This window comes from Carettochelys insculpta, chromosome 3 (genome assembly GCF_033958435.1).
Source record: "Carettochelys insculpta isolate YL-2023 chromosome 3, ASM3395843v1, whole genome shotgun sequence".
Taxonomy (NCBI): Eukaryota; Metazoa; Chordata; order Testudines; family Carettochelyidae; genus Carettochelys; species Carettochelys insculpta.
Genome location: NC_134139.1, coordinates 204,476,363 through 205,053,078, shown reverse-complemented (window position 1 = coordinate 205,053,078; position 576,716 = coordinate 204,476,363). Strand labels below are relative to the sequence as shown.

At 44.3% G+C, this 576,716-nt stretch overlaps 4 protein-coding genes and 1 long non-coding RNA gene across 12 annotated transcripts; 4 read left to right on the top strand and 1 right to left on the bottom strand.

Annotated features, from left to right (window-relative positions):
• Positions 1-4,341: 4,341 nt before the first annotated feature.
• On the top strand, positions 4,342-24,093 carry LOC142010647 (uncharacterized). Its single transcript, XR_012644858.1, has 3 exons — positions 4,342-4,498; positions 5,377-5,565; positions 23,891-24,093. It is a non-coding gene; the product is annotated as an uncharacterized LOC142010647 (long non-coding RNA).
• An 11,014-nt stretch (positions 24,094-35,107) lies between these two features.
• Positions 35,108-249,986, top strand: KIF13B (kinesin family member 13B). Of its 4 annotated transcripts, XM_074991472.1 has the most exons (42): positions 35,108-35,229; positions 50,328-50,421; positions 107,272-107,284; positions 108,039-108,099; positions 111,236-111,328; positions 112,243-112,423; positions 113,686-113,773; positions 116,828-116,962; positions 122,781-122,893; positions 130,183-130,294; positions 143,109-143,321; positions 146,263-146,373; positions 148,725-148,859; positions 151,974-152,104; positions 153,990-154,076; positions 156,063-156,253; positions 157,248-157,458; positions 160,914-161,076; positions 161,988-162,134; positions 163,561-163,710; positions 164,237-164,365; positions 166,128-166,298; positions 169,202-169,359; positions 171,645-171,777; positions 174,939-175,085; positions 177,138-177,167; positions 178,923-179,022; positions 179,268-179,394; positions 180,963-181,018; positions 184,055-184,179; positions 186,605-186,781; positions 189,512-189,604; positions 191,322-191,474; positions 192,461-192,538; positions 193,630-193,683; positions 201,319-201,423; positions 201,974-202,091; positions 203,176-203,309; positions 233,340-233,402; positions 239,440-239,718; positions 239,899-240,466; positions 244,335-249,986. In XM_074991472.1, the coding sequence occupies exons 1-42, from the start codon at positions 35,175-35,177 to the stop codon at positions 244,622-244,624; spliced, it is 5,772 nt and encodes a 1,923-aa protein (XP_074847573.1). In that variant the 5' UTR covers positions 35,108-35,174; the 3' UTR covers positions 244,625-249,986. The 4 variants fall into 4 exon arrangements, with proteins under 4 accessions (XP_074847573.1, XP_074847574.1, XP_074847572.1 ...); XM_074991473.1 differs by lacking the exons at positions 193,630-193,683; positions 201,319-201,423; XM_074991471.1 differs by lacking the exon at positions 201,319-201,423 and having other exon boundaries at positions 239,440-240,466.
• Positions 249,987-281,325: 31,339 nt separating this feature from the next.
• On the bottom strand, positions 281,326-462,524 carry HMBOX1 (homeobox containing 1). 4 transcript variants are annotated; one of them, XM_074991467.1, is made up of 11 exons: positions 462,407-462,524; positions 380,075-380,158; positions 354,584-355,063; positions 352,460-352,545; positions 338,390-338,500; positions 327,091-327,244; positions 296,804-296,886; positions 295,240-295,335; positions 291,713-291,807; positions 291,407-291,508; positions 281,326-288,532 (listed from the first exon to the last, which is right to left on the bottom strand). In XM_074991467.1, exons 2-11 carry the CDS (start codon positions 380,095-380,097, stop codon positions 288,395-288,397), a joined length of 1,368 nt encoding a protein of 455 aa, XP_074847568.1. In that variant the 5' UTR covers positions 380,098-380,158; positions 462,407-462,524; the 3' UTR covers positions 281,326-288,394. The 4 variants fall into 4 exon arrangements, with proteins under 4 accessions (XP_074847568.1, XP_074847569.1, XP_074847570.1 ...); XM_074991468.1 differs by having other exon boundaries at positions 291,713-291,804; XM_074991469.1 differs by having other exon boundaries at positions 291,713-291,801.
• Positions 462,525-462,887: 363 nt separating this feature from the next.
• INTS9 (integrator complex subunit 9) lies at positions 462,888-547,630 on the top strand. 2 transcript variants are annotated; one of them, XM_074989037.1, is made up of 17 exons: positions 462,888-462,980; positions 466,421-466,548; positions 474,042-474,102; positions 477,352-477,414; positions 480,795-480,934; positions 483,154-483,240; positions 490,102-490,222; positions 492,158-492,292; positions 503,997-504,108; positions 511,939-512,119; positions 513,077-513,137; positions 525,454-525,625; positions 527,966-528,090; positions 529,565-529,732; positions 544,008-544,106; positions 545,262-545,399; positions 547,187-547,630. In XM_074989037.1, the coding sequence occupies exons 1-17, from the start codon at positions 462,972-462,974 to the stop codon at positions 547,361-547,363; spliced, it is 1,977 nt and encodes a 658-aa protein (XP_074845138.1). In that variant the 5' UTR covers positions 462,888-462,971; the 3' UTR covers positions 547,364-547,630. The 2 variants fall into 2 exon arrangements, with proteins under 2 accessions (XP_074845138.1, XP_074845139.1); XM_074989038.1 differs by lacking the exons at positions 503,997-504,108; positions 511,939-512,119; positions 513,077-513,137.
• LOC142010643 (uncharacterized) lies at positions 492,303-495,658 on the top strand. Its single transcript, XM_074989039.1, has 2 exons — positions 492,303-494,453; positions 494,715-495,658. The coding sequence occupies exons 1-2, from the start codon at positions 493,971-493,973 to the stop codon at positions 494,871-494,873; spliced, it is 642 nt and encodes a 213-aa protein (XP_074845140.1). The 5' UTR covers positions 492,303-493,970; the 3' UTR covers positions 494,874-495,658.
• Positions 547,631-576,716: the final 29,086 nt, after the last annotated feature.

Genomic DNA, 576,716 nt, shown 5'->3' with positions numbered 1-576,716 from the left:
GTCTCTGTGCGTGTCTGTGTGTGCGTGTGTCTGTCTGTCTGTCTGTGTCTGTGTGTGTCTGGCTGTCTGTGTGTGTCTGTGTGTGTGTCTGTCTGTGTGCGTGTGTGTCTGTCTGTCTGTGTGTCTGTCTGTGTGTGCGTGTGTGGTCTCTTCCTCATCCAGACGTGTGTCTGATCTCTTCCTAAGCCAGATGCGCCCCCCAGGGACCCCAGCCCGGGGCAGTAGCAGGAGCGGAGGCGCCCCGGGTTTAAGTAACAGCAATCGGCTGCTTTAACCCGCCTGCCTGGGCTGGACAGCTCCCGGCGGGGCACCTCCAGCTTCCCCTGGCGAAACGCCGCCCTCGGGATGCCCGTGCGCCCCGCAGAGGAGGAGGCGGGTGGGAGAAGCGGGGACCCCGTGCGCCCCGCTAGCCCTGGGGCTCTCTGCCTCCGGCGCTGGCCGGGTGGGGGCGGAGATGCGGCAGAGCAGCGGCCAGAAAGACCTTCCATGGCTTGTTGGACAGCTCAGGCCGCTGGCCGGGCGGGCGGTGGCCGCGGGCTCCTCCGCTGGCCCCACCGGCTGCGGCTCGCTCGGCCCGGGCGTCCGGGCGCTCCAGCAACTAGTGCGCAAAGCCGCGGCCTGGGGCGGTGGCTGATCCCCGGCGGGGCTGCTCCAGATCGCCGCAGAGGGAGGCCGTTTGGCCGGCCCTGGGCACGGCCTTGGGCCTCTTTCGGCTGCGCTCCCAGGCGGCCTTTGGCGCGCGACCAAGCGTCCCACCATCCTAAGACGGTAACACCCCCCCCCCCCCCCGCAGCGAGATCGCCCCCCACCTCCCCGCGGCCTCGGGGTCAAGCCAAATAACACCCCCGCTGCGCGGCACAGGCTTCCTGCCACACAGCCAGGCCCCGGCAGGCGAGGAAACGCGCCCCTGGGCCCGCTGCTCCGGCGGGCACGGCCAGGGCTGGCTCCGGCGCAGAGACCGTGTAAACGGGTTCCACTTCGAATCGGGCCAGCGCCGCAGCGCGGGGCCCGGGGCTGCAGGCAGGCGGAGCGCGCCCGGAGCCCGCGTGTAGGGAAAGCGGGGCTGTTCCCAGCGCAGCCCCAGCCAGGCCTGTCACCCGGCTGCCGCCGCACAAGCGCCCGGGGGGGTTGTGCCACTCGGAGGGCCGGGCGTCTCCCTCAGCTCCCTGTGTCAGGCCGCTGGGGCCTGGTTTGCTGCGCCCCCGGGCTTGTTACCACTCCCCAAAGCTCCCGGCCGCGCTGCGTTCGGTTCGTTTCCCTTGTCAACCGGGCTGGTCAATTTCGGCTGCTGGAAACCCCGCGGGCCGCTGAAAACGGGGGCCGGTGCTTTCTCCGGCGCGGCCTTCGCTGCAGGGGGAAACCCTTCGCCCCGGGTCGGGTTCTGTCCCAGCCGGGAAGCGGCTGGGCTGGGGAGGCTCAGGGAAGCTGCGGGGGCAGTGGAGGGAGTCGGGTTTAAAGCTGCGAGGGGAAGAGCCCCGAGAAATTGTTCTGAGAAATCCCCCAACCCCAGCTGGCTGCAGCCCTCTGCGCGCGGCCTGCCGGTCCCCTCGCCCCGCCGCAGCCGCTCAGCTCGGGAAGGGGACGCAGCTGCAGCCAAAGCTCACGCACGTTTTTCAGGAGCGGGTCAAGGCGTCATTGGAAGCTGCTCTCAAGGTCATCGGGGCAGGCCTGGTGGCAAAGATCCGTGTGTTTCTTTTTGGAGGCCACACACACACACACACACACACACACACACACACACACACACACACACACACACACACACACACACACACACACACACACACACACACACACACACACACACACACACACACACTAGGGTTTGGTTTGATTTGCCAGCCGGCGGGAACCCCTGGCAGTGGGTGGGAACCAGCCCTGGGGGTTAATTTCCCCGCTGGCTCTTGGCAATGTTTGGCTCCAGGTGGGCCGGGACTGCGGGGCAGGCGCCAGGCGGATGCGAGGTTACAACTGTAAAGCCTCTGCGGTTCCTCGGCCTCTCCTCCCTTAGCTGTCCACCAAGACTGGCGGCTGCTTCCCCCCTGCCTTCCCTGGGCCGCCCGGCGCAAGGCAAGGCGCATGTCCCGACTGCAAAGTCGGCTCCACCAGGCGCCGGCACAGAGGCGATGGAGGGGCTGAAGCCGGAGGAGGTGAAACCAGAGGAGGATTTTGTCCAACTTTCGCCAAAGGGTTTGGAGCCGGGTAAGGGCCGGTCACTGCCTGAGCGCATTGGAGAGGTTAAAACACAGCAGCAAAACAAGACAAGCACACGCGCACACCCATGCACACACACGTGCACACAGACAAGCACGCGCGCATCCACGTGCACACGCGCACACAGACATGCACACGTGCACACAGAAAAGCACACGCGCATACCCATGCACACACACGCGCACACAGACAAGCACACGCGCACACGGGTACGCACACGCACGCCCACGCCCACGCAGACACAAACAAATGCGCGCGCACAGGCACATGCATACACACAAATACGCGCACGCAGGCACACACAAATACGCACACCCATTTACACACAGGCACACACAAATAAGCACACACTGGCGCGCGCGCACACGCACACGCAGGCACAAACAAATACGCACACCCAGGCACACGCTTACACACAAATACGCACACCCAGGCACACGCATACACACCAATACTCACACCCAGGCACACACAAATACGCACACGCACGCACGCGCCCCAGCAAGGTTCAGCTGGGGTTGTGCGGGCGGGCTGAATACTGCGCCGGCCCAGCGAGGTTGTGGCTCAGACGTGATAAACCTCAGGGACAAGCCCACCGGGCTCCTCCCCAGAGGAGATGCAGCGGAGGCGGCCCCGCGACGCTCGGGCCAGCGGGCGGAGCAAGGTTTTGCCCTCGCAGGGGACCGCCCCCCGCATCCTTAACAGCGGCTCCTGGGAATGGGGGTCCCCGCTCCGGCTCCAGGTCCCCGGGCCTGCGGCGGGGGACGGAGGGGGAACAGTGACTGCGGCCCCATAACACCCCCGCTGCCCCGCCGAGGCCGCCGCCGACACTCCCAGGAGCTCCCTAGAAAACAGCCCGCCCCGGGCGCCGGCAGCCCCGAAACCGAAGGCTGTTACCCCCACCCCCCCCCGCCCCGTTCCCATCCCTGGGGCCTGATCCAAAGCCCGAGGAAGTCCTGCCGCTGACAGCAGAGGGCTTCCCACCAGCCCCCCCCCACACACCAGCTTTTTCTCCCGCACGTACCGGTGCAAAGGGGCGAGGCCCCTATCCAGAGACCTTCCTGCTCCCAGCCAGGGACTGCAGTGGAGACAAGATCGGGCCCCAAGGGTGATCGCTGCCAGGCTGAGCCGCAGCCCCCTCCATGGAGGATCGGGCCCCGAGAATAAGCACTGCGAGGCAGACCCGCAACCCACCCAGTACAGGACCGGCCCCCGAGCCTAAGCGCTGCGAGGGAGCGCCGCAGCCCCCCCCACCCCCGATACAGGATCGGCCCCCGAGGCTAAGCGCTGCGAGGGAGCGCCGCAGCCCCCCCCCCACCCCCGATACAGGATCGGGCCCCGAGGCTAAGCGCTGCGAGGCAGAGCCGCAGCCCCCCACCATACAGCCGCTGTGGGAAGTGTCGCTAGCGCCGGGATCCAACGGGCGGGAGTCAGAGCCACCCCCGGCCCGGCCCTTGGGGAGGAGGTGGGAGGCGGACACGCGGCCCGGGGCGGGGGGCACAGGGAGAGGGGCCGCCGGGCTTTCAAGCACGTGAGGTGTTAACGGCCCCCCCCCCGCCCCCCATGTAAACATAAGGGCTAGAAACCGGCCCGGCTCCTCCCCGGCTGCAGAACCCGGGAGAGTTAAGCAGCCTGTGTGAACGGTGGATGCCCCGGAATAACCCCCAGGGGTCTGGATTCCAGGTCAATTTCCTCTGGGGGCTGGGGGCGCTGAGCGGGGGCAGGCTGCAGACAAGGGGTGACAGGGGACGACCCCCTCTATGAATAGGGGGCAGAAAGACACTTTCTCCTCCCATTTTATTTCCCTTTCCTTCCTCCACCCCCTGCACAGTGGCTCTGGTCCTGCACTGGGAGGCTGCTTTCATTTCAAGATGATCTTATTCTAGGCCTCGGTGGAGCCCCTGCCGCAAATCTCCGCGGAGGTTTCACAGCGCTTAATATCCCCATTAGAGGAGCAATTAGTCACCTGCCAATGAGCGAGCCAATCAGAAAAGAGAGCTGATCTTCAGCCTTGCAGGGGGAGCCTCTTTTCAAGTTCAAGGTCAGAGTTCTCCTTCCTGTGGCCTTTGACCCCGCTTCCAGTTTATGTTTGGTTGGTGTACCTCCCTCCCCACAACCACACCCTCACAAAGCGCGGCAGCCACAGGACAACTGGGGGGAGCACTGGAGGATCCTCTTAGATGGCAAGCCAAGTCTTTTTATTTTTTCAATATCCTGAGCAAATTAATGAATTGATAGGTACATCAATACAGTCATTCAAACTGGTCTGTGTGTTCAGAACAAGGCAAGTCTCACTTATGCATGATTCATATTTCACTCCTGTTTTGCTTCCCTGACTTCGCCCTTCCCCAGCAACAGAATCGCAAATCATCTTAAATGCTCTAAATTTAGACCTCCAGGGAGACTGTAAACAGTTGTTTTGATGATCTCACCGCTTTAAATAAAGGGGGCAAAGAGGAATCCTGCAGTGCCTTCCACCCCCGGGGGAATGTCAGCTCACCCAAGTACACAAGTGACATTGCTTTGTGTCCCTCTGCTTGGGCTGCTTGTGCAGAAGGCTGTTACTCAGGCAGGAAAGAAACCCTGTGTTGTAGCAGTATTGTTTCTACTGTCACCTAAATGCCCAGTGTCTAAAGAGTAACCTTCAACTAAGTCACGCTTCAGAGCTCCAGTTACAGAGAAGAAAGAGAAGGGGAATCAACAGCACCCGGGTCCTCTGTTTGCATCTATTTGTTCATTTCAAGCTAGGGTGACCACATTTTCTTTGGAGCTCTGGGTCCCTTTGATGTGCCGGGGGGGGGGGCGGGGGAAAGGGGCAGCACCTCCACCCAGGAAGCACTAAGGGCTGACTGTCCTATTCCTCACTCTGTCCACCCTTGGCTGTGCCCCTTCCACTTTGCCCTGGTGCTGCAGTGGCTGTCCTGGGAAGCCATCACTTCCCACAAACAGGGGAGAGGAGGGGAAAAATTTAGGTGAGTGATTTCTCTTGTCACTTACTCCTTACCATGGGGCTCCTGGAAAAAGCCTCTCTCTTTCCGCATGCTGTTTTCGTATGTGTTGTTCATATATGTGTATGTATGCAGGCCCATACAAAGGGGGCGTTGCAAAGGGTGTCAAAGTCCCCACCCCCAAAATCTGGTTTCTCTCCATTCCTCCCTGCAGGAGGAACCCAATGCATCATGGCAGCTGTAGTACGGTGGCCAGCTCCCTGCCTAGAGAGCTGGTCCTGGAGTAAAGGAAGGGACTACACTTCCCAGCATGCCCTTGGCCACTAGCAACAGGAGAGGGAGGGGGACAAATATTTTGGAATATTACTTCTCTCTCACAGCAAGATCCCGGAAGGTAATTTCTGTAAGTACTTTATTACTGTGTACATTTTTTAATCTGTTTAGTTAATTTTACCAATCACTGTTTCCACTCAAATTTTTCATGAACCTCTTTTATATACACTTGCTGCACAACTATTTTGAGCTCCTTTATATTTAAAAAAGTTGTGGGTTCATGTTTACAAAATAATGCACATAGACACCCACTCCTCCAAAACTCCTGTGTACAGGCCTGGTACGTGGCTATAAGACCAACTGTAGTGGGTCAGGCCAATGGTCCATCTAGGCTAGTGTCCGGTGTCAGACAGTGGCCAGTGCCAAATGTTTCAGGTGGTATGAACAGAACAGGGCAATTCTGAGTGATTCATCCTGTTGTATGGTCCTAGCTTCTGACAGTTAGCCATTTAGAGATGCTCGGCACATGGAGTTACATCCCTGACCTATTAATAAATAGTTGTGGATGGACCTGTCCTTCATAAATGTTTCTTTTTTGAATCCAGTTATACTTTTGTCCTCCACAACATCTCAATGAATTGCACAGGTTGATTGTGTTTTGTATAAAGTAGTGGTTGCTTTGGTTGGCTTTAAACCTGCTGCCTATAAGCACACACCTCTGTGTATACACACTAGGCCTGACTTTCCGTCACTGTTGTGTTGTCATTGACACCTGTGCCAAAGTAAGTATAAAATGCTCTGATTTCCACTTGGTAGCCTTTCAGACCCCCATCTACAACAGCACATCTGATGGTAGAAGGTGGAGTTCATTCTGTAGCAATAAAATCAATCATGAACATATTTATCTACGTTTGGGGCCATGGGATTTTTTTTTGGTGGGGGGAGGGGCATCTCAGAAATAAAAAGGTTGAGACTCCCTGGTGAGGGCATCACCATCATGTCTAAACAGATCCTGGGGAGCCATAATTTTTGACATCACTGTTCCCTCCCAGAAAAAAATAAACATACAGTAATATTCAGACTAGTGGAGCTAATACAGGATGAAACTCGAGCCCGGCATTCTTTCATCTGGCAACACCCCTAATCCAGCATGCGTTTAGTTAGCTGGATGATTAGTTATCATGGGTGTGGCCGCATTTCCCACGGTCCCGTAAAGTTTGTTTCCTGTCACCAGTCCTGGCTCTCAGTGTTCTGGGCTCTTATTTAGCTGAAATTTACCCCTACGTGTCTTCCAAGAGCCCAGTAAGCAGGGGAAGTGTTGGAAGTGCTGCTAGACAAAATTCAGCTCCTGCGGTTGAGCAAATTCTCTTTTCAGCACTGGTCAGGTGCTGAGGGTGCCTGACTAGTGTGGTCCAACCTGTATATCTGCATGACAGAGGGAACAGTCTTGCACTGGCAATTTTTTGGTGACTTCTCCCAGTCACCCTGATTACATTTCATAGTTCAGTAAATGCCCAGTCCAGGATTCTGTTGTTCTCCTTCTTCTGTATGTTCTGTTTTTCTGTGATTTGCTAAGTGTACAACACCGCCCTGATTACTTCATTCTCCAGACTGTCTGTGTGCCTTTAGGGTTTTCTCAAATAAATCATTGTGATCTCCATGACATAAGAGGGATTCTCCATCTCTGATATTCGTGGTGACTTTTCTATTAACTTGTTTTTAATCTGTCTTGGGTGGGGAGATTTGTTTTTCTATTGAACCAATTCTTTAATGCCCCAGCTACACAAAAGAATTAAAACCTGGTGGGATAACCTCCATGTTAATATGGATTTGCCTGGCTGAAGTTTTTCTACAGGTAATATCATACATGGGGAAGACAGAAAAGTAATGTGTGTGTGTGTGTGTCTGTAATGTCCTATGTCAATTTATTCCATTGTGAGACTTGAAAGTTCTTTTCATTTATTATAATAGCCCATAAAGCCTTTTAGAGACGCAGACTTGGAAGAGGAAATTATGCACATAGGTGAATAACATACAGCGATTTGACTGACAACTGAAATTAAACTTGAACACAGCTGCATGATACACCAAAGGCTGTCACGTTGTAAGGGTTAAATCCACACTGATGAGGGATTGTGTCACTGTCTGCCTTGCAACCCAGGGTGCCTTACAATTCGAGGAAACCGGTGTGGGGATTCTGGGAGGGTGCACCAGCCATGCACCCCTGCTCCCTCCTGACCCTGCTCCACTCCTGCCCTCACCCTCCTCTTCCCACGGGAATATTGCTTTCAGGCTGTGCCACTTGGAGGAGTGTGCCACTTGGGATGGTGAGTGTGGAAAGTGAGTGCAAGGCTGGGGCTGCATGTGGCCCCCTGTACACCCCGACACATCACCTATGCTTACAATACGTGGCTGCAGTAACTCTGCCTTGGACACTCCTAGGCAGCCTGTGCAAGCATGTGGATCATACCCAGCAGAACAGACAACCATGGTTCAGTAAATCAGCTCTCAGGCTTCCCCTACCTCGGTTACCAGGTGCCCAACACACTCTCACCCCCGAATTTTCCCCAAAAACGTCCACCATGAAGTATCCATCATTGTTGCCTCTCATTTTTTCCATTCATGTGCAGATTTTTTCCACCCATGTAGGGAATGAATTTTGTTATGTACCAACACATGTACGAATGGGCACCACCAGGAGAAACACAAACCTAGTGGTGGGAGCTCTGCTAATCAGCTGGCCAGCATTGGAGTAGCACAAGCTCGCACATAAGGACATAAGAGTGGCCATACTGGGTCAGACCAAAGGTCCATCTAGCCCAGTATCCTGTCTGCCGACAGTAGCCAATGCCTGGTGCCCCAGAGGAGGTGAACCGAAGACAATGATCAAGCAATTTGTCTCCTGCCATCCATCTCCCGCCTTCGACAAAAGGCTAGGCACCATACCTTACCCCTTGCTAATAGCCATCTATGGATCTAATCTCCAAACATTTATCAAGCTCTTTTTTAAACTTTGTTAGAGTCCTGCCCTTCACAGTGTCCTCCGGCAAAGAGTTCCACAGGTTGACTGTGCGCTGTGTGGAGAAAAACTTTCTTTTATTAGTTTTGAACCTGCTACCCATTAATTTCATTTGGTGTCCTCTAGTTCTTATATTATGGGAACAAGTAAATAACTTTTCTGTATTCACTTTCTCCACACCATTCATGATTTTATGTACCTGTATCATATCGCCCCTCAGTCTCCTCTTTTCCAGACTGAAAAGTCCCAGTCTCTCTAGCCTCTCCTCATATGGGACCCGTTCCAAACCCTTAATCATTTTAGTTGCCCTTTTCTGAACCTTTTCTAATGCCAATATATCTTTTTTGAGGTGAGGAGACCACATCTGCACACAGTACTCAAGATGTGGGCGTACCTTAGTTTTATATAGGGGAAGTAAGATATTGTTTGTCTTATTTTCTATCCCTTTTTTAATAATTCCTAACATCCTATTTGCTTTACTGACTGCCGCTGCACACTGCGTGGATGTCTTCAGAGAACTATCCACTATAATTCCAAGATCCCTTTCCTGATCTGTTGTAGCTAAATTTGCCCCCATCACATTGTATGTATAATTAGGGTTATTTTTTATTATATGTGTAATTAGGGTTATTTCCTTACAAGGAACGCTGACATCCAGTCCTCTCCTGCATAGCTCAAGGACCCATATTAAGGTCAAATGCTCCTGTGAAGAGTCAATATATGCAGCAGCGTATCAGGCCAGGTCTATGACGGGGGGGAAAAACAATCAATTGAAGATGCACAACTCCAGCGACATGAAATTTTCCTGCTCCACACATCAGGAGGCCAGTGGGAGAAACTCTCCTGTCAACTTCCCTTACTCCTGGTGTCTGAGGAAAACCAGGGTTGACAGTGGAGCTCTGATCATTCGATTTAGCACAGACCCGAAGGCATGCTACATCAGAGCCCAGAAAGATTGACCACCACCACATCATTCTTCTGGTAAGTGTAGATGTCCCCTCACTTTAAATGGATTTAATCTCACATACATTAAACAGCACAAAGGTGGTTTGCAATAAAAATAAACAGCTTTATTAACAAAGGAGCAGGGATTCCATTAGTTCAGGTGTAAGGAATGAAGACCGAAGGAATTACAAGTAAAACAAAATGTGCTCCTAATGGCTTAAGACTTAACACGCTACTGCCTAGGTTTAAAGGTAAAATGCTTACTACATGCTCCTAGCAAGATGACTCAAAATGGGTGACTGACCTTTGGCTGGAACCTCTTCATAGAAGAACAAAGGTGCGCCCAAGTGGCAAAGATCTCAGGGGCTCTCTTCCTGTTTTTCTGTAGTTTAGTTCCCAAAGATTCAAACCTCCCACTTCAGCGAAGGACCCATCTTTCTCAGCTTGCAAAAGATGAACTCTCCTATGCCTGTCCCGTGATGGGTACCAAAGATGGTTTCTCACCTTCTTTAAAGCCCCCAAAGTTCAATTACCAAGCTTCAGGAGGCAGGAAGCCCTTCTGTGTGCTCAGCTTGCTGTGTCCACCAGGAAGCTGCCCTCATGCTGTTCTTCCCTTCCTGTGTCATGTATTCCAAAGAATGCAACCTGGGAGAATGGAGGAGCAGAGCTGACCCCTCATGCAGGGGTGATGCCCACCCTTGCACTCACCAGCAGCAGCGGGAAGCAGAGCAACCCAGACCCAGCCTGGTCCACTCTGCCATCTCTCAGCCACATCACTCTGCTTTCCACCACCTGCCAGTATGGGGCAGTCCCACCCCTTTCCTGAAGTGACGTGGCCTTGGGGAAATATAGCCAACCCCCATTCTCTGAAATACTGTCCTTTGGGGAAAAACACACAGAAGGGAAAGAACGGGAAAGCTCAGCCAAGCCTTTGAAACTTTGGGGGGTTCACTTCTCTTCCTTATCCGTTTCCCATGCAAATATGCTAAATGGCATAAAAAGACCCATTCTCTGCTCGTTATTCTGTCTCTTTGACATCCAAGTTCCACGAGCATATAGGGGCACTTGATTAATGGGGTGAATCTGTTCTGGACACCCAGTCCTATCCTTTTACTTATCCCTCCCTAGGCTTGGCTACACAAAAGCAGATGATCAAAAAGAACTACAGGAGAACCCCAATGGGCCAACCTTCGATTAACCGATGCTCTATTTCCTCTGACATGCTTCAGTGACCAGCCCTGCAGCAGCCAGCCCGCTCTGCCAGCCCTAGGCATCCACCCAACTGCAGATGGTTCCTCTCAGCCAGCCCTGGGCAGCTGGTCATGTGGCAGCTGGCACCACCATGGCAGCCGGGACCCTTAGGGCAGCAGGTCCTGTCAGGGCAGTTTACCAGTCAATAAATTGCCCTCTGGAGCATCATCTGAGTGGCTTTACGAAACACAGTATAATACCCATTATCTGACTTTTGGGGTTATCTGCCCATCCTTCGGTCCCAATTAGATCAGATAAACAGGGTTCTACTGTACCTGAGCTTCCCTCCTCTTAGCAGAGGACACACTATATGGTCACCACAGCCTTTCTATCAATTGGGTCACTGCCTCAAGGTGAGTCCCTCTGCCTCCCCAGACAAAACACCACTGGCCTCAGCCTTCAAGGTCCCAGTCTTCACATGGCCTAACTACTACAGTGCCTAGATACAGTGGCTGACGGGCCCTGTGTATAAACACCTGCAGTACGGCGATAGCTGTGTCGACGGACAGGCCTAACACAAGGCCTGAACCTTTGAGCTTTCATCACACAATGGCTGTTTCTACACATGCCACTTGTTCCGAAAGCGGCCTGCTAATAAACAGCTTGTAAAATGCTAATGAGGCACAGATGTAAATGTCTGGTGCCTCATCAGCATATGGTCACATGATTCGGAGTCTGGAAGGTCTTCTGGACCAGAAAACAGCGTGTAGAGGTGCAGCACCCAGGGGACCCCCCCAGAAGGAAGTCCTCTTTCCAGAAGCCCCTTCTTCCTGAACAGTCTTCGGGCATTATAGTGTGTTTCATAAAGCCAACGTATGATATAAAACTTTTCAGGAAGAAGGGGCTTCTAGACGGAGGATGTCCTTCTGGGAGATCCCCCGGAGGCCACGCCTCTACATGCTGTTTCGGACTCCTGAAGAGCTTCTTCCGGACTACGAATCATGTGACTGTATGCTAATGAGGCACCAAACATTGACACTTGTGCCTCATTAGCATTTTCCTGGCCATTTATTAGATGCGCCTTTGGAGCAAGTGGCATGTGTAGAAATGGCCAATGGGATTACTCATGAGATGGGAGCATGAGATGCCTGCAGGATCAGGCCTGCTAATTTTAACACTTCACATTTATATAATACTTTCCACACGAAGATCTCAAATCTCGATGCTGATGTTAACTACGCCTCACATCATCCCTGGGATATTATTAAAACACCCATTTACCATCTGGGTAAGCTGAGGGGTGGAAAGTTTATCTGGGCTGCCTAGAGACACACAAGGGTGTCCTGTGCAGTTGCATTTTCTGGATGACTCTGAGGGTACATCTATAATTACCGGTCAATCTTCCAAGGTTCAATTTAGCGTGCCTAGTGGGGATGCGCTAAATTGAACCATCACAGCTCAACAGTTGACTCTGGTTCTCCTTATTCTTGCGAGAAGTCAGGGAGATTGAAGGGAGAGTTCCTCTCATTGAGCTGCCTCAGTCAGGACAGCCAGATAAGTCAATCCTAGATAAGTCGATTCCAGCTACTCAATTGTCATAGCTGGAACTGCATATCTAAGGTCAATTTTCAGGTCTAGTGTAGACCTGCTCTGACTGTAAGTGACCTGGCTGGCAGGCAGAGTCAAGAGAAGGAGCAAACCACTGCTGCCTAGAAGCAGCTGCTGACAGCGTGCATCAGACAATATCATTGACAACACTTGCACGCAAATCAAGTAGGTTACAGCATGTTGCTATTGATAATTTGCACGCAAGAAGCGGTGTCAACTATATCATCCAAGTTATGCATGATAGGAAAAGGAGATGGGCTGGTTATATTGCAAGATTGAGAGACAACAGATGGATAGTGAGTATACTCCATTGGTATCCATGAGACTTGAACAGAACAAGAGGAAGGCCTCCAGTATGCTGGGTGGATCCTTTTGGGAGGATTAATGGAAGGACATGGGCGAGAGCAGTGTAATAAAGGACAGTGTGGAAAAGTTGTGATCTGCATTGGTGGTGAGACTATCCACATCGATGAAATCACAGATCTTTCCAAGTTTAAGCTTTTTACCTTTCAAGAAGCAAATTTACTAATTTTAAAGAGTATCTATGCACTAGCAACTTTCCGTCACACGTCCTTGTAGTCATGATGGTTTTTACTTCCTACTTTTAAAAGGCTAAATTGGGGTTATTGTGACCTAGCAGTTAAATAACTTGAATAAAAGTATAAAAGCTTAAAAGATAATGAGGTGCAAAGTCTTACTGATAATTTCAGCTTGCAGGCAGTTCTCTTTTAAAGGTAAAGCTTCTGATGAGGAAGAATAATGTAATTTAATCCCTTAGGCATATTTGTTGAAAGATACGATATCAGAATATTGCAGGGCCTGGTTATACTCTTAGCTACGCTGTTCTGAATCTGGAGTAAGTCCACTAAAAGTCCCTGGAGTCTTGCTGGTATAAAAGCAGCATGAGATCTTAATAGGTTGATTTTTCTCTGTACAACACCAAATGCTTGTTGCAAAAAATTAAAATATCATTAAATACATACAAAGAGTGAAGAAGAGAATTTACTGAAATATAAAATATTTCGGTGACATTTTTGCAAATGTAACTGCATTCCCAGGGGGTCTGCAGAAGAAGTAAATTACAGTATGATGTTTATTATTATTTATGTAAAATTGTGTGCTTAGTTCTATCTGAACACTTAAATGTTGCGCCTTTGGCCAAAACTGTTAGCCAAAATTCAAGGACAATGCAGCATTTTGTGCATCACAATGAGAAAAAAAATCTGATGGTAAGGAGTCTGGTATTTCCAAGATATCTGTGTGTGACTTCATAGAGAAAATCTCATTTTTTTAAATCTACCAGCTTGCCATATTTGTGTCTATGAATCCCCATTGTTGTGATATTACACCCAAAAGGTGTGGGCTCCCCCTTGTGTCCAACAGCAGCAGTTTGCTCAGAAGTCCTGCTGATATGACCCTCCTACCGTCAGCTGTGCCGTCGGGGGCTCCTTTGCCTGCACATTTGCTAGTGTGATGTGTGCCAGCGATGCCCCACTGCAATTTGCATTGGCCGGGCTGGACAGTCTCTCCATGGGGAAGTGGGAGGGTGGACATGGATCAGACATGGGGTAGTAGTGTGCAGGGGCCAGTGGGTGAGCGCTTCAGTCTCCCTGGACACTCAGTGGGGCAGATTTGGGGGTGACAGTTCTGAAACAGAGAAATTTCAAAAATCAAATGGAGAGAGAAATCTCTGAGCTGCAATTCATTTGCAAATTTGACTCCATTAACCAAGGATTAAACAGAGACTGGGAGTAGCTCGCAGCTTACAAAACCAGCTTCTCTGCCCTGGGCATTAATATCTCCCCATTAGACTCTGACAAAGGCTCACATCCCCCTGTCTGATCCAACTTGTTTTTATCTCTTTTGATAAGTACTATTGATACTGGGCCATTTCCACCTTGCTGAATAGACCTTGTCAGCTCTGGTCCTCCCTTTTACTGGGACCCCACTCTTTAAATACCTTCTGAAACCACCACCCACTCATGCATCTGATAAAGTGGGTCTTTGCCCATGAAAGCTTATGCTCCAAAATATCTATATGTCTATTAGGTGCCACAAGACTTCTTGTTGTCCTCCTACCCTACTTCACGTTACCTATTCTCAATTTCTTCTGAAAGGTGAAAGTGTTCAGCGCCTCTGAAAAGTAAGGGCCATGTGTTCCCAGCACTCTGCATGTGCTCACTAATGATTTCAGTGAAACCAGGAAACAAAGCAAAGGCAGATGCATTGGGTTCTGATGCACTATAAAGATGGAAGTGAAGAACTTCTTCCTGACTTCCTGCAATAAATCTCCATTGATCAATACACAAAACCACAGAAACTAAAACATGGAAAGGAAAAGGTCTATGAGATTATCTATATTACATGGAAGATAAACCCAGTCAGGAGTTCAATTTTGTGTGCCTGGTAGAGATGTACGGAATCCAACTATCAAGGGTTCACAGTCGATCCCAGTGCTCCTTGATATTGCAAGGAGGAAGGGAGGCACCTCCCTCTGTGAAGACAGCCAGATAAGGTGATTGCAGATAAGTCAATCTAGCTACACAATTCTGTAGCTAGAATTGTGTATCTGCAATTGACTTACTTGCCTCGTGTAGGCAAGGCCTAAGGGCTAGTCCGATGCCTACTAAATTTCCGGGGGAGTTAGGTCACCCCATCCTTCAAGCTGCCTTTAAGAAAAGGGAGAGCCGAGAAGATGGGCAAACAACTGTCTCTTAGAAATGACTTAACCCATGAAGCAGAGGGTAAGGGAAGAATGAGAACTGATGGCTGGAAGCTAACGCAACACAAACAGACTGGAAAGAAGGTCTGATGTTTAATAGTGAGGGAAATTGATCATTTACCAAGGGATGTTAAAGGTATGATGCAGGAATCAGTGGATGAAATCCTATGAGGTGCTATGGTGGTGGTGTGACTAGGTGATCATAATGGTCTCTTGCCATAGGGCCAATAACTACCATGGGCCCAAGAACAAGAGGGATGGGGAGGCCTGGCACCTTGCCCGAGAAGGGTGTGGCCAAGACAAAAGGGGCGGGGCCTCCCTACCTCCCAGCCCTGCAGAGCAGCGCATCAGCGCTACCAGCGCTACCTGGAGCAACTGCCCCCTTTGCCCCTTCCACCACCCCACCAGTGGTGGGGCTGGTGTCTTGTGGCTTTACAACACATGGATCAGTTAAATACCTTCTGGCATTTAGTGATCTGTTAAGCAAAATCCCAGGAACACTCACCTGGCCAACAAACATTACAAACCAAATTCAGCCCTCTGATACTTGGGCACCATTCCTCATGAACTGAAATAACATGGGGGGTGGGCAGGGGGCTTCAGACTAGCTGAAGTCTTTGGCCGACTACAGAGAATAATCTTGAACTAGACAATCAGGGATTGGAGTTAGGGGCAGCTCTCAGCAAACTCAGTAGGAAAAAAAATCCCATTGACTTCAGTGTGAGTTGGATCAGGAGACTGGGAACTTATCAGTAGTGTAATGCACAAGGCCTTTCTTGTTTGTTTTAAAATATTTTTATAGAGATTTAGTGATTCCAAAAAGTTCTTTTCCTATCAATCATTCTACTCTTGGGGTGTATACACCCAAACCATTCAGTATTATTTGATGCTTCTGTGTTTCATCTCTGAGATCACAGACAATGGAGACAGAAGATGATAGTGGATGAAAGCTGATTATACAGCTGCTTTTGGCATCCCAAATCACTGTAAAAATTAAAAAAAAATATCAAGGGAAATGCTTTTTCATATAATGGGAGATTAAACTGTGGAACTGATTGCCACAGGGTATCACTGAGAACTAGAATTCAGAGCGACTGGGCATTTACATGGGGAATACTAACAAAAAGAGTGTTGGAAGGGAGTTAAAAGCTCGTGTTTCAGTTGTTGGTCGTGTTCAGATGAACTACTGAAATGATCTAGCCTGATAGTTCCTATATCTGTCACCACACTTGGCTACTCCAGCCAAATGAAAGGACAGGAAGGAGGTAACTGCTGGACAAGAGGCAGTGGAGAGGAGAGGCAAGTCCCCTGAAAATTATGGTTTACATCTTCCTGAGCCTAAACTAATTCTGATCTTGGCTGAACAATATTACAATTGAATCCTAAAGTAAATTGAAGTGGAGTTGCTTGATACGTAAGAATCATGTCATGCTCATATCTGTACTAGGAGATTGGTTTATGTGGCAAGGTTAGCCTCACTCCTGGGTCCCAGCTCTTTGTTCTGCTCACAGTTCCACTGTGAAACTGAGTACTGCAGTAGGGGCCTGATGTGCCCTAGCTGTGGTTTGGACTTGTCACTTGGCTGAAGGGGGCTGAGGTACTGGCTCCCTGGTCTGCCAGGGTTGGGTAAACAGTTCTCCACAGCCTCTGACTGTCCTTGGTGGTTGCCTGTGGGGAGAGGAACCAAAACACTCTGTCAGGGCTCCCTCCCCGACTCTGACACTCTGAGTGCAGAAAGTGAGGTCCTTACAAAAAAAAAAAACCAAAAACCTTAAAAATAATTTGCCACCACCACCAAAGGGAAAATCCCCCCTTAAACCCAAGAAGACACACTTGGATATCTTCCTGTGAGGTAAACCTGTAGCTTCACCCTTTTCGCAGGAGATAGCTTGGAAACAAAGATCTGTAATCTGATAGCTAAACTTGCTTTAGACAGGCATTCACACAGACACTCTCAAGGACACAGAAATCAAAATCATTGCATTCAAAAGTAATTTATTCACAAAAGATGGAAAAATACCAAGAAAATAAATAAGCATACTTAGTTGCTAGAGGTAATTAAAGCAACTAAAGATTATTGATATTAGAACACAGAGAATTACTCCCCTAGGATTCAGCTAAGAAGTTACAGAGTACAAGGGAAAGAAAAAAATCATCAGCCTGGGAAGTGCCTCATCAAGTCCAAAATGAAAAAAAACCTGATCATGTTTAACTAAGCATTTCCCTTCTGTTTACATAGCCATACTCTGATTAGGAGGTGGCCAGGAAATTTACTGACTTTATCAGCATTTTTGGTCTCTCCCTGCTCCAGTCACAGAATGCAAAGAGCTCTTAGCCTGCAATTGTTCTCATTAAAAAAATAAAAAAGGATACTCTCTTCCCACTGGCTTACTTGGCTGTGTGCACCCTCCACCACCACCCAGAGTCCTCTGAGGGTTAACCCTTGATAGGCATTCATTCATGACATGCTCCCTGTCTCCTGCTCTCTCTCTCTCTCTCTCTCTCTCTCTCTCTCTCTCTGTTTTCCATTCTCCTCCCAGTAGGGAAGGTCTCTTAAACACTCCCCTGGCAGCCTCAAGAGTGACCTCAGCTGCCCCTAACTAATGTATAGCAGGCCCTTCTCAGCCACTTCCACAGGTCACCTGCCCCTGGCTGCCCTGAAGTAGCCCTCTGCTAATTAGCCAGGCCGCCTCTCCTTGTTTAGTGTTGCCTCTTGCCCCATCTAAGTCAGCCCTCTGGCCTGACCCTGTCACATTTCCTGATGACTTTTTTACAGCACGTCATATTTCTGTGTCTTTGTTTTATATTTTTAGCTCTCCCACTTGGGCGCCTGCCTTGGACTGACTGCCCCATGCACCACGATGACGTGCACTAACAGTCTGTTGCTGCGCTTTGATTAGTCCTCTTGAAAACAGGAGTTCATCAAAACACATTAACAAACCATTCATACACCTCTGTGGTGCACACCTAGGCAGTTTATCTGAGGTTGATTCAAACTCCAGCTTGTTATGATGTTATGATGTTCATGGACCTCAGCTTTCTCCCCTGTTCCTTCACCACATGAACATCTTTTCCATCATAAGCCAAAAATAAATAATCACACACTTATAGGACTGGATGGGATGCCATGAAGTCATCTATCCTAGTCCCTAGCACACGTCGCTGGACTAAATATTACCCAGACCACCCCTACGAGGCAATGTTCCCTCTCATTTTTTTCTGTCCACGGGTGGAATACATGTTATGTGCACTGAGGCATGTGTGGCTGTACACCAGTAATAGAAACACAGGCTGCCCATTGTGAGTGGCTCTGGGTGCTCTGCTAATCAGCTGAGCAGCACCTGAATCTCTCCTGGGCAGCTGCCCAAGCACTCAACTTACAGGAAATACTGCTGTCAGGTGCTCATCTAACCACAACCTCCCTAGACAGTTTATTCCAGTGCTTATATTTGTACTGTATAAATCTTACAAGGGGGAGAGTCACAGCCCTCGTTGCTGTGAATCACACACAGTGGTTTAGAAAAGCAAGACAGGTTCTATTTCCATCCCTGCTGGATGTTTGCTTTAGGAAGAATCGCTTCCAACGTGAACTTTCCGCAATTCCAAGCGTTGACTCTTCTCTGCTGATAACAGATAATGAGGTGACAGTATTAAATGTGAAAAGTCTGAAAAGTTACAGATAGGCTTGGACCAAAGCCTTCCATCTCTGAGCTGTGTGAGATTTTGGGTCTGGATCCAGATTCAGTGCCTCAGTCCCATCTCTAGTGAATATCAGGGATAACTCTGTGGCAGTAAAATAAAGCAGCAGAAATGTAACACTTCAAAGACTAACAGAATGATTTGTTCGGTGATGAGCTTTGGTGGGACAGACCCACCTCTTTGGATCAGTTTCATTTCCAATACAGACTGACATATACAAGGACAGAGGACCAAAAAGAAAAAAAATGGCAATAAAAACTGCCAAATCAAATAGGATAGAAGGAAGGGGGTGGGGGGATGTTAATTGTCCTGTCTGCGATGATTATGAGCATCAAAGAAAGGGAAGCAGTCCTTGTAATGGGTGACGTAGTTAATGACTCTATTCACACCATGTGTTGGTGGGTCGCAGTACTTTGACTGTCGAACTGGGAGAAGACCTATTATAGCATATGCTTTGTTATGTGCCACGCATGGAGAATGGGGGTTACTAGGTAATCAAATGTACTGATTATTCAAGTTTTTTCACCAAATGCCAAAAAAAAGGTGGGGGGCTGTGGGATGGGTCAGGTAATACACACCTCATAGAACTGGAAGGGACCTTGAGAGGTCATTAAGTTCAGTCCCCTGCCCTCACAATTTTTTTTAATTTCTTTGCCCCAACCCCTAAGTAGCTCCCTCAGGGGCTGTGCTAACAAGAATGGGCTTAGCAGGCCAATGCTCAAACCACCAAGCTATCCCTCTCCCCTCTGATGATGGCACTGTATTATACTCAAAGGCATGACAAGAACAGATTTCACTGCTGCAAGCTTACACACGCGACTTCTGCAAGCACCAGAAAATGATGATGGGTAGCTAGTGAAATTCTTCTGGTTTACTGAAGGGGGAATTGTATTGCCATCTATGGCAGATGCTGGTTAACTGAATTTTCCAGGTAAGGTGACCGATAAGAAGGCTTGTCCTGCACTTTAAAAGAGAGAGACTAGGGAAAGCACAAATATATATTCCAAGGAGAACTCCTGCCCCAGGGCGTTGAACTAGAAGTGGGGCAGACTTCTGAGGTGAAGACAAGTGAATTAATGACCATGTGAATTTGCTATATAATCCAGCAGCGCTATCCTTTGCCTCTCTGGCTAGGGTTAGTCCTTTGCAATGGTGATTAACTCCACCAGAGGTCAGTAGCTGCCTTATTTTGCTCATGGTGGTGTGGTTCCTTTTCTTTCTGAATGCTTTGGAAAGGAAATGAGAAAAATGCCAAATGGCCACTTGTCTCCCTCTTCCTGTGCTAGGTTGTCCTATTTCAGAGGGACACCTGTTATTTTGTCATGTTTGTGCTTTTACACTTGATTAATGCTTAATGTTACCTCCTGTCCTCCTTTCACATCTGAGCACAAGTTTTCTCTCCAGAAACGTCACCTGCTACTTCAAAATATTTCAGTTTGACACAGCGGATTGAGCAAAAAAGCTGTCAACTCCACTGAGAGAGGGAAACTGGGACTGGAACCAGGATCAAGCTCTGAATTTCAGAGGAGGGCCATAGCGCTACAGTGGGAATTGAGATCTGGATCATAATTTGGCTACTCACTCCTACTTCATTTTAATGGAATTGTTGAAAAATGTGTTTGTTTCTTCACTTCCTGTCCTCATCCCTAAACTTCTCCTGTCTAACACATCCAGTATTGGCCCATAGCTTATGGAACAGGTAATGTCAAGTATCAGCTACAGGGGAAATGCCCAGAGGGCTTTTGAATTGAGTAGACAATTGCTTTGTTGTACCTTAGGACAGAGGTGGCCAACCTGTTAGAGACTAAGAGCCAAAATAGCTGTGGACAGAGTGCAAAGAGCCACGTATTAAAAATCTATAGATAGATAAACATAGTGACAGGATGAGGCCAAGGAAACAACTTACAAGAGAAAAAGCAGCTTGAAACAACCCTGGCAATCATGCTGAGGGGGAGCAGCTGGGGAAGAGGCTGCCCTAAATCAGCTAAGGTCAGCCAGTCCCACTTGAGGCTGCCTTTTAAAAAATCTTCCCCCCAGCTGGGTGGGGAGACAAGGTCGAGGAGGAGATTGGAAAGGAGTGTAGAGTTTCAAGCAAGCAGTATTAACAACTCATAGTGACCGCAGAGGCAGTAAGCAGCTCCTCCAGGTAATCTCAAAACTCAGCCAAGGGCTGAGGGTACTGGGTGCTCAGCCTGACCAAATTGGGGGTGGGGCTTTTACCTGCTGCCTTCAAGTCTAGGGACCAAAGCTTGAACCCCAGCAAGGGAAACAAGGCCCCACATGTTCCCCAGCAAGGGAAACAAGGCCCCACAGATTGAAGCCTGCCCCCATCTCTAGCCTTTACCTGCCTCAACCCCCAAATCTGCCTCCCAGCCCCAAGTTTTACTGCCCCCCCATCCCCAGGCTTAACCCATCTCAGACCCAAACCCCTCAAATATCTCACTCAACAAGCGAATGAAACTACCTTAGCCACTGCTGCTCCTCCGACTCTAGTCCCAAGGGCCTAATGCAGGATGATGCAAGACCCATCTGGCTCCCCTGCTGGCAGCAGCTGGGCAGGGGGCTGCAGAGGAGTCAGCAGTGGCCATGTCCACAGCCACAAATGACTCCTTAAGCTGCATGTGGTTCAGGAGCCACAGGCTGCCAAGCCCTGACTGCGGAACCCTAACTTTCACTTGGTGGAACCCCACCGTTCTGTGGGACACCAATTGGGAAGCATTGGTTTAGACACTGCCCCCCCCCCCATTGGTGGTCTGTACCATCTGACTTGGGCTTGCATGGTTGGGCCTGATGCTATGTGTAGTGACACTGCTGCTGTTTGGGCTCAGGCTGGAGCACAGACTCTAGGGCACTGCAAGGTGGGCCTGTCTGCCTGCTACAGCCATGGGTTGGGTTTTGGGGGGACAGGAGGAGAGTTGCCCCCCACAAACTGCAAGCCTTGGGCAGGCATGGAATTCCCCCCTCCATGTATGGCTTCATTGGCCTGGCTGGAGCTTACTTTTCTCCTGCCCCAACCCCAACATGTCAAACTGTGCCTATGGCTGTGATCCTTTTGCTCTGTCATAGGGAAGCAAGGAAGAGCTCAGTGGAACCAACAGGGCACTGCAGCACCCCCCGGGCTCTGCACCCAGGGGCCAGCTCTGCTGCTGGTTCTGTCAGTCCTGGGTCCTGCTGGCCTTTAGGCACCCTCAGGGTCCAGCCACCTGCCATCCACACGGGCTCTGCAGCCCACTGATGCCAGTGTCTGGGCCACTGGCCCTGCAGACTCTACTACCGCTTGAGGTTCTGCCACCCACCTGGGGCTCCACAGCTGCCTCTAGTGATGGCAAGATGGATTGGACACCATTTGTCCAATCTGGGACAGTTGGTAAGCTTAGATGTGACCCAAGCCTGGAGGGCGAACAGGTGTGTGGCCGGGGGGAGGCACTGCTCAACCCTAAAAACAGTTCCAATGCCACTGGCAGAAAGATGCTCTTTATGTTGCAAGGAAGGGAAAAACATCCCCTCACCACCACTTAGAAAGTTTCCCCCCAGTATTACTTTTGTAAACATTCTCTGCCAGTCAAAGGAGCTGTCGCTCTGGACCACACCTATGAGGAGTGCCAATAAGCCCTTCCACTTCATCGAGAAACAAACACAGGCAGGGCTCAAATGGAAATCACCTTTCTCACCCTCTGGCAGACAGTAACATTGCTTCTTATGTGTGTTGCATTGTTGCTGTAATACAGGTTGAACCTCTCTAATCTCGTCCGGCAAATCCATATTCCAGCATGATTTTTAGCTAGCCAGATGACCACTTGTCACGGCTGTGGCCAAGTTTTCTGCAGTTCCATAAAGTTTGTTTCCAGCCACCAGTCCTGGCTCTCAGTGTTCTGTGCTTTTATTTAGCTGTAACTTACCCTTAAATGTCTTCTAAGAGCACAGTAAGCAATACCAACCTTCTGTGGTCTGGCAAATTCTCTCATTCAGCACCAATCAGGTCCTGAGTGTGCCAGATAAGAGAGGTTCAACCTGTAACGTGCCTACAACAAAAGTAGATTTTTTTTTCTTGTTGCCATAAGGTTTTGCGGAGTTGTTTGTTTTCCCTTAAAAGAAGCTTATGTAGCTAAATTATTTAATGGGAAAAAAGAACTCCAGGCACCAGTGAGACCTGAATTCACCTATGTTCCTCAGCCACCAGGTGTCACTCTTGTCTGCAGAGGCAGATTGTGACTGGCCAATATTAAACCCTAACTTAATTAATAAATCTTGCAACTTTATCAGATGAAGGTAACAGTCCCCTTTTGCAGACTCTGCCAGGTCTGAATGTCAAACCACCCACTGTCTAAATGTAATGGTGTTTGGATCTAGGGTTTTAATCTTGCCCATTATTTGCTATATACATGCTACATATTATTAACTTGGTGTTTTTATGCAGTAAAACAGGAGCAACTGCAAAACTGAATGTGGATTGAGACTTCTAACTCAACACCCCCTCCAAACCCAGGGTTTTACCTAGAATTTCTCTTTATTCTGCCAAAAAGCATTAGCTCTTGCAGATCACTCCTGCTCTTCTGATGTTAGACAATCATGTGATTCAGCAGATCAGGCTATAAAATATGTCCATCTTTGGTGATAAGGGAATTCCTCTCTCTCAGAAAACCAAGGACATAAATGCTGCAAGCTTGCGTAATTCTCTAAAACATCAGTTGTTCTGCAGTTCAATAGATGGCTTTGTGCTTTCATGTTGTGTTTCTAGAACTGTGACTTTTTCATGACTTCCCGTCACATAATTTTCTGATAATTCTGTTTTATTTCTTTCTAGTTCAAACATCTTTAAAGACACAAAAGCTGATTTATTATCAAAAGAATGAAATCAAAATTTCAAGCCTTTAAATGGAGAAAAAACTGCTTCTAACAAAATCCAAGAACCTGTTTGTCCTGACTGAGAAAGCTTAGCAGGAAATTGAACAGCTGATAAAAGCACAATAATTCTTGGTCCACAAAGCAGAGACGCTAAATCTAACTAAACAGCCCTTGCCTGCAAATACTTACATGTATCAGCTACATGGGGAATGGTTGCATATTCTGTAGCAATGTGACCCTGTATTGCCATTCAAAAGCATGGGTTTGTGTTAGAAGTGAAAGGATCCTAATTTTGCAATGGATAAAAAATACCCCATTTCTACAGATTATCATTTTAGCAGAATCCTAAATCTATGTGGAGTCACATTGGTTTTAATGGGGTTCCAGTGACAGGGCAGAGATCCACCTTCATATTTCTTTTTCCAGGACTAAAGCCCATTCTACAGATTTTGGAATCAATCTGGATCATCAAACAAAATATAGGATGTGGTAATGCTCTGGATATAACCTCCTCAAAATTCCTGTTGAAGATATTGGAATAACCAAAGAAGAGTAATCTATAGATCACTCATCTGAATTTTAGGTCTGACCCCTGCAAAAGCTGCAGCAGGACTTCCGAAGTTCATTTGTTTGTGTTACCAATTAAATGAGAACATGATCAATAAAGTTCTGTACTGCATATCTCCCTAGAGATTCTCTGTGCCTTGATTCTCCAAACATCCCTGTGACAGGGAACATGGGAGATTTTTCTCCAAAGCATACATGAATCTCTTGAACTTGTAAACTGTGTCTCATGACATTTATGGCATAACTGTTTGTGAGTTGGCCAGAAATGTTGCTACAAGTTGAGTGGTTTTTGGTTTGGTTTGGTTTGGTTTGGTTTTTGGGATTCCTGCTTGGAAAGCCTGACCTCTTTATTTTAGTCACTCTGCTTTGCCCTTCTCTTCCTTGAATGCTGGCTGGCCCCTTTTTTGGGTTACCCTTGAAGCAAATACACAACAAATTTGTCTTCAGAGCTTTAGAGTTGTGTCCACTTGTTTGTCTCAGATCAATTACCGTATATTATATAGTCTCCTTTAAATCAGACTGAACTAGGAGATGAACTGGAAGATAAATTGGCTTATTAAAAACTAACCTCAAATTTGGTTCAATTACTGATGCACTGTCCCAGGAATTGTATGGAAAGCTTCTTATATGCATAGCATCAATAAGTCTTATGAATGTTTCATGGAATCATATGGTTAGAAGAGACCTCAGGATGTCAAGTCCAATTCCCTGCTGAAAGCATGACCAATCCTAACTAAATCATCCCAGGGAAGGTTTTGTCAAGCCAGGTCTTAAAAACATCTAGGGATGGAGATTCAACTGTATCCCATTCCAGCACTTTACCACCCTCCCAGGGAAATTGTTTGCTTGTTTGTTTTTCTAATATCCAACCTGGACTTCCCACACTGCAACTTAAAACCATTTCTCCTCATTCTGTCATCTACCACTACTGAAAACAGACCCTGTCCATCCTTTTTGGAGCTCCCCACTTCAGGTAGTTGAAGGCTGCTGTCAAATCCCCTCTCACTCTACTCTTCTGAAGACTAAATAAGTCTAAATCCCGCAGCCTCTCCTCATAAGTCTCACACCCCTGCCCCTAATCATTTTTGTTGCCCTCCACTACACTGTCTCCAATGTGTCCACATCTTTTCTGTAATGGTGTGGAGGCGTGCAGAATTGGATGCAGTATTGAAGATGTGGCTTCACCAATGCCAAAGGAAGGAGAACAATAACTTCCTGGATCTGCTGGCAATGCCTAAATCCCTTTGCATCTTCGGAGCCCAACTCTGGGGGACTTCAGCTCCTAAATGCCAGAGTCACTTTGAAAACTGAGGCTCAGCCTCCTAAATGATGGAAGCCCTTGTGCAAGCATAAGCCTCAGTCACCTTTGACAGACAATTCCTACCCATGTTCCTCCTCACCCCAGAGGTAAGGATTTGTAGCTTGCCTCTACCACTAGTGACCTATCGCTTAGTGATGCTGGCCAGCAAAGAAGGGGCGGAGCCACAGCTTTGCACATGCTCCACCCATGTCCCGCCCACCTGCTGTGGGGAAGGATTAAGCAGCTGACTGTTCTTGTTCCTCCTGCCTGCCGGGGGCAGAGTCTAGTGCAGCAATGTAAGGGGGCCTTGTGCCCTCTGATTGCCTGATGCCTTACTGTCTAGCCCTAACACAGACAGGTCTTTTGCTAGGTGTGCTCAGCTGTCACTGAACGGCTGAGATCTGGGAGGTTCATGTGTTCCCCACGGTAGAGGTTAAGCAGAGAACCTCTGTCTGGCTGGGAGATTCTTCTTACTTCCTCTCCTGAAGACACGGCACGTTGCCACTTAGCATAGACATCTCGCGTGACCCCAGCTGGGGGCCTGTGCTGGCAGTGGCAGCAAGTTGCGGAAATGTTGTAAAAATTATCTCTAAAGGAAGGTCTGAGAGCCATGGGGGGAGGGGAGTCCTGTGATAGCTGTGAGAGTTGCAGGCATCTCTTTCCTTTTCAGCAGGACCAGCTGACGTCACAAGACACTGCTTTCCTTTGCAAATCTCAGTCTGCATCTATGGGGGTGCATGAGCATGTGTGTAAGGGATGTACATGTGGCTCAGAGTGTGTCAAGAGTGTCTGGATCTCTGTGTGTGTGTGTATGTGTGTAGGGAGTGTGTGTATGGATGGAGAAAGGGTCTCAGTGTGCATCTGCTTGTGTGCAACATCTTTTTCCCAGTCTAGCCAGCTATTCCAAGAGGCTCAGAGATGGCCATGAAGAACTTTCCTTCCACCCCTGGCCTCCTGGCTGGGCCTGGTGTGCTGTGCTCACATGGCTGGGGAGGAGCATCCAGGTGTGATGGAATTCACTCCAGGGGACTCATTGTTAGCCCTAACCAGCTTTATTCAGGAGGGACAGTGTCACTGCACTGCATGAGTTACCCCTCTGGCTTCTGGGTACTGAACGGCTAACTTTCTAAGCAGTTCTCCCACCTGTCCATGGTGGGGCCTCCCATGTGGATAACCAAGTTCAAATTGGCAGCATGTTGAAGAAGAGAGGATCGCACTGTGCTCTCACTGAGGCTCTATTTCTGTTTCTGTTTTATTAATTTTCCCTTTATCTAAAAATAACATCACTTGGCCCAGACACATGAAATACATGATACCATACAACAGCTGTGTCAAAAGCTGATTGCCAAATGCCAGCACCTAGCTCCTACTTGTGTCCCTGTTCTTGTCACTAAGAACCACTGGAGGCTGTCAGCTGACTTTGTCACAGGAATTGAATAATTCTGGAGAGCACAAGTTTTGTTTTTCCACTGTCTGTCCTTTGACACAGTGAGGTCCAACGGTCCGGCTCTGACAGGTCACCAGCCTTGCATAATAGACACTATGTCCCAGAGCCTCAAGAGATGTTTATGTGCTATAGGACAGAGATTGGTCTTGAAGGCCTATAGACTTTAAAATGGTTACATTAAACCCTCGAGTTATGGGTATGTTGCATTCCTGCAACCTCTGGGAACTCAAATTTTCATGCTAGTCAGGGCTGGTCAATTTCCTGGCTGCTTCTCCCCATCTTCCCCCAGCCGTGGGGCTGTCAGGCTGATGGCAGCGCTGCTGGGGAAAGGCATGGAGAAGATCATACTCAAATTCAATACATTAAAACTTGGTATGAACAAAGACAGCAATTATCTCATGCATTACAAGGGCTATTTCCCTTCCTTGGATGTTTGCAATTATCTCAGGCAAGACACTCGTCATCCCTACCCCTCACCTGCCTCCTTCAGGTCTGTGTATTTGATTTGTCAGTTTTTATTGAAAATTTTTTTGGACCTCTGTGCTATACAACTGGGTCTGGACTGGAAATTCTATGGATCTGAAGAAGTGGGTCTGTCCCACGAAAGCTCATCACCCAATAAAACATTTTGTTAGTCTTTGAAGTGCTACAGGACTGCTGTTTTGTTTCATTAGAATAGAGACTAACATGGCTCCCTCTCTATTACTATTCACAAGCACAGAGTCAGAGCATAGCATAAACACGTCGATGAAAGGAGGGAAGTAACTCAGCATTAGTTTGGAAAATGCTGCGACGAGGGTTCCTAGACATAAACCAAAGGTCCTTTTCATGTGCCCATACCTTCCCTGAATTTAAGAAAGAGCTAGATAAATTCATGGAGGTTAGGTCCATAAAAGGCTATTAGTCAAGTGTAGGAATGGTGTCCCTCACCTCTGATTGTAAGAGGCTGGAGATGGATGGCAGGAGACAAATCACTTGATCTTTGTCTTCAGTCCACCCCATGGGGCATCTGGCACTGGCCATTGTCAACAGACAGGCTACTGGGCTGGAAGGACCTTTGGTCTGAGCCAGTATGGCCATGTTCTTATGTTCTGTGCACCCCACTCAGAGCTGCTGTGCTCGGCCAACCCATCTGCAGAGCTCAGAAGTTCATCTGCAGAGGTTCACCTCTCAGACTGGGTGACAAGGAGCTAAGGAGGCACCTTATATACTGCTTTGCTTGGGCAGCTCAACAGCCTCTCTGATGGCCACTCTGCTCCTCAGCAGCCCCCTCTGCTGGTCACACCTTCTCTTGCCAGCCCCGCTGCTGGTCTTGACTAAAATCACCAGATACCTTAAACCTCCCCTCCCTGCCACACACCCACTTAACACATCATTTAACAATTTCAGCAGCTGGTAGGGGAGCTTCACTGCTGATGATGTTAGAACCATGGTCCAAAAGAAATACTTACATTGAAACAGAGGAACCAGCAATATCAGCTCTACTGCACATATCAACAACGAAGGGTCCTGTGGCACCTTATAGACTAACAGAAAAGTTTAGAGCATGAGCTTTCGTGAGTAAACTCACTTCTTCAGATGCATTTGAAGAAGTGAGTTTACTCACGAAAGCTCATGCTCTAAACTTTTCTGTTAGTCTATAAGGTGCCACAGGACCCTTCGTTGCTGCTACAGATCCAGACTAACACGGCTACCCCTCTGATACTTGCACATATCAAGGCTCTCAACTGAGTCTAACTTAGCACTGTGACTATACCATGCAGAATGGGACAGTTTAATGGTATCTGGGGCTCTTACATAGGACCCACACCAGCATGCTCACCCTGACTCCCCCACACACACACTCTCCTTCTCCTCCTCCTTCTCCTTTCTCTCAACTCAGAAGGCTTTGCAAGTCATGTCTCCTGCTTAGCAAGTGCTGTTTGGCGGAGATTCAGCCAAAATTACCATTGGGCAAGCAATCCCATCATGCTGAGTACCTCAGAAGGCTGGGTGTGCCCATGCAAATGAGATCAGCTCCTGAAGGTCTCTCCCAAAACTCACCAATAGCTGTCAGGGGAGAACTCATTTGTAGAATCATAGGGTTGGATGAGACCTCAGGAGGTCATCAGGTCTGATTACCCTTAGAATGATGAACACATTCTTTCACAAGCTGCCTTCCCCCATCAGATCCCCAACCAGCTCTTCCCTTTTCATTACACCCACACCCAGAAGAGCCTCTTCACAGCTGCTTCTTTCCCTGTCTGCAATACAAAGTCATGACAACATCAGGCCAGGTCTCCAGCCACCCAGCCTGGAAGGCCAGGAATCTAGGAGTCTACGAGAGCTTTGTTTGAGGAGGTGGGGGTGTCATGCCAACAGAAAAACTCCTTCTGTGTGTGTTGGTTGCATGTAAAATAGGCAGTTATGCTGGCAGAGCTCTCTCAATATAGGTTCTGGAATGTAAATGCCCCTTAGCTTTCATGGGAAAAGGATTTCAAATCCTCAGGTTTTCACAGAAAAAACTGAAAAACTAACCCATGTGTGTCCTCATGGCTTGGAAACGAACGGCACATAAACAGACCCCAAATGAATTAAGTATTCATTTATTTACTCATTTATTCATTTATTTCTCTTTAATCTCATTATTTTAAGCTGGTCTTGTGATTTTTTATTTGGCTCCTGATGTTGGTCCATCGGAGGTTGGCCGTGCTGCTGAGATGAAGAACTTTGCACTGATTTAGCATCTACTGCAGGGTAAGTTTCATTTCTGCTGCTCAGGAAATTAAGATGCAACAAGCAGGAGACAACAGAGTTAATGGAAGGTTATATAAATTTTGGCTGATACAAGTGCCAGGTAGACACAATATTTTTGTTGCCCAGTTACAGGTTTCTTTATACTATATATTAGAGGCCCAACTTAAATTTATACCCCAAATTAAAAAACACAGTAAGAGACCTAAAAAAGAGCCACCGTGGCTTAACAACCATGTAAAAGAGGCAGTGAGAGGTAAAAAGGCATCCTTTAGAAAGTGGAAGTCAAATCCTAGTGAGGAAAATAGAAAGGAACATAAAAGCTACGTCTACACGTGAATGCTACATCGAAAGAAGCTATTTCAATGAATAACGTCTACATGTCCTCCAGGGCTGGTGCCGTCGACATTCAACGTCGACGTTGGGCAGCACTACATCGAAGTAGGTGCTGCAGGGGAGCGTCTACACACCAAAGTGGCCCACATCGAAATAAGGGTGCCAGGAACAGCTGCAGACAGGGTCACAGGGCGGACTCAACAGCAAGCCGCTCCCTTAAAGGGCCCCTCCCAGACACACTTGCACTAAACAGCACAAGATCCACAGAGCCGACAACTGGTTGCAGACCCTGTGCATGCAGCATGGATCCCCAGCTGCAGCAGCAGCAGCCAGAAGCCCTGGGCTAAGGGCTGCTGCACATGGTGAACATAGAGCCCCGCAGGGGCTGGAGAGAGCGTCTCTCAACCCCTCAGCTGATGGCCGCCATGGCGGACCCCGCTATTTCGATGTTGCGGGACGTGGATCGTCTACACATGCCCTACTTTGACGTTCAACGTCGAAGTAGGGCGCTATTCCCATCTCCTGTTGGGGATAGCGACTTCGACATCTCACCGCCTTATGTCGACTTCAACTTCGAAATAGCGCCCAACACATGTAGACGTGGCGGGTGCTATTTCAAAGTTGGCACAGCTACTTCGAAGTAGCCGGCACGTGTAGACATGGCTAAACACTGCCAAATTAAGTGTAAAATATAATAAGAAAAGCCAAAAAAGATTTTGAGGAACAGTTAGCCATAAATTCAAAAAACAATAGTAAAATGTTTTTTAAGTACATTAGAAGCAGGAAGCCCTCTAAAAAAGCAGTGGGACCCCTGGACAATAGACATATAAAAGGAGCAATCAAGGAAGATAATGCCATTGCAGAGAAACTGAATGATGTCTTTGCTTCAGTCTTCATGGCTGAGGATATTACAGAGGTTCCCAAATCTGAGACATCCTTTGTAGGTGACAAATCTGAGGAACTGTCCCAGACTGAAGTGTCAGTAGAAGAGGTTTTGGAACTAATTGATAAGCTAAACAGTAACAAGTCTCCAGGACCAGATGGCATTCACCCAAGGGTTCTGAAAGAACTCAAATGTGAAATTGCAGAGCTATTAATGGTGGTTTGTAACCTATCCTTTAAATCAGCTTCGGTACCCAATGATTGGAAGACAGGTAATATAACGCCAATATTTAAAAAGGGCTCTAGAGGAGACCCTGGCAGTTACAGACTGGTAAGTCTAACGTCAGTACCGGGCAAATTAGTAGAAACAATAGTAAAGAATAAAATTGTCAGACACGTAGAAGAACATGATTTGTTGGGCAAAAGTCAGCATGGTTTCTGGAGAGGGAAGTCGTGTCTTACTAATCTATTAGAGTTCTTTGAAGGGGTTAACAAACATGCAGACGGGGGGATCCAGTGGACATAATATACTTAGATTTCCAGAAAGCCTTTGACAAGGTCCCTCACCAAAGGCTCTTATGTAAATTAGGTGGTCATGGGATAGGAGGAAAGCTCCTTTCATGGATTGGAAACTGGTTAAAAGACAGGAAACAAAGTGTTGGAATAAATGGTAAATTTTCACAATGGAGGGGGGTAACTAGTGGTGTTCCCCAAGGGTCGGTGCTGGACCAATCCTGTTCAACTTGTTCATCAATGATCTAGAGAAAGGGGTAAGCAGTGAGGTGGCAAAGTTTGCAGATGATACCAAGCTGTTCAGGATAGTCAAAACCAAAGTAGATTGTGAAGAACTTCAGAAAGATCTCAGCAAACTGAGTGATTGGGCAGCAAAATGGCAAATGAAATTTAATGTGGGCAAGTGTAAGGTAAAGCACATTGGGAAAAATAACCCCAATTATACATACAATGTGATGGGGGCAAATTTAGATACAACAGATCAGGAAAGGGATCTTGGAATTATAGTGGATAGTTCTCTGAAAACATCCACGCAGCGTGCAGCGGCAGTCAGTAAAACAAATAGGATGTTAGGAATTATTAAAAAATGGGTAGAGAGTAAGACGAAGAATATCATACTTCCCCTATATAAAACTATGGTATGCCCACATCTTGAGTACTGCATGCAGATGTGGTCTCCTCACCTCAAAAAAGATATACTGGCATTAGAAAAAGTTCAGAAAAGGGCAACTAAAATGATCAAGGGTTTGGAAAGGGTCCCATACGAGGAGAGGCTAGAGAGACTGGGACTTTTCAGCCTAGAAAAGAGGAGATTGAGGGGCAATATGATAGAGGTATATAAAATCATGAATGGTGTGGAGAAAGTGAATATTGAAAAGTTATTTACTTGTTCCCATAATATAAGAACTAGAGGACACCAAGGCTACGTCTACACATGCCCCAAACTTCGAAATGGCCACGCAAATGGCCATTTCGAAGTTTACTAATGAAGCGCTGAAATGCATATTCAGTGCTTCATTAGCATGCGGGCGGCCACGGCACTTCGAAGTTGACGCGTCTCGCCGCCGCGCGTCTCATCCCGACGGGGCTCCTTTTCTAAAGGACCCCGCCTATTTCGAAGTCCCCTTATTCCCATGAGCTGATGGGAATAAGGGGACTTCGAAGTAGGTGGGGTCCTTTTGAAAAGGAGCCCCGTTGGAACGAGACGCGCGGCGGCGAGGCGCGTCAATTTCGAAGTGCCGTGGCCGCCCGCATGCTAATGAAGCGCTGAATATGCATTTCAGCGCTTCATTAGTAAACTTTGAAATGGCCATTTGCATGGCCATTTCAAAGTTTGGGGCATGTGTAGACATGGCCCAAATGAAATTAATGAGTAGTAGGTTCAAAACTAATAAAAGAAAATTTTTCTTCACACAGCGCACAGTCAACCTGTGGAACTCCTTGCCGGAGGAGGCTGTGAAGGCCAGCACTCTAGCAGAGTTTAAAAAAGAGCTTGATAAATTTTTGGAGGTTAGGTCCATAAACGGCTATTAGCCAAGGGTAAAGTATGGTGCCCCTAGCCTTTAGTCAAAGGCTGGAGACAGATGGCAGGAGACAAATCGCTTGATCATTGTCTTCGGTTCACCTCCTCTAGGGCACCTGGCACTGGCTGATGTCGGCAGACAGGATGCTGGGCTAGATGGACCTTTGGTCTGACCCAGTATGGCTGTTCTTATGTTCTTATACACAAGAATGTACAAAGAAGTATCTGGCCACTCATGCCAGGGATGTGGATGTCTGAGAGGCACACCATGCATCTGTGATTTCCAGGCTATGACCCCCTTTTGATTCTTCAGTGTCCATCCAGACAGACATTTGAAACATGGAAACTCCCTGAGAATCTACAACCACTTCCATGGATGTTGTGGGAAAGGGTCTGCTAAGAACCTCTGGCCATGCTGGATTTCAGGGTTGTAGAGGAATCCCCTAGTGCAGCATTTCTCTCATTGGGGGTCCCAACCCAAAAAGGGGTGGCAAGGTGAGTGCAGGAGGGTCACTCATAGGGTCACCATCTGTTTGGGATTTCACAACCACGACCTCCTCTTCAGTCCTCTGATCACTGTCCAAGTGGACTTACTCCCTCAGAACCCTCGGATGAATTAGGTCCAGGCCCATGGATTTATGTACGTTTAGCTTTTTTAGATTGCTCCTAACCTGTTCTTTCCCCACCAAAGTTTGTCCACCTTCATCCCACAGTGCATCATTTATCGCATTAGTCTGGGAGCTGTCCTTGTCCGTGAAGACAGAAGCAAAGAAATAATTAAGTACTTCAGCTTTCCCTACATCATCTGTCACTGGGTTACCTCCCTCATCCAGTAGGGGCCCCACGCCTTCTCTGATCACCTTCTTCTTGCTAACATGCCTGTAGAAACTTTTCTTGTTATCCTTCACGTTCCTTATGAGTCGCCAATTCCAGTTGTGATTTCGCCTTCCTGATAACTGCCCTGCATTCTCAAGCTGTACATTTATATCCCTCCCTAGATATCTGTCCAAGTTTCCACTTTTTGTAAGCTCCCTTTTTGTGCCTAAGTTTTTGAAGGATTTCCCCAGTAAGCCAGTCTGGTCTCCTACCATATTTACTTCTCTTGCTGCACATCGGGATGGGTTCTTTCTGTGCCTTCAACAGGGCTTCCTTAAAATATTGCCAGTTTTACTGGACTCCTTTTCCCTTCATGGTAGCATCCCAGGGGATTCTGCCCATCAGGTTCCTGAAGGAGTCAAAGTCTGCTTTCCTGAAGTCCAAGGTGTATAATTTACTGCTCTCTTTCCTTCCTGTGGTCAGGATCCTGAAATCTACCATCTCATGATCACTGCTTCCCAGGTTGTCACCTACCTTTACCTTCCCTATTAGTTCCTCCCTGTTTGTAAGCAGTGGGTCGAGCCGCGCATGATACTGATACAGATACAGATACACTCCCTCTCAGGGGAATCCTCTTTTTTGAAAGTTCAGATATGGTAGCCCTAAGTTTGAGAACCTCTGCACGAGATCCTATGTGTTTCAAAGAGCCTGGAAATAGAGATTGTCTATTTAGATAAGTGCTAACACGTCTCTCTCTCCCTGTGAGTTCCTCGCAAGCATGCAGAAATACAAATAAGCCTATCTTTCCAGTTGTTTTCATCTTAGCTTGCAGGCAAAACAGTCTCAATAACTCAGAGGGTTCATTGTTTGCTTGTTTGAAGTGGGAGTGTTGTATGTGTGTGAAAAATAAATTGAAGAAAAGATGAAACCATCTTTGTGGTTTTGTTAGGATGCCCTGGGTCCAACCAGCCAATCTGTGCTCCCCCCCCTCCACAGGCTAGTACTGGATTATCCAGTGACTTTCCATCTCCCCCTTATAGATGGGGGACAGAGATGTGAAAGCTTGCCCAAGATCAGTGGCAGAGCTAGGAAGACTGAACCACAGCTGTCCTGACACCTGCTATCTCTCCCTACACCCCCATAGCTGGGGGTGGAACCCAGGTGTCCTGAGGCCACCTCATGCTCTAGCCCCACACTCCTAGCGAGGACCCCTCTTCTGCAAGGAAGACCCCCTCTGCCTGTTGCTTCACACAAGCTCCCAGGAGGGCAGCCCTTACGTGGCAGAAACCACCAGCTAGAGGTCGCCCCTCGACAGGCACCAACACCTGCCGCCTCCAGGTCCCAGCATGCAACGCTCCGCCGTGAGTGAGAGGGACCCGCGGGACTACGCTTCCCAGCATGCAACACGTCCTCCTGACCCGCGCGGCCCGAGGGGTAGCGCGTTGCGAGCTGGGGAGTGTAGGCCCGCGGGGCGTTCCCGCACGCAGAGTCCCGGAGCTCCGCCCCCCGCTCGCCCCGCCCCCTGCCCTGCCGCCGGGTGTCCCGTGCCCTCCGCTGAAGACGGAAGCCGAGGAGGAGGGAGAGCAGCGGCGGGATGGGGGACTCCAAAGTGAAGGTGGCGGTGCGGGTCCGTCCCATGAACAGGAGAGGTGAGAGCCGCCCAGCCCCGGGCAGGGGGAGACACCCAATGCCCCCCTCTCCCGCCAGCGGTGGGGACCGACCTTGTACCCAGCCCCTTGGGGGGCACCGACCAGCCCCCCCAACTCCCCGCTGAGGCAGAGGCACTGACCAGCACCACTCCCAGCCCCTGAGGGAGCGACACCGGCTGACACTGCTTCTGCCTCTTTGTGGGGGGGGGGGCGCTGGCCAGCTGCCCACCTTCCCCCGAGTCCTCGCTGGGGGACAGGCACTTTGACACCGTTCCCAGCCCCTTGAGAGGAACTGATCAGTCCTCCCCTTGCTGGGTGGGTGGGGGGACACGGAGTGATACTTCTCCCAGCCTGTCGGGAGGCACTGACCAGCCCCCCCCCCCCCCCCCCCGCAGGGGGAGAGAGACCCACCACCACGGCTTCGTGTCCCTCACGGGGGTGGGTGCACTGAGCTGCACCCATCAATCAGCTCTTGCTGGGGGAGGGGCACGGACTGACACTGCTCCCAGTCTCTTCTTAGCTTCCCCTCACCCCACCCTCTGGGATGGGAGAAACACTGAGAATGACTGGACACCCCCCCCACCCCCGTTCTGGAGGGGGGAGAGAGGCATTGGCTGATCCCATCTCCCAGCCATACATCCCCCCCCTTCCTGAGGGGAGAGAGAGATTTCCAGACACCCCCAACCCCGCCTTTGCTGAGGGGGAGAGGCAGTGAGTGACACCCCCAATGTGCCACCACCTCCCACTGAAGGTGGAGAGGGAGCAACTGATGGACACACTTGAGGCTGTGGGAGAGAGACTTTCCCCCCAAACCTCCCCCTGGCTGGGGAATAGTGATCATCTCCCTATTGCTCCCACGTACATATCTCTTGTTGATGCGGGGGAGACACAGGCTGACTGATGCCACACAATAAACTGGGGTGGGGAGAAAGGCCCATCTACCCTAAAGCTCACTGAAGAGCTGGTGAGAGCCAGAAATGAGCAGCGTGAGGGGAGGGGTTCACGCTACCACCTAAGAGAGATTGTAACCCACACACCTATCTCTGTGCGGTTAACTGTCCCATGTAGTGGTACCTAGACCTCTTCACAGAGAAAGGATGTGTCCTCTACAGTTGAAGCTGAGAGCCACCTGGCCTTCAGCTCAAGCTGTAGAGGGGCCTGCACTAAGCTCCAGAAGTCTCAGGTTTGAGTCTACCTTTGAGCAGTTACAAGATGCACACAGGGAGGCTGGTAGCAGCACCAGAATGCAGGAGGAACTGCCCCTGTTGCTGTGGACGGTGAATAGGCTTAAGCTGCCTTCTCACAGAAGTTACCCATAACTCTCTCTTCCTGTCTCCTCAGTTAATTCATGTCCTCCCTGTTACTACCCATGTTTCTTTCCATTATGATTGTCATTCCTTCTAAGGTCTCCCTGCTCTCCCCTCTTTCTCTCTTTTTCCTGTTTCCATAACATCCCCCACCTCTTGCACCCATCTCCTTCTTTGTCTCTTTTCCTTCCCAGTGTCCTCCCCTTTCATTCTCCCTTTCCCCCATCAGCTTTCCCTTCCACTTAATGACTCCCTCAGCTCACATACACACCCTCACATAAAAACAAGTAGTCTGGAAGCACCTTAAAGACTAACCATTTTATTTATTAGATAACGTGCTTTTGTAGATAAGACGCATTACATCAGATTTGGAGCAAAAACAAGAATCCAGGGTCTATATGGGGGAGCAAGGGGAGAGGGGAGAGAGTGGGAGAGGAGGAGAGTCACCTGTCATTAATAGGACCTGTAGAAGTGAATGTGACCCCAAGTATCCCAGACTATGGGAATGTGAGGATAAAAACAGCTGGAAGAGGATGTATGAATTGATGAAGGAAATCTTAAAAATAAAACATACATATGCAGTGTATTAGTTATAGTCAGGGTATTTTTCTTGTATTTTACTGTGGTTTTTTCAAACAGAAAAATTCAGATATTGCAGCTAGTTGAGAAACAAGTGCACAAAAGGGAAAAAAAAGTCAGGAATATATTAAGGAGATATACATACATGCAGTATGACAATAAAACATTTCTGATGCTCCTGAAACTTAATGTAAGGAGCAATGAGGTAATGCTAGGTTCGTGTACTGCTGAAGTAAATTAGGGTTGCTCCTTTTAAAGTTGCAAGCAAGGTATGTGTTATGCAGCTTTAAAGTCTGATTGTCTTAGGGCTCGTCTTCTGGTAACACTTTAAAAGTTCCTGTGGTTTTGGTTTTTTGTGTTGTGTTTTTTTTTTTTAAAACTAAACCTCAAGGCAAGACCATGACTTTTAAAATCCTGTGTTGTAATTTGCACTTAATTTTTAGTAATAGTAGTATGAATCTTGGGAGGCTTTTGGATGTGAAACAAGAAATCGTCTGAATTCTTCTGAGTTTGATTGCACATGACCCTCCACCATAGGAGAGTATAAAATATAAACCTGTTGACTGAATGTGTAGATTCTTGGTCTCAGAGGCAGACTGACTGTGGATATTTAACCTTTGAAGCATTCTTGGTATCTGCATCCTTTTATTCTCTTTGGACTGTAAATTCCTCAGGGTAGGAAGCTTTCAGATCTAGATCTATAAGATAGAACACATATCTGTGTTACACTTTTAGGCATTGAGTAAATACATAGTAATATAGCTAATGGGAGTTTGATTGGACCCCTTTGTGAATAAATATATCTGCTTCCTTGCAAGGAAGTTTTACCACATTAACTTCTTGCATTGAAACTGGTGTTTGAGTAAACATCCTGTGGTCCACGCAAGTTGCTCTTTTGTTGCACCTTGTCTGAATTTGCAACCTTATACTGTAAGCTTGTTTAATTTCAATTAATTCTGTGGAACTGGCTGACATGAATGAGACCCTGATGGTGTTCTCAGCAAGAACCATATCTTTGGGCCTTTAGTACTTACCCTAAATGGAACTCTGAACTTGTTTGGAGTGCAGCCAAAGTACCTTATAACATTATTACTATTCACAGCTTTTTGTCTTCAGTTGAATAGAAATATGTTGAACTCTTCGTTCTAATGTAGTTCTTTTTACTAAAGAATATTCATAAATTCTCAGTTTCATCATTAAGCCCCTACTAAACTCACAGTCCATGTTGGTCAGTTTCATGGTGAGAAGATTGTAAATTTCATGATTTCAGCTACTCAAATCTGAAATTTTAGGGTGCTGTAATAATAGGGGAACTGACCCAAAAAGAGTTGGTGAGGAGCGGGGGTTGCAGTATTTCTACCTTTACTTCTCTGCTTTCAGAGCTGAGCAGCTGAAGAGATGTGGCTGCTGTTCGGGATTTCAGCTCTGAAGGCAGAGCCACTACCAGCAACAGTGCAGAAATAAGGACTGCATTTACTTCTGTGCTGCTACCTGCAGAGCTGGTCCCTCCATCAGCAGCTGCCATTTTCTATCCACCCAGCTCTTAGGGAAACAGTGCAGAAGTAATGGCAGCATGATATATTGTTGCCACCCTTACTGCTGTATTGCTGCTGGTAAAGTGTTGTTTGGGCACAGCTGGGAACCTGGCCCACAGCCATCACTCTCCATCAGCCCAGCTCTGAAAGCAGTGCAGAGGTCACTGTGGCATGTGACCCATCCTAAAATAACCTTATGATCCCTTCACAACTCCATTTTTGATCAGGAAGCCCAGTTTGAGAAATGCAGATCTCCCCTATGAAATCTGTGTAATATATCATGGGGAAGACCAGATTTCACAGTCCTTGATGCATTTTTCCAGGCCCTGAATTTGGTAGGGCCCTAGTCATCATACAGGTTTTATATACCAATCTGTAACTTCAAATGCAGTAACATTTATTTGTTTGTAAGGTAGTTAGGGTGATGTTTGACTTCACTTCATAAGTGTGTGATGTGATCCAGTTAAATATCAGCTAGACCTATACAAACAAATAAGAGAAAACTAATGACTGAAAATTTGAGCTCTCTAAGTTTTTTTACACTTTTGTCTTAAAGTTTATTTTTCATTCCATATAGCATTGGCAGATGCACTAAATGTGATTCATATATAAATCTTGTCAGTTATCTAGTGATGTACTATACCTATATATTAGTGTAGAAGAATCTTAACTATAGCCTACCGTTGTTCGTCTTCACTATAACCTAAGATGGCTTAGTGATCTCTGCTTCATATTTGACGTACCTAGATTTCCTGAACCAGTGTGTTTAAATCTGTTATATTCACTTAAACCTTCCTCTTTCCAAGGTAGGTAAACTAAATACAACCCAATTTGTTGAAGGTAAATAAAAAGGATTCTTGCATCAGCTTGTATTTTAAGACCTTTTCAAGAGAAGGAATTTTCGTGAGTGTCCTTGCTGTATATTTTCCACTATTCTACAATGTGCTGTGCACCAACTATCTGTTGCCTCTGCTTTGGAGATGGTTGCGTTTCCACTATGTTTCGAATATGTGATTACTGTTCACAGCTCTGGATGGAAGGTACTACAGACATATAAATGATACATCTGAGAAATGACTATCAGAGGGGTAGCCAAGTTAGTCTGTATCTTCAAAAACAAGAAGTAGTCCTGTGGCACCTTATAGACTAACAGATATTTTGGAGCATAAGTGGGTCTTAGCCCATGAAAGCTTGTGCTCCAGAATATCTGAGAATTGAAATTTGATGCGTGGTTAATCTTACTGTTATAACTAGTTTAATAAATGAAGTGGTACAGGTCACATCTTGATGACCGTGTGTGAAGCATAGCCGATTTTACACCCATTATTCTTTAAAAGTGAATAGTTGTAGTATATTAATGCTTAACTCTCACAGTGTAAACAATAATAGATTTGGGAACCACTCTGGCAAACTATGCTGTGACACATAGATAAAGTATGTGGTTCTATGTTTGTTTCAGCTTGCTTAAAATACAATTACATAACTGAGAAATGTTTGTAACACCTTGGGTGTGCTCAGCATTTACTCTCAAAGAGGAACAGTAATCCTGAGTAGGGCTCAGAATTTTGTCAGAGATATTTTTAGTAAAAATCATGGACAGGTCATGAGTGATAAACAGATATTCACAGATGACCATGGCATGCCTGTGGTTTTTATTAAAAAATATGCCAGGCAAAATGGGGAGGGAGGAAGGAATGTTCAGCACCCACAGGGACTGGGAGCTCTGGGACCTGCCCATTGTGGCTGGGCTACTGTGGAAGGACCCCTCTGCTCCCTGCAGGAGCTGGGAACTTTGGGGTCCCCATGTTGCCCAGTGGCTAGGAGCTGCTGGAGGCCTGCTGCTGAGAGCTGTTGGGCTGCTTGCTGAGAGCTCCAGCCCGAGGAAGAAAATGTCACAGATTCGATGGCTTTGTTTCCCTCCCTGACATAATCATAATGTTAATTCTGAGCAATTGCTGTTGAGTCAAATGTGTCGACTGTAAAAGGAAAATAATTTGTTAAGCTAAGTGAATGTACTCTTATACCTAGTTTTGAGATTAGGTTGATGTTTTGGCTTCACATTTACTTGATTGTTTTGAGGTCAACCAATGATTAGATAGTCTAAGTGCTAAACACTATTAAAATTGGTTTCTGGTTGTTTATGGGAAAGTAAATACCACTGCATTAACATTTAAGTGTAACTTTTAAGCAATCATTTCTTCAGTGGAGCAGAGAAGTTAGGTATGTGCATCATACTACCACAGCACTGCTTGGTGGGTCAGAAACTCTTCAGGCTAATTCATTTACTTTAAAATATCTGTCCACTGAACTGTATTTGCAGCAGCAAAAATATCTGTAAGAAAGAACGCGCAAGCACATGGAATGCTTTTATGAAGAACATTTGTTTGACTTCCTTCTTCTGGTATAGCCTATCGAACAGCAGAAGACAAAAGGAACACTGAAGATAGGTTTTGAACAAGCTGTCATTAATTTTCATGATGTGCATGTGTGCTGTGTGCACAAGTGTCTGATTTATGACTTACCCAGCTGATGTGCTAGCAACAGTGTTATGCTTTTCATGATACATTCATAGATATTCAACAATCTGTAACTATTGCAAATTCAAAAATTTGTGAATTGTACTTTCACATTTATGTGACAGAGGAAACTTGAAAGGGTTGTCTAGAATGAAAGGGCTGTTAGGTTGAAAGGATATATCTTAAATCACACTGCTGTCTGTTGAAAATGAGTTGCTACCAGGAATGTCTGTTTGCCATAACTTTACTTAGACTTTTTTTCTCTTAATTTTTCCTTTGACAGTTGACAGTGAGTTAAACCTTTGTACTCCGAGTGGAGCATAGGTCACTTACAAGTCTCCTCCACTTCACTCTGTCTCAAGACAAAACTTCTAGATGACTCCTGGAATACCCCAGTTGTTGTCCTTCAGTCTTGTAGATCTTCTCCATATTGTCTAATGTCTTCCTCTTTTGCGTTTGCCTTGGGTTTTCCATATGAGAGCTTCATGGACTATGCTGGATGATGGTTTTCTGAGAGTGCGACCTAGCCACCCCTACTTTCTTCTTTTGATTTGAATGTCAATTGGTTCTTGCCCTGCTCTGTGCCAAAGCTCCTCATTTGTGACAAAATCTTGCTGTTTGATGTGAAGGATGTATCTCGGGCATCTGTTTATGAATGTATGTAGCTTGTGATTTGAAGACATTTTAGAATGCCAGGTCTTGCATCCATACAAGAACACACTGTTCACGCTTGTGTTGAAGATCCGCAGTTTTGTGTTCACAGATATTATTTGTGAACTCCATATGGGATGGAGAGTCTTGAAAGCAGCTGTTGCTTTCCCTATCCTGGCACTGAAATCCTTGTCTGTTCCTCCTTCTCTGCCCATAGTACTCCAAGTAGATGAACTGCTCCACATCTTCCTGGTCGTTCCCTCCTAGTGTGATGGTGCTGTTGTTGGACTGGTTGATTTTCATTGTCTTGGTCTTTCCCTTGTTGATGATCAGTCCAGTCATTGAGAAAATTTGACAGTGCTTTTTGTATAATCAGTTGGTTTTCCTTTTGTGTCTTTCACATAGGAAAAGGAAGAAGTGACTTTTTAGATTTTCCTAAAACATCAAAAAATGACAGAGGATATGTGATATCTGAATGTAGGGAAAAAAAGGTGCTTCTTTAAAGATTTTGAAAATGTGTTTTTGTGTTAAGATTTCAAAATTTAAAAAAATACATTCAAAACTTTTCACATTGAATGCTTTTTAGTTTTCTGTATTTTTCACAGCTTGGGCAGACTTTAGTTAAAAAAAGAAAAAAAAGGTAACTTCATGTTTCGGTTGTCATGCAATAGCAACAGATCCAAACATACAGTTGTAAACTGTGCAGGGCAAGGATAATCTGTTTTAAAAAGGAAAAAAAGAAATTTTACTGACACTTTAAAAAAATAAGGTGAAATTTCTATTGGTCTCAAAATTTGTGAAAACTTACTTTGAACTTTTATAGTTCGGGCCAAATTTGACCTTGCAGTGTTGCATAAAAGGTTTAGTTAACTATATAGTTAATACCATTTTCTTGTTTCATAGTTCTCATCTTTCAGTTATTCACTGTTTGAAACCACATAAAATACACCTTTTAGTGTTTATAGCCAACAGAGGTCCTTAGTAATTGAAATTATTGTTTTAAAGCTCAGTGGTTTGTGGATTGGCCTGCTAAACCTGAGGTTGTGACTTCAGTCCTTAAGGGGGGCATTTAGGGATCTGGAGCAAATAGATTTAAAAAAAAAAAAGGGGGGAGGATGGTGCTTGGTCCTGCCAAGAGGGCAGGGGACTAGAATTAATGACCTCCTGAGGTCCCTTCCAGTTCTGAGATGTGATGTGTATCCCAAGTCTTGACCAGCATTTTGATAAATTGCAGGTGTACAAGTTTTTTTTTCATACATCACCTTTCCTTCACCATTATCCCAAAACATTTATTTTTAGAAATTGTATATTTGTCTGCCATCGAATTATAGCCACCTCAGAGGCAGCTGTTTAAAAACTCTTCACATCAGTATGTACATGCTGAACTTCTCTAGTGTGGCATCTTTGGGAGTTGATCAGTGCTGAAGCAGAAAATTTAATGAACTATAGGAGGTCAATGTTCTCTAGCTGCATTACGAACACTTTCACTGCTTACTCAGCTCTTAGAAGACAGTCGGGTTAAATTAGAGCTAAATAACAACACAGAAGGCTGAAAGTCAGGACTTATAGTTGTAAACAACCCTTATGGGACACCGGGAAACTTGGCTACACACACAAGTGGACCTACAGCTAACTAAAATCGTGCTGGGACATGGAGGTTGCCAGCCGGCCAGTGCCAGACTGAAGTGGTTCAACCTGCAGTAGCTTAGAAATTTCCAAGCATGGCTGATTTCTTGGGTCTCAGATCCAATCTATAAAATCCCCTGAAAGTCATATCTGTCTTAGAACTGGTAGATTAGGGATGAGCCTAAAGGGGTGCTTTTTCCTACAAAACTCAAAGTGAAATTGGACATTCAGTTCCTTAATTTTCACCCTTATGAAAAGGTAGAGTTTATATAACCCACACTAATATTGCCAACTTTCTTCTCTGGCAGACCCCATGTCCTGGAGGTCTCTACCCCAGCCCTTGTTTTGCCTCTCCTCTGAGGCCCTGTTCGCTTTGTCCTGCCCTACGTCCATTGCTCTTTCTCCCCACCCTTGCTCATTTGCTTGTTTTTACCAGGCTGGGGTAGAAGGTTGGAGTGCAGAGGGATGGGGATGAGGGATCTGATGTCAAGCTAGGGGTGAGGGATTTGGAGTGCAGGAGGGTGGCCTGGGCTGGGGCCAAAGGATTATTAGCCTCTGAAAGCTGCAGAGCCAACACTGGGAGCAGGTTGCGGAGCACCCTGAATACCTCTATGCATAGGAGCTGGCTGAGGGACATGCTGCTTAGAGCCATGACAAGCAGTGTGCCTGCCTTAGCCCCACTGTGCTGCTGAGTGGACTTCCCAGAGCTGCAGAGGTTCCTTTTTGACTGGGCATTCTAGTTGAAGACTAGACACCTGGCAACCCTACCCTACAAGCTCTTCGGGCTAGTCACAAGAATAAAAGCATAAAGCCTGTGTGTGCAGTCTCTGACCAAGATTCATAAAGCTTCCCAAGGAGCTGATCTCCTTAGGTGAAGCCTCATTACCATGCAGCTCCTCAGGTCTTCAGGACTTGGGCTCTTCTAATGACTTTCAGAAATTGAGTCTCCCTTCCTGCACACCTTGGAGGAATCAAGGGAAAGGTGGGGAGAGAGGAAATGCCCATCATCCTCCTTCATGACCCAGATACACAGGAGAATATATTTTTAAAAAAAAATATATTCAAGATGAAGGTTACACACTGGCATGTATGAGTGGTTTGTACACGTATCTAAAAGTTAGCATGACTGTTAAACACCTGATGTAAGTCCAAAAGGTAAATTTGGATAGGGACAAAGATAGTTTTCATCTCTTGTGTTCAGAATAGATGTCCCCATTCACATGCTCTGCAGTTCTGAAATAGGATTTAGTTACGTTGTAGTAAGTATTTTCCAAGATTGAGAATTTGAGACTTCATATTTTCCAAAAGTAGTCAGCCTATTAATTACTGTAGCCTTGTATTATTCCTCTGCCTTCACTGAAACAAGGGGTGGTTGGTTGTGCTTATTCTGTTAATGCTGGATCTTGTACCAGTAGATCTGACAGCATTAACCAGCATTACCAAAGCCAGGTAACAAGCAGTCTTGTAACATGTTCAAGACTAACAAATGGTCTTACCCACAAAAGCTCATTACCTAATAAGTTTGTTAGTCTTGAAGGTGCCATAGGATTGCTTGTTGTTTGCGGAAGCTGCAAAGTAACATGGCTTCCCCTCTGAGACTAAACCCGAGTAGTCAGTCAATTGTCTTTGTTTTTAAAAAATCTTAAGAATGGCTTAAAAATCATGAGGCTTTTTGAAAAAATGAGTGTTTGCTATTTGCATTCCACTGTCTGAGCCTTCAGGATGCATTTAGGTCACATTCAGTTTTTTCTAAACACATCCACTAGTGCTAGCAACTTTCTCCTTATTCCATTAAGGCGTCCACTTTCATATTGGACTACTCTCAAGACAGGTTGGGTAGGTAACCTAAATGTCCTTAATTTCACCTTCCAACATATCGAATGATGTGTAATTGTTTATTGAGGTCCTGTTTGACTGCCTAACACATACCAATCTGTCTGCAGAATCTCTCACGCAGAGATGGCTTTACAGTATCTTTGTAATAATCAGCAAACGGTTTGTATCATATGGGCTAAACCTGCTGGCATGGTTTTTTCCTTCCTTTCTCCTGGTTTTGAGGAGCTACTCCATCTTGCTTACAAACTTGCTGAATATACTTCCCAAACTCATCTCTCTGTTTCGTTGAGTGGGCACAGAGCCCCAGAAAGGAAGCACTTCATTGCATTTAATCGCATTGGCTAGACAAAGACACTTGGCTCCAAACACAATGTTGGTAGACCTTCTGTTCAAGGCTGTGTTGAACGTAGATTCTCTTGTTCTTGTTTGTGCTTTACATGAGCAATGTAAATATATCTAGTAATTTTGAGGAATAAGCTGCTTATTAAAATTCTTGGACTGCAATTACTAACTAACCAGACCATGAACATTTGGCGTGTCACCACTCTAGAGCAGTGGTTTTCAACCAGTTTGCCGTGGCACACTTGTGTGCTGTGAGAACTGTCCAAGAGTGCCGTGAAGTCTTGCCAATTTTCCCTCCTCGCTGCTCTTTGCAGAGCCTCTGCAGGAGAGCCTGTGCAAAGAGCCACTGTATGGGGAGACTGAGAACTCTGCGTCAGGCAGAACTGCTGCAAGGGAAAAGGAGCCCATTCACCCAGGGAGGCTGCTGAAATGTTGCTTCCTGGCGCGAGCGAACTGGTGGGTAGCCCTCTGCCCCCATCTTGTAGTAAGGGGAGAGGGAGAGAGGAAGGGAGCCTGTTGTAGCTGGGATGCGGTTTCAATGCTGCCTCCCAGGTCCAATGGGCAGGTGGGAAGGGGAGCCTGTTCTCTAGAGCCACCGTCCCCCCCCCATCCCCTACATGTAATTGAGCACACTTCACCAGTAAGACTGTAGCCAACAATAAATGTAATAAATGTGATGTTTATGAACAACCAATTCATCGGAAGAAAATGGGTGTCCTGTGGACTTGTTTGTGTCATTGAAGTGTGCTAAAAAGGTTGGGAACCACTGCTCTAGAGCATAGATATAAACTCAGTTAAACTGACAGTACTGTATAATAATGGTAGGCAAACCGACTGTCAGAGCCTAGAAGTTAAAATTAACATGAGAAGCTTCAGAAAGTTGCCTAGTTGAAAATCTTTCAGAACAAAACTAGTCTGCTTTTTACTGGTGCTTTATATAGTGTGCTAGAAGGGAACAATTATCGGGTTGAGTCACATTAGGTTAATTGCAGGTCATGCTCTACAACCAAAATCTAGCTTTGATACCCTTGCACTTTGGCATTTTTGTGCTTATTCATGGGATGACAAAGACATAGGTCAGTCTTTCATACATATGTGACATAAGCTTTTTAATTTTTTGTGATAAAGTAAAAAAAAAAATCTATTCATAGATATTTACGTGAAAATGGAAAATGGAAAAAAAACCCTGCTTCTGTATTGTTTTTTGCAGTGTCCAAAAGTGTGTTAGGTGCTTTGCAGAAAAACTTGAAACACATAGTTCTTGCCTCAGAGTTTACATTTGAGATAAAATAAAAAAAGCTGTCATGTAGTGTTTTAAAGACGAACAAAATAATTTATTAGGTCATGAGCTTTTGTGGGGCAGACCTTCTGAAGAAGTGGCTCTGCCCCATGAAAGCTCATCACCTAATAAAGTATTTTGTTCATCTTTAAAAGCGCTACATGACTATTTTGTTTTTTGAAGATACAGACTGACATGGCTACCTCTGTGTGACTACCAAAACAAAAAGCAGTCAAGTAGCACTTTAAAGACTAGCAAAATAGTTTATTAGGTGAGCTTTCGTGGGACAGATCCACTTCTTCAGACCATAGCCAGACCAGAACAGACTCAATATTTAAGACACAGAGAACCAAAAACAGTAAGCAAGGAGGACAAATCAGAAAAAGATAATCAAGGTGAGCAAATCAGAGAGTGGAGAGGTGGGGGGGAAGATCAAGAATTAGATTGAGTTAAGTATGCAGATGAGTCCCTATAGTAACTCAGAAAGTTCCCATCATGATTTAAACCATGTGTTAAAGTTCTGGTCAGAAGAAGTGGGTCTGTCCCACGAAAGCTCACCTAATAAACTATTTTGCTAGTCTTTAAAGTGCTACTTGACTGCTTTTTGTTTTGATAGTGTATAGACTAGCACGGCTTACTCTCTGTTACTATTCTCTGACTACATTTGAGATAGCAATGAAGGGTCCTGTGGCACCTTGCAGACTAACAGAAAAGTTCTGAGCATGAGCTTTCGTGAGCACAGACTCATTTCATGAGATGCTGGTCTTGGAAATCACCGATTTCCAAGACGAGCATCTGATGAAGTGAGTCTGTACGCACGAAAGCTCATGCTCAGAACTTTTCTGTTAGTCTGTAAGGTGCCACAGGACCCTTCATTGCTGTTACAGATCCAGACTAATACGGCTACCCCTCTGATACATTTGAGATGTTACACAAAGAGTGAAGGTGCCAGAAAAGGAGGGAGCACAGGTGGGGATGAGGATTACAGTAAACATGGTTAGTCAGTTTAGGTATGGACACATCTTTGTTATGCAACTAAGGGGTTTTTTAGCATATAAAAGCAAGGATATTCTGTTCAGGTTCTTGCTCAGCATTCATCATAGTACCTGAGCATCTTCCTGAAGTGATTTAAGCAATGAGATTGAGCATATGAGCTGGTGACCCTGCCCCACATCCTCTGTGGCTGCCAACATCACTCCAGGGCCTGGCAACTGCCACAACGCCATCCAAGCCCAGATCATCAAGACTCCGTCAACAACCCTAGGCACTGTCCTACAGGACTCCATTGTGCCAAGCACGGACAGCCTTCTCCTGCCAGACATCATTATCACCAATGAGGACAATAAGGAGGTGATCATGGCGGACATGTCTATCCCATTTGAAAACTGATTGGCGTCATTTTTGTGCTGGCCGCCTCAGGAAAGTTGTCAAATACACCCTTCTGGTGAATTCCCTGAGAGCTCAGGAGTATTTCGTCGAAATCCAGACTCTGCTAATGGGGGTCCTGGGATCACGGGACTCCTAGAACGAATCAGTACTGGAGGCCTGCAGCATTAGCAAAAAGTATGCCTGCCTCATGAGACAGCTGATGGTCTCAGACACCATCCGGTGGTCTTATGATATCTACACAGAACACGTCATGGGCCACCAACAATATCAGGAGGACTAGGACAAGACAATGAATACCTCACAAGACTATGGGTGAGACTCTGTTTCCCCCGTGATTTTTTCTTTCTCCTTTCTCTTTCCTGAACTGGAGGTCAAGGTCCAGAAGAAGAGAACACATAGAAGACCATGCATGGGACTGAGTCAGAGCTATGAAAATTGTGGATTACCTGGGGTTTGGGACGATGGGTATTCAATCTGAACAAGGTCTGGGACTATGGGTGCAGCCAGTGGTGAACATGGAGGACAAGGATGCTACAGAAGAGGACAATGAGGGATGAAGAAGAGAAAATGTCTTAGGTTCTCATATCATCAATGCAACTTTTGTATCTCTGGGGGAGATTGGATTGTTTCTCTCCCCTCCTCTACCCACCACCCACCCCCATAGGCTGAGGTATGATCACCCATTGAGGGGGCATGACCTCGGCAGTCCAGGAGCTCCTTGCCTACCATCTCTCACAGAGGGCCAGGCTCCTTCTCTCCCCTTCTCTCACCCAGTCCAGTTTCTGTGGTGGTTCCACACCTCCCACTCTGGTGGGTCCCGGCTAGGGGCATCACTACCTTTGCTCCCCTGGTGGCCCGGGGCTCCATGGTGACACTGAGAAGGGCCAGACTTGGGGAAAGGCTGGATCCCCTCCCCAGAGCAATCCTATATTCACTCCCTCCCAAATCCATTGGGGGTCACAATAATTGGGCATGTTGTGGGGTGCACAGCTACCCCAATTATAAGATTTTGAAATAACCAAAACCAGTACTCCTACTGTTTAGGGGAGTACCCCCTACTAGCTACTGCCACCTCTCACTCATCCGAATCTGGGGCACTACATATTTCCCCCCTTATATTCACTATGGGTTTCTCAATAAACCACCTGTGTTATCTCCCTCTCTTCCCCACTCCTTCCACCAGAATCTAGGTATGTTACTCACCAGCCACCTAAGAGGCACTGTGTTTATTCTGGGCAATGTGGGCCTTTAGTACTCATTGGTTTCCGGCACCCCATTAACCAATGCAATGGGTATATCCATGCCCCCCACATCCCAAACATCCGCCCCTGAATGCATCATTAGCTTGACTGCTGTTCTAACCTCTGTGTGAGAACTTGGATGTAAACATTCTCTCAATAAAGTATCAATCTGCTGGTGAGTGAGCATCGGTCTTACTTCACTTCTGCCAAAAGTCTGATGTCAGTACTGGAGGTGGGGAGCATTCTCACACTCTTAACAGATGTATTACCTGCACAATGCTTAATACTTGTAGAGGTGTCACCTCACTTGTCTCTAGGTGCACCTGTCTAATACTATACACGCACACAATTTTTTACATAAAATGTTCCTACTAGTTGGTCTTACATCTGCTGGTGTCTCAGTGTAGGCAACTGACATGACATCATCATGTCACAGCAGTGGATAAGTATGTAACTGGAAACTTGCCTCATATTAGGGCTAGTCTGTCACTTTATTAGGGCATGGAACTATGACCAGCAGCAAGGAGAGCAGCCAAAAAGGTACCATGGTAATGATCTCTTCCCTAAAATACATCTCATTGCCTCCAACAAGGCTTAAGCACTGCCTTCATTTTGAGAAAGAATAAATGCTTTTAAATCAGACTAAATCACAATAGAATATCTTTGGCCCTGCAGTTCAGTAATATTTCTGCTTTTTATTATGTGGCTAGTGGGGAAGCTGGTGGCTAGAGGAAGCGATGGAGTAGAAAATGTGGTGCATTAAGAATAGCATTTGACACTTCCTTCTTTCTTTATAGAGCTTGATCTGCACACAAAATGTGTGGTGGATGTGGACACAAACAGGGTTATTCTTCACCCCGTGAACACCAATCTTTCAAAAGGAGATGCCAGGTAAGACTTCTAGTCTAAGAAACACTGGTCTAGTGCATCGGGTATGGACTTAGCAACCGGGGGGATTTTAGTGATCTTGGGCACATTTCTTAAATTCTCCAATAATTATCCCCATCTATAAAATGAGACTAATAATTTGTACCCAGCTCAGTAAGGTATTCTTGAGATCTACAGGTGTTTCTAGAATGAATACTTGTTTACCACCTCCTGGTAACTAATATTTCAACCAATGATTCAATTAGTTAACTCTTAATTTCTTCATTTCTCTACTCCTATGCAGCTTGTGTTGCACATTACAGTAAAAACTCAAGAAGCATGATTTCAATTTGCACTTAACTTGCATTAACGGGAGTTAAGTGCAAATCAAAACTGCCCGCCCCACCTCCAGCTCCTGGCTTGCCTAGCTGAGAGAGCCCTGCACACAGACAGCTGCTTGTGGCATGGGAGAAACCATGGCACAGACAGCTGTGTACTCCCCAGCTGGGAGAGGCCAGGGGCTGCATGGCTGCCCCCTCAGCTGCTCACTCCCCCAGCCAATCCCCCCCCCCCCAATTTATGCAAAGTTCGATTTCCGCAGCAGTTGCTCAAGACGCAGCCGCTATGTAAATCGAGGGATTACTGTACAGCTAATTTCAGAGCAGCACAAAGTCTCATTTTTATAAGGAGGAAACTTTTGCTCATAATTTCTCATCTAACTGTGCTTGTATCTAGCTGGAAAGGGAAAGGATGTGCAGGCGTGTTGGATAGATCTGTTGATGGAGTAGATTCTTAGATATTGAGTGTATTAGATGCATTAGGAATGCTTCACAGAGAAATGGCAGCTGAAAGCAGAGACCAGCTTTCATAGAAAATGTCAAAAGGCCTCCTGATATTTGAAAACTGGGGGTTGTGGCAGGGAAAGTAAACAGCTTAATTCTTGTTTGCTTTTGGTGAGGAAAGGAGAACAGAAAACAAAACGGTATGAAAGAAGGGTGAAGTGTAGAGTGAGAACTGAGAAGGTACTAGTCATGTAACGCTTTAAAGACTAACAAAATAATTTATTAGGATTTAGTAGCTCTTAAGCAGTGGGTCTGCCCCACAAAAGCTCATCACCTAATAAATTATTTTGTTAGTCTTTTGAAGTGCTACATGATTGCTTTTATGTTTTGTGAAGGTACAGACTAACACAGGTACCTCTCTGTAAAAATGTACTGAAAATGATACTGCTAAAGAAGTAACGTTATCCATTATATTATTTAAAAAATAGAACAAAAATAGGTTAAAAAAGTAGACTGATGTTGAGAAGCAAAGTAAAGAATAACGAGTGAGACTGTAGTACTTCACGTTTCAAAAAATTAGCTAATGTTGGGAGGGATAGCTCAGTGGTTTTGCCTGCTAAGCCCAAGATTGTGAGCTCAATCATGAGGGGGCCATTTAGGGATCTGGGACAAATAGATTTAAAAAAAAATAGGGATGGTGCTTGGTCCTGCCAAGAGGGCAGGGGACTGAACTCAATGACCTCCCGAGGTCCCTTCTAGTTCTATGAAGTGCATCTCTCTATATATCAACATTAAATACAATATATAACTATTTAAAATTACAGTGGTTTGGGGATTGTAATGGCACACTAATTTATCCTGGCCAGTAGACTTAGTCTTTGGGTTATTGGATGTCAGTTGAACTTCTAAAGCCCTAAGTGGTATGTGGAAAAGTGAGGCAAGAGTTGATTAAGGAGATGTTTGTGAAATTCCACCCATGTCAATGAAAAAGGCTTCCGCTGAAGTCAATGAAAGCTGGCTCACAGCTTTTATGACTTGCCCAAGATCAAATAGGAAGTCTGGCAGAGCTAGGTGTAGAAATCATTGATTTAGCTCGTGACTCCAACCTGTGCTCTAGACTCAAGACAGACTACTTGTGTCTTGAAGCTTGTCTAAACTATTCAGGTTTGTCTATACGGGCACAAATCTTTGAAATAGCCATGCTAATGGCCATTTCGAAGATTACTAATAAGGTGCTGAATTGAATATTCAGCGCCTCGTTAGCATTAGGATGCTTCCGGCTGTGGCACTTTGAAAGCACAGCTTTCGAAAGCGCGCGGCTTGGCACGGCTACACGGGGGTCCTTTTCGAAAGGACCCTGCACCTTTCGAAATCCCCTTATTCCAATCAGTGAGCGGGATAAGGGGATTTTGAAAGGTGCAGGTCCTTTCAAAGAGGATCCCCGTGTAGCCATGCTGAGCCATGTGCTTTTGAAGCGCTGCGTCCGGAAGCGTCCTAATGCTAATGAGGCACTGAATATTCAATTCAGCGCCTCATTAATAATTTTTGAAATATGGCTATTTTGAAGATTTGTGCCCGTGTGGACACAACCTTCATGTAAAATCACCAATGGTGGGTAAGGAACACTTAGTAGAAATGCCTGTTGTGAGTGAGGAAGTCAGTCACGTGGTAGAAGTGCTTTCACTTCCCTGCACTGATCACAATAAGCAATGGGCAAAGATCAGATATGATAGACTGTTTTATTGAGATTACGAGGTGTGTATCTCCTGTGAAGGGAAAAGTAGAATTCCTCCCACTTCTAAGTAAATAGATTTAAGGCGTAATTACAAAACTGAGAGCCATACAACTGGGACAAAGCTGTTTGGGGGCATGGAATACAGTACTTCATATTATGTCTATTTTTTGGATTACATGGCTACCTCATCCCTGTCCTTTACCTGTAATAATGGCCAATCTGATTAAAGTTGTGCATTTCACATCCCTCCGTCCAGAAATGTCAGAAAATCTGGTATTGTGGCAAGTCAACAGGCATGCATCTGGTATAGGATTTTCCATTTCCCAGTTTTCACCGCCTGTGAAATACTACTTTAGAGATAAATACAGTCCCACATAATTGAAAAGACTAGCAGAGAGTCAGAGAAATGGTGCTGTGTTATGAGGGTTGAGAATACATATTGGTATCTAGCAGATTTATATGAAAATATTTGCACTGTCTGTATCCTCACAATACAAATTCTTTGGGACTAGGCCCATGATGCTATGGAAAATGTTTCACTGCTATGTTTGAATTTTAGGTAGAAGGTTTCAGTCAGTGTCTGCAATTCAGTTGATGAAATGCCATAATTTGGGGTAGAGAACTGTGAAGCAAGGTTGTACATGAGCAAGGCAATTTATAATTCAGTTACTAGTAACTCTTGGAATCATATTGTGTATTAAGAGACTTTCTCACCATTTGCCTTTCCTATGCATCCCAATCTCTACCGCTGATTATTTTGCAAGGTTTGACTCCTTTTTTTGTCTAATTTTTCTTAATTTTAATTCCAACATTAAGCAATCCAGCAAGTTGACTATTCTGACTGATTTTTTATTCTATTTACCTATGACTGGATGTTGAGTTATTAAATTTTTTAATACAATGGATTTATAAAGCAAATTTCATAGTTAGGAGTGTTGTTAAAAGTGAAGTTGGAAGTCCTGAGTTTTGTTCCAGCTCTGCCTTTCACTTTTGTGAGGTGTTTGAGCTCACCTTGACCAAAATGTTAAAAACCCTTCACCATCTTTATGTACCTCATTTGGTCCTGGGCTGGCTGCCCCAACGCAGAGCCTAACTTTCAGAGGGGCTCTGTTTTCCCTGGTATTACAGATGTTGGGAAGTTCATTACTTCTGAAGATCAGCCTTAGGTGTTTCAATTTGGGCACTCAGAATTAATAGATATCTCAAAAACTTGAACTTTAATATCTCTGCTGTTTCTCTACATTGTTGGATGGCTCTAATATTTCCCTATTTCATTAGAGATGGTGAAAATATGAATGCTAATAAAATGATCTTAGGTGTAGCCATGTTCACAAAAAAACCAAAACCACCAACAAAAAGAAACGCAAGCAGCCCTATATGACCTTAAAGACTAGTCATTTTATTTATTAGGCACAAAGAGGAAGCCGTGCTAGTCTATACACTATCAAAACAAAAAGCAGTCAAGTAGCACTTTAAAGACTAGCAAAATAGTTTATTAGGTGAGCTTTCGTGGGACAGACCCACTTCTTCAGACCATAGCCAGACCAGAACAGACTCAATATTTAAGGCATGGAGAACCAAAAACAGTAAGCAAGGAGGACAAATCAGAAAAAGATAATCAAGGTGAGCAAATCAGAGAGTGGAGGGGTGGGGGGGGGGGAAGGTCAAGAATTAGATTGAGCCAAGTATGCAGACAAGCCCCTATTCTGAGTCACTATAGGGGGCTTGTCTGCATACTTGGCTCAGTCTAATTCTTGACCTTTCCCCCCACCCCTCCACTCTCTGATTTGCTCACCTTGATTATCTTTTTCTGATTTGTCCTCCTTGCTTACTGTTTTTGGTTCTCCGTGCGTTAAATATTGAGTCTGTTCTGGTCTGGCTATGGTCTGAAGAAGTGGGTCTGTCCCACGAAAGCTCACCTAATAAACCATTTTGCTAGTCTTTAAAGTGCTATTTGACTGCTTTTTGTTTTGATATTTATTAGGCAATGAGCTTTCGTTGGTAAAACCCACTTCTTCAGATTCTGATCTGAAATCCTTGGATGGAGTATGTCTGACTCTGTTCTGAAAAGGATATAGCCTGAAGATACTTATTACACCTGCTAGCCTTCTTTACTGGGGAGTGACCTTACATGGGACAGAGGAATCCAGCCAGTTACCCCAGTTACCATCCTAAGTAGCGCTTATTACAGCTGTGCTGGAGTGTCTATAATCTGCTCATGTAAAGGAAATCAACTTCAAAATCTACAGAACAGGCCTCCTAGCCTGTTGTGCTACAGCACTAATACCACTGTATTAGGCTGTGTCTACACTACCAAGTTTTGTTGACAGATTTTTATGTTGACTCTCAAGTCCACAAAACAAGAATCACCAATCGATTTTTCAGAGTTGCTGCCACTTTTGACAGATGATGTCTGCATTGGGGCGGGGGGGAGAGGCACCATCATTGCAAGTGTAAGCAATGCCCTGTGGGAAGGCAGAGCTGATCCATGCACCTCTTGGGATTCCCTCTGAATTCTCCCATGGGTGTGTCAGCTGCTGGGAGTGGCACCATGAGTAATTCTGCAAGCTCTCCCTGCTGAGGAATGCCAAAGCAGCACAGCACTATGTCCTTCTGCTCCAGTGGTCTACCCACAGCTGTGTTCCTCATGTAGGGCAGAGCAGGAGCACTCCAATGATTTGTTCACTCAGCTGTCCAATCCTTCCCAGAGTTTTAAAAGGTACAGGATACGTGCCTGCAGGGCAGCAGAGATCAAAATGCTGTGCAGCACCTTCAGGGTAGGCATTGTGGGATACTGGTGGAAGCCAGTTCTGTCAACCAACCAAACAGCAGAGTCGACACTGGCTCTTTGTGGACAGTAAAGGGAGAGGAAAAGAAAAATGCCTCTCATCAGAGTGGAAATTTTTTGTGGCTGAAACTTGGTGTGTTTTCTGACAAAGGTTATAGTGCAGTGTGAATGTTCTCACTGTTTTGTCACTGAAAGGCCATTTTTAGTGACAACACTTGGTAATATAGACATCCTTAATCTAGTTTGGGGGGGGGTGCTTTTTCTGTTGTGAAGAAGGAAGCCATATTATTTATCAGCCCTTATGGAATGTTGTGTGTGTGTGTGTGTGTGTGTGTTCCATAATGCTGTCTGTAAAGTGTTAATGAGAATAACTTCTCTAAAGCTGCTGTCATAAAAATGATTTGCTATAAATCCTTAGAAGTTTGTCTCCATCCTTGACCTTCCATAAATAATCTTATTTTAAATCTAGCTTCTCACATTTTACAGCACTGCAGTGGCACAGTAAACGTGCTGCCTATGCAATAGGAGAGCTTCTCTTATCAACATAAATACTCCTGCTGCCTGAAAGGTGGAAGCTGTGTTAGTGCAAAGCCCTTTTATTAACATAGCATGGGGGAGGGGGGTTGGGTTCACAGGCACTGGCTTTCGTTTTTGTGTGTGGAACCTCTACCTCTACATCCTCCCTGCTGCTGCTTGGCCTCTGCCCATTCCAGCTCCATCCCTCCCCTGAGACCCCCCCACAAGAGTGTTTGCCACTGCCTCCTCTCAACCCCCTCCTGCCTGCTGTTTGCTCCTTTCTGCCCCCTCCTTCCTTAAGGGCAAATGACAGGAGGAGGGGGCAGAGAGGAGTGAAGGGCAGGTGCCTTGGGAAAGGAGGGGAGTAGGGGCAGGAAGTGTGGTACAGCATGGGTAGGGCTGAGCAGGGGTGGGGCCTGAGGGTGGAACATTACTCCGTGGTTTGAGCATTGGCCTGCTAAACCCAGGGTTGTGAGTTCAATCCTTGAGGTGGCTGTTTTGGGGTCTGGGGCAAATAGATTTAAGGGGGAAAAAAAAAAAAAAAAAGGATGGTGCTTGGACCTGCCAAGAGGGCAGGGGACTGGACTTGATGACCTCCTGAGGTCCCTTCCAGTTCTGTGAGATATGTATCTCCTTTGGATGGGCAATCATCTGGGAGTGCTGAGCACCTTTTGTTGTTTTTTCTCTGAAGCACTCCTGGAGCTGGTGCCTATGGTTGTGTTGGAGTAACTGTTGCCTGAAAATCCACATCCTGAAAAATATAGTTATACCAAGATGAGTTCCTGGTGTAGGCCAAACCTAATTTTATCATAATGGAGCTGTTATGTTCTCTCTGTTGCAAAAGGTCAGAGCTCATATTTCCTTACCAACATAACATTTTACAGTTCACTTCAAGAATTAGCCAAAAGTTTATTAGCTTGTGGTTGGCACGGGGGAGGGTGTGACTTCATTTTCATAAGGTTGAAAAGATGAGAACTACATAACAGGGATGTCTGTAAGAGCTAAGTTTTTGAATAACCCATAAATAGATAGCATTTCCTGAAGCTTCTAAGGCTTCTTGAGTATAGATTTTTGTTTTGCTTTTTCTTTAGAAAACAGTACTTAAAAAGAATGTGAGATTAAAAAAAAAAGTTAGCAATTGTCTGCTTTTGACCAGTTAGGGAAAATGGGTTAAATTGCAGTGTGTAACTGATAGACCTTTGGTTAATTTGCATATTGGTCTAACAGAGTTATAAAACAAAAGAGCAGTCATGTAGCACTTAAAAAACTAATAATATAATTTATTAGGTGGTGAGCTTTGGTGGGGCAGACCCACTTCTTCAGAACTGGAATTAGTAGAAGTGGTTCTGCCCCACCAAAGCTCATGATGTAATAAATTATTTTGTTAGTCTTTAAAGTGCTACAGGACTGTGTGGGTGTTTTTTTGTGAAGATACAGACTAACACTGCTACCTCTTTTGTGACGGAGTTATAAAGATTGTTTGTAAATTATGGCATTTACTAATATGTCTAATAGAAGCCAGCATCACAAAGAGCATTGTACTCTTTAAAAATGAAACAAAATATGCGAAGCTCTCAAAGTAGTTTCACATACTATACATGTTTACTTCCAGATGCTATTTATGGTTTTATAGTCAAATTACTATTTTACTCTTCCATGTTATTGTGTGATTAGACTGACAAACAAGGGACCTTCCAGGGAAATTATGCAAATGTCTTGGTGCTTTTGATAATTCCTTGTATATAAGCAAACCGTTAAGAACAAAATTGACCTGTAATAGTGATATTAGATAAGTGTTCGGTTACAAGTGTCCGTTATTAATGGTGACCCTTAAACATCTAACTGTGATCGTAGGTCTTAATAAAACATCAAGCATGGTTTTTGTTTTTTAATGTTAAAAATGACAGCACAGTCTGTTGCCAAGGAAATTGGGTTATGAAATGAAGATTTATTTATTCTTTTCCAGAACTTAAGAATTTGAGAGGTCACCAAATGAAATTAATAGGTAGCAGTCTTAAAACAAACAAAAGAAAGTACTTCTTTACGCAGCACACACAGTCAACCTGTGAAACTCCTTGCCAGAGGATGTTGTGAAGGCCAAGATTATAACAGAACTAGATAAATGATGGTGCGTAGGTCTACCAATGGGGTCTCTGTCCTCAAAAGCTTATGCTCCAAAATGTCTGTTAGTCTATAAGGTGCCACAGGACTTCTTGTTGTTCTTGAAGATACAGACTAACACAGCTACCTCTCTGATACCAATGGCTGTTAGCCAGGATGGGAAGGGATGGTGTCCCTAGCCTCCATTTGTCAGAAGCTGATAATGGGCAACAGGGATTGGAGCACCTGATGATCAGCTGTTCTTTTCATTCCCTCTGGGGAGCCTGTCTTCTGATGGTGGCCAATGCCAGAAGAATAGGCTAGATGGATCTTTGGTCTGACTTAGTATGGCCATTTTCATCCATTGTGCAAAGAATTTACACAATTGTCACTATTCTCTATAGATTTTTCAGAAAGGGGAGGATGAAATCAGCTGGCATATTATTCAACTCTGAGACTTTTTACATCTTCAGTATATTTCTTTTTGGCATTCATAGGTTACCTTTCTGATCACTTGATAGCAATCAATTGCTAATCAATTGGCAGCTGAACCAATTGCAATTAGGACTGTTTAAAGGTCTTTATAGGATTCTTCTGGCATCCCCCTTCCCCAGGTTTTTCTGAGGCTAGTAAAGCCAACTCCCTGTAGAGACTTGAGTGGGGAGATGGCAAACAATTACAGTCTATAACCCTTGACAGTAGAAATTCTGAACAGGCTCTACTTTGACAGCCCTGGGAACATGGAAGTTGTATCATCATGGCTAATGCTAACCAATGTCCTTTAGGAGGTAAATCTTATCTAGTTACGACATGGTATTGAGAAAGCAGAACTAATTTCTGTGGAACTCAGCAAATAGCCTAGCTCTTCTAGATCAGGGTGGTATTTTCATGGACCTCAGATTTGAATGAGTGGCTGATTTACTAGTTTGAGACGAAACAGTTATACTGAAACCTTCAACTCTTTGTTTATTGGGAGTGATCTGTTTTTTTTAAAGAAGTTAAGAGCTCTTTGTTCCTTTCCAGAAAAGACATGATCTTTCCCAGAGCTGTTCTTTTCAGGTAATAAATATGAGACAGTGTAAGTGATATTTCAAAAGCATGATGCTGGAAAATAATGATCTGAGTTCAGAGGACTAAAGTGCAGACACTCAAGAGTTCTGAAGGGATTTAAGAATAAAGTGGCTGAACTTCTAACAAAAATATGTAGTATTTAGCATAGCAATTGAGTTTTAACTACACAGTTGAATGATTGCAAAGGTTTTACTGGCTTAAAAAGATAGTGGGGGTGGTCATGGGAATTAAAAAACCAAAAAGGCATATAAGGTATCATGCATTAATTGAAAATATTATAAAATTACACCCAATAAAGCACCTAGATAAATATGATATAGTGGGGGGCAAACAAACAATTTAATATAAGGAAAATTGTGCCTCTCTTTGTTGATAGATTTCTGGAGGTTGTCCACAGAATAGCAGATAAAGAAAAGCTAGCTGATATCTTAATTGAATTTTAAAAAAAGACATTGGCAAAATCCCTTATGAAATTAAGTAGTCACAGTATGAAAAGCCATCACTGTCATAGCTTTAAAACCAGCAAAAAGGTGAGAGAGAAGGAATAGTTGAGTTTTTGCCTTATTGACCACTGACTTTGGGATATTCCCAAGTTCTATTAGAACCGGAAGTTTACTTTTATGAATTACTTGCAAAACAGCTGAATAATGCAATGGCAAATGTTGCCAATGAGAGGAAATTTATTCAGAGTAGTCAAGACTAGAGAAAACTGAGCAACTCTAGAGGGACCTAAGAAAACTAGTTGAATAAGGTAGCATGATGGCCGATTAAATGTTGTTTTCTGTGCATTTGTCATGCACGTTACTGCATTATAAATTAATGTAATACTCAGGGGAAAGGACTTGAAGTTAAATGAAAACCTCTGCTCAGTGTTTAAAATGATATTTAAAAGAAAAAAAACCCAAAAGCAGCAGTTCATCCTCACCTGAAATAATTAAGTTTTGTGTTCTGGTTGCTTGATCTGAAAAAAACTAAGCAGAAGCTGGAGATTTCTAGAGTTGGGTTCCCAAAATGATTAGATATATATGTGAAAATGTAAAATTTGGGACCGTTTAGAGAGGAGATGTTGATTTGTAAAGTAATGGTGTAGAAAAGGTAAAGTGTGACCTCTTAGTACTCTCTCGTAAGAGCAAGAGTTCATTCAGTGAAGTGATAGAAAGGCAACACGATGCATAATTACTTTGAGCTAGTTGCCACAATATATCACTAAAGTTTAATGCTTCTATTTTACTCGCCTGTGTTGTTGTGTGACAAACTGCCAATAAAATGTATTAAAAGGCTTATCCATTTATACTGATGCGAACATATACAGTTACATTAAGTAGGGTGACATTTAGAATGCGTATTAACTACATGGTTCAGGACATAAACCACGACCGCTTGTTTCTTGAGGTTAGGCAGAAACTTCCTTTATTGGTCAGGTTCGATAACTATTCAATGTGTGGTTTCATGAACTTTCCTCTGAAGCATCTGGTACTAAACATAGCCAGAGCCTGAATATTGAACTGGATTAGCATTTCCCAAACTAATTAGTCTATGGAACACTTTTGGGCTTGGAATATATTGATGGAATGCATATGTGCTGGTCATGGGCAGAGGACGTTAATACCGAAAAATTGCTGTACATTATGCTCAAAAGTAGATTTAAAAGAATTAGATTTTTTTAGCTGTCTTTTATTTTACAAGAACAAAAAGTACAAGAGAAAATCATCTGAATGAACAACCAACACTCTTCTGATAAGAGGACAGTTAGCAGCCCTATGATTAATATAAACATTAAATACAAACCCAAAACAAAATATCAATATTACAGAAGGGTATAAGCATCAATATAACAGCAGGATAGTTAGTGTCGTTCTTTTATACAAAAATAGAAAAGACAATATTGTGCAAAAAAGAACTGCCTGTCGTTAACATTTAAAAAACATTTTTATGAGAGAGCCCTTCAAAACAAATTAGGTACAGAAAAATATTTTTAAATTTTGTGGCTTTATAAATTTGTTGTTTTTACTGAAAACTACTGGAAAATAAAAATAAGTAACACTTGACTTTTTTGTAAAGGGAAGAGTGTTTTTGCAGCTTTAGATCACAAATCCACTTAATATTAGAATGATGCTGGAGAGTTGGATCTTCATATTAGGTGCAGCATCACATGATTTCTCTGAACACGACTTGTGCTGAAAACATCCAAATTGGCCAGCTGTTTTGGCTCAAGTCACATAATAACTATACTATTACAAATGTGTTATAAACATACCTGCAATCTAAACACTATTCCCTCAGTGTCCAAAACATTCACCATTTGCCACATGTGGCAAACAAAACACCATGGTATAACAATTACAGGCTGTAGGGCCTCATGTGACTCTTGGGGCCTTTAAATGTGGCTCCTCAGAGCCACACACATGGCATGCACTCCTCCCGCTCCGCATATGTGTCCCACCACTTGGTGAGACAAACACGTGGCCATGGCAGCAATCCCTGCAGCTCCCATCCTGGTGCAGCTCTGGCATTTACTTAGAACTGGGAGGTGGAGGGCTGGGGATACCTGGCTCTGGGGAAGGGGGAGGGCATTCAGTTAGAGTGTGGAGAGGACTGTGGGTGCCTGGCTCTGGAGGGGGGGCATTTATTTAGAGTGGGGCGGGGGACTTGAGGAAGCTTGGCTCTGGGGGAGGGCATTTATTTAGAGTGGGGCTGGTGGAGCTGTGGCAAATATGGAAGTATGGTGATCCTTGAGTTACTATTGGACACCACTGTACTGTACTATTCAAATACGTTAGTATTTTTGATACCACATAATTTCATGTATGATATTTTAAGGAAAAATATTACTAGCATCAAATTTTTTTCATGGAACATCTATTCATATCGCATGGCACACCAGTATTCCATGGAACACAGTTTGGGAAACACTGGACTAGATGGATCTTTGATCTACTGTGTTACTGCAGTTCCTATTTTGCTATTTGAAAACAAACCTGCCCAGGAAGGAAATGTTTCTGTGCATGAAGATGAAAAGACGATTCAGTTTATAGCCTCTCTCTTTTCCCTTTCCTCCCTTTGTAGACTGTTGTTTTACTTTTGCTTGGGATGGCATCAGTTCCCAACTGATGTTCTATAGGTGTAGACACAACACTTTTTAGTTAATTGGCTCTATGCACCTCAGAATACTATTGAGGATTTTTTTGCCTATGGCAGAGTGTTCATGTTCACCTCTAAAACTGAGTGGAATCTCTGGGTTACATATTTAGTTTAGTCTTTTACTAAACAAGTCTGGTGTCTTGTAATATATGAGCATCCACTGAGGAAGATGGAACAGACTTAGTATTTACGAAAAAAATCCTAGGTGTGACTGGTTGGCCTGTTGACAAGAAACTGAAGGGAAGCGTAAAGATCGCAAGGTCCATATTGGTGTAATGAAGGTGTGGAAATACAACTAGCAGGTAATTCTGCTGGGCTAAAACAGCCCTGTAAGATGTTTCCTGTATTACTCATATTGCCTGTATAGCTCTACTGCTTGAGTGCTTGAAAACAACATTTAATGGATGTGTTAAGTAATATCACAAGTAGATCTTTCTTATGAAATTCCTTCACACAAACTCTTGTTGACTTTATTGATCAACTCACCAAACAAACTTAAAGCTTAGCTGTAAAAGGTTTCCTCTAATGAAAAGGTTTTTGTGTTTGTGCAGTTGCACAGGTTTCTATCAAAATCATTTTTGAAGTTGGTCGTTAGTAGGACTTATTGTGTTATGAGGCATATTAGATCTAAATAATGTAACATATTTCCTGATTTAACTGACTTTTGTACTCAGGAGGACCTTCAACTTTACTGAAATACTTCTGAAAGTGTGTGTGTGTTTTGTGCCAGTAGGTGCTGGTGCCGAGTACCAGCACCTCATCAGTCTTGGCTGTGGGGAGGTGGGAGTTGGGAGCCAGCTCAGTACTGGCTTCTCTTTGCTTACAAAAAGAAAAGCTCTGTGTGTGTGTGTGTGTGTGTGTGTGTGTGTGTGTGTACACACACCATATAAATAAAATCTTGTCAATTTTAGGTTTTCCCTCAGCTTCTTGTCAACAGGCCAATTAACTCATTCATATATATATATATATATATATATATATATATATATATATATATATATATGATCTCAAATGCCATAGGAAATCAAGACCTTGTGCATACTTCTGAGATGCTGCGTACTCTGCACGGCACCTACTGACTCATCTTGCTTGGAACTTAAGCTGGGTAGATGTGAGGACAGGCAGAGGTAGAAGGATTTAAAATACTATCTTGAGGACAGCAGGAGGCTTCCAAGTGTGTGCATCTGCCATCTATGGCTTATAAACCACCGGAAGTGGAGTTCTGTTCCTTTGTGGTTGAGGAGTTGCTCAGCATGGGGAGGTGGCTGCCATGTAAAACACTTACCGTGTGCATGAGTGAGACACTTAGGAGTTACGTCAGAAAGGAAGGAGGCTGTTTTACAGAAAATGGTAGGTGTCTATGCTAAGGAGCTGGAATGTGGCAACGACATGGGAATATTTTTAGATTGGTGATACGTGGATTAATGTAGCAACCTGGCAGAAGTGTAAATGTATTCAGCCATTTGAGGAGACTAACTGCATGTCTAGGGCCTTAAGTATTAATTTAGGAAAGGAGACAAATATGGTCATCATGTTACAGCCTTTCAGATGGAGAGCTGTGGCTAATGTGAGACTTGAAACAAAGATTTAGAAATTCCCAAAATTGTCAAATGAAGGGTGCTTATTGTTGTTTTAATATACAAGTTCTACAACAAAAACATTTGAAATGTCATTTTAATGTGTGACTGGAATAAGGAATTGTTTGGCTCTTCATTTGGAGGACAATTTGTTTGGGACTGAGATTGTAAGTAGGTGGTAAAACAATGTCTTCCTGATTCCAGAGTAAAAGTGCAAGTGCAGGGCAGAAACTAATTAAAAAAAAAAAAACCAACAAAAAAAACCACCCTCTTGCTATGGAGAAAATGTAATAAAGAGAACCTGTAATTATCCCTGGAGGCTTGTATGTGCTTAATAGGGCTATAAAAAGAAGCTGTTATAACTTCTCAAGCAAAACATGTAATAAATTTAGTAAGAAAAATAAAATTTTACAATTATATAAATATAAATATTTAAAAGGCTAAGTATGTTCTTCCCATCCCTCTCTACTCCTTCCAGTCTGTTCTTTGCTAGCCACTCCTTCTCTTCATTTGTTACCCCAGAAGTAAGAACGATGTAAATTTAATGAATTCTGTATTGGGGACTGTAACGTAAATGAAAACTATTTTAAGTGGAGCTGTGTCTTGAGCAGCTCCCGGTTCCCCTGTTTTCAGTGTGAGCTACAGGCGCTCAGCATCACTACGAATCAGACTTTGAATATGTTGATTTCATACAACTCCATAGCATCTCAAGCTATAGTATTTGCCACTGAAACTCTCAAATAATCTGCCTTCAAAATCCATTTTATAATAGGATATGGTTGCAATTTACAGCGGGAGGAAAGACAAGTTTCTTTTTAGCCTTGATAATCTGGCAAAATCTATAATCTGTGATGTTTGTAAAGAAGGGAAGATAAGGTGGCATTCCTGTGGGAGTTGTAGTTTTGAATACCTTGTCTGAAAAAGCAACCCCAGCTCTGCATTTCAGATGTTTTCTTTTTTCTTATCCATAACATCCTGAAAAGTAATGTGTTCTCAAACCCCCATTGTAATATGTCTGAAATCTTAAATTCACTTTACATTAAAGGTGTTTGTACAGGGTATGTAATACAGCTGTAAGTTATGGAGTATCTTTTAAAAAATGTTGATTTACTTGTAAACTGTTTTCTGCTTTCTGTGGTTTGGTGATTTTAGCTGTTAAGCAGCTTGTGGTTCAGGTAAAACTCTCTCAAATAGTTGTGGAATTTTTTAAATTGAGGAACAAGTCTACTTGTAGATGATATCCAAGAATTGTATCATGCAGAGTCCTATCTCAATGCAAATTAAGTCTCAATAAGAATGAATCATCATTTGTGACATACAAAAGCTAAAAATCTACACTAAAGTATTCAAATGGGAGTCAGGTTTTTATGGGAACACAGCAGTACATAAACTGTCCATATCTATTTTTTCCCTTTGGAAAAGTTAGTCTACTTTGAAAGCTTAGTTTACCAGGTCACGGATTTTCTTTTGAGGCTATAAATGTAATATAAATATAAACATCTTGTTTTGTTAGCACGTTTTAATTTGCCACATCTTTGAATAGTTTCACTTAACTGATGTCACTGAAGTCTAAGCAGAGGGGGTGAAATTCTGGTTCCCTTTGTCAGTTTGTTGCCCTGAACATAGGAACTACGAAAATGTTCCAGCTTGGCAGTGAACCGCTGATACCTATTTTATGGGAAAGGTTTGCCAGCCAGTTATGCGTCCACCTTATAGTAACTCCGTCTAGGATATATTTCCCTATTTTGTTGGAGATGGTCATGTGAGACACTAACTGAGGAAGTGGGTCTTGCCCTCAAAAGCTCATTTTATCTAATAAATAAATTTCTTACCGTTTAAAGAGCTACAGAACTGCTTGCTATTAGTGAAGCTACAGCCTAACACAGTTACCCCTCTGAGTCTATCAAAAACCTTAGTACAGTATAGTCAAGATATGTTACATCTACCACTTTCCCCCTCCCATCCACAAGGCTTGTTACCTTGTTGAGTATGATGGTAGTGATGCTCCCAGCCTTGCATATACAGAGCTTCTCCTCCATCTTTTGGGAGCAATTCCTCATCCCTTGCTGCTAGGGCTACAGAGTTCATCTTCACTGCAGTTGGTGTGTAAGGTGCACAGGAGGCTCATTGCTAATAGCAGCCAGCATCCTCCCTGTGACAAAATTGCATTCTCTTCCCCCAGTGGTGTGAGAGCAGTCCTCTGTTCCTGGATAGCTTCTTCAGCCTTGGTAGTCCCCCTATGTTCATAGTCTTGTTAAGGGATATGGGGTCAGAGGTGAATTTCTTATATGCTGATGTGGTGACTTTGTCCTTTTGAAATTTTCAACTCGGCAGACAATTTAGAATTTGTAACTCTTAATGTAAGGTAGTTTGAAAGATTTCTGGGAGAAATTCTTAAATTACGTACTGCAGCTGAGATTATTACAAATGAAAATTTGTAATCAAATTTCTGTTGCTTTCGTGTGGGTTATTTTTGGCCATTCCTTCAATATGGACAATAAAAGCAGATTAGTCATATTAGATTTGTTTCTTGTGCACTTGTACAATGCCACAGCAATGAGAATTGCACACAGTTCTGGGGAAATGTTTAAAATCAAAACAATGTTATTTTACATTACATGATTAAAAATCATGAATTCCCTGATTAGGATATGAACTTCTGGGTGATTGTCCCTCAGAGAAGCAATGATGTTGAAGGAACTAGATCAGACAACAGTTTCCTTTGTATTCAAACAGCAAAAATCCTGTATGATTCGATACATATTTTAAAAAGTCATCATAAAGAAGGAGGATGGTCTTGTGGTGGAGGCAATGGCCATTTTGGTAAATTTGGGTTCAGTTCATAGATTTTCCACAGATTTCATAGTGTGACACTGGAGAAGTCTCTCTGGATATATCTACATTTTGGCTGGAGTGTACTTCCCAGTGCAGGTGCACAGACTCGTGCTAGAAGGGCTAGAGGCGGTGTGCTAAAAATAACAATGTAGGTATTGTACCTCAGGCAGAAACTCGGGTTCTCAAGCCCTTCCAGCCTCCTGAATTTGTGCTTGGTTGGCTAGCTCAAGTCTCTACTGGGGCCACAGTGTCCATGCGTTTATTCTTGGTATGCTAGTATGAGTCAGTATACTTGGAAGGGTCATTCCCTGCTGCATTGTAGACTTACCAGTTCCCTATCTGGGACATCAGTCTAATTTTTTCCTGCCATTCTTTGTCTTGCACATTTAGATTGTAAGGATTTAAGGCAGAAAATAACAAACATTGTTGAACACCTCATACAATGGGACCATAATCTCATTTGGGGGCAGTTATTACATCTAAATAATAATCACAGGAACCAATTTACTCAGCAGTTTTTAAAGTTCTCAGCCTCGTCACTTTGCTGTTTAAATGCTAAACATTTGTTTTGGTGTCTCCCCTCAAAGTGTATATGAATGGTCTCCCTACCAAGTTTTCTCTGGTTACCTTTCTGCAGAAATAGCTCTGTCAGTTTGGATGGTGCTAGCCTTTGCCTGGAAGGGCTGCTGGAGAGAATAGGTGCCCAGGGCCAGGGGAGATGACAAGCTTGCTGGGGTCTGGGGGTGCAGGGGGGAGAGAGGAGAGAGAGACTGACTGACTGACTTTCTGTTCTGTTGTCTTCCTTCCGTGGCTCTGTAGAGATGGGATATTTGAGGGAGAGGAATGGAAGAAGAGTGTGAGAGACAGAAATCTGCCAGGAAAATCTTAGAAACAGTGCATTACCTCTTAAAGTGGCACTCATTTCAGTCATCAGCATACTTCAGACTGGAGCTGTCCTGCAGTGTGTGTCCCTGCTCTGCAGAGATGCGTTCTAGGGGCAGGGGACACCCTGACTTCACTCCCTTTTCCCCTTTCCTCTACCCTACTCTGCCCATCTAGCAGGAGGGTCCTGGGGGCAGCTTGTATTTAGGATGGTCAGGTGGGAAGAGGGACAGCCAGCAACATCAACAGCCACTGTGGGCCCTGGGGCGAGGTGTGGGGCGCGGGGAGCAAAGGTAAAAGGGATGGGGCTTAGTGCAGTCAGAGCCACATGTAGAGTGGCAACACAGTGCTCTGGTGTTTGAAAGGGGCCTGGTGCAGTGGCCGCTGCTGCTGCTACTTTCAGGCCCTGGAGCAACTACCTCCTTTCCCCCAGCCCCGCCCCCCAACCCCTGCTTGGTAGGCCTGAGGGCAGACGAACACACACTGCTAGCTGTAAGTATGCATGTGATGGTAATCAGCAGGGTGGGCTGGATCAAAATGCCTGGCCGACTGCATCTTGTCCTCTCTGTGCTAAGGAGAAATATGGGAAGCAGTTGAGCATAAACTTGTCTTCAAGCTTTTGGAGAAAGAGGGGTACTTTTCAGTGTGGATAGGATGTCTGGTTGCTCTGCTGTTTGAAAATTACTTGCTGGTTCTGCACAAAAGTAGCAGCCAAGGACTGCATGGTGAATTCCAGCTAACTTGGGTCTCAAAGTGTGAACAGCAAATAAGGTGCTACACTACAGGCGGCTGTATAGCTTATGACCTGTGCACTTCAACCTCAGTGGCAATTGTCTGCTTGGTTTCCCTCTATAGAACCTGTCATCATCTTTCTTTCTGCCTCTCACACCCAAATATGACTTTCTTTGACCTTAATTTCCTATCAATAGCAGTTGGAGAAGTGATACTGTTCATACGTAACACTCAATACAAGATTTGTGCCAAACTGATATCCTGTTATCTTTTCAGGCCTGTAAGGCACAGCTAGGTGTAGTACAAAACATCCACATTACTACGTGTTGAATCATAGCTGCAGTACATCATGGGAGTGCAGTTGGAATAGTCAGAGGACAGGCCTTTGTGACTCGAGTTCCACTGACTGCTGCACTAAATCTCATGCTAACTACTGAGGTGCTTTACTTCTGAAATCAGCTGCAAGGTGAAACTGATCAGTATCGCTAAGAGTTTGACACATTTTTTGATGTTTGCTGTGATCTCTTGTGGTGCTTCCAAATTCTGGCTCTCTCTGATCTTGTTTTTCTCCTCTTCCTCTTCTCCAGCTCATGTTGCAGTTTCCCTTATTGTACTTCACTGCTGTCAGGTGATGTCAACAGCTCATTCCAGAGAAATTTGCATAATAGCATGGAGTTCGTAGGACGTCTGTGATAGCCAGATGTACTCAGTACAGAGGTCTGCTGCATTATTTTCACCAGAACTTTTTTTAGAATTGCTTTCCGGGGGGTAATGAGCTCACCAGGACCAATGCTAGGCATGGCAATATACATTCAACCCTGATGATATAACCATTTCCTTTCCTTCCCCTCACCTCCTTCAGGTTCATTTTTAAAAGGGGAAGAAATAAATAAATTTTACTACTCGAGAATATATATTGCTTTAAGCTCTATACTTGAGTGTGCCCAGAAATGTATTTTGCAACTCAGTTTCTTTTCCTTCAGTTTCCATGGAGTATACAGATATAAATGAATATTTGTGTGTTGTACATTGAAAGCAGCAACCTTATTTGGAGTTACAGCATTTGGAAGACGTTCTATGGGCGAAGATGCACTGAGTGACGAAGCCTAGACAGTATTTAGCAATAACTTACACATCAACTAGAAGTTGCTGTATTATTGTGTGGAAATCATAATTAATATTAGCAACCCTGGTCTCTAACGAGTTAGGCTAATTAGTACAACACAAAGTTTTGTGTCACTTACAAGAGACGTCAAATAGTGGCCTCAAAGACAGATATATAGAAAGCACTCCATGTGTAAGGTCTGCGTCAATGCAAGCATGTTGCTGAATAGAGATTAAGGTAAAGGAAAACTAGCTTCTAATTTAGATTACAGTAGGGTCCCCACATTCACGAACTTAAGGTTCACAAATTCAATTATTCGTGAGTGACTGCTTCCCCGGGGCTCTGGGATGGGGAGCTCTGGCAGCCGCCGTTTCCCCGGGGCTGCCATATATGTGAAATTCAACATTTGTGAGCGTTCGTAACACGGAACCCTCCTGAATGTTGCGACTCTACTGCACTTACAATACTGTTGTTGAATGGTTGAGTAGACAACTAAAAGCTGGATTCTGGTCCTACTTGTCTTAATGGGTGTGACCTCAAATTCTAAATTCTTCATTGACATAACAAGCTACAAAAGTCTTAGAAAAATTATTGCATTAACCCTTTGCCAGACAATGTTTTTGAAAAGGGTTGAACAGTCCTTAGTAAAAAGAATTAGCGGGAAGCCCACGTTTTATGAAAAAATTAAACTTAATTTTTAATCACAAATTGGCCTTTGACTTTTATGATGCTTTAACGATCAGTTTAGGTTGTTCCATCATCTTTAGACCAACAGCAGTGAATGCAATGCAAGTTCTCATAAAGTTGTCTATCTTCCGCCATATCTGCATTCAGAGACCTATAAAATATAATATAATCCAAGATTAACCTCTCTAATCCAGCACCCTCAGGACCTGACTACTGCTGAACAAGAGTATTTGCTGGTCCACAGGCGGTCAATGTTGTCTAGCAGCATCACCAACACTTCCACTGCTGACTGGGTTCCTAGAAGACATTTAGACATAAATTATAGCTGAGTAGCAGCACAGAACACTGAGACCCACAAGTGGTGGCTATAAACAAACTTCTTGGGACCACAGGAAGCTTGGCCACACCCATTAAAAGTGGCCTAAAGTATATATAAACTTCTAGCAGGGAGCAAAAATCCTTCACTAAACCAATTTCTAAAAGAATTTTTTTAAAAATAAAAATCTCTCAATTTGTTATTTAAAGATAGCTACCAGAAACTGATTTTTCAGATTTAATCAATTAAGATACAGTACCATAATCACCATATAAACTTTAAAATAGATAAAAGCAACAGTATGTGAATATAAGATTGACCCTTTTAAAGAAAACCTGTTATAGGTATACAAAGCAGCAGAAATTTCACACTTTAAAGACTAACAAAATGATTTAGTGGGTGATGAGTTTTTGTGGGACAGACCCACTTCATCAGATCTACATCAGATCATCATCAGATGAAGTGAGTCTGTCCCATGAAAGCTCATCACTGAATAAATCATTTTATTAGTCTTTAAAATGCTACATTTTTGCTGCTTTGTTTTGTTGAAGTACAGACTAACATGGCTACCTCTGATTTGTCCTCCTTGCTTACTGTTTTTGGTTCTCTGTGCCTTAAATATTGAGTCTGTTCTGGTCTGGCTATGGTCTGAAGAAGTGGGTCTATCCCACAAAAGCTCACTTAATAAACTATTTTGCTAGTCTTTAAAGTGCTACTTGACTGCTTTTTGTTTTGTTATATTATGGTTTGAATTCTGAGCAGCTGTAGGGTTTTTTTTCCTAAGTCTACAGCCTTTGATGGTTCATATATAAGCTGTAACTGCATGTTTTAATACTGTGTGAAAAATATTGCAACATGATTTCAGATGGGCTTTTTTGTAGCTCCAGGACCCTCTCTCTCTCAACTCCTAATGCTTGCAATTATCATGAGTTGCAGAGATGTAAGGGAATCTACACTTACAGGAGGATCACACTGGTGTGGTCAGTATTCTGGGGTTTGATTTAGCCTGCCCAGTGGGATGCACTAAACTGATCTGTCATGGCGCTGCCATTGACCCCAATATTTGGGCAGTTGTGAGGAGTAAGGGGCATCAACAGGAGAGTTTCTCCTGTCCACATCCTGCTGTGTGGATGGTAGCAAAAATCAATTTAGATACATTGATTCCCGCTATGCAATTGTTGTATCTGGAGTTGCATATGTAAAATTGATTCCCCCCCCGCCCTTCGCCTCCAGCAGACCTGACCTTTTACTAATCCAAGGAAGGATCCAGTTGCCAAGTTGTTATTTTTGACCAAGAAAACTTGTCACTAGGTCACCTACTAAACACAAAGCAAGCTTGTAACAGGTGATTACCTTTTAGCTTAATGTTGACAGCTTGTAGCATCTATAAAATAGAAAGTGTGTTTTGCATATGCACGCTATCCTGAGACTTACTCCAGAGAAACATTATTTGCTGGAGCAGGTTCAGTGAAGGGCAACAAAAATGATTAAGGGTCTGGAGCACAAGACCTATGAGGATAGGCTGAGGGATTTGAGCTTGTTTAGTTTACAGAAGAGAAGACTTAGCAGTCATTTAATAGCAGCCTTCAACTTCCTGAAGGGGAGCTCTAAAAAGGAGAGTGAGAAACTGTTCTCAGTGGTGTCAGATGGCAGAACAAGGAGTAATGGTCTGAAGATGAAGAGGGAGAGGTGTAGGTTAGATATTGGGAAAAACTACTTCACCAGGCGGGTGGTGAAGCACTGGAATGCATTGCCTAGAGAGGTGGTGGATTCTCCATCCCTAGAGGTTTTTAAGTCCCGGCTGGACAAGGTCCTGGCTGGGATGACTTAGTGGTAGTTGATCCTGCTTGAAGCAGGGGGCTGGACTGGATGACTTCCTGAGGTCCCTTCCAGCCCTGTGATTCTGATTTTATTTCTCTCCATCCTCTCCTTTCTGCTTCATCTGGGTTAGGTGCTGCATAAATATCATAAAGGAGACCCTTAAAATAAAACATTATTTATTTGCATTGCAGCTGTGCTTAAAATGAAATTACTCCTTCTGAAGGCTTAGGAATTAGCAGATAGATACCAGATGGTGGGTGGCAGATGGCATTAATATTTTTGAGCCCAGCTATTTTCTGTAATAATTATTTCAGACCTGCAGAAACTACTTTAGTTGGTGAAGGAACTCAAAACAGCAATGGCTTTGAGTCAGTGAATTATGCTTGGGAGATGGAAAAAGTGCTATACTTTTTTGGTAGTAGCATTGTCAGTAAATGCAGCCAGTTCCTTGTATAAGAAAAAGCAACTTTGCAAATATGGTCTGTTTGAGATTGTAAATTGGTCTGTCTGGATTTAGACCTGTATCCTTGTTGGCAATCCTTCGAGGTCAAGAATGACTTTTCACATATTTGATGGGTCCTTTCATGACTGAGAATTCTGACCCTTGAGCCGAGCCATAGGAATCTGTCCTGTTTTGGGGGACATTTTTCTGTGACTAGGGTAAGTTCATTTTCCTCAAAACTGTGCATTTCTTCTCTGACAAGGCTTTAGTAGCCTATCCTGGGCAACGGTCTCAGGCCACATCTACACTGTGAGATGAAATCGATATATAATACATTTGAATACTTAATCTCAATATGATGAATTTGAATAAAGTGTCCACAAAGCTTCTTGAAATTTGACCCAGCTTTTCTCCATGTTGAATCTCTGTGTGCCCATTGCCCTGTGCAAGTTCGACATCGTGAGCACTACATTGTGGGTACCTATCCCACAGTGCCTTAGCCCCAATTGCTTGTGGGTGTTTCATATTGGAATCCCAGACTTCCAAGCACTATCCCAGAATTCACTGCATCACTAACAGCGCAAAAAAAGAACTGGAGATCGTGCCATTTCCTGCTGCAGCATTCCAGCGCAAACATGGATCCATGAACTCTCCAACTCATAACACAGATTGTCATGGCAACCACAGCATCTGTCACACATTTTGTTCTTCAATTCCAAACCTCAGTGACGCTTGGCTATCCTACTGGTGGTGCTGCTGAGGATGGTGGTTTGGAACAGCAGTTTTGCCGACTGCGGTCCAAGAACTGTCGCCCACCCTGAAGCACAGCAACACAAGAACGAGGCAGGCTGTAACAGTACAGAAGCGAGTGGCAGTTGCACTGTGTAAGTTTGCAACCCCCCGACAGTTAGTGGTCAGTGACAAATCAGTTTGGGGTGGGCAGATCTACAGTGGGGTCTGTGGTGATGGAGGTAGCCGATGAAATCTGTTGGCATCTCCTCAGGTAGGCTGTGACCCTGGGAGATATACAGGCCATAGTGGATGGCTTTGCTGCCCAGGGCTTTCCTGTCTGCAGTGGGGCAACAGATGGCGCGCACATCCCCATCATGGCCCCAGTCCACTTGGTGTTGAAGTATATTAATCAAAAGGGGTACTGCGACATGGTCATGCAGGGGTTGGTAGGTCACAAAGGTCGTTTTACCAACATCAACTTTGGCTGGTCAGGGAGGGTTCACAACGCACGCATATTCCAAAATTCGTGACTGTACCAGAGGCTGGATGTAAAGAGACATGGAAGGGGAAAAGCACAGCAGAGGAATCCCTCGCATTGTGCAGGGGAATTCTTGAGAACTGAAAACAAATGGTTCTTGGAAAGAGACATGCGAGGGGAAACGCCCAGCATGTTCAACTGTTCATAAATTGGGACCCCGTTATAGCCAATCTACCTTACAAATGCCAGATACGTGGATGAAAATATTTTAAAATTTTGTTACTAATGGGCTAACGATTTTGATAAATGGCACAAGTATTGAATGTGGAAAGAGCTGCATGCTTTTCTGTTACAGGTGGGATAGACTGATCTGCAAATAAAAATGATTATTTCTCGTGGGTTGGTGGGAGTGCTCAGTAAATTAGATCAGCATCTATAAATGCTAGAGGAGTGTACGCCAATGGTTATTACTTATTCAGTGCAGGGTGTGCTAGTTCTTCATTGTGAAGCATCATTAATTATAAAAGAAAACAAAAATACAACCCTTTCCTACAGTAAGGCCTGACGTCCTATACCTTTTTCTTTTTCTTTTGCTGGTAAATTGTGGATCCCGAGTATTAAACTACTTCCAGTATTGCTGTATAGGACTTTTTTCTTGAATTGCACTTTGAAGGCTGTTGTGTTTTTTTTTTTTGTTTTTTTTTTTTTTAAATGGATGCTCAGGGAATATTACTTACTGTTTTGCTGAGAACAGTGTTTTTTATCTGGCAGATCATCTTACTGCTGCCAAGGGTGGTATTAAGTAAGTTAGTGGCTTTGTGGTTTACAAATATCCATAGAGTGCACGAGAGCATTTGGAATTGAGCCCAAATTGGGTTGTGAGGCTGTTTTCAGTAGGTTTCTCCTGACTCCAAACTTTGTCCTCTTGACTTGTAAAAATATTACATTCTAGGCTTTCTGGCTGCAGAGATAATCCTTGAAATGTATTGGCATTGTGGAAAGTGCCTTTCAGATAATTTGCAGTATGAATGTATCAGTTATGCAGTTTTTCGTAGCCCTCGTGCCATGTATCTGTTCACATTCAGTGGTTACAGTTTAAAATGTCAAATAACTTGCAACAGCTTGAGCCTCTTCTGAAACAGCACAATTCGGGGACTTGGAATCAAAGGAGAGAGAAATGGGTTTGTGACAGTACCCCCAGCTTGCTGGTGTTCATCCACTAAGTCACATCGAAGTTGTAAGTTTTGGAGTTTTGTTTTTAAACTCCCAGGAGGTTTATTTAGCCATAGAATATTTCTGGTTCTCCAGGGAAAGTTACAACCACACTCTCTCCAAAGAGTCTAACTTCAATTACATATTTTTCATATTGCTGGAGTCCAGGCAGAGCATGTATGTTCTTGTGAACAAAGATAACTTCCAGGACTCGAAATATTCCTTTTTAGAGGTCTTCATAGGCCAAACTGTCAAACTTTCCCTCCATGATTTGACATGTAGTCCCTCTAATGACATGACAGGTGCCTTTCTTCACTTCCAAAAAAGTTCATCTCATTCTTTCGCTTGGATGGGCATGGGAAGGGCATGAAAAGTTCATAATTGGTTGTGGTTTTGTGCACTTACTGTTACTGCCACTTTATCATGAATATTATTAAATAATATTTTATTTTGACCAAGGAGAGAGAGAGATTCCTTGTAACCATGTAGCGAATCAGACTTGTAAATAAGGCATGTATATGACTAGTCACTGCCTTGGAAGATAAGTTCTGTGTTCTTTTTTTGAAAAGGGTTAGTACAATGGATGTGGACTCATGCACTGATGCCGAATGCCCTGTGCAGGTGAAAAACAAGTCTTGAGTTGTGCGAGATTGACCAAAATTGCTTATTGCCATGGAAAATTTCTTTCTCAATTGCAGCTTGCTATGATGGAACAGAAAGCTAAATTGGTATCAGCAGGCATGCAGGTTATTGCATAGTATGCCAATTGAGTGTTGCTTATCTGTAATTATAGGTCATGGAAGAGGGAAAATTAAATAGGAAGGTATGAAGGAGGTAAGAAGGGCAAGATTATCTTCTTCTTTCCCACGTTGTCCCATTTGCTGAGTGATGATGGTATGTTCTTACGTACCATTACCTTGGAACTCATCAGTTCCATGAAGAGGTTCTAATACTGCATGAATGTTGGCATAATTTGGGATTCCCTGGAGGGGTTCATATATTTTTACTTACTGAACATTACATTTTCCATTTTCAAAATAACAGGCTTTGAACATGCACTTTTTTCTAACATGATACATGATTGTACAGCCAAATGGTGTGGTAATAACTTAATGTTGGACTGGTGTCATCCCTTTTAAAAAAAAATGTATGTTTTTTTTTTTTTTTATCCCATGCCAAATGAATTCTGACTTTCTTTTACTCTGATCTTGAAAATGAAATTTCTCTGCAACAGTTCTCATTCCAATATTGAAAAGAGCTCTTTGAAAGCAGGATCATTGTCCAAGCTGAAAACATATAATCATTCTTTGCTGTTTCTTTCTGTGAATTGACTTTTACAGTCATAAACTATGTTTGACCAAAAATTCTGTTGCTAACGGGCACATTCAGCTTTAACAAAACAAAATATATTTTATAATTTCTTTGGCTGGCTTGTTTCTTAATTCATCTAGTTGATTTTATGTTAGCATAGTGAGCTCGTTTACCATTTAGCATCTTCCTCTATTTACAGACAAAAGGCTTTTTGTTTTGTGTCTAGATACCATGGTGACTAGTACATTTATACATCTTTAGATGAGTAGACTTGAGCTGTATTGTGCCCATATATAGATTTAAATTCTGAGTCCTTAAGGCAAGGAGTTCTATTATTTTATGGATCATCCGACTGGTTGTAAAGCATTCTGCACACCACAAAGTACCAAATGGACCTGTGACACTATAAAAAATGCAACCAGCCAAAAGTGTTGAATGGTGAGGAGAAAAAAGGATATAAGAAAAACGAATGGCTGTGATTTTAAAATCATTCAATTTCAGATTGGAATTTAATCACAAATTTGGAATATTAAAGATGGAAGCCATTGAAGCAAGCTTCCAAGGGGAGTGGTGGATTTTCTACTTGTTATGCATTGAACTCAAGACTGGATGCCTTTCTGGAAGAGGTGTGCTTTAATTAAAAAAAACAAAACACACGTTATTGGATTGAGCACAGAGGTAACAAAATTAGTTTTAGAACCTGTGTTATACAGGAGATCAGGATAAATGGTGGGTCCCCTCTGGCCTTAAAATGAGAGAATTGAGACTTCATTCATCCAGTATTTGGATATCGGCACAAATAATGCAGTATACTGTTAAATGTCAGTGGCAAGAGATATAATTTGATGACTTTTAGGTGATCTGGATTTGTTTTTGCTTTCTGTTTTAGGTGATCTCTTACTACTGCCCATTACACTATCATCCAAGTGTTACATATACAGGCCACACAAATGGTTGTGTTTTTGGTAGCTTTCTTACAGTCTACGTTTCTGTACATTCCAAAGTCACTGTATAGGCTGTCATGATTGTTAATACAGTACTATTGGAATGATATGGGGAGCTGTGATGGATTGCACTGTGTTCATTCACTCTAACTTCTCACTCTTATCAGCATTAAAAATACAGTTTCGACCCCTCAATTACTACTAAATCTAGTCTCTGTCTCCTGTTGTTTCCTTTACCCTCAGATACTGCATAGGCCCGATCATGCTCCCATTGCAGTTAATTGGATTTCTGCCACTGGAAGCAGGAACCAACCCAAAGGGACACGTTGCAACCAAATTTTTGACAAAATTACTCTGGTTGCTGATGGTAGTGGAAGGAATATTTCACAAGTGGGCAGAAATAGCTGAACAAAGGGCCTGAAGTTGGGCCACCTAAATTCTAATAATGGCTGTGCCTCTGATTTGGGTTTGTGACTTAGGGAGAAATATTTAACATCCATTTACTCAGTCTAAAAAATGCAAGGGATTGTATAGGGAGTCCCTGGTGTCTTTTTATCCTTTCTCTTGACGAACCCCAAATTTAAGTCCCATTGAAATCAAAGTCATCCTGGCCTGAGACTGCAACCTCACTGAAAATGCAGGTGGTACAATAGCATTGCTAATTACTCGGCATTGTCAGTCAAGATGACTAGTGCACTTGTCAATGCAGTTATTGCCTAATCAAGGTGTTACTGCATATCAGTTCAATTAAAATCTCTACCTCACTTCTGTAGTGATCTAAGATATTGAGCACACCTAAGCAAATAGACTTTACTCTTCAATGTGTTTAAACTGCACTTTAAACAGATTATTGTAATTAATCTTAAATGGGGTTGCCTTTCTCTTGGTATTACCAAGTTGTTGAAATTGAGTCCATTAGGAGCTTTGTAAAATCAGAGTTGTTGTGAGGCTTAAAAGCCCTAAGCAAAAAGCTGAGTAAGATGGCAGGTTATTTTTGGGCCAAACTTATTTCATTGAAAGGTACTACTGGTTGCAGCTCCTAAAACCGGCACTCTCTGGTCTGTCAACATCCCAGAGAGCCCAGGCATGAGGGTAAACTGGAGCTGGCAATCCCCTCAGTGGCCACATTGGCTGGTATCCCCCTGGCAGCTGTTTGTGGGGTACCTCCAGGCCTGTGTGGGGTACCTCCCCTGCTCTGGTACATTTCCTGAATCAGGACTGGTCAGGTCATGACCATGCCGGATCAGGGAGGTGCAACCTCTAGAAAATATATGTGGTTTTCAGATTGAGGTCAGCCCAGCTGGTTTACTGTATGATGAAAATAACATGCACTAGGTGTATAGGGACTAAACCAATATAAAAATTGTGAATTTGTTCATTAATACCTCAGATACGTGTACTGATAGCTCACACCTTTGTTGATGGGGCTGTTTGTGGAATTTTCTTTCTTCAAGTTCTTGCTCGTGTCCATGGACACATAGTTGGAAGTTTATCATTTAGCAGCACCAGCAGGGCTCCGCCTAGAGTGGTGCTGGCATATCAGCTCCTATATACCCCTGCTGGCTCCAGGCCTCTCCAGTTCCTTCTTATTGCCGTGATGGTCATTGGAACATGCTCTTGCTCTCAGCAAGTGTTCTCTAGCAGTTGTGTACATGGTTCTTATCTCAGTTCTTTAGTTGTTAATATGTGTTAAGTGTTAATAGTTGTAGTTAAGGGCCCAGAGGCCCTTGTGCTGTGTGTGTGGTGGGCAGGGCTTCAAACCCTACAGAAGTTGCTGGAGGCTGATGCCCTGTAGTGCTCCTCACGCGACTTGTCTTAAGTGCCTAGGTGAGGCTCATCTGTCTGAAGCCTGCAAAATCTGCAAATTTTTTAAGCCATGGACCAACCATGAATGATGGTTGCAACTTAAGATCCTCCTCAGGGAGTCTGCCCTGCTCCCTGCACCAGCATCAAACCCGGCACCATCAATGCAGAGTGCACTGACCTCAACACAGGAGTTGTCCGGCCTTACTTGCACCCCCCCGGCACTGTGCAGATCCCGGCACTTCTCTTAATCGCTGATGCTGCAAAAGAGGAGGAGATCTAATAGGGGCAGGTCATCCCACTACTGCGGGCCCTCTGTGCACCCTCAGGTGGGGCATGTAATACCCTTAGGTTCCAAGCCTGGACCCAGTTGGCTGGTGGAAGGTGTAAGCCTGGGTGAGGTGCCCGGCCCAGTAGGGAGTCTTCTGGACCCTTCAACTCCCAGTCCCCGACTCACAGCCCACTTTACGAGGGCACAAGCTTCCTCCATGGCTTTAGTGGCCCATTTTGGACATGACTGCCACCTGGTCCTCTGTCCATACTTTTATCAACCATTATGCACTAACCCATCAGGCTACGGAAGATGCTGCTTTGGGTAGGGCGGTCCTCTGCTTAGTCAAAGGGCAGAACTCTGATCCCACCTCCTGAAACGTCTATGTGGAATGGACATGACCAAGAACTTGAGAGAATGGTTACTTACCATTGTAACTGTTGGTCTTTGAGATGTGTTGCTCGTGTCCATTCCCAATCTTGCCTGCCTTCCCTTTTATTGGAGTAGTCCGGTAAGAAGGAACAGGAGAGGCATGGAGCTGGCAGGGGTATATCTGAGCTGATATGGCAGCACCCCTCTAGGTGGTGCCCTGCCAGCTCAATGGTTACCGCTAGAGGAAAAATTTCCGATGAAGCATGCACGATGGGTGTGCACACCTACATGGAGTGGACACAAGCAACACATCTCAAAGACCAACAGTTACAGTGGTAAGTAACTTTTTTTTTGGTCATTCTTTGTACGTCATTGCAGACAAGTTGATGGACTGGGATTCAGTTCTGTTGCTGATTGCCATTGTCTTGCCTGGTGACCTTAGGCAAGACACATGACTTTCCTTTGCATTAATTTTTCCCTTCAGTAAAATGAAGATATCTGGCTTCTTTTGTAAAGTGTGTTGGGATCCGTGAATGAACGCTACTAAGAGTGAGGCGATGCACTAAATTTCTAATGCACTCCATTTTTAAAAAAAAAAAGCCGGGGCGGGGATTTCTTTGACAGCCTTTCAAGTCAACTTTATATGTTATAGTTTTAAACACTTATCTTTCTGATCCCCTCTCTCTTGAGTGTGGTTAGTGTGTGATTTTTGTTTTGTTTTTGTTTATCATCCAGATTTCTCTGTTTCAACACTGGATACAACTGTGATTTTTTTTTTTTTTTTTAAATGCTGTGTTTTATTTGGAGGAGCAATATTTTCCATTAGTCCTTTGGAACAATAAATGGAAGCTTGTGTTGGAATTGCACTGCTCAACTTTTCCTCTGGGAATATTCAGTCATTAAATCGCTAATGTGCAAATTGAAGTTCAAGGGGAAAAAATGAAGTCGGGGATGAGGAGGCAGAATGACTCTGCAGGCACTCATTTTACTTCACTTTCTGAGCGTTTCTGTTTGGGGGGAAAAAATAATCAGAATATTTTACATTCTTTAGGACCTCAACATCCAAGCTATCACATCAGTTGTGCTGGTCTTTCATGACTGTTAATTTTCAGATGGTTTGTTTGGGAGTTGTAACCAACCAGGCTGGGGTTCCCCCAGAAATGCGGCTGCACCCAGAAGGCCAGTGCTATATTTGGTTTATTGAAAGCGCGTGACACCCACGACGGGATCCCCAGAGACGCCGCAGTTACCAGTGGGGGAAGACCCGACGTGCCAGAGCTTTTCTCGGGGAGAGGCTCTGTAACAGGCCTCCTAACGCTAGCTGATAAAGCTCAACTCATTAACATAAGATTGCCTAAAATTGCCTATGCATTTCTTATCACTATTTTTTGTGGCCTACTGCCAGCGTAGCCTTGAAGTTTTGGCAAGCGTGCTTTGTTTGCAGTTGTTGCCATTACGGGGTTAGTTATTTTGCAGTTTTTTACTTTGCACAAACTGATTTGTTTGGAATTCTCCTGAGGATTCACAGAGGGGTCAGACTGCAGTCTCGACCATTACAAAGTTTTCTCGCACCCTACACTCCTCTCCGCGACCCCTTTATGAATTCCGAGGCTAGTAGGAATTAAGTGAGGTTGTTGATGCTCGTCTGGCAACACAGCGTGCACCTGTGGAACAGACTTGACAACAGCATATGAGAGCAGTAGAAGCAAAGTTTTGCAAAAGGGTATAGTTTTGCAAGAGAGCAGGAGTAGCACTGACACCTATGAAACAGGTGTCCATGAGCTGTCCCACGGCCATACTGTGGGGCAGACAAAAGGCAGATGCGTTGATGGCAGTTTGTGCCAACGTTACCAATATGTTGGAGCTGTTACTGATACGTGGGCCCCACTCTGAGGCTGTTGCTACAGCAGCTCAGAGGTCCCCGTGACCCACCCCATAAAGGGGATAGGGGTTCCTACAGTAACAACAGGGGTGACGCCTGTGACCCGCTTAGTGTTTTGCAAAGCCCACGCCATTGCTAGGATCTGCTTTTCCAGGGGGGTGTACCTGCTTTTGGCTCCGTGGAGGCTTCATGACCAGAAGCCAATAGGTTTTTTTGCTGGGTTCCTACGTGCTGCCACAAACCCCAAGATGCCATGTCGCCAACGCTTGTTACCTCCAGTTTAAATGGTTGGCCCTGCAGTGGTGCAGTGAGGCGGGCGTGTGCCACCACCTCCTCTTTGCAGAGATTAAAGGCTCGTTGGTGCTTCTCTGTCCAGTTCCACTGGGTGGCCTTGCGCACAAGCTCCTGTAAAGGACGCATAAGAAAAGCAAGGTGTGGAATAAAAGTGTGCCAGAAACTGAGAAGGCCCAGAAAGGTTTGCAACTGCTGTTTAGACGAGGGTGCGGGGAACGCCTGGATGGTATGCCGCACTTTTGGCGGAATGCATTTGTTTGTACCCATCCACAGTACACCCAAGTAGACCACACTGGTGGCTGGCCCCTGCACTTTCTTGGGGTTAATAGCCCACTCCTGTTCCTGCAAACCTGTTGCAACGGTGTTTAGGGCAGCTTGAACAGTTGGTTTATCTGATGCCAAGATCATAACGTTGTTGATGTAGTGGTAGCAGGCCATCTGGTCAGGGAGGTCCAGACACTCCAGATCGGCCTGCACTAGCTGATGGCAGATCGTTGGGGAGTGCTTAAAGCCCTGTGGCAACACGGTAAACGTGTACTGCTTTGTTAGCCAAGTGAAGGCAAACTGCTCTTGACTCTCAGGATGAATGTTAATAGAGAAAAACGCATTGGCCAGGCTTATGACGGCATGCTACGTCAAGGCCGCCACGGTGATACGCTCCAGGATGGTAACCATGTCCGGAACTACAGCCGTTAGCTCTGGGGTTACCTTATTGAGTTCTTGATAGTTCACTGTCATGCGCCACGATTCATCAGGCTTCTTCACTGGCCAGATGGGGCTGTTGAAGGCGCTCAGCGTGGGACGAATAATTTTCGCCTGTAGCAATGCAGCAATAGTGTTACTGATCTATCTACAATAGTACCAGGAATGCGGTACTGCTTGACTGACACCGGGGTCTGGGGAACCAGCAGGCACACGGGGTTCCATTTGGGATGTTCCCGCAGTAGGGGCTCCACAGTTCTGATTGGCCCAATGTAGCGGGGCTGCCCAAAGGCAAACAGCCCATACTGTGTATTCACACACCGGCCACGCAAGATATCCATGCCAATGATGTATTCACCTAAGGGTGCAGCCCGCACAGTCGCCCGAAAGGGAGGGGCTTTCCCCAGCGTTAGGGTGACCTCCACCGAATAAGCGGTGGTCTCCGCTCCTCCGAGGCCCTGCACGACCACCATGTGACCCGCACTCTGGGTAGAATGCAGAATGGTCACCTTGGCTCCAGTGTCTAACAGAGCTAGCACATGCTGCACCCATCCCTGGGGCCACTTGATGGTTAACGGGACGAATGGGCGCTGATCCCCTGCTACCTGTTGCACCGCCACAGCCCGTACCGCAGGGGACCCGCCTCCCCGTCACTTCCTGGGGGAAGGGTCCAGTGGACCGGGGCGCTGGGCTCGGTCCTCCTCCCAGCTCCTGTACCTTTTTGTAGTGCCTGAGTCTCGCCCACCCTCTTGGAGGCACCCACATCCTCACTCCGCTGAGTAAGTGGCAGTTGTAACCAACGCTTGTACAAGTTTGGTTTTGGCAAACCATTGATCTCCTCATGGGGAACTCCTGCCTTCAGCAAGTCTGTCCACATGGTTCTCCAGGTCACCCGAGCGTGCCCTTTCTCCTGTCCAGGGGCTCCCACCCGACCACCTTTTCCTTTTGTGGCACGGACCGCTTTTGCGCCTATGACAGCCTCTAACTGCATCAACGTTCCAACCAAGTCACCTACATTCCCGCCCACTGCCATGACCATGGCCATAAGGGAGGCTTTCAGCTCGAGGGGGGCAAGGTGTAACAGAGTGGCCTTGATGGATTTATGGACCCCTATATCGTTCGGTCCCATGTTGATGAAAGCCACAACCCACGCCATGGCCAGCTGCCGCAGCGCGCACACCCCTTATGGGATCGTATGCCAGGGCCTCACCGGTGCTTCCAGTTCCCCCGGCGAGGGGTAGACCTCGTCCACCGCCGCAGTCAACCAGCGGTACAGGGATGGCGCTTCCATGGCATTTCCCTGTGCATCAGTTAGACCTTGCATAGTTTGCAGTGCCTGTTTGACCTGTGCATCCTGGGACAACATGCCCATCTGGTGGAGTTCCGCAAGCAGCAGCAACACAGTGTTGCCTGTGTTGTCCCATACACGCACTAGCCAGGCCAACAGGCCTTGCCCTGGCTCCTGCTTAAAACTCTTCACCATCTCCTGCAACTCACTTGTCTTAAACGTTCGCCAGACCTCATTGCAGCGACCTCTTTCTGCCCTCAGCTTCCGAATGGGGCGCACCTGTCTCAGGTCAGTCTGCACAGCCTCCCCGTTCACCTCCTCCTCCTTCTCAGATGAGGAAGAGCTCCAAATGTTACCATCCCAGGTCTCAGGGTCCCAAGTGGCTAGCACAAGGACTGCACGCACCTGGGCCATTGACACCGGTTCTTTCCCTAGTTTCACGTGCCGCCGATTCGCAACTCTCGCCGCCAATACCTCACAACGATGGGTTAATTCTTGCTTCCTTTCAGACTGCGAGGTAACCACCTCCTGCGCTATTGCCCGCGCATCCACCAAATCGCGACATTCCTGCTCCTTCCCCGCCAGTGCCTTCTGCAGGTGGAGAAGCTCATCACCCAGGGCCCGGAGGGCAGTTAGGAAAAGCCATGCTACCTCTCCCACCACCCTTTTTTCAGTCCCTGGCAGGCGGCTCAGCCGCAGCTGACACAACGCCTCTTCTACCTGTACCGGCGTCACGCCTGTTTCCTCCTGCAACTCCGGCCAGTCTGCCGGGGCTGCCCAACAGGCCACCATCTGCGCTACCGGCCCCCATCGCTCTGTCGAGGGCCATCCTGGTATGCGCTGCAGGATCAGCGCTGGCTTCCCTGCCTCCCCCGCTTTCGACCAAAAAGGCATAGTACCTGGAGAGTCCTGCTCTCTGCACCAATTGTAACCAACCAGGCTCGGGTTCCCCAGAAACGAGGCTGCACCCAGAAGGTGAGTGCTATAATTGGTTTATTGAAAGCACGTGACACCCACGACGGGAGCCCCAGAGACGCCGCAGTCACCAGTGGGGGAAGACCCGACGCGCCAGAGCTTTGCTCAGGGAGAGGCTCTGTAACAGGCCTCCTAACACTAGTGGATAAAGCTCAACTCATTAACATAAGATTGCCTAAAATTGCCTATGCATTTCTTATCACTATTTTTTGTGGCCTACTGCCAGCGTAGCCTTGAAGTTTTGGCAAGCGTGCTTTGCTTGTCGTTGTTGCCATGACAGGGTTACTTGTTTTGCAGCTTTTTACCTTGTGCAAACTGGTTTGTTTGGAATTCTCCTGAGAATTCACAGAGGGATCGGACTGCACTCTCAACCGTTTATAAAGTTTTCTCACACCCTACAGGAGTGAAATACATTGCGGTTTTTCCTTTTGGATTAAAATTCTGATGTTTACATAAAGCACTAGATTAATGCTGGAAACTGAAGTTCTCTCTTGATGGAACAAGTCCTGCAGCCTTTGTGCTTCTTCAAGTGCTAGTCCTTATACGTACTTCACATTAGGGTACCGAGCCTCCAGTATGTTTCAGTTGGAGATCTTCTTTTTTAACAACCAGTATGAAATCAGAATTGTTCATCTACCCTTCCTGTCCACTTGCAATTTGCCTGGGTATGAAGGGCAAAGTCTCACCCCCAGAAATCATGTCCTACTTATGGTACATAGAGCAAATCTCTTCAGGAGCTCTTTTCTCCAGAGAGAACTTAGACTTTTCAAGTATTTAACTAGGTCTTCAAACCCTTAAGGAAGAAGGGCTCTTCCCCTACTGTGGTTGTCATGGCTGACCTCAGCATATTCTCAGTCTTTAAGAACTTCCTGTCCTGTGAGACAGTCATGCCTCTGAGTTGCAGGAACACAAGCTGTACGTTCAGCCTCAATGAAGGATGTGTCCATGAGCACTTTGAATTTTGCAGGTCCGTCTCAATACAGACCTGGTGCTCAAGGGAGGCATGCCTGAGGGCTTTTCTTATGGCACAAGTGATGGGTTGGAGCCTGCTATCAAGACTCCAGGTGTCTAGGTCCTTGGAAGACTGAAGGCTTTTGACTTTTGCCCCATCCACAATGTCTAAACCAGCTGAAGGGTGCTTCAGCTGAGCGCTTTTCTCATTTGGAAAGTGTAGAGAGAGATTTTGACTTCAGGTCCTCAAAAGTGGAAGGGTAAAAATTGTTCTTTCCTGATCTGACTGTAAGGCTGCATAAGACAACCAGACAATTGCACATTAAAGGTACCTCAAAACTTAGAAAAAGTTCCCGGAGCATTGAATAGCCGCTGAGGCAGTACAGAATGTGTGCGCTACGTAAACTCCTCTGATTTTTACACTCGTCCGTACTGGGACGCTTAGTGACCACAATCAGTGAGGGGCTATTAACAAAAGTGCTATGCTAGTCTTCCGGTACTGACAGCTTGAGTCCACAGGCTGAAGACATCACAATATAATCACACTCATACATTTGTCCACCTTGAATTTGCTCGTGACCGGTACAGGTTGAACCTTTGTAGTTCGGCACATTCTTGTCCAGCAGCATACGTGAGCCAGCATGATTTCAGTTAGCCAGATGTCCACTTATCATGGGTGTGGCCAGGTTTCCCATGGTTCTGCCTCTGTGTTAGTGCTCCAATTCAGGTGCTGGTGTGTGTCCCTGTGCCTTTGATAGAAGAATTTCAATAGTAGTGTCCTGGTGGGTCACCCATATGCTGGACCTTTTTTGGCACCCATTTAGGACTTGTGAACTGATCCCCCTCAGTTCCTTCTTGACCGTCCTCAGTCCAGAAGCATGATAGATGATATTCTAACTGTGTAGAATAGGGTCGAACCAACACATCTCAAGCCAGGCCTGGATCATCAAGTTTCAAGCACTGTCTTCCCTACTGGAAAGTGACTGTATTTGCCACTCTCACACTCAGCGCATAGGTTAGACACATCTACAAAAGTTTTCTGAGTGCAGCAACTTAGAGGCATGTGCCAGCTGCAGCTGATTCTTCTCTGGCTCCGTGCCCTGCTGCTGCTGAAACAGTAGTACTAAATGTAATTGGTTTAACGGCCAGCAGGGTGGTAGGAGAGATCTGTCTGTTAAACCAACTGATTTTAGTTTCATTATTTCAACAGTGGAGTTCACTCATAAAGTAGCTGGCATGCTTGCAATGGGAGTGGGGAATGGGGAGCCGATGGTTATCCAGAACGGGAGCCAGACAGGTCATGAAGTTTCTGCGTCATCCTCACCTTTTACTGGCTGCCACTGGCTCTCACGTTGACGTAGGGCAGCCAATGAAGTCGGGCACTCGGGACATCAGAGAAGCTGCGGTGACTAAGGTAGGTTCATCTGCCATGTTTACTGAGGTAACAGGAGGTGCTAACTTGGACGGAGCTTGTTCAAGTGGGGTTAGCCTGGGACCCTCTTTGGGTGGATGGGTTAGTCGCAGGGCCCAGTGTAGGGCTGAGGCAGGTTAGTCCTTGGGATGGAGGGGCAGATTTGGGGCTGAGAGGGATTAAACCATATATAAGACTATTACTAGGGGTTCCACAAAATTGTTTTGTGTTTAAAAGGGTTCTGCGGCTGAATAAAATTGGGAAACACTGCATTAGACATTGAGGTCAACGATCCATTCGTCTCCGTGCAACATCTTAGAACAACAAATGTCAATTATTCTGCCCAAGAGTAGGTTTGGAGCCCTATTCCCTCTGGGATTCCTTTCTCCTCAAATGAGATGCCTACTTGTTATTACACTTTCTCCCTGACTGTGATACACACAAATGTGCTGCTAAAACCAAAGTTGCATTAATAATTCCAAAGTGCTACAGACAGATTTGCACCAGTTGCAGCTGGTGGTGTGTAAGTCATGCCCTCTTCCAGATCTTCTGTCACAGGATGCTGGACGGGTTCACCTCCCAAACTTTAAAGAGATGTTCAGTTGAAAGTGTGGCTTCATTATGACAAACTAGCCTGTTCAGTACAGGTTAAAGATCTATTACTAAACAGCAGAAGGACAACCTCGTACAATACTTTAAAAATATAAGAGGTGCTATATATGGTGTCGGAACAAACAAATCAGCGCCATTTCTGCACCCCGACTATAGACTGCCGTAGGACTAAAGACATCTGGATTCTCCGTTAGTTCAATCAAGATACATTTGACTGTTGACACTTTTTTTATCACAAGATCAATGGGACATCAATATTTGTCCATACAGTCATCAGTGTTTGTCCACCCAGCCCTTATGGATATTGATAATGTTTACCCTGCAGAGTGTGTAACTGCTCCACGTTGGGATTTGAGTTTAGTGTGATGCTGCCTCAGCACACCCCCTGTGTGCACTCTGAGCAATGTGCTCTGATTCATCCATTGATCTTCAATATACATCATAAGGGAAGAGTGGGAACATAGTTTAGCCCAATCATGTGAGTCTGTTTGAGTAGGCAATGTGCACCTGTTAACAAGGATGTTTGGTTCATGGCTCAGTGCATGCAGCTGAGTTTTATTATTAAAACACAATTTCTGAATCTAGTTTTTGATTTTTTTAAACGTTTCCAAGCTGTAATTTAGCACTACATAGACCAACAGAAAAGTTTTGAGCATGAGCTTTTGTGAGCACAGACTCACTTCATCAGATGCTGGTCCTGGAAATCTGCAGGACCAGGTATAAATAAGCCAGAGCAAAGTATGGTTATCCCCATCCTCGCTCTGGCTTATTTATGCCTGGTCCTGCAGATTTCCAAGACCAGCATCTGATGAAGTGAGTCTGTGCTCACAAAAGCTCATGCTCAAAACTTTTCTGTTAGTCTATAAGGTGCCACAGGACCCTTCGTTGCTGTTACAGATCCAGACTAACACGGCTACCCCTCTGATACTTAGCACTACAGTTACTCCTGATCACATAATCTTACCACATCTTTGACTATGTGCTCTCTTGCTAGAACAGGGTTGGGATGTGTGAATTTATCTATCTGTAGGTACAATTCTTCTAGTATCTATCCTCTTTACCTGTGGTAGTCCCAAGGGCATGCGATCAATGTCTTAGTACAGTATATGCTGAGCAACTATTATGTTAATTGGCAGTGCTCCTGTGATTGTTACTTTAAAGTCCCTGTTGTGGGCTTGTTTTTTGTTTTGTTTTGTTTTGATGTTAGGTAATCCAAACAGTTTAAAAAAAATCACTGTAGCTTTGTTTTTTACAGTGCTTCTGTTTTTTAATAGACTGGTCAGCTGCCTTTTTTTCCCCTGCCGGCACATGACCCTCTTTCCTGTTTTCACAGTTAGCCTCTGTTTGAAAGAGTGAAAACTTAATTGTTTTAATTTAGAGACTTTTTTTCTAAAAGACACATGAATCATCTCATCCATTTACATCTTAGTGAATATAATTATGATTAGAAATATCTCTAGCATACGACTACTATATGATTGAAATAGGGTGCCGACATGATTAGTCTGATTTCTGAAACTATCACCAATGGCGTAAAGCTTCTCCACCTAGGTGGGTATTTTCATGGTGGATGGGTAATATGCAATATAATTCAACAAGAGGACTGATGTAAGCATTGAGCATCGAGATAGAGGGAGCATTTTGCATCAGCTAAGAATTTTTTCAGTCCTACTGCACAAAGCTAATGCAAATCTTTGTTTCTAATTCAAACTTGTCAGCAGTTGTCTTCAGTGCTTTTGTCATGTTTCAATTTGATTCACAATTAATAAAATTAACACATTCACAACCCCTTCATAACAGCTTTTTGCATATTTAGCATCTGCTATATTGTCCCTCAGCCATCTTTCCCTTATAAGAACCATGCTCGGTTCTTTCAGCCTTTCTTCATAGGTGATGCTTTCTAAATGTTTTACATGTTTGTTGTTCTCCTTTATCCTCACACCAATTTATCCATATTTCCTTAAAGTCTCGTGCCCAAAAATGACAGGCCTCTGGCTGAGGCATCACAGGTACCAAGTAAAATGGAAATACTACTCCCCATTTCTTCCTTATGGCACTCTAGTTAAAACAACATACCTAACGTAAGAGACTTCTATTCCATTTGTGATCCAGTGTAATCCTTCAACACGTTTATTAGGGTGTTGGGGCATAAGCTTTTGTGAAACACAACTCACTTCCTCACATGCTGAAAAGAAAAGAAAAAAGGGACACAGAGAGGGTAGTGTGACATCCATACTAATTAAGTCAGCGTGGGTGTGGCTCTCCTGAATACCTGAATGGGAAATTATATTGTAATGTGACAGCCACTCCCAGTTTCTATTTAAACCTTGTTTCATTGTGTCCGATTTACATATGAATTCCAGCTCAGCAGTTTCTCATTGCAGTCTGTGGCTTTTTTTAATCCTGAGAATGGCAACTTGCAAGTCAGAAACTCTCTCTCCAGGGCTACGTCTACACGTGCACGCTACATCGAAGTAGCTAATTTCGAAGTAGCGACATGGAAATAGCCTATTTCTATGAATAGCGTCTACACGTCCTCCAGGGCCGGCAACGTTGATGTTCAACTTCGACGTTGCGCAGCCCAACATCGAAATAGGCTCAGCGAGGGAACGTCTACACGCCCAAGTAGCACACATTGAAATAGGGATGCCAGGCACAGCTGCAGACAGGGTCACCGGGCGGACTAGCGCTTCCGGGGCAACAGCTAGCCGCTCCCTTAAAGGGCCCCTCCCAGACACACTCAGCCTGCACAGCACGCGGTCTGAGGAGCCATAGGCACACAGACCCCGGGCGCCGCAGTCATGGACCTCCAGCAGCAGCAGCCAGAGGTCCACCCAGCCCTCCCGGCAGGAGCAGGGCTTGCCCTGCTCCGTGCCATGCGGGAGGCAGCTGAGCACCTCCTTGCCCCAGAGGAGGAGATGCCCCCAGGGCAGCAGGGCTCAACCCCTACCCCTGCAGCACCCCGCCCCCCCCACCCCCCGCCTCACACGCCGGCAGCTGTGGAGCTACCCCACCAGCACCGACTGGTGGGAGTGGCTGGTGCTTGGGGAGTGGGACGACGACCGCTGGCTCAGGAACTTCAGGATGAGCCGGCAGACATTTCTGGAGCTGTGCCAGTGGCTCACCCCCGCACTCAGGCACCAGGACACCGCCATGCGGCGTGCCCTCACAGTGCAGAAACGGGTCGGCATCGCTGTCTGGAAGCTGGCCACTCCAGACAGCTACCGATCCGTGGGCCAGCAGTTTGGTGTCGGCAAGGCCACCGTCGGGGCTGTCTTCATGGAGGTGAGCGAACCCACGGGGGGAGGGCAGGGGAGGCCAGAGCAGGGGAGGGCAGGGGAGGGCAGGGCAGGGCAGGGCAGGGGGGCCAGGGGAGGGGAGGGCAGGGCAGGGCAGGGCCACACACACCCTGCTCACCCCTCATTGGTGCTGTCCCATGTGCTTTCTCTGCAGGTTGTGCGTGCCATCAACGCCATGCTCCTGCACAGGCTCGTGAGGCTGGGGGACCCAGATGCCACCATCACCGCCTTTGCCACCCTGGGCTTCCCCAACTGCTTCGGGGCTCTGGATGGGACTCACATCCCCATCCGCGCCCCGCATCACAGTGGAGGACGATACCTGAATCAAAAGGGCTACCATTCTGTCGTCCTCCAGGCCTTGGTGGACAGCCGGGGACGTTTCCAGGACATTTATGTGGGCTGGCCTGGCAGCACCCACGACGCCCGGGTTTTCCGGAACTCGGGCCTGTGCCGCCAGCTGGAGGCGGGGACCTACATCCCCCAGCGGGAGATCCCTCTGGGGGACACCGCCATGCCCTTCTGCGTCATTGCAGATGCGGCCTACCCTCTCCGGCCATGGCTCATGCACCCCTACACGGGCCATCTCTCCGCTAGCCAGGAGCACTTCAACCAGCACCTGAACCATGTGCGCCAGGTGGTGGAGCGCTCATTTGGCCGCCTGAAGGGACGTTGGAGATGTCTCCTGACCCGCCTGGATGCAGGCCCCAACAACATCCCCCAGATTGTGGGTGCCTGCTGCGCCCTGCACAGTTTGGTAGAGAGCAAGGGGGACACCTTTTTCCAGGGCTGGGCTGCGGAGGCCGGCAGGGCAGACGTCCAGCCACCTGCTGCCCCCAGTCGGCAGGTGGACCCCGAGGGGACCCGGGTCCGGGAGGCCCTGCGGGCCCACTTTGATGAACAGGCCGCGGAGTGAACTCTGCCCAGGCCCCCTACTGCCCGCCCCTTCCTCCACCACACTCCTGCCCCAACGCCTACACCATGGAGCACCCCACCGCACCCCCCTCCCACTTGTCCTGGACAAATGACAGCACGCACTTGTGGCTGAACTTAAACTTTTTTTTTTCTTTCCGAACCTTTTTTTTGGAACTGTAAATAAATATTTGAACCAAAAACCAAAAACTATGTACAAACATGTTGAACAAAAGCAATACGTACAAAAATAAAACAATACAAAGAAACAGTCCTCAATAATCAAAAGAAAACCAGGGAGGATAAAGGGGAGAACTATTTACATGGGGGGGACGGGGCAAACCGGGGGCAGAAAAGAACAGGGTCCAACTATATACAAGGGGGGGCCACGTCCCGGGCCCCTTGCCCCTATAGCCCGGCACCGGGCGTTGGCGGCCGGGAGCCCCGCCGCGGTTGCAGCCTGGTCCGTGGCTGGGTAGGAGCGGGCTGGACCGGAAGGTACGGTGGCCGGCGAGTGTCAGGTGGCTCCAGGGGTCCCTCGGCGCTCCGGCCCTCGCCGGTGGGTGGCGGGGCGACGGCGGACGGGACGGCGATGGGCGGAGCAGCTGGTGGTGGGGCTGCAGGAGCAGGCAGGGCGGGCGATGTGGCGGCCGGCACGGCATGGGGGGCCAGGTAGTCCACCAAGCGGTTAAATGTCTCCATGTAGGCCCCCCATGCCTCCTGGCGCCAGGCCAGCTCCCGCTCCTGCAGCTGGAGGTGCTGCTCCGCGACCTCCAGCTGCCGACGGTGGATGGCCAGCAGCTGGGGGTCCGTCGCCGTCGGCGGTTGGTGGCGCGGGGTCCGCCGTCTAGCCCGCCGTGGGGCCGGTTGGTCCTCGGCCGAGGGGCTGGCCTGGAGCGATGGTCCCGGAGGGCTCTCCGGGACGACTGACGTCTCGCTGGCGCTCTCTTCCGGTCCTTCTGATGGTGCAGGTGCAGGACACAGGAGAGGAGGGGGGGAAGAAGAATGGAGACAGGCGTTAGTGTGGGCCCCGAGCCGTGGCCTTTGTCCCCCCAGCCCTGTGCTGCAGGTTCCCCATCCCCGTCCCCGGGAGATGCTGCTGTGCTGGATGGGGTTCAGGGGTCCCCCTGCCCTGCACCCCATCCCCTGGTGGGAGCGACTCTCACTTCACCCCGCAGGGTCTGACAGCAGGAGAGGTTTCTTAGGCCACAGATGCCCAGTTTCTCCCAGGAGTGACAGCACCAGCTGTCGGAAGAGACAGTCCTTCCAACCCATCCTGGGGAGAAGACCCCAAGGGGTGCCCCTCTGGGATGCAGCTTTCCCCCTCCTCAGGCTGGCTGCCTTCCAGCTGTCCCTTCCCCTAGCCTCTACCTGTGGGCCCCGCCCTTGCCCCCCAAGTCCAAGCCAGCTCGGCTCCTCCCTCCTGTTTGTCCAGGGCAGAGGTGTCACCTGCCAGCTGTAGCCCCAGGATCCTCCTTTGGCCCTGGGAGCTATTCGGCTCTTGTTGCTCATATGTAGCCTGAGTCTCCCTTTGGCACTCCCCCCACTCCATCACATGCTGCTGCTGCGGGGTGTCCCACCCCCTCCTCCCGGGGGCCCCTCGAGGTTCCGCTCCCCCCTGGCCCGGGGATGGGGCATGGCACTGTCATGCGGGGTGGGGGGGGCAGGGGCTGATGGATGCAGTGCTGTGAGGGCCATGGCCCTGGTGTCCTTGGGGCCATGGCCATGTGAGCATGTGGGGGGCCCTGGACACACATCTCTTACCCCCGCCCCTCAAGCCCAGGGGTGTCCACCAGAGGGGGGGACCTACCTGTCCGTCCGCTCCCACGGTCCGGAGATCCCCGGGGGGCGGAGGCCTTGCTGCTGCTCTGGGATGGCAGGAGGAGGATCTGCAGCCCGGATTCTGCGGAGGAGGAGCCCCCCATCCTCCTCCTCCTGCTGCCGCGATGTCCCGGGGGGTGGCCTCTGGGGGGGGCCCCCGGAGTGCGGGGCTTGCCTCCGGGGCGGACTCCGTCTGCAGGGCCTGCTGGGGCTCGTCGGCCGAGGTGTCAAGGGTGGCCGGAGGGGAGGAGGTGTGCCGGGGGCCCAGGATGTCCCTGAGCTCCCTGTAAAAGGGGCAAGTGATGGGGGCGGCCCCAGATCGGCTGGCCGCATCCCGGGCCCTGGAGTAACCCTGCCGCAGCTCCTTCACCTTACTCCTGACATGGTCAGGAGTGCGGGCAGGGTGACCCCGGGCAGCCAGGCCGTCGGCCAGCCGAGCGAACGCATCTGCGTTCCACCTCTTGCTCCCCATTACCTGGAGCACCTCCTCCTTGCTCCAGAGCCCCAGCAGGTCCCGCAGCTCAGCCTCCGTCCAGGAGGGGCCCCGCTGCCGCTTGCCAGCCTGGCTGCCCTGGCTCCCCTTGGGGGGGGTCCCCTGGGGGGGCTGCCGGCCAGCCATCGCAGCTGTGTGGGGGGCTGAGGGTGGTGCAGGCTGGCCGTGTGTGCAGGCTGCAGCCTGCACGTTCCCTCAGCTTCCTGCACAGGAAGGGAGCGGGAGGGGACCTTTAAGGGGCCGCTCCACGCAGCCACCAGTGAGCTGAGGGGCTGGAGAGAGCGTCTCTCAACCCCCCAGCTGATGGCCGCCATGGAGGACCCGGCAATTTCGACGTTGCGGGACGCGGATCGTCTACACGTGCCCTACTTCGATGTTGAACGTCGAAGTAGGGCGCTATTCCGATCCCCTCATGAGGTTAGAGACTTCGACGTCTCGCCGCCTAACGTCGAAGTTAACTTTGAAATAGCGCCCGACGTGTGTAGCCGCGACGGGCGCTATTTCGAAGTTAGTGCCGCTACTTCGAAGTAGCGTGCACATGTAGACGCGGCTCAGGGAAGTTAAAGTGCTCCCCTACTAGTTTTTGTGTGTTGCGATTCTTAATGTCTGATTTTTGTGTCCATTTATTTGTTTGTGTAGAGACAGTCCCTTGTGTCTGATGCTCATGGCAAAGAGAGATTGTTGGCATACGATGGTATATATTGCATTTGATTAGTGCACGTGAATGCGCCTTTGAAATGGTTAATTCATGTGGTGGTGTCACTAGGGTATGTGGACAGAGTTGGCAAAGGAGTTTGTTGCAAGGATGGGTTCCAGGATTAGTGTTTTTTATAGGTGTGACGTTGGAGGTGAGTATTTGTCTCATGTTGGGTGTCCCTTTATAAGCAAGGACTGACCTGCCTCTCGAGGTCTGAGAGAGCAAGGGCCCATCTTCTGATAGCTTATAGACCCTTGATGGTCAGGAAACGTTTTAGCTGTAGGCTGTAGGTAATGGCTAGTAGTATTCTGTTGCTTTCTTTGCTCTGTCCTGTTTTATGTGACTTTGTGGTATTCACCTGGCTTTAGCAATCTCTTTATTTAATTCTCCAGATGGGTATTGTAGTTTTAAGACTGCTTGATAGAGATCTTATAGGTGTTTGTCTCTGAGGGATTGGCGCAAATGCAGTTACATTTTAGGGCTTCTCTGTAGTCAATGGGTCATGTGATGTGCTTCTCCCTAGCCAACTTCCGGCACTAGCACAGGGGTGGGAAGAGTCGTTTGGGGTATTGCTCTGGGATGTGGGGCCCAGCACAGGAGGGAGGCACAATTTTATGTCCAGCACGAGCATGGGAGCTTTGCCTGTGGAGGGTGGATGGCAACATTCAGAGCTTCTTCCCCAGTTGGCCACTATTCACCGGTGTGGCTGCCCCCCCATGGACACTCTGCAGGTTATCCAGGCCTCCTAGCAGCCTCCTCCCTTTCCATCCTATGGAAGCACATCCCATTTTTCTGGCACAACCAAACCCTTGCTTTAAGTTAGGATAAGAGGAAGCTGCATAGCAAATTTGGTGATCCTAGCTCTTACTGTTTTGGAGGAACTTTTGGATAAACAGACTCTCAGATCAAGATACGGACGTACAAGCTTTCAAATATAAAATACTGGTGTGTTACTAAGCATCTTTTGGTGCTGTTATTAAAGATCCATTTGATCCAAGCTTTGTTCCCATCTGTCACTGAATCTGGGTCTGCATACTTTCTCCATTTATCTCCTTTGCCTCAACAGTTGGGTTTGCCTTCAAAACAAGATCTCAGTGTAAGTCAGCACACCTTCATGTAAGTATGCAGTTTTTAGCGGGCATCTGCAAATACTTTAGCTAACACAATGTGGCATTGATTTAAGCTGCGCATTGTGAAGCAAAACTCCAGATACATGATAGATAAATATCTCTTCCATGTTACGTCACAGGAGCATGTTTTTCAGTTTCCGGTGACTTACCATAACTCACATATCCTAGAACACAATTATCAGTACAGAGACGTAATTCCTTAAACATTATCCATACATCTATTTCTCAATGGTTATGATTGCCTATGGGCTTTTGGCTCTTAAGAGACCTAACATGCCACCCTTTGGTAATTTTTAATATGCTTATCTAACTCAGGGGATTCCTGCAAAATTCTGAGACCCTGTTCCCTCTGCCAGGAGGTTCCTGAGTTACACCAGGTTCTTAAGAAAAATAGATAACAAACCATACTTAAGTTATTTGAATGAAAAATGCACTTTTTACTAGGAAGTAATCCAGTCACATGGAGGGTATTAAGCATTATAGTCTGCCAAAAATAAGTGAAAAAAGTACCGTTTGCTGAAATCAAGGGTTGGAGGAGGCATAAAACAAGGTCTTTTAAAGCTGCGTCATTGGATGGAGACTTCTGAAGTTGAACTGAGAAAGAAGTAAAAATATGTTGACTGACTTTGTGACCTGATAATCCTTCCTTCCATTCTACTCTGTCATGTCTGCCTCCTTTCTGATTTGGCAACAAATGAAAAACCTTCACACTACCTTGCTTAGGCCTGGGCTGTGCGTTTCTCTGTACTGGTAAAACTATTTTGTTCAACATGTATCATAGAATCAAAGTCTAGTAGAACTGGAAGTCCTCTGCACTCACAGCAGGACCGAGCACCATCTGGATCATGCCTGACATATGTTTGTCTAACCTGCTCTTAAATATCTCTAGTGATGGAGATTCCACAACCCCCCTAAGCAATTTATTCCAGTGTCTAACCATTCTGACAAAGCAAGAAGCAATGGGCATAAATTGCAGCCTGGGAGGATTAGGTTGGGCATTTGGAAAAACATCAGAGATTAAGGAGAATAGCTGGCTGAGAGACAGCTGGCTTTTAGCTCATGTTGGGAGAGCAGATTAGTTTAGCCCCTAAGGTCACAGGTTCATTCCCTCCTGCCAATGACCCAGATCCACTGGCCATCTACATCCTATCTTTTCTATGCAATGCAATAGTTTGTGATATTGATAGGTATACTGGTAAAGCTGCTAGGGTAAATACAATTATATTGGCATAAAATTGCCATCCAGCAATATAATCCCGCTTCCGTTAGAATCTTTATGCTGATATGACTACGTTTACAATAGAAGGGGTGTACCACTTTAACTATTCTGATCTAGTAAGCAATACATCTTGGCTACGGCCTCACATGCCCCTCCCTTTCAGAAGAGGCATGTAAATGAAGTGGGTCAAAAATGCTAATGAGGTACTGATATGAATATGCAGCACCTCATTGCATTATAGCTGCCACCTGGAGCGTCAAAAGTGCTGCTTTAAAATTGTAAACTACCTGTGTAGGCAGGGCTTCTGTGAAAGGAAACCCCATCTACATGGCTAGTTTGCAATTTGAAAAAAGCACTTTTGGCGCTCCGGGGGGAAGGCCATCAATTATGCAAATGAGCTACTGAATATTTATATCAGCTCCTCATTAGCATTTTCAACCCACTTCATTTACATGCCCCTTCTGAAAGGGTGGTGCATGTGTAGACATAGCCCTTTTGTGTGTAGGCAAATGCTTGTTTTTATCTTCTATGTGATTTTTCAGTGCTGGTTCTTGTGGCCTACATTTTTTTTAGTGTTCTGCAGTTTTGACGTATGTGCCAGTGTGGCTTTGATATGTGATTAAATGAGTGCTTTAATGTAAACCAGTTGCTTTATATTTTAGTGGACTGTTATTCAGTTAAATTACAGATCACTCTGGACTATATCCAGTATATTAAGGAATCTTTTTCCTCATGCTACCATTACTTCTACAGCATTGGACATTCTAACATATTGTTTTGAACTCATTTTTATGCTCATTTAGTGTATTGTACACTGAGAAACTATAGTAATTGATGTATTGTGAGAGTGTCAGATTCCTCCAGCATTTCCCTTTTGTTTTCATCCATGTAAATGTCCTTTGTTGCTTTTGGAGTTGGTCATTGCTGCTGCTGGGGTGGCTAAATGATATCACTTTTGAGTAAGGTAATCTTTGCAGATGTTCCAGAAACAGAAATGTATGCCAAAACCTAGGCCTAGGAACTTTTCATTGTCATATGAAGCACTTGCACTGTACCTAATTATCTGTCCACATGTGAGATTTTTCAAAAATATTTTTTAGAAACGTTAGTCACATCAACATTTATGGGGTTTTGTGATAATTCACAATAAATATGTGCGTTTGGAGTGATCAGTACTGGTTGCTCTAAGGAAGTGGCTTTCCAGCCTTTCCAGATTACTACCCCACTTTCAGGTGTCTGTTTTGTTTTGTGTACCACCAAGTTTCACTTCTATTAAAAATTTATTGTTTACAAAATGAAAATACAGAAGTGTCACAGCACACTGTTAATGACAAAGTGCTTGTTTTCTCATTTTATCACATAATTATAAAATCCATTGGAATATAAATATTCTGCATATATTTAAAGATAGCATATGAGTAGTATGAACAAGTCATTATCTGTATGAACATTTTAGATTGTACTGATTTCTCTAGTGTTACTGTAGGCTGTGGTAAAAAATAGGCAAATATCCAGATGGGTTAATGTACTCCCTAGAAGACTTCCATATATCCCCAGGGTGTACACATTCCTGGTTGAGAACAACTGCTTGGAGACATAGTACTACACCAACATCTTATGTCCATTAAGAAAAGGATAACATTTTAATCCTTTTGTCATAACACGTTCATTATGGTATACACTAAGATCTCATATGTGACACTGGACTAAGCAGATTATACCAGACTGAGATCAATAATTCAGAAAATTTATCCTCAACCAGATAATACTAAAAGCCCACAAAACTACTTTTCTGCATCTGACTTCAAAAAGTTGAACTAGCAGAAATTAGTCCTCTGTGAGCAGAAGCTAAATAACTTCAAATTATGCTTGGAATGCATTGCAGCTAGGAAGGGCTTTAAGTAACTGTGATTTCTTTTATTTTCAGTAGCTAAACAGTTTAGGATTTGAACGGTATATGAGCTTTCACTTCACCCTGGGTTTTCTGCTTTGAAGAGTGCATTTAGTTCTAGAAAGGAAGGTTTGACACGTTCGTGGAAAAAAGTTCTTCCAAAATGTGGAGATATGTGGATGGAAGCTATGTAAAGTATACCTGTGAAAAGGAGTGTTGTCTAGGTTATTGATAGCCAGGATTCTCTAATGCTATTGTATCTCAGGTTTCAATTTTTATAAACATTTCTCCTCCAGTCTTAGAAGCAGGTAAACTAACAGCCCTTTTGAAGTACTTCCTGATGTACTGATATGAGCCAAGATGCATTGATGTGTTAATGTCTTAATTTCTCTATGGATGGCCGTAAACGTCCACCCAGTGCTCTCCAAGAAAACATCTTTGGTCTGTGGACAATTCTGGAACTCACCTTTCAAGCAGAAATGCGTCCCAGGTCCACAGGAGTTGCTTTTCTTTCACAGTGGACCCAGAGTGTCCCCTCCCTGAGTGTGGCATTTATCTAGTTCAACCTTTTCTCATTGGGGGCCACACAGCAATTTTTTATGTGTTCCAGGGGCCGAACACAAAATAGACCCAACCCATCGCCCCCAGCTTACATCCCTCCCAGTACCAAACCGGTCCCCCCCACCCGCCAGTCTTAGAAACCCTGCAGTCCCAAGCCACCCCCACAGTCCCACACTGCCCTCAGCCTAAGATTCCTCGCAGCCCCTGACTGCCCCAGCCTTAACTCCCCGCCCCCTCCGCAGCCCCAAACTGTCTCCTGTCCATCCCTGGGCTTAACCCCGCTTAGAGCTTCAAACTGTACTGTCATCAGCCCTGCACTCCAGCTGGGGCCAGTGGTGGCTCGGTGCTCCAGCCACCAGGGCTCTGCCACTGATCCTGGGCCCCAGCTGGGGCTCTGACCCCAGGGCCAGTGGCAGCTGTAAGCCCCAGCCGCCAGGGCTCTGTGGCAGTTGGCTCCGCAGATGCTGGTCCCTCTGCAGCAACCAGCCCCACGGGCCAGATTCTGGCACACAAGTCACCTGTTGGACACCCCTAATTTAGTCTTTTCCTTCCCCTGGAGTCCTAAGTTAACTGTGCTTGCTCTTGTTGCCTGGAAGATGGCACTCCCAGTGTCCTTTTCATTGGCTTTGAGAATGAATGGCCTTTGCTTTGTATTTTACCCAACTTTCTTTAGGACACGATGAACCTATCTTAGTTTTTTGCTCGAAGTAGTTAACCACAGGTCCGAAATATTGCAGGAAGACCAAGCTTCTCTTTGGGAATAGAGGGCAAAGGGCAACAGCATCTAGGTTCATGCTGAAGACTGAGTCTGCCCTGCCTGGTGAAAATCAACTCATTCCACAAAAGCTGGCTGTGTCACCTTTGTTTAAAAAGGGAAACTTCTTCAATCTGACCTTCAGAAACTGCCACCGGCTGTTCCCTGTATAACTTCTCAAGGCATTGCAGATGCAACGACACAGCCTTAGCTTGATACAGATTTGGCTTTGTGGCATATGCGTGAGTAGTCATAGAACTACTTTTCTTGCCATGGAGCACTGCATAAATTATTTTCTGTCCTCCTAGATACAGCTATTTGTAGTATGTTCTGTTGGGAGAGACTACTGAGACCATCCACTTGATTGAAAAGAGATTCTCCTTGTAGAAAGTAAGACGTCAGGCCTAAATTTAACCAGATTCTGACATACTTCTCCTGGGGATGCGGGAGGAGATTAGGTTTTGGAGGAGATTGGTAGTAGGAACTTCTTTTGTGTAGATTTTTTTTCTGCCTTTTGTTTGCCATCTGATTTGCTCACCTCCCCTCACTACAACTCTCTAATTGTTACTGTAGCTTAACTTTGTAACAACCTTTACAAATTACCTCACTGACTATTCTGATTTGATAAATTCAAGCACTTCGCTATCTTGATGTCACTAAGCAGCAGCAACAGGTAAGAAATTGAGCCACTTGTAGTTTGAATGTTTTATTCAGCACTGATTTAGGAAGTGGTCTTAAGAAAAGGAGTATGAATTAAATGTTTCCAAAACGAACAATAAATTTAAAATGCCAGGTTCAGTAAGTTTAAGCATTGAACATAATTTATGTGAGAGTTGTGACACTAACAAATAAGAATGCAGGAATCTTATTAAATAGATATGTGCTCTAATCCCCAGTGTTGGAAACTATGGTCTCTTGATCTGATATTTAATGTGCTTTTGATTTCTCTCTTGATTTTATACTTAATGTGCTCAATGTTTGTGTAACCTGCATTCTCTCATTTCTAGTGAGAATAGGTCTGTGGTGTCCAACCAGTTCTATAATGGCTACAGAGGGGAGGGATAGCTCAGTGGTTTGAGCATGGGCCTGCTAAATCTGGGGTTGTGAGCTCAATCCTTGAAGGGGCCATTTAGGAATCTGGAATAATAAAAAAAAAAAAAAATCTGTTAGGGATAGTGATAGGTCCCATTATGAGGGACGGGACTCTATGAGCTCTAAAGGTCCCTTCTGGCTCTATGAGATAGGTACATCTCCATATATAATTTTTACAGCTTCAGCAAACTAGCTATATAGTATTCTGAAAAAATATTTACTGTTCAAACCAGCTAACCACACTCAACCAGTCAAGTAGCCACGTGGATAGTGGCTAGAGTGTTGGATACCACAGGAATAGGTGCATGCAGGTCAAGAATCATCTGGTGTAAGAGTTTTAGGTTCAAAAGAAATGGTTACTCAGGACTGCATATCTTTCATTGTTCTCAAACGCCATACATATTCCCCTTCCTACATTAAACGAAACTGGTAAAAACATTAACTGTGTGGTTTAATAGTATATTTAACACAAACAGATGTGGAGGTGCTAGGATTTGGTTGATTCAGCATAGCTAGAGGTGGGTAATATTCTCGCCTAGCTTGTAGCATATTTACCCTAAAGTCACTCTGTGCAGAGCAGGTACTAATATCTAAAGGTAAATGTGAAACCTCCAACCTTGCTTGCTTGTTTGAGACTATCTAAGGTATATTTCACTCTTGTACATGTAAACACAATCATGAATCCTAATCAGTGTTCCCTCTAATTTTTTCTGTCCACATGCAGAATAAAAATTTTATGGGCACCACCAGTAGAAACACATGCCCTCTCCTAATCAGCTTGGTGGCACATGACTCTCTCCTGGGTGGCCACCCCAGCATTCATTTTACAGAGAACACTGGTCCTAATCCCTATCACCACTTTGCACAAAGGCTCTAAATCCCATCTGAACTTGACAGTGTGCACCAACCTCATGTTATGCAAATGACTCAGCCCAGCTAATGCAGGAAGATGAAGCTCTCTTCGTCTTTCACTCCAGAGCTAGGCTGTGTGATGGCTTGAGCTTCCTAATAGCAAAGTCCCACCAATGTTACTGTATGCTGACTCTTTCTGCACTTGGCCATGAGAGGCTGGGGGTGTAGCCGGTGGTGAGTTGTGCTGAGACACTGTAGGGTTTTTTTCTTCAAGTCAGTTGTGTCATTTGCAGAAGAACTTGTCAGTCCTCCAGGAGGAATTGTGAGAAGGGCAGATTATCAGTACCAGAGGAAACTAATTTTTATTTTATTTTGGCTGTCTCCTCACTGCAAAGTAGCTGGTTCCAGCCATAGCTGAAGTGGAGTTTATGCTCTAACCTATAATCCTGCCTCCCTCAAGTTGGTAAATTAACCCAGGCTTAAAGCACGTCCAAATTTGGATCAAAGGTTTTCTATGTGGATGATGGCAGGGAGGGACAGGGAGATTGATATTGGTTGTGGGAGGTTGTGGGTAAGAGCCTGAGTTAACTTTGTAATGTCTGTCCTTGCATATACTTCAACAACATTGCAACCAATGCAGTCTAAAAATTTAGCCATGCAACTTGTTTGAACATGCTGATGTCTTTTCTTGCTCTGTTGCACGTGTTCTCTGCTACTGTAACATTGGTTATCTTGAAACCGCATACCACAGATACTTAATTTAAAACAGTAATGTATAGACAGGGATTTATGATTGGACAGGTTTGTATATGATTGTCTGTGGTAGACTGTAATGTGACACAGTATAGTGCAAGAATGCAAGTAAGCTTTTAAGTGAGTAGGCTATTTAAACAGTTCATTATGAGTCTTATAATTGGAACTATCATGGAAGGAGTAAAGAAGAGCTGGAGTCATGAAGGGAATCTTGAAGTGAGGCCAGGCATTTGAGTGAGTGACTAAAAAGTTGGAGTGCTGAGTTGCAGGAAAGCATGGTAAATGTGCACAGAGATGTGTATATAAAATTAAATAGCATCTTTTTTTGATTTTAGGCAAATAATTCCATGCATTCTGTTAACAGCATAAACAGCTCAAATGTTCCAGAACAGCAACTCTCAACTTTTCCAGACTACTATACCCCTTTCAAGAGTCTGATTTGTCTTACATACCCCCAAGTTTTACCTCTTTTAAAAACTACTTGCATACAAAATCAGACATAAAAATACAAAAGTGTATTTCTGAAAAGTGCTTTCTCATTTTATCATGTAACTATAAAATCAATCAATGGGGATATAAGTGCTGCACATATATTTCAATAGAGTATGTATGGCAGTATAAACAAGTCTCTGTGGAATTTTAGTTTGTGTGTTGTATGTAGCTTGTAAAACTAGGCAAATACCTCAGGGAGGCTATGTCTACCCTCACCCAGAAGGTCAATGGCTGATATGCAATTTTAGGTGCGCCAGTTGCATACCTAAAATTGACTTTTCAGTTGTCAACTTTCACCCTGTCTTCATGGCAGAAGGTCGATCTTCCTTAATCCTCACGGCTTGCGATGAGTTCCAGGGTTAACGTGTGAAATGGCACCCCAGAAGACTGAATCTGAGTAGTTGATCTTCCATGATCAGTGTAGATGTAGCCTGAGTTGAGGTACTCCCTGGAAGACTTCTGCATATCCCCAGGAGTACATGTACCCCTTGTTGAGAACCACTGTTCTGGAGGTCTGAAGTCCACAAAGCCAAGGTTAAACTATAGCTCCAAACATTGGATTATCTTCTAAATGTGTCTGTACATTTTAAATGCGGTATATTATTTATATGAGCCTCTTTACATACAGCCAGATTAACAGTAATTTAGGCTACAGACATTTCAGGGTATAATGTGCATATGCATATCTCTAAAGAGAACAAGGTGCTTATTTGTTATTAGGCCTTTAGTCTGCATTAAGATTAATTGTTTCATGCAGCCTAACATAATCCTGCTTCTGGAAATTGCAGATGTGATGTATGATTTGTGAGATTATATCTATTACTACTTTAATCCAAACACTGAGTAATACATGCTTCACCGAGATCTGAAAGGTCAAGTACCATGTGATAACATAATCCTGTCGTGAAGTTAGAGAGGATAAACATAAATGCTTCTGGATTTACAGGAGTCATTTCTTCTCAAATGTTCAGTTTTGCAAAGGAAGTGAGAATTTTGGGATGGCACCTTGTGAAAATACTTTTATGTAGATAAAGCCAGTGAGAAACTTCCATTAAAGGAGCATAAATATTTTAAGAGTCCAGAGAGACAAATTAAATCTACATTTGCTTTATTTGCTTTTGAAAATTCCAAATTCTGATACAGGGATCCTAAAGGATCACTCTGCATAATCCTGACTGAGCTAACCTTGTTATCCCCAGCCTTGCTCTGTCTTATTTATACCTGGCCCTGCAGATTTCCATGACCAGCCTCTGATGAAGTGAGTCTGTGCTCACGAAAGCTCATGCTCAAAACGTTTCTGTTAGTCTATAAGGTGCCACAGCACCCTTCGTTGCTGTTACAGATCCAGACTAACACACCTACCCCTCCGATACATTTGAGATGTTACTTTTTAGCTGTTATCCTCACTAACAGCTACAGTCTATACCCCGGGAATACAAGTCCTGGAACCTTTCCCTGCAGCAAAGCCCGCTGCCAGCTTTGTCCACATATCTTCTCTGGAAATACCATCACTGGACCTAACCAGGTTCCTCACAGAATCACGGGCACTTTCTCATGCTCCTCTACTAACATCATATATGCCATCATGTGCCAACAATGCCCAGATGCTTTGTATATTGGACAGACTTCTAACTCCCTTAGACAAAGGGTCAATGGGCCCAAAACAGACATCAAAACACTCCAGATCCACAAACCAGTTAGTCAACATTTTAATGGAATGGGGCATTCTGTCAGTGACCTAAAGGTATGTGTGTTACTGAAAAGGAATTATCGCACCGTTCTGAAAAGGAAAACAGCCGAGCTGGCTTTTATATTCAAATTCGGCACATTAACACATGGTTTAAATCGTGATGGGAACTTTCTGAGTCACTATCGGGGCTCGTCTGCATACTTGGCTCAATCTAATTCTTGACCTTCCCCCCCACCCCTCCACTCTCTGATTTGCCCACCTTGATTTTCTTTTTCTGATTTGTCCTCCTTGCTTACTGGTTTTGGTTCTCTGTGCCTTAAATATTGAGTCTGTTCTGGTCTGGCTGTGGTCTGAGGAAGTGGGTCTGTCCCATGGAAGCTCACCTAATAAACTATTTTGCTAGTCTTTAAAGTGCTACTTGACTGCTGTTTGTTTTGATAGTGTATAGACTAGCACGGCTTCCTCTCTGTTACTATTCATCTATCCATGTGCAGCATTTTTTTTTATGTTCACAAAGGCATGTACACATATGCACCACAAGTTGAAACAAAAAACCTAGCTGTGGGTGCTCTGTTGATCAGCTGGGCAACATCTGAATCTCACCTGTGCAGCCTCAAAAGTACACATCTTAGAGGGAACACTTGTTGTGACCCACCATGGTTGCAGCATGGTAAAATTTTGAGGTCTAACCATCTGAAATAGTGAAACTGACCAATTTGAAAACTCTCTGGCCATGAAATTGACCAAAACTTGGTAGAGCCTTACCTATGACCATATTATCTCAGTCCCTAGTTGTATGGTCATTATGCAAATTAGCCCTAGTTGTTGACCTGCACCATGTTGTGCTAGGTATGTTCTGAGAGACTTTCCCCAATTTCATTGGTTTGGTTGGTTCCTTTAAGTAATAATCTTAGTTTGATCTGATTTTTTAAAAATTAGGTTATTAGGGAAAGTACCCCAGATACTGCTTTTTGTAAGGGTGCTTTATAAATTTTAATTCCTACATTTGAAAATGATTTGGAACTTGAAGCTGAAAGGGGAGTTACAGAGAGAGTTGAATTTTCTAATGTTACAGTGCAGTGCTTTCTTTCTAGGAAGAAAAAGTGCTGGAACTCAAGTCTGATGATTCCTCATAGGGTTAAGGTGTTCAATTTTAATAGCCTGGTCCTCACACTGCTGCGGGACTGGTGGGGGTTCCTGCCCCAGTCCTTGCACTGCTGCTGGACCAGTAGTGAAAACTGTTCTGGTATTCTAATGGAAAAAAGGTGCTGGCACGGTGTGTTGCACCAGAAAAAAAAAAAACCTGTTAATGTGTAATCTTCAATTTTATATCTAATAGGTTGTATTTCTCAGAATTGAGATCCCTGTGGTTAACCGTATTTTTGTCTGCTTTTTCCCTCACAAATGCCCCTTCTCATTTGTCCCCTGATGATGATTCCTCTGGAAACTGCAGGAGCCAGCCAAAGGTAAGTTTTCAATTACACTTTAAACCAGTGTTGTGAAAAGCTGTGGCATATCACTTACTCAGCCTTCCAATATCCAAATATTTACTCTTAAAAAAAAAAAAAAAAGTGGAGTTGATCAGATGTTTCTGAAAACAAAAACTCCAAACCACGCATTCATCAAAGAATCTGTTTGCCTCAGAAGACTATTACACATCTCTAGCCAAAAATGTGTCGCAGAAACAAAGGAGAACATAGTTACATCCTAAGCATTGGAGGACTGTGAATGAATAGAATGTTTGTTTTAAAGCATTTTGTGTTATCTGAATTAGAGCAAACTCATTGCTGCTGACTTAAATTCCTGTCATTTTTTGCATTTTGTATGCAGAAGCCTCCTATCTCCCCTTCCCACCTTCAAAAATGTAGTTTATTGGCACATTCATTGAGTCATGACTTGTTGTTTTAAACAACTTGTAAATGTGACTGTTACAGTAAATCTTTTAAAATTACAGCAAAGTAAATTAGATCGAATTTGATTAAACACAAAAGCAATAGGCAAATAAAGGCGGTGCTTTGTGAAGGATGGTTAGAATGACATCAGAGATCTAGTAACAGAGAGGTAGGCGTGTTAGTCTGTACTCCAACAAAACAAAGCAGCAGAAATGTAGCACTTTGAAGACTAACAAAATGATTTTTTGGGAGATCTGTCAGCTAACCACCTTTTTAGGTTTGATTTTACTGTCGTTTTTAAAAGTCCTGTTGGTTTGTTTTACTACAGGTGTTTGCTTACGATCACTGTTTCTGGTCTATGGATGAATCTGTAAAAGAAAAATATGCAGGTAATATTTACTGAAGCTTTGTGATTATGCTCTGTTTACACCACAGCTATGAAAAGGAAAGTATCAAATTATAGTCCTATATTTGGTAGAGGGCAAAGACCATATGGCATGGAAAAATCTTTTTTTCTAGGTGGTTGTTCATCATCAGGAGAGAAAGCAAACCTTAAAACTGCTACCTTAATCCTTCCTTCCCTTCTATTCAAACATGACATTTAGAGTAGTGGCAGCCAATAACATGCACTATTATCTATATACATTGTAGATAATTGATGAATGTAACTAATTTGCCATTTTGATTCACAAATTCACATACGAAATACCGCCATTAAAATACTTAATCCAGATGTGAATTTAAATATTTCTATTCCAATTCCTGCACATAATTTGAAAACCAGTTTCAAATACATCTTTGTGATGAAGCTTCCTCACACCCAGGCCAGTTTAGTAACTTAAGTAACATCACTGTAGTATCTTTGAGAATTGGGGACTAAGTCTTCAGTAGTTTAGGTTGCAGTTGTGTAATAGATTCAGTCTTGCTCCCATGGAAGTCAATGTGAGTTTTATTGATTTGAATAGGAGCAAAACTGGGCCTGCCACACCCAAATATAGGCTCTGATTTGTGCTGTATATGAAGAAGAACACTTAGATACTTTTGAAAAATTTACCCATAGTCTGTCATGTTTTCAAATCTTTAGTTCACAGGAAACATAGCCCCGTCCTCCGGTGTGTAGTCAAGCAAAATTCCTATTAACTTCAGATTGGAATTTTGTGTGTTTAAGACTGAAGAGAGCCTTAAATTTACATCAGTATAAGTAAATTCATGGACTACTTTGGTCACTGAGTGAAAGACGATTTTCAGGGAAAGGGAAATTTTTTGTGAATAGAGCTCTGAATATTTGAAGTATGATTTATAGTATCTTGCCATCTGCCTATATGTTATGTAATTGTCAGAATTACACATTCTTTGATGGGGTAGCAGGACTTGTGGATGGGGAGAAGCAGTAGATGTGATACATTTAGAATTTAGTAAGGTTATCAGTGGATTTATAATAAAGCTGGAAGAACATATCAAGTGGGGAGTAGCCCAGGGGTCTGTTCTAGTTCCATTCAACCTCTTCCAAAATGGTTTGGATAATGGTATAGGAAGTACAGTTAAAAAGTTTGGAAACAATAGCAAGCTGGGAGGGATTGCAAATATTTCAAAATAGATCTTGATGGATTGGAGAAATGGTTTGAAATAAATAAGATACATGCAAAGTACTGCACTTATAAAGGAATTTCGTGCTCTACTCAGCACCGACAAGACATCTACAGAGTAGGAGCTCCTTTTGGGCACCACATTTTGGGAAAGATTTGGCCAAATTGGAGCAAGTCCAGAGGAGTTCAAGAAAAGTGTTTAAAGATCAAGAAAACATGACCTGTGAGAGAAAATGTAAAGAATTGGATTTGTTTAGTCTGGAGAAGAAAAGGCTGAGGGAGACATGTTAAGTCTTCAAGTATGTAAGAGGCTGTTACAGAGAGGACAGTGATAAGTTGTTCTCCTTAACCACCGATGGCAGGACGAGAAGTAATGAGCTGAAACTGCAGCAAGGGAGGTTTAGATTGGACAGTAGGAAAAACTTCCAAACTGTAAGTGTAATTAAGCACTGGAACAAACTACCCAGGGAAGTTGTGTAATCTCCATCACTGGAAGCTTTTTGACAGGTTAATGGTTCCCAATGTTTTTGAGTCAGTGACCCATTTTGACAATTCAGGAAGACTTTGTGACTCAAGGCAATTAAAATGGGTGTGTAGGGGGGGTTTCCTCCGCTGAGGGGAAAAATATAAATATTGACTCTGTTTTACCCCTTTAACATTTTTACACACACACACACACACACGCGTGCGTGCATTCTCCCACCCACCTACCCAGGTTTAAATTCCTCACAACCTCAGACATGTCTCCCCACCCCCAGGCTTAAATCCCTAACCCCACCTGCTTCACACGAGCACTGCTGCTGCTCCCTGCTGCTGCATCACCTCCTCCAAGTGGCTCTCCCAAGCCCTCCTACTCCCTTCTCCCACCTGCAGCATGGGCAGTTCCTTGCCCTGCCATGCTGAAATGGGACCCAGTTTAATTGGTTTAATCACCGGATCGCTCCTGCCAGCCATTAAACCAATTAAATTAGGTTTCACTTCAGCATGGCAGGGCAGGGACTGGGAGCTGGAGGAGGAATCAGGCAGCAGTGGTGGGAGCTGCAAATGTCTCCTTGAAGAGCTACATGCAGCTCGGAGCAACCCACCTGGCAACCCTTAGGAAAGCTAATGACATCCCACGTTTGGGTCCTGATCCATAGGTTACAAATCCCTGGGTTAAACAAATACCTCTCAGGGTGGCCTTAGTAATACTTTGCTTCAGTGCAGAGGACAGAATTAGGTGACCTTATCAATGCCCCTTCCAGTCCTACAGTTCTATGATTCATTGTGTTACTGCTTTAAACAAAATATAATTAGCAAATTATTTTCTACTGTAGCTGGAAAAGAAGGAAGTAAAAATTTTAAAGGTGGCTAGTTTTACACCAACTGTTACAGTAGAAACTGTCCTACATTTTGTGGCTCCAAACTAGTTAGTCTTTCCTCTTCAACAAATCAATAGCAAAGTGATAACGGCAAAGTCTATTACTATATTTTCACTTATTTTACAGAATACCCGAAAGTTCTGTTATTTGTAGACCTTAACATATTACTATACATTAAAATTAAACTGCAGTTGTGTAAATAAAAGGAAAAGGTACATTTTATGGGTCTTCCTCTGTTTCACTAATGCACAAAATACTGTGATTGTTAATAGATGGTAATTGAGGTTCTAATGGGCCTGTGGAACATTAATACTGTGTTCATAAAAAGCCAGTAGTACAGAGACAGATTCTAGCCTAATTTTACAGCAATTATAAATCTGGACCACTGACTTAATTGGTGTTGTTCCAGTTTTATAACCACTGTCTCTCTCTCAAGCCACCTTACTGTCTAAGTGAAATACATTATGAAATAAGTAAACTTTTCATAGTTTGTTGTTTTCACCTGGTTTCGAACCTGAAGGGCACATCTGTAAAATCAGTCATATTTAACCTGAACATCAGCTTGTATTTTATTTTAGGTCAAGATGTTGTTTTCAAGTGCCTTGGGGAGAATATCCTTCAGAATGCCTTTGAGGGCTACAATGCATGTATCTTTGCCTATGGACAGACAGGTATGTTGCAGAATGTAAAAAGTGTTGTTGATGGGAAACATGTATTGGGACAGAAATAATTGCCCTTTGGCTAGCTTTATGATGTTGCTAGGTTTTTTCACTGTGTAGCAATGTAGATAAGATGCTGGTTTTTGGGTTTTTTTTTCCTGTGTGTTTTTAACACTTGCCAAGTGACAGTTAGTAGGTGAGGTAAGAAGGCATTTTGGAATAACACTGGTAATTTCTATTGCCCAGCTACCGTGCTTTCCCATGCTGTAGATAAATGTCTCCTGACTGTTCTGTGATCATAAATGTCCTTGGGTTTGTTGCATCTTTAATATTTTGTAATAGAAGATCCCTGACTGCAGTTAGTTACTGCTCATCGTTTTTAATATGATGAAGATGGCTTGGCTTATTCAGTTGGCTCGCTTGCATGGTATAGCAGCGAAGGGTTCTGTGGCACCTTACAGACTAACAGAAAAGTTTTGAGCATGAGCTTTCATGAGCACAGACTCACTTCATCAGATGCACAGGTGAGTCTGTGCTCACAAAAGTTCATGCTCAAAACTTTTCTGTTCATCTATAAGGTGCCACAGGACCCTTCGTTGCTGTTACAGATCCAGACTAACACGGCTACCCCTCCGATACTTGTATGGTATAGGCATGAAACTCAGGCAAGCATTACATTCATGTTCAAGATAAGGATGCTGCTTTAAAGTACTTGTAATCGATTTAAGTAGCATGGCTTTTTGTTTTTGGCTTGATTTAAGAAGCAGACTCTCCTTTAATTGGTGTCTTGGTTCCTTTACATACAGAAAATTGTGTTTTTAAAGATTTATTCACTGAAAAGCTCCAAACCATTGTTTGCCCTTTACTTCCCCCTTTACCTCAAAAACCCTGTTCTAAAAGCACTGACACTAGATCCAAATGCACAGGGTCTGGAAAATCTTACACCATGATGGGTACAGCTGACCAGCCTGGATTAATCCCAAGACTCTGCAGTGGTCTCTTTGAAAGAGCACAGAAGGAAGAAAATGAAGAACAGAGTTTCAAAGTGGAAGTGTCCTACATGGAGATTTACAATGAGAAAGTCAGAGATCTCCTTGACCCCAAAGGGTAAGCAGTACACATGTAGAGAGTGCTTGAGCTGGGACAATGGAACATGCTCTTGTTTCTGAGGTAAGATTGTCTCCCTGCATTGCCCTAATGCAGGGGTGAGCAAACTTTTTACATCAGGCCCCACTTTTCATGCCTACAATTAGCTGGTCCCCCATCCCTGCAACCCGTCTAATCTCATCCAAACTAATGGAAATTTAAGTTATGTTCATATTAAAAAAAAAACAAAAAAACCTTTTCCACCTGTGTAAGAAAATAAGTATGTAGAATGTAAAAACTTTATTAATCAGTCTATAAATGTGAGTACACACAAACGGTAAAGCCGTGTCTACACATGTCCCTCACTTTTGGAAGGAGCATGTAAATGAGGCACTTCGGAGCAGGTTAATGAGATGCTGACATGCATATTCAGCGCCTCATTAGCACAATGGAGGCCAGTCATGCTTTGAAATTGCTGCTTAAGAAAAGCAGACTGGCTATATAGACATGGGTGCTTCGAGATAAACGCTGTACTTTGAAATTCCCTCATTCCCAAAATGAATTGGGAATAAGGGAATTTCAAAGTGCTCACATGTATACAGCCAGTCTGTGTTTCAAGAGCAGCCCTTTCGGAGCATCACTGGCCTCCGTTGTGCTAATGAGGTTCCGAATATGAATGTCAGCATCTCATTAACCTGTTCTGAAATGCCTCATTAACATGCCCCTTCTGAAAGAGAGGTGCATGTGTAGACAAGGCCTAACATATTTCAATATTTTTAATTAGATGGATGAGCCTGAGATCCAGCAGCTGATCCAGCTGCACCCCTCTTACGAATTTGCATGCCTCCCCCGCACAAGGGACCCACGCCTCCACTTGGTGCACCTCTGCCCTTATGAATGAATGCATCCTATTAGGGTACAAGGCTCATTCTTGTTGTGGTATGGTGTCATGTTTCTAACCACCCTGTCCAATCTCCTCCTTTCTGCTCCACCGAAAAAAAAAAAAAAAAAAGGCTTTGTTATTATTTAAAGACCCAGCATCTGCTAAACACTTACTCCATGAAAATGAATTTATACATAAGGGTGAGATTTAGGGAAATGCCAAGACTGCATCTGTAGATAGGTTGGCTTTTGTTTAGTCCACTGCAAAAGTTGTTTCCTGCTTTGTCCTGCTTGTCATGTCTGTTGCTTTCAATGGTAAGTTGATGAAAAATGTGGTTTTACTAAAAACCTTATTTTACTTAGATGGCTGCAGTTTTCTAAGTACAAATCTTTTTAAACAGAAGCCGTCACACATTGAAAGTTAGAGAGCATAACGTATTTGGTCCTTATGTGGATGGACTTTCTAAACTGGCTGTGGCTAGCTACAAGGTAAGGGACAATTTCAGAGATGGAATATATCTTAAAATTTGTTATTTTTTTCTTTCATTGTTTCTAATAGTGAGATTGTTTGTATTGTGTTTCTGTAATTAAAGGATTGAGAGGCTATCTTTAAAGAAATCCTTTATGAAAGTTTTAAAAGTGAGATTGCCACCTAACCAGAGGGTGTGGGGGGAAAAGAGAAGAATTAAAACATAGAGTTTAATCGTTCTTTCTTATTGAAACCAAATTCATAGTAACTAGACTATGTAAACAGGAAGGCTGTTTCTACACATGCCACTTTCAAAGTGGCATGCTAATAGATGGCCCGAAATATGCTAATGAGGTGCAGATGAAAATACCCCCCACCTCATTAGCATAAGGTCACGTGATTCGAAATCTGGAAAATGTTCTTCTCGACTCCCAAATGCCATTTAGAAGCACAACCCCCGGAGGGCCTTCCAGAAGGAAGTCCTTCTTCTGGAGGCCTCTTCCTGAAAATTTTTGGGAAGAAGGACTTCCTTCCAGAAGACCACCCGGGGGCCACGCTTCTAAACGGCATTTTGGAGTCTGGAAGAACGTCTTCTGGACTCCAAATCAAATGACCTTATGCTAATGAGGCACAGGGAAATTGCATTCATGCCTCATTAGCATATTTTGGGCTGTTTATGTGTAGAAACGACCAAACAGTTTGGCCCTGTAACAGGCTGACAAAGAAGGTTGATGCATTGCTTGTGCTGGAAAAGGTAAGAACATATATCCAGCTATGTGCTTTGAGGCTTTCATCTGTCTGTTTCCCCCTGCCCCCACCTCCCATTTCCTCAAAAGGGAACAAAAGATTAACTAGTTCGTATTTTTAAAGCATTTAAGATCCTTCGATGAAACATACTAAATGAATGAAGAGTATTATTGATGATCATGTAGCAACCCTATGTTTAGCCTAAGTAATTTAGATTGTAATGATTGTTCAGTGCAATGCCTGCATGAAGCTATTTAACATGCTGAAGGAAAAGCTAGTAAATACAAGATGGAACTGCAAAACTTAGGCCTCTAAGCAGACACACTTGCAAAACAGAGATCAATTTATTAGTTCTGTTTTGAGCACTGTTATTTCTTATACTTCCTACTAGTTTCTATAAATATAATTTTCATGTACCTTTTTCATGCATACTACACAGGAGTTTTGCAAAATTCCACATGCAAAGCAAGAAGTAATTGTATTTTTGTTTTTGTCTTCCCAGTCATCATCCTGCTAAAGGGTGGGTGAACAGATTTTCTGTCTGGGGCAATAAGTCTGTTATCAGTTTGCAAGAGTCATATGTAACATTCAACTCTTATGCCTCAGAATGTCTCTGAAGCCATTGATGTTGAATTAAGTTGTTCTAGGACTTCCCAAGCTTTTGTCCAGTAGAGAAACATCATAACATGTTCTGTTGACTGGCTTTTATGTATAAAATTGAGGTTCTAGGCTTAAATTAAAAGGAATGCTAATGAAAACCTCTAACTACTGAATGGATAAAATTCTGCAGTATTTTGCATACGAAATACCATTTTACTTTATTCATTGCAGTAAATATTTAGTGCAGCCAGCCAAAAAAAAAAAAAGCAAAATCCCCCACCATGTGATGCAAATATTTATTTACTATGTGCATACTCATCTAGCCAAGTGATGGCATCTTCAGTGGAGTGATGTAATTTTTCTAGATCACTGCTGAACCTAGTCAACAGGCATTCACTGACATGCATCATTGTCTGTGTTGCACTGCAGATGCACAAAGGGCTGTCTCAAAGGCCACTGTGATACTGTTTGGCTGCATAGAGACCTTTCCTGGCCCAGAACTTGGTCAGCATGGACCACTTATGATGGCACAGAGTAAACCAGGCAGCGAGGTTGTGGGGTCAGCAGTAAGGGACTGGTTTGGAATTATAAGGAGTATCCATTGCTCTTGCCAGAGTGTTTCCATCCAAACATCATGGCGTGACAGATCAGACCATAATGGGCTATGTGACACAAAGCAAATGACTGGCTGTTTAAGAAGAACATGACTCGCTGCTGGATAAAGGCGAGGTCCTTTTGGGATGCAAACTCTTTGCTGTTCGTGTCAGTCTCCACGTACCCACCTTCTGTTTGATGGCTGTTGAAGTCTTCAGCATTAACAGCTGGATGTAGCAAGCTTGGTAGAATTTGTTGGTTCCAGTAGATGCTTGGAGGCTTGTAAACATTTGCCAGCCAAAGACTGCCAACCTGACTGGTATCTCAGAATTTGGTGGGCATCAGTTGACTGGCATCTGCTAAGATGAATTGAATATATGTGCTTCGGTTGTATTTCAGGTGTTCCATTTTGCACAGCAGGTTGAACCTATCGATACTTCAATGCTTGGGGGAGGGATAGCTCAGTGGTTTGAGCACTGGTCTGTTAAACTCAGTGCTGTGAGTTCAATCCTTGAGGAGGCCATTTAGGGATTGGGGCAAATAGATACTGCAATATCCAGATTGAACAGTTGTAATGCGTGTCTTCTGCAAATAAATTATGTCAATGAGCAACACCATCAAATGAATTACACTTGACATCTGACAAACCCTCTGTATTGAATTGTAGCGTTTGTAGAACTGGTCGTATGACATTAGGTTCCACATCAAGGTTGTTGGTGATGACAGTTCTGGGATTCATTCAACTGGTGCTAGCTGAATTCAACTTACCAGTTAGATCATTAGCTTCCCTGGCTGCTGCCAGGCACTGGAGGGTGATGCAATGAGAGTGCTGATCTGTTGCACCTAAATAAAGTTAATGGATTGTGTGTGTGTGTGTGTGTGTATATAAAATGATGTTTAAATTGAATTTGGCTTAATGATTGTTTTCTGGTTTCTCATAACTTAGAGTAGCAAAATATTTTTATTTCATTTTTAGAAGGGTAAAAAAATCAATCCAACTCGGGGAGAAACTTGTGGTCTCTTTTACGTTTAACAAAATTATTTTTACTATCTCTAGCAGTTGTTTAGTGAAAGCAGTGTTTGCACATATAGTCCATAGGATATAAAACTAAAGGCCTTTCAATTTTATTTAGGACATAGAGTCTTTGATGTCAGAGGGTAACAAATCTCGAACTGTGGCTGCAACCAATATGAATGAAGAGAGCAGTCGGTCACATGCAGTCTTTAAGATCATCCTCACACACACACTTTGCGATGTAAAGTCAGGGGTAAGTAATAAGAGATTAGCAGGTAGAGAGTCTAACCTTAGGTGTCTAATGCAAGATACAGATTCTAATCATGGCTTTTGTGTTATATTTCAATAGACTGCTCTGCTGGTGCACATATGCAGTGAAGCTAGGCTTCTTAGATGTTTTCATGGACATGTAAGATTGAAATCTGGCTTTTGAAATACAATGATAAAAGGATGCAAGCTCAAAGCTGCCACAGATTTAATGAGGATTCCTCAATCCTAATATCTGAAGCAGTGACACAAGATTTTCTAATGTAGTTTTGGGGTCTACATGGGAACTAAAATGTCTGAAAAACTGACTGATCATTCTCCAGATCCCTCCTTAAAGCACCCCTTTGCCATGATGCCTATAAAAAGCTTGAGAACAGTCAGGCTGCTTATGTGCCAAAACCAGTGCCTGTCACACTGACCAACTTTGCCTGTTTTCTTTTACTCCTCTATGGGTCAGTCTGAATCCATCTGTCTCTCTTCCTATCGTTTATAACACCTTTGGGCACAGATTGTCTTGGTCGGTGGTGTGCAGTATCAAGCACAGCAGGGTCCTGTTCCATGGCTGGGGCACCTAAGCAGTACAGAAGTGCAGATAATCATGTATGAGGGTAGGAAGCTGAAGTATTGGAAGAGTATTAGAATATATAACTGGCTTCATCCTTCATGAGGAGAAAATATTTAATGGAGATACTTTGTGACGGTCAACTTTGGAATGAAGAAAACTTTACGCGTATGAAGATTTCATATTGTAACTTTTCATGGACTATTTCCAAAAGTGTGTTTATTGAAAGTGTTATAAATATTTCACCTTCTCAGGCGGGGTACCTGCTTTGTTTTCATGTTGTTTACCTCTTTGAATAGAAACACATTATCCCCCTTAATTTTACTCTACCTTTGCAAGCTAGCAGTGACAGCATAACCAATTTAACTTGAAAATACAAAAATTGGAGAGAACTTCTGAAGACTAACTTAAACCAGTTAATCTTTTAAAGCTAAATTTGTATTATTTTCTATTATCCATATAGTGAGTCTTTGGCCCTTTTAAAGGCAAAGCTGAAAATGATCAGATATCCGGTCTTAAACTTTGCAAATCCTTGGCTGTATCTACATTAGCCCCCTTCTTTGAAGGGGGCATGGTAATCAGCCTGAGCGAAGAATACTAATGAAGTGCTGCAATGAATATGTAACACTTCATTAGGCTAATTCTTCCCTCAGTGACTTCGAAGTGTCAAACTTCGAAGTGCTGGCATTCCGTGTAGCCGCAGACACTTTGAAGAGCCTGGGCTACTTTGAAGTGGCTTTACTTCCCAAAAGTTTGACACTTCAAAGTTGCTGCAGGGAGAATTAATCTAATGAAGGGCTGCATATTCATCGTAGCACTTTATTAGTATTCTCCAATCAGGCTGATTACCTTGCACCTTTCTTCGAAGGGTGCTAGTGTAGACTCAGCCCTTCTATGTCTCATCAGTCCCCAGGAGTCAGGAAAATAATCAGATGTAAGACTAGATGGCCTACTAATCAACTTTTCAAATAACAGAAAGCTGCAGACAAGGGGATTGCAAACGCCTGGGAGGATAGCATGAAACTTCAAATTGAACAACTGGGCTACAGGCAATAAAATGAAATTCAGGGAAGATAAGTGTCAGGTGCCACACTTAAGTAAACAACAACAAAGGCACAATTACAGAATTGGGGGTAATAGACCTGACGTGTGCACTAAGAAGGGTTTGCAAGTTGTAGTACATCAGAACTTCAACATTATGCCACTTCTGCTAAAAAACCAAACAAACAAAAAAACGCTAAATGCAGTCTTGGGTTGCATTAGCAGAGGCATCACATGCTAGTCACATGACGTGATGGTACTATTGGCTAGGCCTCAGCTGTAGGGTTGTGTCCTGTTATGATCACTGATATATAGAAAGGATGTACAAAACCTGGAAAGGATCCAAAGGTAAACAACTAAGATGGATGTAAGCAGTATGAGCAAATGCTGAAAACTGGGCATGCTTAGTTTGGAAAAGATGAGATTAAGGGACAACACAATAGGGATCTCCCCATACTTGAAAAGCTACCATAACATGGAGAAAAATATTTCTCTTTCCCAGCGAGGGCAGGACAAGAGGCAGGCGGGTCAAACTCCAGGATAGCAGATTTAGATTAAAGCACTGTTAAAAATTCCTACCTGTAAGAAAAGTAGGACAATGGAACACACTGCCTAGAGAAGGTATGGAATCTCCTTCACTGGAGATTTTTCAAGAAGAGACTTGATAGCCATTTGTTGTTTTGATTTCACTCTCCCAACCTGGTTTTGTGGGGGCGGGGGAGGCACGGCCGGGGGGCAGCAGAGGTATATGAGGGATGGGCACAAGGCAAGAAACAGGCCTTTTCTGCTTGCGCTTTGTTTGCAGTGTCCTCCTGCCCCCATGGTTAATGGAGGAACAAGAAAGAGCCAAAAATGCCCAACAAAAAACTGTATCAGAGAGGTGGCCATGTTAGTCTGTATTTTTGAGAACAACAAGAAGTCCTGTGGCACCTTATAGACTTAACAGATATTTTGGAGCATAAGCTTTCATGGGCAAAGACCCGGTTCATTAGAGGCATGACTCATGCATCTGATGAAGCGGGTCTTTGCTCGTGAAAGTTTATACTCCAAAATATCTGTTAGTCTGTAAGGTGCCACAGGACTTCTTGTTGTTCAACAAAAACCTATTAGTCATGAAGGAACAAAAGTTTGACTCCCTGTAGATTCAAGCCTTTATTAAGCACAGCTGGTGAAGTGACAAACAGCTGATTACAATGAATTATATAGGGCGCCAAAGGACGGAGGGAAGCAAAGGGGCAGGGCATTCCCCAAAATCCCTGAGCAGGTGCTGGCAGCAAGACATAGTGAACGCAAATAAGCCAATCATCTAAAAGATTACATAAGTGCTCCTCCCATGGCTGAAGTTTACATGTTACTACAAAAAGTATTATCCCTTAAGTTTTCTCTTATAGAAGATAGGTTAAATTCAAATTCCTAGTCTTCTGAAACGTCAGGTAACACCTTCTGGGTGGTAAACAACAAGAAGTCTTGTGGCACCTTATAGACTAACAGATATTTTGGAGCATAAGCTTTGCGGGCAAAGACCCGCTTCATGGTGTTACTGTAAGTACATTCCTATATGGTCTTGAGACATAAAGAAACAAATACGTAATGCATATATTGGTGCAATTATAAATTCTACCCCTCTATTTCGGGTTCAGATTGGCATCTGTGAAGGGTAGGCACTATTACTCATGTTGACATGTTAGACCTTTCCTTGAACTGAAGAAAATTCCTTGTCTTTCTTTCTTCTACCCAAGACCAGACTTGCAATCCCCTCCCAATGAATCACAATGCTGTAATTCAAGATAAGCCCCAATCACTGCTTTCACACCGAAAGTTTACACTGAATTAGCTCGTTTGATACTGATACTGAGTAACTAAGAGCCTTTGTTTGTGAATGGCTCACTAAGAATGAAAGGTTTGGGGTCTACTTTGTGTAACTTTCTCAAAGATTTTTGAACAAAGAGTGTTGCCAGAGTCAAGCTTAATACAATGTCAGGATGTTGGCCCTTCCAGTCACATTTTATATTTTTTGTTGCTTTATGCTATATTGAGTTTCAAGTAAGAGTTTTGTTCCTCTAAACACCACTGTTTATATCTGACCTGTTCAGTGAAATTCGAATTCTAGGCACATTTGTTTGGGAAATATGGCATGGATTCAGTGTTATGACTCTCCTGCTGTATTTAATGTGGGTTCTGAAGAGTGTGTTTGTTCACACCACATGCACTTAGTAGGGGCTGAATATTGCATGCCCTGAAATGGTGGTGTTCTGAATAGCTGATAGATTCTGTGGTCTTATCCACAAATTTCTCTCCAGTTCCCTTTTTCTAGTTCTTTATTTTTCTCTCCTCATATCTTTTTTTCAACATTTTCTTTCTCCTTCCAAAGCCCACCCACCATGCTGTATTTCTGTGTCAGTTCTTTTTCTCCAGATTGCTTTCTTTGCTGTGTCACACTCCCTACAATGCTTTACTTTTTCTTTGTTCCCTCATTTTTCTGTTGCTGTATTGCATTTCAGGTTTCTTTGATGCTTCTGGTTAGGCTTGGCCCAAGAGAGTTGTTTTGCTTTCCTCTTTCCCTTCATGTACTCCGCTGACCACCCTGCTGACTATGCAACTATGTGAACTTCCAGAACACAGAGCTTCTGGCCTGACTTTTTTTCCTGCTGTGTTTGGGTTCTGAAATTAGAGGATCCTGCATGATGTGCTGTGAGATGGAAGAGCAACATGCTTTGAGACTGTTAAATTTTCAAAAAAGCCTATATCCTAGTGGGGGGAAAAAAATCATTCCACTTCTTTTTCAGTGAGCTATAGATGCTTCTGTAAATTTAATTGTAGTCTTAGCAGTTACATAGTATAGTGGTTGGAACTAAGGAAGATTTTTTTTTTTTAAATACCTATTAAGTTAAGGGAAATCCAGCTCCCAGTTAGAATGTTTCAGAAAATTGACTTTTGGTTCAGACATTACTAGTAAGAGTGATAAGAATTTATGGTAAAACTACTACTGGGTAAAAATCTTTAATATGATGAAGGTTTAAAGGTTTTTTAATTCATCTGACTTCTCTTAGGAGAAAGTCTTTTGAACAGATGTGGGAAATCTTCCATGTCATCCTAATATTTTTGTGACTATCTGCCCTTCATAAAATGTGGAATTATAACATACTTCCTGCTTTGCTCATTTTTATTTTCAGAGTGGTACAGTCTGAGCAGAAGGCTGGAAATCAGTGCCAGAGTGGAGAGAAGTATCGGAGGCGTAGCCATGTTAGTCTGGATCTGTAACAGCAATGAAGGGTCCTGTGGCACCTTATAGACTAACTCAAAACTTTTCTGTTAGTCTATAAGGTGCCACAGGACCCTTCGTTGCTGTTACAGAATGGAGAGATTGACTGTGCTACAAGCCTTTACAGCAGCACATCGCTGTAGTAAATCTACCCCCTTAAGACATAGTGGCAGTAGCTAGCTTGGCACAGAAATTCATTTGTCAGCCTACAGGTGGCTACAGCAAGACTTGGGTCTGCCTGTCTGTCTCTCAAGGGTGTAAATTTTTCCACCCCTGAGTAGCAGAGCTAAATCATCTTAATGTTATTCCAGAGCCACTGAGATCACTGACAAGGGAGTGTGAAGTCTGCTCAGCTGGCTTTTAGCACATGCAGTAGAGGTACAAGGCTTTAGCCCCTAAGGTTGCAGGTTCATTCCTGCCTGCCAGCAATCCATGTCCATCAGCCTTACACTAAGTTTTAAGCGTACACCTGGCCTGAGATGGGAATTCAGGAGTCCCTTACTTCCACTCTGCTTTTGGACAAATAATTGATCCCTATTTTCAAAATGAGAAAACTAAGGCAGAGATGTTACATGGAGTGTCTTGATCAGTGACTCCTGGTTCGTTGTCTCTCTCCCCTCCTATCACTCATCTTGCTTTATGCCTGCAAGATACTGCTATGTTTCCGTCTTCTGACACGTAAGTGTCCTTGGAGTTCCTGGGGCTTCCAGTGCTGCTGCTTTTGAGACATCAGTTAAAGTAATAGGATTATTTTTTATTCAAAGTGCTAAGTTTAAATGTTTACTGCTTGTTGCGATATTGTAACAATTTTTTTGGATAAAGGTCCAATGTAAGGAGTACAACCTGTATTCATATTTAAAAATGTGGCAAACTGAAACTTAACTGAAAATTTGAGTAAATAAAATCTTTTCAGTAACTCTTCACTTGTCCATTCTTCAGACATCGGGTGAGAAAGTGGGCAAATTGAGTCTGGTGGACTTAGCGGGAAGTGAAAGGGCCACTAAGACCGGTGCTGCCGGCGACAGGCTGAAGGAAGGAAGCAACATTAACAAGTAAGGTGTTTAATGATTTTTTTTTCTGACTCCTATTTTGTTAAAATAGGCAACAAAGGAAAACTACACCGAACTACACTATTGAATCAATAAGCTTTCTGCAAGGTACTCGTAGGCAATATTTCCTCTAATCTCTTCCATCCGTATGTGGAATAAATTGTTTTATGTGCACCAAGGCATGTGTGAATGTGTATCACCAAAAGAAACAAAACCTAGCTATGGGTACTGTGCTAATCAACTGGGTGACATCTTAATCTCTCCTGGGCAGCTGCACAAATGCACAACTTACAGGGAACACTGCTCAGAGCCAATTCAGTCTTTTCTGAGGTGGTTTTGTATTCAAATGTTGTTGCTATGCAAATTAAGTGCTCTGTGCAGATTTTAAATACTTAAGATGTTTTTATGCTGTGCTTACAGTCCCTGCAACTGTTATGTATGTAATTTGTGTTGCAAGGACATCATTATAAGGGATGGAAACTGTTTTGTCATGTGGTTTTTTTCTCATACAAAACAGATACATTGCTAAGCACTGTAGCCCATGTTGGAAGAAAGTATTAGTGGAAATGCCACTGGCTAACTTCTTTGTCATCATAGCTGCTTTTTGAAAAGCGGGGACTTGTCTTACTTCTGACATTCCCACACTTGCATTTATCTTCATGAATAGAGACCAATAATTATGAAAAATTAATGTGCACTAAAAAGGGACTGGATGGATACCACCAAATTAACTTCCATTTGTTTGAAGAGGGTGTTAGTCCTTCAGGTGTTTGATAAACTGAAGATTTAGGTACCAGTTAGATTAATATTAATTCAATTTCACAGAGATAAATTTGCGATTGGAAGGGTTTCATATTACTTTGAGTGAATGCACATGCATTTCCCTTGGTGTATGCATGCTGTGAGCACAATTGTCAAATTTTTTCTTCAGTAGTACCCATCAGGCTAGTGCAAGTGCCCTCTAGCTGCACACCACCACATGCAGGGATCAAGGGCAAAGTCAATTCCAGGCTTCCACGGTTCCTTCTTGCAGCCCATGACAGTTAGAATCCGTTCCTGCTTTAGCATGTTCTCTGTGTGGTGATCTAGTATATTGTTATATAGTTAGTGTTCCTATAAAGTGTTAGTGTAGTTTATATAAAGTTAGTGTATCTGTAAAGTGTTTCTGGTGAGACTTGTGTTAGGGATCTGTGCCAGATTGGCAAGGACTTCAAGTAGTAGTAGTAAGCCTCTTCCATGACTACATCTTGGAGCCTAGGCCATTGACGACCATTTGCCAGCATTCCCTGTCCTAGGTGATCTTTTCCAGTTCTGACCAGTTGTATCCCATGTTTTTAGTGTCTGCCTTCAAGGACTTCAAGCCCAGAACCAAAAGAGATGGAGAAGCCAGGCTGGTGTTTCTTTTGACAGAGGCTGCTCTGAGACAATCTTCAGAGTTGCCTTAGTCAGGGACGATACTGAGCACTTCGGCATGTGTGAGCATTACACATCCATGGCTAAATGAATCCTGGCACCGCTAGTCCTTTGCAGTGTTCTTTGAAGAAACAGAGATCTTCTAAGGACATCGCTGAGAGGCAGATCTCCAATCCCTAAGTTTGCAAAGAAAAGGTGCAAAGTAGGAAATCAAGTGCAATCAAAATCGAAGCACTCTCCTGTTCACTTTTTGTGTACGATGGCACCACTGATTCAGGCACTGTGGCAGACACCACTGAGTCCAGAGCCCCCAGCAACACTTCATCTTCTGCGGCATTATTTTTGTTTCGTGTGCACTAGTCAGTGACTGTTCCAGTACTATATATGCCAGAAGCATTTGCCGCTGCAAGGAGTTTATTGAGCTTATCAGTCTGCTGTTCCCGTTGTGCAGGAGATCTCTTCTACAGTATAGGCAGCCTAATCAGCATCAACCTCCTCAAAGCAGCACTCAGTATCATATCAACCTCCCATGAACCTGAGCTATCTGTCTGTACCATCAAGAGGGAAGCCAGTGATTAATGGCCTCTCTTCCTTTTTCTCCAGACTCTTGAATCCATTCTCCTGCACCAAATGAAATGGTCCCTCTGAGTTCAGGAGATGCCATGTGTTCTGATTCCACTTACTTGGAGGTTGGCTTTTGTGTCTTTCAGCCACAATGGATGTCTCACCATTCCTCTGCTCTACTTTGTTATCTTGGGATTTTGCAACTGGCACTGACATACATGAACAGGTAGCAGTCTTCCTTATTTCCAGCTCCTCTCTGTGCCATTCATGTTCAGTTTCCTCAACTAGGAGTCGGAAGTCGTCTCATCAAGCCCTGCCTATCCTGAGCCTGATGCCAGGCTCAATACTGAGCAGGAAAAAGGTATTCAAAGGAGGTTACTGGAGAGCAATTATGGGGGAAGCACAGCTTCAGCTAGTACTAACTTCTTCCTTCCTCTGTGAAGTAGTTCCTCAGGAGAGTCCTTGGCTCCTGATGACTTTGGGGTTCTCCAAGAAATCTTAAGGATGCTGTCAACCTTGGACATTCAAGTAGAGGAGTTGGGGCATTTTCTTGCTGCATCATTGACCTTCTGGCCACAGCTGTGCCTGCTGAGGTAGCACTACCAATCCATGAGGCACCTTTAGCACCCATCAAGCCTCTAGAACATAGGAATGGCCATACTGGGAAATATTAAATATCCATCTAACCTAGTATCTTGTCTTTTGACAATGGCCAATATCAGGTGCTTCAGTGGGAACAAACAGAACGTGTAAGCATCAAGTAATCCACACCTTGTCATCCTTTCCCTGTTTCTGCCAAACAGTGTGAATAAATACACCCATTTGTTAAAGACCTATTAATTTCCTTGGGTGACAGTCCCCCCCACCAGTTCTTGTGTGATGAGAAGGAATAAGTAACACTTCCCTACTTACTTTCTCCACACCAGTCATGCTTCTAAATACCTCTGTTATATTTCCCCTTAGTTGTCTCCTTTCCAAGCTGAAAAGTGCCAGTCTTACTAATCTTTCCTCATATGGAAGTTGTTTCATACCCCTAACCATTTTATTACTCTTTTCTGTGCCTTTTCCAATTCCTATTTCTTTTTTGAGATGGGTTGACCACAGCTTCATGCAGCATTGAAGATGTGGGCTTAGCATGGATTTATATAGAGGCAATATAATATTTTCTGTCTTATCTATCCATTTGTTAATGATTCACAGCATTCTGTTAGCTTTTATGACTGCTGTTGCATATTGACTGGATGTTTTTCAGAGGAATATCCACAATGACATCAAGATCTTTTTTGCATAGTAGCAGCCAATTTATGCCCCATCATTGTGGTTTTGGCAACTCCCTCCTCACTCCCTCCCACATCAAAACAAGAGGGAAGTAGTTTAGATATTTATGTTCCCTTCCAGTGCTTCAAGCATTTTTATTCTAGCCTCTTCTGAGATCGCTCATTGTCTCAGCTGCTAGAGAGACAGAACTTCGGGGGCTGCAAGACGCAATCTCTTAGCCAAAGGGTGCCAAAAAGCTGGATTTGTTTGGCAGAAGAATTTATTCTGTGGCAGGGGTACATCTTAGAATTGCCAAGAAGAATGCCTTATGCAGGTGATAGGAGTTGAACAGCAGAGATGGTGATCTGAAATTTAAGACAAGTTGTCAGAGGATATTTAACAGGCGTTCCTTTCTCTTGTTAATGAAGGAAAGTTAGTTGTTTGTCTAATTTGGATGTGGCTGACTTGGCTGCCAAGACTGTGGCCTCTGCAACAGACATGCTCATGGTTACACTCTTCAGAGCCCCAGAAAGCTCAGCAAGTCCAAGACTTGCTGTTTCAAGGTTCATCCCTCTTTTTGGCTCAGCTGGAGGGTATAATTCACACCTTAAAGGACCTATCAAGGCAAAAGAGTATGAATTATAGGTGCAGGCCAATTCTATCCTCTTCAGTAACAGAGAAGGAGCCGTCAGGTAGTTGATGGATCTCCATTCCAAACGGCTAAATATAGTGCCTTGCATGTTGAATAGTAACAGAGAAGGAGCCGTTTCTGTCCTCTTCAGTTTCTCCAGATCTATCTAGGTGCCCTGCAGGATACTTAAGTAACCACTCTGATGATTCAGTTGAGGTTGCCAGATCAGTCTCCACGATTCGAGTCTCACCTTCCCCCTTGTTTGCAAACCATCTCTTCCATTTCCTCAGTGCTTCGTCCCAAATTATTTCAGACCCTTGGGTCTTATGTATCTGTGGAACTGGGATACACTCTTTAGTTTTGTCTTCCCTATTCAGAGGCCACTCTCACAAGGTGCTCCTCCTTTAGGAGGTTCAAATTCTGAACTTGGTGGGAACCATAGAAGAGATTCCTCAATGTCACAGAGGAACAGGGATTTATTCCCACTGGTTCATAATACTTGAAAGCAAAGGGACATCTCAGGTCAATTCTAGAACCACATCAGCTCAACATATCTTTAAAAAAAAAAACCCAGTTTTGTATTGTCACTGACTTACATTTTTCCTTCCCTGTATTCTGAAGTCTGCTATCCTGCCGTTGACTTAAGTCGTCACTTGGAAACAGGCATCATTTACCAAGACCATAGGAAGGATGTCAGATTCCTGGTAAAACAATATTGCAGCCAGTTCATAGTGCTGCCTCTCAATCTGTTGGCCGCTCTCTGGATTTTCACAACGTATGGGACTTGTAACTGCCTTTCTAAGAAAGTTAAGAGTATATATCTGTCCCTACTTGAATTACTGGCTTGGGAAAGGCCATTTAAGGATTCAAGGTCTCTTATCCAGTCAGCTTGTAAGGTACTGGAACTGCTGATCAGCTCAGAAAAATCCATTCTCTCATAAGTTCAGGGGACAGTTTATAGGTGCAGCACTGGACTCTGCTCAAGCCAAAGCTTTCTGTCCACTGTCAAGGTTTAAGACCATTCAAACCCTTGTTCTAGATATCAAGACTTCGCCAGCATGACAATTGTAGGAGGCTTCTGGAACATATGGCCTCTTTTACATGTGTAGCCTGGCAAACCTCCAGCTGTCTCAGGATTCTACAAGGTTGGCTGACTTCTTCAGTCTTACTAAGCTTTCCCCCTTCAGCTTGGTGCTGCCTCACGTTTTAGTCTGTCAAGGTAGGTGGACAAACCCTGCCAACATTTGCATGTGTGTTCCTTTTATCTACCTCAACTTTCACTAATGCTAGTAACAGATTTTTCTGCCCTGGTTTGCCTTCAGATGCAATGGGTTTTGGTCTGCCAGGAACCTGAACCTATACATAAATCTCAGGTAGCTGAGAGATGTCCAGCTGGAGTGCCAGGCTTTTCTAACTGATATCAAGAAAAAAAGTCTAATCTCTAACAATACAGCAGCAATGTTCAACCTCAATAAATGAAAAGTGTTCCATCAATCTCTGCCCTCCCAAGACACAGTTTATCTATGGGATTTTGCATAACCTCTAATTTTTTGGGAGGTTAATATAAATTTACAAACTACCTGAACAGGTCATTTAACACACCATGAGTTATCCGTCTCGCTGAAGGTTGCCACCTTTCCACCTTTGGTGGCTCCTTGATGTAGACCTATTCACAATGAGATAAAAAATGACGTTCTACCAGTTTAGTTCCATAAAGGTATATGGTCTGGGTTCCCTCTTGCATGCTTTTCTGTTGCCCTGGCTGAGCAAACTCCTGTACACTTTCCCACCAGTTCTACTCCTTCACAGAATGCCACTGAAGATCACACTAGACCATGCCAGAGTCTTCTTGCCCTGGATTGGCCTTGGCACTATACATCCTGCATTCTTTTGTCTCTTTCAGTGAAAACATAGGTACCGCATCCGTTGGCCTACAATCTAATTTCACTAGATCATGGACACCTGCTTCCCTCCTGCCTGCCCTGCCCCGCCTCCAATTTGACGACTAACTGCTTGGGCGTTTCATGGTTAGGTCCCAGGGGAAGAGTCATCTTCAAGAGAGATTCAAAGACTGCTGTTGAATAGTAGTAAACCATCTAGTAGATCTACTTACCAAAATAGAAGCATTTTTCTGGTCTCATTCTGGAGTTTCCCAGTTCTGTTCTTTTGATTCAGCATGTCTTGGACTATGTATTGTACCTAAACCACTAAGATTTGTCAACTTGTTCTGCCAAAATCCACCTAGAAGCTGTCTGAACCTTCCATCCTCAGAATGATGATCAGTCTGTCCCTTATAATGTCAATAAAATTTATGAAGGGTACAGAAGGGTGGTGTCCTCAGGTATAAGATCCCTGTGGAACTTGTGTTTGGTATTGTCAAAGCAATGGGACCTTTTTTTGAACTTTCAGCTACCTGCTCCATACTCTGCCAGTCACTTTGTTTGCTTCCAAAGTTCAATCCCGTGTTGACTTTGAAGTTTCGTATAAACCAGCTTATTCACCTTCCAACCTTTTATTGGAAACCTCATCAGGATAATAAGGAAGTTACCATCCATATACATGACAGGAAAAGGGCCTTCGACTTGGACAGGACAAAGTGTTTAGAAAATCTGAGACACTTTAGCTCTGGTGCAACGATTGCAGCTCAAGGACTCCCCAAATGGATCTCAAACTGTGTCAAGCTCTATTACCAGATGTGTAACACAATACTCCTGTCTTCAATACACTCTCTCTCCCTCCCGCCCCCCCCAAACTGGCTTCCTCTTCTGTTGCATTTTGTTGCATTTTCCAACAGTATCCCTATACCAGAAATCTGCTGCTCAGCTACCTGGGCATATTCACCCACCTTTGCAGAGCATTATGCCATCCCCAGGGATTCAGCTGCAAGGGGCCATATTTGGTGCATCAGTGCTGTCATTCATAGCAAATGTGACTCTTAAGCCCCATCCTCCAGTAGTAGGCACTCCTTGGGAGTCACGTACTTTAGAGCACCTGTGGGGACAGTATTTAAAGAAGTTAATCTCCTTGTGCAGTAGCAATGGTTCTTTGAGATGTCTTTCTCTATGGGTTCTCTATTGTCCACCCTTTTTCTCTTTACTTTGGAGTTCTAGTAACTGACTCTGAAGTAGAGAAGGAATTGAGGAGTGATTTCCTATGCATGCTGGCTAGTCTCATGGTAGATGAGGAACGGTGTGCGAGTGGGATGTGCCAGAGTAGTCTACCAGTCTACCAAAGTTCTCTGATCAACAATGCAGGGATGCATACACATCTACAGTGGAGCTCCCATAGGGACATACATCTCAAAGAACCATTGTTACTGCACAAGGTGAGTAACCCCAATTTATTGGGCACTCCTTCTCATTTAAAAGGGTGTTTTGAATTATAGCTATCTTCACATGTTTATGGGTTGGTCACGTTTTCTATGCAGGTCTCTTACAACTCTTGGGCTGGTTATTTCTGCTCTAGCAGATCAGGCTGCTGGCAAGAACAAGAACAAATTTGTTCCATATCGTGATTCCGTGCTCACTTGGTTACTTAAGGTAAGTGGACTTTTCATACATCTTTGCAGTGGACGGATGTGGGCCAGAGGCGGGAGAGAAGTTTTTTTCTTCATAGTGTGTAAAATATAATTATTCCATCACCAAACCTTAAATTTATATGCAACAGTCCTGTCTTTGAAAAATTAGAAGGGTATTAGCTATTGGTTTCTCTGGAGGATATATTCTACCTTCCCATTATTATCAGGAGTAACCCTGTATTGGCCAAAAGTTGGGACATATTTAGCAGATCACTTGAAAAATTTCAGCCTCGCTTTTTGTGTCAACTCATTAAGAGCTACAGTCAGAATTCTGAAGCTGATTTAACCCGATTCATTTCTTTATGACCTGAATTTACTTGATGTTGTGGCTGACATGGTTAATGTCAGAGATTTTGAATGCAATTATTAGCCCTTTCTTTCAACTCAGCAGCAATGTAGTCACAAAACATTCCAGCCTGTAGTACAGTTTCCATCATAGTTTCATGCTCATGTGAAATGAGCAATTATGGAGTCAGTTTCTACACTGCAAATAAGTCTGATTTGAAGTTTCCCATTGTGAAAAGAAACTAGATGGATCTGTGGGGAACGCAAATGAAGATCATTAACATCTAAATGATTTTTTTGTTCCAGCTGCGTCCTTTTACTTATTGGTTATACAAAGGGATGGTGAGTTGTAGTTAACCAAAAAGAGGAGAGTTTAGGCAGTCACTGGGCAGTTTGACTTAGGGATAGGGTGACCATTTTTCCCAGGCCAGTCCCTTATTTAAGCTATCTCACAGGCATCCCTACTATTTTAAGACAATGGGCAAATTTTCCTGTATTTTTTGGGGCTCCTGATCTTTGGCACCCTGTGTCTTGGGGTGGCAGCTTCTCTTGCCAGGCAGCTCCTCCACTGGGTGACTGCCCTGTTCCCCAGAGCTCTGCACCTTGTGGCAGTAGCTCCTGCAGCAGGGGAGCTCCTCTGTGGAGCAGCTGCCCCATTCCCTGGCACCCCATGGTGGCAGGCCCCGCTACCAGTGAACTCCACAACAGGGTGGCTGCCTTGTTCCCTGGTGCCCAACACTTGGGGGGGCAGCTCCAATTAACAGGGAGCCCCTCCACTGCAGCTGCCTCTTTCCCCAGCCTCCCATGCCTCCGGAAGGCAGCGCCTGCTTCATTCTTTGCTGCCCCCTTCATCCCTGATATCTCGCCATTGGAGGCTGCAGAGCCACCATTCCTGGTTCCTCACCCTGGAGCAGCAGCCTCCATGGCCAAGGAGCCTTTACATGGGACAGCAGCCCCATCCCCAGATGCTGGTGTCCCGTATTTGCCATAGGTGAATGTGGTCACACTACTTAAGGAAGATCCTGTTTTCTGCTGGTCTTTGAACATGTTGCCTTTACAGCAAAGGAATGTATGTTTGCTTTTATATCGAAAGTTAGAGGCAAATGCTTTCCTTATAATGAGGTGGATTTTCTTTCCATTGGTAGATTGAGTGATTAACAGGCAGATTGGCTAGGTTTTCAAGTAATTGTGCAATAGAGATACTCAGTATTAGGGTATCCCATAATGCCAGCAATAGTCTTCCACAACAAAATTGTGAAGTTAAAAGTGTTTGTCAGACTTAGTTATGAATCTTGTATCTCAAGCTCGTATATTTTCTTTCCTTACTTTTGTGCTATGCTTCCTTGCTATCAAGAGGCAATTATGCTATTTATTCATATAAATAAATAGGGTTGAAAAGAGAGAGATTTCTTCAGACCTGTAGTCATTTATGAGCTGTATAACCCGGTAAGCTAGATTCTATCTTTTTGTAGGCTACACCCAGCCTGACCAGCTGCACATAATCTGTAGACATCTCTTTAAACAAAATGCGATATGAAACTTCTATTCCCATAATTTACTTGTGTGTGTAAAAAGCCAAAAATAAAAACAAAAAACCTGCAGGATATAGAGGTACTCAAACTATTAAAGCTTTTTCCTATAATGAAATCTGAAAATCAACAACAACAAAACCCTACCAATAATTGAGCTTCAGTGCAATTCATTGCCCCTTGGGTTAGATACAAGAATGAAATAAAAGACCAACTGTTATGGCCCCTTAGCACTAATAGTCTTGATTTTTCCAGTGGTTACCTTTAACAAATCATGCAACAATACCATTTTGTAGTATATGTTAAACCTCTCTAGTCTGGCACTTTTTGGTCTGACAACATTCAGGGTCCAGCATGATTTTAGTTAGATGGATGTTCACTTATTGTGGGTGTGGTCTAGTTTCCCATAAAGTTTTATAGCCCCCAGTCCTGGCTCTCAGTGTTGTGTGCTCTTATTCAGCTCTAATTTACCCCTAAATGACTTCTAAGAGCCCAGTGAGCAGTGGAAGTGTTGGTAATGCTGCTATAAAATATTGTCCTCACGTGGTTCGAGAAATTCTCTGGTTTGCCACTGGTCAGGTCCCAACAGTGCTGGACTAGAGCAGTTCAACCTGTAGTTAACATTGGGAAATTGAGTTAAGTCACTTTGTATATACTAAAATTCTAAACATCCCATACTACAGTGATGACACTGTATAAAAAATCAAGTAGATTAGCAGGTGTGATCAATTTTATTTTTCTTATACTATATTATATCTTCTGTTCACAGTGCTGCCCCCCACATAACATTTATCTATGCTAAAATAGGATAATAAAAAAGCCATCATCCATATACTTGCTTATGTACTTACCTTTTATATTCACTGTCTAGAAACAAACATACTTTGCTTCTCTGCAATGTTGTAATCAATTATGGTTAGGTTTTTTTCAGTTTACTGCGTTAGTGACACTTACGTATGCATTATAGAATCCGAGAAAGCAGAAATGGAAATCCTTTCAGAAGCTTTCCCATGTTGTGGTTAGAATTAGTTATGATGATCCTTTGCTAAACATAATCCAGCGCATAGAATGAGATTCATGTTTAGCCCCCACATTGTAGCAAAGATGACAGTGGCATGCACAGTAAGCGCTGAAGCTCAGAAACAGACTTTCATTATGCCTTCCTCAAAGCAACTCATTTCCTTTGGCATGTTCGTGGTCAGCCATATTAAACTCCTAACAAATATTTAATTAAAAAAAAAACTCTTTTAACTGAAACTACAGAAGGAAATTCTTAACCAACACCAGTTGTATCCAGTTGTTTTATCTTGGCCAAGTGCATTCAGTGTTTGTATGCTCATTTCTCATGTTGTAAAACAAGTATAACAGCACATATGTATGTCACAGTAATGTTGTAAATCTCAGAACCAGCTCAGAATCTGGCCCTTCATGTTTATAAATTGCTTTAGGAAACTTGGATGAAAGATGATAGGGAAACAGTTCTGGTCCCATTGAAGCCACTAAGAGCACCACCGCAATCATAGGACCATAGAATCACAGGGCTGGAAGGGACCTCAAGAGGTCATCTAGTCTAGCCCCCTGCTTCAAGCAGGATCAACTTCATCTCAGTTAGGACCTTGTCAAGATGGGACTTAAAAATCTCTAGGAATGGAGATTCCACCATCTTTCTAGGTAACACATTCCAGTGCTTCACCACCCTCCTGGTAAAAGGTTTTTCTTAACATCCAACCTACTCCTCTCCTTCTGTAACTTCAGACCATTGCTCCTTTTTCTGCTGTCTGTCACCACTGAGAACAGTTTCTCTCCGTCCTCTTTAGGGCACCTCTTCAGGGAGTTGAAGGCTGCTATTAAATCATTCCTCAGTCTTCTCTTCTGCAAACTAAATAAGCTCAAAACCCTCAGCCTCTCTGCATAGGTTTTGTGTTACAACCTCTTAATCATTTTTGCTGCCCTCCGCTGAACCTGCTCCAGCACATCCACATCCTTTCTATACTAGGGGACCCAAAACTGGACGCAGTACTCCAGATGTGGCCTCACCAGTGCCACAGAATCATAGGGCTGGAAGGGACCTCAGGAGGTCATCTAGTCCAGCCCTCTGCTTCAAGCAGGATCAACCCCTACTAAGTCATCCCAGCCAGGACCTTGTCCAGCAGGGACTTAAAAACCTCAAAGAATGGAGAATCCACCACATCTCCAGGCAACGCATTCCAATGCTTCACCACCCGCCTGGTGAGAAATTTTTCCTAATATCTAACCTACACCTTTCCCTCTTCAGCTTCTGACCATTACTCCTTGTTCTGCCATCTGACACCACTGAGAACAGTTTCTCACCCTCCTCTTTAGAGCTCCCCTTCAGGAAGTTGAAGTCTGCTATTAAAGGGGAGCAACAACTTCCCTAGATCTGCTTGAAATGCTCCTGCTAATGCAGCTCAATATGCCATTAGCCTTCTTGGCTACAGGGGCACGCTATTTACTTATATCCAGCCATTCATTGACCATAATCCATAGGTCCCTTGTCCCTTTTATATTATATTATAAATATATTTATAATATATAATATTATAATATTATATATATATTATAATATATTATAATATATAATATATATATAATTTATATATATATAAATTATATCGGAAAGAACAGGTCGTGCGGGTGGCGGAGTGGTACTATATGTGAAGGATAATATAGAATCAAATGAAGTAAAAATCCTAAAGGAATCAAAATGTTCCATAGAATCATTATGGATAACAATTCATTCCTCTAATATGAATATGGCATTAGGAATATATTACCGACCACCTAACCAGGACAGTGATAGTGATGCTGAAATGTTAAGGGAGATTAGAGAGGCTATCAAAATAAAAAACACAGTAATAATAGGAGATTTCAATTATCCCCATATTGATTGGGTGCATGTCACCTCAGGACGGGATTCAGAGATTAAATTTCTTGATGCCTTAAATGACTGTTTCTTGGAGCAGCTAGTACAGGAACCCACAAGGGGAGAGTCAATTCTCGATCTAGTCTTGACTGGAACGCAGGATCTGGTCCAAGAGGTAACTGTTACTGGACCGCTTGGAAATAGTGACCACAATATAATAACTTTTAATATTCCTGTGTTGGGAAGAACACTGCAGCGGTCAAACACTCTGGCATTTAATTTCAAAAAGGGGAATTACACTAAAATGAGGAAGCTAGTTAAACAGAAACTAAAAGGTAGAGTAATTAAACTAAAATCCCTGGAAGCTGCATGGAAACTGTTTAAAGACACCATACTAGAGGCCCAACTTAAATGTATACCCCAAATAAAAAAACACAGTAAGAGACCTAACAAAGAACCACCATGGCTAAACAGCCATGTTAAAAAGGCAGTGAGAGAGAAAAGGGCAGCTTTTAAAAAGTGGAAATCAAATCCTAGTGAGGAAAATAGAAAGGAACATAAACACTCCCAAATTAAGTGTCATAATGTAGTAAGAAAAGCCAAAAAAGAGTTTGAGGAACAGCTAGCCAAAAATTCAAAAAACGATAGTAAAATGTTTTTTAAATACATTAGAAGCAGGAAGCCCGCTAAAAAAGCAGTGGGGCCCTTGGACGATAAAGATATAAAAGGAGCGATCAAGGAAGACAGTGCCATTGCGGAGCGATTAAATGATTTCTTGGCTTCAGTCTTCACGGCTGAGGATGTTACAGAGGTTCCTAAATTTGAGCCAGCCTTTTTAGGTGACAAATCTGAGGAACTCACTCAGATTGAAGTGACATTAGAGGAGGTTTTGGAGTTAATTGATAAGCTGAATAGTAACAAGTCTCCAGGACCAGACGGCATTCACCCAAGGGTTCTGAAAGAACTCAAATGTGAAATTGCGGAGTTATTAACAGTGGTTTGTAACCTATCCTTTAAATCCACTTTGGTACCAAATGACTGGAAGACGGCCAATATAACACCAATATTTAAAAAAGGCTCTAGAGGAGACCCTGGCAATTATAGACCGATACGTTTAACATCAGTACCAGGCAAATTAGTAGAAACACTAGTAAAGAATAAAATTGCAAGGCACGTAGAAGAGCACGAATTGTTGGGCAAAGTCAGCATGGTTTCTGCAGAGGGAAGTCGTGTCTAACTAATCTATTAGAATTCTTTGAAGGGGTTAATAAACATGCGGACAAGGGGCACCCAGTGGACATAATATACCTAGATTTCCAGAAAGCCTTTGACACGGTCCCACACCAAAGGCTTTTATGTAAATTAGGTGGTCATGGGATAGGAGGAAAGATCCTTTCATGGATCGGGAATTGGTTAAAAGACAGAAAACAAAGGGTGGGAATAAATGGTAAATTTTCACAATGGAGGAGGGTAACTAGTGGTGTTCCCCAGGGGTCAGTCCTGGGACTGATCCTGTTCAACTTGTTCATCAATGATCTAGAAAATGAGGTAAGCAGTGAGGTGGCCAAGTTTGCAGATGACACCAAGTTGTTCAGACAGTCAAAACCAAAAGGGATTGTGAAGAACCACAAAAAGATCTCAGCAAACTGAGTGACTGGGCAGCAAAATGGCAAATGAAATTTAATGTGGGTAAGTGTAAGGTAATGCATGTTGGAAAAAATAACCCAAATTACACGTACTACATGATGGGGTCAAATTTAGCTACGACAGATCAGGAAAGGGATCTTGGAGTTATAGTGGATAGTTCTCTGAAGACATCCACGCGGTGTGCAGCGGCAGTTAGTAAGGCAAATAGAATGTTAGGAATTATTAAAAAAGGGATCGATAATAAGACAAAAGATATCATACTTCCCCTATATAAAACTATGGTACGCCCACATCTTGAGTACTGCGTGCAGATGTGGTCTCCTCACCTCAAAAAAGATATATTGGCATTAGAAAAGGTTCAGAAAAGGGCAACTAAGATGATTAGGGGCTTGGAACGGGTCCCATATGGGGAGAGGCTAGAGAGACTGGGACTTTTCAGTTTGGAAAAGAGGCGATTGAGGGGCGATATGATAGAGGTATATAAAATCATGAATGGTGTGGAGAAAGTGAATATAGAAAAATTATTTACCTTTTCCCATAATACAAGAACTAGGGGACACCAAATGAAATTGATGGGTAGTAGGTTCAAAACTAATAAAAGGAAATTTTTCTTCACACAGCGCACAGTCAACCTGTGGAACTCCTTGCCCGAGGAGGCTGTGAAGGCCAGGACTCTATTAGGGTTTAAAAAAGAGCTTGATAAATTTTTGCAGGTTAGGTCCATAAATGGCTATTAGCCAGGGATAAAGTATGGTGCCCCTAGCCTTCAGAACAAGGGCAAGAGATGGATGGCAGGAGATAAATCACTTGATCATTGTCTTCTGTTCTCCTTCTCTGGGGCACCTGGCATTGGCCACCGTCGGCAGATGGGATGCTGGGCTGGATGGACCTTTGGTCTGACCCAGTATGGCCATTCTTATGTTCTTATGTTATGTTCTTTCAGTGCAAGTGGGAACTTGGTAGAAAATAATAACTGATCTTATCAACTTACCAGGCTTTTGATTGTTTTATCAATTATACATTTATACTTAACCTGCCTTCTGTTTATGGTAGTTCTCAGTTTCTGCATTCATTTTTTTTTTCATTTTTAGTGTTCTGGAAACTGCAAACCAGTGACTATGTCATTAACTATGCTCTTGTTCTAGGTGCAGGTTAGGAAATTAATGTCTAAATTTTCACATTCTATAGTGTTCTCACACTAATTTTAGTGCAGACATATAGTTGGCTATGTTTAGCCTTTTTTCCCCTTAGCTATTTCCATTCTGTTCTTGTCTCTGATGTTCTAAGACCCACTTTTGCAAACTTAATCTTATTTTTTACAAGACTCTAGCTAATTCTCTATTCACGCTTCTCGCTGTGCCTTAAAGAAATCACTGCCATTGCAAAACAAAGAATTATATATGAAAGTAAATTGAATGCCCTAGATCTGGGCCTGAACAGTTAACAGAGTAATAGAGGGATGTTAGAAAATTGGTATTGGATAGGTTATGAGCTATGCCACTGTATCAGTGTTACAACATGCCCAGCCTCCTATGGAGAAGAATTCGAATTTAGCCGTTTTACTAATTAGCTCTCTTTTTGAGCTAATAGATAAAATAGAACTTCTCAATGTGCAAACTATTAACACTTTCCAAAGTGGCCCCCAAAAATTCCTGATTTTCCTTGTTAAGTTTGAACAAATTTGCAAACCTGGGATCGTTTGCCATTTGTGGCCGTCAAATTTTTGAAAGTGTTTGGGAGAAGAGAGCTAGTTCCTGGCTCAAAGAAGGGATCTCATACCGTCTTCCAGACTCCGTATTGAACAGAACCATGTAGTCTCCAATAACTGCAATGTGAGTGCATTACTATTTCAATTTGGAATGGGCCCTGCAAGACAAAGTAACTTGCAGACATATAGAGAAAGGATTATATTATGCAGGTGAAAGGAACAGTATATTCCTGTAGGCTAGTGGTATGTATTCTGTGAATATAATCATATTGAGGATTGTTACAGAAGGCTTCAGTGCAGTTCTCCTGAATGAAATGATTAGACAAATAGCTTTAATGTTGCCCTTTGGCAATGTTTGACCTACATTTCATGGATTACTTGAGATTCGAGGTTGTTGGGGAATTTTCCATTAGAATGATTTTCTGATAGGAAAATGAAATTTCCACAAAATTGTGATTGTCAATGGGAAAGTTGAAATGTTTCTGTCAAATCAATTTCACATACATTGGAAAATTTAATTTTTCAAAATAGTATATATTTGACCGGTTCAACAAAACATTAGAAGGCATTTCTCTGTCAGGGCATTGCCTTCTGGGAATTATAGTTCAGGTCCCTGTATTATTATATGGAACAGGCTTCTGGAGGATTTCATCTCCTATAATACAATACAGGTTTCCTTCTGACTGAGCTGTCTGGTTGGTCATGGAATTCCCATGCAAAAGTATCACAAGTGGAGCCGGTGACACTGTATTAAATTTCAGGGCTCTGTCTATAGTACAGCTTTGCCTTCAGCAGTTAATTATAAAAGGTAGTGTTTATTTAAAAAAAAAAAGTCTGTATTCCCTTAAATGTAAAACTAGTACACTGGCAGGTTAACTGTCATTCACATTCAAGTTTAAAAGTGCAATCTGGAAAAAAACTGGAAGGCAAGTGAAATGGTGACATCATAAACCCCACAGTAACAGTAGGCCTATTGAGAGGGGAATTTTTGGCCCGATTTTTCTAAGTTGTTTGTCTTGTTAACACCAATTTTAAATGACTAATATTTTTGGTAGAAAGAACCTTTGTAAAAATTCATCAACTTTACCCATTCAGCGAAGGTGCATTGAGAAATAAACTTATATCTCCAGCAATCCCTTGAGTATAATCTAGGAAGATCTTTTACCTACTTTAAAAATCAAGCAAAAAAGATATGTAAATACATCTTTCAAGCCCTCTGTGTAAATCACAAAGAAAAAAAAACAAAAGACAAATTAAAAAATCATTTCCAAGTCACCTTTCAAAACAGATGGCCTAATTTTCAGAATTATTGAAGAAATTGCTAATGTCAATGAAATTAGAGGTACTATGTGCCTTCATAAATTAAACCACAGAATTTTATCTGTGGAGAATCTGTTGGAAGCTGAATTATTTAAAAAAAAAAGGTGAAGAACCACGAAATTCTTTTTTGCTGCTTTCTTGAGAGACATGCCAATATTCCTTTTTTTAAGTGATTTCTGAGGACAGCTGAAGCTGAGGCTAAAGTCTGATGATAAAAATATTCCATTTAGATGGTTGGGAATGAATAATAATGACCAAACACACACACTTAAATGATTATGAGAAATAATTGGCATGGTAGTGAACTTAAGCCTTTGCAGATTAGCTGTTAAGCAGAAATAGAGCTGAATGAAAAATTGTGGATTTTATTTTGCTGAATCAAAAACAGATGTTTTGAGTTAAAGAAAACAGAACCAGAAATTGGTATTTTTTATGTGCTTCACTTTGGGTTGTTTTTGGGTGTTTTACCTTTTATTTAAAAATAATTACATTTCTAAATGACAAGTTGAAACATTTCATTTCAAAATGGCCAAAATAGACCATTTAAATATCAATTCTCCCTCCCCCAACACCTCAAAACTATTTGCTGAATTTGACCCAAATTAATAGTTTAGATGCTGGGGGGAAAAAGCAATCCCCGACACTAATTTACTATTAGTTGAAAAATTTTACCCAGTTCTAGCCTGAAGTTATGAAATAAACTAATTTGAAGTAGGTCAGAAAAGATAACTCGTACATGGATGAATCCCCTTAGCACACCCCGTCTGTCCGTGAACACAAATCTTTCACCTGAATTTGTTACATTTACGGCAGATAATGCTGCCTGCTGCTTATTTACAATGTCAGTTAAAAGAAAGAACAGGCAATTGCATGATGCTCTTGTAGCCAGTGTTGCCAGATATTCCAGATATGCCAAACATTCTTATGCTCTTCATGCTTTGAATTGTAGGCTCTACAGTTTTATGAGGTTTGTTTTTGAGTGCAATTACGTCAATTCTACGTTTGTAAATTGCACTTTCCTGATGAGAGTATGCCATAGTATTTGTCTGAGGTGTAGAAAGTTAAATTGGTGTTCTGTTAATAGTCTAAAACTGTGATTAATCACTATTTTTAATCTTGTGATTAATTACAGTTCTTTTCTTTAATCTTTCACAAACCTAATTAAAAAGGTATATGTCAGTTTTAAGATGCAACCATTTTTTCAATTCCTATGTCCTCAAATGTTCATCTGCTGTGAATACTGAAGTGGATAACATTGCACTAGCTAGGAAGGAGATGGGCAATATAATTTACAAGGTTATCTTCATATCTGATATCTAAGCTGGAAGAAAGCCTTAGCAATTAAAACTAGCAAAATGGGCACTGACTCCTCAAAATCATTTTACTTAGTAACTATCCCATAAACAATGTGTAGTGAGGTATTGCTTGAAACTTAGGGCTTCAAGTGCCATGTTGGTCACATTTACATTAAGGCAGAGGTTCCTGACCTCAGGGTTAAGACCATCCTCTACTTCCCATCTTACAGGGTAAGAGAGGAGCTCCAATACATAAAAGGGGATCACGTGTGGAATAGATGAACTCCTGCACTAAAAGATTTTTTTTCCTTTGCTCAGAGAATATGAATAGGTGACCTCAATAACTATAGCCCCTCAGAGGGGGATTCTTTATGGCACCTTTTTAAAGTGATGGCCACTTTATGAGGAATGCCTTCATTTTTCTTTTGTGGCATGGTTTTCCTCTTTGGCAGATCTCTTCCTGTTGTGTATTAAACAGTTTAGATTCCATTCTGAGCAAAGCAAATTCACGTTACAACTTGTATAATAATTAAAAAAAAAAAAAAAAAGCTAAAACTTTGCATGACAGATTAGTCATCTTCTATTTTTAAAATAGCCTTAAGCTATTTACCTTGTGGGGCAAATATTTTGTCTGGTGTTTTGAACCCATCTGTACTGAACAACCATGTATTATTTCCTGGTCTTCTGTTTGCTGATTAATATCATTCACTGTGATACACTGTTTTCTTGATGGTGTAACTTTTGTTGCAAATGTGTTATAGCTGCCTGCTTCTGTATTCTATGTGGGCTCATCATAGGCATGCTTTTATTAGAGGAGGACACCCTATTATTAATGAGTTCAATTAGAACACAGAGCTAAGGTCAGCAAAGGTAACACAAGAAGGGATAAATTACATTACCCTCTGCCTGTGCTGCCATATCCATTGGCTCAGATTAATTCCTATGGATGGCAGGAAGTACTATTGCTGGTTTGCTTCACTAGAATTTTGCCAGTGGTAGGAAGCAGCTTTAAAAGCTAGTAGAAAAGTTTTGAAAAGATGAGTCAGCAGTTGATATATTGGCTTATGTCAATTTTAGAGCTGGGTAGCATTAGTCTTATATGGCTTCTCTCCCCTTTTCTTGCCCTCCAAAAATGCAGTCATAGCCGCTGCAACATGCTTCCTGCCTCTGAGGATATCTCCCAGAGCTTGCTGATGTAAACAGCTGCTAACTACTAACAACTACTAACTAACCTACAAAAAACAAAGCATGTGTGAGGCCCTGTTTCTGTCTTAAATAGTGCCTGAAAATCATCCCTGTTGTGCAATTGCTATAGCGATGTTGCTGGATACTTTAGAATTACCTTTTAAAAACCTACAATCAGTATGTGTGAAAGTTGCCATACTATTTGAGAACCTGAAATGGTAGAGGGCTCCCACTAAAACAATGAAACCTTCAAGCCCTCAGATGAATGGAGACCACTGATCCCTGGAGATGATCTTGACAGCTCTGCCGATTTAGTCTTTTGCATCATCCATAGAGTAAATACAGCACAGGTAACAACAGTGTAATTTTTCCTCACCCGTGCTGAGGAGGGACTATATCTCAGGCGAAAAAAATAATTTCGACTCCACGAAGCACTCCTTGACTAGTGTGTTTCGACGGACAGTGATACTGTCAGCAGTTGCAGGCCTGACACCCTTCAATGAGATTGGATTTATCTACTTGAAAGATGGTGTCTCTCTGCCCTTGCTTGCTTCACTCTGCTTTTAACATGGAAACTCTGCAACAGTGAGGAAGGCTCATGGCTGCCTGAAAGAGAGCTTTCACAAGTAGCGTCTTTTCCTGGAGGAAGCACTCAGATATTAGTGATAGGTGACAATACAAGACCTAAGGATGCCACCAACCCAGTATGCTTAGGTCACCAAATAGCTTTCAGGTACAAACTAGCTTTTAGTTACTATCAACATGGACTGGATTTGAACTGCTGGGCCTGGAGTTAAAGATACTCCCAGTGCAGTCCTCTCCTGTATTCTTGGTGGTTTTTAAAATGTAAAACAAAGCAAACAAAAAAAAACAAATGAACGAAAAAACCCAGCCTTAATTTGTTTTTCTTTGCTTTTTTACAGGACAGCCTTGGAGGTAACAGCAAGACTGCCATGGTGGCAACCGTCAGCCCAGCAGCAGATAACTATGATGAGACCCTTTCCACACTGAGGTACGCAGACCGGGCAAAGAACATAGTTAACCATGCTGTGGTCAACGAGGACCCCAATGCCCGCATCATCCGAGAACTCCGAGAAGAGGTGGAGAAGCTCCGAGAACAGCTCACCAAAGCAGAGGTACAATTGCCAGCTGTTCAAGGCTCCTTTGTGTATTCTACTTCGTACGGCAGCAATCCTTTGAAGACACTTGTTGGATATTTTGTCTGGGCTTGAAAATAAACACCAGCAAGGCAATACTAGATGAGATCTATGGGGAAAATCCATGTCCTCTTTCTTCCCCTCAGCTATCTTTCTCTCACCATTTTTCCTCTTATCCATCTGTGTCTGGTCAGTTTGACTAGTGGGGGTGTTCAGATGAGAGGCAAGCTTTCCTAGGATCATTTCATTGAGTGGCCATTATTGTAGTGTCTGAGCTTAGCTAGAGACCCAGGAGGAAGGAAGACATACAGATATAGCAAGGGACACCAACATTTGAAAAACTGTGCTTGCTATTCATCATCATCATCAATAACTGTGGGCTCAGCGCCCATTGGTGTCTGATGCCTCTCACTATTTCCTTCCATCTTTCCCTATCAAGTGCCCAGTGGCTTAGTTTCTGTAGACTAGCTCCGCACCAATCTACTACCTCATCTATCCATTCTCTGTGGAGTCTGCCTGTCCTATTTGAGCCAACTTATCAACCCAACCCCGATTGCTCGATTGGTATCGCGGACCTTGTTTATCCGTGCAACGTCCAAACCAGCATCTTTTAACATTTGGTTGTACTGGCATCAGATTTCATTCGTATTGTTGTTTGATGGTCAGCACATCAACACGCATCTGACCAACCCTCCTCCTCCATCCAGGCTTGGGACTGGCATGGAGCTCTCCGTGGCTTCATGGCGGAGTTGCTTGCTATTGGGAGTGCTTTATCTAACTACCCAAGAATAGGGCCTAATTATTACACCTTCAAGATGTAAATATAGTCACAAAACTTCTGTTTACCAAACAGCTCTCTCAAACATTTAACAATATTTATTATGAATTGATTCCTCAATTCAGGTATTGCAGACAAGATACTTGTGATTAATTTGTACATCAAACTAGATGGAGAGAGAACAAGGCTAGGTGTTTACGGTACTTTTGAGTTCTCTTCCCAGAGCCGCCAAACACATTGCTGTGATTATGGCCCTGGCCAAATTATTTAACTTGTCTGTTTATCACTCTGGAAAATAAGGATAATACATTATCAAAGGGACATTGCAGGGTTCAGTGACTGAGATTTTTCAAAAGTGACTAATGTGTTTTGATGCTTCAGTTTTTGGGTGTTTAAGCTGAGATATGTGAACTTGTTGAGCATCCTTCCCTCCATCCCGAAAATAATCCCAGTTAAGGTATCTGAAATTAGACAAACAAAATCAGTAGTCACTCTTGAAAACAAAAGCACCAACAAAATACACAAGCATGCCAAATTTTTCAAGTTCTTGGAGATCTTTTGAGGAGTACTGTGTGTTTGTTTTTATTTTTTATTTTCTAGCTGGTTGCTGATAGACAGAAGTCAGTGCATAATAATCAGAGCGAACTCTGTAAAAGTAATACAGCATAAGTGACCATTCTTTTCCTGTATGTTAAATCTGGTATTCTCTCTCCCCATCACAATGGAATTGACACAAAATACAAAAATGCTATACAGCTTGTAACTAAAAATTTGTCCTGTAAAGGTCATAATTATATTTGTGTCCTCTCTTTGCCACCAGCTTATTGTATTTGCATATTCATCTTCATTTTCCAATAATCATGTAAATATTTGAACAGAATGTGTAGTTACTCAAATGCACAGTTGCAGAATTAGTGTCTGAAATTCACTTATAAATTTAGACCTTATGGCGCATTTTTCTTTTTAGTGTCTGTCTCTTTCACTTTCTCAAATCGTTGTAGCAGAACAATATTTGATACTTTCATTTCTTACTGGACAAATTTAGATTAGATTCATTCCTCTCTTTTGATCGTATTTACCTAAGCTAGATGAGACAAATTAATTTAACTCTTTTGGAAATAATTCCAGAATATGGTACTATGTCCACACTAAGTCCACCAACATTTTTATGCTGATCTTTGGAATTAAATAATAGCTCCTTTCCTATTTTCTAATTTTTGTCCTGTGTATCTAAGAGCTTTGCATTTTTTTCTTGTAAACATGTAATGTTGTGTCACCTGGGTGTACTTACAAAATAAGGTTGTTAGTGTGCATGCATGAAATATATAAAAGCATTATCTAAACAGCAACCAAAAAAATCCTCCCTCCCTAGTAGGTATCTTTGATCTCCATGCTGCTTGAGAAGCAGACTTAAACATTAAAGAATTTGTGTGAGATCATATGAAATAACCAAAGCAGATGTAGACCTGCTTCAAGTCCACCCTCAACATGGGGGATGTGTGGCACAGAGAGGCACATGAAGAGAGCTTCCAGCTGTTTTGAGCAGCCTGGGGAGCCTGCATCGGGGTTCCGCTGGGCTGCTGGCTGGGGGCTGCCTAGGTAAGCATCTTCCACCAGCCCCACTTCTCAACTCCTTGCCTAAGGACACCCTCTACACCTCTTTCCCCTCTATCCCAGGTCACAATTCTGCCCAGCCCAGCACCTTCTTCTCCAGCCCTCCCCCAGGCCAGAATCCTTTCCTGCATCCCAATCTCCTTTCTGCACCCTAATCTGCTGCCTGAGTTCCCTTCTGCACCCAACCTTCATCGCAGACCCAGCACTCTCTCTAAAGAAAAGCCAACAAAGAGCTTAGTCTATGGTTGATTTCTTCATGGCAATGGAAGAACTTCTTGTAATTTATTTATATTAGGGCGGATAAACTCTCTTCCTAGGTTTTGTAACTAGTTAATCTTGGTAGATTTATCTTTTATATAGCAACCCATGAGAGAAGTGGTCTGGTTAAATGCATCGAGCGATGAACTCTCTCATTGGTAGTAAAGGAGGTTGAGTTTCCTTTATTGACCTATTGAGTTGATGTGCCTAATCTAGGAAAATGTAGGTGTTGACATCAAGAAACTGAGTGTCTTGTTTTTCCTTTTGCAGGCTATGAAATCACCAGAACTTAAGGAACGGTTGGAGGAATCTGAAAAATTGATCCAGGAAATGACTGTCACCTGGGAAGAGAAATTAAGAAAAACAGAGGAGATAGCACAGGTTTGCATTTTCTTTGATTTTGGTTGTTAGAAAATCTTGTTACTTCCTTTGTTTATCCCTTCGTAATAGTTGTCAGGATATCCCTTCTTGTTTGTGGGTAAGTAGGTCAAATTCATAGCCCTTTTAAAGAGGCTTCTGCTTAATTCCTGGGAGAGCAGGTTAAATCACAGATTACTGTTCTGGGGATGATGATAAACCTTCAGACTATGCAAATTGAGAGTTTGCTTTAAAAAAATCTGTGGATGGAGAGGATTAGAGGGATTTTATACCTTTGAGACAGTGAAATTGTTGACTGTCAGTGCACTACTACAGGGTTATGTTCTGAATACTTCAAAAAAGTTAAGGAGCAGTGAGAATAATAAAAAAAATAACTGAACTTGCCATTTTTTCGTATTTAAAACTTTCAAACTACCCCTGTATGCTCAGGTCCTTAATGTCAATTTAAGTTATGATAGAGGAAGCGGTATACCAAATTTGGTGGTCCTAGCTTTTACAGTTTAGGAGGCGTTTTTGATCAAGACACAGACACTCTTAAATAAATAGTAGATACCATTCTTATCCCTGAAGTTTAAAGGATTCAGCGTATGACTGCAAACAGTGAAGTTTAATTTATTTGTGCCATTGACGATGACACTTTCCATCCTCGCCAAACAAATGTTGAGGGAAACACGCTGAAAAACCTATTGAAAGCTGATGTGGAGAGCATATTAAGTGGTTAGAAAATATAACCCAATGATATAACAGTGCTTTTGTAGGTGACATGGTCAGAAATGAGTTTTGCTTGTTGGCTTCAGACCTCTTGAAAGAAATATTCTTTAATATGAATTCTATGTCTTCATCTATAGTAATATTTCTTCCACATGAGGGCTCATTAATATCATTAAATATAGAACTCCAGTTACAGAGATGATTCAGTGTTACAGAAGTTTCAAGAATCCACCTTGTTCTTCCCAGAAACACCAGGGAAAGAAATCTTGCAAATGCCCAATATTAGATACGAAAGCACAAAGTTGAAAAGAAAAGCAGTGAGCTGAAATAATGAGGAATAATGTAACTAAAGCAGTGTGAAGAATTAAATAAATGGCCATTCTGTCAAAAGTTCAGAATGATACAAAAGGGAAAGAACAAATTGAAATTACTTAGGCAACTTAGATTACTTCAGATCACCATGATCTGATCTGATATATATATACCCTAGATTACTCAAGGAGCTGACTGATGAGATAAGAGCCATTAGCATTTACCTTCAAAAAGTCATGGAAGACTGGAGAGATTCCAGAGGACCACAAAAAGGCACATATAGTGCCCATGTGTGAAAAAGGGCACTAAGGACAATCCAAAGTATTTAAAGACCTTTCAGCTTAACTTCAGTACCTGAAAAGATGAGGGATCAAATAATTAAGCAGTCTGCAAATTTGTAGAAGATAATAAGATAAGTAACATGGATTTCTCATGGACAACTCATATCAAATCAACCTAATAGCTTTCCTTGATAGGATAGCAAGACTTGTGGATGGGGGAAAGAGTAGATAAGGAATACTTTGACTTCATCAGGGCTTTTAATACATTCTTGCGTAAACCTCTCATAAAAAAACTAAGGAAATACAACCTAGGTGGAGCTACTACAAGGAGGGTGCTTAACTGGTTAGAAAACTGTTCCCAGAGAGTACTTATCACTGGTTTGCTATCATTTGCATACTTGGCTTAATCTAATTCTAGACCTCCCCCACCTTCTACCCCTCTACGCTCTGATTTGTCTACCTTGATTACTGTTTTTGGTTCTCTGTGCCTTAAATATTGAGTCTGTTCTGGTATGGCTGTGGTCTGAAGAAGTGGGTCTGTCACATGAAATCTCACCTAATAAATTATTTTGTTAATCTTTAAAGTGCTACTTGATTGCTTTTTTTGTTTTAACTTGAGGTTCTCGGATGATATAGTTATTATTGAAGAAGAGAAGCAAGCGAGAATGGTGCAGGTGCTAAACCAGGAGGGGAAGCGGTACGGACTGATTATGAACATCAATAAAACAAAAACAGTGGTATTTGGAGATAAGGAAATAGGAAGGAAGATCAGTGTAGATGGGGTCAAACTAGAGAATGTAGAGAAGTTCACACATCTGGGGAGCAACTTCTATGTATGATCTAGACTAAGAAGGAAATAGTGACAGAGAGTTATGCCTCAAATTTTTGAGGGATAATACTGTCGAGGCAAATGCAGAGTTCTGTCAAGACTGTGTCGACAGAATGCTTTAAGTGTGTAGACACTCCGAGTTATGTTGATGGAAGGCCCCTTCTGTTGGCAAAACTCTCTAGTGTAGACATAGCCTAATAGTTTGAATTTCTCTCTTACAGGAGCGGCAGAAACAGCTGGAAAGTCTTGGTATATCTCTTCAGTCTTCTGGAATCAAAGTTGGAGATAACAAGTGCTTCCTCGTTAATTTGAATGCAGATCCTGCTCTTAATGAACTTCTGGTCTACTACTTAAAGGTGAAATAACACTGTTTCAACGTTTAAGTGGATCATGTAACACTGTGAAAATGTATATGGTAGAAGGTTCATTATGAGACACAATTGAGAGACATTGTTTAGTGTCCGGTGTTTCGCAAAATGGCACAGATAGGTTTTTTTCATTGCAGGTCAGCAGAGAACCAGAATGCATTGTATATGTGCATTAGTAGCATCCTGTATTCTTAGAAATGCTCCCTTTTACAAGCAGTTGTCTGGCCTTTACAGCTCATTTTGTGTGCAAAAATGTAGGCATCTTATTAAATCAATTTGCTTCTCCATCTGCATCATAGTTGTATCTACTGACTTCTCAAATGAATTCATACTTCTGTTACCAATACGGAGTTCGTGTGGCTCTCAGGGAGAGAGCTGGGTTCCATTCCAGCTTGTCCATTCAGTTGACAAGCAACTTCTGATTGTAGAATTACCTATTATTGTTCAGGGGTGTAAGAAAATAAATCCAGCTTAAGTTCTGGGTTCTGGGCTGGCTGTTATCTTTCCTGTAAATTGAGCACGTTTGATCTGGGGGCAGAGTGAAGAATAAAACCTTTGCTGCAGCTTTAAGTCACATTTCAGAGTAGAGAAGCAATTCAATAATAAGTGGAATTGTCAGAGTTCTCACATTGGTGGTGGTTAATGATTCCTTCCCACTAAAGCAGATTACAGTAACTTGTCTTGCAGCAGCCACATAATTAGTATTTGGGCTAAAAGTGGTTTTGCACCGCCCCTTTAGATCAGTCATTGCATATTACTGAGCAAACTCCTCACTACCCAAAGAATTAAAGTAAAAGCAAAAAAAAAAAAAAAAAAAACTTATTCATCACTGCTCCTTATAACCATTAATAAACAACAAAAGAGTTGATTCAGGATTTTTGGAGAGAATTCAGAGCATTTCCAGACATCTTGTGTGTAGGTGCCTGGATTCTGATTCAAACTGCTAAGTCAGCCTCAACTCAGACAGCTGTTGAGGCTGTGGTGATTTCTTTGTTGCTTCATGTGAATACATAACAAGAATACATTAATGACAAAGCATATTCAGAGGGATGACCTCAGTCCATGTGCAAAATGCAATCTTTGTTAGATGGTGTAGGATGGGGAAACTAGTTAAAAAATACTCAGTGTTCTTGCAATTCCCTTTCTGATGTAACCAGACACATGCATTTTAGAGTTGTGTTTTGTTTTTCATTACTGGTATAGCCACTAAAAATCAATTTAGTCACAATGTCCTGTTGGACACTTACAGCAGGTTTGAAGCAAAAATCTTGAGGTAGAGTTTGTGATTGGGTTCACTATTGATTTTTAATTTTTATTTTCGATTGATTAGGTTTCAGACTTTCTTTTTGGGTGGATGCAGATTTCTGATGAGAAGCAGATTTCAGTTTTGTGTCATTCTCGTGGGCGGGGGGACAGGGGGAGGCTTTTTTGAAAGGTGAGGCACTTAATAGCATTTCCTGGAGCTGATCACAGGGTTTGGAGTAACTTCCTTTTTTCAGTCTAACAGTCTCCACCCTCTTTTGTGTTGAGCCATCTGAGCTCTGCAAAAGCTGGGTAGCACTATTTAGAGCTCTCATTGATTGAGGAGAGCACTATACTAGGGTGTAAACGCAAAGTTGTAACCAGTTGTTCTGGGTATTCTGTATGTAGACTAGTGCCCACACACAACTTGTTTACTCTAGGTAGCCTGCATGCTACTATTAAAACAGAACATAAGAACATCCATATTAGGTCAGACCAAAGGTCCATCTAGCACAGTATTTTATCTTCTGACAGTGGCCAAAGCCATGTGCCCCAGAGGGAAATTAACAGACTGAGTAATCATCAGGTGATCCCTTCTCTGCTACCCATTAATAGCTTTTGACAAATACCTGTTCTTACCTAGTATTCCCTTCACAAAGCAAAAATGCAGGTCTGTAGCACTTTAAACACTAGCAATGTAAGTGATGAGCTTTTGTGGGACAGACACACTTTTTCAGATCTGGAAAATCCTCATCACTTGTCCCTTGTTAGCTTCTTACCACTGCTATTAAGATGATGTAGTAGATTGGTCTGGAGCTAGTGTACAGAAACTAAGCCATTCCGCTCTGGACAGGGAAAGATGGAAAGCAAATAGTGAGAAAGGCACCAGATATCAACGGGCACTGAGCCCACGGTTACCGATGATGGTGACTGCTATAGTCACTACATTACAACGAAGATATGTCTGTACTATCCAAGGAAGCGTGCAAAGTATAGTACACCCCTGTGTAGCTGCCTTAAGAAGGGTATGAATTATACTGTAACTGGTGAGGTGTTGCTTAGGCAAGTAAAGAAACAGCTGAAGGGTAGGGGTATGTATGTAAGTGCATAGCTTACATACTCTTTACTTGGCCAAGCCTTTCTCGTCTGCACTGCTGTTGTCAGCAAAGTGGTGTCCTACTGCCTGCCTGCTGCTGGAGCCCTTGCAGGAAATTTAATCCCCCAGCAGAGAGAGGGTTAGGCCAGAAGGAGGCAGCAGTGAAAGACTCTGGCACCTCCCATCTGCTGCAGCTCTTCTGTGCTGCAAGAGGAGACTGAGAGTAAGAAAGGGCTCTCTGCACTCTGTTGCTGGCACCTTTTCCCCCAGCAGAGAGAGGTTCTTCCAGGAGGTAGGGGCAGCTCAGCCTTGCCTTTCTGCCTCTTCCCAGAACCTTTCCTGGGCACACGTAGCTACACACTGCAGTACATATGCAGCTGTTTTTCCACCCTGCATGGAGCAACACACATGCCACGGACTGCTTCTGTGTAGTGTAGACTTAGCCCGGCATAGCAGTTCTCAGTTGCTGAAGGATTCCAAAGCGTGGGGTCGTTTCACTCTTTGATGTGAAGGATTAATTAAATCTAGCGTTTATTATTATTCATGTCACTTAGAGATCAGTTCAGTGCTACTTCTCTGATTGGTTCTAATATGTCTCCTTACCGTTTTCTAAAGATTACTAAGTAGCTTTCAAAACTTCAGAATTGAGGGGGTGTATCCAAAAGGAATAAGCTATACAGGTGTGAGGCGTGTCCACACCCTCAAGTAATCCAAAGAAAATTGCTGCTGTCTGATGCTAACATTTGAATTTCAATCTTCCACAGGAGCACACGCTAATAGGGTCAGATGACTCCCAAGATATCCAGTTATGTGGAATGGGAATTCTTCCTGAACATTGTATAATAGAAATAACCTCAGAAGGACAGGTTGTGCTAACGCCTCAGAAAAATACTAGGTAATGTTACAAACAACTGTCAAGTCAATTCCATAACTTTAATTTTAACAAATGTATTAGGGTGAATGATACATGAAGAGGATTTCTAAATAAGCTTTCTCATTTAACCTCAGGATAAAATCCCACTTGGCTTCTGTTTAGATTTAAATAATTAGGTTACTGTGTTCCCCACAGTGCATCTCATTACTTATCTACAGTAACCTCACTCTTCCAATTCTGAGTCTTCTGGGATTAGATTTCAAACAGACTCTCTGGGGGCATGTGTGTCTTTTTTCCCTCAATGTCGGTTAAGATGTAAATTAAAGTTTCAGCAAATGTGCTAATTTATTTGCATTTGTCTAACTTTAGCTCCGAGTGTCAAGATTTAAATTACCTTCTGTAAACTCTGTTCATACATGAAATTTTATTGACACATTTGCTGAGTTATCTAAGTAACAGTACTTGGAAAGCAAATAATACCTTCCAGCAAACCACAAAATGCCATTCTCCTTTGTGGTCTCTAAGAAGAGCTTAATGTGCCCTATAATTTGGTGATGAACACATAGTGGCCAGAGAATTCCTGTCCTTTTAACAAGATTCGGTGTGTGCAGGCTTAGGAGCTTGGTCTGTTTTAGAAATGAACAGTATGAAAGTATAGTTTTTGCCGGTATGAACCATAGCACTTGAGTTGATGTCTCCTGTAAATGATGTGTGTAGCCAAGATCTCCGACATGGTGTACATTTATCCCCTTTCATTTCTGAATAATGTAAAAATAGCTGTGTTTGCTTCTGATAATTCTCCTCAAGTATTGTCTGTGTTTAAAAATACTAAATATTATAGTATGGAGCTTAAATAAGAATTTAAATCAGTTCAGGGATCGGTGAAACACCAGGGCCCCTCCTTTCAGAAGAGGCATGTTAATGAGGGAGTTTGAAAGATGCTAATGAGGCACTGCCATGAATATGTCATGCCTCATTAGCATAATGGTTGCTGTAGCAATTCAAAAGTGCCGCTTCCGAATTGCATGCTGCCTGTGTAGCCAGGGGCTTTTTGAAACAACTCCCCAGTCTTTGAAAATCCCTTCTTCCCGAAACAAATGGGAAGAAGCAACTTCATAAGACTAGGGAGTTGTTTCGAAAGGCCCCCCGGCTACATGGGCAGCACGCGATTCAAAAGCAGCACTTTCCAATCGCTGCAGCTGCCATTATGCTAATGAGGTGCGACATATTCATGGCAGCGCCTTATTAGCATCTTTTGAACTCCCTCATTAATATGCCCCTTTCAAAAGTAGGGAGCTCATGTAGACACAGCCCAGAGGTTTGGGGAGTAGAGATACAGAGGGTGCTCTAGCGCCCTGAGGTTTTACAACCAGCTTCCCCGCACAGGGGGCTGGGTGCCACTACTGACCCACCACTGACTTCACCACATCCTATTAGCCCCATTGGCTTTTCTGTTGTCTACCAGCCCTACCCCCATGGGATATGTCACCTGCCACCCCAGGGTTCAGATCACTGACACCAGAGGCTCCGTTGCTGCCCAGGGTCCCGCTGCTAGCCTGGGGCTCTGCTCTGGCTTCCGCTGTGGCTCCTCTTTGTGCAGCCAGGGGTTACTGTTGCCAGCTCTCCCAGACTGTGCAGACTGGATACTGTTGCCACAAACAATGTCCAGTCGCTCCAGTCCAGGAGAATTAGCAGCTATCAGAGGAGCAGAAAACAAGCAGAAGGAGGAGCATGACTCAGCACCTCCACCCTAAAATTGTTCCATTACCCCTGGGAAACAGTGCCAAGTTACAGGAGAAGTGCTTGCCTATTAATTGTAATGCTCAAAGTGTCTGTCCTCCCCAAAACACACACACACACCACCTTATTTGGATGCATTTGCAAGCTCTTGTTTTCCTCCTCACAGAACATTTGTAAATGGTTCTGCTGTTGCGGGTCCTACACAGCTACACCACGGAGACCGAATACTGTGGGGAAACAACCACTTCTTCAGGTATAAAAGGTCTTAATCCAGTTATGAGCTTAAACGAGTTTTGCTTTAGATTTGAATACAAACAGTAATTGCGGGTGTCTACTTGAGCTCTTAAGACTCAGATGGACTCACATGTTGCCAATTTTGTGGGTTTGAAGAGAAAATGCTGGCTAGAGGATGATTGTCAATGGTCAGTGTCATAACAGCTGTGTGCAGTCTTGTCTTGTTTGTGAGGATTATTTTGATGTTATTTCCAGGAAGTTGTGGCCCGCTTCCATAAAAGTATAGAAGATTAGGGTTGGAAGAAACCTCAGGAAACCATCTAGTTCAACCCGCCGCACAAAGCAGGACCAATCTCGAGTAAATCACTCCAGCCAGGGCTTTGTCAAGCCAAGCCTTGTAAGGCTCTTAAGGATAGAGATTCCACCACCTCCCTAGGCAATCCTTTTCAGTGCCTTGCCATCCTCCTAGTGAAATAGTTTTTCCTTATATTCAACCTGAATCTCCCCCACTGCAACGTGAGACCATTGCTTCTCATTGGCCGTGTCTACACTAGCCCCAAACTTCGAAATTGCCATGCAAATGGACATTTCGAAGTTTAGTAATGAAGCGCTGAAATACATATTCAGTGCCTCATTAGCATGCGGGCGGCCGCGGCACTTCAAAATTGATGCGCCTCGCTGCCACGCGGCTCGTCCCAACGGGGCTCCTTTTCGAAAGGACCCCGCCTACTTCGAAGTCCCCTTATTCCCATGATTCTCAATTTCGAAGTGCCGCGGCCGCCCGCATGCTAATGAGGCGCTGAATATGTATTTCAGCGCTTCATTAGTAAACTTCGAAATGGCCATTTGCATGGCCATTTCAAAGTTTAGGGCTAGTGTAGACACTGCCATTCTGTCATCTGCCACCTCAGAGAACAGCCTCTCTCCATCCTCTTGGAATCCCCCTTCAGGTAGTTGAAGGCTGCTATCAAATGCCTCTCATTCTTTTCTGAAGTCTAAATAAGCCCAAATCCCTGACCCTCTCCTCATGTGTCAAGCATCCCACCCCCAATCATTTTCATTGCCCTCTATTGGACTCTCTCCAATTTGTTCTTATCCTTTCTTTAGTGGTGGAAGGGGACAAAACTGGACACAATAGTCAGACGTGGCCTCACCTGTGCCGAATAGAGAGGAATAATCACTTCGGTCAATCTGCTAGCAAAGCTCCTACTGATGCAGCCCAATATAACATTTGCCTTCTTGGCAACAAGGACACATTGTTGATTGTCATCCAGCTTCTCCTCCAGTGTAATCCCCAGGTCCTTCAGCTGCTTAGCTTCTTGATCCTCAGCCTGTGACAATGCATGGGAGTCTTCCGTCCTAAGTGCAGGATTCTGCCTTTGTCCTCATTGAACCGTATCAGATCTCTTTTCACCCAATTTGTTTAAGTCATTCTGGATCCTATCCCTTCCCTCCTCCACTTTATCTACACCATCCTTCCCGTTCCAGCTTAGTGTCATCCTCCAACTTGCTGAGGGTGCAGTCCATCCGTTCATCTAAGTCATTAAAAGAGATTTGAACAAAAACAGCCCATTTTGATGTGAACCATGCTACTGTCATTAACACCTTTGTTACCTCCAAATTAAATTACTGTAGTGCACACTATTTGAGGCTGCTGTTAATGTTTTTCTGAAAGCTGAAGTTGGTGTACAATTCTGAAGCATCCTTAGTAAGCACTGTTTCATTGTAAGCATATTACTCTACTCTGCAGTATCTGCTGATTGGTTACTGGACACAGTTTAAAGTGATTGATTTTGACTTAAACGTTCCTGGAAGACAACCATGTTGTGTGGCATACTGCAGCAGTTCTGGTCATTGGAGACCCTCGGTATGGAGTTCCCTGTTTAAAAAAAAAAACAAAAACATTATAATAATACTTGCAAGTGTTCTCTGTGAAGAGCCTAACATCTTTGTGGCATTATTTCCCCTCTAATTACTTTACTTGCTTTTTCCCCCCTTTTTAAAGGTTGAATTTGCCAAAAAAGAAAAAGAAAGTAGAGCATGAGGATGAAGAGCAGGACAATTCTATGGGGTGTAGCAACAGTGTTGAGCAACTAGATACAGATGGAGACAATTCCAGTGAAGTGTCCAGTGAAATGAACTTCAGCTATGAGTATGCCCAAATGGAAGTTACCATGAAGGCACTTGGTGGCAGTGGTAAGAGACAGTGAACACATCACATCTCATAGAACTGGAAGGAACTTCGGAAGGTCATGGAGTCCAGTCCCCTGCCCTTTTGGCAGGACCAAACACCATCCCCTCCCCCCGCAATTTGCCCCAGATCCCTAAATGGTCCCCTCAAGGATTGAACTCAGAACCATGGGTTTGACAGGCCAATGTTCAAACCACTGAGCTTCCCCCGACCCGACCCGACCCGACCCGACCCGACCCGACCCTGTTAAGAATGCAAGTAGGGAGTAGTGTTACATCCTGAGGACCTTGTAACCTGGGAATCATTTTCCTATATAGTTTCCTATTGGATACACTTTCTTCTCCTAATCACTCTGCCCTTGAAGTGGGGATTGGGGGTAGGGGAACCTACAAAACTTGTTAGAATTCCATTTCTGTTCAGGGGCCCCACAGAACTAGAACACTGGGGGCATCGTCATGTAGCACTGAGGTATTTGGGCAAAGCTGTGTTCATAGTGATCCTGCAGCCAACTCTGAAATCAAGTACTTTGGTTTCAGTAACCTTACATAGCTGTCATAGGTACCTGACTTTGCAAAGGTGAGGGGACTTGATTCAACCTGACCTTGTCTATCTCTAGCTTCCACTAGGTCACCTAATGTTGGTATTTTATGCTAAACTATTGAATAAAATAACTCTTGGTTTTGTATACTTTGAGAAACTACTCTAGTCCATCTCTTCTAATTATTTTTAATCTTCAGCATACACTTCATCCATTGATTTGAGGGCTTTACAAAGGCAGCAGACTAGCCATATCCCAGGTTTATTGATGAGAATTGAGCCACAGAGAAGTGGTAACTTGTTCAAGGTCATGATAAATTTATGGCCAAGCCAGGAATAGAATCCAGGTCCTCTTAATCCCAAACTCTGTACCCTGGATCGCTGCTTCCCCCTAATAGCTCTGCACGCAGTGGCTGATCAAACACTACAAGACTAGCTTCTTTCTTTTCAACTTTTGTTTAGACCCGATGCAGTCAATCTTGCACAGCCTGGAACAGCAGCACGAAGAGGAGAAGCGATCCGCATTGGAGCGGCAGAGAATAATGTATGAGCATGAGCTAGAGCAGTTGCGAAGGCGGCTGTCTCCAGAGAAGCAACACTTACGTGGCATGGACAGGTTCAATGCCCACTCGCCCAATGCCCAGCAGCGCTTACGCCAGTGGGCAGAAGAAAGGTGGGTGATGAGAATGTATGTCACTTTGCAAACAGTGGTGGTCGGGCTTGAAGTCTTCTCATGCCAATGATGTCTTTTATCCATTTAAGGTGCATATGACTACAATACATGTCTTTGGCTCCCAAGAAGAGCCCTGCAGATAAGCAACAATGGTGTCAAGATACAATCAGCCAAGAAGAAATATCAGTATAAGGATTACAGTCACCCCCCCCGCCCCCGAGTTCAGCAATTCAGCAGACTTTGGGAACAGCAGATGTCCACCAGCCCCGCTCTTCCTCCCGGTTGTCCCCAAAGTTGGCTGAATTCTTCTCCCCCCTTCCCACCCCAAAGAAAGTACTCATCAGAGCCACCTCTGGAGCAACGACTGCTACATGCTCCTTCCACCAGGGTGGGGTGCATATGCAAGTGTCGTCTGCCTACATGTGCGCCCCACCGCTCGTGGGAGGAGCACATGGCAGTTCTGGCGGCTGTGATGGTGGACCAGGCCACGGCAACTCTGGTGATGGCGGCAGCTCTGGTGAGTTGCTCATTTACTTGGGGTGGGGCTGGGAAAGCCTGGCTCTGGGGGGCCCTAGGGTGAATGCAGTAAACCCTCGCATTTAATGAACTTTCAGCATTAACAGGCACCCCTCCCCCAATTAGACCATTAAATCGAGGGTTTACTGCATCATACTACTCATTATGTTCCAAGTTCTAGAAAACGAAGTTGGACAATAACTATTTTGTCATCTTATCTAGCGTGCAGGAATGCCATCTCAAGTGGCTCAGCTATTCTAATTTTAAGTGAAGAGTAGGAGATTGAGGGAAATTTATAGATACCTGCTTAAACTGTAGCTCAGAGGGGGCCAAACTTCCTGCCTCTCAGAGCTGCAGAAATTTGAGAGCCAGGCATGCCTGCCGAGGCTCGGGGCTTTGTTCCTGGGATCATTTCTATCAGAGTTTGGGTCGCCGTAGGGTGATGGGACTAGGAGCTTCTGCCCCACAGGGGTGGAGGGTTGTACCACGGCTTTTGACCACCATTGGTGCCTGCCAGGGCTCAGGGTGTCAGCCCTGTGGAAGGCACCTGCTGGGGCTTGAGGCTTCACAACTGAAGCCCTGAGCCCTGGTAGGCACTTGCCATGGATTTGAATCCCAGACCTCTGAGAGGCACCTCCTGTGGGGCTGAAGCTGTGTCTCTTCCTGTTTCCTCCACAGGGTGGATGCTCTGAGCTCCTCTTCCCCTCCTGTCTGGTAGGGGGAGAATGGCAGGGCATTGGGGGACCTTATGAGCTGCACTTTAAAAGAGCCGCATGTGGCTTGTGAGCCATTGTTTGGCTACCTCTGCTGTATACTCATAGAGCCACTGCATTTCTTCCAGTCTCGTTCATCCGTCTGACCTGAGCAGCCCTAGCATAGGGAAATCCCTGGCCCATGGACCAGATCCAGCTCCCTGCTTAATTTCATCCGGCCTGTGGCAAGTTGTAATGCTGCAAGCCAGAAGTCCTGAATCTCAGCATCCTCCTGTGGGTCTGGAGCAGTGAGTGCCAGCTTGCAGCAAGTGAGAAGTTCTACATTCTCCCCAAACCTTCAGGTGCCGTCCCACAGCACCCATTGAATTGTGAATTCAATTGTGAATAGTGGGAGCTGTGGGGATGGCATCTACAGGTGAGGGCAGCATGTAGAGCCACCTTCCCTCCTCTCCCCTGAGGGCCACAGGAGATGTCCCGGCGACTCCCAAATCTGGGAGGTGCTGGAGCTAAGTGCCCTGCATTCCTTCCTGCACCCCAGCCCCATGGCCCTCCTCAGTTTGGAGCCCCCTCCCACACCCTGAATGCCCTCCACAGCCCAGTCCCTTCTGCACCCTGAATCCCTCCATTTTGGCCCCATCTCAATTATAGGGTTGCCAACTTTCCCGACTGGACAGACGAGATGCCATTGCCATTCATGGGAAATGGCACCTTGTCCATCCAGTCAGAAAAGTTAGCAATCCTAATCCCAGTACCTAGCGTAAGCCCTCAGCTTTTCCCCTGTTCCCCCTGCAGGGCTGTGTGTGATACATGCTTCATTTTTTTTTCTGGCCCAGGGAGAGAGGGGTTAGTGGTGCTGGTAGAAAAAAGGTTCCCCACCCCTGTACGAGATGAAGGGAGGATTGACAGCAGTCCCTGCAGGACTCTGAGAGTTGGTCATTGGCTGTAATAGAGCGATTCTTGTAAGCCCCAGAGAGGGAGCCTCCTGCCGCTTCCCAGAGAATTCCAGTGAAAGTGCTCCGGACTGCTGCCTCCTGTGACAACAGAATTACTGACAGTGTTTCTGACAGTAACAGCAGCTTTCTGGTGACAGTGAGGTTTTGCCTAAAGCAGAGGGTGAGGCAGAATATAATGCATGTAAAGGCAATTCAAAAAAACCCACAGACACTACCATGCACACCCATCCTCCCCCAAAAATCCACTTTTAACTTAAACTGCCAAAGAAACGCTATGGGGGAGAGGAGAGAGAAGTACTGTAATGAAGGATGGTGCACATCGTCTCCAGGTCACAAGTTCCAACTCGTTCCCGATCAGTTGTGACCATGTCCAAATATTTTGGTGGCTTGTGTAGAATGAATTTGGTGTTGGTGACCATAGATCCCTGTGACAAGCTTTCTGTGTCCCAGTAGGCACTTATTGATGTGCTCTCCTCAGAGACCATATACTGACAGGTTCGTAGAGACTGAATTATCTTTTCACCTTAAGGCAGGTCTTCAACATCTGGCCTGGGAAAAGGCTATTGAATAACTTTCACTGATGCTGCCTGTAGCGTGGGTGCAAGGGGGAAGCCTTTGGTTCTCTGGACTTGGCAGCCTGGCTGCTTTGTAGTCACTACATTCATATCACTCTCAAATATACTTTTTTTTTTTTTCTTGCTTTCAAAAATGATCTTGTGTTTAACTGATCTTTCCATTTTACAATCAGTTACATTTGGTTATTGACTTCTATGAATGCCCTGTGTACCTGGCAGTGATCAACCCCATGGTCCTATATATTCTGCTGCAGATCTAGTAGAGTGGTGACCAAAAGCACTTGAGTGGATTGCCACATGCCCTTCCCCCATCAGCCAGGCACTGCCCCTCCCAGCCTGGTGTACTATCCAGCACCTTCCTGCAGCCAGGCACCTCTCCCCCACCCCCCAGCAAACTGCCGGTGACTCACCGGAGCCGCCCGAGCCACTGGAGCCCCACCAGAGGCACCAGGAGCCCTGACCCATGCCAGCCACACAACCATGAGAGCAGTGCAGAGCCTGAAGATCCATAATGCGAGCTGCTGTGCCACTGGCCGAGCCAGTGCACTAGCCCACAGAGTTGTATTCACCACAATACACTGTGGCAAACAGGGAGCGTATTGGACAGGGCAAGTCTAGTAAGAAGTTTCCTCACTAAAACAAACTATTGGTTATTGGTTATCTTTTTTTTTTTTTTTTTGGCCTCTCCTCCCCAAAAGAGAAGAAATGTTGAACCATAGCCTGAGGAAGCTGAGAGAGCAAATTGTTAAAGCTAATTTGTACGTGAGAGAAGCCAGTTTCATCGCAGAGGAATTGGACAAGAAGACAGAATATAAGGTCACTCTCCAGATTCCAGCTTCCAGCCTTAATGCTAACAGAAAGGTGAGGCAGCAGGTCATTTGACCTGAATCATTGCTCAGTAAGGTTGTCTGTGTAACAGTTCCCATTGTGATCCGACGGTTCGAACGATCCAGTGAATTTGCTGTCACATTCATGCTTGTAATGATGATCGTGGAAGAGCAAGTCTATTGTATGCGATGACACGAAAGTGTGGAAATATGCCAGTTTGTGGAAACGGGATGTGGGGAAAATTCTCTATTAGAACAAAATGCATCCCTGTTTGAGTGCTTGTTCACGTCCATTGCGTGTGTGTGTGTGCATGCCATGTGCACAATTGTAGGAAGATTTTCTCTCCCGCTAGATTACATTCTGTGCATTCTTGGGGATCTATCCCCCGTTTTCAGCACCTCTGTGTTACAACACCTGTTATGGATGGTCTAGGTTTGCTTGGTCTTGCTGTAGCACAGGTGGCTGGTCTTCATGATTTCTCAAGGGCTATTGCTGTCCTACATTTTTATGATTCTATGTTAAATGTTTTATCATAATTTTTGGCTTAATAGAAAGTTATGCATAAATAAATAAAAGGGAGGAAATGATTAAGCAGCTGTATACATTTGGACACTGTAGATGGTAATAATCTGACTTTGAATGTACAGCCTCTTTCATTGGAGGCTCTTAATGAATTGTGTAAATATTCATCCTTGCCACAATTCTGTAAAGGAGGAGATCTACAGAGATGTCTCCCATTGTCACTGGAATAAAATGTGATGGTTTAACAGGGAGTGGCCATCAGTATTGACAGCTGGACTCAGATGCTACTGTTCCAAATTTGGCCATTCAAACTAGATTCTTTTTTTAAGCCAAAACTTTTCTTAGTTACTTTAACTTTTTGCCAGTTGTTGGGACATGGCTTCCTTACTCAGGCCTTTTTCTCTACTGGTTTTGTTTTGCAGCGCGGTGCAGTTCTTAGTGAGCCTGCTATTCAGGTGAGGAGGAAGGGGAAAGGCAAACAGATCTGGTCACTGGAGAAATTGGAAAATCGACTGATAGATATGAGGGATCTTTATCAAGAGTGGAAGGACTGCGATGATGACAGCCCAGTAAGTAAGAGTGGGAGAGAGAGACCAGTAATGTGGTGATAAAATTGTGTGTTTAAAAAACAAAATAGGACAGGAAACTATTGAGTGTGGGAAGGGTTGGCAAAAAGATGCCACATATCTTCAAACCCTGCGGATTGCTAGTACTGAACAGAGATTCTGCAGTTTCGTCAATATTTCATTAACCTGCTATGTTTTATCACTTTTTGTATTTTTATTTCCACTCATGGTTTGACAGTGGAGCTGGGAGAACTATATCATAAGGAGAGAAACCTAAGTAGAGAGAATAAGAGTTGTGGTCTTGGTGAACTTTTGAATGATCTGAATTTAAAATGATTAACAAACCAAATTTAGCTTACCATAAGCCCCAGTCAACCCTACAACTTTACTTTTATATAACTAGGTTGTTCAGAAGTGTGAATAATTTACACCCTGTGTAAGTTATACCAACCCTATGCAGTGGTGTAGACAAGGTTATTTTGGTGGTTACACCTTTCATGGAGGGGGAATTATTAAGCCTACGAAAACTCTCTCCCATCACCAAAAGCAATACAGTAGCACAACTTTATATTTGGAGTGTTGACCTGGTCTGAAAGTTACCATGTTTTTTTGGATCACTCTGATCAATTTTCATTTCTGGCTTATATCGGACGCTCTAGAGGAAGAGAAGAGCCACCTGTGAAACCTGGCTTGTTCACCAATGCTGTGAAAATGACATACTATAAACTTTGTCTCATAGAACAAACCAGCAGTCATGTAGCACTTTAAACACTAGCAAAATAATTTATTAGGTGGTGAGCTTTCATGGAGAGGCCCACTTCTTCAGATCTGGAGATACGCCATTTCCAGTATAGATCTGAAGCAGTGGGTCTGCCCCACAAAAGCTCATCATCTAATAAATTATTTTGTTAGTCTTTAAAGTGCTACATGACGGCTGGTTTATTTTGTTAGAATACAGACTAACACAGCTACCTCTCTGTTATTAGCCTCATAGAGGTAGCTGTTTTAGCTGGTATCTGTAAGAATGAGGAGTCCTGTACCTTAATAACTCTGTTAGTCTCTAAGGTGCTGCAGGACTCCTCATTGCTTTTATAAACTTTAAGGCTGTCTCTACACTACAAAAATAACTTTGAAGTTGCGTACTTTGAAATTCAACTTCAAAGTAAGCAACTTCGAAGTGGAGTGTCTACACACACCCTACTTCATAGTTAAATTTTGAAGTAGGGCACTACTGCATTCCCAGGAACGGAGTAAGGACTTCGAAGTTGGGCTCCCTACTTTGAAGTTAACTTCAAAGTAAAGGGAAAAATGTGTGTGGATGCTCTGCTGGCTACTTCAATGTAGTGCCTAACTTCAAAGTTAACTTCGATGTTAGTTCCTAGTGTAGATGCACCCTAAGTGTTTTACATTATTTTGAACTTGATTCAAGGCATCTAGGTCTTACTTCAAGCGAACTGATCCATTTTATGATGAACAAGAAAACCACAGTCTCATCGGAGTGGCTAACGTCTTTCTTGAGTCCCTGTTTTATGATGTGAAGCTGCAATATGCTGTCCCTATCATCAATCAGAAGGGAGAGGTTTGTCATTTCTGTACATCAAACTTTTTAATTGTTAATGGAAGTCACAGGGCTTTTTATATGAAGTGTTTTTGTTATTAATGGTACTTGACGATCGAATGACTAGTCCTTCATCTTCTTTCTCCTTCGTCTCGTGTGTTTTCACCTGTGTGCTACCTGGGCAGCTACAGACTCCAGGTTCATGATAGTGATTCACTTCCATATACAGTAGCCATAAATGTACTGGTGGTAAGTGGCTACAACCAAAATAATGCCTTGTCTAATGGTAAATGCCCAGAGTTCCCAGTTGCGATTGAGGCTTCGCTGTAGTAGGTTCTGTAGAAGCCCATAGGAAGACACTTTTCCCCAAAGAGCTTGCAGTCCTAAAGATAAATGAATGGGATAAAACATTAGAAGGGAAGCAGTGGAGGGAGGAAGAGGCACCATGGTGACAGATGAGGTATGCTCATAATGCAGCTACCTTAAAAAGTTAGAAACCACTGTCTGGTTCTACCTGATAATCTTTCCACCCGCCCCTTTTCATTAGGTGTCAGGTCGTCTTCACGTCGAAGTGGTGCGAGTGAGTGGAGCTATTGAGGAGCGAATCGTAGGAGGCGATGATACCACAGACGGTTCAAAAGAGAACGACATACAGGAGAACAAAGTTGTTTGTATGGTGAGTTCTAGATGCAGTGCCCGAAAACTATTGTCACATCCCCAATTCTGAACCAATTTTCTGCTTTCTGTTGCTACCCAAATGTAAAAAAAAATCATGATTAAATGTGCATTAGCTTCTGTGTTAATGATAAATTATGTGGTCTCCTTTTTGTTTACTGCCTATGTTCAGTTATCCTCACTTGTGAATTGTTCAGTTTATACAGCCTATTTGAATGCCATCCAAGTGTTTTAAGGTTTAAAAGAAAACAAATAGCTAGCAATGCTCAGTGGGATGTGCAGTCTACTAAGCTGGCTATATTTTTCATGGACTTGCTTAATGTCCTGGGGTTCGTAATTGACCCTGAAATCCCTCTATCTTGTCTCCTGTCATGGAATTTAATTTTTCAAAAGGTGGAAATGAAGCAAGAAGACTAACTCTTGGGATTCTTTGGACCTATAATGGCATTTTTCTGGTCCCTGAGGTGCTTATTAAAGAATAAAAACCAAAGATTTACACACACACACCCCCAAGCAATTTATCAACCTTATCTGGGGCCCTAGTAAAACCAAATACATAGTCCTACTCTTAATAAATAATGCTTTGATTCATCTAACCAAAAGATTTTGGGTTGAAGAACCCTGGTCTCTCACATGTGTATGTGGGAAATGTGAGGGGACCTGTACTCTTGTGCATGGTCGAGGCCGAATGTGAGAGGGAAAGCATGGTAGATGCCAAGCAGAAGGAGCTAAATATGCACTCTGGTGTCTGTGTGTAGCTGGTAAGCACTGGTGACCACTAGTATGCAATGATACTGGCAAATTACATAATGGAGAAATTAGAATGGTACAATTATTTAGAGATTCCTAATTCAGTTGTACTTATTTCCCTTAGTAAATAGGGAAACTTGTTTATATTACAGCCCATTTAAAACAATGGACCGTGACAACATGCAAGACACTACATTCAGCCATTTGGACTGGAGAGCCATCAACTACATGAAAATATTTTGCTAGTCTTTAAAGCGCTGCATGACTGCTTTTTTGTTTTGATAGAAAACAATGAAATGTGCCTTTAAAACAGCATATGAAGTTAAAGTTCCACCAGGCCTTTATACAACATGCCAGCAGTTCAAGAGAAGGGGCAGTTTTTCGGAGAGTTTGCTCTTGCACCCATAATGATGACTATCCCACTGCATAGAAAAGATAGAAAGTATTGGGAAGAGCCACCCTCACTTAATCAAGAGATCGTTAATGATGTGAAACTCAAAAAAGAGCCATACAAAAAGTGGAAACTAGGTCAAATGGCAAAGGATGAATATAAACAACTCAAGATATTGGGGCAAAATTAGAAAGACCCAAGTACAAAATAAGATTGAAATAGCTAGATATAAAGGGTAACAAGAAAGCATCCTGCAAATACATTAGAAGAAAGAGGAAGATCAAGAACAGGGTAGGTCCTTTACTCTGTACCGACAAACAGCTAGAATTACTCTGACCGTGTTTTCATAGACCAAGGGAAGTTTTTCAGAAAACCCGCATATCCAGAAGTAAATTATTCAGTGACACCTAGTGGTGACTTTGAGCTGGATCAGCAAAAGCATTTTATCTACAAATATTTCAAGGCAGGCGAGTCTTCTTTTGTTGAGACTTTTGTGTCGGAGTCACTGTTTAGTGTCCCAGTTGAACAAGACATTGTTTTAACAAGCTAGCTTTCTCTTCTGTTTATCATTAAAATTGTTTACTGATTAAAACATATTTTCTCTGCTTTTTCCTCCCTCTAGATCAAAATACTTCAGGCTACGGGTTTGCCTCAGCATCTTTCCAACTTTGTGTTCTGTAAATACACTTTCTGGGATCAACTGGAGCCAGTTACAGTTGCCCCTGAGGTGGACCCATCTTTATCTCCCATCAGCAAGGAGCCACAGTGCATGGTTGTCTTTGACCACTGCAAAGTAATTTTCGTTGGATTTATTATTGTAGTCACAGATAGGAAAAGCAAAATAATTGAAGAAGTCTGCCTCTGGTCTAGTGGCTTTCTTTAGCAACTTTTAACAAAACAAAGCAGCAGACATGTAGCACTTTAGAGACTAACAAAATTTTGTTAAGTCTTCAAAGTGCTATGTTTCTGCTGCTTTGTTTTGTTGGAGTGCAGATGAACAGGGCTACGTCTCTGTTACTGTTTACTAAACTTTATCATTTGCATTTTTAATACAGTAGAACCTCCCAGTTGTGAACCTCTCAAGACTAAAGGTTGTTTGTGAATCAAAAATATTGATAACCTTGAACAAAACATTAGGATCATTCTTTTACAAGTTGCAGCTGAACATTGACTTAAAACAACTTTTTGCACTTTATTATGCAGAAGAAAATGCTGCTTTTAACCATCTTAATTTAAGTGAAACAAACAGTTTTTTTATCTTATCAAATCTTTTTTTAAACTTCAAGTTCGTAATATTTAATACAGTACTGTACTCTTTCTGCTTTGTTGTGTCTGCTGCTGTTGCTGGCTGATTTGTGTACTTTTGTATCAAATGAGGTGTGTGGTCGTTTATAGGGACTTGATACAGTCACTGATGTGTAGTCTTTCACTTGCAGGTTTAATAAACTGATTTTACAAGCACCATTTACTGTACCAAAAACAACATGTAGAAAAATGAAATGAATTAATAAGAAAGGAAAATAGAAATGCCTGTATAAGAGATGTGCAAGACGTCAGACTAGAAGATCATGACAATCTCTTCTGGATTTCATACCTGAAAGTCTTTGTGTTTGTCTGACTGGAATGAGCTTAAGAGTGTGAGCAGGGTCTCCTGAATTCTAGTCCTAGCCTTTCCGCTATTTACTATGGCACTGGGCAAGTTACTTCACTTCTCTTAGTTTCCCTATATGTAACTGGGAAGGATGTTGTGAGGACTGGTTAACCTTTGTGAAGTGCTTGCTGGAAGTATGCTGTTCTGGTTTAAGGTGCTGGACTGGGACTCGGGCATGTGTTTTCAATTCTCAGCTTTGTCAGGTACTCCCTCTGTCACTTTGGGCAAGTTAGATATTCTCTCTAACTGATTCTGCATCTGTAAGAAGGAGTAGAAATGCTTTCTTTTCACACCTTCTTTGTCTTATTAATTTAGATTTTAAGCCTTTGGGGGCATAGATGTAGCATCTAGTACAACCTTCTCCAACCTCGTCTGTAGCTTCTAGGTGCATCCTTAGGTACTACTGTAATGCAAATAGTATGGACAGAGGAAGCACTAGAGAAGTGCCAAGTATTCATTTTTACCTGTATGCACAAACTAATTGCATTTTTCAAGTAGAAATAGGTATAAAACCCAGGACACACCACCTAGTGCTAGTGGAAAACCTTAAATGCCCATGTCAAAAGCCTTTTTATGCCAAAAAAAAAAAAAAAAAAAGTCAGTGAAATAATAAGATGGGATTTTGTTACTAGCCTGTTCCAGAGTTCAACATATGTAATGTATCTAGCTAGTTAAGTAAATGTCTGGTCATAAATATCTCCACTGATGAGCTCCTTTATGTGAAGAGAGTGGCATGCAGAGTGAAAGCAAATGTCATCTCCAGAGTGCACGTAAAGTAGGGGGTTATGTTGGTATTAGTTTAGAAGGAACGTATAGTCCCAAAGAATAAAAGGTGTTAGCATGACCCTGTCACTGTCTGACAGCAAACCATTTTAAACAAGTGTTGGGGTTTAGCGTACAGGGACCTTGGCCTAATTAGTACCTTCGCAAACACATAATTTAAAAATCCTTTTAAAACTTTTATTAAAGTTACTGTATGGGCAGGGAGGGAAGTGTAAGTTTCTTAGGAAGTGTCCTTTATAGGAAAAGAGAAGTTAGTTGAGATGTCATTAAGGTCCAGTTCTGTTTCCTAGAAGACACAATAAGATAGCAGAAAATGCACCAGGAGAGGGAAGAAGAAGTTAAAAAAAAACCCAGCAAAGATAGAAAATTCAGCTTCACTTGTATCTGCTCTGCTGGAAAGCTGTAGGCACAGCACATGGTTTTGAGCAGCTGTTCTGAGACATGGCCATCTTATATCAGTGATTGGCTGTGTAGGGCATTTAATTTAGCTGCCTTTCTAGTAATGGGCTTACTGCAAAGGATGCCACCTTGGCTGACTAAGCCAGACTTTAGACGGAAGAAAAAAGAAAGTGAGAGGAGAAAGTAGCAGCAAAGTAGAGAAGGAAAAGAATGCATTGTGTGGGAGATGGACGAGACAAAATCTCATGTCCTATGTGGTGGTTGGGCTGTAGCTGGACCTGTTGGAAATGGCAGTGTCACCTGGGCCCCGTTGGTCAAGATATTTTTTCAGGATTAGGTTAATGAAGTCACAGTGGTGTCAGTCTGAGCTTGGGTCCCAAGAAATGAAATGGTCAGTCATTATGATGATGAAGCTTGTTCTTTCCCCTTCTCTTCTATTCTCTTCCCATCAGCCAGCATTGCAGTAGCTAGCTCTTCCCTCCAGCATCATTTTGAGGACTTAGTAGGGATTTGTGGGTGAAACAGCCTTAATCCTCTCATTATTTTTGTTCACCAATTGGGTCTAATTCCAGATTCAGCAGTTTTGGTCTGTTGACTTCTAGTTGCACACTTTTTTTGCTTACAAGTTCTGCTTCCTGTCTTTTATTTATATCAGGAGTCCTTTTTATTTGGACGAATGCAGTATTTGTTGCCATTCTGTACCTTCTTCCATCAACATTTATTGTTGAACGTTATTGTGACGTTCTAAATTTCCACTCACTTTTCACAGTTGAGCTCATGATTAGGATAAATTTGTAGGCACAGTTGTCAAAATAATTAACATTTTTAAAAAATGTTTAACCAGTTTTGTTGTTTCCGCTTAGGAGTTTTCTGTGAATATTTCTGAAGACTTTATGGAGCATCTGTACGAAGGGGCTTTGGCTATTGAAGTGTATGGCCATAAGCAAAGTGATCCTCGCAAAAACTCAGCCCTGTGGGATTTGGGAATAATTCAAGCCAAAACACGAAGCCTTCGTGACAGGTAATTGCACACAGTAACCTCCCACATAGTTTAAAATTCAGTCACCCAGACACAGTAAATATCTCTGGGATTCTAGAGTGGGTTGGAGACCAGCTATCATATCCTGGGTTAAGTCACAAATAAAAATAAATCTGATGTTTGGATCTTTGTTAACCCTCTGTGCTCATTGCAAAATTACCACGCGTTGGTAATATAGGCCAAACACTTACAGTTTTGATCTAAGAGAAAGAAAAACCTGAAGATTAAGGCTGGATGATGTCTATATTACTTAGGAAACACCATGAAAGTGTAATTTTACAAACAAACAAAAGAGAGTAGGGCTCTTTTAACTGTTACTCTGAAATCAATGAATGAGCGTCTTCCTTTGGTTATGTGCCAATGTATTGGAAATCAGAATCAGTCCATGCCACCAAGCGTTTCCAATGTAAGGACTGGTTCCTGCTTCCATTGCAGACAGTTGTGGTTTTGCCATTGACTTCAGTCGGAACAGACTAGATTAAGACATGATATTTTAACAATTGCTGGGAAAAATAAGGAGAAGGAGGTTTGCTTTGGTGTCTGATCTCAGGCTGTCTGGACTGGCTTACGAGAGTGAGTACCAACTTCAGGGCAGACTCACAAGAACTAGAGCAGGGACCCACCTTAATTGTATGTTCTATAATTAGCTATCACCAACCATTAAAAATTGTGAACTCGAAAAGCACGACTACAGTTTTACTGTAGGATCCCAGTCTCCTGCATTCAAGTCTATCTTGCCACACAGGCAAGCTGGACTTAGTATTAGATGGTTACTGTACACCAAAGATCACAAATGCCTGAAGTTTTTCCGAGCTGCAAGAAACCAGTCGCTTGCTCCAGGTCCTGTTTGTACCTTAGACCTCACACCAAAGACAACATTTGTATCTAATCGTGTTGTAAATCCATAGATAGATAGGTTATTAATTAAGAAAAGAAATGGGAGTTTTCTACCATGTTAAAGCAGACAAACATATATGCACTAGTTTGTGGTTTTAAGAAGTGACAGACCTGCAGTAGTCTGTCAGCTCTTTCTGCTTTTCAGAGGTTGACCCTGGGGATCTCTGCTTCTTTTTATAGCTCTGGCCCTGTGAGAGTCCACCCAGCAAAAGCAATCAAAATTTTTCTTTACAACTCTTTTTATTTTCTTTTTCCAAAATTCAGGCTTATGGGTCAAACCCTTTTGCACATAGCCCTTCCATGGGATTTAAGAGGGCAGTTAACAGATTCTTTGTAAGATAGCCCACTTAGTTTTGATAGGTGCTGTTGATGGACAAGAGATGATCTCTACCAACTAGGTTCACAGTTTCAGAGCACACATTATTTTTAATTACAAAGCAAAAGCTTAACTATCGCCTTTTAGCGGGCACTAGAGAAATTGTAAGAGAGATTAATTTATGTGGCAATTTACAGGCACTTCATTTTGTAAAGTCTAAACCAGTGGTTCTCAACCTATTTGCCACCATGAGCTGAATATGCAGCTAGGTGTGCATCCTCCACACAATATACATACTACTTATGTAGCCCTGAGGATGTCCTATGCACCGCAGCTGTGTGTTGATTTGGGCCACAAGTGGGCCGTGTCTATAGAAACATTGGTCCAATACCAATGTTTACTAACACACAACCAAAAGCAAGTAGTTTCCAGTAATGAATTTGTTAGTGCTGGCCTGAGGCCTTGAGCCTTATCAGGAGCTGGAGGCTGGTCTGCCAGCATCACATGTGGGCCTTGCAAAATTTAGTTCTTTTCAGATGAGGGTGTTCAAAGATGGAAGGGCTAATTTTATAGGCTTTGTGGAAGAAGTGCAACTTAGAGGTAAACTTGAAGGAAGAGAGGATGGTAGTGATGGGGAAAACCAGGACAGGGGGCCTCATGAAACTAGAATATCCTTAATTCTCCCTCAGTAATGCTGGTTCAACTGCACTGAAGTCTGTGGGATCGGACAGGTATAACAGAGCAGAATTTTACCTTGATGTTCAGTTGGCATTTTTTCTGATATTAAACTTGTATGAAGAGCCCAGTAATTAGCTTATGTCTTGTATCTACAAAAATTCTAGGCCAAAGTGCCATCACTAGTTGTTAGCTCAGAAATAGCAACAGATAACTAAAATCTTTTTCCAGGTATAAGTGCCTCCCCTTCACCTGCTATGATCTTTGCACGTACTAAGCAGAATCGTATACCTTGGCTCAGCTCTTAAAAGAAAGAGAGAGAGAGAAAAAAGAAAAGCAAACAATTAAATTGTGAAATGGTATTTGTCATGTTTTCCAGATGGAGTGAGGTAACCCGAAAAGTTGAGCTCTGGATTCAGATTCTGGAACTTAATGAGAATGGAGAGTACTGTCCAGTTGAGGTGGTTCCTGCCAAGGATGTATACACTGGTGGCATCTTTCAGCTCAGACAGGTAAGATGGCAGCTACGGGAGTCATCTATGAAAAGAGATCAGCTTTCACTTTCTGAGGGAAGCATGGAAACTTGTGTTGTGTTTCTGTTCATTGAGTTTTAATAGTGGGCTTATGACAAAGGAACCCTCAAGTTTAGGTCCAGTATTCTGTGACTGTAAATTGGGGTGGTGAAATTATCTATGGTCCTACATAAGGAGGTGTTGCCACTGTGGCAACGTGATGTGCGTCTGCACTGACATATTGAGAAGCTTTGTGAACCACAGTAGATAAGGCCATACTGGAGCAATGAGTGTAACCTCTGTGTGTGCCTATCTGACCGTCTGAATCACCATCTGCTGTTTTAAAGCTGATCCAATAGTGGAACTGGAAGGGACTTCAAAAACTCATCAAGTCTAGTCTCCTGCCCACGCAGCAGGGCCAATTACCATCTATATCATCCCTATTAGAGATTTTGTCCAACCTGTTCTTAAATATCTCTAAGGATGGAGATTCTACAACCATGCTAGGCAATTTATTCCAGTACTTAACCATTCTGACAGGAAAATTTTCCTGATGTCCATCCTAAACCTCCCTTGCTACAATGTAAGCCCAGCGCTTCTTGTCCTATCATTAGAGGCTAAGGAGAATAATTTTTGCTCCCTCCTTGTAGTACCTTTTTAGGTTCTTCATCTCACAGCATGGAAGCTCAGTGGCTGAATCCCACTGAACCTTCCTGCTCAGGAGAGGTTACACAGATCCTTCCTGGAGGCAAAAAGCCTTCCACCCGAGCCACGTACCTTGCTAAATGGCAGCAGCTCTCGATTTGGGTTGCAGAGACACACATTTCCCTTATGGGAGCCTCAATTCCATTCATTTTGGATTGTCTCCTTCACCTTAAACAGGAAGGCCTTTCCCATTTGTTGATAAGGGTACATTTAGCAGCTATTTCTGTGTTCCACACGGGTACAGAAAACCGCTCCTTACTCATGAACCCTCTAGTTTATGGCTTCATAAACTGGGGGGGGGGTGAAGAAATTCCAGGGGGGAAGGGAGGCACGGCAACCCAGCCCTCCCCAGTCATTCCCCACACCCCAAGAAAGAGCTGGCCTTTGCTTCCAACTCTCAGCCCCTGCCATTTCACGTGAGCGTCCTGGTGCAGCCATTATCAAAAGCGGGAAGCTGGCAAAGGCCCACGTGGAGCTAGCTGCCTCCTGCAAAGGTGAGTGTGGGTTGGTGGGGGATGAGGAGGACGTGTTTAGATGAGGGGCTGGCAGTGCCTGGCTTTGAGAGAGAGGAGGGGCTCAGGCAGGCAGCTGACAGGTGGCTGGAGTGGCTGGCCCGCGATTTTAAAAAAAAAATAGAGGTGTGGGGGAATGAAGGTTTCTCAAAAATCAAAAGGAGGGGCATAATGCTGAAAAGTTTGGGAACCACTGCTAGTTTATCAATGTCTCAAAGATAGGATATAGACTATCCATATATGCATCAACCAGTCCAGCCTTGGGACCTTAATTTAATCTTCCGTAAATGAATGGGTCCCCCGCTTTGAACCGCTAGCAAGTTTCTCATTGTTATCTCTCCTATAAAGTAGCCTTCTCGGTAGCTACTTCATCTAGAAGAGTGTGTTGCAAGCCCTCACATCAGAACCTCTATATATACTGCTCTCTGTAAAGACAAGTTACAACTTACACCACGCCCAGCTTTTCTTCTAAAGGTAGTGTCCCAATTTCATCTTAACCAGAATATTTTCCTTCCAATGTTTTGTCCTAAGCCCCATTTCACCTCCAGGTAACAAAGCTTGCATACTCTAGATAATGTAAGACGCTAGCCTTCTACATAGAGAGAATTAGAACATTTCAGAAATCTAGCCAGTTGTTTGTGACAGTAGTGGAAAGAGTTGAAGGGTCAACCACTGTCATCCCAGTTTGCTCCTCCTGGGTAAAATCCTGTATTAGTGTGTGCTACAACCTGGCTTGTGTTCCCACTCCACCCATCATAGCACACTTTACTAGAGCACAAGTGTCCTCACTGGCCTTTTTAGATCAGGTCCCTGTCATGAAATCTGTAGGTCTGCTATGTGTTCCTCAGGACAGATACTTACTGTGCATTATGCCAGTACCCAGCAGGCCAGAGATGATGCGGCCTACGGCAGAGTGGTATTGCATTTGGCTGTTGGCTGCGACACTACTACCTAACCTTTTGCTTGTGAATCACCTAACTGGAATACACATGAACAAGCACTAGAAGAAGAAAAGACTGTTATGTACCTTCTCATAACTGTTGTTCTTCGAGATGTTTTGTTTGTGTTTAGTCTTCCTCCTACCCCTCTGTCAGAATAGCCAGAAAGAAGAAACTGAGGACGTGAGGGGCGCTATGTTGGATCCCATGAGGGGCCACTCATGGGGGCACCCAGACCAATCTTGTAGGCACACGCTTCCCAAAGAACAACAGTTGTGCAAAGGTGCATAACTGTCTCTTATTTACTATCACAGCTTGATCAAAAACCGCATGCCAAAGTTCCCATGATCTTACTGCTAATCCTCTTCACCAGCTGCTCTCCCATTATTTGGTTCCTGCACATTTAATATTTTAAAATAGAGTCCTCTGGGCAGAGAACAGTGTAAAATTAGCACGTACTGAATACACACTGCACCTCCTGAACTCCAAAATTATTACAACTTCCTATTCTGCTGACCATACAGCAGCAGCTAGCTAGTAAATACTGTTTCTAGAACTGTGCTGACCTCATTAGTGGTGAGGGTTTATAATCAGAGAAGCCAATCCCACAAAAAAGTCCAGTCAGCTTTAGTAACATTTACCAAATTGCATTCTCTCCCCTCAAGTGTGCAATCTCAAAGCAGATGGTGGAGGGGAGTTCCTATTTTCAGTGTTTTAAGGATTTGTTTTTAAACTGTGCCCTTTGAAAAGTTTTCATCAAAAGTTTTCAATCAGATTGTGGGGTCACTGAACGGCCTGCCCATTTTTGTGGATTTAGACCTCCCTGTGGAAGTGGTAGTTTTACTTAATCAGTGTCATGTGAGTGTGTGCCATCCCACCTTCTATGTAGTAAGCAATCATGAGATTCAAATTTACTATATATAAAGCCACCACCAGCAGAGGTCTCTCCGTCACCAAGTTTTCACAATTCATGACATTCAGTTTTTCAAATTGTTTACTTGTGTAGGGGCAGTCCCGGCGAATCCAGGTTGAAGTGAAGACTGTACAGGAATCTGGGACCTTGCCTCTAATGGAAGAATCCATATTATCTGTTGGAGTTGGCTGTGTTCAAATAAGGCATAACAAGTCACAGAAAGTGCACGAGGCTCATCAGGTAAAATCCTGTCTCATTAAGAGATCTTTAGCAGGAAGAAAAAATTATAATTCAGAGGCTTGCACGTGCACCTGGAAAGCTGTGGAAAATTCTTTAAGGATAAATTCATTTCTGGAGCAATTCCACAGGCTGTAAATTATCTTACTGTGTGTGAAACAGTGACTTCTAAACTATATTTTTCATTAAACTCTTTCAGTGAACATATTGAGAGGAATGCATGGGTGAATCCAGATTCTGACCTTTCTCTAAGAGATGCTACTGAAAAAAAATTGCCTCTTTAACAGTGACTTCCAACATAATAAGAATGAGACTTGCAATACTAACACACACTTTTGCTTTACCCCTTCTTCCTTTTTATATAAAAAATTACTAAATGAATAAAAACAACTGTTTTCAAGGAGAGTAGTAATACACACCCAAAAAGCAGAAAAGCCAGAGTGGACAATCCAAGAAGTCTGCTAGAAACTTGGTTTTTGGTAATCTTGGTCATCTTATCTGCAACTCTAATTTCTTTCTTTCCTGTGTATCACATTTTCTAATGACTCTGAAACAAAGAAAGGTATGCCTTTTTAAATTTTAACTTTCACTTACCTAAAATTTGATTTGTTACCTAAACGGGAACACCAGGAGTTAGTTATCCCTTAAATAGCTAGATAAATATTTACTCAATGAGTCTATAAGTATAGGAATGAATTTGCAAAAACTTTTGGAAATCCTTTGCTTTTAGATTGCTTTTGTTTTTTTTCTTTTTCTTCATTCAGTGAATAGAGATTCATGTCTCGTTCCTGATTGCCTGCTTGATGTAGGTCATTTTCATGAAAGGTTCTGTGTTCTATCAGGCTACATCTACACTGTAGCCCAATTTTGAAGTAAGATGTTCTGTAATAGCTGTTTTGCTATTAGCTATTTTGAAATACATTGTCTGCATACTGAACCCTTATTTTGAAATAACTATTTTGAAACAGGTGCTGTTAAGGCAGGCAATCGCGCTTATTTCAAAATAACGATTAGCTACAAAGCCAAGTTATTTTGAGAAACGGCTGTGATTTTGAAATAACTTTGCTGTCATCTACACTACTCGCATGCTACTTCAAAATAAATTCAAAATATTGTGTGCATTATTTCAAATTTTGTAAACCTCACTGCAGGAGGAATAGTGCTTATTTCAAAATAACTATTTTGTGCATAGTGTAGACAGCAAAGTTATTTTGAAATAGTAGCTGTTATCTCAAAATAACTTAGCTGTGTGGCTGTAGCCTCAGAAAGCCCTGAAAAGCAAGGGGTCAGAGCTTTTGTGCAGTTACCCACTCGCATGACTTTTGGTTTAATTTAAAAGTTGGTTTCATGTGTTAACATTTTCCCCCGTTAATGGTAAAACTAGCCTTAAAACTAATCTTTTGTCAAACTTTAATTTCCCATGCTTGCTATGACAATTCCTACCTCTTATAGGTTCTTTCATTAGTGCTATCATGTGTCTATGAGGTGGATTGCAAATTATCCTTTCCACTATAATTATTCATTTTTATTTAAATTACTTTAATATTTTGGTAATCACTTCTTGGCAATTACATGTAGTGATTAGAATAATTTATTAGTGGTATTCTTTAATTGTTTTGTAAGCTATAAAAATACATTCCAGTTGTTTATACTAAGTTATACAAGTCCTCAATTACATTACTCTTCCAGACGAAGTTTATAAAGGAAAAGTAAGTAGTGGATGCAGGTGGCACTGGTGTTCACTATTAATACTGTAGTATCAACATCTGTCCCTAGGGTGCTACACTGCTGGACATTGTAATCTGAGTCACATCTGACTTCTAATGTTTTTAATCATGAATACTGTTTTTGCACTTACACATTTATATATTAGTAACAGAGAGGAAGCCGTGCTAGTCTATATACTATCAAAACAAAAAGCAGTCAAGTAGCACTTTAAAGACAAGCTCACCTAATAAACTATTTTGCCAGTCTTTAAAGTGCTACTTGACTGCTTTTTATTTATATATTAGGAAATATATTAGAAATGACTTGGGTTTGTATATTTTTTCATAGGAGGAAGTGGATGATATGGACAGTTATCAGGTAAATACAATGACATCTTATTTCAGATATAAATATGTGTAAATCAGATTGCCTGGTACTAATATTCAATATGAGATAGCCATCAACGTTGTATATCCCACAGTATGAGGCATGACTATCTGAATGGTCCATCTCCTGAAGATGGTAAACTCTTGATGATTACATAAATTTTTGCACAATGTAATATCTGACTCAGAATTTAGAGTCATTTTTCTGTCTGAAAGAATTTGACCCACTTATGTGTTCTTCCAAAACAAGGCATAATTTACTTCTATCTTGTCTACTCTCTGATATGCTTCCCCTCTGTGGCCACAGTTTGTGGATTAGGATTGACTGTGATCAGAGCAGTCGTAGGTATAATGTTTAAAATGCATAGAAGCAAAATAACTTGCACTGTTTTGTGCTATGAACATGGTTTGTATTGTACCTGGAAATAAAATATTGGCTAGTGATTGACTAGCAGCAAGTCAGGACAGGGATTCTATTCCTAGGACCACCACTCACAGTGACTGCGGATTAGGCATCTCACCTCTGTTTTGGCTTCCCCCTTTGTAAAACCAGGATCATGTTTTTAACTTCTCAGTCGTGGGTGTGGCATAATGGTTGCAATAACATAGTCATGAAAAATATACCTAAGGAAGTAAAAAAAGCCTTGCACTCCTTATTTCTGTTACCAATAACATCAGCATATAAGGATAGCAACAAGATATTCTGTTTTTAAATTTCTTTCGGGGGCTTGAGACAATTGTAGGTGCATTTCTGCAAGATGATACCTATCCAGAATTATGCAGATTATGGTCTGCTTCTATCTTTTTGTTCTTGATTGATTAAACGCCTAAAAACAGAGCAGAAATGTATGGGGAAGTCTGTGGCCAGTTCTATGCTGGACCTGAAAGTCTATTTCAGATACGCAATTCTAGCTACAGCAATTGTGCAGCTAGAATCAATGTATTGGAAACTGACTTCTGTGATTGTCTTCACTAAGGAGGGTCACCCAAAGCCATACAGAGGTTGACTGCCAACCCCAGATAGATCAATCTTGTACATCTTTATTAGAGGTGCAAAACTGAACTCCAGAAGATCGACCCTGACTAGCTCTTCATGGAAGCATAGACAAGCCCTTGGAGGGGGAAGGGGAATTATCATTTAATATCAGGAACAATATCTTACCAGAAATAGCATTGCCTTAATCCAGCATTGCCACCTATTCAGCAGCCTTCCCATAAAGCAAAATTGGATCCATAGAACAGGAAACTGAACAGTGAGGGCTGGTTCTTACTATGTGTCTGTAAATCACCTAGCACAAAGGGGGCCCCTAAATCTGATTGCTGGTCCAGCTCCTGCCACAATATCCTTGTTACCTATGATGTTAGCTTGTGGGACAGTCTGGTTTGTAAGTTTCTTATTTCCAGTTTTACATTGGCTAAAAGGAGTACTAAGTAATATAAGGTGATAAATGGAGAGAGAGACTGGCCAGATCAAGTCAGGACTTGTAAAGGTAGGACATTGTCCAATCAGTGAATATGACTGCATGTGTGGAACAATAATGTAATTAAGGGAAATAATGGATAGACTAGATGATTTAATGGGGAGCTCTTCCATGGCTCATTTCTAGAGTCCCCAGGGCACTAATTCTAGGGAAGGATGGCCAAAAATAAAAAGTAGGAACAGATGGGTTGAAAGCTACATATGTTACAAATGGGAAGCAATGTTTTTCATGGATTGGTACTTACAGAATGTGCTTCATTTACATAGGACAGGGATTTGGAGAGACTGCGTCGGAAATGGCTGAACGCACTGACAAAACGGCAGGAATATCTAGATCAGCAGCTGCAAAAACTTGTCAGCAAACCTGGTAGGTGTGACTTTATTGGCAGCAGGTGTAGTGAGAGTGTAGGTAGGGTTTTTGGTGGGGGAGGGGTACAGGGTGCTAATGGGTATGAAATTTAATAGAAAAGGGAAGAAAGTCAGAGTTTAATAGACAGAATCTGTGTATTCTTACAGAACAGGTGTTTTTATTGAAACTGCAAGCAAGTGATTAGAGGAGACGATGGAAAAAAATGCTTTCAGGCTATCTGAGTGACTGTCCTACTTTTCCAGATAAAACAGAAGATGATGCTGACCGGGAGGCACAACTATTAGAGATGAGGCTCACTCTGACTGAAGAAAGGAACGCTGTAATGGTGCCTTCTGCTGGCAGTGGGATCCCTGGAGCTCCAGCAGAGTGGTAGGAATATTACTGTATCTCACAGTGAATGTAAAACTGATAGGTTGCCTCTGCCTGCCTTGGATTCCTGCCATTTTCTGCACCACCAAATGTGGGTTCCATAGGTTCTATGAGAAGAGTGGTTAAATTAGGGGTGTTAGTGTGAAAGAAACCCAGAAGTACTCCTTAGTAAGTGATTCTTTTATTGATCAAAATGTAGCTGATCTTTGGAAAAAATTAAATCAATATTTATTACCGTTGCACTTAGGGTTAGAGTAAATTAGTGTACGTTAATTACCTAACTCCTTCATTTAAAAGGCTTCTTCATCACAATAAAACTCCATCTTCAGGTGCATTGTGTGCTTCTGTCATTAGACAGCAAGAGTTGCACATCATTTGCTAAAACAGCAAATTACCCTGGACCAAGGTTGCGTCCGATAGCAGCTGTGGGTAACAACTGCAGTAGAGCATGCAAACAGTTTCTATTCACACAGGCGTGCACACACCCATATTCACTGACTTCTGACTTGGACAGCAGTTTCCTGTGCTTGGTCTCTCCCCCTGGTAAGCTTTGGGAGGAAAAGCTGATCAGGAGACAAATCACAGTAGTCAAGGGGGCATGAGATGTCCTGCATGAGGTGCACGATAAAATCTCTAACCACACCAACTGACTGGACCACATTTGTTTAGGTCTTTCCCATTGAACTTTGCTAAAACCAACACTTTGGAAGGATAAAGAAGTCCTTGTTCCTTTTACTGAGGACTTCTTGTGTGCTCTCTTTCAAGTTAAAAAGCTGCCAGTATTTGAAAACTGCATTCTGAGCATGCACAGCAGAAAACAGTGTAGCTATAAGATACCTATTTCAGAAGAAATGTATCATGAATGCATGTGCATCTGGGGAAATGTGCAAAGGCTGATTTAAGCAACTTACTAACTTTTGTCTAATTTTTTCTTACAAATCCTTCCAAAAGGTGTTATGAAAACTAAAAGGCTGAAACAGAATAAAGCATTAAGGTGGCTACTTTAAATCACAATATATTAGGAAAATGAAAAATTAAAATTTTAACAGCAATGTGAATTTGGACATGTTGCACAGATGTACTGCTTCCTGTTCCTACTTTTCTTTTTGGGTTTTTGACAACCAACATAATAGTTATGCAATGTGGGAGAGTTTACTTGGCTTTTGATATCGCAATATTTGCATTCCCTGACATTTCGTGGCTAAAAGTCCAACCTTCAGTTACATTATTAAGGCAGAGGTTTTGCACTTATATGTGCACATGACAGTGTAAGTAAAGAAACTTAAAATTTTCTATTAGCATTTAGAGGCAAGAAAAAAAAATTCTGAATGCAGAGGTCAAATAATAAGTGAGAGAGAGCTGGTATAAAAGTAGTACCAATTTAGCCCGAGTCCCTCTGTATCTGCAGGAGTAAATTAAAATAAAGCCATTTGCCAAGGTTATCATTGGCTTGACCCACAATTGCAGTTACGCAGAATGTGTTTGACTGTTGGCTTATATCATAAGGTACGTGTGCTGGATAAATCTGCTTCAGTTTAAATGCAACCATTGTCAATGTCATGTTTTAGGGCTCCAGTGCCTGGTATGGAAACACATATTCCAGTTGTTTTCCTTGATTTGAACGGTAAGTGGTTCTTAAGGACAGAGCTTTTACAGCAAACTTTGTCAAGCCAATAACATTACAGGAAGTAAGAAGCAAACTAATAAATATTTTGCTAGTCTTTATCGTGCTACTTGACTGCTTTTTGTTTTAAATAAGTTGAAGAATTGTTTTGTTTAGTGTCAGGCATATCAGCATGGAAAACCTGTTAGAACTACATTTATTTCACCCAACTCAGCTCCTGTGCCCCCTCTTATACCTCCCCTGCGCCCATACCCACTCCGTGACCTGGGCCCCAGTACCCTGCCCCAGGTCACAACTCCCTCTTTCACCCAAACTCCCTCATAAATGCCACACTCTCTGCTGCACCCCAGTTCCCTACCCCGAGCTCCCTTCTGTGCCCAGCCTCCGTCCCAGACCCTTCTCCCCTCCACAGAAAAGTGTAGCCCTTCACCACTTACCAGAATCTTAAAGTGTCCGGCCCACACCCCATCAAAACTTTCCCATCCCTGATCTAAATCATCCTTGATAGATGTCTGTCTTACCATCTCTTAAATATCTCCAGTGCTGGAGATTCAACAACCTCCCTAGACAATTTATTCAAGTAATTAACCACCTTGATAGTTAAGAAGTTTTCCCTAATGTCCAACCTAAACCTCCCTTGCTGCAATTTAAGCCTGTTGCTTCTTGTCCTATTCTCAGAGGCCAAGAACAATTTTTCTCCCTCCTCCTTGTAAAAACATTTTAGGTACTCTTACATTTATTCATTTATATTATATATGAGTGGTTTGATATTGTACTGGTGAAAATGCCAGCCTGAGCTGAGGCCCTGCTCACACAACCACAGTTCATTGACCATGACCACATGTAGCTTGACCAGAATTGTATTAGAATCATAGGGCTGGAAGGGACCTCAGGAAGTCACCTAGTCCAGCCCCCTGCTTCAAGCAGGATCAACCACCACTAAGTCATCCCAGCCAGGACCTTGTCCAGCCAGGACTTAAAAACCTCAGGGGATGGAGAATCCACAACCTCTCTATGCAACGCATTCCAATGCTTCACCACCCTCCTGGGGAAATAGTTTTTCCTAATATCTAATCCATACCTCTCCCTCTTCAACTTCAGACCATTACTCCTTTTTCTGTCATCTGACACCACTGAGAACAGTTTCACCCTCCTTTTTAGAGCTCCCGTTCAGGAAGTTGAAGGCTGCTATTAAATCACCCCCAAGTCTTCTCTTCTGTAAACTAAACAAGTCCATATCCCTCAGCCAATCCTCATAGGTCTTGTGCTCCAGCCCCTTAATCATTTTTGCTGCCCACTGCTGAACCTGATCCAGCACATCCGCATCCTTTTTTACACTGGGGGGCCCAAAACTGGACACAATATTCCAGATGTGGCCTCACCAGTGCTGAACAGAGGGGAACAACTACTTCTCTAGATCTTCTCAAAATGCCCCTCCTAATGCACCCTAGTATGTTGTTAGCCACCTTGCCTACAAGGGCACGCTGTTTACTCATATCCAGCCTTTCATCCACCATAACCCCTAGGTCCCTTTCCATTGTACTGCTGCTGAGCCAGTTGGTCCCCAGCGTGTAACAGTGCGTGAGATTCTTCCGCCCCAGGTGCAGGACTCTACACTTCTCCTTCTTGAACCGCATCAGATCTCTTTTGGCCCCATCCTCCAGTTTATCCAGGGCACTCTGGACTCTCTCTCTGCCCTCCAATGTATCTACCTCTCCCCATAGTTTTGTGTCATCTGCAGACTTGCTGAGGGTGCAATCCAGTCCCTCGTCTGGGTCGTTAATAAAGATGTTGAACAACACTGGCCCCAGAACTGAGCCTTGCGGCACTCCTCCGCTTGAAACTGACCACCATCCAGATATTGAGCCATTGACCACTACCCGTTGGGCCTGACCATCAAGCCAGCTTTCTATCCATCTTATAGTCCAAGGATCCAGTCCATATTTCCTTAACTTATGGGCAAGAATGTTGTGGGAGACCATATCAAAAGCTTTGTTGAAGTCAGGGAATATCACATCCACTGACTTCCCCATGCCCACAGAGCTTGTTACCTCATCATAGAAGCTAATTGGATTGGTCAGGCAGGACTTGCCCCGGTGAATCCATGTTGGCTACTTTTGATCACTTTCCCGTCTTCCAAGTGCTCCAAAATGGATTCCTTGAGGATCCCCTCCATTATTTTCTCAGGGATTGAGGTAAGGCTGACGGGTCTATAGTTCCCTGGATTGTCCTTCTTTATTTTTTTAAAGATGGGCACTACGTTTGCCTTTTTCCAGTCATTCGGGATCTCTCCCACTCTTCAAGAGTTTTGAAAGATAATGTCCAAAGGTTCAGCAATGACATCTGCCAATTGCCTCAGTATCCTTGGGTTCATTAAATCCAGACCCATGGATCTGTGTACATCTAGTTTTTCTAAATAGTTCAGAACTTGTTCCTTCCTCACAGATGGCTGCCCTCCACCTTCCCATACTGCATTGTCTAGGACTGTCATGTGGGAGTTGACTTTGTCCATGTAGACTGAGGCAAAAAAAAGCATTGAATACTTCAGCTTTTCCTACATCATCTGTCACGAGGTTACTTCTCTCATCCAATAACAGCCCCACGGTTTTCCAGCGTATGTTAGCTGTTAGCACAAGCAGCATGGGGACATATTGTTTTAATTTGTTCCAGCTGAAACTGTTAGATTCCTTGCCCTGTACAGCCAATACTACAGTTCTAAGGAAGGGTGTGAGACAGTTTGTGACCATGTTATCTGTTGGTGTGAGTACTGTGACTGCTTTTCTGTAACTGTGTCAATAATGATTTGAGACACTGCTACAGGTTCCAGGCTAGGAAGGACTTCCTATGGCACACTTCAGCAACAGTTTTCAGGCAAGGTGTAATGCATATCTTTTTATAATGAAACTAAGGTGGAGTTTTACGTAGGCAGAAAGTAATTGTCCACTGCACAAGAATTAATGCTGCTACTCTTGGGCTGTTGGGAATGGAATACACTCCTTGTTTCTTTTAACAGTTTTGTGCCTTCTGTTCTCCTAGCGGATGACTTTAGCTCTCAAGATAACCTTGATGACCCAGAACCTGGTGGTTGGGATGCTACTCTCACTGGGGAAGAAGAAGATGAATTCTTTGAATTGCAGATTGTGAAGTACCATGAGAATGAGGTGAGCAAAAGCACAGCCTAGAAGGTTTATCAAGAATCTTGTCATCTCATGAACCTCTTCTGAAGAGAGCTTGTCTACAGAGGGACTTATTCCGGAATAGCTGTTCCACTTTCAAAGCAGATTAAGATGTCAGAATAAGGCATTTTGTTATTCTAAAATGCATACAAACATTCACACATGGAATTGGTCTGTTTTAAATTCATACCTGCCATGTCTAAGCAAACTCTTGACTAGACATGACAGGAGTTTATGTAGGCTGACACATCAAGCATATAGCACTTGTGCTTTCTAGGGCTGTATGGTTTTAGAATTGCTCTCTAGGATTGGAACTTTATTAACCACCCCATCCCAACTACATTAAAATACAGTTGCAGTTGTATGGATGCCTTAACTGTGTATTTCCATATCTGAATATGTTTGGATTTCTTTTCAGTGTAATCTGATCTCCAGATTTCCAGGTTTTGAAATACTTGGTTTGGGGATAACCACAACATTCCTATCCTGTTTTTAACCTTTTTAGTCTGAACTTTAACTCCAATTTAACACAGCTGGTTTTGTATGGGAATTTTAAAATTTTCCTATATGCATTCTAAACAAGAAACTCAAGAGTTGCTACCATGTAATATTTCTAATTATATGAAGGTATATAGTATCAACTTTCCATAGTATTTTTATTTTATGAACAGGAAAATTCCCTTTTTCCCCTCAAGCCTGATCTGCATTTCATGAATATTGTTAACACTGTTCAGGAAAAGCAAAAAGTGGGCATTTTTAAGTGAAGTGTATTGAAATTGTCTTCCAATGATTCTCATTGTAATCAGTTCTGCTGTTTAGCATGTCTTCATAATGAGTGAGATTGAATGGTCCTGTCTTCTTAAAATTTATAGTCATAAATCTAGGAGCTGTGTTGCTCTTTTTCAGTATCCTTGCAGGAAGTACCGATGCTGGACACATGTAAAGTGGCTACCTAGAGTTCCATTCACATATACACACAATGTTTTGTGTGCTGGCTCAAGCAGATGCCACAGGGAGAACTGCAGGAAACTCTTGCTATTCACAGTGGATACATTCTTGACACCACCACCAAATGGCAAAATCCTCTGATCCTGGGGGATGGGGAAAGTGGAGAGAGTGCTCCATTTCCTTCCAGCTTCCGGCTGCCACAATGAGTACAGGGGAGGGGAAAGCCTGACAACCGCTGCCAGCCCACACCAGGCCCCTGGGGGCTACATCCTCTCACCCACCCTCTGAGGCAGGGAGATTGAATGCAATGTGGGGGTAAAACAGAGCTGTGCCAGGAAGGGGTGGGCCTTGGGGGCAGGAGAGATCCATGAATACACAAAATCGCAAATAGCAATTTCACAGTTGCGAGGAGCAGAGAAGGAGCCGTGCTAGTCTATATACTATCAAAACAAAAAAGCAGCCAAGTAGCACTTTATTAGGTGAGCTTTCGTGGGACAGACCCACTTCTTCAGACCATAGCCAGACCAGAACAGACCCAATATTTAAGGCACAGAGAACCAAAAATAGTAATAAAAGTTGACAAATCAGAAAAAAATTACCAAGGTGAGCAGATCAGAGAGCAGAGGGGCGGGGGGCGGGAGAGTCAAGAATTAGAGTAAGCCAAGTATGCCAAAGATCCCCTATAATGTCCCAGAAAATTTGCATCCTCGTTCAAATTTGAATATGAAAGAGAGTTGAGCAGTTTCTCTTTCAAAAGCAGACTGAAAGGTCGTCTTCAATAAGACGCAAACTCTTAAGCCATTAACAGAATGGCCCACTCCATTAAAATGTAGACTAACTGGTTTGTGGATCAGGCACAAAGCGGACATCAAAACATTCCTCTCTCCCTGATCCCTAAATGGCCCCTCAAGGATTGAGCTCACAACACTGGGTTTAGCAGGCTAACGTTCAAACCACTGAGCTAGCCCTCCCCACAGCTAGAGCCAGCATTCAAAGCACTGGAAGTCACTTACTGGCAACTGAACATTCGCTGAGCTGTGTGATCCCTATCTATATTCCACTACCACCCCTCCATCATCTTTCCTGTGGATCCTGCTGATTCACAGTAAGAGGAACTGGATAGTTGTCAGCTTTTACTGCCTCGTGTCTGCATCACAAGGAGAGGTGCTGCACATGTTCAGGCCAGCAGACATGGCTATCTGCAATTTGCATACTCAAGCATTCGACATGCATATGCGCCTGCTTGTGAAATACAAATAGGGACCATGCAGCTCCAAGAACTTCCACGTACAGGTAAATGACCTCCATTTTTAAATTCAAGTATCTTTGTTGCTAGATCAATATCAATAGTAAAATGGCCTCTGCTGAAATAGACATTTGTTATTTTACCAGTTCTATGAGAACTGGAAATTTTGAAGTTAATATTTATGCATTTTGAGGAGATTATTTTTTCCCTTCATAGGTGAAAGTAGAAGCCTCCTGGGATTCCACAGTCCATAACTGCATTCAGCTCAGCAAAGGAACAGCAACAGATGAAAGAGTTTTCCTTATAGTGAGAGTGACTGTCCAGCTCAGCCATCCAGCAGAAATGCAGCTGGTGCTGCGCAAACGTATCTGTGTTAATGTCTATGGGAGACAGGTACATCTTTTAATACTCTCCAGTGAGTTTTGACTGCTTGCAAAGTGATGAGGGTCCTGAGGTGAAGAGCTTTTGGCTTGCCCAAAACCAAATAAAATTCAGTAATTCCTGCCTCCAATCCTGGGCTCCGACTAACACTCTGTGCTGCGCTGCAGTGCCACATTTTAACACCAATGTGACCTTTTGTTTTGGTGGATTTGATAGCTTACCAGCATTGGCTTGAGAGGGAGGTGTGTATTTGTAAATGTTTTATGGGAGCTGGGTGAGTAATTCTAAGCAATGACGAATATCCCTTGAACTAAAATTAAATTAATAGCGGCTTTCTAAAATGAGTCTTTAAACAAACTCTCTCAGCCAGAAGTATCTATAGCAGTGCATCTCAGAGGTTTGTGAGGGTACTTCGGGGGTCCATGAGTCATGTCTGGAGCTTTCAGCCCCACTGATCAAGTCCTTCTCTCTCCCAGTTCCTCTTGCATGCTACAGAACAGCTGTTCAGCAGCATGTAGGGAGGTGTTAGGAGAATGGGGGGGAGCTGGCATGGGCTGTGCTCTGGAGGGTGCAGAAAAAGGTGTAGAAGAGGAGCATCAGGAAAGCGTGGGTCCTTTGGGGAAGAAGTGGAGTGGGGGTGAGGTCTCCCCCTCCCCGCCCCCCAGGAAAATTAGAAACCAGCTTGGTGGGGTCTGCGGAAAAAATGAAATGAAAATTCTGTAGTTAAAAACGAAAAGTGTGCATCCAGTTCTCTTGATGTCTTTCCTGTGTGGGTGAATGTTTGACATATTGAAGTGATCTGGGTCCATTTTGTAGAAACTTTGAAAATACCAAAATAGCTTTCACATTAATCATCACTTTGTCTTCCAACTCCTGCTGGGGCTAGACATGGAGAACCAAGAAGGTGGTTTCACCCACCCTCAGCAGCTTCAGCTCTTTGGTACACTGTCATAAAGACGCATTAGAAATAGCAACAGCCAGCTGTTGTTTTGATTCCTCATATTTTCTGGATGTTCATCCATTCTGTGTGGGAATAACTAGAGGTTCCAAGTGGCTAATAGTCTGTGTGTTAACTTCAATGTCTTGAAAGTTTATTTTTTTTAATGGCTTTCTTATGGTGCTGCTAAACATTGAAGATTTTTTTTTCAGTTTTGTTTGTATTCATTTAAGTTAGTAAGTGATCTCTCTAATCCCAATCAGTCAACACTGGATATTTTTTTAGAATGTGTTAGTTTTGTGAGCCAGGAGCTCATATTTTGTAGATGAGTGAAATTGGTCTAATTTGCCTGTATATGCTAAGTGAAACCTGCCATGTGTTACCCCGTCAGTAACGTTCACCACATCTGTTTCTGGATACTCACCTCTGTCCCAGTCTGAGGCTATGTCTACGCTAGCCCAGGAGATCAACCCATTCAGCGTTGATCTTCCAGGGTTCAGTTTCATGACTCTGGTAAGGATGCACAAAATCAACATCTTAGGGGTCTCAGTCGACCCCTGTAATCCTCGCAGGGCACACGGAGTAAGGGAGGTCAATAGGAGAAACTCTTCTGTCAACTTTCTTCATTGAAGATGGCCAGGGTAAGCTAAGTGCAGATCCATTGATTCTAGCTACACAGTTGTCATAGCTAGAATTGCGTTATCTGCAGTTGACTTACTTTGCCTAGTGTAAACGTAGCCCGAGACACTTCAGGGTGTGCTGCCAGCATTCTGTGTCTTTTCAGACAGAGTCACTCTTGACCTTTTATTTTCTGCATTTGGCCTGTTTTGCTGTGAGGGAAGTGGGAGGGAGAGGAGTAGAAGGAAGGCAGGAGCTCAAATAGATGGTCCCATTCAGAGAGTGAGCCCTGAAAATCTTCACTACATGATGCAGATGGTGGGAGGAGGGTGACTTCTGTTCAACACTGCCCCAAAATTTAGCTTCCATGCCAGCAACAGTACGAGATAAGGTAGGGAGGCTGAGCTGTGGCTCTCTTTGCGCTACTGGAGCAGACTGAACTGAGGCCAGAAGGCACATGGCCAAGGAAGAGAGACCCATTACTCGGTGTCTGATTAGGGGCAAAGTCATTCCCAGAAGGGAAACCGAGAAGCAAATTTTCCATGTTCTGGAATGATATGGGGAGCCCATTTCACAGAAATCATTTGTAGGCTCCATTTATCATAAAGATTGCATTGAATCTTCAACAATGCCGACTGCTCCTGCAGGCTGAGTCAGCGCTGTTTTTAACCATTTGCCAAAACAAAATATTCAGCCTTCTTGCTAGGTTTTTTAATCCCCAATGATATAACCTTTCCAGGCTGTTCAGACTCAGCATCTTTCAGTGACTCATCTCTGCATTAATTCAACAGTCCAGTTCCTAACCCTGCATGGTGCCAAGTCAGCATAAACAATAATCTAGCCCTCTTAAATCATTCCTCATAACGATTCCTTTGGTCAAGAATTTAATGTCCATACTCGTCAATATTCAAGAAAAGTCACCCTGGATGCTGAAAAAACCCCACTAAAACAAGCCAGTTTGTTTACTAGATCAAAGATCTTGCTGTGTAGAAAGATAAACCACTTTCTGTAATGAAAATAAGTAACTGGTTTTGTTTTTATTTGGGCTAGCATCCTTTGAATGCTGCCTGCTTGTTTTGTCTGTTCTGTAATTTGCCTTATACCATAATTTGCATCTGCTGAAAATGTTATTTTAAAACGCTTCCGTTAACTCAAATTGTTTTTCCCCTTTCCCTCTTCCTCTCTAGGGTTTTGCCCAGAGCTTTCTGAGAAGAATGTCTCATCGAAGCTCCATTCCTGGCTGTGGAGTGACCTTTGAGATAGTCTCTAATATTCCAGAGGTGAATATTTAGGAATTGAAAATACCTCAGACCGTCAAAGGGATGCCAATATTTTAAAGTCGCACATCTCTTTAAATATTCATTAGCCATTGTTGCTACAAGTAATAACGAAGATTCCTAGACCAGAAAGAGATTAGGCAAACTATTTTTTTCTACATTGTGCATTTTGCATCAATCTGCATTGTTTATCCCATTTAGTCAGTTTTCCCTTATATGTCTGTTAGCACAATGGCAGAGAGACACCTGCCACCCAGGCTTCTGAAGCAGTAGGCTCTGTTTCGTCAGCTTCTTGAGTTTTCTTTTTCTTTATGTGATAACTTAGTATGTAGTAGGGAGCAGGCAAAGACCCAAATATGGAGGACTCTAGTGTTACAAAAATTCGAAAAACAGGTATTTTATTCCTGGGGAAATTCTGCACACAATATTTTAAAATTCTGCATATTTTACTTATCAAAATCATGCCAGTTCAAGTTATTTTGGTTATTTTATTTCAACATACCTGTCAGTAAGTAACAATACTAGAAATTAAAAAGATTTCAGGAAATGTTTTTTGTCAAATAGCTTTCTTGCAAAGCATATTGCTACAGAACTTTTGAGAAACAGTTCATTTAAACTACAGTTCAAAAATGTATTTCCAGTACCCCTCAGAAGCGTTGCTAAGGCTTAGGGGTGGGGTGGGCGGGGTGGTCAGGGTAATGGAAGAGCTTGAGGGTGAGGAAAATAATTTCTGGGAAGGAGTCTGAGTGTGAACCTCGTTGTGGAGTGTGATGGGAGAAGCACAAAACAGGTATTTTGTGGAGGAGAGATTAGGGAACTGGGGAGCTTTTTCCATGCAGACCATGGCTGACAACAGCCTCTCTGATATAGTGAGGCACATCTGCTCCAGTCCCCATTTGGCTGTGCACCCAACTCCCTCCTGTCTCCATGTGGCCTTGCACTTTTCCTCTCCTCGTCCTGTTCCCGTGTGTCCTGCACCCCCACTTCCCCTCAGTGTGGCCACTGCACTAGCTCCTATGTCCCAGCTGCAGTTCGTTGTCCTCCCCAACTCTCCTTTCTGACTTCTAGTCTGCCTGACACACACACCCCAGCAGTGCTGGGGGGTGCTACTCTGTTTCTCCTCCCCCAGTCAGAGCATTGTGAGGAAGGCAGTCTCTGCCCCTTCCCCCTCCCCAGCAGGCTGTTGCAGCGTGTGAGCCAGCCCCGCCCTCTCTTCTGGCACCACATCATTGCCTGGCAAGCCAAGGGTGTAATAGTAGCATGCCCCCTCTTGTGGCTTCCTTTTTCCTCCCTTCAGAATCAGTTTTTCTGCAGGGCAAAAAAATCTGTGGGAGGCATTAATTCTGTGCTTGCTCAGAGGTGCAGAATTCACCCAAGAATGGCATATACACTGCTTGATGGTGGTATCACCTCATGAAACTCTGCCGGCAAGGAAAGAGCTACAACCCACATTTACAGCTAAAGGGCTGGACTCAGCAGCGACCATAGAAGCACCCATACAATTTCTATTCTGCAGAACTCCTAAAAAAGTCATTCAGTGGGATCCCTGCATGTATGGCAGAAATACTGTAATTTCTTACCTAATTTAGAGGTAAGAAGCCTTCCTCTGGTCTGAACAGGGAAGAAGTGTGCTCATTGGTGAGTGGCTGTATTTTGGAGGGGGTTTTAACTGGGGAAATATTTACTGTAAAGAAGGCGGCCTTTCTTTCCTTCTTCCCAGGATGCTCAGGGAGTTGAGGAGCGGGAAGCACTAGCAAGGATGGCAGCTAATGCTGAAAACGCAGCTTCGGCTGACTCAGAAGCCTACATTGAGAAGTATCTGCGGAGTGTTCTGGCAGTGGAGAACATTCTCACTCTGGACCGCCTTCGCCAGGTGTCTTTTTATTTTTCAATGCTTGGGTTGACATCAGTAAATAGACTGAGGGAGCCCTATTTTGTGGTGGAAATATTTTTTTTTATAAGAGTATGCGATGACTTAATGAAGAAGTGGGCCACTTCCGTACACCCGTCAGTTCTTTGTACTGTCCTGTGACAAACATCCCAGGAAGCAAGTGCATGCTAGTAGCTCTTTCACGTAGTTACTTCTTCTAAATTGTATGCAGTGCAGGTAGGAAGGAAGGCGTGATGTCAGCGGCATTGTCCATTCTGGGTTTTTCTGTGTGTCTTAAGACTCGCTGTGTACTGTCAGAATTGTATTTCAAAAAAGATAGTTATATGTGGAGTTGTCTTTGGAATTAAACCCAGAAAGCAAGTTTTCTGAGGTCATAAGCAAACCTTGTGTCATCTTGTACATACTATGCATTGGCTTTACCAAGCCTTTTCTATCGATAAGTGAGACATTGATTAGGTTAATCGTAAGTATTGTAACTTGATCTGTTTACCAGGAAAAACACAGGAGAGGAACACATTTATGGAAAATGGTATTTCTGGGTATAAATTATGCAAGCAAGAGACATAAAGTTACGTAAAACAAATCTGAGCATGTTCTTGTCTCCTATAAATTAACAATAAAGTGCTCTGCACTCTTAAGTATTGGAAGTAAGTTCTCTCTCAAATATAATTACTTTAAAGTACTAAAATAGCTCAGCTAGGAAAAGGCGTCTCTGTTCACATCTACTAGAGATGTGATCCTCCCATAGATGCACGGCTGCAGATGCTTGGTGACTTTCTCAGCCCTATAAAATTCAAACTATACTACTGAGCAAACAATTTACTAGTGAACCAAACGTGCCCACTTTTTTTTTTCCCACAATTTATTGGAAATGCATAGAAATATTTTCATGTATGTACAAAGCTACACTTCGATCATGGTTTAGATGCTTCTAAAGTGTTTGTCCTGATGTCTTGACTGGTCTACAGGAGGTTACAGTGAAAGAGCAGTTAATGGGAAAAGGAAAACTTAATAGGAGGAGTCTCAGCTCTCCCAATGTCAATCGAGTAAGTATGCCACAGTTGTATATGTAGTTACTGCAGAAGGGCAAAGTAAAGTATACAACTTACAGGCTACATGTATACTAGCCAAAAACTTCGAAATAGTCATGCAAGTGACCATTTTGAAGTATACTAATGAAGCGCTGAAATACATATTCAGCGCCTCATTAGCATGCGGGTGTCCGCGGCACTTCGAAATTGACGCGGCTCATCCATACGGGGCTCCTTTTCAAAAGGACCCTGGCTACTTTGAAGTCCCCTTATTCCTATGAGCAGATAGGAATAAGGGGACTTCGAAGTAGGTGGGGTCCTTTTGAAAAGGAGCCCTGTCTGGACGAGCCGCGCGGTGGTGAGCCGCGTCAATTTTGAAGTGCCAAGGCCACCTGCATGCTAATGAGGCGCTGAATATGTATTTCAGCGCTTCATTAGTAAACTTCGAAACGGCCATTTGCATGGCCGTTTTGAAGTTTTTGGCTAGTGTAAACACGGCCACAGAGTCCTAAACTGTGGGAGAATAAGATGATGAGCTACTCATGTCTGGTCCCCTGATTGTGGCTGGGAGTGGGAAGTAGGCCAGCGTGTGAATCCTTGAACAGAGATAAAACCCCTAAATTTCCATATCCTGATCACATAGGCTAGTGAGCCAAACACACATACCTATCCAGACCGTGTTAAAATAGCCACATAAAATGTACTTCTGTACACACTACTTTTTTTTGAAACTCAGGTTTTTCATCCAGTTATCAAGTATTTTGTGCTTACAGCTCTTTTTGTCTGACAGTCTTGTACTGATGAATTAAGCCACATGCCTGCCTGAGTTGTAGGCATTATATTTTCTATAACACATGAAAGAACTGAGACAGAGATTTTGACTTGACCAAAATCCCACAGGGATAAAGCCTGAGTCCAATCCGTGGATGTTCTGCCATAGACTTTGTCAGGGACGGAATTTCACCCTAAATCTTGTGATTCCCAGGTGTGTGTTATAACTGCAAGGCCATCATTCCTGCTTTTATGTACATGCAAGGCACACTTATTACTTAAGGTGCTTAACATTTTGCAGAATGTACTGTATGCTTTTATTTGAACCATTTCAGACATCTGGAAGCCGTCAGGATTTAACTCCCATGTACAGTCTTGGCAGTCAGAAGGTAAATATTCAAAAGTTTTGATAGACATATCATTAGAAGATGTCTTTTATGGCAATTTCTGACCTTTTGAAGAGGAACTCAGGGAGAACCTCCTCTACCTTGTTTGTGGCACGTGGCCCCAGATTCAATCCCCCACCATGCACTATTTAAAAAAAAAAAAAAAACCCAAACATTGGAACATGGCTCAAAAATAATTTTGTTTAAAGATCAAAAAATTATTTTTGAGAGCCTTTGCAGACTGAGATATACTACATGGTCTTCTCATAACCTTCGTAGTTGATATGGGTGCATATATTTACATTAAACTCTTTCATATTGGCATTTTATCATTAAGAGCTCTCAAATAACTGGCATTTTAGCCATTTGTAAATTAGATTGCGTCTGACGAAGTGGGTCTTTGCCCATGAAAGTTTATGCGCTAAAGTATCTATTAGTCTGTAACGTGCCACAAGACTTCTTGTTGTTTTTAAGTAAACTTTAGTTATGTTTTCCATAAGTACAATATAGTGAAAATAAATGCAAATAAATACAGCAAATGCAGTGTAAGTTTACAGTGTGCAGTACTACTGTTGTTGGTAAATAAAGTACTCTTCATGTATTTTTGTTTGTTTCTTAATATCTAATCTTGGTTTTCTTTAGTGTTATGCATTGCAAGGTATACTTCTCTATTATTCAGAGTATTTGAATATCCGGCAACCTCTCGATCCTCAGGTTGCTGGATATGAGAGTTTACTGTACATGCATATGGAGAACATGGTGGCGAGAAGAAATTTTAATATATAATGCAGTGGTGTGAAGAAATCGAGTTTTCATATATGGTCTAGTATTGATAAATATCTCTTCCATATAAGAAATGTTAAAACATATAGATAATGAGTCATTCATAGCAGCCTCTATAGAAATGTCCCACCATTTCTCATTAAAATTCTGCATTCATTTAAAAATTAAGAGCAAAATTCATTGTGAATTTTCTTTTTTTCCCCACTCCTTCCTCTCATGATATTCCACGTGCATGCTTCAGTGTTCCAAGGTCCCCACAGAGGTAACTAACGCATTAGGTCCATCTAATGAGTGAGATAAAATTATTATCCCACTATAGTTAGTATACTGTTCTTAGTTTAAATTTCGTTGTTCAAAAGTATTTCTGCTTTGAAAATACAGCCATCATGCCTCATTTTCAGAGCGGCCATATCCATTCCTCTGGCACACTCTCCTGTCTTCTGATAGTGCCCAATGTCCAGGAGGGAATGAAGAGAACATGACCGTTACCAGTGATCCATCCTATCATCCACTTGCAGAGCATGGGGTTGCATCCCTGACCATATTGGCTCATATCCATTGATGGACCTGTTCTCCACAAACTTATCTAATTCTTTTTTTAAAACCAATTATAGTTTTGGCCTTAGCAGCATCCCCAGCAACAACTTTCACATGTCAACTCTGTGTAGTGCCTTTTGCGTGTTTTTTTAAAACCTGCCACCTATTAATTTCATTGGATGAGCCCTTGTTCTTGTGGTATGTGAAGAACTAAATAACATTCTCCAGACCATTCATGATTTTATATAGCTCTCTCATATCCCAGCCTTAGTCATCTCTTTTCCAAGCTGAAAATTGAGTCTTTTTTACCTCTCCTCTTATGGAAGCTGTTGTATACCCTCAAACATTTTTGTTGACCTTCTCTGTATCTTTTCCAATTTTAATACCTCTTTGGAGATGGGTTGGCCAGAACTGTATGCAGGGTTTATGATGTGGGCATGCCGTGAATTTATATAGCAACATTATGATAATTAATTTCCTCTATCCCTTTCTTAATGATTCCTTAAGATTCTGTTTGACTGCCACTCCACACCAAGCAATGTTTTCAGAGAACTATTCACAGTGACTCCAAGATCTTTCTTGAGTGATAACAACTAATTTAGAGACCATCATTTTGTACATATAGCTAGAATTATGTTTTCCAATATGTGCTTCACTATGTATTTATGAACATTAATTTCATGGCCTGGTCACCCAGTTTTGTGAGGTCCCTTTTATAACTGTTAAGTCTAAAACAGGTAGTAATCTTGAGTAATTGCGATCATCTGCAAATTTTACCATCTCGCTGTTTACACATTTTTCCAGACAATTTACGAATATGTTGAATAGCACAAGTCCCAGGACAAATCTTTGGGGGAATTCCCCACCATTTATCTCAAAACTAGCTTTTTATTCCTTCTCCTTTATTGTCTTGTAACCAGTTACTGATCCACAAGAGGATCATCCCTTTTATCCCACAACTGCTTACTGTGTTTAATAGTTTTTGAAGAGGGACTTTGTCAATTGTCTTCTGAAACTCCAAGTACACTCTATACCCTGGATCGGCCTTTTCTCTGTTTTTTGACCCCCTCAAAGATTTCTGATTATTAACTTGATTCATGCAACGTATGAACCCTTGACATGCCAAGTTATTCACAATAGTGTCGTGACAGAATCCATCAATATACTGTTGGGAGTGCAATAAAGGTACCTATTGTTACCATTCCTGTTCTTGATCACAATGGACTGGATTATGAACAGGACAACAGATGGCCATCAACGAGACATTCAATGGACACTTTTCAAACAGCTAGAGGGCATTGATTTTGCTGATGATGTTACCCTCATTTTTCACCAAAGTGAAATCATGAAAGAAAAGGTCACAACATTAGACAAAAGTGCTTCAGTGACTGGACTGAACATTAACAAGGGAAAGAGCAAGACAATGAGGATCAACCAATCCAACAACACCACCATCACACTGGGAGGGAATGACCTGGAAGATGTGGAGCAGTTTACTTGGGGAATATTATGGACAGAGATGGAGGAACAGATGAGAATATCAGTGCCAGGCTAGGGAAAGCCAAAAGCTGCATTCAAGACTCTCCACCCCCTATGGAGTTCACAAGTAATATCTGTGAAGATGAAACTGTGGCTCTTCAACACAAATGTGAAGAGTGCTCTTGTGTGGATGAGAGACCTGATGTACTAAAAAGTCTTCAAATCACAAACTTCAGACATGCATAAATAGGTGCTTAAGGTACATCCTTCACGTCAAATGGCAAGGCTTTGTCACAAATGAGGAGCTTAGGAAGAGAGCACAACAAGAACCAGTTGACATTGAAATCAAGAGAAGAAAGTGGGAATGGCCAGGCCACAGTCTCAGAAAACCATCCTCCAGCATACTCCATCCAGCTCTCACGTGGAACCCGCAAGGAAAACGCAAAAGAGGAAGACCTCAGACAACGTGGAGAAGATCTACTAAGATTGAAGGACTACAACTCAGGTACTCCTTGAGCCAGCTAGAAGTTTTGTCCCCAGACAGAGTGAAGTGGAAGAGACTTGTAGATGACCTATGCTCCATGCAGAGTACGAGGGTTAGGTAGTTAAGTAGTAGTAGTAGTTAGTTTAGTGGAGATTTCCCTTGACAAAAGTTGTCTTGACTATTCCCCGACAAATCCCATTCGTTGGTGTGTTCATCTACGTTTCACACTGCTCTGATGCCAGTGAGTAACTCCATGGAAAACAAAGGCGTTACGCCAACATGAAATATTGTAACTGAAAAGACTTAGTCTGTTGGATGCATCTTTGTTTTTGTGTTGTCACAGAGCTTCAGCTGTTCAGGTGCAGTTGTTTCATCCTTTAGTGGAAATGTGGAACTTCCAGCATGGTGAAATGATCCACAGACCTCTTCTTGCCAGGTAATAGCTAGACATGAAAGAAGTAAATGTTATAGTCATGCACTAGCAGCTGGGCAAAGAACTAGATGACATTACAGGTCTTTTCTACATCTAACTTCTGTGATTCTGTAGGATTTCCATGGAGTAGTCTTTCATTGTTTGTGTCTAGGGACTCATGGAAACAGTTGATTTAAGTTTAAAGTGGAGTTTGTGGAAGAGATACAGCGTTCTGCTTTTTGTCCTCTTAAGCACTTTGCCAGAAGAATCTTATTTTGTCCTTTCTTGTTTGCTTATTCTTAACTGGACATAATCCATAAGCTGTCTGTATGAAGGGTTTTGCACCTGTGTAGCTACCCTCGTTCAGCCACACCAACCACCTTTCTTGGCTAAACAACAGAAATGCAGGACCCGTTTCATTAATATAGTGTATAGTCTCAGAAAAATATGTGCCAGTGGAGCTCCATTGATGTTATATGGGTGAAAATTTTCCCTAATTTAAGGGCAGCTCTACACTAGACCTGAAAGTTGATCCATGACACGCAATTCCAGCTACAACAATTGCTGTATATGTGCTACAAGACTCCTATGCACATGGGGACTGAGCCAAATAAGCTTCTTAGGGTTCTTCCTAGGGAGGATAGTCCTACATTGACAAGTACCAGCACAAAAGAAAGAATGCAATGGGAAAATATTCCAGAAATCAGTCAGACATTTTAGAAACAACCTTGTATCAAAACATAGACATGAACATGTTTTCTTCCAGTGGCTCTTTTTAATTTGCTAAGTTGTCAGATGACCTTGTTTTCAGTCATTTGTCAAATGACCAGGCACATGAAGCTACAGCTCCTTCAGACAAAGGACTTATAACCACTTTTCCCCTTCTCTGCCACCGTTTTTGATGGAAATGGAAGTTTCACAGCCCTGAGTCTAGCCTGGCATTAGATACAAGTTTAGATGTTTTAGTCACTAAATGTACAAAGCAATCATGTAAGAGCCATGTCTAACAAACATACCTGGAACTTGGGAACTGCATCAACATCTAACATTGATATCTAATATCAAGTGCTTGCTCAGGTCAATTCCATTCTATGTGGGTGCACTCACATGGACAGTTGGATGCTTTTGCCTTAGGAGTTTTCATTGGTTCACTGTAGCATCCTCCTGAATGCCATGTTCATGGGTTGGTATTTTAGATACAGCCAATTGTCATATTCAGCTCCAGCCTACGACTGTCTGAGTGCCCTGTTTTGTGTTGCAAGAGCAGTAGCAGGTCTTACATCTGTTGGCCTGTCTCCTTTGTTGTTAGTTGAAAGGTACTTAGTTAGACCTTTAAGTTAGGTGTTAGAGTGACAGTTTAGGAGTTAAATTCCCAGCTGGGATTTACCCTTGGAGCCGCATGCTCTGTTCCCCGTTATTGCTCAGGCAGCTGAGAGATATCCAGTAGTGACCCCAAGCACTGCTTAAGGTGTTTGTGGGAGTCTCACAAAAAGGGTAAGTGCAGGATCCACATGCAACTTTTTCTCTCAAGCTCAGAAGGAGCTGGATATCTGCTTGAGGGCCCTCCTCATCGAGGCTGTGCTTCGTCCTACCTCAGATCCCTCTTGAGTGACTTCCATACCCAGCATGTTGGCTCACAGTTCGCCATAGAAAAAGAGGCCTCAGGCAAAGAGCCCATGTCAGACCTCAAGACCATCCTGGAGCTGCTTGGTGTTACTGGTGTGGTCAGACTCCTACTCCAGCCAGGGGCCTATCTCTTGACACCTGAGAGCAGCAGCCACTTCCATGCTGTGTCCAGCTTCCGCAAGAAGGACAGAGCCAAAAGATTTAAACAGATTTATAGGATTTCATCTTCCTGTTCCTCTGCCAAGCGTGATTCTTCCAGAGGCCAAGGAAGCTAGAAGTGGGCGTTTTGAGGATGCACCCAAGAATGGAATCTCAGTCATTTTCCAGGATGCTTCGCCCCTCCTCCGCACATGCGCGCACGCACACACACATGCATATCCTGCTATTTCCTCACCTTCCAATCAGCCTAGTCACAGCAGACCTCAGACCATTGGGCGCTCAGCATAATATTTGGACTACAGCCTGCAGTGTATGTCTGACTCTCCCTACTTCACCCCTTCTCTGTCCTCTTTAGAGACTCTTCTCATGAGAAACTCCATTGTCTGGATGTTAAGAACCTCACATGCCTATGGCCAATAAAGGAGGTCCCTCCAGACTTGAAAGAGAGAGGGTTGTACAGCTGCTGTTTCCTAATACCAAAAGCAAAGGGGTACCTCAGACCCATTCTGGACTTATACCACCTCAACAAGTCTCTCAAGAAGTTAAATTTTTGCAGAATGTCTCAGTCCTCCATTTTCCCCTCCGTAGATCCAGGAGACTGGTACGCTACCCTCATATTGAAGGATGCACATTTTTCTGTTTTCACTTGCCCAAGGCACAGGTGTTTCATACATTTTGTGTTGCTGTGCTGCCATTTTCAATTGACAGTACTGCCCTTTGGTCTTCCATCATCCCCAGGAGAGATTACAAAGTGTTTAGTGCCAGTTGCCACTTACATGAAGCACCAAGAGGTACAAATGTATACATGCACATCTCATAGAACTGGAAAGGACCTTGCGAGGTCATAGAGTCCAGTCCCCTGCCCTCTTGGCAGGACCAAGCCCCATCCCTGACAGATTTTTTTTAACCTATTTGCCCCAGACCCCTAAATGGATTCAACTCTCAACCCTGGGTTTACAAAGCCAATGCTCAAACCAGTGAGCTGTCCTTGCTTTTGACAGCTCTCTGATAAAGAGCTGGTCTCCAGATCAGGTGCAGCAGCATCTTGATCTGGTTTGCTCCACCTGTCACAACCTGAGGCTTTTGATAAATGAGACAGAAAAATCAAACCTTAATTCTAGTGCAGCACACTCGTGCATTGAAACAGTTCTTTATTCTACTTTCCTCCCCTAGGCCCAGTTCCAAGCCATGGTGCACCTGATCTTGTGCACTCAAACCCACTCTCTCACCACGACTGTCACACACCTATGATTATACATTTGTTCTGGCTTCCTGCTCTCTCATTTTCCTGTCCTGGAGGATCATGTTCCTAATCATAACAACATCTGCCTGCCAGATATGAGATTCGGGCACTTACCTCAGAACCAGCCTAGATGGTCTTCTACAAAGACAAGGTGCAGTTGCAGCCCTATGCCGTTCTTCTGCCCAACTTGAATATCAAGTTCATATAGCCTAGGATGTTTACTTCCCTTTGTTTTAATCCAAAACCACATACGTCAGAGGAGGAGCATAGGTTATATTCCCTAGCTGTCGGGAGGGCTCTAGCCTGCTGCTCTGAATGGACCAAGACATGCTGCAAGTCAATGCAATTGTGCATCACAATAGTTAGCAGAAATTTGCAGGTCTGGCACTTAGAGGCTCTGTGCATATTGTCATTCAGCACTACTTGGTAATTACAGCTACTGGATGTGGTGTCCGCTTTAGTAAAGCAGTCCTGCAATCTTTATTTAAGTAGCACTCCAAACTCCCACCTCCTTAGGGTGATAAATGCTAACTAATCACCTACTTTGGGATGGTCCTCTAGGTGATGGTAACTCTGGGTCTTCGAGATGTCATGTCCCTGTGCATTCTGCAACCTGCCCTCCCTTCCCACAGCTATGGAGTCTTTTAGCTTCGGAGTTCTGTATTGTCAAAGGAACTGAAACTGTTGCACCTGCTCCACTCCTTACGCTGTTGGAAGGTGGCAGAACAAGGGTCTGTGGTGTAGACATCGCACCAACAGATGCTGTTGTAAGCCGAAATGTCCATATGGTGCATGCAAAGCTACATAGGCCCCAAGTGAACAAAACTTCCCTAAGAACTCTTACTTCGCTGCAAGTAAACTTCTCTTCTCACTGCTGCTCTATGTTACCTCTTCAACATCTTTCCTTCTGTGCAGGTCCTTTCTAGTGCTTGTCACTTCTACAGCAACTCCATATTCCACCCCATCTGCAATGGTAAAATGCTAGCTGATTCGCTAAATACATCTCTCCTTGACTACTGGGTATGTGCCATAATCCACTCTTTTCCTTCAAACTCTCTTCCATCCAGTGCATAGAACACAGCAAGCAAGGTCATCTGCATTTCTTGCTGATGTTATCTCCTGTCATACCACTTCAGCCTATGCACTAGCTTCGCTGAAATCCAAAGATCAGCACAGTCCGCATCCATCAGTCATCATGGTCCCTTGCTTTTTCTGTCTTCCCTGCAATCTTCAGCCTTGAATCTTTCTTAGAAGGCCAGGGGGTTAGAAGTTGCCAGTATGCTCGTTTAGTCAGACTTGGGCATAACGAAAGAATTTCACTCAGCGATTCCTTCAGTTAGCTGTCAGTGGTTGTAAGCAGACAAAGGAGTCTGCCGGTGTCAGTGGGAGCTGATGATTTTTGGCACCTAATGGGATTGGGCATTCAACTGAAAACATTTTGGGGACTGGGTTCTCTCCTTAACTTCGCACATTCTGCATACTGTGAAGCGCCAGATGTCATACTGCTTAAGTATTAGCCAAATCCTACTCTGCACAGTAAGTTTGAAAAATAAACTTGCTTTTCTTCGAGGGTCGATGGGAGAGCCAGCAAGATGTATCCCAAATTTCAACACATTCTGATAGTGATGTGGTCCCATCTCATACATCTTCGTCGGGCTCTGCTCAGCAAAACCCTTCTAATGATCCAGGTAACCTCTTTCCCAGGGTTAAATCAGCTACAGTAAAAATTTAGAGTGAAATATTCTTTTTGGAACTACAGGAGAAAAGGGATGGAGGTAGTCCATCTGGATAGGCAGTTGGAACTTGACATTCACTATCGTGAGTATCTGCCCGAACTATTGTCTGTCTTGTCTTTGATATGGGGTAACCACAGCTCTGTGAACACTGGCTAGTATGGTAAATCACAGGCAAAGCAATTCAGATACAAAAAACAAGCAGTTCTGTAGCACCTTTAATAGTAACTCTTTTTTTTTAATTAGGTAATGAGCTTTTGTGGGTATCTGAAGTGGGTATTAGCCACAAAAGCTCATTATGTAATAAATAAATTGTCAGTCTTTAGGTGCTACAGGACTGCTTGTTTTTTTGTGATGCTCCAGACTAATATGGTTACTTCTCTGAGACAATTCAGGCACACAATAATACATCATATGCTATGCAAGTAAAATTGCAAAAGCTGAAAAGCTACCAATGTATTAGGAAGTAACAAAGAGCAGATTGGGGTGGGGATTTTGCATAAAGAGCCCGATCTATACTGGAAGAGTGCTGTGATAGTCTTTTTACGTGTGATCGTAACTAGCATTTCTCACAGGGGATAAGAGCAGAGTGACAGCAGTAAAGCAATGAGTATGAGGGTTTCTAGGGTGTGATTTAGTAATCAAGTTTACCTTGTTAAAGTTTTGCACTCACATAGTAATATTTTATCATCTTTGTCACTTATTTCAGGATCTTTAAATTCTAGTACAGCAACTCTTAAGACACATAAAGTATTTCCAAATCCATGTAGGTATCTTAAGCCTTGGCATTCCAGGTGAGAGAGGGAGTTCTCCCTGTTATATAAAGGGCATACGGAGCCACAGAGAGTTTGGGGCTTACCCAAGTTCACACATTAATTCAGTGGAAAAGGGCCACATGGAAATAGGACCGCCAGTCCTTTCCTGCTCGGACTTCCAATCAGCTACCTCTCTAGTGCTGATTACAATACTAAGGTTTCATAGGTTTTCTATTGTAACAGCTGTCAATTACACTTTTTTTTCCTGTAAACTTTGTTGACAGGACTCAGTAGCCTGGCTGCTTCTTACCTGAATCCAGTAAAAGCCTTCGTGCCTCAGATGCCAAAGCTGCTTAAGTCTCTCTTTCCTGTTAGAGACGACAAAAGGGGCAGGCATACCTCTCCTCTTACCCAGAAGGTAAAAAAATATATGTAACTGTATTGGTGAGCACTGTTATAATGACTTGCTGGCAGAAAGCTATTTTGTGTGTTGCTGCAAGGCAAACCATGCTTTTAGTCATAGTAAAAGCTTATATGATACATTTTCCCCTCCACTTTATCCAGAGATAGTGGAGCTGTTTTAACTTATTGATACTCTTAGCCCACTTGGCTTTTTAAAAGTGCTAATGTGATTTATGGTAATACCACTTGCAGCAACAATAGTAAAATTTATGAAGTGCACTTAGTGTTGTTTGTATGATGCCAAATGGAAAATGTAATTCTATTTTTAATTCCTGATTTCATTTCCCATCACCCACCCTTTAGCACCTCTGATTTGTACAGTGCACTTGGAGCAGTCGTCTTTATTTCTGTCTCAGTCTCTTCCACATGCCAAAGAAGTACCTCATCTTTTTCATATGGGCTATGTCTACACTAGCCCAAAACTTCGGAATGGCCATGCAAATGGCCATTTCGAAGTTTACTAATGAAGTGCTGAAATCCATATTCAGTGCCTCATTAGAATGCCGGCAGCCGCGGCACTTCGAAATTGAGGCGGCTCGCCCAGACAGGGCTCCTTTTCAAAAGGACCCCGGCAACTTCGAAATCCCCTTATTCCTAACAGCAGATAGGAATAAGGGGATTTCAAAGTTGCCGGGGTCCTTTCGAAAAGGAGCTGCGCAGCAGCGAGCCACGTCAATTTCGAAGTGCCGCGGCTGCCAGCATTCTAATGAGGCGCTGAATATGGATTTCAGCACTTCATTAGTAAACTTCGAAATGGCCATTTGCGTGGCCATTCCGGAGTTTTGGGCTAGTGTAGACACAGCCATGCTGTGTAAGTCTCCACCTGCTCCAGATTTAGCCCTTGTGCTCCAGGAGTAATGAGGGCATAGTCTTGTCTCAGAAAACACCTATCAATTTTTTTTTTTTTAAGTAGAGCCCATGTTGAAACTTCAACTTTATTAGGCACTGTTTTATTTTATACATTGTTCAAAAAGAAACCCCTCTCCATTGTGTGTCAGTCATGCAGTATGGGAGAATTTGCAGGAGTGAACAGAACAGAGTTTTTAAACAAAAACCTGAAGCCAAACATTCAGCTGTTATAAATCAATGACGCTCAGTTTTGGCTTATGCTCTGTTAGAGTACGTCTATACATTAAACAAAAAAATCCATGATAGTGAATCTCAGTGCTCAAGTCGGTGGACTCAGCCTCATGCTATAGTACTAAAAATAGCCGTGTAGACATTCTGGTTCGGGTCTGAGACCTGCCCTACTCTCTGGGTTTCAGAGTTAGAGTTCCAGCCCCAGCAGGAATGCTTTCATGACTGTTTTTAGCACTGCAGTAGGAAATCTGCAAGATTGAGGTTGCATCTACACTATGAGATAAATTCAGATTTGACAGTTAGCTCGATTATTACCCATGTGACTGTCTTCACTGTTAAATACCATTAGCTCGATTTAGGGAGCTAATATTGAGATTACAATATTGCAGTTACCTGGCAGGTATAGCATCAAGCTCGAATTCAGAAGTTCGATTAAAGGCCGGTGTGGAAGTGCCACATCTTAAAATCAAATTTATTAGCCTCAGAGGTGTCCCGTATGTAACAAACAAAGCCCCTCAGTGCTCTGCTCTGTCCGCTGCTCTCCAGTTAATTAGACCATGAATTTCAAAGCAGGAGCAGCAATTCTGTGGATGTGGGCTTGAGTTTGTATGAGAGCCTGAGAAATGTCTGTCTCTTTCTTTACTATTAGCGCTGTGAGCGCATCTACCCATTACAAATATCCCCTGCATGGAGTTCATGGTTCTGTCTCTACACTTGTTATTTTTTTGCACTGTCTGGTGCCAGTCACTGCCCCACTGCACCATGTGGCAACAAGGCTGTTGTGGGGGTCGTGGTTGCATAAGACGCCAAGAAACTTCTCAGTGGTTTGCATTTGTGCACGAACCACTTTCCCTCCCCCACAAGCACCACGCACTCTGGGTCTTTCCTGTGCACAGCCACATCACATGGGTAGCCCCCCAACACAGTAAAAGGATGAGCCTGGCATTCGGTGCTGACCCTGCTGCCAAGCAGCACCATGTCATAGATTGCATGCGGTTAGGGCTCCGAGGGCAAGAAAGATACTCGGGGGCTTGCAGCCACCGGGGGGAAGTCTCCCGCAGTGACTAAAGATGTTTGTAGACTTCCTGCTACCAGGGGGAATTCTACCCCAGCGGCTAAGATATTCGAGGAGGACCACCTCAACTGCCCCCGCTCCCCACGCCCAGAGCATGGGACCACTGGGGCTTGTAGCCGCCGGGAGAAAGTCTCCTCAGGTGGCTAAGATAATCAGGGGGATTACTTCAGCTACTTCAACATTCCAAGCGGCTCTGCAGCTGCAGACCACAGCATCCCCCCACACCCTGCCAAAAGTATTTTTGGGAGCTTGCTGTCCATTGTAGACGCCTGCTGGTTTTGTATTTGTTTTAAAATCCTTTTGCTAACATCTCCTGTCTGTCTTCATGCTTTGACCCCCTCAGAAACACGGCGGAGGGGTGGCTAGTTGAGATTCCTATTTACGTTATAAATTCAGTGTATGATATTTCGCTGCCATCACCTGTGTTGGCAGTATCTGTGTAGTGATGGGGAAAGTCAAAAATTCTTTTTTCCTAGACTTTTCTATCCTCTTTCTTCTAACTTTGAGAATACAGTCCAGGACCCTGTATTATTTTCAGGGATCACATGCAATGATGGGAGTGGGGGTACTCAAGTGGTTAGCCAGCTGAGAACAGAGTCGTTGCACAGAAGCCTTTTTGTATACTGGAAAGCCAAATACTCTCCCCTCAGCAGCACTCTTTTCTGAAAAACTTTTATATTTTCTCTTTCTTCATGCTTTTCAGGGTCCTTGTATTATGTTCAATAAAGTCAAAAATCTTTTTTCCTTGACTTTTCTATTCTCTTTCTTCTAACTTAGAGCATGCAGTCAGGGTCCCTGTATTTTTTTTCAGGGATCGGATGCAATCATGGGAGGGGGGACACTCAGCAGATGGCCAGTTGAGAATTCAGCTATGGAAGAAAGACGTCTGTAAATTTTTTTTGTTGTCTCTGTGGATCCCGTACTTTTCCTTTCTTTGAACCGGAAAAATGGACATTTACTTAGCACAGGAGGGGAATGAGGAAAATGCAATATGAGAAGATGATGTCAAAGACCAGCAAACATACACAGAATGCTATGGGGATGAGGGAACTGTGGAATAGGTTCCCACAATGCACTACTGCAACAGCCAATGTTTGCCAGTTTGAGTGTGACCACAATAAGTTGACTGTGAGGAGCATGTGGGAGGTGAGGATGGTCAAATTTGAACATATTAATTCCAGAATTACAAAATCTATATTAATAAAGTCAAATTTACCTTATTGTGTAGATGTAGCCTCAGTCTATAAACTCAAGGTGTGAGATTCCATGCTGCAGGGTTTTAGTTTTTTAAGTGCAAACATACCCTGAAGTTTGAGGGCTCTCTTGTGCCCTCATATTTGGTACTTCAAGGGAACATTATCAGGTAGCTTAGAACCCAAAATTTAGGTTTAGTTTGCAAATAGTCATAGACAGGTGGACATATAGACAGTGCATCAGAAGACATGTACCTAAGAGACAAGGTGGGTGAGGTAATATTTTTTATTACCTCACCCACATTATCTTTGTAATAATCTAGGACAGACATGCTGACAATTACACTATATACATGATATATGCTCTCACTTTCAGAATGTTTTCACCGTGTTTGTGTAGCTTCCACAAAAAGCTTTTTATGGTAGAAATTCAAACTTTCCTGAGTAATGGAAAATCCAAAAGTGAAATTGATCACATTCTGGTCTGTATTTGTGCCCAGTGAAATACAACAAATAGGTGAAGAGCGTAAATGGTGGGAAAATACTTTACAATATTAAATAGTCTTTATTTTAATCATCTTAAAGAGTATAGGCACAACTAAGGGTGTCTTTAAAAATAATCTTTTTGAGTGTTCATATAGTCACATTGGACAATTTATCTTTTCTCCCTAAAATAATGAAAACATAGCTTACTCCCACTGCTTATCCTAATAATGATTATTCCACTCGTACACTACGTTTCATCCAAAAGTGTTGAAGTGCTTCACAACAGCCAGAGCAAATAGATAACCACTCTGATCTCAGTTTACCTGTCTGTAAAACTGGGGTAATAAAACCTAAAGGACCAAATTTTTGCAAGTATTTTAACTGCCTAAAATTGCAAATAGGTGACTAGTGAGATTTGTTAAGATGCCCCAGTGCTTGTTTGCATACAGGGCACTCTGAAAAGTTAATCTGAATTCATTAAAGATGTGAATTATATGTGTGTTAGTTAAACTGCCTTAAATCCCTAGGTGGGGAGAGTGTCCCTGGTTAAACAAACCCTACTTGAGTTGTCTAATAAATGGCAGAGGCATGATTAAAACTCAAAAGTCCTGAATTGCTGCCCCATCTTCAGAGTTCCTAGCAGCGTTCCCACCTGTAGATCAGGATCATTATTTGTTTGAAGTAACCATTTTCAACTATAAAACTAGCAGTTTAAAGAAGCTTTGCATTTAAATTATAGCATAACAGAAATGCCCAGGTAATCCAATGGTGGCTAGGGTTGAATGTGATAAAATATTTTATCTGACTTTAGAAATATATAAAATGGCTAATGAATAAAAAGGGGTGTACAGAGTTTCTAAAATTTAGTAATATTGGAGGGCAGTCCAAGGCGACTGGACTAATATGCTGAAATTATAAAATTAATACAAGCTTAATGTTTTTAGTTTTCTTAATGTAACAAGTCAGTTGCATTACAAGCTCGGGTCATCTGCCGGCCATAAGAAGCATACTTATATTCTTCATTGTCCTATCAGTAAATGAACAGGGCTTCCTAATCCCCATTGGGAACTGCAAGGCATAGAAGAAAAAGCAGTAATTGAAGCAGTGCTGTAGAACTAGCTTCTTACTGTGTTGCACCGACAGATAAATATCAACCATTGGAATAAGACTTGATTTTCAAAATGTAAATGATATTGTGACTCATATGATCTTGCTTGCACTTCGTTTAAAATGGGAGGGATAAGAATATGGTATTGTAGGTTACATGCAGGCTAAAGGAATGTAAGCAAAGGGTTTTAGCGCTTAAACGGCAATGTACTGAGCAGGACATGCTACAAGGGTCAGAGTTAGGTGATCAACTTCAAGCCCTTTTTAATCTGCCAGAGGCAAATGGTAACTTAAACTCCTGCATGTATTACTGAGGTTTTGGAAATTCCATTGATGACTAAGATCCAAAAAAAAGGATATAGCCCAGGGAAAAAATTATACTGAGCCTAGCTGCTAGTCCACCTTGAGGTGCAGTGGCAGAACAAAACTGATCATCAATGGGAAGGAAGATAGTGGAAATGGTATAATGGCAGTGATGGTTGCAAATGACCAACTAGAAAACACTGCTGGAGTTAAAAATACTAAAGTAAAGTTCTGGCTGCACTTACAAAGGAATCTCATCGCTTAAAAAATTGATGGACTTCTTTCTGGTACAGAGGACACCTTGGATAGTGGGTCCAGTTAATAGGGTGCCCTTTAGGTGCTCTATAAATACACGGTTTTGTCAGAAAGTGATCAACCAATTAGAGGGAATTATGGAAGAGCAACAAAAATGACTAAAAGGCTGAAAAGAGAGAGATCTTTTATTCTTCTCTCATAAATCAAAATTGGTTTAGCTTCACTTAAATTAAAATTAATGGTAGAGATGTGAGAAGTCTTTCAACATTTGGATGTAAATAATGATGAGGAACATTGATTGCTTAGGAGAGTTTGGGGGATATAACTAGAAGGGGGTGAAATAAGGGAAAACTTTAAAATTTTTTGTTGATACTAATTGAAAAGTGAGATCTGTGAGACAGTAGTCTAATAAATTCTGAAAAGATGTAGTGGAAGGCTTGAGTCATATAACACTATTCTAGACAAAGGGACTGGAGATGGATGGTATAGAACAACTGTATCTTAACGGAAATGGACAACATGACCTAACTGGTGTTTTCCATCTATAATTTTATGATCAGATTGATTAATTCAGCCTCATTTCTACTGTGGGTGTTAGCACCATCACCGAATCCTCTGGTTGGACCTGTTGCACTTTTGCCTGGCAATTATAATGGCTTCATGGGACCTCCTTCACTTTTTCCAGATGTTGCTGTACAGTTGGGGTGATTCGGGCTATTCATTCCTGCATCTGCAGAATATGCTCAGTTACGTTTTTGCCCGTATTAGATTCCTCCTCTCAAGATCTCTGTGGAGATATCTAATATGTGTGGGGGCTGTATTCATAGTAGTTCAAAGGGGGAAAATCCAGTCGAAGGTATAGGCACCTCCCTGATGGCAAGCATAAGGTGGTAGGGTGTTCCTACCCATCTTTACCATCCCAACTTACTACCTTCTTGAGTATGCACTTGAAGGTGCTGTTGAACCTTTTGACCAACTCATCTATTTGTAGGTGATAGACCCTGGTCCTCAGGGTGGGTATATGGAGCAGGGCACGTGAGTCCTTCATTAGTCTGGACATAAATGGGGTACCTTTGCCTGTCAGAATCTCCCTTGACAGCCCCTCTCAGGCAAAGATCTCCACCATTGCATTGGCTATTACATAAGAGGCCGTAATCCAGATGGGAATGGCTTCTGGTTATCGGGTTGTGTGGTCCAGGATTACAGCTATATATTGGTTACCCCAAGGTTGTCTTCTCTAGGGGTCCCACTAGGTCCATGGTGATACATTCAAATGGGACCTCTGTGAAAGAGAAGGGGTATCGACACTACCCTCAAGTGAGGGTGGGGAGTGTGCAGCTGACATTCCAGACAGGATGTACAAAACCTGCATACATTGTCATGAACTCCAGGCCAGAAGAATCTTAGTAGGACTCAGGCTAGGGTCTTTCTACCCCTAGATACTCCCCAAAAAGGTGACTATAGGTGAGGCTCAATACAGTTTTCTGGTGTTTTTGGGGTAGCAGGAGGTGCGGTACCTCCTCCCCCTGTACAATTTCAACCCAGTATAGTAGATCTTTCCTCAGTATGAAGTAGGGTCCAGACTCCTGGGTTTTCCCTTTCACCAGGACTCCATTTATTTGTCACCTCCTTCCTTACATTGTCATACCTGGGGTCTTCAGCTTTGATCCTGACCAAAATTTTTCCTCCCGGGACTACTCTGCCCAAAGTCTGGGGCACTGGTCTTTGTCTCTGGGGACCCAGTCTCAAGCTCTCTGTTCAGAGGCACAAGAATAGTGGCCAGGCTCAGGTTCCTCTCCTTCTGGAGCAGCTTCTGTCTCTGCCACCCACATCTGCCTGTCCATGAGAGCAGCCTTCTGATTTTGAGTCAGAATTCAAATTTCCAAGGCTTTGGCTGCCCTGCTTTCACTTTTTGTTTTTCAGGACCCTTTGGGGTGAGGAATAAATCTGGGGATAGCTCGGGATTGGCAGTCTACTGTGGACACTTCACTCACTCCAGGGTCTCCTCTTTCCTCAGTCCCTTTCCTGAGAGTAAGGGAAGTGCCCATAAGTACTGGGTATGGAAGTCGAGGAACTACACGCACTGTTATCCCAGTCGTGTTCCCCTGGATTTCAATCTTCACGGGGCTGGTGGGGTAATAACTAAAGCTGCGTCTACACGTGCACGCTACTTCGAAGTAGCGGCACCAACTTCGAAATAGCGCCTGTCGCGTCTACACGTGTCGGGCGCTATTTCGAAGTTAACTTCGACGTTAGGCGGCGAGATGTCGAAGTTGCTAACCTGATGAGGAGATAGGAATAGCGCCCTACTTCGACGTTCAATGTCGAAGTAGGGACCGTGTAGACGATCCGCGTCCCGCAACATCGAAATTGCTGGGTCCTCCATGGCGGCCATCAGCTGGGGGATTGAGAGATGCTCTCTCTCCAGCCCCTGCGGGGCTCTATGGTCACCGTGGGCAGCAGCCCTTAGCCCAGGGCTTCTGGCTGCTTCTGCAGCAGCTGGGGATCTATGCTGCAGGCACAGGGTCTGCAACCAGTTGTCAGCTCTGTGTATCTTGTGTTGTTTAGTGCAACTGTGTCTGGGAGGGGCCCTTTAAGGGAGCGGCTGGCTGTTGAGTCCGCCCTGTAACCCTGTCTGCAGCTGTGCCTGGCATCCCTATTTCGATGTGTGCTACTTTGACGTGTAGACGTTCCCTCGCTGAGCCTATTTCGATGTTGGGCTGAGCAACGTCGAAGTTGAACATCGACGTTGCCGGCCCTGGAGGACGTGTAGACGTTATTCATCGAAATAGAGTATTTCGATGTCGCAACATCGAAATAAGCTATTTCGATGTTGGCTGCACGTGTAGACATAGCCTAAGTGATCCATGGACATACATTACCTTTGCGTGTTTTGCCTGGAGCAACTGAATACCCTTCACCAGCTTTCCCAAGATGAGTGTGATGGCCGTACTCGAATCAATCAGTGCTGTGGTCTCTACCCCATTGAACTTTACTGGCCTGGTATATTGGTGTTGCAGTGAGCATAACCTCCACAAGGTGTATCAGACAGCAAGAGTTTTCCCAGTCTCCTCCATTGCACTGCATTGGTTCTCAGTGATGGGACACTGTGCAGCTGTGTGTCCCGATTCTCCACAACTCTAATATCTGTAAGGGGTCCAAGGTATCCCCTGGTCTCAGCTTGTGGAATATAATGTCCCAAACTCCTTTGCTCTCATTACCCAGAGTTTTTATGGTCTACAGATAGTCTTCAGTTCCTCTCTTCTGCCACCTAGGCCTCCCAGAATGTTCAGCTACCTGAGCTGTGGAGGTCGGGGCTGTTAACTTAACCCATGGGGTTTCCTCCTTAACTGGATGTTCTTCTTCGAGTGGTCCCCGTGGGGCTCCACAGTAGGTGTCGGGCTCGCCTGGTGCCGCAGATTGGAATTCTTCTAGCAGTTTCCACTGCATCGCGCATGCGCCGATGCGCACCACTCCCTTGCGCGCCCTCGGTCATGTGCGCTATCCGGTCCCCACCAGTTCCTTCTCAATTGCCAACGGCTGCAGACGGAATCCGCTCCGGCTCTAAAGCCTGAGACAGATAAGATAGTTGTTTTTACTTGTTAGCTCATTGTTCTTACTATTATACAAAAAAAAAAAGTGGAAAAAAAAAACATACAAAATAGTAGGAGAGAAGAGGAATGGAGGGAAGGGGAGCGGACAAAGAAGGCCGGTTAAGCTGTCCGCTACCCTGAAGGCCGTGAATGTTATTTGGGTTGTAGAACGCACTGATTAGCGGCTAAGTACCCTATTAACAGTAAAGAGTCACTGCAATGTCTTCCTCGGGGTTTAAGAAGTGTGATTCATGCCGCGAGGCTATGCTGGCCTCTGATGGGCATAGTAAGTGCATTTGCTGCCTGGGGGAGTCCCATGTTACCCAGCAGTGTTCGCAAAGCGCTAAGCTTACAGCCAGGGCCAGGAAGGACAGAGAGATGAGGCTCAAAATGATCTTGTTTGATAAGGCCCTTCAGCCTGAGCCGCCGGAGAAGCCTCACACAGAAGGGCCTTCTGGGTCGCATAAAGGAAGGCGGCTTCTTTGACCCCCTCTGTGCAAAAGAAGAGGAAACTCTTCCCAGCTCGATCCTTGCTGGCAGTTTCAGCGAGCAGGATGAGCGGAATGCAGAGCCCTGAGCCGCGGGCTGATGAAAGCAGCAGCACGGTCGCGCACGTGGCCGGGGCCGGGCCTCCGGCTATTCAGCAGTCGGCACTGAGGGCGCCACCAGCACCAGCACAGCAAGTGCCGGAATCGGCGGCGCCGCCTCACGTGGCACTGGCTCTTACAGCGCCGATGGCACAGGGGCACCCAGCACGGGGCCCGGCAGCGCCGGAGGAAGCTACCCACGCGGCACCGCTTATGATGGTACCGAGCGCGGCACCGACAGTGGGGCCGAGATCCCCGGCACGGGAGGGAGCGGTGCCCACCCTGCAGGGGCGGGGGAAAGCTAGAGCCAAAACCCGGCACCTCAGTCCATCTCCAGGCAGGGCTGCGATGCTGTTATCACCCAGCCCTCCCCCCTCCCCCCCCCGGATACACACGCCGCGTCGCAGGGCGGCAACTCCACCGGCCTATTTCGGACCTCCCTCTCTGTTCCTCCAACCACCTTCGCCTTGGCTCAGTCCACCTTCACCCTTTTTGGGCATGGATCCCTATGAGTACTATCACATACCAGCTTCACCATTATCAATGTCGTCACGGAGATCCCGCTCTCCCAGACATCGTGGGTACACACTCCGATTGTGGTCCAGGTCTCCATCACCGGGCCCTTGTCCATGTTGTTATGGCCGTCCTCATCATACTGAACACTAACATTGGAGGTCTAGATCCAGGGGCAGATCCCCTCCCACTCCTCACCAATACCCCCGTGTACACTCTCGCTCTGGGACAGGAACGCAGCTGTCCCAGGGCAAATTCGGTCCAGAGTCCTGAGACTTCCCTTCACAGCCCACGAGGGAGCAAGCATACCAGCGAACTCGGGAGCCAGAGGACTTGGGGGAGGTTTATCCTAGCAGCTCCTCCTCATCCTCCCCAGATGAGGCAATTGTCCCTGGGGATGTCTCCCCTCCGGATGACCTTAAACAATTCCAAGAGCTGTTCAAAAGAGTAGCACACACACACGACATTCAAATAGCAGAGGTGCAGGAGAAGCATCATAAACTCCTGAAAAATTTGAGACCCCCGGCTTCATCTAAAATCGCTATTCCACTGGACAAAGCCATTATGGAGTCAGCCACTAACATATGGCAGACTCCGGCCTCTATTCCGCCTACGAATAAAAGGGCAGATAAGAAATACTTCGTCCCAGCCAAGGGCATGGAATTCCTGTTTAGTCACCCACAGCCCAATTCTTTGGTGGTCGAATCGTCCCAGCAGAGGTCGAAGACTCCTCAGTACAAATCAGGGGGGTCAGATAAAGATGCTAAGAAACTAGAGCTGTTCGGCAGGAAGGTCTACTCCTCCTCTACCTTATTACTGAGAATGGTGAACTACGCAGCACATTTATCAAACCATAACTTTGACAACTACTCTAGACTTACCTCTCTCATGGATTTCCTCCTGGAGGACAAAAAGCTGGTGTTAAAGGCGATCGTCCAGGAGGGCTACGTGGCCTCGCGAACGGGAGTTCAGATTGCCGTAGACGTGATGGACACAGCAGCACACTCAACAGCCGCAGCAGTGGTAATGCATAGGGAGTCCTGGCTCCAGACATCTGGTATCCCCAGAGATCTACAGGCAAAGATCATGGATCTTCCCTTCGACAAGCGAAGGCTGTTTGCAGAATCAACCGACTCGGTCCTACACTCTAGCAAAGATTCGAGGGCCACACCTAAGACCTTGGGTATCTACACTCCTCCATACAAGAAAAAGAAATTCTATCCTCAGCAAAGGTGCTACGCTTACCAACCACAACGCGCACAATATCAACGAGGCTATGACCAAGGGCGCCATCAACAGCAGCAACAGTACAGGGCCCCCAGGCGACGTTCTCAACAAAGTCTCACAACCTTGGGGCAAGCCCAGAGGCAGCAAGTTGGACAGCTATGTCGAGGACTGCACTATCAGCACCATCGCTCAGTGCCACTCTCACCTCATGTTCCATCATCTCCTCAAACCGTTCCACTCCCAATGGCAAAATATCACAATAGACAAATGGGTGCTGGAAATTATAGCCACGGGTTACACGATCCCCTTCCAGTCACTAGCACCGACGAAACCTCCCACCCCGCCTCTTCTCAGGGACCCTTCTCACGAGGCGAGGCTGAAGCAGGAGGTAGATCACCTCATGTTCATAGGGGCAGTGGAAAGAGTACCAGAACAATTCCACGGGAAAGGTTTTTACTCACGATTCTTCCTAACAGAGAAGAAAACAGGAGGCTGGAGGCTGATTTTGGACCTTCGGGGACTCAACAGATACTTGCGCAAGCAGCACTTCCAGATGATTACAGTTGCCTCCATACTGACGGCCCTGGACAATGGAGACTGGTTTGCAGCCCTCGACTTACAAGACGCTTACTTTCATATAACAGTCCACCCGGCACACAGACGCTTCCTCCGCTTCACAGTCGGCGGGGAGCATTTCCAATATAAGATTCTTCCATTCGGCCTATCCTCGGCACCCAGAGTCTTTACCAAAACCCTGGCAGTGGTATCAGCTTACCTGCACAGGCAGGGCGTGTTTATTTTTCCATACCTGGACGACTGCCTACTGAAGGGGCCTCAAAGGCAGAGGTCCTACGCATGATATGCGTTACTGCGAACACGTTTACTTCACTGGGCCTAGTTATCAACCTTGCAAAGTCAAAGACCAAACCCACGCAAGATATAGAGTTCACAGGGGCGCGTGTAAACTCTATTGCATCAAGAGTATACCTGCCCAACGCCCGCTTCCGCACCATCAAATCCTTGGTGCAAGTCATGATTTACAGCCCAGTGGTGCCGATCCTAACATGCCTGCTACTGTTGGGGCACATGGCGGCCGCCACGTTTGTGGTACAGAATGCCAGGTTACACATGCGAAGCCTGCAGCATTGGCTGGCGTGCGTTTACAGACCGGCAGCCCATACCGTTCACAGGGTAGTATCACCCACGACGGAGGAACGGAAGTCACTCGTGTGGTGGGCAGATCCCAAGAGCCTGCTAGTGGGAGTGCCCTTCCACCAACCACAAATTTCCATTTTTCTCACAACCGACGCCTCCCCCATGGGATGGGGAGCGCACATTGGCAGCAAGGTGACGCAAGGGCTATGGTCACCGGCGGAACAGACACTGCACATAAACATACTGGAACTCAGAGCAGTGTTCAATGCGTGCAGACATTTTCGGAAGTAACTGCACGGCAACGTAGTCAGGATCAATACCAACAATACCTCCATGTTCTACATCAATCGACAAGGAGGTGCACGGTCCCGTGCGCTATGTGCAGAAGCAGTCCGATTGTGGAATTCGTGCATTGCCAACAACATAACGTTGAAAGCCTCGTACTTGCCGGGTGCCCACAACGTGAAGGCAGATCAACTGAGCAGGCGCTTTGCACTCACGCACGAATGGCAGATCCACTCCGACGTGCTACGATGCATATTTCGCACCTGGGGGTTTCCCCAAGTCGATTTGTTTGCCGCTCAGCGCAACAAGAAATGCCCTCAGTACTGCTCCAGAGCAGGAATAGGGCGGAGGTCCCTGGGGGACACCTTCATGATCTCATGGAAGGGCCTTCTACTCTACGCGTTTCCCCCCACAACACTTACCCACAAGGTTCTGCAGAAGGCCAGAAGGGAGAGAGCTCGTGTGATCCTCATAGTTCCAACTTGGGACCGACAACAATGGTTTCCCCTGCTTCTGCGCATAACAGATCGTCCACCACTCCCCCTACTGGTAGCGCCGGACTTACTCACACAGGCTCAGGGGTCCATAGTGCACCCGCACCCTCAGGGACTCCACCTACAAGCATGGTTAATCCATGGCTCAGCGCCTTAGAGAGCATGTGTACGGAGGGAGTAAGACAAGTCTTAGAGTGTAGCCAAAGGACCTCCACCAGGAGGACTTACGAACAGAAATGGACACGCTTTACCACCTGGTGCTCTGCCAAACAGTTAGCCCCTCTGGACGTCCCTATGACTGTAATTCTAGAATACCTGCTGGATCTCAAACGAGACGGGCTCTCTCTATCCTCGCGAAAAGTCCACCTCGCAGCTCTATCAGCTTTTTGGCACAAAGAGGAAGGGCCCACCGTATTCGCCCATCCTATCGTCACAAGGTTCTTGAAGGGGCTGGTAAACCTGTACCCTCCTCGAAAACCGCTACCACCGTCGTGGAGTTTGGACTTGGTACTCCACACGCTATCGGGACCACCCTTTGAACCATTAGCCACGGTACCCCTCCGACTACTTACCATGAAAACGACCTTCCTTCTTGCGATTACGTCAGCCCGCAGGGTGAGCAAGCTCGCAGCAGTGATGGCAACGGCACCCTGCACAATATTCTCAAAGGAGGCGGTGATCTTACGGTTACACCCAGCCTTCATTCCGAAAGTTTCCTCGGAGTTCCACATTAACGAACCAATAGTATTACCCTTGTTTTACCCGAAGCCTCACAGCTCCAGCAAGGAGGCGCTCCTGCACCTCCTAGATGTGAGGAGGGCGTTGGCCTTTTACATAGACAGAACTAAGCCCTTCCAGAAAACGGACAGGCTTCTGGTGTCTCTCGCTCCCAGGTGGAAAGGGGAAGGCCTCTCTTCCCAGAGAATTTCAAAGCACATTGTGTCCTGTATAAAACTGTGCTACGAGCTTCAAAAGACCCCTTTGCTAGCCCCACCCAAGGCTCACTCCACCAGAGCGGTGGCGGCATCAACAGCCTTCTTCAAGGGAATCGCGTTGAAAGACATTTGCAGAGCGGTGACCTGGTCATCCTACGACACCTTCGCCAAGCATTATGCCCTGCATCGGGTGTTCGATGAGGATACCCGTCTGTCGACAGCAGTCCTCTCGGGGGCAAGCTGCACATGAATCGAGTACCCACCTCCTTACTTGGGGTTACTGCTGGGTAGTCACCTACTGTGGAGCACCCACGGGGACCACTCGAAGAAGAAAGAGAAGTTACTCACTTGTAGTAACGATGGTTCTTCGAGATGTGTCCCCATGGGTGCTCCACTACCCGCCCATCCTCCCCGCTTCGGATCTCTGTCCGGTGTTTTTCAGGAGCATCCGGGGCGGTTGGTCAAGGAACTGGCGGGGACTGGTTCGCGCACATGACCGAGGGCGCTCAAGGGAGCGGCACGCATCGGCGCATGCACAATCCAGTGGAAACTGCTAGAAGAATTCCGATCTGCGGCGCCGGGCGAGCCCGACACCTACTGTGGAGCACCCACGGGGACACATCTCGAAGAACCCTCGTTACTACAAGTGAGTAACTTCTCTTTTCAGTTCCCTTGCAGCCCTTCGTCTTTACACCAGTGTTGCCACTTCCCCATAGGTAGCTGGCTTGTTCTGGCCAACCCTGGCATGGACATCTAGTGGTAGCTCCCTCATTTATCAGTCAATGACCAGCCCCTCTCATATCTCTTCTGGATTACGGGCCTCAGATTGCAGCCGCTTGGGGGAGAGGTGGATGAGGTCATATAGTTGTGACTGTGGTGGTTTGTTTTTCTGGTATTTCCATTTGTGATACTACTGAGCCTGCACTCTGGTTCTTACTCCAGCTGAGGCCAAGATTTCTGCCTTCAGCTGAGGGTAGCATGCTGTGACTTCAGTGGGCAGGTCGTGGCGTGCCTTCTGGGATTCTCCCCACAGGAAAGGAGTGGGGATACTGATCTATGGGTCTCTAGGCTGTTCGTTGCACTCTGCAAGCTTTTCAAAGGTGAAAGTTTGGTTTCTATGTTGGTTTCTACATTGTCTTCCACACTCATCTTAGGGGGAAAAAAATCCTGGCCTTCCATCCTTTTTCTTCCCCAAACCTAGGCATTGCCAGGGTGAAGAATTTGATCAGGGCCACTATTTTCTGCAGGAGGGCTTGATCATGGGCTGTCTGGGTCATCATTAGCTGACTGGTCTCTTGCTGCAGCTTCATTGCTCCTGTTGGGCATTCCCCTGGGCTCAAGCATCTTCCTGTTGAACTATGCTATCTTGTAATAGCGCATGCACCATTGCCTCCTTTATAGGGGACATGCAAACAACCAAAAGCTGGGGGGAAAAAAAAACCAAACCCACTCCTTTTTTCCTTTCTGGGGATTTCTTTTTTCTTCTGTATTTTGCCGTGCTGTGCACCAAATCCCACCTGTGACACCAGTTGTGACAAAGCTTCTCCTCTATCTTGGTGGGTCCCACATATTTGCCTCAGAGCCTCACAGCAGCCTTAAGATTAGACACCAAATAGCTGTTTTAGTGAGCTGCTATTATCATTGGCCAGCATAGGGAAAAGAGGAGATTAAACTCTATAGTTTGTGCTGCACCTCCAAGTTATTCAGGCAAGATAAACCTCTCCACCAAGTCCACCCTTCTCCCATGCTGTATAGGGAATGTGGGGAGAGCCCAGGCCCACTGTCTACTCTGGGCTCCAGCCCATGGACCCTGTGATAGTAGCTGCCAACATCATCTCAAGTTTCAGCTGCTTAACGGTGATGATTCCTTGGGCAATATCCCCACAGCAGTCCCCAGTACTCTCCTTACTGCAGGCTCTTCCCTCTGCTACCAGATAGTATTTACTCCTCTCAGAACTCTCTACAGCTCCTTATCTCCTTCAGTTCTCACCCAGCAACTGAGCCAACAGAACAAAAGGCCTTTTTAAAACTGGTGTCAGCTGGTTCTTCGTTGGCTCCTGCTGTCCTGATTACCCCAGCTCCCTTGAGTCTGCAAACCTCCTAATTGGCCCTAAGTGTTTTAATTGCCCTGTTTACTTCTAGCAGGTTCCTCTTGCTTCTGGATCAGCCCTTGCTAGTTTATTCTGGGAACCAGGGACCAGTTCAGTATAGGTGTAATATAGCTCCCCTCCACCACTCTTCTGCAGCCCTCTGGCCTGACCCTGTCACATTGTGTTTAATTTAAATTCCAAGCTTGCACAAGAGGTGAAGCTCTTCAAGTAGTGTCTCAGGTGTTCTTATACCCAACATGACTTTGATCAAAGATTTTTGGTAATAGCACCTGTTTTGCTCACTCAGGCACCAAGGACATATAAGACTGCATGGGTGAACCATCCTCAGTTCCTTCTCAGCTGTCATAACCTGAGACCGAGCACGAGCATGCTCACTGTACTTTACTAGTCGATATTTGTTCTTAGTCTTAATTACTTCACTTTTCTTTCCTGTAAGCTTATGTTTTGTTTTGTAAGGGGAGTTGTTCTGTAATTCTTCCCTCTTTTCCTTTTGAGATCCTTATCTTTCTGGTGTGTGCCATGGCGTCCAGGATTCAAATGTTGCCTTGCTTGCAGAAAGCCTCTCCTTATCAGTGATGAGAATTCCCAGTGTATCTGCTGCCTGGGTGAAACGAATATCCCTCAAAAGTGTATCATATGCTCAATTTTTAAAAGCAGAGCGAGGAAGAATTGGGAGATAAGATTTAATTTTTTCATGATGGAGTGTTTTCTCCATCCAGCTTCAGATGATACTAGGGTGAGGTGGGGCTTTTTCCTCTCTCTCTCTCTCTCTCTCATACACGCTCTCCTTCACACCCTGAAGTTGGCTTCTGAGTGAACATAATTCTCTATCAACATCTGCATGCTCACCCAAACCTACTTTAGAGAGATCCGCAGAGGACTCATTATCCTCATAGTTTGCTATGAGAAACTTGTCGTCACCTCAGAGTGAAACCTCACTGGAGGCCCCATGTCTCACTCAAACTTCAGACTCCATCAGTTCCAACCCAGTAGCTGGGTCTCCAACCTCCTCTAAGGCTAAAGGCACAAAACAGTACTGATAAAGGGAGGGATAGTTCAGTGGAGTCATGATCATGAGGGTTACTCCCAGCAGCCTGGGAGTAAAGGGGTTAACCTCCTTAGCCAGGTGGGGTTGGCCTATAGGAATGTAGGTAAGAATTGAATTTTTTGGCTCCTCCCTTTTTCTGTCCTCTGGTCTTTCTTCTTTTTTCCAACCATGAGAGAGACAGACACAGAATATCTCCCTCCAGGAACAGGCCCTCCAATGTCCTCTAAGTAGGGTAAAGTTTAGATAAGTCCGTTAGGCTTTATTGTTTTATGGTTTGGGAAGTGGGGTCTGATGTCTGTGCACTTTTTAGAAATGTTCTTTTACTCTCCTTGTAACTAAGTTCTAGGCCCATGGTGGAGACTCCCCATGTGTTTTACTTCGACTCTTCCATCTAGTCATGAGGCTTGCAATATGAATATTGCTGTAATAATAAAAGTTCTCTCTTTTTCTTTTGATTAACCTGGTATTGGTTAATGTTTGTGTCCTGGTTTTTTGCTTTTGGGGCTGAGATTTCCTAAGTAGTCTCTCCCTGGTTTCCTTATTATTACTTGGGTGGTGGCAGCGAATTTTATTCCCAAAATCTAAGGTTTTTAGGATTCTGGGGGGGAAGTTTATACCAAAACCTGGTAGATAACATTTTGGAGGTACTTTTGCTGGCCCCCACTTCTGCATTTGTCTTGCTAGAGTGGGGAAGGAGCCATGACAAGTGGTTTGAACATTGGCCTGCTAAACCTGGGTTTGAGAGGTCAATCTTTATGGAGGCCGGTTAGGGATTGGGGCAAATAGATGTCTGGGATGGTGCTTGGTCCTGCCAAGAGGTCAGGGGACTGGACTAGATGACCCCCCGAGGTCCTTTCCAGTTCTAGAAGATGTGTATCTACAATTATTATTATTATTATTATAATACTGCCCTACTACAGAAGCCAGAAGATATAGCAAAAGAATCTAAACTTCTCCTTCAAAGAGCAGTAGCTAGAACTTCCTCTATGGCGGTGTCTACGCTAGCACAAATCTTCAAAATGGTCATGCAAATGGCCATTTCGAAGATTGCTAATGTTAGCATACTGCTGGCCACTTCTCTTCGAAATTGCCGCTTTTCGCTGCCACATGGCTCGTGCAGACGAGTCCTTTTCGAAAGGACCCTGCCAACTTCAAAATTCCCTCATTCCCATCTGCTGATGGGAATAAGTGGATTTCAAAGTTCCCAGCGTCCTTTTGAAAATGACCTTTGTCTCAACAAGCTGTGCAGCAGCAAAAAGCAGCAATTTTGAAGAGCCACAGCCAGCAGCATGCTAGTGAGGCGCTGAATATGCATTTCAGCACCTCATTAGCAATCTTCAAAATGGCCATTTCGAAGATTTGTGCTAGTGTAGACGTAACCCAGAAGTGATGAGAATGTGCAAAGAACCTGTGCGGGAGAAGGTTTAAAGTAGAAAAGTCATTGCACAGGGGCAGTTCCACTCTCTCGACCTCTGAAGCCTGGTTCCAGTGGTACGAAAAGTCATCACAGCTGGGACTTCCTAGGCTGCAGTGGATGGCCATGCTGCCTTTGGTGCCTTGTCATGCCCTTTGCTCTCCACAGAGCGTTGCAGAAAGGCGTTCCTAGTCATTGGAGCTTGCTATTGATCTCATCTGTCCAGTGCACCGGGGCTGACTTTGGATGCTGGGATAGGCAATTCCCTATCTCACTGCAGGTTTCAGACCTGCTGGCTACCCTCACCTGGTTTAGCCCACCTGTCGAAGCGGTTTATCGGGATGTGGCCACTGCATGCTTCAGCTTCTTGGAGCCACAGGTGAGAGCTGGGTGCCAGGTGGGGACCAAAGGTGCACGAACTGCCTCCAAAGAGACACGACAAGTCCCCACGCCAGAGGTGCTACCCGTCCCTGGACGGAGTTGCAAACCTGGAAGTCCTGGACAGAGCAGGAACCACGAGCCATTGAAGCCATGATTCTGAAAGCCCAGCTTCACTGGACAGGGCACATCATACGAGTGGAAAATCCCTAAGCAAATCCTTTATGGTGAACTCTCCCAGGGCAAAAGGAATCAAGGTGGGCCTCGCAAGAGATATAAAGACTCATGCTGGTTTAAAACCAGATTGTCAGGGATTTTTAACATCCCCTGGGCATAATCGTCCCCGTGGGCCAGGGAATACAAGCCTTTGGCTATATAAAATCAGTGCAGGCACATGAAAAATCCAAAGTCTCACAGGCTGCCATTTGGCAGCATTACCAACGGTCACTTTTTGACAGTTAGCTTCCCCGGTAACCTGAACTCATGAATAATTCATGAGCAGGTGTTCAAATTCCAGGCTTCTGATTGGGCAAAGGAGAGAGTTTCTGGAACTTTCCTTCCCTCAGAGGATCTGGTTGAAAACCACATCTGCATGTAAATAGAATCATGAATATTTAAATCATCTTATGAATTATGTATAAGAACTCTCTATATAAGCAGGAGCTGCAGAGCATTCTGTGGCCCTGGGAGCTCACTGACACATCAGTGGCGACCGTAAAGGGAAGCGTGGCTGTTTCAACAGCGTCCGCTAGACCCCTTAGGCCAGCCTTAAAAGGCAAAGACTTTTGGAAGAGCTCCAGTGAAATCACTCGCGGCCCCACCTGCCGCTGCGGCGCCAGCGCCGCCAATGCATTTTCATCAAGGAACAGCATGTGGATCCTGCGGCCAAGCAGCCAGGTGGCGAACTGGCCCTGCCTTTTGGCAGGGTACTGCATACCTGGCTGTGCAACCCAGGGTTCGCCATCTAGTTCCAGCACCAACACACCTGCGGCACCACCACTCCTGCCGCCATCTTGATGCACCAATTGAGACAATCCTACCGAACATGACACAGCTTACCGGACTCGACAAGACATGTAGTAGTAGGCATCCTTCAGTCTGCATAGACTATGGATCGCACCCTTTAAAGTTTCAATTGAGGACTTCATTTACAGCGTCTATTGTGACTATGAAGACCCACACAAGAGTGACAGTCCTTGCTGCATCTCTTGCAGATGTAGTGGGTGTCTGGCAAGTCCTTATTGTGCTTTCTGTGCGTAAACCTTACCTATCAATATAAGACACAAACAGATGCCATTGTCTGGGACTTCGGGGCCCCCAGTGGGGGAGCAGGGAGCCGTGCCCCTGCAGTGCGGGTGGCCTGACAAGGCCACCGCAGGACCCGAGGGCCTGACCCCTCAAAGGCCGGGCCTACAGCCCAGGCATTCAGCACATTTAATTGCAGTTAAATAGTAATAGTTATCTTTTAGTAGTAGCTTTCATTTAGTACTCGTTATAGATTAACAGTATCAATAGAAAATTAACCTGCTAGCAAGGTGAAGGCAAAAGCCTCCCGAATCCTATCTGCTGTTATACTTACCTATCCCCTCCACTACAAAGCGAGGACTCCTCGCCTCCACCAGCCAGCGAATAGAACGTGGCAGTGGAAATTTCTTCCTTCCGGCAGCACGTGGATAGAACACGGACACCGGATAGCCCCGTCCTTCCCACAAATTAGTTACCTTAGGTCCTATACCTATCCGTATTAAACTAATTAATTGAGCTTGCCTTCCGGTATAATAAAGTATTTAAAGGAATCCACAACGGAAGTCAGCATGACTATAAGGACTATACTTGTAAGTTGAGATAGATATTATAGTATACTAAATAGGTTACTTCTGTTACTGCTTGTTATTAGTTTGTGTTTAACTCTGTTGCATGTTTAATAAAATAACTATTTAGTTCGTCACACATCTGGGCCTCATTCTTCTCGGCTAGCTCCTTCCCATTGGGTGGTCTCTAGTGAGTTCATAGCTCCTGGGGTAGCGCACACTCACGGCACTCGGGTTTGCAGGGGGGGTTTGCACCAAGGTCCTGGGACCCCGGGAGGGCCTGTGACGCCCCCTCCCCGTTGTGCGACCTTTCTATCGGGAGCACTCTCCCAGGGGAAACCTGTCCATACAGTCGCAACACAGATCAGCTAGAGCAGCATGCAGAAGACCGAACAGGCTGGTGTGCTCTCATACGACACGCGTATGACAACTTTGAAGAGCAACAACTCGTACGCCTCACTGATGCCCGTGAGAGGAAGAAAGCAACAGCAGCAGCCGCACCAACAGAGCCAGGACATTTCCCTTGCCCCCACTGTGAATGCCCATGCCTATCAAAGCTTGGACTCCTCAGCCACATGCAAGTCCACAACCGATGAGCCTGTGCAAGCTCAAGATGTCATCGTCAGACGTGAGGGACTACCTACTACTAGACGTAACCCATATCTTGCTTACATAATCTGACTACCAAGATGTCTTTGATAATCATGTTTGGAACTGAGCATGTGTGGGCATGAACAGTAAAGATGTGATGCCTGGCAGTACAGTATATAAGTAGATACTCATAAGCGGAGAGAACAGTTAGGAGAGGAATGGACAGGGAGGTTGGGAGCTGACAGGAAACAGCTGAGAGCTGAACTGAGAAGCAAAACTGACAGAGAAGTAATTGAGAAGAAAGTAACAGCAGAGTCCTGTTCAGTAGTGGGCATGAAGTGGCAGCAGTAGCAGAGGGCGTCCCGAAATCAATGGACAGAGTAAGCCTACCAGCTTTAATTATAATATAAAACACTGTAGTGTAATATTTGTGTGTATGTGTGTGGTTTGTAAATTGTATTTTAACTGCTATCCATGATCTGCTGCGAAAGGGCCATCTGTACCAGTGCACAATCACTTAGAATCTTGTGAACTGTGTTACTGCGCTTCGGATACACTTTAATTTGCTCTAAGGGATTTTGTGTTTATGTTTAGATGATGATGATGATGTTAGAGATTGTTATTTACGTGAGTACAAACACTTTGTTTTGGGAAGAATACTGCCTGTCAGTCACTTATTGGAAAACTATATCCCTGTCCTTCGACTGTTTCCTTAAGTTCCCTGGAGACCAATACCTTTGTAAGGAGAGCTTAAGGGGGGAAAAAGGGAGGCTATTCCAGGATCACCTTCCCACCCCCAGAATCTCTATTTCAGGGAAACTTACAGAAAAAGAAAAGATTTACGCTGCTGGTGTGACCAGTGATGTGTTGTCTGTTCGTTCTTCACTTTCTGATGTTCTTGAGTGTCTTCTGGAATTAGCCAGAATCATCTGAATTCTCTTAAGGTTCACTAGGTGGCTCTCAGGTCGTCATTCCTCAGTTGAGGGATTCTCAGTGTTTGCTTATTCCACCATGACAAAATTCATTATGGGATTGAGGCTGTTTTTTCTCGCATTAAATCCCATAGAGGAGTAGGTTCTCTAATCTTAATATTCAAATGTCTTATGAAACCCCCTTTTGTGTTGATTCCCTTCTTCACCTTTGCATGAAAATGGCTTTCTTGCTGGTTGTCTCTTCTGCTTGAAGAGTTGAGAAAATGGGAACTTTATTTGTGGATCCTCTCTTTACAAAGTCATTAAAAGATAGTCTCATCTTATTTACATCCTAAACTTATACCTAAGGTATTATGAATTTCATATCCATCAAGTAATTCATCTCTCTTTTCTTCCTGAAACTATACCAGCCCAGATAAAATGCTGCCTTCTATACCTAGGCATCTGCTGTGTTTTAGTCTTTTATTTGGGCAGAACCAGATGATCTAAAAAATAATTCAGGACTGTGTCAACAGCTCATGGATCCAAAGATCCATTGTCTCAATATAGAGACTTGCCAGATGTATCATTAGGGATGTATTTTCTCTTGTGAATATGCCAATTTACCTCCTCTTAGGGTATTTGCCCATTCTGTGAGATCTCTTTCCATGTCTGACATTGTTCCATTGTTGAGCTCTGCAAGGCTGCCAGTTAGTATTCATTACATACATTTTCTAAGTACTGCATAGTGGTTCATTCTTTCAGATCAATTGCAGTCTTCGGAATTGCAGTCTTCAACATTGAAATTGAATCTGAAGCTCCCTCCTCCTGTTGCAGATTCTGCTCAGAAGTCAGGTGAAGTAGGGCACCCTTAGGGGCGTTACTCAAAGGAGGAGAGGTTACTTGTGCTGTGCAGTAGTTGGAGTTCTTCAAGATGAGTATCCCTATAAGTGATCCACTACCTGCCCTTCCTCTATATTATTTGAGTTTTCTTTAACAGACTCTGGTGGAGAAGGAACTGAGGACAGTTTGCCCACACCACCCTATGTACCATTGGTGCAGAACACGAGGGTGTGTAATGCATATGCACAGGCCAAATGCCACTGGTACCAAAAATCTCCAATAAAAGATGCATGAGGTGTAAGCACTCTTGAAGTGAAGCACCCATCTACAGTTACTGCTCTCAGCATCTCTCAGAGAGAGTAAGTTTGTGCTCCCAAAGCTCAACATATTTTCTTTAGGTGAAGCCATGATTTGAAAAGCTCTAATATTAATCTAATCTACAGCAAAAAGAGAAGGTTTTGAGTACTTGTGCTGAAAATGATCAAAAATTATCTCAGCAACAGATTATTTCCGCTGTATGTTTGTGCTTCAGAGGGCATCTGTCTTAAAGTAAGGGGGGGGGTGTGTGTGTGTGTGTGTGTTTCTTTAGCAAGAGGTTCTCATGTAGTCTTGTTTATTGTTTATAATCAATTGCTGTCTGACATTCCAGAAATGCAAAGACATAGTCAAGCTGGTGGCAGCTGACAAAATTGCTGTCTTTGACCTCCTGATGCAAGTTTAGTAACTAATCTGGAGAATAATGAACTGCAATTAATGAAATCTGCTCTCGTATTCAAGTGTGTTTCTCAGACAGCACATAAAATAATTGAAAGAACTTCCTGCTCTCTAATTAGTTAGATTGAATTAATTTGGCATAATAGGATTCTTCATGTAACTAGCAGATCAGCTTCCGATGAAGCTGTTTATATACCTAAAAGATTGGCTTCTGATGAAGCTGTTTATATACCTAAAAGATTGGCTTCTGATGAAGCTGTTTATATACTTTTAAGTTAGGAAATACAATTCTCTGTGACTAATCTGGTGCCTTCAAATTAACTTGCCAGTACTTTGTAAATTAAAAAGTAGCAACATTCTTTAACCATTTGTGCTTACTTGTCTTGCTCTCTACTTCCCATTGTTCATTTCTAAAACAGTGTACTGATGCCACATGCAAAATTTATGGCTTTTTTATTCTTCTGGTTTACAGGGAGAATTAATTGTTTTAAAGTTCACATGTGGAGGAGCTGGGGAATGGGAATTGCATCTTTATAGTTTCGAGCTATATATTTGCTAAATTATACAATGTGCATGCTGTTGAAACTTTATTTTTTCATTAGCCTGTTGTTGATGTCATAATCTGAACAAGACAATTATTTTTCACATTGTGACCATTTTAGTCTCTCTGAACTGCTCATGCCAGTGGCAATTTAAGGTATCATTGTGTGTTGGTATTTGCAATGTACACATCAAAGTCTAGGCAATACTTTTTATCATTGCAGTGGCAAAAACAGACTTTTCAGACCAGTGTGAACTTACTCAACAATTTTAAAATATTTTAAAACGCATTTCTTGCTCTACCTTGATATTAATATAGTGAGGATCATGGAAGTATGTCTAGGTGAATGGATTGCCTTATCCTGTTGTTGAAATGAAATTTATTTTTGTCACAGCTGCCTTACAGGAGAATCTCTTGTATGAATTTCTGTATTCTAATGTCATAATTCATTGCTGTCTGGTTGTGTTCCAGAAATGCAGCAATGTGGCACAGGAGGAGAGGGCAGCTAACAAAATTGTTGTCTTTGACCTTCTGACACAGGTTTAGTAACTAATCTAGAATATAATGAACTGCAATTAATGAAACCCACCCAGAGAAGCAAACAGCTTTCTCTGGCATACATAATATTACTTATGTAGTGCCAGAGATGTGCACGGGGCTTAACATGATTGAAAGGACTTCTGTCCCCTAATCAAATATGATTTGGCATCATAGAATCCTTTTTTCAAAATATACATCTAAAAGGCTTTTTCCAGGGTTTCTAATAATGATTTGTGTGTATGTTAATCAGCATGGCTCAACATTTCCTTCATGGCCCACTGAGCTAATACACATCTTGTTCTTGTGGACTGCATTGTTAAGGGTTCAGTTTCTTGCTGAATTCAGGTTCACATATCATCCTTTGAAATAGAGGTTTAATGAGAGTGATTACGTAAAGCTAATTTTTAAAGCAAACTAATAAAACTTGAGAGAAATGTGAAACTTTTAAAAATCTTGTTATGAATTATCCTTTGAATTTTTCTGCTTGAAATAAATTAATTTCACAAGAAACAATGTATATTTAATTTTGCTCTAAATACAATGTGTGTGCAGTTCACAAAAGTATATCTTGGATTCTCAAACTGCCTTTAATTTACATTTAATGAAATTATTATTGCATATTATGTCCTAGTAAAGAATTTTGGAGTAGTTTTTTTGAAGTGGCTGTGTAGTGCTCTCAGACGATCCTTACAGCTAAAGTCCATGCCCGTATTCAGAGGATGTACAACATAGGCAACAGCAGTGAAAGTTCTCTGATTAATGCCTTCCCAGTGTGCTTTAACCAAGATCTCAGAGACAGCCTGTGAATTTGGAGGGTAATTCTAGGTTCCCTGACCTAATCAATCCTGGACCTCTCTTCTGATACAGTAAGTGGACAAACACGTGCCTTTTACAATGGAGGTTTTGAAATATCACCAGCTTGCTGGGACCTGATGTTCAGTCCAAGCCATTTCACATTGGTCTACAAACCTTGCAGAATCAAGCCCCAGATTAACAGTAAGGTCTGGAGCTCCAACCTCAGTCCAGCAAAGCATATAAGTAATGTGTTTAACTGGTCTACTTTTTGCTTAAAGTTAGTGTTAGTGGACTAATCAAATGCTGCAAACTAAGCATTTTAGGATTTATTCCAGTTGAAAAGCTCTGCTTCTCATTATCAGTCCCCAAAGCCACCCTGTCTCATTTCAAACAGTTTTTTTTAAAGATGTAGCTTAATATTTTTTTTATCACTGTAAATCTCTTTATAGAATTCATTTGATATGTAAATTTATGAACTGGAGAACTATATCATAGGGGACGTATAGTAGATTTTTCTAGTTCACAACACAGTAATTGGCTACACAAAAGTGAAGTCTTCATAAGTCCTAAATAATTATTTATATTTTAGTGTAATTCTTTTTATCAAATCTAAATTAAATTGCATTTAACACGTCTTATTGGGAACCTGTGGCCAAACAAGGTGCTTTTACCTTCTTTTTTGTTCCAGGTTTGTCAGTTCATTGTAGATTATGTGCCAGAAATTATGGAAGGCCTGAATGAATAGATCAGGGACCAAATCTTCCTTTTAATATATGTGTAGAATGTTTTCTAGTTACCCTTTATGTCTCTAGCTAGACTTCCGTGCTCTTACCTTTCTAATTTGGAGGGTCACCTACTATATCATCACCCTTGTTTTTTTACCCGTTTTATCCTCACTCAAACTCCCAACAAGTCTGTGTCCTATTTTCATTTCAACCTCAGTCCAGTTGTATGCATCTTTAATATATAAAGCAACGGCTCTTCCCTTTTATCTCTCCCTGTCTCTCCTGAGCAGAAGTGCAATACTTAACAATGACAAAAGTTAATCACTGCTTCATAGACATGAATGGGAGGAGTCCACGTTTCTTCGTTGAGTGAGGATCTTAATTGTATTCTGCTGATGGTTTGTGTAAGCGCACTGTGCGTCTGGAGCCAGAGGTTTTTCAAGTAGTCGTGTTCATTCATCTGCACGTGTGCCCTTACCCTGTCTTGTGATTTTGTCCAAGTTGATAAAGGGTAAGGTGGGCCAATCCTGTCTCCTGTTCCTTCTCACCACTGCAGTTCTAACCCAGACCGTATCAGTGCCCTCTTGTGTGTGATGCACCTTTTAAAAAGAGTTCAGTTGTATACATTTAGTTTTTGTAGTTTTATGCTGTTTTACTGTTTTTGACTTAGCTATTAAAACAACAAAAAACTATTTTAAGTAGAATTGGGACTTTAGGAGATCTCTATGTATAAAGACACCCACACATACACAGGTATGGAACTATGCCAAAAATCCCAGCCTTTAAAATCTGTGCCTTTTGCCCATTCTCCTGTTTGGTTAGTGATAAATATCAGAGCTAATTCTGCTGCTTGGGAGAAGCCCACATTTCATCCAGGTGATATATCTGCAGGGCCCTTCCCTAATCAGACCTGAGAAGTGCAGGCTGTCCTATTCAAGAAGCCTATCTTGAGGGCCGCCATGAGACCTCATTCAGACATAGGTTGGGGAACTCCCCCATAAAATGCTCTGATACAACCAGGCATAATGCCGCTGGCTATGGCAACTCAGTCTGGCTCTATCAGTACCACCACTGTGTACCCCAGGTCAGGATCTAGTCTGCAGGTAAAGAAGCATGCTCATAAACATGACGCTCGGTCTTCCACTATCACCAGCCTTGAGGAAGCGGCACACTCCAAGATGCGTAAGTATGACAAGACTCCATATAGGTGAGAGGATCTGTTGGTATTGGGTATTGAGACACACACAAGCAGGTTCCACCTGCTAGAGGAAGGTCCACCAATTTGGTGCCAGTTCCCACTACAGAAAGAGTACATTAACATCACTGAAATTGGGACGGCTTCCAGAGCCCTAGAAACTCATTTGCTGTGGAAGAACTGAGATCTTGAGGCTTTCTGCTACCATCCACCTCTAGAAAGTCCAGGTCTCCCACCCAGGACATGCCACAGTCAAGACATCCTTATTCACATCCTCCCATGGTCTACATGCATCCATTGGCTTCAGAAATGTCTGCTGGAACCAGAGTCTGGTGTGGTTTTTTTTTGTTTGTTTGTTTGTTTTCATATTTAGGATTCAGATAAAGCATAGGGGGTTTCTAGCCTTTACCGCCACTGGGAGTACCCAGAAGGTTCATCTACATTGTGGCAATATCCTTTGCTCCAGCCACAGAGGAAACTCTGGTTCCCTGTGCCTTGGGCCCACTGCAGCAACCCTCCAGGTCTGCCATGCTGGCCCCACTGGGGACCCTGGCCCCAATTCCCACCCATGGAACTCACCTGTTCCATGAGAGAGACTTCATCTTTCTCCCTATCTGGAGTGTGGTTCCAGGGGTACAATGGGAGCAGAATTGTTTGGTATTTTTGTTGTCCTCTCCAGATGCTAGAGAGACTTTGGCTTTCCTCTCATCACAGATGACTTTCAGCCATTCCATGATCACTTGCAGAGGATAGTGGGTGAACTTCATGGCGCTCTGGAGGAGGTGCCACATGCACAACATCAACATCTGCCCATCCTTCATTTATTAACACTGACACACTATGTACGAGCTAAGGGGTTGAGTTTCTTCTCTCTTTTACCTCGCCTCCCTCTGTCCCATAAGAATGGTCACACTGAGTCAGACCAAGGTCCACGCAGCCCAATATCCCATCTGCCGACAGGTGCCCCAGATGGAGCGAAGCGAAAAGATAACAACAAAGCAAGTTCTTTCCCTCACCCATCTCCAGCTTCTGACAAACAGAAGCTAGGGACACCAATCCTTACCCATCCTTGCTAATAGCCATTAATGGACCTAACCTCTGTGAATTTGTCTAGCTCTTTTTTAAACCCTGTTATAGTCCTAGCCTTCACAGCCTCCTCTGGCAAGGAGTTCCACAGATTGACTGTATGCTGTTTTCCCCCACCCAGTTCCCTTCTGATACAAGCAGCAACAGAGTGGTCTTAAAATGTGCATCCACATTCCATTCCCATTCATTGGACCTTCTGGGACACAAGATCATCTCAGTTCATCTTCAGTTCAGAATTCCAAATTATCAGTCATTGCTGGCCAAATACAACTTCCTGAGATACAGAAAGCTAGAGGACTTTTCTGAAAAAACTAATTCTGTGTAAGCTTTAAAGCTTGCCTCTCTCTCCAGCAGTAATTGATCCAATAAAAGACACTGTCTCCTTCACTTTGCATATGTTTTTCAGTTTACCATCCTGCGTGTTGTAAGCTAGGGTGCTGGTTTTCAAAAGGAACTCCTGAGGATCTTGTTTCTTACAGCCTGAGAGCGAGCACACAGTACTAAATGCCTTGTAAGTCTGATGCTGTAGATGGGGAGAGCATTGTGGCAGGGGACGTAGGCAAGTTGAAATCCCTGTTGAATTTCAGCCACTGCTTGTTCGGTGACATCAGATGAAGAAGCTTGGGCTACTCCTCTTCCATTTACTTCCTACTATGAGCCTTTCAATAGCCAGGCAGGCAGAAAAACAGCTGTTCAGTGGTGCAGAAATATTTATTTACACTTTAAAACCAAACCTTATGTAATTCTCACTGTTGTATGCGTGGAAATGCAGGGACATTCTGATTACTTGAGATACGACAACATTGATTCCTTCCTTCATGGTGTGTGTCAGCAGAGTCCATTTAATATTTAAAAAAAAAAAAAAGCAATGCTCTGTTTGCGACTAAAGACTGTTTTTATCCCAGGATTTTAAAGGCTTTCCTCTTCAGCTAAAACAATTCAGCAATATTTTGTCCTGTAAGTGAATAACACTGGTTTATTTTCCATCCTTGCAGCCTGTCCCACGAATTATGGTTCAGTCGGCCAGCATTGATGCCAGTGCTACAAAGTTAAAACAGGTAGGCACACATCGTTTGCCATGATAGCTTGTGGTTAGAAACCAATGAGAACAGCCACAGTGCTATACTCAAAGGCTACTGTTGGTATCATTACTTGAAACCTCTTCTATTGTTATTGTTGCTTTACTTAGACAATTAACTGTAATGTAGGTTGGCATGTTTATGTCCCACTAAATTTTCCTCTTATATTGCTTGTTACACTTTAATATTTGAAAACCCTGCTAATCATATGATTGCATTAGCAAGTAAGTATCTTAAGTTTAGCTGCCTGCTGCTTTGAAAGGAAAATTGCTGGGCTGGGGCGTTTTTTTTATAAACAGAATGTATCCCTTATTCTGAGCACTTAGCTTGGTTCTCAATTTTACATTTCATTCTAATTCACTGCATCGATTTGAAAAAGACTAGCACTAACCTGCAGAGAAAACACTCTTCCGCTCTTCCGCAATTCAGTAGAATTTAATTGTTATGAGAAGCAAATTGGTTTTCTTCTTTTGCTGTAAAATGTGGGTTAAAGCATAGGTAAAAGGGAGAAGCCAATAAAAAGACAGACCTTCAAAGTCTACATATACTCTGCCTTTCCTCATAAGAGTTAAAATATATTTTAATTCACTAAAATGTTTTCAGAAACTTTTATGTATAGGTTGAACCTCTCTAATCCAGCACCCTCAGTACCTGACCAGTGCTGAAAGAGAGAACTTGCCGAAGGATGGGAGTTCAATATTGTCTGGCAACATTGCCAATGCTTCCACTGCTTACTGGGCTCGTAGAAGACATTTAGGGGTAAATTACAGCTAAATAGCAGCACAGAACACTGAGAACCATAACTAGAGGCTGTAAACAAAATGTATGGGACCATGGGAAATGTGGCCACACTCATGATAAGTAGTAATACAGCTAACTAAAATCATGCCAGATTACAGATGTTGCCAGACGAGACAGTGCCAATCTCCGCCAGGAAGCCTCTGGGCGTTTCATGCCAGTCCCAAGTCTGGATAGAGGAGGAGGGTTGGTCAGATGAGTGACGATGCACTGACCGTGAAACAACAATACAAATGAAATCTGATGCCAGTATGACTAAATGATAAAAGATGCCGGCTCGGACGTCACCCAGATAAACAAAGTCCGCAACACTCATCAAGCAATTGGGGTTGGGTTAATAAGTTAGCTACTGAAAGAAAATTACAACAAATGCATATGCTGTCAGTTGGAACATGGAATGTCCAAACACTGTGGGTGACTGGAATATTAGAGCTTTTTTCGGAAGGAGATGGATAGATGCCAATGCGATATACTTGGACTGGTGGAAATGCACTGGACAGCATTGGGAGAGGTGTGTGGTTGCAAAGTCATTTGGTCAGGTAACAAAACAAAGCATGAGTCAGGAGTCAGATTCCTTCTTAGCAAAAGATCTAGAGGAGCATTATTAGGATGCAAACTGGTGAATGCAGGAATGATAGTAGCGAGATTTGAAGGAAAACCATTCAACGCCTTGGTCATTCAGGTGTATGCACCCATGTCAAACAGTACGGAGGAAGAGATTGAGCTATTCTGTAAAGACTTGACAAAGATGCTGGAGGAGATACTGAAGAGAGAAGTGTTGATCTTTGGAGGAAATTGGAATGTGAAGGTCAGAACAGATAAAGGAGGTTGGGGGAGAGTCATGGGAAGTTTTGGATACAGAGAAAGAAACAAACAAGGTGAGAAACTACTAGAGTTTGCTGCAGAGCACGAGATGGTGATCTGCAACATGAGATTCCAGCAAAAGTACTGTAGGAAGTGGACATTGCGCTCAAATGACGGGAAGTCCAAGAAAGTGAGAGAGATGATTTTGATAAGATGATGATGAGTAACATCAGTAAAACAGTGCTGAATTTTCCAAGGAGCAGATATAGACTTGGACCACAGTCTTGCGATCGCAAACATCATGATGCAACTCAGAAGAAAATGTAAGACACAGTTTAAGGAGAGAAGAGAGGTGGTGAGGCTAGGTGAGGAAGAAATAGGGAATGCATACAGAGCAGCGCTTGAAGAGAAGATTAGGAGTGCAGGCACAGAGAATGACCTAGATAAGAGAGTCGTAGGGATAACCATGGCGATAGAAGAGTCAATTGAGCACACTGTTCCAGGAGAAGAGAAGATCAATAAGAAGTGGATTATGCAGGAAACACTGAAGTTGGTCCAAAAGAAGAGAACTTTGAAGATTAGAAGGGATGTTTCCAAGAGGGCAGAACATCAGTATAGGGTGAAATGCAATGAGGTAAGAAAAGCGGCCGGAAAGGCTAAATGGTTAGAGGAGCAGTGTGAAGATACAGAGAAGTGTTATGGCAGGAAGGTGTATGAGGCGATTAGGAATATTAATAGAAAAGGGCAGCTGAAGCAGATGGCAATGAACTATGAGAACAATGAGATGCTCATGAACAAGGAGAAGATTGTGCAGCCGTGGAAGAGATATTGCACCCATTTGTACAAAGCACAGTTGGACCCGAGTGTGTCAGAGAGACTGATAGAAGAACTGAAAGAGAGATCTCCACTGAACATCGAGGAGCGAGACCGATATTTCGAAGGAGGAAGTAGAAAGAGCAGTAAAACGGCTAAAGAATAACTAGAGCCCTGGAAATGATAAGATCATGGGAGAGATGATCAAATATGGCAGAAAAAGCATGATTTGGAAAATATGCCAACTATGTAATATAGCATGGAAAGAAGGGAAAGCACTAAGGAATGGACAAGATCTGTGCTAGTGACAACACACAAGAAAGGAAGTACATTGGAGTGCAACAACTACAGAACAGTTGCCCTAATGAATTATCTAGGCAAGGTGCTGTTGATGATACTGATTCAGAGGCTAAGATCACAGAAGAACATCTAGCAGATGAGCAAGCAGGGTTCAGGAAAGATAGAAGTACCATACAGCAGATATTGGCACTAAGATTGATAACGGAAAAAGCTTGATGAAAGACCAAGAACATATACGCTTGCTTCATAGACTTTCAGAAAGCATTTGACAGTATAGGTGAAAAAGTGACTCCGGTGGTATTTGTGTCATACGGAGTGCATAGCTGACTGATATGGTTGTTGAAGGATATCAATGGCAATGCGAAGGCAGCAGTGAGAACATGTAGGGAGTTGGGAAGCTCATTTAGAACGAGTAGAGGTACAAGACAAGGAGATCCGATATCTCCGAGCATCTTCATCACTCATCTAGAGAGAGAGTGATGGACAAGATCAAGGAAACAGTAGAAGGGATATCTGCATGGGAAAAGAATTAACAACTTGAGGTTCGTGGATAATATCATTGTCATTGAGGAAGATGAGGAGAAGCGAGCAAAATCAGTGCAGGTGCTAAATGAGGAAGGGAAGTGGTCCAGACTGATTATGAACATCGATAAAACAAAAGCAATGTCATTTGGAGATAAGGAGATAGGAAGGAAGATCAGTGTAGGTGGGATTGAACAACAGAATGTAGAGAAGTTCACCTATCTAGGGAGCACCTTAACGTATGATCTTGACTGTAAGAAGGAAATAGCAACTAGAATAGCAAAAGCAAGAACGAGTTTGAAGGTGGTGAGTAAGATCTGGAAAAGCAAAGTGATGAGCTTAGGAATGAAGCTGAGCATCTTGAAAACATGTATATTCAGCAGCATGTTGTATGGCTGAGAGACATGGGTGATAACGAAAGATTCCAAGAGAAGAATATTGACATTTGAGAGGTAAGATCCTGAAAATAGGATAGATGCAGAAGGTCACCAATGAGGAATTTTATAGGAAGATACAGCCAAAAGAGAACCTATTGCAGAAGGTTATACAGTGTAAGTTACAGCTATTCGGGCATATTTGCAGAATGAACAACAAATGAAAAATCAACACTCTGGTATTTGGCGTAATGGACGGTTCAAAAAGGAGAGGCAGACCCCACAGGGAACGGGTAGATGTTATCGTAGATTGGTGCGGAGCTAGTCTATAGAAATTAAGCCACTCCGCAGTGCACAGGGAAAGACAGAAGGAAATAGTGAGAGACGAATCAGACACCAGTGGGCGCTGAGCCCATGGTTGATGATATTGATCAGGATGATGGTGAGAGTGCCTGACTAAAGTAGTTCAACCTGTAGTACATTTCACTCAGCAATAGAAGTCTTGCCTTTGATTCTGAAGCCCCAATAATTCAATGAAATTCTATTTTCTCTAGGTGCTACTTACCTTTCCTGTAGTACAGTCTTGTGCAAGGGAGAGTGAAAGGCCCATCACTTGGGATAGTTGAAACTAGGTTGGACAAAGCACTAGAAAATATCTTGAAAAGAAGTAACCTATCCTGACAGGAAGGTGGATGAGACAGTGTAATAAGTCTGTAGATTATGAAAGGAATTTTTAAAAAATTGTTGCTTGCAGTAACTTAATTTGCTCCTTGAAAGCTACCTGTTATGTTCATAGTAACAGAGAGGTAGCCATGTTAGTGTGTAGTCTAACAAAACAGACAAGCAATCGTATAGCTCTTTAAAGACTAAAAAAGTAATTTATTAGGTGATGAGCTTTTGTGGGGGCAGATCCACTTCCTCAGATCTGGAGATATCTGTCTCCAGATCTGAAGAAGTGGGTCTCCCCTGTTAAAGCTCATCACCTAATAAATTATTTTGTTAGTCTTTAAAGTGCTACATGACTGCTTCTTTGTTCTGTTATATTCAGTCAGTATATGGCTCATGAATTGCTCTTCTTTTTGTTGGAATTCCCCCTCACAGCACATCTTGACATGCCCCATCACAGCATGTTATATACCTTGTGCAGTGCATTAAATGCCCCAAAAGCAACTCTGTGGGTGAGTCCAATCAACCACTGTGCTGTTGAGTGAACTTTCCATAGGAAAATGATAAAAGGCAAAAGCAATACATCGCTTGTGGTGAATACTTCTTTCACAGAACAGTCACTCCATATCTGACCTCTCTGTCCTTATCCTCAAAGAAAATCTGTGCATGGGTTTCAAAAGATGAGCCTGGGAGCTTAAATTCATTTTTCTGCTTGCTAGTTTTAATCATGGACTGAACAGAGTCACTGTATTTGTAGGCAGTTAGAAAAAATCTGTAATCCAATTTCCTCTCTTTTTGTCATATGACTGCAGAGGTGTAAATGGACTGGTCTCCCTTGAAAGGGCTCTTGCAACATGTCTTTAATACTTACATTGAACAGTATTTTGTTGTGGTGCTGTGGGCACCACGCCCAGATCTGAAGAGGACCCTGTTGGCTCTAGAACTTGTGTCTCACCAAAAGATGATGGTTTAATCAAAGATACTATGTCACCTGCTGTCTCTTTCTAACTCTGAAAACTCAAGGAAACTTTCCAATCCAGTGAACCAGAAAACAAAAATATACACCTGTGATTTAGCAATAGATTTTGTACCACTTTTCTTTCCTTATATCCCAGCACAATACTCCCCACCCCCCACAAAAAAAAAAAGATTTAAACACATCCTAATCTTTTAGAGTACATTTGCTGGCAAAAATATATTGATCCATCATATATAGTAAACTTTACAGCCAAGAAATACATCACTAAAATGGGCTGTTAATCTAGGTGGTGCAGTTAATTCCATACTCTGAAAGTGTGTGATGGTGGCAGTATTGAGGGGGAATGGCATTTGGAAAGGGGGAGATAGATGGCAGTTTACTTAGAAATGCATGATTTATCCATCCTGAGTTAAGACCAATAACTGTAAGAGACTTATAGATCATGGCTGTTTCACATTTCAAATAAATCCTGCCGTTCAAAAGGCAAATGACCATTCCTGTGACATAAATAATCTTTCAGTAAATATTGGGGAACATATTTCTTTCACTGGACACTATTTTTTAATTAATGGAAGAAATGCTCTGATAATCCCACCCGGTTTGCAAAACTGACCATCAATCAACAAACACCTGTCCAACTCTGCAAACATGCCGGAATTTCTATGAATCTGAGGTTCAGATAGTGTTGACATGCACCCTTCTGGAACTATCGCCCCCAGATGTTTTGAATACCATAACCCCATTCTTGTCATCTTTTCAGATTAGCCAAGAAGGGGGAAGAGAAGCTACAGGAGCGGAAAAGAACCAAGAAAAGATGCCCGAAGTGCCTCCACAGCAGCGTACTGCAGATGTTCAGGCGCAGGACTCCCAGGAGGGGCCTCCAAGTCCCCTGAGTGAAGCCTCGAGTGGTTACTTTTCTCACAGTGTCTCAACAGCGACCCTTTCGGAAGCTCTCACAGCAGGGACTGACGTGGTTGTTCAGACAGGTGGTCAAATGTCTGCAGTGAGTCCCATCTCTCCATCCACCTCAGCTGTTCAGGTAACTTCTGCTACTCACATTTCAGTGCAGACAAGCAGTGCTTCAGAGAGCTATCCTGCTGTTCTGAGAGATAATCTGTCTCCAGCTGACCTTGCTGCCCATGTGAGCCCTAAGGGCAGCAGCAGCGTGAACAGTAATGATCAGCTAACGTCAAAGTCCTTTGTCTCCCCTCTGACACAGAGTGAAGAACAAAATGATGCCTCAATAGCTATGGATGCAAAAGGCCACATTTCTACCTCTGTCACAAAGAAGGAGCTGTTGACCAGACAGCTAATAGCTTCCACAACTGGGGAGTCAGGGGGCCCAGTTGCCAAGAAAAAGGACCAGACAAGGCCCACCACCACCTCAGAAGCGAGAGCTTCCAAACCACAACTTCAGTCTGACCCCTTGTCCCAGCCCAGTGCTACAGTCTCGCCATTCAAAATCCAAAAAGTCAGGACATCTGAGCTCAAGTCTTTCACATGCATGCTGGGGGGAGAGCCTGGGGGATCTTCACACACAGTGGAAGAGAGAGAGAGAGAAAAGAACCAGGGGACTGCGCAAAGGTTGAACTATAGTGATGCAGAGATAGCAGATGAAAAACTGGAAGGGACTTCAGATTCTGAAGATACTAGTGAAATCCCAGAATGGCTAAAAGAGGGAGAATATGTCACTGTTGGCACAAATAAGACTGGTACAATTAGATATGTTGGACCAACTGACTTTCAAGAGGGAACATGGGTTGGCGTGGAACTGGATTTGCCTTCAGGTAAGATACACGTTCTGTCTTCAGGTTGCAATGTAATAAATGCTAAACAGCTTCTGATACCCAGCCATAACAGGGAGTTAACATACAGTGACTGGGAGGACTGGATCAGGGACAGTGTTTTAGGCTATGTAGTTTAGAGGTTAGCTGTTACCCTTCCCAAAAAAAAAAAAAGTCTCCCTTTGATTACTGGAATCTCCCTGTCTGTCCCTAAGTAACGTGTATCTGCCCAGAGTGTCTCCATCGATGTCTACTGTCTCTGCCCTGACCACATAGTCCCCTCTTCTCAGTCATTTCATTGGTTTCTTGTGCCCCGATGAATCATTTCAGCTGCTAATCCTCACCTTCGCCTGCAAAGCCTAGTGTTAACAAACAAGTATACGAGTGTATAAACCACAAGGAAAGAGGAATTGTCTAGGGAGGCCCATACTGGGTGCAATGAGAGTCATGGAATGCAAATGAGCAAAGGAAAATTCAAACTAAACAGAAGAGATGTACATTAAACAGCTGGATAATCCCTCCCAAGCTCTTTAAAATGGGACTGCAAAAGCACCCACTTCAGTCACCACAGAACAACCAAGATCCGTGGCATCCAACATGCTTGTCTGGCTAGTTGGCTTGAACAATAAATATATTTTCAGAAAAATGTGGCTAGTTTGCTATAGCAGTAGCCACTCAAGTAGTTCCTGCTTCAGAACTGGTTGGACATCCTGGATCTAGCTGATGTAATGCAGGGGTGTCCAACCTTTTTTTATTGGGGGCCATATGGCAATTTGTGTTCCAGGGGCCCGAACACAAAATAGCCCCAAACCAGCACCACCCCTGGCTTAAACCCCCCTGCAACCCAAACTCTCCCCTGCCCACCCCCAGGCTTAACCCCTCTCACAGCCCCAAACTGCTATGCCACCAGCCCTGTGCCCCAGCTGAGGCTCTGCCCTTGGGGCCAGTGGTGGCTCCATGCCCCAGCCGCTGGGGCATTGTGGCAGTCAGCCCCATGGAAGCTGGTGCCACTGCAGCAGCCAGCCCTGTGGGCCAGATTAAATGGCTCCGTGGGCCAGATTGTAACCCGCAGGCCACTTGTTGGACATCCCTGGTTTAATGGATTGTTCAATTTCCAATCTGTACAAGTGGTGATCATAAAGGAGTGGCAGTGTCAAGCCTCCAGAGATGATACACATGGTGCAAGCTTCTCTTGTTCCTTTTGGAGACCTGTTAACATGTGTAGGTCTCAAACTGTTTTCAGTGTGTTGAGGATGTGAAGAAAGAAATGGTGGCCACAGCCTGAGTGGTCTGCATAAAAAGTAGATAAAGTTATGAGATAAGGGATTGGTAGGCAAAACATTCTACGCTAGGGCCCTCAGGTCCATAGCAGCCCAGGTTGCAGGGTGTACCTTTTCGCCTTTGTCCAAGAGGAGATGGACGTTGGCTAGGGTGGCTGATGCTGATCTAGTCCATGTAGTTACTGTGAGGGATCAATTTATTGTCATGGGGTTAACATGATCTGGGAGATAGAGCCATTCGTGTTCAGTGTAGCTTTTGTTAAATGTTATTAAGGGCTCCTCTGATACTACATGGGTGCTCTCTTTTTATAGCTTGCAAACATACAAATAAATGTGCAAAACTGGTGTTATCAGTAGGCCGCCACCTCTGTACTGTTTGAACTCTCCTTGCCAATTATCCATTTGCCAGTCTTGGAACTGTGGACCCTGACCATGCCTTTGACCGCAATTCGTGGGGTATCTAGGTTCTAGAACTTCCCCCTCCATGTGCTTGCCTTGATGTCTTTTTCCCATGAGACTAAACTGTGTGACACTACTCTTGCTCATCTCCCAAGGCACACAGGAGATCTTCCAATAAAACAATGCTTATTAAAGAGACTATTTCAAATGAAATATTTGTCTTAACATACCTGGATTTATGCTTGGTAAAAGCTAAACTCTGTAAAGCATTTTTGGCTTAAGTTACAGAAAAGACATACACAGCTTAGAAGTCCCAGAGACCAGCCTGTAGTTCTGGCTGCTATCTGAGTTGCTGTCCTCTCACCAATGAGAGTCCATGTGTCCCAGGTTATAAGCCTCTTTTTTGTAGCTTTAATACCAAATGCTAGGGGGTTAACTGGTTTCCCTTGCTCCTGATTAATTTCTTAGTGAGTCTCTGCCTGACTGTCAGGTAAAAGCATTGTTTTGGTTGCCCTGCCCCTATATCAGGGGAAATTTTCATCTCATGTCACCCATCTGTTGGAGTGTCGTTTATTGCTAACGTAGATTCACCTCAAGTTTTTTAAAATGTTACTTAAGGAATGGAGACAGATGTTTATGTATTGTCACAGTAACTGGATTGAGCAGAATGCTGTATTTTCCACTTCATGTGATTACAGCACAGATACCCACCAGTGGCCAAGTGATCTGGCATGGGAATGCTTAGAGTGAGGGAAAACTGTCAAGACAATGGATGAACCATGTGCTAAGTACAGATGCGTCTGATCATCCAGGAGAGTGCTAGGCAAATGAAACCTATTGGTTTGCAAAGATAACAGTGATTGTGGGGCAGGATTGCAAGGTATTATGCAATGGATATTGGCAACGAACAGGGTGACTATGGGACCAGCAAAGCCCTACGTGGGTTTGGTACATGGTATTTAAAGGACATCTTTCCCATATGAACCCACCTGGGGATTGAAGTCACTTCGGGAGGCTCTGCTCACTGTTTCCCCCAATTAGGGAGATAAGATTAATATCGACATGGATCAGGGCCTTCTCAGCTTTTGCTCCCAGGCAGTGGCATTCTTTTCCCCGGGATATTCGCAGGGCACCAACATTAACATCGTTTCAGCGCCAGGTTAAACTGACCCTTTATACTTGTGCTTTTCTTGGTGTTTGAGTTTGTGTGTGTGATCCTTCTTTTGAAATGTTTCGGTAGGTTTTATGTCCTTTTGGAGTTTTGTATTTTTAAATCTTTATATTTTATAAAAAATGTGTGTCACCTTGAATAGTTGAAACAGAGAGTTGGGGTAAAAATTTTAAATAAATAAGTACAATCAAATAGCCTGATGTTTAGCGGTGTTAAGACATGGTATCAACAGCTCCCTTTGTACTTCGGTCTGTCACTGAGCCTGAAAACAGGCCATAATATAGAGTTTTTTTCTACTTCCTCAAGTGTTTTAGTTGTCACTGGATTATGCTTGTGTTGCTGCACAGAATATTTAAACATCTTGCCTATATTTAAACGGTTCCTTTCAGTAGATAGTGGAGCAGAGAAAAAGGCTAATCATAGCCCCCTGCCCAAAGCAGCACCAACCCAAACTAAGTCATCCCAGCCAGGACTTTGTCAAGATGGGACTTAAAAATCCCTAGTGATGGAGATTCCACCTCCTTGCTAGATAACACATTCCAGTGCTTCACCACATAGTTTTTCTAATATCCAACCTAGACCTCCTGCTCTGTAACTTGAGACCACTGCTCTTTGTTCTGCCATCTGTCACTACTGAGACCAGGCTATCTCCATCCTCTTTAGAATCCCGCTTCAGGAAGTTGAAGGCTGCTATCAAATCACCCCTCATTCCTCCCTTCTGCAAATTAAATGAGCCTAAATCCCACATCCTCTCCTCGTAGGCCAATGGTAAAATTTCGTTTACTGCCCCTGACCTGTCCATGACATTTGCTAAAAATATCCATGACTGAATGGCAGCTTTACTTGTAATTCAGTTCTGTTTGGTGTGCCGTGGACTGAAGGTCACTTTATGGAACCCTTTCTGATCACTGCTCCAATGACACACATATGACTCCAGTGATGCTGTTGGGTTAGAGGTAGTCATAAGTCAATACATATACAAGGATGAAATTCCTTTTGTAGCTTCTTTTTCTTGTTACAGGTAAGAACGACGGCTCCATTGGGGGAAAACAGTACTTCAAATGCAACCCAGGCTACGGGCTCCTTGTGAAGCCAAACAGAGTGAAGAAAGCCACTGGAGCAGCCAGACGGCGGAGCACAGGACTGAGGTTACAAGGGGGAACTACACCCGAGAACCGGCGGCACAACAATTTCTCAGGCTCTGCCTCCAACTTGTCATCACTGACGGCCCTAGCCAAAATGGAGGGGTCTGCTCTCCGACCCGAGAAGATCCAGAAGAATGTGGAGAACAGGAAGTCTTGGGCAAACTGAAAGAAGCTTATAAACCCACCACCTGGTTTGCAAATAGCTTGTGAAGCTGTCAGTGATGTGCTTGCAACATTAAACCAACCTGGTACACTTTTATTTCTGGCCAACACTAAAGGAGGGGTTTTTCTACACTTTCCGTGCTGATCTGTTCAATCTTTGCCTTGTCATGGTGGTGGGTCTATGTGCTTAGTCTCCTGACAAATTGGGACACTTCCTTGTGTGGCTTACTGCAAATAACGCATGTTGTGGGAGGGGCAATTTAATGGTGCTGCTTTTAAGTTATTCACAGTGTGAATGGGCAGAAAAGTTGTTTCGCGTATTGCATGCGTTTCCAGCAGCTGCAAAAAGTAGCTGAACCGATTTCCCAGCCCACAAGGTCTATACTACCTTGCGTATTGTTGGGCAGTTCTATAAACATCAAAATTCAGCATGCAGTGCTCCATTCTTATGGAAGAACTGTGTCTGTATCTGACAAAAGTGAGAAGTGAATATAGTCACAAAGAAGGCTGAGAAGGAAACAGAACAAATATCAGCTTGAAAGCGTGACCTGAAACAAGTGCCTATCTTGAAGAATAATTCTGTGTCTTCCTACTCTTCTTGAAATCCATAAGATTCCACCCTATCAGTGGCTTTTGATCCCTGTTTTTTAAAGATATATCCAAATTTTATTTTTAATAACAGTATAATCTAGTTAGTGGATTATTTTAATAGGACATGGAATCCGTTCTCCTGTCCTTTGCTCCGTGGAGACACTGCGGAATATCACTCTCAATGTTATCTGGTTTGTCTTTCGGATATTTGAAAAGATATCGGCGTTCTCTAAAGCGCTACAGTATTGCTAACGGTTTTCGCCACCTCTGTCTGTACTGCCTGTTGGTGACATGGTTGCACAGAGATCTGTGGAAACCATGCACAGCCTTCCCTGGTGTTTGCATTTTACCAGATTTTGTAAAGTGAAGGCTTGTTGTTCACATTCAGAATGATCCATCTGTATTTATTTTTATTTATTGTTTTAAAAATGATTAAATAGTTGTGCTTCCCAATTGCCCACTGCCTGCCATTGCACAGACGTGCTCTGTTCAGCGCCTTACTGACTAGCCCTCCCCTTTGAAGGGCTCCTGCCTAGCCAGCAAACCCTTCTGAGATTGCTCCTAAAATCACTTAATTCGAACTGTTACACGTTCTTCCTCAAAAGTAACGTTTTTCAACAGGGTAAGAGAATTGGGCTGGCTTTTGTTCTTTTTAAACTTGATTTTATCTTTGACAGTCACTAGTTTTTAATGTCCTATGGTATAGATAGATCTTTTCTAACTAATGTAAAGAAAAAAATAAGACTTAATTGTGCAGTATATCCTGCTGTGCTTATACCTTGTTTAGTAGACATTGAGGGACTAAATTTTGTGCAATAGATGTTTATGATCTACCTAAGGAACGTTAAGGATGCTAAATTAATGGTTAAAACTTAATACATATCCAGCTTCTGTCCATGCTGAACAGATGTGTGTAAGTGCCCGAGCCATCTGCTTAAGGTATCCAAGGGAAAAAGATACATTGTCATCAAAGTAAACTTTAAAGGAGGGAGGGACGCTTAGTGAAGGAGATAATTATGCTGATTGACTGTAATTAATATCTATTTATGCAGGCGGAAAAAAAATTAAAATAGAAACTAATCAGTAATTGGAATGAAATTTGGAACGGCTTGGAATACAGCCTTCTAAATTCTGCCGAGCCTTAGTACATTCCTATCAGCACTGTGTAGATCTGCTGTTTTTAAAATTTTCATAAAGTAATTTAAATGTACAAGCAGGTTTGTAATCTTTTCCTAAATGTACGTCTTGCCCTGCAGAAAGCTGCAATACAGATTGGAGGAGAGGGGTTTGCCATCCACTAGCCTGGCGTGAAAGGCTTTTTTTCTCTCTCTCCTTTCTAGCCTAAATGTATGGGGAAAGTAGTAACAAAGACCACGAAAGCTAAATCCTGTATCTGATTTTGGGAATAACTGTTTTTTTCATAAACACTCCTCCTGCAACAACAGCAGTTTATTAAGCAGTTTTATAATACTATGCAGTAAGATACACTGCTTAGTATTAAGTCAGTAACCTTTCATAATAGTTCCTGGCATTATAAATCTTCTCTGAAATACTTTTCCCAGAGAGCTTCACTTTTGTTCTCCCAATATGGGGGACAGAAGGCTGATTAATGCGAAGCATCCTCTTCACTTCGCTTGTATTCGTCTCGCCATTTCATGTATTGAATTTGAGAAAATCCTCGCTTGTCCTTGTTATTGTCCCTTTGGCTCATACAGTGTTATGAACAGTAGAGTTGTGTTTTTCCTTAATCCTCATGCAAGCCTCTCCCCCTGCCATCCCATGGCACAATCATATGTGAACTGGCTTGGTCAGTCTGAGTGAAGATTTGATGTTATAAATAATTGATCTATGCAGATTTGAGGCAATGCTTTCACTAGTATTTGGGGACCAAGCAAAGGGGAGATGGATTAATAGTCCTTATGTATCTAGTATGTGTTCCTTTTTGGCCATCTTCACATTGTGATTCTGATTGTGTCAACACTGCAGCTTGTGAGTAACTGTACTCAGAGACAAGTGTTTGAACAATCAGGATCTAAAGCAGGAATTCTGCCACCCGCTGGAGCTTTGGCCTGGTTTCCTGTACAAGCCGGGTATTTTTTCCTAATTATGTTCTCAAGCCCTGCTACAGAATATCAGGAAGGTGACATGATAGCATAATTTGGTAGCAATGTGCACCATGTTCTGGCATATAGTGCTTTAAGCATCGCTGTTGCTGGCACATATTCAAGCCTATTCTGGACAAGGCCTTACACCAGTTAAGAATGTACCAGGAGCTCTCTGCGGCAGTCCATGTTGAACAAGGAAGATGTGTTTTAGTGACGGAACTCTGACTTCAGTAGGTGGTTGGCAGGAAATCCTGGCTCCCTGGAGGTCAACAGTAAAACATCCATTGACTTCACGGGAGCCAGGATTTCCCCTGTAGACTTTTTCAGATATAGACAGACCTATCTTATCTCTTTATTTACTATAACTTCACCACAGTGAAGTTTGAACTTTTCAATTCCACTCCAGTCAAACTCTTCAAAGAAATATCAAGGAGAGGCTCTTTCCAGCAGCTCCCAAATTCCCGTTCTCCTCCTCCTGTTGCCATTCCTCAAGCAGACTGTCTGAATGTGGACTCCTAACTCTCCTGTGGTGAATCCAGACCTTTTTTTACTCAAAGGAGTTCGAAGTCATTGCTCTCTCTAGCCTCACGTTGGCCAAGCATACCCTTAAAATTCATGACCACCATAAAAAAAACCCATATTAAATTGTGCTGGAACAGTTCAGTATTTGAGGCTGCTTGCATCAATAAGTAGATGCACACTTTTTGCGAGATTTTCTTGCACTTTACCTGGGAAAAGGGTATGGCTCCTGTATTAACCATCTATAGCAAATATTTGTGTTATGTATCTGCTACATATAAGTTTTTTTTTTTTAAAAAAATCCAATAATTCTGTTTTGAATGATTGTGTTTCTAGGAATGGTAAGGCATGTATATCTAGGGTTTCAAAGCGAATAGAAAGTGCAATTGTGTAATGTGTGGTAATCACTAGATTAATCCTTTTATTTGCACATGGTACAGTGTTTTATGCGGTTGAAATGTGGTTTTGTACTAGGTCAGCCATAAGGATCTTTGAGTTTTTAAAACAAAGTTAAGATATCAAAAGTGCCCAGCTCTCCCTTAGCATCTTGACCTTTTCCTTGCTAAAATACCTTTGGATTCTTGAGCACCTTGATTCACATTCATTATTCTACTAGTTGAGATGTAAATGAAGAGAAGTTGGTGTATAACAATATAGCCACAGCATCCTTAGTAGCAGATAGAATTTGCCAGTGACTCAGAAGGGGGCTGTGTCCCGTTCTATACATTCTGCTCATCGGGAACAAATGCACTCAGTCACTGACTTCACAATGTTCTACACCTTTGTCTTTTGGGTTATGTGCGAGTCAAGAATCCAGCCCGGGTTATTGCATAGCAAACAAGGAAATTGATATGAAATAAAACATTTTTGGTGATGGTTTCATTGGGGCTGGAAGAAGCTTCCGTGGGAATTTATGTTGCCATTACACTTGTACTGTTAGTTCTTTGCACAAAAATATGTATTTAAATAGTGCCTTATTCTTGGGCCAGTCTTTACCCAATCCCATGGGGGCAGAGAGGAGACTAGTCTTATATTGGTCTGAAGTAGCTGTGAGTAATTTTTCAATGATTTAAAATGACTGTTCAGAGTACATGTGTAGGTGATTCACATGATAGGGTGCAAACAGCTTGATCTGCTGTGATCACAGATGTGTCTTGCTCCAGTATGTTTTTTTTTCTTATTCATCTTTGTTCTCTAAACTGCCTCTCCCACTCTGTGCGTTTTGACTCTATCCACCGTGTTCAAACCCAAGCACCCCACCAAAGATAACCTCAGATATCATTACTGACTGATTAAATGTAAGCTGATTGGAGCCAGTGACACATACAACTTCCTTCTGCACTTTGGGGGTGACTCTAAAACTAGCAACTAACCACTCCTAATTTCTCCCTTGTGGAATCACTGTGTCTGCTTTTAGCAGCTGCTTCCTTTGCAGGCCGCAAAACCCTGGAGAGGTTCTGGTGTTGAGTCTGGAGTGGGATCATCCAACATTGCCCACCAGGTGGGTTTCTGACATCCCAGCCATGCACTAGCTCCCACTGGTGCACAGCTGCAACCTCCTCTTGGCCTGAAGAGTCATACCAGTCTGCTGCTGTGTGGGCAAGGTGCTCCTAGGATGGACACACCTTACCCCGCACCTCTGCCAGTCTATCTTATTCCAGTTCCTCCCCAAGCAAAGTAAGAGTGGCACCCACACTAAAGCCTTTGCCTGCATAGCTGTGTCAAACAAGGGTCAGGCCCCTGACCAACGTAACAAGGCTCCTGCAGGTATGGCTAAGTCTATCATAGGCATCTGTAAGAGTCCTCCCTGCAGCCGTCATATTGAACAGTTGGAGGAAGATATCCTGAGGTAAACTGGGGTATGGAGACAGTCGGAGTGAGGGGAGAGGCAGCTGAGTTTAAACAACTCACCTTTCACAAGTGCCAACTTTCTCTTTCAGCCTAGGGCTTGTGATGAAAGTTGCTCTCGATTCCCATCCTATTCTGGGTGGGCTCCATTGACAGCTGTTGAAATATCCCAAATCTAGCTCTTGGTCCACACACTGCAGAGGAAGCGGGGGCTACCTAGAAAAAAATACTATAAATATCCATTGGTAGGGAAAGTTCATTTTACAGACATGTGCCTATCATTTTTTTCTTATCCTTTGAAGGGGGGCTGTTTTCTGGAATAAAATACACTGTCTGACACCCCTTCCTGCTCCTGGCTGTTCACAGGTTAACACATACGTCATAATCCCAGCAATAACGAGTTGTGAATTAGTGGGCTACTGCTACACTTCAAGGGTGGCCGAAGACATTCTGGCATCAGTCCTGTTTCATTCCTCTCCTTCTGTCATACCCAGGGCATGTGCCGGTAGCTGACTGGTGCAAACCAGGGTGGGCCTGTTAAAGTCGAAGTACCTTTTGCTTTATTACCAACACTAACATTTGAAATGTCTTGGGAGAGCCTTTTGAAATTTGTCTTTGTTGATTTTTGTAAATGCAGTGTGTCTGTATATACAGAGTGGCTGTTTCAACCATGGATTAAGTGTTGATCAATATACTTTAAATGAGCTAAAATCCAAAGATACTTTGTAATGAACTGTAAAGTGTTTAATTTTGTTATACAATACTAAATGATTGTCATACTGTATCGTACATGCTATGCAACTTGCAGTAGCTAAATAAACACTTTCCCCAGATCTGAGATCTCTGCTTTATTTGTAAATACCATCAAGTATGAAAACTATAAAACTTAAAAGAAAAAAAAAAGGCTTGTGTAGATGTGTGCGCAGGTTGAACCTCTCTCTAATCTGGTACTCTTTTGTCTGGCAACATCCAGTCCACTCCGCTGTCCAATACCACGCACCATCTGTGTATCACCCCTGTTCTAACCTGTTCTTAAATATCTCCAGTGAGGGAGATTCTACAACCACCTAGGCAATTTATTCGAGTATTTTAACCACCATGACAATTTGCAGTGTTTTCCTAATATCCAACCTAAACCTCCCTTGCTGCAATTTAAGCCCATTGCTTCTTGTCCTATTCTCAGAGGCCAAGGAGAGTAATTTTTCTTCTTCCTGTGTAACACCCTTTTAGGTACTTGAAAGCTGCTATCGTGTCCCCTCTCAGCCTTCTTTTTTCCAAACTAAACAAACCCATTCTTTTAATCTTCTCTTCTAGGTCATATTTGCTAGACCTTTAATCATCTGAGTTGCTCTTCTCTGGACCTTCTACAATTTCTCCATCTTTCCTGAAATGTGGGGCCCAAAACTGGACACAGTACTCCGATTGAAGACACACAAGGCTCAATCCACAAAGGGATTTAGGCACCTAACTGCCGTGTTAGATACTTAAATGCAAGATTTAGGCGCTAGTGAGATCCTCAAACACCCCCCGCAACCCGCCACTGCTTAAGCCTTGAAACAACTAGAGTGCCCACCAGGCCACCCCAGTTTCTAATGGTGCATGTGCAAAAAGGGCCTGAGTCATGAGGCTGCTAAGTTGCTTGACAGCTGGGGGCCATCAGCTCAGGGTTTGTCTGCAGAAAGAGCATCAGAATGTCCCATAGCTGAGAGACTAGGGCATTCACTTGGCAGATGCGAGTCCTGGGCTCAAATCAATGTTCTCTCTCATTTTCCTATGTGTAGAATAAATTTTATTTCATACACCAATGCATATGGGGGTGTGCACCACCAGTAGAAACACATGCTGCTGGCTGCAGGAGCTCCAAGCGCTCGTGGTGATGTTTGCATCTTTCCTGGTTGGCTGCTGAAGTGCTCAGCTTACAGGGAACACTGGTTCAAGTCCCTGCTCCAAATCAGTCGGGGGGGGGAGGTTGGAAACAGGTCTCCTAGGTGCATAGATTCCAAGGCCACAAGAGATCACTGTAATTATCCAGGCAGACCTGTACAGCACACTCCGTAGTACCCTAACTCAGAGTGCTCCTGTCCATTGGATGGTTTGGTGCAGCAGCCCAGGGGATTACCAGGGGGAGAAGGTGATACCGGCAGCAGCTGCCAGGCCTGCCCCTCCACTCACCTGTGGCAGCAAGGGCCAAGGAAAGTGGAGTGACAGACCACTGGGCTCTGCCATCTCCCAGCTGGGTCACTCCTCTCCACTGAGCAGCATCGCTGAGAACAGCTCCCAGCAGTTTGCACTTTCCTGCTGCTGCAGTGAGTGGGGGTGGGGGGGTGACACCTGCTTCTGGCATCAGACCCTTCAGTAATCCCTGGGGTCATGTGGCTGCAGATGGGGCTTGGTGGAAGGGGAGGGGTGCAATGGAGGTGGGAAGAGGTGTGGCCAGCCCTGGGGTGGGGGTTGTCCCCTTTGAGCTGCTGGGCTTGGATAAAATGGCAGAGGTATCCTCAAACCAGCCCATTAATTAAAACTAGCCTGTCGCTGCTGCATACGCACATGCTCACTACTAAGCTTGCTAGGAGTGATGTCTGAATCAGCAGGTCCAGCCCTGTAGAAAGGCTGGGCCCAGGGTGCCCCAGAACAGCTGATGTCACAGCGCAGGATAAGGAGTGATGGCTCTGTGTCATTCTGGTGCACAGAAACAATGGGCCAGGTCCCACTTTGGACCCTAAAATTACACCCATTCTGTACAGTGAGCTGTCAAGGCAGTTCCCCACTCTGAGCGCGGAAGGTGGAAGCCCACAAAAGCCCTTAAAAACACCTTTGCCTCCATTGGCTCTGCTTAAAAATTTCCAGGGTCACAGGTTCCCTGACTCTGGGAAGTAGCTGCCACCACCCCAGGGAGAAAACCCCCCTCTAGAACCCAGGAAGATGCACTTGGGATGTCTTCTTGTGGTATGAGGTAACCCCAAGCTCTTAACCTTCTCTTAGAAGACAGCCTGGAAACGAAGAAGAAATTAACCTGCAATCTGTTAGCTGACCTGTGTCTTAGGCATGGATATACACAGACACTTCTCTGAGACACAGGAATCAAATTATGGCCTTTAGAAAAGTAATTTAACAATACAAAAGATAAAGTATACAAGGAAAGTAATAGAGCATACTTGGTTGCTAGGTGTTACAAAGCAACTAAAAGTCTTAAGCACAGATAAAATTATTTCCCTGGGATTCAAATTAGAAATTGTGGTGTACAGAGCGGGGGAGGGGTATCCATCGGCCAGCCTGAGCAGTTCTGCAACAAACCCAGAATAAAAAAAAAAATCTGATTGCATGTAATGACACATTTCCTTTCTATTTACATGTCTGTATGCCCATGGAGTAGCCTCAATATTTACTGAATTCATTAAGCCTGCTCAGAATTAAACCATCTCTGTGTGTCTCCTCCAGATACACAAAAGAAAGACTCCTATCCTCAGCAGGTAACTGCTTCAATTCAAATGATCTCTCTCTCTTCCCATTGGCTCACTGGCCGCTTGCCAACAGAGAATCCACGCTCTCTGGCCTTAACCTTTTGCAGGCTTTCGTTCATGACATGAGTGCTCCTGGGAAATCGGATTGCGGCAAAAAGACAGGACAGTTGGCTAATAAGCTGCAGGAACACGTCTCCCTGCTCCCAGCCTGGAGAAGGGAAGGGCCTTTCTCTTGCTTTGTGTCTCTACTTTTTACATTGGCCTAGAGATGCTTGCGCTTTGGAAATGAAGACCTGTGTGAGACAGGCACTCTGTGCTCCTGTTTGGTCTGTCCTTGTGCAAGGATTGTGAATAACCTTTGTGTTTGCCTGACCAGTGTAGTGGGCAAAGGGGAGCAGAATCAGTTTGCTTTATATTTGGGTTTTATTATAGAGAATTTAAACAGTTTTGCAATAGACGTCTTTTGTAGGTGGAGCAATGAATTATTTTAACTGGAATAATCTGCACATTTCAAACTAAGGAGGAGAATTCCAGCAAACTTTATATTGTGCTGCTCCCTCGGAGCCACAGCCATGAACCAGAAAGCCACCACGCTCAGCACTGTACAGGTAAGGGAGGGTGAGATGGGTCCCACCCAAGCTGTAATCAGGCATCTGCCTCCAATCTTTTACCTGCATTTCACACACAGGGCCACTAAGGCACAGAAGTGACGGGATGTGTCCAAAACCAAGTCTGTAGCAAAGGCAGCCCCTGCCCACACGCCCTCCCTGTTAACCTGCAAGTGGAATTCACTAGCACAAGACAGCGCTGAGAGCCAGCTCGGTAGCAGGAGTTAAAAACTGGGCTGGCATTTACATGCATAAATGTATCCTGCACCTAGGGCTCCTACTCGGCTGTTTCCACTTATACAGCGAGCAATGGGAGGCCTTGCTGAGGCTGTAGCTCAGGGGGTTCTCAAACTTCATCGCCCTGCAAACTTCCCCACCTCCTTCTGCCAATAAAAATTATTACACAAGCTGGGGGGGGGGAGTAAAACCTGAGTACCCCCCCCCATCCGCCACCCTGACACGCTGGGCAGAGGAACCAAAGCTCAAGCCACAGACCTGATGCCCTTTACTCTGACTCTCGCGCCCTCCTCCCCAGGCTCCAGCAAGTCTAAACTGCGCCCCCCCCCGGCCTCGCAACCCTGCTGTGACCCACATGGGAGTGGGAGAACTGCTGCTCTAGATACAAAAATGAGTCACGTTCAGCTCCCTGCTGAACAGCCCATTCTTCACCCCTCCCCAAACGTGAGCCATCTCAAAGGCCCACCTGGGAAGCAACCCGTGTGAGTGGAAGCATCTGGCACCCTGTTCCAGAGCAAGGAGCCCCTCGCAGCCAGCACTGCCCCACCCTCTGCCCTTTTTCTTGTAAGCTGGCGGGGGAGGGGGGGAAGGGGAGCAGCATGAGCACCTCTGCTGGGCCAATAGAACAGGAGCACAAAGGCTGTCTTGCAAGTAGCAAGCGTTCAAGTTATTTATGGCTTTGTAGATTAAACCCAGCACTTTAAATTCAATCCGGCTGCCACCAGGTAGCCAGCACAGTAGTTCATGGGGCACCAGGGAGGTGCTGGTGTGCAGCCCAATTCAATAGGCAACTGCGCCGTTCTGCACTAGCTTAAGGAGAGGCTGAGGGATCTGGGATTATTTAGTTTGCAGACAAGAAGAGTGAGGGGTGGTTTGATAGCAGCCTTCAACTTCCTGTTAAAGGAAGGTGGATTGAATAAATGGATGGTAAGATGGATAGAAAGATGGCTAGAAGGTCAGGCCCACAGGGTAGTGATCAATGGCTCGATGTCGGGATGATGGTCGGTTTCTAGTGGAGCACCCCAAGGTTCAGTTCTGGGTCCTGTTCTGTTCAACATACTTATCAATGACCTGGATGAAAGGCTGGATTGCACCCTCAGCAAGTTTGCAGATGACACTAGGCTAGGGGGAGAGGTAGAAAAGCTGGGGGGTAGGGACAGGGTCCAGACTGACACAGACAAATTGGAAGACGGGGCTGGAAGAAATCTGATGAGGTTCAATAGGGACAAGTGCAGAGTCCTGCACTTGGGCCGGAAGAATCCCAAGCATTGTTACAGGCTGGGGGCCGACTGGCTCGGTAGTAGTTTTGCAGAAAAGGATCTGGGAGTTATAGTGGATGAGAAGCTGGACATGAGTCAACAGTGTGCCATTGTAGCCAAGAAAGCTAATGGCATATTAGGTTGCATCAAGAGGAGCATTGCCGGTAGATCCAAAGACGTGATTATTCCTCTGTATTTGGCTTTGGTGAGCCCGCATCTGAAGTACTGTGTCTAGTTCTGGGCCCCCAGTTATAGGAAGGATGCGGCTACCCTGGACAGGGTCCAGTGGAGGGTGACCAAAATAATTAGGGGGCTGGAGCATATGACTTATGAAGAAAGGTTGAGGGAATTGAGACAGTTTAGTCTGCAGAAGAGAAGACTGAGGGGGGACTTGATGACAGCCTTCAACTTACTGAAGGGAGGCTGCAGAGAGGCTGTTCACAGTGGTCACGGATGGCAGAACACGGAACAATGGTCTCAAGTTGCAGTTGGAAAGGTCCAAGTTGAACATTAGGAAAATCTTTTTCACTAGGAGGGTGGTGACGCATTGGACTGGTCTACCCAGGGAAGTAGTGGAGTCTCCATCCCCAGAGGTGTTTAAGTCTCAACTCAACAAAGCCCTGGCGGGGGCTGATCTGATGGGTTTGGTCCTGCCTAGGGCAGGGGACTGGACTCGATGGCTTTTTTAGGTCTCTTCCAGCTCTATTGGTCTACGATTCTATGAAGTGGGGTTCTAAGGAGGCTGGAGAGAGGCTGTTCTCAGTGGTGACAGATGGTAGAACAAGGAACAATGGTCTCCAGTTGTAGTGTAGGAGGTCTAGGTTGGATATTAGGAAAAATCTATGTTACCAGGAGGATGGTGAAGCAATGGAATGCATTACCGAGCGAGGTGGTGGAATGGCCATCCGTAAAGGTTTTTAAGCCATGGCTTGACAGAGTCCTGGCTGGGATGATTTAGTTGCGGGTTGGTCCTGCTTTAGACAGGGGGTGGACTTGATGACCACCTGACATGTCTTCCAGCCTAAGGATTCTGTACAGTAATCAGGTTTACTGACAGGTCAGCACATTGTCAGGGTAGAGCATGTTGCAGTAGTCAAGGCCTTAAGTGACCAAGACAGGAACCACAGAAGACGGGACCCCTACACCTAGAAGAAATGCTCACAATGGCCCAGCCAAGCACAGTGGGTAAACAGACATGATGAGCCACCAGCAGCTGAGGAGCCACAACACCCGTTTGCTTTCACCCATCAGTAACAAGTGGGACCACAGCTCCTTTGGCAAAGGGCGTTTTCAGCCTTACTTCCACCTCCTGCCAGGCTCAACAGACTGAGCCTCACCCACTTACTTCGCCATGTCCCAACCTGCTACAAACACTCTCCACCGCACTGGCTGGACCCAAAGGGCTGGCCGGTCCCGGCGTCTCTGGGGGCTGATGTGTACGGTGGGGATGCAGAGCACCATGGAACCAGACTGTGACCACTGCATATAACGGAAATCACGTCCAGCCAGGGTGCTGCCGCAACCCCTCCCCCGCACCCCAACCCCGTACTCCTAGGTCAAGCACCTATGCTTGGCTCACGAGCTCTCCTAGCAGCTCTGCAGATACGTAAGGCACAAATTCATTTGGGATCTGACTCCTGAAGTTTGAGCACATGAATCAGGCCAGGGCTAGAGTAGTTCTATTTTTCACCTGTGTTAATGCAGAACTGTCTGTTTAAACTCCCCAGTTCTAGGCTGGTGCGCAGCGCCAGCCTTAGACATGTGCAGAATTAGCACCTGCATAGGGCCCCTGAAAATCTGGGGCACCACTGAGTCTGAATGCCCACTCACCTGCCTCTGCCTATCCCAGCTCTGCTTCCTCCAGGAAACATATAGTCCACTTAGGCTGTGTCTACACTATGGAAATAACTTTGAAGTTGCTTACTTCGAAGTTGAGCATCTACACACACCCTACTTTGAAGTTAAACTTTGAAGTAGGGCATTACTCCATTGCCAGGACTGGACTAAGGACTTTGAAGTTGGGCTCCCTCCACCCCCTCTGTCCCTCTGTTCTCCGATTTGCTTACCTTGATAATATTTTTCTGATTTTTTCAACCTTGATTAGTATTTTTGGTTCTCTGTGCCTTAAATATTGAGTCTGTTCTGGTCTGTCTATGGGCTGAAGAAGTGGGTCTGTCCCACAGAAGCTGACCTAATAAATTATTTTGTTAGTCTTTAAAGTGCTACTGGGCTGCTTTTTTTGTTTTGTAAGGGAAAATGTGTGTAGACTATCTGCTGGCTATTTAGTGCCTAACTTCAAGCTTAGTTCCTAGTGCAGACTCATCCTCACAAATGAAAAAGCAGCCAGACCTACTAGCAAAACCTGTGATAGAGCCAGTCAAGAGGTGATGGAGCCATTTACCAGGCATTTGTCAACCCCAGGTATGCAGTGCCAGTTTCTGAACTTACTGTGTTTGTCTCTAGCAGGAATGGCCAAGCAGTTGCAGACGAAGAGCCAAAATACCGATGGATAGCACACAAAGTGTCACGTATTATATATTTATTTTTACAGCTCTCTATATAGATAGAACGATAGGGATACATACAAATAAATAAATAATAAATATGTAATACATGGCTCAATGCCCTCCTCCCTCCCCAGAGCCAGGCACCCCCAGCTGCCCACTCTGACCCAGTTCTCCTCTCCTCCCCCAGAGCCAAGCACCCGCAGCCTTCCTGCTCTAACCCAATCTCCCAATGCCAGGCACACCCCCCCCCCCCACCCCCCGGCCGTTCTAACCCTATGGCAGCGACTGATGGGAGCTACTGCCAGGTGCTTTTCCCTCCAAGCAGTGGGGCACGTGCACAGAGCGACAGACAGCCCTCCCATCTGGCGCTCCAAGCAGGAGCCACAGTTCCTTGCTCAAAGAGCCGCATGTGGCTCAAGAGCCGTGGGTTGACCACCCTGCTCTGTAGAACCTGTGTTTCAAATTTGCTTTAAAAATATTTCCCTCCCCCCACTCCCCCCCAGCTGCTAGCGTATAGGGGCAGAAATTCCACAGTACTGTGTAGCACCCCCATAAATCCTGAAGATGACCCTGATGGTGTATCTGTTCGGAGGCGCGACGTCCTGTTTTGTGAGTAACCTAACTGCAAACCTTGAGCTGCCCCAGAGTTTTCAGAACGGCGTGAAGGTGCCCATCAGTCACGACGCATCTTAATGGAGGCTCCTTTATATTCATAAAGAGCTGTTTGCAGACATAAGCACTGCCAAATAATGACACACGCTTGGCAGCCTGGCTGTGGCCTCCTTCGAATGAATTGGGAATCTTATATTGTAGAATTGATCCAGCTCCCTGGCAGAAAACTTTTATTTTCTCCAGACAGCTGCTGCCTTGCAAGTCAATGAGCTCCATTTAGGGAGAGCATCAAATGGGTCTGAGGAGCAGCTGTGAATCTGATTTCGTGAGTTCAGGCTCAAAGGAATTAAACCCTGGACAGAGCTGCACATTGGATTAGTTGTGGCTGCTTTTTGTCATTGGGTGACAAGGACCAAGAAGGGCACTGATGCAAAGAAGGCTGTGCTAGGTCAGAAATGACTTGTGGCCATTAGCCCGTCGTTTTCCTGGGAGGTCTTTGCGGAGCCCATTCCGCTGCACACAAAACGTAACCAGCTGTTTGTTAAGAACAAGCACTCCTGTGGCACCTGAGTGACTCACAGCTTTGCTAGGTCATGAGCTTCCTTGGGTAGAACCCACTTCTTCAGCTGAAAATGGAGAGAAAAAGAAAATCTGGGGTTTATATATCAGGGCATGGGAGGGGCAAAGGGTTACCTATCACTAGTAGGGCCAGTTAATGAAGCAAATAAAGGAGGGTGTGTCTCATTCCTGCACATATCAAAGGTGGGGAAATTGCCCTTGTCATGCATAAGACAGTTAAGATCTCTGTTCAGGCCAAGGTGAAAGGCGTCAAATTTGTAAATTAATTCCATTTCGACATCTCCCTCTGTACTCTTGCAGTAAAATTCATTACTCAGCAGCTTTAAGTTTGATCATTAACAGGTTAATATTGTTAAGACATTAAACAATAAGCTTAGGTCAGGGTGAACTTTTTCAGGATGGTGACTCCATGTTGGTGGTTGTGACGCCTGGTGAAAATCCAAGAAGTTTCTGGAGAGTGTTGAGGACAACTTCTTGGCACAAGGACTCAAGGAACCCACTGGGGGCCATGCGCCTTTTGGGCTGCTGCTCAGAAACAGGGAAGAAATGTGTGTGGGGAGCGGGGCTAGAAGTAGGTGGCAACAGTGACCCTGGGCTGGTTAAGTTCAGGGGCCTGACAAAAGGAGGAAAGGAGAGCAGCAGGACAAGGACTCTGGCCTTCAAAAAAACAAACTTGACACCCTCAGGGAACTGATGGGCAGGATCCGCAGGGAGGGTAATATGAGGGAGGAAAGGAAGCCAGGAGACCTAACTGCGTTTTAAAGAAGCCTTATTGGCGGTGTAAGAATAAGCCATCCCAGTGTGCAGAAAGATTAGCACTTATGGCAAGTGACCTCCTTGGCTTAACAAAGCAAATTTTGCTGATCTTACAGACAAAAAGAGAGCTTCTCAGGAGCGGAATCTTGGGCAGCTGACTGGGGAAGATTATGAGAACTTTGCTCCAGCATGCCAGGATGTAATCAGGAAGGCCAAAGTGGAATCGGAGTTGGAGCTAGCAAGGCATGGGAAAGGTAACAAAAGGTTCTACAGGTATGGTAGCAACAAGAAGAAGTTCAGGGAAAGTGCAGGACCCTTACTGAATGGTGAAGGCAACCTAGTGACAACGATGTGGAAAAAAATTGAAGTAAACAATGGTTTTAATGCCTCAGTCTCCACAGACAAGTACATTACAGCGTGGGGAGGAGGTGAGGAGCTCTCAGTGGTGAAAGAACAAGTTAAGGACCATTTAGAAAAGCTGGACATTCACAAGTCCATGGGAAGAGTTGGCTGATGTGATTGCTGTGCCATTATCTTAGAAAACTCATAGACACCAGGGAGGGCCCAGACAACTGGAAAAAAGGTAAATGTACTGCCCAAGGGCAAGTCATGCCTGGCAAACCTAATTGGCTTCCATGAGGCTATAGCTGGCTCTGTGGATATGGGGAGAGTGGTGGGACATGATCTACCTTGACCCTAGCAAAGCTTTTGATGCAGTCTCCCAGCGTCTTCTTGCTACCAATTTAAAGTATGTTTTCATAACTGGATTATAAAGTGACCAGAAAGCTAGCTAGAGCATCAGGCTCACAGGATAGTGACCAATTTCTCAATGTTTAGTTGACAGCTGGTATCAAGCTGAGCGCCGCAGGGGTCAGTCCTGGGGGCCGGTTTTGTTCAAAGACTTCATTAATGAGGCGACTGATGAGATGGCTTGCACCCTCAGCAGGTTTGTGGATGACACCAAGCAGGGGACAGATATGCTGGAAGGTCAGGATGGGGTCCAGAGAGACCTAGACAAATTGGGAGCTTGGGCCAAAAGAAATCTGATGAGGTTCAACAAGGACAAATGCAGAGTCCTGCGCTGAGGACAGAAGGATCCCAACACTGACAGACTGGCAAAGCAGCAGTTCTGAAGGCAAGGATCTTGGGCTTACTGTAAAGGAGAAGTGGGCTATGCCTCAACAGTGTGCCTTTGTGGCCAAGAAAGCTAATAGCATATTGGCCTGCATTAGTAGACGCATTGCTCGCTGATAAAGGGACGGGCTTATACGCCGCTGTTCAGCACACATGAGGCCACATTTGGAATTTTGTGTCTACCTCCCCCACCACACACACTGCAGAAATGTTGCGAACTACATGGCGAGTCCAGTGGAGGGCAAAACAAATTGATGAGGGAGCTGGCGTATGTTGAGAGTTTGAGGGATTTGGGCTTATTTAGTCTGCAAAAGAGAAGCATGGGAGGGGGAAGGGATTTGATGGCAGCCTTCAACTTCCCGAAGACGGGGTCCGAAGAGGATGGAGAGAGGCTGTTCTCAGTAGTGACAGATGACTGAACCAGAAGCAATGGTCTGATGTTGCAGCAGGGGAGGAGTAAGTTGAATCTTAGGAAAAACTGTCACAAGGCATGTGGTGAATTACTGGAATTACTGAGGGAAGAGGTGGCATGTTCAGAATTAGAGGTTTTTAAGGTGAGGCTCGACAATGCCCTGGCTAGAATGATTTAGTTGGGGTGGGTCCTGCTTTGAGCAATGGATTGAACTACACAATCTCCTGAGATCTCTTCCAACCTTAATTGTCAATGATTATGGGGTTGCGGGGGGGGCGGGGCGGGAAGGTTGCAAAGAAGCTGGAGAGACGCTTGTCACAGTGGTCATGGAAGGCAGAACATGGAACAATGGTCTCAAGTTGCGGTTGGAAAGGTCCAGGTTGAACATTAGGAAAATCTTTTTCACTAGGAGGGTGGTGAAGCATTGGAATGGTCTACCCAGGGGAGTAGTGGAGTCTCCATCCCTGGAGGTGTTTAAGTCTCGCCTCGACAAAGACCTGGCTGGGCTGATCTGATGGGTTTGGTCTTGCTTAGGGCAGGGGGCTGGACTTGATGGCTTTTTAAGGTCTCTTCCAGCTCTATTGGTCTATGATTCGATGATTCTATGATATTCAGTGGCAAAACTCTTACATTTTTAATCTTTAATAAACACATCATCAAATGATAAGCCTGTGTTTAATACAGCTGCTAGTACCACCTTTCACCTCACAAACTTGGACTGCTTTGGCCACCCTGACATTATCCTGAAAATTTGGCTTTAGAATTGTAACAACATTCTTCAGCACCTGTTTGCATTCTGTGACTGCCTTCGCCAATGGGTTGTGATATATCTGCTGAGCAACTCAAAGCTAAATTATGCTGAACAAGTTCCATCTTACTAATGTGGAGCAACTAATGGCACAGTGATTGCATTAGATCGGTGGTTCCCTACCTTTTCACAGGTGACCCCCAATCACCTGCTCCAAATGCTTTGTGCCCCCCATCACCCTCCAAACCATTTGCAGACCACCCCCCCCATCAAAGCCAGTTCCAGCCACTATGTATATGTCATTCAGTGAAAAGGGTACTGTAGTAGGCAGGGAAAATTAATAACTGTATTTATCCTTTTTGGTGATAAATTGTATGCTCTGGGTCATTGTTTTGGTACTGAAATATATTTTGTTATTGTGGTATGTTATATGAATTGGAAAGACCAGAAATTGTCCTGGCAGTTGAAATATTGGAATGGGTGGACAGGGGCACGGGACTCACTTTTAGAAGGTTTCCATGATTTGGGTGACCAAGGGGCAGGAAATGTTGACAAGCCTCCATGCAATCCAGTATAATGTGGATGTAAGTTTCAGCCATTGCTACTGCACCTTTCTGAGTTCTGTAACTTTCTTCAAGCTTTGTAACGTTCCATTACTACTCATGTAACCCTTGAGCACTGTAACATTCCGGCATGTGATAAGGGAGCGTGAATAGCCGTGTGTGTGTAAAGAAACCACATGACAATAGAACCTGAAGCCAGGAGCCAGGCGGTAGCTCATATAATCTGTCCTGGGAGTGATCAAAGAAACATAGTAGTAGGCATCCTTTGATCCCGAGGGATCATGGGTTTGCGCTCCAGTTGGACTGATTCGAGCAGCATCTTCTGTGGCTGTGCAATCCAATGCGGGAGTGGCAGTCCTTTCCGCACTGTGAGCAGCAGTTGGCAGATGTTGCTCTGGTATCACGAGCACGGATCTTCCTGAGGGCTCTCCTGTCTTCCGCTTCCTTCACCAAGGTAGTTTCATACATAGCAAGAGCTTCCTTCACTCCCTGTTTCCAGGCGTGCCTGTCTGAGGTGAGCGAATGCCAGGTGTTCGCACTGATAGAGAGAGCGCTGAGGTTACGCTTGAACGTGTCCTTGTAGTGCAATTTAGGTCGCCCTTTCGGCCTCTTTCCAGACGCCGGTTTGCCGAAGAGGAGGTCCTTCGGTATTCAGCCATCTGTCATGCATGAGACATGGCCCAACCAGCGCATACGCCTCTGTTTGAGAAGGGTGAACATGGAGGTGGTGCCTGCTCTCCTAAGCACTGCGCTATTGGGGACCTTGTCCTGCCATGAGATACCGAGTATGCACCTAAGGCAGCGCGTGCGGAATGTGTTGAGCCGCTGCTCTTGTTTTGAGCGCAAAGTCCATGTTTCACTGGCGTACAGCAGTGTGCTCAAAACACAGGCTGTGTAGGCCTGCACCTTGGTGTGTACAGTGAGCTTATCGTTAGTCCATACTCTCTTCGTCAGCCTGGAGAGCGTTGTGGCGGCTTTTCCAATGCGCTTGTTGATCTTGCTATCAAGTGACAAGCTGTCCGAGATCGTTGAGCCTAGGTACACGAACTCATGGACGACTTCCAGTTCGTAGTCTAGCACGCTGATAGATGGCTCGTTACCCACGCTTTGGCCCATCACCTGGGTCTTCTTTGAGCTGAAGGACAAAGGATAAAGGACAATTTGGTAAGAACAAGATCTGGGAAGGCTTATCATAGAATAAGACTGGAAGGGACCTCAGGATGTCATCTAGTCCATCCCGCTGCTTCAAGCAGGATCAACCCCATATGTGTCAGCCCAGCCAGGACCTTGTCAAGCCTGGACTTAAAAGCGTTGAGGGATGGAGAATCCACCACCTCTCTAGGCAACGCATTCCAGTGCTTCACCATCCTCCTGGTGAAGTAGTTTTTTTCTCCTACTATCCAACCTACTACGCTCCTTCTGTAACTTCAGACCATTGCTCCTTGTTCTGCCGTCTGACACCACTGAGAACAATTTCTTTCCATCCTCTTTAGAGCTCCCCTTCAGGAAGATGAAGGCTGCTATTAAATCACCCCTCAGTCTTCTCGTCTGTAAACTAAATAAGCCCAAACTCCTCAGTCTCTCCTCATAGGTCATGTGCTCCAGCCCCTTAATCATTTTTGTTGCCCTCTGCTGAACCTGCTCCAGCAAATCCATATCCTTTTTATACTTGGAGGCCCAAAACTGGACACAATATTCCAGATGTGGCCTCACCAGTGCTGAATAGAGGGGAACAGCCACTTCTCTAGAGCTGCTCACAATGCTCCTCCTAATACACCCTAATATGCCATTAGCCTTCTTGGCTACAAGGTCACACTGTTTACTCATGTCCAGCCTTTCATCCACCGTAACCCCTAGGTCCCTTTCCACTATACCGCTGCTTAGCCCATCAGTCCCCAGCCTATAACAATGCTTGGGATTCTTCTGTCCCAAGTGCAGGACTCCACACTTCTCCTTGTTGAACCGCATCAGATCTCTTTTGGCTTCTCGGTGATGGATGTGGAAAAGATTTCAGCGCACACCCCCCCCACAACCAGGTTCAATCAAAGAGCGCACATGGGTAATAGGTTGTACAATCAGCTTGCCGGCTCGGATGCATGACTGCAGGCGATCACACCAGACCCACTCTGCCTTGGCTTAATTTGCTGGCACTCTGCAACTTGTCACTTGCATCAGTATAGAAACGTATGTGTGGGAGACCGCTCGATTCCCTTGCTGTTTGATTCAGTTACTAATCAATGCGGCTCCCTGGGTTGGGCTTTAGTAAAAATAAGGTAACACCTGACTGCTCCCTGCTTTGGCAGAGGGACTGACCCCCACCCCACCCCCGAACTACTGATACTATAGTGAGAGGGCAGAAAAGGCTGGTCCTCTGCCTTTAGCCTTGTTTTCCTCTATTTTTCACCCATCAGCGCAATTCTTCATTATCACCTCTCTGCTGCTGCTGTATCTGAGGGCTAGCTTTACTTTCCTTAAACCATCGTGCAGGTTTCACTTCTCTAACGCAACCAGCAACACCCGTAATTCAGCATGATTTTCGTTAGCTGGACAACCACTTGTAGGTGTGGCCAAGTTTCTCATGGTCCTATAAAGTTTGTTTACAAGCACCAGTCCTGGCAGTCAGAGTTCTGTGCTGTTATTTAGCTGTAATTTACCCCCAAATGTCTTCTAAGAGCCCAGGCAGCAGTGGAAGGAGTGGTAATGTGCTAGACCATACTGACCTCCTGCCTTCCGGCAAATTCTCTCGTCTGGCACCAGTCAGATCCTGAGAGTGCCAGACAAGAGCGGTTCAACCTGTACACATGAATGCTACTGCAGGGATGGAAAAACCACCTCCATAGGCAATAGCAGTCAGCTGGATGGACACAGTCATCTCTTGCCACACTATAATGTGTGGTGATTCACCCCTCATAGAGCTGGAAGTGACCTGAGGAGGTCAGTGAGTCCTGTCTCCTGCACATGGCCAAGCACCTGCCCTGACAGATTTTTTTTTTAAATCTATACGTGTCAGCTCCCAGGGAGCAAAGCGGTAAAGGCCATGACTGCCAGCGCAGCACCGACCTGTCAACATTACCGACTTGAGCAGAGTGCAGCTCCCAAGGTGGTCAAGGAGCGCTATACCAGCCAGTAACGGGCCTTTGTTGATGATCCGCTGCCATCAAGCGCCTTCCCTGGGCTGGGGGAAGTTCTAGCCCGCCGCCTCAGAGGCAGCTGAGCTCATGGGTTTTTGAAAGCCTGGGCTACGCTACATGCACCAGCCAACATAAGGCAGCAGCCTTCTCCCTAACTCTGTGAGCAGCTGCGCTAAGCTAGAAGGGAGCGGGGTGCTGCTAAACCATTTGGCTTACCCTGCGTTACTGTAGTGTTGGGTGACTCGCTGACGTAGGGGGCAAGTGGTCTTATGCACCTTTCTGCGAATGTGGCGCTTCCAAAGGGCTGCATACGCTGCAGGGAGAGCCGCAAGCCTCTGCCTACCACTGTTGCTTCGCTTCGGGGCGGGATGGGATATGGGGAAAGGCGCAGTGACGCTGCGGCTTCGTTTGCATGGCCGGTCCCAAAGCACGTCACGCAGGCTACCAGCAGCAGTGGCATAAAGGAGGCAGCAGGAGCTAAAGGAGGCAGGTTCTCTGCCATGCTTAGCTGGGTGACGCACAGAGCCCCTTCCCCCCACCCACTGGGAAGGGGCATAGATCAGGGGATGGTGCACAGAGCCTCAAGGCTGTCCCTTAAGTGGGCGGGCACATGGCTTGCATGAAGAACCAACTAACGCAAGAGGCTGGGGTAGGGGCAAGGGAGAGAGCGAGAGAGCGCGAGTGCTCACCTCTTTCCCATGGGTTGAGCCAAGCAGCCGCCCCTGCTGAGCACCAGCATGTGCTGGCCCATCTCCTCCCTTGGAGCTCAGATGAGGTTTGCCGGGCATCTGCGTCTGACCAGACCGCCCAGTTGAAAAGGGCCATGGTGAAAGTTCGGTGGGGGGCACAGTGGGGCTCAGGCAGGATCCCTGCCTGGCCTGGCTCGCTGCAGTTCCCAGCAGCGGCTGGCATGTCCAGCTGTTACGGTCAGGGCAGGGATGCGGGCTCTGTGCCCTGCTCCCAAGCACCAGTTCTGCCCCGCCCACTGACCTGGAACTGCAGCCAATGGGAGCTGGAGGGGCGGCACCTGCAGTTGGGGGCGGGGGGCAGAGTGTGTGTGTGTAGCTGTCCCACTGTGCCTCTGCCCGGGAGCCAGCAAGGGGACATGCTGGGCACAGCCAGTTGTCTAAAGTAAACACCCCCCCCACCCCCAGCTGCCCCAGCACTGAACCCCGCCCCCCCCGAGACTGCACCCTCCATAATCCTCAGATGTCCCACACCAGCTATGACACCCCAGCCACTTCTGCGCCCCCCCCCCCCAGCTTGCTGAGAATGCACAAGCAGGGGGGCCAGGGTGAGGCTGGTGTAAGCTGGGTCAGGGCCTTGGCGCAGGGGAGGGGCCTCGCTCTGAAAGCAGGTTGCTGTCTGTCGACCGGGGCGAGGCGTCCTGCACTAAGGCAGGCCAGCGACCTGGGCCTAGCCCACCCCAGGCTGGCGGAGGTCTGGCCCGATGGCAGGGCTGCTACACGCCATCAGGCCTGCGGGGGAAGGGAGGGAGAGGAGGTGACAATTGCCCAGGGCCCAGGTGCTTTAAAAATCCCCCCCGCCAATAGCTCTTCGGCACACACAGGATGGTACAGCGACAGCAGCCAGGTGGGCGTGTGAAGGACCCGGCTGTGCAGGAAGAGCCCACAGGGCAGCAGCAGTGTGGCCGGAAGCTTGTGGGGCCCCAGCCAGTGCAGCGCCACCCAAATGTCAGCTGGTCTGTGTCCACGGGGTTGGGGGGGAGGAGAGGCTTGAGCACACCTGGGGGTGGCCAGCTGTGCTGACTGTCCTGCCCTGGGGCCCAAAAGCACAGTGCAGGGCAGTGGCTGACTTGGGCAGGAGGGAAGCACCATCCTTGGTGAGCAGCTCACCGGGTGGCTGGCCCAGAGGCAGGAGAACTCATCCCCCCCCTCACTAAGTATGTGTGTGTACACACACACGCGCGAGAGAGAGAGAGTCAGTCTGCCTACCACAGCTCCCCTTTGTGGGGTGGAGGGCAGCTTGCAAACCCACACACACAATGGCTGCTGCTAGTGCTGGGGTGCCCACAGTGGCAGAGGTCAGCACTGACGCCCATTAACGTGAGCCATGCAAGCCCCACAGCTCAGGGCTGGGCTCACTGGCTGCTGCAGCCCTTGGCTTAACATTGCAAAATAGAGACTTCCAGCCCCGCTGCTCCCAAGCCACTGGCTTATGCTGGCATGTCCATCAGTGTATAGGCACTTTTAAAAAAATGCTAATAGGCATCTATGCCCATTGTGTGACACCGATAGCTGTGCTCAGGGGCACTGCGGTACTTCACGGCTCTGGTTCTAGCTGGCCATCCCTGGGTAGGTAACGTAGCCATCCTTCAGATGATCGCAGTCCTCCCTGTCCAGAATGCCACCCAAAACAATCCAGGGTGTGTTCTTTCAGGCTGCAGGTGGGAGGGTACGGTAGCAGTGGCCTAGCAGCCTGCAGATTGGGCTGCAGGTTAGTGACTATCAGACATAGGTTTGGAAGGCCATGTCTTCACTAGTGCCTTCGGAATGGGTGAGTTTGGAACATGCTAATGAGGCACTGCCATGAATATGCAGTGCCTCATTAGCATAATGGCAGCCACATGCACTTTAAAAGCGCTACTTTCAAATCACACATTGCCTGTGTAGACGGGGGTCCTTTTGAAAGGACCCCTGGATTTCGAAAGCCCTTTATTCCTAAAACCAAATAGGAAGAAGTGGCTTTTGAAGTCTGGGGAGTCCTCTTGAAAGGCCCGTCTACACTGGTGGCAAGCAATTTGAAAGTGGCGCTTTCTAATTGTGTGCAGCTGCCATTATGCTAATGAGGTGCTGCATATTCACAGCAGTGCTTCATTAGCATCTTCCCAACTCACTCATTACCACATCTCTTACGAAAGGAAGGGGCTAGTGCGGACATAGCTGAAGAGACCTCACGTGAGCACCAAGTCCACCCTTCTGCTGAAAGCAGAACCGGGCCTAACTAAATCATCCCAGCCAGGACTTGCTCAAACCAGGATTTACAGACCTCTTGGGAAGGAGATTCCACCATCTCTTAGGTAACCCATTCCAGAGCTTCACCACCCCCTAGTGGCAGTTTTTCTTAATATCCAACCTAGACCTCCCCCACCATAACTTGAGATCATTGCTCCTCATTCTATCATCTACCATCACTGAGAACAACCTCTCTCCATCTCCCTTACAACCTCCCTTCAGGTGGTGGAAAGCTGCTAATCAAATCCCCTCTCACTCTTTTCTTCTGTAGACTAAATAAGCCCAAATCCCTCAGCCTCATCTCATTAGTCATGTGCTCCAGCCCCCAAATCATTCTGGTGCCTTCTGCTGGACTCTCTCCAGGGCACCCCCATCTTTCTGTAATGGGGGTCCCAGAATTGGCTGCAATACCAGATGCAGCCTCACCAGTGCTGAATAAAGAGGAATAATCACTGCCCTAAATTTGCTGGCAATGCTCCTACTAATGCACCCCAATATGCTATCACCTCAATCACCCCTCCAGCCCCCACCACTGTTTTTGTTTCTGTTCTGTGCAAAACAGGCCATTTGGGGAAAAAGTTTACACAGAAAAACAACTTTGTAGCCAGTGAAAATCCTTAGACATATTTTCCATTTTCACTTGTCAACAGTTTCTCTTGCAAGTGTTTAATGTTGCAGCCTGCCCAGGTTTCTTTTAAGCAGCACACATTAGTCCTGCAGCTTTCACCAACCCTTCAGAAAGCAATTTAGCAAAGGAGATTTTTATTAGCAATGTCTTGCAATCAGTACCTGAAGAGTGAGGCTTGTTTTAACAGCCTCTTTGCTTTAATGTCAGCTCCTTTGGAGAAAAAAAAAAATCAACTTCTGCCGCAATACAAAATTCTTTTGAAGTGAAGCAACTTTGTTCTAAGGCTCTTTTCCTTGAAGTGATGATAACACTTGCTTGTACTATACCCATGCTTGATGTTATGTTCTGCAGCCACAGTAGTTCTTAAAAGCCATTGAAAATGTGAGCCATAAGGAAAAAAAACCAAAAAACCAAAAACCAAAAACCCACTTTTTCTCCCATTGTTCCTGGAAAGCACAAACGTGCTCTCTTTCCTGGACTTAACTTTAAAAACAACAAACTTCTATCACAGCAGTGTAACTTGAACTCTGAGTCATGTCCCTTTGATTAACTGCTTCAGCTAGTGGCAACATTAACAGCCGCAAACTTTGAGCTAGAGAGGTTGGTACAGAAGCTGGATGGGTTGTGTACTGAAGCCGCTGGCCTGAGAAATCTCGATTCAATTCCTGGTAATACCACCATGTTCCTTGTGTGAAGCTGGGCAAGATGCTTAGGGCCAAGGGTTCTGGACCACAGGGCCTGACATGGGATCTAGATTTTTCCAGAAGAGCTCAGCTCCCCTGAAAAACATGTGTTCAGTTGGCAGACTGACCAATGTGCTCCTGGTGACAGTTACAGCCAACGGTTTGAAATTCTGGTCTCCATTATGGGTGTCGAAGCCCCCTGAAAATTCCAGCCTGAAACAATCTCATTTCTCCACCTGTAAACAGTGGGGACTATACCACCTCCATTCACTCACCCTGTCTGTTTAGATCAAGCTGGGATTGTCTCTCACTATACACAGGTTGAACTCTCTAGTCTGGCACACTCTTGTCCAGCAGCATCCATAATCTGGCATCATTTTAATTGGCCAGATGACCATTTACCATGGGTGTGGCCAAGTTTCCTATGATCCCTTGGAGTTTGTTTGCAGCCACCAGTCCTGCCTTTCAGTGTCGATCTCTAACATCCAGACAGTTATTGCACAATAGCATTTCACAAAAAGAATTATAGCAAAAACCTATCTTTGTTCAGTTATACATTTTTATTCTCTAATAGGTACAATACTAAAATAAACACAAATTAAAAAAAAGTTTTATTAAAACAAAACTGTACAAAAAAGCAGTTATACTACATTTTAATTACAGAACAGTCTACTGTCCAAAAGGCACTAATCCAGAATAGGAGATACAATGATACAGGACTCATTTTAACTATTTTAATCAATACAATAGAGCACTTGTTTCTCTGTCCATTCACATACAGAAACAAGGACTTTTGCTACAGTCATTACACATTGTTATAAATATGAGCCCTAAATATAAAGATGCAGTATCACTCTCCCTGCGGAAGAACTAATTCCAAAATGAAATGTTATTTTTTTTTAATAGATACGGGGCACAAACAAACAACCTAATAATACTTTGCACTTTTATTGTGCCTTCGGTCTAAGGATCTCAAAGCACTTTATAAAAGTTAAATAAGTATTATTATCCCCATTTTGCAAATGGAGAAACTGAGGCACAGAAAGATTTGTCTGAAGGCCACACAAGCAAGTCTGTGGCAGAACTGGAATTAAAACCCAGATCAACTGACTTTTAGACCCGTCCTTTCGCAACAAGACTGCACTTTCCTTTCCACAGGTCCTGCATATTGTTTTATCTAGTTCTGCTTTGACATTTCAGTCCTCCTGTACAGCTACCAACATTACACATAAGAAATCACATTCCTGTCACACCCAAAAAGGAAAGATTACTTGTTTCTTCTTTTACACTGTAGCTGACAAATCCCAAACAATGAGAACCATGGAGTACGCTCCTGAAACGCACAGGAGATATTTAGCAATTTTTAAAAGGAGTTTTCAGAGTATTATTTCTGTGTTCCAAGCGGATCAAGTGATAAATGGAGGTTTTGGGCCCTTTTTTAATGAGATGTCCTACAACACACTTACAGTGATGGTCCACAACATCTTGTAATGAGGATAGTATAGTGTTTGGGGGGTGATTAATGTAGACTTTAGTAATTTTCTTTTTTGAAAAACTTAAAGTGGAGCTCCCACATATGATGGTGTGGACTTGCCCTCCACAGGGTTAAGAATACACAATGACAGCACATGCCAATGGAAAGCAAAGACTGGCTTTCTCAGTGGTCCCATGTGGCCTCTTCTATGTGACTATTTGGTGCTGCTTTCTGAGGTTAGCTTATTTGTGGTGTAAGATTTTATTTTTCCAACATTGCAGCCTGAAAGCAACTCCCCAACAGAAGTTTAGATAGGATAGGTAATGGTGTCCCTAGCCTTTGTTTGTCAGAGGTTGGAAATGGATGTCAGGCCAGGGATCACTTTCACAATTACGTGTTCTGTTCACTTCCTCTGGGGCATCAGGAATTGGTCTCTGTCAGAAGACAGGACACTGGGCTAGATGGACCTTTGGTCTGACCCAGTGTGTCCGTTCTTGTGATCCTCTCATTGGTCACCCACACAATTTCGTTCTTAAATACTTCAGGCAGAGGACCACCAATGGCTGCCCATGGAGCACAGCTGGAGGACACCTGACTGGGAAGCTATCTATCCCTGCTAGATTCTTCTGGGAGTAGCGGTACAACATATAATCGCCTCCCATAGCCATTTCCCCTGACCGCTATACACGTACCCTTTAATCCAGGCAACTAGCTGTTGTTTAAGTGACTGTCCCAGGTGTACTGCAGGGGATGGCAAATGCTTTTAGTGTTGAAAGGGCTTAAAATATCTAATAATATCTACTTTGTGGGAGAGAGATACTGCAGCTTTTAAACAGTGTCATACACATATAAAGACAAAGACAGGCATCTGGATGTTAACAAAAATAAGTAACAAAGAAATGTGATTAAACAAAATCTCTTCTCACATCATCCTATACTACATCCTCCTTCTGCTTAGCAGAAAATTGTACGTACACAAAAATACAAATACACAATTTTGTAGAACAGTCTGATTTTAATATATTTATATATATTTATATTTATATGAGTGGCAGGTTAGTTCATTATATAGAGCATTTTGCACTTTTGGCTCATATGCAACAAGGCTTATAAATTCAGCTTTAGCTTTCATTCAGGTTTTTATAGCTTTTTGAACAATTGTTTTCACATTTAAAGCAGCATCCAATTTGCAATAGGAGTTGGTGGCTACAGCAAGGATCAGGTCAAGAGGTTATTTTGGGAGGGGAGGGGGAGAATATACATTCCAGTGTGTGTGTGTGCGCACGCTAGTGCTAATGTAAAAAAGGTTGTGGATGTAGGACTCCAGGACACCAGGTTTACCTCTTGAGGTAGGCTGTACCCCTACAGCAGATGAGACGTGTGATTCCCACTAGCACATATGGCGTAGGAATCAAATACACTAACGAGAGAGGAAGGGAGATGGAAATTAAGAGGGAAACACACACACAAAAGAATCTTGTTGGCAGGCTTATACTGACCAGCAGAGAAAGGAAGGAGCTTATCTTATGCACCTGGGGGACACATGAAGGATTCATAGGTGACTGTCAGCCATCCAACACACACAATTACAACAGTCATGCTCACTTGCCATTTCATTAACACAGATCTAAGATTGATTTAACACTCTGATCTCCCTAGAGTCAGAATACACTGGAACAATATTAAGAGGCAAAGGATTCTGAGTGTAATCCTGCATTTTGCTACTTTTTTGAACATTTAACCCAGTCAAATTAAAAGGAAAAAAAATACAGATTTCCCTCCCTCCCGCTGATACTGTTCCACTGGATTTTTTTCTCACACTAACACTCACCTCTTTTCAACTACAATCATGGTAACTGACAATCTATTTTTTTTAAAAAAAAAAGAGATCTAGAGAGCAGGATGACAGTACAATGCCAAACAATCTTTGCATGTTATAAGCTCCACAAATACCTCATTTTCATTAGTATCACTGCAATAAATTCCCATATGATCATTGCTTTATCGATACCCATTGTGGTCCTACAAGTTAATTGTCTCTTTTCTGCAGCAGAGATTTACCCATAACTATCTTTGCTATTAGTAATTACCCCTGGGTTCCCAACTCAGACATTATTAAATTGCCAGAGTGGAAAAAGAAAATTGTATAAATAAAGAAAAATAAAGCATCCACATATGGATTACTCCCATTTTCTGAATCCTTGGGTGGTATCAATAAATCCTGCATTGTTTTATTATATGACTTGTATTTAAGTACAACCAGAAAAAATAAGAAGTCTCCTTTCATATAATTATTTTGTATTAGCATTTTAAATACTTATTTTTAAATCCCTTACAAAATTCACAGGGATGTTTACAAAATTATAACAACCTGTGAAGGGTTCAATGATTTTGATAAAATGTAGAGCAGCTGTCATGATTATAAACCGAGACATAATTAAGAATATAGGAGGAAATTGTCTCTGTGATTCATCACTCCTATCCAGGACCTAAGAGACATAGTTCCCCAGATATGAGTGATCAATAGACACACAATCATGTGCATCCAGAATCCTAGAGGCAGTTTCCAATAATTTAGAAACAGACACTTAAGTCAACTCACTGCTCTTTGTTTCCTAATCAGGAGAATAAGAATTTGATTGAAAAACAGAAGATTCCATAGATAATCTCTACGAAGAATTATCAAGGTAAGAGGGGTAGGTAGAAAGGAAAAGTAAGGAGCATTTCTTTCTGGCCTGAATCTACAGTTGCTCCAGGCTCTGGATTCCCACTGAAGTCACCGGGCGTTTTGCATGTGGAAAGACTGCAGGGACGGGCCTTTCCCAGGAGGGAAATGAGGTCTAATCCTATTCCTCCAGCTCACTCTAGAGTCCTGCTATTCACTTAGGCACTTTTTAAATTGACGCTCAAGAAAAGACACTGGACACATTTCATACTCTCAGGGCACTCATGAAGAGCCTTAGAAAGATCATAAAGGTTCAGAGGGAGACAGCCAAGGCAATCTGTCAGGGAAAATAATGCTCCCCTGGGCTGCTTAGATAGAACTACTGTTCAAACTACACCTGCTTTAAATCTGTTAGACCTGAAAGTTGATCCTAGATATGAAATTCTAGCAAAGACAATTGCGTAGCTGGAATTGACGTGGCTAACATCCACTTATCAGGCTGTCCTCACAGGGAGGGGTTGATGGGAGAAACTCTCCTGTCGACCTTCCTTACTCCTTGAGATAATGCGTATCACCAGAGGGAACTGTTGAGCCCTGGTAGTTCAATTTCGCCCGTCCCCACTAGGCATGTGAAATCGAAACCCAGAAGATTGACGCTGATTGGGTCCAACTCCCAGCATGTATAGACATACCCTTAGTCTCGTATGAGCTTTAAGGCAAAACCTTTTCCTGTATTGGCTCAGTGGGCCTGTGATAGTCCGCTATGATGTCATGTGGGACCAGACATTCAACTCCCAATGAGGTTTCAGAGCCTCCCAGCTTACAATACAAGCAGTGGGCTTAGTATTTTCGTATGGAATGTGCCCCATTCACTCACTAGCAACCTGGGAGGGTTTGTTTTTGTAGGCTTCACATTGACACTAAGATTACAGCTGGATTTAAAAGGAGTGTGAGTGCACGCCTGCTTGTCCAGTTTGCAGCCCAAAGACCAACGAAACGGGAAACTGCCAAGCTCCAGAAATGAAGCTGGGCTCTGATCTCAGATAAACCAGAAACAGGTAAAATCTCCAGATAGGAGTAAATCACAGGATATCATAGGAATGTCAACACCAACAACTGAAATATAAAGAGATGCTTCAGTGGAAAAGAGGTGAGGTTGGGAAGCCAAAAATGTGAACCTAAATTTTGTATCTTCTATCCATCAGCAACCCCTCCCTCCACAGCCCCCAAACCATTTTGACTGCAAAAGCTGGGCGCAGACCTAGTATGTAGGAACAGCAAAGATCAGAATCACTATAACAACGTCTTCATGGAGAAAGCTATGCAGATCTATTTTATTCTGGTCACAGCTCCAGCATCCTGTGGCTGGGCAAGAGCAAACCGGGAAAAACATTTACACTAATTAAAAGAGTTTCACGCACCCAATACAAAAAGGAGAACCAAACCAAAGGGAAGTAATGTCCTGGAAGTGACCTGTAGTCATGGTCCAGGACTTAGCAATGAGTTATTTTATTCAGGATGTCACTAATGAAAAATAGTGTAAACTGCCTGTTTTTTCTTCCCGCTTCCTTTTCCCCCCATAATCAGCAACAGAATCTACAAAATATTTCATATTTATACTTCAGCATGGACAACCTATCTGGATGTCAACTAGGCATTTGATACAGCACCAGTTTTAACCTAAGGGAAAGCTTCAGGATGTGACTTAGACAGAAGTACTACTAACTAGATTAAAAACTGACAAATAAATATACTACTCAAAGATCTGAGTGTAATAAAGTGCCTGTACCAGAAATGGAGGTGACAGAGAACAACCAAATAAGGGAGGGGGGAGAGAGAGACAGCGAGAAAGAAAGAGAGAGAGAGTTATTTAAAACTACAGTTGTTGGGCGAAAAGTGGGTAGGAAGCAGTAAGTCAATTCTAACACTAGAGGTTAAGTGAGGTAAACACGACTTCCTCAAATATCAGGAGATGGTAATACACAAGAGAGGCAGCTATCTCATTAATAAATCAAGGTGGTGATATAACATATCATTTAACAGAACTAAGCTACTGAGCTGCTTTTTAAAAACTGCATTTTAAATCAGAACGATACAGGAAAATTTAGGAAGAAATGAATACCACATAGAGATTCTGGTAAAAGATGACCATACATGGAAAAACAGATCATATAGAGCAGTTGGCAAATATGCAAGATATACCTCCCTCAAAAATATGTAATGAACTTACCACCACCATCACCACACACACAAAAATAGTAGTTATGGAGCAGTGAGGGGGATTTACGCAAAATAGTATCATGCCGATCGACAATACTCCTCTGCAGAGCGTTTCCATCCACATACTTAAATAATACAACATAATACTTAAAAAAGAATACCTGTACACTGAGTATCAACAGCAATGACTACCATGATTTACATAAAGAACTAATCATACCAGACAAACCTGAGTACTTTAGAAATGCCTAATTAATTGGTTGGGAGGATTGCAGTAGGTTGAAAATACCCGTACTTCAAATATTGGAAAGTGTCACATTGGATCTTTACTGGCATTTCAGGAACAATTCTGCTCTTTCAAGTAAGCAGCCCAGATGATCAAAGAGAGAATTTCTAAATCTAGATTGTATCATTTTAATCATAAATGTGATATCTAGGGTATAGGACTCTTATTTAGCAGGTCAGGCAGCAGTTAAATCCTCTACATACCGGCATTATGTCCTATTTTGTTAAGAGTCATCAACACTAGTAGGAATCAAGAGGAAAAAAACAACCGGTCTGAGGAACCAGAGAGAGGCTGCTTAGAAACTATTAAAAAGAGAGAACATTTCAAGTTATTCTTCCCCAGATTTACTAATTTGTCTAATCACCAATTCTAAAGCAGTAGAAAAATGGCCATTAACTATATCAAAAAGATCTGGGTTTGTTGGCCAATGGAAAACTAGAATTGATTTCCCAATACACTGAAAGAAGAAAAATCCAGTAACCACTCTAGGTTGTGCATGTCCTGCACTTCTGAAGATGATTGAGGTGGAAATTTAATGCTTGTAGGCCTCCGTCTTTTCACCTTCTCTTTTAGTGGTTTAATACTCTGTTATAAGGTACCTGGACTTTGGCAGCATCAGAGAAAACTTTTATTTTGCCAGAGTAAAACCAGAGGAGCTCCATCGAAATTTGGCCCATTGCACCCATTGGTATCTGTAATATAAACCAACCTTTCCACTAATTTGCACTTGGAGAAAACATGCATCGTAAAAAGAATGTAACTCAAACATGCTAAAGAATATCTGAGAATGTTTCAATGGTATGGCCACATGAGGCAAAGGCAATGCCCCACACCCTCGCTTAGGAAAAACTCCTTCATAAATTGATATTCCAAATCCCTGACTCACTGGAGTGATGTTTGCACTATTGCTATTATTGTCCTGTCAAGCTAATAGCAGCAACTTTATCAGCAGACTAAAATTATAAGCAACACAATGGCCATGTCTAAACCAGCCAAAAACTGCGAAATGGCCATGCAAACTGCCATTTTGAAGTTCACTAATGAAGCGCTGAAATACATATTCAGCGCCTCATTAGCATGCGGGTGGCCGCGGCGCTTCGAAATTGATGCGGCTCACCGCCGCGCGGCTCGTCCAGATGGGGCTCCTTTTTGAAAGGACCCCGCCTACTTCGAAGTCCCCTTATTCCTATGAGCCAATGGGAATAAGGGGATTTTGAAGTTGCTGGGGTCCTTTCGAAAAGGAGCCCCATCTGGATGAGCTGTGCGACGGCCAGCCGCGTCAACTTCGAAGTGCCATGGCCGCCCGCATGCTAATGAGGCACTGAATATGTATTTCAGCGCTTCATTAGTAAACTTCGAAATGGCTGTTTGCATGGCCATTTCGAAGTTTTTGGCTAGTGTAGACGTAGCCAACGTCAAATATATCATATGGAATGTGACCTATCGGGCGATACTGGATGCAGAAGATTGGTCTTTTGCTGTCTTGAATGAGTAAATGGATAACTTCATAAGTGAATCATTCAAAGTTTTTTTGACTAATGTCAAAACAGAGATCAGAAGCCCAAAGTTTATCTTCTTAAAGACCCTCTAATTGTAAGTGTATCTTGGTCATGCTACATTTTGTGTCTTGTGACATGGAAGGTTTGAGTCTGACTAGTCAGGAAAGAAACTAGGTAGTCCAGCAAACAACAGAGGAAAATTAATGTCTAAAGCCTTGTACACACTGTGATCCCCCCTCACAAAAAAAGGTCCAGCCATACCTGCTACCAGGACTGATGCTGGGGGAATTAGCATAAACAGACGTGGTGCCATCTTGTCAGGTAGGCCAGCTGTGACTAGCACTGAACAATGAGGCAGGTTTACAGAAGTATTCAGGCACTTTGTTTTAGGAAACAAAGGGATTTTTATTGGGATTTACCATAGCGCTTAAGCTCCTCAGGCAAATTCTACTATACGCCTGCCTGTATCTCCAAATGCCTTTGTAAATCTGCTTCAACGTAATAAAAATGCCAGGCTGGGGAGTGGGGTGAAAATGCTGCACAGACCCAGCCCAGCTGAACACAAGGTCTGTCACTAGACAATGTTTCTCCTGCAGCAACTCCAAAAAGCACAATGGGGGAGCATTTGTCATGCCTTGTGATCAGCATTCCCTCTAAGCTGAGTGCGTGGACGGCTGCCTGGAAGAGACTCGGGTGCTGCCCAGATGGTTAGCAGAGCACCCACAACGGGCAGCACATGCTTCTATTGGTGGTGCACACCCCGCACCTGCCTTGGTGCAGAGAACAAAATTTATTCTGCCCGTGGATGGGAAAAGATTAGCGAGAGCGCTGCTTGTGGTAGGTGTTTGGGACAATCTTGAGAGAGCTTATGCTGTGACTTGGACACCAGCTTGGGTCATCACCATGTACTCAGCTCTGTTACATGGTAGAGCAGTCAGTGGAGGGCAACCAAGCTACTGCCTGACATCAGGATTTATTTTGCAATCTGAGGGATAAAGTGAACTCACTCGCATCACTTCTCCATGTTATTCACAACCAGGGGAGCCAACAGACTTGCCGAGCTGCTGGGGCAGGTGAGGGAAGTGGCCCATTTCCATGCTCCTGGAAGGGGCATGGCCTAGGGTGGAAGGGTCAGCCATGGAAGCAGACATCCCTCAGCACTGCCCAGACCATGCCACCCCTCTACCCCTCCAAGCACCATCTGGAGCACACCAGGCAGTGTTCCAGCAGCTATTTGGGCCTGGTGCTCTGGCCGCCGCTGCAGCCACGGAAACAGGGCTGGGAGCCTTGGGCCCCTTTGACTTGCCAGCCCCAGGCCAGCTGCCCCTTCTCCTCCCAGGCACGCCCTGTTGGTGGGTCTGTCCACAACAACAGAAGTCTTAATGACATGCAGCTCAAAACTTGATGACAATTGCCGACAACATTCCCAGACTGAGATAACACAATAGGAATACTTGAAAGCATCTGAGAGTCAGTTAGACTCTCTAGGCCCAGGCCTGGACAAAAAACAACCCAAGCCACGTATTTCAATGACGGATTCAGGATCAAAGCAATGCCAGTATTAAGGTGTGAAATAAACAGGGTTCTCTGAGTTTCTAGCAATCCTTCGGTCAAAAAATGGAAAATTAATTAGTCACTGGATCTTATTTTTTGCAACCCAGTGAAAGGCTACAGAGCCATGGCCAGGAAAAAGAAAGACAAGAAAGCTTTGCATAGAAAACTAATCGCAGTTTTTGTCCAGCATTTTAAGGAACAGGTAATTATTTTAGTTTATTAAGTAGCTGCTCCAAACATTGTTGACTGCATTGGTACTGAAGCAAATTAGGGAATGGAAGATCTGCTGTTTTCAGTCACATAAAAGGACAGAAATCCTTTTAATTACAACCATGCCAATCTACACCTTCCTAAAGCACCTAATTACATGTCAGGAGGACACCCAAGCATTCAAAACTGCTCTAATGCCTTTATGAATTCACTCTGCCCCAATTACCATGGCTACCGTTTGAAAAGATGGAGCAGAACCTTCAACGGGTCAAAACGTATCCGTATGAATTTGAGAACGAATTACAACAGAGCACTCAGCATACACAGAATGAAAATGGAAGCGACAGCCTTTTGCCAAAGCATCTGAGTAAGAGAGATACTATACGTGCGCAAACATCTCACATCCATTATACAGCTCACTAGGGCTGAGTGACATCAATGCACTCACGCCTATTTGTAGCATCTAAACTCCTGGCCTGAGTGGCCCAATGCTTACTGGAAAGAACGGCAAGAGAAAAGCTGTACAGTTTCCAAGGACTGTTATTGTTCAGACGGCTGAAAACAAACTCAACAGCCAGTCCTAAAAGTGGGCACAGAAGTGAAGAGGCACGTTTCTCTCTAAATCGACATTTCCACTTGTTCACATGATTTCATAAGTAGTGCTCTAAGAACACTGGGTAAGAGAAATCCAGAAGAAACCAGTAAAATTTATTTCCTTACTTTTCCTCACTGACGCAATCTAGTATCAGAGGGGTAGCCGTGTTAGTCTGGATCTGCAAAAGCAATGAGGGGTCCTGTGGCACCTGATAGACTAACAGAAATGTCTGAGCATGAGCTTTCATGGGTATCTGCATCTGACGAAGTGGGTCTTTGCCCACAAAAGCTTATGCTCAGACATTTATGTTAGTCTATCAGGTGCCACAGGACTCCTCGTTGCTAACAAAATCTAGCATCTGACATGGATTTCCACACAAGAGAATGACAGAAAAGACATTTAAAGAATACAGCCCACTGGTACAGGTTGAACCTCTCCAATGCAGAACTCTCTCAGCCAGCAAACTCTGTAGTCAGGCATGATTTTAATTAGTTGGATGACCTCTTATCATGAGTGTGGTCAATTTCCCATAAAGTTTGTTTCCAGCATGATTCTCAATGTTCTGTGCTGTTATTTAGCTCTAATTTACCCCTAAATGTCTTCAAAGAGCCCAGTAAGCAGTGGAAGTGTTGGTAATGTTGCTAGACAATATCGGCCTCCTGTACTCCAGAAAATTCTCTCTTCTGGCACCGGTCAGGTCCTGAAAGTGCCGGATTACAGAGGTTCAACTTGTAATACCTTTTCGGCTGCGGAGAACACCATGTTTAAAACAAGAAGTCCTGTGGCACCTTATATACTAACAGATATTTAAGGTGCCACAGGACTTCTTGTTTTTGACAATACAGACTAACTTGGCTACCTCTCTGCTACATGTTTAAAACTGTTAAAGCTGCTTAAAGCCTTTAGATGACCTAACCCAATCCTCTAACACATTTCTCTCAAAAGAGAAAAAGAAATTTTGTTTATTTTAAATTTTAATTTATTGCTGCCAGCTGTTCATACATTAACAAGGAATATCTTTAATTGGACAATTTAGATACGGTAAATCAGACAATGATAAATGAAACTAGAGAACAGAGGTTGCTGGTCAGGCTTTACAGTTTGGCAAATTTGTGTTGGCCAACAATGGATTCAAAATCTAAAATAATTAGCTGCTAAAAAAGCACAGAAAGGAGTGTTTTATTTAGAATTATGTCCTCAACCCAGCTCCTCCGGTACTCCTGATCTGTGCCTAGCCTTCCTTTCAAGGAAATCATGATGAGTACATCTCGGCTTGGTAAAACTACAACTGTTAGCTATTGTCTATGCAGTCCCTGTGAATTCAGCAGGAAGGATTAAACAACAACAAAAACATGAAAAGTCCTATGCCTAAACTAATGAATACATTTTGGTTGTGACATACAACATGTTTTTCTTGATAGTCAGCCACAAAGACCTATGTCAAGAGCAAAATTGTAAACCAAGCTCAAATATTATTACTTAAAATGTGTCAAGGTTCTAAGCAAATGGTAATATTGTTAATGAAAAAATTGGTTAAAGAGTACAACAGCTATACTTGGACATGAAGCCTTTTACTAAATTAGAGCAAGGAAGTTTCTTCTGATGAGGAACTCAAAGCTTCTTGGCCATAATCCAATAAACTGTGACATGAAGGAGGAGATACATTACTTAGCTGATGAATAAGAAGCAATACTGAATTCACAAAGTCCTACTTATGGTAAGAAATGTACATTTTAGCAAATACCACAGCCATCAGAAATAAACAGACTTGAGGAAATTAGATGGAGCATTTGCATTCATGCAAAACCCACAGAGGCAAACACCAAACACCATTCTAGTGGCCAGTTCCTGGGACCCAAACCTCATGTTACATAAGAACCTCAAATCAGATCTTAGAAACAAATACGTATGAATGTCAGGGAGGAAGATGGGAATCAATTCAAGGTACAACGTGAATCAAAAGCCTGGATTAAATAGCTGGGGGCAATGTTGTTTTGTGCATTTAAAATCCATGCGCCGATTTTGCAAGTCTGACCCATGAATACAATTAAAGACACTTTAAAAATGATGTGGACAAGCTAGAGAGAGTCTAGAACAGAGCAGCAAAACCAATAAGAGGTTCAGAAAATCTATCCTACAAGGAAAGATTTAAAAATGTGCACATCCAATCATGAGAAAAGAAATCTGGGTGGAGACCAGAAAACAATCTTTAATACGTTAGAGGCTTTTTCTCCATCTCCACTGAAGGAAAGCCATGAAGCTTTGGGCTTAATCTGCCACAAGTGACATTTAGGTTAAATACTAGGAAGATCTTTCCAGCTGTAAGGATAGTTATGTACTCGACAGGCGAGCCAACAGCCTCACTGGGCCTCTGGGCAAGATGTGTTTGGAGGGGCTCCTCATTCACAGAAGGGACGGGGCCTCAGGTGGAAAGGGCAGGACTGGGTAGTTGGCCCTTGGTGCCATGTGGACCATGTCCTCCATCCCAAGCACTGTCCAGAATGTGGTGTGTGGGGCTCCAGCAGCTATTTGAAGGGCCCAGGGCTCTGGCTGCTGTTTTTATAAAGAGGTGAGACAAACACCTTCTGGGGGTGGTGGAGGTGTACTTGGTACTGCCTTCGTATGGGGCAAGGGATTCTCAGGTCCTTTCCAGCTCTAGAGTTCTATGATCCTGTGACTGTACCCCAGGCAGCCAGTGGAACCTGGCTGCAGTTACCATGTCACTCTGTGCAACAAAACTAATTGGACCGCACGAGGGAAGCCAGCATGAGGCATTTTTCCTATTGTTAACACGTCGTCAAGCAAGAGTTGTTCATGCCTAACAAGGAGGTTGAAAATCTCTGAAATCTTGTTGATGTTCCTGTAAGGCAGCAAGGCACAAAGATTTCTACCAGTTTGGATATGAGTTGATCATGGTCCTTCTACTTCTATAAACCTGCTATGTCATAATGGAAGCCCAGATTAGAAATTGTTGAGCCCTGGGTCCAACCTGGCACTTCAGTATCTACATTGCTTTATGTGGGCCTGAGTCCAATCATGCATAAGCCACGCTGCCTACTGCCCTCCCAAAATGTGGCTGCTCTAGTCCTCTGTTTGCGGCGCTGTATAGACTGGTCACCAAACTTGACTGTCCAGAGGTGGAAGGAAGTTGGCTCGTGAGATTGTGGGATAATTTTATCCAACTCTTGGAGCATGAGTCCAATGAGACTGCAACTACACTGCAAAGCAATGAGGCTCGATCTCTTGGTCCCAGCCTGAGTCATGCCTAGGCCCTCTACCACCAGGGGATCCTGGATCTTAAGCCTGGGTTAGAGAAAGTTGTACTTAGATGGAAAGAGGTAAAGAACTGAGCCTGAATTTGAACTTGGGGCTTACACTGCAGCGTGGACATACATACCCTATGATTTTACAACCTTTACGCAAGTAAAGAAGCAAAAATCTTGCCAGCTTGCATATGAAAATGATACATGTAGGTAATCTCACCAGCTTTGCTAAACCTAAAGAATTTCCAGCCACACTTATGAGATGGTAGAAAGTCCATGCTAAAACCCTTCCCAAAACTGTCCATCCACCTACACAGATAACCTGGCTGTAATGAAAACACTGACCTGCTGAACTCCATTATCACCAATGGAACAAAATAGAGCTATTGAGAAAGAATCATTGTAAGCACAATAGGTCCCCACTGAAATTTACGTTAGAAATAGGTTTGAACCAAATGAATCCAAATGACCCACAGTGTTGGAAAGCTGGATCCACACTTTGCAGACAAGGCTCATCTCTTATAGGAGAATAGGTAAAAGTAGGTAAAAATAAAACAAACACCATCCACCATCGTGACAGATCAACACAGCATTGCTGGACAACATTTCTGGGTCAAATTTAGAAACTCCCTTCTTGATAAGAACACATATACTGGAGCAATGAAACTGTGTTCTTACAACACCTCCAAGTATTTAGAAGATGTTTCAGCATCACCAGGACATGAAAGAAAAATGCTGTCTGTCAAATACTCTGTTACCTGAATCATTCTTTGCAAAATACCTAGACACTGGTAAAAAAATTAAATGAATATATTGTACATTAGGAAAAAGTCACCACCCATACTATATGAGCAATGAAAAAGGGAGTGAAAGAACAAGGGAACAATGAAAAATACAACAATTAATGAACTGGAGGACACAGGCCTCATGCAGAGTCAGGAGCTAGCCACAGGGAAACTCAGGGGAACTTCCTTAGAGAAGGGAACTCAAATAGCACTCCTATAAGCTCAAATAATATCTCAGAATAGATAGCAAGGACAACTCAGCCAATCTCTCTTGCTCTGGAGGATGGCAAAAATTTTGGCTGAAATATTATGAGTCATGAGGCAACAGTCTGCATTGAATTTGCTGGTGTAACAGAAACCTGGAAGGAAGGATTCATTGATTCTTTAAACTATATCTGTGGAATGAATCAATAACTGCATTCTGTAACCAATTCAGCTTCCAGATCAATTGCAAGCAGCACCCAAGTGAAAATGCTGCACAGCAATTTAGACTGCAGGTGATGAAAGTATAAATGCCCACAACAAGATCAGAACTGTGGCACTGTAGAGAAAAGGCATGATTGGACAGAAAATGCAGAGATGGAAAGAGCTCAGAAGGACTGTCTCAGCTTGTTACAGGACCCAGAACAAACCCAAATTTCCAGGGCCACCTCACCAGCACTGTCCTCACCCTGAATGAGAAGGCTGTGGAACCCATTCCAAAGTGTCTTGAAAGTTATCCCTCAGTGCAGTAGCTGAGTTACCTAATGGGAGCCTAAATGGCTTCCCCTTCCAAAAGAACTGTATGTCCTTCAAGAAACACTCAACATCAGGTTACAGAGGGAGCTAGAGAGCTTAGTGTCATCAGCATATTGAAGAAGGCTATAAGGTTATATTCCTTGCTCATATCTTCTGTGAGCTGTAGAGGGACCAAACGGAATGCAGATGAAGGGAGAGAAACAGAAGGAGGTAGCAACTGGTTAGCCTAAGTAATTTCTTACCTATAAATCCAGCTCTGATATTCCTCTACTGGAGGGAAGACTGCTGCTCACCAGCAAGCTGCAGTTTAGGCTGGAAAACCCACAGATCTCTAACTATACACAAGCTGTTCATTAGCTTATTCCATATGATGTGTTATGAGACACAGAATCTATGGGACTGTGTTAGACAGAGTGAAGGCCAGATTCTCTCATCTACGCTTATGTAAATCCATTATTTTTAGAGGACTACCAGTGCAGCAGAGATCAGGATGTGACCTTTACTGTATTGGTGTTATTTTTCCTTAATTCTCTAAATAGGTGTTAGTTCCCAACAATGACTTTTTTTAAGGTAAAAAGGTAAGCAATATTTTTTTTGAAAGTGCAGCTCTCCATCAGTTTGATTTGATTCCTTTAAATTGGAACAGCTAGGACAAACCCGGCCAGAAACACCACCATAAAGGGCCATTGATTATTAAAATCTCCTTGCAATAAATCGTGGTGGTTTCTTGTCAGCTCTGTGTGTGACTGTAGTATAAATAAGTAGGTAAAATTCCACTGGAGCTACAGTTTGCTGGATCATCCTGCGGCAGAAAAACATCCTCCCACCTCTTTGCTCGCTACCAGCGAAAGGTTCTCACACCCACCAAGAAAGAACACTGCAATGGTGGCTGAACCAATTTTGTTCTTTCCTAGTAAGCCCTGGTGCCATTCATGAATATGCCTACTCAAGAAATTCAATAAAACAGAAAAAGACAGCTCTCTTCTACTTCTGTGATCTACAGCTAAGGAAAGCACACAAATTTTCCAATGAAATCCATAAATGAATGACGGGGCCAAGCCCTGCCTATATATAATTTGGAAGTCACAGGGACAAAGAATGACTACTCTGTGCCCTCTGTAAGCACAGACTCTCCCCAACACCCACCCAAGCTTTCACAATATTAGCAGACATAAAGATGATCTAGTTAGTCTATACCGTAAGGGGGTTTCAGTCTAGCTACAAACCTGCTGATGTGCCACAATTTCCTCTTTTTTCCCCCTTTCTTTTTCTAAGTGCTTGCAATTATATCTGATGGTTTCAAGTTGCAAACCTCTTGCAAAGCTCGGTGAGGAGGGGAACAGATGGGATAAAAATGAAACAACTCACAGTAACTTCCTTTACCTTTAAAAATGAACAAATAACAAAAGAAAGCCATGGTCCAAAACTAAGACCCCTTCCTTCTCAGACTATTTACGTACAGCAGGGAGGATAAAGTGGAATGAAGTGGAAATGCTGTGTAAACGTATCCATTTTTTCAAAGATATAATGCAGCCTTGCCCGTCTCTAACGCATCCTCTGCTGCTTCCATTGACCAGTTTCCTCTTACCGACAGCGACATATCACTTTATCAGGATGCCAGGAGATCGCTTGCACACAATGCCAGCAGATGTAATTTTCTTAGATGCAAACACAGTTCATCATTTAGATACTAGATGACAAGGTGATCGCAGGGCGACTCTGTAATGCAAGTTTGTCGTTTGGTATTCTGAATTCTCAAATGATAAAAAAAAGATTTATCAAATATAAATATCTTTAAGAAAAAAGTAACAAAAGTGCTACATATGATCAAGGAAAAACAATTCTGTTAGTTTCCGCTACTTAAGGTAGGTTTGCTTTACAAATATTACCACATCCATTATCAATATGGCTTCCAATTATTAATTAAATTGTCTGTAGCGGTAGAGCTTTCTCACACCTTAACAAGGACAGAGGAAAGAACACAAAAACGGTACACCCCATTTCTCAAGGAGGAGATCTTCCTGCCTTTTCAGAAGTGTTCATATTTGGGTGAATATTTGTGCCACGTTGATGACTAGCAGAAACTAGATACCAGAGTCCTCCAATAACCCTTCCGGCCTGTTGGGATTGCAGGCAGCAGTTACACAGACTGGTACAAACTCACCCATTTATCATCATCATCCTTTCTTTGAAAACATTGCTTTTGAGAGGGGCTGGGGGAGAAAGGGGAGTGGAAGAACAAAAGGTAACGCGACTTCTATGATAGATCGATCAGAGTCTAGACCTCTTCAGAGCAGGCACTGCTAGATGTGCCAAATAATGAATAGTGGTTTTGAGAAGTGGACTGCCGTCCATTAGACCTTCAGCTCATCTGTCATGAGATCCCAGGCTGGGCTTCTAGCATGGTCCCAGAGGCGGAAGGCAGTATTTTAATCCACTAAGCCATGCAGCTTGTGAGAGGAGAGGAGAGGTCTGTGTTGAATATGTGAGCATCAACCGAAACGTGTGACTATGTTTCCCATGGACATTCTCAGTGCAGTACCCAAAAGAAGTCTCTCAAGTCACTGTGTGACCAGTGAGGCACGGCTTATTGCAGCTGGAAATCATTTATTCCCATGCTGAAGTGGGGGGGGTTCTAGTGTTCTTTTTGCTCTCTGCTCGTACTCCCAATATGACGTCCATCGACCCTGTGCCCCTGCCTCAGCCTCCATGCTTTCAGTCTCGGAGAAGGAAGAACATATAGACTAGTTTTACGTAACGTCTACAGGTATCCACGATTTTAAAGGGAGCCTAAGGCTTGTAACTGAGGGCTCTCTAAAAATACCTGGAAGCACTTTCTTAGAATGCTAAGACAGAGCAGCAGGATTTTCGAGCCACTGGGGCTGGGAGAGGGAGGTTGGCTGGTTGACTGATTGGTTACTTACTGGGAATTAATACTGAGAGAGTATATGCAAAGGCTGAGGGCACCATGCCATCTTCACAGAACAAGACCCTAACAGCTAACTGACGTACAAGAAACTGCAAAGTTATACTGTAAGAAGAACACATATTAAGGACTGAGGAAAGTCTGCTAAGGTGCTACATCTAAAACTAAGTTATTTCTTGGCTTGACCCTCCCCCTTCTTTGTATCAGTCGTCGTCTATGGCCTCTGTCTTGATTTCGTTGGTTCCTTGCCGGGCCAAAGCCAAGATGGTGTGGTTTACTGCTGCCATTTCCACGGCTAATGAAATGGGATCTTGGTGGTCACTATGGCTAGTGCTGTCATCCTGTGTATGTAGAAAGGAAAAAGATGAAGTGCTGTTAATTAATTAATTAGCATTCAGCGTGAGTGAAAGTTTTTAAAGTAAGCAACGGACCAAGGGCTGTAAATCTCACTTTTGCTAAGTGGGTAGCGGGTGAAAAAACAACATGGACTCAGTTTAAGGAAATGTCATTGACTGGGAAAACAGGTTCATCGGAAATGGGCAGGGTGTGGAAATTCACGTGTTTTCAATTGACAAAAGCTGGCTCTACGTAATCACAGTGAGGAATATATTCAATGATAAGGTAAGAGTGTAAAGTAGAATTGACACAGATATACATATGTTCTATTTTATACAGGGATACACCTATGCACCATTCAGCTCTAATCCAGCTGCTGAAAATGTCCCAGACAGATTAAAAGAGGTAGTGACATGACCTCAGAGCAGATCACACTATCCAACACGCTGTCCTACTATACACCACGCCTTATTCGATGAAATGGTGAAAAACTGTGGGTTATCCTCCTGCCTGCACTGCAGCCTCAAACAGATCTGGAGCGGTCACCATCTTTACCTATCAGGTTTTTTTTCTAAACATTAGACAGAAGCCTCTTAATTTAAGCAGGAGTTCAGTGAAATTGTGCAGGATGCAGGGCTGCCACAAAGTAAAAAAAATGTGGGGAAAATTCATTGCTACAGAGCTGAACTGAAAACATTTCAGTGCTGAGAAAAATTTTCAGATCTATGAATGAGGACGACTTCATTCCGCATACACATAACAGTGTGCAGTTTTCTGACCCTACATTTGGGGACAGGATCTGAATACAGGTGTAATGCTGGCATCCTTTCGTGGCTTGTTTCAATGAGGGATCAACCCTGGGACCTGAGGATCTTAATGCATGGAGCCTCTATTGCCTGAGAGAAAAGAGACTTCTCAGACAGCCAAGGCTCATCAAGCGCCAACTGGCCAACACACCACTAGAGGGGGACAGAGTGCCATATCAACCAGTCACTGCTTAAAACGAATTAGTCATAGAGTTTAAGGCCAGAAGGGACCACCATAGCATCTATTCTGATCTCCTGTACATCACTGACCATTAATCTCACCCAGCACTGGCACACTAAATCCAGTCAGGAACATCCACGTTCTAATTTCAAATCTAAAAACCAGCTCCTGGGACCCTGGGCAAACCAAAGTTCAGCTTCCCTCTCTCTGAACTAGAGGTAAAAATCCTTACTTACCTTACAGAGGTCTTGTGAGAATTAGTTAATATTTTATAGCATTTTAGAGAACAAAATGTCATTTTGTCATTATTAAATCAAACCCATAATGATGAATTTGCAACATCATTTCTAAATCAAGATGGCAGGTGGTGATTGCTGGGGGCGACGGAAATGCCAGTTTACAGTAAAGTGCTGAGGTTGTTTAACAGAATCGCTTAATTTGCCATAAATCTTGGGCCAAATGTTCAAACTCCACAAGCATATCAGAACTTATGGACATGCTTTAGAACACCTGACCCCAGAAATCATTTGTGAACTAGATGATGCCAAGAAAACATTTAAACAAAAATCTCTCTGAAGTTAAAATAAATGACAAAGTTAATGTAACAGTAGTTAAATAAACTTTTTGTTTTAAAGTTTTCTGGTGCCTGAATACCACTCTGAAATACAGCTTTGTGGTATTAATAGCTGAATAAGTGTTAAATGGTCATCAGGGTAGCTTGCCACAGTGACCCAGTCAACTTTGGATGCTTATATTATCCATACACTGGAGTCCGGGCTGGATCACAGAGAACTGCGATGTCCAAGGACTCCAAACAGAGAATTTAAATGCAAGTAAGCAAATTATTTCTCTTACCAAAAATATGATGGATAGTACAAAAATACAGAAAGAAAAATGATTTAGAATTCTAAACAATGCATCTGCTAAGCCATCAATTCCTCTGAGGCATTAAATTATATGTGCTTGCCTGCAATTTCAAAATACAGGAGGGTCTCAACATTTACGAGGGTTCTGTGTTCGGAATCCTTGCGAATGTTGATTTTTCGTGAATACAGGTGATCTGGGGAAGCGGTGGCTGCTGGCACTCCTGCCTGGGGCCCCAGAGGAAGCGGCGGCTGCTGGCGCTCCATGCCCTGGAGCCCCAAGGGAAGTGGCCGCTCAGCTGCTCGTATATAGTTCAATTCGCGAATATTAAGTTTGTGAATCCTGAGACCCTACTGTATATAATACAAATTATTCAGGAGATTCTCACCTTGCACAGCCATATAGAGCAAAACTCTGTCAACTACTCCCAGGGATGGTCAATGAAAGGACCTTCATCCACTATCAAAGAGGTAGCAGCAGCTCCAAGGATGGTGGAAACAGAGCAGGCATACCAGCACCTCTCACCTAATCATTGTCCTCTGGACTTGGGTTGAGCTTACTGGGGTAGTTACTGCAGGATACTGGGTTCCCAGTAACCACATGGAGATACCGTCTCCTACTTCTTTCCTGGAAGGGCCTATTAAAATCCCAACAGAATCCATATACCTGAGTGGAGCAGCATGAACATAAGGAGCGAGGGAATTAGAACCACCTACGTAAACTGTGCAGCAAGCCCAATGATGTCAAATGAATTCATCCAGAATGAACTTTAGTCACGACTGACACTGCATGGGAAGATGGGGAAGGGAGGTGGGATAAGAACATAGGTGTTTTATGTCACAGGGAAGCATGTTCATGCCCAACACTCTGCAGACATGGTTAAAGACCTGTACATCCTTTCTTGAAGGTAAACCTCTGTGCCAGTGCGAGGGATAAGGAGAGCGTGAATTATGCATGATGCATAGCTTGAGTTAACACTGTCCTAACATTTTTCAAACATAGTGTGTTGTGTGAAAGGTGTAACTTGCTTGTTTGGAGCAGATCCTCCTGTCTTCTTCTACCTTCTCTGCTTCTCTGCCTCCCTCTGAACATCTTCCCTCCTCCTCCCCATTGCGTACTTGCCAAGTGTCCTGTTGTATGACAATAAATCCATGTGGGTGAATACCGGTTTCTCACACATGCAATAGGGGAGCTGTGCTCTTCCACTTTCCCCATTACAATTACATGAAAGAAAAAAAAAAAAGAAGGAAGTCTGACTCATGAGAGTTATAAGCCCCCATGACACTGATGCGTCACCTGTGGGGCCTCCCATGTAGCTCAGCTCAGGTTCTTACCTGCTCTGAATAGTCATTCCCATCAACATCATCGCTATTGGAATGGCCTCCTGGACTCTGTACATCTATGCCATGGCTCTCCAGGATTGCTGCTTCTTCGAAAAAAGCAAATGAATCCCTAAATTATCTGATGCACTGCCATAATTAAAGACAAGCAATATTTTAGGCATTTGACTGAAGTGGATTAACAAGGTCACTTTGTGACCTCCTCCTCTCAGTGCTCCACAACCTGGGGTGGGTATGAAATGTTCACATCTGTTGTCCCACAAAATTGTTTCCGTTCTTTATTTCTAACTGTCAAGCCTTCCTTCTTCCTCCCCTACTCTATAATGGACTGACTCTTCCCTGTGCATGCAGTGTTCCTGTAGGCATGTCTATCTCAGGAGGTGAGAGAGACAAGGTGGGAGAGATAATATCTTGTACTGGATTAACATCTGTTGGTGAGAGAGACAAAGTTTTGAGCTGCATGGAGCTCCTTCTTAAGTGTGAAGTGCCAAAGCCTGTCTGTACCAGTACTAGAACTCGGGCCAATAAATGACAGTACCTCACACATGCATTATGGATGATACATGAGGCTCCAATATCTTCCAACTGGATCTGTGTTGGTGGCCATACAGGAAAGAATAAAGGTGGAGAGGGCACTGGACTGGGACACAGGAGACAATTCCCAGGTGAGCCACAGGCTTCAAGAGTAACAAGAATTCTTGTGGCGCCTTATAGACCAACAGATGCTTTGGAGCACAAGCTTTTGTGGGCACAAAAGCTTGTGCTCCAAAGCATCTGTTAGTCTATAAGGCGCCACAAGAATTCTTGTTGTTTTTGAAGATCGAATAACTTGGCTACCTCTCTGAAACTTGGTTTCCAGAGTGACATTGGGCAAGTTATTTAATCTACTCTACGCTTTCAGTAGATTTCCCAGCTTCACAGGGATGCTGTGAGGATAAAGTCTATCACAGTAAACTCTTTCACATCCGGCAGCCCTGGGACCAGGAGGTTGCCTGATATTCAAATATTCTGGATAATAGAGAGGCATCCCGAGCAACGCAAAACACTAATGAAAAACAAGATTAGATATTAAAAAATAAATGAAAAATGTATGCAGAGTACTTATTTACCAATAACTGTAGTATTGTTCACTGTAAACAGATACTGTGTTTGCTGTATTTATTTGTATTTAATTTCACTATAGTGTATTTATGGAAAACTTAACTAAATTTATTCATGGTTAAATGCCATTTATTTGAGAGTTGCTGATAATAGAATGCAGGATACGAAAGAGCTTACCATAATGACAGAGAAGACCTCAGATATTACGTTGGTAAAGGTCATGTAAGTACTTGGACAGACAGATCAATCGATCTTGCAGAGCCTCTCTGAATCATCATATATGTTACTTTTGCTGTGTCCGTCTGTCTGTCTGGGCGAGGTTCTACCATGTTGCCCCTTCCCCCGCACCATGCCAGCCCCAGTCGCTTTCCCGGCCAGTGTGGGGTCTGGCCCAGCCCCCCAATACCAGCCCCAGCCTCTCCCTCAGCCAGTGTGAGGCCCGGGACAGCCCCCAACGGAGCTCCTTTCCCAGCCAGCATGGGGCCCATACAAGAAGTTTCCAGCTAGAACTTTCTAGACAGACAGTCCAGCTTCTGCTTGCAAGTGGAGCTGCAACAGGATGTCTAGTTGTTATTACAGATGCATTTCTAAAGCAATATAGCAGCCAATGGGCTCTGCAGAGATTCAAAGATCATCTGTGCAAATTCAGTTGTAAGTTTGAAGCCTGAAAAGATAAGGGTATATAAAAACAAAACCAAAAAACGGAAGAAAACAAAAAGAAAAACAAAACACACACCTTACAAGGTTGAATAGCCGAAATCCATTTTATTTCAGTTGGAATTTGCTCCTACTCCCTTTAGCGCTTTTGAACACCCAAAGCCTCCATATTGGACAGTGTTTCTCTCACTGTCTCAAATTCCATCCATGAGGATTTTTGGGAAGGATTAGACTTTATTTATCTTATAAATAAAATGGATTTCAATTAACAGTCTTTATGCTTTGGCTTGATATTATCCTTGGTAAGGTACCTTTTCCCAGTGCTGAGGCAGATAAGCAAAGAAGATAAATATTATCTGACCATAGATCATACGAAGTGTGATTCTATCCCATTTACTTGGCACTTCACCAGAGCCACTCCTAGGCTGCGTCTACACGGGCACAAATCTTCGAAATACCCATATTTCAAAGATTACTAATGAGGCGCTGAATTGAATATTCAGCACCTCATTAGCATTAGGCTGCTTCCAGCTGTGGCGCTTTGAAAGTGCCGCTTTCGAAAGTGCGCGGCTCGGCGCAGCTACACAGGTCCTTTTCGAAAGGAGCTCGCACCTTTCAAAATCCCCTTATCCTGCTCACTGATGGGGATAAGGGGATTTTGAAAGGTGCAGGGTCCTTTCGAAAAGGACCCCTGTGTAGCCGCACCGAGCCACGCGCTTTCGAAGCACTGCAGCTGGAAGCGTTCTAATGCTAATGAGGTGCTGAATATTCAAGTCAGTGCCTCATTAGTAATCTTTGAAATATGGGTATTTCAAAGATTTGTACCCATGTGGACACAGCCCTAGTGAGTCTTAAGAGCAATTTCTACTTCATAGTAAGGTGTTAGTCTGCAGAATCAACACAGTTAAGTTTGTGAGCTGTATCCTACTCCAACTTATGCCTCGTCAACAGAATTATTTACTATTTTCCAATCTGTTATGGCTCTGCAAACCCAGTGAAAATGCATGTAACTGAAGGAAGAATTTGGCCTGTTGAATCTAGGGTACTGGTGCTGGTATTTGAGATGAAAAGGATCCCTGAGGTTCAGATCTCAATAGAATCTTCGGGCAGTAGGCAAAAACACCACCATTTTGACTTGTAAAACGAGTGCATTTGAGTTAGATTAACTGAGGCAAGAAACTGACAAACACAGATCTCCTCTTTTGGAATCACTTCCCCTTTCTCTCTGACACTTTTCAGAGGGGAACTGCATTTTGGGTTTTAAACTTAGTACGTTTTGAATTTTCCCTATCCCCGGAGCAGCTGTTACTCCTTGTCTTGTTTTATTTGGGATATCCTATGGGACTGGGTCAAGAATTTGGTATTAGGGAAATATGAATCCTTCTATATTGATCAGATTCAGACTTAAAACAGAAATTATGTCCTCTAGTGACATCTTATCACTGAATAATTTTTCCTGTCAGAGCACTGACATTTTTAAACTAAGTCCCCAATGCTACTTTAGAAATGTTAAGAGGGTGCAAGATTTACTTGAAAAAGTGCCCTAATTTACTATTAAAAATTATTTTGTTAGTCATTTTTTAGTCTATCATTTTGTTAGTCATTAAAGTGCTACATGACTGATGTTTTGTTTCATTAAAAATATTTAGCGCGTCTAATCATTTGCATTAATAGAATTCAGTCTTATACTCTCCATCTCCCTTGAGCTGACCTATCTAGTTAAGCCCTTCTGGCTGTCTAAAGCATATTCTCTGATACATTACCGATATTGGCTCGTCTCTTGATTTCCTTTCTTCTGTTGGCAAACCAGTTGTACACTTTAAGGGAGGTAACTCGCTCCAAATCTGATAACTTTTTGCCTGTGAAAATATACAGTAGAACACACAGCTGTTTCCAGGGTTTAACAGGTATGGATAGTACTTGGCAGATGCAGACTAGATCAGCTGACCCTTGCCATGTGGTAAATCCTTGAAACTCAGTGCATTAGAGAGTCAAACTCCATTAGAACGCTTCACAAATGAAATGCAGGGCCTTTCTTTGCAACTGCCACTGACTCAGTCCTAAATCGTGATAGAGCAAACCTTCCAATTTGGACACAGAACTCAGAGCCAGGAGAAGAATTAAATTCAAAGCTCTGGAAAAGAATGGGAGAGAGATCTTGGGCAAGTCACGTCACTTCTCCAGGTCTCAATTCTCCACAGGTAAAATGGGGATGATACTTTCTTGCTTCATAGGGACCACAGGAGACTAATCTGGTTACTGTGTCTGAGGTGCACTGATACACAGTGCCACTGAAAAGCTATTAAACAAAAATAAGGGGAGGAGGAGAAGGCAGAGAGAAGATCCAGGAGTGATGATAATTACCTACATAACATTTTTCAACTATTGAGCTCAAAGTCTTTAGAAAGGGGTTGCTTCTCATTATTTCCATTTTACTTATGGGGAAACCGAGGCACAGAGCAGGGAAGGGATTTGCCCAGGGTCATCCAGCAGGTCAGTCAAGCCCAGTCTACTGAGTCCCAGGGCAGTGCTCTGTCCTCTAGACTACACTGCCTCCATAATAGTTATAGTCATTAATTCTAAAATTATCATGTTAGGACACCAGAAGACCAGGGCTCCCTCCTTTGCCAAGTATACACCATATGATCATAAGCAAGTCATGACCTCCCTGTGCCTATATTTCCCCATCCTTAAAATGCCACTTATCCCTTTTGTAGAAGGCTTTGAGAATCTCAGACAAAAATTGCACATATTTATAAGAGCAACTTGAAATAACTGACTTTAAAGAAAGTAAATCTCTGAAATGTGTTCCATTTCTTATGGATGCTCCATACGACCCTGAATATAGGAAATGTTTTGCTGGTGAATTTCACATCTAGCTCTCTACTATTTTAAAAGAAATTTAAATTTCAGACATAATTGTTTGGGTCTGAAACTGACATTAGTGCTCATGTACACCAGAGTACAGCAGCTTGAATTATGTGAGCAGGGATCCCTGCAATCTGAATGCTTGGGCAGCCACCCAGGAGAAATTCAAGTGCTGCCCGACTGATCAGCAGAATGTCTGCAGATGGTAGTATGTGTGTCTAGCAGTGGTGCACGTCCACATATAGCTCAGTTCAGGTAATAAAATTTATTCCACACACATATGGAAAAATTAGAGGGAACATTGGACTTGAGCCATACAGTTATAGGAAAAATTTACTAGTGGTTGACAGCAATAAATTGTTAGCAAGAGCCATAAAATGAGATTTACTGATTTTAGCAAGAGTTGTTGAAATCTAATTGCAAGCTCCTTTGAAAAGAACACTCTGATCAGACCCTTACCTGGCTTCTGTATAACTGCATTACAGGCATTTGCAATTTCTTCTCTCTTTGCCTCATCAGGATATTGATTCTCATTGAAGTAACTGCAGGAAAAAAAAAGTTTTGCAGAAATCAAAGCACGAATGCACCAAAACAGTGTCACTACCAGGTGTAAATGCATTAGTTTTAAAGGGACAAAACAGACTCATTAAGCTTTATGTTATACAGTGTGTGTATGTTTATGTATTACATGTGAACACACAGTTTGCCTTTAAAACTTTCGCAAGTGCCTTACATAACCAAATGGTTCTGTCACACTTGCATTGCTTCCTATAGAAAGTGAACAGGGTTATGGAAATAGAAAACGCTGCAAATAACAAAAGACACTATTGCAAAGTGAAGCATTCATGTTAGGAAACCCTACAGTGATTACTGAGGCACCTCTGCCCCTTGAATTAAGAACATGAGCCTCAGCGGAGTAACCATGTTATGTGTCTGCAAAAACAACAAAGTGGTTTTTACCCACGAAAGCTTATGCCCAAATAAATCTGTTAGTCTTTAAGGTGCCACAGGGCTCCTCATTTTTAAGAGCATAAACACAGGCATCCTGAGTCAAACCAAAGGTCCATCTAGCCCAGTATCCAGATGGCCAGTGCCAGATACTTCAGATGAAATGAACGGAATGGGATATCATCAAAATGATGCCTCGCCCTGATGTGATAACACACTACTTCTTCAGCATAACCCCTGCCTCATTCAGTGCACAATGTTTTGATTCTCAGGGTCACTGAGCACGTCTCACGTTCTTTCATTCACTACATACCTGTCTCCACCCTGACTACCAAAATCTTCACATTTTATGAGGAAACATATCTGCAGCTGTTCTTACTGATTAGTGTGGAATATTGTTGTGGTTTTCTCATAAGAGGTGTGTGAATGCAGAACTGTGTAGTGATACTCTAAGAACTACAGATTAACGTGCACTTTTAAAATTACATTGTTAATTTAATAAATCTGAGTAATAAGAGACTATTTTATTGTAACATTTTAATGCTATAATTATTATTTTACAATACCTACATGTGATAAAAATTATAATTTTACTATTAGAAATGTTTCCTTAGCCTTAACAACCTCAAACAGATTGATTTAAAGTCTCTGTGCCCAAACAGATTGCTACTGAAGTCAGTGGTGCTGATTCAGACCCTATGTGCAGGGATCACTTCATTTCTGTTCAGGTGGCATCCTAGGAATATCTCTGTAGGCGTTATTTTATAAAAGTAAAGATCAGAATTACAAGTTACCCAGTCAGCTTCATAATGGGTTCGTAAAATTGTTGCTGTGTATTTAAGGGAACATATTTGCTTTTATTTATTTATTTTTTTTAAACAAAGCTACATCTACACCGCAGAATTATTTTGGAATAAACTGGTCTGGAAGAGATTTTCTGGAAGAGCTTATTTTCAAACAGCGCATCTACACGTAAACACAATACAGTTTATTTCAGATTACAGCCCCTGGAAGCACTATAGCTTATTTTGAAACACCTTCTACTGCCTGCTTATACTTCCCTATTCCAAAGCAGGCACTATTTCTCACAGAAAAAGTTTTACAGAATTCGAAATGAGCCATCTTATATTTGCAATTTATTTGGAAATAGTGGTTTTGCTGTGTAGATGTTCGCAAAATTATTTCAGAATAGCAGTTGTAGACACACGCCATGAGACCATGTACCCATTGGTCTCATTAATAAAAAAACACACATGCATATGATTCCGTGCCCCCCTGCCACGCTTCTCTCTGTGCATCAACTCCCAGCATAACTTTCTATAAGGGAAACATCCTAACTTTTCAGTTACAAGATGCAATATATAAATGGATAAAACCACTTTAGCTCATCTTGATGCTAAAACATGATTTTATTCCTGGTAGTAGTATTTTCCCCAAGCTAACTGGGAATAACAGCAGTTAACAGCATTCCCACTATTTCACTTTGGAGATTAGTCTGCCGTTAAATAAACCTTATGGTAAGTAAATTTTTGTCAACGTCCAGCCTGAATTTTCTTTTCTTGAATTCCACCCCACTATTCACCCTGTAATTTGTAGTTATAGCTATACGCCCAATTGGAATCTGGCTTGGGGGGGTGCCATTAAGTAAGAGAAATTGCTCATTAGCACAGCAATAAGTACTGGTAATGTGTCTCCATTTGATTTGCTTGCTTAGAAAGCAACTGCAACCACTGAAATTACCTTTTTAACTGAGGAACAGAATATAGAATATCAACAATTTAGATAGTAAATGCACACACTAGTTTTAGGCTTCACCGAGAGCCACAGAACTCCTGCTTGCTGCCACCTAATCCTAAACTCACTCAGAGCTTAAATTTTGTGCTGCACGTCTACTAGGCACCTATGTTTCTGCCTCCAGAGATGCACACTGCCGCCTCCCTCTAGCCCAGCAGTGCCCAGACCAAGAGGCATGGCCCCAGGAAGTGTTGAACCATCAGCACGTGGGATTGTGGCCATTCTGAGTATACAGAGGATGCCATTTTGCTCTATACCCGATGACTATGCGGGTACGGCGCATTCAAGGCCAGGTGGTGCAGAGGGTGGTGTTTTGTAAAGGCATCCTCCATGCCCTCTGGGCCTGGGAGAAGCAATAAAGATGAAAATGGGGGTCACGCAGGCAAGAAGCTGAAGAACCACTGTACAAATGCTTATTTCCTGCCCCAGCCTGACCCGCAATGCGAGGGAACACTGGCTTTCCCCACCTCTCTCACTGGTGGAACTTGATCTCGTAGGCCTGCTCTGAGGATGCCTTTCGGACCAGGTTCCATTCAAAATCTGCCCAGAGGAGGAGGCAGCAGTGGTGGCTGGCTCCCTCATCACTTTTAACCCAATGCACTCATCTGCAACATGGGAATCACATGTTCCAGGCCCCCTCCCCCAAAAGGATTTGAACAGGGCTCTCCCACCTCTGGAGGTGAGTGCTGTAAAGGCTGAGCTAAGGGACATTCTGATGGGGTTCTCCCTCAATCTCCCTTTCTGAACTTGTTCCACTTGAGTTAAATAATTACAGTCACTGGAGCATGGGGACCAGACACTAGTCTCCCCACTTCCAGATGAGTGCTCTGACCACTGGGATAGAGTGTTGTTCTCTTGCTCTCAGTCCCAATATCTATTGAGGTATTTATCCCAAGTGACACAGTTTCAACAGAAGAGATTGAGGGAGACCCACATCAGACACCACCAGTGGTCAGGGTACTTTATTCAGGGGTAGGATTTCAACAAGGGTCTTTCTTCTCCCCATCAGACAGAGGCAGAAACTGACCCTGGGTCCCATACGTCCCAAGGGGAATTCTTTACCCACGGGGCTAACAGTGATATGGAAGATGGCACTGCTGCTTCCTCCTATTTTGGGTTGAGTTGGGTGCCTACCTAACTTCTTCTCACTAGAAGCTGCTTAGGCACCTAAGTTACCTGGCTCCAGGAATGGGGATTCCGGCTGTGGGTTGCAAGCAGAGACCTTGCTGATGCCCAGATTTAGGCACCTAACTTCATGACAGGGGCAGGGCTTCTGATGAGCTCCTCTTGTCTGTATTCTGTTAGCTTAGGCAGGGAGCTGCATAATGTGCCGGCTTTTGTGGATCTCATTCTTAAGCACCCATCTCCCTCCATTCATTGTCCTGGGAACCCAGTTCAGGCTTTGCAGAGCCCATTCAAAGGCTGAATGTTGCAACTCTGACCTCCCTTTGAGGATCTGGGCCTAAGGCCTAAGAAGCTCGGCATATCTACAATCCCTGCAATGCCATTCTGTCTTACGTTACTGGAAATTCTGAACACGGACTTCAAAGGAAGCTGACTTGGGCCCACTGATTTCACTGGAAATTGCTGTTGCTCAGCACCTCTCAAACTTCTACATAGGCAGCAGCAGAAACACTCCTACAAGCATCTGAAAGGGCTGTGGGGCTTTATGTGATTTGGCAATATTCCCAGGCCTGGAATCAACGTAATTTTCATTCTTTGGAACATACCACCTCTTGGCTACGTGGTACACGTGACACTGAGCACAGATCTGGCCCACCTTACACATTCCTATTTGCAGAGATTGTGCTTTGCATAGGACTTTCTTGGGAAAGAGAATAACAAGGAAACAAAAGTTCAAAAAAATGTATAATGAACTGTGACAGACAAAAGTCTTGTTGTTCATGTTACAGAAGTAGACATTCTGTATTTCATAGCGTAATGAGAAAATGCAAATGAATTTGTCTTTCTGTTTATATTTAGCTGACACAAGTCTAATTGGTAGCCCAACTTCAAAGGCTATGAAAATCAAGAAGTTGGCTAGTGTCTTACTGACAGTGGACTTTTCGCCAGTGTAGATAGAAAACAGGGTCAAGCAGATCAGAAATGTGTGATTTATTAGCCCGATGCAGCTCTCCCTAGCGACCCACTAAGTTGGATGGATAGCTACTGGACAGGACTAGCCAACCAAGGCCACAAGAAGCAGAAGAATATGAATGCTGAGACAGCTGTTTTAAGAAATAGGGGACTGTGTGAAAGCAATGAAAAGATAGTTGGACTGAGTTATTCTGAGGGTAGCAATGATTAAAAAAGAGCTAAGGAGGTACCAATTACTGTTTTAGCAGGATAAGTAAAAATGGATTTGTTAGAAGGATTTCAGGTTAACAATTATGATGTATATGATGTGTGTATGAAATATACTTAGAACAGAATGGTTATAAATAAAGTATTTGTAATATTCTGTGCCTGCATGATGCTACGGGACAAGGTACAAAGGACGTGTGGAGTTGGCTAAACAGAACCAGTATGGATCGCTGATGACAAAAACAGTCCACCAGCACCCCAGGACTGGGAAAGTGATCGTTACTCTATTCTGCTCTGTTTTACTTACCCTGAAGTTGATAATATATTGCCCTAACACTGCCTCAGTAAAGATTTAAACTAGTTCGATTTAATAATTGGTATAGGCTGTGCTTATCATCCAACGAGAGAGAGAGAGGAAGCGTTTTATTAGTAGCTGCAGTAGAGATCTGGAAGGGAGTGCTGAGTTTCTGATCAAGTCACCTTACTTGTGTGCCTCAACGTCCCCTGGTACAAAGATGGGGAAATCCCCCCTTGCATGACAAAAGCTTTAACGACCAAAAGCAGAGGTGTGGGCAGTGCATCAATGAAGCTACTATCCCTCGTTAGGGGTGGCCTGATTTTGCCCTCGGAAGAACTCTTTTCTAGTGACATAGACCATCTACATTCCTTGGCCTACAATGGCCCAGTTGCAGTGGCACGCCATGTTGTGGTTAGGTGCATAGTGTAGCCATGGCCTTAGCCTCCAGGAGTTGCGACCTAACTTTTAGGCTCCTTGCTGCTTAGAAGACGTCACAACTGTGAGTTAGGCACCTAGGTTTCCTGTGCAACACACGGAAAGAGGCAGGCACCTAAGCAAGGGATTCACAGAAGCTGAGACACCAGGTAGGGAGCTGTCAAAGTCCCACCCCTCAAAAAGAGCTGGGTGCCTCTATTCAGGATTCCTCCATCCTCTACTCAGGCTCCTAAGCCAGCCCTTTCTTTGGGAAACTTGTGATGGTTCGGCCACTGACACCAAAGAATGCAGTGGTTGCTGCACTCTCCTAGGATGTGGAGGAGCAGGGTACCAGTCCCCGCTCTGCCTGATGTGGGGCAGCACCTTAAACCCAGGTCCTCACTAAGGAGTGTACTAACTCCTGGGCCATAGGAAATTGTGGTACAGTGCTCCTACAACCTCTCCCATTCAAGTATAAGGCACCTCAATCTGTGCCATAACCACTAGGCTAGAGAGTGACTTTATATTCCCGTGTCCACCTAAAACTCCGCTCTAACACTGACTGGGGATTAGAATGGAGATAGTGGGTGTAAGGAAGACAGCATTACCACCACCCTCCTTGCTGCTCTTCATGGATTGGCGGTGCCCACAGCAGGCATACTTGGTCTGGAGAGAAAAGAGGGAGAATACCTAGTTTGAGAATCCCACAGGGGCTTACACATGAGCTAGATGCTGAGTGTCTCGATCCGGTTGGCAGTGAGTATGTACACCTGCAGAAAATTAGGCAGCTACAGGACTTGATGTGACCCTGGGGTTAGGAAACAGTTAAATGGGTGGTTTGTCAATACCACTGATACCTGAATGCTGGACTTTGGTGCCTAAAGGGGAAGTTACAGACCTAGTGCCCCTTGGCAACCTAGACTAAAGATTAATTCTGCAAATCTGCCACACAGAGCTACATTAGTTTTCCTTTTAAAACTCTACTTCATTTACAGATACTTGCAAAAAACTGACAATACATAAAACAAACTCCATGAACTGAGAGTGAGAGAGAGAGAAAATGTCATATCCTAAAAATCATAAGGTGACAACTTCATGTTGTGCTCCTGCATGGGCTAGATGAGACACAACCCCATATCTGGTTGGTGTGCCCAAATCTCCCATAGGGATAAGGTAATGGAAGTGCTGGAGAGGGTATAGGGTCTGGGAGGGCATTGTGACCTGGGACAGGGAAATGGTGTCTACAGGGTTTGGGTTGTGACCTGAAGCAGGTGCTCAGTAGGGGGAGCGGGTGGAGGGGCGCAACTGGGATGACAAGTGCAGGATCCAGCCAAATGCTGCTCATCTAGGAGGCTCCCAGCCAACACCCAGTGGATCCTCAGGCAGGATCCTTGCATCTCGCTTAAAGTGGTCAGCTGTGGGTGCCATGAGTTCTCTGTACACCATGCACCCCTGGGTACTTTGTCGCTTGTGGAATGCACAGAGCACATGGCCTGCCCAGCTTGCTGCTTTGAGCAGTGTGCAGACGTGTGGTAGGCAGGGAGCCTGCCCGAGGCTCCCACTGGGAGGTGGGATGGTAGCAGGCCAGATCTGGTCCACAGGCTGTAATTTTCCTGTTCCTGCTTAAAAGCTTCCCAGGATCTCAGCAAAATAGGTATTATACACGTTTCAAAGACAGGGAAACCAAAAACATCAGAACTTGCCAATGGCCACGCAGTCAGTGGCAGAGCTGTAAATCCAGAAATTGCCTGTTGTTACCATCCATTCTACCTGTCACAGTCCAGAAAAGAACGCAGGAGTCCTAATTTCTGGTTCCCTGTTGTAATCAGTAGAATCCACTCTTGGCCAGAGATAGACCCTTCAAGTCCTTATTCTGGTTCTCAGCTCTAAGTAAAGACAACTCTGCAGTCACAATACTGGCCGGTCCCTAAAACTTCAGAGGAAAAGCCGTGAAGCCCACTTAGCAAATATAAGAAAAATAGTGATTAAGCAGGCACAACTAAGTTCTGCAAAGGCATTCTGCTTCCTAGACAAAGGGCAGCTGTCAGGCAAGTAATCACTGAACACCTTCAGTGAAGAAACCAAATGATCTCTTTTGTAGAGAACGACAGTAAAGAATTAAAATGAGAAGTGGCCAAATAATTTACATGAAATGAGAATCCACGAGATGGGGAAGAATGGAGATATCCTTGAAGCAGTTTCATTTCAATAACACTGAAGTATAGAAAAATTGCAGATTCAGAGAAAACCAGGGATAATGTGCTTAGGACAATGACAGGCGGAGAATCCATCTCAGCTCAGAGCTCTGTAATGTACATTTGCACGGCTCCCCCAAGGTGCCTCTGTTTGAATTCCAGCTATAGTTGCCCATTTTGCTCCACTGTAGAGTTTAGCTTTCCAGCTCAAGTGCTAATATCTGCTGGGCTGACAGCTGCTGCAGGCCCCAGGGCAGGTGGGAAGGGGGCTCCACTCCATGCCCCAGAAGAGGCGGGGCCAAGGGCAGAAAGGGTGGGGTTTAGGGCATTTAGCCCCCAGGGCCACCTAGACTGCAACACTGCCCCCCTCCCAATCCCTCACAGCTGTGCTGCCATGGCACTTCAATGGACCTGAAGCTCTGGGACCCTTTGAAATGCCCGGCCTGGGAACAACTGTCCCCTTTGTTCCCCACCCCATTGGCAGGCCTGTCTAATATACACCAATTAGAGCCCTCAGCCTCCCATTCTGCGGTGATCCCACTAATCCGCAGTGGGAGTTCTAAGACTCCACATCTAATTACTAGCCAGATAAGGTTTGAAGGGCAGTGGTAGGGCATCACAATTGAGGCTAGGAGGGGAGGCCTAAGGTATTAGCTCCAAAAGTCTGAAGTACCAATACTGCCCAACAGACTGATCTCTTGGGACCCTGAGAATAAAAGGTGCCACATTAGCAGCTGGGGATTCAAGATTTCTACCTCAAAATTTCCACCCATGTAGTCAATTCAGTGCTATTTGTTAAGGAAACTTTTGGGCTGGGAGATATGCCTTCTGTTTGTGAGGTTCTCCAGGCAGCCACTGGAGTCAGAACAGTGCCCTGTGTCAGTCACCACCTGTCTGGGAGAGGGAGGAAGGAAGAGACAACTCAACACCAGCTCCCATCTGAGTACTGTTGATGAATATTAATTGCCTGTCCCACCACAGGCATGAACTCAGCCATTCTGCTTACAAACACCCTTTTCTCAAGACCCATGTGCTGTGTTTAGTAGCCTTAAGCTGGCATTAATTTAAATTCCACACTTACCTTGCTTGCAAATTCTCTGCTTTCCAAGGAAGTTCAGAAGTTCTGCCAGCTACTTCAACTCAGTTACCTAATTTACCCCTCTTGTTAGGCTCTATGTCAAGATAGCCTCTCCAGCTAGATCTAGACTACTGCATATGTTGGTATAACTTGCATTGTGCATAAGTTACATCAGCCTAAGCACTGGTGTGGACAGGGCTGTACCAGAAGGCGAGTTTCTCCTGCCAACACAGCTATCACCACTTGATGGGCACGAAGCTATTTAATGTTTGCTCAAGATCACAGCTATTCTGTGGCAGAGTAGAAACTCAAACCTATTTCTCCTTAATCCTCACCAAGTGCTTTGATCATGCAACACTAGTGCCTTTCGCCAATACCTATCAAATGTGGCAGTACCATTTACTTAGTATTAAAGACCATTTCTCTCCTCACTAGTCAATTTTGCAGGTGAGGTCTGTTGGATGCTAGAGCTACCACTCTGGAGATTTAACCAAACAGCAACAAGAGTATTTCTGTGCAAGGCTCCTAAGCTATGGCTTCCACACAAAGAGGTATTTGTAATTATAAATATCTTAGGGATTTCTACTGCTGCCTGCAACTGCAAGGTCTGTGCATCTAGCTAGGAGTCTGTAAATTTAAAGGCCAGTGCTATTATGATCATCTAGTCTAACCTCCTGCATAATCCAGGCCAAAGAACCTCATCAAGCCCCTATCTTCTAGTTGAGCTAGAGGGGTTCATTTAGAAAGACACCTCCAGCTTCGAGTTAAAGACTTCAAAATGTGGCTTGTCCACCACATTATAAATAATGTGTTCTACTGGTTAATCATCCTTTCCATTTAAAAAAATGCACTCATTTGCACAGGCATGACTACCCACCATTTCCTGATGACTGTGGACAGGCTGCAAAGAGTAATGTCCAATAAAAAAAATTTAAAATATAATAGTAATAATCCAAATAACTAGGAATTTATTAAACATATTAAAACCTTTATATACAAAGGAAAGATGAAAATATAGGGGCTACAGATGCCAAGAATACCCCATGATAAAAATGTAAAAAAACAAAGTTAAAATCTGAAGAAACATGAATAATACTAATGCAAGAAGATACTGAGAATGGAGCTCCAGGATCACCCTTTGTCACTGAACATGGCCTTCATGTCAATAGCGGTGTAAGACATGAATCTACATACATTTTCCTTACAATACTTTCCTTTCTGAAGTCCAAGGAGCCTTAATAGTTCATCATTACCTTTGCTCCATTTGCCTCCAGCCCCAATTACAAGGCCAAAAAAGTGGACATTTTTGTCCGATTTTGTCTAGCTTCTGCTTTCAAGCACTGGCTTTTGTTATGCCTTGTTCGGTGGGACTAAAAGAGACATCGTCAGACATCTTGTCCACATGCATTTGCTTGTAGACTAAGTGATAAAGTCATCTCTTAATTTTTGGATCAGTTTTCAGAATGGAGAGACGTAACTAGTGGTTTCCCCCAAAAATCCGTACTGGGACCAATCCTATTAATTATATTTATAAATGATCTGGAGAAAGGGATAAACAGTGAGGTGACAAAAATTGTTGATGACACTGAACTGCTCAAGATAGTTAAGAACAACGACTGTGAAGAACTTCAAAAGGATCTCACAAAACTAGGTGACTGGGCAACAAAATGGCAAATGAATTACAGCGTTGATAAACGCAAAGTAATGCATGCTGGAAAAAATAATCCCAACTATAAATGTAAAATGATGGGAACTAATTTAGCTATAAGTAATCAAGAGAAAGATATTGAAGTCATTGTGGATAGTTCTCTGAAAACATCCACTCAGCAGCAGCCAAAAAAGCAAACAGAATGTTAGGAATAATTTAAAAAGGGACAGCGAATAAGACAAAGAATATCTTATTGCCTTGATATAAATCCCTGGTACACCTACATCTTGAATATGGTGTACAGATGCCGTCATCTTATCTCAAAAAAATTATAATGGCATTGGTAAAGGTTTAGAAAAAGGCAACAAAAATGATTGGGAGTTTGGAACAGGTGCCATATGAAGAGAAATTAAAGTCTTGGATTTTTCATCTTAGAAGAGAGGAGACGAAGGGGTCTATAAAATCATGATCAGTATGGAGAAAATGAATAAGGAAAAATTATGTATTTGCTCCCATAAGAACTAGGGGTCACCAAATGAAATTAACGAGTAACACATTTTAAACAAACATGGGAAGCTTTAAAAAAACAAAAAAAACAGCGCAAAGTCAACTTGTGGAACTTCTTGACGTCTTGCCAGAGGATGTTATGAAGACCAGGATTTTATCAGGGTTTAAAGAAGAACTAGAAGATAAATTCATAGAGGATAGGTCCATCAATGGCTATTAGCCAGGATGCATAGGAATGGCATCACTAGCCTCTGTCAGTGGCTGGAAATGGATGACAGGAGATGGATCACTTGATGCTTGCCTGTCTGTTCACTCCCTCTGGGACACCTGGTATTGGCCATTGTCAGAAGGCAGGATACTGGGATAGATGGACCTTTGGTCTGGCCCAGTATGGATGTTCTTATATTCTTATGATAAACTAAATATACTGAGTTTCATGACTCTCTCCCTCACTATAAAATAATATTTCAAGGTTCCAGAAAATTCTTGTAGTTCTTTTTTAGGGAAGAAATGAGTGTGGAGGAGAGATCTGAATGGGTACAGATTACTTCGAACACCACAGATCATAGAATCATAGAGCTTGAAGGGACCTTAGGAGGTCATAGAGTCCAGCTCTCTGCCTAAGCAGGATCAACCCCATCTAAATCATCCCAACCAGGACTTTGTCAAGCTGGGAATTTAAAAACCTCTAGGGCTGGAAATTCCACCACCTCTCTAGGCAACACATTCCAGTGCTTCATCACCCTACTGGTGAAATAGTTTCTCCTAATATACAACCTGCACCTCCCCCACTGAAACTTGAGACGATTGTGCCTTGTTCTGCCATCTGTCACTACTGAGAATAGCCTCTCTCAACCCTCTTTAGATCCCCCTTCAGGAAGTTGAAGGCTGTTATCAAATCGCCCCTCACTCTTCTCTTCTGCAAACTAAATAAGCCTAGATCCCTCAGCCTTTCCTCACAGGTCATGTGCTCCAGCCCCCTAATTATTTTCATTGCCTTCCACTGGACCCCCTCCAATGCATCCACATCCTTTCTATACTGGGAGACCCAGAACTGGATGCAATACTGCAGATGGGATCTCACCAGTGCCAAATAGAGGGGAATAATAACTTCTCTAGATCTCCTAGAAAAGCTCTTCCTAATGCACCCCAATATGCCATTTGCCATCTTGGCTATAAGGGCACACTCTTGACTCATATCCAGCCTCTTGTCCACTGCAATCTCCAGGTCCTTTTCTGCTGTACGGCTACTTAACCAGTTGGTTCCCAGCCTGTAACGATGCTTGAGATTGTTCTGTCCAAAGTGCAGGACTCTGCACTTGTCCGTGCTGAACTCCATCAGATTATTTTTGGCCCCATCCTCCAATTTATTCAGGTCACTCTGAACTCTATCCCTACCCTCCAATGTATCTACCTGTCCCCCAAGCTTAGTGTTATCTACAAATTTGCTGAGGGTTCAATCCATCCCCTCATTCAGGCCATTAATAAAGATGATGAACACCACCTGCCCCAGAACTGATCCCTGGGGCACCCAACTTGAAACCAACCGCCAATCAGACACTGAGCCACTGATCGCTACCTGTTGCGCCCAACCATTTAGCCAGGTTTCTATCCTCCTTACAGTCCATTTGTCCTACCCATACTTCCTTAAAGTATGGGCAATAATATTGTGGGAAACGGCATCAGTGGGCGAATGAATGTCACAAGATTTAAAAAAAGATTTAGCATGATTTTATAATATTCATTATTACAAATAAATGTTTGGCTCTCCCAAACTTTCTAGGAGGAATACAATTTGATACTGTAGATTAGAACAGGTAATGTATTTCCAGGAGGAATGCATGATAAAACACAGACTTTCAAAACTGCCTAAGACTAATTGTATTTTTAAGTATTTTCCCTCACTAATTTGATGGAAGTTTCAAGCACAGCAAAGTTCTATCAAACTGCAGGTTGAACCTCTCTAGTCTGGAATTGTCTGGTCTGGCAATACCCATAGTCTGATATGATTTTAGTTAGCAGGCTGGCCAATTATCATGGGTATGTCCAAGTTTCCTGTGGTCCCATAAAGTTTGTTTCCAGCCATCAGTCCTGTCTCTCAGTGATCTGAGCTGTTATGTAGCTGTAATTTACCCTTAAATGCCTTCTAAGAGCGCAGTGAACAGTGGAAACATTGGTGGTAACGCTGCTAGACAACATTGACCTCATAGGGTTTGGCAAATTTTTTCATTTGGCACTGGTCGTTCCTGAGAGTGCCAGACTAGAGAGGTTCAACCTTTAATAAAATTAACCCAAAATGCGTTTCTTTAAAAACTGAATTTACCTTACAGTAGCTTTAAAAGACTCATGCTGTCGGAGGGTGATCTTCACATCCTAATCTATAGCATCAGACTACTCTCTCTTTAATTGTTAATTAGTCTTTACTAAAGCTAAGACATTTAATTTTTAAAGCTGTAATTTATTCTTCCTGGTAATTGAATGAGGTGATTAGAATATTTCTGATAACATACATAGATTTTCTGCTGAACAGAAAGATTCTCAATTATTACACACTTGAAACAGAGGCCTTTTCTGGTTAAAACACCTGGAGAGCACTGAATGTAGACAGTGGTTACAATTGTTGTGAGTAGTCTTTGGCTTAACTGTATTGTTGGCTCCTGGAATAAGTGTGACACAGACAGACAAAGAGAGAAGAGAGAGAGGAAATTTTTTAAAACCTGCAAGTAGATAAAACACCAAGAATTGATAAAGTGTGAATTATTCTGTAATCATTCACAACTAGCTGGGGCAACACACCTTGAAAACTGTGCGCATCAATGCATGTAAGTATGAATCATAATAGCTTGTTTTACCTCTTTATTTACTTGATATATGTTAGCATCTGAACTATACACAACAGATATATTTATGCACCTTGATATTAACTCCTCTGTGCACAAGCTTCTCTTGCAAAGATTTAATTGAGTGACAAGTGAGACCTTTATATAGATACCCAAACAAAGAACTCATTCAAAACTTCAAACCTTGTGCATGTGCTACGAAACCACCCCCAAATACGGAGTTATTCTGCTGTACTGCCTTGTGTCGAATTAGTTAGTTCCCATGCTTGGCAACCAACTAACCCTCAGTGTTGAATTGTAACACACACAGAGCTGGGGCAATAACACAGAAATCAACAGGTTGATCATTAGGGTTGATGGTGCTGGTGCTCACAGAATTCAGCTCACCAGCTGGAACATTAGCTTCCCTGACTCCTCAAGTACTGGTAGGTAGCCCGTCAAGAATGCTGATTAATTTCCCAATTATCTGCCTGCCTGGTTTTGACTTGTCCTGTCATTAGTAGTCCATGTTGAACAGGTTCTGGACTAGGCAAGGTCTCTGTGCAGCCAACCAATACTGCTGGGCCTTCAAGACAGCCCTTCGTGCAGCTGCGGTGCAACACAGATGGTGACACACATTGGTGATGAATGCCTGCTGACTCAGTTCAGCAGTGGTCTAGAACAGTGGTTCCCAACCTTCTCAGTAACTGTCATGGCTCCTTCCCCACAAATGCAGAAGTGGGGGCCAGCAAAAGTACCTCCCAAAGTTATCTACCAGATTTTGGTATAAACTTCCCCCCACAAAATCCTAAAAACCTTAGATTTTGGGGATAAAATTCGCTGCCACCACCCAAGTAATAATAAGGAAACCATGGAGAGACTACTTGGGAAATCTCAGCCCCAAAAGAAAAAAAAAAAAATCAGGACACAAACATTAACCAATACCAGGTTAATAAAAAGAAAAAGAGAAAACTTTTATTATTACAACAATATTCATATTGCAAGCCTCATGACTAGATGGAAGAGTCACAAAGTAAAACACATGGGGAGTCTCCACCATGGGCCTAGAACTTAGTTACAAGGAGAGTAAAAGAACATTTCTAAAAAGTGCACAGACATCAGACCCCACTTCCCAAACCATAAAGCAATAAAGCCTAACGGATCCATCTAAACTTTACCCTACTTACAGAAGATTGGAGGGCCTGTTCTTGGAGAGAAATATTCTGTGTCTCTCTCTCTCATGGCTGGAAAGAAGCAGCAGCAACAGAGGACAGAAAAAGGGAGGAGCCAAAAAATTCAATTCTTACCTACATTCCTATAGGCCAACCCCATCTGGCTAAGGAGGTTAACCCTTTTACTCCCAGGCTGCTGGCTAACCCTCATGATCATGACAGTAACACAGCATACTTCAATGAGACAAACAATTCCATGGCACGCCCACTTTTTTCAGCTGTATCGATTGCTCATAAATGTCATATTTGCTTACATTTACCATGGTCACAGTCTTACTGGAGAGGTTTGCAATATAGTAATGCCTACAATAAGCTAAACAAAGATCAAATGCACTACTGTTTCAAATCGACTACAAAATACACCATCTTAGACAGTGAGCAAAGATGCGTTTTCAAAATCCATCCAACGCCATGCTAGGGATGTTGAGTAAACAAGAAAGCACTGAAAGCAGGCTCCCCTCCCTGCCGGCCTGCTGGAGCCAGGATGTGGCATTTAACCTGCATCCCAAGTCCAACAGGCTCATACCCTCCCATCCTCTCCCTTGCCACAGCAGGGTGTGGGGTTGGACTCCCTGCCAACTTGTTTGGGCTGGATACAGCACTTCAGCTTTCCCCTCACAGTGGTTCTGGGATAGCTCAGTGATTTGAGCATTGGCCTGCTAAACCCACAGTTGTGAGCCCAGTCCTAAGGGGGACAGTTAGGGATCTGAGGCAAATACATTAATTAAAAAAAAAAAAAAAAATCTATCAGGGATGGTGATCGGCCCCGCTGTGAGGGCAGGCGACTGGACTCAATGACCTCTGAAGGTCCCTTCCAGTTCTATGAGATAGTTATACCTCTGCAAAGAGCCACCCGGGCAGGAACCCTATGCCAGCTGGCATGGGGTCAATCAAGACTCCTCCCACCCCGACAGTGAATCTGCAAAGCACCACAGCGTGGGAAATTTGATGAAATTTCATGGCTCACTTAGGCAGTTCCCATAGCACACTGTTTGAAAACCACTGGTTTACAAGAACTGCAACTTGCCACTGACGATGCTATCACCTGCCTGGACAGCTATGAACACTCTAAATCAGGCGTGTCCAACCTGCGGCCCACGGCCCACATGCGGCCCTGGACAGCTAGTAATGTGGCCCCAGAAGATCGTAAACTTTTAACATTATTATGTGATTTATATACATTAACTATATTATACATTTCGTACGCGGCCCAAGACTACCATCACTCATTGCGGCCCAGGCAAGCCAAAAGGTTGGACACCCATGCTCTAAATAAATAGTTCTCAGGAATTAAGTCAAGGAAGGATCAGTTCTTGAATGGAAACCCTCCAAGAAACATCCCAGTATTGCAGAATGGGGCGTTGCCAATTCAGTATTGGCACTCTTCCTGTTGAAACTATGTTCCAACAAAGTTTTGTGGATATTCTGCTGCTGGGGGTATCTTCCTGCAGAGTAGATGTATGGTAAAACTGAGGCCCTGACCACTTGCGGTCATTAAAGATTTCTTAGCACATGCAAGTTTTCAGGGCTTGACTGGACCCTACAGTAAGAGTGGGTCTTTGCCCACGAAAGCTGATGCTCCAAAATATCTGTTGGTCTATAAGGTGCCACAGGACTTCTTGCTGTTTTTGAAGATACAGACTAACATGGCTACCTCTCTGATACAGTAAAAGTAACAAAGTGGATTACTTGTCTTAAATCACAACCTAAAAACCTCATTCAAAGCTCTTGCACAAAAGTGCCAGGGGATCTTTAATGACAAGCTACACTCAGAGCCTTAGTCCTTCCATCAACTCAGCACAGCCCTGCCTTCATAGTTGCATAGGGCATAAAGTTTGGCACCGAGTCAGGAGGAGTGCTGCAGAGATACAAATGTTTAAAAACAAAGAGGCCCTCTGAAAAATCAGGACTGCCAAAAAAGGGCAGTGTTATTTTTATCTGCCTTCCGGGCTTTGAGTGTTTAGGGTTCCCTGGGGTCACCTTTCTCAGCCTCTCTCTGCAGCCTGGAGAGCTAGAAACTTGCTTTCATTTAACAAAAGGAGAGCTGAGATTTCCACCTAAGTCATATGCCTCCAGGAGTTAAGCATTTGAGAAAAATGCCAAATATAGCTAGAAATATAGCAAATCATGAGAACTGTCAATGCTCAGTGTGTTTTTGCTGAATAATTGCACCCATTTCTTCAGTGCCCTTTGCCATTTCCCAAGCACTGACCTGACCCAGCCTGGCTTAGCTTGGGAGCTTAAGCAATTGCAGTCTGAAGTTAAAGTTGCAGGTCAGATAGCATCTGGAAGCCATTAATGAATTATATACAGGTTCTTTATAGCCTGGATTTGTACTAACTGTTTATTTACAGGAATGAGACGTGAAAAAGAGGGTCACTCAGAGCAATAGTGTTATTTAATATAAAACTCTGTAATAATAACTGACCAGCTGATAAAAAGAAGGTTATGGAGTACTGCGTAGGAGGAGTGGGGCACAGAAGAGGGCATGTGTGTGTTCACATTTATGGTATGCTGTGAAGCCCACTGCTCTATCATCATCATCTTTCTTGTAGAGGACATAAGCTTTCAGTGTGTGCACAGCACTTTGCACAAGGGACGTGCGATTGGAAACAAATTTACACAGGTGCCATCAAGGGAAAATGCACCCTCTTTGGAAACCCAGCAGCTATATACAACATAAAATAGAAGAAGTAAGCCCCAGTGACACTCTGCAGATAAAACCCATGGTACCATCATGTCCTTTGTTGAAGCACTCCACTGACCATGATTCTGAAAGCCCAGATTCACTGGACAGGGCACATCATACGAATGGAGGAGTCAAGAATCCCTAAGCAACTCCTCTACAGTGAACTCTCCCAGGGCAAAAGGAATCAAGGCAGGCCTCGCAAGAGGTATAAAGACAGTGTGACGGCCAACATTGCTCATGCTGGTTTACAACCAGATCAGCTAGAGCAGCATGCAAAAGACCGAACAGGCTGGCAGGTATGACACATGTATGACAACTTTGAAGAGTAGAGATGCGTACACCTCACTGATGCTCATGAGAGGAAGAAAGCAACAGCAGCAGCCGCACCAACACAGCCAGGACAATTCCCTTCACCCCACTGTGAATGCCCATGCCGTTCAAAGCTTGGACTCCTCAGCCACATCTGAGTCCACAACCGATGAGCCTGTGCAAGCTCAAGACGTCATCGTCAGACACGACAGACTACCTACCACGGACCAACAGAGTTTCAATAAATACCTGATACAACCTCTCCCAAGAACTTTAATCAGAGACTTAGCTTACCAATTTCTCCTGCTAACAACTCCAAGTGTTTCTTTGACAAAGATTTTGCACCTGCTGCTAGGCAGTTTATTTCTTCCAGGATGAATTTGCAACTCTATTCAAAGACTAGCTTCCAGGAAATTTCTGAGAGAACAATGGTAGAAGAACTGAATGAACCCAAGTGAGGCACTGAGTTGGAGTCCACTGCCACACATCTAACAGTGACAAGGAGGGGCACCAGAATTGCAGGTGACAAGATGCTAAACAGCTTACAAATTCCCTTATAGTTATTTCTAGAACGCATAAGAGGTTAAATTTTTAATTCATTTAAGCAAGGCTTGCCCTAAAGATAATATCCTGTGCAGAGCTTGGAGGTTTCACCATGAGGAGCAGTGATCTCTCTAGATGAACTTGGACTCTACGTGACTCTGCTTTGTGGGTCAGAACTGACAAGTTCTCAGAAAGCAGTCTAAGCAGATTGAAAGAAAGAGACCGAAGGTGAACGTTAAACCAAAGCAGGCTTTATTTATTTATTTTTTAAACAGCAGTATTTGCTTTTCTCTGGGACATTAATAAACCATTGCATTGCCTGAAAGCACTGAATTCTCCAGCATCTTGCTCACACAGATGTGAACTATACAGGCATATTAAAAGAGCAACCAAAAATGTACGACCTTTAGAGGCACAGAGGAGATGCAGGGAATTCCACCTGGGCAAGCTTTGGATCAAGCACAATTAATAGCTGCTGAAAGATCATTATAAAATATCTAAATCGAATCAGATAAGCTAGCGACATGTTAGTAAAGCCATTGCAAAGGAACCCACCCTCTTAGAATTCATACTGAGGGATAAAGGAAAGTGGTACTGGTCGAACCTCTCTCAGTCAACACCCACACAACCTGACTGGCGCCGAACAAGAGAATTTGTCAGATGACGGAAGGTCAATACAAAAACCGCTCCATTTAATGAACCCTGATATAATGGACTTTGCAAATAACAGACGCTGTCGCCAGCCCCCTGCCCCTCTCCCAAACAAATGCTGGAGACTCACCAGAGCTGCCACCGCTGGATATCTGCCAGAGCGGCTGGGGCTGCCAGGACTGGAGGTGCTGCAGCAAGGCCCAGGAATTCTCCTGCCCAGCCCCACGTGCGTGGAGCATGTTGGCACCTGGCTGCCACTGCCTGCAATGGCGCTGAGCAGCAGCCATGGTGTCGGAGGCTGCTTCCCGCTGGCAGGCTGGGGGTGGCAGCTGTGCTCTACCTTCACACGGGTAGCTTGGAGCTGGGGGATGGAGCAGTTGCAGCGCTGAGAGCTGCAGGAGCTGGAAGGAGCCAGGCCGGCATTCAGCTCCTCTTCTCGTAATTGGAAGAGGGAGTTGGAGGTGTGAGGGGAAGAATGGGGCAGAGGGTGGAAAGGGAAGAAGAGCAGGGCAGAGGAAAGGAGTGAGTGATGGGCTGGGAAGGGCAGTGCATCATCATACAGTGAAACCATTTGGCTATAACAGACTTTTGGCATTAACAGACACCCATTTCCCCATATCAGTCTGTTAAATTGAGGGTTTACTGTATTGTTTAGCATGTTACCAACACTTTCACTGCTTACGGGGCTCTTAGAAGACATTTAGGGGTAAATTAGAGCTAAATAACAACACAGAACACTGAAAGCCAGGAAGGGTGGCTGTAAACAACCATTAAGGGACCACAGGAAATTTGGACACACCCATGATAAGTGGTCATACAGCTAACTATAATCATGCCTGATTATGGATTTTGGCAGATGAGAGCGTGCTGGATTACAGAGATTCAGCCTGTATATATAATTTATTTGGACTTCTACACAGGCCTTTGATATAATCCCTTAGAAATGCCATTGGAGAAACTAAGCACCCAATGGAGGAGAAGTAAAACTCTTTCAGGTTAAAACTGTTTAAGAAAGCTGTGGAACGAAGTGCACCCCAAGTCAAAATCGTGCATGGCTGCTGCAGACAAACATCAGCCGAAAATTGTATATTATGTTATTTACCGGCTAAAATAGTTTTAACTCCGCTACAAAGACATTGGCTCCTGAGAGCTGCAATGATCACCAAATGCCTGATTTTACAAAATTGGAGAAGTAGGCTTATCCCAGAACAGAGCAGCAGTTCTTGAACCTTAGTTCATAGCTGAAGAAAGAACAGCTTATCCCTATAGAGAGCAATTGTAATAACTGGAAGAAATTTGGAACCCCTTTCTGGTTAATTTATATAAACAACTTCATGATGGTTCAGACTGTCAAGCTTTTTTCTACTTTCTCTCTTGTTTTGGTTCCTTCCTTACCTTAGTCATTTGTATCTTCCCCTGATGTCTATTTGCCTCAATCCCTAAAATGCCTCCTCCTGGATTGAACTCACAACCCTGAGTTTAGGGTACCAATGCTCAAGCCACTGAGCTATCCCAACATGCTAATAGATGCATATAATTGGAGACACATCTCCTAGAACTGGAAAGCCCCCTCGGGACCTAGCTCACCCCTATTTTATTATTGTTACCAAACAGATTATATCTATGTGGCGTTGTCCAGATTTGCCGCTTTGACAAGTTGTAAAATTGCACAACTGTATAATTCTATTGAAGAGCCTGTGATGCATGTAGCACAGGGAAACATGTACAAAACACAGTAAATGACTTACACCCTGTATCTTCCATTGTCTGTTTCTTTATAAAAATACAAAATTTATCACAAATCCAACCAAGCGCACCTGGTTAAAAGGTACAAAAAGGGTTAATTTGCAGCTTGGAAGGAAGTTAGTAAAGACTACATACCATTATCGTTAATGATTTCCACAAGACTCGGGCCTCAAAGTGCTCGGTTCTCTACAAAGATATGTACATGACATTCCTTGCTCCAAAGAGCTTATAGTTTAAATGGACAGGTGTTGTTTATTACATTATTAATACCTTGGAGCTAGTAACTCTGCAGAAGGAAATTATTTAAATTACGTAAGAATAAAAGGGATTGTTGAGCCCTTTCAAGGGACATAAAAATCAAATGACTGAATTCCAACTGTCACATTTGCACAATGTAGACAAACACAAGAAACGTCCTTTGGAAGGAGCAGCTGTCTTATATCTGTGCATTGATTCGTTGTAAATTAACAGTAAGCTACTCAGAAACAAGATCTTGCGATCGCAGTGCAGAGCTCAAAACATACACTCAACCTATACTACTGACTAACAAAGCAAAAAAGAAATTGGGAAACGTTGGAGAATAATCCTGAAAATATTTTCATACCGATATAAATTGATAGCACACCCTCCCCTAGCATACTCTAATCAGTTCTCGTTGGTTTCCCTTTACCCACACTGGGTCTCAATGGGTGTGTCTACACGGGCACAAACCTTCAAAATAGCCATGCTAATGGCCATTTCAAAGATTACTAATGAGGTGCTGAACTGAATATTCAGCACCTCATTAGCATTAGGATGTTTCGCACGGCTCGATGCAGCTATAGAGGGGTCCTTTTCAAAAGTACCCCGCTACTTTCGAAATCCCCTTATCTGGCTCACGGATCAGAATAAGTGGATTTCGAAAGATGCGAGGTCCTTTTGAAAAGGACCCCCGTGAATTTTTGATCTGATCGGCTATAGCAATTCCTCTGATGCTAGGACAGGATTCTCTTCTAAATGTCTGATCTGAAACCCTAGATTTCCTGCTTCTCACCTGTATGAGCAGGAAGGAAGAATACCAAAATGCCTGGACTAGTGCTGGAGAAAGATGGGAGCTATGGGGAAGTGCCTTTTTGAAAAGTACTGTTAGAACATCAGGTAATGCTGCTATAATTCAGATTGTTATAAAGTGGCGTCAGTGGTTAGTGACAGGGATATGTTTTCTTTTATTGAAGAAAACTGAGAAACAATTTAGTTGAAAAGAGTTTACAAGACAGTGCTGCTTGATGAGCTATTTGGATGTATTTGGAGGTTGATCTGATGAAGTGGGTCCGTCCCACGAAATCTCATCACCAAATAAATCATTTTGTTAGTCTTTAAAGTGCTACATTTCTGCTGTTTTATTTTGTTGGAGTATAGACTAACATGGCTACCTCTTTGTTATTATTTGGAAGTACATTTTAGTATGTATTATATTGTACTGTTGCAACAGGATTGATAACACCGTGGGATTTGCTCATTTCTGTTTAGAACAGAACATCTGCATAGTATACATGTCTAGAATGGAATAGGCTTGAGGTAATCCGAAATAAGAAAGGTTCTATCCAGCAAGGATAATGCGGCTGCCCTTGCATTTTATAAAGACACAGCAGTGACCTCGAGACCAAGCACTTGAACTTCCAAGAAGTTAAAAAGCCCTTGTTGTGTCTTATTAAATATGCCTGTCCTGGAGGCTCTCAGAGCACTTCACAAATATGAACAGTAAATAACAAATAACCTCCAAGTTAGCTATACCTTCCATAGGTCTCAAAGCATGTAATTAAGTCAGCCTCTGACTTGGTTGGAGCCTGCAAACCTTGTAAGATGCAAGACAACAGCAGGACTTGAGGATCCCTCAATTGACTTCAATGGGAATATGGGCTCCTGGTATGTTGCAGGTATTCACAGGTTTGGCCCAGTGTCCCTGTGATGTGGATAAATATTTTACAGATGGGGAAAGTCAGGCACAGAGGAGCTCAGTGACTTGCCCTAGCTCACCCCAGAAAACAGCATCAAAGTTTGACTGGCTGCAGGCCCCAGGTCTGTCCACCTGTACATGCTGCTTCTCCAAAATCAAGCTGAGGATTGGAGTTTCTGAGGACTGGAGTAGCATCCATCGTACTGATGAGACAGCAATGTTCGGTCTCTAATGTGAAGAGACTGAAAACCAGTTCTGTTCTCTTGACAAGCTAGGAGGGGAGGAATAAGCAGAGTCCTTAGATCCCACTCAAACACTACATAGGAAACAGGCTACATCTACAGCACCAGCAGATTGGGTAACAGCTGCAAATAGTAGAGTGGACCAAATGGCTGCATTGCAATTCCCCATTGCTTGCTGTAGACATGAACTGAAAGGCTGCTATTTTGCACTCACGCAATCCTCTTCAAACAGGATTACAGTAATGGTTCCTAGTTCTCATGAATGTAATCCTGTTGGAAGGGGATTTCATTATGTGAACTAGGAAGCTTTGAGTTCACAACTGTCATGTCCACATACGGATGTTGCAGCACCATGCTAAGATGAGCTCTAGTATTCACACCCCTGCCATTGGAACTGCAGGGCAACCTTGCCAAGGCCTCGTGTTCCCTGTGGGACCAATAGCGAGAGTCTGCAACAACCTGACTGATAGGAAAATTCCCATTGCTAATTTTATCCTATTTCACAAGCTAATAGAGCTCTTTCTCCCAAGGCAAGCGGAAGAAACCTAGTGCTTGGGACAGGAACAGTGAAAAAGCTTATAAGCACAATAACTGCTTAAATAATGAGAGGCAAAAGGGTATGGGGGTTCTGTGCAGCGCCCTCATCCACAGACACCATCCCAGCAAATTCCACTGGCTAGGCTTCCTGGCCAATAGGAGCTGCGGAGCCTGCAGTGGGGGTTGGAGCAGCACGAGGAGCTTCTGTGATCACTCTTCCAACTAGAGCCGCAGGCATGTGCCAGCTGATTTCAGGAACCACATGGAACCAGCCTTAGCCCTCCTGCACTGGCAACTGGACTTTTAATGGCCCAGTTAGTGTTGCTCACCAGTCCCACCCAGATACCTGGCAACCCTAATTAGGGACAACGCTTATTTATGTTCGAGCCTTGGTACCTTCCCTAGTATGTACGTGGGTACCTATACACTGCAATCACAAGTGTGACTGCGCAACAACAGGGAAGCCACCGCAGCACAGGCAGCAGCAGGAGCTGCACAATTCTGCCTGAGATTGCATATGCATTCGAATGGCTCGCTCACATTGCTGCAACTTCACCGCTATTGCTATTTGAACCAGCCTGGCTACAGCTGTGTGCATACAGTCACACCACACCCCGCGTGAGCCTCACATGCATACAACTCAAATCCCTTCTTCTGCTCCCTATAGGCTCTCTCATCCAGGATGAACTCTGTACCCTCATCTCTGTCCCCGTCTTCCACCCTCTCGTTTAGACTCCTTTGGGGCACTTTCTGTAATCCTGGAAAAGCGTGCTTATGTTTCCAGGCCAGTTGCAGGTCTGGCTTCTCCCCTGTAATGTAGAAATGATGGGAGCTGGAGGAGAGATAAAAACAAAAATAACCCATGCCAGAACTATGGAACTACCTAGACTTCACATTCCCTGCACTGGCTAGGGTGGTTGGAGGGCCAGGGGGAGAAGTCAGGGTGTGGAAGAATGGGTGCAGAGCCAGAAAGGCTAATTCCAGTCCTATTGTCAATTCACTTTGCGGCTGTTTCACACCCGATTCAGTTTTCCATGTGTAAAATGGAAATATTTATCTGTATCTCTGAAGAGCTTTGAGAATTAATTAGTTAATGTTTATGCAGTGCTTACAACTTGTCACGGCCAAGTGTCTTTTAACCTCTGTGTTGGTTTAATCATATCCCAGTCTACATCTTCATCCAGTATAGATTGATTTAACTATATTTTTAAAGCAAGACAGAATATAAAGAATAGAGCAAAAGTTAAAAAAAATAAATAAATAAAAAACAGCAACCCCAAAGCAAAAGCCTCAAAACCTTATTACAGAAGCAATCCATAAATCCATAGTGCAGTATACACATTAATTGCATTATTGAATTAATAGCTGTGTTTACAACAGAATGTACAAGCTGTGTGTTATTTTTATTTAAACAAGTTCTCACTTCACAAATGGCTATCAAAAGAAACACTGCCCCTCCAAACCTGCAACAGAATGTGTGCTTGTAGAAAGGACATACATAAAGGATGCATAGGCTGAATCATAGAATCATAGAAGAGTAGGACTGGAAGGGACTTCGAGAGGCCATCGAGTCCAGCCCCCTGCCCTCACAGCAGGACCAAGCACTTTCTAGACCATCCCAGAAAGCCATCTATCTAACCTCTTCTTAAATATCTCCAGTGATGGAGATTCTACCACCTCTCTTGGCAATTCGTTCCACTGTTTTATCACCCTGACAGTTAGGAACTTTTTCCTAATGTCCAACCTGAATCTCCCCTGCTGCAATTTAAGTCCATTGCCTCTGGTTCTATCCTCAGAGGCAAGGAAGAACGAGTTCCCTCCCTCTGCCTTACGATACCCTTTTAGATACCTGAAAACTGCTGTCATGTCCCCCCTCAATCTTCTCTTTTCCAAACTAAACAAGCCCAATTCTTTCAGCCTTTCTTCATAGGTCATGTTCTCTAGACCTTTGATCATTCTCGTTGCTCTCCTCTGGACCCTCTCCAATTTCTCCACATCCTTCCTGAACTGCGGTGCCCAGAACTGGACACAATACTCCAGCTGAGGCCTAACCAGCGCAGAGTAGAGCGGGAGAATGACTTCTCGTGTTTTGTTCACAACACACCTGTTAATGCATCCTAGAATCATGTTTGCTTTTTTTTTGCAACAGCATCACACTGTTGACTCAACAGGCTCAGCATGTTTCATGAACCTCTCTCATCTGGCATCTTCAGGATCTGACTGACACCAGACGAAAGAATATACCACATCGTGAGAGGTCAATATTGTCTAGTACATTGCCAGCACTTCCCCTGCTTACTGGGCGCTTAGAAGATATTTACAGGCAAATTACAGCTAAATAACCAGCACAGAACCATGAAGAACCAGGACTGGTGGCTGTAAACAAACTTTACGGTACGACGGGAAACTTGGCCATAAGCGTTTATCAGGCTAACTAAAATCGTGCTGGATTACAGATGTTGCCAGAAGAGAGAGGTCCATATTAGAGAGGTTCAACCTGTAGTTTTCAAAACCCTTCTACAGAATTCCTTCAGATGGGTACACCCCTCACTACAAATTGATTTTGCCGCCCCCACTAGATGGGAAGGCAGTAATGAAGAGCCTGCAAAAGGAAAGAAGCTGAGTTCTGATTTATACAGAGGGGAAAGCACAGTCATGTGTTTAAAAAAAAGCAGAAATGGCTTATTAAACAAACACACACACACACACACACACACACACACACACACACACACACTCCTCATGGAGCTGATAAGTCTGACAGTTCTAATGAGAGAAGCTGGAAGAAACTGGTGATTCTGATGCTGTGGGACTCTTTGAGACTAGATGTAATAGAAATACAAATGAACAAGAAACAGATTTTCAAGCCTAACCTCTGGTTCCAACTGAAAAAAATTACTGTAATCTTAGCTCTGGTCCTGAAGGAGGGTGAAGCACACCACACCACACCATCATCACCCAGAAACCTCAGCATGTTTCATGAGCTGTAGGCTGGAGAAGAGAACGTTCCCTGCAAGTCAAGGTTGATATCACTGCTCGCATTGCAGTTGTCTGAACCACACCTCATTTGTAGTTAAATATAGAACGTCACTTTCTGGAACTATTGCTCCTCTTAACCTTCAGAGCATTAATATTCAGAAAGAAATTAAAAAAAAAAGACCTTCCAAATCTATTGTCCGAAATCAGGCTTAACAAGTAATAAACTGTACTGGGAGAAATTCCAAAAAGCAGTAAAGACAGGAGAATTGAATTACAGAAACCACAAGAAGCATTCTGGAAATCCAAAATAAACTCATTAGTTCCTTTGATGCATTTATACTAGCTATAAGCACACATGTATCCACAGCATGTAAGTACACGCAGGGCCTGATTCTCATCTCCTACGCACCAGTTTGACACCAAGTGTAAATCCACAGGAGTTACAGCTGAGGCAGAAATAAAAGCCAACAGAAACCATCACGTTCCTTATGCAGTTCAAGAGCCACATCCCGAGTGGTGCTGAACATCCACAACACGCAATCAATGCAGCAGTGTCACCAAATACGTGATGCTTTGTATACACAGGAACAAACAAGCAAACGTGGTGAGAGAAGGGACAATTTTGGGTATGTCTTGTTGAAACTGATAAACAAAGCATGTAGGTTGAGCCTCATAATTTAACACCACCATGCATCTGTGACTAAAGACGCATCTACCTCTGGCACACAAGCCAGGGAGCCAGTCAACTGATGAAGCAGGTCTTCGCCCACGACAGGTTATGCTCCAAAATATCTGTTAGTCTATAACGTGCCACAGGACTTCTCATTGTTTCAATGCTAACTGTGCTGAGGTAACCTTGGACTTTCCTTCCCTGGGCAAATTGAGATGATAAATTTGGTTAATGGTCACTAGAGACATGCTGCACTTTTTAAAAAGCATGTCTTGTCCTTGGCTATGAGTTGGTTGGGCATGTACCCAAGCCCACAGCAGAGCTAATTCAAACAGTAAAGTGTGTATAGGAGAACAAAGATTGCACAGTAATGCTCAGACAAATATCACATGCAAAGCGAAAAGCATTCAAGAAGAGCCTGCACTGCCAACTTCAAAGCAGCCAGTAAGCACTTAACTTCATACACCAAGAGCACTTTAGCGTTCTCCATGAGTGGCACATCAGAAAAGCTGGGTGCTATGAGCCACAAGACAATGGTACGTATGTCTAACCGGATAAGAAAACCTTGGGGCTGATGACTTGGATCAACTGCCTCCACGAGCTGCCAAAGCCTTGAGAGGAAGAGCCAAACCACCAGTGTAACACGAGATCACTGCAAAGTTACACATTAGAAACAAAGCACAGAAATCCCTTTCTGTTTCCAGCAGTGACCAGTTCTGGCCAGCTGTCAGGAAACCTGGTTGTGTAAGCACATTTTGTGGGTCATAAAATCGGTGGGTCTGAGACATACTGTATGCAACATCTTTGAACTTCTACTCAGGTGGCTCTTTTGCATTAGGCAATGTATTTGCACATCAGTAATTAATATTTGTTTGCAAAAATGCGTGCTGCATTCCTGCAGGCCCTAGAGTCAGGATCCTCACACCATTGCAGTAGACACTGTATAACCACAAAGCCAAAGACAATCCCCGCCCCAACAAGCTTACAGTCTGAGACAAGATGCAATGAATGAGCACGACAAACAATGGCAAGAAGGTGCGGAAGGAGGAAAAAAGAAATGAAAATAAGATCAAATGGTTATGTCAGTTTTCTACTGCACAAGGTAGTGGTCTCCGAGAGTTTAAATGTTAAAATTGGTTTGTTTATCTGATACACTAAACTGTCCCTAGCTGAGGTACAGCCAAACCACCAGGCATTTCAGCAGCCTTTCAGAAGAGGAGCTATGTCTCCATAACATGTGTATTCTATTTGAGCCCTTAGTGATGGGCTGAAACATAGCATGAAAAGCACCTGCAGCTTCGATTTCGACTTTCATGGCAATGTAATCTCTTGTGCTTGCAGCATAAAAATCTGGAGTGTTCAATATTTTTTTATTCACAAAACCTTTTTCTTCCCTGTGTTCTAGCACACGTCTAGCAGGAAAATACTACACGCAACATTCCAAATGCCAGATGGTAGATGGGCTCAAACAAAGAGGTACTTGTTCAAGACAGCAACATTTGCAGGACCTTGTGTGGCCTAACTGCAGATCTTCTAGAGAGGGTTTGGGCCTGCTGCTGTACAGTGCCTCCAATTCCTCTCTGGCTGTCAGCACAGGCTTCTCACAGCCACGTCCATTACCAGGAACTAGCGGGATACCAGATACTCCCCACACTCCAAAGGCAGAAGAAAACTGAATGGGGCAGGGGGGAGATACTGCTTCCCAGCAATTTAACCTTTACAACGTATATGCACCTACCCCTACAGGGTCTCTTTGTACACTCTGGGCCTTCCCCGCCTGCCAGTTCAGACACTGGAGAGAGATTCTGAAGGGAGCAGAGGACCACGGCATACCGTGTAGTGAGCAGGCAGACTTTGCTAGGAAAGTGCTTAATCTCTGCAAGGTTGATGAGCCGCGAGTTCTAGTGATCACTCACTACTCTAATTATGTATTTGAACGAATCTGCCTTGCACTGTATGGTTTCCCAGAAACATCCTGGGGATTACAGTGGATGAGAAGCTGGGTACGAGTCAACAGTGTGCCCTTGTAGCCAAGAAGGCTAATGGCTATAAGGGTGCATTAGAAGGGGCATTTCTAGCATATCTAGAGAAGTTATTATTCAGCTTTATTCAACACAGGTGAGGCCACATCTCGGGTACTGCATTCAGTTCTGCCCCCCCCCCACCCCCAGTATACAAAGGATGTGGATGCACTGGAGAGGATCCAGTGGAGAGCAACCAAAATGATTAGGGGCTTGGAGCACATGACTTATGAGGAGAGGTCGTGGGATTTGGGCTTATTTAGTTTGGAGAAGAGGAAGGGTAGATTTGATTTGATAGAAGCATTTAACTTCCTGAAAGCATGCTCAAAAGAGGATAGAGAGAGGATGTTCTCAGTAATGATAGATGGCAGAATAAGAAGCAATGGTCTCAAGTTACAGTAGAGGAGGTGTAGGTTGGATATTAGGAAAAGCTATTTTACTAGGAGGGCAGTGAAGCACTGAAATGCATTGCCTAGAGAGGTGATGGAATATCCATTCTTATATGGTTTTTAAGACCTGGCTTGACAAAGTCCTGGAGGGGATGATTTAGTTAGGGTTGGTCCTGCTTTGGGCAGGGTTCTGGCCTCGATGACCTCCTGAGGTCTCTTCCAGCCCTAGGATTCTATGATTCTCTGATCCAAGGCTGTAGCAGCTTTCTGGCAGAGAGCTTGTTATTCATAAGGCAAAGGTCTCTAATGCAGCTCTGTAAATGGACATTATGCTATATAAATGCCAGCATAAAAAAGGATATTCATTTTATCTGTGTGAGGTGTGACCTGCAAAATGGAAAGAGATGCACAATACAAAGCAAAGATCATTTAGACTCCTACCCTGAGAGCATCTAAATGCACATGAAAACTCCCTGGAAAGCTAAGGAAAAACTGAAGAATAGAGACCTGGAAGGATCCACAAACTGAGTCAAGGGCAAGGCTTCCAAAGGCCTCTGAAGAACATTCAGAATGATTAAGAGGACTACAGTATGTAAGTGCTTTGCACGAAATGCGATGTCATACTTTCTTCTAGTTCTCGGAATGAAAAAAACATGTCCAGGTAGCTAACTGACTTGCACTTCACTGAAGCACATTCATGACAAACGAGGTACTTATCAGAGCAGGAACAAACAGCATCTCAATCTGCTTCCACATAATGTACATCAAGGCCTTGGCAGTCCCAAGGAGAGACGTACCTTTCCATAACTGCCAGGCACTCCTTTCTCCATGTGAAACGACTGCCTCGCCGTAGTCTGAAAGTCCCAGAGGTAGCTGTGACTGGGGGAGGTGTCTGTCTCCACTCTGGCTCTTCTACTGGAACTGGAGCAGGTCTCATACTTAATGTAGCCCCTAAAAACAAGAATAAATACTGTGTTTCCTTATGGCCAGAAAATCTTACTTCTCTTCTCAGTCCTGCTAATGAAGAAACAACCGACTGGTGAAGACATACGAGCCAAAGATAAAATACTAATAAACGAACGCAATGAAGACACAAAGCCCAATTGTGTCCTCACAGGAGCAGGATGAAACTGTGGAGTTAACTAGTCTAAGTCAGAGGATAATCAAACATGGAGTCCTCATTATACCCGCTTCCAAAGAGCCAATTTTCCCTCATCAAAATGATCTGCTTTGCACAGAATATCTTAGCTATGATCACCTAGGATCCATTCTACCACTGCTTCTTGTTCTTCAGTCAAGAACATAAGAACAGCTATACTCGGCCAGACCAATGGTCCAACAGTGGGCAATGACAGGTGCTTCAGAGGAATTGATCCATCCCCGTCACCTATTCCTAACTCCAGGCAAACAGAGGCTATGGACACCACCTCTGTGCATCTTGGCTAATAGCCAAGGATGGACCAATCCTCCCTGAACTGATCTAGCTCTTTTTTGAACCTTGTTATAGAATTGGCCTTCACACACCCCTGCTAAAATGAGGTGACTGTGCATTGTGTGAAGAAATACTTCATTTTGCTTGTTTTAAACCTGATGCCTATTAGTTTCATTTGACACCCTAGTTCTTGTGTTATGAAAATAAATACTTCCTTCCTTACTTTCTCTACACCAGTCAATTTTATTGACCTCTAGCATATCCCTCAGTCATCTCTTTTCAAAACTGAAAAGTCAGTCTTATTAATTGATCCTCATGTCAGTTGTTGTACACTCCTAATAATTTTTGTTGACCTTTTATGAACCTTTTTGAATTCCAATATATCTTTTTTTGAGATGGGTGACTACATATGCATGCAGTATTCAAGATGTGGGCAATTTCTACAGAGGCAATATATTTTCTCTCAGATCTATCCCTTTTTTAATGATCGCTAACACTCCATTCCCTTTTTGACTGTTGCTGTACATTTTCAGAGAACTATCTACAATAATGCCGAGAGTGGCAACAGCTAATTTAGACCCCATCATCATATATCTATATTATCATTATTATTATTATTATTATTATTACAGAGAGAGAGCGAGGGAGAGAGAGAGTTGGGATTATGTTTTCCAAAGTACATTACTTTGCATTTATAAACATTCAATCTCATCTGCAATTTTGTTGGTCACTCAGCCGTTTTTGTGAGGTCTTTCCGCAACTCAGCACAGTCTCCTTTGGAGTTAACTATCTTGAGTAGCTTTGTATCATCTGCAATTCTTGCCATTTCACTATTGACACCTTTGTCCAGATCATTTATGAATGAAATGAACAGTACTGGCCCAGTACAGATTTTTGATGGACACCATTATTTCTCTCTCTCTGGCTGTGGCACACTTGGCCAAAACTTCAAAATGGCCATGCTAATGGCCAAATCAAAGAATACTAATGAGGCACTGAAATGAATATTCAGCACCTTGTTAGCATGCTGCCAGCCAGGGCACTTCGAAAGTGCCACTTTCAAACGTGTGCAGCTCAGCTACACAGGGGTCTTTTTCGAAAGGACCCCTCACATTTCAAAATCCCCTTATTAATATCAGCTGATAGGAATAAGGGGATTTCAACGTTTGCAGGGTCCCTTCAAAAAGGACCCCCATATAGCCAAGCTGCGTGTGTTCAAAAGCAGCATTTTCGAAGTGCCGCAGCCGGCATCATGCTAACGAGGCGCTGAATATTCATTTCAGCACCTCATTAGTATTCTTCAATTTGGCAATTAGCATGGCCATTTTGATGTTTTGGCCAAGTGTGGCCACAGCCTCTGTTCTGAAAACTGTCCATTTATTTCTACCCTGTATTCCTATCTTTTAACAATGAAAGGACCTTCCCTCTTATGAGAGAGGGAGATATTTTAGTCTGGAGCTTCACAAATAACAAGCAGTCCTGTAGCAACTTAAAAACCACCAATTTCTTAGTTCATGAGCTTTCACAGGCGAGACCCCCTTCTTCTGGTGATTGGAGCAGACAATTGGAATCCAGGGTTTACATATTGGGATGGGAGGAAGGAAGAAGAATCAAAAGGGGGCTACCTGTCACTAGTAGGACCAATAGACAAAGCAAATTGAGTAGGATGTGCCCCATTCCTTAGAATACCACGGGTGGGGAGATTGCCCTTGTAATGCAAAGATAGCTGAGATCTCTGTTAAGGCCTTATTTAAATGTACAAATGAATTCCAGTTCAGATGTTTCCCTCTGTAATCTTGTGACAGCTTAACTTTTCTTAAGAACCTCTGGTGAGGGAGTCAAAGACTTTCTGGAAATCTAAGGACAGTATATCTACTGCTTTCCCCTTTGTTCATATGCTTGTTGATCCCCTCAAAGAATTCTAGTAGATTGGGGAGGCACGATTTCCATGTTGACTCTTCCCCAAGAAATCATCTTCACCAATGTGTCTGATAATTCTTTTCTTTACTATAGTTTCAACCAATTTGCCTGGTGGTGAAGTTGGGTTTACAAGCCTATAATTGCTGACATTGCCCCTGGATCCTTTTTAAAAATAGGTGTCGCTTCAGCTATCTTCCAAGTAATCAGGCACAGAACCTGATTTAAATAACACGCATACGACAGTTGGTAGTTTTATAATTTCACATTTGAATTCCCTTACAATGTGTGGGTGAATGCCATCTGTTCCTGGTGACTTCTTATTATTTAATTTATCAATTTGTTCCAAAGCCTTCTCTAATGACTCCTTAATCTGGGACAGTTGCTCAGATTTGCACCTAAAAAGAACATCTCAGGTTGGGGATTCTCCCTTACATCCTCAGCTGCGAAGACTGATGCAAATAACGTCTGTAGTTTCTCCACAATATTGGCTTTATACCCCTTGAGTGCTCCTTTAGCATCTCAGTCATTCAGTGGCCCACTGGTTATTTAGCAGGCTTCCTGCTTCTGATGTATCAAACTTTTTATATTCCCTATTTTTTTTCCAATCTTTGGCTAGTCATTCTTCAAATTCTTTTTTGGTCTTCCTAATTACACTTTTACACTTGACTTGCCAGAATTTACGTTCCCTTCCTATTTTTCAAAATAAGACTGAACTTGCACTTTTTAAAGGATGCCCTTTAGCTACAGTAGTACAATTTGGTCTTCTGTGTTTACTTAAAATTGGTGTACGCCTATAATTTGGGCCTTGATTATGGTGTCTTTCCAGGTAGCTTGCAATGATTTCACTTTTGACACAGTACGTTTTAAGTTTTGCTTAACTAACTTCCTTGTGTGTATGCAGTTCTCTTTTCTGAAATCGGTGTTACCACTGTGGGCTGTTTTAGTGTTGCCTCACAATAGGGGTTAAATGTTATTCCCTTACGGTCACTCTTACCAAGCTATTGAACTATTGTCACCTCTTAGAACTAAATCAAGAATTGGCTCTTCTCAAAGAAATGTTGCTCAAAGAAGCAGTCCTTTAGACTGAAAAGCTTGATCTCTGCATCCTGCTCTGAGGTGAAAAATGCCCTGTCACTATGAGGATAATTGAAATCCCCCATTATTATTGAGCTTTTTATTTTTATAGTCTCTCTAATCTCCTTGGGCATCTCACAGTCACTAGCAGCATTCTTGTCAGCTGTTGGTAAGAAATCCCTTCTGCTACATTCTTATTATTTAAACATGAAAGTGCTATTCACAGAAATTTGTACAGTTTAGTTCATTTAAGATTTTTGCTTTAAAATGGCTCTGCAATTTTTACACATATAGTGCAATTCCCTGATCAGTTGTCTTCTTGCAATGTATTTTGTACCCTAGTATTATTGCATCCCATTGATTATCCTCTTCTACCAAGTTTCAGGGATGCCATATGTGACAGGGTGTACCAACCCCTCACTGAGCAAGGGGGTGAGAGCCATGTCTATTGGACAGGAAAGGCTCCGCCCCCAAGGCCCTGCTGGGCATGCTCCAGCTGTAGATCAGGTATAAAGACTGGGGAAGGCTGGCAGTTGGGGCTGGCCAGCACGGGGGAAGGAGCTCTTACAGAAGCCTGGGAGCCACTGCCACCTGAGGAGCAGCCACGGCACCTGCCCGAGCAGCAGCAGTGGCAGCAGCAGCAGTAGCCACAACCACCCGAGGAGCAGCAGCGACAATGGTGGCAACCCCCTCTGGAGTAGCTGTCCACAGCAGGAGTGGCTGGAGGAAGCATAGCCAGAGCGGAGATGGCGGCAGGAAGTAGCCCAGGGTGTGGGAACTGGGAAAGATACCAGTGAGCTCAGCGTGTTGCGGTGAGGATCCCCACTGAGCTGGTGGTTGAGGTTCCACACCCACCACCAACAGGGTCCTGGGCTGGAGCTTGGTGGAGCAGGAGGGCTCAAGCTCCCCTACCTTCACTTCCCTGTGAGCCTAAGGCAGGGACGACCTAGGTCGCTGAGGCCTGACTGGGCAGTAAGGCCTGTAAACTGGGACAAGGCTGCAGGGGCCTGACTGGGCGGTAAGGCCTGTAAATTGGGACTAGGCCACTGAGGCCTGATTGGACTGTGAGGCCCTGAGGGCTGGGACTAGGCCACATTGGGCTGTGGAACCCTGAGGGTGACTCAGGAGCCCTTAGGAGCGAGGCGGGGCAGGAGACCCCACCACACCACGTATATAGATATCCTCATTTAATCCGAGGCACTCTAGGTCACCAATGTTATTATTTAAACTTCTAGCACTGAAATATAAGCACTTAAAAATGGTTGCTTTTAGCTGCCTGGCATTATGTAAGGAGAGTGAAGAATCTTATATGGCTTAACCCTAGAAAGAGTTTCCCTACATACTGCTAAAGTGTGGAGAGCTCATTACCAGGCCTTGGGTGTAACAGATACCCAATGATTATTTTCCTTGCTGATTGCAGATTAACACTCAGAGAGGCAGGAGTCTCTGGAAGTGTTAAAACTTTCTCCTGGGTAAGTCAGTAGTAGGTAAGGCAAGCATCTTTAGTCTTGCACATACAGGAGGCATTATCTGTGGAAGACCCCTCATCCTGATGTTCAACACGACTTTTTTTCTCACTTCACTTTATGCTGTGGTTTATTGCCATGCAAACTACTTACTCAGTTAAGTGTAACAGTTAGGGATGTAAAATCCTGTTTAATTATCTGGACAATTAAATGGGTGGGAAAGAAACGTGCCAAATGGGACACTGTGGTGTGGTAATTCCGGTTCTGGAGCTGCATGCGGCTCCTGGAGCCTTTAAATGCAGCTCCTTCTAGAGATGCATTCAGGAGTGCCATCCGCCCGCTCTGTGCATGTGCCCCACTGTTTAGTAGGAGAAGCGCATGGCAGCAGTGGCGGCCAACCTGGCCTCTCTGGTGGCCCCAGCAGTGGCAACCCCAGTGGCCCTGGAGGCCCCAGCCCCAACCACTCCAGAGGTGAGTCATCGGCATTGATTTAGAATGGGAGTGAGGGTTCCTGGCTCTGCGGGAGGGCACTGAGTTGGTCTTACCAGCCTATAGTTGTTGGAGAGGGGAAGGGCATTTATTTAGGTGGGGGCTGTAGTGAATATGGAAGGATGGCAACCACAAATGTAGCAATCTTTGAATTCTAATGGACCACACAGGTTTAGGGTGAGGCTTATTAGTGAACTGGTTAAACGTTAACATCCCTAGTAACAATAGCAATTGGTAGCACCATTATTTCAAAGTAATCTTTTGGTTCACTTTTACCAAGATTAGTGCACAAATCTACATTCTTATGCTTTAGAAAAAATATCTGATTGAATTTGAAAGGCTGTCAAAATTAATGGGTGAGCAAGAGAGGGGAAATGCTAGGAAATACTAACCCTTCCTTTCCTTTTCCTCCACCCCCTGTCTTATCAAACAAGTCTATTACTACTAATAAGCAGGCAATTTGTTAGCACCACTCTCTCAGAAAGCAGAAGAAAATGAAAAAGGGAATTTCAGTGATGCTTCCCATCAAGGTAACAGCTGCAGAGTAATCATGTTAGATTAGTGTGTCTACAATGTTTCTTATGGAAAGGAGAAAAATGCATACTTTTCTTTATAGCGTAAATCTGCTTCACTGTAAATCAAATGTTGACACATTTACTGACCAAGTACAAAACACTTTTCTTTTCCGAGTAGTAAGAGCCTTGGTGGGTCGATTCACCCATTTCTCTTTTCCATACGGTAATATCAGTAACAGCAGCATCCTGGAATTGGCAGATGCTGGAGAAATGTTTTGAGAACTGGGCTGGGCATAGGCCACCCACCTCAAGATATGCACACGAGATCCACCACAAGGAAAACTATACAGGGGTATTGGGTGCTTGGATCTCAGCTGATGACAGGGGAAATGCTGGTCAGCCTAAGCCCTGCTGGTATGATTTCTGGCATGATGCATGACACCTCACAAGATCCAGTCCTAAAAACAGCAGATTTCTAAAAGAAAAACTGCTGTATTTCAAGGTGAGGAGGCTCACAGAATCATAGGGTGGGAAGGGACCTCAGGAGGTCATCTAGTCCAGCCCCCTGCTTCAAGCAGGATCAACCCCCACTAAGTCATCCCAGCCAGGACCTTGTCCAGCTGAGACTTAAACCTTGAGGGATCGAGAATCCACCATCTCTCTAAGCAACGCATTCCAGTGCTTCACCACCGTCCTGGTGAAGTAGTTTTTCCTAATATCTAACCTACACCTCTCCCTCTTCAACTTCACACCATTACTCCTTGTTCTGGCATCTGACACCACTGAGAACAGTTTCTCATTCTCCTCATTAGGAGATTCCCTTCAGGAAGTTGAAGGCTGATATTAAATCACCCCATAGTCTTCTCTTCTGTAAACTAAACAAGCCCAAATCCCTCAGCCTATCCTCATAGGTCTTGTGCTCCAGACTTTTAATCATTTTTGTTGCCCTCTGTTGAACCTGCTCCAGCACATCCACATCCTTTTTATACTGGGGGGCCCCCAAAACTGGATACAATATTACAGATGTGGCCTCACCAGTGCTCAATAGAGGGGAATAACTACTTCTCTAGATCTCCTCGAGATGCTCCTCCTAATGCACCCCAGTATGCCGTTAGCCTTCTTGGCTACAAGGGCACACTGTTTACTCATATCCAGCCTTTCATCCACCATAACCCCTAGGTCCCTTTCCATTGTACTGCTGCTGAGCCAGTCGGTCCCCAGCCTATAACAATGCTTGGGATTCTTCTGCCCCAGGTGCAGGACTCTACACTTCTCCTTGCTGAACCACATCAGATTTTTGGCCCAGTCCTCCAGTTTACCCAGGTCACTCTGGATTCTCTCTCTACCCTCCAACCTACCTACCTCTCCCCCTAGTTTTGTGTCATCCGCAAACTTGCTGAGAGTGCAATCCAGTCCCTCATCCAGGTCAGTAATAAAGATGTTGAATAACACTGGCCCCAGAACTGAGCCTTGCAGCACTCCACTTGAAAACCAACCACCATCCAGATATTGAGCCATTGACCACTACGCGTTGGGCCCGATGATCAAGCAAGCTTTCTATCCATCTTATAGTCCAAGGATCCAATCCATATTTCCTTAACTTATGGGCAAGAATGTTGTGGGAGACTGTACCAAAAGCTTTGCTGAAGTCAAGGTGTATCACATCCACTGACTTCCCCATGTCCACAGAGCTTGTTACTTTGTCATGGAAGCTAATCAGATTGGTCAGGCTGGACTTGCCCCTGGTGAATCCATGTTGGCTACTTTTGATCATTTTGTCCTCTTCCCAAGTGCTCCAAAACGGATTCCTTGAGGATTCCCTCCATTATGTTCCCAGGGATTGAGGTAAGGCTGACCAGTCTAGAGTTCCCTGGATTGTCCTTCTTTCCTTTTTTCAAGACGGGCACTATGTTTGCCTGCTTCCAGTCATCCAGTATCTCCTGATCTCCAAGAGTCTTCAAAGATAATGGCCAAAGGTTCAGCAAAGACATCTGCCAATTTCCTCAGTACCCTTGGGTGCATTAAATCCAGACCCATGGACTTATGTAAATCTAGCTTTTCTAGATATTTCAGAACTTGATCCTTCCACACAGATGGCTGTCCTCCACCTTCCCATACTGCATTGTCTAGGACCGTCATGTGGAAGTTGACTTTGTCCGTGAAGACTGAGACAAAAAAAAAATTGAGTACTTCAGCTTTTCCTACATCAACTGTCACTAGGTTACCTCCCTCATCCAGTAACAGCCCCACACCTTCTCTGATAACCTGTTTATTGTTAACATGCCTGTAGAAACCCTTCTTGTTACTCTTCACATTCCTTGCCAGGTGCAGTTCCAATTGTGCTTTCACTTTCCTGATTACTGCCCGGCATTCTCCAGCCATATGTTTATGCTCCTCCTCAGTCAACTGTTCACGTTTCCATTTCTTGTATGCATCCTTTTTGAGTTTAAGCTGACTAAGGATTTCCCCGTTAAGCCAAAAGGCTCCACAAAGTTAGAACACAATTAAGTAAAATCTCTGAGAAATGTGCCTTAGTGTACATCAAAAGGTGAGACACTCTCTACTTGAATGAGATACTCTGTGTTGGATAAAGCGTAGGGAAGCCATGTTCATAGACCAAGCAGAACTAACATTTGCTACCACCATCCAGTGTGGGATGTGACCTTGCCTAAGCAATGGAATGGATGTGACTAACTTCTTCCTTAGAAGGATCACGTCTAGGTATCAGAGTGAAGTGCAGTCTCCATAGTTCTTTCAGTGTTTGGACCGTGCTGAAACTGTCAGCTAGGTTACCATTGTATTTTTTTGTTCCTTCTCCCAATTTCTACCTTCTGGTGTGTCCTTAGGTTCTGAACTCCCGGGGTCAAGGACCATGTCCTCTTTTCACAGAATTTAAAACCAGAAAGCACAACTGGATCACCTGCTCCAATCTCCTGTAAATTTCACCTCGATATCCCTATGCTGAACCCAATGATTGAGTTAATTAAAAGAAATTTCAGTCCTCAAGAGGCTAAACTATTCCACACCTCAGCAGAGCAGAGGAGAGACCAATGTGTCACCGGTGCCTGGGGTCCCAGCAACAGCAAGAGGTAGCTTAGGTGAGATATGCCCAGATGATCCCAGAAGGAAATCTATGCCTTATAGAGCAAAGGAAGGCAAAAAGCTCCCAAGGTTCCTGACAGACTGAGCTGGGGGAAGTATCCTTCCTGATTTGGTGATCAGTCTGATTCTGAGCATGTGTGAAAGACATAGAACTCCCAGAAGCTGGATTAAAGTGTTATCTTTTGGCTAGGTATGAAATGCAGCTCAGAGGTGAAATACCCAGCTCAGGTAGCTAGTGCACTGAAAACAGCAGTGTGGTTGAAGCAGCAAGGGTTAGCCATCCAAGTCCAGCCTCATCCAAGACTGCAGGCAAACAGAATGAAACATGTCTCCATGACCATTCCACAACTACTAGCTTGAGCAGAGCCAGTGTGTGCGTGTCCATCTGAGCTGGGAATTACACAGCCCATCTGCAGGGCACACACACCCTGAAAAGGATATCCAATGGCGTTTTAAAGTGTAAGTGCTGGTGAATCCACCACTTCCACTGCACAGCTGTTCCAAGGTTCACCTACCTTCCCTGACCTGCACTGTTCAAGGTTGAATTTGCCCAGGCCCACTGATAGGAAGGGGCAAAGGAAGCAGTAGCACCAGTGGCAGCTGGAGCTCTGGCCCCTTTGAAACACTGCAGCAGAGCTTCTCTGCCACTCTGTGCAATTCGGGGTAGGGTGCAGCACTGCGGTCTGAGTGATGCTAAGCCCCGCCCTTTCTGACCTTAGCCCCATCCCTGCCAGGGCACAGAGCTGGCCCCCTTCCCATCTTGCCCCAGGGCCCACAGTGGCTGTGAGCCCTACTAGATTTGAGCCACTGCCTCCTGTCTTGCCTTTGTCAACAAGCTTGGAAAACCCCTTCCTAACAGATGTTTTTTCCATCTGTAAGTACCCAGGTGCAGTGATTGCATCACCTCTCCACCTTCTCTTCGACAAGCTGAGTAAGTTAAACTCCTTAACCTTCATGTTGAGGAGCTGGAAAACAAAGCGTGATGATTATTTGTGTGTCCCTCCTTTGAACTCTACTGTATATTTCTCAACCTTCTCGAAGTCTGGACGCCAGAAGTGGACAGTGTTCCAGCTCTGATCTTTGAGCATTTGGAAAATGCAACCTTGGTGCTCGGCTAAGGAAACAACTTTTTAAAAAGTGCTAAGCATGACATTTTTCTGTGTAGACACAGGCTCGTTTGGCCCTACACGGACCCCATCTCATGTCACTGGTAGCTAACCTCTTATCACACGCTAGCAATTTCTGGTCATTACTGAGCTGTGCTAGATTTAATGTTTTATGTTTAGATTTAATGCAGCAACCTAGAAAATGAAGCATTCCCTGTAGCTTAACAGACAAGCCCATCGCTTAGGTACAAGCTCTTGAGGGCACGGACTCGTTTTCTCTGACGTGTAGCATACCTGATGCACTATAAAAGAATGATCATATCCCCTCACCCCAATACAGATGTACTGGGAAATCCAGGACCTTACTTTTTCATAAGCTTTTCTTTTACAGCCAGACAGGGGCTCTGCTGACTTTACAATCACAGAAGATGCTACATCAGGCAGCACACACAGTTTTGTTCAAAATGACTGTTTTTGTCTTCCTATTAACATAGTGGCAGGGGAAAAAAAACACCTTAAATGTGGGCAGTCAACACCCCACATTGTGTTGTTAAAGCATTGTTTCTACTACTTGCCTGGCTCTGTCACAGCCCTGAGAGAAGGTGCCAAGGTTACTCAGCCATGAGCATTTCACATTGTGCCCTGCTCCCAACAGAATGAATCAAGCCAATCTTAACTAATTTTTTATTTCAAAACATGGGCATTAGAAGATCTGTTAGATCAATTGAAGACTTCACTGATGCAGCAATGCTTACATTTGACTCCAAAACATATTTATGAAGAGCCAAACAGACGCTCAGCCCTCTACAAAACATGACATGGTGCCTGCCCCCAAATGCCCCGTCTAAATAAAAAAAAAGTGTTGCTGTTAATTAGATTAAATGAAAGAACATCCAGTTTTTCCTTACAAAAAAAATCTGCCTTCACCCTCCTCAAAGCTGTTTAATAAAGAAAAAAAAACACAGAATTAAAGCTTAGTGTGTTTTGTTTACCAGGATTTGTCTTCTCAAGCTGGTACCATCTGTAAAATGCCCTTTTCTTTTGTTCACTGAGGTCTGACCCCTGTTGCAACAGCCAATGAGAGATCCGGCTCTGGCTGATACCTACAAGAAAGAAACAGAGGGAGAGAACTTTTGTTTTATTTCAATTTTGAAAGGATTAAGTGCTAGTGAAAAGTACCGGTTTATAAGGCCAGGAAACTGAAAGCTAATGTTTTGTACACAGGAAAGATACATGGTTGAAGCCTCTTCCACTGTGACCCACAAGCACACTTCAAATGTTGTCCTTTATTCTTTTTGATCTGACTAAACACCCACATCAGACAGTGTAGTCCAGCAGAGAGTGGGAAGTTCACTGCACTTAGGAGCAGGGAGTTATGGGTAGGTCAGCCAATTCTCCCAACCAGACGCTACTTGCGGGAATGGAGTCTGTTCTGTCTGGTTTAGCAGAGTTGGCAACCGTAGCCTGGGTTCTGTTCCTAGCTCTGCTACTGACTGTCATGGCATGACTTTGAGGTACAGTGTTATAACTCAGTTTCCCCATCTATAAAAAGGAAAGATTGGTATTTACCAAGCTTTGTAAAATGCTTCAAAATCTACACACACAGGTTATTAAAGTGATTATGATGATTCAATGCTTGTGCTGCATGTGGAGCTCAACAATAAGGTGAAAGCAGAACAGCAGTTTGTGATATACAGGTATTAGTCCAACAGAAAATGAATTCATTGGCCAACCAAGCCATATCTCACAGGCCAAAAAAACAAAACCGAACCCAGCTGTGAAATGATAAACAGCTTCCAAGTATTATTTATCTGGGCTGGATAAGACCCTGTGACCTGAAGATCAAAACTGCCATCTCTCCAAGAAAAAATGAAATCTGACTTTTGTGAAAATAGTAAGAGGAGAAAATTTCCCAGAAGCTGAATACATTTTTTTCAGAGCGTGAAGTGGAATGCAGGATGGTGTCAGTTTTCCATTGTAACACTGAAGGGCAAATTAATTAGGAAAAAAACCCAAAAAACCAAAAGAATCAGAAGAATCCCAAGCATTGTTATAGGATGGGGACTGACTGGCTAAGCTGCAGTACAGCAGAAAGGGACCTAGGGGTTATGGTGGATGAAATGCTGGATATGAGTAAACAGTGTGCCCCTTGTAGCCAAGAAAGCTAATGGCATATTAGGGTGCATTTTGGGCAGATCTAGAGAAGTGGTCGTTCCCCTATATTTGGCACTGGTGAGGCCACATCTGGAATATTGTGCCCAGTTTTGCCCCCCCCCCCAGTATAAAAAGGATGTGGATGTACTGGAGTAGGTTCAGCTGAGGGCAACAAAAATGATTAAGGGGCTGGACATGACCTATGACGATAGGCTGAGGGATTTGGGCTTGTTTAGTTTACAGAAGAGAAGACTGAGGGGTGACTTAATAGCAGCCTTCAACTTCCTGAAGGGGTGCTCTAAAGAGGATAGAGAGAAACTGTTCTCAGTGGTGACAGATGGCAGAACAAGGAGCAATGGTCTGAAGTTACAGAAGGAGAGAAGTAGGTTGGATATTAGGAAAAACTACTTCACCAGGAGGGTGGTGAAGCACTGGAATGCATTGCCTAGAGAGGTGGTGGATTCTCCATCCCTAGAGGTTTTAAGTCCTCGCTTGACAAGGTCCTGGCTGGGCTAACTTCATTGGGGTTGATCCTGCTTGAAGCAGGGGGCTGGATTAGATGACCTCCTGAGGACCCTTCCAGTCCTATGATTCTGTGATTCTATTAAAAGAAATAGGTCTCAAAACCCACTTGGATGAGACTCACATACACATTTGTGATCACCATGAGCTATTCCAAGAATCTATTACATTCAGTGTTCAAAGCAGACAGCTAACAGAGAGCGCAAAGGAACTGTCAAGGCCAAGGTTTTGTTCTCAATAAAGCTGTTCAGCTATTAAAAAGGGTTAACAACATACAGACTCTCTTGGGAATTCAAGTCCTAGGAGGTCTCACTGTATTGCTAAATACCACCTGTGCCAACATCTGTTTAGAGCTGGGGTCAGCAACCCCCGGGACGGTTGCCCAGAGGGGCACGCGAGCTGATTTTCATTGGCATGTGAGGCAGGAACTCAGACCTGTCCCTCCACACCCATGCAGCTGGCAGCTTGCTCAAAGCCATGCCACCCGTGGAGTAACAAAAGGCCAGCTAATGCCACCAACCACCATCTAAACAGCAAAGTTCTGCATCTTAATTTATTTATTAATGGAGTTGTTATAAGTAGGACTATTAGTGGCTTTAAAAAGTACCACTGGCATTTGGACAGTACACAGAGGTCAAAAGGTCAAATTTCACCAATTTGCCTGGGAAAGGTTGCTGACCCCTGGTTTAGAGCCAGCATATGCAATACGAAGTTTGCTTTTCATGAAGTATTTACACATACTTCTCCCATTTGAGATCTCACCAGCACATTTAACTCATGGGCAATGGCCCCCTAGAGTTTTTCCACTTTTTTCCAGTAAGGGATTTTTTCCCCTAACACAATTTTTGCGTTAAACAAGGATGCTACTACCATTTCAGAATGATTCAAAATCTCAAGGGAGCTCATTTCACATGGTTAATCCAAAAATCATAGCTATATTCCTCACGAGCTTGCATTATATATAATTGTGGAGCTACTAAAATTTTACTTGCCCTGCAGGAAAATAGTGGGTTTGTCTTTTTAAACAGGAACTCATTTGTGTTCAACAGAAATCCTCCTGCAAGCGGGTAGGAGAGAACAATTTGAAGACGCTATGAGTGTATTCTGACAGGCTTGCTGTGGACAGGACAGTGCGCTTGTATTGTATTCCCAACCAACCTCTCTCAGGGATTGCATCTACCCTGCCTATACAACAAGTAGTCCTGCAGCACCTTACAAACTAACAGATATTTTGGAGCATAAGCTTTCGTGGGCAAAAACCCGCTTCGTCAGATGCATCTTTGCCCACAAAAGCTTATGCTCCAAAATATCTGTTAGGCTATAAGGTGCCACAGGACTTCTTGTTGTTTTTGAAGATACAGACTAACACGGCTACCTCTCTGATACACTGCCTATCAAACTCGGTGTGGACAGCTGAGTCAGTCCCATTTAGTCATCCCCAGAGTTGAAATCACGCCATCTAGGAGCAAGTGCTCAGTAAAGGAACCTGGTTCTGAAACTCGTGTCCTCAGGTGTTCCATCACAGTCCATATTTGGCTGCTTTTGGAGCACTGTGGTACATGCCTTAAATATTTGGTCTCTCACATGTTTCTCAGTGGGATGAGCTTTGTGGAGGGGGTGAGGATAGCACTTGCTTATTTCCTGATTTCTGGGCACTTTTAAATTACATAATAAAAATATTGTGTGGATAGCTCTTTGGTAACAAAAGTAGGATTTAAAAGCAAAGCACTGAGCACTAGAGTTACTGACACAGAACATATTTTTGTAATAGTGTATTGGGAGCACCCATACTGTGCCTGAGGGCTGCACTGGCAACTTGCTACAACTGTTTTGCACAAAGTGATAGAGTTTGTAACCCCTAATACACTAGTGCTGCCTGCAAAAATAGTGGTAACCGGATCAGTAATTGAAGCAACAAAGTGAGTGCCAGGACATTGGGGTTCCATTCCCAGCTCTACCACTGACTTGTGGTCCTTGGCACATCACTCTGCAGTCTATCCCCTTCTGTAAAAGGGAGCTTTGTACCAAACTCTGAAATGCACAGGGCTCTTCTACAAATTCTATATACAGTACTGCAGGTTCCAGTATGAAATGCTTTGTCTTGACTACAGCATCCCATGACCTGCTCTGCAGGACATTGCAGGCTGTATCTCATCTATACGGATACATTAACTCTAGGTAATCACTCTTGTTGAGAATCAGACCCTTTTATCTCTGGCTACGCAGATAAAATTCTTGTTCAAGCTCCAAACCACAAGTTTCTGTGGTTTCTCCAATACTCACATCACCCCCAACCATCCCATCTCCAGCTCAGACACAGCTGCTAAATGATTATCATCCTTGCTCTCTGTTTCGATCAGATCAACTTTTTCGGTTCTCTCTCAACCACCCTGCTTTCTGCTCTGACTCTTCACCTAAATTTGCCAGTTTAGAGTGGGTACTCTCCGAGACAAGTATTGTAATTTCCACTGTTAGAAAAGTGCTAGCAAATTATGAGTACTAATGAAAATTAAACCATATTTTGTTTTATGAAATGCTAACTAAGGAATTACTAACTACTGCGAATTATTGCCTTTGGAAAATGCACAAATTTGATTTGTTAGTTTCTATTGTTTATATCATGATCAAATCTAGAGGCTACAACATTGCACCCACTGCACAAAGAGATGGTTCCTGTCTCAAAGATCTTGCCACCAAAATAGACAAGTATTATTATATTCATTTTACAGCTGGGACAGTGAAAGCAGGGAGCGTATGACTTGCACAGCATCATACACAAAGTCAGGAACAGAGTCAGAAACTGAATTTAGACCTCTTTAGTCCTAATGTAGCGCCTTAACCACAACTTCATCCTCCTGTTTTTTACAATGATGTCCTCATAGCAAAAACAAATAAAAGATTATAGGAGTGTGATACAATTTATAGTTCCTAGACATGGTTTTATACAGGAGACTCTTCAGAGCACTGGAAAAGGGATACTTCTCAGTCCAACACCAATACCATCCAGTTATATCACTTCTAATTCTGCTGTTTCAGGAAATTACACAGAGGAAAAAACTGCTGCCAAAGGCAAATTCACAAAGTTAATTACTTCAAGCATTTAACATCCATTTGTCTGGGAAAAAGTCTACCCTCAGACTGACCCATAGATCACCAGGAAGACGTAGCACCCTCCTGCTACCCAAAACCCTGAACCGCAGCCCCACACCTGAGCCTGCATCCCGTCCTCTGAATCCCTCCATCCTAGTCCACAGCACCCTCCTGCTCCTTGGTGCTGCAGGCCAATAAGCCAGGAGGACAACATGATGAGGCCACCTTGCTTTGTTACAGAACATACAAGGAAGAGCGGGAGTCAAAACAGCATCATGGCAAATTCTGATGTTTGACATTTTAATGACCATTTGTCAATCGCCTGCAATTCTGTCCCCCACCGCCTTCCTGATCCTCTCCATGCTCCCACTTTGCTCCTGCCTTTTCTTTCTGCTAGTTTTTTTCCCCAGACACATTCCCCATGCCAAGTTCCAGTTCAAGATGATCATAACCCAGAGAAATGATAGCCCCAGACTGCACTGATCCTTGGGCCATGCCCACTCCCCTCCCCCAAAGCAGATAACCTGGGAGAAATTCTTCCTCCCACATGCTGAAGCAGCAGCAAAAACCAGACCAGGAGAAGACAGGCAGACAGACTCACTACTTGAAAGCGTTCCATGCATTGTGTGAGACTGCTGCTCACATGAGCCCCTAATAACCGTTTTTTACCTTTCTCTCACAGACGGGTGTGTTCATCCTCTGTGACGGTAATTTGTGGGTCTGTTTTTTTTAATGTTACCCTCCTCCTCCTACTGCTTAACCCTTATACTCCGTGTGGAGCACAGGTCATCTACATGTTTCCTCCACTTCACTCTGTGTTGGGACAAAACTTCTAGATGGCAGCAGGACTACCTGAGTTGTTGTCCTTCAGTCTCAGTAGACCTTCTCCATATTGTCTGAAGTCTTCTTCTTTTCCATTTTCCTTGCAGGTTCCACGTGAGAGCTTGATGGACTGTGCTGGATGATGGTTTTCTGAGAGTTTGACCTAACCATCCCCACTTTCTCCTCTTGATTACAATGTCAGTTGGTTCTTGTTCTGCTCTGTTCCAAAGCTCCTCATTTGTGACAAAGTCTTGACATTTGATGTGAAGGATGTACCTCAGGCATCTGTTTATGAATGTCTGGAGTTTGTGACCTGAAGACTTTTTAGTACACCAAGTCTTGCATCCATACAAGAGCACACTCTTCAAATTTGTATTGAAGATCCGCAATTTTGTCTTCGCAGATATTATTTGTGAAGTCCATATGGGATGGAGAGTCTTCAATGCAGTGTTGCTTTCCCTAGCCTGGCACTGATATCCTTATCTGTTCCTCCACCTATGGCCATAATACTCCCCACATAGGTGAACCACACCTTCCAAGTAATTCCCTCCCAGTGTGATGGTGGTGGTGTTGGACTGGTTGATCCTCATTGTCTTGGTCTTCCCTTGTTAATGCTCAGTCCAGTCATTGAGGCAGTTTTGTCTAGTGTTGTGACCTTTCCTTTCGTGATTTCATGTTGGTGTGAAAGGAGGGCAATATCATCAGCAAAATCAATGTCCTCTAAGCTGTTTGAAAAGTGTCCACTGAAGGCCTCGTTGATGGCCATCTGTTGTCTTGTTCATAATCTAGTCCATTGTGATCAAGAACAGGAAAGTGACAATAGGCACCCTTGTCGCACTCCCGACAGTATGCTGAAGGATGCTGTGAAAACATCATTGTGAACAACTTTGCATGTGGAGGGCTCATATGTTGAACAATAATTTTGGATGGGATGCCACAGTGTTTCCACAAAGTGTCTCTATCAATGCTGTCAAAGGCTTTTTCAAAGTCTATGAAGGACATGTACGAGGCAAGTTCTACTCTAAGAGTTCCTATTTGGTCAGTACAGGATCTCTTGCTTTGGAACCTGGCCTGCCCTTTCCTGAGCTGTCTATCAATTTCTGTCTTCATTTTCTCCAAGAGAATCCTATTGAACACTTTTCACGGAATAGGCAGTAATGTGCTGCCCCTCCAGTTCTTGCATTCCTTCAGGTTGCCTTTCTTTGGAAGCTTGATAAGGTAGCCATGTTTCCAGTCTTGTTGGATCTCTTCAGTGTCCCAAATTTTTAAATAGATTATACATCATGTTGACTGATGTCTCACTACCTGCCTTGATTGCTTAGGCAGGTCTGTTGTCTGGCCCAGGTGCTTTTCCACTTTTCAGATGGGCAATGGCTTTTCTGATTTCTTCTTTTGTAGGCCTGCTGCTGTTAATTTGCAGAGGTATATTTGCAGGTAGTAACTTGGGAGGTTCCATGTGGGCAGGGCGGTTCAGTAGCTCTTCAAGTGTTCCTTCCATCTACTGAGCTGCTCACTTGGTTTTGTTAGCAGAAGTCCCTCCTTATCCTGTACTGGCTGATCCACTGTACGCCATGACTCAGCTATAGGTGACCCAGCTATGGCTATATGATGTTATAGAGCTCTTTCAAGTTTCTCTGTCTTGAAACGTCTTCTGCGAGGTTTTCCACAAAGTTCTTCTTGTCCTGTTTTACAGTCTTTTAAATTTTTTGTGGGCTTCTGAATACAGCGTCTGAACTTCCGCCTTGGCTGCTTTTTGTTTTGCTGTTGCTGACAGCTGCTTTTCTGTCCTTTTGTTTCTTCACTTTTCTCAGAGTTTAAAGGCTGTGATCCATCCTTGATGACTTCTTATCCTCTTTCCCAATGTTTTATCACAGGTTTCTTTCCAGGCTCTTCTGGTGTGTTCCCAAATTTGTTCCACAGTAGCATCTTTCAGGATGGTCTGTTCCTTGTCATAGTGAGGTGGCTTGTGTGTGTTAATGTTACACACACACACACACACACACACACACACACACACACACACACACACACACACACACACACACACACACACACACACAAAAGAATTGGAAAACTATGGGGTTGGCCAATGCTTAATTAGTTATGAAAGAGGTGCTGGGATTCAAGCAATAAGGTGCTGCGACTCAGGCAATTGTTTCTGGTTTTGTAACTGATCCAGCAAACGCAGAGGTTCTGGTACTTTGAACTGCCAAGACTAGAGGTGCTGGACTCAGCTCTAGCGAGTCCTGGCACAATTTAAGCATGGGATTTGGAGGGAAAATTAACTGATTATGCCCCTACTGTGTTTGTAACAATGAATCTTGGATTTGTACAATGCATGCCTCCAAAGAATATCGATCATAGAATCAGAATCCTAGGCCTGGAAGGTACCTCAGCAGATCATTGAGTCCAGCCCCCTATCCAAAACAAGACCAACCCCAATTAAATCATCCCAGCAAGAACTTTGTCGAGCCAGGACTTAAAAACCTCTAGGGATGGAGATTCCACCACATCTCTAGGTAACGCATTCCAGTGTTTTACCACCCTCCTCATGAAAAGCTTTTTCCTAATATCCAACATACAGCTCCAGCTTTGTAACTTGAGACCATTGCTTCTTGTTCTGCCATCAGTCACTTCTGAGAACAGGCTCTTTTCATCCTCTTGGAGCCCTCCTCTTCAGGAAGTTGAAGGCTTCTATCAAATCACCCCTCACTCTTCTCTTTGGAAAAACAAGTCGCGATTCTGTCAGCCTCTCCCCGTATGTCATGTGCTCCAGCCCCCTAATCATTCTGGTTGCCTGTAGCCAGACAGAACTCCCCACCCCTTTTTCTCTACTCCATCTTGTCTCTCCTGGGTGCTTCAGAGCACCAAAGGGTTAAAGAAACAGCTCAGCCCTGGAATGCCCGAGAGCACAGATGTGCTTATCTGAGGCACAGTCTTTTTGATGCTCCAGAGCTGCAACAAGAGACAATGGGCTAATAAACAGCTGGGCGTCGGACTGCCCTTGGCTAAGTACCATCAGTTGATTCACAAACGTCCCAGACAGAGGAAAAATCTCCGGCCCATAAAGAAAGAATGTCCTAAAATTATCTCCACCCCACAGGTGTGAACCAGCCTTGTGAGAACTAGTGTCTTGAGATGAGTTAATTCAATTGGCACCCTTTTAGATAAGGAAGAAGCGTATGTGACCCAATGGGTATAAAGAAGGGCCTGGCAGATCCCCTAATTGAGCTCCAATTACCTCTACCTGCCGGTCAGGAGGGTCTTTGCCTCCTGAGGTCCTTGTTATTTATTGCTTCTTCCCAAGGGATTGAGTGAAAATGCTGGCCATGCCATGTTGGTAATGCAGGGGTGAGAATAAGACCTGTTAAGTGTATTGCTTTCCTTTGTGTTCTTTGTGCACGTTCAATAATAGATCTATGAATTGTTACATGCTAGCTATTGACAACTAAAGAACAGAGTGTAAACCTTGTGATCTTTGCAACAAAGTATAAATCTTGTAAACTTGCAACACAATACATATCTTGTAATCTTGTAACAGTAAGAGTTAAGTCTCCTTAGTCAATAAATAAGTAACTGGTTAAGCTGTAACCTGACTCTCCCTGTTACTGTGAAGCCTAACACAAAACAAAGAACCCAGCTGCTTTTCAGCTGCAATTAGCCTGGTGATTGGTAAGAGAGTGCTAAGAGCTGAGTGCTGAGTCATGCTGCCTCCATGGAGCAGGCTCTCTGGGGCACCTGTCAGCCACCCTGGTTGCCCTCTGTGAAGGGACTTTTCCTGTCCTAGCAGTTAAAGACTCGGGTGTTGGGACCTTGGGGCATCTGTCAGCCTGCCCGGGCTGCCCGCTGCGAAGGGGCTGTCTGTCCTAGCAGTGAAAGACATAGATGAAAATAAGGGCATAGGTGGTATCTTACCTGACCATCGGATAACATTGCCCTCACATCCTCCCTAATGCATCCACGTCTTCTCTGTACTTGGGGAGGGGGTGGGTCCAGAACTGGACACACTACTCCACATCTGACCTCACCAGCGTCGAATACAGTAGAATAATAACTTCTGTAGATCTGCTGGAAATGTTCCTCCTAATGCACTCAATATGCCTTCTTGGCTACAAGGGCACACTGTTGGCTCATATCCAGCCTCTCATCCACTGTAATCCCCAGGTCCAACTTGCTCCCGATCAACTTTGTATGTTAGCAAGGTTTGCATGCAGAAAAGGCGCAAAGATCAAAACCATGCTAAAATAAATCCTCACCAGTGTTACCACCAAACATTTAAAAACCTGCTTCTGCCCCTTTTCTGCTTGTCAATAACTTTTTCAGTTCTATGCAGTGTGGGCAGTGGAACGGCACATCCCAACTCCAGTGCTCCAGGCAGGGAGTGGGCTGGGGGCTTGCCTCACCTGGCTCCACGTGTGCAGCAGCTCCATGCAGCTACTAAATGCCAGAGCAGCCAAGGACCCTGCACTCTGCCCCTGCCCCAAATGCCAGCTCTGCAGCTCCTCCTGGATGGGAACAGTGGCCAATGGAGCAGTGGCAGTGGCGCCTGCAGATGGTGCAGTGCACAGAGCTGCATGGCCCTGCTTCCATGTGGGAGGGGCTGCTGCTTTCAGGAGCCACTTCAGGTAAGTGCCACCTGGATTCTGCACCTGAGTTCCCCCATATCGTAACCCATTTTCCTCAAAACCCTTTGATCCCAGTCCAGTCTACCCTCCTGCTCCTCAAAACCCTGATCTGCTGCCCCACACCAGTCTGCACTCCCAGCTACAGTCTCACCCCACCCCACCCAGCAACACAAGTCCTGATCTTTCTTTTGCTCCCTGAATCCCTCCATCCCAACCCAGAGCACCCTCCTGCACCACAAACCACTAATTCCCAGTCCCAGAGGCTGCACTCTGAGCTGGTGCCTTCAGCCCCCCCATTGCAACCCAATCTCCTGCCCCACCTTGGAGCCCCCTACTGTCTTCCAATCTCCTTTGTTCCAGCCGAAAAACACCCTCTCACAGCCCGAGCTCCTCCTTTCTGGTCTCACCCTAGAGCTGAAGCCCTCATCTCCTCCTACACCACTGCTTTGTGAGCATTCATGGCCCTCCATACAATTTCCATACTGAGGTCTCACCCTCAGACCGAAATATTTGCCCACTCGTGGTCTAACTAGTCAAGAGAGAGAAAAGGTAGGACGGGTGAGCCAGAAAAGTACGAAGAGCTGAATGAATGTTGACAACCAACATGTTAGAAAAAAATCTATATGTGTTTGAAACATAGGAAACATATGATGTTCTTAGGGAAAGGATGTCTAGACCATTAGTCTAGGTCTTAGATGACAGAGTTTGAGTTCCCGCTCTGCCACAGACATTCTGTGTAACTTTGGATAAGATACTTAGCCTCTCTGTCCAACATCTGAAGAAGTGAGCATCTGAAGAAGTGAGTTAACTCACAAAAGCTCATGCTCTAAACTTTTCTGTTAGTCTATAAGGTGCCACAGGACCCTTCGTTGCTCTACAGATCCAGACTAACACGGCTACCCCTCTGATATCTGTCCAACAGTTCCCCATCTATACAATGGGGCTACTAGCAGCACCCTGCCTCAGGGGAGTTGTGAGCATAAACACTTTAATAATCCGTGAAGTCCTCAGACCAGCCTTGGGTTTCATAACACTAAACTTAAATTCTGCCCCTAACTTCTAAAAACCCAAATTCAACCCTTACATTAGGATTCTAAATTACTTGGCAGCTTCCTTAGATAAGTGCAAAAAACACTTGATGCCCTACTGCAGAGGATCTCTATTCTTTTTTCTGGAACCCCCTTTGAAAATATTTCAGGCTATGATGACCACCCACATACCATACTGCCCTGACTTCAGTGCTGCTGATGGCAGGATGGCTGCCTTCAGAGCTGGGCACCCAGCCAGCAAGCCCCACTTCTGTAACCCCTTTCCCCTCCGAATAATCTTGTGACCCCTTTATGGTTGGGCCTCCCAGTCCCAGTAATTCTAGCTACTTGGGTCAGGAACAAATGTTGAGTGCTTATCACAACAGATTAAGCTGTGCCACTTTCTGTTATTGTTAACAGGGATTTGGCATCTCACTCCCGCATGCAGTGCTGAAAAGCTATATCTGAAGGGAGTAAAGCTGTAACTATGTTAAAGGCGTTCCAAACAAGAAGATGGGAAATCCAGCAGGAACTATTTTTAGCTCCTGTTTATACTGTCATTTTTCTTATCAGTAGAAGATTATTTATACAGTTCCCAACCCACAAGCTTTTTGTTTATCATATTACTGAAGCTATTCGAAAAAGTTTCTATAAAAAGCAGCTTTTGTTTTTAGCACAGTGCTAGTTAATGTTCTGCTGGGCTTTGCTCCTTGTCAATCGTTTATTTTCTAGTCACCATTTCATAATTTCTTTTGCCTTTTAACTCTGCTCTCTTCTCACACTACAGAAGACTTCACTGTAGGCCCTCCTCATTTACTAGGCCATATCAGTTTTATTATTTGATCCCTTCATATGTTTCTGGTCATTAACCCTAAATAGCGGGTGTGTGGTTCAGACTGAAAGGCCTACTTTGCACTACCTTGACAACAGACTTCAACCTTCAGGAACAGCTGTTTTCTCTCCCCTTTCTTTTCCAACCATCCCCCTCACCAGCAGTGGAGAAATAAAACAGAAATGTCATACCTTGCGACTGCACATGCATATAAAAACAAACCTGTATGGTATATTTTTAGGTATGGTGCCTTTTGTACAAACTCGATCCCAAAACACTTTACAAATGATAAACAGGATTCCAGTAAGAGCTATTGGGAACAAGAATCAGAGCAAGACTGAGGCTGGCAGAAGTGGAGGAATTTGCAATTCAGTTCCAGGGCAGGACTGATACCGAATGTCATAGTTCAAGTGAAGTTTCAGGGTAAAGGGTAGAAGGTCAAGTCCAAAATGAGTCAGAGTTGTAGCAGTGAGTAGAAATGATTATGGCAACTAACCAGAAGATGCACGGTGTCATTGAGCAACATTCTGGAATGCCCTTTATAAGGTGGGGAGTTCATGAAGAACCATGAGGCTACTGCTTGTCAGACCGCTTGAGGTGGCACTTCCCATGGTCCATGTCCACAGCAAGTTATTGGATCATAAACTACTTACAGCATCCCACAGATGTCAGTAGCATAACTGCTCTACAGACCTGGGTTCTAGACATGTGGGGATCTTACAAACAACAGCAGTGGAGGTAAGATTAAACAAGGAAAAAAGATCTTCAGAGGAGAGTTTACGTGGGCTGGAAGGAGAGAGCAAAATAGTTCCAAATGGCAGGACATGAAGTGGCAAATACTTCTGTATCAAGAACAATAAAATTATGTGGAATAAAAAAAAGGGGGAGGGGCTATGGCTGGGAAGTGGAAGAAGATAGTCACACATCCTCAGTGGATGCAAATCAATTTACATCAGAAACTGAAGATCTAGTTCAAGGTCTGTGATTTCAAAATGGCATATACATTTCAGCAACCATGCAGCCAACCGGCACTCACTCGTGCTCCTCTCTAATAACCCGACTGTAGTATGCATTTTTAGGAGACATGGGGGAGTTAAAAGTTTAAACCTGTAATCCTGAAGCCATGTATTTCAGTAGAGCTGAAGGACAATGTCAAAGTCAACATTCTCTTTAAAAGACCTAACTGACTGACTGCACCTGCACCTTGAGGGAAGGGTTTATAGTGTGAAGTAGTATTTTAGGTCAACTTAGGATTCAAGCATGGCTCTAAAAATAAATAAATAAAACTGAGGTAGAGAAAGCTGGTACTCCTGATTCTGCCAGAAAATCTCTGTATGGCCTTGGTCAAGCCCCTTAAACCTCTCTGTAAAGTGAGACGTGTAAAAATTCATCCATGTTTGTGCAGTGCTTTGGAAAGACAGTGGCGTGTGAAGGTTTAAATAACTTTATTGGAGTCTGCTCATTCATCTCTAATGCAAATGGAGAAAAAGAAGGAAAGAGGACATTAATTTCCCCCTTTTGATACAGGTTAGAGTTAATATGGCCACTTTCTCACCCCTCCCATCCGCTTTTTACTATTATTTGCAGACTAGTGGACAAGCTCTCATAATCAGGCTGTGAAGTGTATCGATGCCAGCCTCAGATACATTTCCAGATATATGTCTGTGTATCTCCTTTTGCCAACACGTAATAGAGTAACTTCAGAATTAAAGAAAATTGATTTAGTTTTAAGATAGGAACTCTGAGCTTCTTGCAATGCTGTGAAATAAAATGTGCTAGCGCAAGCCACACTCACACGGTGATTCACTAGGGAAGTTCCATGATGTGCGGGGACAATGGGTCTTAAATCAAAGGCATACATTATCATGACTAAGCTGACAGATCTGTACTGCAATGCAGAAAGCTGAGCGATATGCCAACATCTGCACCAGCACACACAGGCAGCTAGAAACAGGACCCAAAATGAATAAAGGCTCTTCAAGCTCTTACCTGTTACCTGTGCAACAACTGCTTGGGAAATCCTCCGATTGGCAAGAAAGGCTTTGATTTCCTCCTTTATCACGCTACTGTCCCTCCTACCAAAACAAAACAAAAAAAACCGAGACAGACAGGCAAAAAGGTACCCTGAAGATGTAATATGGTTGTTTCCTTTGCTTAAGGGCGGAGGGGGTGTGGGGCGCCGCTGCCTTGGGGGAAAAAAAACCTAGTCAAAAATAGCTCGCCAGTGGACATTTCTTTTAATGAGTATCATGTTTGATCAAAGCACCCCAGCAGGCGGATGGATGACTCATAGCCTACATAATTCATATTAGGTGTAGGACTGCCATATGGAATGTACAAAGTTTCATTACATGGGGATGAATAAATCTCTCACATCCGCATTAAAACTCAGTCGTAAAATGAAGCACAGAAAATAAAAAGCTAGCAGAGGCTGCATGGTTAGCTACACAAATGAGGACATCAACAAGTCCTCTCAAACATTTCAAGGGGCTGAAGAAAGGAAAGGAGATTTTGCGACCTCCACCTGAGGAACCTCCTTTTCCCCACAAGCCTGGTGCATGGGTTCACCGAACGAAGGAATACGAGTTGTCATCACATGGCTAGTCTATCAGGAAGGATTATTTTTAAAAAGTGTGGTGAGATGGGTCAGAAGAGACCGAATAATTATGCTAAAAGGAAAAGAATGTACTGGTTTCATAGGGGCTGTAATACACAGTGAGTTTAAACTGCAGCAAACACATACCTGCTCCTGAGAAATGCAGAATCAGTTTTGTTGGGCTTTTAAAACCAGGTAGGGTTTATTCTTGGGTTACTTTTTTTTTTTTGGCTTTTCCTGAGCGGGGTTCAGCAACCTAAGTTGTAATGTGAATGGCCTTGAGCTTGGAACGTGCGAATGAAACACAAATATTGTGGGTTCGTCACCTCTTCTACTCCAACCCCCGCCCCTCACACAAGAAAATGGGATACTTCAGCTTTGACAAGCAACTGAGCACTATCGGGACATCATGCTGATGAACCCTCAATCCAAGAACAGGTGGATTTCAACAAAAGGACTGTCTGCCCTGACCTGCCAACAGAGGAATGGGGGTGGATGAGTGAGGGAGGAAAGGAGGCAACTGCCCCAGGGCCTGGTGAGTCTGGTGGCCTCCCAGCATCTGCCTACTGCTGCACTCATTTCTTTCAGATTCCCCATTATGCTGCACCATGCCACTCCGTCATGTTCTTCCCGCTCATTTGTGAGCCTCTGGGCTTCCAGCCACCATACCCTGTCTCGGTCCCTTCTTAAAACTCATGTCCTGGAGAGATCAGTGAGCCCTAGTCCAATATGTGCCAAGGACACTTGAGAAAACATAAACACTCCCAAACAACAACAAATAACTAATAAAATACAAAAAATCTCACCCCAAAACAGAATTTAAGAGAGGCATGCTAAATTTCCCCACCTCTTGATGAGACAGTTTTCTCTCTCTCACTTTACACACTATTAAGAGAATGGATTCTAAATTTGGGAGTAACAACCTCCCTAACCTCTCCCATATTACTGAGAGAGATAATCTGCCTAACAATTAGGACACCAACAGGAAGAAAGAGGACCGCTGATTTTGACTGTAAGCTTCCCATACACGAGACCTGGTTTTTCATAAATATTTTTGAGTGTTGCCATTCTTGGGAGATGCAAACAGAGGTCGTCCTGCCCCAAGGAGCTTACGATCTAAAAGGCAGGTAAGATATAATATATTGCAAGTCCTCAAGGAAGGCATTAACAGAGCCATTTCTCTTCCCTCCCTCCCCGTACAGCATTGGGAAAGAGAAGGCACTGGACTGACATGAGCCAGTTGCGGACGGAGAACCTCATGGGGCAGGAGGCTATTCCAAGGCATGTGAATGTGACAAGGATGGAAAGAGGACATTGAGATAAAGGATCTGTGACATAGCATAGGACAAATTGGCATACGGCTTTGAAGGGAAGAGCAGGCAATGGGGGACAAATAAAGGGATAATCATCTAAGGCACCCCTCATCCTCTTACCACAAAAGTAGACCCCAAGAGGTGATTGTTTTCTGAGAGGGCTCATTTGACTGACTTCCTGAACCTTCTATAAGTTTTACTAACCTCATCAGTTCTTCCACTTTGTCATCAACATCCAAGTCCTCTTCAGAGGCTTCAAAACTGTACGACCTTTGAGCTAAGCTGTTTGCAAGTGGATAGCGAGTGGGTGACATCTTCCCATTGAACGCCGACAACCTCTCGTTACTCTCCCTCCCGTTCTGATTAGTAGTGCAAGGCTGTGGGGAGGTGTCGTAACTGTTGCTAGGCGATGGGGACATCCCAGAATGCTGGGTCTGTGTGGAAGCTGTGGCTGTAGAGGAGGAGGCTGGGACGTTGTTGGTACTGTTGCCATAGGAACCACCTCCATAGCTTGACCGTCTTCCAAACTTGTCACTATGCTCTTGATCGAGACGGTCCAAGGTTTCCAAGGCATGGAGGATTTCGTGTCTGGTCATCCCAGTACGTCTCAGGCGCTGAAGCAGGTCTATCTGCTCTATAGTAAATCTGGGTTCATCTGTGTAGTGAGACATGGTTTCCAGCAGACTAAAAATAAGGTGAAATGTGAAAGCAAACAGTTTAGTGCAACAGCTCACTATGGAGCATGTACAGCACATCAGGCACGGTACTTAAGAGAAGCCAAAAGGCCCGATTCTGGTCTCATTTAAAACCACCCTAACTTGTGTAAGGGAGAGTAGAAGCTGCTCCAAAGGATGGAATCCCTCACCCCATAGACTCGGTGGCAAAGCTCCCATTAACATACTCCAGAATGACCAGGGGGAACAGCAAACATGCATACCACAACAGGCCCAGAAAGCCATTGAGCAGCCTCCAGCTGGGCAGCACAACCTCTGCTGCCCTGTCCTGGCCTAGCCCCAGGGTGCAACACCCACGGCTGTTTCCACCCTCTGCCCTTCCCCCACATACCTTCCAGCTCCCTGCTTTGACTGCTGAACCCTCACCCCATGCCCTAAATCCTGCACCCTCCACTCCCCCACCTCTTGCCCTCAAGGTCCCAACAATACCCGGTAAATCTTCTAGTATATAATGCAGGGAATATCCTTCCCCAGAGTCCATTCAGTTTGTCCTTCTGTGACCAGAATCTTACAACGTGTTCTAGAATAGAGGCTGCCCAATGGTTTGTCTATACAACAAAACATAGATGTGTTCTTATCTCAGACTTGCTAATTTGAGTTAAGAGTAGCAGTGAAACCATAGAAACTCCCAATGTTAACTTGAGTTCAATCCCAAACATTAACTCAAGATACCAACCTGAGTTGCCGTGTCTTCATTGATATTTTAACTGGAGTCAGCTACTGAAGGTTAACTAACCCAGCTTAAGAAAACACACTTAGATTATGTTTACACTTAAACCGCTACAGCGGCACACTACAGTGACATGAGGGTCCTCTGGCCATTATTTCAACCTAGTCTTGAATACAGCAGCGGATAATTGTGCTTGACTGTGTTGCTCAAGAAGGTAGATTTTTCATATCACTGAGTGACATAACTGGGTTGAGCTACAATTTGTTTTAATGTAGATCTGGCCTAACTACTGTATCACGTACCTACTGACTTTTGGGTTCACAGTTTACACATTTATTTAGGCCATGATCCTACAATGCATTACACCCACATAGACCTTCAGAAACTTCCTGGGACCCTAGCACTACTGGGACCTTGATGTGCTCTTTAGGCCTACTCCCAGATGTTTCAGGATGGCAATGACCCCAAACACTGGGGTAAAATGTGTGGCAATTTTCCATAATACATCCTCATCTAAGTGGATTTAATTCATAATCTTCTATTTATTTTTGGACTGTATTTTCCTCCCTTTAGTCTGACCTCCAATTTCTGACTGGAGGCAGGGTGTAGTTCTAATTGGATAGATGGGGAGCAGGCTCAAATTAGAAACTTAGGGTACATCTACCTTTTGAGTAGAGGAACTTGTGCTAGTTCTGCTCAAGGTAGCACACTATGAACAACAGTGTAAGGAGGGTAGCATAGGTGACAATTGGGCAAGCCACCCAAGTAGGTGTCACTGGGCCCCTCTCTGGGTATGTATTCAGGTATCTAGACTAGACATTGCCTGTGCTCCCTTAGATGCAGTGATCTTTTCAGAGCACTAGGTCAAGGAGAGTTAGAGCGAGTACACTGAGGATGTGTTTACGCCTTCCTGCTCCAGCTTGAGAACACATAGCTCACACTGATGGAGCTAGCACAGTTAAAGGAGACATGTAGATGCAGCCACACAAGTGATGGGAGGGGCTAGACACCCTAAGCACAAACCCTTCCGAGATGCCAGGCCCACACTCCGCACACGGCCAGCCACTCTTGTTACACTTCTACTTTCAGCTCCCTAGCTTAAATCAAAGCTTGCACAGATACACGGTTATCACTTCCGGCTCCAATGCAGACACAGCAGAACACTGGCACTAAGCCAGGCAAGAGAGACATTTGCCATAGCCTGCAAGGAGCCTATTTGTGTTTGGTTTAAAAGGTTATCCCTTTCTAGCTCACCATCACTTCTCAAAAAGGACTGTCAACAATTCTCGGGTGAACACCCAGCTGGGGAAGATAAGCCTCAGCCCTGCCCCTTCTGCCTGAGGCTCCTCCCCTTGTGCAACCTCACTCTCCTTCCCTCCACACATGGAGCCTAGACAAGACTGGCCTCGTAAGGCAGCAGTGAGCCCCCTTCCATAGTAACTGCCCCCAGCCTCTGAACACCCCCAGACCTTTTAGCCTCCCCCTCCACACAAGTAGCACAGCTGGAGGGCTGGGCAGCTGTGCCATGGCTGCAGCTCTCCCAGGCAGCATAGCAAACACTCCACAGCCCTAGTCCTCCTGAGTAGCTATGCTGCAACCCCAGTAAGCCAGAGCATGGGCAGTTGTGGGAAACCAATGCCTTCCCTTGCTTATGTTATCCATCACCCACAACAATTAATCAAGTTGGCTAGTTAACAGCATTTAACACATGCTCATGTGCTGTAAATCATGAGTAAGACACTCCGACACCATCAAATTGGCTTGAAGGCTAAAGGAGTTATTTTTGATTGGTTGATTTTTTACAAATCATACATGTAAAAGACTTATTTGCCTTGCAGATTTTGCATGGTAGGTCACATTTTAAAGATCTTCTATTCAGCCAGTAGGATTACTCACATATCCAAATACAAGAGCTGGGATGTCAAACAAACAAACAAACATAAAGGCTATGTGTACACATGTCCCTTCCTTTTGGAAGGGGCATGTAAATGAAGCGGGTCAAAAATGCTAATGAGATGCTGATATGACTATTCCACATCTCATTTGCACAATGGCAGCCACCCAGTGCGTCAAAAGTGCTGCTTTCGAATTGCAAACTAGCTATGTAGATAGATTTCCTTTCGAAGTGCCAGGTGGCTGCCATTATGCAAATGAGGCACTGACTATTCTCATCAATGCCTCATTAGCATTTTCAACCTGCTTCATTTACATGCCCCTTCCAAAAGGGGGGGGGCATGTGTAGACACAGCCATAAAGTGAGAACCACAGTAAAAGTCCCAAGAGTTGGCAACGCTAACATATGTTTGACATTACCAAGCATCAATGGCATTTTGAACAATAACTATGTTAAGTGATTAGGTAGTATAGTTATTTTAACAAGTTCTCAGTTACTTTCTAGTTCTTCATACCTCCTTTTTTACATTCCTTGTTAAAGGCCAATTACAAAGCAGTTAAGCAAACCAGACACTTTAGAATAATTAATTTCATCCATCTCGTTAATTAATGGACTTTCTTGAGTACTTTATCCCCACGTATTCGTAAAGGCCCTTTATTCTCCTTAACCTTTTGGCTAACATTAATTCAATTTGCTTCCTTAAGAGCCCTATTTTTCCTGACACATTTAACATACTACGAAAGGATCAGCAAGCAAAATTAAGGGGATTGGGAGGGAAAGGCTGCAAGTATCCTGTGAGAATGACGGCTGTGATGGGGTGAGGCAGTCAAGCTTTACTGCCTATGTAACAAAATTTCTGCAACAGTTGCGGATCTTGCCTTGTAATCATGGCCTGTATCCTCTGATCAGTTACCAAAAGCCAGCGGGATGCAGAGTACTAGTTAAACATGGTGTATGTCTGTTTTGAAGCAAACCACAGGACTTATTTTGGCATGCTCACTCAGATTCCAAACAGAAAAATCTAAAATGTCAAGTATGTTTGTATTTCATATATGGGGGCCAATCCTCAGACGGTGCAAGGCAGCAGAGCTCCATTGGCTGGCTGACAGTATAATGCACCTAAAACAGCCAAGATGAGTGAGGTAGTATCTTACATTGAGTGGACTAGTGGTTCTCAATCTTTCCAGACTACTGTACCCCTTTCAGGAGTTTGCTATGTCTTGAGTACTGCCAACTTTCACCCATCTTAAAAACTACTTAAAAATCAGATCTAAAAATACAAAAGTGCCACAGCACCCTACTACTGAAAAATTGTTTCCTTTCTCTTTTGGAATACAAATATTGTACTTACATTTCAGTGTATAGCTGTGGTTCTCAATCTTTTCTGACTATTGGACCCCTTTGAGGAATCTGATTTGTCTTCTGTTCTCCCAGGTTCACCTCACTTACATATTACTTTCTCACAAAATCAGACATAAAAATACAAAAGTGTCACAGCACAGCATTACTGAAAAAAATGTCGACTTTCTCATTTTTTACTCTAGAACTATAACTTTAATCAACTAGAATATAAATATTGTATTTACATTTCACTTGGGAACTTTGTCTGAAGCCTGACGTTCAGAGTTTGGGGATAAAGCATGCAACTTAGCTTTGCTGGTTTCCCTGCGACATGGACCCCCTGGTAACTGCCCTATTTGCTACATTCTAATGCCATCCCTGCACTTGTGACCCCTCCCCTCACCAATTCATCCTCCAACCTCAGGCTGAGAAACACTGATGTAGATGAGTTGATGTACCCCCTACAAGAGCTTTGAGTTCCCCCCGGGGTACACGCACCCCTGGTGGAGAGCCACTGGATTGGTTCAAGTTTTGATGGAGATAGAGACATGCTTTTGAGCTTCAGAGAGCTCTTTGTCAGATCTTCACTTCAGCATCCCTAAGGGCAGAAATTCCACACTATTAATACAGTAAGCTTATAGAAGCATGAGTACACTACCGACCACCTGTCCAACATGGTGAGGGTGATGGTAAAATACTCAGGGAGATCAGGGAGACTACAAATACAGTAAACCCCTGATTTATGCACCTTCACATTGTGTGAAACTTGCATTAAAGCGAGTTCACTCACCGTGAAGCTGCTGGCCTGTCAGCCTGCCTAGCTTCTTGCAGGAGTGGGCAGCTAGGCAGGCTAAGAGCCCTTTCCTCATGCCTTCCCAGAGTGGTGGTAGGTGCCACTCTGGGAAGGTAGGCTGAAGGGTTTTAGCTCACCTATCTGCCTGCCGCTGTGGGCAGCTAGGCAGGCTTAAACCCCCTTCCCAAAGCAGCACTGATATCAAGATGACCGTGGCGCCGCTCTGGGAAGGTAGGGAGAAGGGTTTTAACCCCTCTAGCTGCCAGCTGGGAGGTTAAACCCACTTCTCCCACCACAGCCAGGCTCAGCCCCCCCCGGCCCCAGCTCACCCCCACACACACACTGGGGGCTCCAGCTCCAACCCACACACAGGGCTTAGCTCCTACCCTGTGCCCACCACCACCGTGGACCCCAGCTCCAACCCCCCAGCTGGCTCCAACCCCCCAGCCGGCTCAAGACCCCACTTAAACCCCCATGCCCTGGCTCCAAGCCCCCCACCCCATCACAACTCCACACCCCCAGCCCTCCCTGCAGCCCTAACCCACCCCAGGCTTAACTCCCCTGCCCCAACCCACTGCCCAAGCCCCCCCCCCCGACTCATGCAAAATTTGAGGTACTCAAGGTCTGTGTGGAAAACATCCCCCATGTATCTCAGGAAACTACTGCACCCAAAACCCAATAATAATGGGGGATTTCATCTCTGACCATTATTGACTGGGAATATGTTGCCTCAGGATTGGATCCAGAGATAAAATTTCCTAAATACCATTAATGACTTCTTGGAGCAGCTAATGCAAGGACTCAAAAGGCAAGACACAATTCTTGATTTAGTCTTAAGTGGAGCACAAGATTTTGTCCAAGAGATGAACAGATCTGAAGTGATTGGTAGCAGCAACCATAATGTCATTAAATTCAACATCCTTATGGGGCCGGGGGGCAGGAGCACAGAGATTCCAAAGAAACCCAACATGGTAACATTTAACTTCAAAAAGGGGCAATACAAAAAAAATGAGGAAGCTACTTAAATGGAAATTAAAAGGATGAGTCACAGGAGTGAAATGCTTGCAAGTTGCATGTGAACTTTTTAAAAACAGAGTAATATAGGTTCAAATTATATGTACGTATACCCTGAATTAAAAAAAAAAAAAAAAAAAAACCCGACAAAAATATGTCACCACAGCTTAACACCTAAGTGAAAGATATGGCTAGAGACAAAAATACATCTTTTCAAAAATTGGTAGCCAAATCCTACTGAGCAAAATAGAAAGGAACACATTTTGCCACCTCAAATGAATAATTAGACAGGCCAAAAAAGAATTTGAAGAGCAGGTACCAAAAGACATACAACCTACCAGCAGAATTTTTATGAAGTACATCAGAAGCAGAAAACCTGCAAATAACCAGTGAGAGACTATTGGATCACAGAGGTGGTAAAGGAGCATGTGAGGAACACCAGGCGATGACAGAAAGCTAAATTAATTCTTTGAATCAAATGTCCAGGAGAGTCCCAAACTTAAGTCATACTTCTGACAAATGTACAGGACTGTCTTACACTGTGGTGGCAACAGAGAATGTTTTGGAACAAACCGGTAATAGTAGTAACTCACAGGACCCAGATTCTCCCAAGAGTTCTGAAGGAATTAAAAATGAAACTGCAGAGCTACTAACAGCAGTATCTAATCTATCCCTAAATCAACCTTTGTGCCAGATTACTGGGCGATAATTAATAATAGAAAAGAAAAAGCCTCTAGAGATGATACTGGCAATTACAGACTGAGTAAGTCTCGCATCAGTACCACGCAAATTGGTTGAAACTATAGTAAAGAACACAATTATAAGACAAATAGAGGACACTGATACATCGTGGAAAAGTGAATCCAGAATTGGTAAATGGAAATCATGCTTCACCCATCTATTATAAGTCTCTAGTGGTCAACTAATATGTGGACAAGAGGTCTCAGTGGATAGAGTGTATCTGAACTTTTCCTGAAAGCATTTGAAAAAAATCCTTCACCAAAGGGTCTTAAGCAAAGTAAGAACCATGGGATAAGAGGGGAACTCCTCTCATGGATAAATTACTAAGGTTATACCTACTACCAGTGATGATGAAAGTAACAAGATTTTTTTATATATATAGGAACAGTCCTACCACAAACCTCACGCCACCCCACCCCACGCCAATTGTGTGGGGGCGAACTAATGGAGGAGGTGGTGGAGATACAACAGTACCAGTACAAAATGTAAGTGAGTGGTAGAATACAGGGTCTCAGAGCAGGGCAGAGGGCTGGAGTGTGCGTGGGATGCAGAGTTAGGGCTGGGGACAGGGATGTAGGAGACACAGGGTTGGGAGGCATGAGGGGCTCAGGGCAGTGGAGCATGTGGAGCAGTCTTCCCTGTAAACTGAGCACTTGGGCAGCTGCTCAGGCGAGATTCAGGTGCCGTACAGCCAATTAGCAGAGCCCACAGCCTGTGTTTCTATTGGTGGTGCACACTCACACATCACTGGAGCACATAAAATTTATTCTGCCCATTGATGGAAAAATATTAGAGGGAACGCTGACAAGGAGGGGCTCAGGGCAGGGATGTGTGGGGTGCGAGGAGAGGTTGAGGGTTGGGGTGTATGAAGGGCTCAGGGCAGGGGGGAATGAGGAATGGCTCAGGACAGGACGGGACTCAGAGCAGGAAAAATATCTAGGAGCTGTAGGATTAATACCTCCGAAGAGAGTGCCAGATGAGGTCTTTTCCTTCCAAGACTGATAACAACAGCGACATCTCCAGCCCATCCCAACTAACTTTTTCAATTTCTCCCACAAGAACAATTATTACCAACTTTATTAGCGCCTAAGAGACTGTTAAGCAACTTCATGTATGTACACATGTGTGGTGAGGAAGGGTTCCTTTTAAAATCTCTCCAGCTGAAGAACCAAGGACCAAGGAAAGCCTTATTTAATATTTTACATTTTACACACATTAACTGTTTTATCTGCTTTTCTGTATCTTCAATAAAAATTTAAAAGGATTTTAATGGTGTGTTTGCTGCAGTGTTAAGCAGGCTGAGGTCTCTGTGCATCAAGCCCTGGTCCTCATTTAACAATGTTTAATGTTAGATGGTAACAGGGTTATGTTAATGCCTTTGGTTCATTTATTCCATCTAAATCAATACATGAGCCCACCACTTCCTTGCCCCTGCAGAAGAAACCACAATTCTAAATGTAACATGCCCTCCCACTAAAGAACTGCAAGGGTCTCAATGTGTGGATGAGACAACAGTGTAAGTAGGAGGGGGTTATATTTATTAGGGACTGTTGAACCTCTGGGGAAAGGGGAAGCCTGTATATGAAGGCTGGGCTCCACCTAAACGAAAATGGAACCGGATTTAAAGAGCTTTTAAAAGGTTCACAGTGCAGTTTTTCAATTAAGAGCTAGGGTGAAAATCTGACAGGTATGGGGGTATGTGACGGGGTGTACCAACCCCCCACTGAGCAGGGGTGTGACGGTGCATACCAACCCTGCACTGAGCAGGGGGTTGAGAAACAGGCCTATTGGATGGAAAAGGCCACGCCCCCAAGGCCCTGCTTGGAATGCTCCAACTGTAGGCCAGGTATAAAGGCTGGAGCAGCCTGGCAGTTGGGGCTGACCAGCGGGTGGAAAGGAGCTCCTGCAGAAGCCCATGAATCACGGTCACCTGAACAGCTGCCGCCACCACAGCAGCAACTGCCACTGCCACCACTGCCACCTGAGGTGCGGAATCGACAATGGTGACAGCCCATGGCAAGAGTGGCTGGCGGAGGCAAGACCTGAGCCGAGGTGACAGACTACACCAGGAACGGGGTAGGAAGTAGCCCAGGATGGGGAACCAGGAAGGTTTCCAGTGGGCCCAGCTTGTTGCAGAGAGGATTCCTGCTGAGCTGGTAGCTAAGGCCACATACCCACCACCAACAGGGCCCTGGGCTGGAGCGTGGTGGAGTGGGAGGACCCAAGCTTCCTTAACCCCACCCCTTGTGAGCCTGAGGCAGGGGGAACTTAGGCTGCTGAGGCCCGTGGACTGGGACTAGGCCACTGAGGCCTGATCAGGCCAGGGAGCCCTGGGGGTGATTCTGGGACTCTTGGGAGCAAGGTGAGGCAGGAGACCCCACCACAGGGTACCACATGGTTTGGACAGAGACATCCCTTAGGAGAAGATCTATTAAATGGAGATTCTCCATAGCCTAGGAGAGGATGGAAGATGATGAAATATGGGTAGGATCTGAAGAGAAACAGTCAAATGAAAAAAAGAGTCCCATTCAGTTACATCACCTACTTGCAGACAACTAAAAGTAATTTAAAGGACATACATATAAATACTAGAAGTCTAAATAATAAGATGGGTGAACCAGATTGCTCATTTTGAATGGAGATATTGACATAATAGGTATTACTGAAGCTTGGTGGAATGAGGATATTCAACAGGACTCAGTAATACCAGGGTACAAAAGATACCAGAAGGACAGAATAAGTTGTGCTGTTTAGGGAGAGGCGCTGTAAGTAAAAGAAAGCTGATTGACAAATGAAGTGAAAATCTTAAATGAACCAAACTGTACTAGAGAATCTCCCTGGATAGTAATTAATAAGAATATAGCAATAGGGACATGCTACTGACCACATGACCATGCTGCTGATAGTGACAGTGAAATGCTCAGGGACATTAAGGAAATTATAAAAATAAACTCCATATTAATCGGGGATTTCAAGTATTCTCATATTTCACCTCAGGATGGGATACAGAGATAAAGTTTCTTGACAGCTTAAATTATTGTTTCTTGGAGCAGCTAGTCTCAGAACCCACAAAAGGAATTCTTGATTTAGTCCTAGATGGAGCACAGGATCTAGTCCAGAGGTGAATACAGCTGAACCACTCAGTAATTAGTATTCATAATAATATAAAATTAACATCCCTGTTGGAGGGAAAAGGGGCATGAAAGCAGCCCATTACTGTAGAATTTAATTTCAGAAAGGGGAACTACACAAAAATGAGGGAGTTAGTTAAACAGAAATTAAAAAAGGTACAGTGCCAAAAATGAAATCCCTGCAAGCCATTTACTAACTTTTTAAACTTACCATAATAGAGACTCTACTTAAATGTACACCCCACATAAAAAAAACCTACTAAGAGGACCAAAAAATTGCCAGCATGTCTAAAGAACAAAGTAAAAGAATCAATTAGAAGTAAAAAGGTATTTTTAAAAAGTGGAAATTACATCCTAGTGATGAAAATAGAAAGGAGCATAAACTCTGGCAAGTCAAGTGTAAAAATATAATTAGGATGGCATAGGGCTTTTTTTCTGGAGGAATGCACCGGAACGGTATTCAGCTGCCTTTTTTCCTGTTATTTTAGCGCCGCAGGGTGCCTCCAGCTGGCTTGCACACTGTGAGGGGGGACCGGGGGACGTGGGCAGCTCAGGGCTGCAGGGTCTTCCTGTGCCCTGGTTGGGGTTCTGTGGCTACCAGTGGGGCTCTTCCCCTAGCTGGCTCCCAGCCATGGGGTCCCCATCCCACATCGGGGATGAGTACTGGCACCTTTTTGTGTTGTTGTTTTTTAAAGGGAATAAAAAGCACTGTGATAACACAGGAAGATTTTGAAAAGCAGCGTGCCAAAGACTCAACGTACAGGCTGCTAAATAACCAGTGAGTCAGTGGACGATCGAGATGCAAAAGTAGCACTCAAGGATGATAAGGCCATTGCAGGGAAATTAAATGAAGTCTTTGCATTGGTCTTCACAACTGAGAATGTGAGTGAGAGTCCCAAACCTTACCCTTTCTTTTTAGGTGACAAACCTGAGGAACTGTCCCAGGTTGAGGAGTCATTACAGGAGGTTTTGGAACAAATTAACAAATAAAACAGAAAAAGAGCAGCAGGACCAGATGGTATTCACCCAAGAGTTCTGAAGTAACTCAAATATGAAATTATAAAACTAACTATGGCATATAACTTATCATTTAAGCCAATTGTGCCCAAAAGTAATTTAATGGATCACCACTGGCCCCCACTCCCGAGCCAGGTGCTGCTGCCAACCAGCCAGGTGCCATCATCCCCACTCCCCAAGCCAAGCACCCAACTCCCAGATTACTCACTGGAGATGCCACTGCATGAGCCGCCCCAGGCTGAAGCCATGCCATGGCTGGAGCCTGCCTGGGCTGGAGGAACCACCTCCATGCACTTGTCCTACCTTGTGGTGGGGCGCGTGTGTGGATTGGCTGGAGGGGTGCCCCATGTATGCAGCTCCTTAGGGCCACATTTCACTGCATTGCGCTGTGACAAGGGAGTGTATTGGACACTGCGGATTTAAACCAACTTCTCTATCATATGACTGGAGGATAGCTAATGAAACACAGACTTTCAAAAAGGGTCTAGAGGTGATCCCACTAGGTACAGGCCAGTAAGGCTAACTTCAGTATCAGGTGAATTGGTTGAAACTACAGTAAACCACAGTATTATCAGACACACAAATGAACACAATTTGTTGGGGAAGAGTCAACATAGTTAGTGTAAAAGGAAATCATTCCCCGCCAATTTACTAGAATTATTTCAGGGGGTCAACAAACTTGTTGATGAGAGGGATCCGGTGAATTTAGCATGCTCAGATATTTCAGAGAGCCTCTAACAAAGGTTCTTAATCTACGACAGCTTACTTTGCTTAAGAGCCTTTGTTAGAGGCTCTCTGAAAAATCTAAGTACACAATGATACATAAAAAATGATGGGGTCTAAATTACCTGACTTCTAGTCGAGCGAGATCAGAGTCACTGTGGATAGTTCTCTGAAAACATCCACTCAATGTGCAGCAACAGACAAAAAAGCTAACAGAATGTGGGGAATCATTAGGAAATGGATAGACTGATAGATGTCAGAAGATGTCATAGTGCCCATTGATAAATCCAAGGTACACGCACACCTTGAATACTGCATGGAGGTGTGATTACCCCATCTCAAAAATGATTTAGTGGAATTGGAAAAGGGAAACAAAAATTATTAGGTACATGGAACAACTTTCATGTGAGGAGAGATTAATAGGACCGACTTTTTAGCTTGGAGAACATGACTGGGGTAGGGATATGATAGAGATCTGTAAAATCGTGTGTGGAGAAGGTCAATAAGCAACTGTTATACAACCTTCTTCTCAAAAACAAGAATTAGGGGTCACCCAATAAAATTAATAGACACAAGGTTTAAAACAAAGAAAAGGTTGCACAATCACCTCACAGTACTGTTCATCACAAGGCTGTTACAGGGAAGAGGGAGAAAAACATTTTCCTTAACCACTGACGGTAGGACAAGAAGCAATGGGCTTAAACTGCAGCACGAGAGGTTTAGGTTGGACATTAGGAAAAACTTATCTGTCAAAGTGACTAAACACTGGAATAATTTGCTTATAGAGGTTGTGTAATCTCCATTATTGCAGGTATTTAAGAGCAAGTTAGCTAAACATCTGTCAGGGATGATCTAGACAGTGCTTGGCCCTGCCATGAGTGCAGGGCACCGGACTCAATAACCTCTCATGGTCCCTTCCAGTTCTAATGTTTCTAATGATTCTATTTCCATGTTTAGTTGAAATGGCATGATACTGTGACACTGAACCAGAAAGGGTTAAGCAACTAGCAGGCTGAACGACCTGAATTCAACCTTCAGAGATATATTAGAAAAGTATGTTGAATGGTAATTTGGGCCATTCCATGTTAGATAGACTAAAGCTTTGAAATGCAAACCTGTACTGTTAGAAAAGTATGGATAATACTAATTGTATGTGTTTATTTATATCTTGTTAGATGTTAACCATGTGAACAGATGGGCCCTGTCTGTTGCTATATCTATTATTCAGAGATCAAATGGGAATATTAACATTTAGATGAAGCCTGGGTGTAATAATATCATTGTCTATATTTCTTTTTGAAGTCTGTCGTAAACTGTCTATGAACTGCTTAACGGATAATTACCTTATGTTGATGAATGGAACTAGTTACCTGTGTATACATAGGAAACAGATGATTCTACTTCAAAGCCACAGTGCTCCAACCAAGGTCTGCAAGCTGTCAAGAGGCTGCCAGTGAACTATAAAAAGAACTCTTGCACCCTGATCCTGTTACTCAGCTTTGCTTCAACTTCACTGGGGGAAGTCTGTGACCCAAGACCGAGGTCCCCAGCTCCAGTCCAGATCACCCTGATTTTGGACACTGGAGTATAACCTATGGAAATAATTTTGAAAGCACTCTTTACAACTCTGAAGCTCACCATCTCTACTATGAAACTGACTTAAAACCTTCATTCACATCTTCATGTATAATGATCTTTTAACCAATCCCCTCTCTCATCTTTTAAAATAAATTTTAGTTTAGTTAATAAGCATATATATGGGTAAGATCTGAAACACTAACTGGCTTGGTGGCTAACAGATTTCTTGGACTGGTAGAACTTTTTTATATGATGAACAAGATTTTCAGTAATCCTCATCATATTTGGCTTGGCTGCCTGGGTGGAAGAACAATGCTGGATTTTTTTTAAGGAAATTATATTTTTGCCTTCTCAGTAACCATCAAAGTACTGGAGAAGATGTTTTACTGCTGGATTAGAATATCCACTAATTTTGAGAATCATCTGCCCCATTCTTTGCAGTTTGCCCATATTTAGCAAGCTCAGTGCGCCCTCCCCCGATATGTCTAAGCAGACTTAATTATTCAAATGGCAATTAGGCCAGAACACTAAGACTAATCTCTCTATTTTTCAGAGAGTTCTGGTCTTCTTAATGCCCACTAGTGGTCATCTTTCTCTCTCCTGCCTGCTGTACATAAATGCAACATAAAATGGAGATCACTAAAAATATTTTTCCTCAGATCCTCTGAATCTGGCAATCTTCCTTAAAATGTATTGCTCTGTCCCACAAGTTCTGCAAGACTCATGAGACTGCTGAAATGCCTTTGCTTTTTGATATGAGTACGTGATCTCTAGATGTGGTCTGAAGCCAAAATGTTGAGAACTAGATCCTAAACTTGGATGATTTTTTGAATCACAATTCTCAAACTCATGTCAGCTGTGACCTGCAAAATGCAAATGTGTTCAGATACACATCTGCAATATACAATATAAAATGCTGTCGCAGATAATAGCATGATTTTTTCATCCCATTAAACATGTCATCTAAACCCCAATTTTGTTTTATAAAAAGATCATTTGCAAAAGATTAGTTTTCTGTATGCCAATAAACACGAGCTTGTCCCTTGACTTTAACATACAATTTGTTTTCTCTATTTAAAATTACATTTAACAGTAAGTTCTAAGCCTTTCAACCATAAATATGGTAACATTCACTGCAAAATGTCTATATTGCTTTGTGCTGGATAAACAATTAACTAGAGAGGTTAATACCCAGAGTTGCTTGTAGTTTCTTGAGGATATTAACTTCCTAACAACAGAGTTCTTATTCAGTGTTTGTGGATGTTGTGCTTTTCTGAAAGGCTGACCCTGTAAACATGGGGACTACTCTTCTAGCCACAGGGCGATGCAGGTTCCCTCACACTGCCACCATAATGTGCAATTAACTATTCCTTGAATCAGGCCTTTCTGAAGAGAGCACCAGCAAGAAATAGTATCACTTGCTAACAACAGTGGTGGTGCTTTTATGACAGTGATGCAGTTTTTGTTCAGCTGGACAGATCAAACAACTTGTTTCACATACGCTAACTGGCAGGAGCTGATAACAATTTAATGACATAACTGATTCAGGCTGGATTTCAACCAATGGCTTTGATGCAAAAGTCTATTCTGCCTTCAGCCTCCCAGGCTATCCATTTTTTAAACTTCTCCACATATACATGTTGTACCTTATGCCCAGTGCTCTTTTGCTAGGAAAAAAAGGTGCTGGAACTCAAGCCCCACACCACCCTTTCCATCCCTGGAGGTCTAACCCCTCCCCCTGGCAGCTTACAACTCCTCCCATGTGTGGCTCAAGCTGTCCCCTGGTGGCTTACCTGCCCCCATGCAGGGCCCAAGCTGCTCACTGGGGGCCCCCAACCCCCTGTCATGAGGGGCTCAAGCTGCCTCCCAGCAGCTTAACTGCCTTTCATGTAGATCCAACCTGCCACCCCTGGGGACCCAAACTGCCCTCTGGTGGCTTAACTGCCTCCCTCATCATGAACCTTCCCCTCATTAATGGCAAGCTTACAGATGGCATGAAGACTGTCTATAGAATGAACAGGAAGGTTTTCAATCTCTGGAGACTGACGGCTAAAAGCAAGACCTCCACAACCTTGATCATGGAGCTCCAGTATGCGGATGACAACATGGTTGCTGTTCTTCCAGCAACCCTTCAGAGAATCTTAAGTGTCTTCGCTGAAGCATATGAGAATCTTGGCCTCACACTGAACATCAAAAAGACCAAGGCGCTCCACCAACCTTCACCAGTGAGACAATCCCATGTACCTACTACTGAAGTCAACAGAGAACTGCTGGAAAATGTGAAGCACTTCCCATACATTGGTAGTCATCTTTCCAATAAAGTCAACATTGGTACAAAACTCCAGCATCGTCTGAGCTGTGCAAGCTCTGCTTTTGCCTACCTGAATTTAACGGTCTTCAAGAACCAGGACATCTAGCCCAAGAAAAAGCTCCTTGTATACCATGCAGTGGTTGTTCCAATGCCACTGAATACATGTGAAACCTGGACAACAAACAAGCATCATTTGAAGGCACTCGAACAATATCATCAATGTTGCCTCGGGAGAATACTAAATATCTCTTGGGAGGATAGGCACATGAACACTAGCGTCCTGGAAGTCAAACATGACCAGCATTGAAGCCAATATCGTTCATCAACATGCCTGGGATGTCTGATCAGTGCTTCCCAAAAGAGATTCTGTTTTTCGAGTTGGAGGAAGGTCAGAGGAGCACTGGGGGCCAGCAGAAGCAATATAAGGACATGCTGAAGGCACACATGAAAAAGTGCAGCATCAGCGTCGACACTTGGGAGAACCTTGCCCAAGACTGTCCCCAGTAGAGAATGGTAATCCTTGAGGGTGTGGTGCAATTTGAGAGGTCCTACTGCAGTGCAGAGGAGGTGAGATGGAGGAGGAGAAGAAGAGTGCCAAAAACAGCCCCACATCCTTTCAACACCTGCCCCTTATGTCATAAGATCTGCTGCTCCAGAATTGGGCTGATCAGCCATCACAAATAGGAGAGTGACATGAACATATCCTACTCATTATCGAGTGACTGTCAAGAGAGATGTTGCCTACTAGTACCAGCTCCAAGGGAAAGAGGCTTCAAAGATATCATCCTACTGTAGGTAAAGAGGCATTAGGAAGGAATAAATTAAGTTGCTACATTTAGGGCACAACATTGTCAGGGGCATTAGAACTAGAACCATTAACAGTGCCAGTCCTAGACTTTCCTTTGAAATCTACCACATTTCTGCTCACTCAGTTGCCGCTTCACAAGTGTATGGGTTTACCTACAATAAGGGAAAGATTGGCGCTGCTGGAGTCCATCTTCTGTGGTTCGATTTAGCACATCTACTAGGAATGTGCTAAGATGAACTGTGAGGGCACTCCCATTGACTGTGGTACTCTACGCTGTCACAAGGAGTAAGGAAAATCAGCAGGACAGTTTCTCCTGTTGATCTCCTGCAGTGGGGATGTGCCGGAAATTTGATCTAAGGTATGTTGACTCCAGATAAGCAATAGCTGAAGTTGTGTCTCTGAGGTCAGGTCTCAGATATGCCCCAGAATCCTTTGTGCTATACTAAGGCCATGTCTGTGCTGATTGGTAGATTGGTTCTTCTGTGACTGATGCAATTTAGAGCATCTACAGCAGACTCACTAAGTCAATGACAGAGTGTTTTCCTGTCAAATCTAGTACTTCAGCTCCCTGAGAAGAGTAAGGTAAGTTGTGGGAGTGTCTCTCATTAACACCACATAGTACAAATATTGCACTAAGTTGACCTAAGACATGTTGACTTCAATTTTGTTACTCACTCAACTGAGTAATGTAACTTAAGTCAACTTAGAATCACAGGGTTGGAAGAGATCTCAGGAGGCCATCAAGTCCAACCCCCTGCTCAAAGTAGGAGAAATTCCAACTGAATCACCCCAGTCAGGGCTTTGTCATGCTGGGACTTAAAAACCCCAAGGAATGAAGATTCCACCACCTCTATAAACAAACCATTCCAGTGCTTCACCAACCTACTTGTGAAATAGTTATACCTAATATCCAACCTAGAACTCACACGCTGCAACTTGAGACCATTGCTCCTTGTTCTGACATCTGTCACCACTCATAACTGCTTCTTTCCATCCTCTTTGTAATCCCCCTTCATTGAATCATAGACTCCTAGGGATGGAAGGAACCTCAGGAGGTCATCGAATCCAGCCCCCTGCCTAGAGCAGGATCAACCCTAACTAAACCATCCCAGCCAGGACTTTGTCAATCCAGGACTTAGTCAATCCAGGATTTAAAGACCTCTAAGGATGGAGATTCCACCACTTCCTAGGTAGTTGAAGACTGCTATCAACTCCCCTGCTCAGTCTTCTGTTCTGTAGACTAAATAAGCCTAAATTCCTCAATCCCCTACTGTGTTAGTGTAGACAAAGTCTTGATAATGACACTTTTGAAACTACAGCCAGTGCTGTGTATGCTGGGTTTCACTTAAGAGCTAAAGATATGAATCTCTTCAGAGCACTAGTAACTCCAGCTATGGTCTGAAGAAGTGGGTCTGTCCCATGAAAGCTCACCTAATAAACCATTTTGCTAGCCTTTAAAGTGCTACTTGACTGCTTTTTGTCCAGCTACTTCAGTGGATTTTACCAGTGTACAAGAGAAAAACCAGGTCTGAAGTGGTCTTCATGTCACTAAATACAGAGTACTCCCTACCTGTAAGATATCACTTAGATTTTACACTTGTATGCCTGAGTTCTGATTTTCAAAGAAGACTCCACACCCATTTATTCTGATCCACAAATGTAAGGGCATCATTTCGAACCATTGCTCTAGTCCTAGAAAACAAAATCAAAGACTTCAGAGGAGTGAAGTCAGACTTCAACTGATCTACCAAGCCTGCCGATTCTGTTTATGAATGCAAAACACTTTCTTATGAATGCAGAACATTGCCATATGCTTTCGATCAAACTGGTGACAGTTAATAAGAGCAGTCTGAAATGTCTGAAAATAAATCCAATGTAATCAGATGCTCACTGCTACACAAATCATAGAACGCAGGCTGAGCATGGAATATCAACTAATCAGCACATCACTCTTTTAAGGCATCCTCTGGTTTTTGAACTAGATTTAAAACGAAAACCAAAAAACCCAAACCAAATCCTCATTCTGGTTCTCTCTATTAACTATGGTTCCGTTTAGTCTTTGGACTTCTGTCCAGTGGACAGTGGCTGGTTGGTATTAAGCAGGCTTGAGCTCTAGTACTGGTTTTACCATCAACACTCTTGTGTCACCTTGGGCAAGTGACTTTAAGCCTTGCATCTGCGTCCTCTCTGCAAAACAAAAATAATGTTTGCCCACCTTCCTAAAGTACTTTGAGGTGTGCCATGCAGATAAAAAGCACTATATAAAAACAGATTACAGTAAACTCTCACTGTAACAGACTAATGGAGGAAGTCTGTTAAATCCAAACAGTTACACTGTATGACAATGCATTGATCGCCCCAGCCCATCACTCACTACTGTCCTCTGCCCCCACTTCCCTTCCCTCCTCCTGCCCCATTCTTCCCCTCACACCTCCAACTCCCTTTCCCAATTATCAGGAGAGGAGCTACCCGCTGATCTGGCTCCTTCCACCTTCTGTGACTCTCAGCACTGGGGCTCCTCTGGCCCTCCAGCCCCTGTAGCTCCAGCGGCGGAAGCAGCTCCGCTGATTCTGGTGAGTTGCCGGCATTTATTTGGGGAGAGAGGAGACAGGGTCTATTATTTCCAAAGTAGATTTAATTGGGATCTGTTAAATCATCATCATCAACCACCATAGGCTCAGCACCCTTTTTATGATGCCTCTCTCACTATCTCCTTCCATCTTCTCTGTCCAGTGCGGAGCGGCTTAATTTCTGCAGACTAGCTCCGCACCAATCTACTGTATCATCTATCCATTCTCTGTGGGGTCTGCCTCTCCTATTTGAACCATCCATTATGCTGAATAGCATGGTCTTGATTTTTCATTTGTCATTCATTCTGCAAATATTCCTGAATAGCTGCAACTTCTATTGTATAACCTTCTGCAGTAGGTTCTCTTTTGGCTGTATTTTCCTACATAATTCCTCATTGGTGACCTTCTGCATCCATCCTAGTCTGAGGATCTTAATATACCAACTCCTCTCAAACACCAATATTCTTCCCTTGGAATCTTACGTTATCACCCATGTCTCACATCCATACAACATGCTGCTGAATACACACATTTCCAAGATGCTCAGCTTTGTTCCTAAGCTAATTGCTTTGCTTTTCCAGATCTTATCCATCGCCTTCAAACTCGTTCTTGCTTTTGCTATTCTAGTTGCTATTTTCCTTCTTACAGTTCAGACCATGTTATGTTGTTCCCCAGATATATGAACTTCTCTACATTTTCTAGTTCCATCCAATCTACACTGATCTTCCTTCCTTATTTCTTTATGTCCATATACCATTGTTTGTTTTATCAATGTTCATAATCAGTCTGTACCACTTCCCTGCCTTGTTTAGCACCTGCACCATTCTCATTAGCTTCTCCTCATCTTCCTCAATGATAACTATATCAACTGCAAACCTCAAGTTGTTAATTCTTTTCTCATGCACAGATAGCCTTTCTACCTCTTCCTTCATCTTGTGCATCACTCTCCCTGGGTGTGTGATGATGATACTCAGCAATATCGAATCTCCTTGTCTCGTACCTCTACTCGTTCTAAACCAACTTTCCAACTCCCAACATGTTCTCACCACTGCCTCCGCATTGTCACTGATATCCTTTAACAACCATATCAGTTGCCTATCCACTCCATACGACTCCAACACCGCCTGAGTCACTTTCTGACCTGCAAACTGACAAAGCAAGTGTAGATGTTCTTGTTCTTTCCTGGAGCTTTCTCCTCTATCAATTTTACCGCCAACATCTGCTGCACGGTACTTCTATCTTTCCTGAACCCCGCTTGGTCACGCACTAGATGTTGTTCTAGCTGTGATCTTAGTCTCTCAGTCAGTATCATGGTTTACGGCATTTTCATGAACAAAGTCTTACAAAAATGTTTACCTCTGACTGCGCACAGGATTAAGAGCCTGGAATTCCTAAGTTCTACTACCAGCTCTGACACCCATTTCCTCTTTGGCCCAGGAAATGGGGATGCTTACTCTGCAAGTGCTAGGGTGGCACAGCTACAGCCGTGCTGCTCTAGCACGGACACTTGCTAGAATGATGAAAGGGGTTTTTACGGCACTGTAAAATCCTTGAGAATATTTCCATTGACCTAGTTGTATTTGAATGAGACCTTAGGTAGGGTTAACTACTACTCTCGGAGGTTTCACGCTTGACAGCCACTACAAGGTCAGCCTAAGTTTTGGTGTAGAGCAGGCTTAATCTCTGTGCTCCTGAAGTTCTCCATTTGTAAAGTCAGGACTATCATCACTACCACCTCAAACCAGGTGGTAGGAACTTGAGCTACTGGGTCTAGGGCAGATGCCATTATTTCTTTGCTGAGAACTCCTGAATGAACACCCCCAGGAGCTAAGGACCATCACAAAGCTGATCACCTTCTGCTCCTCATGCAAAGCACATTTATTTGACTTTCCTTTCTCTAGCAAATACAGAGCAACATGTACATTTTAAAAAATATCCTTCCAAAACAAGACACTACACTGCATGCTCTGCTTCTCCTGGAGAGACACCAAGACAACAAACAGGTCACAGATGTGAGTCACGTCACTTAATGCAATACTGGAAAGCTCTCCAATGGCAACTAGGCATGTGCTTCCAGGAGCAGGTAGACACACGTGCATTAGCTCTGCTTGAGCTAGTGCTCTAAAAATAGCATGTGGTCCAGTGGCATGGATGGCTCCTTGGGCTAGTTTTATAGCTGCCTGATCCCCTGGTTATATATGCAGCTGTATACCTGCACTGGGGTGCATCTTCTCAGCCGTTGTGTAGACATACCCTCAGATCCTACAGTGATCAGCACGGTTTAGAGATACAGAGAATGTATTTGCTTTAGGTCAGAGAGGGGATCACTTTCACAGCTGTGATTTGATTCTTGTGCTATTCAAGCTCTCAAATCTTGTACTTCTTGAAAATTCTGCCACAGATTTGTGTTCCTTATGTCCGTGGAAGAGCTTTTCCCTGCACTTATAAAGAACTACAAATTAACCTCGCTTCTGGCTTCCTTGGCAATAGACTTGATAGCTGTCTCCTCCTTTTTTTTTAAACTTTTTTTTTTTCAAATAGGCTCCACACTTGTCTGTACTTGAAGGGGACCGTGATTTCATAACTGGTCTCAGAGATGACAGGTTTGCACCGCTAATGTTCTATGGCCCTTCGTTTACTACTTCTTCTCCACGACCTATTTCTTAAACCTGTTCAGTCCTTGAAATAAAGGAATCCACAGGTCAATTTTGAATGACTTTTTTCAAACTGAAACTCCATGTAAGTGGAGTGTTTTTTGTCTGTTCCCATTTTATTCCTCTCATCCTGGAGTAAGGAATCTTTTTGTGGTGGGGCTACTGAACCACAGGATAAAAATCAGTTGAGGGCCACACATATGTGAGAAGCAAAAAAACAAAACAAAGCCCAAAACAAATAAACAACATGGCCCCCCAAGTGAGGAGAGCCTGGGGAACTAGGACTAATAGAACTTGTGGGACTACACTATGCTCTGGGGTGAGCCCAAGAATGAGAGGTTCACTGCACATGATGGGACTCCCATGGAGCAGGCAGGGGTGGGAATGAGGTGTCTGGGTGAGAGACAGGGTGCAGGAATTGGCTGGTTGTTGGGGATCTGGATGGGAGGTAAGGTGCAGGAGTGGGCTGAGAGTGAGCCTATGGGGTCAGGCCAGGAGGGAGGGTGCAGGAAAGCACTGGAGGTGACAGTGTACGTACAGGAGTGGCTTGGGAGTCTGGGGTCCGGAAAAGAGTGTGGGGGCAGGAGGGAGGGTGCAGGAGCAGGCTGGGGACGTAGGGATGGGGCTTTGAAGGGGGTGCAGGAGGAGGGTGGGGGTCTGGGTGGGAGGAAGGGTGCAGGAACTGGCTGGCAGCAAGGGAGTCTGGGTGGAAGACAGGGTCCAGGTGAGGGCTAGGAGAACGTGGGGCCTCAAAGGGGAAGTGCAGGAGCATGGTGAGAGTGCAGGAATGACCTGGGAAGGGGGAAGGAGGGTGCAAGAGCAGAGTGCAGGTGTGGAGGCTGGGTAGGAGGGAGGATACAGGAGCAGGCTGGGGTAGTGGCGTGGGGTCTGGAAAGGAGGTGAAGCAGCAGGGTGGGGGTCTCCGGCAGGAGAAGGGTAGGGTATGGTTCTGAGTGGAAGGGGCCAGGGGATGGCAGCAGGGGTGCAGGTGCCTGCCTGGTGCAGCTCAGGGGTGGAGGACTGCAAGTGGCTCCACCTGGCTGTGTGCACTTAAGAGAACAGCCTGCCAGCATCACCACCCAAATCACGGCCAATGGGACTGACAGGGAGGTGATGCCTGTGCGGAGTACTTACCCACACAGAGGTCCTTTGTCCCCCACCGCCAGGCAGAGCCTGAGGGCAAGATCGAGCCCCAGCTTCCCTGGATCAGGCCTGTGAGACTCACAGTCAGACCTCTCTTCCCCTCCACAGCAGATGCTTCATGGGTCGGATCCAGGTAAGCTGCAGGTCAGATGTGGCCCACAGGCTGAAGGTTACCCACCCCTACTGTAATCCTCAGTTGAAAAGCTGCCAACAAGCGTTGCATAGTACACAGCAACGTCCCACAACAATTTTGTAAAGGCACCGAAGAGCACAGTACCCCCACTGAAACTGCACCCAGAATGTAGAGAGGCAGAACACAACTGACACTAGGTGAGAACAGCAGAGCTAAGAGTCTAAATCGACAAACCAGCATTAAAATTGTGTTGAGTGTCTCATTCATAGTGAAGACTTACAGGCTAGGCCCAGCACACAGCACAGGCGGTCACTCAGTGTATGTCTACACTGCAATTAAAAACCTGGTCCATGCCAGCTGACGTGGGCCCACAGGGGCTCAGGCCAAGAGCCTGTTTAAATTGCAGTGTAGATGGCTGGGCTCAGAACTCACCTACCCTGCAGGGTCCTCACTGGATGGCCACCCCTGAACTACAGGATGAATGTTCAGGCTTGGGCTGCAGCCTGGGCTCTAAGAGCCATGGATAGAGCGCAAAGAGCTGCATATTATATATGTATTTATTTTTATCTTTCTAGATATTATATACAGAGAGACAGAGACAGAGACAGACAGACAAAAAATACATAATATGTGTGTCAGTGCCCTCCCCAGAGTCAGGCACCCCCAGCCTGCCACTATAACCCATCCCTCCCCAAGAGCCAGGTGCTCCCAGCTCCCCTCTCTAACCCAGTTCTGTACCCCTACTTCAGAACCAGGCACCCCCAACTCTCTGCTCTAACCCATTCCACTTCAGCCACACACTCTAACCCAGTCCACCACACCGCCTCCAGAGCCAGGCAACCCCTGCCTCCCTGCTCAAACCCAATGACCTTCCCCTCCCCTACAGCCAGGCACCCCCCCGTGTTTCCCCCACCCCAACTCAGCGTCCTCCTGCAGAGCCTGGCACCCTCAGTCCCTCACTCAAACTTGATGTTGGTGACTCGCTGGAGCCACCGTCACCCATCTCTCCCAGCAAGCATTCAGGAACGTACGCAGAGCTGGGGACAGCACTCCCGGCGCCTGGCTCTACGCAGGAGCCACATTTCATTGCTCAAAGATCTGCCATTTGGCCACCCCTGCTGTAGTTAAACAGCTCTCCAAGCCCAAGTCAGCATAGCCCAGCTACAGGTTATCCATTGCAGTGCAGACACAACCTAAGTTCCCCAGTTATTCTGCAGCCTGTAACGTACTGGTGTTAAAGGGAGTAGAGGCATTACTTCCAAATTTCTTTCCTGCTGCTAATTAAGTTTGTAAAATTTTTAAATGGTGTCTCTATTCTACAGTGAGGTGGCTGAAAAGACTGGTAATGGAATAAGAACCCTTTCCCTTCTAAATTACTGGTTCAAATCCAGAAACTAAAAGTCTCAGAGTTCTCCCCAGGGGCACTTTTGAAACATGTTAGTGGTTTACATGACAGGCGACCGCAGCACAAAAACCATCTGAGTTGTTACCCTTGCCATGAGCCTTGGTGTAGATGTCTGCGGCTGTTTTCGTACTGGCATTATACAGAAGAACTGAGCCCCAGAGGTGGTTCTTCCAGCACAGAACTGAAAGCACTCACAGTCCTGCTTTGTGCGACCTGTTCTGTGAACAGAGGAGGTCACCTTCCAGGCAGCCTGGCACACCAAAGACACCTGAATTCTGAGGGTTGTTGAATTCCCACCCAAAGCCTTTCAGCTTGAGGCAGCAGCAAAAGGAAGATAGAGCAGCATCAGGACATTGGCATTTATGTTGTTTTACAATTATCTTTAAAAACCTGAAGACAACAAGACAAAAACAGAGGAGATACCACAATTTAGGCTGGTGCAACAATTACTTCCTTTCTAATGGGCACTGCCTTAGGGTTTTTGCTCTTCATATACCCCACCACCCATATGGCCTCCATCTCCTTCTACTAACTCACAGGAAGGCTGTTAAAGCTTCTGGTGAGCACTGATATTTAACCTCTGTGTCCAGGAGATGCGAGAAGATTTCCAGCATTTAATGGCAACACTGTACTGTTCACCTCCAACTTTCTAAGGGCACATGAACACCACAGAGCCTGGGTCAGCACAGGTGTACCGGCAAAACCTCAGACACAACTTACACTGACAGAGGGAGTTTTTCTGATAGGGTAGAAACACCTCCTCCTTGAATGACATTAGCACTAGCACTGTTCTGTTGGCACAGCTGCTTTAGTACTGGGGATTTTATTGGCACAGCTATGTCGTCCAAGGATGTGGGTTCTTCCACCCCCCTGACTGACACACTTATGTCAGAATACATTTAAAGTGTAGCCCAAATCTCCAAGTTACAAGCAGTAGTCTCTGGCCGCAGTTGTGACCACTCCTCCATTTGCTGTAAATTATTTTACGAAAACAAACTTTTGAACACTCCTGGAGTGACTTCTTGTTGTACTTACACTACTGGAAAGGTTCTGAGCATACTTTACATGGGGAGGGCAAGCCAGTAAGCCTCTCAGGGGTCGTCAGCGTTATTTACCATTCTGCAAAAGACAATATAGAGAAAAAAAAATACCATGAAAATTTACTCAAAATGTAAAGGCATTTTTTGGTATGTGTTAGCTGTCTAATAGCAGCACTTGGACACCACCATGATGTGCAGTTTCAGAAAAGCCTAGCCAGGCAGAAGTAAGACACACATTAAAATAACCTGAATCTACCATTCTGAAAGCAGAAAACTGGGAACACACTGTAGGCTGAACCTCTCTCTGCTGGCAACCTTGGGACCCAACTAGTGCTGGATGAAAGAATTTGCTGGATGACTGAAGGTCAATATTTTCTAGCACATTACTAACACCTCCACCTCTTACTGAGCTCTTAGAAGATATTTAGGCATAGGTAACAGCTAAATAACAGCACAGAACCCTGAGAGACAGGACTGGTGGCTGTAAACAAACTTGATGGGACTACAGGACACTTGGCCACACTCATGATAAGTGGTCATCCAGCTAACTAAACTCATGCCGGATTATGGAGTTTGTTGGACGAGAGAGTTCCGAGTTAGTGGGGTTCAACCTGTATTAAATAGTAACAGAGAGGTAACCGCGCTAGTCTGTATTCTAACAAAACAAACCAGCAGTCATGTAGCACTTTAAAGATTAACAAAATAATTTATTAGGCAATGAGCTTCTGTGGGACAGACCCACTTCTTCAGATTAAGCAAGAAGTGGGCCTGTCCTTGGAAAGCTCATCACCTAATAAATGATTGTTAGTCTCTGAAGTGCTACATCACTGCTGGTTTGTTCTGTATTAAATATGATAAATTAGGGAAAATCCCCCTCTGCAATCGCTGAATTTCCCATATAATCTTTTGAATAACTTGTTGCCTTCCAAGTACCATTAGGGCTCCAGTCTCATTCCAATGACATCATTGATTTCAACTGGCTCTTAGTTCTCCATGTCTGTTAAATAATTCTTCACATTTAAACACTATACACATTACAATGATTCGTGTTACTATTTGGTGGTTATAGGCCCCAAAAGGATGATGGCCAGCTAAGTGCTCTCTGCATCAATATAGGTATATTTTCAAATTGGAAATGTGAAGTCTCATTATTATCACAGGAATCTCCGACAAATCCATCTCTATATAGGGTCAAACTTACACATCAATGTACAAAGAATTCTAGTGAGAATGGTAGGATCTGGCTCTATAATCATAGGTCTTCTGGCTAAGAAATCCAGACTACAATAGATTCTCTATGGCTGTGTTTAAAAGTAATCCATGCCTCCATTTATCCTTCTTTAAAATGATACTAATCACAATTATTCATCTCCCTTTCAGGGATGTATGGGGATTTGTTAATGTCTGTAAAGAGCTCAGAACGTAGGCATTAATATTGTGAAAATAAGTGATCTTATAACGGCTTTCTTCAGCTATCATTTCTAGTGACTTGCTCCCCAATGAAATGAGCTGGAAGACTACAAAGGCGAAACAACTATCATCCATTTGAGAAGAGACAGGCAGGACAAACTCAGGCAGACAACGGAGAGAGTTACTTGTGTTATAGGATGCTTTATTCAGTCTGGGGCACACCTCTCGAGCACTGGATTTCTAGAACATGCATTACTGGAACTAGAATTATCAATGGAAAAAGTCCTCAAGTACAGAGGAACCCAGAAAGCACCACACACATTTACAGGACGTCATAAATAAAAGCTAAACTGTTACCACACAACAGCAAATCTTCCAGTGAGAGAAGCAGCAATATTTCATACTCTTATCAGCACGGCTTTTTGGTGCAGGAGTGGGGCAGGAAGTGGGAGGAGAAAGGATGCAGTTCATCTTTCCTGTGCTGAGTTGGGATCCTCCATTTGTAGCCAGACAAAGTCTCCCCCTTACAAGCCAGCTTGCTCGTTGCCCCCCCCCACTGAGGAGCAGACAGGGCACGGAAACGGCTGCTGACAGCACAGTATTTGATGCCCTCATTGAGGCCCAGATATGCTAGCTTATCGTGACCCTGAGAAGCAGAAAGTACAGCTAGAAGGCTAACAGGCCAGACTGTCAACATGAGAGGGGGGGGACCCTCAGAAATCACCCCAGCTGGCATTGATCAATATGATGCACACACACAATCACCCAGAAGGGGACGTGCCCCGCCCGCACAAAAGAATGTCCTGTACTCCTAAATTGTTTATCTCTTGTCTTACAAGTGCAAACTAAGTAGAAATGCCCTTGTAACAAACTGGTGTCACAAAGACAGACCAGTATGATCTGGCAACATAGATAAGAAAGAGAATACGTAACCCAAAAGGGGTATAAAAGGTGGGTCCAGCAGAACTCTAACTTTGAGTGCATTCAACCAACTACCTGCTGGTCGGGTCAGGTGATTGCCTCCCGAGGTCCACAGCTGGGGACGCCCAACCTCGTATTCGTCTTTCCGCGGAATTGAGTGACCGATCCGGCTTGGCTACGCTGGTATCGAGAGACGCAGAGAGGGTAAGATACACCCATGCTAGGTCTCTGACTTTTTTTGTGCACAGCTAAAGAATTAGAGCTCTGTAACTAGATGTCATTGTGCCAAGATATCATTGTGTTAGATGATAACAGATATCTTTGTATTGGATTGTAAGGTAACTTGTTAACACCTGTACTTTGCTAGCATATAAGAAGTAGACAATAGCCTTTTGTAATCGTAGGCTTATAACTGTAGCTTAATAAACTTGTAACTAGTTAAGATCCAAGCCTAACTACTTTGTTAACCCTTTTGTTACTGCAACACAGCCGGCACAACAAAAGAACGTTAACCGTTTGGTTACTACAGCCTGGCCGTGGGTGAGTGTGCTAGGAGCTGCCTGCTCTAACAGTAAAAAACTGGGTTGTTTAGGACCCAGGGGAGTACCTCACCGCACATTACCCGGCCACCGGCTAACACCATTAAGATCAAGTGATCAGATCCTGAACAATTTTTGAGGACTGCAAGGGGTAAGCGCTGGTGGGCATTGGTCTTCTTTAACATTTGTTCAGAAAAATTGGTGCCCAGGTTAGCAGCCATTTCACCATGTTGAAAGTATTGAAAGATGGGGAAAGACAAGCATATCAGTCAGCCTCCCGCCCCCTCTTTCTTCTCTGCCCGCCTCATCTCGCTTTCCACATACTGTTAGTTATACAGTAAGCTACTCTCGTTAAATCTCTCAACTGCATTAAAACCATTTCCCCTCAGCTAAAGGCACAAAAGCAATGAGATCATATTGCTGACCAACCGCCAAATTTCAGCTCTGAAAACCAAAGCAGTTTCTGTGTTAAAGAGACACAAAATAAAGTTGCAGCTTAAAATATACACAAATTTTCTGAAGGGCAGAGATGTAATTACAGTGAGTTCAGGACTCTAACCCTGAGACTTGAACCTTGGCAAAAAGCAAGGAAGAAACACAGTCACGTCATAAAGAACTGGAAAGAGCATGGTGCAAGTGAATGAGATGAAACATCCAAAAAGGGCACCAAGCTTGTGGGCCTCGGTCATAGTTAGCATAGTTAGGCTTCAACCGAAATGAAGAGAAGAGGAGAAAAAGCCTTAGGAGGAAATATGAGAAATTCGTTTTTTTTCCCCACAGTAAAGGCTGGGTGAGCACAGGACATTCAGATGGCAATCACAAATATCAGATTGAACCACAGGACAGATTTGGGGACCTTCAGGTGACCATAGTAGCTGAAATTGTGAGAGTAGATGCAGTTAAACAGGAAAAAGAGAAGGCCAAACTAGTGACTCCTGCAGTTAATGAAGCTGTAAGTATCAAAAGTCTCTGGAGAAGGTCACAACTGATCCTTCTTGGCCCAAAGGAATGTTGGTCTACTGTTGATCAGGGAGAAATGGCAAAGGGACCTCTCCAAAGACTGTCTGATTTAACTACACCTAACAACAGAAACAATGAAAACATAAAATCCTAGAAAGGTAATGCTGGAAGGGACCTCAACAGGTCATCTAGTCCAGCTTCCTGAACTGAGGCAGCACCAGGTATATCTAAACCATTGCTGACTGGTGTTTGTCTAACCTGTCCTTAAAAACCTCTGATAAGGTAGATTCCACAAATGCCCTTGGAAGCCTATTCCAGGGCTTAACTACCCTTACGGCTCATCTACACTAGCCCCCTCCTTCGAAGGGGGCATGTAAACAAGCCTGATTGGTGAATATCAGTGAGGTGCTGTGCTGCATAGGCAGCACCTCATTAGCATAATTCTTACTGCGTGAACTTCGAAGTCACTAACTTCAAAGGACCGCCAAGCAATCTAGCCGTGGGCACTTTGAAGTATCTGCGCATCTTCAAAGTTCCCTTACTCCCAGAACGTTTTGGGAGTAAGGGAACTTGGAAATTGTGCAGGTACTTCGAAGTGCCATGGCTACATGGCTTGCTAGGGCTTCGAAGTTAGCAACTTCAAAGTTTGTGTGGTGAGAAATATGCTAATGAGGTGCTGCATATACAGTGTAACCATTCACCAATTGGGCTCCTTCACACGTCCCATTCAAAAAAGAGGGCTAGTGTAGATGAGCCCTTATAGTTGGAAAATTTTTCCTAATAGATAACCTGAACCTCCCTTGCTGCAGATGATGATGATGATTTCTTCTTGTGCTACCTCAGTGCAAATGGAGAACAACTGATCCCCACCAGCTTTACAAAAGCCTCTAACATATTTTAAGGTTATCAGGTCCCCATCACTCGTCTCTTCTTAAAACTCAACACACATATTTATAAACCTCTCTTCATAGATCAGGTTTTCTAAACCTTTTATTATTTTTTGCTGCTCTCCTGTAGACTCTCTCCAATTTGTCCACATCTCTTCTAAAGTGTGACACCTAAAACCAGACATGGTACTCCAGACAAGGCCTCACCAGTGCCAAATAGAGGACAATTACCTCCTGGGTCTCACATATGACTCCTGTTAATAAGCACCGGAATGATATTAGGCTTTTTTACAACTCTGTCACGTTGTTGGCTCATATTCCATCTGTGCTTCATTATAATCACCAGATCCTTTGCAGCAGTACTACTGCCTACCCAGTTATTCTGCATCTTATATTTGAATGTTTTTTTTCTTCCTATGTGTAGGAGTTTGCACTTGTCTTAGTTGTTCAACTTGTTGCTTTCAGAGCATTTCTTCAACTAGTCCCAGCTTGGTGTCACCTATCAATTTTTGTAAGAACTCTCTCTTCTCTGTTACGAGGACATGGATATAAATATGGAAGAATACCCAAGAGACACCCCTGCACCACTCTACCCTTAAGTACAATTTTTAACCAATTAGCACCCACTTTATGGTAATTTCATCTAGACCAGGGGTCGTCAATCTGTGGCTCCAGAGCCGCATGCGGCTCTTTAAGGAGCCACTTGCAGCTCCGAGCATTGCTGCTGCTGATTCCTCTTGCAGCTCTCTGCGCTGCCCCTACTGAAATAATGGAACTAAATTGAAGTGGTTTAACGCCAGCCGTTAAACCAATTAAATTTAGTTCCATTATTTCAAAGGCCGGCATTAAATCAATTCAATTTATTTCCACCATTTCAGCGGGGCAGCATGGGGAGCTGCCCATATTGCACATAGGGGAAGTGAGCAGGGGGAGAGGCAGCCATGCCTACCCCTGCCAGAGCTGCCCAGGCATGCTAAGGAGGAAGAGGGGGTGGAGGAGGCCTCCTGTGAGTGTAACTTCCCTCCCTGCAGGGCCACTACAGCACCCCACCAGCTCCTCCTCACTGCACAGCAAATGCCAAAGCCTGGAGCTGCGTCCAGGGGTGCAAGGTCAGCTACCCCAGGACTTGGCCCAACTCTCTGCCTGGCCTGGGACACAGTGAGTCCAGCGCTGTTGCTGCTGGGTGGGAAGTGGCTGGGAAAACTGCAGGCACTTGATGGCCTGAGAAGTTGAAGGGGTGGGGAAAGACCCAGAGTGCAAGAAAGGAGGGAGAGCGGGGGGAACCCATAGTGCATGTGCAGGGAGAGCAGAGGGTGGGCAATTAAGACCCAGATTCAGTGAGCATGTTGGGCTAGGGCAGCTGAAGCATGTTAAACCTGGGGATGGGGGGAGTGATTTTGCTCTGACAGGGGTTAAGCCTGGGGATGTGGGGGGTGGTGGGTAAAGCCTGGGGACGGGGGCAGATCTGGAGGCTGACACGGGTAAAGCCTGGAGGTGGGAGTATCAGCTTTCTAACTGGTGCAAATCATTGTGTGTGTGCTGTTCTTAAAACAGGGTTACAAAAAGTACAGTTTGATGTTATTTATTAAGGATCTTCTCATATTCGCATGCGTGCGGCTCTTGAAGGATTGATTTTGTAGCTGAATTTGAAAAAATGGCTCTTTTCACTATTTTGGTTGCAGACCCCTGATCTAGACCGTATTGCTTTAGATCAGGGATCAGCAGCCTTTCTGAGGTGGAGTGATAAAACTTGAGCATTTGACCTCTACGTACAGTCCAAGTGACGGTGATACTTTTAAAGTCAATATTAGTCCTACTTACAACAGCTTCATTAATAATGAAATTCAGATGCAGAGCTTCACCGTTTAGGTGGTGGCTGGTAGCATTAGCTGGTCTTTTGCTAATATATAAACTCCCAAATGCATGGGGGAGGAGGGGCGGGGCTGAGCTTCTGCCTCACGTGTTGATGAAAAATTGGCTCGCATGCCACTCTTGGCACTCATGCTGGTGATTGCTGACCTCTGGTCCAGCTTTTAGCCAGGTCATTCTGCCTACATAACAAGTTTACAGCCATCAACAAACTTCTACGATGATGCATTCACGTGCCCCCTCCTCACTTTTATTATGGGGCAGCATGCTGTACCATACTCCCTTCCTTTTATAATTCAACAAAGGCCTTAATAACAGCAGCGAAAGCAGGTGCCAATGTAACCTACAGATGATATACTAGGTAAACACTCACAAACCTTTGCCCTCTTCATATTATTCATTGAATAAATTACCGTTGACAATAAAGGCAAAACACACAAGTCCTTTTCTCCTTTCCTTGTAGGGAAAATATAAAAAAATGTATACTGTATTAATATGAACATCATGTCCACAATTGTAGAATTGAATGTAGGACAATCCTGTTCCCATCTGAAGTTACTGTAAAGGCAGCTTAAATTTACAATGATGAGTCTTCATGGCAATCTGTTTTTCAGATATTAAAAAAAAAAACCAAAAACTCATTTTCTCTGTGCCAAGGACAAGTGGATGTGTGAAGCACTGGAGTATCAACTTTGAATTTGTCTCACTTGACATGAGCTCTCTCACTTTAGTTCAGATTTTCCAATATGTTCTTGGACATCACTTCAGTTTTCCTCATTTCTCACTATGTGCAGTTAGATGTTTTGAAGTACAGCTTGCTCTGATCCACAACTAATTGGAAAAGAAAGGAGGAAGTTTCTTGGTTAAGATTTCACCAATAGCACTTGAGGTGGAAAACAGATTAATTTTTCCCTTTTTCATTGTTAAGGCTTTTTTTTTTTTCTTTTTGAGCGAATCAGGCTGGTGATAGAGGTTACTACAATTTTCTACTCCTGCCACATTAAGATCTTCAAGAATTTCTACAAACAATGAATTAAAAACTGTCATGCACTTGAGAGGCAGGAAAGTCTTGCCTCTATTTTGTAGAAGGGGACTCAGGCACAGCATTGTTATGTTGGCTAGATTAAGGCCACTTAAGATATCACTGTTGGTTGAACATGAGCTGCATCTGCCCCAGTGGCTGATCCATTAACAACCTACTACAGGTTGAACCCTCTCTAATTTGGAACTCTCTCATCAGGTAACATCTGTAATATGGTGGAATTTTAGTGAGCCAGATGTCCACTTGTCATGAGGGTGGCCTGGGAAACTTGGGTTTCCCGTGGTCCCATAAAAATTTGTCCACCAGTCCTGGCTCTCATTGTTCTGTGCTGTTATTTAGCTGTAATTGACTCCTAAATGTCTTCTAAAAGCCAAGTAAGTACTGGAAGTGCTGGTAACACTGCTAAACAACATTGAGCTCCTGTAGTCCAGCAAATTCTCTCATCTGGCACTCTAACAGTTGAGGTCTGAGCTATGGTGCTGAAGGGCCTAATCATGGGCAGTGAATTTTGAAGGCCAAGGGAGGCTAAGTTAAGCCTAACCCAGGCCATGGCTCTGCACACACTCCAACATAGGACCCCACACTCGCTCCCCCTCTCCCCTAAAGCTGGCAGGGGCTGTAGCCAGACAGAACCCCCCACTTTTCTCAACTCCATCTTGTCTCTCCTGGGTGCTTCAGAGCACCAAAAGGTTAATAGCTCAGCCCTGGAATGCCCAAGAGCGCAGATTGTGCTTATCTCAGCCACAGTCTTTTGAATGCTCCGGAGCAAGACACAATGGGCTAATATACAGCCAGGCCTCGGACTGCCCTTGGCTAAGTACCATCAGTTGATTCACCTACACAAATGTCCCAGACAGAGGAAAAATCTCCAGCCCATAAAGAAAGAATGCCCTAAAATTATCTCCACCCCACAGCTGTGAACCAGCCTTGTGAGAACTGGTGTCTTGAGATGAGTTAATTCAATTGGCACCCTTTTAGATAAGGAAGATGCATACGTGACCCAATGGGTATAAAGAAGGGCCTGGCAGACCCCCTAATTGAGCTCCAATTACCTCTACCTGCCAGTCAGGAGGGTCATTGCCTCCTGAGGTCCTCGTTATTTATTGCTTCTTCCCGAGGGACTAAGTGAAACGCTGGCCATGCCATGTTGGTAATGCAGGGGTGAGAATAAGACCTGTTAAGTGTATTGCTTTCCTTTGTTTTCTTTGTGCACATTCAATAATAGATCTATGAATTGTTACATGCTAGCTATTGACAACTAAAGAACAGAGTGTAAACCTTGTAATCTTTGTAACAAAGTATAAATCTTGTAAGTTTGCAACAAGGTATATATATATCTTGTAATCTTGTAACCATAAGAGCTTAACTCTTTTAGTTAAATAAACAAGTAATTGGTTAAGTGGTAACCTGACTCTTCCTGTTACTGTGCAAACCCAACACAAAACAAAGAACCCAGCTGCTTTTCAGCTGTAATAGCCTGGTCACTGGTGGGGCGTATTGAGAGCTGAGTGCTGAGTCGTGCTGCCTCCACGGAGCAGACTCTTGGGGCACCTGTCAGCCTCCCTGGCTGCGCGCTGCGAATGCACTTCATCCTAGCAGTTACAGACACAGGTGTAGGGGCTCTCAGTACAACCTGTGGGGCTCCATCAGCCTTCTTGGCTGCCCGCTGCGAAGGGGCTCTGTCCTAGCAGTTGAACCCTCGGGTGTTAGGACCCTGGGGCATCCGTCAGCCTGCCCGGGCTGCCTGCTGCGAAGGGGCTGTCTGTCCTAGCAGTTAAAGACTCGGACAAAAGTAAGGGCATAGGTGGTATCTCACCCGACCATTGGCTAACAGGGGCTCAGCTCCACCTGGTGGCGTGAAACTCAAGCCAGCTGCCAGAGCAGCTTGGGATGGTGCCCATGCCAGCCGGTGGCCCAGGGATAATTCAGCTAGTCTGGGGGTCAGGTAAGTTGGTGTGGCTCAGGCAAAACTACGGGTCAGTCTGGCTGGCATAGAGAGCCTCCGATCAAGAGGTAGGAGAATCTCCAGCAGGCTGAAGGCATGGCCTCAACTGGAAGGAGCAGGACCCATGGACTTAACCTTCCTGAAAAGGGAGGGGAAACGCGTTCACCTGCCACCCATGGTGGGAATTCCAAACCTTGCTGATGACCCATGAAGGAGGGTTGTTGAAACAGCATGGACCAAATTCATATGTGGTATAACATCACTGGTATAAAAAAATTAAGTTGTACAAGGGCCAAGAACAGAATCCAACTCACCAGTCCCTGATCATGAAATAATCTTTCCTCTCCAAAGTCACAGACTGAACTCCTCCAGCGCCACAAGTGGTGTCAGCGGCGGGAAGGAGCCCCGGGAGGGAAAGCCAGCAGGGAAGGGAGCCACTTGCATGCTGCATGCAGGGGAAGGGGCAGCCGAGCCTGCCCTGCCAGACCCGTGCTGAAGAAGAAGAGAAGTAGGCCAGGCAGTTGCCGGCTGGCAGAGGGAGGGCGAGAGGGCTCTGCCTCCCCATTACGCGGGAGCTACTGTCCAAAGTAAGGGGCTGCTCCAACCTCCAGCCACGCTCAAACCAGCGCAAGTGGGGCTGCACTACGTGGCTTGCTGCAGTTGTGTCAAGCCCAGGGTGAGCACCTGGCACAATGACTCCCTCCAGCTTCGGTGAGCTGCAGGGTGTCTGTCCCCGACCCTGGGCTTTCTGCTTCTTCCAGCTGAAATCAGACACTTCCCTTTGAAAAACCTTTAAAATAAACACCCAGGCAGCAGTGGGGAGCAGCAGGAGAGGGGGGTATATCCTGGGGATGGGGGGGGGTGGACTTGGGGCTGATGGGGTTTAAGGCTGGAGATGGGGGGGCAGTTTGAGGGATGGGAGGGGTAAAGCTTGAGGAATAGGAGGGTGGATTTGGGGGCTGAAGCAGGTAAAGCCTGGAGATGGGGGTAACAACTTTCTAACTGGTTCAAATCATTGTGTGTGTGTGCTCTTCGTAAACAGAGGTTACAAAAAGTACAGGTTGACATTATTTATTAAGGACTGCCTCATATTCATGTGCATTGCGGCTCTTGAAGGACTGATTTTGCAACCAAATTTGAAAAAATGGCTCTTCTCACTATTTTGGTGGCAGACCCCTGGGTTAAGTGATTAAATGGGCTGAGGGCATGCCCAGGCCAGGCCTGCCATAGATAGGGGCTGCTCTGACTGTGCTGGAGTGTCCCCCAGCCATGGCAGCAACATGGAGCTGGAGCAATCCCCCTCCTGCAGAAGGTGAGGAGCTGCTCCAGCCTCCCCTGGGTAACTGCAACTGCTAAGCTACATCCCTTTAGGTTAAACGTTAACATCCCTACAAGAATCCACCACTTCCCTTGGTAGTTGGCTCCAACGGTTAATCACCCTGTTAGAAATTAGGCACAAATTTGTAATTTAAATATGTCTGGGGTCAGCTTTCAGCCACTGGTTCTTGTTATGCCTCTCTCTGCTATAATAAAAAGCCTCTTTCTTCACAGGTGACTGTGACAAGTTCATCATAGAGATCTCATGTGTTGGTCATTTGATGTGCCGATACCAATGAACCCACCTACCTGTCCTCTGGGGTGCCCCACCACACAGTCCTGCTGAGCTAGAACCTCTGGCCTCCTCCATCAATGGCTCAGAGTCAGGGGGTCAACACAGACACTGAGATCAGCTCAGCTGTCAGAATGCTCAGCCAGAGGCATGACACAGCACCCACGTGTACCCCCCACATGAGACCAGATCCTCAGATAAATCCATCCTATTCTGTATAAAGCTCTGAAGAAACGGTTCTTACTCATGAAAGCTCATACAACTAATAAAGGTATTAGCCTCTAAGGTGTTACAGGGCTGCTCGTTATTTCTGAAGCTACAGGCTAGCACGGCTACCCCTCTGAGAATATTGATAATAAATCTACAGTAAATATTCCTAATTTCACATATAACAACAATACACGCATACAAATAGAATACACGAGTTCAATGGATTACAAGCTTTCCAATGATATGTTACACGAAATATTTTGCATACAGCAGATTTAAGGTAGGCATATTGCTATTTCTAAGCATGCTTCCCTAAAGAATAGTGGCTGCGACATCACAGAGAGGTCCAGATTCACTAAGGTTTAAATGGGGCTTTGACAACTACAAGTGCTGTATTTATTTTAAAATCTTATTTTAAGATGGGACCATCTGGAGCTGTTGGTATATAAGTACAAAAATAGGCCTAATGTCCAAAATATGAAATCCTCCCTTCGAAACCTAATCTAGAACTCTTGCTAGTCATTACAGTCCATTCACTGATTTTCCCAGAATAAACCTCTGAACAAAAGATAAGCTCTGCAACATGACCTGAAGGCGTGTTAAGTCTGGGTTCACACAGCAAGTTGCCCGCTTGCCCCACTTGGGCTGCAGTGCAGGAATCCAATCTCAAGCTGACAAAGGCATGAACAACAGTGGCAAGGCAAAGGTTGTAATCTTCTGGCTGGAGAAAAGTGCTAATAGCATCACAGGCTGCTGTAGTTATTATTCAAAATCCAAGAACAGCTGAATGTTCGGTAAGACCCCTCCAGTTTTTTGTGAAAGGCAAACAACCCCCTTACTCAAGAGTGCAGCTATCCTCTACTCCATTTCTTCTAGTGGTTTCTCCCAGTAGTCAGTATTAAGTTCTGCCAGGTCTACATTAGGCATGAAAGTCGATGGTAGATAAGTCAATTTTAGCTACTCAAATGCTGTAGCTAGAACTTACTTTGGTGTGTATCAAAACAAAACAACAGTCATGTAGCACTTTAAAGACTAATCAAATAAATTTATTAGGTGATGAGCTTTTGTGGGACTAAGAAGTGGGTCTGTCTCACAAAAGCTCATCACCTATGAAATTTATTTGATTAGTCTTTAAAGTGCTTCATGACTGCTGTTTTGTTTTGATACTCACTAAAGTAAGTTTTAAGAATACAGACTAACACAGCTATCTCTCTGTCACCATGTAGCTAGAACTGTGCATCTATAATCGACTTACCCGGCCATCCTAACAGAGGGAGGTTGATGGGAGACACTCTCCTGTTAGCGTCCCTTACTCCTCGCAATACTGAGGAATATAGGGATCAACTGTTGACCTCAGATAGCTCGATTTCATGGGGCCCAACTAGGCACACAAAATCGAACCCTGGAAGATCAATCCTGACCAGGTCAATCTTCCATAGAGCAAAGACATACCCTGAATCTTATACTCATTTCATTTTTGTTTGCCAACCCTGTTTTCCATGTGAATCTGGGAACACAAAGGGGGCGAGGGGAAGGGCATTTGTGGGATACTATTCAAAAGAGGATATGTCACAGCATTTTACCAAGCTGGCAGGAGGTTTTTTGTTTTGTTTTGTTTTGTTTTTGTTTTTTTGCATTATTGCAGTCTTTGTCTGAGCCTTTCTGAAACCTTGCAGCTTTTGAGACTAGTCCACCAAAACAAACCCTTCACCTTAGGGGAGAAAGGTACCTTCACCTCATGACAAACAAAGCAGTAGTTGGCCCATTCATAATTTAAAAAAAAAAAAAAAAAAAAAAAAGGATTAGTCCAATCCCATCCCTTCCAGCTCTAATGACAGTGTAAACACCAAATCTAGAAATGTTCCACATGTTTGTACAGGAGTATCATATTGCTCAGTCACTGGCCCAAACCCCCATCCCACCACTCACATTCCCTTCTCACTCAAGGAATAGCAGTGCTTTCAACCCCGAGGCTTGTGAAAACTTTGGGGGCCTGTTACAACCTAATAAGTAGTCTTAGTGTGAAAAATATCTGTCTTAGTAAATATTTCTTACCCATGACATATAATACACAAACTAATGCAGTTAAATAGTAAGTAAGTGCATTGTGCTGAGATTTGACGTGGAGCCCCTGACGCAGGAGAAGTTATACCGAATTTGAGCAAGTCACAGTACCACTTGCTCAAATTTGGCCTGCCTAGCTCCCTGCTATCATCACAGGAGGGGCGGAGGCAGAGAGGCGAGCAGCTGGACCAACCCTGAGTAATACTGCAGCCCCATGTACCAGGTTGGAACATCCAGAATGGGAGCTGAGACCAGCCAACCCCATGAGCTACTGCTGTGGAGACGCGTAAGGGAGTGCTTAGGCAACTTTGAAGTCCCTTTACTCTTTGAGGAGTAAAGGGACTTTGAAGTTACCCAGCCACTCTGAAGTACTGGCAGGTTAGCTGCAGCTACATGAGAGCCGGCACTTTGACGTTTAACGCTTCGAAGTTGTTGTGGGGGAAAATTAGCTTAATGAAGTGCTGTATATGCAGTGCAGCACTTCACTAATAATCTCCTGACACCCTACTTACCATGCTCCCTTTGAAGTAGGGATCTAGTGTAGACAAGCCCTAGAAGTGGAAGGGACCACAAGAGGTCATCAAGTCTAGTCCCCTGCCCTCACAACAGGACCAAGCACCCTTTATATCACCTCAGTTAGATATTTATCCAACCTGTTCTTAAATATCTCCAAAGATGGAGATCTGATAACCACCATCAGAAATTTATTCCAGCACTTAACCACCCTGACAGTTAGGAAACATGTCTTAATGTCCAACCTAAACCTCTTGCTACAATTTAAGCCAATAGCCTCTGATGATAGGACAAGAAGCAAAGGAGAATAATTTTTCTCTCTCCTCTTTGTAACACTCTTTCAGGTACCTAAAAGGTGCTATCATGTCCTCTCCCAGTCTTGTCTGTTGCAAACTAAACAAACCCAAATTTTTAAATCTTCTTTCATAGGTTACATTTTCTAGATCTTTAATCATTTTAAGTTGCTCTTCTCTGGACCTTCTCCAATTTCTCCACATCTTTCTTAAAATGCAGTGCCCAGAACTGGACACAGTACTCCAATTGAGACCTAATCAGCGCAGAATAGAACAGAGGAATTACTTCTTGTGTCTAGCTCAACACTCCTGTTAATGCATTCCAGAATCATGTTTCAGCTTGTAGCCTACTATGAATCCTAGATCCCTTTCTGCAGTTCTCCATCCTAGGGAGTCACTTCCTATATGTGTGAAACTGACTGTTCCTCCCTAAGTGGAGTACTCTGCATTTGTCCTTATTGAACTGTATCCTACTTTCCTCAGACGATTTCTCCAGTTTGTCCAGATCCTTTTGAATTCTGACCCTATCCTCCAAAGTACTGGAAAATCCTCCCAACTTGGTATCACCTGCAATCTTGGTAAACATGCCATTATCTAAATCATTGATGAAGATATTGAACAGAATTGGTGCCAAAAACTGACCCGTCGTTCCCCACTTGTTATTTCCTTCCCGCATGACTGTGAATGGTTATCCAACTGGTTGTGTGCCCATTTGATAGTAGTCCCACCTAGGGTGCATTTCCCTAAGTTTACTGATAAGAAGGTCACACAATAATTCAACAAATGCCTTACTAAAGTCCAGGTATACCATATCCATCACTTCCCCTTTCTCTACAAGGCTTGTTGTGCTATCTAAGAAAGCTATCAGGTTGGTTTGACATGATTTGTTCTTGAAAAATCCATGCTGACTGTTACCTATCATATCATTATCTTCCAGATGTTCGCAGATGGATTCCTTAATTATTTGCTCCACCATCTTTCCAGACACTAGAGTTAAGATGAGTGGTCTGTAATTTCCTGGGTTGTCCTTATTTCCCTTTTTATAGATGGGCACTGTATTTGCCCTTTCCCAGTTTTCTGGAATCTCTCCTGATTTCCATGACTTTTTAAAGATGATAGCTAGTGGCTCAGATACCTCCTCTATCAGCTCTTTGAGTATTCTAGTCTGCCATTCATCAGGCCCTGGTGACTTGCAGACATCTACCTTTTCTAAGTAATTTTTAACTTTTTCTTCCCGTTTTAATTTCTTGACCTAACCTATTTCCACTAGCACGGGGAGTCCCCCTCTTGAAAAGTGAGTCTCAATGGCTCACTGACTTCTTTGTTGAAGCTGACAATTAGTACCGATTACGCTGAAGGATTTGTTATCTGAACACCTGCCCCCTAAGAATCTCGATTGCTTACAATACAGTAGAACTTAGTGGCCCTAACTGAGATCGGGGCCCTATTGTGTTTGGCATGTATCCTGAGAAACAACCCTGTCCTGCAGAGACAGGCAAGGATGGGAATGGAAACAGATGCACTGAGAATAGGATGACCATCTGTTGGTTTTGGCGGGACAGCCCCATGTTTCGGGAGCCAAAAAGGTGTCCCAGCTTATTTCAGCTAAGGGGCTAATTGCCCCATATTTGGCCCCCAGCTGGTGCACAGGCGTGGCTGCTAGACGGAGAGCACGTGGGGAGCACATACTCACTCGCTCTCTAGACACACCAGAGGGAGCCAGCAGGGGGCCCTGCTGAGGGAAAAGCATGTTAGGGTGCGGGGAGTGGCTGCCTCCCCCTTCCTGGCTCCCCGAGAGGAGGGGAAGCTGGGAACCCGCCCCCATGGTTGCCGCCCGGTTCCCAACTCCCTGAGGCACATGGAGCAGGTAGCCCATCGGAGCATCTGCCACCCGGTTCCTGGCTCCCCACACTTCAGGGAGTACCAGTACCACTGCTTCCTCCTTCCCAAATCCCTGAGGTGTGGGGCAGCCAGGGAGGTCTGCTGGGCATCAGCCTTTGGCAGCTGCAGCTGGGAAGCTGCCTACCACCCCGTATCTCCCTGTCCCCTATTTAGGATAGGGAGATATGGTCACCCTAACTGAGAACTGAAGTGATGTGCATTGAGAACCTTGTGGAAAAGAACCAGGGTCTCAGTTCCCAGTCTAGTGCCCTATCCATCAACTAGGCAACATCATCTCTTGCTAAGACCAGACTGAAATCCTTGCACTCATTTCACATATGGCACACAGAGCGGATAGTTAGCAAACAACGATCAGATTATTTTGTATTAAACACAGGCAGGATGCCCAGAGCTATACATGAAAAAAATTACAATCTCAGTGTCAAGACGTTTATCACCTAAAAAGACAAAATAAGCAAACTGGTAAACTAAAGGAAAATTCTACACGAAGCATTTTGCAAAAAATCTGTAAACAAGGTTGGCTAGTGACAAAGACTTCTGCTGAAATCCCTTAGATCAGAAAATCCAGCTTCCGCTGAGTGAATATATTACAGTGTTGATAAAAGCCAAAGTCGCAGAACATTTGGAAATGCATAATGTAATAGAGGACAAGCGGTATGGCTTCATAAAAGGAAGGTCATGCCTGACAAATCTGCTGAAATCCTTTTTATTATACAACCAAATTGTTAGGTTAGACACGAGTAAAACAGTGGATATAAGTTATCAGGAAAGCACTTGATTTTGCTCTGTTCAGACTGATTTACAAAGTCCATAAAGCTTTGTTCAGACAAGAGGTATTGAAGTGGAGTAAAGAATGTTTTAAGGATAGGACTGGAAGAGTGCCCATGAGCAGCAACAGTGTGCAGCAGTGATGCAGAAAGGTCAGTAAATCATTTGTTTACCTTGGTAAATGGATTCTGAGGAGGGTAAAACTTCAGTTTAGGTCTTACAGAGGCAGAGAACTCCTAGGTCTGTGAGCAGAGCTGCAAGAAAACCATATCAGAGCCTGGGAGGCCCACACAGGGAGGAGGGAGACAGTAAATTTAGAATCAATAAAAGGGGCTCCGATCTGTGGAACTCCTTGCTTCCAGAGCTGACCAGTGAACAACCACAATGGCTGGATGTTCAGATTCATTTTAAAGAGGAGTCAATAACTGTATGATCATTGCTAAAACCTGCAACTCCACACACTCCCCATGATGATGATATAGGTAATTAAATCTGAACTACTCTGGAAACAAGCCAATAGACTGTGAGGGACAGAAAGAGGGAATTCCTTCTGTCCTTAGCCACAGGAATAACTTTGTAAGTTGGGTAAGGTCACTCCACATATAGTTTGAGCTCTTCCTGAAATACTGTGTGCTGGCCACTTCCTCAAATAGCTGGATTACATTGACTTGTGTCTGATCCCAGTTGGCACTCCCATATGAAAAAAGAAGTGATCAAGAGTCCTCAAACATCTAAGCAGTTTTGGTAGACTACATGAAGCCTGCCTGGTGGTTCTCAGTCTAGCTCCCAGTGGACAATTGTCCATGTGACAAATTATCACCACAATTAGCCTTCTCAAAAGATTAACCAAGAATTAAACAAACTTGCAAATAACAGACTTATCAAGTGCTGATCCTGTCAGGTCATATTTGAGATTCATTTTTAGAGAACAGTGAAAGAGTCATCAAAATTCAAATATCGCTTTTTCTAAGATCCTTGTCAGCGTAGTATTAGTACCTCACAACCATTAGTGAATGAATTCTCGTGAAAGTCGCATGAGATACAGAAATATTACAGATGAGGAACTGAAGTATAGAGAGAACAAGTGACTTGCCTATAGTCAGTTGTAACAGAGCTGGAAATAGAAGATAGCTCCTGAGTCCCAATTTAATGCTTTAACCATAAGACCATGCTGCTGCCACCTGGGCTATCTGTGGTTAGAGGATTTCAATATCTAAGGCTGTCAAAGCCAGCAACTTTCACGAGCACTAAAAATTCACTTTGTAAAAAATTCAATTAAAAAAGTTATAGAAGAACAGGTGGTTCCTGAGTCACAAAAGCTCAACAATGCACACAGGAATCTTTCATCTGTCCTACTCTGTACCTTTAAATATTCTTCTACCTAAAGGTATGATGTGCAAACCCAAAAGAATAATGGAGAGACTGTAATCCCTAACAGATCAACTGTGCTTTATCTACATAGATTCTGCTCTCATAAAGGCATAGAAGAAAAAAAAGTACATTTTTATTGTTTTCTGAAGCTTAAAATAACAACAAAGAAGGTTAAAAAAAAATCAAAGCTGTTCCACAGAACAGCCAGAAAAATTCTCAATGGAGCATTTCAGAAAGTCAGTAAATTGCTGAAGATGGAATTGAAGATCTAAAGAGTACCATGGTCAGTATCTAAGTGCTGTATTTGTCTTCTTTAAAAATAGTATGGTCCAAATGAAAAATACGCTCCAAAATGTGTGTTTATATATATGATTATACCTGTCATTGCAGCAATTTTTATGGAAGTCATAAACAGCATTTTCAGGCATTAATTTTTTGTTAAATTTCCCAAATTTATATGTATTGCAGGTGAATATAGCAGCTAACTTGAGGTGGCTGACATTTTTGGAGGGACTCTGTTAAATGGGAAAATAAAGGAAATGAAGTGAAGCAAGTGAGTGATAGGGAAAGGAGAGAGTGAGGGACAAGTAGAAACTGAGATCAACTAGTGATGGCAGAAGTTGTAACAAATAGCTCATCAGCAGACAAGAGACAATGCCCGAGTTAAAACTGTAATAAGTAGTCTGATTGTAACTGCTGTACGTACTTAGTGTTCGCTGTCACTGTGTTTTTCACTAGCACCACCCTCAAGTGTCTTTCATTGATGCAAGCAGGTGTTTTACCTGCTTTAATTGCTTTTGAGCTGATATCTTCATGGTTAGGCAAAGTTTACAGCAGCATAGCTAAAGGGCTATAGTTACGGGCATAATCCCTTAGTGTAGATGCAGCATACAGCAGTTTAAGTGGTTTTTCCATCACTGAAAGACCACCACCACCCCATGTAACTATCAGGTCAACAGAAGTATTTTCATGTTGACCTAGCTGCGTCTACAGCAGAGTTCAGTTGAAACAGGCACAGCACTTAGGGATGTGGACTTTTCATAATCCTGACCAACACAGCTACGTAAACACATATTTGAAGTGTTGACCAGGTCTTAGTCTTAACCCAAACCTTAATTTCTGGGGAAGGAAATGGTGCCAGCTTTTCAGTTATCCAAGTTTTGATGGCAGAAATGAAAGGCAGGGAAAGACGTTTTCCCCATTTTGTAAAATGCCAAACAGTCGCTGGGAGATAAAGAGAAGCGATCCTAAAGTTTCCTGAGCGTGCTCACTGGTTGCAACAATCTTGGTAGCTTCCTCCTGTAACTCTACCCTCATACTCATTCCGTTTCATGACATACTTAGAGATTCTTTTTGATTGGTGTCACCTGCTCACAGGTTACTTTACGTCAGCAAATAACATAGTATTAGTTCCCCACTGGTACAGCTTCACCATCCAAAGCAGCAAGAGGCAACTCTAATCCACAAAGTTTCTATCACTTGGCTTGTAAAGATAGTCATTTCAATTCAAAATTGGTGGGTGATTACTGTCCTGCCACCCCAGCCTTTCAGCAATGTGCCTCAAAATTAAGAGCAGCATTGCCAAAAAGGGTAGAACTTCCCCTATGCTGCCCCAAAACCCTTTCAGGGAGAAGGTTTCGAAGATGAATTAGGTACATTTAAACACGCTACTGTTCAGCACAGAGTCTATTTCTCTTCTCCAAGTTACAGCAAAATACCTCTGAATAGTAACAAGTCTCCAGGACCAGACGGCATTCACCCAAGGGTTCTGAAAGAACTCAAATGTGAAATTGCGGAGTTATTAACAGTGGTTTGTAACCTATCCTTTAAATCCACTTTGGTACCAAATGACTGGAAGACGGCCAATATAACACCAATATTTAAAAAAGGCTCTAGAGGAGATCCTGGCAATTATAGACCGATAAGTTTAACATCAGTACCAGGCAAATTAGTAGAAACACTAGTAAAGAGTAAAATTGCAAGGCACATAGAAGAGCACGAATTGTTGGGCAAAAGTCAGCATGGTTTCTGCAGAGGGAAGTCGTGTCTAACTAATCTATTAGAATTCTTTGAAGGGGTTAATAAACATGCGGACAAGGGGCACCCAGTGGACATAATATACCTAGATTTCCAGAAAGCCTTTGACACGGTCCCACACCAAAGGCTTTTATGTAAATTAGGTGGTCATGGGATAGGAGGAAAGGTCCTTTCATGGATCGGGAATTGGTTAAAAGACAGAAAACAAAGGGTAGGAATAAATGGTAAATTTTCACAATGGAGGAGGGTAACTAGTGGTGTTCCCCAGGGGTCAGTCCTGGGACCGATCCTGTTCAACTTGTTCATCAATGATCTAGAAAATGAGGTAAGCGGTGAGGTGGCAAAGTTTGCAGATGACACCAAGTTGTTCAGGACAGTCAAAAGCAAAAGGGATTGTGAAGAACTACAAAAAGATCTCAGCAAACTGAGTGATTGGGCAGCAAAATGGCAAATGAAATTTAATGTGGGTAAGTGTAAGGTAATGCATGTTGGAAAAAATAACCCAAATTACACGTACTACATGATGGGGTCAAATTTAGCTACGACAGATCAGGAAAGGGATCTTGGAGTTATAGTGGATAGTTCTCTAAAGACATCCACGCAGTGTGCAGCGGCAGTTAGTAAGGCAAATAGGATGTTAGGAATTATTAAAAAAGGGATCAATAATAAGACAAAAGATATCATACTTCCCCTATATAAAACTATGGTACGCCCACATCTCGAGTACTGCGTGCAGATGTGGTCTCCTCACCTCAAAAAAGATATATTGGCATTAGAAAAGGTTCAGAAAAGGGCAACTAAGATGATTAGGGGCTTGGAAAGGGTCCCATATGGGGAGAGGCTAGAGAGACTGGGACTTTTCAGTTTGGAAGAGAGGCGATTGAGGGGCGATATGATAGAGGTATATAAAATCATGAATGGTGTGGAGAAAGTGAATATAGAAAAATTATTTACCTTTTCCCATAATACAAGAACTAGGGGACACCAAATGAAATTGATGGGTAGTAGGTTCAAAACTAATAAAAGGAAATTTTTCTTCACACAGCGCACAGTCAACCTGTGGAACTCCTTGCCCGAGGAGGCTGTGAAGACCAGGACTCTATTAGGGTTTAAAAAAGAGCTTGATAAATTTTTGCAGGTTAGGTCCATAAATGGCTATTAGCCAGGGATAAAGTATGGTGCCCTAGCCTTCAGAACAAGGGCAGGAGATGGATGGCAGGAGATAAATCACTTGATCATTGTCTTCTGTTCTCCTTCTCTGGGGCACCTGGCATTGGCCACCGTCGGCAGATGGGATGCTGGGCTCGATGGACCTTTGGTCTGACCCAGTATGGCCATTCTTATGTTCTTATGTCAATGCTATACCGTGGTTGAACAGTTAACATTAAGTGTCAGGAAATTCAAACATTACGTTTACTGTATCACTGTTAATTAGTCTTATTACATATACAAAACTTCAAAACCATGAGACAGACCTTACAAAATGGCCTGGGATTTGATTTAAGATAAGGAGGGCTTCTTTTAAATGCATCAGGATTCTGGTTGGGCTTCTAATTTCGGAGGTCCTAGACAAGACTTCTGCCTTCCATTCCTGAAACATTCCCCATTCCTCTTTACATAGACCCAATATTCAGTCCTTCTACCAACTCTGTGGATATCCATTTTCTACCTACTTTGTCCTCTTCATATGGGTTGAATTAAGAGCCTACCACCTCTGAAATTTCATCTATGTTCACTTGAAAATTTAAAACCACAGTATTTAGTTGTTCAACTTAGGTATCCATGTTCAGAACTCCACATTAGCATCTGACAGTGGGCCACATCTCCCATGATGAACTGACTTGTTTTCTCCTCTCTTGATGTTCACTACTCCACATTAACTGCAGATGATGGGCCATTTCCACCCTGACTGAAAAGACCTTGTCAGCTCTGGCCCTCCCCTTTACTAAGACCCCCTTTTTAAATCCTCCTCTGAAACCCCATCTCATGCATCTGATGAAGCTGGTCTTTGCCCGTGAAAACTTATGCTCCAAAATTTCTGTTAGTCTATAAGATGCCACAGGACTTCTTGTTGTTTTTGAAGATACAGACCAACATGGCTACCTCTCTCATACACGTTCAGAACAGAGATCCCAGAGGGGAAATGGGTGCATATACAATCAATCAATTATTCTTAAAAAATAAAAGCTATCATCTGACGTGCTAAACACACAACAAAGAACTCTTCTAGCTAACCTTCAACAGGATATTATCTAATAAACATTTTTTCACAAAGCACACCCTTGGTTGCTAATGATTATATTGCCGAGAGATAGTCTTTTCCCATGGTTCTAAGAGTATTATCCAAAATGATGACTTAGATAAATGGACTCTTTTATTACTTTATATCTTCAGAAGATGCTTTTTGTCTGGATGATCATGCTTTGATAGTTTTTTCAACTACATAAATCTGCGGCCTTATCTGCAATGGGCTTGGAGCCATGTTTGCTGAACTGGTTTCAGATTCTTTTTAAACATGGTTCAGTCAGACACAGAAAACAAGAATGTGCCATATGTGATAGACATTAGCCTCATCACTTAGTGCACTACTGGCAGCTGCTCCGACGCTACAATGATGCCAGTGGTATAAGAATCATACATAGAGCAGAATATGGCAGGCAGTGCTTGAAAAGTTGTTTTTGAAACTGCATTCTAAGTCTCTGACTTACCGTCCAAATTAGGGAAGTGTATTGCAACCCTGTCCACAAAGGCTGGCACAGACATTTTAGAGTGTAACTGGTGGTGCAGAGCAACACTTCTGACTCCACCCAGAGGTCAGAACATGTGGGTCTTATTAGATTCCATAGGGAACAGAAGAGGCAGTTTCTCTCAAGGCAGAAGACAGTCGGAAAGAGATTCCTACACAAAGAAATCTAATCATCTTTGTCAAGAGCAAGCTTGAGGGGTACATTAAGGTTTATAAATAGAATTCTGCCTTAGGGTTATTACTTTAATAATGATGGCAATCTCCGACAAGTGAGTTAAAACACCACTGTATTCTGCGTATATGCTGGGTTAATAACAGAGTGAGGACTCCTTTACAGAGTAACAAACTAGCTCAAAAACTGAGCCACCTAACAGGGTGGGGAGATAGCGGCTCCATTTAGCCTTGGCCTCAAGCTCTGAGGCAGAGCTGTCCATACTTGCAACACTCACCACATGTAGAGAATAAGACACTGCATTGTGGCGAATACGGCTCTCGAGCTGCAGGCGACTCTTGAAGCCTTTAAATGCAGCTTCTCTTGAGAGCTGCACAGGGGGAGCGCCATCTGCCTGCTCTGTGCACATGTCCCATGGCTTGGTGGGAGAAGCATGTAGCACGGTAGCAGTGGCTTAGAGCGAGGGGGAACCGGGGGTGCCTCACTCTGGGAGAAGGAGAAGGCATTCATTTAGTGCATGGGCGGGGGGGCGGGAATGTGATGAATATGAAAAAATGGCAGCCATGAGTGTGGTGATCTTTGAATTCCTATTGGACACTGCTGCTCTAAGGTCTTGCCCGCACATGAAGTTATACTCCTTTAAGTAACACCTGTTCAGTTAAATCATACAGCCCCTGCCCTCCATGTTACTCCTGGGGGAATTCTGCACAAGAACGCAGTACACGATTTGTACAGAATTAATGTTTCTTGCAGAATTGTAGTTGCAGAGCTACTGGCCAGCACTAGAAACCACTGGACTCTGCAGAGGTCAGCTCTCCAGCTCACCAACTGCCCACCCTGGTGAGGATGGAGGCTCTGCAAGCTTTGGCTGCAGGGCTTGAGCCTCACCCACTTGAGGACAGAAGCAGTCCTGAGAAGGTCAGAGCAGTATCACATCCTGCAGTGGGACAAAGCTGCACTGAGCGGATCCTGTGGCTGGACTCAGTGGGAAGGAATGTCCCCTGATGGGTGGGCTCAGGAGAAGGTTGGGGGCATATTACTAGGCCTGGAGGCCTCACACAACCTTCTCCAGAACCCTCAACTGGAACTAGGTTATCACAGGGGTTTATTTAACTCTCTACTCTTCAGACAATCTGTCACCAACACAAAGTACTTGCTGACAGATATTTTGAAGTAAATTACCAAAATAATTGCAACTGGTATAACTATATTATATTGTGTTAGTTTGACAAAATATACAGAATTTTAACATATTGTGAGCATAATTTTTAGTTTTTTAAAGCAGATTTCCTCCAGCAGTATTCTCGGCACATGGAAAAGGAGAGGGAAGAAGGAGGAGGGAGGTGAAAGGGAGGGACGCGAACTGAGAGCAGCTGCAGCACCAAGAGGCCAACAGGGCTGGGGCTCTGCCTTCTTGCCTGCCACAAAGACTGGGTAAGTAGCTCTCTTGCCCCCAAACTCAAAGCCTGCACCCTGGGGAGACCTTACAGGCTGCAGAAGGGGCTGCTGCAAGGGAGGCAGACTCCAAACAGCCTGCAGCGGCGGGTAAGGGGCTGCTGGAGGGAAGGAGCTACGTTTACGAGAGACTTCTCTCATCCACTGAGGTTGGCTAACAGCATTGCTCAGGGGTGTGGATTTCACACCCTGGACAGTGGAATTGTACTGGCCTAATTTTCTAGTGTAGACCAGGCCTGGTACAAGTCAATTTTATGACTGTGTCCCCATTCAGGCCTTTATGCAATATATTATTTTGAGGATATATTCAAGAATAAAATATATCACCTCCTCACTGACAACCATATAACTTTCACATGCAGACCAGCTCCAAAGGGCTATTCTGAGGTATTTATCTGCAGTTTTGAATTTCTGTGTTTAATGATATCCGATGTTACATAATGTACTAGGTCACACTTCTTTCTTTTTACTGGAGTTGTGACATTCCAACTGTATAACGCAAATATGTTCTGCAAACAGAAAAATGAGGCTGCATATGGCAAAAATCCACCACCTAACGTTTTCAGAAGTTATCTTTGATCTTAAATTCAGGTTTCTTGAGCATCCAAGGCAAGTTAATAAAGACTAAGAGCCAGCTGTTTCTACCCATTTCCATCAGGAACATTCATAGACTGAAGTTTTATTTCTGCTGTCACTGTACATGAATAAAAATAGGCAGAATACTTTGAAAGCTTTATTATAGGATTTCATTTAAGTTCTGAATCAGCAAGGTCAGTGTTGTCAACTCCCACCATTTTAATTATGAGCCTTTTGACGTTGTGCGGTAAAACCCCAGCTTTCAGTTTCCCTAATGCCCTATGCCACCCAAAAACAAACCCCCTCTCCCAAATTGATAATTTTTAAACATAAGTTTTTTAAAAGCAGGTTGCATGATTTTAAGTCCTCAGATGTAACTTTGGTACGTTGGAGTTGGTAATCTAAATTCCATTCAATTTAATGGAACTACTCATGTACTAAAGGACTGGGGCCAGAGGGGCTGTTCTACTCACATTTCCTCTCATTTAACTAATATGGTTTTCTTTTTAATTGATTTAGTCAAACCAGAAGCTGGCAACTGATGTAAACAGATTTAAAAGTCTTCTAAACAGGGTTTGCTTTGGTTTAACTCAATTTTAGTAAATGTAATACAAGTTGTGTGTGTTAGCCAGCCTTGACTTGTTCTAATTATACAAACTCTATTTTAAAATAAATATAGCAGACACTATACTCAGCTAAGTTTTCTGCAAGACAGAATTACCTCAGTGCAGTTTGTGAGCCATTCTGTTCCAGGAAACAGGGCTCATGGACATCTTATAAACAAGTTACACTAGAAAATACTTGGACTTTACATCACTGATTTCTGCTTGACTGAGAAACGGATATTACAAACCCATAAAATTTGCTGCCCCTTAGGAGAAGGGCAACAATATAGAAGTGTACATAAATGAATTCGTGTGATTCAGCATTGTTGCTTTTGTATGGTTTTTTCACTTTGAATGTGTTTCCATAGCACTTTTGATTTCTGAAATGTGCGGGATGTTATTACAAATTCACATTCACTTTCCGCTAACATGCAGAAGCTGAACTTGAAATAATAGGAAGATACCAGGCCATGAAGTAAACCTGATTTCCAGTCAGTGTTATAGATATACTCATCAAAGAACACTAAGTACTCCATTAACTCAGAGGCTTCAGAACTTGCCAAATCACCTTTGGTGTCTGATGTTCCTCTCCCATATCCCAAGTGGGTTGCTTTAGCAGAGGAAAGGTGCCAATCCTGTAAGAGATAGTTGTCGAAGGCTTCGTCTTCACTGCTAAAATAAAAAGTGTTTTTTTCCATGGGATAATTAACATGCAATGACTGTCCTGTTGCAGAATCTTAATGGAAACAGGCACCTGCTGTTTTCACAGCAAGGCAGCTAGGCAAATGTAACACTATACACCAGGGTTCTCAATTGGTGAGTCGGGATCAGGAATGGTTTGAACTTTACTGGGGCTCAGGGCTGAAGCCTGACCCTCACCGCCCAAGGTCAAAGCTGAAGCCTGAGGGACTCAGCCCTTTGTGGCGGGACTCAAGTTGCAGGCCTCCTGGCTGGGGCTGAAGCCCATGAGATTTGGCTTTGACCTCTTCCCAGGGCAATGGGGCTCCTGCTCTGGCTCCCTGACCCAGAACAGTGGGAGTGAGACAAACCCTTCCCTCCCCCATCTTCCCCCCACTGATCATGAAGCAAACAATTTTTGTTGTCAAAAGGGAGTCACAATGCAATGAAGTCTGAGAGTCCTTGATGTTCCCCTGCCCATGGATATGAAACCAATTCCGGGTGCTTCATGCCCATCAGAATTTTACAATAGGATAGTGTGTTAGTTATCCCACAATAAAAAACCCACAGCTTTTTAAACAGTGAAGTCAAAGCCTAAAGCTATATCTTCACTTCTAAAAGATAAATCTTGATGTAAAAGCCAGTGCAGACAAGACACAACTAGTTTTACCTTGATGTAACTAATTAAAGTAAAAACCACCTGTGGCTTGTCCCTTCTTGGAGTTCACATCAAGATAGCTTCAAAACAAGAAAACAAAACTAGACACACAACCACAACCCACATCTTTTTTTGTAGGGAAGACATAGCCAAAGGCTAGGACTGGATTCATCTTTTCAACTGTAGAAACCTTAAAGTCATGAGTCATTGACTCATTCATGGCATTTAATGTATCAGATCTTTGAGGGGGGCTGTGTTAATCCCATGATAAGTATGTCCATTTTTAAATCTCTTTAAAGGAAAATTAACCTGGAAAGCTGCAACCTCCTTTATCACCCATTGTGCACTCTAAATAACCAGTCAATTACACAGCATCTTCCTCCTTAAAATTTGCTTTACAAAGGGAACTTTAAAAAGCAGGCTCCAAATCTAGTTCTATCCACCCTAAATGACTATATCATCCTCTCTCTTGGCGGTTACTCAATAAGAGGTAGGACGTCTTCCTGTCACCCTCCTATTTGTGAGCCCATTGATGGCTGACCATCCCAATTCAGGAGCCACATGTCTTACCGCAGAAGGGGCAGGTGCTTGTAGCTGTTGGAGGGGCATGGGGCAGTTTTTGCCACTCTTTTGTCCTTTTCCACCTCTCCTCATTTGCACTGTGGTGGGACCTTTCAAATTGCACCACCACCTCATGGATTACCACTCTCTGCCAGGAACAGTCCTATGCAAGGTTCTCCCAAGAGTCAATACCGATGCCACATTTTTTCATGTTTGCCTTCCGCATGTCCTTAAATTGCTTCCTCAACTGAGAGAGGCCAAGAGCTGGCCAACCTGAGACACTTTTAAAAGGGGTCTGATGTTTCAAAAAGTGCCTAGCATAGCCCTCCACATATTAAGCTACTTCATGGTGTCTCATTGTTGGCTGCATTCAAAATTATTAATTACTTCAGAAAACCATGGCCAAAATGTGCTTCTAAAATATTGTAATGGGGAAAAAACTCTTTAAGCTGCTGTTCAAGCTAATTGTGGTGGATAATGTATTCCTACTATAGCACATTAAGATTAGTGGTCATTCACTGTCTTTATATATAAATTACAAACCAGCAGTCATGTAGCATTTTAAAGACTAACAGAATAATGTACTAGGTGATGAGCTTTCATGGGACAGAACAACTCCCTCAGATCTGGAGATAACTGGTAGTGGGTCTGCTCCATGCAAGCTCATCACCTAATAAATTATTTTGTTAGTCTTTAAAATAATACATGACTACTGGTTTGTTTTGTTAGAATACAAACTAACATGGCTACCTCTCTGTTACTATTTGTTCAGAATGATATTTTACACTGTTATACATCTTTTGTTCCAAGATCTACAAACAATTTGCAAAAATAAATAAATAAATCCTCAGCATACTCAGACAAGCTAAAGTATGGTTCTGGACCCTCACACTACCATCTACCCTTGCAGGGTGAATTTCAGAGTTACAGCAAGTTCCCAATGACGAAACACACTCTCTTAATGCAGAAGAAGGGGTATTTCCATTCTCTGGGACTGTAAGAAGCAAGCCTTTCTTAGAAACAGAAATATGGAAGCCACAAGGGCACATTCTACTCCACGGAAATCTTTCAAAAATTTCTCACATGCACTAATTGATTAGTCATAAGTACTGGTCAATTGGACTTGCTCTGAGCTATATTATGTGCCATGGTGCTTAATCAAGAAAAGGGCTTTAATCAATGCTGGCATCAACGGAGCTGAATATGGTGGGAATTTTTTCAAAAGACTTCCAAATGTAGTTGATGCCTTAATAATTGGCTGTTTTATGTTTTGTAATGTTTTTTAATCATATCTCCATGGGCTTTGGTAAGGGCCCATAACAAGGAGTTACCCAATCTATAAGACACTTTCTATACAATGTACAACACAATTTACACTGTTACACCAGTGAAGTAGTTATTTACAGACTCAAACCACTGGTTCATATAGCTTCGTGTCCCATATCCCAAACACTGAACCACTCACTTATCAAAGCATAAAAGCTCTGCCCTACCTTCATTAACTACACACAATATTAATTCATACCAGATATTTTATAACCAGTGAAGTGTACAAACATTTTTCTGCAAAAGCACCTCTCAGTGCTGCTTATTTAATGAAAGAAACTTGTTTCTTCCCCTCACATTTAGCCTCACAGTTGCCAAGTTTTAAGCAGTTCCGCATGTAATGTTTATCATCAGTAAGACTCATGCAAAATACTGAATCAATTTATATCGACCATAAATTTCTGTTCTCAAACCATAATATAAGCTAAAACAAACAGTCCTGTAGCACCTTAAAGACTAACAAAATGTATTTATTGTGCCACAGACTCACATGGCTATCCCTGAGTCATAATCTAACCCACCAGTGCACAAAGTGGGGGGACAGGCTGCCTCAGGGGGCACATGAATTTTGTAAGAGGGGCACAGCACGATTGGCTGCTGGACCTTAGACTCACCCATCTCATTAAAAATGTTGAACTATGTCGTGTATTCATATATATGTATCAATTCTTGAAGTTTTTACATTCTACAGACTTCTTTTCTTACACATGCTGAAAGGATTTTTCTTTCATATGACCACAAATAAAATGTTGGTTGGTTTGGATTACATTAGACAGATTGGAGGACCCTGCTAATTGCAGGGATGAAAAGTGGAGCCCAATATAAAAAGCTGGCTCTCCCCTTCTCTAGCCTAGTATTTGTTGGGATGTTAGTGCCCCAAGATGTAACAACAGCCTTTTGTGGAGCGACAGAAGAATACACCTCCCTAATGTACTGTTCTGTTTAAAAAATAAAGGGATAAGAAAAAATAGTACACACTGTATTTGCATAATGCCTTTCTCAAGAAAGCTGAAGTGTTTTATATTGCATTTAACAAACCTCAACACCTCCAAGTTCAGCAAGGGACACAGAGGCATCCCTTCACCAATTCCTTTAATGCACTACCTCTGGGCTGGAAGGTAGCAGCCAACTAACCTGCAGCAGTCATAGACACCAGCCAAGGGCCAGAAGGGAATACTTTATCCAACAGAAACTGCAGAGGGAATTGAAGTAAACAATGTAATTGATAGAATAAAGCCAGACCACGCAGATTTAATACCCCTAGTTTTGTTTGATAAAAAGTGCCATGGCATTTTTAGCGACTGCAAGGTAACAAGACTTCAGTTTTGGTCTCACTTCAAAGATGGCATTTCTAACAACAGAATGCCATTTATTGACACTTGGGACTTTTTCTGGTATTGACTGAAAGGAAAGAATGTCACATACTAAATCACCACCCCATGTCCACCCGTGGCCCCTACTTGTTGCCGCGAGGTTTCAGTGATGGTATGAAAGCACAAGGTAGTATTGCTGTTGCCAGTCAGCGAAGAACATCTAAGAAAGATTAACAAGACACCTTTCCTCCCAACAGAACAACTCTGTGTGTGTGTGTGTACACACCCTACTTTGAAGGTATAAAGTAGTACTGTATTCAAGTATCAGAGAGGTAGCCGTGTTAGCCCGTAGCTTGGAGAACAACAAGAAGTCTTGTGGCATCTTATAGACTAAACAGAATACTAATTCTTGAATTATCAAAGAGCTTCAGTGCCCATTTCAAAGCATGTGCAACTCAGGCTGAGTTTAATCTTCGTCCAACAAATTCTATCTAATAAAGATAATAGACAATAAATGCAAACCTGTTGCCTATTCTTGTGCTATAGTTGACTTTACCTGCCCCAGAATTATCGTTTGAAAACTCCACCACACCCAAAACTGGCAGCTCCTCAGTAAGACTTTTTGTGTAATGATCTCTAGGGACGCTAAATGGAAAAGTCTTTAAAAGTGTTCTGTTTTTATCACAGAAACAGACTATCCCCTTTAGTTTAGCATCTGGATTTAAAATAAAACTGATCAAGCCAGTTCAATTGCTGCCTTAAAAAGAGACACACGCACACTGTAATTCTTTGCATATTTGAAAACTTTGCTGCTAACACATTTTAGAAAACAAAATTTTAATGATATTTCTCCATGTATCAAGATCTGGCATACTAAAATGTCTTCAAATCACAAGCTACCGACATTCATAAACAGATGCCTGAGGTACGTCGTTCACATCCAAGGATGAGCTTCGGAACAGAGCAGGACAAGAACCAAGTGGCATTGAAATCAAAAGAAAAAAGTGGGGATGGCTAGGCCACACTCTCAGAAAACCATCATCTAGCATACTCCATCAAGCTCTCACATGGAAACCGCAAAGAAAACGCAAAAGATGACGACCTCAGATAACGTGGAGAAGGTCTACTGAGACTGAAGGACAACCACTGGGATACTCCTGAAGCCAGCTAGAAGTTTTGTCCCAAGACAGAGTGAAGTGGAGGAGACTTGTAGATGACCTATGCTCCACCCAGTGCACAAGGGTTAAGTAGTATCAATTGACTTTTTGTTGTATTTCACTCAGCTTGGTCACTGAAACTAGACTGAGTTTAACATCCACATGTAATGCTGATGACCCCCATCGGTAGGTGGAAATGAACCTGAGACCTTATAGGCTAAAGTTATGAGCCTCTGTCACCCAGTCTAAAAGCCAGCTGACCCTCAGCTAAGGCTATAGAGCAGACTTCACTCTCCCTAGTGGACTCAGAGCCTCTGGGTTACATACTGGAAGGAAAATTATGATTAAAAGTAAAAAGAAAATACTCCTAGCAGGTTTTGCATAGCCTTCACACTCCCTTAGCCCGCATGATGTATACCTGGGGTCATAGTTAGTTGACTGTCCATTTGTGACTCAACATAAATCACATTTCAGTGGTATGAATTTATATGGCCAAGTTTACAAAATACTCTTAATAAAAATCTTCCTTCAGTGAGGCTTATAATTGCATTTAGCTGCTAAAATAGTCACACATGCATTCTGCAGTAAGCTTTTCATTTGAGTAAAACTACAGCTAGATTTACAGCTGACAACAACTCTTCACAGCAATATCTTCCAGCAAACAAGAAAATATGCTGACAAGGATTTTACAGAATTGTTCCACGCCATCAGTTGGCCTAATACAGTAGGGGCCATTGATCTGATGCTGCTTTCATGGTGTGTGGTTTCTCTGCACTGATCACCAAGCAGCACACTAAGTGGCAGTTAAAGTTTCTCTTTAATGAAAACAAAGCACACACTACCACCTTTTCCAGAAGACAACAAAAGTTGTCTGAAGCCAACTCATCAGTACTTCATGCTCTTTGAAAGTACAATCTTCCCTTCAGTGTTTCTTGGGCCACTTCATCCTCTATGATAAAAGAAGTCATTTTCTGGTTCACGGCTATAGCTTTCATCCCTGCCCTCACCAAGCACAATCTTCCCAGTCCTTAAGCTTTTCAGTTGAACTCCTTTAAACCATTCTAATACTGCCACCAATTCTTTGGTGATACCTATTAGGAGCAGGCAATATACTGCCTGCAGGCCATATCCCACCCACCAGCAACCCTCCTTACCCAGGTGAGGGGTTATGAAAACCTGTTTCACCAAATCTACACAGATTTCATGCCCCAAAGGGTCCAGCTGCATTCCCAGATCAACATATACTCAGATCTTACCCATAACAGCACACTGTGCCAATCCTTTAGAACCTAAAATCTAAAGGTTTATTAATGAACAAACAAACAATAAGGTGAGAGAAAAATTGTTCAAGTGGGACATGACATACATCAATTAAAGCTATTGATGCAGGCCACAGCCATGTTACAAGCTGCTGTTCTTGAGAGTCTCTGAAAATACATCCCATGAGGGAATGGGTTCATACTCCATGCAGGCTTAGTTCATGAGGACTGAAGAACAAAATGGTTACTGCCACGGTCATACTCAGAGTTGCCCTGTGGACAAAAAAAATCCTTTCTTGTTCACATAGGCAATGGACGATCCCCTGATCAGGTTGCCTGGTGTGGCATTCTGCCTTTGGCTGCTGGGTTAGCTGGCATGTCTCAGTCAATTTCCATAGGCTGTGGAATAGACATCTGGGTATCTGGTCTCTGTTCCTTTGTTCAAGCCCTTGTCACCTGACTAGGGAGGTCATCACACCTTGCACTGTGAATCTCAACACTAAACCATTTCTAATGCAGATATAAATTCAATATCTATATTTTACATACCAACATGGCACAGATATACAAGTAACAAACAGACTCAGTGAATTCCCAGCTTTCAATAGACACCTCACTTGGCATAAGATTTGATGCACACAGTACAGTGATCACAGAATTGTTTTATAATTATTCTAAAAATTCAGTACCATCACAGGGGTAGGAGGTGGGGCTACATGTGCTGCCCAGCCCAAAACAAAATCTCTCAGCTCCTATTGGCCAGAAATCAGTCACTGGGAGTTGAGAGATTTTGCTGGGGGTGGGAGCAATGCAGCACAATTTCTCAGCTCCCATTGCCCAGCTTCTGGCCAATAGGAGCTGAGAGATCTTTCTGGGCAGAGCAGCAGCATGCAAAACCTCCCCCACAGTGCAGAGAGCTATATGGAACAGCCAGCTGCTTTGAGTGTGGACTGTGGCTGCTGGCGGCCAGAAACTGCTTAGGTAAGAGCGTCCAGGCCAGAGCCTGCCTCTGGCGCCCCATGCCTTCCCACACTCCAACTTGCTTCCAGACCCGGCACTCCTGCCAAAACCCCTACCCCAGGCCAGAATCCTCTCCTGCACCCAGACCTCCTCCCAGAGCCTGCACACCCAAATGCTCTGCATTCCTCCTCCATCCCGCCACAAGTCACCACTTCCTCCCAGACCCTGCTCTTGCTCCTACATCCTTCCCCCAAGCCAGAATCCTCTCCTGCACCCAGACCTCCTCCCAGACTCTGCACCCTTACCCCTTCCCAAGTCACGACCGCCTCTCCTTTACTCAAACTCCCACTCAGACCCTAAGCCCTTTCCTGCACCCCATTCCTGAACCCCAAGGGTGATGCATGAGGGGGTGCACAGGGGTAACATACACCCACAGCATCTGCCCTGCACTCACAATCAGCACCATGCTGCTTTTGGGGAATGTGGAGATGGTCCGACCCCTCCTGAAGAGCAGCGCAGCCCTAGAATATGAACTTCCTAGTTCATGTTGCTGGGGGTTCACACCACTCTGGGGAGGGGCAGGACCACCCACATACTCACCATAAGTGGTCAAACAGGAAGGAGCAGGGGCAGGACATGGGCAGAGCAGGAGCATGAGACTGATGCCTCCTTTCCCCACCCCCCCGGAAATCCCCTTCATTAATCACCACTCTAAGCACCTAACCTCCATCCCAGACTCTGCTCCCCCTCCACAGAAAAGGGTGGCCCTCGCCAAAATCTTGGTGCAACCTTCATCAAAAATTATCGCCCACCCCTGACGTAAATTGTCCATGAATTCTAACAGGACACTTCTAATCTGAGACCATGCTTATCCTAGAGACCTTAAAGCTGCACAGCTGTACAGATGCAGCTTTCCCACAAAGCTGCTCTATCCTGATGAGTGAGAGTTCTCCCATCCACCTAATTAAACCAAGAGCAACGAACAGCAGTAGCTATGTTGGCAGGTGAGCGTTACAGAAAGCAATGTCTTACTGAGAACTTGCGAACAAAATTTAACACTTAAAGGGAGGAATGATCTACAATTTATCTAGTACTTGATATGTGTAAATAACTAAGGTTCGTAAAAGTAAAAATAGAGTAAAAATTTACACTCTTCACTTATGCCAAGAACAAGACAGAGTGAACGCTATACAAACTTTGAGGCAACAATACAATGTTACCACAAACATAACAGCCATTTTGATTTAACTATAAAAGTTTTACAAGTTTAAGGTTGATGAAGTGTTAAGAGTACAAATGTAAAGATTCTAGTCTATAAAGCACTTGATTTGAATATTAGCCCCGATCCTGCAGCCACTTACATCTGAGAGTAGTCACATTGGATTCATCAGGATTAGTTTTCAGGATCAGAACTGTATCTTGCAGGTTAAAAGATGGGGGGAAAAAATCAATTACTTAAAAAGCTTCTAGTAAACTAGAACTCCTTTGATTTACATTGAAGTCAACAGCTGGAAACCAAAGGGAAGGATTTGAACTAAAACGGTTCTCCAGTTCTATATATTAAACCGTAATTAATCATAGCAAATGATCGATGAATTTATCATTGTTAGACAGAACTGAACAGAGCACATGGAGGACTAGGAGAAAAAGCCAAACCAAATAAAACTCAGATCACATTAAATCCACTGTTGGCTTCCTACAATTTCACTCCTGTTATTTACTGACTCACACATCTTTTCCCAAATAAATAAGACATGGTGATCTGAGAACTTGAGTAGTATTGGATACACACTTGGATGACCACCCAGGAGAGATTCAGGGGCTGCCCAGCTGATTAGCAAAGTGCCCACAGCCACCCACAGTAGGCCGGATGTGTTTCTAATAGTGGTGCACATTCTGACATCTTGGTGCACATAAAATTTATTCTGTTCATGGATGGAAAAAATTAAGAGGGAACACTGGACTCAAGGTGCAAGTTATGAATTCTAGTCTGACATTCTGTACATTGTTAACTCCATTATAACTGTAAAGCTAATCTGGCTCTTCTGGAATAATTAAATCGACCCCAACTAGCAGAGCATAGTTATGGCAGCAGGACATGTTCCATGCTTTTGTCGGTGAAACTTACATTGGTCACGCCACTGACCAATACAAGTTTTGCTGACAAAAGTGCTAGTGTAACCCACACTCCTATGAGTGGCTAACTGCCCCATGGAGTGGTACCTAGACCACTTCACAGAGAAAGAATAAGTGTCCTCTCTACAGCCTAAGCTGAGAGCCAGCTGGTCTTTAGCTTAAGCTGTAGAGGCACCTGCACTAAGCTTCAGAGGTCCTAGATTTGAGTCTGCCCGTGGGCAGTTACATTAGCACAAAGCCTAAGCAACAGATCATCTGGTGGAGGATTCTGAACACCTGATGATGCTCACAGGAGAAAGACCACAGCAACTTTAGAAAAGAAGGACTCTGTCCCACCTACCAGCCATTTTTAGAGAGAAAGTGAGAAGATACCAAAAGCAGAAAGCCAAGCTGGGCAGAAGGCTGCTTGACCCTCCAGAAGACAAGGAGCTAAGACCAAAGAACACTCTAGAGTGGTATGGAAATTGAGGCAGGGAAAGGGTTTATGGTGTTTTTTGCTTTTACCTTGATATGAATAAATTTTCAAGAATGGTTTGAAAAGTCTGTGTGTTGTGTACTTCAACAATCATGTGTCCCTCCAGAGGTTAATGGTAAACAGAGATCCTATACAGGTAGAACTCTGAGAAATGATGTGCTTAAATTGCAGTGGTGTCCAAATGGCAGCATTGGTCCTAGGGGGCCTAAGGAAGCTGAGAAGGGATAAAGTCAGCACCCAGAAAGCGTGAGGCCACAGAAACCCAGTGTACCCACACCAAGGGAAGCTTTGTAACCCATGGGTCCAGTGTGATATGACTTGAAGAACATGCTAGTGAGCATCCAGCAGGAAATGGGTGTCGGATGCTGTAGCCAGACAGAAACCACCCCCCTTTTCTCTACTCTCTCCTGAGTGCTTCAGAGCACCAAAGGGTTAAAAGAAACAGCTCAGCCCTGGAATGCCGGAGAGCACAGATGTGCTTATCTCAGGCACAGTCTTTTGAATGCACTGGAGCAAAGCTGCAACAAGAGACAATGGGCTAATAAACAGCTGGGCCTTGGACTGCCGTTGGCCAAGTACCATCAGTTGATTCGCCTACACAAACGTCCCAGATGGAGGAAAAACCTCTGGCCCATAAAGAAAGAATGCCCTAAAATTATCTCCACCCCACAGGTGTGAACCAGCTTTGTGAGAACTAGTGTCTTGAGACGAGTTAATTCAATTGGCATCTTTTGAGATAAGGAAGAGCGTACGTGACCCAATGTGTATAAAGTAAGGGTCCAGTAGCCCCTCCAACTGAGCTCCAATTACCTCTACCTGCCGGTCAGGAGGATCTTTGCCTCCCAAGGTCCTAGGGGATGCCCGTTCCTCGTTATTATTGCTTCTTCCTGAGGGATTGAGTGAAAACGCTGGCCACGCCATGTTGGTAATGCAGGGTTGAGAATAAAGACCTGTTAAGTGTATTGCTTTCCTTTGTTTTCTTTATGCACATTCAATAATAGATCTATGAATTGTTATATGCTAGCTATTGGCAACTAAAGAACAAAGTGTCAACCTTGTAATCTTTGTAACAAAGTATAAATCTTGTAAGCTTGCAACAAAGTATATATCTTGTAATCTTGTAACCATAACAGTTAAGTCTCCTTAGTCAAGAAATAAGTAATTGGTTAAGTTGTAACCTGACTCTCCCTGTTACTGTGCAAACCGAACACAAGACAAAGAACCCAGCTGCTTTTCAGCTGCATTAGCCTGGTCATTGGTGAGAGCGTGCTGAGAGCTGAGTGCTGAGTCTTGCCACCTCCACGGGACAGACTCTCTGGGGCACCTGTCAGCCACCCTGGTTGCCCGCTGTGAAGGGACTCTCTCGTCCTAGCAGTTAAAGACTCGGGTGTGGGAAGCTCTGAGTGCAACCGTTGGGGCATCTGTCAGCCTGTCCTGGCTACCTGCTGCGAAGGGACTTTTCCTGTCCTAGCAGTTAAAGACTCGGGTGTTAGGACCTTGGGGCATCCGTCAGCCTGCCCGGGCTGCCCGCTGCAAAGGGACTGTCTGGCCTAGCAGTGAAAGACATAGATGAAAATAAGGGCATAGGTGGTATCTCACCCGACCATCGGCTAACAGATGCCCACAAAACCACTGCACTCAGTCCCTATGTGTGGCAAATCCCTTGCTCCCAACGAAGTGCTCAATTCTCTTTATTGACAACTATAAACAGGGCAGACCTCCTGGGAACATCTATGTTCAAGACGAATTATACAAGAAAAAAAACTGCTGTTCTCATAAATCTTGATTTTGAATTGCTTTATCAGAGTCATTTTAGAGGTAGACAAAAATAACATTCTGAGAGCAGAAAAACTGCAGTAGTTAGCATGGTGCAGATCACTTACTCATATCTCCAGCCATGAAAAATGTACTTTCCATAAAAATTGGAACACTCAAATTGTCCGAAATTGGAGCCTAGATTTAACTCCAACTATTTTTTCCTCCCAAGAATTATTTTTCCCACCAACACAAAAGAAACTGCATTATGTTCAGATGCTACATTTTTTAAGAACTCTACCATAAGTTTCCACTCCCAGAAAACTGGGCAAGACTTTCTACACTGATTTCAGCAATGTTCAAAGAATCCCATTCCACATCACAATTTCTACACACCACATCCAATTCTGGCACACAGACTTTCAAACTGGCAGCCCAGCAATCCATCTGATCTCTACTGTGCTGGCAATAAGGGGATGTACAGCTGACATTCTTCGCACATCACAGGTGAGGTTTAAAGAGTAGATGGCTATATCTACATGGGCAGCCTCTGTTGACAAAACTGGGCTTTTGTCAACAAAACTTGCCATGCGTCTACATGGTTGAAGTGCTCTGTCGAGAGTCTGCCAATAAAACTCAGCTGTTCAGCCAGCAGTGTTATACCTCTGCCCAGTCAGGTATAACACCCCTGTCGACAGTGTTCTGTTGAGAGCATGCTCGTGTAGACAGTTCTGTCGACAGAGGGGGTTTCCAGTTCCCCAGGCAGCCCTGTTTGCAGAGCTTCTGGTCAGCCATTCTATCAACAGTAGGCAGGGAAGTCCAGCTGCTCTCTGTTGACAGAGGCTGCCTGTGTTGACATAGCAAATGGGAGTAGATGGCCTGTGCTTACTAGCTTAAAGTAGAAGGTAGGAGCCAGCTAAACACAGCTTAGCTCCTGTTCATGCACACATGTCCTTCAATAGTATTTCTAAACAAAAAGGATTTAAATAATTCTTTTCCTAGTCATTTCTGCACTCTGGATGCACAGTGGAACCAAAACACCAGACTTAGTGTAAGTTTCCTTGTGTGTGTTTTCCAGGCAAATAAAAATTCACAAGTGTATCTAAAGAAATAAATCCCATGCACTGTGTCTGCCTTTTGGGTGCAGATTTCAAAGACAGGATTTGTTACTAGGTATGCCCAGTTAGTGGATTTCTATACCATGATTTTGGAAGTACAACAATAGACACGTAAGGGATATAAAATCAAGTTTAATGAGTTAACCAGTTAAACACTAAGTTTAACTGGTTAACCATTAAACTGAGGGAAAGGGCTGCCGGGCCTCTCCAGTGCTGCCCACACCCCAGGCTGCTGCAGTTAGGGAGCTGCTCCAGCCTTTACCAGTTAACCATAACTGGTAAACCTCATCCTTTTTATCACTTAATCATTAACATCCCTAATACCCTCATGTTGATTGTTGTTTCTAACTCTGCATTTTCATAGCACACCACATAAAGGTTTAATAAAATCTAAATGTGATTGGATTTAAATACTTTTCTTTTTAAATATAAGCCTATTTAAAATTAAATATGAAATTATGACAGACTATATTAAGGCCTAAATATATCAAAATCTGTTAATCCAGTGGTTCACAAACTTCACTGCTTTGCAATCCCCATCTGACAACAAAGATTACTACACAATGCCAGGAAGGGGGATCAAAGTCTTAGCATGTCCGAACCCTGCAGCCCTGCAGGGGGAGGTTGGTTGGGCCCACAGCTGAAGCCCAAATACTGCAACCCCAAGAAGTGGAGCCTGGGCTCTGGCTTTGGCTCTGGGTCCCAGCAAATCTATGCCAGCCCTCACGACCCTATTATACAATGGGCTCTTGACCCATTTGGGAGGCCTGAGACCTGCTGTGTTCATCATTTAAATAAAAAATATTCAAACAGTAAGTCTGCTGCGGAAGTTTTAAAGTAAGTCAGATGCTGCAATTGGCTAAACCAGTACCAACGGAGATGCTAAAACTGGGGGGGGGGCCTTTTTTGGGTCGGGGCCACTGACCCACAGACAAATCTGTCAGGGACCACACAAATGAGAAGGGGGAAAAACAAGCCCTCCAGAGATGTGGTCCCCAGCTGAAAAACAAAAATTCCCCCCTCATGCCAGCCCCAGAGCTTAACGTGGGTCACAGCTAGTACATTCTGTGGGCCCCTCTAGGCTCTGTGGTGGGATCAAAAAGAAGGTGCAGGAGGGCTAGGGGTGCTGGGTCTGGAAAGGAGGGGTCAAGGTGGGAGGGAGGGGTCCCTGGAGGGGGGGAGCAGGGTGTGAGTGGGGAGTTGGGGTGGGAGGCAGGGTGCAGGAGAGGGTCTGTGTGGAAGAGTGCAGGAGCAGTGTAGGGGCATGGGGTCTGGGTGGCAGGGATGCAGCTTACCAGGGCAACACCCCTGGATATGCATGGCTCTGTGCCTTCCCCTCACCACTCCCAGACACCACCCTCTGCTGCTCTGGCTGGCCGGAATTCCAGCCAATCAAAGCAGTGGAATGAAGCATCCAGAAAGTGCTGCAGCTGCTGCTCCCCATCCCCTTTCTCCATCTGGGGGAACAGCAAGGAACAGAAGCAGAGCCTGGGGCCACTTCCTGCTCTCTCCACCTCCAGCAGAGCCCGCATCTGTGTCCAGCCCCAGTTTACCTATTCCAGCCTGCAAGGCTTGGGGTTCCCCAACCCTCATCCCACCACAGGCCAGACACTGGGGAGGGGAGCTCCATGTTCTGGGGTGCGGATCTAGACAAATCACGGGCTGGATCCAGACTGTGGGCCAGAGGTTCCAGACCATTGTGCTAAAACAACTTTTGAAAACAGTAGATTCGTTTGCAGATGGAGAGAATATTTTCTCCACTTCAGTTTATTCAAGAGTTAAGAATCTGAATAAATGCTAAGCCATATAATTGCTTAAATAATGCATCGCTCATGCATGCTCATAGCTGGCAAAATGTTATACAGGTAATCCAGGACCCTCGGGACCTGACCAGTACTAAACAAGAGAATTTGCCAGACCATGGAAGGTCAATATTATCTAGCATCATTACCAACACTTCTATGGCTCACTAGCTCTCAAGAGACATTTGGGGTCAATTACAGCTAATTAACAGCACAGAACACTCAAGGTAAGTCTACACTAGGAACTAACTTTGAAGTTAAATTCAAAGTTAGGCACCACTTTGAAGCAGCCAGCAAAGAATCTACACGTTTTCCCTGACTTCTAAGTTAACTTCGAAGGAGGGAGCCCAACTTTGCAGTCCTTACTCCATTCCCGGGAATGGAGTAGTGCCCTACTTCGAAGTTTAACTTCAAAGTAGGGTGTGTGTGGACGCTCAACTTCGAAGTGAGCAAGTTTGAAGTTATTTTTGTAGTGTAGACACAGCCTCAGAGCCAGGACTGGAGACGTAAATAAACTTTATGGGACCACAGGACACTTGGCCACACCCAGGATCACTACAAAGCCACAGTCAAGTGAGTCCACTTAACTGAATACACACCAGTGCTGTAACTCAGGTATGGCAAACACTAGATCTTTTAGTCATATCTTATGGTTCTCCGTTCTGCAGCAATCTGATCCACTCTGATTCTTTCCCAGTGAATTGTGGAAAAACCCTTCTGTCCTTCTGAATATACAAGGAAGGAGTCTTGAGGGAAGACAATGGAGGATTATTCAGCTCTCAAGAGATATATTCTGCACCCATGCTGCAAAATATATGGTTGTAGTGGTCCCTCAGGCTGAGGGAGGCCATTGTGTCTCGCTGCATCAGCCAACAAATGACCGCCAATTAGCTATCTACGTCTCTACCCTTTTAGATGGGCAGAGCGGAGAGCAGGCTTTGGCCTAATATGCCAACACAGCCAGCAAACACAGTCTGGGGCCCTGTAGCCTTCTAACTGGGGCAAAACAACAGCATAGGCCTTAAAGCCAAGGGGGAGGCCAGTTGCCACTCCAGGAGGTGGGGGTGGCGGCAGGAGGTAGAGGGGAACCCAAGCCCAGCCTGCTCCACTGGGTTTCAGTGGAAAATGGTCTGCTCCTGGGTCAATGGGGATCCTACCGAAGCACACTGACTTGCTCCCAGGCAACAAAGCTAGACTAAAGTCTCGTTCCCTACACTACTTTCTAGGTAGTCTGGGTGTAGGGCTTCACAGTCCTAGAATCTTCCATCTCATCAGGATACATGGCTAACTTCTCTCTAGGGTCAGTCTCTTTGCAGAATAGATGCTAAGCAGCACAGTTTCAGCTCTGGAGTTCTTTAGAGGGCTGGAGCCATCGGCATCCTTCCACGGCTCCAACCCAACTGAGTTCTAAGGCCTAACGCATAGTTTCTTGCCATTCCACTCTGTTTCCAGCATGGGGGAGGTACTGGCCACGCTCTGCCCACCAGCATCAGTGAAGAACCCCGTAGGCTCCCTAACATGGGCTACCACCCTGAGTATAAGCAGCACAAGGACTTCAGCATATTTCACAAGATGTTCAGCTATCTGGGGCGTGAGACTCCCTCAGACTTGAGTCAGAGGTTTGTGTGTGGACGGGAGCCAGGTTACAGCCAACACTCAAGTAGAGCCAAGTGAACCTTACAATGAAGACATGCCCTAATTGGTCTTATATATAAGTAACAGCCTTCCATAAAGGAGCAATCCTTTGTTCCTTACTAAGGCAAAACTTTCATTATTTTTTATGAAAAAATACCTTTTGACTAAAACAAACAGATTTCATGGAAAATGTTAATTTTGGTAAAAAAAAAAAATCATATTTATTAAAAGTTCTTAACATTTCATTTTTCCAGCAAAATTTTGGTTAAAAAAAAAAAAAAAAAAAAAAAAAATCAGTTTCTGACCACCAAACTTCACTGATCAAAAAACAGGAAGTGTTGACGAGAGACTTAGAAAGAAAAGCCTATTTTTGAAACAAGTTTCTAAAGAAATATATTTGAGCCTTTTTTTTTTTTCAAAACTAGATGAACTTCTGCACGTCTGGATTAAGACTCTTGTGGTAGGGACTGTATTTACTTCTGTTTTACATAGAGCTGCCCCAGTGTGGACATTCAGCAAAACAGATGTAAGCAGTTTTGTGGTAAACTGTCCTGGACGTGGCAAAACTGACTGCCTCTATATTAGAAGTACACAAATACAAGTAAGGTGTCTGGCGAAGGAGTAGATGTCAATATAAATTCTGTTTTAAATTAACTAGCATTTTAATCTGAATGAAGGGTAGACAAGAGAGCCCCATAGGCACAAACAGAGTTCCAGAGGAACTGCACAGAAGTAAAGAAGTCTACATTGGATCCCCTGGACACTTTAACCAGCATTTCAATTTGAATGAAAGGTAGACAACATAGTAAATTATTTTACATTGCATCCCGGACTACATAAGGACAGTAAGAATAAAAACATGAATTCCTGAAGGACTTTATGACCCTTAAGCTACTTAGCCATAGGGATGTAAAATCCCATTTAATTACATTAACTGGTTAAATGTTAAGTTTAACTGGTTAATTGATTAAATGGGGGACAGCTGGGTGGGGGCAGGGAAAGACTGCTCTAGCCCGGCTCGGCTGGAGTGCTCTCCCACCACAGTTCTCCCAGGGCTGCTGCAGATAGGGAATGTTCCAGCTGGGCTGGAGCCCCCTGCCCACAGTGCTCCTGGGTCCACTGTGGAATGGGACTCCTCTAGTGTGGCTGGAGTGCCCCCAACTGTGGTGGGTCCCCCACGGCTGGAACACCCCTCTGCCCGCAGTGAGAACAAGGGGTTGCTTCAGCCCCTGCTGGTTAACCTCATCTGTTTAAGATGAGGCTTACTGGTTAACCTTTAACATCCCTACCAAGCAATCATCCAGACAACCAGTACGAACGGATGAATAACCGAACTTCAGCCAAGGAGGTGACACGCGTTTGAGAAAGAGGTTTTAAAAAAAACAAAGGGACACTGATTTGTAATGATCGCATTCAAAAGCAGTGTTAAATACGGGGCTGATTATTCTGTACAGTTCTACCATTTGTACTGCCTAGGAGTGAAGCATGTTTGACAACATGGGGCATTTAAGATGGTTGTCCTGCTGGTGTGCACAGGGCCAGTGGAGTTCAGCACCACACGTAGCAGAGCATGTTAATTACACAAAACCACACGTGTACTTGGGAGTCTAAATAGAGACGACTGTAAACTTGTCTACACAACAGTCACAAGGATTAAAACAAACGATTCAGTTCAGATCTGTGCAGCGTTCTTCTGTGAACATTCTGAAATCACTTATATTGATTTAGCTTAAATTAATTCCTTATTGACATAATCAAAGGTGTCTCCCACTAGGAAGCTATGTCCCTGAGTACAATAAGGACTTAGTAGCAACTGGGACCTCTGATTGTTGTCAAAGTATAATCTCACCAGTGTTCCTGAAAGGACCATATCCTTTCCCAAAGAAATATGCTGTTCAGCTAGACCATGCAAGACCCAAGCCTGGATGAAGGAGGAGGGTTGATCAGATAAGTGTCGATGCGCTAACTGTGAAACAACACTACGAATGAAATCTGATGCCAGTAAGACTAAATGATAAAAGATGCCGGCTCGGATGTTGCCCAGATAAACAAGGTCTGTGACACCAATCGAATGATCGGGTTTTGGTCAATAAGTTGGCTACCTGGTATTTGGCATAATGGACAATTCAAATAGGAGAGCCAGACCCCCACAGAGAATGGATAGATGATATAGTAGACTGGGGCAGAGCTAGTCTACAGAAACTAAGTCACTCAGCACTGTCGAGAATAGGGTCTGCCTCTCCTATTCGAACCATCCATTATGCTGAATACTCGGGTCTTGATTTTTCGTTTATTGTTCATTCTGCAAATATGCCCATATAGTTATAGCTTCTGTTTTATAACCTTCTGCAGCAGGTTCTCTTTCGGCTGTATTTTCCAATATAATTCCTCATTGGTAACCTTCTGCATCCATCCTATTCTCAGAATCTTTCTATAACAACTCCTTTCGAATGCCAATATTCTTCTTTTTGAATCTTTTGTTATCACCCACGTCTCTCATCTGTACAACATGGTGCTGAATACGCACATTTTCAAGATGCCCAGCTTCGTTCTGAAGCTAATTGCTTTGCTTTTCCAGATCTTATCCATCGCCTTCAAACTTGCTATTTCACTATTCTAGTTGCTATTTCCTTCTTACAGTCTAGATCATACATTACGTTGCTCCCGATATGTGAACTTCTCTACATTTTCTAGTTCAATACCATCCACACTGATCTTCCTTCCCATTTCCTTATCTCCAAATACCATTGTTTTTGTTTTATCAATGTTAATAATCAGTCTGTACCACTTCCCTTCTTCGTTTAACACCTGCATCATTTTCGCTAGCTTCTCCTCATCTTCCTCAATGATAACTATATCATCCGTGAACCTCAAGTTGTTAATTCTTTTCCCATGCACAGATAACCCTTCTACCTCTTCCTTGATCTTGTCCATCACTCTCTTCAGATGTGCGATGAAGATACTGGGTGATATTGAATCTCCTTGTCTCGTACTTCTTGTTTTAAACCAACTTCCCAGCTCCCTGCATGTTCTCACCACTGCCTCTGCATTATTCCCGATATCTTTCAACAACTGTATTAGTCTGCTATCCACTCCATATGACTCCAACACCTCCCAAGTCACTTTCTCATCTATACTGTCAAATGCCTTTTGAAAATCAACGAAGCAAGTGCATATGTTTTTGTTCTTTCGTCAAGCTTTCTCCGCTATCAGTCTTAGTGCCAATATCTGCTGTGTGGTACTTCCATCTTTTCTGAACCCTGCTTGCTCATCTGCTATGCATTCTTCTATCTGTGATCTTAATTTCTCAGTCAGCATCATCATCCACACCTCATCTAGGTGACTCATTAGGGCAAGTCCCCCAGCAAGCTATAAAAACTCCATGGCCCATCTGTGCCATAATAATTTGTTTTCTGCATATAAAACCTAGGGCTGGTTTTAGGGGGGAATAAGCAGGACAATTCCCCAAGCCTCAGGCCACAGTAGTTCCTACAATGAGACAATACTCAGACTTCTGCGTCAGCCTCAGGCGGTGGGAACTAGGCCTCAAGGGACTTTGGCTTTCTGTGCTGGGTCCCAGCAAGTCTAACAGTGGTCCTGCTTGGCAGGCCCTCTGAAACCTGCTTGCATCACCCCGGAAGGCCCCAGACCTCTTGTACATACCCCGTCGTTAAATAAAATGCCTTGTCTAAGGTTATATTGAGCATCACTGTCAGAGATGGATTAGATTCCAGGACTTCCAAGTAACAGCTCCTGGACCTCTAATTTGACCATACTACCAGAATTCTTGTGTAAATAATTAACCTCACTGCTATGCAAACTATGACTGGTTTTGCCATCTACATAATGCGTAAGTCCACTGCTTGCTTGCTTAGGATGGAAACTCTTGCCCAGGACGTGGTAAATACAGATAAGAATACATTTAAACAAAAGAATAGATAAGCAATCATGCAATATAAAGCCATCATTCAATTGAAATAGCCTGAGGGTATACTTATGCAATGTAACTATTAGTGAGAGTTATACAATAATCTTAGCTTGTGTCCCAACACCAATAAAAAGAGCGCAGCCTCATGGCGCTCACAGTTTCCATGGAGAAACAACTTTACAACAGACAAATAAACACACAACACACTAATGTGCAGAAATTATTCGTTTTAGTTTCAAGTGATTGGAACCTATCTTTAAACAGGCTGACCCATCTTTTCTAACATCTTGGAGTTTGGGGGAATTGTTTTGTTTTGCTTTGTTTTTATGACAGAACTGAACATCAAACCTCAGCATTGTTGGCCTGCTCAGTGCATAGTTCTTACCTGAATAAGGTAAGTTGCAAGGGCCAAATTATATCCGTATATCTGTAGGCACCACTCTTGTCGTTTGCAAAGGGAACTCCTCATGTATCTGAAAGCAGGAATTGACTATGTCTATTAGGCTATGTCTACACTACCCCAGATGATCAACCTGCTCAGGGTCAACCTTCCAGGGTTCAATTTTTCATTTTTGGTAGGGACACATGAAATCAAGCAATTATGGAGCAGGGAAGGAAGGATAGCTCAGTGGTTTGAGCATTGGCCTGCTAAACCCAGCGTTGTGAGGTCAGCCCTCGAGGAGGCCATTTAGGGATCTGGGTCAAATACATTTAAAAAAAAATCAGGGATCATGCTAGGTCTTGCTGTGAGTGCAGGGGATTGGACTCAATGAGCCCTCAAGGTCCCTTCCAGCTCTATGAGATAAGTTAGAGATATACCTATCAGGAATTGGCAGTCAATCCCTTTACCCCTCATGTCTTGTGAGGAGTAAAGGAGATCGACAGGAGAAACTCACCCATTGACCTTCCTCAGTTAGGGCAGTCAGGTAAGTCAACTGGAGATATGCAGTTCTAGCTACAGCAGTCACATAGCTAGAACTGACACATCTGCAATCGACTTACTTTACCTAATGTAGGCATAGCCTCAGAGACAGAATTCAATTCAGAAGTGGAATACACTGGAGAAACAAGATTTGGCAAGTTAAACTTCAGTCTGGCACAGGTATCTCAATACTGAGACTCCAACCATGCAAAAATCATGAGACTGGTTTGGGTCACCCCTGCCCCTCTCATATTAGAACACTTAGGCCATGTCTACACATGCCCCTCCCTTTTGGAAGGGGCATTTAAATTGCACGGATTGGAGCTGGTTAATGGAGACACTGATATGAATATTCAGTGCATCATTAGTATAATGGCAGCCAGTCACGTTTCAAAAGTGCTGCTTTCAAAATGCAAACTGGCCGTGTAGATGCAGGCACTTCGAAATAAACCCCAGACTTCAAAATTCCCTTATTCCCAAAATTAATTTCAAAGTCTGGGGTTTATTTCGAAGCGCTCGCATCTACATGGCCAGTTTCTGTTTCAAAAGCAGCACTTTCGAAGCGTGACTGGCTGCCATTATACTAATGAGGCACTGAATATTCATATCAATGCCTCATTAACCAGTTCTGATCCGTGTCATTTAAAGGGAAGGGCATGTGTAGACATGGCCTTAGAGTTCATATTTTCAAGCTGCTGTATTCAATGTGCCACCACATTAGTATATTTCCTTTTTTGTTATTGTTTAAGTTTCTTTGGGAAGGCCAGCAGCTGAGACCATAATCCAAAAGATGTTACGAATAAAATTCACCTCTAGGAGAGATTTGACTAGACAGGGTTTTAGTGGGAATTGTGCTGAGGGTTCCCATTCAGGGAACAGGGCTGTATTGCTCTAACCACTGAACAAAATAACTGTTCCTTCTCTGGACAGCTTACAATTAAAAGACATCATGATGGCGCTACTCGTGGTGATGAAGTTGAACATGTTTGGGCCTAAGGTAGCCAATCCTTCAAAGCACAAGCAATGTGAAAGCCAGTGCATGGACAACACACAAGAACATACAAAGACCATACCTAAACATAGCTGCAAGAGCTTAAGATTACAAACAAGGAAATAGCAATAAACACTGGACTTCAAGAGCACCAGAGGTCCTCCTAAAACTTAGCTCAGGGAAAAGGAAAGACTACAGTAGGCCTGTTCATCAAAATCTAAGAACAAGAGCCTGATTTCACAGGATTTTGGTTCCACCTGCACAAAGCAAGAGGCAACCTCTAGTTCCTCAAACAAGAATTCACCCACAAGAACATATAAGCTACTATTTTGTATCCTGCAAGGCTCAGTGTACACGGCCGAAAAATACATAGGTTTATTTTTAAATCGCAAGTTATCCAGCAAGCTACAATAATGATAGGAAAAAAATACTTACAGACAGCAATAAATTTGCAGATGTGGTATTAGGGATATAGGACAAGTGGGAAGGATCTACTGGATTGAGACTAGTCCCCTCTTATCACAGGCATCCCACCCTTTTACTCCTGATAACAAAAATATTACATTCCATCTTAAAACCTGATAGATTTCTTGCCCCCATTAGTCCTACTGGGAGGTAGTTCCAGAATCTCACTCCTCTGATGATAATATAAGGCCCCTGCACTGGGGTCATCAGCAGAAAGGAAGGAACCTGTGACTTCAGGGACTAAAACCTTGTGCTCTACCACATGAAATAAAAGCTAGTTGGTTTGCGGCAAAAGCTGTAGAGCAGAGACTTCACTCTCTCGTCAGTAGTCTCAGGGCCTCTGGGGTTACAATTAGAAACTTGATTTCCAGCCTAAATTTATTCATGGTCAGTTTATATCCATTTGTGTTTGTGCCAACATAGTCTTTCAGTTTAGACAGCTCTTCCTGCATAGTACTTACCTCATGATGTATTTAACCAAAAAAAAAAAAAGCAATCATATCCCTTCTCAGCCTCTCTTTTGCAAGGCTAAACAAGCCACGCTCTTTTATACTGCAATTAAAAACGTGCAGCTAGCCAATGTCACCTGGCTCCGAGTCAACGGGCTTCAGATAAGGGGCTGCCTATGTCCCGTGGAGTCCAGGCTCTAGGACCCTGTGAAGTAGGAAGGTCCCAGAGATTGGGCTGCACCTTGACCCCAATCCTTGACTTAAGCTGCAGGTGTGTAATTGCAGCATAGATATACCCGCAGTCTCCTCTCATAAAACAGGCCCTGACCATCACAGTAATACTTCTCTGTACGTGTTCCAGTTTGAATTAATCTTCCATAAACGTGAGTAAACCACAACTGTAAATAGCATTCCGGTATTACCAGGGCCCTCAACAACGGTGTTAATGTTTCCCTCTTGATTGGAAATACCTTCTCAGATACATTGTAAGAACTCACGTTGTGAAGAAAAGCTGTTTTTGATGGTCACTTGTTAAAACTTCGGCATATATATATATCACCTTGTTCAAGGTAGTGTTTTACCCCATGAAAGTCTACAAGTCATTCAATTTCTTTAGCCTCTTTCTTTTTACCTGCCCTCACCAAAATGGAAGAGGGAAATGGACCATTAGAAGTATTTTGTGAGTTTCTCTCCTGTTAGAACAGACACGACTATGTTTAGACACAACTGCTCTTTCTTGTTTGACATACTTATTTTGAGGATTACAATCTTTTTTCTACTGAAACTGTTAAACCAAAACTTAAAAATAAAATTAAAAAAATGAATCTCTCGTCCAATCTACCGCTTAAAGTGCAAAGGGACAAAAAACCCAAGACTTTAAAAAAAAAAAAAAAAGGCAGGAAACGAGAAAACATCTGATGGAAAGCATTAACCCCTGCATTGTCGGTTGTGCAGGACTCCAGCTACACAGCTCACAGAAACTTTATTAGAAGAAGTGTGTCCAAATCACAAGCAATATATGAGTGCCTTATTTAAAACAGGCTGCTCACTTGTTAATACGAAAATAACCTATATAATGCAAAGATTTGGTAATACTGCCAAAACCACTGGAAAGGGATGGGAAAGCTCACCCTAATCAGAGGCTACTGAGAGGACCTCTAGATTCCAAAACATTGAATTTCAGTGTTCAGAGCCTCATGTGATTTCCATTACTTACAAAACACCCTTCTGGGAAGGAAAATAATCCCAAAAATTTACAGGGAGGGAAAAAGCTGGAAAGCAGCAGTGTTAACAGAAGCTCAAGGGTGTCCATGGACAGAAAACAGGATAGCAGTTTGCAGCACAACACAATGTTCAAGAAGGTGAAAAGCCCATGTGATTTGGAGCTACACAGGCATGGCCATTGTTTCACAAAACAAGGAGGCAACTCTATCACTATGGCACTGGTGAGACTGCACGAGAAAGGCATCAACAAGTTGCAAAGACGAGGTGGGTGAGGTAATAGGTTTTACTGAACTAACATCATTTGAGGTGAGACACAAGCTTTTGAGCTCACACAGAGTTCTTCAGGTCTGGGAAATGTACTCAGAAGGCCATGGTAACCTACTACTGAAGCTGACTGTGGCTTCCAGGAAGCTGAAACTCATGTGGTAGTGAAGAGTTGTGAGGGGAAATTCTAGAGAGAATTTAATGAACGGGTAGTTGATTTTGTGATGCAAGTCTACGAGGGAATTTCGCATGATAGTCCGGAGTATAAATATATCATTGATGTATCACAGGTACATCACTGGGTCTATGGCTTTGCCTAAAACAACCCTGATTACAAATTGCATGAAATTTAGAGAAAGGATACAAAAGGTTATTAGTCAGCTGAAGATTCACTGAGGGTCCAATTCTGTCTTACTTTATACAACTGCCCACAACTGGGATCTCTGAAGCTTAGTGCTGTTGCCTCTATAACTTGAGCAAAAGGCCAGCTGTAGGATACTTATTGTCTCCCTGTGAAGTGGACTAGCTACCACCACATAGGACAGTTAACCAAATATAGGTATGCAGGTTACATTTACATGCACGCAACTTGCATTATTAGGTGTGCAAACCTCACTGACAAGTGAGAGCAGAACTGGTCTCTAAATGCAAACAGCTTAGCTAGATAATGACTCAGGAAGCATCTGATAGCCATCTGCAAGTATTTGAAAGATATAAATATACTAAGGAGTGGGAGGAATTATCCATTCAGCCCTCAGCCTGTTTGCTGTGACTGATGCTAGTTAGCGCACAAAACCAAGGCTGAAACAAGAGTTGAAATAAGGATGTGAAAAGAAATAACGATAGTGATTTTTGGATGAGGTGTACATTTGTTCCCTAGAACAGGATGGAGATATTCACTTGCCCTGGAGCAGCAGCAACATTCACACCTTGCCTATTGTCAAAATTACAACCATTTAAAGGTGCGATTGTAGACCAATTTAGCTGAAGAGGTAAAAAGCACAGTGTGGACATAATTAAGATTTAAAACAAGCTTGCATTCATACAACTTAATTTGGTAAGGAAACAGATTTTCAAGCGGTCTACAGTTAAACCATTTCAATTCTGCATACAACAGAGACCTCTGTGACTACAGACAAGGGCCTCTACTGGAGCAGTAATTAATGTCTTATGTACACTAGAAAACTAGATCCACATTAAGTTGCTTTCCATCAACTGAGTGGTGCAGCTGTCTACACTTAGGCTACATCTGGATTGCAGGGTTTTGTCAGCAGAAGTTTGTGCCAGAAAATATCTTGCAACAAAACTTCTGTCAACAGAGCGCCTCCAAACACCAAGGTGCATCAAAAGAGCAATCCACTCTGTCGACAGAGGACAGCCAGACTGCCCAGCCGCTCTGTCAGCAAATTGGCCACCCGGAACCACGTCAGCCAACGTTGCCAGTCACCAGTTCCTTCTGGGAGCCCTGCCGAGACACGCACTGAAAGAGACTCCCCCAGAGACCCGTTTCCTGTCTCTGCTGCAGGCATGCCTACCTCCTCGAGGGACAGTGCAGCTAGCACAGGGCTTGGTGTCTTTGGGGGCAACTCAGCTGGTCCCTGGGAGCCCATGCCACCAGAGCTGCTCCTGGGCTTGTGGTGGCCCCACACTGACATGCTGCAGTCTCTGCTGAACTTCCAAACAGCCCCCTCCTCTTCCTCACTGAGGGCAAGCCTGAGACCACCTTTAGGGATGGCACCCTGGCTGCAGGACACTCACACCTACCCCCACCCCAAGGCACAGTTCAGACTGGTGGGACCAGCTGGTCATGGAGTAGTGGGATGACCAGTAGCGGCTCCAAAACTTCCGCATGAGGAAGGCCAGGTTCCTGGACCTCTGTGCCTGGCTCGCCCCTGCACTCTGGAGGCATGACACACGGCTGCAGCTTGCCATCCCCATGGAGAAGTGGGTCACCTTCGCCCCCTGGAAGCTCACCACCCCCGACAACTACCACTTGGTGGGCAACCAGTTCAGCATGGGGAAGTCCGTCATCAGGGCCCTCCTCAGGGGGTTAATACACTCTCAGGCTGCAACTTTGTCAACGAAACCCTGAGATCTAGGCAGAGCCTTAAATTTGCCTCCCATTGATGTAAATGCCCTGTTATGGTGACACTGTAACTCCACCTCCCCAGGCAATGCTGAGGCCTGGTCAATGGACTGAGCTCAACACAGCATGCCTGTGGACACTGTTGTCTATATCGATCACAGCAGTCCTCTAGCAGCTGTTCCACAATGCCTGACACTGAGTACCGTGACTATGTGAACCTCACTACGACAGAGTCAGAGACTGACAGCATCCGCCAGCCCCACCCCCTTAAAAAGGTCTCACTTTTTTTTTTTTTTTTTTTTTTAAAACACTTCTTCCTGATTGTCCAGCTCAGCAAACATATCTTGCAGCTCTCCAGAGGTGTGTGCAACTGCCAAGCTGACCCAGCTGGCTACATACCCCAGACATGCTCTTGCCTGGATTAGAAAGGAGATATTGGATTTCCTTGGTTTGTGAGGCGAAGAGTGCGACAGGCTCAACTAAAGAACAGCCACAGAAACCTGGACATCTATGAGTAGGTTGCAAAAGGGGCATGACAGAGATTAACAGCAGTGCCACAGGAAAATGAAGGAACTGCAGGAAGTGAACCAGAAGGCTGGGGGGCCCAACAATCAATCCAGGGTTGAGCTGCAGAGCTGATGCTTTTACAAGGAGCAGCATGCAGTATTTGGCACAGACTCCACCATCACTTGTGTTTCCGCTAATTTTTTCCATCCATGTGCACAATAAATTTTGTTTTTTTATATTTATTAATTCTGGTTTGGATGTGCACCACCAACAGAAACATGCAATGCCCATTGTTAGTGGTCATGGGCACTCTGCTAATCAACTGGGCAGCACCTGAATCTCTCCTGGACAGCTGCCCAACTGCTCAGCTTATAGGGAACACCAACCATCACCCTCACACACTGTTGTGGATACCTCTGCAGAGCCTAATACACAGACCAATGGTATCAACCGTGAGGAAAAAGAGAAACTGGAGGAAGGAGGAGGAGGAGGATTGTGAACATGTGACCAGGGGATCCAGCATGTTGCAAGGTCCTGTTTGAGACTCCACTGCAGTCCAGTCAGTTCCAGCAGTCGAGACATGTGAGCCTGATGCGGACAGAAGGAACCTTGGGTAAATAAATAATTGCATTTCCCATTATTGATGGCACCTCAACTTAACAGAGCATAGCTATCAACTTCATTAGTTTGCTTCAATCGGAAACAGTAGCAGTACAATTAAAAGAAGTAGTATTGTCCTCTGCTTTTTGTTCCCCTGTAGAGCTGGGGGGCAGGGCATGGGGGGCATGCAGAGCAGTCACAGAGACATGCTTTGAAGCTTCCTGAGATCTCTATGAAACTTTCACAAAGGTACTCTGGAGTCCTCTTCTGAAGGTTCCTAGGGATCACAACCCTATTCCACTTACTGATAACGTGGATAGGCACCACTGCAGTAAACAGCATACGGGCCTGGACAGCTTGAGGACACCAGTAGCAGCTGGGTACTCAGCGTCTTTGTTACCTTCAGGAGTGAGATATTAGCTAAAAATTGCAACCACCCCTGGAAAATGGTGCAAGCATTCGGTGCCATTGCCCTATACTTGCAGTTTCATGCAACTGAGCAACTCCCTCAGCCCAGGCGGGCCACTGTCACTACGGCCAGTGCTGTGAGCAGTGCCATACACAAGCATTCAAACTAAAGTGTCAATAAGCATGTCTTGCTTAATACCTGAAAAAATTAAGGTTCAGAATTCCTTTCCCTTGGAATCCTGTTTCTCTTGTGATTATACTGACAATGGTCCCTCTACATTATATCTATAGCTACTACTATGGTAGCTCTGAAGAGTTATTACTGCACATCCATGAAATGAATGCCTGAGTCAGGCAGAGGAGAAAGATGAGGATTTCACATGACACATTCAATGAGATTCTGCACTGCAAAGCTGCATCAGATTGTGAACAGAGAAGCTTATGGATGAATACTGCAGACTACAAGGAGAAGGAAAGAGTGGACAGGAAAATGGTCCTGGAGTCCCAGGAAGAAAAGGAGACCGAGATGCTCCAGGACATAATGGGACTTGTCTGCAAGAATAAATGGATGCAGTAGACTCTTTTGGATGTAGAGGTTCAATGATCACAGGTTCACCACCCTTTGCAGTCCATAGAGAACTCCATTTTAGCACCTCCCTACATCCCTCCATAACATTTCATGTGGCATAAGAGGCCACATCATTCCATGCCAGGAGACATTAAGGACAACCACTGCCTCACAAACACTGCACTTGCAGCTACAGTTGCTGTATGAGTAGCCAAAATGGACATTAATGTTCTTTTCCCTTGATTAGCTCTGTTCCAGAAATTTAAGTTTCTAATATGTTTACATTTAAGTTCCACAGAGTTTTTACATTTGTTTTGTTACTGAATAAGATTATATTTTTTGGAGTCAGGCACAAGGGAAGATTGGTGGAATGGAGGTCAGCTTCTGCAGGTTATCAGAAAAGCGTGCTCCTAGTTAGACATATAAAAAGAATAAATTAAGTGTGGGCTCTGTACATAGTCCAGGCCCTGACGCTTGCATGAGAGAAGGCATTGATCACTTTTTGGAAGAGAGAGCCAAGAGAGCATCAAACTGCATCAAGCAGGTAGAGTACTAAAATTTACCATTATTTATTCTTTGTATTGCAGAAGCACCTCAGAGCCTTAATTGCAGAACAAGACTTCACTTAACACGGTGCCCAAAAGCAGAATGATACAAGCCAACATACCTAAAATCCTCTGCGGGAGAGTTTCATAGGATTATATAGGAGACACATTTAGAACTGACACCTCCAGTGCCTTTCCTCTCCCCATAAAATCATATTTGCAGCTAAGTTGTAGTGCTGGCTCTCCTAATCACAACCAAACTACAGCCTCGATGCTGCAGTCCTTACTCGGGTAAAACTCCCTGAAGAAGGACTGCAGGATCAGGCTCTTTATAAATTCGGCAAAGAACAACATTTACTACATTGGTGAATAGCAGGCCAGGTTTCTGGGTTTTCTGAGAGAAACATAGGGGGGAGGGGGATATTGATTTCGAACATCCTCTTCAGAATTTGAAATTTGCTAAACACGAGATACCTAACTTCTTGTTGAGACATGGTGCAGCAGCACAAGGACTAGGGACACACAAAGGCTGTGTCTACATTTGCATACCTCTCCATATGCATTCCTCTTTCGAAAGAGGCATGCAAATAAGAGAAATCAAAAAAGGCAAATGAGGTGCAAATTTGCATATTTGGCAGCTCATTTGCATATACTTGTTTCAAAACAGCTTCTTTTGAAAGACGAAAACCAGTGTAGACACTGCTCTTTTGAAAGTAAACCCCATCTTCGGAAGAATCCTTCTTCCCCGACTCCTTTTTTTTTTTTTTTTAAATGGGAAGAAAGATTCTTTCGAAGATGAGGTTTACTTTCAACAGAGCAGTCTCTCCACTGGTTTTCTTTTCAAAAGAAGTTATTTTGCAATAAAATATGCAAATAAGTTGCCAGATATGCAAATTTGCATCTCATTTGCATTTACCATTTCCCTTACTTGCATACCTTTTTCAAAAGAGGAATGCAAGCGTTGACGCAGCCAAAGTGAAATCTCTTTGCTCCATTACTGCTTTAAGAAATGTTTGTCAAATAATTGGCGGAAGGGCCAAGGTGAAAGGTGGATTTTAAAAGTCACTCAGACGATAAAAACAATTAAGAATTACATAAATTTAATGAAAGGACCAAGAACTTTTTAAGCTACCAGTCATAATGAATAAATAAATGTGTTCATTATGGTCCCAGTCCAGCCCTAGTTAAAACAATGGAAAGAACTTTCACTGGCTTTAATAAAAGCAATAAGAAGCCCTGTGCTACCTTATAGACTAACAGGTTTTTTTGGAGCATAAGCTTCTGTAGGCAAAGACCCACTTCGCCAGATGCATGCAGTCGTGGCCTTTGCCCACAAAAGCTTAGGCTCCAAAAAAATTGTTAGTCTATAAGGTGCCACAGGACTTCTCGTTATTTTTGCGGATACTACCCCTTTGAAACTGGTTTTAATGTTAGCAATATCTTGATCTACACTACAGGCTTGTCCCGGATCAGTCTTGAATTTTAATGGAAGTTGCAAGTATTCATTTCTTCTTGGAATAAGCTCTTGAATGCCAAAAGTTACTTGAAATGTGCATCAGTCTTCATCTCATGAAGTTTCATTACTTTTGAACACCATAAATTGGTATTTACTGTTACTAGGTAAGTTTTGTAAATAAACATATTCATTTTTAATCATGGAAAAGTTATTTTTGGCTTGGAGGTAGTTAAATGTCTTATTTTGTATTTTAGAGTTAGATTAGCACCTAGCAAGCAAGAAACCAGCTGAGTGAGGGGCACAGAAAACAGTGAATGATGCATTTATTTTCTAAAGGATGATCAACTTTTTACTTTAAATCAAGATGTATTTGGACAGCAATTGGAATTCAGTTCAAAATGCACAAAAATGCATTTTAATAGTTAAATAAAATACCTTAAATATGTCGGGTACATAAGGAAAAAAGTTTAAAAATGGTATTTCAAATTAACTGATTTATTAAACAAAGAAAGTTTTATCTATTGTGTGGAAGTATAACATTGTATAAGTATAACGTTGTATAATGGGACATGCTGGATACATTGTATATGAGAGGGCATGACAAAACATGTTACAAAGTATCTGAGGGAGCACACGTAGGGACAGTTAGCTTTTGAATGGAGAAGCAATTAAGATGGAGCCAGCGCGTCTAAGAAGCAGGCATCAGAATGGAAGGTGTGAAGGGCAATTAGTTAAGTTAACTGGAAGCTGTTAAAGGAGATTAAGGGTGGCAGGTAATTGAAGATACGTGACTGGTCTCAGGGATCTCGAAGGGTGGTGACTAAACTCTTTTTCTTCTTTTGTCTGTAACTTGTTCTCCAAAAAACTGTATAAATTAAGAGACACAAGCCCCACTCGGGGGGGCTCACTTCTAAATGTGTTAGCAAAGCGGCTTTGCTAATAAAACAGAGTGGTCTGACAAATTGTGAGTCTGAGTCTAACTTTGACAATTTGGAGGTCCCACTGAGACAGATCTCCTCCAACTGTGTAAATTGTTAGCTCCTGCCAGTTATTATGAAAAATGGTTGGCTGCCGCAGACTGGCCAGCTGAGGTACGCCACTCAACCATAAAAAGTACTGGCCCAGATTCGGCGTACAGAGACCGGTGTATGGCTCTTTGGAAGCACCTGCATCAAGCCATTCTCAAAGTGTGGTCTCCTAAAACAAACTGGACAGCAATACGTTGCTGTAAGCAAGGGCACGGAGAAAGCCCAGGCGACTATAGGTCCCAGCTAACTGATATTTTCCTGCAACTTTCAGGAATACAAGAGCCCGATGTAAATGGGCAGGGGGCCTTGGCACATGCATTTGTTGATGGTCTTCTCCCTGCCACAGGCAGCATGTTAAAATGAATAAGTGTGGGATGGGAGACTGAAACCATGGACAAATTGCTGGCAGTAGCAGAGCATTGCCACCGCACTTTAAAAGGAAAGGAGGAACAGTCCTCCCAAAAGCTAATGGCTCTGCAGATACAGCATTATTCAGGGCTAAGCAGACCACACCGGGGACAGGGACGGGGTCGCGGAAGGGGGCGGGGGGCTGGATTAACTGGGGTTTGTAACTACTGTAAACAGCCTGGACACTGGAAAAGAGAGTGTCCAAGATGACCTAATAATCGTATGGGAAATCAAGTGAACCCTCCGCTTGTTCCTCCAGCTGATCCCCAACCCTATTTTTCACCCCAACAATGACGGGATGCTGGGGAACCTCAGAAAGTTTTAGCTCCCTTATTACCTCTGTCCCCTACTGGAGAATGTGTCCTGACTGTAAATGATCTCTCTCCCTTTCCTTGTTGATACTGGAGCTTCTCTTTCTACAATCCGCACCACTGACTTGCCTGTGGTTCCCCGATCTAGAAAATCTGTGTCTGCTGTTGGCATTACAGGGATCCCTACCTCTTTTCCCCTCTCAAAACCTTTGTCTATTCACGTCGGTCCCCTCTCTGAGGAACATGCATTCCTCCTCTCTGATTCCACCCCGCAAACCTTCTGGGACGGGACTTGCTATGCAAACTTGGCTGTTCTATTTACTGCTCCCCAGATGGTGTCTATCTGCAAATCCCTGAGTCTTCCTTATGTGATTCTGTAGCCTCCCTGCTCTCTGAAACTTCCCTCTCCACTCCGGTCCCTTGCTGTCCCTTAACTCCGTCCCTAGAGCACCTAATCTCTCAGGTTCCTTCCTCCCTATGGCCATCTCACCCATCTGAAGTGGGCCGATTAAATACTGACCCAGTTCGGATTACTGTAGACAGTTCCAAACCTCTGCCTCGCCTGTCTCAGTATCCTTTGAATCCTGAGGCAGAGGCTGGGATTGCTGCGGTTATATCCGCATTAAAAGAACAAGGAATTATTGTCCCTTGTTCCAGCCCCTGTAAACACCCCTATCCTCCCAGTTCAAAAGGCTGATGGCAAATCGTGGCAATTTGTTCAAGACCTTCGAGCTATTAACCGTATTGTCATACCTTCTTTTCCAGTGGTCCCTAACCCCGCTACAATACTAGCGTCTATTCCTCCAAATGCAACCCACTTTACTGTTGTAGATTTGTGCTCCGCTTTCTTCTCTGTCCCAGTTCACTCTGAATCCCAGTATCTCTTTGCCTTCTCCTACAAGGGTCAGCAATATACATGGACTACCCTTCCCCAGGGGTATACAGAGAGTCCATCCTATTTTTCTCAAGCCCTAGCCAGGGATCTCGCTGATCTGGTTTTCCCATCAGGATCCACACTGATCCAATATGTGGACGACTTACTCCTGTGCTCCCCCTCTCTATCTGCCTCAAACTGATTCACAAACACTTCTCACAGCTTTAGCAAACAAGGGTCATAAGGCTTCTCGCACAAAATTGCAGCTCTGCCAAACCTCTGTCACATACCTAGGCTTCCTTCTCTCCCAGGGCTCCCGTACACTCTCTCCAGCCCGGGTACAAGCCATCCTTAGCTTTCCCCAGCCTTGCTCTCCACGCCAGGTCAGAAAATTCTTAGGCATGACAGGGTTCTGTAGGCAATGAATTCCCCAATATGCTTCTCTGGCTAAACCACTCCAAAAACTCACTCGATCCTCTGTACTTAACCCCATGCCATGGCCACTTGAAGCAAATGCTGCTTTCATCTCCCTTAAGCAGAATTTAGCCTCTGCCCCTGCCTTAGGGTTACCTAACTATGACAAGCCTTTTACCCTTTTCTGTCACGAACAATCTGCTTGTGCCCTTGGGGTTCTTACTCAGGAGCACGGTGACAGAAATCGCCCGGTGGCTTATTTCTCTGCAACCTTGGACCCTGTAAGCCCAGGGTTTACCCCCTTGCCTACGCGCTGTAGCTGCTGCAGCGCGCCTGGTCGAGATGTCTGAGTCCCTTGTCCTCTGCTCTCCTCTCAATCTCATGGTTCCCCATTCTGTGGAAACTCTCCTTCTGCAACGCAACACTGCTCACCTCTCCTCGGCTCGCCTCACTAGGTATGAACTTTTGCTGCTTTCAGCCTCACATATCACTATTAAGCGCTGCTCCCGGTTAAACCCTGCTACCCTCCTTCCTTTACCTAGTGATGGTGAACCCCATGACTGCCTTGCAACTGTCTCTGCTATCACTGTCCCGCACTCCGACCTTTCAGATGTACCTCTCCCTAACTCTGACTTGGTATTATTCACTGATGGGTCCTGTTATAGAAATGACCAAGGCCACCTTCTTGCAGGGTACGCTGTGGTCTCTCTCTCTGAAACCATAGAAGCTGCGCCTTTACCCTCTGTGACCTCTGCCCAGGTGGCTGAACTGATTGCCCTAACCCGTGCCTGCTTTCTAGCCGAGGGGCTCTCTGCCACTATTTTTACTGATTCTCGGTATGCCTTTGGGGTTGTGCACGACTTTGGCACCCTCTGGCAGGCTCGAGGTTTTCTTACCTCTACTGGTACCCCTATCAAGAATGGCCCCTACATTGCCGCCCTCCTGTATGCAGTTTTATTACCGTCTGCCTTGGCAATTGTTAAGTGTACTGGCCACTCAGCAGCAGACACCGAGGTGGCAAAAGGTAATGCACTTGCTGATGCTGCTGCAAAACATGCCGCCACTATAAAACCTTCACCAGAAGCGTTTCTTGGTCCCCTCTCTGTCTCTGTAACGCCACCATCCCTGTCTCATCTCGATCAGCTCCAGGATTCTGCCCCAGAAACAGAGAAAGACTCCTGGAGTGCTTTGGGTTGCTCTTTGCATTCTGATTCCCTTTGGCGATTGCCCACCGGTACCTTTGTAGCCCCCCTCTCAGTCTACCCGTCTCTAGCCGCCCTGCTACATGGTGTTTCGCATGTCGGCAAGGAGGGGATGGTCTCTGCTATGAGTAAGGCGGGGTGGTGGGTTCCCCATTTCAGCTCCTTTGCAACCCACCACTGTGCCGCTTGTGTTACTTGTCAAAGCCACAATGTAGGCAAATCTGTAAAAGTAACACAAGGGTTCCAGGGTTTGCCTCAAGCACCTTTCCTACACTGGCAACTTGATTTTGTACAAATACCAAAGTGTCAGAAATATGAATTCATTTTAGTTATAATATGTCTATTTTCGGGTTGGATTGAAGCCTCTCCCTGTCGCAAAGCTGATTCATTGTCTGTTGCAAAATGTCTGTTAAACCACATTATCCCTACCAAGGGAATTCCTGCCACTTTGTCTAGTGACCGGGGAACACATTTTACTGGAAAAATTGTTCAACATCTAAACCAGGTATTACATGTCACCCACCTGTTGCACTGCCCCTACCATCCACAGAGTGCAGGGGCAGTTGAAAGGTGAAATGGTGTGCTTAAAAATAAGCTGGCAAAAATCTGTAATTCCCCAGGGTTAAACTGGCCAGCTGCTTTACCACTGGCCCTTATGGAAATTCGGTCATCCCCATCCCAGAGACACAAATTGAGTCCATTTGAAATCATCATGGGACACCCTATGCGAACAATGGCTACTATTACCCCAGTCCCAGACCTAAACCTAACTCACAGCATGCTCCTCCAGTACTGCAAAGGGTTAATGCAAGCTGTGAGCTCCTTCCATTCGCAGGTGCGAGCAGCTTGGCCGACGGAACCCACCTCTGCTGCCTGTCACACTCTTGAGCCTGGTGATTGGGTCTACCTGCGGCACCACCTCCGGAAGCACGCCTTGGAACCCCGGTGGAAGGGTCCATACCAGGTACTGCTCACCACCCAGACAGCAGTGAAATTATCCAGCATCGCTGCATGGATCCACGCCTCACAGTGTAAGCCAGCGCCACCTCCAGGGGACCAAGCACCTCTGCAAGACCACACAGAACCAGCTTCAACCCCAGAAGACAAAGAGGAACAGCCTGCAATACCTTACAATCTGCGCTCTCGTAAGGGTTGCCAGAAGCAGAGTGTAAGCAGACAGCAGGACCCAACAAACAAGAAGCAGTAGTGAGCCTAGTGCCTGCTGCCTGGTGGACGTAAAACCGTGACTGCGGTTCCCTCGAAAGGGGTTGTCGGAACCAGAAAGGGTCCTGCTTCCAACATGTGTCCTTTGAGAAGCTTAATCCTCAGCTACTGTGTCTTGAGGGTCTGGGGAATCCAGAGTGACAGTGACAATTCTTTCATCCAACAACAGGTGAAGATAGCCCAGATCCTGAATACTTCTAATTGCTGGGTCTGCAGCCACATCTCAGCTCACTCACAAGCTAGTATCCCCACCATGGCAATCCCTTTGAATTCCTCAGAGCTTGCTGGAGAACCCTATCCACTTAAAAGGACATGGAAGGAAAAATGACACTTGGGGGCTGGGAAAAACATAGGTTCCTAAACTTACAAGTGTGGTGAAAGGAAAGGGCCACTGGTGCTGGGTGTGTAATGGGACAGGGCTAAATCTAGGGAGGAGCAGCTGTCTCCAATACATCGCGTCCCATGGTGTATGGGACTATTCAAACAAGGTTGGAGAATGGCGAACCGGGTACGGAAAGATAAACTTCCTCTCAACCTGGGATCAAACCAGAGATTCAATCTCTTGCTCCCCCTACAGCCTCCCTGAGAAAAACAGCACCATCTACAAATGTCATGTAAATGCTACCTCTTCTCCCAGTGAAAATCATCCTGTGCCCTTTGGGGGATACTATTCCTCCTTCATAAATTCTTACATGTCAAAGGGTTGCAGTCAACCCTTCCCAGCTTTAATGGGACATCATTGGGTTTGTGGGGAAAATGCTTACACTGTGTTACCAGTAAATTGGTCAGGTATCTGTTATCCTGCTCAGCTTTTCCCACAATTCCGGGTGCTTCAATCCCTCCCACGAAATCGCCTCCGTAATTTCAGGTGAAAAAGGAGGGACTTGCCAGATGCTAAATGGTATGTAGATAACATAAGCCCCCTAACTTGGGAAGAAGCTGTTGGCATTTCTTTAATCCCAGTAGGTGGGGTAATTCACCATGCAAAAAGGCTTTTAAGGTTACGAGCGGTGGTTGAGATCATGGCCAATGAAACAGGAGAGAGCTTAAAAGCTCTGGCCAAAGAAGCAGGAGTGGTCCGACAAGTGGCCCTCCAAAACCGTCGGGCATTAGATATAATACTGGCAGCCAAAGGAGGGACCTGTGCTCTAACTGGAACAGAATGCTGTGTATACATACCTGATAATACTAATGAGGTAATAAATCGTGCTAGCCATCTGGAGCAAATTGCATACTTTCCCCACGAAGAACCAAGTTCCTTGTGGAAATGGATAAGTAACTTATTCAATTTCTCTAGTCTGGGAAACTGGTTGTTTCAAGGAATCCTGACTATCCTATTTGGAATTCTAATAATCTTTGTGTGTTTTCAATTGATTTCTTGTTGTATCCAAAACTGCACAAGACACACCATCCATCAGGTTACCCCTAACCAGAGTGCTAATCTAATGTTGTTAAATGTCACCAGTGAAAGTAATGAAAAAGAATGATTGATGTATGGAATCCAGTAAGTCGTTGGTCATGGGCATAGCCTTGACCAAAAGGGGGGATTGTGGAAGTATAACATTATATAAGTATAACGTTGTATAAGGGGACATGCTGGATACATTGTATATGAGAGGGCATGCCAAAACATGTTACAAAGTATCTGAGGGAGCACACATAGGGACAGTTAGCTTTTGAATGGAGAAGCAATTAAGATGGAGCCAGCACGTCTAAGAAGCAGGCATCAGAATGGAAGGTGTGAAGGGCAATTAGTTAAGTTAACTGGAAGCTGTTAAAGGAGATTGTTAAGGGTGGCAGGTAATTGAAGATACATGACTGGTCTCAGGGATCTCGAAGGGTGGTGACTAAACTCTTTTTCTTCTTTTGTCTGTAACTTGTTCTCCAAAAAACTGTATAAATTAAGAGACACAAGCCCCAATGGGGCGGGGGGGGGGGGCCTCACTTCTAAATGTATTAGCAGAGCGGCTTTGCTAATAAAACAGAGTGGTCTGACAAATTGTGAGTCTGAGTCTAACTTTGACAATAGTCAGTGAATTGAAGTGATTGTTTCTCATTATGTCATTCAAGGTTTTAAAACCAGTGGCTCTCTCACCTAGTTTTTATAAATAAATTGGAAAAAGTAAAAAACAAAATAAAATAAAATAAAAAAACAAGCTTCCATATTTCTCAACTCCCAAAGGGTTCCTCAAGTTTGACAGAACTACTCACTGAATTGAGCTACATGAATAAACTGAAATAAGACAACATTCTCTCTGCACCTGCAAAAGAGGCTACTGCTGTTGAAAGCTGGCTTGGCACTTCACCAAGCTCTTGGTCCAGCTGCTCAGCTGCCAGCAACTTCCACCAGAAGCAGTGGTTTGACTTTCCTTAATACTTAATAATTTTAACAGATTATAGTGAATTTATACTTTCACATTGGTTGCCATAATTTCCAAGCAAGCAGGCATCTTTTCAAAAAGCAAACTGTACTTCACTTGCATATTTAAAATCTGGGTTGTTGGGGTTTTTTTTTTTTTTTTTTGCCTCCAATCTCTAATTTTATGCATCCTGAGTTCTACCCCTAATTGTAAGGAATGGATGGAACTGGTTCTCTGAAGGTTTTCTTATTGGCTAGCTCAGCCAACAGGCCAGTATTCGTCTATCAAAAATGATACACATGCATTCATTTGCTATTTAACATGTACATTTCTGGTAAATTGGATTGCCAGGCTTCTGGCAAGTTTCCAGTATGGATTTTGATATGCTGAGATCAGCTGCTTCTGGCCTTGGTGGAACAACTACTAAGATTTTATTATCTTCTTGGAGCACCAAGAGTCTGTCTACGATACGATACAGAAGCATAGTTTACAGTCTTGGAGACACTGCAGTGTAGCTACTTGCTATGACTGAACAGGGTTTGCCCTTCCTGTAGATAATCCAGGCCCTTGACAAGTGGTAGTTAGGTCAATGAAGAAAGAATTGACAACCTTCCAGGGATATGTCCAACCAAAATTGGCAACCCTAATGAAAGAACTATTCCATCAACCTAATGGTGTCTTCTACTGCGGCAGTGGTGGGTTAACTATGTCCCTCTGGGGTGTTGATTGTTCACACCACTGAGTAACATGGCTAATTTGACCCAAGTTTTCGGTGCAGACCAGGCCTTAGTCTTCATTTGCAAGGACTGTCAGCTCTGTGGAGCACAGACTCTCTCCTCTATATGTTTGTTCATTGACTAGCACAGTGCGGTCCTGCTCACGGTAAGAACATAAGCTCAGACCCTCTAGGCATTGTTGGAATACAAACAACGAATATTAGGAATTTTATGTGCAATTTATAAACCAAAATAAAAACTGAGTGAGCAGGTAACCACCAGGACCCTAAAGTAACTGGATCCTGATTTACAACTCCCCCCACACTTTCAAGTTTGTGTATTACCTAAACAAGAGGGATATTCCATAATCAGCCATTTTAGTAAGTGGGATCACATTCCCTAGCACTGTAATACCACAAGAAAGTGCAACTTTTAATGTAATCAAGTGCTACATTGCAGCCACAGTCAATAAACAACCCCTGCAAAAAGAGAGCAGAGCATCAGAAAAAAAAATCAGATACCAATTAGAAGAGGCACTGGTGGAGCTCAGAGGTTTTCATTATAAATGTATTTATATCCAGCAAAGCTGCACACTGATGGAAGTCTCCCTGGCTGCTTTCAGTCTTCCATAGCTCAGTGGACACAAGTCTGGCAGTGCAGTCAAACTCCTTTGACTAAGTGGGTCTTTGCCCACGAAAGTTTATACTCGTACATTTCTGTCAGTCTTTAAGATGCCACAGGACCCCTCATTGCTTTTGCAGATCCAGACTAACCCTCTGATACTTCTTCTTCCGATACTTACCCCTCTCCCACACGTGGAAAAGCCTCCCACATTCTGGACATCAAACATCGTCCCTTTTTACCTTCACATCTCTCCTCAAAACCCAATTTTATAACATGTTAATGTCGTAGTTTCCTTCCAGAAGAGCTTGTCTCTCATGTGCTGTCTCTGGCAAAGTTACATTGTTGGGTCTTTGGAGCCAGGATGTTGGCTTTGTACAGGTTGAACCGCTCTAGTCCAACACCCTCAGCAGAATTTGCTGAACCACGAGAAGTCAATACTGTCTAGCAGCATTACTAGGGTGACCATATCTCCCTTTCCCAAATACGGGACAGGGAAATAGGAGGGGTCCTCCCCAGCTGGCTGACCAGCCTGAGCTGCAGATGGGGGTGGAGGGCAGGCAGGTGGCCGCTGTGCAGGATGGCCGGCTGTGAGCAGCTGCTCCCCGGGAGCTGGGGGAAGCTGGAGGGACCCCGGCCAGGCAAGAGGTCCCATTTACTACCAACCCCCCACAACCACAGCCTCCCCATCTCCCAGCTCACTACCAGCCCTGTAGGATCACAGCCTCCCTGCCCACCAGCTCACTGCCAGTGCCCCTGCACCAAACCCACCCCAGGACAGGAGAACCCCGGCCCAGCCAGACCCCGCTGCTCCCTCAGCCCTGGCCCCACAGGGAGGGCAGTGCAAAGCCCAGCTGCATTCACATGGGCCCCAGTCTGCCGTGTCTGTGTCCTGCCTCTGCCGTCGGCTGCTATTACTTTGCCTCCAGGGTGGTGGGCTGCTGGGGAGTAGGGGAAGAGCAGAGATGCCAGCTGAGATTAGGTGGCATCCCCCCACCCTGCTGGCTGGCTGGGAGCCCTGCACTCTGAGCAGCCCCACCTACCTGAGAGCCCCGAGCCTGAGCCCACCGGGCTGGCTAGGTTAGACCCCACGGGGGAAGGGGAGGGAGGTAATTCAGCCCTGTAGCCCTTTCCTTCAGGACCTGGTTCTTAAACTAGTACAGTGGGCTGGCAGGGCAGGTCCACAGCATGAGGTGGGATAGCTGTGCGGAGGAGGCCCCAGCCAGGCCAGGGTAGGAATCCCTGCTGGCTCCCTCTGGTGTGTCTGGAGAGCACAGAACTGTACATGCTCTCCAACCAGCAGCTGTGCCTGCGCGCCAGCAGGGGGCCGAATATGGGGCAATTAGCCCCTTTGTTAAAATAAGTTGGGACACCTTTCTGGTGCCCGAAATACAGGACTGTCCTGCCCAAAAGGGGATGGATAGTTACTCTAAGCATAACTAACATTCCCACTGCTTATGGGGCTCTTAGAAGACATTTAGCAGCAAATTAGAGCTAAATAACAGCCCAGAACACTAAGAACCAGGATGGGAGGCTATAAATAAACTGTTTGGGACCATGGGAAAAGTTGGCCACACTCATGATAAGTGATCGTCCGGCTACCTAAAATCACGCTGGATTATGGATGTTGCTGGATGAGAGTGTGCTGGATTACAGAGGTTCAACCTGTACACTTTTGAGAAACTGTTTCAATCATCTACCAATCTGTTTTAATAAAAAAGGAAACTGACTTCTCACAATGGCATTAAACTCATGTTCAAGAGTGGATTCCAGCTTCATACACCAGTGTGCAGTTGGAGAATGTCTCTAAGGGATAACAGGCTCCGCCACTCCTACAGGGCTTCACTGGAATCAATTCCTACCAGAGCGTGTGTGTAAGGTCCAGCAGAAGATGTGTGTGCACCCTCCTGGTCACAGCTATCACCAGAAAGGATTTAGAACTAATAACTTACTTTCGGGTAGGAAAGGGAAGATGAATGACAAACATACAGTCACAGCAAAATCTGACTCCTTGCTGGTGGTAAAACATGCATTACTAGGAATAAAGCAGAAATTACTTGAGTGTGACCAAGCAGTGACACTGATATTTATCAGAATTATATCTATGAAATGAACTGAAAGGTAATTCATGGGCCTCTTCAAATGCAGCTCCTTGTGAAGATTAGACTGCATTACACCACAAAATTGGAGCCCAATCTGGCAGAACCATATAACAGAAAGACTTTTTGGACACTTGGGAGACTGGGCCATTCCTCTTATGAAGAAAAATACATGACTCAAAGCATGAGCAGTTCTAAGAATTATAAATGCAGATGAGTTTTTATTGGCAAAAGGAACTAGGGCTACTGTGAACTCCAGAAGCATAGTGAAGAAACTTTTTTTTTTTTTAATCTTGCCTTCAGAATTTTGATAGCAAGTTCAGCTGGAATTTTTATAAGACCCTTAAAAACACCCTGAAGAATTGGTTGATGGTACTTTAATGTAAGAAAGACCTCTACTCTAGTACGAGAGAGGAAATGGTGGTTAATATTGAATTAAAAAAAAAGAGGAAATATTGCATTGCTAAAGCAGACATTTGTTGGACAAGATATAAAACTAATATCCTCGTAAGCAGGTGAGGATGAGCAGTAAATCTTTTTGCAGGAACTCAAGGCAATTCCATCTTCTGGCATTAACATTCAAGTGAGCATAACACTCATAAGCTACCCATTAGTTGCCTATCTTCAGAAGGAAACTATTACCCAGTTGACCACAGTGCAGCTTCTTCTACTTGTCTCAGAAACATATGGTAGTCATCAGTTTCAGGCAAGATCTCATATGGCCATGATCATTCCAGTTTTACAGAAACTAAAAAGTTGGGAATAACCTCATGTTGTTTCTGACTTTCAGTCTGCTGTTCAGGCCACTATATGCAACAAAAAAAGGAAACAAAACACTGCAGTTTTGCTACTGAATTAATAGTAAATGAACTTTAAACAACTCTGGAGACTGAGAACAAAGGAGATTCAGCCACTGGATATTCATGGCCAAGCCCAATGGATTTATCTTCTGTACTTGGGTTTTAATTGCATGCACTTCAGCCAGTTGGCAGTTTCATTGTCACCTCCACAGCACTGGATGGGCTTCATATACATTTCATGTTTTAGCTACAAGATGAGACATATATTATTCCTGGCCACTTCCATGCACTAGGAAATAATTATATTAGTAATAAAACTTCGCCTTTGTAGGCTGTAGACAGTAGAGAGCAACATGTTAGTAGATTTCTGAAAAGGTCTGACAACAATATTCCAGACACAAGAGGGCAGTATGTGGGAGGAAGGATTCCCTGACAACACGCACACATGCACTGAAGGATGTGCCTGGTCAACTATACGTACAACAAACTTACTCATATGGGTATGAATCTAAATCACATCTGATTCATAGGATTAGACATTTATAAGTTATTGTCTAGTAATCCCAACAAACCTGGGTTATTAACAAAAATCTATTTTTAAATTAAAAATATCGTATTTCTATTTAAATCAGATTTTTAAATGGAGTTTTAGTTTTTTTTAAAAATCATCAATTAAATACAGAATTTCTCATTAAAAATAAGTTACAACTAAACCTCACCACAGACGTGCTCTAGTCTCATAAAAATGAGCTCTAGAATTAATGGCTCTAGTCTGTCCAGCCGAACTACTAGCTCTTATTTCTTGAAAGTTCTGGGTTTTCAACTTCTATTTATCAGCACACTAAAGGATAGCATGTGCAAACAAAACACACAGGCTGGATAGGATTGTTTTGTTCTTATGTGGTGGTGGCCTTTGGTCAAGCATGGCATAGGAGTTACTTAAGACATTGTCTTAAAAACAGCGGGATGACATTCAGGAAAGCAGAGAGGCATTGAATGTCTAAAAGCCCAAAAATGAACAACTCATATCTAAATAGCAAACAATATGGGATCTTGAAATGTTGGATAACTTCCACTGGCGTCCTCCAGAGAGAGAAGGCTCGGGTGTAAAAGTCAGGAAGACAGTGGTGTGTGCGCGCGCGCACACACACACACACACACACACACACACACACACACACACACACACACACACACACACACACACACACACACACACAATGTAAAAAGTTTGTGAACATCCTGAATTAAACATGTATCACATTACGAGGGCAACCATATCTCCCTGTCCCAAATACAGGACATGGAGATATGGGGGATGGGTGGCTCCTCCAAGACCTGGGGAGCTGGGAAGGAGGTGGCAGCCACCCGCCCTCCGGGAGCCCCAGGCCACGGCAGCCCCTCCAACACCCCTGGGAGCCATGAGGAAGTGGCAGGGACAGGCAGCCACAGGCCTTCCCCGAGCCTCAGCGGCAGGGACGGGGCAACCACGGTACTTTCCCTGCTCCTCTCTCCCCAAGCCCCAAGGAAGCAGCCGGAACAGGGCAGATGCCCATGCTCCCCCAGCTTCCCCAAGCCCCAGGGAAGGGGAAAGTAGGATAACCTGCAGGTTCCCTGCTCTCTGGCCAGCAGCTGCTGGAGGAAAATATGGGACAATTAGTCCCTTTTCTAAAATAAGTAGGGATGCCTTTTTGGCGTCCCAAATACGGGACTGTCTTGCCAAAAACAGGATGGATGGTCACCCTAGACATTACAAGTACGTGTGTGTGTACTGCCCTTAAAACAGGGGTTACAAAAAGTATGGTTTGACCTTACTTATTAAGGACTCTCATTGTGGCTCTTGAATTATTGAGGTTTTTTTTTTCCCACCAAACTGGAAAAAATTACTCTTCTTGCTATTTTGGTTGCTGATCCCTGCACTAGGGAAAGATTTCATATAATTCACAAGAAAAAAAAACAAAAAACATACAATGACATGAGAAGAAAAGACTCATTACGGAATGCCAGAGGCATTGGTGTCCAGTGGTTAGAGTGCTGGAAGGAGCCATTACACTGATGTCTCTGACGTGAGGTGAGGAGACCGACAGACGTAATAGCCGCAGACTCATTATGAATCTCCTAGACTAAGTAGAAGAGAAGGAAAGAATCCTAGAGGAAGTTGATGTCTAGCGGCTACTGGAAGGAGCCATTACCCCATCAGAAGTAGTAGTGGTACAGAAAGAGAAGGAAAAGTTAGAGAACATTAAAAGATAGAAAAGCTGAGAAAAGAATTAAGGGATTCCCTTGCTGCCTCTTCCAGTACAGAAGCCCTAGCTCAATTGCCTGTGTGTGAGAGGGAAGGAAGAGAGAGAGAACCTACAAGGGCCATTCCATCACAGAAGATCCTCCCGCAAGCCACACACTTTGGGAAGAGAGAGTATTCTGTATATTTCCCCAGTCACATTCTGCTGCTGTGCCAATGAGTCCTGAGCCGGGCTGTATGACTCGCTGCATAGGACCAGTTGGGTGCTCCCAGAACTGCCCAAAAGAGGTAAAAGACAACCGGTAACAAGGTTATTTTTAAAGTTTGATTTTAAAAGTCATGATCTGCATAGCCTAGCAGCCACGTGGCATGGGGCCGGGGGCCAGACTGCTAGCCACATGGCGGCTCGGGAGGGGCAGCCCTGTAAAACGTACATTGCTAAATGCTGTAAGGAATATACCCTTTTCAGTAATCGTACTATTTCTTGCTAGCTCTGGGAGGGAACCACAAGGGTAAGTCCTCTCAAGCAGTGAAGCCTCACACAGGACAGAATATGGTACTGGCTGCAAGCATGGTTGGCACTGTCTGGAAGCCACATGGTATGGTGGGGCTGGGGCTAGTCACGTGGTGGGAGGAGGGGACTAGACCACCAACCACATAGTGCCTTGGTGGGGGATGGGGGGCCGCCACATACAAATGTAAAGAAGCAATGTGTTGAAATGGTTTGGTCAGCTGGGTGCTCACAGAGCTGCCCAAAGGAGGTGAAATACATTTGTATCATGAGTAAGCAGTGCAAGGTGATTATGCAGCCCCTAGCTGCAAGGGTGAAATATCACAAGGCAAACTGCTTATTGGAAGAAAATGGTATGAATGAAGATGCAGATATGGCTGAGTGGATCAACTGGTTAGTAACTTAAGTAATTCACTTTGCAATGCATTATCCTTCAAGACTCTCTCTATGCCTTTTAGCCTAAGTGTGATTTGACAAGTAAATTCCCATGTTGTTTGCCATGTTGGATGGTGCTAGAAAAAAAAAAAAAAAGGTTTGGTTTAGCTTAGCTGAGCCATATGGCTTGTTTAATTAGTTAACTAAGTTTAGAATCTATCACTCAAGAATACAAGACAGAAAGCTGCAGTCTGAGACATCCCAGGCCACCAAGCATCATTTTCTTATTTTATAGTGCATCATACACGCCCCTTATTTTGGGGCATCATAGCCATAGACCATAATGGTGATACCATAAATCTATTCCCTATTTTACTTCAGTATAATTCACTTTTCTAAGGGAACCCCGTTCTCCATTTGTTTTCTCAAAAAGCAGATGTACCAGTGAGTTCAATGGGGCTTACTCCAAATTCACATGCACTCTAAGCACAGTCAGTCTTAGCTTTTTGGTAACTTGATTTAAATCACTGATTTTTTTTTTTTTGGTGATTTAAATCAATCCACCCTGAAACAAATCCAGCACAAATTAAGAAAGTAAACACACATTTAAAAATTTGTAAGAGAAATGTTCAAGTAATTTACCTTCTACATATTTATGCTGCATGGACATGTTAAAGATTAATGAGAACACACTTAGTCTAACACAATACACTACAACAATTCTGTGGCTATCTTTACCGTGCCTTCTTCGTTAAAAAGTAGAGATGGGAGAAATCTGCCCAACAAATGTATTTGAGCAAAGTAATTAGTCACAGATTGGTGTCTGAGTCTCGAAAACGCCAATTGCTCAAGCCTAGAGCCTTTGCAGGGAAAGGGAATAGGGTGGGGATGGCTCCATGGTTTGAGCATTGGCCTGCTAAACCCAGGGTTGTGAGCTCTATCCTTGAGGGGGCCATTTAGGGATTCAGGGCAAAATATATTTTAAGGCAAAAAAAAAAAAAAAAAAAAAGGATGGCACTTGGTCCTGGCAGGAGACTGGACTCAATGATGTTCCAGTTCTATGAAATGTGTACCTCAATTTTTTTTTTTTAAATTTTATACAAAAATAACAGAATAAGATCCTGAAATAAAATGCATAGCAATACAAACAAGCACACTCCTGGAGCAGATTTAGTACTAGTGCAGGTAAGAACTATTACCAAAATCAATAGGAGGTGGGAGATCCAGGAACTGGAAACTGGACACTAAGTGGTCATCTGAGAAATTACATGTATGGTGGTCTCAGCATAGTAAGAAAAGGAGATTTTTGACAGATCTGAAAAAGAATGAATTAAAGGGGTTTACTGAGGCTGAGAAATATCAAGCCACTGAAGCCGACAGGAGCAGATCCTAATCAACATATACGATCAGCTGATAAATTCATGACAATTTAAAAAAAAAATATTGACGGATCACAGATCCAAATTAAGCAAAAGATAGGAGTAAGGAGACTCTTATTTCCGATTGCCCAGTAGTCAGTGTGTGAGCTTGGACAAGTCCCTTAGCTTTTGAGCCTCAGTTTCTCAGTCTGGAAAGTGCACCTCTGTAAAACACTTTAAGATATATAGATAAAGTACAAAGTATTCTATTATGTGGTGGTTAATAATAAGAAAGGTGTCTCAGAAGTAATGAATTTTTGGCCTCATTTTTCACAGCTGAGGACATGAGGGAAATTCTCAAACACAAGCCATTCTTGTTAGGTGACAACTCTGAGGAAATCTCGCAGATTTAGGTGCCAGGTGAGGTTAGAGGAGGTTTGGGAACAAATTGATCAATTCAACCCATAAGTGGCCAGGACCAAATGGCATTCACCCAAGCATTCTGAAGGAACTCAAATATGAAACCGCAGAATTACTAACTGTGGTTTGTACCTTACCATCCAAATCAGCTCCTGTACCAAATGACCAGAGGACAGATAATGTGATGCCAATTTTTAAAAAGTGTTTCAGAGGTGAGTGCAGACATTACAGGCTGGCAAGTCTGACATCAGTATGGGCCAATATGATTGAAGATAACAGGAAAGAACAAAATTATGAGACATCAAGATGAACATAATTCGTTGAGGAAGAGTCAACATGTTTTTGTAAAGGGAACTCATGCATTGCTATGCTACTAGAATTCTTTGAGAGGATCAACAAGCATTGGGACAATGGGTTACAGTGTACTCAGATTTTGAGAAATCCTTTGACAAGGTTTCCCATCAAAGGCTCTTAAGTAAGCTGTCGTTGGACAAGGGGTAAAAGTACTCTGATGGGCTGGTTACTGAGTAAAAGATAGGAAATGAAAGGTAGAAATAAATTGTCAGTTTTTCAAAATAAAGGGAGCTATACAGTGGAGGCCCTCCAGGAGTCTGTACTGGGACCTGTACTATTCAACACATTCATAAATATTCTGGAAAAAAGTGATGACCATGAGTCAGCAAAATTTGCAGATGATAGAAAACTGTTCAAGACAGTTAAGTCCAAAGTAGACTGCAAAGAGCTACAAAACTGGATGGCTGGGCATTCTAATGGCCATCCTTATGCTCTTAATCAAATCAGAAATGTGAGAGGTGTACAGAGTCAGTACAACCTGTAAGTTACAGCCATCAATCGATCATTCTGATTACATAAGCCTTTATAATGCAATAATACTTATAGAAGCAGTTTCAAAGCTGTGAAACAGGCACTTTGCTTAGCAGCATATTATGAAGCATGTCTGCCTTAATTATGGGATTTTGGTGAACTTGTGATTGAAATCAGTGTTTCAAACAACGCTACAGGTTGAACTTTTCTAATCTGACACCCTCAAGACCTGACCCGTGCCAAATGAGAGAATTTGCCAGACCATGTGAGGTCAATATTGTTTAGCAGCATTACCAACAATTCCACTGCTTTCCGGGCTCTTAGAAGGCATTTTAGGAGAAAAATACAGGTAAATAACAGTATAAAACACTAAGGGCTTAACTACACTACCTCCCTACTTCGAAGGGAGCATGGTAAGTAAGGTGTCGGGAGATTATTAATGAAGTCCTGTGCTGCATATGCAACACTTCATTAAGCTAATTCTCCCCAAGGAAACTCCAAAGTGTTAAACTTCAAAGTGCCAGCTCATGTGTAGCCTCAGCTAACCCACTCACCACTACTTCAAGTGCCTGGGCAACTTCGAAGTGCCTTTACTCCTCAAAATGTTGAGTAGTTTAACATTTCAGAGTTTAATGAAGTGCTGCATATGCAGAGCAGCTCTTCATTAATAATATCCTGACACCCTATTTACCATGCTCCCTTCGAAGTAGGGAGCTAGTGTAGACAAGCCCTAAGAGTCTGGCAGGCTGTCAACAAACTTCATGGGACCACAGGCAATTTAGCCACACTCATGTTAAATGATCGTCCAGCTAACTAAAATCATGCCGGATTACGAATGTTGCTGGACAACAGAGTGCCAGAATAGAGTGGTTCCACCTGTTTAAACAGAAAGTATTTTAGTACATCTTCACTTGAAGGCTAAGTATGAAAAAGGACTCTCAACAATCATTTCCGGTCACAAAGTACCCCCGTGTCAATTCCGTCATTGAAGAACCAAACAAGACTAAATTCAAGAAAGAACAGATTTTCAACCTAGTATATCTCGTTCACAACTTTTTTTTTTTAGCAGGCACAACATAAAAATAAATGTGTCTTTCACAGTTACAAGATGAAATTTTCAGTTGGCCAGATACTAGAGAACTGACTTTCCACTTTGTTGTCACAGACCACATGACTGCCTCAATCCAAGAACATTTTTTGTGCTAACCTGCAACAAAAACCACAACTGGTAACTCTCCTTCCTCCAAAAGAGTCTGATTTAATTTAAGTAAAAGCTTTCACTGGCTATACACTTTCTGGTTAGTACAGTAAACTCTTTCATATCCAGCAGCCCCAAGACCAGAAGGTTGCTGGATATTCAAATATTCTGGATAATAGAGAGGTATACCTCGCAATACAGAACACTAAAGAAAAACAAGATAAGATTAAGAAATAAACAAAAATGTATGCAGAGTAATTTATTTGCCGACAGTAGCATTGTACGCTGTAAACTTGTACTGTATTGGCTGTATTTATTTGTATTTACTCTCATCATACTGTACTTATGGAAAACATAACTAAAATTTACTTAGGGTTAAAATGCCAGTTACTTGAGAGTTCCAGATAACAGAATGCCAGATACGAAAGAGTTTACTGTAGCAGCTCAGGAAAGTTCTGCTTGGATGAATATTTCCAATCTACTGTTTCTAAGGCCCAACTGGAAAAGGAAAGTAACTACAGCTTTCAGGTTAGAAAGAGTGAAAGAAAAGAATCCATAGGCATTCTTATAAAATTTGGTAGCTAGCCAAGTAACTCCAAGAGCAAGAACAGTCTGGTGATTAAAGCAGTAGAATGAGATTCTGAAGACCAGAGCTCATTTCCAAGTTCAGTCACTGACTTTAGCTATGTCTACACTGCATTCTGCTTTCAGAAGCAGAATGCAAATAAGCGTGACCACAAATGCAAATCAAGCACGGATTTCCAAATTTTGCATCTCATTTGCATATTTTCATACAATCACGCTTCCAGAAGAGTTTTTCCAGAAGCAAAAACAGCCATGTAGATGAGGGTCCTTCGAAATCAAACCCTGTTTTCAGAAGAATCCTTCTTCCTATTTTGTTTATGGAAGAAGGGTTATTTTGAAAACAGGGTTTATTTTTGAAGGAACCCCATCTACATGGCTGGTTTTGCTTCTGGAAATGCCTCTTCCAGAATCACAATCAGGTGAGAATATGAAAATGAAGTGTGCAATATGTAAATCTGCATGTCATTTGCATTTTTGATCTTGCTCATTTGCATTCTGCTTCCAAAAGCAGAATGCAGTGTAGTCGTAGTCTCTGTCTGGCCTTGGGCCAGACACACTCTCCAGAGATTACACTCCAGCCTCTCTAAAATGGGAATAAGATTTTTTTTCCCCCACACCCTATCTATTTTGTGTTCCTGGATGCAAAAAATGCAAACACCTGCCTACACACTTAAGTTTACGTATGTGAGTGGGCTGCCTGCATTCATAAATATAAACATGCTTACAGAAACAAGGCATTCTAAGGTTGTAGGAGCACAGATTATCTCCTATTATGTGCATAAACACCAGCTAACAAACAGGACCTGATCTTAGTTGGGATTTCTTGCTGCTACTGGAAAACAATAGTAAGAATAAGCTACATTTTCCAGCTCCCTACAATAGATAATGGATTACCAAACAACTTTAGAGAATTGATTTAATAAGCAATTTTAAAGTTTAAATTTTAAATTTTAACTCCTCTCATCATCTTCTAAAAACACCACCCAAAATCATTTTAAAAAAATCATATCCAAGGCATCTACTACATTTTAAGTGTTACTAAATCACTAATATTATTTAACAGTATTGGTAACAGACAAGGTTGAAGCAAAAGATAATATTGTCAGCATAGGCTTAACCAATGGCCCAGTCTTGAAAAGCTACCAAGTGGTCTCCTGTGCATGGCTGAAGCCCCAGTAAATCCATGTAAAGTGAAACTGACTTCACTGATTTTAAAGCATCCAAAATTGTAGAATACACTAATTGTAGAAAGTTATCAATAGCATGGGTATAGGCATACGTTTCCTTATAATAGGGTTTTAAAATTGACAGCATCCCTTAAAATAGTTGACCTCAAATACTCAACTTCGTGAAGGTTAAGAAGCTATTCACAATAGGTCCTGATCCTGTAATCAGAACTTCCGTGGGTTCAACACATGCACAGGAGTCCGTGAGAACCAATAGCACTGCAGGTGTTACAAGCTGTTGGGTTTAAATCCTAACCCATTGCTATCCCACACAAGCTGCTATCATCTGCCTGTTTGTTGTTATAGGTATAATCAGAAATGCCTGTTTATGAAAGTGAGGTAATACACTGTGGCTATGTCTACACTAGAGAGTTTTGCAGCCAAAACTTGCGGAACATCTACGTACAAAATGTGTTTTGTTGACAGAAATTGTCAACAAAAAAGCTGCGTAGATGGGCCAGGGGCCCGTTTGTCAACAGCATGGATCAAAAGATTGATCCGCTTTTATGTGAGGCGGGATCTGTTGGCAGAAGTTTTGTTGGAACATTTTTTCTGACAGTAACTTCTGTAGACAGATGCCTCTAATGTAGATGTATCCTGTAAGCTAAACTAACCTCATATCTTACAATTTCACTCATTTTTGCTTGTCTGCAGCCTGTCCCTCTACTCCTGGCTCACACACTGAAGTCCCAGCTACAAAAACTGCCATGGACCTCAGTGGAAGCAGACCATTCTCAACTGTTAGGAATAGAACAAGTAAGTTTTACTACAGACCTTTGCCTTTATTCAAGGTAATGAAAAAACAAAGCTCCAGAACTTCCCCAGTTTCTTATTTGAAGACGGAGAATCTCCAAGATTCTCCATACATTTATGGATTTGCCACTTCTCACCACTACAAAATAACACTTCATAAAACACTACCTGTGCTTACAAAGCACTGGCCAGGCATTTACTCACAACATGCCTCTGAAGAAGACTAGTAATAATTCCTATTCTACAAATAGGGAACCTGAGAAGCTGGTTGGGGCAGGAACTGGTACTCACAGTTCATGTAATGCTGAGCCCAATGAGATCTCCTTTTTGGTTGGTCCCTAGTCCCCAACTAATAGTATAGTATAATGCCAACAGACCAGGTTGTCAGCAGGAGGGACCGAAACTACAACCATAAAGGGCTAAAGCTATGTACTCTACCACATGAGCTAAAGGCAGCTGGCTCTCAGGCAAGGCTGTAGAGCAGAGATTTCCCTCTTACTAGTAACATGGTCTCAGTGCCTCTGAGGTTAGAACAACAATGGATGCTTTAGAAAAGTCCAACAGGTCAAGATGACTTTTCCAAAACTGCACAAAAAGACGGCCTTGTCCAGACAGCATTTTTTAAAATGTGCTTCTGTTCTTCGGGCAATTGTGCAGCTTCATCCATGTTAGCCCTATTACAAAACACCTGATGGTCTACATACTGCAGTTGTGCAGAATTGCTGTAATCACAGTTAGATGACCGAGTGATAAAAATTCCAATGGCTGTTCTGCACCGGAGGGACAGGAGGAATAGACATAGCAACATAAAACAAATTCCTTGTTCCTCATCCCATGCTCAGTCCACTACACAATTCTGTCAACCCTACAAAAAGGCTGTGCCTGTCATATGGTGATAAAGCTGAAGAATCTTTGCATAAGAGAAAATAGATAGTACTCTCAAATGCAAGCACATCCATTTACAGACAGATTAAGCATAATCCTACCATCACAGAGATTCTAAGCATTCCTGTAACACAGAGAGATGGCAAGTAATTTTTGCAACCCAAAGGAGAAAGTCTGTCTGAACTTAAAGAAGTTCCAGCCATGTATATGTAATATGCTGCTTGTGCCCCTACCCTTTCCTTGGGGATCTGGCTCAGAAACAGATAACCCAGGAAAGAAGGAGTGTCCAAAAACACAAATAAATGAAGCTTACAGCCTGCTGTTGCAAAAATGTGTCCTAACATGATCTTACAACAATGGATGGAGGGGGGAAAAATGTTATTGTGATGAATGCACACACACCCACTTATCCACTACTCCAGACATCCCCACTGGCATGGCATAGTGGTAAACAAATATAGATGCTGTTTCTCCTAATGAGGCAGGGAACAGCGAGGCCAAAGAAAATGCAATCATCTCAAAGGAAAAAAAACAACTGCACAGGACTCCTCCTCTCCCATCCAGAGAGGAAATCAGATGCCAGCTGCACCATCCCAGGAAGGAAGCAGAGAGGCTTCTGCACCTGATGAGCCCTGCAGAAATGAGCTAGTGATATCACAGGATCCAGAGAGGCACTCCAGGGTTTAGCTAGCTGAGTTGAGTGCCAAGCACAAGCAGTTTACACAAAATAAAGTTGTTTTGTATAGCATCAGTCATGCAAATTGCATCCCCTTCATCAGTTCAGTCTCCTATTTCTTTCCCTCTCATTTTTGAGAGAGGGGCACACTACCAGTACCTAGCAGACTTACTCTTTCCAAATCAGTGCCCTAAGCTGTTAAATTTAGCATCCTCCACTTTCAGTCCATATGCATTGAGCACTTGAAATCACCTCCCTCTGTGCTGCCAGCGTTATTTGAACTCCAGAACAAACTAAGTATATAGGACTTCACAGACAGGGAAGTGGGAATGTGCATCATACTTCCTCTTCTCCTCCAGCTCCAAAAGCAACCTTTCCTTCCCTATTTGGAGGAGGAGAGGAAATAAAACACATGAGCAAAAGATTGTTCAGAGCTAATGCAAAAATTGTTTCCAGATAAACACCCTGCAGACACATTTAGAGGCACTTTGAACCACCCCTTCCCATAGACCAAAACTGAAGAACATAAGCCCAACTCAGTTCATCTTGCTGCATGTATATTTACACCTCAAAGAAAACTATCCTGCCCACATTTTTAATTCCACAACAAAGCAAAACATAAAAAGAGAATGTAACTGACTAGCAGAATTCCCTACCACTTTCTCCAGCCTCATTAGAAAGAATGTCCCAGATACAAATATAGAAACAATTTTAACACTCTCCCCTCACCTCAAAATCTGACCCTATTATCAAAAGTAAAAACAAAATATACACCCCACCCAGTCTCACTTTCCATACATTCAAGGAGCCACATTCCCATGCCCACCCACTGCTCGGAAGTGTTTAACACATCAGCTACAACACGCCCTTATGTTTCTCACCTGTCGTCTCTTCCTCGTCATGCATGCGTTTTCTTTTATATCAAGCTGATTTGTTTTCCTAGTAAGCTATCACTAGTGTCTTGGACATACAACATAAAAGCACTGTAGCATCCCCTGCACCCACTCACGGCCAAAACTACTGACATAGATTCTCTCCTCTTAATACGGACCCTCCCTCTCCTAAGTCCTTCATGGACACATTATTTGCTTCAAAGCTACCTTCCCTGTCTTCCTCCCCATAGGCTAGTATTAAATTCCTCAGCAACAAACACCAACCTTCTCTTCTTTCACCTTAAGTCATGCCACATACATGCTGTATCTTAAGAATATAATCTAAGTATTAATAGTGCACTCATCACTATAGTATCTCAACATTGGACAAGGTGCCTGCCTTCTTCCCTAATTCTCCCCCGCCCAGCCAGCCCTGTGTTCAACTCCCCTGCAAAACTAGAACAGCTCGTGGAATATCTCAACACACCCCAGCCTCCTGCAAGCAGCATGAGAAGCTGTCCCTGTCCTCCTCTCTTTTACCTGTCCCCTATTTCAAGCAATGAGAATGACCACACAAAGCTCAGACACCCCAAGTCCACCAGAACCAAGCCTACCCTGGTGCAAATACCATTCCCCATACACCGTTGCTCTCACACAGTTTTGTGCTTCAAGGGCACAAGGAGCCATCAGCCTTTCCCATCCCAGCATCAAACTCCTCGGCAAAAACCAACCCAGCCTAAAGGGATTCCTTCCCCTCACTACCCCCCTACTCCTCCGTACCCCAAAACCAACCTCACCCACAGCATGCATTACAAGGAAACCAAGAAGACCGTCCCTGCCCTTAATAAAATCACAGTGCTCAACTCCCCCAGCAATAAACAAGCCTGTCTAGGGGATACATCCCTGCCCCCACTCCAAGGATACAAGGAGCCACCCAGATCCCTTGTACTGAACTCTCCCAACAAAATCCACCACCGACGAAGGGGATCTCCCCTTCCATCACCCCCAGACCCATCACAAGATTAGGGGACCTCCCATCCCCAAATCCACCTAACACCGCCTGTGCTCCAAGGGCTCAAGGAATCTCCCCTCTACTCCTGGGCTCACCTCCCCCAGGCAGACCGGGCTCCAGCTCAGGGGACCCACCCCCTGTCGCCCCAAAAGCAGCCCGGTTCCCCCGTCCGCCGCCCCGAGTAACACTCACCTCTGGATCCTGGTCACTTCACCTCACCATGGACCAGCACGAGTGGGGGAGCCCCAGCCCCAGTGTGAGGGGGAGAATAATGGGGGTGCAGAGGGAGGGGAGCAGTGGGGGGTGAAAATCCTTCAGCTTCCAATCCCCCCTCCCTGGCCCCCCCAAGAGAAAATCCCCCCACCCCCCTGCTCTTTTTTTTTGGCTCAATCACACCAGACTGACTGTCTTTGTCTGTCTGGCAAGCGCCATGTTAATATCAACATCCAAGCTCCCACCTGCCGCCGCTATGAGACCCTGGGAGTTGTAGTTCCCCCCTCCCCTGGGTGAAGAGGAGAGCCGGAAACCGAGGACTACAACTCCCAGCATGCCCGTCAGCAACGGCACGCCAACGGAAAGCGGGTCTCAGGAGAGGAAGGGACTACAACTCCCAGGATGCCCCTGGGGAAGGGGAGGCCGGGCATGACTTCATCCTGGGCGGGGAGAGAGGGAATGGGACTACAAGTCCCATGATGCTGGGCGTGGGAGAGGGCTAGGAAAGGGATGGTCCCAGTCAATAGCGCCGGCCGGGTAAAGCATGAAGCTGGTGAGTCTTTGTAATCAGAATGGGGCCGGGCTGAAGGGTTCCCCCTGGTCCCCACCTCGTGTATGGAGTGGGGATGTCCTGAGCTTCAGGCCTGGCCTGGTTGTCATGGTTACCTGAGTGGGCCTCAGCTCTTTTCCTGAGCTTTAGAGGCTTCAACCTCAGTCCTGCGCCGCTCTCCTGCCCACAGCTGGGGAAACTGAGGCACGGCGAGGCGCCAGCAGAGGCGCATGGGGAGGGGAGGTTTGTCTTCCGTACGTGTGGAGAGCGATCAAAGACCCCAGTCAGCACTGGGGTATGGGACCGGGGAAGGCGAAGGGCCTGCCGAGAATCCAGATTCTCTGCTTCTGAAGATGACCAGAGACTCCCCGTGAAAGGCTGGGGTAGCTGCAGTGGGAGGCCGGGAGGGGGTGGTAGAGTAGGGAATGCTTCTGAGGGGGTTTATTGCAGAAAGGTTCGGAGGTGTGTAGGTCAGGTGGCCCACACTGAAAATCATCAGAGGCTGCCATTCCTTGTCTCGAATATTGGAGAGCCTTAGTCAGTTCCAGGATGTGTGAACCCAGATTCTGAGTTCTTTACCTCGGAGTGATTTTGGCCTTGAAAGGACTCTGAAATGACTTTGCCTTACTTTGAAAAAGTTTCCCAGTGGCGAGGCGTGTATTGAAATAGGGCACAGGCTTGTGAGGTGGAACTCCTGTGGGGTTTTGACTTCATATCTGGCTTGTTTTGTGACTTTGGGCATATCACTTACCTTCACTGTGATTTAATTTACTACTGTAAAATGAGGTTAATGGGTGGGTAGGTTAAAATTCTGATTTTGCAGATAGTTATAGAAGCATGGCCATACTGGTTCAGACCAAAGGTCCTTCTGGTTCAGTATCCTGTCTCTTCTGATAGTGGACAGTGTCAGATGCCCAACAGGAAGTAAACAACTGGTAATCAAGTGATTCCCTGTCACCCATCCACAGCTTCTGACAAACAGATGCTAGGGTCACCATCTTTGCTCATCCTAGCTAATAGCTTTCATAGCACCTTAAAGACTAACCTTTATTTGGGCATAAACTTTCAGAGGTAAAACTCACTTCTTCAGATGCTTGGGCATGGAAATACAGAGATCAGGATTATCTACAAGCACACACACTAGTATATCAAAAGAAGGGAGATGTTTATAAAGTGTAGGACCAGTGTTAGCACCCTGACTGATTTAAGTTTGTTAACATGGTCCTATGCTTGATAAGTATCTCCTTTCTTTTGATATACTACTACAGGTTGAACCTCTCTAGTCTCACACTTTCTGGTCTGGCAACATCTGTGGTCCGGCATAATTTTAGTTGACCACACTCATGATAGGTGGACATCCGACTGAGTTTCACATGGCTGCATAAAGTTTGTTTGCAGACACCAGTCCTGGCTTTCAGTGTTCTGTGCTGTTATTTAGTGGTAATTTACCTTTAAGTATCTTCTAAGAGCCCAGTAAGCAGTGGAAGTGTTGATGCTGCTAGCTAATACTGACCTTCCATGGTTCTGCAAATTCTCTGGTTTGTCGCTGGACTAGAGATGGTCAAACTGTATATATATATATTTTTTTTCCTGCTTCTGAATTTCCACTCCAGTGCATCTGATGAAGTGGGTTTTACCCATGAAAATGTCTGCCCAACTAAATTTGTTAAACAAAATAAAGTATTCCTTCACACAATGCACAGTGGAACTCTGCCAGAGGATGTTGTGAAGGTCAGGACTATTAACAGAGTTCAAAAAAGAACTAGATAAATTCCTAGAGAATAGGTCCATCAATGGCTATTAGACAGGATGTGCATGGATGCTGTTCCTAGTCTCTGTTTGCCAGAAGTTGGGAATGAATGATATGGAATGGATAACTTGATGATTGCCTGTTCTGTTCGTTCCCTCTGGGCAGCTGGCAATGGTCACTGACGGAAGACAGAATATTGATCTAGATGGACCTTTGGTCTCACCCAGTCTGTGTTCTTATGTAGCTCTTTTTCTTGAGTTTCTGTCTAGGGTTACAAGTGATAGTCAGGGTTTTTGGCAAGTTCATCCTGGCCCCTCATTTATTTGTTTTAAATTTGGAAGAACAACATGAAGAAAAAAATAGGCACCAGTCCCAAGCAGTGCACACCAGCTCCAAAGCTCATTGAAATCAATTGAATGATGACCACTGATTTTAATTGGCTTTCATTCATGTATTTGCTGCTGCTGCTGATTATAAAGGCAAATCCAGCAGCAAACTCTATTGTATATATGCTGCCTTTATTTAATTAGGGCACACAAAAATTATTTTGTCTTTCCAACACATCTCCTCCAAGTTGTTGGATCTGTGGTGGCAAGTTACATATGATTTCAGTCATACAAAGAGTTACGCATGTGCTTAATTTTACACTGGGGAAAAATTGACACTTAATTGTCACTCTTCATATATTTTATGCCCCAACACTGCAAGGCCTTCTCTTAATGCTGTGCTGTAAGAAGGCAGAATTTAAAGGAATGCTGTTGAGTTACGTAGGTTTGTGATTTAAAGTTAAAACTTAAGTAGTTACAAATCTAATGTGGAAATGTCTTCATGATTTTTCAAATATAAATGAAAACATCTTCTTTAGCAGTGGATACCAGCAGTCTCTCAAGAGTTTTAACTCAAATATTTCAGTTCTGTGCTAATATGGAGGGTCAGAGCTAGAAAGTGAAATTGACAAATCTCCCTTATTCTCTAAACAGAGTAAAATGTAATACATTATTTAAAAATAAACGGAGCTTTTAAAATCAGTTTTAGTCAGTTTAGTTTTGAAATGTCTGTGTGAAAAGCTTTCAGTTTATATAGTGATTATGGCCGTATTTTGTATTTAAATAATGAGAAAGAGATGCCGTGCTGCCAGAAGTAATGTCTTTGGTATATAAAAAAACCCAACTCCTCCATTTGAGGTCATTACAAATCACAGGTAGGAGAACAGATGCCCTCATGTCCTGGCTCCATGTTCAATTGAGCACTGATGTTATCCCACCAGTTTTAATCATATGCCATATTCTCCTTCTCTTTGTGGTTTACATAGTTCCACGGTGTTGCTGAGCATTTTCATATATTTGCCATGCTCCATACCAGAGGTGCCTGCCTCTCAGTTCTCTCTCATATGTAATTTAGATCTTGGCTTATTAAGTTTGCAAAGCATATAGGATTCTTCATTACAGAGGAGGTTATATAAACATCCATCTCTGGTGTTATTCAGAAGCAAGTGGCGTACACAGAGCTGCTGCTCATGTCGGCTACATTTGTACAACTTGTCCCTGGCGGGGCTCCGTGCCAAGAGGCCTCATATGGCCCCTTATGCTGTTGTCTTTTTTTTTTTTTTAAATAATAAATGACAGTTTGTGACTTTTTCAGCTTGTCCTTCGTTATGGTTGATTCTTTGCTAATTCTAGTTTTCTTCTTTCAGTATTGTTTGTCAGGGCATCCGACCTTGCCATGCAACGTGCTCAAGTTCAAATCCACCACCATCATGTTAGACTGTGGGCTGGATATGACATCTACCCTCAATTTCCTCCCGCTGCCACTGGTTCAGAGGTATGGCCTGCAGTATATCAGCACTCCAGCCTAGCATTTCCCAGGCTGCACTTGGAGTGCTTTTCTTAAAATGGCACCTGGACTAGGGAGGGTACAAATGAACTGCATCATCTGATATGACGTGTAGACTTGCTCATTTAAAAGTTCGCTATATCAGAATAATGTCCTTTGGCTCAGTAGATAGAAGACATTTTATGGATTTATTGATTGGCTTTTCCAGATAATTTATTCTAAGCATCAGTAAAGTATTACTGCATTTGTTTAGTGCAAGTGAGGTCTCATATCTGTCATCGTTCAACATCTTCATACAAGATGAAATAAATGGGTAACTGATCTTGAGTGCAGGGAATCCTAGCAAACACTCTTTAACCACCTTCTTCAGCTCTTCTTCAGAGTCTGAACTAATACAAATAGAAATAACACTTAGCAGTTTTCGCATGTAGATGTGAAAAGCGTAAGTGTCATTATCCTGATTTTTTTTAGCAAGTGTGGCTAGAAACAGATTAACAATGAGGTAATGTGACTTGTTCATGGTCCAAGAGCGAGTGTTTAGTAGAGCCAAAAACATAATTTAGCTCTCCAGACTCCCACTTCTCTGCTCTGCCCGCTGATTAGTCCACGCCTCCTTGTAGTATAAATGAAAGTAGGGCCTTTGCTATGGTTGCTTATGTCTCACCTAAGGCTAAGCAGGTTGCCAAAGTGATAGGTGGAAGGAAAGGATTAAGTGTAACTCTGTGGTGATTAGAGGACAATAAGAGATTTCATGAAAATTATATAGGCCCCTTGAATACCTTGGCCCCTGCAGCAGGTAGATGCTGTAGTTTTGGCACTGATCTAATGCACTGAAAAAGAGGGATCCAGTGCTGGACCAGAGGTGGTTATGAGGGTGTGAGAGCACTCTTATTGATTAAATGCAGTTTTTCACAATTGCCCTCCCTGCTCTTAGAAGGGAAAAAATAAAACCACATAAACATCATTCTGCCAGGGCTTGCACTCAAGCTCTGCTTTACTGAAGACAATTGATATAGATGCAAAGAATCAACATGCATACTTGAGCTTTGTCCAGGTCCTCGATGTTGCACAGATACTTCTTATCTCATTTTATGACAAGACTAGATTTTTTTGAAGAGGCTCTGGAAAATGTCAGGACTGCACGTCCACATCCGCTTTCCAAAAACTTCCCCCCAGAAGGGGAAAGTTAGAGCAGCAACTGACAAACATTCAATGTAGATGTGGCTTTCGTCTGTCTGTGCCTCAGTCCCCCAACCCTTTTTTACAGATGATAACCCTACCCTTCCTCACAGGGATATTGTCATAATAAATATCTAAAAAATTGGGAGTTGCATGTCAAGAAGTTACTCCTTCGGTAAAAGCTTAACAGATGCTTATGGGGTGCTGGCATCAGTGCTCCTCCAGGCAAGGGTGACTATTTTTAGCAACAGCATACCCAGTGTTTTCCACTAACCTGTTGTGAATGGTCAAATTGCAGGTCATAGTGCAAAAGTCCCCATGAATCTTCAGAACAAAACTGATTCAGCCCCGAGAAGGAAAGATGCCAGATTTGACACACACACACACCCCGCCCCTGATCCAACAGAATCAACTAATTTGATCCAGAGACAGTCAATCTTGTCTATAAGGTGACTGAAAAGTCTTGCAAGCAAGAAATGTTCCAAGCATGTGGGTGTGCAGGATTGGGCCAGCTCTGGAGAGGTGACTAATCTTCTCAGCACTCTGTGAAAGGGATGAGTTGTAGCAGTGAAAGTCAGGATATTGATGAGGGCTGGATCAGAGGAGGCCTAATCTGTGGTATGTATAAGGTCCTAGTCCGTAGTATTGGAACATCTTCTAGTTTTTAATATAGTTATCAGAACATCCCTGTGTAGCAGGTCAGGGCTGTTATCTGTAAAATGCTGATGAGGAACTGATAACATGAAGGGTACATCTATGGTGTAGTGAGGGGAGTGAATGGCAGCTCAGGTAGATGTACTCTTGTTACCTGTACTCAAGCTAGCTTGCTAAAATACAAGTGAATTTGAACCCAGGTTTCCCAAGTCCTTGGCATGCGTCTTAACCACTAGGCAATCTTTGCTCTTTGCCTTGGTCTCAGATAAAATACATACCTTTGCTTCAAACCTCAAATAAGGGAAGCCCTGTCTTCTTTTGCCCAATAGAGGCTATGTCTACACTAGCCCGAAACTTCGAAATGGCCATGTAAAGAAGGGGCCATCTGTGAGCAGATGGGAATAAGGGGACTTCGAAGTAGGCAGGGTCCTTTCGAAAAGGAGCCCCGTCGGGACGAGCCGCGCGGCGGCGAGCCGCGTCAATTTTGAAGTGCCGCGGCTGCCCGCATGCTAATGAGGCACTGAATATGTATTTCAGCGCTTCATTAGTAAACTTCTAAATGGCCATTTACATGGCCATTTCGAAGTTTGGGGCTCATGTAGACACGGCCAGAAAGTGTGAAGAACATTCTTTTCTGTTATCTCACAGAACTCTTTAGACTCCATCTAATCCGTCAAAGCCTTTCCTGCTCTCCTCAAACTGATACATCACCATCCATGCCCATGTTCATTGAATTGGCCGAACAATGCTCTTTTGTGCTGGCTATACACTGGAAACAAGGCTACGTCTACAGTACAGTGATCTTTTGAAAGAAGTTCTTCCAGAAGATCTCTTCTGAAAAAACTTATTTTGAAAAAGCGCATCTACACGCAAAAAAAAGCGAATCAAAAAATCGGTCAAGAGCATCCACACAGCCCCTGCTCTTTCGAAAGAACAGGCCTGGGATAGAAAAATCCGACACTATGAGGACTGCTCTTTTTTTTAAAAAAAAGGCCCCCTGGGACGTCTATACACATTTTTTCTGAAAGAATCTTCTGGAAAAAGGCGTTCTTCCTCATCTGGGAGAGGAAGAGGGCCTCCAGAAAAAGTACTGTGTTCTTTCAATTTCAGATTAAGAGTGCTTTTTATGTATAGGCACTTCATGGGTTCTTTCAGAAAAGGCCTGGTTTTTCCAAAAGAACTCACTGGGGTAGATGCAGTTCAGGTGTATAAACTGAAGTTCTCTCTCTGTTATAAGTCAAATGCAAAGAGATAAAAGTGAGCAACCAGAAAACCTTAAACCTTTTCTTTCCAGCAGAGTGACACATTTACTCACATTATTTCACAGTTCTAAGTATTTTGGATTAATCATCATCCCATCACCATGTCTAGAGGAGTATAAGAGGAAGTTGTGCAACTTTTTGGCTTCTAGAGAGGAGTCCTCTTTGCCCTGTGTCTCTAAATCAACTACTTCTCAAATCCAAGACCCAGCTTTTAATTTTGTTGCCAGAGTCAGACATCTTGGTATCCTGTCTGACTCCAGACATCCATCTCCTTTCTCCTTTGCTTTTTTTTTTTTCTACCTCTAGCTAAGGCTAAGTTTTTGTCATGGATATTTTTAGTAAAAGTCATGGACAGGTCACAGGCAATAAGCAAAAATTCACAGAAGCTGTGACCTGTCCTGACTTCCACTAAACATATCCCTGGCAAAAGGGATAGACAGGTTCACCATCCGCTGCTGCTGGTGTTCCTTGGTCCCCACCTGGTGCATGGAGCTCCAGTGTTTCACTCTCCATGGGGATGGTCTGCTTCGGGGTTCTCCTCACCCTAGGGGGCTGTTAGCTGCCAGATCTCTCGGTGGCTAGTCACAGCTAGGCACCTGAGAGGAGTCCCTGCCACCCACCACAGCTAGACAGCTATGGGGTTCCTGTCGCGAGAACAGGGGCTGGGAGCTGTTGTGGGGGGGTCTTGCTTGGGAGCTCCTGCCCTGGTGCAGAAAAAGTCACAGAGGTCAGTAAATGTCACAGATTCTATGACTTCCCTCACTTTGTCTATAACATCACAAACATTTGTTCTTGCTTCACTCATGCCTTTCCCTTTGTTTTTTTAACCCCATCTCATTTTCTCAAAAATGAGTTTCTTTGACTTGCCATGTTATTCCAAGAAATGGGCTCATTTCATCTCATGGCACTCACTGGCTTCCTGTATGCTTCCAAATGAATTCAATTTTGCCCTCAGTTTTTTGAAAATGAGATTGTTTTCACCAGGCATCACATTCTCGCACCAGTCCTCTAATCTCTTACTTTATGCCCAGTCTTCACTCCTCCAGGCTGTGCCTACGCTACAAGATAAATTCGAATTTAAGGCAGTTACCTCGATTTTTACCACGTGACTGTCGATTTAGGAAGATTACAACGTCGTTACCTGACGGGTATAATGTCAAGCTCAAATTCAAAAGTTCAATTAAAGACCAGTTTGAAAGTGCCACGTCTTAAAATCAAATTTATTAGCCTACAGCGGTGTCCCGTATGTAACCCACAATGCCTCTCCATGCTCTACTCTGGCCGCTGCTCTCCAGGTGCACCAGAATTAGGTAACAGGAAGACTGTGAATTTCCCACTGGGAGCAGCAAGCCTGTGGCTGTGGACTCATGTTAGTTTGAGAGCCTGAGAAGTGTCTTTCTTTCTTTGCTATTAGCACTGTGAGTGCATCTACCCTTTACAAATAGTCCCTGTAGGGAGTTTGTGGTTCTGTCTCTACACCAATTATTTTTTCAAGGCTGCCTAGCGCCAGCCCTTGCCCCACCGCACCACATGGCAACAAGGCTGTTGCAGGGATCGTGCTTGCATAAGATGCCAAGAAACTCATTGTCAGTGGGCTACATTTGTGTACAAACCTCCCTCCTTCCCCCACAGGTGCCGCACAGTCACTCAGCCACATGACATGGGTAGCCACCAACCCAATAAAAGGACATGCCTGCCATTCGGTGCTGACCATGCTGCTAGGCATCACCATGTTCTGGCTTGTACGCATTTAGGGCTCCAAGGGTGGGAAAGAATTTCAGGGACTTGCAGCTGCCCTGCCAAGGAGAAGTCTCCCCCAGTGACTACAATACTTGGGACCTTGCTGCCATCTGGGGGGAGTCTCCCCTAGTGGCTAAGATAGTCAGGGGGACCACTTCAGCTGGCCCCCCACTGAACCTCCCCATGCCCCAGCAAGGGACCAGTGGTGCTTGCAGCCACTGGGGGGAAGTTTCCCCCGGTGGCTAAGATACTCGGGAGCTAGCTGCCATCGGGGAAAAGTCTCCCCTGGTGGCTAAGATAGTTGGGGGGACCACTTCAACTACTTAAACATTTCAACCGGCTCTGCAGCTGCAGACCACAGCACCGTCACTGCCAAAAATGTTTTTTGGGGCTTGCTGTCCATTACAAACACCTGCCAGTTTGATATTTCTGTTGTAGAATCTTTCTCCTAACATTTCCTATCTGTTTGAGCCCTGCCCCAAAAAACCAGGGGAGTGGGCAAGTTGAGATTCCTGTTTCTGTTATAAGCTCTGTGTCTGATATTTCACTGTGATCCCCCTTGTTGGCAGTGTCTGTGTATGGAAGAGAGAAGACAAAAATCTTTTTTCTTAGACTTTTCTATTTCTATTCTCTTTCTTCTAACTTTGAGAATACAGTCAGGGTGCCTGTGTTATTTTCAGGGACCACATGCAATTAGGTGGTGTGACACTCAGTGGTGGTCAGTTGAGAACACAGCCTATGCACAGAAGCCTTATAGTGCACCAGAAAGCCAAAGACCCTTGCCTCAGCAATTCTTTCCCCACCCCCCACAAGAAAACTTTCCTATCTTCTAGCTATTTAGGGTAGCTTTATTATTTTGGAGATATACCTATCTCATAGAGCTGGGAGGGACCTTCAGAGGTCATTGAGTCCAGTCCTGAGCACTCAAAGCAGGACTTATCACCATCCCTGACAGATACATATATATTAATCTATTTGCCCTAGAGCACTAAATGGCCCCTTCAAGGATTAAACTCACAACCTTGGGTTTAGCAGGCTAATGCTCAAACCACTGAGCTATCCCTCCCTTCGTCTATCCATTGATCTGTCAGGGTCCTATGCAATCACAGGAGTGGGGAGAATTCAGCTGCAAAAGAAAGAGATTTCTGTAAAGTTTTTTCCTTACAACGGGAAGAATGGACTTTTGCTTACCACAGGAGGGGAATGAGGAAAATGCAATGTGTTAAGATGATGTCAAAGACGAGCGAGCATACCCAAAATGCAATGGGGATGAGGGAACTGTGGGATAGGTTCCCACAATGCACCACTGCAACAGTCAATGCTTGCCACTTCAGTGTGGCATCAGTGTCAAATTTGTGTGGAGCGTGTGGGGAGGTGAGTATAATCAAAATCAAATTTATAAATTCCAGAATTACAAAACTGATATTAAGAAATTTGAATATATCTTGTAGAGTAGGCACAGCCACAGTCTTAGTCTCTTCTGTGCCCCTCTCAGGACCTCTCCCAGAATCTGAATTTAACACAACCAAACCGCTCTGTAGCTGCAATGCCCAGTTACAGTAGAGCTGAATCATCTTCCCTCTGTTTCCATTTTCTTTTCTGGATTTATGAGAGAACCTTAAATATGGGCACACAAAAGTTAACAATTCAGTTACAGGTCCTCAGAAGATGTTGCTCTGGAGGTGTTGGTTGTCTCTCAACTACAGTAGCCTAATAATGCTTCCAGGAAACACTTGGTTTGGATGACATCCTCGGTGTTTGTATCAGTCTTAAAAATCAAATCACAGCTGCAGATATCGCTTAGTAGTGTTTCAGCTTCCAATCATAAATGGGTTCAAGTACCAAGAGAGTTGACTCACATCTTTTTCCTTCCAACACAGGGAGATATATTTGTATTTTGCATGCATCTTTGGGGCTATGTCTACACTAGCCCCTGCCTTTCAAAAGGGGTTGCTAAGGAGACACTTCAGCATATGCTAATGAGGTGCTACCATGAATATGCAGCACTTTATTAGCATAATGGCGGCTGTGGTGATCTGAAAGTGCCGCTTTTGAATCATGCATCACCCGGGTAGACAGGAGCCTTTTGAAAGGACCCCCCAGTCTTCGAAAGCTCCTTATTCCTAAAACCAAATAGGAATAAAGGGCTTTCAAAGGCTGGGGATCCTTTCAAAAGGCCCCTATCTACATGGGCAGCATGCGATTCAAAAGTGGCACTTTCGAATCACCGTGGCTGGCGTTATGCTAATGAGGGGCTGCATATTCCTGGCAGCGCCTCATTAGCATCTGCTGAAGTGTCTCATTAGCATCCCCCTTTCTAAAGGTGGGGGCTAGTATAGACGTAGCATAGGTGAGATCGAAAAACAAGGTTTAATTTCTTTGTGGATATAAAAATCCTTTGACCTTGTTCCCTCCTCCCCACCTCAAAATGCGTGCCATATTTATGATTTTCAAACCAGTGCTTGTGAGTACTTCCATGATTTCATTGTATTTATCTATTTTATCGAACTTGTTAGTTTCTTGAGTCACGGTTTGTCTATTTCCTGTACAGCACCAAGCATAAGTTCAGTGCTTAACAAAAAAAAATGAAGTGAGTTATGCCATCAGTGATGACTTCATACTTTGCAAATTATTTTTTCCCTGCAGTGCCAGGCTCTCTAAACTCCCTGGATGGGTTTTAAAAGATGGAAGCACTTTCCTAGACAAGGTAACTTTCTGAGTCCTTGAATTTCCTGTCTGCAAAAAGTCACATGATATGGCTTTTACGATATGCCTGTGCTGCCTCTTTGCATATATTTAGGCGTATGCTATTAACATCCAAGATGTCCATCGTGGAGCAAATGTTCTGTTGCAGTATCCTAACAGTAGATCCGAGGTTTTCAGTCTTTGTAGGTAACAGAAGGGTTTCATATTTTATAGCTTGCCACTCTGTTGTATCTTATATCAGAGAGTATCAAAGCATTTCACTAACACTAATTAATTAAACTTTATAACCCCCCTGTGATGTGAATATTATCACCGTGTTTTATATGGGAAACTAGAGAAGCTAAATGATTTTCCAATGGTCGCATCAGAAGTCTGTAGCAGGGTAGAGACTAGCGTCAAAGGCTGCATCTATACTATAGCGATCTTTTGAATGAAGTTCTTCTGGAAGAGATCTTCCAAAAAAAGTTCTTTCAGAAGAACACATCCACACACAAAAAAACAGATCAAAACATCAATCTTGTCCTTTGACAGAGAGCATTCACACAGCCCCCATGCTTTTGAAAGAATGGGCTAGAGATCAAAAAATCTGGCACCAGGACGACTACTCTTTCAAGAAAGGCCTGGGGAGCATCCACACGTGCTTTTTTTCTAAAGAACCTTTCGAAAGAAGGTGCTCCTCCTTATCTGGGAGCAGGAGACGCCTTTCAGAAGAAGAGCCATGTTCTTTCAATTTCAGACCAAAAGAGCACATTTTGTGTGTAGATCTTGTTCTTTCGAAGGAGGGCTGCATTTTCTGAAAGAACTTGATAGTGCAGATGCAGCCAAAGAGTGCAACCCTAGCTGCATTGAAGTAGTAGTTTCCCATTAAAATAAGTGGAACAGGGTTCTGAGGCTTGCAGTTTGCCCGATTTGAGAAAAGTGATCTTTTTGCTTCTTACATCCTCACTTCGTACAAAAATTTCAAAGTCAGAATTTAGCTGAGCATTCTGTTGCACTGAGGCACGAGAGAATCTAGCTTATTCTCCTACATCTGAAATTGGCAAAACTTGTGTAATGTTGATCACATAGGTAGATGCAGGTTAATTATGTCCAGGCAACATTTTAATTGTTCTTTTTTTCTGACTTTATACGTACTTTAAAACAGAACCTTAATAATCGGCATGTGGAATTGTGGAGGTGAAAAAAGATTGATGGGGAAAATGAAATTCACAGAATAAGGGCCTGATTTTCTTCTATTTGAAATCAAGAGGAGCTGTAGATGCTTGTCACCTCTTGAGTAATTGCCTGAGGCTACAACTACAACTACTGCAGAAGATCAACCTGCTCGGGGTTGATCTTCTGGGGTTTGATTTCACATATGTGCGAAGTCAAGCTCTTGGGGGTCACAGTCAACCCCTGTAATACTTGCAAGACATGAGGAATAAGGAAGGGTGATAGGAGAAACTCTCCTGTCAACCTTACCATGTTAAGACAGACAAGTTAGCCGAGCGTAGATACGTTGATTTTAGCAACACAGTGTAGCTAAAAATGCGTATCTCCAGTCAACTTCTGTGTCTAGTATAGATATAGCGTAAGAGATTTGTGCACAGTGAGTCTGGAGAACTTTCAGTAGACCTCCTAATTCCTAGTCTATTGTCCTTCTGACATTCAGAGGGACATTTATCCTAGAAGGCAATACCTCAAGCATCTCTTCTATGCCATATAGACTATATATTCTGTCCAAAGAACCCACAGACCTGCTATGACTTTAGTGGTTTGTACAATTTTCTCCAGCTCAATTGCAAGTGCATTTTTCCAAAGGATTCTTCACATAAGTGCAACCACTTTTTATTAATTCAAAGGTAGCCTCTCCTACCCTCTCATTGACCATTGAAAGTGCTTTGAATGACAAATACTCTCACTAATGTGGGGGAGAAAGAAGGGAGTGAAGGTCAAAGGAGGGAGTTTTGTCATATAAGGTGGACACATACCCCCTTGTGGCATTATTCCAGATGTAGTTATAAAACCTTTTAAGTCCAGGGGAGAAAGAGAGATTCAACCTGATCTAGTTTTAATCATTCTTAACTTCCACAAGATGAGGTTATGAGACTTTTGCCATTAGATGTAATTGTACATTTGCTGTTAATTGTCAGGTGCACCATAACTATTAAGAACTGGAACTAAAGACTGCATCTACCTACAAAGCTAGTTTAAGCCATTCTTTTAGGCATTCTTTTAGCAGTGTTTTAAGGTAAGGAGGTAGGTGGGCGACTTGCAACGTGCAAGATATTACTATGATCAAGTCTGAGGTCACTTGTGTTGCACCTTGCACATGCATAGCCCTGAAGCTCGTGATTTTTTTTTTCCCCTCCATTTGCTAAACTTTCAGATATTGCCATCTTTGACTGGTAGAGAAAGGAGGAAAAAATAGAGCTCAGAGGGGACGCCGCCTAATAGGAAATACCACACAAAGCTTTGATTAAGAAAAGATGTAGGATTAAATGCTTCAGACATAAGAACTAAAGGTCAGATCCTGCTCTCTAATGGCAAACTTTCACTGACTAAATTGGGACCAGGGCTGCAGTCTAAATCTGGAAACTGTTTTAATGGGCCCATAAGCTGATAGCAATGAATTGCTTCAGGTCATGCAGATGAGATGATGTAAATACTACCAGGCACGTTGATTGAGAATGTACCCCACAGCCATAGACAGAAGAACCTGTTCAAACAAGAGGTCACTTCACAGTCCTGTTCTTTGCGGCTTACTTTGTTTTCAAATGTCAAAACTGAAACCCAGAGCAAACCTACTTGCACTGCTAGGAATTGTCCACCCAAGGCGCCTCCAGCATCAGCTAACTGAGAAGGAAGAGGACCCTCTGCTGTAATTGCTTGCTTTACACCACCTTTACCTCTCCTCGTAACCTCAGCTGCATGATTTAGCTATGAACCCCTATATGCTAGAGTGCCTTTTTTTTGTTACAGTGCCTCACCTACTAATTGAAACCAAGATCCTGATTCCCTGAAATGCTGAACAGCCTTATCTCCATTGAAGGAAACCTAGCACAACTCTTTACAGAAGAGAGAGTTAGAACTAGAAATCAACAATGAAATAGTCAAAATGTGGACATAAGCTGTTGCAATGGAAAACCTGCAATGGATCTGAAGGGTTAAAATCCATCATGTTAGAAGAAATCTTTATTTGTATAGTTCTGAGTTTAAAAGTTGCTTTTGTGTCATCTCTTGTTGCCTGTTAATATCCTTTTCCTTATAGGAACTAAAGGAATGTTCTGGCCACGTGTTTGTAGACTCTGTACCTGAATTCTGTTTGCCAGAGGTGAGTTTCATTGGCATCTTAATGCAAAAAATAATGTTTAATTCAAGTATCTTAACTCTAAAATAACACACCCTGAAAACAATTCTGAGGTATTAAGACACCTGTGATATTTGTGACATTGGAGAAGGAATAAAAACAACTCTACTGGACCACTTTTTTAGGAGATTAGTGAAAGACAACCCAAGAGGATTACCATTTGACCTAGGGGAGGGATAGGTCAGTGGTTTGAGCATTGGCCTGCTAAACCCAGGGTTTTGAGCTCAATCCTTGAGGAGGCTCTTTAGGGTTTGGGACAAATAGATATCAGGGATGGTGCTTGGTTCTGCCAAGAGGGCAGGGGACTGGACTAGATAACCTCCCAAGGTCCCTTCCAGTCCTAGGAGGTGTCTCTCCAGTTTTGTTCTATTTGATACTTATTCAAGTTGCATGGGTATTTGAAACCTCATAAAAGGGCAATAGAATAAGGAAAATGTGCATTTGACAGTGGAAGTATGTGCAGACACACACAAGTGTGATGGAAGCAAAGAGTTCACATGGGTTTTCTAGGCTTTGTGACTGTGAGAGACGTAGTCTCCTAACAAACTGTTTCAACTTGCTTTTTTCATCTTCTGGTTTTTGACATCTGTGTCCCTGGTGTGCTGATTCCTTGAAATCCACCATTTGTGGCGTCTTATGCTTCAGTTACTAAACACAAATTGGTGGCTATAATCAGTTTTTTGACTGGCTGTATCATCAACTTTGTGTGTCGAGGCTGTCTGCTACTCCAAACATCCAGGAACATGTGCAGACTTCAGGAACCAGAAAGTTTGGCACTTAAGTCCCTTATTGTTAAACAAAACAAACAAATTTTCTTAGGCATGGTGATGCAGAGGGCAGTAGCTATTCAACCCCTGTTGCCTTTGGCACCAATATCCTAGGTAGGCTTATATTTACTTTCCAGCTTTCCTTTGGAATTGAGACCATTTTGTCAGTCACAAATGATCAGCTGCTCATTTTAGGTTTAGGTCAGCTGGCCTTCCTTTCTGATGATACTTCTGGACTGGAATATGCCCACTCTTTGGTGATTAAGTGCTGATGCTGATATCTGATGCTACTTAGTTGTAAGTGGAAGATAGTCAGTGTCACCATTTTAGGGATTTTTAGGCAGCTTCTGTTGAGACATTCTGCTGTGTGAAGGTTCTCAACAAGTATGAAGCTTTGTTGTGCTAGTGATACATAGTTGTGTATCTCTTGCCTTGCAAGCTTTCCCTTTCAGTAGAATGCTTTGGTGATAGTGCCAGCTGAACATACGGCACCAGTAAAGCAGAAGTCTCTCTTGTGGTTAGCTCAGAAGAGGAAGCTGCCTCCATCTATGCTCTTGCTTCTGAGGCAATTTCTGAAGAGGCAGCATGTTTAAGGTGTCACTTCTGCTTGCAACTTCTGGAAGCCTTGTGTTGGTTATGGTACAAAAGCATTCACTCTTCTAGTGAAGTATGTGCTTTTTATTTTATCTCACCATAGCAAATATGACCAAAGGAATAACCTTTTTGTGGGGCTGCCCTGTCAATTGTTGAGAGCTTGCTTGCTTTGTTGGTTTGCCCAACCACAGTTGCCAACAACTGCTGCTCTTTGGCTGCCCAGCTCTGAAGGCAATGCAGAAGTAAGAGTGGCAGTACTCCAATTCTCATAAAATACCCTTGTAACCCCACTGCAACTCCCTGTTGGGTGAAGACCCTCAATTTGAGAAACATTGGACTGCACCATGAAATCTGTACAGAGTGAAAGCATGCAAAAGATCAAATTTCACAGGGAGGGGACCAGAGTTCACGGTTCATGATGCCTTTTTCACATTCATTGATTTGGTAGGGCCCTAAAATTAGGTTTCTGAATGAGACTGTGGAATCCCTGTCAGTGGAGGTTTTTAAGAACAGGTCAGAACCTGTCAGGGATGTTCTAGGTTTACATGGCCTTGCCTCAAGCCTGATGGACTTGATGACTTTTTGAGCTCTCTTCCAGTCCTACATCTCTATGATTCTCTCCAGCAAGGTTAGAAAAATAAATGGAACATGTATGTTATGAATCCTGAGATGGTTCTTTCTGCTTTTATTCCCTGCCTCATTGAGTTGCACTTTGAAGACCTGCCTGCAGCTTCACACATGATCGTGGGCTGAAAGCATGAGAGCTAGATATATGAGATCAGAAATTTGTCACCAGAACACTCATGTCAGGCTTCTGAAAATTTTGTTGATTGACCTACTTTTGTACCATTTCATTCAGATTGATGACCCAGCCCTTGCAATGAGATAATCTGTGCTTGATAACTGTTTAATCCTATTAATTGCTATACAATAACTGCGTTGGAGGCCAAACGTCTTGCAAATTTCTGATTTGATACCATTTGTATTCTAGCATTACCAGTGAATATCTCTAAATAAACTTCCTTAATGTATGAAATTTTCTTCTTTCCCACTTTTGAACCATTTGTGTAGCTGCCAAATAAAAACAAATTAAACTCTTACCCCTGTTTCTTGGTATGCAATGAAATGTCACAATCACATCCTCTAATTCTCTGGTGGAAAACATTGTGGCTGTGTCTACATTAGAGGGTTTTGTCAACAAAACTGGGGTTTTGTTGACAAAACTCGTGGAGCGTCTACACACAAAATGTGTTTGTCAGCAGAAATTGTCGACAAAAAAGGCGTGTAGATGCTCTGGGGTGCCCTTTTGTTGATAGAGTGGGTCAAAAGATGATCCACTTTTACGTATAGATGCAATCTGTCAACAGAAGTTTTGTTGGAACATCTCTTCCAACAGTAACATCTGTAGACAGATGCTTCTAGTGTGGACAAAGCCTGTGCACGATAGAGATGTTAAATAATGAAATGTTTACTTCCTGAAGTGTAGAGAATGTAGTTTTACCACTGCTAGATAGATCAGTATTCATCTAGTGTGCTAGGCTGTTTCTACAATGGGTAATACCAACCAGCTACTTCAGGATCAAGCAAGAAACCCTATAATAGGCATCTGTAGGATAGGCTTGTGGTGCTTGAGTGAAATGTTCCCCCTTATTAATGGACACACACTAATTATATAATGAGAAGCAATATTACATATGCATGCACTGCAGCAACAAATATCCAAGGGTCTGTGCTGACAATCAATTTCAAGCTCTAAGGATGACTAATCAATAACTGGATGTCCTGAGAAACCCGAAAGAGGAAGTCACTTAGAAATTTTTTAAAAATATTAACTCATGGAGTTACGTGCTCCTGTTTCAATGGTTAAATTGTTCACCAGGTTATAATAAAAAGGGTGTAAATACTATGAAAACAGTTTAGCTTTCGTTTCCCAAATGTGGGTGGAAAGGTGTCAGGTCACCAGTCTTTTCCTTCTGTTTTCAGACCGAGCTGCTAGACCTGTCTACAGTAGATGTCATCCTGATCTCAAACTATCACTGTATGATGGCATTGCCCTATATCACAGAATATACTGGATTCACTGGAACAGTATATGCCACCGAGCCCACTGTTCAGATTGGCAGGTAAGAACCCCCTTCACTACTAAGGCACTGTGGATAGCGTTATGGTGTCTAATGTTCCTAAAAGGCTTTCAAACAATTGTTGAAAACTGGTCAAGTGTTCACGGCTGAAGATGTATTAAATCAGTGTTATCCAAACCCTGTGACTGTCCATCCTGAGCAGATGCTGTGTGTGAATACTGAGCAATTGTGTACCCAAAACAGGGCTTTTTGGAGCATAAGCTTTCATGGGCAGAGACCCACTTCGTCAGATGCATCTGACAAAGCAGGTCTTTGCCCACAAAAGCTTATGCTTCAAAATATGTTAGTCTGTAAGGTGTCACAGGACTTCTTGTTGTTTTTGAAGATACAGACTAACATGGCTACCTCTCTGACACAAAACAGGGTTGCTTCAGTACTTCCATTATGATTTTCAGCGGTGTAATTCCAGCATTGCTGGTCTCAAGCCTTCAGAAATCGTATTTTTTAGGCTTTGAAAATTCTCAGATTTTTAAAAATTCAAAAGATGAGAGGAATTTTATTTGCCTTCTGGTTTTGGGTCATTGGATGTCACATGTGCAAGATTTGCTCCGCAACCATCATAGGAAGAAACTTGCTTATTTTAAAATTAAAACTAAAAGTCTTCATAATTGCCCTATTCCAGTTGCTGAGGCTTTAATAAAAAGTGCTGAGTACAGTAAACTCTTTCATATCCAGCAGCCCCAGGTCTGGGAGTTGCCGGATATTCTAATATTCTAGGTAGTGGAGGAGCACACCTAGCAGCGGATAACACTGAAGAAAAACAAGATTAGATATTAAGAAACAAACAAAAATGTATGCAGAGTACTTTATTTACCAAGAACAGTAGTATTGTACACTGTAAACTGATATTGCATTTGCTGTATTTATTTGTATTTAATTTCTCTATGTTGTACTTATGGGAAATGTAACTAAAATTTACGGATGGTTAAAATGCTGGTTATTTGAGAGTTCTGGATAATAGAATGTCAGATATGAAAGAGTTCACTGTATTATGAGACTTAGGATAAAATTGCAAGACTTGACAACATTGTAAGGGTTAACTCAGAGACAAGTCTTGAAGCCCTGACTTATCCAAGTAGTTTTATCGACTTCAGTGGATTCATTCATGCAAGTAAAGGTTACAGGATTGAATCTATGTAGTGTATGCAATATAGTTGTAGCTATGTTGGTCCCAGGATGTTCATGGGACAAGGTGAGTGTTTGTTTCTTAATATCTGATTTGGTTTTAATTTAATGTTATCCACTGCTAGGTAGACCTCTCTATCATCCAGAATATTTGAATATCTAGCAATAATAGCTTTTATTAAACCAGCGTTTGAGCAATACAGACTCATCTTTAGGTGTGGGAAAGGTGCTCTCAGCAAAATGCAAGGTGGAGCCAATTGGTCAGCAGTTACATAAACTAATCTGTTCCAGCACTAGGGTTTGCTGATCCCTGCATGTAAATGACATAGCAAATAGGCTGCAGTCCTAACTAGCCTATGTTGTCATGTGAATAAACATATGCTTTCTGGGAAACATCATCTAAGTTTCTCTTCACAAAGGAGGACATATCTCAATTTTTTTGAGATCTGAATGGTTAGCTCATATGTAGTGTTGGTCAAATGCCTGGTACAGCCTTTATCTTGAAGACTACATTCTACAGTTGCAGAGAATTAAGTCTTAACTTTGCACATGACTTCTTCAAAAAGCTGTCTGGATATCAACTAATGGGGCTTTCACATCTCTAACTTCTATAATCCTGTGATGACTGTGTTGTAACACTAATCTGTATTCTAGAACATATGTCAGACTGTCTTATCCTTAGATTATCATGATTGTCTTTTCTGAACTATGTCTGTGACTTTAACAGGAGAGAAATAGGGTAGTGTCCACTGTCATTCCATTTTTAAGATGAGCCAAAAATTTGTGGTCAGGTCCTCAGCTGGTAATATAATTACTTCACTGTTTTTATTAAAGCCATATAGATTTAGACAATCTCAGATTCTGACCCTGTAAATCTGGAAGGTTGTGGATTTGTTATTGTTCTAGCTTAAAAGGAAGAGTGTTTTTTTTTTTTTTTTTAAATACACACCCTTTTGATTTTTATACCCTGTGTCAGTAGCTGATGAAGTGCATGTCATTGTAATGAAATGTTCTATTTTCATTCAATGAGAAAATGTGGTTCATTTTGTTTCATGCTAATAATGGTTCCTTTGCAGACTTCTCATGGAAGAGCTGGTGAATTTTATTGAGCGTGTGCCAAAGGCTCAGTCTGCCTCCTTGTGGAAGAATAAGGAAGTTCAACGGTAAGTAACCAGTTTATTTGTAAAACTTCAGAGGATGTCAAAAGTTCACTGTAAAGAGGATTCAGTTGCTGGACTTCTGAGTCCTAGAAGCTCTTAACATAACCCAAAAACAAAATCCTGAAACAAATACGGATATTATTTTTCTTCCAATATTTTGCATGCTGCTTTCTCCCAAACAGCTGGCCAGACTTATTCTTAGGAAAATGTGTGTGATACGTGAAAGCTTTCTCTGATATCACACTGTTTGAACTGTTCTGTCTTGGCAGAAGTGATTTCTGATGTAAACTGGAGTGAATAAGAGGAATCTTGAGCTGTTACCTGTGCATCTTTAATGTGACCCCTTTCACACTAGTATGCAGATTGTGTATGCATAATTAAGAGTAGCATCGTTCTTCTCAGGGTTGGCAAATTATAATGAAAAAGTAGTTTAGTATAGGGCACAGATAAATGTCGATTTAACTCAGGAAACTGGAAGAAACAATTGAACTTGCTGGACACTGATGCAATGAGCATAAAACAAATATTTTCAAACTCTTATACATCCATTCAAAACTGAGAAATAGGCTTGGTCTATGCACTGTACCATAGCTGAACATCTACAGAACAGTGCATGGCCAAGTGAAACTGGACTGGCAGTCTGCAACTCCACGTGCTTCTGATTGCTTCAAGCCCACAGCTCTACTTTGGGATTGTTTTCATATAACCAAAGATTTTTTTCTTTCTGTTTTATATAATATTGAAAACTGAAATGAGCCAGTGGCATGTGTGACTTCCTTGGTATCTTCTTAAACTAAAATCCGTACAGACAGTCCAATGTCCAGTATAGTAGTCCCTCAGGTTACATGGGGTTGCAGTCCCACACACCCTCACATAACTCAAATTTTGCATAAGTTGGGGGGGGCAGATTTTCCCCTAGCAGAATGCACGTTCTGGAGCTGGGGAAGCAGCAGGAGCCACCAGGAGCTCCTTTTGAAAGGTAAACCCTGGGGTTGGGGGGACCAGTTGGGGAGGGTTAAGCCTGGTGGTGGGTTGGGGCCATGGGAGGGGGCAGGGAGGTCTAAGCCTGGGGTGGGTTAGGGCTGCAGAGGGTCTGGGGGTAGAGTTGAGCTGAAGCTGCATGAGGCGGTGGTGAACCAGGGGGAGGTTTGAAGTGGGGGTGGGGGGTTGAGCCAGAGCCATGTGCGGGAGGTTTGAACCGGGACGGGAGGTTGAGCCAGAGCCACATGTTGGGGTGGTGAGCCAGGCCACAGGGGGTTTGAACCGGGCAGGGTGGGTTGAACCAGAGCTGTACACAGGGGGGTTGAACTGGAACAGCGGTTTGAATCAGACTGTTGGGGGTGGAGCTGCACGTGGGGGGGTTGAACTGGAGCAGGGGTGGTGAGCCAGAGCCATGCACAGGTCGTGAGGTGGGCCACAAGAGGTTTGAACCGGGGCCTTGCTGGGCTGGGTGGGTTGAGCCAGGGCTGGGCGGAATGGAATTTTGAGCTGCACTTAACTCACGTTAACACGAGTTAAGCGCAACTCGAAGTCATGCATTGAGAGGGTTTACTGTATTATAATTGCATATTGGTATTACTCCTACAGCAGATGTACCTTTTATTTGTACAAACTTAAATTAATCTGCCTTAGGTAACCACAATTTGAATATGTAAATACAACGAAGTATAATGTGGGGTTCTTTATTGTTTTAGTTTTTAAAATGTCTAAAATTGGAACTAAAAACTCCCTCTGGTAAATACCATGCCATCCCTGATTTTCAAAGTTTAATTCTTTAATGTCTTGGCAGTCACTCGATAGTGAGTAGGGCATCTTCATGTCACTCTCCTATTTGTGAGTCCGTTGATGGTTATTCAGCCCGATTCTTGAGCCACGGGTCTTATTGCAGAAAGGGCAGGTGTTGGTAGCTGTTGGAGGTGCGCAGGGCAGTTTTTGCTTCTATTTTCTTCTTTGCCTTTCTTCATCAGCACTGTGGCGGAACCTCTCAAATTGTGCCACTCCCTCATGGATGACTACTCTTCACTGGGGACGGTCCTGGGCCAGGCTGTCCCAAGTGTTCTTTAATGGGGTCATTTTGGGTGCCTACACACCTCCAGTAGCTGTCATCAGTTTCAGAAAGGTCTTTGCAGAGAGATAAGCCTTCCATTGGTCAGACCCCATAGAAGCCAATGGATGTTCTAATTAGTTCCAATGGCATTGGAACAGGTCCTAAAGAAGAGGACAAGATGTGGGTTCATTCTGCTCTACTCTGATAGGAGAAGGCCTAGGTCTGTGAGTTTGAGTCTGGGAACTCTCTGTCATGGTCAGCTGCACCTGTTGTAGGGAGGTGCTGATGGAGGGTAGGCATGGAGCTAGAGACAGTCCCTGAATTAAGTAGAACCCAGTCAATTGAACTGGCTAGAGAACTGACATACAGCAAGGAGGATAATATGATGAGCTGAAGTCAGGAGCCTCAACTACAAGTTGAACCTCTCTCATCCAGCACCCTTGTGACCTGACCAGTGCCAGACAAGAGAATTTGCTGAATGATGAGAGGGCAATATTTTCTAGCATATTACCCTCACTTGCACAGCTGACTGGGCTTTTAGAAGACATTTAGGGGTAAATTGGAGCTAACTAAGAGCACAGAACACTGAGAGCCAGGAGTCGTTGTTGTAAACAAACTTGATGGAACCACGGGATACCTGGCCACACCCATGATAAGTGGTTGTCCAGCTAACTAAAATCATTCTGGATTACAGAGTTTGCTGGATGAGAGATTTCCAGATTAGAGAGGTTCAACCTGTAGAAGACAAGATAGTGCTAATTCCTGCAGCTTCCAAAAGGACGGTCTTTAAAGGCTCATGCCCAAATACTTTATGGGGGAGGGCAGAGGAAAAGGATATTACTAGAATAGTTCTGTATCACATTGGTATTGAAGAATAACCAGTAAATAGGCTCAGCAGAATTTTATTTTTATATCATTTTGATAAATTCTATATTTTAAGCATTTTTATCCATTTAAATGTTCATAGTTATGGCAAACAATGAGAGGGTCAGAAAATAATTATTTTATGAGAGTAGACATTGAGATTCAAAGAGTTGAGCTCTCTGACCATTAGAAACACAGATTATAACATTACATATCAAAATATGCTAAATAAATATCCTTAAACTCTTGTAGGAGCTCCAGTAGCATTTTTCTTTTTTTGCCTATCTGTAAATTTCAATTATCATCAGAATATTTATGTGTGTGCATATGTCTGGTGAAATTAACATTTACAGATAAAAATCAAATCCTTCCAATCCTACCAGCAACCTTAAAACACATCAGTGGCCATTTAAATGATCACTACTGTATTTAAGCTCCATCTCATGGCTAGTCTAATGGGCCAGTGTTCTCTAGTATGTATATTAGAATGTGGGTCTGAAAGCAACAATTCTGGGTTCTATTCTTGGCTCTTTCATTCACTGACTGGTGCTGGGCAAGCCTCTCAACCTCTCTGCCTCTGTAAAATTGAGTCAATCACCTTCTAATGGTGTTGTAGGCTTAATTAACGTGTACAAAGTGCTTTGAGATTTCAGATAACTGATGTCAAGTTAGTGTGAATGATGCTGATTATTACAGTATTTATGCAAGCAGCCATTAGTCCACAATTTAATACCTGATTAATAATAAGTTCAGAGTAAAAATGGCACCCGTTATTTAAGAGGATCCTGCCCTTGTTGCATTTCAAACTTATAAAAGTACTTGGTGGCTGCTGCTGGAACAGAATACATATTACTTTCGAGCCTCTAACTTTTTAAAAATGTTCACCCTGATCAATCACCATTATCACTTTACAACTCAGCTGGTTTCACTCTGAATAGTCTGTATGAAACACAAAGTATTCTCTTCATTAAAGCACTGAAGCAATTTAAATGACAGTACTGTAAAAAGTAAATGCATTATACTGGGTTACATTTTCCATTACGAGATTCAGCATGAGCTAATTACTTAGAATGTGTTATTACCACTAGTTTTTATTTTAACTGAATAGGTGTTTGAAGGTTCTGTAGAAGCTCAGCTCTCATATTGACGCTGATCCTGCCAATTCCTTTTGTTGTGGGAGCACAAAAGCCTGTTTTCCAGTGCAAGCATTAGTAGAGGCAAGGCACAATTCACCTGTGGAACTCGTTGTTGCAAAATATGATTGAAGTTAAGAGCTGAGCAGGATTCTGCAAAGTACAGGTTGCAGCTCCCAAATCTGGGACTCTCTGGTCTGGTTGCCAGATCAGAGAGCCCTGGGGCCAGGAGCCCTGCTGGCTGGGAGCCTGGTGGCAGGGAGACAGGTGGCTCTGCCAAGCCAGGAGCCTGGTGGAGTTAGAGTCTGTGGGGTCAGGGGCCAGCAGTCTGGCCGGGGCCAGGACAAACATCTGCAAGGCTGGTGTCCAGCAGCCCAGCTGATGTTCATAGGGCCCAGACCATTGCCAAAGCCAGTGTCTGTGGGGCCTGGGTCAGTGTTTGACAGCTTTGCTTGGATCGGAACCAGCATTTTCAGATTGGGCTGTGGCCAGCATCTGGCAGCCCAGTTGGGTCAGAGCTGGGGCAGATGGCAACAGGACTATGGCCAGGACCAGGGTGGTGGAGAGGGGAGGTGGGGTGGGGGGCCAGAGGCAGAGGACCATTCCTGGCCCAGCAAATTCCCTCATTCAGGACAGGTCAGGCACCAGACCAGGGAGGTCCAAGCTGTATCATTTTATGTAATGAGAACATGCAGAGTTGCATTAATCATGAGTTAATCAATCCAAACATTTGGAAGGAATATATAGCATCACATTTCAGGGAATCAAACTTTAGTTAGGGGCATGGGGTAAGAAACTTTCCCCCCAGGCAGGTTATTCCTCAATTACCAGTTTAGTAGTTTCCTTTAAAGTATCCAGAATTGACCATTGTCAGATTACTGGACAAGATGGACCAGTGGGCCACTCTGATACGGGAAGTCCTTCCTTCCTCCATCTGGAAACGAGTCAGATTAAGCATTAGGTGTGGCTCTCTTCTCTGAGCAGGATTAAATTGTATTTCACAGATGTGGGAAGCTGAGGAGCAGGAGTTAAGTTAGTTGTTGAAGTCTTTGCAAGGGCAAAGTTACCAGATTCCACAAATTCTGATGCCCAAGTGCGTTATATGAACAAGTACAGCATGCTGCCTTGGTCTTATCTGCTCTGAGCTTTTACCAACTGCGCTTTCATCCACCCAATATATCTGACCACCATGAGAGGTCCCATGGTGGTTTGACTATGAGGAATACATAGAGTTGAAAGCCATCAGCATATTGTTAGTGTTTCAGCCCATAATCCCTACAATTTCTTTTGACAACCTTATATGCAAGCTAAATAGAACAGGTTAGTGGCTAGAACTCTGCAGAATCCTTTCAAGGTGACTTCTGAAAACCAAATGACCATCACCACCTTAACATGTCATTCTAGGGATGAGCTTGACCACAGAAGCATGGTTCTGCCCCTTTTTGGTGGGGCTTTAAAACATAATTCTCAGCCCTGAAGAGCAACTGTGTCCAAGGATGCTAGAAACTTAACCTTTTGTCAGCGAGGTCAGGTCCCCACTTTATCTATTGCTAGTAGACCATTTTGGGAAGATTAAGCATTTTATGGTATTCAAACTTTTTATGGCAGGCACAGGACACTTCATTGAAACTATTGCCTATAGATGGGGGGATTCTGTCTGTATTGTCTGACTCCATGTTGTTTTATGATTTCCCAAAAGACGCATAGGACACTTTATCTTCCTCTTTCGCCTCTTTGCTTTCATCCAGCTTGCACTGGAATTGCATTCATTCCAGTAGGCGTGCGCGATGGTCTTGGCAAGAGCTGGCCTTAATCCTTTCCTCAATATGTTAAATTATAGAGAAGTTCTCTGACCTAGTAGACATACCAATAAATTAAATTCCTTAAAACAAATTGATCAAAGAAACTTGACCAATTTTCATAAATCATAGGAAACTGATTTGAATTAGCCTTTGATTTAGCATTAGTTTAATATACCAAAAAAAACCTATTCTTCTTCCACATTTTGACAGTTCCTGCCTTGGTTCATGTTGCTAAAGAAGATTTATTTCCCTGAAGTTAGCCATCCCTCTTACAAGCTGTGACATTACAGTTCACATCTTCCCTGACAATGCCAACTAAGTTGCAATATGTGAAAAATATAGTGAAGTTTTCCAAAGTGTGTGAACTCAGGGTTTCCACTCAAGGATGTCAAAATGCTTTGCAACTTCAGTGAACTTATCTTTGCAAATTCCCTCTGGAGAAAAGTATTGTCCCCATCTTACAAATGGGTTAAACCTATGACTTCGGGCCTCAGAGTCCCAAAGTTTGGAGCAGAACTGAGAATAGGTGTAGGGTCCCCAGATTTTTGGACTCCTGCGACTTATTCACAAGACCGTACTCTCCGCCCCCCTATATTCAGATTCCTAGATTCAGAGGCAGGTGTGTTTACAGGCAAATCCAAAATACCTGTTGTCCCTCAGACCAAATTCTGCCAGAGCTTTTTGCTGTCACCACAGCCTGGTTGCTACAATTTCTAATCCATGGGGAAAATGCTGCTGCAACCCCCTTCCCTTCTCCTGTTCCCTGATTGCAGGGATTGTGGAGAATGCTGAGGAAGTGTTTTCTTGGATGAGATGGCAGTGGTCCATCCATGCCTCTCATTGGCCAGGAGACCTTCCCCCCCAGATCAGCCTTCCTTTCATCTTGGAACTGGCCAGTCCTGAGAGTGTTAACCGCTATGAAATAAGCTCTAGCAGCTAAAACTCTACAAAAAGATATAAAGTCTAGGAGCCCAACAAGAAGCCCTGAGAGTTCCTCCCTTCCTTTTGATCTGTTCAGGCTCCTGCCAGCCCCTCTGAAAGATGCAGTGGAGGTGTCTATGTGGAGGAAGTGCTACACCATGTCCGAGGTGAACTCAGCGCTCAGCAAGATCCAGCTGGTGGGATATTCTCAGAAAATTGTAAGTATTAATACAGCTAACACCAAGCGAACAAGAGCATCCTTTTCTTCCCCTCCTCTGTCTTTGTAGGAGTCTCAGGGACCCTCATTTTCCTATACTCTACACTGGGGCAGGCAAAATACGGCCCATGGTATGGATCCAGCCTGCAGCCCAGTTGGAGGCTTGGGCAGACTCCCTGCTTTCCTTGCCCCTCCATGCCACTTAGAGCGGCTAGCTGTGGGGGCCATGTGTTTCTCTGAGTGCCACGAGCTTGACGCAGGGTGGGGCTTTGCAAGGGCCCCCGCACAATCTTTCGTCTCCCATTGGCTAGCAACAAGCCAGTTGGAGCTGCTTGGGCCATGTTTGCAGGGCAGGCAGTGTGCAGGTACCCTCCCCCCCGCTCCAGGGCTCACGGAGCTCAGAGAAGCATATGGCCCCTGCAGCCAGCCACTGTGAGCAGTGTGTGGGGGCATGGAAGGCAGGGAGCCTGTCTGAGGGGGCTGCTGGCCAGGAGCTACCTAGGTAAGCGCCTCTTAGCCAGAGCCTGCTTCTGGCTTTCCAGCCCTCCGTCCCTGTAGCCCTCTTCCCCCCACAACATGCAAATCTAACCCTCTGCACCTCCTCCCCTGCTAGACACTGCACCCCAGTCCCCTACCCCAGATCACAGCCCAAATCCTTGCACCCTCTTCCTGCTCTCCTGTCCCAGGTTACAACTCCCTCCCAGACCCTGCACCCACTCCTGCACCCATCCTCCATGTCAGAATCCTCTCTTGTGCCCATACCCCCTCCTGGATCCTGCAACCCCACCCCCTGCCCCAGGTCACAACCTCCTCTTTCACCTAACTCCCTTCCAGACCCCACACTCCTTTCCGCACCCAGTTCCCTCTGCTGACTTCCCTTTTGCACCCAACCTCTATGCCTGACCCTGCACCTCCTCCATTAATATCACAGAAAAGTGCAGCCCCTGACCACTTACCTAATTCTTGCAGCGACCTATATCAAAAAGCATTGCCCATCCTTGCTTTACACCCACAGTAGATACTGTGTTTAGGCTAGTCACTGTAGCCAGAGGGTGGGACCTGGTCCCATTCAGTGCCCTGCCTCATGACTCCACCTGCCTTGTGAGGAAGATTCCCCTTTGGGGGAGACCAAGCAGGTCTCTGGATTCCTTGGGGAAGGCTAATTTTAACATAATGCTGAGATTCATAACTTAAAGTTGGCCCAGTGGGAGGTTGGGTTGTGTTTTAAATTAACATCTCTACTGGTAAGTCACAAATGTTGAATCAATAATCATGTATTCATTTTATTTGCCTGTAGATTTGGGACCCTGAATTGTAAACTCTTTGAGGGCAAGGACCATGATCTTACCTATTTTAAAAGGAATCAAGTACATCTTTAGATGCTTAGCAATATTTATTGCAGGATTCAACCTCTTCTTCTCTCGGCTTCAAAGTCACAAGATAGATCATAGAAGTCATGACTGCCTATGTTCCCTGTAATGCATTACTGCATACAGACAAAACACATATGTTTTTGCAGTACAAGAGGAAAGAAAACAACTAGGTAAAAGAGCACTGCCAAGTAGTTTTCACCCAGAATTCAGGTTGTGTTTTTCCTTATTTGTAGGAGGAGCTGTTCCAAATCCATCGGTGGATAATAGTTTCAACAGAAATAGTCTTGTTAGTGGCAGGGAAGAAGTGCCTTTAAACCTAAAATCTTCTGCTGTTTTCCCCACAGAAGTCTTATGCTAGTGCACCAGGAGCAGAAATTGGCCAGTCTAGTTTGAAAGGACACTAAAGAAAGTAAAAGTTTAAATTATTAAGAGTTTTTTTTTTTAAAATGCTGCTAATCATCTAATTGCTAAGAGCACTTTTGTTAATTAATCACCTCAGTGTTCTAGTTGTTCTCTCTGTCTATTCCCTTCTATTTATTTCTCTCAATCTGGTCTTTTTCCAGGAGCTGTTTGGTGCTGTGCAGGTTACTCCTCTCAGTTCAGGGTATGCACTCGGAAGCTCCAACTGGATTATACAGTCACATTACGAAAAGGTGTCTTATGTTTCGGGGTCCTCCCTGCTCACAACACACCCACAGGTACAAACACTCTATTGAATCTTGGTAGAACAATTCCATTGCTGGAGGTGAAGAAGTGAATTTGAAGGTCAAGAATCACAGGCTTTCACCTGACTGGGATCAGCCCAAATGGCAGTGGGTGATTGGTAAAAGTTTCCCCATCAAAGCTGTACTAGTGCCCTTCAGTTATAATTGGCCAGACTTCCTAGCTGTCATTAAGCAAAATCTGTCACTCTGTTAAGCAAACAAACATCTTGTAGGTAGTAAGGTGAGATAACTAATCTGCTTCTGAACAGTGATCAAACTTTAACCCACTCTCCAGAAGTAGAAATCTGCCACTCTAATTTAAAGAGCCAGGTGAACTCAGAATTTTCCTATGTAAAACAATAAAATATCGCTTCAAAAAAAAAAGAAAAACTGTATAATCTCTAAAGACAGTTCACAGGCTGCTTTTATATCACTTCTGCAACATCCTTGCTTGGAAGAAATGATGGCTAACTGGCTGCCAAAATTTCCACCCTGCTCCTCTAAGGGTAAAGTCATTATAGAGCTGTACATGTAATTTCCAGTAAATTAATTCTCTCAGGATCCATAAATTTTTAGTTGAGAGAATGGCTGGGAGTTCACAGTGCTAAGTTGTCACTAAGAATAGTTAAAAAAGCAGTATTAACAGAAGGCTTTAATAAAAAAGATTAGGTTCATGATCGGTAAGTAACCTTGTTCCAAGGTGAGTATCCTCTGTAGATCCCCGGTGTTGAGTATTTGCATTTAATTTCCAGGTTATTTTCATAGTCCCCTTGTGATGTGGCTTTACTAACAGTATATAACATAGTGGAGTCCCTAAATCACTGCACCCTTTCTCAGATAATCTTGGGTTATGATCTTTCATGTTTTCAAAGTGAGCAAAGTTGATCCTTCAGAATGGGAGATCTCCATGGGAAAATCTTGGGTGAATCTACACTTACCACTCTGCGGTCAATCTTCCAGAGTTCGATTTTGCCACGTGGAGTAAGGGACGTTGGTATGAGCCTGAAGAGCCCCAATCTACACACGGTAGGAAGGTCAATTCTGATATTTCGATTCTAGCTATGGTAATGGTGTAGCTAGAACTGCATATCAGAAATCGACTTTCTACCCTACTATAGATGTAGCCATAGAGTTGTAGGGAGTAGTTTGGGTAATTCTGTAGGTATTGTTCTTTCTCTTAGTACTGAACTAGCACCCAGTATTGTGAGGAGACACAGTGTTGCTGACAAGCACCATCTGTTAAGCTACAATTTAATTTTCAATGCTTGATTTCTGTCTGGAGTTGCTCTCTTTTTGTTGGAACCTTTGGACAAAATCCCTTCATATGGGCTATGTCTACACGTGAAGCCTACATCGAAGTAGCTTATTTCGATGTAGCGACATCGAAATAGGCTATTTCGATGAATAACGTCTACACATCCTCCAGGGCTGGCAACTTCGACGTTGCGCAGCACCACATCGAAATAGGCGCTGCGAAGGAACATCTACACGCCAAAGTAGCACACATCGAAATAGGGATGCCAGGCACAGCTGCAGACAGGGTCACAGGGCTGACTAGCGCTTCCGGGGCAACAGCTAGCCGCTCCCTTAAAGGGCCCCTCCCAGACACACTCAGCCTGCACAGCATGCGGTCTGAGGAGCCATAGGCACACACAACCCGGGCGACGCAGGCATGGACCCCCAGCAGCAGCAGCAGCCAGAGGTCCACCCAGCCCTCCCGGCAGGAGCAGGGCTTGCCCTGCTCCATGCCATGAGGGAGGCAGCTGAGCACCTCCTTGCTACACCGGAGGAGGAGCTGCCCCCAGGGCAGCAGGGCTCAACCCCCAACCCTGCAGCACCCCGCCCCCTCCACCTCACACGCCACCGCCTGTGGAGCTACCCCACCAGCACCGACTGGTGGGAGCAGCTGGTGCTTGAGGAGTGGGACGACGAGCGCTGGCTCAGGAACTTCAGGATGAGCCAGCAGACATTTATGGAGCTGTGCCAGTGGCTCACCCCTGCACTCAGGCACCAGGACATTGTTATGCGGCATGCCCTCCCTGTGGAGAAATGGGTTGGCATCGCTGTCTGGAAGCTGGCCACTCCAGACAGCTACCGATCCGTGGGGCAGCAGTTTGGTGTCAGCAAGGCCACCGTCGGGGCTGTCCTCATGGAGGTAAGAGGACCCACGGGGGGAGGGCAGGGCAGGGGAGGGGGGCCCGGGCAGAGGAGGGCAGGGCAGGACAGGGCAGGGTGGGGGAGGGCAGGGGAGGGGGGCCCGGGCAGAGGAGGGCAGGGCAGGGCGGGGCGGGGGAGGGGCGGGCAGGGTGGGGGAGGGGAGCCTGGGCAGAGGAGGGCGGGGTGGGGGAGGGCAGGGCAGGGCCACGCACACCCTGCTTACCCCTCATTGGTGCTCTGCCATGTGCTTTCCCTGCAGGTTGTGCGTGCCATCAACGCCATGCTTCTGCACAGGCTCGTGAGGCTGGGGGACCCAGATGCCATCATCACGGCCTTTGTCACACTGGGCTTCCCCAATTGCTTCGGGGCTCTGGATGGGACTCACATCCCCATCCGCACCCCGCATCACAGTGGATGACGCTACATCAATCGCAAGGGCTACCATTCTGTGGTCCTCCAGGCCTTGGTGGACAGCCGGGGCCGTTTCCTGGACATTTATGTGGGCTGGCCTGGCAGCACCCACGACGCCCGGGTTTTCCGGAACTCGGGCCTGTGCCACCGGCTGGAGGCAGGGACCTACATCCCCCAGCGGGAGATCCCTGTGGGGGACACCACCATGCCCCTCTGCGTCATCGCAGATGCGGCGTACCCACTCCGGCCCTGGCTCATGCACCCGTACACGGGCCATCTCTCCGCCAGCCAGGAGCGCTTCAACCAGCGCCTGAACCACACGCGCCAGGCGGTGGAGCGCTCATTTGGCCGCCTGAAAGGACACTGGAGATGTCTCCTGACCCGCCTGGATGCGGGCCCCAACAACATCCCCCAGATTGTGGGTGCCTGCTGCGCCCTGCACAATTTGGTGGAGAGCAAGGGGGAGACCTTTTATCAGGGCTGGGCTGTGGAGGCCAGCAGGGCCGACCTGCAGCCACCCGCTGCCCCCAGTCGCCAGGTGGACCCCGAAGGGACCCGGGTCCGGGAGGCCCTGCGGGCCCACTTCGATGATGAGGCCGCGGGGTGAACTCTGCCAGGCCCCCCACTGCCCACCCCTTCCTCCACAACACTCCCTGCCCCTACGCCCACACCACAGAGCACCCAACCGCCCCCCACCCCACACTTTTCCTGGACAAATGACAGCACGCACGTGTGGCTGAACTTAAACTGGTTTTTCTTTTAGAACTTTTTTTTTTTAACTATAATTAAAACAAGAACAAACTATATACAAGACCTCTTCTAACAAAAGTATTCTGTACAAGTAAAACAATAATAAAAAAGATTGCATAGAATGGATATGTTCTTCAATAAAAAAAAAACCAGGGATTATAAGGAAGGGGAGAACTATTTACATGGGGGGGGAAACGGGGCAAAGGGAGGGCACAAATAAATGTCGCAACAGTCTTATAAACTATATACAAGGGGGGGGGGCCACGTCCCGGGCCCCACACCCCTATAGTCCAGCACTGGGGGTGGGCGGCCAGGAGCCCCGCCTCGGCTGCAGCCCTGTCCGGGGCTGGCTGGGGGCTGGGCAGACCGGAAGATATGACCGGCGAGTCTCAGCTGGCCCCAGGTGTCCCTCGGCGGTCCAGCCCTCGGTGGTTGGTGGCGGGGCAACGGCGGATGGGACGGCGACATGCGGAGCAGCAGGTGGTGCAGCGGGTGGAGCAGGCAGGGCGGGCGCTGCGGCGGCCGGCGCGGCATGGGGGGCCAGGTAGTCCACAAGACGGTTGAATGTCTCCATGTAGGCCCCCCATGCCCCTTGGCGCCAGGCCAGCACCCGCTCCTGCAGGTCCAGGTGGCGTTGGTCCACCCGCAGGCGCTGCTCTGTGACCTCCAGCTGCCGACGATGGATGGCCAGCAGCTGGGGGTCCGTCGCCGTCGGGTGGTGTTGCGGGGTCCGCCATCTAGCCCGCCGTGGGGCTGGTCGGTCCTCCGCCGAGGGGCTTGCCTGGAGCGATGGCCCCGGAGGGGATTCCGGGACCACTGATGCCTCGCCGGCGCTCTCTTCCGGTCCTTCCGATGGTGCAGCTGCGGAACACAGGAGGAGCGGGGGAAGAAGAATGGAGACAGGCGTTAGTGTGGGCCCCGAGCCGTGACCCTTGTCCCCCCACCCCTGTGCTGCAGGTTCCCCATCCCCGTCCCCGGGAGTTGCTACTGGGATGAATGGGGTTCAGGGGTCCCCCTGCACTGCACCCCGTCCCCTTGCGGGAGTGACTCTCACTTCACTCAGCAGGGACTGACAGGAGAGGTTTCTTAGGCCACAGATGCCCGGTTTCTCTCAGGAGTGACCGCACAGCAGTCAGAGACAGTCCTTCCAACCTGTCCTGGGGAGAAGACCCCAAGGGGTGCCCCTCTGGGGTGTGGCTTTCCCCCTCCTCAGGCTGGCTGCCTTCCAGCTCTCCCTTCCCCTAGCCTCTACCTGCGGCCCCCGCCCCGATTCAAAGCCAGCTTGGCTCCTCCCTCCTCTTTGTTCAGGGCACAGGTGTCACCTGCCAGCTGTAGCCCCAGGATCATCCTTTGCCCCTGGGAGCTATTCAGCTGGTTGCTCATATCTAGCCTGAGTCTCCCTTTTGCACTCCCCCCACTCCATCACATGCTGCTGCTGCGGGGTGTCCCACCCCCTCCTCCCGGGGGACCCTCGAGGTTCCGCTCCCCCCTGCCCCAGGGATGGGCCATGGCACTGTCGGGGGGGGGGGGGAGGGCAAGGGCGGGGGCTGATGCACTGCTGTGAGGGACATGGCCCTGCTGTCCTTGGGGCCATGGCCATGTGGGCATGTGGGGGGCCCTGGGCACATATCTGTTACCCCCGCCCCTCAACCCCGGGGGTGTACACCATAGGGGGGTACATACCTGTCGGTCCACTCCCACGGACCGGAGATCCCCGGGGGGCGGACGCCCGGCTGCTGCTCCAGGAGGGCAGGAGGAGGATCTGCAGCCCGGACTCTGCAGAGGAGGAGCCCCCCTCCTGCCGCGATGGCCCGGGGGTGGGCTCCAGGGGGGGCCCCCGGGGTGCGGGGCTTACCTCGGGAACGGACTCCGGCTGCAGGGCCTGCTGGGGCTCGTCGGCCAAGGTATCAAGGGTGTCTGGAGGGGAGGAGGTGTGCCGGGGGCCCAGGATGTCCCTGAGCTCCCTGTAAAAGAGGCAAGTGACGGGGGCAGCCCCAGATCGGCCGGCCGCATCCCGGGCCCGGGCGTAACCCTGCTGCAGCTCCTTAACCTTACTCCTGACATGGTCAAGAGTGCGGGCAGGGTGACCCCGGGCGGCCAGGCCCGCGGCCAGCCGAGCGAACGCATCCGCGTTCCGCCTCTTGCTCCCCATTACCTGGAGCACCTCCTCCTCGCTCCGGAGCCCCAGCAGGTCCCGCAGCTTGGCCTCTGTCCAGGAGGGGCCCCGCTGCCGCTTCCCTGCCAGGCTGGCTGGCCTGGCTGCTCTGGCTCCCCTGGGGGGGCTCCCCTGGGGGGGCTGCCGGGCAGCCATGACAGGTGCTGGCCCTGTTCTGGGTGGCTGAGGGACGTGTAGGCTGGCCGCGTGTCTAGGCTGCCGCCTGCACGTTCCCCCAGCTTCCTGCACAGGAAGGGAGGGGGAGGGGACCTTTAAGGGGCCGCTCCACGCGGCCACCATTGAGCTGAGGGACTGGAGAGAGCGTCTCTCAACCCCTCAGCTGATGGCCGCCATGGAGGACCCCGCAATTTCGATGTTGCGGGATGCACAACGACTACACAGTCCCTACTTCGACGTTGAACGTCGAAGTAGGGCACTATTCCTATCTCCTGATGAGGATAGCGGCTTCGACATCTCGCCGCCTAACGTCGAAGTTAACTTCGAAATAGCACCCGACACGTGTAGCCGTGACGGGCGCTATTTCGAAGTTAGTGCCGCTACTTCAAAGTAGCGTGCACGTGTAGACACGGCTATGTTCTTGAATTCTGTGTGTGTGTTTAGGGAGGAGGAAGAGGTAACATGGGAGAAAGCCTGAAGGTGCCTGTTTTGAAAATGAATGGAGGCTGGCTTCACTGATGAGATGAGGTGGAAAGGGAATGTGAATAGGGTGCCCCCTTGGTTTAGGATTTAGTCTGCAGATTACTCTTAAGTCACAGCCCCCCCACCTTAATGTCACACACCTCCCACCTTAATGTTTAAGATTACACATCTAAGATTTAAAGCAAGGAAAAAAAACAATGTTAAGAGCCATGTGGCGTGTCATCTATATTTGTGGTGTTTATTTAGCAAGGAAAACATGTTATGTTCTTTTTCAGTCTTTCCTTCTGTTATGCATCCTGTATATTTATGTTGCACAGTAACATGGTCAGTTTAACATCACTGTAGTCCTAGTAATCCTTTCAATTCCTAATTCCTTTCCATTGTGCAACCTTAACATTTCATCCAGAGTCTTTTTATTTGTTTTTTTTGTGTTGCCTTTAAAATTTACCGGACTTACAACATTGACCTAGCTTAACAGTAGCCCTGGTCAGTTTCCCCACTCCTGTCAGTAGCGCCAGCTGAGAGCCTGATTCTTGACTGACGCCACTGACAGGAGCAGCTGCTGCCCCTGACAGGAGCGGAGAGAGTCAGGAAGTTTCTCTGTTCCTGTCAGGGGCGGCAGGTGCTCCCATCAATGGCGGCATCTCGGTTGCTGCCCCTGACAGGACCTGGGAAACTGACCGGCTCAGCAGCGCTGGTCACTTTTCCTCACTCCTCTGAGTGGTGGGGAGCTGACGCGGGGAGTCGTGTTAACCCGAGATACTCGCACTCGAGTTGTGCATATCTCAGAGGGTCTACAGTATTGTCCATCCAAGTTGACTGAACATTTTGAGGCAATATTGTGGTTCTCATGAAAGCTGCGGAGCGATATTACATGTACAGAATTCTATCTTTCAGAAGCTATCATTGATCCATTTTGCTTTGTACATTTGTCTTTGCCTCTTTCAAGAGTGTATCCTTCTCAGGTCATTGTAGCTTGTAGACTGTTTTTTTTCATATGAAGAGCTAATAGGTCAGATAGTGTACACAGTGCTGCTTAAAGTAGTTAATGGGAAATGTACGTTGGGTGTTCAACAAAATTCCTTTCATGACTGCTCAGTATATAGCTTCAAAGTCTAACTAGGTTTATTTGATGAGATCTATGCCAGATACTGTGGCTTTTGCACTTCGCTCTTATATTCTGACAGAGGGTTCCCACTGAAGACATTGCCTCAATCCATGGTTCCCAACGTTTTCAGTAACACAGCACACTTCAGTGAGACAAACAATTCCATGGCATACCCGCTTTTTTCAGCTGAACTGATTGCTCATAAACATCACATTTACAGTAAACTCTTTGATGTCTGACAACCTCGGGACCAGGAAGTTGCTGGATATTCAAATGTGCCGGTTATGCACAAGGTTCCAGTATGCTCTGGATGGTTCGGCGCATGGCCATGCCATGCAAAGAGCCACTCTGGGCAGGGCACTGCGCCACACAGGAAGCCTCTTTGGGCAGCTTGGAGGTGCTCTGGGTGGCTTGAGCATGGTCGTGCTGTGTGGGGAGCTGCTGTGGGTGGAAGAGCAGAGGGCCGCCAGCTATGATGGAATGCTGGTTCATAGAGAAGTCCACTTATTTGAATTCCAGTTGAAAGAGAGTTTACTGAACTATGGTTACAGTCTTCCTACAGAGGTTTGCACCATAGTAGTGCATACAACAAGCTAAACAAGGATCAAATGTGTTAATGTTTCAAATCCAACACAGAATACACCATCTTAGACAGTGAGCCCAGATACATTTTCAAAATCTGCTCGACACCCATGCTAGGGATGTTGAGTAAACAAGTAAGCACTGAAAGCAGGCTCCCCTCCCCGCCAGCCCGCTGGAGCCAGGATGCGGCATTTAAACTGCATCCCAGCTCCAACAGGCTCTTGGCTTCCTTCCCTCCCGCTTGCCCCTTGCTAGCTCATTCAGGTTGGGAAGCAGCATTCCAGCTGCCTCCTGGCACAAATGGGGCCCTGCGAGATCAGCATTTTCCCTGATGGTGGCAGCCTTGCGAGCCCAAGCTGATGCATGGTTGTCAATTCTACCCCACCCCACCCCCGTGGTGGCTCCGCAAAGAGCCCCAGCGAGGTGTAATTGACACACTTTCAAGACACACTTGAACAGTTCTCACTCTACACCAGTGTGCCACAGCCTAGGTGATTACCAGCCCGAGAAACAGGAGTTCCTAAGTGAAAACCTTGCAGTGACACTGTGGGTAAGAGTGTTGCTAAAAGCCTTTTAAAGACCTTTTGTTTACATTACTCTGAAAAATCAGTGCAAGCCCTCTCAATGTAGTGGAAGCTGAAATTATGAGTATCTAATATAGCATAATCATTATTATATCCCTGAAGCTCTGCACCAAGTCAGGATATGTCAACATCATCAGTGCTTATGCACCAACGTTGGCATCATGTGCCGAAGGCAAGGGCTGCTTTTATTATAATCTTCAGAAAGTTATTGACTCCTTTCCAACTGGTGAACAGCTGTACATTATTGGTAACTTCAATGCTAGAATTGGATGTGACCATCAGTCCTGGCCCATCTGCCTCGGTCATCACGGTATTGGGAAAATGAACGAAAATGGTCAAAGCCTTCTTGAATTCAGCTCTCACAATCAGCTCTGCATCACTAATACTTTCTTTAACTTGAAAGAGTGTCACAACGTTTCATGGCACCACCCCAGATTCGGTCACGGGCATCAACTTGACCTTGTACTGGTATGCAGGAAACATCTCAATGCCGTCAAAATTACACGCACATATCAAAGCGCAAATTGTGACACTGGTCACTTCTTGATCATTAGCAAAGTGAAAATCATCCCACAGAAACTCTATATGACAAAGGAATGCAATAAGCCAAAAACAAATACCCTCAGTACCAGAGATGTGCTGAAATGCTCTGTCTTCTCAGATGATCTCACTCACAACATGAAACACAAACCTGACCGACAGACCATTGATGAAACATGGTCTATGCTGAGATGCAATATACGCCTATGCAATATGCCTTTCGACACAGAAGATCTGTTCTTCCCAGAGAATCCAGGCAGTGTGCAAACAACTATTGGGCTGACCTATGTTCTAATATTCAAAAGGCATCGGATTTGGTCAACCTGAAAACCACATATGGTGGATTGAAGAAAGCATTTGGACCAAACATCACCTAAGTCACCCCACTGAAGCATTTAAATGGAGAGGTGATCACAGACAAAAAGCTGCAGATGTCCAGATGGGTGGAACAGTACTATTCCCACAATCTTAACTTGGCAACCTCATCCCAACTCTTCCAGAAATGTGTGAGCTGGATGCAGCGCCTCTGGAGGAGGAACCTTCTTAAGCTCTTGATACTCTCTCCAATGGGAAAGCACGAGGAAATGACAGAATTCCAGCTGAAGTCCTGAAGGCAAACAAGGCTGTGCTATTTCCCTTCCTCTATGATTTACTCCTAAAATGTTGGAGAGCAGGTGATGTCCCATGTGACGTGAAGGATGCAAACATCATCACGCTCTATAAAAACAAAGGTGACAAGGGTGACTGCAACAACTACAGAGGCATCTGGTTACTGGGCATCACAGGCAAAACAGATCAAGTCTATCCAGACACACAATGTGGCTTCAGGTTTGGCAGGTCAACAATGGACATGATTTGCTCACTTCGACAACTACAGGAAAAATGCAGAGAAAAAGGAAAGCCATTATCCATGGCATTTGTGTACTTAACAAAGGTGTTTGACACAGTCAGTAGATCAGAACTATTCGGAGTATTAACCAAGATTGGCTGCCCACTGACCCTACTCAGGCTCATGACATCCTTTCACAAAAACGTGGAAGCAACGGTGCAATCTGATGGATGTACATTGGAACTGTTTGCAATGAACAGCGGAGTCAAAGAATTGTGTGTTCTTACTCCACCTTCTTTGGCATATTCTTCTCAGTTCTACTAAATTGCACATTTCAAAATTCATGCAGCGATGTATTTCTCCACGGAAGATTAGATAGCTCTCTCTACAACCTGGCAAGACTCAAAGCCAAAACTAAGGTCAAGAGCAGCCTCATCAGGGAACTCCTCTTTGCAGATGATGCAGCTCTCCTTGCTCATAATGAAGACACGTTACAGTCACTGATGGATTCTCCGTCCAAGTTATTTTCCCTTGACATAAGTATGAAGAAAACTGTTCTATTCACTCAAGGTATTCCTCAGCAACCCAATGTCATTCTGGATAACAGCCCATTAGCAGTTGTTCAACAATTCTGTTACCTTGGATCTTCTGTGACTACAAACCTATCTATGAATGAAGAACTGAACATCAGAATCAGGAAGGCAGCTACGATTTTTGGCAGACTTCCAAAATGAGCACGGAACAATCCAAAACTGACAGTGAAAACAAAGATACTAATCTATCAGCCATGTGTATTGAGTATCCTGCTATATGGTTCTGAGTCATGGACCACCTATTCGAACCAGGAGAAGAAACTGAACAGCTTCCATCTTCGCTGCCTCCGCAGAATTATGAATATCAACTTGCAACATCAGAAGACTACAATGGCTTGGTCACATGAGAAGAATGGGTGACGAACATCTTCCCAAAGAAATCCTCTTCGGTGAAGTGTCATGTGGATTGAGAACAAGAGGAAGACCAAAGCCAAGATTCAAGGATACATGCAAAAACACCATGAAAAAATTCAACATCGATCCAGAATCCTGGGAATCTTAATCATCAGATTAAAATACCTGGTTATGATTGCTACGACATGGCACATCATCCTTCAATAGCATATGTGCAAGCCATGCGAAAGAACTTTGTCTTAGAGGGAAAAACTCTCAGACTCAAGAATTTGGAAATAGACTGACATGCAGTTATTGCAATCGACTGTGCAAATCCAATATTGGATGGATAAGCCACGAGAGAAGCTGCAGACTCAAACCCTCCATAGATCCTCACCACTGGTGCTAACCACTCTCTTTCGAGATGAAAGGGGGCCATAGTAGCATAGTATTTTATCATCACTGGCAGACTAAACATTATGTTACTGCATTATTGGCACTTTGGTGTATATGCTTTTCATTAGTCATAGGCACACAGTACATGCTCATGGTCTCAGAGACAGTCTTCTATGAGCCTGGTCTTATAAGGTGCTGAACAGGCTCAATTCCCATTGACGACAATGGGTAAAATTCATTTGTGGGATCAAGGGCTGGTGTGAAGCTCTTTGCACTGCCTACAGACTGCATGAGGAGCATGGGAATTGTGCCAGGGTCCTTTAGTTTCTCAGAAGGAGTCTCTTCGTCAGACTTGCATAGTCTGATACACAGTCTATGCTGGAAATAGGTAAGGGTGGTTACACAAGCTCCTGGCTACCTTTTATTGCATCCACAGATACATGTTCGGCAGTTTAAGTTGTTCCATAATCTCTGCAGTGCTGTGTTGAGCTACTTTATTGCTTCATTATTAATATTATTCATTAATTTATTCTAACTGTGGAACAGGGAAAACCTGTGCTGGGGCTGTGACTGATTTTGCTTCATTTCATTCTCTTTCAGCCCATGGACCAGGTTTCTCTGAAAAACAGTGATGTTCTTATTCTGACAGGGCTTACCCAGATTCCCACAGCTAACCCAGATGGCATGGTGGGAGAGTTCTGCAGTAACTTGGGTAGGTCACCACTGTAAGAAGCACCTTTGCTTATTTCTTAATCTTATTAATTGCTTTTGGTGGGAAATCATTCTGTGATTCCTGGAACTAAGTTGCCGGACTGCGTCTCCTGGCATAAAACTAGCTGTTTAGATTTTACGATGTGCTCCTGATGTCATCAGTAAAGTGCCTTAAGAGAGAGAGGTTGTACCTGAAACATTTTGTAATGGAGCAGGTTTAATGAGATGTAATCGTCTGCTGCTCTGGGTTTGCTAAGTATGCAGCTGTGCTGCCAACCATCTACGTGTTGCCTAGGTTTTGCAGAGACATGCCAGCTGACATACTTCTGTTTCCTTCCTGTACTTCACACAATGTAAAATCCTCACATACTGTTTTTATGACCTTCAGTTTTTGAATACAAATACATGTTTTTTCTTACACCTGGTTTTCAAATATATCACACGCAGACAGTACAATCTTCTTTAGTTTTTATGTTATATATATTTATAGACCACAGAAATATAAAACCCAGTCACAAGCTTTCACAGCTGGAAAAGCTGCTAATTGCAAACTCTAATATCAGAGTGTGAATTGTAGCATTTCACAGTCTGTTTGGATGTCACATCTGACTTTATTTTCCTCCCTTCCCCTACCCAGTCCCTGCCTGCAGTTTCTCCTTACAGATGTTATGCTGCTTCTTCCTGTTCTTCTATCAAACACCTTTATTTCAGACTGTATATTTTGAAGGAGGTGGGGTTTGTAACAAAAATAATGACTTCATTCTTATATGGTGAGGAACTCAAAAAGCTAGAAATGTAAATAAAATAAGCCCCACACCAACATAAGTAGGTAAACAAGTATCATTAGACCCATTTTATGCTTGGGTAAACCTGAGGTACAGAGGTTTGGTGACTTGCCCAAGGTCAAAGAGGAAGCCTGGGGCAGAATGGCACCAGGAATCTCACCTTCTGCTTGCTAGTGGCTTCTGACAAAAGCAGTAGACTATGCTTGAATTATGTTTGTGTGAGAATTTAGCGAGTCACTGGATGGATATTCCCTCCCACTTTAAAGACCAACTATCTCAAAATGCCTGTATGGGGATATAATTCTAGTTGGGTTGCAAGTTGTCAGCCTGGGGTGTAGTATCAAAGGGGTAGCCATATTAGTCTCTTTCTGCACAAACAACAAGAAGTCCTGTGGTACCTTATAGACTAACTGATTTATTGGAGCATAAGCTTTCATTTGTCAGTCTTTGCCCATGAAACCGTATGCTCCAATAAATCTGTTAGTCTGTTGAGGACTTCTCATCTTTTCATAGGGGTGTAGTGGGTTCTCCTCCACTTCAAGTCTTTAAATCAAGATTGGATGTCTTTCTAAATATATATAAAAACACAGATACATATATATTCAGGCTTCAGTTCAACTATAGGATATCGGCCTTGCTGTGGGAATTACTGGATGAAATTCTGTGGCTCATGTTACATGGGGTGGGGCTAATGGTCACTCAACATTAAAATCTGGGAATGGCTTGCATTTTAGCATGAGATATGCACTGTATATACTACCTAAATTATTAAGTCTGAAGAAAATATAGAAAAGTCAAGCCATCTGTTTGAAAATTTTATATATAGAAATGTCAACAGATTGAAAAGATGGAAAAAAAATTGGGAAGCCACCTAAGCCGTTCTGAGGTTGACTGGGGAAGGTTTCCTTGCAATCTTCAGTCTTGAACTCAGTCAAATCAGAAATTTGAAAAGCATTAAAAACAAACAAGGAAAGCATTTATTCTTTGTCTGACGTGAAAACACTGGGATTCCATGTTGGGCTCAACTTAAATTGTGAGAGTTCTGGGAAAACAGAAGATGACTTTAAACATTTTGATATCAGGACTGTTTATTAACACACAAATGATATGAAAACCCTTCACACCCAGCCTGACACCAGCGTAATAAATTGGTCCAGCTTCCCAGTAGACCTGTAGAAAGGCTCCAAAGGTAAAAAGCTACAGTGAAAAGTAGTTGAGTTGACAGGCATATTTACCACAATAATATTTTGTATAAAGTTTCCATTTCCGAGCTCTTCAGGCTTTACAAACAGGTCATAATACAGTAGTTAAAATTAAAAACAGACACGTTTTATTTAATTTTAAATATGATAAAATAATGACATGTTTGTGACTACTAAAATGTAGCTAAGATCAAAAGTGTCAAATGCAAAAGTTTCACCTTTAGTCCAGTTGCCATTTTCATTTCAAAATGCTGTAGCTTAAACACCCAACTGCCAGTATGAGAGTCATATGTATGATTCTCCACCCACAGTTTGTCTTCAAGTCATATTAGTTTACTGACAAACTACTTTTTAGTGTACTCAGCGCCCCTGCAACACTGCAGCTATGAAAGATGGAGTAGTATTTGCATTGTCTTGGGCATCATCAACAAAATTTCCAGATTCCGTGGATGTGTTTTATTCGGATGGCAACTTGACCTTGCACCAGCCGCTGTTGGAAATTCAAGTATCTTGTTTTAAGTTGTAAATTGAACCAATTTATTATGGAGTCACTGAAGGAGATTAAATTTGAAATGCCAAGATTATAATACTATGTTAAATTTTGAGTACATCATCAAGATAAATTGGGCATAAAACTCTGCTTTCAGATATCTATATGCTCTTACAGGCATCTGTAAAAAAGTCATCCTGGTGTATCTGAAAGCACAATTGCGTGCTCAGGAGAGTTGTGGATTGTGGTCCATTTGTCCCAGCCGTGTATATAAAGTAAGTGATGCTGGGCAAACAAATCATATATTTTCAACCAACATCTGGATAGAAGGAATCGATAGTCTTTATGCAAACAAACAGCAAGGTTTACTGGTAACCTGTTTGGTTATCTATCATACCCCTTTACATCTCATAAACAATATAATATTCAAAGTGCTTGTTTCACTTTCCGGGAGGGCAACACCCCAGAGAGTGATCTCCCCAGGGTTTGATTTAATGGGTCTAGTAAGGACCCACTAAATTGTCCACTGATGGCATCCCCATCAACTCTGGCTCCCCAACAGGTCACAAGGAGTAAGGTAAGTTGACAGAAGAGTTTCTCCTATTGATGTCCTACAGTGGGGATGCAGCAAAAATTCAACCTAAAGTATGTTGACCCCAGGTACCCTATTCTCATAGTTGTCTTAGGTCAGCTTTCTCCAGTAGTGTAGACCTGGCCAAAGAGAGACAACTCAAAGAAAGCAATCTGGCATAATTTTTGGCAAAAGCTTTTCATAAGAAAATGCTAGTTCTCACAACTGATTTTTTTCCATGGGAGCATATCTATGTTGATGACACTGTCAGGAAGGTTTCTGAGGAGCAGGATGGAATTCCAGAGGAAATGGAAGAGAGAGAGCCTCACCCTAAGATAAACAGTAGCTATGTGGATGATGCAGGATCATGTCCCTGCTCTGCCAGATTTGGAACAGGAACTTGAAATGGGTCTCTCACACGCCAGGAGAGGCCTTTAACTCCTTGGATTTTGACTATTCTGGGATGGCAGCATCTTGCTGCTTTTGTAAAAACAGCCAAAAAGTCTTGGCTTCATCCAAGTGGGAAATGGGAAATTTTTTAAAATCCCAGATTTCTGGCAGGATGAGGAAAATACTTCCTGTCCAGCTGTGCAGAGTAACGCATTTGTGAAGCCTTCTAGGTGGCTGAAAGCCCCTGTTTTATAGGTGCCAGGAGACCACACTGAATAGTTCATTTATGGTAATACTTTAGAACCCCAGTCAAGGATTAGGGTCGAGTTGTGCTGGGCAAATAACTGACACCATGTAAACAATCAATACCCATTAAGCTGATATATAGATAGACCAAACTGCATATGTTTATGCAAGCCACTGCAGTTCTAGAGCTCACATGCTTAATTATTTGTCATGCCCTCTCCATTTCATGAACAATGTAATATTCAAAGAGATGCAACCCAATGAAGGCTGTCTGGCACAATTAACTAAAATGAGAGAAACTTCTACAAAAGGAAAAGGAGAAATGAAGATGAGGCAGCAAGCTTATCATCAGCTCCACTGTCAGCTGTCACCTCTAGTACATCACATTAGCCAAACATGTAGCTTATAACCATAAAATGTAAGACTTAAAACACTGAGCTGTGAATAAGTTATAGCTATGCGCATGAACTGTACTTAAAAGAGGGGATCATTACTGTTATGCTGTAGCTCAACCAGTATAGGGAAGTAATGAGAGCAGACTAGATATGAGCAGGTGTTATAACTGCAAGAGAGTCTTGCCATAGCCTGTAAATGCTGTCCTTTTAGTGACGGACTGAAGCCTGTGGTTGAAATACCCTAGGGTGTAATGAAGGAGGCCCTGCCTACCCTAGCACTGGGCTGTTTGAACAGGAAAGCAAGCACGAGAGGGGTGTAGCAGTCACACAGGCTGCAGTGGGATGTGGTTTGTCTCAGGTCTGGCTACACTACATGGTTAAGTTGGCAGAAGTCATCTTATATTGGCAGAGCTGTGTGGAAGGATCTTAATTTAAATTTGGCTTCCCCTGACCTAAGCGCCTTTCTCTGCCGATGTAGTAACACCTCCTCTGTGTGGAGTTGTATTCAATGTAATTAGGTCAATGCAATGTCAGTATAGACACATTATTGATTATGTCAGCTATTACTGGCCTCTAGCAGCTGACCCCCAGTGCCCCACACTGATAACAAGTGCACTCTTGCTGACAACGTGCACTGTTGACTTGAGGAGCCCAGGGTGCATGCATGGAGCAACTTAGTAATTGTGGTGACTGCCTGCCAACATAAGTTAGGTTGACATAATTTTGTACTATAGGCATGGCCTCTGGTTCCAGGAGACCAGCTCAACCAGACAAGACACTTTGCTTTGTGGTACTGGGAGCTGTGCATCAGGGTCCTGATGTGAGAGCTTTCAGAACTGTTTATTGTGCTTACTCCTGACCTAGAACGTTATTAAAATAGGACGCACTACTTTTGTTAATGGGGTGGGTATCCTCCTTACCCTGGGTTATTAAAGCAAACCTTTTGCTACCCCAACAGTACCACACCACCCCGTAAGGGGATTAGCCACACCTTTTTACAGAGTCTATTAAACTTCCTCAAAAACTTTGAAGCTTCTGACATAATCCAGTCCCTGATTTAAATCCCTCCTTAAGGTGAGGAAAAGTCCCTCAGGTTGAGGGTCCTATTTTGTTCCCTGTTTAAAATAGGAAGAAAGGGAGGCATTGTTCTCAACTCTGTTTTTTGGCTACAACACTTCTTGCCAAAAGTGATCCAGTTCCTTAGGTTAAGCTTGGTTTTAAAACCAACTAGAGGATTTAATCTTAAATGCCTCCCAGATGGCTTTGACAATCTCATCCTTAACCACCCTGTACTGCTACGTATGTCCATTTTACAGATGAGATGTTTATCCATCTTAGTGTCATGAGACTTAAGTTCTAGAACATGCTTTTACATGCATGAGATGATTCTGTAAAAATGCAAATTATTATTTTTATACATTTTGTTATCAAAAGGAAGTATTAGACTTTGTATGTGACCCAGGAGAGGACAGTAACTACAGTTCTCTTCCTGACCTTTGCTAATGTGTAAAACAGCTCTGATAAATACCAGGAAAGGCCTCTCTGACCCTTTATCTGTTGTAGATGATTGTATATAGTGAGTGCAACTCCTATTTGGAGTTAGTCACCTGGGCATCAGGGAGTAGCCGTGTTAGTCTGTATCTACAAAACAATGGGAAGTCCTGTGGCACCTTATAGACTAACAGATTTATTGGAGCGCAAGCTTTCATGGGCGAAGACCCACTTCGTCAGGTGCAGAATGTTTAAGCTTATGCGCCAATAAACCTGTCTATAAGGTGCCACAGGACTTCCCTTTGGGTTTTTAGGCATATAGTGGCATTTTCAAAAGCGCTTATGTTTCTTTAGCTACCTGAATACCTTGAAACATCTGACAGATAGGGCAGCAATATCCCTAAAGTCCTGGATCTTTGCCCATCTGAGTTTGTCAACAAATTAAATCACTGAAGCAATTATTGCGAGCTTTAATATCTGCAGTTCCAGCTTTTTCACAGGTTTTTGTTTTATGCGTCAATACATAATATTACTGGTGCTGCATTTCTATTTAAGTTAGTAGATGACTTTTGCCTGATGGCCGCAGAAGAAATCCAAGTTTGGAAAGACTTTTCATTGAGATTGAGGGGAGAAATGCTTGTCGTAAGGTGTTGCAGCAGTTCTATAGTCCCATGCAATCAGAGAGAGAAAATATTTCTCCTGAGTTTCCTTTCAGTGCCATAGTGATATCTGTTTAGACTGAACAGGAAAATGGTTTTTATTTTCCACTTGTTCTCTGCCTGCCTATGGCTTATTCATTTGACATAAGGGAAGAGCAGTCCTGTGGTACTTTGAAGACTAACAAAATGATTTATTAGGTGATGAGCTTTCATGGGGCAGACCTACTTCCTCAGATCTGGAAGTAGTGCTGAAAGTGAACTGGCACAATGAATATATAAGAGAGATAGAAAACAAAAACAAAAATAAAAGAAATGAAAACAGATAGATCAGCTTGGGGGGGGGGCTAAGGGTGGGGAGTATGGGGAAGAAAATTACTTACTGCAAGTGTCTGTTAAGTGACTTGCCTGAGACCACTATGAATATCAAGTAAGAGGAAGTATCAGAGGGGTAGCTGTGTTAGTCTGGATCTGTAACAGCAACGAAGGGTCCTGTGGCACCTTATAGACTAACAGAAAAGTTTTGAGCATGAGCTTTCGTGAGCACAAGTAATTCAAGTAAGCGAAGTTGTCTTTGTAATGCGTAAGGTAATTGCTCTCTCTCTTAAGACCAAGTCACAAAGTGTTGACTTTGTGAATAAATTCCAGTTCAGATGTCTCCCTTTGTAATCTGGTGTTAAAGTCTCTTTGTTGTCAGACATGGATTCTCAGGTCTTTAATACTATGGCCTGCTCCATTGAAATGCTCACTGACAGTTTTATGTGTATTCAGAATCCAAATGTCTGTTATGTCCATTCATTCTTTAGTGAAGCAGTTGTCCAGTATGTCCAACATACATAGCAGTGGGGCATTGCTGGCACATAATGGCATATCTAACATTAGTGGAGGTACAGGAATATGAAGCCCCTGATCGTGTGACTGGCGTGCTTAGGTCCAGTGAATAAATATGTGGAGTTAACATGTGGACAATTTGGCAATAGGATTTGTTGGAAGGAAGAGTTCCAGGATTAGTATTTTTGTGGTGCTGAAGGAATTTAGAAGCATTTGCAGCTTCAGAAAAGAAAATTCAATTTTTTGAGGGTGTCTGGTGCAGGTTCGAAAGAACTAGACATTCTAGACACAAATTAAAATGCTCAGTCATTTGTCTGAAATAGCAAAATTCAGTACAAAACAATTGGTGTTAAATAGGGTCTTTCAGATGAGACCAAAGAACAGCTGGTCTGCATGGACATACAGCGATTTATTGAGTGGTTTTTTAATGGCAGTAGTGTCTTTCCGCAGTCAAAAATAATCTCCTCCTATGTACTGGAGCACCAGTGCCCTCTACTGGATGGAGTGGCAGATATGTGCAAGCATGTAACATCAATCTCACAGCTAAGAAAAGCTGCTTTTTCCCAAAGCCATGCTTTTCAGGAGGAGGATCTGATTTGTGTCTCACTGAAGACTGTGAAGTCTTAAGGGGTCAGAAATCTGCATTCATAATTCACGTGGTTAAGCAATGTGTTGTGCACTAGTTATAACAACTTCTCTGTGCCCTGTAGCACTTTGGGGGATGAAAAGCACTGTCTGAAATATGTTAATTCTCCCTTCTCTTTCTCCCTCAAGCTATGACTGTCCGGAATGGAGGGAACGTGCTGGTTCCATGTTATCCCTCTGGAGTGATATATGACCTTCTGGAGTGTCTCTATCAGTACATTGATTCTGCAGGCCTCTCCAATGTCCCCTTTTACTTCATTTCACCTGTTGCCAACAGCTCCCTGGAGTTTTCCCAGATCTTTGCTGAGTGGTAGGTGTTAGTGGGCTACTCTGTCACACTGGATTCCAGTGTATGTATTACAGTAAACATACACAAAGTGAGTGCTGATAGCTGCAGATTGTTTACTTGAAACATTTTTATATATGCGAGATAGGAATTATGTACAACCCTTTTGAGTTACAGGAATAAGTGTGCAGAGATGTTCTATAATTAGTGTAGCATTAGTTCCAGTAGCTTGTGTGTTGAAACTTTTTAAAAACCACAGATGTTTGACGCTGGTATTAAGAGCCAGTGAGCAAATGATGCACATGGTCAGAGTGACTTTAACTGTTGGGTGTATTTTAACCGTGAATTAAATGATTCTTGGATGCAGAGTTTTAATCAAGGTGCTATTAAATTTGAAGGACTGATTAGTATTTTTTCATTTTTTACAAGTACAGTAGTATGGCAGCACAAAGCATAGCATGTAAACAGAAATCTTTAGTCAACTCAGACGCTTAATAGTTTTGCTGAAATTCTAGAATGTTGTTCTAGATGAGATTAAAACATACATTAATCCTATTTATATAACAACTTATCTTCAAAAGTCAATAGAGACACTACTAATTTTCAGACATTCTTAATTTGTAAAATATTTATCTTGTATGCAGAAAACTGAGGCAGAGATTGTAGTTTTATAGAAGTCACAGAGCCACTTGGGATTAGAACAAGAAATTCTTGTCTAACAATCCCACCAAGGGCTTTGTTCATACTTTGACCTAAGTCAAAGCACTCTGCAGGACTTTTAGTGTGTGGCAGGAGACTGCACAATGCCCATCCTTCTATTTTATTGTTACCAGGACCTCCTGGTAAAGTGGGAGGTTTTGTTCCTCGAGTCATGGAGGTGGGATAACTCTCTTCAGAATGTCTTAACAGTAGATGGCAGCAGATACTCAGTATGTCTTCCTGCATGGCTCTAACCCAGTTTTTTTTCCCCTAATTTTAAAGGCTGTGTCATAATAAACAGACAAAGGTATATCTTCCGGAACCTCCCTTTCCCCATGCTGAGGTAAGCAAATACGGAGGCACCATGTGTGATCAGTACCAAGATTAGGTGGCTTCATAAAAGCCAGAGTTGTGTTAGTTCTGTGACTACTTCTTCAGAATCTGTGAAATAGTCCTTTTTACTGCAGGCCACACAATTTGGCTCTCACTCCATTATTTATAAAAACAGTTTGGGGGGAAGAAGATATCAGAATGTACCATTATCCTAAGTCTGATGCATATGTTGCTACAGGTTGAACCTCTCTAGTGCAGCACCTTCAGTATCTGACTGGTGCCGAACCAGAGAATTTGCCGAATCCTGGGAGTTCAATATTGTCTATCAGCATTACAAAGATTTCCACTGCATGCTGATCTCGTAGATGATACTTAGTGGTAAATTAGAGCTAAATAACAGCACAGAACACTGAGAGCCAGAAATGATGTCTGTAGACAAACTTTATGGGACTGCAGGAAACTTGGCCACACCCATGATAAGTGGACATCCGGCTGATTAAAATCATGCTGGACCACTGATATTGCTGAACTGGAGAGGTTCAACCTGTATTTCATATGCACTCACTCATTTTATCTGCCTTTATAGAAAGGAGTCTGAAATCAACATATTTGATTACTCTTATTGAACTGTGAGCAGAAATGTCCTCTTTGTTCAGACCAAGCCACTAATTTCCTCTTTGTGCACTTTGAAACCTTGCTGTTTGGCATTGATCTACCTTCTCAACTGAAAAGGGCACTGACAATTTCTAGTGTTAGAAAAATATGAATCCTCTGTTTTTATCGATTTTTGTTATCAGTATATAAGGAGCTTAAGTCATCAGTTATTGGTTTTATCTGCTATTTTCAATGGAGTGTCCTGGGTGAGCACATTGCTGAACCAATAAGATTGCTTGACTGCTGGCCTTTGAGGATCCTTGCAGAATCAAGATGTGTATGTCGGGCTGTTCTAGGAAGCAAAACTTAAATGGATATGGAACAACTTGTGCCTTTAAAAAGACTTTTATATAGAAGCCATGTGATGATGGGGAAAAGATGTCTTCAATTAGAGGCACAGGTGAGGACTCATGAGTTGGGGCAGAGGTTGCTTTCTGAGAGAAGAATTTGGTTAAATTTCGAGAGTAGCCTCAATCTATCTTATGTCAGACTCCAGCTGCTCATGTTCCGCCCCCCTGCAGCCCAGGGTACCATGTAAGGTCATTCTGGTTATCTTCAGGATTCTGAGGATGGGACCTGACTAGCCCTTGTCCATGGTGCTGTCAGTTCCTATACTATTGTGGCCAGTCTCCAACCACTGGAAATGGGTCTTGCCCAGGTCTAGGTTTAGCTCACACAGGGAGCTGTCCCAAGTGCCATTGGTCTCCCAAGCAGTACATAGACCTGCCTGGGTTGAGTTCCAGTGAGGAAATGACTGACCCTAGCCCTGCAGCTTCTTTTCTGTCAGCTCACTGAGTCCTGATTGGCTGCCACTGAGACAGCTACTCTGTCCTCTCTGGAGGATGTCTTGTCTGCTCCTTTCACTGGGATGGAACATGATAAGGCCTCTGGCCTCCTGTAGCAAACATTGGGGCTTAGTCCACCCCATCACACAGACATTAAGCAATTTTATGTGAGCATATTTTGTAGACTGGCTTGTATATGTGAATTCTATCACTTGTGTTCAAAAACGTATAACTGCTTGCCCCATACATAGCTGCAGTCTGCTAGGTGGAGACCTCAGATTAAACGCCTTGATCAACATCACTGTCATTTACTGTAGTAAGGGGTTTGCCCACTGACCCATGTTTGGTGAAGGGCTGGAAATTGCCATAGACCACCAGCCGTATCCTTTGCTTTAAGGACCTGGTTGGTTCCTGTGGTATAGACACTGATCTTAACAATGTTTATAAACTCTTTTACTGTCCAGTATTAGGTAGGTCCAGAGATATTTTAAACAGGGGCTTTGCTTTTACTTGGTTATTTGGCAAGTGCACGAAACATTCTTAAATTGAAAGTGTAATGATTAAAAAGGAACAAGAAATTAAAGCAGACCTATATATTGAAGCTGTGGTTAAATACTTATGCAAAGCAAACTTAGTCAAAATCATAATTAAAACATTTTTCCTTTTCAAAGCAAAATATCAGTTTCAGAACAATCTTTCCCTGGTGAAAAAAAAATATTAATTTTAGGCAGTCCTGATGTGTTGAGGGCATTTCTTTATTCTGCTCTTAAAGGACACAATGTGGAGAAGAGACAATAGAAATATGGATGAAATACGGCTTTTGTTGATGGGCTTTTGAAATGCTGGACTGCTGGTTAGCTATGAGTGAATGCTTTTGGCTGTCAAGTCGTCCACAACACCTGCTGCTTGGATTATGGCTCACAATCTGGTCAAGGATGTCATCTGATTAGATCTTTTATTCTTCGACAAGGCAGGCTTGGATGGAATACAACATAGTTGACTTCAGGATTTGATGAAAAGCCAAGAGAATGAGAGAGAGGATAAAAAGGTCAAATGGGGGATGGAAAGTAACACAACAAGGGCTAGTAAAATGTAGCAGGATCTTATGTGCCTCTGCAGTGCTAGTAGCTGGAGATCCTCACAAGTGGGTTAAGGGTTGGATATCATGATAATGTGATGCCTTTCAGCACTCACTGATGAAAAACAAAATCCCTTGAACAAGATTAAGACCTTTAGATGAGCTGAAATGAGTGGTAGTTCAGCCAGAAAACCCAGCTGGGATACCAGATGGGTCCAGAGATCATAGAATCATAGATTAGAGTAGGAAGAGACCTCAGGAAGTGATCCAGTCCAAATCTCTGCTCAAAGCAGAATCAACCCCAACTAAATCATCCCAGCCAGAGCTTTCTCAAACCTGGACTTAAAAACCTCTAAGGATGGAGATCTCTGAAATCTGGAGATCTGATCTCTGAAAATTGTGAATTACAGTTAAAATGTTTCCAGTGTTAAGATTAATGATTGGTCTATCCCCAAAAGAAAGTTCCTGTGGTGTGGGATGTCTCATAACCCATATGAGCGATAAAGCAGAGCTAAAAATCCTTTGCCAGCAGCCTAGACTGTTTCACTGGCTTTTAATATAAAATACCTTTCACCTCTTATCCATAAACGAAGCAGTAAAATCACCCTGAGGGCTTTGGTGAGAATATGTTATGTCTGAAACAGTCTATTCCAGGAACTACTATAAACAGCAACCATTTAATTCCAAGCTGTTATATTAATATCAGGATGTGCACGGATGCTGTAGTACTCTTTATGAAAATGTCAGGTGATTCATTTCAACACAACATGATTAGGGAGGTGGGATCATTATTACTGCTGACCCAGTCCATCGATGTCAATAGAAAGATTTACTATAGCTTTGGATCAGGCTTCCTATGGTAAATGATATGAACTGAAGGAGTGACCTAACTAATCTGTCCTGGGTATAGACAGGTGATTGCTTTGTTCTGTGTTTGTACTGTGCCTGCCACTCTTGAATTTTGGTCCATGACTAAGCTTCTAAGCACTATGTTAATACAAATCATTAATATGGCCAAATAGCAAATGTGAGGTTTGTAGTGCATTTGATGTGTGTAATCCTGGGGGTGTGAACTGCCCACTGCTGGTCCCTGGTGGAGGAATATCAGATATAATGGGTCTCTTCTTTACAAGTTTGTTGTTTACTAACCACATTGCAAATACAGGTTTTATAGTGGTAACAGGTGCTCAGGCACATTGAAAACTTGGCCCTTAGAAAAAAGTGCTTGATGAGTCTGCGTCTGCATCGAGGGCAGAGGCTTTCAGACTGAGACATGTCCCCATTCATGGGGGTGAGCAGCATTCCCAGGCAGCTCAGGCCAGCCTTATTTCTCTCTCTCTCTCTCTCTCTCTACTGATCTAGGGCTTCTGATAATGTCATAAATTGCAGGAGCGAGGTGCACTTCTGGAGAACACTCATATCTAATTAATAGCCCCCAAGTTTACATACTTTTAATTTATAAAATACATGGATCCACCTTTATTTTTTTACAGGTTAACACCCTACAACACTTTCTCTCCCCAAAGCACATATCTGTGTGCAGGCTCCAGTGCTGTCCACTGTGAATTTGTTTACTCTTTGCCTTCCTGAAAGCTATGCAAATGCTTGCCCTGATTGTTTCTGTGGGCTGCAACCCAGTCCTCATTACTGTGCTCCCATATCCACTAATGGTTTAATATTCCCATACCGTGCAGACAGGATGAAAATGCATCTGGTTTGTTTTTCATTTTTTTGGTTTTTGGGGGTGGGTAATGTAGAAGTTAAACTGAAAAGTATAAACAAAGGGGAAAATATGGTAATTGAGACCATATGTGAGTATCTGCACAAAATGTTTATGTGACCCCTTAGCGGTGGGGAAGTACTAGTATTTCCATTGTACAGAGGGGTATCTGAGGCACACAAGCTAAGTGACTTGCTCAAGGTCATACAGCAGTATCTGTGCTGGAGCAAAGACTTGAACCCAGTTCTCTCAAATTCTAGGTTGGAGCCCTAACTGCTAAACTTGCCCTCCCCTGAATGTGTATGTAGATATAGTTTCTTTCTAAATCCACAACTCAGTAATGTTCTAGGACGAGGAATGTTCAACGGTAACTTGAAAGGCATTGTAAATGAATATCAGAAACATGAATTAAATGATCACTTCTGTGGAAACAGCAGTTAGATCGGACTCTTTCTGGCAGAGTAATTATATGATGCTTTTTTAAATTGTAGGTTTATAGTATTTGATCAGAGATCAGTTGATCAGCTCAGCTCATCTTTAGGAGAATAGAGTAGAAGTTACTCAAATGTGTGTGATAGTTATTTAGATGAGCACCAAAATGGAGTTTAAAGGAAATAACTGTTATTGCTCTAACTTCATGAGTGGAGGCTCGTATTTCAGAATAAGAGTGCTGAACTAGCTTAATTCACTGCCAAGAAGAAATGGCTGGAAAATAGACTATTGTTTTTTAACTTCAAATAGCTGGGGTGGACGTAATTTTGATTGTGTGCTGCAGGAAAAACTAGCACTCTTCATCTTGATCTTTGTTTCCTTCCTTTATATACCTTCTCCAGCGTAGCATATGTGAAGCAGTAAATACCAGGAACTAAGTGACACAGGAGGAAGAGTTTATTCTTCAGCAAAAGGTCTCTGTTAGAGATGACCTATAGAGAGGGCAAGGAAGGTGAAGTAACACATTCATCACCCCCTCTCTCTGTTATGATAAAGGGATAGCTATCAGAATTTTTGGATGCAAAACAACACGAAATAAACAGCAATAAATTTAGCCTTTGCTCAACAAAGGATACACAATGGTTACATAGATTTATCCAGTTCATAGTAGCAGTCACTGACCCTGTAAATCATTTCTACTGCTTTAAAGAAAATCATAGCTAGTTGGGATTTAAAAAAGAAAAACAACAAAAAATCACTGGAGTTTAAGTTCAATACACTTTACTGTCTCTTATCTTTTAAGCTTTCAGTCAAAAAAGAATCTTTCCCCAGAAAGCGATGTCCTAAACGTTTGATGCGTCTGAAAACTAAAGCTTTGAGATGCAATTTTGCAGATGCAGATTGGATAAGAACCAACCAATGTTGCTGACTCAGACTGTGCAGACAGTGCCATTTTTATTATGGGGTGATAATCCTTATACAGTAAGCTCTCAGAGTACGCAAACTCAAAATACGCAACCCCACTCTTACCTGTCTGACCCCAATTTGTATAGTAAACCCTGCACCGCGATTTCCAGTTGCTCTTAACTTGCTCCGCCTGCCCTGGCTCAGCACCCCCGACTCCCTCACCACAGGTGCGTTGCTCCTGCTCACCCCACACCCCTGCCTCTGGCTCTAGCTCACCACCCCTCAGGTGTGACTCCGGCTCAACCTCCCTGGTCCCGGTTCAACACCCTGCCAGCTCACCACCTGCGTGCAGCTCCAGCTCACCCTGCACACCCACACCTGGCTCTGGCTGTGGCTCTGGCTCTGGCTCTGGCTCTGGCTTACCACCCCTCACGCATGGCTCCAGCTCACCCCCCAACCCCTGCCCCGGTTTAAACTGCCCATGCTTGTTCAAACCCCTCACACGCCGCTCCAGTTCCATCCTCCCTCCCCAGTTTAAGCTGCACGCACGCGGCTCTTGTTCAAGCCATCTGGCCCCGCCCCACGCAGCTCCAGTTCAACACCTCACCCCGCCGGTTCAACCCCACTGCTAGCTCACCACCGGCGCCTGGATCTGGTTCCAGCTCAACCCCTTGCCCTGCCGTGACCAGGCTCACCACCTGAGCAGGGCTCCAGCTCACCATCTCTGTGCACAGGTCCAGCTCAACTTCACCCCCCTGCAGCCCTAACCCACCCCAGGCTTAGCCCCCCCACCTGCCTGCCACAGCATGAACCCACCGCCAGACTTAACCCTCCCCAACTGCCCCCTCAAACCCAGGACTTACCTTTCTGCTGTTTCCCCAGCTGCAGAACATGTGTTCTGCCAGGGAAAAAGCCGGACCTCCACTTACACGAAATCTGCGTTTACATGAGGACACACAGAACGGAGCCCTCACGTACTCTGAGCCCTTACTGTATTTCTCTACAGAAGAGAGACAAGGTGGGTGAGGGAATATATTTTTTATTGAATCAACTATTCTTGGAGAAAGAGAGAAGCTTTCAAACTTGGAGATCCTCCATGTAAGTGAACATGTTTGTCTCTCTCACCAATTGAAGCTGATCCAATGAAAGATATTTCCACATGCACCTCATCTCTCTCGTATGCCGGGACCAGCACAATTACAAGTGAGCTGCTTAGATATTTTCAGGTAAATTCATCTAGCCCATCTTCTTTTCACATCTTAAAGACATCTACAACTATTGCACCAAGTAAATCCCCCAAACACCCTGGTGAGGTAGAGCAGTATTTGTTGTTAGGCCACTTTTACAATTTTCTTCCTCTTTTTAGTAGAATGTATCGTTCTAGAAATTATCAAGCAACCAGGTGTTTCGCATGTGTGTTGAAGTCTTAATGTTTTTATGTATGTCCTGCAGTCATACTCTCTTAGGCTGTGGTTTCATCAGATATCTGGTTGCTATCTTTTCTGGACCTCCATGAAATACACCATGCTGCAAGGAATAGTGGTAGGGATTCAATAAGTGGCGTCCTCTTGGTTCATTCCTGAGTGAATGCCCTTGTGCTGTGCAGAAGGATACAGTGCTGCTGGGGATATAACCAAAGCCCATGCCATTTATGTTCATTTAAAGAATCTGTGGTTCTCTCTCTATAAGCACAAGAAGCTGTTCAGAGGCTTGGAAGGTTAAATTAATGAGCAAAGTGCAGCTGAGCTGGGCAGAATCGCACAACAAATTAAATGATCGCATGATCTTGGACAATGTAGAACTTGTATTCATTTTTATAGGTACGTTGTATAATGCATTGTGTGTATATGCAGCTAAACAGATGCAGGTAAAATAAGTCAAGTCTTTGATAATCTTCTCACTGAATTGTTCCACCACTGCTTAGCAAAGCTTTGTGTGCTGTCTGTAAATGTTTTATATGCTTACTGTATGGAGATTGTGGATCTCTGGATTAGTAGAACGCTTTGGGAGCTCTAGACAAAAGGCATTATATAACTGCTAGTCATAGACATGTCACTATGCATTGCTGTTTTCCTGGAGCATTCCCCTGGCTCTGTGGCACCTCACAAATCCACTTGGGTTTTTTGGAGTATAATGCCCTGTGAACTCCACTGATTCTGACATAGCCCAGACATGTGCTGCAGTTAGCTTTTCGAACTGTTTTCCTTCTAGGATCTATCAGATTCCAGTCATTTACAGGATAAAACTTGTTTTGCCTATTGTCTGCTAAGCTACTTTGAAGCAGCTCTTATTACTGGAGGCAACATTTACATTCTAAATATTGCACTCCAGATGCTTCAATCAGAAATCTTTACCAGCCTTAATTATAGGAGTGTTTGCAAGACTGCATATTAACTGCCACAGCAGTCATTGGATGCATAGTTAAGTTTCCCATTTAAAGGCTGAACTGGAATTTGAAATTAGTCAAGTTGCGGGGGGCGGAGGGATGGCGTTCCCTCAAACTTTCATATTGCAAAAAGATGGAGAAAATAATAAGCCCTTACTATGGTGTTGTGCTTAATTTTCTACGATCCAAAAACCCCAGTGGCAAATATGATGGACTGGGGTTTCACAAAGTTTCTATCCTGCATCTCGGATGCCAAAGGTGGTGCTGCTGATCAAATCCTGCCTTGATCCATTCTTGTGCTGCAGTGCAGTTTTACATTGCATGTGCATCAACAGGCAAGCAAACCAACTTCCAAACAAATTGAAGATAAAATTATTCAGAAAGCCCTTTGGTAAGAAGCTGGGAAGTGGGGAGGGTGGGACGTGAGAGAAGAGGAGAAAGTACTTATTTGTGTAATGTGTACCCAGCTGTCTCTCCTCTCCTGGAATCGAGGGCAAGTTGCTCTGTGGCCTATCCTGTGTCATTACTTCATTGATCCCATTCCCAGGCTCTGCCCCCCTTGGCCCCCAAACCTGCCCCCATCTCCTGGCATTACCCGACTCGGCCATCAGTCCCTAAATCCGCCCCATCACCAAGCTTTGCCCCCCTATCCCCAAGCTTTACTCCATCCAGCAAACCCACCCCCCCATTCCCAGGATTAACCTGTCTCAGCCACAAACCCACCCTCCAACCCCAGTCTTAACCCCGCTCAGCCCCAAACCACCACACCTGTCCCCAGGCTTAACTCCGCTCAGCCTCAAACTGCCCCCCGCCCCATCCCCAGGCTTAACCCCTCTCAGCCCAAAAACCCGCCCCCTCCCTTCCCACGATTAACCACTCTCAGACTCAACCTCCTCCCCACCATCCCCAGGATTAAACTACCTCAGCCCCAAACCAGCCCCTGGGACTAACCCATCCATGGCGCTGGCTGGGGAGCTTATACCAGGTGGCCACATGTGCCCAGGGGAAGGAAGGCTGGTGTGGAGGTGTTCCACTGGTGGGGGTGAGCCAGGCCACACTCACCAGAGGGGTGAGTGAGGGGCTCTCTGTGGCTCCCTGCCCTGCTGCCGCTCAAATAATGGAACTAAATTCAGTTGGTTTAATGTCTGGATCCCTCCCACCACCCTGCCAGCTGTTAAAACAACTGAACTTAGTTCTACTATTTCAGCGGGGGCAGGGCAGGGCAGGGAGCCACAGAGAAGTCAGCTGCTGTAAAGGAATTTTCTTGTGGAACCCTTATTTTCACTTCGCAGAACCATGGGGGTACCATAAAACACCATTTGGGAAGCCCTGGACTACAGGGACATCTAGTGGTGTAGCCTGACCAATCACAAACAATGTTTGCTGCTTCAGAGCTTGGTAAAGAACCTCCATAAATGGTGCTTCCAGAACTTGTAGGCAGGTGGTAGTTTTTATATGTTGTTCAGCTACTATGTATTCAATAAATGTTGCTGTTCTGGGCATTCCTGTTTCTTAGCAGTATAAAAGAGGGATCAGTGCTGCCCCAAGAAGCTTAATCTGAATTAAACACAGCAAGGCAAAGGATGAAGAATGAATAGAAGGAGGCAGAGCTATGGAAAGGCAAAAGTTACCATAGTGAGACACCCATGAAATGCTTATTTTAAAACACTCTTCCTCTTGGTTTCTCTTCTAAAATTGAAAGTTGTACAATAAAGCAGTGGCTCCCAACCTTTTCAGTAACATGGTACACTTCAATGAGACAAACAATTCCATGGCACACCCAGTTTTTTACTCGCAGGAGAATAGAGGGAGGCATGAACATTTAAACCATGTCCCAACTCCCTCCTTCGCAAAAAGCAGTATTTCAGCTGCCTCCTGGCATGAACCAGCTCCTGTGGAGTCAGCTTTTCTCCTCTCAGCAGTGCTGCAAAGAGCTGCTGCAAGGGGAAATTGACAAACCCTGCACCAGCTGGGACTGAGGCAGCCTTCTGCTTGAGCCCCAGCTGGTGCAAGGTCATCTGTCCTGCCCTCCTCTCCTCCTGTGTCTCTGCAAAGATTAGTGGTGAGGGGAAACACTTGGACAGTTCTCATGGCACGCTGATTGAATTTCATGGCACACTTGGACAGTTCTCATGGCACGCTGATTGAAAACCACTGCAATAAAGAATGGTGTCCAAAATGAAGGGGTCTGGCTCTGAGTTGTGGCATGCAAGTTGCAGTGGTTTAAAAGCCCCAGTTCTTTTATATACTGACTGTGAGGGACAAGTATCACTCCGAAGTTTTCTTAGACTTTGTTTTATTTAAAACTTTTCATTTTCTCAGTTTCTTAAACCATGGACTACATATGAAATGATCTATTCCGATAACAGTGTCCTCAGTTCAGAAAGTCACAGTGTTCAGGTACTGTGGTGATGGGAGATATTCGTACTGAGAGAATCTATTCAGATTGTGTCCAAGATGACACATTTATTAAAGCAAGTCATTGCCCCCCCCCACACACCTCTGGACAAGTTGGATCCTCATTTTATAGATGAAGAAACAAAGGCAGAGGAAATAAAGCAAAGCTCTACTCTGAAAAGTGGCTTAGTAAACTTTGCATCACTTTGCTAAGGGATCTGCTCCCTGTGTGTTTTCAGTCATAGTTGGCTTACTTTAGGGATAAAAGTAACTTTTACCATACTTCTTTTAGTCTGATGAGAGGGGCCAAGCTGGAGTCTATTCCTTTGTGTGACTCATCAGAAGAGTTTACTGGGACTTGACTGTTACAGCTAAATCCAGTAGTGATAATGGAGTTGCACAGATATCACTGAGGGCAGAGTTTCTTAACATTAACATTACATTCACATGCATGTATCTTTCTTGTACTTGAACCCAGAAATATTATTTGCAAACCTTTTTTGATTATTCCAGGTTTTCTAGTTAAAGCCATTAGTGATACTTTAGGAACTTGATGACTCAGTGATCAAGTCAATGACCTGTGGATTTTTTTTTCCTGTAAACCCAAATTGTGGTTGGTCATATAAACAGGTGTGCCCATGCCATCTGTTGCTGGAACTCATTTGGGTCAAGGGTTTTTCCACTCAAGGTGAAAAAATTTGAACCGAACACAAAGAACTTGTACCTTGGGCAAAGGATATAAAAAAAAGGGGGGAACCAAAAAATAGTGAGAGTGGACACATGCCAGGAGACATGGCCCCCATCACGCATACACCTCTTACCGTCTAAGATGCCTGCTGGAAAAAGCTAAGATTGAACAGGGAGAAGGATTTGGCTCAACATAAGAGGCTGTCTAGCTTGTTTTGTGTGTGTGTGTGAGAGAGAGAGAGTGTGTGTGTGAGAGAGAGAGAGAGAGAGAATCAAGATTAATCATTAGGGTAAGAATTTGCATGTAACATGTTTTTTAATATATTAGAATTAGTTGGCATCTTTTGTTTAGCTTGGCTTAGTAACTTACTTTGCTCTATCTGTTTTCACTTGCAGTCACTTAAATCCTGCTTTTTATACTTAGTAAAAACACTTTTATCAAACCCAATAATTGTTACTTGGCAGGGAGCTGTTACCCACACAAATTTCTTTACCCTTCCACACTTCAGGGACACACACACCTTTACCCAATCCTGAGGGCTACAGGGGAGACCATCTTAATATAAATACAGAATTTTTTTTCAGTGGCACAGATCCTGCATACCCACAGGGAATGACACACTGAGCTCTAGGAATTGGGTAAGGGACCAAATTGGGTTTATTGTTACAGAGCCTCTTCTGTGCATATCTCTCTTTCATTGCTAAAGATGGTGCATTTATAAACTTTCTTTCTATAAATTTTTTTATACAGAGTAAGATGGATTTATTGGGGGTTTGGTCCCTTTTGAGTTCTTGGGTGCTGTCAATGGCCTTATAACTGAGCCGTCTTGGAACTGAACAGGTTCAATGTCTACGTTGCTCTGCTGCGGGGGCAGTAACCCCAACTCTGTGCCTTGGCTGGGAGAGACCAGAGCTTCTGGTCCAGCAGAACCCGGGGGAAGGGGAGCTCTAGAGGGCAGTGAGGTAGGCATCAGTGGCTTGATCAGCATAGCAGTTGACAACCCCAAAGGGACTTCTGTGATCCAACCCACCACATTCAGCTCCTAGCCCTGTCTGCAGTTCTCCAGACCACACATCCCTCAGAATGCTTATAGCAGCACTGACTCAATGAGTTCAAATCTTATGGAGTATATGGGAGTGAGCTATGTAATATGTCATAAATAACCAGCTGTATATTGGGGTGCAGGTTTGTATATGCATGTGCGCGCATGCACACTATAATAATAGCTGAGCACAGATGTGTTGAAAATTTGGTAAAGTCTCATTATTATTTTATTTCAGCTCATTCAGACAAACAAACTGAAGCACTATGCCAGTATCCATGGAGACTTCAGCAATGATTTCAAACAGCCGTGTGTTGTGTTCACTGGACATCCCTCCCTCAGGTTTGGGGATGTTGTGCATTTTATGGAGCTTTGGGGAAAATCTAGCCTTAACACTGTTATATTTACAGGTAAGTTAAATGCTATTCACAGCATAGAAGTGGTAATATGGCATATGTCCTAGTTGACCTTGTTGTCATAGTCCTAGTGTAAAAAGTAGGATATAAGTGATTACAAGTGAAAATAGACAGATCAAGCAAGTTACGAACTAGATTCCCAGGGCCTGACTTGTCCCCAATTTGGTGGCTCGTTTAGGAGTTTCTTCAAGTGAGGCTCTCAGGATTGACATCAGTGATGATTTATACTGCATTTCATTCCTGTTTGCCTTGCAGAGTTTAGTCTTGCCCTGCACAGCCAGTCCTTGTCCTTTGTGAGCAAGATCTTTGTAAAATGCCTACAAGAGATCGTTTCCTGGAGGAAGAGCAATTGGCTCTCACCAAGACAGAAGCAATGCTGATCGAAAAGGGAAATGCTTTGATGAGCTAGCCAAAACTTTCTCTCCAACTTCCATGCAAATCATACAGCCCTCATTCACCAAAGTGTGGTACAAAGCCTCAAGGTCCTCTTAGACTACTTACTGCTTTCCGAAATGCCTCCTTTCACCTTCAGCTTGCTAGGAAATTTCATTCCTACCTTCAGGCCAGAGACCCGGCCCCAATGATCTGTGCCTTGTCACCTGCAGGCCGGATTACTTTAGCTAACTATATTTGAAGCTAAATGTGAAGATGATGATACAGATGTTTCCGCTGGTCCAGAACGGGACTGCTCACTATCTCCCTGAGTCAGGTACTGAGAGCACACCAGTCCTGTGTTCAAATCCCTCCACAGGCCCACAGTCAGCTTCTAATGCCAATTTAAGGCCTAAGACTTAATTTTTAAAGCAATTAGTGGATCAAACCCCTGCTGTATCAAAGGCAGATTGTGATATATGAACCACTAGGACAGCTGCATTCCTCTGGGACAATGCAGATCTCAAAACCTAGGACCGAGCATATGAGAACTGGGGAGGAAGCATCCTCCAAAGACTTTCAGAATTTGATCATCGCTAGAAAATGCTGCTAAACCTTCCTTTGGTGAGAAAGATTTTCCACCAGTCCTGCCCACTGCCCTGCTAACTTTGTTGTGAATCTGTCCTGATTGTACTTATGCTTCCATCACTGATACCCAAGAAGGAAACTATAGGTCTGAATTTTACTAGCTAGAAGTGACCCAGGAGTGTGGTGAAATTTTGAGTGGAAGCCTCTGGTAATCTTTAAGTACATGCCCAAGAAGGATGTCAGTTAGCGATACCCATTGTGGGTTTAGTGAGCAAGGCAACAATCCAGTAGAACCTCATCTGAGGTCAATACCAAAAATCATACAAGATGCAGAACAGGCACCTGCTGATAGCAGCTTCCAGTCACTGCTCTAAAGCGAGAATATACTGGAAGCATGGAGGTAAAAAGGTGAATATTTTATTGCACGCTGCCCTAAGTTATCTATTTGTCTACAGATGACCTAGGAAAATACAGATTGAACCTCTCTAGTCCAACAGCCTCAGGACCTGAACAGTGCTGAACACGAGAATTTACTGGACCATAGAAAGTCAATATTGTCTAGCACATTCCCACCATTTTCACTGCTTACTAGGCTCTTGGAAGACATTTAGAGGTTAATTACAGCTAAATAACAGCACAGAACACCAAGAGCCAGGACAGGTGGCTGTAAACAAACTTTATGGACCTTGGGAAGTTGGCCACATCCATGATACATGGTCATTCAGCTAACTAAAATTATGCAGGATTACGGATGTGGCCAGACGAGAGTGTTCTGGAAAATAAATGGGTTGTGCAGCTCCGGGGACATTACTGGATTAGAAAGGTTCAGCCATTAGTAGACTATTTGCTGAATAGTTCCTTACTCTTCTATGAGTGTAATACAAACATCCAGCCTAAACAAAAAGGCATAATTATGAGGAAAATGGTGAAATTGTATTGTTGAAGGTGACACTTAAGCAAAATCACTATGAAATATTAAAACTTTGTGTTTGGATTTTTGCTGGGCTGAAAAGCCAGGCCACTCTGGTGGGTTTGTGATACTGAAAAATGGTAAATCATGCTCTTTTATAGAAGGTGTGATTAAATGTAAGCAATGCTGTTTGTATCTTGATTAAATTGGTTATAGAAAAATCAGGCAATAATGCTTTCAGACGAAATGGTGCTGCTCTGTGGCTTGATTGAGCTCAGACTAATTGTGGCATAATTTTCATCAAATTAACTGAAAATAACTAGGGGGGAAAAGAGAAATCCATAAGTGAATTAACATTACCAAACGACAGATCGTCTAGACTAGGACATGGTAATAAGCAGAGGAATTGGGCAATCTTTGTTCCTGAGACATCAAATATCTTCTGCATTTTTTTCCTTTTGCAGAGCCTGACTTTTCTTACCTGGATGCGCTGGCTCCTTATCAACCTCTAGCTATGAAATGTGTTTACTGCCCCATTGACACAAGACTGAATTTTATTCAAGTGTCCAAATTACTCAAAGAAGTCCAGGTAATGAAATCTCTGTTGCCTTTGCTGAATGCTTGTACACCTGCACCCGCCCACCCAATGGATGTTTCCACTGTAGGTGACTTTATCTTAAAGAAATGACGCCTCTCACTTTCTTGTTTAGCCAACTCTCTATAAGAGAGCACAGTGCATATGTCTATTCTTCTGTTAGCCAATACACACATGATAGTGTGAAGGGCTTTGAAAGAACAACCTAGCCAGTCATCTCATCACATTGTGAGCTTCCCTTTTACACCATGAGTGTTGGTAGAGTCCATTGTTTGCATCTTCATGCTGCCTTTAAGAATAACATGTCCTCTTCCTCTGATCAGATCTCTCAGATGCTTGTTCATCCATCAGATACGTGCATCCATCATGCCCCCTTAGCAAACAGCCTATTAGTGATTTATTAATATATCTAGTTAAAAATAATATGTGAAGCCTCCAAATTGTCCATTTGGCTAATATATGCAACCATATATTACTCCTCTTCTCACCCTCATCTTCCCAGTCTCCATTCCCTTGTATTCTACACGCATCTATGGCATTTTGTCCCTCGAAAGCTTTTCTGGGACTGTCTTCAGTTTTGTCTGTACAGCCCTTGCCATAATTACTGGCATTCATTTGTATTCAAGTGCTGCCTGGGGACACTACACAGGGTTGGTTGTGCTACGCCTTCTACAGAGCATATAATAGACTGTCCCTGCCCTGAAATACTTACTCCAATCCTGATTAAGGGCATCTGGATGCTACCAGAATACAAGTAAGGTACATGCTAACATACAACCATGTTACAACCCTTATAATTGCAGAGTCAGTGCTTGTACAGTAAACCCTCGACTTTTATGCAGGGGTTGCATTCTCACAACCCCCGCGTAAGTCAGATTTCTTGCATAATGCAGGAGAGCCAGGAAACTGACAAGGGTACCAGCACCAGTCAGTTTTCTGGCTCCAGTGAAGGGAGGAATAGCTGTGGACCAGGCAGCAGCCTGGCTCCCGGCTCCCCTCTGCTTACAGGAGCTGGGAATCTGACCAGTACCAATGCTGGTCAGTTTCCTGGCTCCCGCAGTGAAGTGAGGAGCTGGGAACCAGGCAGCAGCATGGCTTCCCTCCCCTGGCAGGAGCCAGGAAACTGACTAGCCCGTCACTGGTCAGTTTCCTGGCTCCCTGCCACTCTGGGAGCCAGGCGCTGCTTCTCCCCAGTTTCTTCCAGTTGGGAGAAGCTAGGGAGAAGCTGCAGCCGTGCAGCTGTATCTCTCCCCAGCTTCCCCAGCCGTGCCAGGTGGCTGGAAGAAGGTGGGGGAGCTGGGTGGGCAGACAGCTGCAGAGCAGCTTCCAGTTGCACTTAACTCACATTAACACAAGTTAAGTACAACTTAAAATCGCATATTTCAGGGGTTTACTGTGTTATATAGCACTTGTAAGCCGTGCACACTGACAGCTGGACATCCGTTTTCACCGCCATCTTCTCTTCTAGCCTCTCCATGTAGTTTGTCCAGAGCAATATTCCCAGCCTCCGCCCACCCAGTCCCATCGCACAGACCTGATGGTAGACTGCCAGCCACCAGCAATGTCCTACCGCAGAGCTGAGGTGCTGTCTCTGCCGTTCAAGCGGCGCTACGAGAAGATCGAAATCATGCCAGAAGTGAGTCATGAAAGGAAAACAAGATGGTGGCCCCTTGCTGTGTAACACCGCATTGGTCCAGTTGCCCCATGTCTGTAGTCTCTTCATACAGAAGGGTGGTACGCATGTGACTTTGTTGCATATGAAGGCACAATCACGCACTTCCCACTGAGCCATGGCCCCCAAACTGTGAGACGTGCCCCCCTAGAGGGATGCAGAGGAATGTCCAGTGGGAGATGTGATGGGCCCAAGCCAGCATCCCAGGGGAGGAGGACTGAGTGTCACTCAGCCCCCAGTTCCACTCTGCCCCAGTCCGAGCCATCCACATGCGACAAATTCAGTCACCTGCAGTAACTGGCCTCCACCACCAGGGGAAGAGTACTTGGGGACAGCTTTGGTAAGAGGTATACCAGCGATTCGTTCCCATCCTGGCTGCAGCTCAGTGCCATGTCCTGCCCATTCATCCCCTCACCCCCAGCATGCACTATCTCTCCCCCATCCCGACGCACTCACCCCCGGTCTCCATGCTGACTAATGGTGAGACATGCACCAGCTGAGGGTGGGCTGTGTTTGAAAAAGGTTGGAAACCCATTGCGCTACACCAAAGGCTCAAATGAGAGGTACTCCTGAGAGGTGTTCACAACAGGAATGTGGTTGAGGGAACTGTGTGGGCAGAAGTAAAAATGTTAATTATCTTTTGCAAGCATGTTGTGCTTCAAAGCACACCACGGATCTGCTAATCCTTTGTAGTCACCTGGGAGGTTGGCAAGTACAGTGGTGAGTGGGTAAACTGAGGCAGGGAGACACCGATTTGCCTGAGCAAGTCCAAGACAGAGAGGGGGACTAAAGGTCAGGACTCCTGGCTTCAGTCTCCTGCGCCCCTTACTAGAAAAACCTTCTCCTTCTCTTGAGAAACCATATTAAAGCATTCTAAGGAATGACTTGGGTAGTGTTAACAAATGAGTCCATGGACAATTTTAGAGTCCAATAAGTTAATTGGTTGCTTATAACCACATAACATATGCTCATAGACTGGAAGGCCAGAAGGGCTTATCATGATCACGTAGTCTCATGTCCTGCACATTGCAGGCCACCCACCCACTCCTGTAATAGTCCCCTTGCCTGTGGCTGAGTTATTGAAGGCCTCACATCTTGGCATAAGGTCTTCAAGATACAGAGAAGCAACTATTTACCTACTTCAAACCAGCAAGTGACCTGTGGCCACACCCTAGAACAGAGGGGGGGCATACTCCAGGCCACAGGTCACATCTGTCCCATTGGACCCTTTAGTCTGGGCCTGGTGCTCCTTCTGGAAAGCAGGGTTGGGACAACCTTGCTCCCAGGTAGCACAGTAAGCCGGGATGGCCAAAGTAGCCTCCAGCCCCACACCTTTTGCCTCTGGTCCCCCGCAGCCTGAGCTCCCCCAGTGCCTGGGTGCCACGGTCACCCTGCCACGAGCCCTGACGCGCTGAGTGATGCAGCTCAGGTGGTGTGGGGAGGAGACAGGGAGCTCTGCAGAGGCCTACCAAGTCAGGCTAACCAGACTTATCGTCACTGCTCAGCTGTACCCATGTAGTGCTCCCCACATGCTACACCCCATGTAACACCCGTCTTGGTAGCGTCTGCATTCTTCACCCTCTTTTAGCTTCCATGCCTGTATCTGTCCCTCAAGCCAAAAAGTTTGTCCACTCCAGCTATACAGTAGAACCCCGAGATACGCGCAGTCAAGTTGTGTGCATCTCAGGCGAATGTGACTCTGAGTGGTGGGGAGCTGATGCTTGGCTCTGGGCTGCCAGCCACTCAGGGGAGCCAGGAAACTGACCATCCCAGCAGTGCTGATCAGTTTCCTGGCTCCTGCACATGGTGGGCAGCCCAGAGCCTGGTGTCAGCTCCCTGCCACTCAGAGGAGCAGGGAAACTGAGCAGTGCTGCTGTGCTGGTCAGTTTCCCGGCTCCTGTCTGTCAGGCAGCCCACTCAGCTGCTGCCCCTGACAGGAGCAGTTTCTCAGCTCTTGTTGGTGGGGACAGCCTCCATGCTCCTGTTGGAGCAGCGAGAGTCAGAGCAGAGAGCTGAGGCTTTTACAGCAGCCCCCACAGCCAGGTTCCCGGTCACTCCAGCTGCTGCAGCTGGAGATCTGGAGGGAAATATTTTTTTTATTTTTTTTTTGCTGTCTAAAGAACAGGCTGAGAAGTACAGTTCTCTGCCATGCTTTCACAGGTTAACAGTGGCTGTTATGAGGTAGATACAGGAATTTCCTCCCTCTTGCCCCTACCCGTTGGGCAAAACTGTTCCAAAGGGAGCAAAACAACTCAGCTGGAAGGAAAGTCCCCCAAAAGTAATAGTTGCCTTTGGGAGAGGGGGTTTCTAGTGAATTTACCTGCTGTAACATTTAGGGTTGATCAAATGAGTGGGTGAAGAGGAGGGTGAGAGTGAACTACTGAAAGAATTTCATTCTCTTAAACCCTGGAGTTTGTTCAGCATTAAGAGACCATTGCTCCTCCAAGCGCTGCTGTGTAAGGTGAATGTTTACGTTCATTTCAATGGAACTCATCTCGTGAGGAAGGACTGTGCTTATGCAAGGGTTGGCAGGATCAGGTGTGGGTATTTTCCAGATCTGAAGATGTGGGTCTGTCCCATGAAAGCTAATAGATCATTTTGTTAGTCTTAAAGTGCTACAGGACTCTCTTGTTTCGTGAAGATGCAGACTAACATGGCTACTTCTCTGTGACTATTTGATGTCTGTTACAGGATGCAGGATTTTGACAGAAATCTAAGACATTTTCTCTCTTGATCTCTACTCAGTCTTTAAGTCTCAGAGCCAACAAGCCAGATAGGGACATTCAAAATGCCAGGGTTACAGTTCGGTTCAGGGGCCGTCAGCACCCACACTATAAAAATTGTTCCAGTGTCCAGTGTCCCTGCAAGGCTCAACTGCTACCCCCTCTTATCACCAAGCAGGAGGCACTCCCTATTCAACTGTTGCTTCTCCCTTCCCTTTGCTCCCCAACCTTCAGCTGCTCCCACACATGGGGTGGGCCCCAGGCTTCCATGATGTGCCGAATGCAGAAACTTCCTTCTAGTGGCACTGTCTCTGGGGAGGGCAAGGCTGGCCAGCCAGCGAGCTGCCTTTGCAGAGATGTGAGCATCCAGTGTTCTCTTGGCCCTGCCTGAGATCAGTGGCTGTGGGGGTATGAGGTTCCATGGTAAAGGCATTGTTGTAGAGCTTTGGGACAGACCGGAAGAATGGTATCCCTTGGGTCCAAAGACAAATCTCAGCATACTTTGTAGGAAATGAAAAACACAAATCTCCTTCTCAGCCATAATCTGATCCTGTTAACTCTTCTGCCTTCCAAGCTATAATGATGTGTTTCCATAATTCAGCCTTTAAATGGTAAAACTCTGCATCTTAATTTATTTATGAATGAAGCTGTTGTAAATAAACCCTGTTAGTGACTTTTAAAAGTATCACTGGCACTCGGACCATACATAGAGGTCAAAAGATCAAATTTGGGCACTCCATCTCAGAAACGTTGCTGACCCCTGACCTAGGTGGGGTGGGGGTGGTGGGGCACAGGTCTTCAAGTAGGTCAAAGGTTTTTATCAAGAGGAGGATGATAAATTTATTCTCCTTATCCACTGAGGATAGGGCAAGTAGTAACAGGCTTAAATGTCAACAAGGGAGAGTTAAGAGAGACATTATGGAAAACTTTGTAACCTTCAGGATATTTAAGCACTGGAACAATTCCCTTGGAAGGTTGTGGAATGTCTGCCACTGGAAGTTTTTAACAACCAATTAGACAAATACCTGTCAGAGTTGGTCTAAGTATTAATCCTGTCTCAGTGCAGGGGATTCGACCAGATGACCTGTCAAGGTCCCTTCCAGTCCTACATTTTCATGAGTCTCCGTTCCTCTGTTCATGCTCATAACCTTTCTCTGCAACTGTTGCAGTTTGAATTATTCTTTTGTAAATGGGAGAATTGCATTCCAGGTGAATACTACTTGTGCCCGTCACTTTGATTGGTTAATAATGTGTCAATCCCATAAACCATGCACAAACATACACGTCATATAAAGTGACCCATAGTCTAACAGACATAATGTTAAAATGTTTTGACAATACAGTCAGCACTGATGTGTTCTTGGTTCAAAAGTGAGGCATTTTATGAGCAGGCTGTATGACCCCCTGAAAACCGCTTGAAAAAAAAGCGGGAGAAGGTGGGAGTCTGTTTTTCACTGGAGGAAAATCAATACCCTTCATGTTAACACAGGGTGCAGACTTTCATGAGGAATGGTACCTGAGCAACAAACAGCAAGATGCTAAGATCCCACCACCACCATCACATCATCCTTATCCAGTTTGTGCCTGAATTCAGTTTTGAGTACGCAACCACCTGCTGAGATTAGCCTGGAGCTGTGGATGGAGGTTCTAATTGAAAAATATACTCAGATGCAGCTGCACTGTAGCATGTGTATTTATTGGAGACATTTGCATATTTATTGGCTCCTGTTAAAGTTAGGGCTAGTAAAATGTGATGTACGCTCAGGGCTGTGACCAAAACAAATCTTGTGTTAGCAGGGTGATATTCACTCCCCATGTAGAGAGCCAGGACAGGGTCTAGGCAGCATTTAAATTCAACTGTCAAGTCCTGAGGCATTACTTCAAGCCTGAGGGTTTAAGCAGTAGCTTTTCCTTGGCTTGGATCTGCTGGGGGGGCATCATCACTCTTCACTGAAAACAGCAAGGTGAACTCCACAGAAAAGTATACAGACATTCCTGTATTTTAAATACATTCATTTCAGAAAGAAGAAGGGTGGCCCACTGGTTAAGGCTATAGCCTGGGACTTGGGAAACCAAGATTCAGGTTCCCGCTCTGTCACAGACTTCCCGGATCAACTTGCCAAATCACTTAGTGGCTCTGTGCCTCAATTCCTCCTCTGTACAACGGGAATAATAGCACTGTGTTGGCTCACAGGAATGCGGGGAAGATAAATGTGCTGAAGCTTTTGAGGCACTCATATTCTAAGCTGGTGGGGGCCAGATAATGGCCTGAGAGTACATCTACAATTATGGGAAGAAGGATGTGCTGGCAGTCGATCTGCCTGGGTTCGATTTAGTGCACTTAAATACTAAATTGAACTGTCACAGCACCACCGTTGACCCCAGTACTCCTGGCAGTCTCAAAAAGTAAGGAAAGTTGACGGGAGAGTTTCTCCCATCAACCTCCCGCTGTGTGGACAGCTGCAAAAATCCATTTTAGATAAGTCAACTCGAGCTATGCAATTCTTGTAGTTGGATTTGCATATCTAAAATTGACTTTACGTCACACTCTGGACCTGGCCAGAGAGAGAGAAAGAGATGTCAGCTGTGTTTGTTTTCTTCAAATATTCTGGCCAACAGGCTTATTGGCAAGACTATTACTGCCATTTTTCTCTCCTAGCAACTAACTTTAAATGTAAAACTTCTGTTCCCACCAGAAAACTCATTCAAAGTTATTCATCCATTCAGGTCATGGAAACATCCTGTATGGCCTTTCGGAACACCCTGACTTTTAGAGCATGGCTGCTCTGATTTTTCCCATCTATGGGCAGAATAAACTTTGTTATGTGCACTGAGGCATATGTAGCTGTGCACTACCAATAGGTGCACATGATGCCCACTGTGGGTGGCCGTGGGCACTCTTCTAATCAGCTGATCTCTTTTAAAAAGTCAAAGACCCATGATTCGGCTTTCATGATATGTGTGTTGAAAACTTCCCTCGCCATCTCCACCTAGCTAACCCTATACAGGGTCAGAGTCTGGTCAGTTACATAGGTATGAATCCATTGCTGTCAGTGGTGTTGCTGTTTGTTGAGATCATGTGAATGGAGAGGAAAATCTGGCCCCGTAAGACTTTTAGATATTAATGAGATGTACACTTAGTACAAACGTTGTCCCAAGGGTTTTTAACTCTCCCACAGCACAAAACTATGGAAACATTTTCACATTGTTTAAAAAAAATTTGTTCCTTTGCACATCTGCTTGTCCCTTTAAAAAGGCAGCTTACTGGAGACTGGTGAGGCATTGTCTGTTCACAGCAGAATGAAGAGGGAAATGGAAAACATCTTCTGGAGCAAACAGATAAATGTGAGCAGTAGCCTCTGAGCAAACAGTGCCTCCATTTTAATTACAGTGAGGATAATGGTGCATATCACCTGACTTCAGCAGCAGGCTCTCTGATTGAATGGGAGCTGTTGTAAAGCTCATTGGGATAAGGACAGTGCTACCTGGATATGTGCATGCAGCATCTAGCAGAATGGGACCCTGAACTTGATTGGGGGTCTCTAGCAATGGCACAGCCCTTGCTGAACTCCCCTTCCTGGGCACGCCCAGCCTGCTGAGCTGTCCTACCACACTGGGCCCCTTTGCTCTTAAGTGTCTTTTTGTGTAGACGGCTCAGACCGTCCTCTTACTTGGTTCCCTTTCCTTCTAGAAAAAAGAGTGGGACCAGTAAGATTGGGCTTGTCTCAAGACCTTGCTCTGTTGAATCTTAACCCTTCTGCGTAAACCTTCCTCTATGCTCTCTTGTTGAGACCAGGAGTTGCTCTGCTTGCAGAAGGTGAGATTAAAGGAGAAGGTATTGGGAATGAAATTCACCACTCAACTGCTGGGTCTAAAAAACCTTTATCAAGGGGAACCACTAGCAAGCAGTGATCAATAACTCATGAGGGGGAAGTGCATCACAGTGCTTTCATGGCTATCCCCTCCAGCATCAGGCAGTAGACAGCTTCAACTCAGGCCTTTTTGTTATCTATCTTTCCACATATGCACCAGCCTTTCATTTCTGTGAACTCTCCTCCCCTTTCAGTACAGGGTTTCTCCTTTTTCAGACCAGAGTCTTCTAGCTTTGTGGTTAGTTTAACTTTTGTCTTCTCCACAAACATGAATGGGAAGGAGTACTGCAGAAAGGTATCTAGGGGTCACAGTGGACCACAAGCTAAATATGAGTCAACAGTGTAATGCTGTTGCAAAAAAAGCTAACATGATTCTGGGATGCATTGGCGGGAGTGTTGTGAGAAAGACATGAGAAGTCATTCTTCTACTCTACTGTGCACTGATTAGGCCTCAGTTGGAGTATTGTGTCCAGTTCTGGGCACCACATTGCCAGGAAGAGGTGGAGAAATGGGAGAAGGTCCAGAGAAGAGCAAAAAGAATGATGAGCTATGAGGAAGACTGAAAGAATTGGTCTTGTTTAGAAAAGAGAAGACTGAAAGGGGACATGATAGCTGTTTACAAGTACCTAAGAGTTTTACCAGGAGGACAGAGAAAAATTGTTCTCCTTGGCTTCTGAGAATAGGACAAGAAGCAATGGGCTTAAACTGCAGCAAGGGAGGTTCAGGTTGGAAATTAGGAAAATCTTCCTAACTGTCAGGGTAGTTAAACATCTGAATGCATTGCCTGGTCCTAGGGAGAATGTGGAATCTCCATCGCTGGAGATATTTCAAGAGCTGGTTAGATATCTGTCAGGTATGGTCTAAACAGTACTTGGTCCTGCCATGGGGGCGGGGACTGGATTCAATGACCTCTCAAGGTCCCTCCCACTTATAGTGTTCTGTGATTCTGTGATTACTTAGCAGAGTCTACCCCATGTGCAATGCTACTTATGCTGAACTGCGAAACTTTTAAATCACAGCAGGCTTCTGTCAAGCCTAAATAAACCTTCATTAGCAGCAGAATTGAAGGTGCTTAAAAATTAGGCATGAACAATTGGAGAGGATGCTAAATTTATACTCATGCAACTTACTAGGTTGAAATAGTGTGAAGCATGTCTTGTGTATGGATTGAGCCTGAAGTGTATCTTTGCCCTGTGCTTATCTGGGCTCAGAAACTACCATTCTGGCACTTCCTCAGTAGGTGAGGAAGTGGAAATTATGGGCCAGTAACTAGCCAAAAAAGGTACTACAAAAAGCCCATTTTACCCTCAACCATTTTGCTGACCCTCGTTGCCTTCAGTGGGATTCTGTCTGTGAACTAAAGGTGGTGTTTGGCCTTGAACTGAAGTCCAATGACTGTTTTACATGAGAAGGGACTAGGTAAAGATTTATGCTTTGGCCTCAAGCCTGTATGCTCTTATCTTGCATGCCAACAACTGTGGTTTGGCTATCATCAATGTTTGACCATGGCATCACTGATTGTTTGTTTGGTTTCTGTCAATGCATGAGTGGCTGGTCGAGCCAATTTCAGCTTTGAAATGTCTGTGACGCACTGAACAAGAGATACTGCTGTAGCTTACTTGATTGACTGAGACGTGGTTGTTTTGAGATTTATGATGCCAGTGCTTCTGCTCTGCCTCTGTGCTCCCACATATCTGCATTTAGTGTGCCAAAGGTCACACTTACTTTGGGGATTCTGGTGTTGATTTCATCATTGTGAACTGCGTGTGACAGAGTACTGCAGAGATAGGTGAACTTGTCCAGTGCCTGGAGGCTTTGGCTATTCACTTTGATAGGAGGCTCTGTGTAAGGCTTTCCTGGTACAGACTGGTACACCCCTTCTGTCTTGTGGATGTTGGTTGTGAGACGAAAATTGTCACAAGCTGAAGAGAAATAGTCTATAGTCTGCTACATGTCAGACTCAGATTTGGCATTCAGGGAAGAGTCATCTGCAAACAGAAGATCAGGATCAGTCAGTTGTTGTATCTTCCTCTTTGCCTCTAGTGTCCTCATTCTGGTATCTGATGCCAATCCCAGTGTCATAGTCACAGAGGTCATCTGTAAACACATCAGAAAGCATGCTGAATAGGCTTGGGGCCAACACACCATCCTGCTGGACTCCACTGGTGACTGGGAATGTTTCAGATGACTCACTCATCATCCATAACATAAGCGAGCATGCCATTGTGAAATTGCCAAACTGTTGCAATGAATTTCTCTGGGTAACTGAATTTTGCCATGATCTTCCAAAGGCTCTCTCAGCTGACTGCTTCAAATGCCTTTGTCAATAGCTCAACTTCCAAAAACAAATTTCCCTGTCGTTCTCCTAGTTTGAGGGACTGCACGCCAATGCAGCCCTAAGAATTTTAATTTGTTATGAGTTGATACTTTTTGGTAAAAATTAAAACTGAAGCAGGCCAAATCAAAAAGCAATGCACGTAAAACTAAAACAGCTAAAAACTGCAGCAAGCCACACTCAAACCTGCCATCTCCCAGTCTAAATGTTGACTTTAATCCCCAGTGCTACAATCCTATTGATTCTTCTTAGGCCTCCAGAAGTGTGAACATGAAAGGAAATCGGAATCAGGCTTGGGAAAGCCCACCATGGAAGATGCATTCCTCCTCAGTTGGAACACAGATCGCTGTAATGCTTCTTTCCTATTCCCCTATTATACAGAATAATTCAGAAAAAAATTAATTGACAAGGCCAAAATAATCCTAATAGCCACAGCATAGCCCAGGCAGCCATGGTACCTATGTCTACTACAGATGTCTGAGAGTTGTCCTATTACACTGCCCAACTCTGCCATCAAAACACTTCTAAGACAACAGCAGGGACAAATGCATCATTTGAATATAGAGATGTTTCATCTCAAGGAACTGTGGCTCTCAGACAATGAACTAGCCTGTTCTATGCAGGTCCAGAGGTGGTTACTCCATAGCTATCTATAGACCTCATGGAAGTGCTGGTGCACCACTAACCAAGTTCATGCAACTTTGTTATCTCTCCCACTTTAATTACCTCCTTACATTAAAACATAAGAACATAAGAACATAAGAACATAAGAATGGCCATACTGGGTCAGACCAAAGGTCCATCAAGCCCAGCATCCCATCTGCCGACGGTGGCCAATGCCAGGTGCCCCAGAGAAGGAGAACAGAAGACAAGTGATTTATCTCCTGCCATCCATCTCCTGCCCTTGTTATGAAGGCTAGGGCACCATACTTTATCCCTGGCTAATAGCCATTTATGGACCTGACCTGCAAAAATTTATCAAGCTCTTTTTTAAACCCTAATAGAGTCCTGGCCTTCACAGCCTCCTCGGGCAAGGAGTTCCACAGGTTGACTGTGCGCTGTGTGAAGAAAAATTTCCTTTTATTAGTTTTGAACCTACTACCCATCAATTTCATTTGGTGTCCCCTAGTTCTTGTATTATGGGAAAAGGTAAATAATTTTTCTATATTCACTTTCTCCACACCATTCATGATTTTATATACCTCTATCATATCGCCCCTCAGTCGCCTCTTTTCCAAACTGAAAAGTCCCAGTCTCTCTAGCCTCTCCCCATATGGGACCCTTTCCAAGCCCTTAATCATCTTAGTCGCCCTTTTCTGAACCTTTTCTAATGCCAATATATCTTTTTTGAGGTGAGGAGACCACATCTGCACGCAGTACTCGAGATGTGGGCGTACCATAGTTTTATATAGGGGAAGTATGATATCTTTTGTCTTATTATCGATCCCTTTTTTAATAATTCCTAACATCCTATTTGCCTTACTAACTGCCGCTGCACACTGCGTGGATGTCTTCAGAGAACTATCCACTATAACTCCAAGATCCCTTTCCTGATCTGTCGTAGCTAAATTTGACCCCATCATGTAGTACGTGTAATTTGGGTTATTTTTTCCAACATGCATTACCTTACACTTACCCACATTAAATTTCATTTGCCATTTTGCTGCCCAATCACTCAGTTTGCTGAGATCTTTTTGTAGTTCTTCACAATCCCTTTTGCTTTTGACTGTCCTGAACAACTTGGTGTCATCTGCAAACTTTGCCACCTCACTGCTTACCTCATTTTCTAGATCATTGATGAACAAGTTGAACAGGATCGGTCCCAGGACTGAGCCCTGGGGAACACCACTAGTTACCCCCCTCCATTGTGAAAATTTACCATTTATTCCAACCCTTTGTTTTCTGTCTTTTAACCAATTTCCGATCCATGAAAGGACCTTTCCTCCTATCCCATGACCACCTAATTTACATAAAAGCCTTTGGTGTGGGACCGTGTCAAAGGCTTTCTGGAAATCTAGGTATATTATGTCCACTGGGTGCCCCTTGTCCGCATGTTTATTAACCCCTTCAAAGAATTCTAATAGATTAGACAGACACGACTTCCCTCTGCAGAAACCATGCTGACTTTTGCCCAACAATTCGTGCTCTTCTATGTGCCTTGCAATTTTACTCTTTACTAGTGTTTCTACTAATTTACCTGGTACTGATGTTAAACTTATCGGTCTATAATTGCCAGGATCTCCTCTAGAGCCTTTTTTAAATATTGGTGTTATATTGGCCGTCTTCCAGTCATTTGGTACCAAAGTGGATTTAAAGGATAGGTTACAAACCACTGTTAATAACTCCGCAATTTCACATTTGAGTTCTTTCAGAACCCTTGGGTGAATGCCATCTGGTCCTGGAGACTTGTTACTATTCAGCTTATCAATCAATTCCAAAACCTCCTCTAATGTCACTTCAATCTGAGTGAGTTCCTCAGATTTGTCGCCTAAAAAGGCTGGCTCAGATTTAGGAACCTCTGTAACATCTTCAGCCGTGAAGACTGAAGCAAAGAAATCATTTAATCGCTCCGCAATGGCACTGTCTTCCTTGACAATCAGGCCTTTCCATCTGCTCTTTAAGATCCATCTGGCAGCTGTTACTGCTGTGCACCAAAAAATAAATAATACCACAAGCTTCACTTGTCCAGTCACCAAACGCTTTCTCAGAGGCATTCCAACCCTCTATCCCGATATATTGCCTCACATGCCTCCCTGGAATCTGAATCTCATCCTGACAGCACTTACTCAAATACTTTTTGAGCCATTAGCAGCCAACTCTTTTTACACCTCTCTATAAAGGTTTCTTTCCTTGTAGCCATGACATTGGCTAGATGTGGTGGAGAAATTGACACACTTAAGCTATGTCTACACTTGCCCCCTTCTTTAAAGGGGCCATGGTAATCAGAGTGATAACTAATGAAGTACGGCAATGAATATGCAGCACTTCATTAGTCAAATTCTCCCTCGTGCCAACTTCGAAGTGTCAGCATGCGTGTAGCCACGGGCACTTCAAGCCCATGCTACTTCGAAGTGCCTTTACTCCTCAAAAGTGCGCCATTCCCTTCCCCTTCCAAGAGGGGGGCTGCGTAGGACACCAAAATTGATAGAGATGGGACTGACCCACAAGGACATTTATCTCAAAGAACCTGGTGAATAACTGTCTCTTATGTATCAGTGTTTCCATGGCTTCCACAATGGTAGTCATGGCATTAGGGTAGAAGTAATGACTGGGAGGTAGAACTTCTTGGTGCACTTCTGGATGTGATATAATAACCTTCTGTTTGAGTCACTGAGCTTCTATTCTAAGAATAGCTTGCTCTAGATAAAGGCAAGATGAGGTGGAATCTTAGAGAAAGTAAAAGCGACTGAGCACTGCTGCTGTTGTGATTCACTGTCCACATGGTTAATACCCAATAAATGGGAAGTGCAGAGTGCTTCAGAGACTGAACAGGCACTCTTATAACTTCCCTGCAAGTCAGCTCCTTTGATTTCGGACTCTTCCTTTACAGTATTTATCATTTTTCATTACGTTCTTTGTTTGAAGTAGTTCTGCATTGATTCCACAGTGCACAGGGGCAGAGAGCAAAAATGCCTTTGATCATTTCAAAGGGCAGTGTGTTATGCCACTGCAAACACTGGTGTTGTTAGCTCTGAGGCCAGTCTGCAGCTGTGACTGCTACCATACTGCTCTTCTTTTACATTTTGCCACCAAGGCCTATGTGAGTGTATATTATTTCCCAGTGGAAAACATCAGTCCATCCCTTTTCAAGCCAGCTGTTCTGAAATTTCTTCATAGCATGGGTCACATCTTGAGTGACACTGGATCAGATTTCCAGAAATGTTCAACATTGATCTAAATGCTTCCAGTGAAGCCCATGGTAAAACTCCCATTCCTTCACTGGGAGTGATATCAAGCAAATGCCAATTGCTTTTGGAAATCACACATATTTGCCTCCGTTCAAAATTGTATGGCTCATGGCCCCTGCCTCTGGCAATCACAAGACATCCTTGTAACAAGTGTATCAGTTGCTTCCATAGGAAAGTATATGGTATCCGTGTCCTTTCACTCGGGGGAGTGGGCATGGTACATGGGTTTGAAACAGTCCTGCCCTCTTATCCCATACTTCAGGGACCTGTTGTGTGATCTCTCTCAAGGCATTGAACCCAACTGGGCCTTCCCCATCTTTGTGAAATGCCTGGAGATCCACCTCCTGTTTTTCATGCATGAAAACAGTGTGTGGCAGTAGCAAGACAACTTGTGCTACCTTGCCATCAGTGTGCTGGAGATGCTTGGCTACCGGAGCCAAACTTTCCACAGAGTTCTTCCCTCACTTAGGCCTGGAAATGAGTGGCTGAAATTTCAAGGGAACTCAGCACCATAGGTGCTATGTTCTTCTCAAAACCGGCACTGTGGTGTGTGCTGAGCTGAGGATGAAATGAGAGAAATCTAGTAGCAGCTCTATCCAGGAGAAGCTGGTGAGATATTGTGTGGGATGTGGGGGTTACAGCTATGGAAAGATAGTGAAGTAAGACCTTTTCCCCTCCACTCAATGGTTGTGCTCATGTTTTGTTATGTCTCTGCCATCTGGAGTCCCAGCTGCTTGTGAATCTCAAGAACATAGCCAGTGCAAAATTAGACTTTGAGTCCTAGTAAACAAAGGTCTAAGTAGCATAGCTAATGTTTTTTTAAAAAATGGAAGTGTGTCTCTAACTTTCCATTTTATAAAAGTTGCCCCTGGCCACTGAAAACCTACCATTTGCATTTCAGAGAGCAACACAAAAGTCAGTCGATTTTGAGGTCTAGTCCATAGTAACCACCTTCCCACATCTATCTACTCCATGCAACCTCAGCTACACAAATAGCATTGATAAATTTGACATACTCACTGTAGCATCTTCCATGTGGTAAAGTTGGCGCGGAATGCTCTCTTGTCAATTCTGGCGACTCTTCTTATACTAGAGTCCACAGAAGAGTGTTCAAAAATCAATTTATCACGTCTAAAAAGACACAATAAATCAACCAGTGGTGGATCAATTGCTGGAACATGGATCCACCACATAGTGGAGACAAGCTCTGAGATGCAAAAGGGGAGAGGGACAAGGAGGGGGAATGCCACGTACTCGAGAAGTGCCGTGTCACTGCACCCTGCTCTGTGTTTGCAGCTCATTAGTTCAAGTTAAAAACATCAGGCTGCCAATATAATCACAGCTGGATTCACCATATTCAGAGCTTATCACTTGCTAAACAAAATCCTGTGTTTGCTTCAGCTTGCAGATTCACTGGTGCCCTTGGAGATTAAACCTGGCATTTCTTTAGCAACAGTTTCGGCTGTCCTGCATACTAAAGACAACAAGCATGTTCTTCAGGTACAGTATGATGGTGATCGGAGGAAACACTCCATACGCAGGGAAGCCCTGGCATCTGTGTACCAGCCCTTCTCATTTGGCAACCCTTTTACCTAGCACCTGTGCCCACGCTGCTGCAGGTGTAGTCCAAAGCCTTGCCCAGTGCACATGAGCGAGGCTGGACTCCTGAATGAATTATATTTGGAACTGAAAGTGGGCTGCATATAAATCTCTGTGCAGCTTTCATTGGCTGTGCGCCTGGCTGAGGTAAAAGGAGAGAGGGATTATTCATAAGGAGGGGCGACAGATCACATTAGTGTCTGTCCCAAGTACAAGTACTGGGATCCATTTCATTCAGTCTTTCAGTTGACCGTCATAGAGTAGAAGATAGATGGCCTTAAACACGAGGGGCAACCTCTATCCCATAAGCAGACAAAAATGCTCTCTCCTCCTAGGAGGAGATCGGACACCACAGCACCGGGGTTAGACCACAGGTGGGCAATAATTTTCAGTGGTGCGGGGCATGCCAAGAATTTGTTAAGTGGTCAGGGGCCATGCTTTTGTGTGGTAATAATGGAGGGGATGCGGGGCCTGGGATTGAGTTTGGGTACCGGATGGCGCTGTGGACAGGGGGGTGAGGTGCAGGAGGAGGTTTGGGTTCGACACGGTCATATGGGATCAGGAGAGGTTGCTGACCTGAGGGGGGAGCATTTGGGATGCAGGAGAGAGTTCAGTGTCGAGGTGCAGGAGGAGGTAGTGACCTGGGGGTGCAGGAGGGTGTTGCGACCTCATCTAGGTTTGTCAGGATGGGGACAGCATCACTTTGTCTTGTTTATCACTGAGATTGGTATAGGTGCTAAATCAATAATAAAGTTATAAACCTTGAGGCTTAAATCTGCAAGAGCTGTTGCTCTGTGCGTTCTGCACATTGGACTCCTTTAAAGTGTCTCAAGATGGGCACTCAAAACTGCTAATTGCTTCTGAAGATTCTGGCCAGCCTGTGATGGTGGGCAGTGGAATCCAGGGTCAGTTTCCTCTTCTTCCCTTCAGAGCTATAACACAGGCTATATGGTGGGCTGAACTCTTGACTTCCTGAGGTCCCTTCCAGTCCTAGGATTCTAAGATGCTGTAATAAGTGATTTCAGCTGGTCTGTTACTGTGCCTTTTTGCCACCAGCCCCCTCCAAAACCTGCCCAACCTCCAGCCAGCAAGAAGAGAAAGCGGGTGCTTGATGACGTGCCAGAATGCAAACCTTTAAAGCCGTTGCTGAGTGGCTCCATTCCCATGGACCAGTTTGTACAGGCTCTGGAGAAGGTAATAATATTATGTTTCCTGTAACGAGGGAGGATCAGGTGGATTTTCCCAGACCCCAGAAAGCCACCACAGTGCAGGAAAAGGAATAATCTAAGGTGGTCCAAAGGGATTTAGAAAGAATAAACAGGGTGAAGGGGAGAGCAGGTAATAGATACTCTGGCTCTGGGGCAGGGTTGGAATTCTGCTGTCTATGATGTGTCTTCCCAAGGAAAGTGACGGAAGCCCCATTCCATCAGTCATTTTAAAACTGCATTGCATTGCATACATTACTCCAGGATCAAAACAAAAAGCAGCCAAGTAGCACTTCAAAGACTAGCAAAATAGTTTATTAGGTGAGCTTTCGTGGGACAGACCCACTTCTTCAGACCATTACTCCTCCAGGATGCCACTGTAAGGTACCACCCCACTCTCCGGGGCGGAGCTCAATGGCCCCCCCGTCTTGTTCTGCTCTTCTACATTGCACAAATACCTTTGCCTCCTCCCGCCAAAATGTAAAACTTTCCTGGAGCCTGGGTTTGTGCTCTGGAAACCTCAGCCAGAGTGTCTAGCCTTGGGAGATGACTCCAGAAGGGATCCCAGCTAACACAATGCTTCTTAAACAGAGCCCTAAACAGTGCAGGAAGCCCCTGGGCAAATAAACCTTCCTTCCTCTCTCTCTCTCTCTCTCTCTGTCCATTGCAATGTGCTTTATGTATCAGCCACTGGTTTCTGAGGTATGGAAGGGGAAAAAAAAAACTGAACTATGGAGCATTAAAGTTACTGTCCCAATGAAGCACTTCACATACTCCTTGGATCCACTCCTGAATGAGCCAGGTGTTGGAGAGGTTGTTAATGGTCATATTTAACAATGATTTCAACAGAACAGCAGAACAGAGCAGCTCTGTCCAGCATTTAGAACGGCGTACCAGAAGTCAGGGTTTTATTCCTCAACTTGCCACTGGTGTGCGATCGAAGTCATTTCACCTGAAATTTTCAAATAGGCCTGTTAAGTTTGGGTGCCTTTGTTTTTGGATTCCGTGTAATAACTAGGGGCCCGATTCCCCTCTTGGCCCCCTCCCCCACCAAGAGTGCTGAGCTCTCACGACTTCATTCGAAGTCAAGGAAGTGACATGTCCTCAGCACCTCTGAAGTTCAAGGCCTACGTTGCTAAAGTTGAGCGGCCAGAACAAATGGCCATTTCTGAAAATTTTGGCTTTAATCTCCCTGTGCCACAATTCCCCCATCTGTATAATGTGGATAACACTTAAGGTTCTGTCTGCGTTGCACTTTGTTTGGTAAAATTGTTGTCAGGGATGTGAATAAGTCCATGACCGATGCAAGTCCTACTGCCAAAAGCACTGGTGTGGGCAGCACTTTATTAGTGAGAGGCCTCTCTCCCACCCGCAAAGGTACCGTCACTCATTGGCAGTGGCTTTACTGTGTAGGCAGGCGAGATCTGTCCTGCCAACAAAGAGCACCTGCACTCTGTGTAGACGTAGCTTAGTGGTGATCATAAGCATTTGAGTAGGCTTGTAACGAATGCCTTTAAAGCCTCTGAAGAAGTGGATCTTACCCATGGAAGCTCATGTCCTAATACATTTGTTAGTCTTTGAGGTGCTTACAGACCTGCTTATTTGCTTATGAAGCAGTTTGCTACTTACAGTCACATTCAGTCCCATATCATCTTGGTGCTGTGGAATTTAAGATCAAATCTGTGTCTCTTATAGCCCTTAAACCCTCTCCTTCCCCCAGTATTTCAGTGCAACTAAATTCTAAATGTGCTTTTTCTTTCAAACCCCCATCTGCAGCATGGTTTCAGTGATGTGAAGGTAGAGGACACAGCCAAGGGACACATTGTGCTCCTGCAGGAGGCAGAAACCCTCATTCAGATAGAGGAGGATTCAACACACATCATCTGTGACAATGATGAAACACTCCGAGTCAAACTGCGGGACCTGGTGCTCAAATTCCTTCAAAAGTTTTAACATTTTCCTGCCAGAGACCCTGCCAGCCTCTCCTAAATGAGGAAAACAAAGAAGGCCCAGGAGACAACCAGATTCCAGAGTAAACATAACAGCTTGCCTGAGAAAAAGAGCCTCTCTGATTCATAAACAGCCAGAAGACTTCTCCTGTGAGAGGAAAAAGAGTATTATTTTATATATAATTTTAACCAATTTTTTACAGCCTTTCAAACCAATTCTCTTGTTCTAAATTTGGGTTTAGATTACCTCAGTAAGAATTGTAAAATAAAACACGTGTTTTGTTCAACTTCTTCATTAATTACTTGGATGTGGGGGTGGATACGCCCTCAGCAAGTTCGTGGATGACACTAAGCTAGGGGGAGAGGCTGAAGGGCAGGGATAGGGTCCAGAGTGACCTAGACAAATTGGAGGATTGGGCCAAAAGAAATCTGATGAGGTTCAACAGGGAGAAGTGCAGAGTCCTGTACTTAGTATATAAGAATCCTAAACATTGCTACAGGTTGGAGACCGAGTGGCTAAGCAGTAGTTCTGCAGACAAGGACCTGGGCATTACAGTGGATGAGAAGCTGGACGTGCGTCAACTATGGACCCTTGTAGCCAAGAAGACTAATGGCAGATTGGGCTGCATTAGTAGGAGCATTGCCAGCCAATCTAGGGAAGTGATTATTCCCTTTATTCGACACTGGTGAGGCCACATCTGGAATATTGTGTCCAGTTCTGGGCACCCCATTACCAAAAGGATGTGGACGCATTGGAGAGTGTCCAGCGGAGAGCAACCGAAATGATTAGGGAAGCAGAGCACATGACATACAAGGAGAGGCTGAGGCTCTGAGGCTTATTTAGCCTACAGAAAAGAAGAGTGAGGGGGGATTTGATAGCAGCCTTCAAGCATCTGAAGGGGGATTACAAAGAGAGTGGAGAGGGGCTGTTTTCAGTGGTGACAGATGCCAGAACAAGGAGCAATGATCTCAAGTTCCAATGGGAGAGGTCTAGGTTGGATATTAGGAAAAACTGTCTCACCAGGAGGCTGGTGAAGCACTGGAGTGTCTTACCTAGAGAGGTGGTGGAATCTCCATCCCTAGAGGTTTTTAAGTTCCATCTTGAGAAAGTCCTGACTGGGATGATTTGGTTGGAATTGGTTCTGCTTTGAGCAGTGGGTAGCACTTAATGACTTCCTGAGATCTCTTCCGACCCTAGGATTCCATGATCAAAGTGAAAATGCTACCTAGAAACAAACATCTGTCCCATTTACTATTAACACCAAGGGCTCTGCCTGTCTGCCTGGAAAAGCTCCCCCTCAACCCCCACCTCCAGGAGGCAGAAGTCTGTCCGTGTGGTGCTCGTAACTTGATCAGGGAGGTGGAAGGGTATGTTATTAATAGGCTTTACTGTTTACCTTATGCACCATCTGTTACTTTTGCTCTGATTGCTCTGGCTAGTTTAACCCAGTCAACTGTGTTTTCTGGTCCTTTCTGAACTTGCACAGTCCAGTCATGTTTTCAGCCCCAGCACTGGGAGGGGGAGAGGGGATATTTATGGTCATTTAAGGCCAAGATTTTTTAAAAAAGTGAGTGCCTTGAAACCAGTCTCTTAAGTTTGAAGTTAGACACTTAAATAAGCACCCTGATTCCCTTCCTCCCCTTGTCCTGCCATTAAAAGATTAGTGCAACAAATTTGATGCAGCTCATGTTGAATTTGATGGTGGTTCAGACGTTGCATGTCTTTTACCATCAGGGTACTTATTTGGGTGCCTATATATGGATTGAAAAGCATAACTGTAGAGCAGGGGTCAGCAACCCCCAGCACGGGTGCCAAAAGTGCCACGCATGACGTTTTTTGTCGGCACGCAAGGCGGGAGCGCAGCCTTATCCCTCCTGCCCCACGCAGCCGGGAGCTTGCTCAAAGCCAATCCACCTGTGGATTAACAAAAGACCAGCTAATGCTACCAATCACCCTCTAAACGCTAAAGCTCTGCTTCTTTGTTTATTTATGAATATAGGGGTGCATCTACACTAGCTGGCTATTTCAAAGTAGCCGGCGCAATGTCGAAATAGCACGCATCGCGTCTACACGCGCCGTGTGCTATTTCAACGTTGAAATTGACGTTAGGTGGTGAGACGTCGAAATTGCTATTCCCATCCAAAGATGGGAATAGTGCCCTACTTCGATGTTCAATGTCATAATAGAGCATGTGTAGACAATCTACGTCCTGCTACTTCGAAATAGCAGGGTCCTCCATGGCGGCCATCAGCTGAGGGTTGAGAGATGCTCTGTCCAGCCCCTGCGGGGCTCTATGGTCACTGCATGCAGCAGCCCTTAGCCCGGGGCTCTGGCTGCTGCTGCTGCAGCTGGAGGGTTCATGCTGCATGCACAGGGTCTGCAACTGGTTGTCGGCTCTGTGGATCTTGTGCTGTGCAGGGCAAGTGTGTCTGGGAGGAGCCCTTCAAGGGAGCGGCTTGGGGCTTTGCTGGCCCCTTATTTCGACAGGCAGCGCTTGTGTGTGTGGACGCTCCAGATTTCCTTCCGAGGCGGCTCCTTTCAATGTTCCCCATCGCTACTTCAACATTGAACATCAATGGCACCAGCCCTGGAGAACGTGTAGACGATACGCATCGAAGTAGCCTATTTCGATGTCCTTACTTCACCGTAGTGTGCTAGTGTAGATGTAGCCTAGGTGTTGTAAGTAGAACCATTAGTGACTTTAAAAAGTATCACTGGCACTGGGACCATACACAGAGGTCAAAAGGTCAAATTTCATCCCTCTGCCTCAGAAAGATTGCTGACCCCTGCTGTGGAGGAAGACTTTCACAGACACTAAAAGGAGTTGGGACTCCGCTTCCATTACGCTTACCTCTCCGGCAACGCTGACACACTAAATACTAAAGCAAAGCAAAGCTTTGAGAATTCACATTCTCAAAGCCTCAGATAAATTCTCCTGCTATTACAAATGCAAATTTGGAGAGGCTCAAACTAAGGCCAGGTCTACACTAGGCAGGTAAGTCGATTTGTAGACATGTAATTCTAGCTACAGCAGTTGCGTAGCTTAAATTGACTTATCTGCAATTGACTTACCTGGCCGTCTTCACAGCAGGAGGTCAAAGGGATAAACTCTCCCATCAACCTCCCTTATTCCTTGCGAGATTGAGTACGGGGTCAACTACTACTTCAGATAGTTCGATTTTGTGCATCTCTACCAATAGAACTCTGGAAGATTGATTCTGACCTTGTCGATCTTCCGCGTATTCTAGATGTACCGTAACTCTTTGGAACTTGGGATCAATGCTGGAGATGGTTTAGTTACCCAGAAGACAAACGTTTTCAAGGACTCACGTATTCACCACACTTTCCTCCCCAACTTGGCTGACTTTATCACACAGCCTTTGTGCTTTCCAAATAATCTTTTGGGAAATGTAATTACAAGGTGAAATACGTCCAGTTCTTTTATCCCATTTCAGAGGGATGATGAAGCAGCAGAACTACTGCAACTGCTGCAAACGCTTATTAGGATTAATGCTACTTGGAACAAGGCTTTATCACCTTAATAACACTATTTGTCACAAGCCGTGACATGCTCCCAGAAAAGGTGTAGCAGTGGGAACCTCTACAGCCCATCAAACATGAATCTAATGTGTAGAAAATGCAATTGGGAACTGCACTAGCATAAATAAATACTATTTATTATGGAGCTGCTGTTCGCTGCACCAGTCTCCTACGAGTCCTGGAGTCAATGTGTTTTCCCAGTGTACCTATGCCCACACAAATGTGGCATGGGCAAACACAGGCTTGTGCAAACCTCAGAATCTGCCCCTTGATTTGCCATTCTTCCTACTCTTTTTTAAAAAATTCCAACTCGGTGCAGAAACTCCATCAGAAAACAATCGTGTGAAATCTGAGAAATTGGCTGCTTTCAAACCTGGGCCTGTTAGAGACCCCCACACGACAGAGGGGAAAGTTGCATAAACCTCATATGAATGAAATTGTTTGTCAGTGGTTCTCAACCTGGCATCCTATCACTTGACACTAACCTCTGCTATCCCTGCACTCTGAGTGACCCCCCTCTTCTGTGTACTACCCCTTGCCAGCACACAGCTGCCAGTCACCCCCTCCCTGACCTGCTCCCTTCCTGCACCGAGCTATGCCTGCCTGCACACAGCCTCTGCTCCCCACTGCACCCTGAAATACCCCCGCCTGCCAGCAGCTGCTAGCTGTCTCCACCCTGAGGCCTAAGCTGTTTTCATACTTTTTGACCTAAGCTCCCTGTAAGTTTTGATCACCTTCCGCCATCTGCCAGGCTGGGTGGCCTGCTGAGGGCATTCCTGGTATAGAGGTGGCACCCTCTGCCTGGATCCTGCTGTATAGCACTGGCTTGAGTCCTACTGGCCCCTGCATCCTCAAAACAGGAGTCAAACTACACCTGCACCCGAGGCCCTGGTACCAAGGCCCCTGCTTGCACAGGGCTTGGAGTTTTTAATAGCACAGGGTGGGGAGTGGAGCAGGGGTCGAGAGGAAAAGGTTGAGACTCTCTGCTATTAAGTGATAAGCAAAATTTCAGGCCAAGGTTTCTGAGACTTAAAGCTGAAGGTGGGAGGGGAGGGGGTATTGAGACGAATCAACCAACAGGGAAGCAGACAGGCCAGCCAGCCAGATCTTGGTTTCCCCTTGTCAATGCTTATGCTATGAATGATTTAGTATGAGGAAATTATAATCAAGGTCTGCCAGCTAATTGCTAAAGGGAACACCTGGGCGTTCAGGAACAACAGCCATGCACAATGATTCTACATATGGGGACGTTGTTTTCATAGAATCATAGAACAGTAGAACTGGAAGGGATCTCAAGAGGTTGAGTTCAGTCCCCTGCCCTCTTGGCAGGACCAGGCACCATCTAGACCGTCCCCGATAGGTGTCTGTCTAACCTGCTCTTAAATATCTCCAGTGATGGAGACTCCACAGCCTCCCTAGGCAATTTATTCCAGTGTTTGACCACCCTGACAGTCAGGAACTGTTTCCTAATGTCCAACCTAAACCCTCCTTGCTGCAGTTTAAGCCCATTGCTTCTTGTTCTGTCCTCAGAGGCCAAGGGGAGCTATTTTTCTCCCTCCTCCTTGTAACCCTCTTTTAGGTACCTGTAAACTGCTATCATGTCCCCTCTCAGTCTTCATTTTTCTAAACGAAACAAGCCCTGGCAGTGGCATTTTGCAGCCATAGAGCAAGCCCCATGGAAGGTCTTCTCTACAGCCCTATGTCAGTACAAGTACTTCTCAAGGCGTGTTCTACCAACCCTACCCACCACTATCTTAGTGGCATCTTCACCGCTGTACATGAAGACCAACCTAGGAGTCACTTCAGACAACACATCCTTGCTACAAGTGCGCTGAGGCCCCCGCAGCAGGCAACTTGTGGTTATCTGAACAGTTGGCTGCAAACAGACTAGTTTGAAAATAGCCTGATGTTAAAAATGCCAGTGGCCATAAGAGCAAGAGAGGTTTGAGTGAGGCAGGTGGATTACAATCAGCTGGAAGCCTCAGGTTCACTATAGGCTGATAAATGGAGGCGTCATGAAGGAAAATGATTGGACTGGTTGGTAAAGCAGACCAGAGCAACAAATGCATCAATTGGTAAAACTCAGAAGTTGTCACGTATGGACTGAAAGGCTCTTGGGCCATCACTTCCAGTGGGATCTGGTGAGCTGTGGAATCCTAACTGCCATCATCCCAGTCCAACTCGTTCTGACTGCAGTGGGGCTGGTTTTGTGCTGGTCCATGGGAGGTGTTACAGTTTATGTTTCTGTGTAGCTATCCCACAACTTCATCTGTCACCAAGGAAAGAAGCTTGTCCTGCTGTCCAGTCTAACTCCCTGTTTTAATTTTATCCTGTTGTTCCCTATTGTACCTATAGCTGCCCCCTTAAATAATATCTCCCTTTCCTTCATTTTAAACCCCTTCAGCCAGGGATAGGGTGTTCCGCTGCCCCACCTGACCATCCAGGTTGTCACTTAATTATACAGATTTACCCATTTTAGTCGGCGTAGTTCTTCCAGAGGAGCATATGAGAATTCCACAGTCGCCTAGCTCTCTCCTAAGCTGGACATGCGCGGAAGACCAAAGCATTGCAAAGTCACAACAAAAGAATTTAGACCATTTAAAAATGCTATGCAGTCAAATCTGGAAAAGCTCGTACACATGGGACAGAAATGCTGGGACATCACCCCTGCAGAAACAAAGGGGCCTTATAATTCCAAGTTGCATAGAAAGAGGGATAGAGCTCTCCTTAGGGTGGTGTGGGGGTCTGGGACACTCCTTCCCCAAGCCACAGCCAGCAGCATGTGTGGCTACGGATGGTGCACCTCTGCACACACCTTTGTGCACATAGCAAATTTATTTTCCAACCATGGGTGGAAAAGATGAGAGGGAATGCTGGTCCATTGGCCTACTGTTCTTACGGCTAGGAAATTAAATCTAAATCTCCTGTGCTGTAGTTTGACCTCATCATCCTACCCTCCAGGGCAACCGAGAACAACCTTTCCTCTTTTTTATGACAGTCCTTCAAGTATTTGAAGACCACTGCACTATCCCTGCTTTATCTCCTCTCCTCCAAACAGAGCACACCCCCTTCCTTCAGCCGTTGCGCTGATCGCTTGCATTCCATCCCTCTGATTTCTTTGTTCTTTGCCTCTGAGCCCTTTCCAGTTGCGCCACAATCTTTCTGTGCAATGGTGACCAAAACTGGATTCAGTAGTACTCTGGCTGAGGCTGATCAGTGCCAAGTAGAGCTGCGTAGGCAATGAGTGTGTTACAGAACTGAGTTGATAGGTTAGCACAGTAGGTGCCTCTGAACTTTATTAGTTACCTGGTGAGACATTTCCTTTTGTCTGACAGCGTCCAAGCCCAACTGTCTGGGTGCTGGGGAGGGTGGGTGGGAAGGTGAGCTTAGAGCAGTTTTAACTTTTTGAGACCACGGAACATGAAACAATAGTATTTTTCATGAGGAAAACCAATGAAAAATATCATTAAAAATTGTCAGACCAAAAAAAAAAAAAAAAAACCAACACAACCAAAATGAAGTAATTTAACCAAGTATCATAGCAATGAAGAAGTAACGTTGTATCTGGTTTTAATAACAGAAAATACAGACCATCCGTGTATTTTTCCATACGCTTATGTTACACCTGTGAGTTGTTCACAGAACACTGCTCTAGATCGGTGAGTGTGTTTAAGAGAAGGCCAGAGAAGGATATACTAATTGGGAACATGTACGCACAGCCAGTCACTGGAGTTCTGAAAGGGTGAGGCTGCAATTTAGGGTCATATGAGCTACACTTATGCGAAAATGATTAATACAGAGCTGTATCTACATTGTGCCTGTTCACCTCCTCTACCCCTCCTGCTCTTCCTGGTAGGGTGCATCCCACTCCAAGCACCATGCAGAGAACCAGCCCTGGCCGGCTCATTCAGCTCACCAACAGCCTGCATCCCTCACTGCATTCCACTCCTTGGTCATCAGGGGCACCCTGGTCTCCTACTGTGAACACACTAAGCCATTGTGTAAATCACCGCAGTTCATTACTAGAGTGACCAAGAGACTAAATCTCCCCATCTCATGCCTGCATCAGAACCTGCTACAACTTGGTTCAGGTTCCAGCACTGGCATGGACAGCTCAAGCCTCAAGAGCTCGGGCATGTTCAGCTATTCAGGACACATACAGGGCATCAACGTGGCCGTCCATTCAGATCCCACTACACCATCACACAGCAGGCAAGGGACAATGCAGGCTTTGGCAGGGCAGTCCTTCAATCAGCAGCTCAGTGAGCTCCAACCCCTCCTCCACAGAAGGTGCTTGGGTGGCACCTATCGGCATGGACATGTGTGAGCACTCGAAGAAGAAAAAAACGGTTACCACCTCTAACGATTGTTGCTCTTCAAGGTGTGTTGCTCACGTTCATTCCAAACCCCAACTGCCTCCCCTCTGTCAGTCCTCTGGCAAGAAGGAACTGGTCAGTCAACAGGGACCTATATACTCCATCAAAAAGGCAACACTCCAGGATGCTCCACAGGAGGGTTACCATATGAAAAGAAAGAGGACACCCTTGAAATGGAGCATATCTGTATCAGTAGCTACCAACTCACATTGTATTAGTGTGTTATGCTATATCATCATCATCAAAAACAACAACCATGGGCTCAGCACCTGTTGGTGTCTGATGCTTCTCTCACCATTTCCTTCCATCTTTCCCTGTCCAGTGCTAGTCTATACACTATCAAAACAAAAAAGCAGTCAAGTAGCACTTTAAAGACTAACAAAATAATTTATTAGGTGAGCTTTCGAGGGACAGACTCACTTCTTCAGACCATAGCCAGACCAGAACAGACTCAATATTTAAGGCACAGAGAACAAAAAACAGTAATCAAGGAGGACAAATCGGAAAAAAAAATCAAGGTGAGCAAATCAGAGAGTAGAAGGGTGGGGGGAAGGTCAAGAATTAGATTAAGCCAGAAAATTCCCATCCCGGTTCAAACCACGTGTTAATGTGCCGAATATGAATTTAAAGACAGCTCAGCTGTCTCCTTTTTAATAGTGGTGCGAAATTTTTTTTCAGTAACACGCAACTCTTAAGTCATTAACAGAATGGCCCACTCCATTAAAATGTTGACTAATCGGTTTGTGGATCAGCAGTGTTTTTATGTCTGTCTTGTGCCCATTAACTCTTTGTCTAAGGGAGTTAGAAGTCTGTCTGATGTACAAAGCAGCTGGGTGTTGTTAGCACATAATGGCATATATGATGTTAGTTGAAGAACATGAGAATGTGCCCGTGATTCTGTGACTAACCTGGTTAGGTCCAGTGATGGTATTTCCAGAAAAGATATGTGGATAAAGCTGGCAGTGGGCTTTGTTGCAAGGAAAGGTTCCAGGACTGGTATTCCTGGGGTATAGACTGTGGCTGTTGGTGAGGATCCTCTGGGAGGTTGTCTGTAGGAGAGAACAGGCCTGTCACCCAGGGCCTTCTGGAGTGTGGCATCGTGATTAAGGATAGGTTGTAGGTCTTTAATAATTCGTTGCAGTGGTTTGAGTTGGGGGCTGTAGGTGATGACCAGTGGTGTTCTGTTCTTGGTTTTTTTGGGGCCTATCTTGGAGTAGCTGGTCTCTGGGTATTTGTCTGGCCCTGTCAATTTGTCTTTTTATCTCTCCTCGTGAGTAATTCAGGTTTAAGAATATTTGGTAAAGATTTTGTAATTTTTGGTCTCTGTCAGTTGGATCAAAGCAAATGTGATTGTACCAAAGGGCTTAACTGTAAACAATGGATCTAGTTCTGTCTGCAGGATGGAAGCTAGAAGGGTGTAGGTAAGTATAGCGATCAGTAGGTTTCTGGTACAGTGTGGTACCAATCAGACCATTCTTGATTTTTACTGTAGTGTCCAGGAAATGTATCGCTTGCGTGGAGTAATCGAGGCATAAGTTGATGGTGGGGTGCAGATTGTTAATGTCTCTGTGGAATTCTTCTAGAGTCTCTATACCATGGGTCCAAATCATAAAAATGTCATCAGTGTATCTTAAGTAGAGGACGGTTAATAGGGGACGAGAGGTGAGGAATCATTGTTCCAGGTCAGCCATAAATATATTAGCATATTGTGGGGCCATGCAGGCGCCCATAGCAGTTCCACTAATCTGGAGGTATAAATTGTCCCCAAATCGGAAATAATTGTGGGTGAGAACAAAGTTACAGAGGTCATACACCAGATTGGCTGTGTTGACATCAGTGATGGTATTCCTGATTGCTTGTAATCTGTCTTTGTGTGGAATATTAGTGTACAGAGCCTCTACATCCATAGTGGCAAGGATGGCATTGTCAGGAACTTTTCCCATGTTTTGTAATTTCCTCAGGAAGTTGGTGGTATCTCGGAGATAGCTGGGAGTTTTGGTGGCATAGGGTTTGAGGAGGGAGTCCACGTAGCTGGATAGACTGGTGGTAAGGGTGCCAATACCCAAAATGATAGGGCATCCGGGGTTCCCAGGTTTATGGATTTTGGGAAGTAAATAGAATTATCCAGGTTGGGGCTCAGATAGTGTGTCTGAGTGAATGAGGTCCTGAGTAGCAGCCAGGAGTTCCTTAAGTAACAGTGCACGTAACAACCCAACACACAGGCAAGACTTAACTCCTGCCTAGAGCCACCAAGACAACATTACAGTACCTTTTGATTCTGGCCATGACCGATTAGGCGCTTTAAACAGCAAAAAAAGAAGCAGAAGGAAGGAAGGAAGGAAGGAAGGTAGATGGGGGGCAAGAGTACTTTAACAGCACAGTTAATTGGTTTATATTTCCTAGGTGCAAATACATGTGTGGAAACCTGCACGCTTTGTACCAGTCACTGGAGAAAAGACTACTGGGACGCAGACATGGTGCGTGTGCCCCAGTCGCTCCACCATGACCTTTCACAGCCACATCAGCTGCCGCCTCTTCTGTCTCCCCCAAGCAGAGATTGATTGTTAGAAGCAAACGTACCCACTTTTTCCCCTGGATCCTTTTCAAAGAGACAATTTGCAGGGCTGCCCCTTGCAACCTCACAAGCAATTCATTTTGAGTGTGCCCCTGGTCCTGTGCTCACCAGAGAGATATCAGTGCAAACCATCAGAGGAGCCACTGGGTCAGAAACTAACGGGTAACAAGTTAAAATTAGCTTTTTGCACTTGAGCAGGGTTTATAGGGAGATGTTGACGGCTGGAGAGAGCAACATTACATTTGCTTTCCATTTCGATTAGCCTTAAAGAACAGCTGGAGCTGTTCATTCAGTTTAATTTTGTTCTTCACTTGTACACTACACTGCCAGAGATTTCTCATGATTCCCCTCCAGGCCCAGGGGGAGACAGAAACAGCAGAGACTGGTTCACAAATGAAGCAGAGAAAGCAGAAGGCAGCAACAATTTCAGGGGAAATCAAGAGCTTCGAAAGTGAGTGTAGGGAGGTGAAAACCAAGATGGAAGCGGTTCCCTTCACCTGTAGCTAAGTGGGGGAGGGGATGAAATTAATGACTACTCAAAAACAGGGGCAAGACTGGTCTCTTCTGTCTGTACCAGGAAACGTTCAGTCTCTCAAACAGGTAACGAAGACTCTGTAAGTGGATACCTATAACAGCAGGTAAGAGCAGAGTTGACGAATGCACCTGCCCAAGAAGATGCAGTATCGTTAAGGGAGCTCTCTAATGAACTTAGGGTGCCACTGAATGAATTGCGAAGAGTCACTCAGAACCACAGCACACAAGGAAGAACCTCAGTCCTCAACCGGGCTGCTCCAAAACAAATCCCATAGGAGAGAGATATTCATAGCCAGTGCAGCTCAGGGCCTGGTAAGTCACTAAGACCCACTCAAATAGCAACCGTCAGGGAAACTGCTGTTGGTCTTTGGACAGGTCAGGGCATCGCTGATTCCCAGCTATCTTGGCCATTTTGGGCATGCCAAGGACAAGAGGGGCTCCAATATTGCTCCATATCTCTGGGGGGAGGAGAAGACCCCACCAGTCACGTCAAGCATAGGGAATCAGTCCCCTCAATTCTCTGACCATTTGGGTGACCAGGAAAAGCAGGTGCCCCTCAGCCTACCCATTGCTGCTCATCCTTAAAGACAACAGTAGGAGCACGCAGACCCTCAGGTCAGGACTGTTAGGGCTGACTAGGACATCTCTGCCACACTGCCCGTCCTTGGGGGAACTGGGAGAAGGTCCAGGAAAAGAGAGCCCCAGCCGTGTTGAGCAGACAGCCCTGTGGTAACAGGGGCCTTTCCTCCCTTCTCATGAGCCCTTTTCTCTCCAGCACACCCTGTGAAACGGAGCAGTGGGCTGGGGAGATGAGTGGTCCCAACCTCACACCTACCAAGGATAGGTCCCATGCCATCTCTGTATGGGAAGGCCCACAGAAGCTGGAGACATTGGAGGGCAATGGCCAGGGCTGCTGGGTCTAATATAAGAATAGCCATACTGGATCAAAAGGTCCACCGAGCCCAGTACCCTGTCTGCCAACAGTGCCCAATGCCCAGTGCCCCAGAGGGAGTGAACAGAACAGGTAATGATCAAGTGACCTCTCTCCTGCCATCCATCTCCAGCTTCTGACAAACAGAGGCTAGGGACACCATTCCTCACCCATCCTGGCTAATAGCCATTAATGGACCTGATTGCCATGCATTTATCTAGCTCTTTTTTTAAACCTGTTATAGTCCTAGCCTTCACAGCCTCCTCTGGCAAGGAGTTCCACAGGTTGACTGGGAGCTTTGTGAGAAAGAACTTCCTTTTATTAGTTTTAAACCTGCTGCCCATTAATTTCATTCAGAGTCCCTTAGTTCTTCTATCATCATCATCATCATCAACAACAACCCTAGGCTCAGCGCCCATTGGTATCTGATGCTGCCCTCACTATTTCCATCCATCTTTCCCTGGCCAGTGCAGAGTGGCTTAGTTTCTGTAGCCTAGCTCCGCACCAATCTACTACATCATTTACCCATTCTCTGTGGGGTCTGCCTCTCCTATTCGAACCATCCATTATGCTGAATACCAGGGTCTTGATTTTTTGATCGTCGTTCATTCTGCAAATATGCCCAAATAGCTGCAAGTTTCATTGCATAACCTTCTGCATCAGGTTCTCTTTTGGCTGCATCTGACTATATAATTCTTCGTTGGTGACCTTCTGCATCCATCCTATTCTCAGGATCTTTCTATCGTATTGTTGTTTCATAGTCAGTGCATCACCACTCATCTGCCCAACCCTCCTTCATCCAAGCTTGGGACTGACTTGGAACCCCTAGAGCAGGGTTTTCCAACCTATGGGTCACAACCCAAACATGGGTTGCAATTACTTTTGAAAAGAGTCACTGGCTGGGCTGGGCAGCTCCGCAGGTGGCTCTTCAGAAGCCATTCACATTGAAATGGTACTCAAATTCTTAATTGACTTAACAGCCATTTGGCAGTTAACCCAATCAAATACTATTTCAGCACTGCAGGGCAGGGAACTTCCCACCTGCATGTGAAAAAGGTATAGGGCAGAGAGCTAGGGAGCCAAAGGAGCAGCACCCAGCTCAGGTGAGGTAGGTGCAGAGGTGGCGTTGGGGGTTGGCACACTTAAGCCTGGGACTGGGGGCTGAGAGCCGGTCAGGGCTCTGCAGTCCTGACAGCTTCCAGCTGGGGGGTCCCCCACACCCAGCTGGGGTTCAATGGCTGGTGCTGCCAGCCCATGGCTCCATGGGTCAGAGGTCCCCCTCCAGCACCCAGCGGGCTCTCTCACGGCTGGCGCTGCTGGCCCACAGCTCTGAGCCCCAGCCAGCTTCCAGCCACATGGGTCAGGGTGTCCTCCCACACCCAGCCAGGGTTCCTGTGGCAGGTGCTTCCGGCTGGGGCTCTGTGCTCCAGCCAGCTTCCAGCTGTGGGGGTGTGGGGTCCCTGTGCCTCCCCTCAGCCCCTGAATGTGACTCCTCACAACCCCTCCAGAGTTAGCGCCCAGGGGAGGGACAGTTTGAGCATTGGCCTGCTAAACCCAGGGCTGTGACTTCAATCCTTGAGGGGGCCATTTAGGGATCTGGGTCAAACAGATTAAAAAATAAATCTGTCAGGGATGGTCCTTGGTCCCGCCTCGAGGGAAGGGGACTGGATTCGATGACCTCCAAAGATCCCTTCCAACTCTGTGAGATGTGTATCTGTAGCCTGAGTGACTCCTAGTCCCTGAATGCGGCTACCCTAGCCTCCTGCAGACCCTGTGCGTGACTCTCCTAGCCCCTGACTGGAGGGTTTAAGCCAGGGGGAGTAGTTTGGGGATGAGTGACTTTCCACCGCCACAACTCTGATTAACTATAGTAAATGCAGTGTTATTATTTCATTCATATATTTCCCCTTTGCTGTGAAATAGCTATTCTGAACATATCGACGTGAGTGGTCACAATTTTATATTCTTGCCTCAGGCGCAAAATTAGCTAGTCATGGCACTGCCCCTCCCCCGCCCTGTTTTTGTATTGTCTTGGGTCACCAAGGCTTCCTGATTTGACAAAATGGGGCCCCATCTGCAAAAGGTTGGGAACTGCTGCGCTAGAGGTTTCATGGCAGCGTTTTCTGATATTATGGGAACGTGTAAATAACTTTTCCTTGTGACCTTTCTCCACACCACTCATCATTGTGTATACCTGTATCATATCCTCCCCCCCTTAGTCTCTGCTTTTCTAAGTTTTAATCTCTCTTCATAGGGAACCTGTTCCAAGCTCCTAATCATTTTAGTTGCCCATTTCTCAACCTTTTCTAATGCCAATCTAGCTTTTTGGAGCTGAGGAGATCACATCTGCATGCAGTGAGATAAGGGCGTACCATGGTCTTGTATAAGGGCAATAAGATGTTCTCTGTCTTATTCTCTAACTCTTTTGTAATGATGCCTAACATGCTGTTTGCATCTGCCACTGCACACCGTGGGGCTGTTTTCAGAGAACTATCCATGATCTCTTTCCTGATTCACTGTAGCTAAATTAGCCTCCATCATAGTCTATGTATAGTTGGGGTTATTTTTTCCCAACGTGCATTACTTTACGTTTATCCACATTAAGTGTCATTTACCATTTTTTTTGCCCAATCACTTTGTTTTGAGATCTTTTTGAAGTTCTTCACAGTCTGCTTCGGTCTTAACTATCTTGATCAGTTTAGTAGCATCTGCCACCTCACTGCTTACCCCTTTCTCCAGCTCACTTATGAGTTAGTTGAAAAGGATTGGTCCTAGGACTGACCCTTGGGGAACACCTCTAGTTACCACTCTCCATTCTAAAAATTTACCATTTATTCCCACCCTTTGTTTCCTGTCTTTAAACCAATTCTCAATCCATGAAAGGAGCTTTCTCGTATCCCATGACAACTTAATTTACATAAGTGGCTTTGGTTAGGAAACCTTGTCAAAAACTTTCTGGAAATCTAAGTACACTATATTTACTGAATTCCCCCCTTGTCCACATGTTTGTTGACCCCTTCAAAGAATTCTAATAGATTAGTAAGATACGATTTCCCGTTCCAGAAACCATGTTGACTTTTGCCCAACAGATTATGGTCTTCTATGTGTCTGACAATTTTATTGTTTACTATTTGTTATCAGCTAATTTGTTTGGTGTAGACTTTAGACTTACTGGTCTATAATTGTCAGGATTGCCTCTAAAGCCCCTTTTAACTAGTGATGTTACATTAGCTATTGTCCAGTCATTGGGTACAGAAGCTGATTTAGAGGACAGGTTGCAAACCACGGTTAACAGTTCTGCAATTTTACGTTTGAGTTCTTACAGAACTTTTGGCTGAATGCCATCTGGTCCCAATGACTTATTAGTGTTAAGTTTATCAATTAGTTCCAAAATCTCCTCTAATGAAACTTCAATCTGGAACAAGTCCTCAGATTTGTTACCTACAAAGGGTGTCTCGGGTTTGGGAATCTTCCAGAGATCCTCAGCTATGGAGATTGAAGCAAAGAATTCATTTAGTGCAAAAGAGTAACGCCAGCCAGAGCCCAGCATAGCAACACAGATTAATAGCTTGTCTTTCAAAGCCTCCTTTAGCCAAACAGCTTCATGTTGAGCTCTTCTCCTACCCTTGGTATCCAGCTGCTCAGAATCAGCAGACAGCTATTCCACCTCCACCCTGATGGAAACTTTTCCCTCTTTCCTTCACAGCAGGATGCCACAGGCAGCTATAATCATCAAGTTTCTTTTTTTGCCCTGAGGTCCAATCTCATGAGCAGACAACAGCCTTTCAACCAGCCCAAGGTACATTCAACCAGCATTCTGCATTTTACTAGTCCCGTAGCTCAAACACACCATGGTGCTGTGGTGGTAGCCAGGATAGCTCTTCATGCACCATGGGCTTAAGGGGTCAGCTGGGTATCCGTGAGTCACTATTGACGTGTCAGTAGCCCCAGAGGTAATCAGCTGGCCTAGAAAGAACATTCCTCCTCGCAGCGTTCCAACAGCTCTGTGTTCTAAAACTGCACACACCATGGACTCTGTTGGCATCAGGGGCAATGCATGAGCAGGGTCATCCGACCCCTCAAAAAAAAAACACCATTGTGGGGGAAGGAGCAAGTAGCCAGCAACCAGCAGGAACAGACCCTCTTCTCCTCCAACCATGCTGCCTGGCTGCTGGACTTTTCTGGCAGCCTCCAACCAAGCTGTGTGGGAGAGCAGACACTGCCCAGCAACAGAGAGACAGAGCCCCACCAGGGAATGGCATTGGAATGGGGCACTCCTGAGTCCCAGCCAACTGCCGACCACCTTTCCCGGGACATTGCCTGTGGCGCTGCTGTGCGGGGGCGGGGGGGGCAGGAGTGCGCCCAGGCATCTGCACTCTCCCAGGCACCGCTAGCCGTGCTGTCTGGGAAGCAGTTTGCTGCCAAGTGCCTCAGAGTGGGACAGACACACGCTCCTGCCCCTAGTAGTGTGTGATGCAGCGGAGGGCTGGGCTGGAGAGAGTGGGTGGGCTCCAGTGTAGCAGTGCCATGAGGCCAAGTCACACGAGGGGTAAGTGGTCATGCGGCTTTCTCCCACCTGGTTTGTGACGGATGTTCAACTTCAATCCACTGGGGTGACTCTTCTGGAGCACTCCAGCTCCCTTCCTCTTGTAGGGGAGGTCCCATGCACCTAAATCAAGAACGGCGTCTCCTTGGCTGTGTTGCAGGACAAAAGACCTTCCCCCACCAACGTTTGTGCTGAGCTTAGCAGCTGTTCCACAGCTCTGAAGGGGCGATGGGAAAGGTGGAGCTTCCTGCATGGGAACTGAAGTAAGTCTACGCCACTGACGGCACCTCCAGACACAAGAGAAAAGGGGGCCGGGGGCTCTGTGAGGAGAACCTAAGCTCAGCGGGGGAAATGAGTCAGCCGGCTGAGGGGCAGCCAGAGGACAGATTAAAGGGCTTGTGAGACCATGCCCTGGAGGCTGGTGTTTGAGAGGAAGGGGGGCAAAGGAGAACAGGGGTACTTGGCACCTCAGCACCCACCAGGCTCCCCTGACCAGGAATTGCCCCTAGGCCAGGGCACCGAAAATGCCAAAGCCTGACCACTAGGCCATCAGGGGCGAGGCACAAAAATCCGTGGGGGAGGTGGCTCCAGCTCACACATGTAGGCTCTGCTGCCAAGCAGGGTTTGCAAGCTGCAGCAGAGGCCTCGTGGCTGTTCAGCAGCTTCTCAGCCATGGCAATAGCACTAGCCTGCCTCCTCTGTGGATTGAGCTCCAGACCACGAGATGAAGGTGCAGCCTGCTACACCAAGGAGGGGCCGTCACAGCTGCTTTCCAACTGTAACTTCCCTACCTCCCCAAAGCAGCCTTCACCTGCAGGACAGCACGTCACATCAACTGCCTGAAGGCGGGAACAACCCACCCGGAGGCTCTGGTGCTGGTCCTCAAGGGAAGGGGCAAACAGGGTCACAGGTCTCCTCTGTGGGCCACAGAAGACACTCTTCTGACTCTGGCCTTCATCAGAGCCACAAGTGAGCAATTTTGACTGACTTGTCCCCTGCCATGCGCACCCACGCAGTGTGGCCTTGTGTGCCTGCCCATCTCGGCACGCTACCGGGCGTGGGGGCGATCCTCCAGGAGCACACCTCCATTTTCATACCCGCTCAGCCTTTCAGCCTTCTCTAGGCACGGCCCCTGGTAACCACTTCCACAGGTTGCCTGGGTGTGTGGGAAGAAACGCCGCCTTTTCTTGGAACCTCTCTCGCTGCTCTGGGCTTTCCTAAGGGTCTCCCGGCAGCTTGAAGGCCTTTCGTCTTTGCCACTGTCGCTTTCCATTTCTGTTCCCCTCATTGGCTCATTTTTGTCCCCGGTCGCCTTCCTCAGGCAAATGGCTTCACAGTTCCTTCTTGGCTGGGTGTGTCCCCCCACTGGGGGGGTGTTCCATTTCAGACCAGCGGGGTGGCTTTTCTAGCGCACCTCAGCTCCCTGCCCCTTTGGAGGAGACCCCATGCAACTAAATCAAGAATGGCGTCTCCCTGGGTGCCTTGCCAGATAAAGCCCCTTCCTTCCCTGCCCTCCCAGTTCTTGGTGGGCTTGAAGATCTGGCCCATGGCTCCAAAGGGGTGAAGGCAACAATGGAGGTCCCCTGAGTGGGAACTGAAGCCAGGAGGCAGCAGCGGTGGCAGTCCTTCCTGTCTACCAGCTGTGAGCGAGAAGGGGACCAGGGGCTCCCTCTCTCGGCAGGCCCAGGACCAGGGGGGAAATGTGTCTGATGAGTGGTTAGAGGACAGGGGAAATGCCTGGGGAGCCCAGGCCCCGAAGGAGGGAGTTTGAGAGGAAGGATGGGGGTAGGAGAAAAGAGACAATTGACAAAGAAGAGGACACTGGGCCTGGCCCAGCCACAGTCACCAGGCTTCCCTGACTGGGAGCGGACCCAGGGCCACAGCCTGATTATTAGACCATCAGGGAGATGTCTGAAGAGCCTGGGGGGCAGTGTCTGCTTGCACGGGTGGGCCCTGCTGTCGAGCCAGGGCTGTGAAGCACGGCAGAGGCACCGCTGCTCTCCAGGGCCTGCTCAGACACAGGAAGAGCCAGCACCTGCTTCCTCTGAGGGCTGAGTGCAGGACCACCTGATTACAAGCCCTACAGTGCCCACTGCACCAAGAAGGCGCCTTTACAGGGGCTTCCTTGCTGCCACCTCCCTGCTCGCTGCCACCTCAGCTTCACCTGCAGCCACAGCATGTCACATCACCCACCTGAAGGCAGACACAGCCCACCTGGATGCTCTGGCACTGGCCCCTCAGGGGAAGGGCCAAATGGAGTCCCAGCTCTGCTCTGGCTGCCACAGGAGCCACTTTTCTGCCACTGGCCTTTGCCAGAGCTGCCCCAGGCAACAAGCGGGGAATTTTGGTGGACTCGTCCCCTCTTGGCCGCTTCTGGAGGCTGCAGGAGCCACACAGCACGGCCTTGCAGCCCTGCCCATCTACATTACAGCCACTGATGGGCCAAATCCACCAGACTCCTAGGGCTGGAAGGGACCTCAGGAGGTCATCTAGTCCAGCCCCCTGCTTCAAGAAGGATCAACCCCCACATAAGTCATCTCAGCCAGGACCTTGTCCAGCCGGGACTTAAAAAACCTCTAGGGATGGAGAATCCACCACCTCTCTAGGCAACGCATTCCAGTGCTTCACCACCCGCCTGGTGAAGTAGTTTTTCCTAATATCCAACCTACACCGCTCCCTCTTCAACTTCAGACCATTGCTCGTTGTTCTGCTGTCTGACATCACTGAGAACAGTTTCTCACCTTCCTCTTTAGAGCTCTGCTTCAGGACCTTGAAGGCTGCTACTAAATCACCCCTAAGTCTTCTCTTCTGTAAACTAAACAAGCCCAAATTCCTCAGCCTATCCTCATAGGTCAGGGGCTCCAGCCCCTTAATCATTTTTATTGCCCTCCGCTGAACCTGCTCCAGCAAATCCACATCCTTTTTATACTGGGAGGGGCCCAAAACTGGACACGATATTCCAGATGTGGCCTCACCAGTGCTGAATAGAGGGGGAATAACCACTTGTCTAGATCTGCTCACAATGCTCCTCCTAATGCACCCCAGTATGCCGTTAGCTTTCTTGGCTACAAGGGCACACTGTTTACTCATATCCAGCCTTTCATCCACCATAACCCCTAGGTCCTTTTCCACTGTACTGCTGCTGAGCCAGTCGGTCCCCAGCCTGTAACAATGCTTGGGATTCTTCTGTCCCAAGTGCAGAACTCTACACATCTCCTTGTTGAACTGCATCAGATTTCTTTTGGCCCAGTCCTCCAATACATCCAGGGCACTCTGGATCCTATCTCTACCCTCCAGTGTATCTACCTCTCCTCCTTCTCTTCCAAACCCACTAGTACTTACACAGGTCACCTGTACATGTGGGAAGAACTGTCAGAACTGGACTCCTTGGCTGACATCAGAGCCCTAGTGGGCCAGGTGCACACAGCCAGTCTCTGCCCCAGTGAGCTTACAATCTTCAAGGACAAGGCAGCCACAGGGCAGAAGGGGGAACAGAAGGTACGTGACTTGTTGATAGGCAGTCAGCAGTGGCAGAGCTAGGAGCCGAACCCAGGTTCCCTGACTACCATGTCCTGGTCCCCTAGAAGTGCTCACTCAGGGCTTTTGTGTGTTCCCAGGCCACAGACCCAGGCAGAAAGGATGAATGGGTGGTGGGTGAAAGCACAGAACTGGGAATCAAACATTTTGGGGTCGCTTTCTGTCTTGGCTATCAGCTTCTCTGGCCTGGAGCAAGTTACCCAGGCCCAGAGGCTCAAAAGCAGTAGAGAGGCTCCTGCCTTCCCAGGCAGCTTAAACACCCTCATGGATGTGGGCCCTGTGGGGTTTTCAAATGCCTCTGAATCCCAGGAGGTGCTTAGCTGCCTCTGTTGGCACCGAACTACATTTGAAACCCCATCCCTTAGTGCCTCAGAGGGGTGAGGACCGCTGGTACCATGGCAGACTAGAGCCAGCTGCTCAACCACAGGCCAGAGAACCTGACTAGCAAAGGAAAACAGGGACCATGGCTTAATTTCACTCCCCACTCAGGCCCCATCAGGGTTGTTAACCTAAAGCTGTATTGCTTTGCTGGGTGCGCACCCACCTGTCTGCTGTCCCTTCAAAGTAGAATTCCCAGATGTGCTTGTGATGCTGAGACACAGAACCAAACCTGGGAGCTTTGGAGCTTAGGGCCTGCCTCTCTGCCCCTTGAGCTAAACATGCAAGGCAATGCACTTTCTCTCTGGAAATGAGCGAAGTATCACTCCATAAAACAGTGACCTACACCCAGCAGGTGCATGGCTCACACGGTTACATTTCAGCCAGGCTGGTCTGTGCCACCGCACAGCACCTTGAGGACAACAGTTGTTGCAGTGTGGTAGCATTTAGTGCATTAACAGACTAACAACACAACCACCTGATCTCTAGCTTTGCTTGATCAGGGGGGTAGGGGGGACTAGTTCAGTAGTTAGAGCATTGCCTTCGTAAGCCCAGAGTTGTGAGTTTAGGCCCTTCAAAAGTTCTGGGGCAGGTTAGAGTTGAAAAAAAATGAAATTGTCAGAGATGGTGCTTGGCCCTGCCACAAGCACAGTGGCTGGGACTCAATGGCCTCTCAAAGTCCCTTCCAGTCCTCTGAGAGACATCTCTATCTTTTCAACACCAGAGGAACCCTCCACTGGCCCTTCTTTCCATCGAGCCCCATTGCCATTTACAATGACCTTTGGTTTCAGCCCACTGCACTAAACCAATTTCCTGGCCAATTTCAAAACCTGCAATAAAAGAAGCTGAGCAAGTAACAGGAAGATTAGCAAGTGGCTGAAGTCTCCCCAGAGCTCCGACTTCCATTGTGAAGAACTTCCTACATGCAAATCCTGTTCTATTGCTTGCTCCCCAAGAAGCCGTTCTTCCTTACACTGTAACAGGCTTTGCCTGGATCACGTGCATGTTGTGAGCCCTTCGAACGCCAACAAGGTGGGGTTGGGTGGTGGTTTTTTAATTTAAACCATTCTGGAGTTAGTTGCCTGGAAGCGTGATGATATTATCCATCAGAAGCACAAAGAGCAATTTCAGCTCAATTGCTTTTTATCAAGGAGCATGGCAGCTGAAATGGAAAATTGGAGGTGCTCTTTATTGTCTCGGCGGGGAGTGTGAACTGTTGTTTTCATTTAGCAGAATTACATGGATTCTACTTCTTAAGAGTCTTCAGTGCCTTCTTCTTCACCCACCTGTACCTGCCAAACTCCTGGCCCCCGGTACCGAACAAGCACCAGGTAAAAGAAAAACCTGACACACTGAACGAGTAGCTGTGACTTGATGGCTCATATCCTCAAGGCCACACGTTAGAGTTGTAAAAACTATTTGATATAACCGGAAGCTTTAGCTGATGATTATGATTATAGTGATTACAGATGAAAAACAAAGACGTCCACCGTGCAAGGTCAGCCGAGGCTGTCCTGGCTGTTAAACAGATACGAAAACGCTTGGTATAAACTCAGTCTGCTGACAACACTGTCATGTCATCAATGCAAATATGCCACCAGAATGCACAGCAGGCCCCGCCGGACACTACAGCAGGATGTGAGTGCACAGTGTGTTCTACTATAAGAGCTTGTGGGGCTCCATTTCTGGTTCTCCTGCTCTCCTCTGACAAACCACATTGTCTCCCCTCCTACCATTTGTGTTGCCTATTTACACTGCAAACTGTTTCGGGCAGAGACCGTCTCTCTCTCTCTCTCACTCACACACACACACACACACAGAGCTTCTCACTTTGGGAATTTATTTTTACATTTGTAGTACCCAGAGGCACTGAGACCTCATACTAGGGTGAGTGATGTCTCTATTCTACAGCCTTAGGTGAGACTCAGATGGCCTTGAGCTCATGCAGTAGACCACAGGGCTTTAGCCCCCTGATTATAAGTTCAATCCCTGGTGCTGGCACCCTGGGTCTGTTGGCATTACACCTTCTATAATGATGCCCAAAGATCAGGGTTATCTTCATATATATATATACACACTTGTTTCAAACAGTTCTAAGCTCTAGTGCAGCGGGGAACAGATAGAACATGCTGGCAGGATCAGCACAGACCAATTAATGTGCCCTAGGTTAACATGCTATCAGGGCTGACTCCCCACTCTGACACTCCAAGTGCAGACAATGAGGGCCTGCAAAAAACATCTTAAAAATACCTTTGCCTTTATGGGCTCTGCTTAAAACAGCTCCCCAAGGTCACAGATTGCCTCCCTCAGAGGCCAGCTGCCACCACCAAAGGAGGGAAAAAAACTCTTTTAAAAACCCAGGAAGACACATTTGGATGGCTCCCAAGGGGGTAACCCCAAGTGCTTAACCCTCCCTCAGGAGATCGTTTGGAACCAAACAGGAAGCAATTAAGTTGTAATCTGATAGCTAACCTTGCTGTGTAGGCATGACTATACACAGGCATTCTTCTAGGAGCTAAGAATCAAATCATTGCCTTAAAAAAACGTAATTTATTAACAAAGCAAAAGATGAAAACTTTCAAGAAAGTAAATAAGCATACTTAGTTGCTGGGTGAAACTAAAAAATATCAAGGTTACAGCACAGAGAATTACTTCCCTGGGATTCAACTTAACAGTTAGTGTACAGGGGCAAATACATCAACAAGCCTAGACAGTCCCACACCAAACCCAAAATAAAAATAACCTGCTCACGGCTAAGCACACATTTCCCTGTCTACTTACATATCTGTATGGTCAGTGTATGATGTGACCAGGGTATTTACTGGATATATTACGCCTACTTAAGATCAATCATCTTGGTCTTTCACTGCTCCGGGCACACAACCGAGACCAGTCTCAGCAAGGCACTGCTTCAATTTGAACGAGCCCTCTCTTCCCCCGTTGTCTCATCCAGCTGCGTCCCACAGAGACCCCTCTCTCTCTGGGTTTAACGCTTTGCAGGCATCTATTCATGACACATGGTTAGAAGTCCCGCCCCCCCCCCACCATAATTTGCATTATTGCTCGGTGCAGGCAAGTCCTTAGATATACGCCAGAGAGCTGGCACATGGTGGAGGGCAACGAAAATGATTAAGGGGCTGGAGCACATGACCTATGATGAGAGGCTGAGGGAAATGGGCTTATTTAGTTTGGAGAGGAGACGTGATTTAATAGCAGCCTTCAATGTCCTGAAGGGGAGCTCCAAAGAGGATGGAAACAAACTGTTCTCAGTGGTGGCAGACGGCAGAACAAGGCGCAATGGTCTGACGTTACAGGAGAGAAGTAGGCTGGATATAAGGAAAAACTGTTTCACTAGGAGGGATGTGCAGCACTGGAAATGTATTGCCTAGAGAAGTGTTGGAATCGCCATCTCTGGAGGTTTTTAAGTCCCCACTTGACCTAGCCCTACGATTCTATGGTGTGTAGAAACAAACTGCCCTGGGCCCTAGAGCAGGACAACATAAACTGACTGACGATGTGCCGCATTTTCTACTGTTCATGGCTAGCACTACATTTTTATTTAATTGGGAAGGTTTTAATCAGTTAAAATCCTAACCCCAGAAGCCCTGCCTAGGAGCTGCTTAGCTAGTGGGAAGCAGAGTTCCTCTGGTGTCTTTGCACACCTTGGCACTTAGGGAGGCTAGCGCTTTCACACTTTGAATTTAAAAATTAACCTTGGACCCAGCCCCTCCCCCTCCCAATGCCCTGCATGCCAGCCGCTATGCAAAGCATCCCTTACAGCTGGCAGGAAGTGAGGAGAGACCCGGGCTGTGGCTAGGTAAGTACAGTTTGCTTCTGCTTTGCTTAGCTATTCAGCAGAGGCCGGGGTGCTTTGCTCCAGATACTCAACCCGCTGTGTTTGTAGTAAAGGTAGGAATCGCTGAAATACAGGTACCAAGAGCCACAATTTTGTGGCAACACAGACAAGCAGGACTGGACTAGGTCTATTCCAAAGGAAAGGGCTCACAGTTAGCAAAGAGAGCCTTGCTAACAAAGCAGGAGCTCAGCAGTCAGGCCCTGCTTTCCCAGGAGAAGTGAGAGAAGGTTGTGCTAAGATGTACCTCCGGTTGTTGTGTGAATGTCCAGGACTACTGGCTGCGGATTTGAGCCAAGTCTGTGTGGATTAGACAAATAGGAACTGTTGGATATGGAACCTGGCTGTGGGTGCTGCTGCCTCTGCCTGGTAGAAGGGTCATTGGACATAGTGGAAAAGGAGGGAGGGGAGCAGGGAATGCAAAGTTTTTCTCTCCTCTCTCTTCTTTTAAAGGCTCTGCAGACTACTGAATCCTGCACTTCTGGACCTGGCACAGCAGCTTGTCTGTCCTCAGGGAGCAGAGCACTGAGCTGATTTCCAGGAGTTGCTGGTGGCCAGCCAGTGACTTTGTTATGACATCACGCTGGGCTGGAGAACCCACTGCATGGAGTTCCTACAATGGAAAACACTTTAATTCAGGCCAGAGGCCCCTGAACTCACCTCTAACGCTTGTTGAAATCAGTGAGAATTAAATACCTAATCACCAGCACCTCCCCTGCCAGACCTCAGTGAGGTTTGGCGCGGGTTTTAAAGTCTGGTTCAGCATCAGCTGCATCCATTATAAGGTGACCGTATGTCCCAGTTTAATAGGGGCCATCCCAAAAAATTCATGGCTTTGACTTATATAGGTGCCTATAACCTCTCCTCTCCTGCCGGATTTTTCACATATGTTAGCTAGTCACCCTCCTCTATTACTATCCTGCCCCCAAAGCCCTCCCAGCCCATTTACGTCGGGCACAGGGAGTCACCAACAACCCATGCGCACCTTTGGGCATTTGCAGGCACCAGCTGCCCTGCAGTATGTCCTACAGGCCTTTGCCAGGTCAGCATGACGTTGGCCTAGACACCAAACAAACATGCAGTGTGCAGCCTTCCCTGCGTTGGTGCACAGAGTGGGGGCTTCTCACCGGTCTCCCTGCTGCATCCTCTGGCTTTATTGTGTAGCCCAGCGGCTGGGCAATTGCTGATGGTTGGTTAAAAGCCCAGCTGCATGGGGAAGAAAGCAGGGTCTGCTACAGCTGGCCATAGAAACAGCATGGTGTTGGAACAGCCAGCAAGTGGGGCGTGGCGGGTGGGGAGGTGACGCCAGATGCCCAAAGCAAAAAGATTTTGCAGGTTGCCAGCTGTAAGCACTACCCAAAAGGGTCAAGGGCCCGTCTCTTGCCAGCAGCCTGGCGTCAAAAGCAAACTCCACGGTGGCATCGTTTGCTGAAATATACCTGACTTGCCCGTGCCTGGTTGCTCAAGCAGGGAAGCCGCTGGCCTGACAAAATTCTAAGGGCTTCTTTGCCTGGCATGTCCTACTCCAGAGACGGCAACACTAAAAGCAGCCCGGTGTAGTGAATGCGGCCATGCTTGAATAGGCACTTGGCAATATGAACCAGCCCCCAGGCAAGCCTGGGCCATCCTTCTTCCACTGGTGCATGGCTATGAAGCAGGGCGCCCTTTAGCAGGGCTGGAGGGAATTAAAACATGCCACTTCAGAGCTGCAGCACGGGAAGGAGAAATCTTTGGCTGCAGGATCCTGCATGGGCCTTTTACCCGAATGAGACCATTGTTTGGAAGTTGAACTTGGGCAAATGCATCTGCCTAACGAGGTGGTGGATTTTCCATCCTTTGAGGTTTTTAAGTCCGGCTGGATAAGGGCCTGGCTGGGATGACTCAGTGGGGGTTGATCCTGCTTGAAGCAGGGGGCTGGACTGGATGACCTCCTGAGGTCTCTTCCAGCCCTATTGTTCTATGCTCCCTCCCCAGGCCAGTGGGATGGGTGTGACATGCATGGTTGCCCTTGCCAGCACCAGCTGGCACCTTGCAGGCTCAGCTTCAGGGCTTGGGCCGGACCCGTCTTCACCCTCTCTAGCAATGGCACCTGCAGCTCTCCCTGGGGTTGGGGCTGTTTCCCGCCATCTGAGCCACCCATCCCCCACCCCCTTGAGTCGTTCCATTACCTGTCCGTGGGAAAAACTGGGGCTGCTGTCAGGAGTGGGCCAAAGGAGCAGCTGCCCTGAGGCCTGGTGATTTAAAAGGGGCCAGCGGGTCTGGCCTGTGACTGCAGATGGGATAGGGGCTGGAGCTCAGGGCCCTTTTAAATTGCTGCCAGGAACCCTGCCAGCCCCCAGCCTCCCGACTTCTGGGAGGGCCCAGAGCTGGCTCCCCTGTACCTTGCACAGGGGGGGTGGCTTTTCTGTTCTCAGCCCTGTGTAGTACCCAGAGCCACTGAGACCTCATCTGGGGAGAGTGAAGTCTGTGCTCTACGGCCTCAGCTGAGCCCCAGCTGGCCTTTAGCTCAGGTGGTAGAGTGTGGGGCTTTAGACCCTCTACTCACAGGTTCTATTCCTGGGGCTAGCAACCCAGGTCTGTCAGTGTTACAGCTGGAAAGACCAAAAGCTACCCTCTCTGGCTGGGGTGTTTCCAGCCCTCCAACCTGTCAGTGGTTATTCCAGTTCCCTGACGGGCAAGAGGACTCATGCTGCTGGATCCGGTGGGGAAGGAAGGATGTTGGCTGAGTCTGCTGTCCTGACCTTTACTGAGAGCAGTTCTCCAGTGCTTCTCAGGGAGGGGTCGCAAACCCCTTAGCCCACAGCTGGGAATTGTCTCTCCAGCCCCCCTCAGTGAGAGGTCAGCTTGCGTTGGGATGCCCTTTATCGCCTCCCAGTCTCATGTAACGTCACCAGATGTAAGCTCATTAAGCGCCCGAGTGGCTCATCCTCTTCCCCAGCGTCACCGTGTACTTGGCTTTGCTGCGTCTCGCGCCAACGAGCTTCACAGGAAAGGGTCTGTTTTTTTGTTTTTTTTTTTAACTCACAAATACAACAGGGCCTCAGTTCACGCGAGGGTTCCGTTCCCACGCTCCCTTGCGTAACCCGGATTTTTGTGTAAGTCGGGGGCGGCTTTCTCCCTGGCGGAAAGCACGTTCTGTGGCCAGAGGCGCAGCGGGAGTACCTGGCGTGCCTTTTGAAAGGTAAGTCCTGGGACTGGGGGGAGCAGCTGGGGAAGACTAAGCCTGGCGGGGGGGTTGGGGCCGTGGGAGGGGGCAGAGGGGTTAAGCCTGGGATGGGTTAGGGCTGCAGGGAGGAGTGAAGGGTGGGGGTTGAGCTGGAGCCCTGCGCATGGGCTGGGGCGGGGGGTGGGGCAGGTGGTGGTTGAACCAGGGCAAGGGGGTTGAGTTATAGCCATGTATGGGGGTGGTGAGTCAGGCCGCAGCGGGTTTGAACCAGGGCGGGGCGGGGGGGGGGGGGGAGGGCTGAACCACAGTCATGTGCGGGGGGGCAAGCCAGAGCCACGTTGGGGGGGGGGGGGGGGTCAGCTGGAGTCAGAGCTGGGCATGGGGCTGGGAGGTGACCCGGACCCATGTGTGGGTGGTGAGATGGGCTGGGCTGGGGTTGAACCGGGGCTGCGTGGGGCCGGGGGTTGAGATGGGGCCAGGGAGAGGCATTTTGAGTGGCACAACGTGCATTGTTGAGAATTAAGTGCAACTTGAACAGGTGCATTTTGAGGGTTTAACTGTACCTGCTTTTGTCATGTTTAAAGCTCTTGCCTTACCAGTTCACAGGCTGTTTCCTTGTCTTCATCGTATGGAGGGGTAAATTTAGCACTGGAATTTGCCTTCTCTTTAGCTTTGTATTTGTTACCCCTCCAATTATGACAGTCCTAATCATTTTTATCCCCCCACCCCCCCAATCGAACTCTGCCTAGGCCTCTAATTTTCTTTTACTCAGTCTCTGTCCTCTTATGACTAGTCAGAGAGGGAGCCATGTTAGTCTGTATTCTATCAACACAAAGCAGCAGCTTGGTAGCAATTTAAAGACTAACAAAACAATGTATTAAAAAAAATGTATTGCTACCACGCAGCCAGCCTCACTGGCAGAGGCCCCGCACGCTGGCCCCTACCAGCATTAATTAAAAATTAATTTATTTTAAAAATCATTTTGTTAGTCTTTAACGTTCTACATGACTTATATTTGTTCTGTCCCCTTATGTGTCTGCTACATTCTCCTTGAGATGAGGGGACCAGACCAGCACTTCCTAGTCTTGCTTGCACTGATTGACCGTTCCTTGTCCTTGTTCTTGTCCTATTTTCATTATTTTTTTTATTCTCTTCTTTGCAGATGCTAAAATGCTGGCTGCTGTTTTGCGCACTGAGCAGAGGTGCTAATTGAACGCACAGCCAGCTCTTTTTTGCAGTGCTGTTGCAGTTCACTTAGATATCTACTGCCATCACCGACCAAACCACAGTTATGAATCAGGCCCCAATGAATGACAGCTACATAACTAGACAACTCAGATGGCATTTACACTATGAGATAAATTCGATTTTTAATACATTCAATTTTTTAACCTGTTCTTATGAATTCAAATTTAAGCATCCGCAAATCTTCTTGAAATTCGACCGACTGGTTTTCCAAGTCAAGGTTCTGCATCCCCATTGCCCTATGCAAGTTTGACAGCATGAACAGGGCATTGTGGGTACCTATCCCACACAGCCGTAGCCCTGGTTGCTTGTGTTTCATATTGGAATCCCAGAATGCAAAGCACTGTCCCAGAATTCAGAGCACCCAGTAACCACACAGAAATGAACTGGAGCTCACGCCATTTCCTGGGGCACTTTCCTCCCCAGCGCAAGCATGGAGCCTTAAATGCTTCAACTCATGGCACACGTCGTTTCGTCAACCACACTGGCTGTTGTGCAATTTTGCTTTCAATTACAAAGCTCAGTGATGGTTCTGTATCATAATGATGATGATGGTTTTGAAGAGGAAAGCTCACAGTTGGGGTACACGACCTCACCATGCTGGCTGCTATGACTGCATTGCTGAGAGTGGAGTGGCAGTTTTGGACTCATGAGGCCAGCACACGCTGGTGGGAC

Excerpts from the sequence above, each read along its gene's own strand:
- KIF13B (XM_074991471.1), top strand. The coding sequence starts at position 35,175 with ATGGGGGACTCCAAAGTGAAGGTGGCGGTGCGGGTCCGTCCCATGAAC. Across the intron at positions 161,077-161,987 it reads GCCTTAATGCTAACAGAAAG|CGCGGTGCAGTTCTTAGTGA; the intron begins GTGAGGCAGCAG and ends TTTGTTTTGCAG. Across the intron at positions 189,605-191,321 it reads TAGTCTCTAATATTCCAGAG|GATGCTCAGGGAGTTGAGGA; the intron begins GTGAATATTTAG and ends CCTTCTTCCCAG.
- HMBOX1 (XM_074991467.1), bottom strand. The coding sequence starts at position 380,097 with ATGCTCAGAACCTTTCCAGTAGT. Across the intron at positions 291,808-295,239 it reads CAAGAGACGAGCCAATATCG|AAGCAGCAATCCTGGAGAGC; the intron begins GTAATGTATCAG and ends CTTTTTTCGAAG. Across the intron at positions 291,509-291,712 it reads GGAATGACTATTCAGAGCAG|GACACTTGGCAAGTACGCAA; the intron begins GTAAGAACCTGA and ends GTCATACAACAG.
- INTS9 (XM_074989037.1), top strand. Across the intron at positions 466,549-474,041 it reads CCGCTGCCACTGGTTCAGAG|TGCCAGGCTCTCTAAACTCC; the intron begins GTATGGCCTGCA and ends TTTTCCCTGCAG. Across the intron at positions 504,109-511,938 it reads AGAGTTCTGCAGTAACTTGG|CTATGACTGTCCGGAATGGA; the intron begins GTAGGTCACCAC and ends TTCTCCCTCAAG.
- LOC142010643 (XM_074989039.1), top strand. The coding sequence starts at position 493,971 with ATGGACCCCCAGCAGCAGCAGCAGCCAGAGGTCCACCCAGCCCTCCCG. Across the intron at positions 494,454-494,714 it reads TCGGGGCTGTCCTCATGGAG|GTTGTGCGTGCCATCAACGC; the intron begins GTAAGAGGACCC and ends CTTTCCCTGCAG.